Source organism: Canis aureus, chromosome 27, assembly GCF_053574225.1.
Source record: "Canis aureus isolate CA01 chromosome 27, VMU_Caureus_v.1.0, whole genome shotgun sequence".
Taxonomy (NCBI): domain Eukaryota; kingdom Metazoa; phylum Chordata; class Mammalia; order Carnivora; family Canidae; genus Canis; species Canis aureus.
Window position 1 is genome coordinate 28,865,622 of NC_135637.1, and position 576,716 is coordinate 29,442,337.

A 576,716-nucleotide genomic window follows, 5' to 3' on the forward strand; every position below is an offset into this window, starting at 1 on the left:
TTTCTCAGACTCCCTTCTTGGGAGCAAATCTGACGTACCGATCTCTTAGTGCCCAGCCTGAGGACGAGACTGAGTACCCCTGGGGGCTACACTATAGTGGTGCTGGGACCAGTGAGAGACCCAGATGAGGAAGGGACACATATACTTTGTTTCATCCAGTGTGGATACAAATATCATGTGATTACTGACATCTCATGGCCAAACACCTGAACCCAGAGCACTATAAATGCAGACTGGCCATGGGGAGACGAGCATTGGGAAGGTTCTGGACTGATTTCCATCCCTGTGTGAGTCCTAACATTGAATAAATGTATGAGTGACTCACGAGGCATTAGTTCACAAAGAGACAAATTCAGGTATTTTGTATTACAAAATGTGTGTAGGATCAGAACTATAGATTGAGGCTAAATACATCTCCTCTAGGAAAAAAAAGGAACATTAAAAGTCTTCCTTTACAGATAAAAAATTAAAAATGGAAAAATTTTTTATTTTTTTAATGTTCACTTTATTGGGTTGTATTTCAGTGCAATGCAACTGCATTGCATATTTAAAAATAGTAATAATAATCTTAAAAATAAAAAAAGGATGCGTGCTTGGCTCAGCAGTTGAACTCCTGAGTTCGGCCCTGGGCTTGATCCTGGATTCCTGGGATGGAATCCCATGTCAGGCTCTCTGCATGGAGCCTGTTTTTCCCAGAGCCTGTGCCCATGCCTCTCTCTGTGTGTCTCCCTTGAATGAATAAATATAAACTTATAAATCAATCAATCAATCAGTAAATAGTAAATAAATCATAGTGATTATTATCAGTCTTTTTGGAAAGGATTAATCTTTCCTAATATCCTCATGTAAATTGTATCCTACCAAAGAATATATGTTGAAATTGTAGACCTCAGGACTTAAGAATGTGACCTTAAATGAAAAAGGGTGCTGCAGATGTAATTCGTACAGATGTGGTGATGAAGGGTGTGGGGTGACCTCCTAATTCAATGGATTCCTGTGCTTGTAACATGACAGTCAGATGGAGACAAGGAGGGATCCATGGGAGGGTGGAGACAGAGATTGTGGTTCTGCAGCTGCAGACAGGGAACCCCAAAAATTGTCCTCAAATTTCTTACAGTTATGGTGAGGCATGATGGACTCCTCTGAAGGTTCCAAACAGATCATGGCCCCTCCTTACAGACTGTGGAGGTGTGTATCAACAGCAGAAATGCCTTTTTATTGTTTTAAGCCACTGATTTTGTGGTGCTTTATTATGGCAGCCCTAGAAATATAATATAATCTAAAAACCAATTTATAGATCTAGGTAGTATCACTAATAAGTGGATTACAACTAAACAATGAAGTTATCTCAATTATAAAATTGGAAGATATTAAGTTTGACTTTTCCACTGAAATTGTCTGCTGAAATAGGAAATCTCATACTGTGATGATGAGAGTATGAATTGGTAAATCAATTTTGGAACTTAAATTTTAAGTACTATTTTTAATATTAAATATATATATATATGACCTGCATCACCATTACAAATTTTTGAGGTCAACTCTAATGAAAATTATCTAGCTAATACACTCCAAGTTAAAATATACAGGTACATATAGTTAAGACACGTTAAAATAAGAAATAATTGAAACCAACTTGAATATTTCTCTGTGGAAAAGTCGTGAAATTATGGTAAATTAACCTATGAATAAGTGATGAACTATGAATCAAAATGAGAGCATCCTAAGCTTGTCAAGAATCCTAATGCTTGTCAAAAATCAATGTTTAGGGGATCCCTAGGTGACACAGCGGGTTAGCGCCTGCCTTCGGCCCAGGACTTGATCCTGGAGTCCCGGGATCCAGTCCCACATCGGGCCCACTGCTGGAGCCTCTTCTCCTTCTTCCTGTGTCTCTGCCTCTCTCTGTGTTTCTTTTTCATGAATAAATAAATGAAATCTTTAAAAACTATTTTTAAGGGGTCCCTGGGTGGCGCAGCGGTTTGGCGCCTGCCTTTGGCCCAGGGCGCGATCCTGGAGATCCGGGATCGAATCCCGCATCGGGCTCCCGGTGCATGGAGCCTGCTTCTCCCTCTGCCTGTCTCTCTTTCTCTCCCTCTCTCTGTGACTATCATAAATAAATAAAAAAATTAAAAAAAAACTATTTTTAAAAATCTAGTGATTATGTTTTCTGAGGAGCAATGGAACTACATAAAAAATCAAGATTGTGTTATGTAATATATATGTGTTGTGTAGGTGTGTGTACGAATGGGAGTGTGTGTATATAAAATACTAAAGCAAATCTAAGACAGTATTATCAGTTATCCCTTCAGGAAGTAAGTGGCAGCGAAACTGAGGGTGCATTGGTATCATATTAATTCTTGTAAAAGATTTCATTAATTTATTTGAGAAAATGAGTGAGTGAGAGACGAGGAGCAGGATGAGGATCAGAGGGAGAGGGAGAAGCAGACTCCCTACTGAGCAAGGAGCCCAATGCTGGCCTCTATCTCAGATTTCTGGGATCATGATCAGAGCTGAAGGAAGAAACATAACCTAATGAGCCAGCCAAGCTCTGCATATCAATTTTATAGACCATTTAGAGCAATGTTATTTAATATCAACCTTTGTACTGAGCAAAATTACACAAGTAGACCAAAAATATCTTAAACATAACAACAAGTCCTTACAAAAAAATTGTTGTAAGGGTAATATCCAAGAATAAATGAGAAGCCACAGAAGTAACCAAGGACCAAGGACATGTCATCCCTGAATGCATGATACTCTCATTGCATGGACAGAGATAAAAGCCAAGACATGCACATGAGGGCTGGTGAACCTAACAGGAGATCCTGCCAACAACAACAAAAACCAAGTAAGTCAGCTTATAAGGGTACCCCAAGTAGAAATATTACCCAGGTTGAACCAATGGGCTTCTCTAGAGACTTTAAATCTTGAGCTCACTTCAAGTGCATTAAATCCCAATAATGATGCCAGGGACAAGGCCTATACAAACTCCAGAGTCAGGAAATCATGAAACATACTGAGACATAAGTATTTCAGTTAGCTGTCTAAATGAGGGCGTTGATGCCCTGGAAAAATGAATGGCTCAACCCCACAGAGCTGACCTGCTAATTCTACTGTCCTGGGTGGTGACATCAGAGGTCCAACTGCAAAGGTCAGAGGCCCTTTCAGGGGGACTGGGAAGGTTGATACAGGCTGGGGGACATGGTGTCTGAGGCCAGCAGGGGCCGCGAGTGGGCTGCTCCTGGGTGTCAGGGGCTGGGTGAGGAAGACCAGGAACATCTATCACTGGCTCCTGCACACAAGAGCAAGCAGGGTCCTCCCTGTGGGTGACTTTCCTGCACCTAGGACCTTGGAGCCACAAGAGCTCTCAGCTCTGAATCACACAGCCCTCATAATTTGTCCTCTGCTATGTCATGGAGTAACCAGTCCAGACATGATTTTCATGGAATGATGGATGGACAGGACAATCATACAATACAATCATCAGCAGAACACAAAGGGGAATGGAGTTCAAAATGCTCCATGGAAAAACAAAAACAAAAACAAAACAAAATGCTCCATGAGCATCACCTGTTCACACAATGTCATGTTCATTTCTGATAAAGAGACATCCCTGTTCAGCTCCCCGGGGACTACTGCAAGAGGGTCTATGATTAACTGAGAGGAGACCAGTGCCTCTACCTCTGTCACCAGTGCCTCTACCTCTGGGGCCCTGAGATTCCCAGTGTTCTAACTGCTGGAAGAGGCACCGCTAAGACCTTCCAAGGACAGATGAGGGGATGTCACTGGGGAGGGAAGAGAATGTTCCAGGGATGGGTTAGATTTGAGGTGAAGTAGATATGAGGCCAGGGGGTGAAAACACGTCCATCTCCTCATTCAGCTCTCAGACTTTCCTGACAAGAACCTTGGGACAGAGGTCACTAGAGACAGTATGGCAGTCATTTGCTGAAAGATGTCCTCCTGACACCCAGTGTCTCAGGTCACCATGCAATCATTTGTGCATTTGAGGTCCCATTATCTGATCATTTCAAAGTCTCCTAGGGGACATGCTGGTGACTCTAGGGCAGAGAGAGAGAGGAAGCTGATGTGCATGAAGTGCCTTCTTAACCTCATAGGACAGGAGACATGAAAAGGTCCAGGGTCACCCCATTCCATCCCAGGAGCCTGAGGAAGCTGCAATCTGTGAGGGTCTCCACCATGGCTTGGACGGTACTTCTTCTTGGGCTCCTTGCCTATGGCTCAGGTCAGGGAAAAGACTTTGCATGTGTGGGGAGCTCATAAAACAGGGACTCATGTGACCCTTGTCTCCCATATTACACTTTTCTCTCCTTTTGATTTTAGGATCAGAATCTCAGACTGTAGTCACCCAGGAGCCATCACTCTCAGTGTCTCCAGGAGGGACAGTCACACTCACATGTGGCCTCAGCTCTGGGTCAGTCACTATAAGTAACTACCCTAGCTGGTCCCAGCAGACTCCAGGGCAGGCTCCTCACACAATAATCTACAGGACAAACAGCTGACCCTCTGGGGTCCCTGATCGCTTCTCTGGATCCATCTCTGGGAACAAAGCCGCCCTCAGCATCACAGTTGCCCAGCCTAAGGACGAGGCTATTACTGTTCATTGTATATGGGTAGTAACATTTACACAGTGATTTAAATTTGTGAGGAAGTGCAGCCACAACCTCCTCAGTGGCTCAGAAAGGCTCAGCTTTAAAGGCAGGAGAGAAAGTGAGATGTGAAAGAATCAACACCACTATGGGAAGTGAAGCTCCCTGGTCACATTCTCCTGTTCAGTGGTTCATGGTGTGAGGACCCAGGCCCTGGGAAATTCCATTCTCAGAGCTGGATGGGATCCTTTCATCAGCAACTGAGACTTCAGTTGTGCAGTTAAAGAGAAGGGTTCAGTCAAAGAGGGAATTTGGGGCCTTTGGCCATGAATCCTTTTACGGGATATGAGATTTGGGGGGTGTTGCACCGTTACTGGGAAGATGCTCCGCGTGCATCAGTGAATTTGGGTGATGTGGGTGAACAGATGTGAACAGACCCCTTACCACAAATGTACACAGAGAAGTATTGCACCTGTGTAAAGATTTCCCACATGATAAGTCACTGGGAGATTACACACTGAAACAGTGAGGTAGCACCAGACTTCCATCAGCATGGGTAAAATTCAATACCACGTCAACATCAGATGGTGCCCAGGATGTGGGGCAGCAGGAACTCTCCTTTACTGCTGGGGAGATGCCAAATGCCCCAGCCACTTTGGAACATGCCTGGGCAGTTTCTTGTAGAGCTAAACAAAATCTTAATGATACAATACAAACATCATGTTACTAGATAATGCTATAAATGAATTACTTATGTTCACCCAAAATATGTCCCAAAGTGTTTATTCCTGTTTTGTGATGATTGTCAAGATTAAAAATCAACAAATATGTCCTGAAAATGGTGAATGGGTAAAAGGTTCTAGTATGTCCACACATGGAATGTGATTCAACAATTCAAAGACATAAATTTTTAGGGCAGAGGAAGACATGGGGGAGATTTCCATGTATAAACTCAACAGCAAAGAAACAAACAATCCAATCATGAAATGGGCAAAAGACATGAACAGAAATCTCACAGAGGAAGACATAGACATGGCCAACATGCACATGAGAAAATGCTCCGCATCACTTGCCATCAGGGAAATACAAATCAAAACCACAATGAGATACCACCTCACACCAGTGTGAATGGGGAAAATTAACAAGGCAGGAAACCACAAATGTTGGAGAGGACGTGGAGAAAAGGGAACCCTCTTACACTGTTGGTGGGAATGTGAACTGGTGCAGTCACTCTGGAAAACTGTGTGGAGGTTCCTCAAAGAGTTAAAAATAGATCTGCCCTAAGACCCAGCAATAGCACTGTTGGGGATTTACCCCAAAGATACAGATGCGATGAAACGCCAAGACACCTGCACCCTGATGTTTCTATCAACCATGTCCACAATAGCCAAACTGTGGAAGGAGCCTCAGTGTCCATCGAAAGATGAATGGATAAAGAAGATATGGTTTATGTGTACAATGGAATATTCCTCAGCCATTAAAAATGACAAATACCCACCATTTGTTTCAACGTGAATGGAACTGGAGGGTATTATGCTGAGTGAAATGAGTCAATTGGAGTGGGACAGAGACATTGTATGTTCTCATTCATTTGGGGAATATAAATAATAGTGAGAGGGAATAGAAAGGAGGGGAGGGGAAATGGGTAGGAAATATCAGAAAGGGAGGCAGAACATAATGACTCCTAAGTCTGAAAAACCAACTGGGGGTGGTGGAAGAAGAGGAGGGTGGGGGGTGGGGGTGACTGGGTGATGGGGACTGGGCGGGGGGCACTTGATAGGATGAGCACTGGGTGTTATTCTGTATGTTGGCAATTGAACAACAATAAAAAAATAAATTTATTATAAAAAATAAAGGAAAGAAAATAAGTGAAAATATCAATGAGGGTGACAAAACATGAAAGATACCTAACTCTGGGAAATGAACAAGGGGTTGTGGAAGGGGCAGGGGATTGTGGTGACTGGGTGATGGGCACTGAGGGGGGCACGTGGAGGGATGAGCATTGGGTGTTATGCTATATGTTGGCAAATTGAAATCCTATAAAAAAATTTAAAAAATATATTTCTAAGTAGAAAAAGCCAATCTGAAGAGACTAGAGCAGTGAGCATGGAGGAATGAGGGACAGGAGCCCTGGGCTCCAGCTCAGCCCAAGGTCCACATGTCTCTTGTAACCACCAGAGAGCCTGGGTGTGTGTGACTCTGGGCCTTTTGCAGGTGCTCCCGTGTCACTCCTGGGTGAAACCCTACCCCCGACTCCTATATTCTCTTATTCTCTTTTGCTCACCTGGAGCCTGGCTTATGTCAAAGAAAGAGTTTGCAAAACCTTAGACAAGAAGAAAGTTTGCATGAGAAACCACTCCCCAAAACGTTGAGTATCGGGAGCACAGAGAATGGGTTGTAGGCTCAGGCTTGGATGTGGGGCTCAGGATCCAGAGTTGGGCTGTCTCTACCCTGTTCCTCACACTCCTCCCTCACTGCATAGGTAATTTCCACATACCCTGGGCAATAAAATAATACCCCGTGGAGATCCACTGGGTGGAATAACAAAGTCTCCATTACTAGGATTTTGCTCTAAATCCTTATGGCATTCACTGGATCGAGGACAGATGAGATAAACAGATTTATGTCACCCAACAAGACCTGGACTTCGGATTGTTGCAAGATCTCCTCTCATGTGAGTTCTCACTGCCAGAACCAAATCCCCCTCTAGGAAACGATCTTTCAGACACCTTCCTTTTATTTCTAGAATCAGCTCCATGGAGAACCAAACATCAGAAGTCCCAGGTAGAACAGGGGGCAAAGTGGCCTCTTCTCTCTCTTCTCTGTACAATATCCTTGACTCTGCAGTTCTCTGCAGTTTCTAGATTTCTCTGTACTTCCAGATTCAGAGGATGTGAGCCTGTGCTCACCCACCATCCTCAGAGTCACAATCTCTGTGATGTAGAATCCCAGTCACCAGGAAACCGCAACATCATATATGACTCGGGTCCTGTCAGCAGGGCAGCCAGAATGTGCCCTGAACACCTGCTCTCCTGGGACAAGGCTGTATCAGGTGTCCCAATGGCATCTCTGTCCCTATGGGCAGATCATCCCCTGCCCATCCCTGGGCTTAGTCAGCACCCGTGGCTAATCAGTACATTGATTCGGGGACCCCAGCGTCAGTACTATTTTCACGGTTCTCAAAGGCCATGGTGACGTGGAACACACCCTCCCTGTACTCACAGGACTGGACTGTCACTCCCTGGGTCAACCCCCTGACATCTTCAAAGAGGCTGGAACTCTGTGGAGAAGCCTTCTTTCCCAACTCAGGACCACAGTCTCCCTTATCTCTATGTCTCCACCACTCACATGTGGGACTTTTGACAGAAACTTTGGGGTGCAGCTGGCCTTCGTATATGAAATCCCTTCTTGTAGTCATGGTTGGCTGGGTGTGCAATAAATGTGTCCTGAACATGCTGGATACCAGGCAGAGGGACTACAGCTGTGTCCAAGCCAGAGTCAAGTCTGACCTCAGATTTCTCTGCCCTGGAAGCTCTGTGTGTGTTTGGTGATTCTATGCCTGACACGCCTCTGAAATTTGTAGCCATAGGCTCTCCTTGAGTTTCCTTAGCCATCACTTTGGACTTTCCTGCTTGTAGAAAAAACCCACAATAGTAAAGCTATGACCAAAAAACAGAAAGTTGATTTCATTAAAAAGCTGTAGACTCCTTTTAAAGCAAGAACAGAAGGCCTTCCTTTACAGTTGTTGTTGCATCCAATTCCTTAACCAGACTTTTCGTCCATATTCTCTCTGCACTAAGCACAGATCTGGGAAAGGTGCATAGTGATTCCACCTGCAGCCTCACAATTACTTTTTCACAGAGTTTAAATCAATCTCCCTGAGAGGCATTTTGTGTGAAGGAGCCCACAACCCTTTTAAATGCCCAGTTGACTGAGGGGTGACTCACACATCACTCTGTCCCTTGGTCTCTGTCACAGCAACTTCAGCAGTCACTCCTGTCTGACAAGACCTTCCAGCAGGTTTGCCCCCTGTGCTCTGATGTCAGCGGCACACACAACCTCACCTGCCTGGGCTCCTGCAGTCTTGTGACTATGTGCTGGGAAGGGAGTCCCTAGGAGGGAGTCCCTGCCCACAGTGTGTGGGAAACTATTGTGACAACAACATGCAAGTAGGGACAGTTGACAAAGAATCTCAGTGTGTAATCTACTAGGATGAACACAAGGGCTTCTACACACAACCTGGAAAGAATTGTCCCTGTCTCATCATTGATGTACAAACCTCAGTGGAAGGACTCCTCTAGAACTCAGAGAAGAATCACTTAAGGAGAAAACAGGAGAAAGCACAGCCTGTTGCACAGAAGGTTCCAAATGTCCATAGAGACCTGTCACTGTTCTGGACTTGATCCTGATCCAAGGGGAGTTTCTATAGAGATACCACCTCAGTCCTGACTCAAGAATTCCCAAGGGGCTACGGACACATTTACCCATGAGGGGTCTAAGTAAAGCAGAAAGTTTTCCCTCAGGTTATGGGAGGTTACATAACGGGACTCCTGACCTGGCCCTAAAACACTGGATAGAGCACTGGTTAGACACCCTTTGTTTTAGATCGGCTCTGATCAATGAGTCACACAATAGTGTATCTGAGATTGGACACCAGGGGGTGATGGCATCCATTTCTGAAGAGTCAAGGATGATTATAGCTGGGACCTGCCACCAGGCACTGCCTGTGCCCTCTGCTCAGGGCTCACAGCTGGGACCTCCCTACCTCAGGTTTCTACACAGCCTCTCCCCTCCCCTGCTCACATCCTTCACATCTCTAGGCTGAGGGACTTGACCCAGGGCACTGAAGGACAAGATAATTTGGGTTTCATTTGCATGGAAAGCCCCTCCCTCTCTCAGAGGATGAAGAGGGGAAGGGAGAGATGAGGCGAGGCTCTGCTTAGCTGTGGAACCACAGAGGGCAGGATCAGTGAAGACTTCCACCATGGTTTGGTCCCCTCTCCTCCTCACACTCCTCGCTCACTGCACAGGTGACTGGATGTGGGGACAGAGGAAAGGGCCCTGTGAGGATGTGTGGGGGGGTCCTACATCTTTCTCTTGTCTCCAGACCCCGGCATCACTCTCTCTGTGTCTCTCCCCCTTGCAGGGTCTTGGGCCCAGTCTGTGCTGACTCAGCCAGCCTCAGTGTCTGGGTCCCTGGGCCAGAGGGTCACCATCTCCTGTACTGGAAGCAGCTCCAATGTTGGTTATAGCAGTTATGTGAGCTGGTACCAGCAGCTCCCAGGAACAGTCCCCAGAACCATCATCTATTATACCAATACTCGACCCTCTGGGGTTCCTGATCGATTCTCTGGCTCCAAATCAGGCAACTCAGCCGCCCTGACCATTGCTGGACTCCAGGCTGAGGACGAGGCTGTTTATTACTGCTCAACATATGACAGCAGTCTCAGTGGTGCCACAGTGCTCCAGGCCTGTGGGGAAGTGAGACAAAAACCTACTTATCTGTCTGCAAAGTGAGTGAGCGCCCAGAAGCTGCCTGCTTAGGCTTCCCCTGGGTTTCTGCTTATGCTTTGCCTGATGCTCTGATCCAAGGTCCATCCTCAGAACCTACCTGGGGATGGAGAATCCTTTATCATCTCTGACCTCAAAGTCACTCAGAGTAGCCACATTTGTACAGAGTCTCAAAGGATACAGAAAGTTTTGTCCTCATGAACTGGGACAGTTTCTTCTAGACTAGTGAACATTCACTTATCATTTTCTGATTTTTCAGTAAATGAAACACTCATAAGTCATGAAGCCGTCATGGTCCTTCAGCCCCATCCCTGCTCTGCTGATGCACATGTCAGCGCTCTGTGCAGCTGGGATCATTATTCCCTTAGCTTCAACCAGATGTCTAGTTCTCATTATTTGATGTTTGCATGGAACACATAAATCAATGTCACATTCAAAATTATAAACGGTAAAAAAAAATAGCTTTCTAGAGAAAAATCCCAATGTACTTGTTTAAGGAAACTTTTTTCATATTCTTCAGAACTGAAAACAATAAAAAATCTGCAGATTGATTTTCCATACCAGCTTTTTATAAAATGACCAGAAAGAGGTAAGGAAAACCTCCTCCAACATGATGGATATTCATAGAGGGTGATATTAGTCAATATTTAAAGGAGATAAGATGTGAAGTTCAAAAACATGCATGAGTATTAAATTCACATTTCATAGGGAAGAACATACCACAGGCTATATTCCCCATCACTGGAATTTCATTGTATTTTGGAAGAGGTGGGAATCTAGAAGCGGGAAGGAGGCCAGGGATTGACAGCGGGGGTGGGGGGACGGAGGAGAAGGGTGAGTGTGTGAGGTGACTGTATTCATGGTGATGTCACTCTCCTACACGGCCACACCACCCTGATGTCTTGTCACAGCTCAGCAAACTACCCCAGAGCGACAGCACCTTTGTGCAGGCAGGGAATATCCCATCCACTGATCCAAGGAGGTTTGACCCTATGTCCCTGAAGGGGGAGGTTAGGAAGGATGGACCTGACAAATATCAAACAGACAGTTTGAAAAGGGAGCAAATAAACTGCACATGAGCTCATTGTCCAGATGACAGTGTGTGTCCCCTTGACTGAGGTGTCAGTCTTTGTGATGAGTCCGACCCTTTCCTGGATTTGAACCACAACCTCCATGGTCACAGAGGGTGGGAGCCAGTGTTGTCCCTTCAGGAACAGAAGGTCCAAAAAAAAAAAAAAGGAACAGAAGGTCCTGTGTTGTGAGGGTCTCAGCCTCTCCATAACCAATGTCAAGGTCAGGCCCTGCCCTTGAGGTTCTGGTGATGACTGCAGGAGATCCTTCAGCTGCAACTCAGAAAACTTTGAAAAGTAAGGGTCGATTAATTATAAACCTGTAAATTACAGAACACACTTGGGGCCACACACAGAGGTCATCATAGAGACAGAGCGAGCCTGTGGCCTCCCCACCAGGAGTGTGTACAGAGGCTCAGCTGACAGAGGAAGGGGCTGCGGTCAGAGACAGAGACAGAGAGAGACAGAGGGAGACCAGGCTTTGGGGACCTACAGTGGAGTCCATGGGGGAGGCATCATTGATGTCTTGGTCCATCTTTTTTGTTCCCTGGGGACATGCTGACCCCAAACCTCACTGTAATCCTAGAGAAGAAGTAGGACAGTAGTGACAGTTGGAGACACTCCCTAGAGAGGAGGCACAGCAGGGGATTCTGAACCATTTGGGGCCATGAGGTATAGCCTCTCAAAGGCTGGTTGTGACCTGGGTGTGGCCTGTCCTCCATGCACAATGGGTAAGGGACCCACAGCACTGGAGGCAGGGGGCTCTGCTCTGGGCTCCTGTCAACTCATCTCATTCAGGGCAGACCAAGACTTGGACATCAGGGGACTGGGAGTCTGACCCTGGGGACCATTGGATCCTTTCAGCTGGGAAGGCAGCCCCTGTGTATGTCTAGGTCCAGGGCCCACCTGCTATCAGCCCGTGGCTCCCCTGTGGCTCCCAGACCTTAGGGGGGGTCCTTCCCATGACAGGCATCAGGTAGAGGAAGTGGGAGTCTTGAGCAGTTACCAGAATGCAGTGCTCCTCCCCCAGGGGATGAAGGGATGAGAGAGACCCCCAGTTCTGTCTCTCTGTGGCTGGGGTCCTGGGGGTGTGCAGGTGGGTGCTGAGCTTGTGGTTCGTCTCCATCCTCTACTTATTCATGACACCTGATGTCCTGGGCACTGCAGTCTGACCTTGGACATTCAGCTTACGCTCGTCCATGACTCCTCCTCCCCACTGGGTGTGAAGGTTTGCAAACAACCCCCCTAACACATGCTCACTGTCCTCAGCCCTCCTTGGAACATGCTCATGGGGGATATAAAGAGGGGCACGTCTCACCTCATCAGACACATGGCTTATCCCTCGGAACCCACAGCAGATGGCAGGACCCACTACCCAACACACTGCAAGGACACTGCAGGGAAAGCCTTGGGAGACAGCCTGGACTGAGGGATGCTGCCTCCAGACTCCTGTCTCCCGTCCTGCACCTGGAGAGGGGGCCCAAAGTTCAGTCTCAGGCCCAAAGTTCAGTCTCAGGCTCCTGACCTGCTACACATCCACTCCAGGGTCTGCTCACCAGGCTTGCACAGCAGCCTCGAGCCATGGGCACTCATTGGTGGTCAGGGTCCACCAATGCTGAGCTGGGAAATCTGTGTTTGTTCTCCTTTTCCAAATCTTCCATTCCTTCAGCACAGAGAAGCCTCTCCCTACCTGAGGCTCCCCTGCAGTGACAGTAGCACTCTTTGTAAGGCCCATCAAAGCAGAGACCCCTGCTCTCACCATCCTCTTCTCCCTTCTCTCCCCCTTTCTCCTCTTGCACAGGCCTGACGGCATCCTGGGAGCACAGCCCCCTGCATTGCCACCTGCTATATTCCCTCCTCAGTTGCCCTGCCCTGAGCACAGAGTTTCTTCAGTCCTTCCCTGTTCTGTCCACCCTCCCATTTCCCTGACCCATCATCACCAGGTGGTCTTACTCCTGTGAAGTCACTGACTCTCATCTGAATTTGAAGATATTCATAACCTCTTTTGTTTTTTTCTTCTATGACTCCGTGCAGAACACGGTTACTCCTCTCTTGAGATGAATGTGAAAGGCCCTCCTCTGAGCAGCTCCCTAAATGTCCCAGGCTTCGAGGTCTCCAGCTCTACTCTGGATCCAATGACACCTAGGCAGATGCAGGCTCCTCCTCATCTCTGAGCTGCAGCCTGAGGACAAGGTTGACTCTTACTGTACAATCTGGTGCAGTGGTCCTGGTCACAGGGACACACATAGGAGGATGTGGGGCAACACCTCAGCCTGCCTACGGCCTTCGAATATGTCTGTCTCCCAATTTAACAGAATGGGAATACACGCTGATTTTACTGGAAGTAGATTCTGGATCACAGTGTCCTTCCTCCTAATTTATAATTCTACCTTTTTGAATTCTCAGAAGAAATAAAAACTGACAAAGAAGATACAAAAATATTCCTAATGAGCCAAATTGAAAATTAGAGCCTGGTGACCTAGTGGTTCTTTTCTCTTCCTAAAGCATGTCTACTGGAAATAACAGAAAGGGAGACAGATCATGGAAGACTCCTAACTCTGGGAAAAGAACTAGGGGTGGTGGAAGGGGAGGTGGGTGGGGGATGGAGGTGACTGGGTGGCGGGCACTGAGGGGGGCACTTGACGGGGTGAGCGCTGGGTGTTATTCTGTATGTTGGCAAATTGAACACCAATAAAAAATAAATTTATTATTTTAAAAAATAAAACATGTCTACTTAATGGTCAGAGCACTGGGCCCATCCCAGCAGGTTGAAAGATCTCCTCAGCTAGTCTCTGCCTTTCCAACCGTCAGAGCAGAGACCTCCTTGTCCCTCCGAGGCTTCTTTTCTCAGGACTGGCCATGGCTCACTGAGTCCCAAGGATGAGGTACTAGGTTGTGAGATGCTGTGTGAGAACCAGGTCCAGGAGGAATTCCAGGCACAGAGCTGTGTACTTGAGGCTTCATTTGTGACATCAGTGATGTGGTTAGGCATGGGGAATTTGGGGTCCTGAAAAGTTGTAAAACCCTGAACCTGCTCCAGGGACACTGGGTAAAGTAGTCCTGTGGATGTGACTTCCTACAGGTGACACCACTCAGGACCATGGGCATCCTCGTGAGGGCATGTTCCTGATCCCCCAGTGCCTGCTTGTGGCCTTCTCTCCTCCTTTACACAGTGGAGCTTTGCAACAGCATTGGGTGGAGGGGGATGGCTTGGATGTCTGGGGAGGAGGAATCTGAGTATTTGCTGCAAATCCCTGTGCTCATGAATCAGTTGTGAAGACTCAAATGTAGAATTCCCCTTTTGCAGAGGGAAAAGCAGTGAAATGGATGTTACTATAGTAAGAGCTCTCCGGGAGAAGCCCTGAGTTGTGAGCTAGCACAGCCTTGACTGAGCTTCCAGGTTACAGACTGCTCTTCTGCCACTGGCATTGTCAGCATGGCCTCCTTAACACTGGGTTCCATGTTGAGAAGGAATTATTATCAGTGTTGCTCACTTGGCTTGAACCACCTTGTCCCCAAGAGCTACTGCTACTTGGAGAAGTAAGATACATGTTTCCCATCCCCTCCTGACTCACCTGTCCCCAACTAAGTCCCTCACCATCTCAAGTTCTACCTTCCTCCAACACTGTTGCTAAAGGCCATGTAGAGGTTGTACAACAATCTCTTCCTGTCTTACTTGTCTCTTGATACAGGCCTGGTCAGTCTGAGTGCAGGAGCAAATAGCTGCTCACTCAAGGTGGTGTCAGTGAGGAGGGGTTGCCAAGAAGAGCAGAAGTCCAGCCTGTGCCACCAACAATCCAGTTAGTTTCCTGCCGCCCTCCCTGCAGAGGCTGAGAAAATTCATGCCATTCCACCTCAAGTTTAGCATTAGCACAAGTATAGCCATCTCAGGCCCCTGTGAATAAGAGCTGAACTTTACAGGAAAAACCGCAGAACACCGTTGACAGAGAGTCCCATATCAGAATGAAAACAGAGCTTAAGAAATTCCTCCACCCCTTCTGAAAATCCCCTAGACCAGCCCATAAAAACCCAGCTGTAACCCCCCTCGGGGTCCAAATCCCTGCTCCACTGTGTCAGGTACACTTGGACCCAAGCTCCAGCTTGTTAATAAACCCTCATGTACTTGCATCGGTGTTGGCTCCTTGGTGGTTTTCTTGGATTCACAATCTTGGACACAACACTCCCTTGGATATCCACTCCTGTGTCCCTGGATTTCCTGGTAATTCCTTGAGCTCTGGAACCTTAGCTGAGATGGGTTGATACCTTTCTTCACAACTGATATTACTCTAAAGTCTATTATTTGGGATGACATTGGATAAGACTTACTTTTGACCTAAATCTTGGTCTCCAGTTCCACTATTGTAAATCATCTCAATATTTTTTGACAATTTCCAGAAAGTCCCTCTCTCTTTCAAGGTCAGTGTATGAAGCCTTTTCCAATGCAATGAGTCAGGGCCCAGGATGCTGTCAATAATAGGCCATCGGAGCCCTTCTCCACTAGTGGAGGAACAATCTATACCAAAGGGAGGCTGTGTCAATATACACTAACATTCTTTTCATATTTCTCTTCATATGCAATACAAATATTAAGTTGACTAAAAAGTCATAAATATGCCATTGATTCAGAAGAAAATAATGAGTTGCCAAAAATACAACAATAAGAAAATTAAAACCCTGAGTGGGATGCAAAATATACCCTTTCCCCACTGGTGTTATATTCTCAAGGCAAAGACAGACAAGCGAGCCCAGGGCCTGTCCCCTGTGGGTGAGGGAACCTATCGGGAGACCCTCACACAACTAAAGCAGCAAAAAGAACACAGTAACATGTAAGAGAATGTCTGTAATGACTTGGGGCCTTAGAGCCTTCAGGGCAATTATGTACTTAATGTTGGTTTATATAATCCTGGATGGATAATCACCCAGGGCAGTTGGCAGAGGCCAGCTCAGTGCCGGGTTGTGCTGAGATATCTGCAGAGGTGACAAGCAGATGTGGGGAATTGGGACCTAAGTACCTTGGTTCTGTCTTCACTTCCTTGGGTTGTGAATAAATGTCTTCTTTGGAAGCTGGGTCTGCAATTGAGGAGTGGTGGGCATGAGAGCCCCCTGCCCCCATTGGTCTCTGAACTCCCTTCCAAAGAGATTTTCCTTTTAATTAATTTCATAGATATTGGCATAGATCAGGACCCCTTCTGAGAGTGAGACTCAGCAGTATTATGGGCAGGCCTAAAGGATCCTAGTACCTAGAAATGAGACCTAGTGAGGTGGAGACACCAGTTCACTCTCAGAGTTTTGGGTCATGGTGAGGTGTGTGCCCTGGACCAGCAGGGGATGATGTGGGACCGCCTTGTGGTCCCTAAGCAGCTCATTAGTGAGCAGCATTCAAACAGCCTGGGCCTTGAGGCCTGGCACAGTGCTCCATGATGGGACTCAGCAGCTGTGTCCCCTCTGTCCTGGCAGAGATTCCCCAGGGGACTTGTGTGTTGTCTCAGCAGGTGATTTCTCCCAGAGCTCTCCCCAGGGCTGAAGCCTTGCCCATCCTCCTCAGTGTCTAGTGTGAGCTGAGCTCCAGCCTCACAGCTCAAGGAGGGTTGGACAGTCAGTGGGGAGAGCCCATGTGCATGGACAGTCTCTCCTGTGGCAGAGGTGGAGGAGAAAGGGCACCTGGGTTATCCCAGCCCACTCTGAAGATCAGGAGCCAGGTCACCATGTCTGGACTCATGGCCTCTTCGTGTTCCTCTGTCACTGCACAGGTCGGGACAGGCCTCAGGGATCAGCCTGTATCACCCCTCTGGTTCGGAACCTAGAGAAAATTTACTTTGAACCTAGCTATTGCCTCATGTGTGTCTGCATCTGTAGGTTCCCTGTCCCAGCCCGTGCTGACCCAGCTGCCCTCCCTCTCTGCATCCCTGGAGATAACAGGCAGATGTACCTACACCCAGAGCGGTGTCGGCAGCTACTACACATACTCATCAAGGACAATCCAGGGAGACCTCCCTGGTATTTCCTGTACTACTACTCAGACTCAACTACATGGTTGGGATTTGGTGTCCCCAACCACTTCTCTGTATCCAAAGATGCCTCAGCCAATGCAGGGCTCCTGCTCATCTCTGGGCTGCAGCCAGAGGACAAGGATGACTGTCACTGTGCTGCATTCAGATCATGGCAGTGGGAGCAGCTCCCGATACTCACAGAGTCTCAGATAAGGAGAGAATGAGACAAATCTCTGGACCTAAAGATACAGAAGAAACTTACATGGGGAGACAGTGGGGTGGTCTCTTCTGCATGATGACTTATCCCTCCACAGGTAACAGAAACAGCCTTGTAATGTACATAAAGTAAGAGAAAATCATATATCCCAGGAGGATACAGAAGATGAGGGACGAGAGCCCCATGGCACGTCACCACTCAATGTGGAGAAGATGATAAGGAAGAAATATTTTGTCTACAACTGAACTTCTGGACTCCAGACATTCATCTACAATCAGTTCTATCGTCTCATTCCACAAAGTGTGACCTTGTTTCACAACTGATACATCCATAGCAGGTGTATTGACCACAACCCTGGTCAGTCACAGTTTCCTGTCTCTGAATCATCTCCATGTGAACCTTAGACCAGATCCTGCAGACTCACCCTGGAAACACCCCCACCTCCTCCCTCCTCTTCTCCCTTCTGCTCCCCTGTCCCTCAGGCTTCGGTCTCTCCCTCTGGCTCTTCAGCTCCATCTCCATGTCAGGTTTCCAGAGAAAACTGGAAATGATCCTGCTGTATTTTCTTGTCTCTATAGTCCATCTCTATGGAAGAGAATGATCGGAAGTAGAATTGCATGCAACCTCTCACATTATCCTCTCTGCTCTCAGACCCAGGCTCCATTTTTTTGGTACTCAACACCTCTAGTCAGTCTTCAATTTTTGTAGAGGTTTCTCTATTTAGGGAGAGGGAGAATGCAGTGGTGGGAGGTAGATGGAGAGGGAGAGAGATTCTAGGAATCTCTGAGCTCAGTGCAAACTCTATGTGGGGCTCCAGATCACTATCCTGGAAATAGGACCTGAGCTAAATCAGATGTCGATGCTCAGCCACTGCACCCAACAGATGCCCACCCCCACTCTCTGTAATATGAAAATTTGAAAATATACAAAATGAAAATAAAGTCATTATATTTTCCTTGAAAGCATGTTTTAATCTATTATAGGTATTCGCACATGGGATCTACTGATTTTTACGTGCTTCACAATTATCTGATGCGCTCACTCATGGGGAATCTTGGAGAAATCCATGGACAAAAGTTCTGCATATTTTAAGATATGCCATTATTTTTCTTATCCTCAGATTCTCATTTCAATGAATGCTCTGGACAGCAGATCCACCAAAGAAACTTTTTTAAAAAAGATTTAACTCATGAGAGACACAGAGAGAGAGAGAGAGACAAAGACAGAGACAGAGACACAGGCAGAGAGAGAAGCAGGACCCATGCAGGGATCCTGATGCGGGACTCGATCCCAGGACTCCAGGACCACGCTCTAATCCAAAGGCAGGAGCTAAACTGCTGAGCCGCCCAGGGATCCCCCACCACAGAAACTTTTTCTACAGTACACAAAGTACCAGGCTGTAGCATTATTTTTCTTCATACACACAGATACAATACTATCAGCAATATTTTTTCTCACTCCTGTCCTCGGCATGAACACATTGTATAGTTTTCACCTATTGAGTGAAGTTCCTGGGTGCCAGTGGCAGGCTGCCTGGATCACAGTGTCTGTGGATTAGAAACAAAGGCAAGAGAAATGTAGCTTAAAGTAAATGTTTTACACCCTGCAGCCCACTGATAGAGACCTGATACATGCAGAGTGAGTTGCTCAAGGAATTAGTGGCTGCTTTAGTACCTTATTGTTTACATTTTATTAAAGACTGAGAGTAACCTGAACAGCAGGTAGGCCCTGAAGGTCCCGACAGCCTTGGTTCCAAATTCCTTAGAGTCTTATAAGGTCCCTAACCTCCACTCATTAAAAAGCATAGAATCAGTCACTCCTCACAATCCCAGTGCAGTTTTATGCCCGCAGGTTCTGTCCCTCTGCTATAATAAAATCACCTTCTCCAAACTTAAATATCTTAAAGATTCTTTCTTGACCACTGGGATCAACAATCCTGTATCACTCCGTTAAGTCAGGACAGTAGAAGAGACACAGACTCTATCTGCCTCTGACTGAGGAAAGAGCACTGTTCAGACACTGTGCATTCACACCACTTACTGAACATCTTGTATGTGCCCCATGTGAGCCTTGGCATATGGGACACAGATGGAACTGATAGAAAGGATCCCCATGCTCAGGGAGCTGACCATATATGGGGGAAGAGAGAGGATACAGAAGTTAATCATATCATAAAGGAAAACTGTGTCCCAGGAATACAGGGAAGGTTGATAGAGCAGACCTGCAGCTTGGAGGGGTTAATACAGGACCCCAAACCTGATGTCCCATAATGACATTCCAGTCCTGCACAGATAGTGTTGGGGCAGGAGGGTGTGTGTGTAGGTAACACCCAACAGGGGCTGTGGACTCTGTCTCAGTCAGACTAGGAGTTCTGGATATGAGGAATATGGGGACAAAAGTCAAGAGTCCTTATGACCTAGAGGAACCCATGACTGAGGATGGGAGTTGGAAGGAGAGGAAGGAGGAGGGGGTTTGGGGAATAGTGTGGGGTGGGGTCTCCACTAGCTGGGGCAGTGTGAAGACCAATTTCTGATGCTGGGTGACTTGATGGATGAGCACTGAGTGTCATACAATATGTTGGCAAATCAAACTCCAATAAAAAACACAAAAATAAACAAAAAAGGGAGGTTAAAAAACAAATACATTTCTGTGAGAACATGTGGAACTCATGTTTTTAATGCCCAAGGATGGAACCCATTCTGAGAGTCAGACCTGGCCATGCCAATGGGGAGGGAACTGGTGAGATCTGGAAACCAGCTGGGCTATCAGGGCTTTGGGCCTTGCCGAGGTATGTGCCCTGTGACCAGGAGGGGGCGCTGAGGGACTGCCCTGTGGTCCCTACAGGGCTGCTCAGTGAGACCCCTTCACTCAGGGTGCCTGGGCCTGAGAACTGGGTTCTGAGATCCCTGATGGGGTCTCAGCATCTGTGTCCCCTCTGGCCTGGCAGTCTCCCCTGGGGGCCTGTGTGTGGTCTCAGCAGGTGCTTCCCCCCTGGGTTCTCCCCAGGGCTGAAGCCACCTCAATCCTCCTCAGTGTGTGGTGTGAGCAGAGCTCCAGGATCAGGGCCCAGAGAGGGGCTGGGCAGTCAGTGGGTGGAGCCCATGTGCATGGACAGCCCCTCCTGTGGCAGAGGGGGGAGACGAGGAGGCCTGGGGCAGCCCAGCCCATGGAGGGGACCAGGGACTGTGTCACCCTGGCCTGGGATCTTTAATGTTCATTCTACTCTGTCAGGGCACAGGTCAGGACTGACCTCAGGGACACAGAGCCACTGTCAGCCTATGTCAGCTGGTCTAGCTTAAAGGTTTGACGAAATTCAGTCTGGCCCCTGCTCCATCACCTGTGAATGTGTCTGCAGGTTTCCCGTCCTAGCCTGTGCTGACCCAGTGCTGTCCCTCTCTGCATCCCTGGGAACAACAGCCAGACTCACCTGCACCCTTAGCAGCGGCTGCAGCGGTGTCCATACGCAGGTTCCAGCAGCCAGGAGGCCTCCTGAGTACCTGCTGATGGTCTACGGTGACTCACCAGGGCCCCGGGGTCCCCAGCCGCTTCTCTGGCTCCGAGGACACCTCGGCCAATGCAGGGCTCCTGCTCATCTCTGGGCTGCAGCCTGAGGACAAGACTGACTGTCACTGTGCTACAGACCATGGCAGTAGGAGCAGTTCCCAATACTCACAGCATCTCAGATAAGGAGGATGTGAGAAAAAGACCCCTGGCCCCACAGACATGGTCTGGAACTACTTCTCAGAGTATCTTACCTGGAGATACATGCAGGGGGCACATATATGTGGGAAGGTCTGGATTCCTTCTTTTTTAAAAAGTACTTTATTTATTTATTTATTCATGAGAGACACAGAGAGAGGCAGAGACATAGGCAGAGGGAGAAGCAGGCTCTCTCTGGGGAACCTGATGTAGGACTCCATCCCTGGACCTGAGAACACAACCTGAGCTGAAGATAGATGCTCAACAACTGAGCCACCCCGGTGCCCCAGAAGGTCTGAATTCAAAAGACAAAAGAGAAATACTAAGGGGATGTATGCAAAGTGACACCTCATAGGACATCCGAGGACGACAGGAAGAGATGAGGAATCAGAGCCCAACTGCACACCCCTTGGGGGCTGGAGAAGATGGATAGGGATAAATACTGTGTCTGCAACTGAACCTGCCACCCAGCAAATATTCATCTACAGTCAGTTCTATCATCTAATTCCATAAAGTGTGACCTTTGTCACTCCTGATGTACCCACGGCTGATACACTGTCTATAACCCTGGTCACAGACAGTCTCCTCTCTCTGAACCAGACACATGTGAATTTGGACCAGGTCCTGCAGACTCTCCCAGACAACACCCCCACCCCCTCCCTCCCCTTCTCCCCTCTGCTCCCCTGTCCCTCAGGCTTGTCTCTCCCTCTGGTTCTTCAGGTCTGAGCTCTGTCTCCACCTCAGGATTTCAGAGAAAACCAGAAATGAATTTGCTGAAGTTTCCAGTCACCCGGGCCAATCTATGAGGAGAAGAATGACCAGAAATTGGGGCTGCTTGTGAAACCCTGCATTCTCCTTCCCATTTCTGTCACTCAGCAGCACCTACACGTCTGATTCAGGGGTGTTGTTACAGGGCTGCTTTCATATGAGTCCTCACTGCCTGGATCAATCCTCTCTCAGGGAGAAGGGCTTTGAGACACGGGCCTTGAAATCTGGGCTCCAGGACCTGAGATAAAGGGCAATACCCCAGTGTGTAGAGAAGGCTTAGAAGGGAATGAGGGCCACGTGGCCTAATTTTAGGTCACACGTGCACAAACAAACATGTACACACACATTCACACTCACAGTTGTCTCATCTCTGGTTGTATACTGTCCTGCACTCTGCAATTTTTGGGCTTCTCCGTCCTTCCAAAAGTTATGCTACTCTGTGCTCAGCAGCTGTCTTTGATGTCACAATCTCCAGAAGGCACAATCCCTAGTAGCAGGGAACACAAGGGACTGTGGTCGTCTCACCTGGGCAGCCAGGATATTCTCTGAATACCTGTTCCTTGGGAGAAAGCTGATCCTCAGGATTCCTTGGAAGAGTCTCTGTTCCCATGGACAGCTCAGTCCCCCACCATCCTGGGCCCCAATCAGAGCCTGAGGCTAATCAGTACATTGACTCTGAGACCCCAGCCTCAGAGCTGATCCACCGGAGGTCAAAGCCCCTGGGGATGTGGGACTCACCCTCCCTATGCTCTCAGGGTTGAGCTGTCACTCCAACAGTCTCAATAGGGGCACCTCCAGCCAGGCTGGACCTCTGCTAAATCATCTGTTCCAAGTCAGGACCACAGGGTCTGTGACCTCAGGGACGTGGCCCCTCATCTCCACTCTCCACCACTCACAGGGGACCTTGACAACAACTCTGGATCCAGGTGTCTGTTTCCCATAGAACTTCATTCTCCTCATGGGTGGCTGAATGAGCAATTGCTCTGTCCTGAACATGAGAGACACAGGTGCCTGGGCGCCAGCTGTGCCCACCCCACATAGGAGTTGGACCCTGAATTTCTCATCCTGGAAGCTCGTCTGTGTATGGGAATTCCAGCACTCAGATGGCTGTGAAGTTCATACAACAGGGTCCTCATGGGGGCTCATGGCACCACTTCAGGTTTTCCTCCGTGCATGATCAGAACCATGATATAATCATAAGGTTTAAAAAAGAGACAAATCATTTTATAAAATGTTTATAAATGTCTATTTAAATGAAAGCCAAAGTCATTCATTTTTTAAACGTTTTATTTATTTATCCATTAGACACACATAGAGAGAGAGGCAGAGACACAGTCAGACGGTGAAGAGGGTCCACGCTGGGAGCCTGATGCAGGACTCGATCCCAGCACCCTGGAATCATGACCTGAGCCAAAGGCAGATGCTTAATCACTAAGCCACCAGGTGCAACTGCAATGAGGTTTTAATGCTGCTTCCATCGTTATTCTCCACGCTGTCCACACAGATCTGTGAACAATATACACATAATTCCACCTGCGTCTTCACAGTGACATCACCATTGAGTCTTAGTCAATGCACATTGAGAAGATTATCTTAAAAAGAACATTCATCCAATTTATGTGCATAGTTGGTCTAGGGGGTGACCAATACGCAATCTCTTCCTCTGGATTCTTGGCAGAAATTCTCCAGCTGTCACATCTTCCTGCTAAAACACCCTTGCATGTCTGCCCTTGTGCTCTGAGGTCAGTGGCACACCCACAACCAAATGTGACAGGGCTCCTGCGTACCTGTATCCATGTGGGGGAGGACAGACACTAGGAGGGAGTCACTGCCCACAGGGTGGGGAGAACTAAGTCTAAAACAGGTGAAAACAAAACAAAACAAAAAAACAGGTGAAAACAGTGAGAGACGACAACGATGTTCAGTGTGTAAACTTTCCAGGAAAGCACACGAGTTCTTCCACCCACAACCTGGAAAATATCACTCCCTGGGTCTTCAGTATTTCAGGAAACTCAGAGAAGGAGAGGGCGGCAACCAGGGTCATCATATAGGAGGAAGGTCTCAGCATCCTGCGCAGAAGAGGCCAATTGTACACGGGGAATCTTCACTCCTCTGGATGTGTCAGTGATGTCAGACGAATTGGTGTAGAGACACCACCTCAGTCCTGAGTGGCCTATAAAAAGCCAAGGGATCCATGGTAGAGACAGACAGAGAGAGAGACAAACAGACGGAGACACAGGCAGAGGGAGAAGCAGGCTCCCTGCACAGAGCCGGATGGGGGGCTTGAACCCAGGACTCCTAGATCATGCCCTGAGCCAAAGACAGTCGCTTAACCACTGAGCCACCCAGGAGTCCCTCACACTGAGAAATGAGAGTGTAGCCTAAAACCTATGCCACACTCATGGGAGACCACATGCGGGGAGACTTGTCCAGATCATAGGAAGAGAGTGGATAGAGTTCTGGAGACAGGACCTGTGTCTTATGGCCAACTGATCCCCATGTCATGCAGCGTGAGGTGGTGTCAGGAAGCCAGAAGGCGATTGAGGCATATTTATGAGGGGTCAGGTTTGATCAGAGCTGGGAACACCATCTGGCACTGACTGTGGCCCCTGCTCAGGGCTCACAGCTGGGACCTACCGAACCACACCCCAGCCCCAAACAGTCCCTCCCCTGCCTACCCCCCTGACATCCTCAGACAGAGGGACCTGACCCAGGGCCAGGGAGAGTCAGAGAGCTGGGGTCTCATTTGCATGGGAGAGTCCCGCCCTCTCTCAGAGGATGAAGAGGTGAAGGGAGAGATGAAGGGAGGCTCTTCTCAGCTGAGGGGCCACTGAAGACAGGATCAGTGATGACCTCCACCATGGGCTGGTCCCCTCTCCTTCTCACCCTCACTCACTGGACAGGTGACTGGATGTGGGACAAGGGAAGGGGCCCTGGGAGGACATGTGGGGTCCAGATTCCAGCATCACCCTGTCTATTTCTCTCTTTCTTGCAGGTTCCTGGGCCCAGTCTGTGCTGACTCAGCCGGCCTCAGTGTCTGGGTCCCTGGGCCTGAGGGTCACCATCTGCTGCACTGGAAGCAGCTCCAACATCAGTAGTATTATGTGGGCTGGTACCAACCACTCGCGGGAACAGGCCCCAGAACTGTCATCTATGATAATAGTAACCGTCCCTCGGGGGTCCCTGATCAATTCTCTGGCTCCAAGTCAGGCAGCACAGCCACCCTGACCATCTCTCGGCTCCAGGCTGAGGACGAGGCTGATTATTACGGCTCATCATATGACAGCAGTCTCAATGCTGGCACAGTGCTCCAGGCCTGTGGGGAAGTGAGACAAAAACCTACTTATCCAACTGCAAAGTGAGTGAGCGCCCCAGCAACTTCTTGCTTAGGCTCCCCCTGCATTTCTGCTGATTCTTCAGTTGATGCCTTGAGCCCAGGTTCATCTTGGGGACCTCCTGGGAATGGCATTTTCTTCATCATCTCTGACCTCAGATTCTCTCAGAGTAGCCCATTGTACACAGAGTGTGTCAAAGGAAAGAGAAAGTTTTGTCCTTGGGATCAGGGACAGATTGTTTTAGGCAAGTGTACATTCACTTGCCATCTTCTGATTTCTCAGTAAAAGAAATGCTCTTAGGTCGTGAAGCTATCATGGTCCTTCAGCCTCATCCCTGCTCTGCTGATGCACATGTCAGCTCTTTTTGCAGCTGGGAACATTGTTGCTTTAGCTTCAACCAGAAGACGAGTTCTCTCACAGAAGTGCTTATTTTGTGATAACTCTTCCCTCCATGTGGGAAGCTTTCAAATCACAGACCCTGTATCCATGCTCTTTACAGCAGACCATGCAGCGTGCTTCACCCAGTCCATCAGGTCACTGGTGAGTGCTGTGGTCATAGTTCTGGATGTTACCTTCAGGACACTGAGGACCCTGAAAGAGACATGTAATCAGCAGGGGGCACTGTGCATCCCCTGGGCCCTGCAGGGGGACCATCACACCTGGGGGAAACCCACTTGGCCTCAGAGCTGGGCAGAGGCTGAGCTGCCCTCTGTGCCCCTGGTTAGACCCAGCAGCCTGGTTCCCTCAGGGCCTGGCAGAGGCTCCTGGGCAGGGTCCTGAGGGGTTCCCACAGATGCTCCCTCCACCCTTCCTATGTCCACTCTCAGCAGTCCCTGCCTTCAGCATCCTCTGTTCCTTGTTTTTCTGAATCACTTACCAAGTGGAGTCTGAGAGAGACTGGAAGGGGTGACAATTTGCAAAAAGAGCACTGTCATTTGCCTGGAGACTGTAGGGAGAAATAGACAAGCTTAACACAGCGCAGCTACATTCTTGGGATTTGTCAACATGGCCTGGACTCCTCTCCTCCTCCGGTTCTTGTCTTTCTGCCCAGGGAGGGACATCATCTGTCTTCTGGGGGACCTTCCCTGATATTATTTTCCCCTGGAAACTCCCACCAAAAATGCCCCACCTCCTGGGAGTTCGTGTATCTACAGTTTCCCTGTCCCAGCCAGGGCTGGCCCAACTGCCCCCCCACCTCCCTCTGCATCTCCAGGAATAACAGCCAGACTCACATGAACCATGAGCAGTGGCTTCATTGTTGGCCGCTGCTACATATACTGATTCCAACAGAAGCCAAGGAGCCCCCGCTCCACCAGTATCTCCTGATGTTCTACTCAGACTCAGATAAGCACCAGGGCTCAACGTCCCCAGCCCTACTCTGAATCTGAAGACACCTCCGCGAAGCAGGACTTCTGCTCATCTCTGGGCTCAGCGTGAGGACAAGGCTGACTCTTACTGTACAATCTGGCACAGTGGTCCTGGTCACAGGGACACACACAGAGGAAGACGTGGGGCCTCATCTCAGCCTGCCTATGGCCTTGGACTTTGTCTCCCAATTTAAGATAACTTGAATACACACTAATTTTACTGGAAGTAGATTCTGGATCACAATATCCTTCCTCCTAGTTTTCTATTTACCTCTTTCTGAAGACACAGAAGAAATAAAAACTGAGAAGAAATAGATACAGAAATATTGTTAGTGATCCAAATTGAAAAACTAGCCTTGGTGTCCATTGAAAGATGAATGGATAAAGAAGCTGTGGTCTATGTATACAATGGAATATTCCTCAGCCATTAGCAATAACAAACACCCAAACTTTTGCTTTGATGTGGAGGGACTTGGAGGGTATTATGCTGAGTGAAGCAAGTCAACTGGAGAAGGACAAACATCATATGGTCTCATTCATTTGGGGAATATAAAATATTATAAAGGATTATAGGGGACAGGAGGGAAAATGAGTGGGAAATATCAGAGAGGGAGACAGAACATGAGAGACTCCTAAGTCTGGAAAATGAACAAGGGTGGTGGAAAGGTAGGTGGGCGGGGGGTGGACGTGACTGGGTGATGGACACTGAGGGGGACACTTGATGAGATGAGCACTGGGTGTTAAGATATACATTGGCAAATCGAACTCCAATAAAAAATATAGAAATAAAAGAAAAATTAGATCCTGTTGTCATGGTGGTCCTTTTCTCTCCCCATAGAACGTCTACTTTTATAAATTTAATGTTTACAACAAAAGGACCATCCCAGCAGTTTGAAAGTCCTACTCAGGGTGGACTTTACCCTTCCAGCTGTCAGAGCATAAACCTCTTCTCTCCCAGGCCCCTATTCTCAGGACAGGCCAAGGTTCAGTGCGTCCCAGGTATGAGGCACTAGGCTGTGGGGATGCTGGGTGAGAACCAGGCCCAAGAGGAATTCCTGGACCATAGCTGTGGACTTGACCCTCAGTTTTGACATCAGGGTTGTGGTTAGGAATGGGGGATTTGGGGTCCTGAAATGCTGTAAAAACCCTGAACCTGCTCCAGGGACACTGGGTGAAGTAGTCTTGTGGATGTGACTTACTACAGCTGACACTGGTGGAGGAGGGTGGCTTGGATGTCTAGGGAGGAAGAATCTGAGTATTTGCTGCAAATCCCTTTGTCTATAAAGCTGTTGTGAAGCCTCAAATGTAGAATTCACCTTTTGTGGAGGCAAAAGCAGCAAAAGGGGAGTTAATATAGGACAAGCTCTCTGGGAGAAGCCCTGAGTTGTGAGCTAGCACAGCCTTGACTGACCTTCCAGGCTACAGCCTGACTTTCCTCCATGGACTTTGTCAGGTTGTCCTTCTTGGCAAGATACTCACAGGGTCTCAGATAAGGAGGAAGTGAGACAAATCTCTGGACCCTATGATTTTGTCTCTGAATCCCTATTCAGGAAGAAACTTAACTGGATAGACTGAGCAGGGTGGTCTCTGCTGCACGATGATCTATGCTTCCACAGGAAACAGAAACATTCCAGTAATGCGCATAGACTGAGAGGAAATGGAACATTCCAGGGGACACAGACATATAACATAGAAGAGCCCAAGGCATCTCGCCACTCAATGTGGAGATGATGAACAGGAAGAAACACCGTGATCCAGCTGAACGTGCAGACTCCAAACATTCTTCCACACTCAGTTCTATCATCTCATTCCATAGAGTGTGACCTTGTGTCACTACTGTTATATCCATTGGGGATACACTGACCATAACGCTGGTCACAGACACAGTCTCCTCTCTCTGAGCCATCTCCATGGGAACTTGGACCAGATCCTGCAGGCTCTCCTCGACAACACCCCCTCTCTTCTCTTCTCCCCTCTGTTCCTCTGTCCTTTGCGTTGGTCTCTCCCTCTGGCTCCTCAGGTCTGAGCTATGTCTCCACATCAGGATTTCAGAGAAAACCAGAAATGATCTTGCTGTAGTTTCTAGTCTCAGGGGTCCAAGTCTGGGAGGAGAATGATAGGAAAATGGAGTTGCAAAAAACCCCTCACATTCTTCCTGCTCTAAGATCTAGGCTCCATTTTTTTTAACCCCAAACTCCTAGTCAGTCTTAATATTTTTAGAGGTTTCTTTATTTTTATATATAGAGAGAGCGTGCAGTGGGGAGCGGGGGGCATCAGAGGAGGAGGGAAGGAGGCTGAAGCAGACTCTGGGCTCAGTGTAGAGCTCTGTGCAGGGCTCAAGCTCACTATCCTGGGATTAGGACAGCAGCAAGAACGAGTTGATGCTCAATGACCTGCACCTCCTAGATGCAGCCCCTACTTCACTCTATTTAATATGAAAGTAAAATTATTACATTTCCTGAATAGGATGTGTTTATCTACTTTTAGGTATTTGCACATGGGATGTAATGATTTTTACCTACTTCAGAATTATCCGATGCCCTCACTCATGGGGAATCCTGGTGGAATCCATAGACAAAGGTTTGCCTGCATATTTTAAGATAAGTCATTATTTTTCATATGCTCCAAGTTTACATTCTGAAGAATTCTGTGGACAGTAGATCCACCACAGAAACTTTTTCTACCATAGAAATCATTGCAGGCTGTAGCGTTTTTTCACACACACAGACACAAAACTCTCAGCAGTATGTTTTCTCACTCCTGGTGGACACCAGGGGAACTCAGGGGACTTTGGGTGAGGCTGGGTTGTGGGGTAAGAAGGAGGAGGCTGGGTCTCTCCCCAGCCCTGCACTCCATGACACCTGGAAACCCTAGAGATGTAGGTGTAGTGTCTGTGGAGATAAAAATTGGACAGATTTCTTGTCACTCAACAGGTCCTAGACTCCTGATTCAGTGTATTGTTAACACATTTGCTCTCACCGCAGCCCTCTTGGCTAACATAATCTTTTCAGGGCAGTCCCTGTGGCTCAGCAGTTTAGTGGCACCTTCAGCCCAGGGTGGGACCCTGGAGACCTGGGATCCAGTGGGGTTGCCTGAATGGAGCCTGCTTCTCCCTGTGCCTGTCTATCTGTCTGTCTCTCTCTTTCTCTCTGTCTCTCATGAATAAATAAATAAAATCTTTTTAAAAATAATCTTTTCAAAGAAGAAAACTTTTCAGTTTCTTACCTCTAAATGTAAGTTCAAGACCTTGGATATTTAGAAGAGCATTTCCATGGAGAACCATCCCTCAGCATGTTTCAAAGTCATTAGAGGGAGAAGGGTCACATCGCCTCATTCTTCATCTTGCATTCTCTGTCTCTATCTCTTTCTCTCTGTCTCTGTCTCTCTCTCTCTCTCTCTCTCACACACACACACACACACACACACACACACACACACACAGACACAGTTCTTTCATCTGCCTGAGTGAATAGCATCCTGGATGCTGCAGTTTCCAGGCTTCTCAATCCCTCCAGAGCCAACTTGTCCTCAATCAGCCATTCTCAGAGCCTCAATCTCTGGGAGACAGAAGCTTCTTCAACAGGAAACACTGGTGACATTTAGTGAGACTGGGGTCCTGTCACCAGGGCAGCCTGGATGTGCATGGAGCAAGTTCCTCTGGGGTGAGGCTGATGCTCAGCATACCCGGGGGGGGGGTAGTCTCCATCCCCATGAGCAGCTCAGTCTCTGAGCGTCTCTTGGCACCAGTCAGTGTCTGAACCTGATCATTCCATTGATTCTGGGACCTCAGGCACAGGGCTGCTCCCACAGAGCTCCAGGCCCTTGTGGACATCGGACACCCCTCCCTGTGCTGTCTGCCCTGGCTGTCACTCCCTCAGTCACCCAACTACCACCTCCAACCAGGCTACAGTCTGATGGAAAGTTGTGACCCATCCCACGGCCACAGGTCTTGTGAGCTCAGGGGCATCACTCCCCTCAGCACCAACTCTCCTCCAATCACATGTGGGATGTTTGACAGAATCTTCTGAGTCCAAGGGGCCTGGGGCAGGAGAAATCCATGCCTGTAATCATGGGGAGTTAACGACTAATGTTCTATCCTGAACATGCTGGACACAAGTTGCAGAGACTCGAGCTGTGCTCAACACAGAGAGTGGTCTGTCTCCAAATCACTATATCCAAGAAGCTGTGTCTGTTTGGTAATTTTGTCCACATGTCCTCAGTGCTGTGCAGAACTCAGGGGAAGATAACTCTGGAAATCAGAGAAGCCTCATGAGGGGAAAGACCCAGCATCCTGCATAGCAGGGGCCATGTGTCCATGGGGGTGTGTCACTGCACTGGACTGGACCCTGATCTCTAAGAAGAATTGGTATAAGACATACCACCTTCGCCCTGACCAAGAATGGTCAAGGGAGCTGTGGACAAACTCTGTTTGACGATTCTCAGTGGAGTAAATAGTGATCCCTGAAGTAATGTGAGCTGGCAATTGGGCACCTGGCCTGGCCCTAATGCATGGAGCAGTGGGCAAAGAGTTGGGGAAGCAGAAGGTGAAGGACCTGGTCACCTTGTCACACAGTGGTGCCTCTGGGTCTGGACAACAGGGGGCATTCTGGTTCCATTTCTGAGGAGTCAGGGTGATCAGAGTTGAGACCTACCACCTGGCACTGCTTGTGCCCTCTGCTCAGAGATCACAGCTGGGACCTCCCTACCCCTGGCCTTACACAGCCCCTCCCTTACCCATGCACTTGTCATCTCAGGCAGAGGGACCTGACACAAGGCAAGGTAGGTGTCAAAAGCCAGGGTTTCATTCACATGGATGGGCCATCCTTCTCAGAGAAGATGAAGAGGGGAAGAGAGAGATGAGAGGAGGTTCTGCTCAGCTGTGAGACCACAGAAGGCAGGATCGGTGATGACCTCCACAATGGCCTGGTCCCCTCTCCTCCTCACCCTCCTCACCCAGTGCACAGGTGACTGGATGTGGGGATGGGGGAAGGGCCATGGAAGGACATGTGGAGTTCTGCTTCCTCCTCTTGTCTCCAGATCCCAACATAATCCTCTCTGTGTCTCTCCCCCTTGCAGGATCCTGGGCTCAGGCTGTACAGATTCAACCGCCCTCAGAGTCTGCAGCCCTGGGACAGAGAGTCACCATCTCCTGCACGGGAAGCAGATCCAACATTGGTAGTGGTTATGCTGTACAATGGTACCAACGGCTCACAGGAAAGTCTCCTTAAAACTATCATCTATGGTAATAGCAATCAACCCTCAGGGGTCCTGGATCAATTCTCTGGCTCCAAGTGAGGCAGCACAGCCACGCTGACCATCACTGGGATCCAGTCTGAGGACGAGGCTGATTATTACTGCCAGTCCTATGATAGAAGTCTCTGTGCTCACACAGTGCTCTGGGCCCTGGAGGAAGTGAAACAGAAACATGCTCTCCCCCCAGAAATGAGTTTTGCTTTGCAGCACCCACTGTTTGGCCAAGTCAGCTTCCTTCTTTGTTTGGTGTAAACTGCAGTCTGCGGTCAACGTGCTGGAGCTTTGGCTCCAAAATGATCCTGATACTCTTCAATTCAGCCCCTGCACCCTGTCCTTGGCTTGAACACATTCTATGGGTTTCTCGTATTGAGGAGAAATTCCTTGTTGTCAGGAACATGGTGGCCTGTTCACAGTCTGTCGATGAAGAAAGAAAGACAAGAAAATGTGGATTAAATTAAATGTCCTTACAGCCTGCAGCCCACTGTTAGAGACCTGACATATGCAGAGAGTGAGTTGCTCAAGGAACTCATGGCTGCTTAGTGCCTTAATGTTTATCTTTATTAAAGATTGAGAATAACCTCACCTTACCAGCAGCTAGGTCATGAAGGTCCTGATAGCCTTCCATCCAAATTCCTTAGAGTTTTACACTATTCCTGAACTTCACTTATTAAAAAGCATATCATCAGTCCTTCCTCAAATTCCTGTGCAGCTTTATTCCCACAGGACCTGTTACCCCTATAATAAAACCACTTGTTGCCAACATTATATATCTTGAGAATTCGTTCTTGACCATTGGGATCGGTAATCCTGTATCACTGTGACAAGTCAGGACAGAACAGGAGACACAGAGTCCACCTGCATCTCACTGAGAATGGAGCACTGTCCTTACAGTGTGCATTCACACCACCTACTGAACACCTAGTATGTGCCCCATGTGAGCCTAGGGATGTGGGACACAAGTGGACATGGAAGAGTCCCCATTATCAAGAAGCTGACAGTGTCTGGGGAAAGAGAGAGGACACAGAATAAACATATAATAAAAATGGGAAAGTTTGTTCCTGGATACTCAGGAGCGGTGAGCTTAGTGGGGTGAAGCTGGAACATTGGAGGTGTACCCAGGGAACCCCAGAATGTGATGTCACACAAAAAGATCCCAGTCCTGCACTTATAGTGATGGGGCAGGGCATGAGCATGTAGGAGGGACGTGGCAGGGGTGTGGACTCTGTCCAGTCAGACTAGGAGTTCCAGACAAGAGGATGATGATGAAGAAAGTCAGAGTCCTCATGACATAGAGGAAGCCAGGACTGGGATGAGAGTTGGAAGGAAGAGAAGGAGATGGGGTTCTTGGAACAGTGTGGGGAGGGGCCTCCACTAGCTAGGACAGTGTGAGGATCCATTTCTGATGCAGGATACGTGTACCTCACGTTTCCAGGATGTAGGATCAGCCCTTGATCCAGGGGACCCTTGATCAGGAGTCCTAGCGATGCACATCTCTGCTTACTCTTGACTGACCTTGATGAAACTTCACCAGTGCCTGTTGCTGTGGAGGTAAGTATTTCCTGTGCTCTTCAGGTCTCTTGTTTTCATAAGAATCTGATTCTTATTAAAGATTTAATAAAGAATTAATCAATCTAATTTGGCAGATTAACAAGAGAAAATCAAAGTTCATAGCCTATGTAGTGGGTATCCACACAGACGTGGAGAATTCCAAAGACAGGCACCATGACACATATGTGAGTGAAGGAGAGGGGCAGGGGTCCAATGACCAAAGAGGAGAAAGTGCATTAGAGGGAAGGGGAGAGGAGTTGTTTGGAAAAGAGAGGTTGTCCTGCTATGTAGACACATGTCTTAGGTAAAGAGGGAGCCTGGTACAAGCTCTCTTCCTGGTACAAGCTGGCAGTTTGGGGGGATTAAAGAGATTTTCCTAACTTGCTGAGTTTCATTTGTTTAAAGTGAAACTAATGTTCATGCCAATGGGGTCCATCTGGGGCAGCATATCTTTAGCTAGTTCCCTCCCTGCTCTGAAATTTCCCAAAGATACATGTGTTAAAACTTGTGCTATCAGATTGTCCATTTTGTTGGCCCTCTCCTGATGATAGGACAATTTATTTAAACCCATTTCAGGAGGGGTTGATGGAGGTGCATTCTCAAAGTCAGGCTTGTGGTTTAAGAAATCAGGTATTAAACAAGAGGCATTTGTAGGGGGGAAAAAGGATGGTAAATGATCGAATGATATTGTAGGCAGTTGCTGAGTTCTGCGGGCAACCAGTGGAGAAGATTTCTTGATGTCAAGCTCATGTCCGTCTTCAGGTAAAGTGACCGAAGGCTATGACAATCTGACAGAGTTTCCTGGTTTGTGGTTCAAATGTGTCTGGTGATCCCTGTCCCAGAGAGCCACTGGCATGAAAATCACCTGTACATGAGCTGCTGTGGTGACTGCTCTGAAGGTTCTATCTTTGGATTCACAGTTACTTGTCAGGACTTCAGGATATAGGGCAGTTTGAATGCACTTCCAAAGGTGGGAGAAAAATCAACATGCTAGTTTTCAGATTTGTACCCAGAGATTTTAGGAAGCTAGAGAAAATCAGGATCAAGTTCAGGTTATAATGAACAGGAATCGCATCAAGTATCTACTCAGATGAAAAAAAAAAGTATCTACTCAGATGTATCACTGAAATATATGTTTTTTCAACAACCACCATCATTTCTACTAAATATAGCTGAATTAACATTAATTGGTTCACTGAATATGAATACTTTCACAAATAACTTATCAGATTATTCACATATTTGCAGCAAGCATGGCACTTGAACATATAGGCTCTTGTTAAAACGTGATTTGCTGCAACTTTTGTGAGAAACCTCTGGATGAAATGTTTAGCAGCTCCTCCAGTATGGAAGCCAAGCCGAAACTTGTGCTAAACTTTGTCATCAGACTTAGCCTGCAACACGCATTCACTTGGTTGCATTGTCTGTTCTTGAATTACCCAAATATCCCAAGGTTCCCGCCCTGCCAGGACACGACCTCCTGACTAGCCTGGTAAAGCTGTTGGAAACTCTGTAAGAAGTTGGTAGGATAATATGTCCAAGAGATTTTACTGGATCCATAAAGTCAATGCTACTTCCCTAAATCTGACTGGTCATATCTGATTATGTGTGTATAGATGTATACAGATGCATATATCTCATTCAAATATGACATTCTACTCCTTGTTCATTTCCTAGAGTTAGGAGTCTCTCATGTTTTGTCACCGACTCTATTTTTTCCCACTCACTTTCTCTCCTTTTCCCCTAAGGGGTAGTGGAAGGGGAGATGGGGTGACTGGGTGATGGGTACTAAGGCGGACACTTCACGGGATGAGCACTGGGTGGTGTAGTATATGTTGGAAATTCAAACTCCAATAAAATATATATATATATATATATTTATAAATATATTACAATTAAAAGAAAATTTATGTATATAAAACCAATATGGCACTCTAGTCAACATCTTGGCAACATAACCCATCCTTCCAGGTATATCTTCTTATAAAAAAATAGAATCTTAAAACCTCGTGCTAATAAGTACATTGTCATAAAAGTATAAGAGTGCTCAATGAGAGATTCTGACTTTTGCAGGGATCAAGTATGGAGAAAAGTTAAATAGTTTCTTTTCTTTTAAAAAATATTTATTTATTCATGAGAGAGAGATAGAGTCAGAGAGAGAGAGAGGCAGAGACACAGGCAGAGGGAAGCGCCTTCTCCATGTAGGGAGCCCAACCTGGGACTTGATCCCTGGTCTCCAGGATCATATCCTGGGCTGCAGGTGGCGCTAAATCACTGAGCCACCCAGGGCTGCCCAAATAGTTTCTTTTGTTCACTAATTAAGCAGAGGTCTAACTCTCTGAAGAAAGTCCATGGTATTTTGATAGGGATTGCATTAAACGTGTAAATTGCCCTGGGTAACATTGACATTTTCACAATATTAATTCTGCCAATCCATGAGCATGGAATATTTTTCCATCTCTTTGTGTCTTCCTCAATTTCTTTCAGAAGTGTTCTATAGTTTTTAGGGTATAGATCCTTTACTTCTTTGGTTAGTTTTATTCTTAGGTATCTTATGCTTTTGGGTGCAATTGTAAATGGGATTCACTCCTTAATTTCTCTTTCTTCAGTCTCATTGTTAGTGTATAGAAGTGCCATTGATTTCTGGGCATTGATTTTGTATCCTGCCACACTACCAAATTGCTGTATGAGTTCTAGCAATCTTGGGGTGGAGGCTTTTAGGTTTTCTATGTAGAGTATCATGTCATCGGCGAAGAGGGAGAGTTTGACTTCTTCTTTGCCAATCTGAATGCCTTTAATGTCTTTTTGTTGTCTGATTGCTGAGGCTAGGACTTCCAGTACTATGATGAATAGCAGTGGTGAGAGTGGACATCCCTGTCTTCTTCCTGATGTTAGGGAAAAGGCTTCCAGTGCTTCCCCATTGAGAATGATTTGCAAATGACGTATCAGATAAAGGGCTAGTTTCCAAACCTATAAAGAACTTATTAAACTCAACAACAAAGAAACAATCCAATCATGAAATGGGCAAAAGACATGAAGAGAAATCTCACAGAGGAAGACATGGACATGGCCAACATACACATGAGAAAATGCTCTGCATCACTTGCCATCAGGGAAATACAAGTCAAAAGTACAATGAGATACCACCTCACACCAGTGTGAATGGGGAAAATTAACAAGGCAGGAAACCACAAATGTTGGAGAGGATGCGGAGAAAAGGGAACCCTCTTACACTGTTGGTGGGAATATGACCTGGTGCAGCCACTCTGGAAAACTGTGTGGAGGTTCCTCAAAGAGTTAAGAATAGACCTGCCCTACAACCCAGCAATTGCACTGTTGGGGATTTACCCCAAAGATACAGGTGCAATGAAACGCAGCAATTTACACCTGCACCCCGATGTTTCTAGCAGCAATGTCCACAATAGCGAAACTGTTGAAGGAGCCTCAGTGTCCATCAAAAGATGAATGGATAAAGAAGATGTGGTTTGTGTATACAATGGAATATTCCTCAGCCATTAGAAACAACAAATACCCACCATTTACTTCAACGTGGATGGAACTGGAGGGTATTATGCTGAGTGAAGTAAGTCAATCGGAGAAGGACAAACATTATATGTTCTCATTCATTTGGGGAATATAAATAATAGTGAAAGGGAACATAAGGGAAGGGAGAAGAAATGTGTGGGAAATATCAGAAAGGGAGACAGAACATAAAGACTCCTAACTCTGGGAAACGAACTGGGGGTGGTGGAAGGGGAGGAGGGCAGGGGGTGGGGGTAAATGGATGACAGGGCCTGAGGGGGCACTTGATGGGATGAACACTGGGTGTTATTCTGTATGTTGGTAAATTGAACACCAATAAAAAATAAATTTATTATAACAGAAGGAATTAAGCAGAGGTCACAGTCCCACAGGAGAAAGATCCTGAGGTCCTGCTCTCAGAGCCAGTGTAAAACAGAAAGGATTTGGGCTCCTCCTTTGGGGTATGGAGTGCAGGGCCTGGCTTTCTTTGAATCAGCACTGGTGGGTTCAGCACTGATTTGTGTTCTCTGATGTGGTAAGTATCTCTCCTGGCCTGGTAGAGACTGTCAGGTCCCCATTCTCTTTGTCCTGTTAAAATCCTCAGCTACTGATTGGGTTTTGTGTTGTTTGTTTTGTATTTCCTTTTAAATCTTAAGTGGATCTGCAAAATGTGTGCTGGGAAAGGAAAGACACTAGGAGAGAGATCCCAGAATATAGCTGGGGACTAAAATGACTTCTCTTGTGTCAGGAAAGCTATATCTCACTGTCTTTTTGTGTGTGTGTGTGTTTTTTTTTTTGTTTTATATCCTGGGCACCCTGTAGCTTAGCTTTATCTCCTCTCACTTCATCCCACTGATGGGACTCCTGGGTACCATAAACTCTCATGAACAGAATGCATCAGCATGGTCCTTCTGAGATGAGCAGCACAGCCCAAAGACAGCTCTCCCCAGAGACAGCCTGCATCACCATCGAGCCAGTGGGGGACCGAGTTTCTGTCTGCATCTTCCAACATTGGGAGGGGCTCCTGGGCCCTGGGTCATCCACACCCAGTTTCAAATCCTTGTGCTCACCAGTGGCTCCAGACCTTCCCAGTAGGAAAGGATTCCTCTGACCTGGGAAGACTTGAGGATGCCTGAGACAGGTTCTAGGGGTCGCTCAGGGCTCCCTTCAAGGTGAAGGATCCTCGCTGATTGCTGTGACTCTCCAGTTAATTCAAGATGAACTATATTTCATTACTCTCAAACTCATGATTGAGACACTTGCTATTTTTAATAATTATACTATCAGTCATATATTTCCCTATGTTATGATGACTTACAGAAGCTGACATTGTGTTTCTCAGGTATGTCAATTATTCTCTGTATTTCTTCCTTTTTCTCTTAAGTTTTGCGTCCTCCTTATCATCAAATTTGATGCGCATAAAATTGCATATTTTTCTCCAGTGTGTCGAAGTATCTTTTGATAAATAGACACAGAGTCATTGAGTAGGAAGCTTTGTGTGATATCAGGTGGGCTCTCAAACAGACATTGAGAAAGGCAAAGAGCAACCAGGCACAGTGTATAAAACAGGCAAGGTATTACCAATTCTGAAATGAGTAAAAATGGTATTTTGTTTTACACTGTGATGTACACTGATCTGACACATGTGGACATTCCTTAAATATGTGTTTAAAGAATGAATAATGGGATGTATAGATGGATGGATGGATGGACGGATGGATGGATGGATTGACGGATAGACAGATGTTACAGACTAAGACCTCACCAGGTGGTTACGGCAACACCCACATTCTTCCTATGGAAGAGGGAAAACGCCCACCAGCCCCGGTGGTCTTGAGTGTCTCCACAGCTCTCCACATGTAACCCCACAATCTCTATATGACATTGGACGACAGACTCACCATCAGCTATCACCTGCTCTCCCATCTGACCTCACTTGTGTCACTGCAGGCATCCCTGTCTCTGTGATCCTTCACCATTATTCACCTGACACTCTAGACCATCACTACCTCTCTACATCCTGTGATCCAGTCAGTAACCTCCCAATGACCCATCTGGGGACACAATCCACTTCATCCTTCCCTGTTTCTTCTGCTGTCATCTTCCTCCAGCCACCCCCCAATGTCCCCTTCTATGTCTCTCCATCCCAAATTCTGTCCTAGGACGTCCCCTGAAGCTAATTCTCTAATGAAGGACCATGAGGACAGGCACAGCTGGTATGAAAACTCTCACAGGAAATGGAGGGGAGGTCACAGGGTGTCCATGCACTGGTCCCCCCTGGAAGCCCAGGCTCTGCTCTGTTCCCAAACCCCCAGAAGCCTCACAGACTTTGTTGCTTCCTGTCAGACCTGCTCAGGAAGAGCCTAGCATTCCCAACCTCTGGAACCTCCTCCATGAATATGTGTGTCCTTCCCAAAAATTCCTGCTCACACTCAGCATCTGGAGTCAGCCCATCTCCCCTGAGCCCAGCCTGTGAGGACAGAGCCCATCTGCTCTCTGTTCCCTGTGTCCTGTCTTCAGCTCCACAGCAGTTCCCAGCCTCTCCTGGGTCAGAAGTGCACAGATCCCTCCTACTAGACTCCAGTACATGGAGGAAGCCTGATCAGACGACACCTCAGGACATTTGTCCTTCCCTGGAGTGTCACTCTTACATGGTAGCAGCACAGGAGTCAGAGAAGCAGGGGAGGAAAGGCTTGTGAGGGGGGAAAGGAGGAGATATTTGGCCAGAGACCGGCAAGGGGCAAAGTGCAATGCTGTCTGGGGGTTTCTGGAGAACAGGGGCCCCCAGCTGTGCAGCTCTCCTCTGTCAGAAGCTCCTGGGCCTGGGCCCTGCTTATAGCTGAAACTCAGCAGCTGTGTCCTTTCTGGACCTGGAAGAGTCCCTAGACCTGGGTCTGTGTATGGATTCCAAGAGCTGCTTCCACGAGGCCCACCAGGAGGAAGCTAGTCTATCAGGAATCCTCCCTGTCCCAGGGCCACAGAACAGTAAGTGCACAGGAGGGAGAGGCAGGGGTGGTCACATTTGCATGAGCAGCCCCTTCATTGTGAGGCCCTGGGACAGGGGATAAGACAGGCCAGGGGCAGCCCAGCCCCAGCTCCATGGCCTAAGAAGGGGCTACGTCACCATGGCCTGGACCCCTGTCCTCCTTGTGCTCCTCTGTCACTGCACAGGTAGGGACAGGCCCCAATGCAAGGTGGGGCGACCCCAGCCTGAATCGGATCCCTGTGGCTCAGCTCCTCAACCACATGCACCCTGTTTCTTGTCTTCATTGTGACGTGTGTGTGTCTGCAGGCTCCCTGTCCCAGCTTGTGCTGACCCAGCTGCCCTCCCTCTCTGCATCCCTGGGATCAACAACCAGACTCACCTGCACCCTGAGCAGTGGCTTCAGTGTTGGTGGCTATAGCATATACTGGCACCAGCAGAAGCCAGGGAGCCCTCCCTGGTACCTCCTGTACTACTACTCAAGTACAGAGTTGGGACCTGGGGTCCCCAGCTGCTTCTCTGGATCCAAAGACACCTCAGCCAATGTAGGGCTCCTGCTCATCTCTGGGCTGCAGCCTGAGGATGAGACTGACTACTACTGTGCTATAGGTCACGGCAGTGGGAGCAGCTACACTTACCCACAGTGTCTCAGATAATGAGGAGGTGAGACTAAAACCCCTAGGCCATTGTCTTTGGTCCTCCTCATCTAAAAGCTTCTTTGGAGCTTCCAATCCAGTGTATGACACTGATGCTAAGCACAGTGACAGAGGCAGATGAAGGGGTGGGACACAGTCCTGGGGACATAGGTTCCAAGCTGGGACACATGTACTGAGGACACTCATCCCTTTACTGGTGACAACAGTAGAGCATAGTCCCTGGGGATGGTGGCACAAAATGGTGCCCTCCTGTAATTCTTTCCTTTGTTACAGATAATACCTGTGGAGCCTTTAAATGTTAAAATGTTTAATACTAATAAATCTTAATATTACTAATACATATTCTCTTATAAAACGCGTAGAACACAAGATGAAATCCATCCCTATGACAGCACACATCATACTAGATTTTAGGAAATATTACATACACATGTATATTTTCATTTTTGTCTTTAAAGATTTAATTTTAGTAATCTCTACACCCAGGTGGGGCTCAAGCCTGCAAGCCCAAAATCAGAGTCCCACCCTCTACTGACTGAATCAGTCAGGCCCCTCTAGATGCATATTTTCAACACAGTGTGTCACTTGCTGCAGCTCCCAGCCCAGGGCCTGCTTCGTGCCTCCAAAGGAGAAAGGTAATTAAATTGATGAATTTTATGATGAGCCTCTCTCCATAACAGAGATTTCCCCAATAACCAGTGTACGTTCCCCACTGGAAACTGGCAGTGAATCCAGAGTTGAGAAACCACACTGTCTGGAAGTATTGTATGTAACATAAAATCCTGTCTCTGGGTCAAATATGTAAGCTGCCCTGGGAGCTCAGCTCAAGGACCTCACAGTTTGTTTAGTGGTTGTTGTCTCTTTGTGCTTGTATTTTCCTTCTCATTTTAGAGTCCAAATACACCATCCACTTCAGTATACAATTCCCAGGGCTTCTTCAATGAATGGTACATACATCTTGTGAAATAAAAGTAGAGTTTATGTATATATTTTCCCATACTTTGCCCCACTTTGCATCACAGATTGTTTCCTCTCTCTTGTTAGATCTTATTTAACTACTCTCGTAATTTTGAATTAAAATAATGTAGAGGGCAGCCCATGTGGCTCAGTGGTTTAGCGCCTGCCTTCAACCCAGGGCCTGATCCTGGAGACCCGGGATCAAGTCCCGCGTCAGGCTCCCTGCATGGAGCCTGCTTCTCCCTCTGCCTGTGTCTCTGCCTCTCTCTCTCTCTCTGTGTCTCTCATGAATAAATAAATAAATAAATAAATAAATAAATAAAGTCTTTAAAAAATAAAATAAAATAATGTAGAGCCTTTGCAAGGGAGAAAGAGAAATGTTTCATTTAAATTTAGTAGCAATATTAAATATCTCTGGGAGATAGTTCCCAGTTCAATTCACTAATGCAAGCAGGTGCCATTGTGATTAAATCAGGGAGATATATTCGCCGTAATGCCAAAGTTTTCATCTGGGTAAACCTCTTTAAATAACAATAGAGACAATTCAGGATACTTGGTTCCAAAGCCAGGTTTTGGCAGATTGTCCAAAAGAAACTAGCTTCCTGCATGTTCCAATTCAACCTTTGTTATTTCAGCATTTATTTCCTATTTTGTTTAAAACAATTCATCTTCATGGATTTCCTTGGGACAAATGAATTCTGCATTATATTCTATGTCTTTATTCTCGTGGGAGTTTAGCAGGCTGGCTCTATATGTTTGGTCAGTTCTTCTTTCTGTCCTAATACATATGTAGGAATGGTTTTCATCTAATGTAAAATCTTCTCATGCACACTTACTATCAGTATATCTCCCTTGCTGATCTTTACTTGGTTTAATGAAAAGTGGACTTTTATGTTCTCATTGTTGAATTTCTAGAGTTCCTTATATATTCTGTGCACATTTGAGATTAAATTAAGAGACAGAATAATGACAGGATTAGTCCTATCTGCAAGGCGAACTGCTCATGCTCATATGAGAGACAACAACCAAAGCTGACAAACTGCAAGTTGGTGCAAAGTCTCCCTTGTAATGCTTTTTAATGGAAGGGACATTAAGGCTTGGACTCAAGGAAAGAAAGGATCATCAGGAGGTTACCACACACTATGGGTAGAGATCTAGACATGAAAGTAGAGAAGGAAATTCTCTTTAAAAATAGAGGGATAGGGGCAGCCCGGGTGGCTCAGTGGTTTAGCACCGCCTTTGGCCCAGGGTGTGGTTCTGGGTCCCCAGGATTGAGTCCCACGTCAGGCTCCCTCCATGGAGCCTGCTTCTCCCTCTGCTTGTGTCTCTGCCTTTCTCTGTCTGTGTCTCTCAGAATAAATAAATAAGATCTTAAAGAAAATACTTGAGTTATCAAGTCAAAAAACATAGGGAGAAAACTTCCATGCCTATTTCTAAGTAAAAGAAGCCAACCTGAAGAGGCTGAACAGTGAGCAGTGGGGGATGGGGGACAAGAGCCATGGGCACCAAATGGAGCCCAAGGTGGACATGTCTCCCATTCCACCAGAAAGCACTGGTTCTCCCATTCCTCAGCTGGGAGCTCTTCTTGTCTCCCTTCCTCTTGCAGGTGCTCCTGCCTCAATCCTGGTTGAACCACTCTCCACTCCTGCACTCTTCTTTGCTCAGCTGCAGCTCAGTCATGGCTCCAAATAGAGGCTTGCATGGTCACAGGCCAGGGAATGATTTGCATGGAAGAACCCACCCTGAGGATAAGGCAGAACCTTAGAAGGGTTAAATTCCTCAGGGCTGGCGGTGGGCTTGAGAAGCAGAGTTTGGGGCATCTGTACCAGGGTCTGGGCGCCCGTTCTCCTCATCCCACTCTTCACTCAAATGGAAAAGATAGAAATGCAGATTTGAAATAGAAGTTATCAAAATAAACCAAACGGATATTATAGAACTGAAAAAGATAAGAGGAGAAATTGAAAAAAAGGAAACTCTAGAGGGACTCAAGAGTAGAGGACACTTACTGTTTCTTTGCTCCCTTGCTTGTGGAAACCAAAAATAGGCTACCTTCTTTTTGTTCTATTCTCTTCCTCATGAATGATCTCCTGAGGTATCCGCAGGGGGCGCTGTGCACCTGCTCAGAGCTGGCCAGGCCTGAAACCCACTGAAATGGTTCCACCTGCCTGGGCCCTGCACTGGTGCTCACTGCCAGAAGGAGAGATGACAGCAGCTGTCTCCTCCCAGGGGACAAACCCATTGCTCTCACCCACCCCAGAACTCCTCCCTGGATGGAAGCTTCTATCTGGGCTGAGGATCCAGAATCCGATGGCATTGTGGGCTCCTATTTGCACAGTATACCACCAAGCACACCCTTCATCAGAACTGAGGAGGAGATAAAAGAAACATCCCAAATACAAATCAAAAGGAAACTGAGATATGACCTCACACCAGTTGTAACCACTAACAACAAGGAAACAGCAGGTGTGGGCAAAGACACAGATAACGGGGAACCATCTTGAACAATTGATGGACGTGCAAACTTGTGTAGCAATTCTGGGAAACAGTATGGACGATACTCAAAATGTTAAAAATAGAACTATCCTATTATACAGCAATTTCCCTCCTAGGTGTTTAAAAATACAGTAATATTAATTCAAAGAGATACATGATCCCCTAGGTTCATAGTAGCATTTTCAACAATACCCAAATTACAGAAAGAGCCCATGTGTGTGTGTATAAAGATGCATATAGATATAGGTAGAGATATAGATATATTCCATTCTATATATAATGCAATATTAGTCAGTCATGAAAAAAGAATGAAATATCGTCATCTGCAACAATGTGGATGGAGAGAATATAATACTAAGTAAAATAAATCAGTTAGAGAAAGAAATATATTATTTCACTTGTGTGGAATTTAAGCAACAGAACAAAGTATTAAAGGGGAAAAAGAGAGGAAAGCCAAATTCAGGTATTTCGTATTACAAAATTTCTATTGCATCAGAATTATAGATTGAGGATAAGTACATTTCCTCTAGAAAAAGGAACATTACCAATCTTCAAAGACAGCTAAAAATAAATGGAACAAATCCTCATTTTGTACTGTCTTAATGTTAACTTTATTGGGATTCATTTCAGTGCAAAGCAACCGTGTTGCATATTAAAAAATGTTAACAATTATAAGCATCTCAGGAAGGATTCTTCTTCCCCTATATCCTAGATTAAATTGTATCTTCCAAAAGAACATTCCTTGAAGTTTTAGACCTCAAGGATTAAGAAGGTGACCTATAATTTGGAAAGGGGCGCTACAGATGTAATTAGTAAAGATGAGATGATGATTGGGTAGGTGGATCCTAATTCAGTTGACTGGTGTGCTTGTAATAAGACATTCAGATAAAGACAAGGAGGGCTTCGTGGGAAGGTGGAGGCAGAGACGGTGGTTCTGCCTCTGTAAACCACCAAATGGGAACCCCAAATTTTTCCTCAAATTTCTCACAGTCATGGAGAAGCTAGCATTCCTCTGGAGGGTCCAGACAGAAAGTGGCATGGAAGGCCCTACAAACTTTGGAACTCTGTATGAACAGGAGAAATTCATTTCTAAACTTTTAAGCCACCTAATTTGTGGTGCTTTGTATGGCAGCCCTAGAAAAACAATATATCTAAAATTCGATAAATAGATTTGGGAAAAGTCACTAATAAGTGGAATGTGGCTGATGAGTGAAATTATTTCTCAATTATAAAATTGGCAGGTATTAATTTTGATTTTATCCTCTGTACTATGTCTGCTGAAAGAGGAACTCTCATATGTTGCTGGTGAGAATATAAATTGGTAAACCAATTTTGGAACATCAATTTTAAATTATATCAAATATTAAATATATATATGATTTGCATCAGCATTTTATATTTTTGAAGTCAGTTCTATTGAAAATTGTCTAAGTAATACACGCCAATTAAATATACAGGTACATGTAGTTAAGACATGTTACATAACAAATAATTGAAACCAGGCATCCAAGATGGCTCAGGGGTTTAGCTTCGCCTTCAGCCCGGGGCTTGATCCTGGAGACCGGGGATCTAACCTGCATCGGGCTCTCTGCATGGAGCCTGCTTCTCTCTCTGCCTGTGTGTCTCATGAATAAATAAATAAAATCTTAACAAAACACAATTGAAGCCAACATGAATATTTCTCTGTGGAAATGTGGTGAAATTATGGTAAAGTTTCCTATAGAATATTGATAAGCCATGAATCAAAATGACAGACATCCTAATGCTGGTCAAAAAACACTGATTATGTTTTATATGGAGCAATGGAACTACAGAAAAAAACAAGATTACATCATGTAATATATATGTGTTGCGTATGTGTGTGTATTGTGAGAGTGTGTGGATATAAATTACTAGAGCACATCCTCAAGAGTGTTATCAGCTATCCCTTCAGGAAGTAAGTGGCAGTGAAACGAAGGATGGGCTGGTATCATTTTAATTTTCCTAAAATATTTTATTTCCTTATTTGAGATAATGAGTGAGTGAGAGAGCATGAGCAGAGAGGGGATCAGATGGAGAGGAGTCACAGACCACCTACTGAGCAAAAAGCCCAGTGCAGGGCTCTATCCCAGAACTCTGGGATCGTGACCTGCTGAAGGCAGCCACTTCACCTACTGAGCCAACCAGGCTTCCAATATCAATTTTATAGACCATTTACAACAGTGTTATTTATTTATTTATTTATTTTTTTTTTATTTTTTTATTGGTGTTCAATTTACTAACATACAGAATAACACCCAGTGCCCGTCACCCATTCACTCCCACCCCCCGCCCTCCTCCCCTTCCACCACCCCTAGTTCGTTTCCCAGAGTTAGCAGTCTTTACGTTCTGTCTCCCTTTCTGATATTTCCCACACATTTCTTCTCCCTTCCCTTATTTTCCCTTTCACTATTATTTATATTCCCCAAATGAATGAGAACATATAATGTTTGTCCTTCTCCGACTGACTTACTTCACTCAGCATAATACCCTCCAGTTCCATCCACGTTGAAGCAAATGGTGGGTATTTGTCATTTCTAATAGCTGAGTAATATTCCATTGTATACATAAACCACATCTTCTTTATCCATTCATCTTTCGTTGGACACCGAGGCTCCTTCCACAGTTTGGCTATCGTGGCCATTGCTGCTAGAAACATCGGGGTGCAGGTGTCCCGGCGTTTCATTGCATTTGTATCTTTGGGGTAAATCCCCAACAGTGCAATTGCTGGGTCGTAGGGCAGGTATATTTTTAACTGTTTGAGGAACCTCCACACAGTTTTCCAGAGTGGCTGCACCAGTTCACATTCCCACCAACAGTGTAAGAGGGTTCCCTTTTCTCCACATCCTCTCCAACATTTGTTGTTTCCTGCCTTGTTAATTTTTCCCATTCTCACTGGTGTGAGGTGGTATCTCATTGTGGTTTTGATTTGTATTTCCCTGATGGCAAGTGATGCAGAGCATTTTCTCATGTGCATGTTGGCCATGTCTATGTCTTCTTCTGTGAGATTTCTGTTCATGTCTTTTGCCCATTTCATGATTGGATTGTTTGTTTCTTTGGTGTTGAGTTTAATAAGTTCTTTATAGATCTTGGAAACTAGCCCTTTATCTGATATGTCATTTGCAAATATCTTCTCCCATTCTGTAGGTTGTCTTTGAGTTTTGTTGACTGTATCCTTTGCTGTGCAAAAGCTTCTTATCTTGATGAAGTCCCAATAGTTCATTTTTGCTTTTGTTTCTTTTGCCTTCGTGGATGTATCTTGCAAGAAGTTACTGTGGCCGAGTTCAAAAAGGGTGTTGCCTGTGTTCTTCTCTAGGATTTTGATGGAATCTTGTCTCACATTTAGATCTTTCATCCATTTTGAGTTTATCTTTGTGTATGGTGAAAGAGAGTGGTCTAGTTTCATTCTTCTGCATGTGGATGTCCAATTTTCCCAGCACCATTTATTGAAGAGACTGTCTTTCTTCCAATGGATAGTCTTTCCTCCTTTATCGAATATTAGTTGCCCATAAAGTTCAGGGTCCACTTCTGGATTCTCTATTCTGTTCCACTGATCTATGTGTCTGTTTTTGTGCCAGTACCACACTGTCTTGATGACCACAGCTTTGTAGTACAACCTGAAATCTGGCATTGTGATGCCCCCAGATATGGTTTTCTTTTTTAAAATTCCCCTGGCTATTCGGGGTCTTTTCTGATTCCACACAAATCTTAAAATAATTTGTTCTAACTCTCTGAAGAAAGTCCATGGTATTTTGATAGGGATTGCATTAAACGTGTATATTGCCCTGGGTAACATTGACATTTTCACAATATTAATTCTGCCAATCCATGAGCATGGAATATTTTTCCATCTCTTTGTGTCTTCCTCAATTTCTTTCAGAAGTGTTCTATAGTTTTGAGGGTATAGATCCTTTACATCTTTGGTGAGGTTTATTCCTAGGTATCTTATGCTTTTGGGTGCAATTGTAAATGGGATTGACTCCTTAATTTCTCTTTCTTCAGTCTCATTGTTAGTGTATAGAAATGCCACTGACTTCTGGGCATTGATTTTGTATCCTGCCACGCTACCGAATTGCTGTATGAGTTCTAGCAATCTTGGGGTGGAGACTTTTGGGTTTTCTATGTAGAGTATCATGTCATCGGCGAAGAGGGAGAGTTTGACTTCTTCTTTGCCAATTTGAATGCCTTTAATGTCTTTTTGTTGTCTGATTGCTGAGGCTAGGACTTCCAGTACTATGTTGAATAGCAGTGGTGAGAGTGGACATCCCTGTCTTGTTCCTGATCTTAGGGGAAAGGCTCCCAGTGCTTCCCCATTGAGAATGATATTTGCTGTGGGCTTTTCATAGATGGCTTTTAAGATGTCGAGGAATGTTCCCTCTATCCCTACACTCTGAAGAGTTTTGATCAGGAATGGATGCTGTATTTTGTCAAATGCTTTCTCTGCGTCCAATGAGAGGATCATATGGTTCTTGGTTTTTCTCTTGCTGATATGATGAATCACATTGATTGTTTTACGGGTGTTGAACCAGCCTTGTGTCCCAGGGATAAATCCTACTTGGTCATGGTGAATAATTTTCTTAATGTACTGTTGGATCCTATTGGCCAGTATCTTGTTGAGAATTTTTGCATCCATGTTCATCAGGGATATTGGTCTGTAATTCTCCTTTTTGGCGGGGTCTTTGTCTGGCTTTGGAATTGAGGTGATGCTGGCTTCATAGAACGAATTTGGAAGTACTCCATCTCTTTCTATCTTTCCAAACAGCTTTAGGAGAATAGGTATGATTTCTTCTTTAAACGTTTGATAAAATTCTCCTGGGAAGCCATCTGGCCCTGGACTCTTGTGTCTTGGGAGGTTTTTGATGACTGCTTCAATTTCCTCCCTGGTTATTGGCCTGTTCAGGTTTTCTATTTCTTCCTGTTCCAGTTTTGGTAGTTTGTGGCTTTCCAGGAATGCGTCCATTTCTTCTAGATTGCCTAATTTATTGGCGTATAGCTGTTCATAATAGGTTTTTAAAATCGTTTGTATTTCCTTGGTGTTGGTAGTGATCTCTCCTTTCTCATTCATGATTTTATTAATTTGAGTCTTCTCTCTCTTCTTTTTAATAAGGCTGGCTAATGGTTTATCTATCTTATTAATTCTTTCAAAGAACCAACTCCTGGTTCTGTTGATCTGTTCCACAGTTCTTCTGGTCTCGATTTCGTTGAGTTCTGCTCGAATCTTTATTAGCTCCCTTCTTCTCTTGGGTGTAGGATCTATTTGCTGTTTTTTCTCTAGCTCCTTTATGTGTAAGGTTAGCTTTTGTATTTGAGTTCTTTCCAGTTTTTGAATGGATGCTTGTATTGCGATGTATTTCCCCCTTAGGATTGCTTTTGCTGCATCCCAAAGATTTTGAACGGTTGTATCTTCATTCTCATTAGTTTCCATGAATCTTTTTAATTCTTCCTTAATTTCCTGGTTGACCCTTTTATCTTTTAGCAGGATGGTCCTTAACCTCCATGTGTTTGAGGTCCTTCCAAACTTCTTGTTGTGATTTAGTTCTAATTTCAAGGCATTATGGTCCGAGAATATGCAGGGGACAATCCCAATCTTTTGGTATCGGTTCAGACCCGATTTGTGACCCAATATGTGGTCTATTCTGGAGAAAGTTCCATGTGCGCTTGAGAAGAATGTGTATTCAGTTGAGTTTGGATGTAAAGTTCTGTAGATATCTGTGAAATCCATCTGGTCCAGTGTATCATTTAAAGCTCTCGTTTCTTTGGAGATGTTTTGCTTAGAAGACCTATCGAGTATAGAAAGAGCTAGATTGAAGTCACCAAGTATAAGTGTATTATTATCTAAGTATTTCTTCACTTTGGTTAATAATTGATTTATATATTTGGCAGCTCCCACATTTGGAGCATATATATTGAGGATTGTTAAGTCCTCTTGTTGAATAGATCCTTTAAGTATGATATAGTGTCCCTCTTCATCTCTCACTACAGTCTTTGGGGTAAATTTTAGTTTATCTGATATAAGGATGGCTACCCCTGCTTTCTTTTGAGGACCATTCGAATGGTAAATGGTTCTCCAACCTTTTATTTTCAGGCTGTAGGTGTCCTTCTGTCTAAAATGAGTCTCTTGTAGACAGCAAATAGATGGGTCCTGCTTTTTTATCCAGTCTGAAACCCTGCGCCTTTTGATGGGGTCATTAAGCCCGTTCACATTCAGAGTTACTATTGAGAGATATGAGTTTAGTGTCATCATGGTATCTATTCAGTCTTTGTTTTTGTGGACTGTTCCACTGAACTTCTTCTTAAAGGGGAATTTTAAGAGGCCCCCTTAAAATTTCTTGCAGAGCTGGTTTGGAGGTCACATATTCTTTTAGTTGCTGCCTGTCTTGGAAGCTCTTTATCTCTCCTTCCATTTTGAATGAGAGCCTTGCTGGATAAAGTATTCTTGGTTGCATGTTCTTTTCATTTAGGACCCTGAATATATCCTGCCAGCCCTTTCTGGCCTGCCAGGTCTCTGTGGAGAGGTCTGCTGTTACCCTAATACTCCTCCCCATAAAAGTCAGGGATTTCTTGTCTCTTGCTGCTTTAAGGATCTTCTCCTTATCTTTGGAATTTGCAAGCTTCACAATTAAATGTCGAGGTGTTGAACGGTTTTTATTGATTTTAGGGGGGGATCTCTCTATTTCCTGGATCTGAATGCCTGTTTCCCTTCCCAGATTAGGAAAGTTTTCGGCTAGAATTTGTTCAAATACATATTCTGGCCCTCTGTCCCTTTCGGCGCCCTCGGGAACCCCAATTAAACGTAGGTTTTTCTTCCTCAGGCTGTCGTTTATTTCCCTTAATCTATCTTCATGGTCTTTTAATTGTTTGTCTCTTTTTTCCTCAGTTTCCCTCTTTGCTGTCAACTTGTCTTCTAGGTCACTCACTCGTTCTTCCACCTCGTTAACCCTCGTCGTTAGGACTTCTAGTTTGGATTGCATCTCATTCAATTGGTTTTTAATTTCTGCCTGATTAGCTCTAAATTCTGCAGTCATGAAGTCTCTTGAGTCCTTTATACTTTTTTCTAGAGCCACCAGTAGCTGTATAATAGTGCTTCTGAATTGGCTTTCTGACATTGAATTGTAATCCAGATTTTGTAACTCTGTGGGAGAGAGGACTGTTTCTGATTCTTTCTTTTGAGGTGAGGTTTTCCTTCTAGTCATTTTGCTCAGTGCAGAGTGGCCAAAAGCAAGTTGTATTGGGAAAAAGAGAAAAAGAGAGGAGAGAAAGAAGGAAAGAAAAGAGAAAGAGAAAAAAAAAGGGAAGAAAAAGAAAAAAAAAACGAAAAAAAAAAAAAAAAAAAAGAAGAAGAAAAAGAGAAAGAAAAAGAAAGGAGAAAAAAAGGGGGTGGGGGAAGGAAACAAATCAAAAAGCAAAACAAAACAAAACAAAACAAAACAAAAAAAAAAAAAAAAAAACCAAAAAAAAAAAAAAAAAAAGAACCACAGGGGAGTATCTTCTGATTCTGTGTACTTTAAGTCCCTTGGCTTCTCCTGGAAGTTGTCAGTCTAGCTGATCTTCTGGGGGAGGGGCCTGTTGTGTTGATTTTCAGGTGTTAGCAGTTGGGGGAGCTGCTGTGCCCCTGCCTGGTGCAGGGCTCGGTGGGGGTTGTTTACCCCGTGAGGCCGCAGGAGGAGCAGCCCCAGTGGCGCGGCAGCTCTGGAAACCTGGATTCAGCTCCGGCAGGAACTCCGAGCTCTCCGTCTGCAGGGCCTGGAGGCTCCGGGGCGGGGCCGCTGATCTGCTCAGCTGGGGCAGGAGCGTCCTTGCTGTCCTGGGCCCTCCCGGCCTCTGCCTGTCCCGGGGGAGGCGGGATCCTGGGCTGTGTCCCGGCGCCCTGTGCTCCGGAGCCTGCGCTGGTGGATTCGCGCTCCCGGGCCGCGCAACCCCCTCCGCGGAGCTGCCGCCCGAGCCCCTCCGAGCTGCTCCTGGAACCGCGCAGCCCCCTCCGCACGGAGCCTCTTCTTCTGCCCGAGCCCCTCCGAGCTGCTCCTGGAACCGCGCAGCCCCCTCCGCACGGAGCCTCTTCCTCTGCCCGAGCCCCTCCGAGCTGCTCCCGGGGCCGCGCAGCCCCCTCCGCGGAGCCGCCGCCCGAGCCCCTCCGAGCTGCTCCGGGTCCCGCCGGGTCCCGCCGTGCGCGCTGCAGCCCTTAGGGAGCTCGGCGCACTCTCCTGGGCGCGCAGTTGCTCTGTTAGTGTCCCCGGGAGCCCGAGGGCCTCCTCGCCCTCCTGGTCCTGCTCCAACTCCCCACGAGCCCCTTTCCGCCCGGGAAGGTCGGTGCAGCTCCTGCTCCTCCGGGACGGGGCTCTCCTGTCCTGGGGACACTCGCCCCGGCCTCAGCCCGGCTCCTCGCGGGGCCCCTCCCCCTTGGAGGCCTTTGTTCCTTTATTTCTTTTTCCCCGTCTTCCTACCTTGATAGATGCGCGAACTCTTCTCACTGTAGCATTCCAGCTGGTCTCTCTTTAAATCTCAGGCCGAATTCATAGATTTTCAGGATAATTTGAAGGTTTTCTAGGTAGTTTGGTGGAGACAGGTGATTTGGAGACCCTACTCCTCCGCCATCTTGCTCCTCCCCCCACAACAGTGTTATTTAATGTCAACCTTAGGACTGAGCAAAATTACACAAGTAGACCCAAAACATCTGAAATGTATCAGAAATTCCTTACAAAATAATTGCTGTAAGGGTAATATTCAAGAATAAGTGAGAACCCACACTAGTTATCAATGACAAAGGACATGTTGTCCCTGACAGCATGATACTCTCCTTGCAAAAGACAGAGATTAAAATCCAAGAGAGGCTGGTGAACCTAACAGGAGACCCTGACACCAGCAGTAACCAAATAAGTCAGCCTATAAGGGTAAACCGAGGTAGAATTATTATCAAGGTTGAACCAATGGGCTTCTCTAGAGACTGTGAATCTTGAGCTGGTTTCAAGAGCATTATTTCCCAGTAATGAAACCAGGGACAAGGCAGATGCAACTCCACTGTCAGGGAATCCTGAAACACACTGTGACATAACTATTCCAGTTAGCTGTCTAAATGAGGGCATTGATGTCCTGGAAAAATGAATGGCTCAACCTCACAGAGATGACCTGCTACATTCTACTTTCCTGGGTGTGATATCAGAAAGGTCTAACTGCAAAGGTCAGAGGCCCCTTTAGGAGGGCTGGGGAGTGTGACATGGGGTGAGGGGCCTGGTGTCTGAGGCCAGCAGTGGGAGTTACTGGGCTGCTCCTGAGAGCTCAGGGTCTGGGTGAGGAAGACCAGGAGCATTTATCCCTGCACACTAGAGCAAGCAGGGTCCTCACTGTGGGTGACACTATCCTGCAGCTGCAGCCCTGGAGCCACAAGAGCTCTCAGCTCTGAATCAAACAGCTCTCATATTTCATCAAACTCCACTGCATCATGGAGTAACAGGTCCAGACACGATTTTCATGGAAGGATAGATGGACAGGACAATCATTCAATAAAAGTATATTTGCTTCATGAATTCAAACTGCAGTGTTCCCTGGGGAAACAATAGGACTCACCTGGGAAGGGACCATGTCCGTGCCAACAATCAGAGCACAGTACGCAGAGCTCAGGGGCTTCTCTACCATAGCCTGGATCCTCTGTTCACCTCTTCACTGAATGAATAGAGAATTCCTTTTAGGGGAAGGAGAAAGGGTGGGGACAGGAGGGGAACTGGCTCTGCTTCTTGCTCCTGTCATTGGGGTAGAGGTGGTGGTCATGAATTATTTCTGCCAACATCTAACCTACCTTCCAGGGTCCCGAGTCCAATTGGGCTGATTTTGACACTGACAGTCTTTAAGTCTTTGTTGAAACAAAGGATTTAAAATATATATTAAAACAAAAGGCATGTAGTCTAAATGCATTTTCTCATTCTAGCAAATCACTGGAGCAAGTAAAACGTAGCAGAGAGTATCAGATTTAAATTTCAGGAAGATATCGTTTATGAACACAGCTATGATTGCAGAAATGACTCAAAATATAGGCTTCTAGAAATAACGTAACTCCTTGAAAATTGTCCTTGATCACCTGGGAGGATCAGAGCTGAGAATAGTTGTGTGCAGTCTCTCAATGATGAGGCACATGGAATGAGGGGAGCAGATGTGAAGAGGCACTGAGCCATGTATCAGATACCCCAACCCATGTAGAGCCCCTGAGCTCCCAGTGCTGGTTCCCTGACACCCTGTGGGAGAGAACACTGATGTGACAGGACACAGCACAGGGGACACAGTGATCTCTAGAGCGCCCTCGTCAGCCTGCATCAGTATGTCCTCTCAGAGGCACAAGACAGCCCAGAGGAAGCTCCTGCCTGACTCATGTAGGATCACTCAGGACCCACAGGGGCGCTGCTCTATCACCTTCCTGCCTGAGAGGACTCCTGGGGACTTGGGTGATTCTGTCTCCAGTCTATCGATCCCTCCACTCTGCTCTGGCTGCAGATCACCACCCAGATCTGCCCCACAGGAAAGTCAATAGGTCGCTGGTGTCTGGGGAAGGCCTAGGGCAATTTGTCAAGGTGGACACCCTCAGGGACCCTTGCTCGAACTATGACTTCCAATTTCGCTCTTGATGAAATAGGCAGTAAGTTCCTGAGTCCTTTGTGTGCTATCATTTCAGTAGTTATTTCTTACTGGACTTTCTTGTTTATGTCACCACTTTATAGTTATCTATGGAAATAGATAGTGTTTGTGTTTTTAGCTTTCCCCATTCTTTCTTTTTTCTTTTTATGAATATCATTCCTCATCTCAAAATGTGATAGATGTGAAATAACCTATTGTTTTTAAAAGTGTCAGGGATGCCTTAGTTTAATAGGAAATTCATGGGTATGAGTATTTTTCTCTGATATGAGTTCAGGCTCTCAAACATGAAGAGAAAGGAAAAAGGAACATGCATGATTTATTAAAACAACAATTTACAAGTAGTTGCAAAATGAATGGCAGGCATTTTGGTATCTAACACCGGGCAAACACAAGGCCTGAGCTTCATATTCCCTGTTCCTGGAGACTCCTTATGCTCCTGCTAGTCCTCCTTCTCCAGGTTCCTTCTTCAGCCTTCCAGGACCCTCTGATCCTCAGCAGAACACAATGGGAAATGGAGTTCAAAATGGTCCATGAGGATCACTTGTTCACAGAGTGTTGGGTTCATTGGGTTCTGATAAAGAGACATCCTTGGTCAGCTCGCCCTGGACTACTGCAGACATGGTCCCTGATTAACGAAGAGGAGAGCACCATCGTTACATCTGTCACATGGACTCTGAGACTCCCAGTGTCCTCATGGCTGGAGGACTGACTGCTAGGATCCTCCAAAGAGACAAGGAGCAATGTCCCTGTGGAGGGAAGAAAATGTTCCAGAGAGGGGTGAGAGTTGAGGTGATTTAGAGGCAGGGCCAGGAGTTGGAGATTGTATCCATCTCCTCATACAGCTGTCAGGATTCTCAGGGAGGAACTTTGGGGTGGAGGTCACCAGGGTCACAGGTCGTTGATTTGGAGAAGATGTCTTCCTGCCAGTCTGTGTCCCAGGTCACCCTGCAGACATTTGTGTGTGTGAGGTCCCAGCATCTGTCCCTTTCAAGATCTCCCAGGTGACTTGTGGGTGACCGTGGAGCAGGGAGAGAGAGGAAGCTGATTTGCATAAAACACTTGCTTATTCTCATAGGACTGGAGTCATGAAAAGGTCTTGGGACAGCCTTCTCCAGCCGAAGAGCCTGTGGAGCCCACCTCTGGTGAAAAAGTTCAACACACAGAAACATACGGAAAATGGGAATGAAAATGTATCCTCTTCCATCCCCTGCATTTAAGAACACAAAGCTGGACATTTGTACTAAAATAGGTCCCATCTGGCTTGTAAAACTTCTTGTGTTGAAGTTTTGGTTATGTGCTGTCTATAGTTTTTATTATTCTATAAAGAATAATTTAAAAGATACTCAAATTGTCTTTTACTTTAACAACTTGAGAGTCAAGATCAATCACCTCCATAGCATCACCTCAGAGGATCCTCACCATCCTAGCACTGCAGAGAAGCAATCAGAGAGGGCACCCTGAGGATCCCTAGTTCTGGACAATAGGAAGTGCTCCCATTCAATCAGGTCTGATCTTACAACTGAAATGTCCTGACACACTACAACAGACAAGTATAGGAAGACTTTTGAAGGTTGATTGAAGAAGGAAGACTTCAAACCAATTGAGGAAAACACAGCACAGCAGTGAGAACCTGGGGTTCCTTCTCTTGTATTATGTCTCCCACATGTAAGATACGAGGCTGTAAGTTCCTCCAACCAAGAACTATCCAGAGGCTGAGAGCCATAATAACAAGCCAAAAAACACCAAATCTCCAAAAGCACCAACTCTCATGGTCAGAGGATATTGAGATAAGTTGGCCTAAGAGGAGGAAATATTTGGAAAAACGTGCCCACTGCTTGCATACACTAATGAATCCCCAAACTGTGCCCTCATGCAGGTTTCACTTTATTATTGCTCAGCAGAGACAAGGTGTCCATAACCTCCTGGCAGAAGAGGCAATTTCCTTTTGCCCACTTGCCATGGTGTCAGCTACTCAGTAGATGGCTTTGCCTCTATCCCATGGGAACATCAACAATTCTGGGCAAGGCAGGGCTAATTGGCCAATTTGTGCTCCAGTACTTCCCAACCATAATTTTGGCAGGTCCATGATCCCTGGGTGGCTCAGCAGTTTAGCACCTGCCTTTAGCCCATGGCATGATCCTGGAGTCCCGGGTTTGATCCTGCATCGGGCACCCTGCATGAAGCCTGCTTCTCCCTCTGCCTGTATCTGTGCCTCTCTCTCTCTCTCTCTCTCTCTCTCTCTGTGAGTGTGTGTGTGTGTGTCTCATGAATAAATAAGTAAAATCTTTTTTAAAAATTGGCCTTGATCCCCTGGTAGGATTAGAACTGAGAAGAGTTGTGTGCAGTCTCTCAGTGATGAGGAACATGGAATGAGGGGAGCAGATATGAAGAGGCACTGAGCCATGCATCAGATGCCCCAACCCATGTAGAGTCCCTGAGCTCTCAGTGCTGGTTCCCTGACGCCCTGTGGGAGAGAACACTGATGTGACAGGACACAGCACAGGGGACACAGTGACCTCTAGAGCGCCCTCGTCAGCCTGCATCAGTATGTCCTCTCAGAGGTACAAGACAGCCCAGAGGAAGCTCCTGCCTGACTCATGTAGGATCACTCAGGACCCACGGGGGCGCTGCCCTATCACCTTCCTGCCTAAGAGGACTCCTGGGGACTTGGGTGATTCTGTCTCCAGTCTATCAGTCCCTCCACTCTGCTCTGGCTGCAGATCCCCACCCAGGTCTGCCACACAGGAAAGTCAATAGGACCCTGGTGTCTGGGGAAGACCTGGGAATGTGTCCAGGTGGACACCCTCAGGGACCATTGCTCTAACTATGTCTTCCAAATGTGCTCATGATGGAATATGCAGTAAGTGCCTGAGTCTTTTATCTGCCATCATTTCAGTTCTTATTTCTTTTCTTGTTTATGTCACTATATAGTTATCTATGGAAAAAGATATTGTGTTTTCAGCTTTCCCCATTCTTCTATTTTCTTTAGTATAAATACTGCTCCTCATCTCAAAATCTGATAGTAATGAAATTACCTATTCTTTTCTAAAGTGTCAGGGATGTGTTAGTTTAATAGGCTAATAAAGAGTATGACTATTTTTCTTAGATATGAGTTCTTAATCTTAAACATGAAGAGAAAAGGGAAAGAACATGCAGGATTTATCAAACGAGCAATTTACGAGTAATTCCAAAATGAATGCCAGGCATTTTGGTATCTCATCCTGGGGAAAACATGAGGCCTGAGCCTCATCTTCCCCGGTTCATGGAGAATCCTTAAGCTCCTGCCAGTCCTCCTTCTCCAGTTTCCTTCCCAGCCTTCCAGAGCCATCTGATCCTCAACAGAACACAAAGGGAAATGGAGTTCAAAATGGTCCATGATGTTCAATTGTTCAGTCAGTGTTGTGTTCATTTCTGATAAAGAGACATCCTTGGTTGGCAACCCCGGACTCCTTGTAAAAACGGTCCATGATTAAAGACGTGGAGAGCACCATCGTTACATCTGTCACATGGACTCTGAGGTTCCCAGTGTCCTCATGGCTGGAGGAGTGGCTGCTAGGATCCTCCAAAGAGACAATGAGCAATGTCCCTGGGGAGGGAAGAAAATGTCACCCTGAGGGGTTAGAGTTGAGGTGATTTAGAGGAAGGGCCAGGAGTTGGAAAACAGATCCATCTCCTCATACAGCTGTCAGGATTCTCAGAGAGGAACTTTGTGTGGAGGTAACCAGGGTCATAGGAAGGTGATTGGTGAAAGATGTCTTCCTGACACACAGTGTCACAGTCATCATGCTATAATTGGTGTGTGTGAGGTCCCAGCATCTGCTCCTTTCAAGATCTCCCGGATTACATGCGAGTGACCCTGGGGCAGGGGAGAGAGGAAGCTGATTTGCATGAAGCACTTCCTTATTCTCATAGGTGTGGAGTCAAGAAAAGGCCCAGGGACACCCTACTCTGGCCGAAGAGCCTGTGAGACCACATCCTGTGAGGGTTCCCACCATGGCCTGGATGGTGCTTCTTCTTGGGGTCCTTGCTTATGGCTCAGGTCAGGGAAATGGACTCTGCATCCTTGAAGAGCACACAAAATCAAGGTCTCAGGGTGACCCTTATCTCTCTTAACAACACCTTTCTCTCTTGGTTTTAGGAGCAGATTCTCAGACTGTGGTGACTCAGGAGTCATCAGTCTCAGTGTCTCCAGGAGGGACAGTCACACTCACGTGTGGCCTCAGCTCTGGGTCAGTGACTACAAGTAACAACCCCAGCTGGTACCAGCAGACCCAAGGCCGATCTCCTCGCATGCTTATCTATGACACAAGCAGCCGTCCCTCGGAGGTCCCTGATCGCTTCTCTGGATCCATATCTGGGAACAAAGCTGCCCTCACCATCACAGGAGCCCAGCCTGAGGACGAGGCTGACTACTACTGTAGTATGCATGATGTCAGTGGGAGCAGCTACAATTACCCACAGCATCTCAGATAAGGAGGAAGTGAGACAAAAAACCCTGGGCCCTTGTCTCCAGCCCTCATCATCGAGAAGCTTCGGAGGAGCTGAAAGCCAGGTGTATTACAGTTATAAGAGACAGCTAAGCACAGTGACAGCAGCAGATGAGGGGTGGGCCACAGTCCTGGTGCCATAGCTCCCGAGCAGGGACACATGCCCTAAGGCAGTGTATCCCTTTACTGGTAACCACAGTAGAACATATTCCCTTGGGCGGCTGGCATAAAGTGGTGCCTCTCTGTAACACTTTCCTTTCTTACACACGATACCAATGGATACTCAAAAATGCTAGACAGAATGTTTATTAATAGGATTTAATCTTAACATTACTAGAACTTTTTCCCTCATAAAACATGTAGAACACAGATGAAATCATACAGATGAGAGCACACACCATGATACTATGTTTTAGGAAATATTACATTCATATATTCCATTTTTAAAAAAGTTTTATTTATTCACAAGAGACACACACACACAGAGAAGGGCAGAGAGACAGGCAGAGGGAGAAGCAGGCTCCATGCGTGGAGCCCAATGGGGGACTCGATCCCGGGACTCTAGGATCACACCCTGGGTTGAAGGAAGGCACTGAACCGCGGAGCCACCCAGAGATCCCCAATATTTTCCATTTTTTAAGAATTTTTTTTCACTAACCTCTATCTACAAACGAGAACAAGAATGCTATCCTCCACTGACTGAGCCAGCAAGGAGCCCCTATAGATGCATATTTTCTTCTTTTATTAAATATTTATTTTATTTATTCATGAGAGACACAGAGAAAGTAGCAGAGACATAGGCAGAAGGAGAAGAGCCTCACTCCCGGGAGCCCAATGGGGGACTCCATCCCAGGACTCCAGGATCATTCCCTGAGCCAATGGCAGATGCTCAAACTCTGAGCCACCTAGGCAGTCTAATTTTAAAAAATGTTTTATTTAAATTCAATTTTTCAACACATAACCCCCCTGTTCATCCCATCAATGCCATCCTTAGTGCCTGTGACCCTGTCACCCCAACCCCACCCTCCTACTCTTCTGCAACCCTTTGTTTGTTCCCCAGAATTTGGAGTCTCTCGTGTTGTTCTTCGTTTCTAATTTTCCCCCACTCAGTTTTCTTCCTTTCCATTATATTCTCTTTCACTATTTCTTATATTCCACATATGAGTGAAACCCTATGATGATTGTCTTTATCCGATTGACTTATTTCACTCAGCATAATAGCTTCCAGTTCCATTTGTCCTTTCTGATGGCTGAGTAATACTCCTTTGTGTGTGTGTGTGTGTGTGTGTGTATACAGTATATACAGAATATATATACATATCTCACATCTTGTTTATCCATTCATCTGTCAAAGGACATGGTGGCTCCTTCCACAGTTGGCTATTATAGACACTGCTGCTGTGAACATTGGGGTGCAGGTGTCCTTTCAATTCACTACAACGAGAAGATGGCAGAGAAGTAGCTTCCTCAACTCACCTGGTGCCACCAACTTACCTGGATAACTTTCAAAACATCCTGAGCACCTACGAATCCACCTGAGATTTAAAGAGAAGAGCTGGAACATGACAGAGAAGAGGGTTTTCACTTCTAGCAAGGTAGGAAGGCAGAAAAATAAAATAAAAAGGAATCAAGTGGGGGAGGGGCACTGTGAGGAGCTGGGCTAAAGTGGGGCAGTGACAGCCACGGGGCAGGAAAGCCTGGCCCTGGATAGTGGGAAGTTTAAAAATCTGCACCGGATTCTTCCTGGACATTAAAGAGCTTAAGAGGAAATTGGGCAAGTTCACAGGATGGGCAGTGGAGCCTCCAGTCTCCCGGGGTCACTAACAGTGGAAGCGCACCCAGGGAAAGCAAGCCCCAGACTGTGGGCCTGCCTCTGTAAAGGGCTGGGACATGCCATGTGGGGCCCTGGGGAGAAGCTGGTCGGTCAAGCGGGGGCTCTGGATGGAGGGGGCTGCGCCCTGGGGCCTTTGGGGGCCGCACCCCGGAACGCGATTCCAGAAGGGCAGGGCCCGGATCCCAGCGGGCCAGGTGGCACAGCCCAGGATCCTGCATCCACCCCCAGGCACCCAGAGGCGCGGGGGGGGGGCAGGACAGTGAGAAGTGTCCTGCAACAGGGTGCCCCCAAGCTGTGCAGATCAGGGCACCCGCGCCTCCCCAGGAGCATCCAGGCCCCTGTGGACTGGGAGCTGAGGTAGTTACTGCTGGAGCTGACTCCAGGGCTGGGGAGCTGGCCGCCGCCAGGGCTGATGTCCTGCTGGTGTCACCCTGTGCCTGGGACAGAGCGGGGCCACCAGGGATCAGAGGTGTCACAGGGTAAACAGGGCGGGGGCAGCTCCCCCAGGTGCACACACCTGAGCATCGGCACAGCAGGCCCTTTCCCCAGAAAATGAACTGCAAGGACAGGGGAAGAGCAAGTTCTTGACCAAGCAGCGCTGCAAAGCTCCAAGGGGAAGAAAATGGATTTATAGTATATAGAACTAGAGGGCCCCCCCTCCTTTTTCTTTTTAAATTTTTCCCTTTTTCCATTACAACACGTTTTTATATCAGACTAAAAATTTCCAATATGTCTTCTCTATTACCACCTTAATTACAATATTTTATCACTTCTTCATTTTTAAATTTCTTCTTTTTTGACTTTCATATTTCTACAATTACATGTGTTAGATATATTATTCACTTCCCAATTCCTTCCAACACACTCAATTTAATTTTGGGAGATATATCTCCCAAAACATGAATTTTGCTTTGTGTTTTTTGTTTTCTCTGCCTTATTTTGTTCTACAATGGTGGAAGTTAATACCTTCTAAAACATGACCAGCATGCACCCAGAACCAAGTAGAATACTGTGCGGTTCCATTCTGTGAGATTATATTCTCTCTTCATTCCCATTCTGCCACCCTTTTATCTCGTTTATGTTTTGGTGGTCAATATTGTGGCTTTCTAAAAGTATTTCTAGTTTACATAAATTTGGGACCGAGCATCTTCTAACATACAGAACTTAACACTCAGAATCAAGGGGATCATACTCTAGGACCCCTCAGGTAGACTACATTCTCCCTCCACTACGACTCCTTCACCACCATCTCCTAGTCCATCCCCTGATTTATCTTTTTCTTCTCTTTTTTTCTGTTTTTTTTCTCTCTCTCTTTCCTCTTTAGTTTTTTTATCTTCTTTTTTTTCCTTCTTATTTGGGATTTTTGGCCTTTCATTTTTCTACTACTTTGTTTTAAAATATGTTTTTCACTTTAGTGGGCCTTTTTTTATTTTGTTCTGATCTTTGTTTTCCTTTTCTGGTCTCTGACCTTATCAGAATCATCTAGGGTGAAATTTACTTAGGTCATGGTTGATATTCATGACTTAGCCCACTCATGCAGCCATTCTGAACTGTACAAAATGACTATAAGGAAGAGTCACAGCAAAAGAAAGAATCAAAAATAGTACACTTTGCAACAGAGTTCCAGAATTTGGATTACAATTTGATGTCAGAAAGCCAATTCAAAAACACAAATATAAAGCTACTGATGACCCTGGAAAAAGCATAAAGGATTCCACAGACTTCATGACTGCAGAATTTAGATCTAATCAGGCCAAGATTAAAGATAAATGAGATGCAATCCAAACTGGATGTCCAAACGACTCATGCTAATGAGGTGGAAGAAAGAGTGAGTGACGTAGAAGACAAGATTGTTGTCTGATTGCTCAGGTTAGGACTTCCAATACTATGCTGAATAGCAGTGGTGAGAGTGGACATCCCTGTCTTGTTCCTGGTCTTAGGGGAAAGGTTCTCAGTGCTTCCCCAATGAGAATGATTTTTCCTGTGGGCTTTTCATAGATTTTTTTTATGATGTTGAGGAATGTTCCCTCTATTCCTACACTCTGAAGAGTTTTGATCAGGAATGGATGCTGTATTTTGTCAAATGTTTCTCTGCATCTAATGAGAGGATCATATGGTTCTTGGTTTTTCTCTTGCTGATATGATGAATCACATTGATTGTCTTATGAGTGTTGAACCAGCCTTGTGTCTTGGGGATAAATCCTACTTGGTCATGGTGAATAATTTTCTTAATGTGTTGTTGGATCCTGTTGGCTAGTATATTGTTGAGAATTTTTGCATTCATGTTCATCAGGGAATTGGTCTGTAATTCTCCTTTTTGGTGGGGTCTTTGTCTGGTTTTGGAGTTAAGGTGATCCTGGCCTCATAGAAGAATTTGAAAGTACTCCATCTCTTTCCATCTTTCCAAGCAGCTTTAGTAGAATAGCTATGGTTTCTTCTTTAAACGTTTGATAAAATTCCCCTGGGAAGCCATCTGGCCCTGGACTCTTGTGTCTTGGGAGGTTTTTGATGACTGCTTCAATTTCCTCCCTGGTTATTGGCCTATTCAGGTATTCTATTTCTTCCTGTTCCAGTTTTGGTAGTTTGTGGCTTTCCAGGAATGTGTCCACTTCTTCTAGATTGCCTAATTTATTGGCGTCTAGCTGTTCATAATATCTTTTTAAAATCGATTGTATTGCCTTGGTGTTGGTGATCTCTCCTTTCTCATTCATGGTTTTATTAATTTGAGTCTTCTCTCTCTTCTTTTTAATAAGGCTGGCTAATGGTTTATCTATCTTATTAATTCTTTCAAAGAACCAACTCCTGGTTTTGTTGATCTGTTCCACAGTTCTTCTGATCTCGATTTCGTTGAGTTTTGGTCAAATCCTTATTAACTCTCTACTTCTGCTGGGTGTAGGATCTATTTGCTGTTTTTTCTCTAGCTCCTTTATGTGTAAGGTTAGCTTTTGTATTTGAGTTCTTTCCAGTTTTTGAATGGATGCTTGTATTGCGATGTATTTCCCCCTTACGACTGCTTTTGCTGCATCCCAAAGATGTTGAACGGCTGTGTCTTCATTCTCATTATTTTCCATGAATTTTTTTTAATTCATTCTTAATTTCCTGGTTGACCATTTCATTTTTTAGGAGGATGGTCCTTAACCTCCACTTTTTTGAGGTCATTCCAAACTTCTTGTTGTGATTTAGTTCTAATTTCAAGACATTATGGTCTGAGAATATGCAGGGGACGATCCCAATCTTTTGGTATTGGTTCAGACCGGATTTGTGACCCAGTATGTGGTCTATTCTGGAGAAAGTTCTATGTGCACTTGAGAAGAATGTGTATTCAGTAGAGTTCGGATGTAAAGTTCTGTAGATATCTGTGAAATCCATCTGGTCCAGTGTATCATTTAAAGCTCTCCTTTCTTTGGAGATGTTGTGCTTAGAAGACCTATCGAGTATAGAAAGAGCTAGATTGAAGTCACCGAGTATAAGTGTATTATTATCTAAGTATTTCTTCACTTTGGTTATTAATTGATTGATATATTTGGCAGCTCCCACATTCGGGGCATTATATTGAGGATTGTTAAGTCCTCTTGTTGGATAGATCCTTTAAATATGATATAGTGTCCCTCTTCATCTCTAACTACAATCTTCGTGGTAAATTTTAGTTTATCTGATATAAGGATGGCTACCCTGCTTTCTTTTGAGGACCACTTGAATGGTAAATGGTTCTCCAACCTTTTATTTTCAGGCTGTAGGTTTCCTTCTTTCTAAAATGAGTCTCTTGTGGAAAGCAAATAGATGGGTCCTGCTTTTTTTATCCAGTCTGAAACCCTGTGCCTTTTGATGGGGTCATTAAGCCTGTTCACCTTCAGAGTTACTAATGACAGACATGAGTTTAGTGTCATCATGATATCTATTCAGTCCTTGTTTTTGTGGATTGTTGCACTGAACTTCTTCTTAAACGGGAATTTTAAGAGTCCCCCTTAAAAGTTCTTGCAGAGCTGGTTTGGAGGTCACATATTCTTTCAGTTCCTGCCTGTCTTGGAAGCTCTTTATCTCTCCTTCCATTTTGAATGAGAGCCTTGCTGGATAAAGTATTCTTGGTTTCATGTTCTTCTCATTTAGGACCCTGAATATATCCTGCCAACTCTTTCGGGCCTGCCAGGTCTCTGTGGAGAGGCCTGCTGTTACCCTAATACTCCTCCCCATAAAACTGATAGATTTCTTGTCTCTAGGTGCTTTAAGGATCTTCTATTTATCTTTGGAATTTGCAAGCTTAACTGTTAAATGTCGAGGTGTTGAATGGTTTTTATTGATTTTAGCGGGGGGGGGGGCTCTATTTCCTGGATCTGAATGCCTGTTTCCCTTCCCAGATTAGGAAAGTTTTCAGCTAGGATTTGTTCAAATACATATTCTGGCCCTCTGGCCATTTCGGCGACCTCGGGAACACCAATTAAATGTAGGTTTTTCTTCCTCAGGCTGTCGTTTATTTCCCTTAATCTATCTTCATGGTCTTTTAATTGTTTGTCTCATTTTTCCTCAGTTTCCCTCTTTGCCATCAACTTGTCTTCTATGTCACTCGTTCTTCCACCTCGTTAACCCTCGTCATTAGAACTTCTAGTTTTGATTGTAACTCATTCAATTAATTTTTCATTTCTGCCTGATTGGATCTAAATTCTGCAGTCATGAAGTCTCTTGAGTCCTTTTTGCTTTTTTCTAGAGCCACCAGTAGCTGTATAATAGTGCTTCTGAATTGGCTTTCTGACATTGAATTGTAGTCCAGATTTTGTAACTGTGTGGAAGAGAGGACTGTTTCTGATTCTTTCTTTGGAGGTGAGGTTTTTCTTCTATTCATTTTTTTCAGTGTAGAGTGGCCAAAAGCAAGTTGTGTTGGGAAAAGGAGAAAAAGAGAGGAGAGAAGGAATGAAAGGAAAGAAAAGATCAAAAGAAATAAAAAGGAAGAAAAAAAGAAAAAATGAGAAGAAAAAGAGAAAGAAAAAGAAAGAAAGGAAAAAAAGATGGGGGAAGCACACAGAAATCAAAAAGAAAAAAAAAACACGGGGGAGTATCTTCTGATTCTGTATGTTTTAAGTGTCTTGACTTCCCCTGGAACTTGTCCATCTAGCTGGTCTTCTGGGGGAGGGGCCTGTTGTGCTGATTTTCAGGAGTGAGCACATGGGGGAGCTGCTCTGCCCCCTGCCTGGTGCAGGGCTCAGGGGTGGTTTTTTACACCATGAGGCCCCAGGAGGAACAACCGCAGTGGCGGCGGCCAGCTCTGGATCCCTGGAGTCAGCTCCCACAGTAACTCCAGAGCTCTCAGTCTGCAGGGCCTGGAGGCTCTGGGGTGGAGCCGCTGATCTGCTCAGCTGTGGCAGCAGAGTCCTTGCGGTCCTGGGCCCTCCCAGCTTCTGCCTGTTCCAGGGGGAGGCCGGATCCTGGGCTGTGTCCCCGGCGCCCTGTGCTCTGGGGCCTGCACTGTTGGATTCACGCTCCCGGCTGCACAGCCCCCTCCGCGGAGCCGCCATGCACACTGCAGCCCTTTTGGGAGCTCGGCGCACTCTCCTGCACGCGCTACAGGTGTCTGTTAGAGTCCCAGGGAGCCTGAGGGCAACCTCGCCATCCTAGGGTCCTGCTCTAACTCCCTGCGGGCTCTTTCCGCCCGGAAGATTGGTGCAGCTCCTGCTTCTCTGGGACGGAGCTTCTGTCCTGGGGTCGCTTGTTCTGGCAGTAGCCCGGCTCCTCAGGGGGCCCCTCCCCCTTGGATGCCTTTTGTTTGTTAATTTCTTTTTTCCCCGTCTTCCTACCTTGACAGAAGCATGAACTCTTCTCACTGTAGCATTCCAGCTGTTCTCTCTTTAAATCTCAGGCAGAATTCGTAGATTTTCAGGATGATTTGAGGTTATCTAGGTAATTTGGTGGGGACAGGTGATTTGGGGACCCTACTCTTCCGCCATCTTGCCCCTCCTCCTCTTTTTTCAGTCTCATTGTTAGTGTATAGAAATGCCACTGATTTCTGGACATTGATTTTATATCCTGCCACACTGCCAAAATTGCTGTATGCACATGAGAAAATTCTCTGCATCACTTGCCATCAGGGAAATACAAATCAAAACCACAATGAGATACCACCTCACACCAGTGAACATGGGGAAAATTAACAAAGCAGGAAACCACAAATGTTGGAGAGGATGCGGAGAAAAGGGATCCCTCTTATACTATTGGTGGGAATGTGAAATGGTACTGCCACTATGGAAAACTGTGTGGAGGTTCCTCAAAGAGTTAAAAATAGACATGCCCTAGGACCCAGCAATTGCACTGCTGAGGATTTACCCCAAAGATGCAGATGCAATGAAATGCCGGGACACCTATACCCCTAGGTTTCTAGCAGCAATGTCCACAATAGCCAAACTGTGGAAGGATCCTCAGTGTCCATTAAAAGATGAATGGATAAAGAAGATGTGTATTGTATTCTATGTATACAATGGAATATTACTCAGCCATTAGAAACGACAAATACCCACCATTTGCTTCGACTTGGATGGAACTGGAGGGTATTATGCTGAGTGAAATAAGTCAATCAGAGGACAAACATTACATGGTCTCATTCATTTGGGGAACATAAAATATAAGTCATTATTTTTCTTATGCTCCAAGGTTTCATTCTGAAGAATTCTGTGGACAGTAGGTCCAACACAGAAACATTTTCTACCACAGAAACAGTCCCAGGTCCGCTGTTTGTGTGAGCGTTTTTTCACACACACAGACACAAAACTATCACCAGTATGTTTTCTCACTCCTGGTAGACACCAGCAGAACTCAGGGGACTTGGGTGAGGTTGGGTTGTGTGGTAAGAGGGTGGAGGCTGGGTCTTACCCCAGCCCTGCGCTCCACGACACCTGGAAACCCTAGAGATGTAGGTGTAGTGTCTGCAGAGATAAGGAATGGACAGATTTCTTGTCACTCAACAAGTCCAGACTACTGATTCTGTGGATTGTTAACACGTTTGCTCTCACCTCAGTCCCCTTGGCTAACAATCTTTTCAGGGAAGCCCCTGTGACTCAGCGATTTAGAGCCGCCTTCAGCCCAGGGTGGGACCCTGGAGTCCCAGGATCCATCAGGGTCCCTGCATGGAGCTTGCTTCTCCCTGTCTGTCTGTCTCTTTCTCTCTCTCTGTGTCTCTCATGAATAAATAAATAAAATCTTTTTAAAAAATAATATTTTCAAATAAAAAATCTTTAAGATGCTTACCTCTAAATATATGTTCAAGACCTTGGATATTTAGAAGAGCATATCCATGGAGAACCATCCTTCAGCATGTTTTGAAGTCATTAGAGGGAGAAGGGTCACATAGCCTCATTTTTCATCTTGCATTCTCTCTCTCTCTCTCTATCTCTCTCTCTCTCTCTCTCACACACACACACACACACACACACACACACACACACACACACACCCGCAGAGTTCTATCCCCTGCCTGAGTGAATAGCATCCTTGATGCTGCAGTTTCCAGGCTTCTAAATCCCTCCAGATTCAACCTGCGTCAGCCAGCCATTCTCAGAGCCTCAATCTCTGGGAGACAGATGCTTCTTCAACAGGAACCACTGGTGACATCTAGTGTGACTGGGGTCCAGTCACGAGGGCAGCATGGATGTTCCTCTGGGGTGAGGCTGATGCTCAGGATACCCAGGGGGAGTGTCCGTCCCCATGAGCAGCTCAGTCTCTGAGCATCTCTTGGCACCAGTCAGTGTCTGAGCCTGATCATTCTACTGATTCTGGGACCACAGCCTCAGGGCTGCTCCCACAGAGCTTCAGGTCCCTGGGTATGTGGGACACCCTCTCCCTGTGCTGTCTGCCTGGACTGTCATTCTTCATTCACCCAACAGCCACCTCCAACCAGGCTACAGTCTGATGGAAAGTTTTGTGACCCTACCCAAGGCCACAGGACCTGTGAGCTCAGGGGCATCATTCCTCTAGGCACCAACTCTCCTCCAATCACATGTGGGATGTTTGACAGAATCCTCTGAATCCAGGGGGTCTGGGGCAGTAGAAACCCATGCCTGTAGTCATGGGGGGTCCACTGCTAATGTTGTATCCTGAACATGCTGGACACAAGTTGCAGAGACTCGAGCTGTGCTCAACACAGAGAGTGGTCTGTCTCCAAATTCCTTTATCCAAGAAGCTGTGTCTCTTTGGTAATTTTGCCCCCAGGTCCTCAGTGCTGTGCAGAACTCACAGGAAGATAACTCTGGAAATCAGAGAAGCCTCATGAGAGGAAAGTCCCAGCATCCTACATAGCAAGGGCCATGTGTCCATGGGGAGTGCTACTGCTCTGGACTGGATACTGAATGCTAAGAGGATTTTGTGGAAGAGATAGCACCTTACTCCTGACCAGGAACGGTCAAGGGAGCTGTGGACAAACTCTTTCTGAAGGCTCTCAATGGAGCAAATACTGAGCCCTGGAGTAATGTGAGCTGACGTACAGGGTCCTGGTCTGGCCCTAGCGAAGGAACAGTGGGCAAAGAGTTGGGGAAGCAGGAGATGTGGGCCCTGGTCACCTTGTCACACAGTGGTGCCTCTGGGTCTGGACACCAGGGGGCATTCTGGTTCCATTTCTGAGGCGTCAGGGTGATCAGAGTTGGGACCTGCCCCCTGGCTCTGCTTGTGCCCTCTTCTGAGAGATCACAGCTGGGACCTCCCCACCCCTTGGCCTTACACAGCCCCTCCCTTGCCCATGCCCCTGTCATCTCAGACAGAGGGACCTGACCCAAGGCCAGGTGGGTGTCAAAAGCTGGAGTCTCATTTGCATGGATGGGACCTCCCTCTCAAAGAGGATGAAGAGGGGAAGAGAGAGATGAGAGGAGGCTCTGCTCACCTGTGGGACCACTGAAGGCAGAGTCAGTGATGACCTCCACCATGGCCTGGTCCCCTCTCCTCCTCACCCTCCTCGCTCACTGCACAGGTGACCAAATGGGGGTGGGGGAAGGGCCCCTGGGAGGACATGTGAGGTTCTGCTTCCTCTCATTGTTTCCAGACCCCAACATAATCCTCTCTGTGTCTTTCCCTGTTGCAGGTTCCTGGGCCCAGGCTGTGCTGACTCAGCCCGCCCTCAGTGTCTGCGGCCCTGGGACAGAGGGTCACCATCTCCTGCACTGGAAGCAGCATCAACATCAGCAGTGGTTACGTTGTACAATGGTACCAGCAGCTCCCAGGAAAGTCCCCTAAAACAATCATCTATGGTACTAGCAATTGACCCTTGGGGATCCCGGTTCAATTCTCTGGCTCCAAGTCAGGCAGCACAGCCACCCTGACCATCACTGGTATCTAGGCTGAGGACGAGGCTGATTATTACTGCCAATCCTATGATGACAACCTCGATGGTCACACAGTGCTCTGGGCCAGGGAGGAAGTGAGACACTAACCTGCTCTCTCCCCATAAGTGAGTTTTGCTTTGCAGCACCCACTATTTGGCCAAGTCAGCTTACAATTTTGTTTGGTGTAAACTGCACTCTGTGGTCAACCTGACAGAGCTTTGGCTCCAAAATGATCCTGATTCTCTTCACTTCAGCCCTGCAACCTGTCCTTGGCTCAAAAACATTCTATGGTTTTCTCATATTGAGGAGAAATTCCTTGTTGTCAGGAGCATGATGCTCTGTTCACAGTCTGTCAATGAAGAGACAAAGACAAGAAAATATAGATTAAATTAAATGTCCTTACAGCCTGCAGCCCACTGTTAGAGACCTGACATATGCACATATTGTGTTGCTCAAGGAACTCATGGCTGCCTTAGTGCTTTAATGTTTATCTTTATTAAAGATTGAGAATAACCTCACCTTAACAGCAGCTAGATCATGAAGGTCCTTAAAGCCTTGCTTCCAAATTCCTTAGAGTTTTACACTATCCCTGACCTCCACTTATTAAAAAGCATATCATTAGTCCCTCCTCACAATCCCAGTGCAGTTTCTGCCCACAGGTCCCTGTTCCCACTATCATAAAATCACCTGTTTCCAACAATATTCATCTCAAGAATTCATTCTTGATCATTGGGATCGACAATCCTTTATTACTGTTGACAAGTCAGGACAGAGCAGGAGACACAGAGTCCACCTGTGTCTGACTGAGGATGGTGCACTGTCCTTACAGTGTGCATTCACATCACTTACTGAACACCTAGTATGTGCCCCATGTGAGCTTAGGGATGTGGGACACAAGTGGACATGGAAGAGTCCCCATGATCAAGGAGCTGATAGTGTCTGGGGGAAGAGAGATGACACAGAATAAACCAAAAATAAGGAAATCTTGTCCCTGGATACTGAGGAGTGTTGTGCTTGGTGGGGTGGAGCTGGAGCATTGAAGGTTTACCCAGGGAACCCCAGAATGTGATGTCCCACAGTGACATCCCAGTCCTGCACAGATAGTGATGGAGCAGGTCGTGAGCATGTAGGGCGGATGAGGTAGGTGTGTGGACTGTCCCAGTCGACTAGGAGTTCTGCACAAGCAGATGATGATGAGGAAAGTCATCATGACATAGAGGAAGCCAGGACTGGGATGAGAATTGGAAGGAGGGGAAGGAGGTGGGGTTCTTGAGAAGAGTGTGGGGAGGGGCCTCCACCAGCTAGGACAGTGTGAGGACCCATTTCTGATGCAGGATGACTTTTATCTCATGTTTCCAGGATATAGGATCAGACCCTGATCCAGAGGACTGTTGATCAGCAGTCCTAGAGATGCACATCTCTGCTTACTCTTGACTGACCTCTGATGAAACTTCACCAGTGCCTGTTGCTGTGGAGGTAAGTATTTCCTGTGCTCTTCAGGTCCCTATTTTTAAGAATCTAATTGACATTTGGCAGATTAACAGGAGAAAATCAAAGTTTATAGCATACATACTGGGTATCCACACAGACATGGAGTATTGCAAGGACAGGTACCACGATACTTATGTGAGTGAAGGAGAGGGGCAGGCGTCCGATGACCAAAGAGGAGAAAGTGCATTAGAGGGAAGGGAAGAGGAGTTGTTTGGAAAAGAGAAGTTGTCCTGCTATGTAGACACATGTCTAAGGTAAAGAGGGATCCTGGTCATAGCTCTCTTCCTGGTACAAGCTGGCAGTTTTGGGGGATTAAATAGATTTTCCTAAATCTGCTGAGTTTCATTTGTTTAAAGTGAAACTAATGTTCGTGCCAATGGGGTCCAATCTGGGGCAGACTATCTTTAGCCAGTTCCCTCTCTTCTCTGAAATTTCCCAAAGATACATGTGTTAAAACTTGTGCTAGCAGATTGTTCATTTTGATGACCCTATCCTGACAATTGGCCAGTTTATTTAAACCCATTTCAGGAGGAGTTGATGGAGGTGCATTCTCAAAGTCAGGCTTGTGGTTCAAGGAATCAGGTATTAAACAAATGGCATTTGTATGGGGAAAAAGATGGTAAATGATCGAATGAAATTGTAGACAGGTTCTGAGTTCTGAGGGCAACCAGTGGAGAAGATTTCTTGATGTCAAGCTCATGTGTCTTCAGGTAGAGTGATAGAAGGCTGTGACAATCTGTCAGACTTTCCTGGTTTGTAGTTCAAATGTGTCTGGTTATCTCTGACTGTCCCAGAGAGCCACTGGCATGAAGACCACCTCTACAGGAGCTGCTGTGCTGACTTCTCTGAAGTTTCTATCGTTGGATTCACATTTACTTGTCAGGACTTCAGGATATAGGGCAGTTTGAATGCACTTCCAAATGTGGGCGAAAAATCAACATGCTAGTTTTCAGATTTGTACCCAGAGATTCTACGAAGGTAGAGAAAATCAGGATCAAGTTATCAAGTTCCGGTTATAATGAACAGGAATTGACTCAAGTATTTACTCAGATGTGTGATTGAAATACATGTTTTCTCAACAACCACTCTCATTTCTACTAAATGTAGCTGAATTAACATTAATTGGTTCACTGAATATGAATAGTTTCACAAATAACTTATCAGATTATTCACATATTTGCAGCAAGCATGGCACTTGAACATATAAGCTCTTGTTAAAACGTTATTTGCTGCAGCTTTTGTGAAAAATCTCTGGATGAAATGTTTAACAGCTCCTCCAGTATAGAAGCCAAGCCGAAACTTGTGCCAAATCCTTTTCTTCAGATTTACCCTGTAATAAGTATACACTTGGTTGCATTGTCTGTTCTTTAGGTACCCAAATATACCAAGATTCCTACACCTGCCAGGCTGTGACCTCCTGACTAGCCTGGTAAAGCTGTTGGAAACTGTAAGAATGCGGTGATGATATTTCCAAGAGGTTTTACTGGATCCATAAAGCCAATGTTAGTTCTCTAAATTTGACTGGTCATATCTGATTATGTGTGTATAGATGTATACAGATGCATATATCTCATTCAAATATGACATTCTACCCCTTGTTCATTCCCCAGAGTTAGGAGTCTCTCATGTTTTGTCACCCTCTCTAAATTTTCCCACTCATTTTATCTCCTTTTTTCCCTAAGGGATAGTGAAAGGGGAGATGGGGTGACCGGTTGATAGGCACTAAGAGGGGCATTTGACGGGTTGAGCACTGAGTGCTATAGTATATGTTGGCAACTTGAACTCCAATAAAATATATATATTTGTAAATATATTATAAATAAAAGAAAAATTTTATATATAAAACCAGTATGACATTCTAGTCAACATCTTGGTAATATAACCAATGCTTCCAGGTATGTATTCTTATTAAAAAAACCAGAATCTTAAACCTCATGCTAATAAGTACATTGTTATAAAACTATAAGAATACTCAAAGACAGATTCTGAGTTTTGCAGGGCTCAGGTATGGAGAAAAGTTATCCATTCATCTTTCCATGGACACTGAGGCTCCTTCCACTATTTGGCTATTGTGGACGTTGCTGCTAGAAACATTGGGGTGCAGGTGTCCCAGCATTTCACAGCATCTGCATCTTTGTGGTAAATCCCTAGAGTGTAATTGCTGGGTCGTTGGATAGCTCTACTTTTAACTCTTTTTAAAAAAATTTTTTTTTAATTTTTATTTATTTATGATAGTCACAGAGAGAGAGAGAGGCGCAGAGACACAGGCAGAGGGAGAAGCAGGCTCCATGCACCGGGAGCCCGAAGTGGGATTCGATCCCGTGTCTCCAGGATCGCGCCCTGGGCCAAAGGCAGGGGCCAAACCGCTGCGCCACCCAGGGATCCCTAATTTTAACTCTTTGAGGAACCTGCACACGGTTTTCCAGAGTGGCTGCACCAGTTCACACTCCCACCAACAGTGCAAGAGGGTTCCCCTTTCTCCACATCCTCTCCAACATTTGTTATTTCCCCTCTTGTTAATTTCCCCATTCTCACTGGTGTGGGGTGATATCTCATTGTGGTTTTGCTTTGTATTTCCCTGATGGCCAGGGATGCGGAGCATTTTCTCATGTGCTTGTTGGCCATGTCTATGTCTTCCTCTGTGAGATTTCTCTTCATGTATTTTGCCCATTTCATGATTGGATTGTTTATTTGCTGTTAAGTTGAATAAGTTCTTGATAGATCTTGGATACTAGCCCTTTATCTGATACGTCATTTGCAAATACCTTCTCCCATTCTGTAGGTTGTTGTTTAGTTTTCCTGACTGTATCCTTTGCTCTGCAAAAGCTTCTTATCTTGATGAAGTCCCAATAATTTATTTTTGATTTTGTTTCCCTTGTCTTCTTAGATGTATCTTGCAAGAAGTTGCTGTGGCCAGGTCTAAAAAGGGTGTTGCCTGTGTTCTCTTCTAGGATTTGGATGGATTCTTGTCTCACATTTAGATCTTTCATCCATTTTGAGTTTATCTTTGTGTGTGGTGAAAGAGAATTGTCCAGTTTCATTCTTCTGCATGTGGATGTCCAATTTTCCCAGCACCATTTATTAAAGAGCCTTTCTTTTTTCCAGTGAATAGTATTTCCTGCTTTGTCAAATATTAGTTGACCATAGAGTTGAGGAGCCATTTCTGAGTTCTGTATTTTCTTCCATTGACCTATATGTCTGTTTTTTTGCCAGTACCACACTGTCTTGATGACCACAGCTTTGTAGTACAACCTGAAATCTGGCATTGTGATCCCCTCAGGTATGGTTTTCTTTTTAAATATTCCCCTGGCTAGGGATCCCTGGGTGGCGCAGCCGTTTGGTGCCTGCCTTTGGCCTGGGGCGTGATCCTGGAGACCCGGGATCGAATCCCACGTCGGGCTCCCTGCATGGAGCCTGCTTCTCCCTCTGCCTGTGTCTCTGCCTCTCTGTCTCTCTCTGTGTGACTATCATGAATAAATAAATAAAATATTTAAAAAATATTCCCCTGGCTAATCGGGGTCTTTTCTGATTCCACACGAATATTAAGATGATTTTTTCCAAGTCTCTGAAGAGAATGACTCCTTAATTTCTTTTTCTTCAGTCTCATTGTTAGTGTATAGAAATGCCACTGATTTCTGCGCTTTATTTTTGTATCCTGCCACATTGCCAAATTGCTATATGAGTTTAGCAATCTTTGGGTGGAGTCATTTGGGTTTTGGAGTCATCTGCAAAAAGGGATTTTTTTACATGCTCTTTGCCAAATTGAGTGCCTTGTATTTTGTTTTGTTGCCTGATTGCTCTAGGACTTCCAGTACTATCTTGAATAGCAGTGGCGAGAGTGGACATTCCTGTTGTGTTCCTAATCTTAGTTGAAGGTGCTCAGTGTTTCCCCTATGAGAATGATATTTGCTGTGGGTTTTTCATAAATGGCTTTTAAGATGCTGAACCATGTTCCCTCTAAACCTACACCCTGAATAGTTTGGATCAGGATTGGATGCTGTATTTTGTCAAATGCTTTCTCTGCATCTATTGAGAGGATCATATGATACTTGCTTTTTTCTCTTGTTGATGTGATGTATCATGTTTATTGTTTTATGAGTGTTGAACCAACGTTGAATTCCCCAATTATCCCACTTGTTCATGGTGAATAATCTTAATGTACGATTGGATCCTATTGGCTAATATCTTGTTGAGAATTTTTGCATCTGTGTTCAGCAGGGATATTGATCTATACTTCTCCTTTTATGGGGTCTTTGTCTGGTTTTGCAATTAAGGTGATGCTGGCTTCAGAAACGAGTTTGGAAGTATCCCGTCCCTTTCTACTCTTTGGAACAGTTTTAGTAGAAAAGGCATTATTTCTCCTTTAAACCTTTAATAGAATTCCCTTGGGTAGCCATCTGGCTCTGGACTATTGTGTTTTGGGAGGTTTTTGATGCCTGCTTCAATTCCCTCTCTGGATATTGGTCTGTTCAGGTTTTCTATTTCTTCCTGTTACAGTTTTGGTAATTTGCATTTTTCCAGAAATGCGTACATTTCTTCTAAATTGTCTAATTTATTGGCGTATAGCTGCTCATAATATATTTTGAAAAATCACTTGTATTTCCTTGGTATTGGTTATGATCTCTCATTTTCCGTTCATGATTTTTTAATTTGAGTCATTTCTCTCTTCTTTTAATATGGATGGCTAATGATTTATGCTTCTTATTAATTCTTTCAAAGAACCAACACCTCGCTTTGTTGATCTGTTCTACAGTTCTTCTGGTCTACTTCACTGAGTTCTGCTTTCTACTTCTGCTTGGTGTATGTTTTATTTGCTGTTCTTCTCCAGTTCCTTTAGGTGAGAGGTTATCTTGTGTATTTGTTTTTTTTCAAAATTTTTGATGGATTCTCATATTGCTATGTATTTCCCTCTTAGGACTGCAATGCCTGTCTCCAAAAGATTTTGAGTGATTGTATTTTTATTTTCATTCATTTCTTTTGTGAAGCTCCCTGTATCTTATGCCTTTTTGAGGAATATTTTCTAATAACATTGTGTATTTTTTCTAAGGAAATTGGTCTATTTAAGCATTTTTGGACTTTTTATTCTTCTTAATAAAGTGTACCTGTTATTTATTATTAGCCCATATTTATCATTCTTTATTTTTGTCCAAATTTCATTACTTATTTCTATATTTTCATATCATACATTTTCATTTAAAAGTTTTCAAGAGGTTTACTTATTCTGTCATTGAAAAACCTGACTGTGAAGCACTCTTTTGATTTAAATACATGCCACGATTATGTGGACACCTGGGGGCTCTGGGCCATTAGACTGACAAGTTAGAAGGACTGATATCAACCTTCTTCACACGTTTAGAAGGGCCTGAACATGCTTCAGTGGGACTTGGAGCATGACTCACCCATAGGAGGCTCTTCTCTGCTGTGACTCTATAACCCCCTGGTGAAACTGGATGGTGGCATTTCTCAACCCACATGGAAACCTACATCATCTCTTCCTTATTCCTGTGACTAGAGCCCTCAACAATTAAGAATCATGTAGGGAACAGTCATGGAGAATGAGGCCCCATATGTCATGAGTGACTCCATTCCCAAGAGCAAAAGGAAAGAAAGACCAAGAATCTCGCCTCAGATCTCATGGTGATGCCCAGGAGGCTGCGCTGTCATATTTCCTACATGGTTCAATGCACAATTGCGTCCTAAAATGCACATGAGCACACCACCTGCAACCCAAGTGTAGCTGAGAGAGCAGATCCTGCCATCACTTACAAGACGTGGTGCCCACCATGGCACCCCTCCACAGCGTGGGATTCCAGAATACCCACCTGTTTCTATTCTGCACACATGAGCTCCAGGAACTACAAAGTCAGCATGATTAAGGTCCTTGTTCAGGTGACCAAATGTCAGAGAGGGCAACTGAGGATAGGACCCTTGTGATAGGAAGAATCACTGGGGGGTGTCGTGAGAGGAGTGTGGGGAAGTTCCCTCAAACTCGAAGATCAAGGTGAGTGGCAGATGACAAGTTGTCCAGTTCACAGGAGCTTCTCTGACATGACAGTAGCTTGAGCTTTGAAAGGATCAATCTTCTCCCTGGTTTTCTGTATCCATCTAGCTTCCTCACGCCCTCAGCCATTCACTCCAACACATTCCACAGGTTCCTCAGATAGCTCTCCTTTGGAAGGCCAGGGGCTCTATGCTGGAGAACCCACAATGATCCAGTCAGAGGAGGTTCATTCCCTTTGCCTTAGATTAGTTCTCCCTCACCCTGCAGTTTTTCCTTAACCTTCTCTCCTCTCTTGGACATCTTGAAACTTTTGACTTCCTATCCTTCTGTTATTGATCTGGTTCTCCAAAAACTAATCGCCTCCATTTTCAGAGTACAGGTGAAAATCTCCCCTTCAACTGGGATTCCATGAAAATCAACTCTCTCAATCTTCAACAAGCCCAGAGTGGGCATTTCCCTGAACCACGATTTTCTATGACAGAGTTTCATAATTCTGTCTCCAACTTCTCCTTCTTGCACTTCCCTTTGTCCAAGACCAGAAGCGGAGACGGGCAAACATGTGGAGTAGAAGTGTGGGGATAGGCCACTACCCTATATAGAGAAGATGCATCTTTGCAAGGGAACCTTAATTTTGTTGAAGGTCCATGAATCTTCACTAGAATCCTCATTCAGATCCTTCCTCACTTGGAAAGTTCAGAGGTGGGCAGACCCACACATCTCAGGGGAGGACTGCTGGTCTTTGACAACCTCTTCCCCTAAGGACTCACTTGGATTGTCCCCGTCCTCATCAACACGAATTACCCTTATTTTCACAATCTGACCTTTTTGTTATTCATTTGTCATATCCCATCTATATCTATGCATTTTAGATATTTATATACATTTCAGATATTACAGGGTATTTTAAAATTATGTACTTTATGAATATCTGGGTCTTACTTAGAGATTCAGTACTGAATAATTTCTATAACTTCTTTATCTGTAACTGAAGAAGTCTCAGTAGTGGAACATATGATTCAATTAAACAAGGTATCATTATCTGGGAAATAATTTATAGCCAGAAACTGATAGCTACTCACTGCACAATTCCATTGTACATAGAAAATAAGGACACCTAATTGGAATGAAATATCCTTTTTTTAAATCAACCTTCAAATAATCCAGCAGTCCTAGGTGTGCGTCAAATCTTGAGGGTTATTCCCTAGATATCATTGTTCTCAGAGACGGGGAATCATGGTCCAATGAAGAGATGGGTGAGATGTTAGAGCTTGGAGGAGGGAGTGGAAGCTAGGAAACCAGCAGAGAAAGGCTGCTTGTAGGGAGCAGGGTGCCCTCTCCCAGGGGCCACATTCTGAGGACAAAAAGAGCTGGAAGCATATCACTCCTCTCCTTCCTGCCAAAATCACTGTGTCAGAAACAAAGAGGGAAGCTCCTTCCTCACCCTACCTATTACTACTTTGACTGCATCAACCAGAGAATTCCTGGTCCTTGTGAAATATATGTTTCACAAATGATTACATAGGTTCTAGAAAACATAAATCAAGTGAATGTCAAACTGGAAAAGAAGAAAAGCTTTAGGGTTTTCTATTTTCCCCATAAGTCGTCGAGGCAACAGCCATTTTATTTAGTCATCTACTTTCTCCTGTGCATACAGTAAATCATGTGAGATTGCTTATTTTAAGGTCACAGATGCAGAGCTTCCTTCTCATATTCTTTCCTGTTTCATTACTTGTTCCTACTGTTCCAAAATAGGGAACAGACTCTATCATCAATCCTCAATAAGATCTATCTAGTATCTCCCACAGGAGTTCAAGTGGTAATGCCCTATCACAACCAGGTAGTGTTGTCTATATCCAAAATGAAGAAGCCCAAAAAATTATGAATAAACAATTCTATTTAGGATAGCATCAAAAAGAATAAAACATTTAGGAGGGAATATAACGAGTAGGAAAAAATTGAAAACTGAAAACTATAAAAGATTGCCAAAAATGAAACAGATTTAAGTAAGTGTGAAAACATGGTGCCAATGGATTGCATGACTATATATAGTGAAGCTTCAACCACCATCATCCAAATACATCTACATACTTGGTGTCATCCTGCCATTTGGACACTGCCCCGGTTTAATCCTTCACTGTCTACTGCTCATCCCCTCTGGCTCCCTGTTAGGCAAGTTGTTAGACAATAGCTATTTATTGGACTCAGATCTTAGACACACAACTCCAGTGAATTCCATGGAACTCTGAACAATATTTCTAGGTTAGGGTCCAATGTAATTAGAGTGCAGGACCATGAGGGTTTCAGTGCAGGGGAGGTTGAAGAACCCATCCAAAGTGAGGAGAGGTCCATTTATAGTAAGGTTCTCTTAATAGGAATCATCATGCTGAGTAAATAACAGAATGAGCCTAGAAATACAAAGTATATCAGAGGGACAAACAAATTAGAATTTCTGGTTAACATTCAAGGGAAAAATTGATCTCAGACAAATCAGTAGGAGTGGAAGACACAATTCCCCTGATGGCATTATATTATCATAGCAAATATAGGCTGAAAAGCCTTAGCAGTGAGGGATGCGGACTTGACAGGCAATCTATATAGCAACAAGAAAACAACAACAACAAAAACAACAACAACGTTCAAACGAAAGAAGAATTCACATAAAATTATTACAAAGTGTGAACCACCATGGTACACTGAGAACCTTATGACCTTTACTTGTTTCAAGATGATGATAGAGTGGTAAGGACCTGAGGCACCTGGAAGAAGCAAACTCAATGACAGATAATTCTGAAATATCTGGTAATATGAGCACAATGCAATTTATCATGTATTTAACTGTCTGGATACCATTAGTTTTTTGAAAATAAGTGTCAGGGATAAAGGTGACGGGGGCAACTCCTCATTCTCCTTTCCTGGGCAGTGACATTAACATGATTGAGTTGCACAGTAGGCACACCATTCTAGGATTGTTGGGTGGAGTCAGAGGGAAGAGTGGGCTAAGCATGTTAGCGCAGCAGGGGGCGCTGTCGCATGGGTCCTGTGAGAACAAAGTTCTGGGCCAGATGTCTAAGAAAATACACAAATTCTTGCAAACTGGGCAGGCAGTGTCCTCAGTGAAGTGTTGTGCTGTACAGGAGCCCTGGAGTCTCATGAGTTTTCAGTTCTGACTCACTTTCTCCAGGCACATTTCATCCTCAATCCCATGGAGTCATTTTCAGACCTGATGTTCAGGAGGGGGAGACAATCCCATACCTGGTCAAATTTGCATCTTAAAAAAATCACCAGTATTGCTACCTGTGTCTAAGGTGAGAGACCTTTGATGAGGGGCAAATGGGAATGCCACCAGTGAGTCCTCAGAGATCAGACTGCTGGGGTTTCTCTGTCCTGTCCTTATTCTTCCCTTTACCTCCTCCATCATCAACAAGGAGTTCCTTTCAGTGATGAGGGAAAAGATGTAGAGGGCGGTCATTTGTATTCCCTTTCTCTCATTATTTGCACAGGATGGTCATCACCCCAGTCATCCTGTTGCCTTATGGTTCAAGCTCTTCTTCAGGGGGCTAAACTGGAATAGCTATGCTGTCATCTGTGGTAACTGATTTTTTCTTAGAGAAAAAATATTGATATTTGCATCTAATTTCTAATCAATATATATACATATTATATACTTGAAATTATATTGCATAGAATATGTAAGCATTAAATATATGATAAATATATAATATATTATTTTTCAAGACTATTATTGGAGCGCGAGAGAGCGAATGTGTGGGGAAGGGCAGAGGGAGAGGAGAGAGTAATTTTAGCAGATTCCACTGTAGAGGTGACAAGCAGATGTGGGGAATTGAGACCGGACGAACCTCCTGAGTTCTGTCCTCAATCCATTGGGCCAAAACAAAATGGCTTGTTGTTTGGAAGCTCGTTTGTAGCATGTATGGATTCAGACTGAGTGTTCTCTAGGCCTTGAGATGGGATCGTCCTGAGGACTTTTACTACCATCCCTGGTGTCACCCCAGAGCATAGTTATTTCCCCTTCACCAAGTCATTAGAAATACAGGCACATTTGCCCAACCTCATAGGCAAAGATTATAACAGCAGAACACAGACACTTGGGGTTTCAGGAACACGGAAGCTGATGGAAAGCAGCTGGTGCCATGGCTGGTATGGTTCCACTTCTAGTATGATCTGGATGACTGGAAAATGTGATGTGAAATGTCTCTTAGAGAAGATGTGTCCCATTTCCCCTGAATAATGACAAAAATAAAACCTAACAGAGAAAATCAATAAACCAGAGACAGAATATATTTCAGATAAATTGCCAAACTTCTGGAGAGTTCATCAGTCATAAATATACAGGTACAAATATATATAAGAAGGAAAGAAAGAAATGATATAAAGAGAAAGAAAGAAAAAAGGAAGAAAGAAAAAGGAAGGAAGGAAATAAAGACGCTATATAATGTATTTTGCAAACAAAGCACAAGAAAAAAAAGAAGTGGCTAAAAAGTAAGTTAAAGATATTACCAGATATTTCACAGAAGGAGATATGGATATTTCATATAAACATGTGATATTCTGTTCCATATTTATATCATTAGGAAAACCAAAGGCAAATATTAATGAGCTACAATTGCACCCTTATCAGAATGGCCAAAATCCAGTAGACTGGCATCAGATAGATTATGAACAGAAAAATAATCATTAAAAATAGCACCAAATGGGGCAGCCCCAGTGGTTCAGCAGTTAAGCAGCTCTTTCAGCCCAGGGTGTGATCCTGGAGACCAGGGATGGAGTCCCATGTCAGGCACCCTGCATGGAGCCTCCTTCTCCCTCTGTCTGTGTCTCTGCCTCACTCTCTCTCTCTCTCTCTCTCTCTCTCCCTTTCTGTGTGTGTGTGTCTCATGAATAAAAGTAAAATCTTCAAAATATAAATAAAATAAATAAAATGAAATAGCACGGAATCTGCACTCTCCCCACCCATACTCTCAATGATATGTCATGTTAGTATGACACATCTTCCGAATGATGCATTAAGAAAATCAATTCACCTCTGTGCTGTTTTTCCCCAGATCCATAATATTAATGTAATCATGAGACAAAATCAGATAAACTCATGTTCTGGGACATTCTACAATATACCACACCAGCTGTCTCCAAATTCCCAAAATCAAGAACAGAGAAAGCGTGAAAACTCATACATTGGAGGATTTTAGTATGGCCTTATGAATAAATGCGATGTTATTACTTGAATTGATTTTAGGCAAAACAGTGTTAAAATAAGTAAATAAATAAATAGGGATCCCTGGGTGGCGCAGCGGTTTGGCGCCTGCCTTTGGCCCAGGGCGCGATCCTGGAGACCCGGGATCGAATCCCACATCAGGCTCCCGGTGCATGGAGCCTGCTTCTCCCTCTGCCTGTGTCTCTGCCTCTCTCTCTCTCTCTGTGACTATCATAAATAAATAAAAATTAAAATAAATAAATAAATAAACAAACAAACAAATTTTTAAATCCAGATTGAGTCTGAAATTTTTTCAGGATTATCAGACCACTGGTAAATACTTGTTTTTATAAACATATCATAACAACACAAAAAGTTACTATTAGAAAAAGCTGGGTGAAACATAGAGATCCTTATCCCATATTTGTATTTATTTCTGTAAATATAAACTTATTACAGAATAAAATTTCCACACACAAATAAAAGAATAAAGGAATAAAAATTTCTTCTCTCCACTCCTCTGCATTTAAGAACAGAAAGACAGACATTTGTGCTCTACTGGTTTCCAACCAGCCTGTAAAACTTTTCACATTGAGTTCTTGGTTATGGAATGTATTTGTTTTTCTTTACACTGTAAAGAGTAATGTAAAAATAACAATCAGGTTCTTTGTCTTTTATTTACACAGCTTGAGAGTCAAGATAAATCTCCTCCCTTCCAGCAGGTCAGCAGGATCCCCGCCATTCTAGCCCTGGAAGAAAGAATTCAGAACAGGCACCATGAGATTCCCCAGCACTGGACAGTAGGAAGTGCTCCCATTCATGCAGGTCCTCTCTCTTACAACTGAAATGTTCTGACACACTATAACAATCAAGTATAAGAAGACTTTTGAAGGTAGAAAGAGGAAGAAGGAAGACTTCAAACAAATTGAGGAAAATGCCAAAGTGCGTACCCTGGTTCCTTCCTTGTATTAGGTCCTCCACATGTAAGATAAGAGTGTAGGTTCCTCCAACCAAGAAACATTCAAAGGCTGAGATCCAGAAAATCAAACCAGAAAACACTAAAATTCCAAAAGCAGCAACTCCTCAGGTCAGAGGATATTGAGATAAGTTGGCCTGAGTAGAGGAAATATTTGGAGAAACCTGCCCACGACTTGCACATACTAATGAATCCAAAACTGTGCCCTCATGCAGGGTTCACATTATTGCTCAGCAGAGACATGGTGTCTATATCCTCCTGGCAGAAGCAGGCAGTGTCCCAATACCCACGTGTCATGGTGTCAGCTACTCAGGAGATCGCTGAGCCCCCATCGCATGGGAACATGAACAATTCTGGGCAAGACAATCCTAGGTGACTAGTTTGCATTCCAGGTTTTCTCACCCATGAATTTGGCAGATACTGGGGAAATCATATGAACTCCATCGCTCAGCAGGGAGAATGAATGCAGTGGTACATGGCAAAGCTGGTTTGTTGCCAACTACCCATTGCTGGTGGCGGTCTGAACACTGGGCAACTGAGCCTGGGCTCTCACTGGGCCTGAAAACACTGAAGTATGATGCAGGAGGCAAGGGAGCTGGCGCTGCATTTGACCCTCCACTCTCTGGTGTCAGTGAGGACAAGGAATGCAGTGGGGAGCAGAAGATCCACTCTCAGAAGGATAGCAGCTCCATTCAGTCCTGTGCATCCCACCATGGTGTTCACAGGGCCCAGCAATGAGCTTGTCCCACATCCCTACATGATGGGAGCTGGGAAGTGGCAATCACTGCCCCACCTTCTCCAGCAGAGAGTAAGCAGCAGAGTGGTAAACATTTTCACTTGAGCCACCTGGAAGCTGACACAAACACCCTCCCCTTGCTGCTGCACCTCAGCGGGAGGATCACTTGTTTGAAGAAAAGTAACTGAGGACCACGCATGTCATTTTATTAGCCATAATACCCAGGATCCAATAAAAAAAATATGACATGTCAAGAACCAGGAACATAAAATCCTGAATAAGAAAGGAGAATCGACTGACACCAACACTGAGATCACTCACATGCTGTAATTATTGGACAGGTAGTTTTAGGCAACTCTTATAAAATCCATGTGGTGTAAAATTACAAACACACTTGAAACAAATGGATAAAATAGAAATGCAGAAATGAAAGAGAAATCATCAAAACAAACCAAATGGTAATTTTGCAACTGAAAAAGGTCCAGAAGTCATTGACGGAAAGGAAGCTCTCCAGAGGGACTCAAGAGTAGGTGACACTTCTTATTTGTTTGTTTTCTTGCTTATTTGTTGAAACCAAAAATGGGCTCCATTCCTTCTGTGCAGGTCCCACCACCTTGACCTAACTCCTGAGGCTGTCAGCAGGGGGCGCTGTGCACCTGCTCAGAGCTGGCCAGGCCTGAAACCCACTGAAATGGTTCCACCTGCCTGGGCCCTGCACAGGTGCTCACTGACAGAGGAAGAGATGACAGCAGCTGTCTCCTCCGAGGCGACAGACCCATAGCTCTCACCACCCCAGAAATCCTCCCTGGATGGAAGCTACTAGCTGAGCTGAGGATCCAGAATCAGATAGAATTGTGGGCTCCTATTTGCACAATATACCACCAAGTGCACCCTTCATCCCTGGAGCTGAGGAGGAGATAAAGGAAACATCCTAAATACAAATCAAAGTTAAACGGAGATATGACCTCCCACCAGTCAAAACACCTAAGAGACACAACATAGGAAACAGCAGGTGTGGGCAATGATGTGGAGAAAGGGGAAATGCCTTGCACTGTTGATGGGTGTGCAAACTTATGTAGATCCTTTGGAACACAGTTTGAAGGATACTCAATGCGTTAAAAACAGAAATACTCTGTGATTCAGCAATTACCCTCCTGGTATTTACCCAAAGAATACAAAAATACTAACTCAAAGGGATACATGCTCCCCGAAGTTCATAGTGGCATTTTTTTTTTCAAAGATTTTATTTATTTATTCATGATAGTCACAGAGAGAGAGAGAGAGGCAGAGACACAGGCAGAGGGAGAAGCAGGCTCCATGCAGGGAGCCCGACGTGGGATTCGATCCCGAGTCTCCAGGATCGCGCCCTGGGCCAAAGGCAGGCGCCAAACCGCTGCGCCACCCAGGGATCCCCATAGTGGCATTTTGAGCAATACCAGAGTGAGCCCAACTGATAAATGGTTAAAGAAGTTATATACATATATATGATGGAATATTACTGAATCATAAAAAGAATCACATTTTATCATTTGCAAAGGTGTGGATGGAGCTAGGGAGTATAATGCTAAGTGAAATAAGTCAATCAGAGAAAGACAAATACCATATAATTTCACTCATGGAGAATTTAAGAAATGAAACAATGCATCATAGGGGAAAAAGAGAGGAAAACAAGAACAAACCCTTAACTCTAGAGAACTAACTAATGCTTACTAAATGGAAGGTGGGTGGAGGGATGGGTTACAAAGGTGGTGGGGATGAAGGAGTGCACTTGTGATGAGCACGGGCTCATTTATTTAAGTCTTGAATTACTAAATTGTACTCTTATTACACATTGTGTTAATAATTGAAATGTAAAGAAAAGCTTAAATAAAAAAGAGACATCCCAGAGACCAGAGCCAGTTTTAAGTCCAGGGAATCTGTGGAAATTCCACAGCATGATCTTGTCTCCTCTCCTTCTTCTCCCCCTCCTCAGCCACTTCCCCTGTTCATGGGGATCTCAGAGGCATCCTTAGGGGGGATCCATCTCCTTTTTTTCTTCATTCCTAACATGTGTCTATTTTCATTTCAGGGATTAATTCTTAGACCGTGGTGACTCAGGAGACTTCATGGCAGTGTCCCCAGGAGGAACAGTCACATTCAGGGATGCCTCCAGCACAGGACTCTATCCATACTGGATCTAGGAAAAGATTGGCCAAGTCTGGAGCGTTTATTTATAATAAAAACAATAAATACTGATTTCTCAGGCTCCCTTCTTGGGAACAAATCTGACTCGACCATCTCCTAGTGCCCAGCCTGAGGTCGAGGATGAGTACCCCTGGGGGCTACATTACAGTGGTGCTGGGCCCAGTGAGAAACCAAGATGAGGAAGGGAGACAAACATTTTGTTTCATCCAGTGTGGATACAAATATCATGTGATTACTGACATCTCATGGCCAAACACCTGAGCCCAGAGCAGTATAAATGCTGATCTGCCATGGAGAGATGGGCATTGGGAAGGGTCTGGACTGATTTCCATCCCTGGGTGAATCCTAACATCGAAAAGTATATGAGTGACTCAGGAGGCATTAGGTCACAAAAACCCAAAATCAGATATTTCTTATAACAAAATGTCTGTTGGATCAGGACTATAGATTGAGGAAATACATTTCCTGTAGAAAAAAAAAACGGGAACATTAAAAGTATTCCTTTACAGATAAAAAACGAAAAATGGAGGAAGTGTTCATTTAGTATTTTCTTTTTTTTTTTTTATTGGTGTTCAATTTACTAACATACAGAATAATACCCAGTGCCCGTCACCCATTCACTCCCACCCCCCGCCCTCCTCCCCTTCTACCACCCCTAGTTCGTTTCCCAGAGTTAGCAGTCTTTACATTCTGTCTCCCTTTCTGATATTTCCCACACATTTCTTCTCCCTTCCCTTATTTTCCCTTTCACTATTATTTATATTCCCCAAATGAATGAGAACATATAATGTTTGTCCTTCTCCGACTGACTTACTTCACTCAGCATAATACCCTCCAGTTCCATCCACGTTGAAGCAAATGGTGGGTATTTGTCATTTCTAATAGCTGAGTAATATTCCATTGTATACATAAACCACATCTTCTTTATCCATTCATCTTTCGTTGGACACCGAGGCTCCTTCCACAGTTTGGCTATAGTGGCCATTGCTGCTATAAACATCGGGGTGCAGGTGTCCCGGCGTTTCATTGCATTTGTATCTTTGGGGTAAATCCCCAACAGTGCAATTGCTGGGTCGTAGGGCAGGTATATTTTTAACTGTTTGAGGAACCTCCACACAGTTTTCCAGAGTGGCTGCACCAGTTCACATTCCCACCAACAGTGTAAGAGGGTTCCCTTTTCTCCGCATCCTCTCCAACATTTGTTGTTTCCTGCCTTGTTAATTTTCCCCATTCTCACTGGTGTGAGGTGGTATCTCATTGTAGTTTTGATTTGTATTTCCCTGATGGCAAGTGATGCAGAGCATTTTCTCATATGCATGTTGGCCATGTCTATGTCTTCCTCTGTGAGATTTCTGTTCATGTCTTTTGCCCATTTCATGATTGGATTGTTTGTTTCTTTGGTGTTGAGTTTAATAAGTTCTTTATAGATCTTGGAAACTAGCCCTTTATCTGATATGTCATTTGCAAATATCTTCTCCCATTCTGTAGGTTGTCTTTGAGTTTTGTTGACTGTATCCTTTGCTGTGCAAAAGCTTCTTATCTTGATGAAGTCCCAATAGTTCATTTTTGCTTTTGTTTCTTTTGCCTTTGTGGATGTATCTTGCAAGAAGTTACTATGGCCGAGTTCAAAAAGGGTGTTGCCTGTGTTCTCCTCTAGGATTTTGATGGAATCTTGTCTCACATTTAGATCTTTCATCCATTTTGAGTTTATCTTCGTGTATGGTGAAAGAGAGTGGTCTAGTTTCATTCTTCTGCATGTGGATGTCCAATTTTCCCAGCACCATTTATTGAAGAGACTGTCTTTCTTCCAATGGATAGTCTTTCCTCCTTTATCGAATATTAGTTGCCCATAAAGTTCAGGGTCCACTTCTGGATTCTCTATTCTGTTCCACTGATCTATGTGTCTGTTTTTGTGCCAGTACCACACTGTCTTGATGACCACAGCTTTGTAGTACAACCTGAAATCTGGCATTGTGATGCCCCCAGATATGGTTTTCTTTTTTAAAATTCCCCTGGCTATTCGGGGTCTTTTCTGATTCCACACAAATCTTAAAATAATTTGTTCTAACTCTCTGAAGAAAGTCCATGGTATTTTGATAGGGATTGCATTAAACGTGTATATTGCCCTGGGTAACATTGACATTTTCACAATATTAATTCTGCCAATCCATGAGCATGGAATATTTTTCCATCTCTTTGTGTCTTCCTCAATTTCTTTCAGAAGTGTTCTATAGTTTTGAGGGTATAGATCCTTTACATCTTTGGTGAGGTTTATTCCTAGGTATCTTATGCTTTTGGGTGCAATTGTAAATGGGATTGACTCCTTAATTTCTCTTTCTTCAGTCTCATTGTTAGTGTATAGAAATGCCACCGACTTCTGGGCATTGATTTTGTATCCTGCCACGCTACCGAATTGCTGTATGAGTTTTAGCAATCTTGGGGTGGAGACTTTTGGGTTTTCTATGTAGAGTATCATGTCATCGGCGAAGAGAGAGAGTTTGACTTCTTCTTTGCCAATTTGAATGCCTTTAATGTCTTTTTGTTGTCTGATTGCTGAGGCTAGGACTTCCAGTACTATGTTGAATAGCAGTGGTGAGAGTGGACATCCCTGTCTTGTTCCTGATCTTAGGGGAAAGGCTCCCAGTGCTTCCCCATTGAGAATGATATTTGCTGTGGGCTTTTCATAGATGGCTTTTAAGATGTCGAGGAATGTTCCCTCTATCCCTACACTCTGAAGAGTTTTAATCAGGAATGGATGCTGTATTTTGTCAAATGCTTTCTCTGCATCCAATGAGAGGATCATATGGTTCTTGGTTTTTCTCTTGCTGATATGATGAATCACATTGATTGTTTTACGGGTGTTGAACCAGCCTTGTGTCCCAGGGATAAATCCTACTTGGTCATGGTGAATAATTTTCTTAATGTACTGTTGGATCCTATTGGCCAGTATCTTGTTGAGAATTTTTGCATCCATGTTCATCAGGGATATTGGTCTGTAATTCTCCTTTTTGGCGGGGTCTTTGTCTGGCTTTGGAATTAAGGTGATGCTGGCTTCATAGAACGAATTTGGAAGTACTCCATCTCTTTCTATCTTTCCAAACAGCTTTAGGAGAATAGGTATGATTTCTTCTTTAAACGTTTGATAAAATTCTCCTGGGAAGCCATCTGGCCCTGGACTCTTGTGTCTTGGGAGGTTTTTGATGACTGCTTCAATTTCCTCCCTGGTTATTGGCCTGTTCAGGTTTTCTATTTCTTCCTGTTCCAGTTTTGGTAGTTTGTGGCTTTCCAGGAATGCGTCCATTTCTTCTAGATTGCCTAATTTATTGGCGTATAGCTGTTCATAATATGTTTTTAAAATCGTTTGTATTTCCTTGGTGTTGGTAGTGATCTCTCCTTTCTCATTCATGATTTTATTAATTTGAGTCTTCTCTCTCTTCTTTTTAATAAGGCTGGCTAATGGTTTATCTATCTTATTAATTCTTTCAAAGAACCAACTCCTGGTTCTGTTGATCTGTTCCACAGTTCTTCTGGTCTCGATTTCGTTGAGTTCTGCTCGAATCTTTATTAACTCCCTTCTTCTCTTGGGTGTAGGATCTATTTGCTGTTTTTTCTCTAGCTCCTTTATGTGTAAGGTTAGCTTTTGTATTTGAGTTCTTTCCAGTTTTTGAATGGATGCTTGTATTGCGATGTATTTCCCCCTTAGGACTGCTTTTGCTGCATCCCAAAGATTTTGAACGGTTGTATCTTCATTCTCATTAGTTTCCATGAATCTTTTTAATTCTTCCTTAATTTCCTGGTTGACCCTTTTATCTTTTAGCAGGATGGTCCTTAACCTCCATGTGTTTGAGGTCCTTCCAAACTTCTTGTTGTGATTTAGTTCTAATTTCAAGGCATTATGGTCCGAGAATATGCAGGGGACAATCCCAATCTTTTGGTATCGGTTCAGACCCGATTTGTGACCCAATATGTGGTCTATTCTGGAGAAAGTTCCATGTGCGCTTGAGAAGAATGTGTATTCAGTTGAGTTTGGATGTAAAGTTCTGTAGATATCTGTGAAATCCATCTGGTCCAGTGTATCATTTAAAGCTCTCGTTTCTTTGGAGATGTTTTGCTTAGAAGACCTATCGAGTATAGAAAGAGCTAGATTGAAATCACCAAGTATAAGTGTATTATTATCTAAGTATTTCTTCACTTTGGTTAATAATTGATTTATATATTTGGCAGCTCCCACATTCGGAGCATATATATTGAGGATTGTTAAGTCCTCTTGTTGAATAGATCCTTTAAGTATGATATAGTGTCCCTCTTCATCTCTCACTACAGTCTTTGGGGTAAATTTTAGTTTATCTGATATAAGGATGGCTACCCCTGCTTTCTTTTGAGGACCATTCGAATGGTAAATGGTTCTCCAACCTTTTATTTTCAGGCTGTAGGTGTCCTTCTGTCTAAAATGAGTCTCTTGTAGACAACAAATAGATGGGTCCTGCTTTTTTATCCAGTCTGAAACCCTGCGCCTTTTGATGGGGTCATTAAGCCCGTTCACATTCAGAGTTACTATTGAGAGATATGAGTTTAGTGTCATCATGATATCTATTCAGTCTTTGTTTTTGTGGACTGTTCCACTGAACTTCTTCTTAAAGGGGAATTTTAAGAGTCCCCCTTAAAATTTCTTGCAGAGCTGGTTTGGAGGTCACATATTCTTTTAGTTGCTGCCTGTCTTGGAAGCTCTTTATCTCTCCTTCCATTTTGAATGAGAGCCTTGCTGGATAAAGTATTCTTGGTTGCATGTTCTTCTCATTTAGGACCCTGAATATATCCTGCCAGCCCTTTCTGGCCTGCCAGGTCTCTGTGGAGAGGTCTGCTGTTACCCTAATACTCCTCCCCATAAAAGTCAGGGATTTCTTGTCTCTTGCTGCTTTAAGGATCTTCTCCTTATCTTTGGAATTTGCAAGCTTCACAATTAAATGTCGAGGTGTTGAACGGTTTTTATTGATTTTAGGGGGGGATCTCTCTATTTCCTGGATCTGAATGCCTGTTTCCCTTCCCAGATTAGGAAAGTTTTCAGCTAGAATTTGTTCAAATACATATTCTGGCCCTCTGTCCCTTTCGGCGCCCTCGGGAACCCCAATTAAACGTAGGTTTTTCTTCCTCAGGCTGTCGTTTATTTCCCTTAATCTATCTTCATGGTCTTTTAATTGTTTGTCTCTTTTTTCCTCAGTTTCCCTCTTTGCTATCAACTTGTCTTCTAGGTCACTCACTCGTTCTTCCACCTCGTTAACCCTCGTCGTTAGGACTTCTAGTTTGGATTGCATCTCATTCAATTGATTTTTAATTTCTGCCTGATTAGCTCTAAATTCTGCAGTCATGAAGTCTCTTGAGTCCTTTATACTTTTTTCTAGAGCCACCAGTAGCTGTATAATAGTGCTTCTGAATTGGCTTTCTGACATTGAATTGTAATCCAGATTTTGTAACTCCGTGGGAGAGAGGACTGTTTCTGATTCTTTCTTTTGAGGTGAGGTTTTCCTTCTAGTCATTTTGCTCAGTGCAGAGTGGCCAAAAGCAAGTTGTATTGCGAAAAAGAGAAAAAGAGAGGAGAGAAAGAAGGAAAGAAAAGAGAAAGAGGAAAAAAAAGGGAAGAAAAAGAAAAAAAAAACGAAAAAAAAAAAAGAAGAAAAAGAGAAAGAAAAAGAAAGGAGAAAAAAAAGGGGGTGGGGGAAGGAAACAAATCAAAAAGCAAAACAAAACAAAAACAAAAACAAAAACAAACAAACAAAAAAAGAACCACCGGGGAGTATCTTCTGATTCTGTGTACTTTAAGTCCCTTGGCTTCTCCTGGAACTTGTCCGTCTAGCTGGTGTTCTGGGGGAGGGGCCTGTTGTGCTGATTTTCAGGTGTTAGCAGTTGGGGGAGCTGCTGTGCCCCTCCTGGTGCAGGGCTCGGTGGGGGTTGTTTACCCCGTGAGGCCGCAGGAGGAACAGCCCCAGTGGCGGGGCAGCTCTGGAAACCTGGATTCAGCTCCGGCAGGAACTCCGTCTGCAGGGCCTGGAGGCTCCGGGGCGGGGCCGCTGATCTGCTCAGCTCGGGGCAGGAGCGTCCTCGCTGTCCTGGGCCCTCCCGGCCTCTGCCTGTCCCGGGGGAGGCGGGATCCTGGGCTGTGTCCCGGCGCCCTGTGCTCCGGAGCCTGCGCTGGTGGATTCGCGCTCCCGGGCCGCGCAGCCCCCTCCGCGGAGCCGCCGCCCGAGCCCCTCCGAGCTGCTCCTGGAACCGCGCAGCCCCCTCCGCACGGAGCCTCTTCCTCTGCCCGAGCCCCTCCGAGCTGCTCCCGGGGCCGCGCAGCCCCCTCCGCGGAGCCGCCGCCCGAGCCCCTTCAGCTGCTCCGGTCCCGCCGGGTCCCGCCGTGCGCGCTGCAGCCCTTAGGGAGCTCGGCGCACTCTCCTGGGTGCGCAGTTGCTGTTACTGTCCCCGGGAGCCCGAGGGCATCCCCGCCCTCCTGGGTCCTGCTCCAACTCCCTGGAGCCCCTTTCCCCCGGGAAGGTCGGTGCAGCTCCTGCTCCTCCGGGACGGGGCTCTCCTGTCCTGGGGACACTCGCCCCGGCCTCAGCCCGGCTCCTCGCGGGGCCCCTCCCCCTTGGAGGCCTTTGTTTCTTTACTTCTTTTTCCCCGTCTTCCTACCTTGGTAGAAGCGCGAACTCTTCTCACTGTAGCATTCCAGCTGGTCTCTCTTTAAATCTCAGGCCGAATTCATAGATTTTCAGGATAATTTGAAGGTTTTCTAGGTAGTTTGGTGGAGACAGGTGATTTGGAGACCCTACTCTTCCGCCATCTTGCTCCTCCCCCCCATTTAGTATTTTCTTGATGTTTACTTTATTAGGTTGCATTTCAGTGCAAAGAAACTGTGTTGCATACTTATAAATAGTAATAATAATTTTTTTAAAGGGAGGTCTGCTTAGTCCATCAGTTAAACTCCTGTCTTCAGCCATGGCCTAGATCCTGGATTACTGGGATTGAGTCCCATGTCGGGCTACCTGCATGGAGCCTGTTTCTCCCTCTGTCTGTGTCCCTGCCTAAGTGTGTGTGTCTTTCTTGAATGAATAAATAAAAACTTCAAAATAAATAAATAAATAAATAAATAAATAATAAATAAATAATAAATAAATAAATAAATAAATAAATAAAATAGTGACACTTATAAACCTTTTTGGAAAGGATTCTTCTTTCCTAACATCTCAGTTAAATTCTATCCTACCAAAGAACATATGTTGACATTGTAGAGCTCAGTACTTAAAATGTGACCTTATATGGAAAAGGGGTACTGCAGTTGTATTAGTACAGATACAGTGATTAAGGGGGTGGGGTGGCCTCCTAATTCAATTGATTCCTTTGATTGTACCATGACAGTCAGATGGAGACAAAGAGGGATCCGTAGGAGGGTGGAGACAGAGAATGTTGATCTGCAGCTGCAGACAGGGAACCCCAATATTTGTTCTTGAGTTTCTTATAGTTATGGAGAGGCAAGAGGAACTCCTCTGCAGGTTCCAGACAGATCATGGCCCCTCCCTACAAAGCGTGGAGCTGTGTATAAACAGCAGAAATGCATAGACATGGCCAAAAAGCACATGAGGAAATGCTCTGCATCACTTGCCATCAGGGAAATACAAATCAAAACCACAATGAGATACCAACTCACACCAGTGAGAATGGGGAAAATTAACAAGGCAGGAAATAACAGTGTTAGAGAGGATGTGGAAAAAGAGGAACCCTCCTGCACTGTTGGGGGGAATGTGAACTGGTGCAGCCACTCTGGAAAACTATGTGGAGGTTCCTCAAAGAGTTACAAATAGATCTGTCCTACGACCCAGCAATTGCACTGCTGGGAATTTACCCCAAAGATACAGATGCAGTGAAACGCCAGGACCCTTAAACCCCAATGTTTCTAGCAGCAATGTCCACAATAGCCAAACTGTGGTAAGAGCCTCAGTGTCCACTGAAAGATGAATGGAAAAAGAAGATGTGGTCTATGTATACAATGGAATATTCCTCAGCCATTAGACATGGCAAATACCCACCATTTGCTTCAACGTGGAGGGACCTGGAGGGTACTATGCTGAGTGAAATGAGTCAATCGGAGAAGGACAAACATTATATGGTCTCATTCATTTGGGGAATATAAAAATTAGTGAAAGGGAATAAAGGGGAAATGAGTGAAAATGAGTGAAAATATCACTGAGGGTGACAAAACATGAGAGACACCTAACTCTGGGAAATGAACAAGGGGTAGTGGAAGGGGAAATGAATGGGGGGTTGGGGTGACTGGGTGATGGGCACTGAGGGGGGCATATGGCGATATGAGCACAAGGTGTTATGCTATATGTTGGCAAATTGAACTCCAATAAAAATTTTTTTAAAACAATTTAAAAATACAGTAGTAGATGCTTCTTAAACACTAACTTCCATAAATATCTCTTGGAATTCTTGTTAAATATTCATCTATGAATGTGTCCTGTGCACCTACCTGCCCTTCAAACCAGCACCATTGTCCTTTGATCAGTGATGCTTGACATGATACACAATTAATTTCCACCTATTGTGGTAACTTCTCTGGTGACACATTAATTGGCTATTTGTGCACATGGTTGTCCTTTAGATAGGGAAGCATCACTTCAGAGAATGAGACCAGAGTAATCGTGTGCAGTGTATACGAATCATGGTACCTAGGGATCAGACATGGGGGTGTTGACAGGGCCCTGGTGAGCTGGTGAAAGCCCCTGGGCTCCCAGGTCTTTGGTCCCAGATGGGGTGGGTGCCTGTGATGAACAGGGGAGGTGTGGGCCTGTGGGCTCTACATAACTGTTCAGTGAGGACCCTTCACTCAAGGAAGCCTGGGTCTGTGTGCTGGGCCCTCTGCTCACTGATGGGGACTCAACAGCTGTGTCCTCTCAGGCCTGGAGGAGTCCCCTGAGCAGGGACTGCGTGTGATCTCAGCAGATGTTTCCTCCAGGGCTCTCCCAGGGGGGAAGCCAACTCCCAAACTCCACAATGTGGTGTGAGCTGAGCTCTAGCACCAAGGCTCAGGGAGGGGCTGGGAAATCACTAGATGGACTTCATTATCATGGACATCCTCTGGAAGAAAATAATGGGGGTAAAAGGAGGCATCTGCGGAAGCCCACCTGGTGTGGGGCAGTCACCAAGTCCTGGACTCCTGTCTCCTGATATACTTCTCTCAGTGCACAGGTACATAGAGGCCTCACATACGAGGTCCCAGTTCCCAGGCTCCATCAGCCCCTCTGGCTCAGCTACTGGGGAGCTTTCTCCAGTCTCTGCTCCATTACCCATGAATGTCTATGTTTGCAGGTACCTGTCCCAGCCTTTGCTGACCCTGCGTCCTCCCTCTCTGCATCTCCTGGAACAACAGTCAGACTCACCTGCACCCAGAGCAGTGGCCCCAGTGTTGGCAGCTACTACATACACCGGTTCCAGCGGAAACCACGGAGCCCTCCCCAGTATCTCCTGTACTACTACTCAGACTCAGATAAGCACTAGGCCTACAGGGTCCCCAGCTGCTTCTCCTGATCCATGGATGCCTCAGCCAGTGCAGTGCTCCCTCATCTCTGGGCTACAGCCTGAGGACTAGACTGACCTTCACTGTCTAATCGGAAACAATAATGCTTCTCACAGTGACACTGGCAGATCAGGAAATGGGAAAAATCCTTTGTCTCTTCAAATTCTTCTTCTATGAAAATCTAAACTTGTAAAATAAGTTGTATATATATACCATGTACTTACAAGTGCCACCTGGTTCATAATGTTTTTTTTCTCAATTATCTCATCAGTGTCTCTATGTCCTCAGAAAAAAAAAAACCAAAATAAAACAAAAACATTTCAATGTTGCAGCATTCATGTTACCTGGGTTTCCAAATGTCATAAAATCGGAGTTTCTGCTGGTAAGTGTTTTTCTCCTGAAATGAGGTCAAAGAGCCTTTCTTTGACTTTATCCCCCTCAGAGGTCTAAGACCATCTAAGCAGAAGGTGCAGTCCTCCCTCCTTCACTGCTGGGGGGGGGGATGCCAAATGCCCCAGCCACTTTGGAACATGCCTGGGCAGTTTCTTACAGAGCTTAATAAAATCTTAGAGATATAACACAAAATCCATGCTCCTAGGTAATTTTATAAATGAATACTTGTGTTCACCGAAAATATGTCCCTAAATATTTATTCCTGTTTTGTTGATGATTGCCAAGAATAGAAAACAACAAATATGTCCTGCAAATGGTAAATGGATAAAGAAATTCGAGTATACCCATACATGGAATGTGATTCAACAATTCAAATACATAAATTTTCAGGGCAGAGGAAGACATGGGGGAGACTTCCATGTATATTTCTCAATAAAATAAGGCAATCTGAAGAGACTAGATCAGTGAGCCTGGAGGAATGCGGGCATGAGCCCTGGGCTCCAGCTCAGCCCAAGGTCCACATGTCTCTTGCAACCACCAGAGAGCAGTGGTGCTCCCTTGTACATCCCCTGGGAGTGTCTGTCTCTGGGCCTTTGCAGGTGCTCCTGTGTCACTCCTGGGTGAAGCCCTACCCCTGACTCCTATATTTTCTTATGCTCAGCTGGAGCCTGGCTTAAGTCAAAGGAGGAGTTTGTATAACCTTTGGAAAGAGGAAAGCTTGCATGAGAAACCTCCCCCAAAATGTGAGTATCAGGAGAGCACAGAGAATGGGTTGGTAAGCCCAGGCTTGGATGTGGGGCTCAGGATCCAGAGGAGTCTGTGCTGTCTCTGCCCTGTTCCTCTCACTCCTCCCTCACTACATAGGTAATTTCCAGATACCCTGGGTGACAATATAAATCCATCTGGAGATCCACTGGGTGGAATAACAAAGTCTCCGTTTCTAGGATTTTGCTCTAAGTCCTCCTTATGCATTCCCAAGATAGAGGACAGATGAGATAAATGGACAGATTTACGTCACCCAACAAAACCAGGGCTTCGGATTGTTGCAAGATCTCCTCTCATGTGAGTCCTCACCACCAGAAACAAATTCCCCTCCAGGTAACAATCTTTCAGACACCTGCCTTTTATTTGTAGAATCAGCTCCAGGGAGAACCATCCACCAGAAGTCACAACTAGAAAAGAGTGCACAGTGTCCTCTTCTCTCTCTTCCCTGTACTATATCCTTGGCTCTGCAGTTTCTGGATTTCTCTGTGCTTCCAGAATTCAGAGTAAGCCTGTGTTAACCCATCATCCTCAAGGTCACAATCTCCGGAATGCAGATTCCCAGTCACCAGGAAACACCAGCAACATCCTGTATAACTGGGGTCCTGTCTGCAGGGCAGCCAGGACATGCCCTGAACACCTGCTCTCCTGGGACAAGGATGATTCTCAGGAATCCCAAAGGCATCTCTGTCCCTATGGGCAGATAATCCCCTGACCATCCGTGGGCTCCAGTCAGCACCTGAGGCTGATCATTACATTGATTCTGGGAGCCCAGCGTCAGTACTATTCTCAGTTATCAGAGTCCATTGTGACATGAAACACACCCTCCCTGTACTCTCAGGACTGGACTGTCACACCCTGAGTCACACACCCTGACACCTCCAAAGAGGCTGGACCTCTGTGGAGAAAACTTCTTTCCCAGCTATGGACCACATGGTCTCTTCTCCACATCTCCATGACTTACATGTGGGAACTTTGACAGAAACTTCGGGTGCAGCTGGCCTTGGGTATTAGAAATCCCTTGTTGTAGTCACGGGTGGCTGAAAGAGCAAGAAATCTGTCCTGGACATGCTGGGTACCAGGCAGAGGGACTACAGCTGTGTCCACCCCAGAGTCAAGTCTGAACTCAGATTGCTCTGCCATGGAAGCTCTGTGTGTGTTTGGTGATTTGATGGCTGACACGGTTCTGAACTTTGTAGGCATAGGCTCTCCTTGAGTTTCCTTAGCCATCACTTTGGACTTTCCTGCTTATAGAAAAAACTTACAATACTAAACTTATGACCAAAAATAGAAATTCGATTTCATAAAAAGTTTGTAGACTCCATTTCAACCAAGAAGAGTAGGCCTTCTTTTATAGTTGTTTTTGTATCCAATTTCATGTCCAGAGTTTCTATCCGTATTCTCTCTCACTAAACACAGATCTGGGTCAGGTGTATAGTTTGTCCACTTGAAGCCACACAATGACTTTGTCACTGAGTTTAAATCAATCTTACTGAAAGGAATGTTGTGAAAAAGGCCACACCCATTTTAAATTTTTTTAAATTTTTATTTATTTATAATAGTCACAGAGAGAGAGAGAGAGGCAGAAACACAGGCAGAGGGAGAAGCAGGCTCCATGCACCGGGAGCCCGACGTGGGATTCGATCCCAGGTCTCCAGGATCGTGCCCCGGGCCAAAGGCAGGCGCCAAACCGCTGCACCACCCAGGGATCCCCACATCCATTTTAAATGCACAGTTGACTAAGTGGTGACTCATACATCACTCTGTCCCTTGGTCTCTGTCAGAGCAACTTCAGCAGTCACTCCTGTCTGACAAGAACTTCCAGCAGTTTTTCCCCCTGTGCTCTGATGTCAGCAGCACACACAACCTCACCTGCCTGGGCTCCTGCAGTCTTGTGACCATGTGCTGGAAAAGAGTCCTTAGGAGGGAGTCCCTGCCCACAGTGTGTGAGAAACTATGGTGACAACCAAGTGTAAGTAGAGACAGGTGACAAAGATTATCAGTATATTATCTACTAGGAAAGAACTCAAGGGCTTCTACCCAAAACGTGGACAGATTTCTCCCTGTCTCTTCATTGGTGTACAAACCTCCGAGGAAGAAATCTTCTAGAACTCAGGGAGGAGTCACATAACCTGAGAGAACACACCATCTCACACTGAAGGTTCCAAATGTCCATAGAGCCCCGTCACTGCTGTGGACTTGATCCTGATCCAAGAAGAGGTTGTATAGAGACACCACCTCAGTTCTGAGTGAAAAACACCCAAGAAGCTATGGACACATTTACCCACGAGAAGTCTAAGTAAAGCAGAAAGTTTGTCCTCTGGAAATGGGAGGTTACATAAGGGGACTACTGACCTGGCCCAAAAGCAGTGGACAGAGCAGTGGGGAGGCGCCCTTTGTTTTAGATGGGCTCTAATCACCAAGTCACACAATAGTGTATCTGGGATTGGACACCAGGGCGTGATGGGGTCCTTTTCTGAAGAAACAGGGGTGATTATAGCAGGGAGCTGCTACCAGGTACTGCCTGTGGCCTCTGCTCAGGGCTCACAGCTGGGACCTCCCTACCTCATGTGTCTACACAGCCTCTCCCTCCCCTGCCCACACCCTTCACATCCCCAGGCAGAGGGACTTGACCCAGGGCCACTGAGGGACCAGACAACTGAGGTCTCATTTGCATGAGACGGCCACTCCCTCTCCCAGAGGATGAAAAGAAGAAGGGAGAGATGAGGGGAGGCTCCACTCAGCTGTGGGACCACAGAAGGCAGGATAAGTGATGACCTCCACCATGGGCTGGTCCCCTCTCCTCCTCACCCTCCTCACTCACTGCACGGGTGACTGGATGTGGGACGGGGAGGGGTCCTGGGAGGATATGTGGGGTCCTGCATCCTCATATTGTATCCAGCATCACCCTCTCTGTGTCTCTCCCCTTGCAGGGTCCTGGGCCCAGTCTGTGTTGACTCAACCGGCCTCAGTGTCTGGGTCCCTGGGCCAGAGGGTCACCATCTCCTGCACTGGAAGCAGCTCCAGCATTGGCAGAGGTTATGTGGGCTGGTACCAACAGCTCCCAGGAACAGGCCCCAGAACCCTCATCTATGGTATTAGTAACCTACCCCCGGGAGTCCCCAATAGATTCTCTGGTTCGAGGTCAGGCAGCACAGCCACCCTGACCATCGCTGAGCTCCAGGCTGAGGACGAGGCTGATTATTACTGCTCATCGTGGGACAGAAGTCTCAGTGCTCCCACGGTGCTCCAGGCCTGTGGGGAAGTGAGACAAAAACCCACTTGCCCATCTGTAAAGTGAGTGAACACCCCAGAAGCTGCCTGCTTAGGCTCACCCTGGGTTTCTGCTGATTCTTCAGTTGATGCCCTGAGCCCAGGTGCATCTTGGGGACCCTCCTGGTAATGGAGACTCCTTCACATCTCTGACCTCAGAGTCACTCTCCGTATCCCCATTTTACACAGAGGGTCTCAAAAGAAAGAGAAAATTTTGTCCTCGTGAGCTGGGACAGGTTCTTCTAGGCAGTGTACATTCACTCATCTTGTTCTGATTTCTCAGTAAATGAAACACCCTTAGGTCGTAAAGCTATCATGTCCTTCAAACTGGTCCCTGCTCTGTTGATGCACATGACAGCTCTCTTTGCAACTGGGATAATTATTCCCTCACCTTCAACCAAATGACTAGTTTTCCTTATCATTTGATGATTGCATGGATCACATAAATCAATGCCACAATCAAAATTATAAAAGGTAAAAAAAAATGCTTTCCAGAGAAAAACCTCCATGTACTTGCTTATGGAAACTTTATTCATAATCAGCACCCCTGAAAGCAACAAAAAAAATTTATACACTGATTTTTATACCAGCTGTTTATAAAATGATCACACTTGATATAATGAAGACGTCCTCAAACATGATGTATATTCATAGAGGGTGATATTAGTAAATATTTAAAGAAAATAAGTTCTCAAGTCCAAAACTATGCATGAGTATTGCCTTCACATTTCTTCGGGAAGAACATACCACAGGCTACACTCCACATCACTGGAATCTCATTGTATTTTGGAAGAGGCGGGAATCTAGAGGTGGTAAGAGGGCAGGGATTGACAGCTGGGGGAGAAAGGAGGGGGATGAGTGTGTGAGGTGACTGTATTCGTGGTAATGTCACTCTCCTACATGGCCCTGTGACAGTGGCCACACCACTGCTGTTGTCACAGCTCAGTAAACTGTAACCCAGAGCCACAGCTCCTTTGTACAGGAAGAGAATGTCATCTAGGAGTCTGGGATCCGTGACGGAGCTGACAGGGTGACATCATCCCATCCACTGCTTCAGGATGTGTGACCCCGAGTCCTTGAAAGGGGGAGGACAGGAAGGAGGGGCCCTGAGGGAGTTTGAACAGGCAATTAGAAAAGGAAGCAAAGAAACTTCACATGAGCCCCTTCGTCCAGATGACAGAGTGTGTCCCCAGGGCAGAGGGGTCAGTCTTTGTGATGTGTCAGAACTGTGCCTTGAATTGAACCATGACGTCCATGGGTGCAGATGGTGGGATCCAGCGTTGTCCCTTCAGGAACAGAAGGTCCTGTGTTGTGAGGGTCTCAGACTCTCCATAACCAATGTCAAGGTCGGACCAGTCCTTGTGGATCTGTGTTAGAACAAACTCTTTCATTTCCCTGGGTCAGCAGTGAGATAAGACACTCCTGGGACAGGCCAGTACCACTGTGGTGGCAGGGTATTCAGCAACATGGCTTAGATACCTGTCCTCCTGTTCCTGTCCCTTTGGTCAGGTAGGGACAAAATCTGACTTCCAGGGGAGCTTCCAAGATGTTAACAGCCCCAAAGACAGAGAAACTTCTAACACAAATGCCCTACCACTCATGCATGTCTGTGTTTGTAGGTACCCTGCCCCTGCCTCTGCTACCCAGCCACCGCCTTCTCTGCATCTCCAGGTACTACAGCCAGACCCACCTGCACCCTGAACAGTGGCATCAGTATTCGCAGCTGTTCCTTATAATGGCTCCCGCAAAGGCAGGGAGCCCTGCCTGGTATCTGCTAAGGTTGTACTCTAATAAATACCATGGCTCTAGGGTCCCAAGCCACATCTCTGGATCCAAAGAAACCTCGGAATCTTGTCTCACATTTAGATCTTTCATCCATTTTGAGTTTATCTTTGTGTATGGTGAAAGAGAGTGGTCTAGTTTCATTCTTCTGCATGTGGATGTCCAATTTTCCCAGCACCATTTATTGAAGAGACTGTCTTCCATCAAAATCCTAGAGAAGAACACAGGCAACACCCTTTTTGAACTCGGCCATAGTAACTTCTTGCAAGATACATCCACGAAGGCAAAAGAAACAAAAGCAAAAATGAACTATTGGGACTTCATCAAGATAAGAAGCTTTTGCACAGCAAAGGATACAGTCAACAAAACTCAAAGACAACCTACAGAATGGGAGAAGATATTTGCAAATGACATATCAGATAAAGGGCTAGTTTCCAAGATCTATAAAGAACTTATTAAACTCAACACCAAAGAAACAAACAATCCAATCATAAAATGGGCAAAAGACATGAACAGAAATCTCACAGAGGAAGACATAGACATGGCCAACATGCACATGAGAAAATGCTCTGCATCACTTGCCATCAGGGAAATACAAATCAAAACCACAATGAGATACCACCTCACACCAGTGAGAATGGGGAAAATTAACAAGGCAGGAAACCACAAATGTTGGAGAGGATGTGGAGAAAAGGGAACCCTCATACACTGTTGGTGGGAATGTGAACTGGTGCAGCCACTCTGGAAAACTGTGTGGAGGTTCCTCAAAGAGTTAAAAATAGACCTGCCCTACGACCCAGCAATTGCACTGCTGGGGATTTACCCCAAAGATACAGATGCAGTGAAACGCCGGGACACCTGCACCCCGATGTTTATAGCAGCAATGGCCACGATAGCCAAACTGTGGAAGGAGCCTCGGTGTCCAACGAAAGATGAATGGATAAAGAAGATGTGGTTTATGTATACAATGGAATATTACTCAGCTATTAGAAATGACAAATACCCACCATTTGCTTCAACGTGGATGGAACTGGAGGGTATTATGCTGAGTGAAGTAAGCCAGTCGGAGAAGGACAAACATTATAGGTTCTCATTCATTTGGGGAATATAAATAATAGTGAAAGGGAATATAAGGGAAGGGGGAAGAAATGTGTGGGAAATATCAGAAAGGGAGACAGAACGTAAAGACTGCTAACTCTGGGAAACGAACTAGGGGTGTTGGAAGGGGAGGAGGGCGGGGGGTGGGAGTGAATGTGTGACGGGCACTGGGGGTTATTCTGTATGTTAGTAAATTGAACACCAATAAAAAAAAAAATAAAAAAAATAAACAAAGAAACCTCGGCCAATGCAGGGCTCCTGCTCATCACTGTGCTGCCACCTGTCGACTAGTCTATCAGTGGGGGTGGAGGACTAGGACTATTACTGGGATGCTCTGCTTTGGATGCCAAATGGAGAATATTTTTTTGAGGAGGAAACTGTCTTTTTCAAATGCTGTGGATACAGCTCATGGCATCATGACTTTTAGTTTCTCACATAGTGAGGATGTGAGACAATAAACCTTGGGCCCACAGGCCTTGTATCTGAGCCTCTTTTATTGAGAAGCTTCTGTGAGTGTCCTTTCAGGAAGAGTACTGTTTTGGGACACCTGTCCCTGAGGAGGGAGGAATGACGCACAGATTCTGATGTTGACTGAGGCACCACAGGTGTCCCGGGTGCACAATCAGATGAAGGAAGAGAGCCCAGCTACAAATACTCCAGTGTCTGTGTAAAATGAGAAAAAATACTATGGTAAAATATTTTATTTATGTATTCATAAGAAACGCAGAAAGAGAGGCAGGACACAGGCAGAGGGAGAAGCAGCGTCCCAGCAGGGAGCCCGTTGTGGGACTGGGTCCAAGGACCCAATGATCATGCCCTGAGCCAAAGGCAGATGCTCAACTACTGAGCCACCCAGGCATCCCAACAAAGAGTTTTAATACAAAAATCTTGGACTTCCTCCTCTTGTCTCTCCTTTACTACAGACACTAAATGTTTTACATATCATACTATTGTCTTATATCCTATGTTTTTTAGGCTTTTGTTTTGTTTTGTTTCCTCTTCTTTTCTTCTTTTCCCTGAAACAAGCAATTTTGTGGGATGTGGACCCTACTGAGTGTTCTACAACGTATGTCAATGTAACACTTAATTTCTCTGTCCAGAGACTGTGTCAGAAGCACAGGATCAGAGCTCAGTCCCTGGACACAGCTACCTTCTTTGATGCCAACAGGAAGGAATAGCTTACCCATACCTTCTTTCCAGCTTGGGTAGGAATCAGGAGTTCCGAATAGTCCCTCCACAGATATGATTAACATGCTAGAGCAGCTCACAGAACTCTGGGAAATAATTTATTCCATTTTCCAGGCTATTAAATGACCTGATAAATGAGATAGGTGAGCTGCCAGGTGAAGAGACACCTAGGACTAAATCTGGGAGTGACTTATGTGTAGGAGCTTCTCTGCCTGTGAAGTTGGGATGCATCACGCTCCTGGCATGGATGTGTTCACCCTGCTGGAGTTCCTTTCCTCTCTCTCAAGGATGAGGCTAGGCAAGTGAATTTTGCAGCCTCTGACCAGCTCTTGATCTCTCTAGGGACCGCCCCATCTGGAAGCCACCCAAGAAACCATACAGAGTACCCTCATTCAAACAAAGATGCTCCCAGTGCTCTCGTCACTTAGGAATTGATGAGGGTTTCAGGAGCCAGGAACCAGGACCAGAGATGACTGTAGTTTCTAAGATCTCACAATAATGTATCTCAGCTAAAAATAGGGCCAAGACAGTCATGCTCATACCCACATCTCATGTCATAAAATGTGACTCTTGTGTGACTGAGGACACAACCATAGACTGTATGTTAACACTCACCTTGATCACAGACACAATTTCCCCTTCATCTGAACCAACTGACAAATAGGCACAGCTTCTTCAGACTCCCTGACAACACCTCCACCTCCATACTCCTCTTCTCTCCATCCCCTTGTTCCTCATGCTCCAGTGTCTCTGGCTCTTCAGTTCTGAACTCTGTGTCCACGTAAAGATTTCAGAAAAAAATGACAGTGCTCTTGGTGTCATTTCTGCTTTCCAGGGTCCATCTCTAGGCAGAAGTAGCAGAATTTGGACCAACATGGAATCCTGTCATCATCTGATTCCTGATCTCATCCCCAGATGTAGTTTGCACACCCCACCAGCCTGGGGCATCTCTGTAATATGACAATGATATTATTTTATTTCCCACACATGGATGATCTTTCAGGTGTTGAGGGTTGGCACATAGGAACTATTGGTGTATTTAATTTTTCATCTTCAGCATCACTGGGGCCCCAAAGAAGGTCAGTGTTGATATAATTGGCACAGGAGAGTGGATTTTTATTTTCACACACATCAACTATTTTTTAAAAATTTTATCTATTTCTTTGAGAGAGAGAGAGAGAGGGAGAGAGAGAGATATAAGCAGAAGGAGAAGCAGGCTCCATGCAGGCAGCCGGATGTGGGACTGGATCCCAGCCTCCAGGTTCAGGCCATTGGCTGAAGGCAGCAGTAAACCACTGATCCACCTGGGTTTCCCAACACCAACTATTTTTCTTGTTTTTGAGAATGTTTGTTTCTAAACCCATCAGAACATTGACTCAGTCACACACTTTTCCTATATCCATGAAGTCACATTCATTAGCTCTTTTACAAATGGTCCTTCAAGGGCACCCCAGGAAGGCCCCAGGGGACCCTGGGCACAGTGAGGTATGTCTGTTAAGTGGAGGGGCAGGAAAAGTGACTATGGGGTCCCCTCTGTGCTGTGCTTCCTGAAACCTGAAGACCCTTCAGCAGTGAGACTTGTGTCTTCAGAGTGAAAATGGACAGATATCTCCCACTGCACAAGACTCAATCTTCCTTTTCACAGGGTGTATTATCAGAGTTGATCTCCAAATTAATCGTCCTTGTGTCAATTCCATCCTGCTTTTGGAAGTGACATTCCAGACCTGGCCTTCTTTGGCTCCAGACTCCAGGACCCTGCAGTCTTACAGGAAACCTGCTGTGAGGATGGGTTTGGAAGGAAATAACCCAAGAGGGTGGAGAAATTATAAGAGGGACAGTGGACCTGTGTCCTCATTCTTGGCCTCTGAAAGATAGGTATAGTGAGTGTACATGGAGATTTTTCTCATTCTAGGTGTGTGTGTGTGTGTGTGCATACGTGTTTCTGACACCTCTCTCTCCTATTCTCTCATAGAGTGTGTCTCTGCAGTTTCCAGGCTTCCCTCTCACTCCAGAAATCAGGGTCCTCCCTATTACAATCTCCAAGAAGCATAATCCCCATCAAGAAGTAATACCAGTGACACTCAGTATAACAGTGTTCCTGTCACCAGGAAAGCCACGACATTCCCTGAACACCTGCTCTCCTGGGATGACACTGATGTGCAGGAACCCAAAAGCGAGTCTGTCCATGTAGGCAGCTCAATTCCGAGGATCTTTGGGCTCTAATGTGGGCCTGAGGGTGATCAGTACATTGATTCTATGAAAACAGGGTTGGTGATGCTGTCATGCTGCTCAAGGCCCATGGGGACCCTCAGAGCAAAGAGAGATCTTGAAAACAGAGATGTCACAGAAAAAAAATACACCGAATCCTTCACAGGAGGGGTCTAGGGCACCCATAACTGCTCTGGACATTTAAAAAAAAATTTAAATTGAAGTTAAATTTGGCAATGTATAGCATAACACCCAGTGCTCATCCCACCAAGTGCGCCCCTCAGTGTCCATCACCCAGTCACCCCAATCCCCGTCCCACCTCCCCTTCCACCACCCCTAATTCATTTCCCAGATTAGGAGTCTTCCATGTTCTGTCTCCCTTTCTGATATTTCCCACTCAGTTTTTCTCCATTCCCCTTTATTCCCATCCACTATTTTTTATATTCTCCAAATGAATGAGACCATATAATGTTTGTCCTTCTCCGACTGACTTATTTCACTCAGCATAATACCCTCCAGTTCCATCCACATCAAAGCAAATGGTGGGTATTTGTCGTTTCTAATGGCTGAGGAATATTCCATTTTATACATAGACCACATCTTATTTATCCATTCTTCTTTGGATGCACATCAAGTCTCCTTTTACAGTTTGGCTATTGTGGACATTACTGACAGAAATATCAGGGTGCAGGTGTCCCGGCACTTCACCGCATCTGTATCTTTGGGGTAAATCCCCAGCAGTGCAATTGCTGGATCATAGGGCAGATCTATTTGTAACTCTTTGAGGAACCTCCACACAATTTTCCAGAGTGGCTGCATTGGTTCACATTCCCACCAACAGTGCAGGAGGGTTCCCCTTTCTCCGCATCATCTCCAAAATTTGTAGTTTCCTTCCTTGCTAATTTTCCCCATTCTCACTGGTGTGAGGTGGTATCTCGTTGTGGTTTCTATTTGTATTTCCCTGATGGCCAGTGATGCGGGGCATTTTCTCATGTGCTTGTTGGCCATGTCTGTGTCTTCCTCTGTGAGATTTCTGTTCATGTGTTTTGCTCATTTCATAATTGGATTGCTTGTTTCTTTGCTGTTGATTTTAATACGTTCTTTATAGATCTTGGAAACTAGCCCTTTATCTGATATGTCACTTGCAAATATCTTCTCCCATTCTGTAGGTTGTCTTTGAGTTTTGTTGACGGTATCTTTTGCTGTGAAAAAGCTTCTTATCTTGATGAAGTCCCAATAGTTCATTTTTGATTTTGTTTCTCTTGCCTTCATGGATGTATCTTGCAAGAAGTTACTGTGGCCAAGTTCAAAAAAGGTGTTGCCTGTGTTCTCCTCTAGGATTTTGATGGAATCTTGTCTCATATTTAGATCTTTCATCCATTTTGAGCTTTTCTTTGTGTATGGTGTAAGAGAATGGTCTATTTTCGTTCTTCTGCATGTGGATATCCAATTTTTCCAGCCGCATTTATTGTACATACAGTCCTTTTTCCAGTGGATAATCTTTCCTCCTTTGTCGAATATTAGTTGACCATAAAGTTGAGCAGCTATTTCTGGATTGTCTTTTCTCTTCCTTTGAATTATGTGTCTGTTTTTTGTGCCAGTACCACACTGTCTTGAAGACCACAGCTTTGTAGTACAAAGAAGTAGTACAAAGAAATCTGGCATTGAGATGCCCCCAGATCTGGTCTTCTTTTTGAATATTCCCCTGGCTAATCGGAGTCTTTTCTGATTCCACACAAATCTTAAGATGATTTTTTCCAACTCTCTGAAGAAAGTGAATTTTATTTTGATAGGGATTGCGTTAAATGTGTACATTGCCCTGGATAGCGTTGACATTTTCACAATATTATTTCTTTCAATCCATGATCATGGACTATTTTCCCATCGCTTTGTGTCTTCCTCCATTTCTTTTAGAACTGTTCTGTACTTCTTTATGTATACATCCTTGACCTCTTTGGTTAGGTTTATTCCTAGGTACTCATGCTTTTGGGTGCCATGTAGATGGAATGGAGTCCTTCATTTCTCTTTCTTCAGTCTCATTGTTAGTGTATAGAAGTGCCACTGATTTCTGGGCCCTGATTTTGTATCCTGCCACACTGCAGAATTGCTATATGAGTTCCAGCAATCTTGGCGTGGAGTCTTTTGGGCTTTCTATGTACTGTATTATGTAATCAGTGAAGAGGGAGAGTTTCACTTCTTCTTTGCCAATTTAAATGCCTTTTATATTTTTTATCATTGCCTGATTGCTGAGGCTAGGACTTCTAGTACTAGGTTGAATACCAGTAATGAGAGTGGACATCCCTGTCGTGTTCCTGGTCTTAGGAGAAAGCCTCCCAGTGCTTCCCCATTGAGAATGATATTTGCTCTGGGGTTTTCATAGATGGTTTTTAAGAATCTGAGGAATGTTCCCTCTATCCCTGCACTTTGAAGCGTTTTGATCAGGAATGGATGCTCTATTTTGTCAAATGTTTCTCTGCATCTATTGAGAGGATCGTATGGTTCTTGTTTTTTTTTCTTCCTGATATGATCAATCACATTGATTGTTTACGAGTGTTGAACCAGCATTGCATACCAAGGATAAATCCCACTTGGTCGTGGTGAATAATCTTCTTAATGTACTGTTGGACCTATGGCTAGTATCTTTTTGAGAATCTTTGCATCTGTTCATTAGGGTATTGGTCTATAATTCTCCTTTTTGGTGTGGTCTTTGGTTTTGGAATTCAGGTGATGCTGGCCTCATAGAATGAGTTTGGAAGTATTCCATCTCTTTTTATATTTCTGAACAGCTTTAGTAGAATAGGTATATTTTCTTCTTAAAACGTTTCATAGGGATCCCTGGGTGGCGCAGCAGTTTGGCGCCTGCCTTTGGCCCGGGGCACGATCCTGGAGACCCGGAATCGAATCCCACGTCGGGCTCCCGGTGCATGGAGCCTGCTTCTCCCTCTGCCTGTGTCTCTGCCTCTCTCTCTCTCTCTCTGTGACTATCATAAATAAATAAAAATTTTAAAAAAGCATTTCATAGAATCCTTGGGATGCCATCTGGCTCTGGACTTTTGTGTCTTGGGAGGTTTTTGATGACTGCTTCAATTTCCTCCCTGGTTATTGGCCTGTTTAGGTTTTCTATTTCTTCCTGTTCCAGGTTCGGGAGTTTGTGGTTTTCCAGAAATGTGTCAATTTCCTCTAGATTGCCTAATTTATTGGAGTATGTATGCTCATAATAAGTTTTTAAAATCGTTTATATTTCCTTGATGTTGACGGTGATTTCTCTTTTCTCATTCATGAGTTTATTAATTAGAGTCTTTTCTCTCTTCTTTTTAATAAGGCTGGCTAATGGTATATCTATCTTATCAATTCTTTCAAAGAGCCAACTACTGGTTTTGTTGATTTGTTTCATAGTTCTACTGTTCTCTATTTCATTGAGGTCTGCTCGCATCTTTATTAGCTGTCTTCTTCTGCTGGTGGAAGGTTTTATTTGCTTTTCCTTCTTCAGCTCCTTTAGGTGCAAGGTTAGTTTTTGTATTTGAGTTCTTCCCAGTTTTTGAATGGATGCTTGAATTGTGATATATTTCCCCCTCAGGATTGCTTTTGCTGTATCCCAAAGATTTTGAATGGTTGTGTCTTCATTCTCATTAGTTTCCATGAATCTTTTTAATCCTTCTCTAATTTCCTGGTTGACCCTTTCATCTTTTAGGAGGATGGTCCTTAACCTTCACATGTTTAAAATCCTTCCAAACTTCTTGTGATTTAGTTCGAGTTTCACAGCATTATGGTCTGAAATTGTGCAGGGGATGATCCCAACATTTTGGTATTGGTTACGACCTGATTTGTGACCCAGTATGTGGTCTATTCTGGAGAAAGTTCCATGTGCACTTGAGAAGAATGTGTATTCAGTTGGTTGTAAAGTTTTGTTAATATCTGTGAAATCCATTGGTCTAGTGTATCATTTAAAGCTCTTGTTTGTTTGGAGATGTTGTGCTTAGAAGATCTACTGACAGGGCCGTGTTCAAGTCTCCCAAGTATAAGTGTATTATTATCTAAGTATGTCTTAACTTTGGTTAATATGATTGATATATTTAGCAGCTCCCACATTCGGGGAATATATATTGATGATTTTATGTCCTCTTGTTGGATAGATCTGTTAAGTAAGATATAGTGTCCCTCTTCATCTCTTATATAGTCTTGGGGATAAATTTTTATTTATCTGATATGAGGATAGCTACCCTGCTTTCTTTTGAGGATCATTTGAATGGTAAATGGTTCCTCAACCTTTTATTTTTCAGCGTGTAGGTGTAATTAGGCCTAAAATGAGTGTCTTATAGATAGCAACTAGATGGGTCTTGCTTTTTTATCCAGTCAGAAACCCTTCAACTTTTGATGGGATCTTTAAGCCCATTAATGTTCAGAGTTACTATTTTTAAAAAAAATTTAATTATTTATGTATGAGAGAGAGAGAGAGAGAGAGACAGGCAGAGGGAGAAGCAGGCTCCATGCACCAGGAGCTCGACATGGGACTCGATCCCAGGTCTCCAGTATTGCGCCCTGGGCCAAAGGCAGGAGCTAAACCACTGCGCCACTGGGGCTGCCCTGCACTGAGGTTTTAAATGCCACTTCCATCGTTATTCTCCATGCAGTCCACACAGATCTGTGAAAAATATACTCATAATTCCACCTGCGTCTTCACAGTGACATCATCATTGAGTCTTAGTCAATGCACATTGACTAGATTTTCTTAAAAAGAGCATTCATACAATTTATGTGCACAGTTGGTCTAGGGGGTGACTAATACGCAATCTCTTCCTCTGGATTCTTGGCAGAAATTCTCCAGCTGTCACATCTTCCTGCAAAAACACCCTGGCACATCTGCCCCTTGTGCTCCAAGGTCAGTGGCACACACACAACCTCACATGACAGGGCTCCTGCGGACCTGTGTCCATATGGGGGAGGACAGATCCTAGAAGAGAGTCACTGCCCACAGGGTGGTGAGAACTAAAGTTTAAAACAGGTGAAAACAGTGAGAGATGGCAACGATGTTCAGTTTGTAACCTTTCCAAGAAAGCAACCACAGCCAGACTCCACATGCACCCTGAGCTGTGGCTTCAGTATTGATGGGTATGTTATAAGCTGGTTCCAGCAGAAGGCAGAGAGTCTTCCCTGGTACCTACTGTCCTATTACTTGGACTCAAGTACACAGTTGGGCTCCGGCGTCCCCAGGTGCTTCTCTGGATCCAAGACAAGGCCACATTCACAAATGTGTAGACCCATCTCTGGTTGGGTCTAGAGCTCCAACCCCACCTGAGACTGATGCACAATTGCAGCCACATTGTCTTGATATTGGAAAGAGCAAGAGAACCCAGGCCCTCAAGGAGGGATGTCTGGTCCCCCACCAAGATGAGCAGCTGAGATCAGATAAACTGAGGTCTGAGGAGGGGACACTCCCGAATGGCTGGTGCACACAGGAAGTTTAACGTCCCCCTCCCTCAGGACCACCCAGAGCCGCAGTGAATGTAAGGTCCCTGCATCCCATTGCATTGAGCCTGCATGAATGGAGCAGAGTGACATCAGCCAGATGACAGAGTAGGAGTTTCTTGAACTCCAATAAAAAAATACACAAAAATAAACAAAAATGGGAGATTAAAACACAAATACATTTCTGTGAGAACATTTGGAACTCATGCTTTTAATGCCCAAGAGATGGAACCCATTCTGAGAGTCAGACCTGGACATGTCACTGGAGAGGGAACTGGTGAGCTCTGGAAACCAGCTGGGCTCTCAGGGCTTTGGGCCTTGCCGAGGTGTGTGCCCTGTGACCAGGAGGGGGCGCTGAGGGACTGCCCTGTGGTCCCTACAGGGCTGCTCAGTGAGGACCCGTGACTCAGGGTGCCTGGACCTGAGAACTGGGTTCTGAGTCCCTGATGGGGACTCACCAACAGTGTCCCCTCTGGGCTGGCAGTCTCCCCTGGGGGCCTGGGTGTGGTCTTAGCAGGTGCATCCACCCAGGGCTCTCCCCAGGGCTGAAGCCACCTCCATCCTCCTCAGTGTGTGGTGTGAGCAGAGCCCCAGGATCAGGGCCCAGGGAGGGGCTGGGCAATCAGTGGGTGGCACACATGTGCATGGACAGCCCCTCCTGTGGCAGATGGGGGGGGAGAAGAGGAGTCCTGGGGCAGACCAGCCACGGAGGGTTCCAGGGACTGTGTCACCGGGCATGGGATCTTTAATGTTCATTCTACTCTGTCAGTGCACAGGTCAGGAGTGACCTCAGGGACACAGAGCCACTGTCAACCTACGTCAGCTGGTCTAGCTTAGAGGTTTGAGGAAATTCAGTCTGGCCCCTGATCCATCACCCGTGAATGTGTCTGCAGGTTCTCTGTCCCAGCCTGTGCTGACCCAGCCGCCCTCCCTCTCTGCATCCCTGGGAACAACAGCCAGACTCACCTGCACCATGAGCAGCAGCTACAGTGGTGGCCATACGCTGGTTCCAGCAGCCAGGAGGCCTCCTGAGTACCTGCTGATGGTCTACTGAGATTTACCAGGACCCCGGGGTCCCCAGCCGCTTCTCTGGCTCCAAGGACATCTCGGCCAATGCAGGGCTCCTGCTCATCTCTGGGCTGTAGCCTGAGGACGAGGCTGACTGTCACTGTGCTACAGAACATGGCAGCGGGAGCAGCTCCCAATACTCACAGCGTCTCAGATAAGGAGGACATGAGACAAAGACCCCTGGGCCCACAGACATGGTCTGGAGGTACTTTTCAGAGAATCTTACCCGGAGATACATGCAGGGAGCACATATATGTAGGAAGGTCTGGGTTCTTTTTAATATTCTATTTATTTATATATTTATTTATGAGCGACATGGAGAGAGAGGCAGAGACATCGGCAGAGGGAAAAGCAGGCTCCCTGCGGGAAACCTGATGGAGGACTCCATCTCTGGACCTGGGATCACAGTCTGTGCCAAAGACAGATGCTCAACCACTGATGCACACAGGTGCCCAGAAGGTCTTGTTTAAGAAGATGAAAGAGAAAAACTAAAGATATGCCTGCAAAGTGACACCTCATCTGAGGAAGACAGGAAGAGATGAGACATCAGAGCCTGACTGAACACCCCCTTGGGGGCTGGAGAAGATGGACGGGAATAAATACTGTGTCTGCAACTGAATCTGCCTCCCAAATATTCATCCACAGTCAGTTCTATCATCTCATTCCATGAAGTGTGACCTTTGTCACTCCTGATGTACCCACAGCTGATACACTCTCTCTAACCCTGGTCACAGACAGTCTCCTCTCTCTGAACCAGACACACTTGAATTTGGTCCAGATCCTGCAGACTCTCCCTGACAACACTCCTCTTCTCCCCTCTGCTCCCCTGTCCTGCAGGCTTGTCTCTCCCTCTAGTTCTTCAGGTCTGAGCTGTCTCCACCTCAGGATTTCAGAGAAAACCACAAATGAATTTGCTGAAGATTCCAGTCCCCAGGGTCCATCTATGGGAAGAATGACCAGAAATTGGGGATGCATGTGAATCCCTACATTGTCCTTCCTGTTTCTGTCACTCGGCAGCACCTGCACGTCTGATTCTGCGATGTTGTTACAGGGCTGCTCTCATACGAGTCCTCACTGCCTGGATCAATACTCCCCCAGGTAGAAGGGCTTTGAGACACGGGCCTTGAAATCCTGGTACCAGGACCTGAGATAAAGGGTAATCCCTCAGTTTGTTGAGAAGGCTTAGAAGAGAATGAGGACCACTTGGCCTAATTTAAGGTCACGCATGCACAAGCATGCACACACACACACACACTCACCACTGTCTCATCTCTGGTTGTATATTGTCCTGGGCTCTGCAGTGTTTGGGATTCTCCATCCATTCAAATGTTAGACTACTCTGTGCTCACCAGCTGTCCTTGATGTCACAGTCTCCAGAAGGCACAAACCCTAGTAGCAAGGAACATGAGTGACTGAGGTGTTGTCACCTGGGCAACCAGGATGTGCTCTGAATATCTGCTCCTGGGGACAAAGCTGATCCTCAGGATTCCTAGGGAGAGTCTCTGTTCCCATGGGCAGCTCAGCCCCCCACCATTTCTGGGATCCGATCAGCGCCTGAGGGTGATCAGTACATCGATTCTGGGACCCCAGCCTCAGGGCTGCTCTGAAGTCAAAGCCCCGGGGGTTGTGGAACACACCCTCCCTGTGCTCTCAGGGCTGGGCTGTCACTCCCACAGTCTCACCAGGGACATGTCCAGCCAGGCTGGACCTCTGCTAAATCATCTGTTCCAAGTCAGGACCACAGGGTCTGTGACCTCAGGGACGTGGCCCCTCATCTGCACTCTCCACCACTCACAGGGGACCTTTGCCATCAACTCTGGGTCCAGATGCCTTTTGCCAATAGAACTTCATTCTCCTCATGGGTGGCTGAATGAGCAATTGCTCTGTCCTGAACATGCGAGACACAGGTGCTGGGCGCCAGCTGTGCCCACCCCACACAGGAGTTGGACCCTGAATTTCTCATCCTGGAAGCTCGTCTGTGTATGGGAATTCCAGTACTTAGATGGCTGTGAAGTTCATACAACAGGGTCCTCATGGGGGCTCATGGCACCACTTCAGGTTTTCCTGCCTGCATGATCAGACCCATGATATAATCATAAGGTTAAAAAAAGAGACAAATAATTTTATAAAATGTTTATAAATGTCTATTTAAATGAAAGCCAAAGTCATTTCTTTTTTTAAAACTTTTTATTTATTTATCAATTAGACACATAGAAAGAGAGGCAGAGACACATTCAGAGGGTGAAGCAGGATCCCCGCAGGGAGGCTGATGCAGGTCTCGATACCAGGACCCTGGATTCATGACCTGAGCCAACAGCAGATGCTCAATCACTGAGCCACCAGGTGCAACGGCACTGAGGTTTTAAATGACACTTCCATCGTTATTCTCCGTGCAGTCTGCACAGATCTGTGAACAATATACTCATAATTCCACTTGCGTCTTCACAGTGACATCATCATTGAGTCTTTGTCAATGCACATTGACTAGATTTTCTTAAAAAGAACATTCATCCAATTTATGTACACAGCTGGTCTAGGGGGTGACCAATACACAATCTCTTCCTCTGGATTCTTGGCAGAAATTCTCCAGCTGTCACATCTTCCTGCAAAAACACCCTGGCACATCTGCCCCTTGTGCTCTGAGGTCAGTGGCACACACACAACCAAACGTGGCAGGGCTCCTGCAGACCTGTGTCCATGTGGGGGAGGACAGATCCTAGGAGGGAGTCACTGCCCACAGAGTGGGGAGAACTAAGTTTAAAACAGGTGAAAACAGTGAGAGACGACAACAATGTTCAGTGTGTAACCTTTCCAGGAAAGCACACAAGGTCTTCGACCCACAACCTGGAAAATGTCACTCCCTGGGTCTTCAGTATTTCAGGAAACTCAGAGAAGGAGAGGGCTGCAACCAGGGTCATCATATAGGAGGAAGGTCTCAGGATCCTGCGCAGAAGAGGCCAATTGTACACGGGGACCCTTCACTCCTCTGGATGTGACAGTGATGTCAGATGAATTGGTGTACAGACACCACCTCAGTCCTGAGTGGCCCATAAAAAGCCAAGGGATCCGTGGTAGAGACAGACAGAGAGAGAGGCAGAGACACAGGCAGCGGGAGAAGCAGGCTCCCTGCACAGAGCCGGATGGGGGGCTTGAACCCAGGACTCCTGGATCATGCCCTGAGCCAAAGACAGTTGCTTAACCACTGAGCCACCCAGGAGTCCCTCACACTGAGAAATGAGAGTGTAGCCTAAAACCTATGCCACAGTTATGGGAGACCACATGCGGGGAGACTTGTCCAGATCATAGGAGGAGAGTGGATAGAGCTCTGGAGACAGGACCTGTGTCCTGTGGCCAACTGATCCCCATGTCATGCCGGATGAGGTGGTGTCAGGATGCCAGAAGGCGATTGAGACATATTTATAAGGGGTCATGCTTGGTCAGAGCTGGGAACACCACCTGGCACTGACTATAGCCTCTGCTCAGGGCTCACAGCGGGGAGTTCCCTAACCACACCCCAGCCCCAACAGCCCATCCTCTGCCCACCCCCCTGACATCCTCAGGCAGAGGGACCTGACACAGGGCCAGGGAGGGGTCAGAGATTTGGGGTCTCATTTGCATGGGAGGACCCCTCCCTCTCTCAGAGGATGAAGAGGGGAAGGGAGAGATGAGGGGAGGCTCTGCTCAGCTGTGGGACCACAGAAGACAGGATCAGTGATGACCTCCACCATGGGCTGGTCCCCTATCCCCCTCACCCTCCTTGCTCACTGCACAGGTGACTGGATGTGGGACAGAGGGAGGGGACCTGGAAGGACATGTGGGTTCCTCACTCCAGAATCACCCTATTTCTCTCCTTCTTACAGGGTCCTGGGCCCAGTCTGTGCTGACTCAGCCAGCCTCAGTGTCTGGGTCCCTGGGCCAGAGGATCACCATCTCCTGCACTAAAAGCAGCTCCAACATCGGTAGGTATTATGTGAGCTGACAACAGCTCCCAGGAACAGGCCCCAGAACCGTCATCTATGATAATAATAACTGACCCTCGGGGGTCCCTGATCAATTTTCTGGCTCTAAATCAGGCAGCACAGCCACCCTGACCATCTCTAGGCTCCAGGCTGAGGATGAGGCTGATTATTACTGCTCGCCATATGACAGCAGTCTCAGTGCTGGCACAGTGCTCCAGGCCTGTGGGGAAGTGACACAAAAACCCACTTTCCCATCTGCAAAGTGAGTGAGCGCCCCAGCAGATGCCTTCTTAGGCTCCCCTTGGGTTTCTGCTGATTCTTCAGTTGATGCCCTGAGCACAGGTGCATCTTGGGGACCTCCTGGGAATGGCACTTGCTTGATCATCTCTGACCTCAGAGTCACTCAGAGTAGCCCATTGTACACAGAAGGTGTCATAGGAAAGAGAAAATTTTGTCCTCGTGATCAGGGACAGGTTCTTCTAGGCTAGTGTACATTCACTTGTCCTCTTCTGGTTTCTCAGTAAATGAAACACTCTTAGGTCATGAAGCTATCATGGTCCTTTGGCCCCATCCCTGTTCTGCTGATGCACATGTCAGCTCTTTTTGCAGCTGGGATTATTATTGCCTTAGCTTCAACCAGATGACGAATTCTTCTTATTTGATGATTGCATGGAACACATAAATCAATGCACACTCAGAAATATAAAATGTAAAAAATAAAGCTTTCTAGAGAAAAATCCCTATGTGAATGTTTATGGAAACTTGATTCATAATCAATACAATTCAAAGAAATGAAAAATCTGCACACTTTTTTTTATACCAGATTTTTATAAAATGACCAGACTTAAAGTAAGGAAGATTTAATCCAAACTGATGTATAGTCGTAAGGGGTGATATTAGTCAACATTTAAAGAAATAATTTCCTAAGTTCAAAAACATGCATGAATATTAACTGCACATTTCTTCAGGATGAATAACATAAAAGGCTAAATTCCACATCATGGGAATTTCATTGTATTTTGGAAGAGGCGGGAATCTAGAGGTGGTAAGAAGCCAGGGATTGACAAGAGGTGGAGGAAGGAGGATGGGGAGTGTATGAGGTGACGTTGTTCGTGGTGATGTCACTCTCCTACACGGCCCTATGATGGCGGCCGCACCACACTGCTGTGCTGTCACAGATTAGTGAACTGTACCCCAGAGCGACAGCGCCTTCATGCAGGCAGAGAATGTCATCTAGGAGTCTGGGGTCCAGGACGGAGCTCACATGGGAATATCATCCCATCCACTTCCCCAAGGAGTTTTGACACTTTGTCCTCAAAGGGGGAGGACATGAAGGTGAGGACCTGAGAGAGATTGAACCAGAAGTTTGTAAAGGGAGCAAAGAAACTGCACGTGAGCCCCTTAGGATGACAGAGTGTGTCCCCTAGGCTGAGGGCTCAGTCCTTGTGATGTGTCGGGGCCGGGCCTGGAATTGAACCATGACATCCATGGTCACAGATGATGGGAGACATCGTTGTCCCTTCAGGAACAGAAGGTCCCGTGTTGTGAGGGTCTCAACCTCTCCATAGCCAGTGTGGAGATCGGACCCGCCCTTATGGTTCTGGAGATGATTGCCCTAGGTCCTTCAGCTACAACACAGGATAGTTTGAAAACTAAAGTTTGATTATTTATAAACGTGTAAATTATAGCACACACCTGGGGCCACAGACAGAGGTCATCATAGAGACAGAGCGAGCCTGTGGCCTCCCCACCAGGAGTGTGGACAGAGGCTCAGCTGACAGAGAAGGAACTGGGGTGAGAGACAGAGACAGAGAGAGACAGAGAGAGACCAGGCCTCGAGGACCCACCTTGGATTCCATGGGGGCAGCATCCCTGATGTCTTTGTCCATGTGCTCCCTGCCCTGGGGATGGCCCTGACCCTGAGCCTCACTCTGATCCTGGAGAAGCAGTGGAGCAGGGGGGACAGTTGGAGACAGTCCTCAGGGAGGAGCCACAGCAGGGGATTCTGAGCCATTTGGGGTCATGATATGCAGCCTCAGGAAGGCTGGGTGTGACCTGGATGTGGCCTGTCCTCCATGCACAAGGGGTGGGGACCCACAGCACTGGAGGCAGAGGGCTCTGCTCTGGAATCCTCTTCCCTCATCTCAGCCAGTGTGGACCAGGACTGGGGCAGCAGGAGCCTGGAAGCCTGTTCCTCAGGTCCATGGGATTCTGTGCATCCCCTGCCTGAGTCTGTGCCCAGGTCCCACCTGCTTTCAGCCCGGAAACCCTTAGCTCACAGGGGTCCTCCCAGGCCCTTCCATTACAGGCACCAGGAGAGGAACTGGGAGTGGGGAGCAGTGACCAAGATGATATTCTCCTCTTCTGGGGGCTGAAAGGTTGAGAAAGAGCCCCCAGCTCTGCCCCCTTGTGGCTGGGATCCTGGGGATGTGCAGCTCAAGGCAGAGGTTGGAGTTCTCCACCCCAGTTCTTCATGACGCCTATGTCCTGGGCACTGCAGCCTGACCTTGGACATTCAGCTCATGCTCCTCCATGACTCCACGTCCCCCTGGGTTGTAAAGGTCTGCAAACCCCTCAACACATGGTCACTGGCCTCAGCCCTCCTGGAACATTTTTATGTGGGAGACTAGGGGCATGTGTCATGCCATTGACACCTGGCTCACCCCTGGGGACCTGGAGCAGAGGGGACTAACATCCCCACACACTGCAGGGACACTGCAGGGAAGACCCCCAGAGCCAGCCTGGACTGAGGGATGCTGTCTCCTGGACTCCTGTCCCCTGTCCTGCACCCAGGGAATGGGTCCAGGGTACCATCCCAAGCTCCTGTCCCCCTACACGGACACATACACCCCAGGGCCTGCTCACCAGGGCTGCACACCTGGCTCAGGCTGTGGGCACTGATCCTGACGCTCAAGGTCAGGGTCTCCCATTTCTGAGCTAGGAATTCAGTGTTTGTGCTCCTTCCCCAGATCTTCTACTTCTCCATGCACAGAGAAGCCTCTCCCTACCTAGGGCTCCCCTGCAGTGACAGCAGCACCCTCTCAGGGGCTCCTCATAGCAGAGATCCCAGTTCACCCAGTCCTCTTCCCCCTTCTCTCCCTGCCTTCTCCTGGGATCACAGCCACCAGCATCCCCTCCTGCTGTGCTCCTGCTTCAGGTGCTCTGCCCTGACAACTGGGTATCTTCAGTCCTTCCCCGTTCTGTCCCCCTCCTATCCCCCAGGCCACAGGTTCACCAGGTGGTGATGCTTCTGTTAAATCACCACCTCCCGTCTTGGTTTGAAGATCTTTATTCATTGTTTTAATATTTTAATATTTTCTTTGATGACTCTTTGTGCAGAACACCGCCACTCCTCTCGACATGAATAGGAAAGGCCCTCCTCTGTGGAGCTCCGTAAATGTTTCATGAGTTAGGATAGGCTCAGTCTTTTGCATGATTTATGTTTTGTAGACCTTCCCCCTCTCACAGGAGTGCTTATTTCAGTATGACTGTTCCGTCCATGTGGAAAGCTCTCAAATCACAGTCCCTGTAGACCATGCAGGGTGCTCCAGCCAGTCCGTCAGGTCACTGATGAGAGCTGGGGTCACAGCTCTGGATGTTACCTTCAGGACACTGAGGTTCCTGAAAGGGACATATAACCAGCAGGGGGCACTGTGCATCCCCTGGGAACTCAAGGGGCACCCTCCCAACTGGGGGAGCCCCCTGACCTCAGCTGTGCAGAGGCTGAGCTGCCCCCTGTGCCCCTGGTGCGACCCAGCAGCCTAGTGCCCTAAGGACCTGGCAGAGTCTCCTGGGCAGGATCCTGAGGGGTTCCCACAGATGCTCCCTCTACCCTTCCAATGTCCACTCTGAGCAGTCCCTGCTTTCAGCATCCTCTGTCCCCTGTTTTTCTGAATCACTGATCAGATGGAGTCTGAGAGAGACTGGAAAGGGTGACAATTTGCATAAAGAGCACTGTCATTTGCCTGGAGACTCTAGGGAGAATTAGACAAGCTTAACACAGTGCAGCTCCATTCTTGGGACAGGGGATTTGTCAAGATGGCCTGGACTCGTCTCCTCCTCCAGTTCTTGTCCTTCTGCCCAGGTAGGGACATCATCTGTCCCTATGAGGGACAAACTCTCATATGAGTTTATGAGAGTTTCCCCGAGATTATCATCCCCTGGAAGCTCCCACCAAAAATGCCCCACCTCCTGGGAGTTTGTGTATCTACAGTTTCCCTGTCCCAGCCAGGTGCCCAGCTGCCCCCCACCTCCCTCTGCATCTCCAGGAACAACAGCCAGACTCACATGAACCATGAGCAGTGGATTCATTGTTGGCGGCTGCTACATATACTGGTTCCAACAGAAGCCAGGGAACCCCCCTCCCCCAATATCTCTTGAGGTTGTATTCAGAATCAGATAAACACCAGGGCTCAATGTCCCCAGCCCTGCTCTGGATCTGAAGACACCTCCGCCGAAGCAGGGCCTCTGCTCATCTCTGGGCTGCAGCGTGAGGACAAGGCTGACTCTTACTGTACAATCTGGCACAGTGGTCTTGGTCACAGGGACACACACAGAGGATGTGGAGCAACACCTCTGCCTGCCTATGTCCTTGGACTGTGTCTGTCTACCAATTTAAGAGAACTTGAATACACACTAATTTTACTGGAAGTAGATTCTGAATCACAGTATCCGTCCTCCTAGTTTTCTATTTACACCTTTCTGAAGACACAGAAGAAATAAAAACTGAGCAGAAAGAGATACAGAAAGATTGTGAGTGATTGAAATTGAAAAATTAGCCTCGGTGTCCATCAAAAGATGAATGGATAAGGAAGATGTGGTCTATGTATACAATGGAATATTACTCAGCCATTAGAAATGACAAATACCCACCATTTGCCTCGACATGGAGGGACCTGGAGGATATTATGCTGAGTGAAATAAGTCAGTTGGAGAAGGACAAACATCATATGGTCTCATTCATTTGGAGAATATAAAATAGCAGAAGGGATTATAGGGGACAGGAGAGAAAATGAGTGGGAGATATCAGAGAAGGAGACAGAACATGAGAGACTCCTAACACTGGGAAACGAACCAAGGGTGTTGGAAAGGGAAGTGGGCGGGGGGGTTGGGGTGACTGGGTGATGGGCACTGAGGGAGGCACTTGACGGGATGAGCACTGGGTGTTATGGTATATGTTGGCAAATCGAACTCCAATAAAAAAATATACAAATAAAAGAAAAATTAGATCCTGTTGTCATGGTGGTCCTTTTCTCTTCCCATTGAACGTCTACTTTTATAAATTTAATGTTCAGAACAAAGGGACAATCCCAGCAGTTTGAAAGTCCTACTCAGGGTGGACTCTGCCCTTCCAGCTGTCAGAGCAGAAACCTTCTCTTCTCTCCCAGGCCTCTGCTCTCAGGACAGGCCAAGGCTCACTGCATCCCAGGTATGAGGGAGTAGGCTGTGGGAATGCTGGGTGAGAACCAGGCCCAAGAGGAATTTCAGGCCCGTAGCTGTGGACTTGACCCTCAGGTGTGACATCAGGGTTGTGGTTAGGAATGGGGGATTTGGGGTCCTAAAATGTTGTAAAAACCCTGAACCTGCTCCAGGGACACTAGGTGAAGTAGTCCTGTGGATGAGACTTCCTATGGCTAACACCACTCAGGACAATGGGCATCCTTGGAGGGCCTGTTCCTGATCCCCCAGTGCCTCCTTGTGGCCTCCTCTCCTCCTGTACACAGTGGAGCTTTGCAATAGTCCTGGGTAGAGGAGGATGGCTTAGATGTGTAGGGAGGAGAAATCGGAGTATTTGCTGCAAATCCCTTTGCCTATGAAGCTGCTGTGAATCCTCAAATGTAGAATTCACTTTTTGTGGAGGGAAGAGCAGCAAAATGGGAGTTAATATAGGAGGAGCTCTCTGGGAGAAGCCCTGAGTGGTGAGCTAGCACAGCCTTCACTGAGCGTCCAGGCTACAGCCTGACTTTCCTCCACAGACTTTGTCAGCTTGTCCTCCTTGACAAGATACTCACAGGGTCTCAGATAAAGAGGAAGTGAGACATTTCTCTGGACCCAAGGGTCTTGGCTCTGAACCCCCATTCAGGAAGAAACTTATTGGAGAGACTGAGCAGGGGGGTCTCTGCTGCACGATGATCTATCCTTCCACAGGAAACAGAAACATTCCAGTAATGGGCATAGACTGAGAGAAAATGGAACATTCCAGGAGACACAGACATTCACATAAAAGAGCCCAAGGCACCTCGCCACTCAATGTGGAGAAGATGAACAGGAAAAAACACCATGATCCAGCTGAACGTGCAGACTCCAAACATTCTTCCACACTCAGTTCTATCATCTTATTCCATGGAGTGTGACCTTGTGCCACTACTGTTATATCCACAGGGGATACACTGACCATAACGCTGGTCACAGACACAGTCTCCTCTCTCTGAACCATCTCCATGGGAACTTGGACCAGATCCTGCAGGCTCTCCCCGACAACACCCCCTCTCTTCTCTTCTCCCCTCTGTTCCTCTGTCCCTTGGCTTTGGTCTCTCCCACTGGCTCCTCAGGTATAACTATGTCTCCACATCAGGATTTCATTGAAAACCAGAAATGATCTTGCTGTAGGTTCTAGTCTGAAGGGTCCATCTCTTGGAGGAGAATGATAAGAAAACGGAGTTGCAAGAAACCCCTCATATTCTCCTTCCTGCTCTAAGATCTTGGCTCCATTTTTTTTTTACCCAGCACTCCTAGTCAGTCTTAATATTTTTAGAGGTTTCTTTATTTTTATATATAGAGAGAGCATGCAGTGGGGAGCAGCGGGCGGGCAGAGGAGGAGGGAAGGTGGCTCAAGCAGACTCTGGGCTCAGTGTAGAGCTCTGTGCAGGGCTCGAGCTCACTATCCTGGGATTAGGACATCAGCATAAACAAGAGTTGATGCTCAACGACCTGCACCTCCTAGATGCACCCCCTACTCCATTCTATTTAATATGAAAGTAAAATTATTACATTTCCTAAAAAGCATGTGTTTATCTACTTTTAGGTTTTTGCACATCGGATGTAATGACTTTACCTACTTCAGAATTATCCAATGCCCTCAGTCATGGCGAATCCTGGAGGAATCCATAGACAAAGGTTTGCCTGCATATTTTAAGATAAGTCATTATTTTTCTGATGCTCCAAGTTTTCATTCTGAAGAATTCTGTGGACCGTAGATCCACCACAGAAACATTTTCTACCATAGAAACCGTCCCAGGCTGTAGCGTTTTTTTACACACACAGAGACAAAACTCTCAGCAGTATGTTTTCTCACACCTGGTATACACCAGGGGGAACTCAAGGGACTTTGGGTGAGACTGGGTTGTGGGGTAAGAAGGAGGAGGCTGGGTCTCACCCCTGCCCTGTGCTCCATGACATCTGGAAACCCTACAGATGTAGGTGTAGTGTCTTCAGAGACAAGGAATGGACAGATTTCTTGTCAATCAACAGATCCTAGACTCCTGATTCAGTGGATTGTTAACACGTTTGCTCTCACCACAGTCCTCTTGGCTAACATAATCTTTTCAAGTTAGCCCCTGCTCAGCGGTTTAGTGCTGCCTTCAGCCCAGGTTGGGACCCTGGAGACCTGGGATCCAGTGGGGCTGGCTGAATGGAGCCTGCTCATCCCTCTGCCTGTCTGTCTGTCTCTCTTTCTCTGTCTCTCTCTCTCTCATGAATAAATAAATAAAATCTTTTTAAAAAATAACCTTTTCAAATAAAAAAAAAATCTTTGAGATGCTTACCTTTAAATGAGCACTGGGTGTTATTCTGTATGTTGGTAAATTGAAGACCAATAAAAATAAATTTATTATTAAAAAAATAAATTCAAGTTCAAGAACTTGGATATTTAGAAGAGCGTTTCCATGGAGAACCATGTTCTCAGCATGTTTCGAAGTCATTAGAGGGAGAAGGGTCATCTTGCATCATTCTTCATCTTGCGTTCCCTCTCTCTCTCTCTCTCTCTCTCTCTCACACACACACACACACACATACACACACATGCATAGTTCTTTCCTCTGCCTGAGTGAATAGCATCCTGGATGCTGCAGTTTCCAGGATTCTCCATCCCTCCAGAGCCAACCTGTCCTCAGTCAGCCATTCTCAGAGCATCAATCTCTGGGAGCCAGAAGCTTCCTTAAGAGGAAACACTGGTGACATCTAGTGTGACTGAGGTCCTGTCACCAGGGTAGCCTGGATGTGCACAGAGCCTGTTCTTCTGGATGAGGCTGATGCTCAGGATACCCAGGAGGAGTCTCCATCCCCATGAACAGCTCAGTCTCTGAACATCTCTTGGCACCAGTCAGTGTCTGAGCCTGATCATTCCATTGATTCTGAGACGTCAGCCTCAGGACTGCTCCCAAGGAGCTCCAGGCCCCTGAGGACATGAGATACCCCTTCTTGTGCTGTCTGCCTGAGCTGTCACTCCGTCAATCACCCAACTGCCACCTCCAACCAGGCTGCAGTCTGATGGAAAGTCTTGTGACCCATCCCAGCATCACAGGTCCTGTGAGCTCAGGGGCATCATTCCCCTAAGCACCAACTCTCCCCCAATCACAAGTGGGATGTTTGACAGAATCTTCTGAGTCCAGGGGGCCTGGGGTAGGAGAAATCCATGCCTGTAGTCATAGGGGGTCCACAACTAATGTTGTAACCTGAACATGCTGGACACAAGCTGCAGAGACTCGAGCTGTGCCCAACCTAGAAAGTGGTCTGTCTCCAAATCCCTTTATCCAAGAAGCTCTGTCTGTTTGGTAATTTTGTCCCCATGTCCTCAGTGCTGTGCAGAACTCAGGGGAAGATAACTCTGGAAATCAGAGAAGCCTCATGAGAGGAAAGTCCCAGCATCCTGCATAGCAGGGGCCATGTGTCCATGGGGTGTGTTACTGCTCTGGACTGGATCCTGAACTCTAAGAGGAATTTGTATAAGAGATACCACCTTAGCCCTGATCAGGAATGGTCAAGGGAGCTGTGGACAAACTCTCTCTGAAGATTCTCAGTGGAGCAAATAGTGAGCCCTGAAGTAATGTGAGCTGGCATACAGGGACCTGGCCTGGCCCTAATGCAGGGAACATTGGGCAAAGATTTGGGGAAACAGGAGATGTGGGCCCTGGTCACCTTGTCACACAGTGGTGCCTCTGGGTCTGTACACCAGGGGGCCTTCTGGTTCCATTACTGAGGAGTCTGGGTAATCAGAGTTGGACCTGCCACCTGGCACTGCTTCTGCCCTCTGCTGAGAGATCACAGCTGGGACGTCCCCACCCTCTGGCCTTACACAGCCCCTCCCTTGCCCATGCCCTTGTCATCTAAGGCAGAGGAACCCGACCCAAGGGCAGGTGGGTGTCAAAAGCCAGGGTTTCATTTGCATGGATGGGCCCTCCCTCTCAGAGAAGAAGAAGAGGGGAAGAGAGAGATGAGAGGAGGCTCTGTTCAGCTGTGGGACCACTGAAGGCAGGATCAGTGATGACCTCCACCATGGCCTGGTCCCCTCTCCTCCTCACCCTCCTCGCTCATTGCACAGGTGACTGGATGTGAGGATGGGGGAAGGGTCCTGGGAGGACATGTGGAGTTCTGCTTCCTCCTCTTCTCCCCAGACCCCAACATAATCCTCTCTGTGTCTCTCCCCCTTGCAGTGTCCTGGGCCCAGGCTGTGCTGACTCAGCCGCCCTCTGTGTCTGCAGCCCTGGGGCAGAGGGTCACCATCTCCTGCACTGGAAGTAACACCAACATCGGCAGTGGTTATGATGTACAATGGTACCAGCAGCTCCCAGGAAAGTCCCCTAAAACTATCATTTATGGTAATAGCAATCGACCCTCGGGGGTCCCGGTTCGATTCTCTGGCTCCAAGTCAGGCAGCACAGCCACCCTGACCATCACTGGGATCCAGGCTGAGGATGAGGCTGATTATTACTGCCAGTCCTATGATGACAACCTCGATGGTCACACAGTGCTCTGGGCCTGGGAGGAAGTGAGACAAAAACCTGCTTTTCCCCCAGAAATGAGTTTTGCTTTGTAGTACCCACTGTTTGGCCAGATCAGCTTCCTCCTTTGTTCGGTGTAAACTGCAGTCTGTGGTCAACCTGATGGAGCTTTGGCTCCAAAATGATCCTGATTCTCTTTACTTCAGCCCCTGCACCCTATCCTTGGCTCGAACACATTCTATGGTTTTCTCTTATTGAGGAGCATTTCCTTGTTGTCAGGAGCATGATGCTCTGTTCAGAATCTGTCGATGAGGAAAGAAAGACAAGAAAATATAGATTAAATTAAATGTCCTTACATCCTGCAGCCCACTGTTAGAGACCTGACATATATGTAGAGAGTGAGTTGCTCAAGGAACTCATGGCTGCTTAGTGCCTTAATGTTTATCATTATTAAAGATTGAGAATAACCTCAACTTAACAGCAGCTAAATCATGAAGGTCCTGAAAGCCCTGCTTCCAAATTCCTTAGAGTTTTACACTATCCCTAATCTCCACTTATTAAAAAGCATATCATCAGTCCCTCCTCACAATCACAATGCAGCTTTCTGCCCATAGGACCTGTTACTCCAATAATAAAAGCCACTTGTTACCAACATTATATATCTCAAGAATTCATTCTTGACCATTGGGATCGGCAGTCCTGTATCACTGTGACAAATCAGGACAGAACAGGAGACACAGAGTCAACCTGTGTCTGACTGAGGATGGTGCACTGTCCTTACAGTGTGCATGCACACCACCTACTGAACACCTAGTATGTGCCCCATGTGAGCCTAGAGATGTGGGACACAAGTGGACATGGGAGAGGCCCCATCATCAGGGAGCAGACAGTTTCTGGGGGAAGAGAGAGAACACAGAATACGTATAATGAGGAAAGCTTGTCCCAGGATACTGAGGAGGGGTGAGCTTGGTGGGGTGAAGCTGGAACATTGGAGGTGTACCCCAGAATGTGATGTCCCACAATGACATCCCAGTCCTGCACAGATCGTGATGGAGCAGGTCGTGAGCATGTAGGGGGGGCGTGGCAGGGGTGTGGACTCTGTCCCAGTCAGACTAGGAGTACTGGAGAGGGGATGATGATGAGGAAAGTCAGAGTCCTCATGACATAGAGGAAGCCGGGACTGGGATGAGAATTGGAAGGAGGGGAAGGAGGTGGGGTTCTTGGGAAAAGAGTGGCTAGGGGCTCCACCAGCTAAGACAGTGTGAGGATGCATTTCTGAGGCAGGATGACGTCTACCTCAAATTTCCAGGATATAGGATCAGCCCCTGATCCAGGGGACTCTTGATCAAGAGTCCTAGTGATGAACATCTCTGCTTACTCTTGACTGACCTTTGATGAATCTTCACCAGTGCCTGTTGCTGTGGAGTTAAGTATTTCCTGTGTTCTTCAGGTCCCTTGTTTTCATAAGAATCTAATTCTTATTAAAGAATTAATAAAGAATTATTAAATCTAATTTAGCAGATTAACAGGAGAAAATCAATTTCATAGCCAGCATAGTGGGTATTCACACAGACGTGGAGAATTCCAAAGACAGGCACCATGACACATATGTGAGTGAAGGAGAGGGGTAGAGGTCCGATGACCAACGAGGAGAAAGTGCATTAGAGGGAAAGGGAGAGGAGTTGTTTGCAAAAGAGAGGTTGTCCTGCTGTGTAGATACATCTCTTAGGTAAAGAGGGAGCCTGGTAATAGCTCTCTTCCTGGTACAAGCTGGCAGTTTTGGGGGATTAAAAATTTTTCTAATCTGCTGAGTTTCATTTGTTTAAAGTGAAACTAATGTTCATGCCAAAGGGGTCCATCTGGGGCAGGGTATCTTTAGCTAGTTCCCTCCCTTCTCTGAAATTTCCCAAAGATACATGTGTTAAAACTTGTGCTAGCAGATTGTTCAGTTTTGTTGACCCTCTCCTGACAATAGGCCAATTTATTTAAACCCATTTCAGGAGGGGTTGATGGAGGTACATTCTCAAAGAAAGGCTTGTGGTTCAAGAAATCAGGTAGTAAACAAGAGGCATTTGTATGGGGAAAAAAGGATGGTAAATGATCGGATGAAATTGTAGGCAGTTGCTTAGTTCTGAGGGCAACCAGTGGAGATTTCTTGATGTCAAGCTCATGTGTCTTCAGGTAGAGTGATAGAAGGCTGTGACAATCTTACAGACTTTCCTGGTTTGTAGTTCAAATGTGTCTGGTGATCTCTGACTGTCCCAGAGAGCCACTGGCATGAAGACCACCTCTACATGAGCAGCTGTGGTGACTTCTCTGAAGGTCCTATCATTGGATTCACAGTTACCTTTCAGGACTTCAGGATATAGGGCAGTTTGAATGCACTTTCCAAAGGTGGGAGAAAAATCAACATGCTAGTTTTCAGACTTGTAGCCAGAGATTTTAGGAAGCTAGAGAGAATCAGGATCAAGTTCAGGTTATAATGAACATGAATCAACTAAAGTATTTACTCAGATGTGTCATTACATTATATGTTTTCTCAATAACCACCCTGATTTCTTTTTTTTAATTTATTTTTTATTGCTGTTCAATTTACTAACATACAGAATAACACCCAGTGCCCGTCACCCATTCTTCCCACCCCCCGCCCTCCTCCCCTTCTACCACCCCTAGTTCGTTTCCCAGAGTTAGCAGTCTTTACGTTCTGTCTCCCTTTCTGATTATTTCCCACACATTTCTTCTCCCTTCCCTTATATTCCCTTTCACTATTATTTATATTCCCCAAATGAATGAGAACATATAATGTTTGTCCTTCTCCGACTGACTTACTTCACTCAGCATAATACCCTCCAGTTCCATCCACGTTGAAGCAAATGGTGGGTATTTGTCATTTCTAATAGCTGAGTAATATTCCATTGTATACATAAACCACATCTTCTTTATCCATTCATCTTTCGTTGGACACCGAGGCTCCTTCCACAGTTTGGCTATCGTGGCCATTGCTGCTATAAACATCGGGGTGCAGGTGTCCCGGCGTTTCATTGCATTTGTATCTTTGGGGTAAATCCCCAACAGTGCAATTGCTGGGTCGTAGGGCAGGTCTATTTTTAACTGTTTGAGGAACCTCCACACAGTTTTCCAGAGTGGCTGCCCCAGTTCACATTCCCACCAACAGTGTAAGAGGGTTCCCTTTTCTCCGCATCCTCTCCAACATTTGTTGTTTCCTGCCTTGTTAATTTTCCCCATTCTCACTGGTGTGAGGTGGTATCTCATTGTAGTTTTGATTTGTATTTCCCTGATGGCAAGTGATGCAGAACATTTTCTCATGTGCATGTTGGCCATGTCTATGTCTTCCTCTGTGAGATTTCTGTTCATGTCTTTTGCCCATTTCATGATTGGATTGTTTGTTTCTTTGGTGTTGAGTTTAATAAGTTCTTTATAGATCTTGGAAACTAGCCCTTTATCTGATATGTCATTTGCAAATATCTTCTCCCATTCTGTAGGTTGTCTTTGAGTTTTGTTGACTGTATCCTTTGCTGTGCAAAAGCTTCTTATCTTGATGAAGACCCAAGAGTTCATTTTTGCTTTTGTTTCTTTTGCCTCGAGGATGTATCTTGCAAGAAGTTACTATGGCCGAGTTCAAAAAGGGTGTTGCCTGTGTTCTTCTCTAGGATTTTAATGGAATCTTGTCTCACATTTAGATCTTTCATCCATTTTGAGTTTATCTTCGTGTATGGTGAAAGAGAGTGGTCTAGTTTCATTCTTCTGCATGCGGATGTCCAATTTTCCCAGCACCATTTATTGAAGAGACTGTCTTTCTTCCAATGGATAGTCTTTCCTCCTTTATCGAATATTAGTTGCCCATAAAGTTCAGGGTCCACTTCTGGATTCTCTATTCTGTTCCACTGATCTATGTGTCTGTTTTTGTGCCAGTACAACACTGTCTTGACCACAGCTTTGTAGTACAACCTGAAATCTGGCATTGTGATGCCCCCAGATATGGTTTTCTTTTTTAAAATTCCCCTGGCTATTCGGGGTCTTTTCTGATTCCACACAAATCTTAAAATAATTTGTTCTAACTCTCTGAAGAAAGTCCATGGTATTTTGATAGGGATTGCATTAAACGTGTATATTGCCCTGGGTAACATTGACATTTTCACAATATTAATTCTGCCAATCCATGAGCATGGAATATTTTTCCATCTCTTTGTGTCCTCCTCAATTTCTTTCAGAAGTGTTCTATAGTTTTGAGGGTATAGATCCTTTACATCTTTGGTGAGGTTTATTCCTAGGTATCTTATGCTTTTGGGTGCAATTGTAAATGGGATTGACTCCTTAATTTCTCTTTCTTCAGTCTCATTGTTAGTGTATAGAAATGCCACTGACTTCTGGGCATTGATTTTGTATCCTTCCACGCTACCGAATTGCTGTATGAGTTCTAGCAATCTTGGGGTGGAGACTTTTGGGTTTTCTATGTAGAGTATCAAGTCATCGGTGAAGAGGGAGAGTTTGACTTCTTCTTTGCCAATTTGAATGCCTTTAATGTCTTTTTGTTGTCTGATAGCTGAGGCTAGGACTTCCAGTACTATGTTGAACAGCAGTGGTGAGAGTGGACATCCCTGTCTTGTTCCTGATCTTAGGGGAAAGGCTCCTAGTGCTTCCCCATTGAGAATGATATTTGCTGTGGGCTTTTCATAGATGGCTTTTAAGATGTCGAGGAATGTTCCCTCTATCCCTACACTCTGAAGAGTTTTGATCAGGAATGGATGCTGTATTTTGTCAAATGCTTTCTCTGCATCCAATGAGAGGATCATATGGTTCTTGGTTTTTCTCTTGCTGATATGATGAATCACATTGATTGTTTTACGGGTGTTGAACCAGCTTTGTGTCCCAGGGATAAATCCTACTTGGTCATGGTGAATAATTTTTTTAATGTACTGTTGGATCCTATTGGCCAGTATCTTGTTGAGAATTTTTACATCCATGTTCATCAGGGATATTGGTCTGTAATTCTCCTTTTTGGTGGGGTCTTTGTCTGGTTTTGGAATTAAGGTGATGCTGGCCTCATAGAACGAATTTAGAAGTACTCCATCTCTTTCTATCTTTCCAAACAGCTTTAGGAGAATAGGTATGGTTTCTTCTTTAAACGTTTGATAAAATTCCCCTGGGAAGCCATCTGGCCCTGGACTCTTGTGTCTTGGGAGGTTTTTGATGACTGCTTCAATTTCCTCCCTGGTTATTGGCCTGTTCAGGTTTTCTATTTCTTCCTGTTCCAGTTTTGGTAGTTTGTGGCTTTCCAGGAATGCGTCCATTTCTTCTAGATTGCCTAATTTATTGGCGTATAGCTGTTCATAATATGTTTTTAAAATCGTTTGTATTTCCTTGGTGTTGGTAGTGATCTCTCCTTTCTCATTCATGATTTTATTAATTTGAGTCTTCTCTCTCTTCTTTTTAATAAGGCTGGCTAATGGTTTATCTATCTTATTAATTCTTTCAAAGAACCAACTCCTGGTTCTGTTGATCTGTTCCACAGTTCTTCTGGTCTCGATTTCATTGAGTTCTGCTCGAATCTTTATTAAGTCCCTTCTTCTCTTGGGTGTAGGATGTATTTGCTGTTTTTTCTCTAGCTCCTTTATGTGTAAGGTTAGCTTCTGTATTTGAGTTCTTTCCAGTTTTTGAATGGATGCTTGTATTGCGATGTATTTCCCCCTTAGGACTGCTTTTGCAGCATCCCAAAGATTTTGAACGGTTGTATCTTCATTCTCATTAGTTTCCATGAATCTTTTTAATTCTTCCTTAATTTCCTGGTTGACCCTTTTATCTTTTAGCAGGATGGTCCTTAACCTCCATGTGTTTGAGGTCCTTCCAAACTTCTTGTTGTGATTTAGTTCTAATTTCAAGGCATTATGGTCCGAGAATATGCAGGGGACAATCCCAATCTTTTGGTATCGGTTCAGACCCGATTTGTGACCCAATATGTGGTCTATTCTGGAGAAAGTTCCATGTGCGCTTGAGAAGAATGTGTATTCAGTTGAGTTTGGATGTAAAGTTCTGTAGATATCGGTGAAATCCATCTGGTCCAGTGTATCATTTAAAGCTCTCGTTTCTTTGGAGATGTTGTGCTTAGAAGACCTATCGAGTATAGAAAGAGCTAGATTGAAATCACCAAGTATAAGTGTATTATTATCTAAGTATTTCTTCACTTTGGTTAATAATTGATTGATATATTTGGCAGCTCCCACATTCGGGGCATATATATTGAGGATTGTTAAGCCCTCTTGTTGAATAGATCCTTTAAGTATGAGATAGTGTCCCTCTTCATCTCTCACTACAGTCTTTGGGGTAAATTTTAGTTTATCTGATATAAGGATGGCTACCCCTGCTTTCTTTTGAGGACCATTTGAATGGTAAATGGTTCTCCAACCTTTTATTTTCAGGCTGTAGGTGTCCTTCTGTCTAAAATGAGTCTCTTGTAGACAGCAAATAGATGGGTCCTGCTTTTTTATCCAGTCTGAAACCCTGCGCCTTTTGATGGGGTCATTAAGCCCGTTCACATTCAGAGTTACTATTGAGAGATATGAGTTTAGTGTCATCATGATATCTATTCAGTCCTTGTTTTTGTGGACTGTTCCACTGAACTTCTTCTTAAAGGGGAATTTTAAGAGTCCCCCTTAAAATTTCTTGCAGAGCTGTTTTTCAGGTCACATATTCTTTTAGTTGCTGCCTGTCTTGGAAGCTCTTTATCTCTCCTTCCATTTTGAATGAGAGCCTTGCTGGATAAAGTATTCTTGGTTGCATGTTCTTCTCCTTTAGGACCCTGAATATATCCTGCCAGCCCTTTCTGGCCTGCCAGGTCTCTGTGGAGAGGTCTGCTGTTACCCTAATACTCCTCCCCATAAAAGTCAGGGATTTCTTGTCTCTTGCTGCTTTAAGGATCTTCTCTTTATCTTTGGAATTTGCAAGCTTCACTATTAAATGTCGAGGTGTTGAACGGTTTTTATTGATTTTAGGGGGGGATCTCTCTATTTCCTGGATCTGAATGCCTGTTTCCCTTCCCAGATTAGGAAAGTTTTCAGGTAGAATTTGTTCAAATACATATTCTGGCCCTCTGGCCCTTTCGGCGCCCTCGGGAATCCCAATTAAACGTAGGTTTTTCTTTCTCAGGCTGTCGTTTATTTCCCTTAATCTATCTTCATGGTCTTTTAATTGTTTGTCTCTTTTTTCCTCAGTTTCCCTCTTTGCTATCAACTTGTCTTCTATGTCACTCACTCGTTCTTCCACCTCGTTAACCCTCGTCGTTAGGACTTCTAGTTTGGATTGCATCTCATTCAATTGATTTTTAATTTCTGCCTGATTAGCTCTAAATTCTGCAGTCATGAAGTCTCTTGAGTCCTTTATACTTTTTTCTAGAGCCACCAGTAGCTGTATAATAGTGCTTCTGAATTGGCTTTCTGACATTGAATTGTAATCCAGATTTTGTAACTCTGTGGGAGAGAGGACTGTTTCTGATTCTTTCTTTTGAGGTGAGGTTTTCCTTCTAGTCCTTTTGCTCAGTGCAGAGTGGCCAAAAGCAAGTTGTATTGGGAAAAGGAGAAAAAGAGAGAGAGAGAAGGAAAGAAAAGAGAAAAAGAAAAAAGAAAAATGGAAGAGAAAAAAGGAAAAAGGAGAGGAAAAAGAGAAAGAAAAAGAAAGAAAGGTGAAAAAAAAAGTGTGGGGAAGCAATCAGAAATCAAAAAGAAAAAAAAAACCACGGGGGAGTATCTTCTGATTCTGTATACTTTAAGTCCCTTGACTTCCCCTGGAACTTGTCCGTCTAGCTGGTCTTCTGAGGGAGGGGCCTGTTGTGCTGATTCTCAAGTGTTAGCGCTTGGGGGAGCTGCTCTACCCCCTGCCTGGTGCAGGGCTCAGTGGGGCTTGTTTACCCCGTGAGGCCGCAGGAGGGACAACTCCGGTGGCTGCGGCAGCCCTGGAGCCCTGGATTCAGCTCCCGCAGGAACTACTCCCTCTGCAGGGGCCTGGAGGCTCCGGGGTGGGGCTGGTGATCTACTCACCTTGGGGCAGGAGCGTCCTTGCTGTCCTGGACCCTCCCAGCCTCTGCCTGTCCGGGGGAGGCCGGATCCTGGGCTGTGTCCCGGCGCCCTGAGCTCCGGCACGTGCGCTGTTGGGTTCGCGCTCCTGGCCCAGCAGCCCCCTCGGCGGAGCCTCCGCCAGAGCCTCTCCGAGCTGCTCCGGGTCCCGCAGTGTGCGCTGTAGCCCTTATGGAGCTCGGTGCACTCTCCCTGGGGCGCAGGTGTCTGTTAGTGTCCCAGGGAGCCCGAGGGCATCCCCGCCCTCCTGGGGTCCTGCTCCAACTCCCTGCAAGCCCCTTTCCACCGGGAAGGTTGGTGCAGCTCCTGCTTCTCCGGGACGGGGCTCTCCTGTCCTGGGGGCACTCGCTCCAGCCTTAGCCTGGCTCCTCGTGGGGGCCCTCCCCCTTGGAGGCCTTTTGTTTCTTCATTTCTTTTTCCCCGTCTTCCTACCTTGATAGAAGCGTGAAGTCTTCTCACTGTAGCATTTCAGCTGTTCTCTCTTTAAATCTCAGGCCGAATTCATTGATTTTTAGGATGATTTGAAGGTTATCTAGTTAATTTGGTGAGGACAGGTGATTTGGGGACCCTACTCTTCAGCCATCTTGCCCCTCCCCTGGTTTTGTGTTGTAAAATGAATGGCAGGCATTTTGGTATCTAACACTTGAGCAAACTCGAAGCCTGAGCTTCATATTCCCCTGTTCCTGGAGACTCCTTATGCTCCTGTTAGTCCTCCTTCTCCAGGTTCCTTCCCCAGCCTTCCGGGACCCTCTGATCCTCAGCAGAACACAATGGGAAATGGAGTTCAAAATGCTTCATGAACAGAATAAGAAAGACTCGTAACTCTGGGAAACAAAATATGGATGGTGGAAGGGGAGGTGGTCCAGGGGTGCGTGCGAATGTGTGATGGGCACTGAGGGGGACACTTGACAGATGAGCACTGGGTGTTATTCTATATGTTGGGAAATTGAACACCAATAAAAAATAAATTTATGAGAAAAAACAAAAACAAAAAACAAAATGCTCCATGAGGATCACTTGTTCACAGAGTGTTGGGTTCATTTCTGATAGTCATCCTTGGTCGGCTCACCCTGGACTACTGCAGACATGGTCCCTGATTAACGAAGTGGAGACCACAATCTTTACAATTGTCACATGGACTCTGAGATTCCCAGTGTCCTCATGGCTGCAGGAGTGACTGCTAAGATCCTCCAAAGAGACAAGGAAGAATGTCCCTGGGGAGGGAAGAAAATGTTCCAAAGAACGGTTAGAGTTGAGCTGGGCCAACTTAGAGGCTGGGCCAGGAATTGGAGAATGTATCCATATCCTCATACAGCTGTCAGGATTCGCAGTGAGGAACTTTGGGATGGACGTCACCAGAGTCATAGGTCATTGATTTGGAGAAAAATGTCTTCCTGCCAGTCTGTGTCCCATGTCACCCTGCAGACATTTGTGTGTGTGAGGTCCCAGTATCTGTGACTTTCAAGATCTCCCAGGTGACTTGCGGGTGACCTTGGGACAGGGGGATAGAGGAAGCTGATTTGCATAAAGCACTTGCTTATTCTCATAGGTCTGAAGTCATGAAATGGTCCAGGGACACCCTTCTCCAGCCAAAGAAACTGTGGATCCCACCTCCAGTGAGGGTCCCCACCATGGCCTGGACGTTGCTTCTTCTCGGGCTCCTTGCTTTTGGCTCAGGTCAGGCAAATGGACTTTGCATTTGTTGGGGGCACAGATAAGCAGGGATTCATGTGACTCTTGTCTCCCATAACAACACCTTTCTCTCTTTTTGGTTTTAGGAATTGATTCTCAGATTGTAGTGACCCAGGAACCATCACTGTCTCCAGGAGGGACAGTCCTACTCACTTGTGGCCTCAGCTTTGGGTCAGTCACTACAAGTAACTACTCCAGCTGGTACTAGCAGACCCCAGGGCGGGCTCCTCGCACGATTATCTACAACACTAACAGCCACCCCTCTGGAGTCCCTGATCGCTTCTCTGGATCCATCTCTGGGAACAAAGCGGCGTTCACCATCACAGGAGCCCAGCCTGAGGACGAGGCTGACTACTACTGTGTTACAGAACATGGTAGTGGGAGCAGCTTCACTTACCCACAACATCTCAGATAAGGAGGAAGTGACACAAAAACCCCTGGGCCCTTGTCTCTGGTCCTCATCATTGAGAGTCTTCTGTGGAGCTTACAGTCAGGTGTATGACACTGATGCTAAGCACAGTGACAGAGACAGATCAGGGGGTGGGCTACAGTCCTGGGGCCATAGCTACCAACTGGGGCACAAACACTAAGGTAATGAATCCCTTTACTGGTGACCGCAGTAGAGCATATTCCTCAGGGATGCTGGCACGTAATGGTGCCTCCCCGTAACACTTTCCTTTATTTTCTTAAGTTACATTTTATTGGAGTGCAAATTGCCAACATATAACATAACACCCAGTGGTCATAATGTCCAGTGACCCCCTCAGTGCCCATCACTCATTCGCCCCCACCCCTGCTCTCTTCCCCTTCCACCACCCCTAGTTCATTTCCCAGAGTTAGGAGTCTTTATGTTCTGTCTCCCTTTCTGATATCTCCCACAGATTTCTTCTCCCTACCCCTCTATTCCCTTTCACTATTTTTTTTAATTTTTTAATTTTTTATTTTTTTATTGGTGTTCAATTTACCGACATACAGAATAACCCCCAGTGCCCGTCACACAATCACTCCTACCCCCCGCCCTCCTCCCCTTCTACCACCCCTCGTTCATTTCCCAGAGTTAGCAGTCTTTACGTTATGTCTCCCTTTCTGATATTTCCCACACATTTCTTCTCCCTTCCCTTATATTCCCTAAATGAATGAGACCATATAATGTTTGTCCTTCTCCGATTGACTTATTTCACTCAGCATAAGACCTTCCAGTTCCACCCACATCGAAGCAAATGGTGGGTATTTGTCATTTCTAATGGCTGAGTAATATTCCATTGTATACATAGACCACATCTTCTTTATCCATTCATCTTTTGATGGACACCGAGGCTCCTTCCACAGTTTGGCTATTGTGGACATTGTTGCTAAAAACATCGGGGTGCAGGTGTCCCGGTGTTTCACTGGATCTGCATCTTTGGGGTAAATCCCCAGCAGTGCAATTGCTGGGTGTAGGGCAGATCTATTTTCAACTCTTTGAGGAACCTCCACACAGTTTTCCAGAATGGTTGCACCAGTTCACATTCCCACCAACACTGCAAGAGGGTTCCCCTTTCTCCACATCCTCTCCAACATATGTGGTTTCCTGCCTCGTTAATTTTCCCCATTCTCACTGGTGTGAGGTGGTATCTCATGGTGGTTTTGATTTGTATTTCCCTGATGGCAGGTGAGGCGGAGCATTTTCTCATGTGCTTGTTGGCCATGTCTATGTCTTCTTTGGTTATATTTCTCTTCATATCTTTTGCCCATTTCATGATAAGATTTTTTGTTCCTTTGCTGTTGAGTTTACTAAGTTCTTTATAGATCTTGGAAACTAGCCCTTTATCTGATAGGTCATTTGCAAATATCCTCTCCCATTCTGTATGGTGTCTTTTAGTTTTGTTGACTGTCACTTTTGTTGTGCTGAAACTTTTTATCTTGATGAAATCCCAACAATTCATTTTTGCTTTTGTTTCCCTTGCTTTCTTATATGTATCTTGTAAGAAGTTGCTGCAGCCAAGTCCAGAAAGCGTGTTGCCTGTGTTCTCCTCTAGGGTTTTAATGGAATCTTGTCTCACTTTTAGATCTTTCACCCATTTTGAGTTTATCTTTGTGTGTGGTGTAACAGAATGGTCCAGTTTCATTCTTTTGAATGTGGAGGTCCAATTTTCCCAACACCATTTATTGAAGAGACTTTTTTCCAGTGGATAGTCTTTCCTGCTTTGTCAAATATTAGTTGACCATAGAGTTGAGGGGCCATTTCTGGATTCTCTATTCTGTTCCATTGAGCTATGTGTCTGTTTTTGTGCCAGGACCACACTGTCTTGATGACCACAGCTTTGAAGGGCAACCTGAAATCTGGCATTGTGATGCGCCCAGGTGTGGTTTTCTTTTTTTTAAATTCCCCTGGCTATTCAGGGTCTTTTCTGATACTACAAAAATCTTCAGATGATTTTTTCCATCTCTCTGAAGAGAATGAGTCCTTAATTTCTTTTTCTTCAGTCTCATTTTTAGTGTACAGAAATGCCACTAATTTCTGGGCATTGATTTTGTATCCTGCCACATTGCCAAATTGCTGTATGAGTTTCGCAATCTTGGGGTGGAATCATTTGGGTTTTTATGTACAGTATTATGTCATCGGCAAAGAGGGAGTGTTTGACATACTCTTTGACAATTTAAGTGCTTTTTATTCCTTTTTGTTGCCTGATTGCTGAGTCTAGGACTTCTAGTACTATCTTAAAGAGAAGTGGTGAGAGTGGACATTCCTGTCTTGTTCCTGATCTTAGCGGAGGCTCTCAGTGTTTCCCCATTGAGAATGATACTTGCTGTGGGCTTTTCATAGATAGCTTTTAAGATGTTGAGGAACGTTCGCTCTACCCTACACTCTGAAGAGTTTGGATCAGGAATGAATGCTGTATTTTGTCAAATGCTTTCTCTGCATCTATTGAGAGGATCATATGATACTTGTTTTTTCCTTGTTGATGTAATGTATCAGGTTTATTGTTTTATGAGTGTTAAACCAGTCTTGAATTCCCCGATTAAATCCCACTTGGTCAGGGTGAATAATCTTCTTAATGTACTATTGGATCCTATTGGCTAATATCTTGTTGAGAATTTTTGCATCTGTGTTCATCAAGGATTTGATGTATACTTCTTTTTTGTGAGGTTTGTTTGGTTTTGGAATTAAGGTAATGCTGCCATAATAGAACGAGTTTGGAAGTATCCCATCCCTTTGTATTCTTTCGAACATTTTTAGTAGAAACGGCATTATTTCTTCTTTAAACGTTTGATAGAATTACCTTGGTAGCCATCAGGCCTTGGACTTTTGTGTCTTGGGAGGTTTTTGATGACTGCTTCAAATTCCTCCCTGGTTATTGCCCTGTTCAGGTTTTCTATTTCTTCCTGTTATAGTTTTGGTAATTTGCATTTTTCCAGAAATGCGTACATTTCTTCTAGATTTCCTAATTTATTGGCACTAGCTGCTCATAATTTGTTTTGAAAATCATTTGTATTTCCTTGGTATTGGTTGTGATCTCCCCTTTTTCTTTTCTTTTTTTATTTTTATTTTATTTTATTTTATTTATTCATGATAGGCACACAGTGAGAGAGAGAGAGAGAGAGGTAGAGACACAGGCAGAGGGAGAAGCAGGCTCCATGCACCGGGAGCCCGACGTGGGATTCGATCCCGGGTCTCCAGGATCGCGCCCTGGGCCAAAGGCAGGCGCCAAACCGCTGCACCACCCAGGGATCCCTGATCTCCCCTTTTTCATTCATGATTTTATTAATTAGAGTCATTTGCTCTTCTTTTATTTTTTTTATTTATTTTATTTATTTATGATAATCACACAGAAAGAGAGAGAGAGAGAGAGAGGCAGAGACACAGGCAGAGGGAGAAGCAGGCTCCATGCACCGGGAGCCCGACGTGGGATTCGATCCCGGGTCTCCAGGATCGCGCCCTGGGCCAAAGGCAGGCGCTAAACTGCTGTGCCACCCAGGGATCCCTGCTCTTCTTTTAAATGAGGATGGTAATGGTTTATGTTTCGTATTCATTCTTTCAAAGAACCCACACCTCATTTTGTTGATCTGTTCTACATTTCTTCTGGTCTCTCTATTATTGAGTTTTGCTTTCTTCTTCTCTTCGTGTATGTTTTATTTACTGTTCTTGTCCAGTTTCTTTTTTTTTTTTTCTTGTCCAGTTTCTTTAGGTGTGAGGTTATCTTGTGTATTTGGGTTTTTTTCAAAATTTCTGAGGGATGTTTCTATTGAGATGTATTTCCCTCTTAGGACTGCTATGCCATTTACCAAAGATTTTGAATGGTTGTATCTTTATTTTCGTTAGTTTCTCTTTTGAAGCTCCCTGTATCTTATGTCTTTTTGAGGAATAATTCCTAATAACATTGTGTATTTTTTCTAAGGGAACGGTCTATTAAAGCATTTTTGGACTTTTTTCTTCTTCTTAATAAAGTGTACCTGTTATTTATTATTAACCCATATTTATCATTCTTTATTTTTGTCCACATTTCAGTACTTATTTCCATATTTGCATATCATACATTTTCTTTTAAAAGTTGTCAAGAGGTTTATCTTATTCTGTCATTGAAAAACCTGACTGTGAAGTACTATTTTTATTTAAATACAGGTCATGATTGTGTGGACACCAGGAGGCTCTGGGCCATTGTGACTGACAAGTTAGGACTGATGCCAACCTTGTTCACACGTGAGAATGGCCTGAACTTGCTTCAGTGGTACTTGGAGTAGGACTCCACTCATTTGAGGCTCTCCTCTGCTGTGACTCTATAACCCCTGGTGAAACTTGATGGTGGCATTTCTCAACCCACATGGAAACCTACATCATCTCTTCCTTCTTCCTGTGACTAAAGATATCACCAGTCCAGAATCATGTAGGGACCAATCATGGGGAATGTGACCCCATATGTCATGAGTGACTCCATTCCCAAGAGCAAAAGGAAAGAAGGAGTAAGACTCTGTCCGCAGATCATGGTGGTGCCCAGGAGGCTGCGCTATCATATTTCCTTCATCGTTTAATGCCCAATTGTGACCTAAAATGCACATGAGAACACCACCTGCTACCCAAGTGTAGCTCAGAGAGCAGATATTTCCCTCACATACAGGACGTGGTGCCCAGCATGCCACCCCTCCACAGTGTGGGATTCCAGAATACCCACCTGTTTCTATTCTGCACACATAAGCTCCAGGAACAACAAGGTCAGCATGATTATGGTCCTTGTTCAGGTGACCAAATGTCAGAGATGGCAACTGAGGATAGGACCCTTGTGATGGGAAGAATAACTGGGGGGTGCCCTATAAGAGTGCGGGGGAGTTCCCTCAAACTGGAAGATTAAGGTGAGTGGCAGATGACAAGTTGTTCGGTTCACAGGGGCTTCTCTGACGTGACAGTAGCCTGAGCTTTGAAAAGATCAATCTTCTCCCCCTGGTTTTCTGTATCCATCTAGCTTCCTCATGCCCTCATCCATTCACTCCAACACATTCCAGAGGTTCCTCAGATAGCTCTCCTTTGGAAGGGTGGGGACTCTGTGCTGGAGAACTCACAATGATCCAGGCAGAGGATGTCCATTCCCTTTGCCTTAGATGGTCCTCCCTCACCCTGCACTTTTTGTTAACCTTCTCTCCTCTCCTGGACATCTTGTAACTTTTGACTTCCTATCCGTCTGTTATTGATTTGGTTCTCCAAACACTAAACACCTCCATTTTCAGAGTAGAGGACGAAAATCTTCCCTTCATTTGGGATTCCATGAAAAACGCCTCTCTCATTCTTCAACAGGCCCAGAGAGGGCATTTCCCTGAACCACGATTTTCTATGGCAGAGTTTCATAATTCTGTCTCCAACTTCTCCTTCTTGCACTTCCCTTTGTCCAAGACCAGAAGCAGAGTGGGGCAAACATGTGGAGTAGTTATCTGGGGATAGGCTACTATCTTATATAGAGAAGATGCATCTTTGCAAGGGAACCTTAATTTTCTTGAAGGTCCATGAAACTTCCCTAGAATCCTCATTCAGATATTTCCTCTCTTGGAGTTCAGAGGTGGGCAGACCCACACATCTCAGGGGAGGACTGCTGGTCTTTCACAACCTCCTCCCCTAAGGACTCACTTAGATGGTCCCCGTCCTCCTCAATGTGAATTACCCTTATTTTCACAATCTGACCTTTTTGTTATTCATATGTCATATCCCATCTATATCTATGTATTTTAGATATTTATATCCATTTCATATATTAAAATGTATTTGAAAATTATGTACTTTATGAATATCTGGCTCTTACTCTAGAGGTTCAATACTGAATAATTTCCATAACTTCTTTATTTGTAACTGAAGAAGTCTCAGTAGTGGAACATATGAATCAATTAAACAAGGTATCATTATCTGGGAAATAGTTTATAACCAGAAACTTATAGTTACTCACTGCATGATTCCAGTGTAAAAAGACAATAAGGATGCTTGATTGGAATGAAATATACTTTTTTTTAAATCATCCTTCAAATAATCCAGCAGTCCTAGCTGTGTGTCAAATCTTGAGGGTCATTCCCTAGATATCATTGTGCTCAGAGACGGGGCATCATGGTCCAGTAAGGAGATGGAGGAGATGTTAGAGCTTGGAGGAGGGAGTGGAAGCTGGGGAACCAGCAGAGAAAGGCTGCTTATAGGGAGGAGGGTGTCCTCTACCAGGGGCCACACCCTGAGGAAGCAAAGAGCTGGAAGCATATCTCTCCTCCCCTTCCTGCCAAATCACTGGGTCAGGAACAAAGAGGGAAGCTCCTTCCTCACCCTATTACTACTTCGTCTCCAACAACCGAAGAATTATTGGTTCTTGTGAAATACATGTTTCACAAATGACTACATAGGTTCTAGAAGACATAAATCAGGTGTATGTCAAACTGCAAAAGAAGAAAAGCTTTAGGGTTTTCTATTTTCCCCATAAGTCATCGAGGCAGCAGCCATTTTACTTAGTCATCTACTTTCTCCTGTGCATACAATCATGTGAGATTGCTTATTTTAAGGTCACGGATGCAGAGCTTCCTTCTCATATTCTTTCCTGTTTCGTTACTTGTTCCTACTGTTCCAAAATAGGGAACAAACTCTATCATCAATCCTCATTGAGATCTATCTAGTATCTCCCACAGGAGTTCAAGTGGTAATGCCCTATCATAGCCAGGTATTGTTGTCTATATCCAAAATGAAGAAGCCCAAAAAAAGATACTAATAAACAATTCTATTTAGGATAGCATCAAAAAGAATAAAACATTTAGGAGGGAATATAACGAGTAGGAAAAAATTGAAAACTGAAAACTGAAAAAGATTGCCAAAAATTAAGCAGATTTATGTAAGTGAGAAGAAATGGTGGCAATGGATTGCATGACTTAATATAGTGAAGCTTCAACCACCATCATCCAAATGCATCTACACACTTGGTGTCATCCTGCCATTTGGACACTGCCCCGGTTTAATCCTTCACTGTCTACTACTCATCCCCTCTGGTTCCCTGTTAGGCAAGATGTTAGACAATAGCTGTTTATCGGACTCGGATCTTAGACACACAACTTCAGTGACTTCCATGGAACTCTGAACAATATTTCTAGGTTAGGGTCCAATGTAATTAGAGTGCAGGACCATGAGGGTTTCAGTGCAGGAGAGGTTGAAGAACCCATCCAAAGTGAGGAGAGGTCCATTTATAGTAAGGTTCTTTTAATAGGAATCATCATGCTGAATAAATAACAGAATGAGCCTAGAAATACAAAGAATATCAGAGGGACAAACAAATTAGAATTTCTGGCTAACATTCATTGAAAAATTGATCTCAGACAAATCAGTAGGAGTGGAAGACACATTTCCCCTGATGGCATTATATTGTCATAGCAAATATAGGCTGAAAAGCCTTAGCAGTGGGGGATGAAGACCTGACAGGAAATCTATATAGTAACAAGAAAACAACAACAACAACAACATTCAAACGAAAGAAGGATTCACATAGAATTATTACAAGGTGTGAACCACCTTGGTACCCTGAGAACCTTATGACATTTATTTGTTTCAAGATGATGATATAGTGGTAAGGGCCTGAGGCACCTGGAAGAAGCAAACTCAATGACAGATAATTCTGAGATATCTGGTAATATGAGCACAATGCAATTTATCATGTATTTAACTGTCTGAAGACCATTAGTTTTTAAAAAATAAGTGTCAGGGCCAAAGGTGATGGGGGCAACTCCTCATTCTCCTTTCCTGGGCAGTGACACTAAAATGATCAAGTTGCACATTCTGGACACCATTCCAGGATTGTTTGGTGGAGTCAGAGGGGAGGGTGGGCTAAGCATGTTAGCGCAGCAGGGAGCGCTGTCGCATGGGTCCTGTGAGACCAGACTTCTGGGCCAGATGTCTAAGAAAATACACAAATTCTTGCAAACTGGGCAGGCAATGTCCTCAGTGAAGTGTTATGCTGTATAGGAGTCACTGGAGTCTCATGAGTTCTCAGTTCTGACTCACGTTCTCCAGGCACATTTCATCCTCAATCCCCATGGAGTCATTTTCAGTGCTGATGTTCAGACAGGGGGAGACAATCCCATACCTGGTCAAATTTGCATCTTAAAAAATCACTAGTATTGCTACCTTTGTCTAAGGTGAGAGACCTTTGATGAGGGGCAGATGGGAATGCCACCAGTGAGTCCTCAGAGATCAGACTGCTGGGGCTTCTCTGTCCTGTCCTGATTCTTCCCTTTACCTCCTCCGTCATCAACAAGGAGTTCCTTTCAGTGATGAGGGAAAAGATTCAGAGGGCCGTCATTTGTATTCCCTTGCTACCATTATTTGCACAGCCTCGGTGTCCATCGAAAGATGAATGGATAAAGAAGATGTGGTTTATGTATAAAATGGAATATTACTCAGCCATTAGAAATGACAAATACCCACCATTTGCTTCAACGTGTATTGAAATGAAAGGTATTATGCTGAGTGAAGTAAGTCAATTGGAGAAGGACAAACATTGTATGTTCTCATTCATTTGGGGAATATAAATAATAGTGAAAGGGAATATAAGTGAAAGGAGAAGAAATGTGTGGGAAATATCAGAAAGGGAGACAGACCATAAAGACTCCTAACTCTGGGAAATGAACTGGGGATGGAGGAAGGGGTGAAGAGTGGGGGGTGGGGGTGAATGGGTGATGGGCACTGAGAGGGACACTTGACAGGATGAACACTGGGTGTAATTCTATATGTTGGCAAATTGAACACCAATAAAACATAAATTTATTATTAAAAAACGTGATATTCTGTTCCATACTATATATCATTAGGGAAAAGCAAATGCAAATATGAATGAGCTACCATTGCACAGTTATCAGAATGGCCAAAATCCAATATACTGGCATCAGATAGATTATGAACAGAAAAATAATCATTTAAAATGGCACCAAATGGGGCAGCCCCGGTGGCTAAGCAGTTTAGCAGCTTCTTCAGCCCAGGGCATGATCCTGGAGACCAGGGATGGAGTCCTGTGTCAGGCACCTTGCATGGAGCATGCTTCTTCCTCGCCCTTGGCTTGTCTCTGCCTCTCTCTCTCTCTCTCTCTCTCTCTGTTTGTGTGTGTCTCATGAATAAAAATAAAATCTTCAAAAAAATAAATAAAATAAATAAAGAAAATAAAATAGCACCGTGTGTGCCCTGTCCCCACCCATACTCTCAATGATATGTCATGTTAGTATGACACATTTTCCCAATGATGCATGAAAAACATGTATTCACCTCTGTGCTATTTTCCCCCAAATCCATAATATTAATGTAATCATGAGACAAAATCAGATAAACCCATGTTCTGGGACATTCTACAATATACCACACCAGCTGTCTCCAAATTCCCAAAACCAAGAACAAAGAAAGCCTGAAAACTCATACATTGGAGGATTTTAGTATGTCCTTATTAATAAATGCAATGTTATTACTTGGATTGATTTTAGGCAAAACAGTGTTAAAATAAGTAAATAAACAAACAAACAAACAAACAAATTTTGAAATCCAGATTGAGTCTGCAATTTTTTCAGGATTATCACACCACTGGTAAATACTTGTTTTTATAAACATATCATTACAACACAAAATGTTACCATTACAAAAAGCTAGGTGAAACATAGAGATCTCTGTTCCATATTTGTATTTAGTTCTGTAAATATAAACTGATTACAGAATAAAATTTCTACACACAAACAAATAAAAAAAAGGAATAAAAATTTCTTCTCTCCACTCCTCTGCATTTAAGAACAGAAAGACAGACATTTGTGCTCTACTGGTTTCCAGCCAGCCTGTAAAACTTTTCACATTGAGTTCTTGGTTGTGGAATGTATTTGCTTTTCTTTACACTGTAAAGAGTAATGTAAAAATAATCAAGTTCTTTGTCTTTTATTTACACAGCTTGAGAGTCAAGATAAATCTCCCTTCCAGCAGGTCAGCAGGATCCCCGCCATTCTAGCCTTGGAAGAAAGAATTCAGAACAGGCACCATGAGATTCCCCAGCACTGGACAGTATGAAGTGCTCCCATTCATGCAGGTCCTCTCTCTTACAACTGAAATGTCCTGACACACTATAACAATCAAGTGTAGGAAGACTTCTGAAGGTAGAAAAAGGAAGAAGGAAGAATTCAAACAAATTGAGGAAAATGCAACAGTGTGTACCCTGGTTCCTTCCTTGTATTAGGTCCTCCACATGTAAGACAAGAGTGTAGGTTCCTCCAATCAAGAAACTTTCAAAGGCTGAGATCCAGAAAATCGAACCAGAAAACAGTAAATCACAAAAAAAAGAAAGAAAAGAAAAAAGAAAAGAAAAGAAAGAAAACACTAAAACTCCAAAAACAGCAACTCCTCAGGTCAGAGGATATGGAGATAAGTTGGCCTGAGTAGAGGAAATATTTGGACAAACCTGCCCATGACTTGCACACACTAATGAATCCCCAAACTGTGCCCTCATGTAGGGTTCACATTATTGCTCAACAGAGACATGGTGTCCATATCCTCCTGACAGAAGCAGGCAGTGTCCCAACACCCACTTGCCATAGTGTCAGCTACTCAGGAGATAGCTGAGCCTCCATCGCATGGGAACATGAACCATTCTGGGCAAGGCAGGCCTAGGTGACTAGTTTGCATTCCAGGTTTTCTCACCAATGAATTTGGCAGATACTGGGGAGATCATATGTACTCAATAGCACAGCAGGGAGAATGAATGCAGTCGTACATGGCAAAGCTGGTTTGTTGCCATATATTCATTGCGGTGGCGGTCTGAACACTGGGGAACTGAGCCTGGGCTCTCCCTGGGCCTGAAAACACTGAAGTATGATGCAGGAGGCACGGGAGCTGGCGCTGCATTTGACCCTCCACTCCCTGATGTCAGTGAGGGCAAGGAATGCAGTGGGGAGCAGAGGATCCACTCCCTGAAGGAAAGCAGCTCCATTCAGTCCTGTGCATCCCACCATGGTGTTGACAGGGCCCAGCAAAGAGCTTGTCCCACACCCCCACCTGATAAGAGCTGGGAAGTGGCAATCACTGCCCCACCTTCTCCAGCAGAGAGTAAGCAGCAGAGTGGTAAACATTTTCACTTGAGTCACCTGGAAGTTGACACAAACACCCTTCCCCTTGCTGCTGCACCTCAGCAGGAGGATCATTTGTTTGAAGAAAAATAACTGAGGACCAAGCATCTCATTATATAATAGCCATGATACCCAGGATCCAATTAAAAAAATATGACATGTCAAGAACCAGGAAAATAAAATCCTGAATAAGAAAGGAGAATCGACTGACACCAACACTGAGATCACTCACATGCTGAAATTATTGGACATGTAGTTTTAGGCAACTCTCATAAAATCCATGTGATGTAAAATTACACTCTTCAAACAAATGGAAAAAATAGAAATACAGAAATTAAAGAGAAATAATCAAAACAAACCAGATGGAAATTTTAGAACTGAAAAAGATAACAGAAGTCATCGAAAAAAAAAAAAAAAAGAAAATCTCCAGAGGGACTCAAGAGTAGGTAACACTTCTTGTTTGTTTTCTGGCTTATTTGTGGAAACCAAAAATGGGCTCCATTCCTTCTGCACAGTTCCCACCATCTTGACGGATCTCCTGAGGCAGTCTGCAGAGAGCGCTGTGCACCTGCTCAGAGCTGGCCAGGCCTGAAACCCACTGAAATGCTTCCACCTGCCTGGGCCCTGCACTGGTGCTCACTGCGAGAGGGAGAGATGACAGCAGCTGTCTCCTACCAGGGGACAAACCCATAGCTCTCACCCACCCCAGAACTCCTCCCTGGATGGAAGCTACTAGCTGGGCTGAGGATCCAAAATCAGATAGAATTGTGGGCTCCTATTTGCACAATATACCACCAAGTGCACCCTTCATCCCTGGAGCTGAGGAGGAGGTAAATAAACATCCCAAATACAAATCAAAGTTAAACTGAGATATGACCTCACACCAGTCATAACTGCTAACAGACACAACATAGGAAACAGCAGGTGTGGGCAATGATGTGGAGAAAGGGGAAACGTCTTGCACTGTTGATCTGTGTACAAACTTATGTAGATCCTTTGGAACACAGTTTGAAGGATACTTAAAGTGTTAAAAATAGAAATACTCTGTGATTCAGCAATTACCCTCCTGGTATTTACCCAAAGAATACAAATATAATAACTCAAAGGGATACATGCTCCCCGAAGTTCATAGTGGCATTTTGAGCAATAGCAGAGTGAGCCCAACTGATAAATGGTTAAAGAAGTTTTATATATATATATATATATATATATATATATATATATATATATAAAAGAATCACATTTTATCATTTGCAAAGATGTGGATGGAGCTAGAGAGTATAATGCTAAGTGAAGTAATTCAATCAGAGAGAGACAAATACCATATAATTTCACTCATGGTGAATTTAAGAAATGAAACAATGCATCATAGGGGAAAAAGGGAGGAAAACAAGAACAAACCCTTAACTCTAGAGAACTAACTAATGCTTACTAAATGGAAGGTGGGTGGAGGGTTGGGTTACAAAGGTGGTGGGGCTTAAGGAGTACACTTGTGATGAGCACTGGCTCATTTATTTAAGTCTTGAATTACTAAATTGTACTCCTACTACACATTGTGTTAATAACTGAAATGTAAAGAAAAACTTAAATAGAAAAGAGACATCCCAGAGACCAGAGCCAGTTTTAAGGCCAGGGAATCTGTGGAAATTCCACACCATGATCTTGACTCCTCTCCTTCTCCTCCCCCTCCTCAGTCACTTCCCCTGTTCATGTGGATTTCAGACGCCTACTTAGGAGGAATCCCTCTGCCTTTCTTCTTCATTCCTAAAAAGGGTCTATTTTCATTTCAGGGACCAATTCTCAGGTCATGGTGACTCAGGAGCCTTCATGGCCATGTCCCCAAGAGGGACAGTCACATTCAGCAATGCCTCCAGCACAGGACACTATCCATACTGTATCCAGGAAAAGATTGGCGAAGTCTGGAGCATTTATTTATAATAAAAACAATAAATATTGACCTATCAGGCTCCCTTCTTGGGAACAAATCTGTCGTGACCATCTCCTAGTGCCCAGCCTGAGGATGAGGATGAGTACCCCTGGGGGCTACATAGTGGTGCTGGGCCCAGTGAGAGACCCAGATGAGGAAAGGACACATACACTTTGTTTCATCAAGTGTCGATACAAATATCATATGATTACTGACATCTCATGGCCAAACACCTGAAGCCACAGCAGTATTAATGCAGACTGGCCATGGGGAGATGGGCATGGGAAGGGTCTGGATTGATTTTCTTCCCTGTGTGAATCCTAACATTGAGTAAGTATATGAGTGACTCAGGAGGCATTAGTTCACAAAAACCCAAAATCAGATATTTCGTCTTACAAAATATCTGTTCCTTCAGGATTATAGATTGAGGCTAAATACAATTCCTCTAGAAAAAAGGAACATTAAAAGTCTTCCTTTACAGATAAAAAACAAAAAATGGAAGAAGTGTGCATTTAGTATTTTCTTGATGTTTACTTTATTAGGTTGCATTTCAGTGCAATGAAACTGTATTGCATACTGAAAAAGAGAAATAATAAATATTTTAAGGTAGTCCTGGTTATTCCAGGGGTTCAACTCCTGCCTTCAGCCCTGGCCTTGATCCTGGAGTACTGGGATTGAGTCCCATGTTGGGCTCCCTGCATGGAGCCTGTTTCTCCCTCTGCCTGTGTCCCTGCCTCTCTGTGTGTGTTTCTTTCTTTCTTTCTTGAATGAATGAATAAAAACTTTTAAATAAATAAATAAATAAATAAATAAATAAATAAATAAATAGTGATACTTATAAACCTTTTGGGAAACGTTTCTTCTTTCCTAACATCCTCATTTAAATTCTATCTTACCAAGGAACATATGTTGAAATCGTAGAGCTCAGGATGTAAAATGTCACCTTATATGAAAAGGGGTACTGCAGATGTAATTAGTACAGATGCAGTGATTAAGGGAGTGGGGTGGCCTCCTAATTCAATTGATTCCTTTGCTTGTACCATGACAGTCAGATGGAGACAAGGAGGGATCCATGGGAGGGTGGAGACAGAGATTGAAGTTCTGCAGCTGCAGACAGGGAACCCCAAAATTTGTCCTCGAATTTCTTATAGTTATGCAGAGGCAAGAGGGACTTCCCTGCAGGTTCCAGACAGATCATGGCCACTCCCTACAAAGCGTGGAGCTGTGTATGAACAGCAGAAATGCATAGACATGGCCAAAAAGCACATGAGAAAATGCTCCGCATCACTTGCCATGAGGGAAATACAAATAAAAACCACAATGAGATCCCACCCCTCACCAGTGTGAATGGGGGAAAATTATCAAGGCAGGAAACAAGTGTTGGAGAGGATGTGGAGAAAGGGGAACCCTCTTGCACTGTTGGCGGGATTGGGAACTGGTGCAGCCAGTCTGGAAAACTGTGTGGAGGTTCCTCAAAGAATTAAAAATAGATCTGCCCTACGACCCAGCAATCGCATTGCTGGTGATTTACCCCAAAGATACAGAGGCAATGAAATGCCAGGACCCCTGTTCCCCAATGTTTCTAGTAGCAATGTCCACAGTAGGCAAACTCTGGAAGGAGCCTCGGTGTCCATCGAAAGATGAATGGATAAAGAAGATGTGGTTTGTGTATACAATGGAATATTCCTCAGACATTAGAAACGACAAATACCCAACGTTTGCTTCGACATGGAGGGACCTGCAGGGTATTGCACTGAGTGAAATAAGTCAATCAGAAAAGGATAAACATAGGGTCTCGTTCATTTGGGGAATATAAAAATTAGTGAAAGGGAATAAATGGAAATGAGAAAATCACTGAGGGTGACAAAACATGAGAGACACCTAACACTGGGAAATGAACAAGGGATAGTGGAAGGGGAGGAGGGCGGGGGGTGTGGGTGACTGGGTGGCGGGAACTGAGGGGGGCATTTGGCAGGATGAGCACTGGATGTTATGCTATATGTTGGCAAATTGAACTCCAATAAAAATTTTTTAAAAATTTAAAAATACAGTAATAGATGCTTCTTAAACACTAACTTCCATAAATATCTCTTGGAATACTTGTAAAATATTCATCTATGAATGTGTCCTGTGCACCTACCAGCCCTTCAAACAAGCTCCACTTCCTCTGATCAGTGATGCTTGACATGATACATGCTTAACTTTCATCTTTTGTGGTAACTTCTCTGGTGACACATTGATTGGCTATTTGTGCACATGGTTGTCCTTTAGATAGGGAAGCATCACTTCAGAGAATAAGACCAGAGTAATCATGTGCAGTTTATACGAATCATGGTATATAGAGAACAGACATGGGGGTGTGGACAGGGCCCTAGTGAGCTGGTGAAACCCCTGGGCTCCCAGGGCTTTGATCCCAGATGGGGTGGTTGCCTGAGACCAACAGGGGGAGGTGTGGGCCCCTGTGCCCTACATAACTGCTCAGTGAGGACCCTTCACACAAGGAAGCCTGGGTCTGTGTGCTGGGCCCTCTGCTCACTGATGGGGACTCAACAGCTGTGTCCTCTCAGGCCTGGAGGAGTCCCCTGAGCAGGGACTGCGTGTGATCTCAGCAGATGTTTCCTCCAGGGCTCTCCCTGGCGGGGGAAGCCAACTTCCATCCTCCGCAATGTGGTGTGAGCTAAGCTCCAGCACCAGGGCTCAGGGAGGGGCTGGAAAATCTCTAGATTGACTTCATTATCATGGAAACCCTCTGGTAGAAAATAATGGGGGTAAAAGGAGGCATCTGCGGAAGCCCACCTGGTGTGGGGACAGTCACCAAGTCCTGGACTCCTGTCTCCTGATATACTTCTCTCAGTGCACAGGTACATACAGGCCTCACATACCAGGTCCCAGTTCCTAGGCTCCATCAGCCCCTCTGGCTCAGGTACTGGGAAGCTTTTTCCAGTCTCTGCTCCATTACCCATGAATGTCTGTGTTTGCAGGTACCTGTCCCAGCCTTTGCTGACCCAGCACCCTCCCTCTCTGCATCTCCTGGAACAACAGTCAGACTCACATGTACCCTGAGCAGTGGCCCCGGAGCTGGCAGCTACTACACACACTGGTTCCAGCAGAGGCCACAGAGTCCTCCCCAGTATCTCCTGTACTACTACTCAGACTCAGATGATCTCCAGGGCTCTGGGTTCCCCAGCCACTTCTCCTGATCCAAGGATGCCTCAGCCAGGGCAGGGCTCCCATCTCTGGGGTACAGCCTGAGGACTACACTGACCTTCACTGTCTAATTGGAAACAATAATGTTTCTCACAGTGACACTGACAGATCAGGACATGGGGCAAAATCCTTCACCTCTTCAGATTCTTCTTCCATGAAAATTTAAACTTGTAGAATAAGTTGTATATATATACCATGTACTTACAAGTGCCACCTGGTTCGTAATGAGTTTATTCTCAATTATCTCATCAGTGTCTCTATGTCCTCAGGAAAAAAAAAAAAACAAAAATAAAACAAAACACTTCAATGTTGTAGCATTCATGTTACCTGGGTTTCCAAATCTCATAAAAGCGGAGTCTCTGCTGATTTTTCTCCTGAAATGAGGACAATGAGCCTTTCTTTGACTTTATCCCCCTCAGAGGTCTAGGACCATCTAAGCAAAGGGTGCAGTCCTCCCCAGCATGGCTTCAGCACCTCCAGGGCTCAGAGCAGAGCCTTCCCTTTCCTCCCAGGCTCCAGTGCTCAGGAGTGACCAAGATTCACTGTGTCTGAGGCCTGAGCACTAGGATCTGGGATGTTGTGTGAGCCACAGGCCCTGGGAAATTCCATTCTCAGAGCTGGATGGGATACTTTGCTCAGCACCTGAGGCTTCCATTGTGCAGTTGAAAAGAAGGGTTCAGTCAAAGAGGGAATTTGGGACCATGAACCCATTTATGGGATATGAGATTTGGGGGATGTTGCACCATTACTGGGAAAATGCTCATCGTGCATTAGTGAAGTTGGGTGATGTGGGTGTGTGAATGAGCATCTGCTATAGCTGCCAACAGGTTGATCGGGACTCCTGTGAGTGGGTGTCCTAAGCCCAAAAGTACTGGCTCTGTCTCCCTCTTTCCTTAGTCCCATTGTAGCTTTTCCATAACCCAGGGCTGTGGGGGGCTGTGGACTTCAAGTGGAAGAACTCCCCATGTGTACATGTGTCCATCCCTTAGGGAACCTCTTGATGGGCTCATATCCAAAGTCATCTTCTCTTGCACAAGAACTGTAGAAACACAGGGGTTACCCTGGCATTGGTACCACAGCTCCCAGGCAGAGATCCTACATTGTGACCCAGAACAACATTGAGAGACCAGCCAGGGGTTCAAGCCTGATTTTCCAGATCCAGGTGTGTTGACAAAAACACCTTCAACCACCTTGGGCTGTCGCCTGAGGAGAGATTGGTCATCATTGCTGTAGATCAGCATACTCCCATTATCACACAGAGAACTTCCGTTTCCTGGGAACATGTCTTAACATCCACGTCTTATTCCATCACTCCCCTGTCCATACCTGTGACCAACATAGGCTCAGAATTAGGCTACGAATGCTTTGTATCTTGCTTGAAAGAGAATGATTGATTTTCCAGACTTTTTTAAATATAAAAGTTCAATGAAAATACCTCCTTTTGAAGATATTCATCTCCCAATGAAAAAATAGTTACATGGATTTCAGAACCGATATGACCCCCACTGTTGCTGGGCTGGAAAGAGAAGAAGGGCAGTTGTGTGATGCAGGAAACCATGTGGCCCTCTGCCCAGGCCCTGCCTACCCCTGGTGCCATCCTAAGAATTTAGTGGAATTCGCTGAGTCCTGGGATCTTGGTGATATTGATTTTATCTCTTTCTTTTCATATTGGAGCTTTGCAAGCTCCAGAATTCATGGGTCCTGGATAATGTTTCCCCAGTGAGCAGATGTGAACAGACCCCTTACCAAAAATGTACACAGAGAACTATTGCACATGTGTAAAGATTTCCCACAAGATTTTTCACTGGGGGATTACACACTGAAGCAGTAAGGTAGCACCAGACTCCCATCAGTATGACTAAAATTCAATACAACATCAACATCAGATGGTGCCCAGGATGTGGGGCAGCAGGAACTCTCCTTCACTGCTGGGGGAAATGCCAAATGCCCCAGCCACTATAGAACATGCCTGGGCAGTTTCTTGCAGAGCTAAACAAAATATTAGAGATATAATAAACATCCATGCTCTTAGGTAATTCTATAAATGAATTACTTGTTTTCACCCAAAATATGTCCCTACATATTTATTCTTATTGTATTGATGATTGCCAAGCCTAGAAAACAACAAATATGTCCTGCAAATGGTGAATGGGTAAAGAAATTCTAGTATGTCCATACATGGAATGTGATTCAACAATTCAGACATAAATTTTCAAGGAAGAGGAAGACATGGGGGAGACTTCTAAGTATATTTCTAAGTAAAAGAAGCCAATCTGAAGAGACTAGATCAGTGAGCATGGAGGAATGGGCGACAGGAGCCCTGGGCTCCAGCTCAGCCCAAGGTCCACATGTCTCTTGCAACCACCAGAGAGCAGTGGTGCTCCCTTCTACATCCCCTGGGAGTGTGTGAATCTGGGCCTTTTGCAGGTGCTCCTGTGTCACTCCTCGGTGAAGCCCTACCCCCAACTCCTATATTCTCTTATGCTCAGCTGGAGCCCTGGCTAAAGTCAAAGGAGGAGCTTATATAACCTTAGGAGAGGAAAGTTTGCATGAGAAACCTCCCCCAAAATGTGAGTATCAGGAGAGCACAGAGAATGGGTTGGTAGGCCCAGGCTTGGATGTGGGGCTCAGGATCCAGAGTCTGTGCTGTCTCTGCCCTGTTCCTCACACTCCTCCCTCACTGCATAAGTAATTTCCAGATACCCTGGGTGACAATATAAAACCATCTGGAGATCCACTGGGTGGAATAACAAAGTCTCTGTTACTAGGATTTTGCTCTAAGTCCTTCTTATGGCATTCGCTGGCTTGAGGACAGATGAGATAGATGTATGTCACGCAACAAAACCTGGACTTTGGATTGTTGCAAGGTCTCCGCTCATGTGAGTCCTCACCACTAGAAACAAATCCCCCTCCAGGAAACGATCTTTCAGACACATGCCTTTTATTTCTAGAATCAGCTCCAGGGAGAACCATGCATCAGAAGTCAGAAGTAGAAAAGGGGGCAAACTGTCCTCTTCTCTCTCTCTTCTCTGTACCATATCCTTGGCTCTGTAGTTTGTGGGTTTCTCTGTACTTCCATAATTCAGACTAAGCCTGTGCTCACCCACCATCCTCAGGGTCACAATCTCTGGAATGTAGATTCCCAGTCAACAGGAAACACCAGCAACATCCTGTATAACTGGGGTCCTGTCAGCGGGGCAGCCAGGATTTGCCCTGAACACCTGCTCTCCTGGGACAGGGCTGATTCTCTGGAATCCCAAAGGCATCTCTGTCCCTATGGGCAGATCATCCCCTGACCATCCCTGGCCTCAGTCAGCACCTGAGGCTAATCAGTACATTGATTCTGGGAGCCCAGCATCAGTACTATTCTTACAGTTCTCAAAGTCCATGGTGACGTGGATCACACCCTCCCTGTACTCTCAGGACTGGACTGTCACACCCTGAGTCACCCCCCTGACACCTCCAAAGAGGCTGGACCACTGTGGAGAAAACTTCTTTCCCAGCTCTGGACCACATGGTCTCATCACCACGTCTCCACCACTCACATGTGGGACCTTTGACATAAACTGGGTGCAGCTGGCCTTGGGTATTAGAAATCCCTTCTTATAGTCATGGATGGCTGAGTGAGCAAGAAATCTGTCCTGGACATGCTGGGTACCAGGCAGAGGGACTACAGCTGTGTCCACCCCAGAGTCAAGTCTGACCTCAGATTTCTTTGCCCTGGAAGCTCTGTGTGTGTTTGGTGATTCCATTGCTGACATGGCTCTGAACTTTGTAGGCATAGGCTCTCTTTGAGTTTCATTACCAATAATTTTTGACTTTCCTGATTATAGAATAAAACTCATAATACTAAACCTATGACCAAAAATAGAAAGTCGATTTCATAAAGTTTGTAGACTCTGTTTCAACCAAGAACAGAAGGCATCCTTTTACAGTTGTTTTTTGCATCCAATTTCTTGGCCAGATTTTATATCCATATTCCCTCTCACTAAGCACAGATCTGGGACAGGTGGATAGTGTTTCCACCTGCAGACTCACAATGACTTTGTCACTGAGTTTAAAAAATCTTACCGTGAGGAATATTGTATGAAAAGGCCACGTCCATTTTAAATGCACAGTTGACTAAGTGGTGACTCATACATCACTCTGTCCCTTGGTCTCTGTCAGAGCAAGTTCAGCAGTCACTCCTGTCTGACAAGAACTTCCAGCATCTTTACCCCTCTGCTCTGATGTCAGCGACACTCGCAACCTCATGAGGCTGGGCTCCTGCAGTCTTGTGACCATGTGCTGGGAAGAGAGTCTCTAGGAAGAAGTCCCTGCCCACAGTGTGTGGGAAACTATTGTGACAACCAAATGCAAGTAGTGACAGGTGACAAAGGTTCTCAGCATATTATCTCCTCAGAATGAACTCAAGGGGTTCTACCCAAAACGTGGATAGATTTCTCCCTGTCTCTTCATTGATGTACAAACCTCCAAGGAAGGAATCCTATAGAACTCAGGCAGGAGTCACATAACAGGAGAGAACACAGCATCTCACACGGAAGTTTCCAAATGTCCATAGAGACCCGTCACTGCTCTGGACTTGATCCTGATCCAAGAGGAGTTGGCATAGAGACACCACCTCAGTCCTGAGTCAAGAACTCACATGAGGCTTTGGATACATGTACCCCTGAGGAGTCTAGGTAAAGCAGAAAGTTTGTCCTCATGTTATAAGAAGTTACATAAGGGGACCGTGACCTGGCCCTAAAGCAGTGGACAGAGCAGTGGGGAGGCACACTTTGTTTTAGATGGGCTCTGATCACCAAGTCACACAATAGTGTATCTGGGATTGGACACCAGGGGGTGATGGGGTCCATTTCTGAAGAGTCAAGGATAATTATAGCTGGGACCTGCCACCAGGCACTGCCTGTGTCCTCTGTTGAGGGCTCACACCTGGGACCTCCCAAACTCAGGTTTCTACACAGCCCTTCCCCTCCCCTGCCCACAACCTTCACATCCCCAGGCAGAGGGACTTGACCCAGGGCCACTGAGGGACCAGACAACTGGGGACTTATTTGCACGGGAGAGCGCCTCCCTCTCCCAGAGGATGAAGAGGGGAAGGGAGAGATGAGGGGAGGCTCTGCTCAGCTGTGGGACCACAGAAGGCAGGATCAGTGAAGACCTCCACCATGGCCTGGTCCCCTCTCCTCCTCACCCTCCTCGTTCACTTCACAGGTGAATGGATGTGGAGACCGTGAAGGGGGCCTGGGAGGATGTGTGCCATCATGCATCCTGCTCTTGTCTCTAGACCCCAGCATCACCCTCTCTGTGTCTCTCCCCCTTTCAGGGTCCTGGGCCCAGTCTGTGCTGACTCAACCGGCCTCCGTGTCTGGGGCCTTGGGCCAGAGGGTCACCATCTCCTGCACTGGAAGCAGCTCCAATGTTGGTTATAGCAGCTATGTGGGCTTGTACCAGCAGCTCCCAGGAACAGGCCTCAAAACCATCACCTATAATACCAATACTCGACCCTCTGGGGTTCCTGATCGATTCTCTGGCTCCAAATCAGGCAGCATGCCACCTGACCATTGCTGGACTTCAGGCTGAGGACGAGGCTGATTATTACTGCTCATCCTATGACAGCAGTCTCAAAGCTCCCACGGTGCTCCAGGCCTATGGGGAAGTGAGACATAAACCTACTTACCCATCTACAAAGTGAGTGAGCGCCCCAGCAGCTGCCTGCTTAGGCTCCCCCTGGGTTTCTGCTGATTCTTCAGTTGATGCTTCAGGTCCAGTTGCATCCTGGGGTGCCTCCTGGGAATGGAGACTCCTTCATCGTCTCTCACCTCAGAGTCACTCAGATTAGCCCCATTTGTACACAACGAGTCTTTAAAAATACCGAAAATTTTGTGCTCATGAGCTGGGACAGTTTCTTCTAGACTAGTGAACATTCACTTATCATCTTCTGATTTTTTAGTAAATGAAACTCTCATAAGTCATGAAGCTGTCATGGTCCTTCAGCCCCGTCCCTGCTCTGCTGTTGCACATGTCAGCGCTCTGTGCAGCTGGGATCATTATTCCCTTAGCTTCAACCAAATGACTAGTTCTCATTATTTGATGTTGTATTGAACACATAAATCAATGCCATACTCAAAATTATATAAAGTAAAAAAAAATCTTTGTAGAGAAAAATCCCGATGTGCTTGTTTATGGAAACTTTTTTCATATTACCTCAGGTGAAAGGAATAAAAATCTACACACTAATTTTTATACCAGCTTTTTAAAATTATCAGACTTGAGTTAAGAAAAACGTCCTCCAATATTATGAATATTCATAAAGAGTGATATTAATCAACATTTAAAGAAAATAAGTTTTGAAGTTCAAAAATATGCATGAGTATTAACTGCACATTTCTTTATTTTATTTTTTTATTCCTGAGAGAGAGCGAGAGAGAGAGAGAGAGGCAGAGACACAGGCAGAGGGAGAAGCAGGCTCTGTGCAGGGAGCTCAACAAGGGACTCAGGAGTCCAGGATCACGCCCTGGGCCGAAGGCAGGTGCTAAACCGCTGAACCACCTGGGGATCCCCTAATGGCACATTTCATAGGGAAGAAGAACATACCACAGGCTACATTCCACATCACTGGAATTCATTGTATTTTGGAAGAGACAGGAATCTGGAGGTGGTAAGGAGGCCAGGGATTGACAGCAGGTGGAGGAAGGAGGAGGGTGAGTGTGTGAGGTGACTGTATTCATGATAATGTCACTCTCCTCTACAGCACTGTGACAGCAGCCACACCACACTGCTGTGCTGTCACAGCTCAGCAAACTGTACCCCAGAGTGACAGCACCTTCGTGCAGGCAGAGAATGTCATCTAGGTTTCTGGGGGCTGTGATGGGGCACAGGGTGACATCATCCCATCCACTGATCCAAGGAGGTGTGACCCTGTGTGGGAGTGGGGAGCTGTGACCAGAATGCAGTGCTCCTCCCCTGGGGGATGAAGGGATGAGAGAGACCCCCAGCTCTGCCTCCCTGTGGCTGGGGATCTGGGGGTGTGCAGGTGGGTGCAAAGTTTGGGGTTCATCTCCATCCCCACTTCTTCATGACACCTGATGTCCAGGCACTGCAGCCTGACCTTGGACATTCAGCTTGTGCTCCTCTGTGACTCCTCCTCTCCCTGGGGTCTGAAAGTCTGCAAACATCCCTCCCAACACACACTCACTGTCCTCAATCCTCCCTGAAAATTCCCTTGCAGGACATGAAGAGGGGCAGGTCTCACCTCATTGAACACACGACTCACCCCTGAGGACTCGCAGCAGACAGGAGGACTCACTACGCCACATGCTCCTGGGACGCTGCAAGGAAATCCCCGGGAGTCAGCCTGGTTTGAGGGATCAGGTCTGCAGGACTCCTGTCCCCCATCTTGCACTGGGGGAGGGGACCCAGGAACCGGACTCAGGTTCCTGCCCCCCTACACGACCACACCCACCCCGAGGTCTGCTCACCAGGACTGCACAACCTGTCTATGTCTCTCGTCCTTGCAGGGTCATGGGCCCAGTCTGTACTGACTCAGCCGCCATTAGTGCTTGGGGCCCTGGCCAGAGGGTCACCTTCTCCTGCCTTGGAAGAGTCCCAGTATTGGTGATTATGGTGTGAAATGGTACAAGCAGCTCAAAAGGACAGACCCCAGACTTCTCATCTATGGCAATAGCAATTGATCCTCGGGTCCCCAATCAATTTTCTGGCTCTGGTTTTGGCATCACTGGCTCCTTGACCACCTATGGGCTCCAGACTGAAAAATAGGCTGATTACTAGTGCTTTTCCAGTGATCCAGTCCTGAGGGGCTGTTAGAGGAAAACCTGCTATTCCCAGAGCAGTGGGGATCCCTATGCTGCCCAGACTTCCTGGCCAAGTCAGCTGTTTCCTTTCTCTTCGGCTGAAATCCAGATCTGAGGCTCACTGCAGAGAATTTTGCATACAGTTCTGTCCCCATTGGCTTAAAATCTATCTACCAACCCTGTCCTTGGCAGCAACATATGGGGAATTTTATCAAAATGAATTGAAATTCCTGGTGCCAGGGACTGTCTAGACAGTAGACAGAGTCCAGGATGTAAAGGAAGAACCAGGAGCACAGAATTCAACTGCATCTGAGTCAAGACACGTCAGGAATGTCCAATATGTGTCCTGAGACCAAAAGCTCCCATGAATAGGCCCCCAAATTCCCATCTACTATGATAGTTAGACCCTTGGACCACCTGGTCAACAGCAACTCTGGCTCTCTGGCCATCTGTGGGCTGAGGACAGAGGATGAAGGGGCCCCCCAGTAAAGCTCCTGTGACAGCATCTCAGGGTTCATGCAGATCCCCTGACTTGTCAGAACTGAGATCAGAACCCTTTTCTCATCTGGCAGAATGGGTCTCCAGGTGTTGGTGAGGTTCAATCTGTGGCTTCTGCTTCTGAGGCTCTTGCTACTGCCACCATCGGCCCACGTCTTTCCAAGGACACCATGTGGGAATGAGGGCTACTCCTTCCCTCCCTTCCCCCAGAACTCATAGCAGCCCCTTCCTAGACAAGGGGTCTCAGAAGACACAGAAGGGCTATGGCTCCATCTGGTTGGGACACAGAATCTCTTTGACCTCAATTCAGAGACAAGGGAGTGGTAAGCCCACTGTGTTCATCTCTCACCTGACATCTGAGGAATCTGAGGTTCCTATTCTTGGTCATTTACCTATTTGTTCAAGTTTCAACACTATGCTATCCTCCCATTAGTCTTCAGGGGAATGTCTATTTTTTGTATTTCTGTTTCTTATGCTCCTGCTGCTGACGCCATGGACCAAGGTCCATCCAGGGGAACCACATGCAAAAGAGGCTCCTCCTATCCCTTCTGTCCTCAAAGCTACTCATACCAGCCCATTTGTAGACAAAGAGGCTTCATGAAAACAAAAATTTCTTGTCCTTATCAGCTGGGGAACACTTACTTCTATGCTGATTTATATTCATTTTTTTCTTTGTGATTTGAATTAAATGAAAGAAATTATTTTGCACTTGAAAATATCATGGGACCTCAACTGTACCCATGAAGTGCTTGAAGACTAAGTCAGCCCTTATTTTAATCTGATATTATTATCTACATGAGTATAACTGGCACTGAGCAGTTTCTAATCTTGGGTGATTTCTAAATAGATGCCAGTGTAAAATTAAATAAATACATCCAAAACATTTGCCACAGGGAAACCTCCATGTGAATAATTACAGCAGATTCATTCACAATCATTAAAAACTGCAAGTGCCTAGAAATCCACATGTGGATATTAATTCCAAGTTTGTATCTAATCACCCAAAGCTGGGACCGACTAAGATGTTACCCAGGAAGGGGCCCACGTATAAAACATGATATGTTCATTGTAGGATCACAGTTTAACCACATTTTAAAAGATGCAAATCTTCCAAGAGAAGGCAGACATCTGCCATCCCTGGGGTCTACGGAGGAAAAGGGGTTGAACGTGTGGACAGTCATCTTCTTATGGCAGGCCCGTCAGACCACTACATTTCTCCTTCTGCAATTTTTTTATTTTCAAGCATAAGCCCGGACAGTGAGTCTTCTTTAGTAAGAAGGGTGTCACCCACAGTGACAATGATATTTTAGCGGAATTCATATGTTTTCCCTTCCCTCTGAATCTTGGGTCTGTTGACAATGTCCCCTCAGTTACCACAGCTGCCTTTCCTGACTGGCATGTTTCCAAACCAAATCCACGGGACTCCCCGCATTGGAAACTGAGACTAGCAGCTCTGAAGAGGGCAGGAATGTCTACAGAAAGCAGCCCTGGGCTCTGGCTTCAAGGCAGGAGCCCTTCCAGGTAGAGTGGACACATTCCTGCCATCAGGAGGCAGTATGGGTTTGGGAGGCTCAAGGTCCTGAGGGATGCTGGCTATGTCCCCACAGGCCTGTGAGGGTCAGGATCCTGCTCAGATCTGTCAGGTGTGTGATCTGATGACATCTGTGATCAGTTATGTCTGCTGCCCTGGCTGGAGCACAGGGACAGTGAGTAGAAACCACTGCCCTGCCTGCAGGGTGTCCACGGTCACACCTGCCACCTGTGGGGTTCCACATCAGGGCCTGTCTGGAGAGGCACAGAGAAGGGGGTCTCCTCTGTGACCAGAAATGTCTCCTCTCCTTGAGGAGGGCAATTCTCCACATGAAGAGCTAGTTGTATGGAGTGAGTCCTTGGAAGAACTGAGCCTTCATGGGGCAGAACTGGGTCTTCTGTTTCCCTTCTCGCCCCAGAGCTAAGGATGGGGACTGGACCAAGGGAGGTGCATCGTAAGTGTCTGTTGAATCTGAGCTGAAGGACTCTTCCATGCAAGATGAGATCTGGGACAGGGTGTTGGGCAGACTCCAGGGTAGTAGATTCAGGGGCTTCATTCCGTGGTGGAACACAGAGGGGCAGGAGTCCTGGGGGGACACCTGAGAAATCAGAAGTGGGGCCTGAGGACTTTCAAGCACTTGCAAGTGAGCTCCATAAACAGGCTTTGGTGCAGGCACCTGGGGAGGCCATGTCTGCGTGTGAGAGATAAAGTCTGGGTGCAGCAATGAGGGAGAAGCACAGGCCGCAAATCTGAGAGAACTGACTTCTCAGTTTGCACCTCCACTCTTGTTAAATACCAACCTTGGAGGAAGCAGATGGGTAGGAAGGTGCCAGTCCATCTCAACACTGTGCGGAGGGTATAAGACCTGGGATCCAAGGCTCGGGTGGGGCCTGAAGGCCCAAGAGCTGTGTCTCCACCATGGACAGAATCCTGTCTCCCTCCTCCATGTAGTCACAGGCCAAGTGAGGAGAGTGGTCACTGTCTCCCAAGAACCAGCATCTTCCAGGCCTTACCCCTGTACCATCGCTTCCAGCAGTTTATCACCTGCCTCTTAACTGGAGCCCTAATAAGAAATTATTTCCTTTTAAGTTATTGTTTATTTATTTGTGAGAGAGATGAAGAGAAAGGAGGTGGCATAGCAGAATCCTTGCTCAGTGGGGAGCCAAACACAGGACTCCATCCCAGTACATCAGGATCATGACTTGAGCTGAAAGATGATTAACCAACTGAGCCACCCAGGCACCCCCTAATTATACATTCCTAAATACAGATTAAAAATGAGAAAATTGGGGATCCCTGGGTGGCTCAGCAGTTTAGCGCCTGCATGCAGCCCAGGGCAAGATCCTGGAGTCCTGGGATCAAGTCCTGCATCAGGCTCCCTGCATGGAGCATGCTTCTCCCTCTACCTGTGTTTCTGCCTCTGTGTGTGTCTGTGTGTGTGTGTGTGTCTCATGAATAAATAAATAACATCTTTAATAAATTAATTAAAAATAAAATGAGAAATTGGTAGACAGGACACAGGACGAACTCTGCATTGCCAGTTGCTGGGGAATATTATAAAAAGTTGTAATCACAGACTGATTCAGAAGCTGGGACTCAGGCACTCTGAGGTAATTCAACTCTGTCCTTGTCTGTGGATGGTGGGTTCTGCTTGACTTAGCTGCTCCCAGAGTGCACTCCAAGAATGTATCCTTTAAATAGTGATGTGGTGTTTATATGCTGTACACAGGCCTCAACATAGTAAAAGTATCTTCATAAACATAAGACTTAGTGGATGTGTGTGTGTATTTGTCTTGCTGCTGACCAACACAAACCTTGTATGCACTCCTCCTTTGCTTATTAGTCATCTGCTGACCTGGAGTAGCCTTCCTCTTTCTCCTGTCTCTGTTCCCTTGAGGACAGGGGCACATTTCTGCTCATACCTGCGAAGCCCCCTAGAGCGTTGGAAACCCACACCAGGTGAGCGGGGCTGGACATCTTCACTCAGGCACCTGGAATGGAGCAGGGACGTGTGAAGGCAAAGGGCAAGCTGCAGAGAGAGCATGGAGGAGGTCATTGTTGATGTTCTGTAGGAGGTGAGGGGTTCTAAGCAGTCAGTGGGCTCCAGATACCCAGGATGATCACTGGTCGGGTAATACCACCTACGTGGAGATGTTTCTCTGTGACTGTCTTTGCTGTGTGTCCCACATTTGATTTTTTTCCTTTTGTGTATATGTGTTATTACTGTATCCACGAAGCTCAAAACCTAGCCTGACACCAAGGATGAATTCAACAAGTCTCTATTTTTTTATAATAAATTTATTTTTGATTGGTGTTCAATTTGCCAACATACAGAATAACACCCAGTGCTCATCCCGTCAAGTGCCCCCCTCAGTGCCCTTCAACCATTCACCCCCACCCCACCCTCCTCCCCTTCCACCACCCCTAGTACATTTCCCAGAGTTAGGAGTCTTTATGTTCTGTCTCCCTTTCTGATATTTCCCACACATTTCTTCTCCTTTCACTTATATTCCCTTTCACTATTATTTATATTCCCCAAATGAATGAGAACATACAATGTTTGTCCTTCTCCAATTGACTTACTTCACTCAGCATAATACCTTTCATTTCAATCCACGTTGAAGCAAATGGTGGGTATTTGTCATTTCTAATGGCTGAGTAATATTCCATTTTATACATAAACCACATCTTCTTTATCCATTCATCTTTCGATGGACACCGAGGCTCCTTCCACAGTTTGGCTATTGTAGACATTGCTGCTATAAACATCGGGATGCAGGTGTCCCGGCATTTCATTGCATCTGAATCTTTGGGGTAAATCCCCAAGAGTCAACACCAGGTTCTTGAATGAATGTGTGAATTCACCGGAATAGGATTCCCATGAAGAGGAATAGATCACTTGATGGGATGAGCACTGAGTGTTATACCATATGTTGGCAAATCGAACTTCAATTTAAAAAAAAAAGAGGAATAGATCTAAGGCAAAGACAATGACTTCTGCTTGTGGAACATTTCATATTTGGAGGGCTGAATTGATCAAATAAGAGTTGGGAACTAAGCACTTGATATTAGGACAGAACAAGAGAAGAACACAGACTTCATTCTTGGTGAAGGTGACAGTCCCATGGACTGGATTCAATGGGTTCCTGCAGGGAAGAAGAAAGGACATGATTAGCCTCCAGCTGCTGATTGAAGAAACCAGAGGGAGTGGCTGGATCATAGAGCATATTCTGAGCACTGAAGACAATGTCCTTGAGCAAATGAACTACAACATACAGGTCAGGTGTATGACCATCTGCTGACAATTCACCAAACCAGGTACCAGGAAAATTGTCATTTGCCTACATAAGCATGAACTTGGTAAAAACACACCATAGGATCAAGAAATTGTAATATTTACCTCCTCATCCAAAATTCCTTGGAAAACTCCCATGGTGGCAAATCTATTGAATAATGTTGGTGCAGGAGTTCAGTGTTGACAGAAAAGAAGTTTCTTCACATGGGGGAGGCAAAGTTAGAAGCCCAGATATAAATGTCTAAGAATTGGTTCCTCTATTTCTTTCTATTTTTTGACAGTGTGGCGTGCTGTAAACGTAGAATCTGCAAAATGACATACATCATGCTTCTGTCATGGTAGCGATTAGAGCAGTCTTTCTTTAAGATTTTATTTCTTTATTCATGAGAGACACAGTGAGAAAGACAGAGACATAGGGAGAGAGAGAAGCAGGCTCTCTGTGGGGAGGCCCATGTTGAACTCCATCCCAGGACCCCAGGATCACCCCCAAGCCAAAGACAGACGCTCAACTGCTGAGGTACCCAGGCGTCCCAGGCAATCTTTCTCTTATGGCAACTTGAAGTAGTGCAACACAAGGCAATTTATGGCACAGTAAAAACTCTTATCTGGAAGCAAAACTGATGGAAAACTAACAATGAACGTTTATCCAAAATCACAGACCAATGAAGTGGTTCAAAGTGTGTAGGGTCTTCTCTGGGGTGAAAATAGTTGCCATTGATGTACATTCCTGAAACTCCTGGGATTGAAACACCACTCGAGTGTTGTTTCAAAAAGAATCAAAAGAATCAGGTACAATATACTGGAAACGCCGTCTCTAGAAATCAGATGAGAGATGTGAGAATAGACAGGGACCTGGTAAGTTGCAGAAACCAGCTGGACTCAGGTCTTTGGGCCAGGGTGAGTGTGTGCTCTGCAACCAGCAGGGGGCGCGGTGGGACTGCCCTGTGGTCCCTACTCCACTGCTTACTGAGGACCATTGACACTAAGGAGCCTGGTCCTGGGGGCTGGGCCCTGTGCTCCCTGCTGGGGACTCAGGCCTGGCAGAGATTTCTGAGGGATGTCCAGTGTATAATCCTCTACAATGCACACGACAGCTTCTACCCACAGCCTGGAAAGAGTGCTCCCTGGTCCTCAGTGCTGAGGGAAATTCTGGGAGAGGAGGACTCTCTAAACAGAGAGGAACCAGGTAAGAGGAAAGAAATCAGCCTCCTGCACAGAACTGGCCATGTGTCAATGTGGACTCATCCCTGCTCTGGACGTGATCCTCATCTATGTGATTCTACAAGAGACATCACCTCAGTCCTGTCCCATGAACAGCCCAGGGATCTGTGGACAGGCTCACTATGTGGAGCATGAATAGGGAAAAATGTGTCCTGTGGGGATGGGAGGCCACATAATGGGACATCTGTCCTGGCCCTAAGGAACTTGACATTGGGCAGTGTAGTGAGGAGGCAGGAGTTATCCCTAATGGACTCGTGTCACCATGTCGTACAATGCTGTGTCTAGGCCTAGACCCAGGGAGCACCCTTCACATGTTTCTGAGGGATAAGGGTTGATCAGAGCAGAAAACCTGCCACCTGATACTGCCTGTGTCAGGGCTCATAGCTGGGACCTCTGCAGCCCTGTTCCATGCAGCCCCTCCCAGCCCTAGCCCTTTGTGTCTTAAGACACAGGGACTAGGGTCTTATTTGCATGGATGGCCCCTCCCTTTCTCAGAGGTTGAATAGGGGAAGGGAGAGATTAGAGGAGGTCTGCTTAGCTGTGGGTCCCCAGAAGGCAGGATCAATCACTGATGACCTCCAACATGGCCTGGTCCCCTCTCCTCCTCACACTCCTTGCTTACTGCACAGGTGACTGGATATGGGGAAAGGGGAAGGGATCCTGGGAGGGCACATAGGCTCTAATTTTTCCCCTTTTCTGTAGAAAAGAGCATCACCCTCTCTGTGTCTCTCCCCCTTGCAGGGTCCTGGGCCCAGTCTGTGCTGACTCAGCCGACCTCAGTGTCAGGGTCCCTTGGCCAGAGGGTCACCATCTCCTGCTCTGGAAGCACGAACAACATCGGTATTGTTGGTGCGAGCTGGTACCAACAGCTCCCAGGAAAGGGCCCTAAACTCCTCTTGTACAGTGATGGGGATCGACCGTCAGGGGTCCCTGACTGATTTTCTGGCTCCAAGTCTGGCAACTCAGCCACCCTGACCATCACTGGGCTTCAGGCTGAGGACGAGGCTGATTATTACTGCCAGTCCTTTGATCCCACGCTTGGTGCTCACACAGTGCTCCGGGCCTCAGGGGAAGTGAGACACAAACCTGCCATCCCCACTGTGATGGGGCTGCCGGTGCAGTCCTGAAAGTTTGGCCAAGTCAGTGCTTCTTTGTTTGTTTGAATTAAACAGGTGTCTGAGACCCCCCTCAAGGAATTTATCTATAATTTTTCCACATTCTCTTAAACTTCTCCTTGAAGCCTGTACTTGGGATCAAGATATTGTATGATTTTCTAAAACTGAGTACCGATTCCTGGGTGCCAAGGTCAGCTGCCCTGAGGACAGAGTCCATGACAGGTCAGGGCAGAAACAGGGACCCTGAATCCAGCTCTGAGTCAGGACACATCAGGAGTGTCCAATATGTGTCCTGCTACCAACAGCTCCATGAGTGGGCAGTCAAATCCTCATGTATTATGATGGTTGGACCTTCTGTGGACCCTGGTCCATTCTCTGCCTCCATGTCTGGCAGCTCTGGCTCTCTGGCCATTGCTGGGCTGAGCCAGGAGGATGAGGTCATGCTTCACTGCCCCTCCAGTGACAGCATTTCAAGGATCACATAGAATCTCAGGTCCTTGAGAACGGAGACCAGAAACCCCTTTGTCATCTGCTGGGAGGGGGAGGCCCCAGCAGCTGCTCTGGCTCAGTGTGTGGCTCCTGTGTCTGCTATTCCTGTTGCCAACATGGGTCCAAGTCCCTGCAGGGCTACCACCTGGGTCTCAGTGCTACTCCTTCCCTTGTGTCCTCAAAGACATTCACTGTATCATCTTCCTAGAAAAAAGGCCTCAAAGGAAAAGAAAGGCCTCAAAGGACACAGAAAGGTCATCTCCCCTATCAGGTTGTGACACAGGGTCTCTTTCTACTGAAATACATGGAATGGGCATGGCAGGACCAGGCTGCTCACCTCCCACCTGACCTCTGAGGCATCCAGGATCTCCATCCTTGGTCATTTAGCTATTTCTAGAAGTTTCCAGACTCATGGAATCCTCTTACTCATCTTCAATACGATTGCCTGTTCTTTTTGCTCATTGAGTGATTGTTTCTGTCACTGATGCACCAATTCCAGAGTATCTATGTCTGAATCATATATTTGGATCTTCTGACATAACTCCCTTTCCATTCTCATCAATGCTGAATCCTAACCAGGATTTTTTTTTGTTCACTTGCATCCTCTAATACTTGAAGAAAGATGTTGAGTTTATTTATTTAATTTTAAAGATTTTATTGATTTATTCATGAGAGACACAGAGAAAGATAGAGGCAGAGACACAGGCAGATGGAGAAGCAGGCTTCATGCATGGAGCCCAATTTCGGACTTGATCCTGGATTTCAGGATCATGCCCTGGGCTCAAGACAGGCGGTAAACTGCAGAGCCACCCAGGGATCCCCAAGATGTTGAGTTTAATGGTATTTAGGTCACATTTGCATATTCCTGAAATGGTAGAAATGTCTTCCCCCCCACCTCCCCATTAGCTATTTTCCTCAGTGTGAGACTGAGTTTTATGTGTCTGGGAGAGAGTGTGTCATCATTGTAAAATTTCTCTGTTTCTATTTATGTGAGTTTTATGAGGACTTTGCTTTCACATAGACAACAGTTCTTTCTAGGTCTAGTGAGATCATGTAATTTGATTCTGTTAATTCATTAGTATGGCTGTTGCTAGAGCAATTATCTTTATGAAAACCCACTGCATATCTATAATAATTTATAATGGTTATAGGGTCTGAATATATTAGTCTGACAACGCAATCTCACTGTTCATAATTTATTTAGAACACTTGAATCACTATGTCTTTTTTTTAGTTCACGATATTCTGCAATCTTTCTTTTTCTGTACTCTATGTGTCAGGTGTATGTATCCCTATTGTCTTCATTTCCATAAGTGTTTAAAATTTCCATTGTTTTAAATTTCATGTGTATATATGTGACATTTATTTTTAGAGAGACAGAGAAAGGAAAAGAATGATTGGAGGAGAGGCAGGGGGAGAGGGAGTGAGGGAATCTCTAGCAGACTCCCCACTGAGTGATGAATCTGACATGGTGGGACTCGATCTCATGACACTGAGGTCATGACCTGAGATAAAAACAAGAATCAGACACTCAAACGCTTTTCTGGCTGGAACCATGGAGGGTGCAGAAGAGAAGAAAAAGAGGGTTCCTGCTGTGCCAGAAACCCTTAGGAAAAAGTAAAGGAATTTCACAGAGTTGAAGATCAAGCATCTGAGAAAAAAGTTTGCCCAAAAGATGCTTCAAAAGGCAAGGAGGAAGCTTATCTATGAAAAGGCTAAGCATTACTACAAGGACTCCAGGCAGATGTACAGAACTGAGATGCGAATGGCAAGGATGGCAAGAAAAGCTGGCAACTGCTCTGTGCCTGCAGAACCCAAATTGGCATTTGTCATCAGGATCAGAGGTATAAGTCAATCTGAGAAGGACAAACATTATATGTTCTCATTCATTTGGGGGAATATAAATAATAGTGAAAGGGCATATAAGGGAAGGGAGAAGAAATGTGTGAGAAATATCAGAAAGGGAGACAGAACATGAAGACTCCTATTCTGGGAAACTAACTAGGGGTGGTGGAAGGGGTGGAGGGCGGGGGGTGGGGGTGAATGGGTGACAGGCACTGACGTGGGCACTTGACGGGATGAGCACTGGGTGTTAGTCTGTATGTTGGCAAATTGAACACCAATAAAAAATAAATTTATTAGTAAGAAAATAAAAAATAAAACAGAAAAAAAAAAAAGGATCGGAGGTATCAATGTTGCGAGCCCAGAGGTTCCAAAGGTGCTGCAACTTTTTCACCTTTGCCAGGTCTTCAATGGCACTTTTGTTAAGCTCAACAGGCTTCAGTTAACATGCTGAGGATTGTGGAACCATATACAGTAGGGTGTACCCAAACCTGAAGTCAGTGAATGAGTTGATCTACAAGCATGGTTATGGTAAGATCAACAAGAAGCGAAATGCCCTGACAGGTAACATATTGCCCGATCTAGTGGTAAATATGGTATCATCTGCATGGAGGATCTGATTCACAAAATCTATACTGTTGGAAAACATTTCAAAGAAACGAACAACTTTTTATGGCCCTTCAAATTATCTTCTCCATGCGGCGGAATGAAGAAAAAGATTACTCATTTTGAAGAAGTTCGAGATGCTGGGAACAGGGAAGACCAGATTAATTGGCTTATTAGAAGGATGAACTAAGGTATCTAGCATGATTATTTTTCTAATCTGATTAGTTAATAAATAACTGCTTTCAAATGGAAAAAAAAAAGAATCAATCGGCTGAGTCACCCACACATTCGAAAAAGTATATATATAATCAAATCAAATTATGATCTCTGAAGGTTTGTTAGGTTCTTTTGTTTTCTTTTTTTTAGGTTCTTTTGTTTTCATTTGTTTGTTTGTTTGTGTTTTTTAATATTTTTAAAAAGATTTTATTGATTTTTTCCTGAAAATACACAGAGAGGAGAGAGGGGAGGGGGCAGAGACACAGGCAGAGGGAGAAACAGGCTCCTTTCAGGGAGCCAACGTGGCACTGGATCCTGGGTCTCCAGGATCACCCCCCAGGCTGAGGGCGGCGCTAAAACACTGAGCTACCTGAGCTGCCCTTTTTTTTGTATTCTTATTGGAGTCAGTTTTGCCAACATATAGTTTAGCAGCCAGTGCTCATCCCTTCAAATGCCCCACTCAGTGCCCCTCACCCGGACACCCTATCCCCCCGCCCAACACCCCTTCTACTATGCCTTGTTTGTTTTCCAGACTTAGGAGGCATTCTTGTTTTGTCACCCTCACTGATATTTACTACTCATTTTATCTCCATTCCGTTTCAATAGTGCTTATATTTCCCATATGAATTAAACCATATGATGTATGTCCTTCTCCGATTGACTTACTTCACTCAGCATAATACCCTCTAGTTCTATCCACGTTGAAGCAAACGGTGGGTATTCATTGTTTCTAATGGCTGAGAAATATTCCATTGTATACATAGACCACATCTTCTTTATCCATTCATCTTTCGATGGACACCAAGGCTCGTTCCACAGTCTGGCTATTGTGGACATGGCTGCTATAAACATTGGGGTGCAGGTGTCCTGCTGTTTCACTGCATCAATATCTTTGGGGTAAATCTCCAGCAGTACAATTGCTGGGTCATATGGTACATCTATTTTTAACTCTTTGAGGAACTTCCATACAGTTTTCAAGAGTGGCTGTACCAGTTCACATTCCCACCAACAATGATTGAGGGTTCCCTTTTTCCACATCCTCTCCAACATTTGTTATTTCCTGTCTTGTTAATATTCACCATTCTCACTGGTGTGAGGTGGTATCTCATTGTGGTTTTGATTTGTATTTCCCTGATGGCAAGTGATGGGGAGCATTTCCTCATGTGCTTGTTGGCCACGTCTGTCTTCCTCTGTGAAATGCCTCTTCATATCTTTTGCCCATTTCATGATTGGATTGTTTGTTTCTTTGCTGTTGACCTTACTATGTTCTTTATAGATCTTGGAAACTAGCCCTTTATCTGATACATCATTTGTAAATATCTTCTCCCATTCTGTAGTTTGTCTTTTTGGTTTTTTTGAATGTTTCTTTTGATGTGTAGAAGCTTTTTATCCTGATTAAGTCCTAATAGTATATTTTTGCTTTTGTATCCCTTGCCTTCATAGATATATCTAGCAAGAAGTTGCTGTGGCCAAGTCTAAAAAGGGTGTTGCCTGTGTTCACCTCTAGGATTTTGATGCAATCTTGTCTCACATTTAGATCTTTCATCCATTTTGAGTTTATCTTTGTGTATGGTGTAAGAGAATATGCTAGATTCATTTTTCTGCATGTGGATGTCCAATTTTTCCAGCCCAATTTATTGAACAGTACTGTCTTTTTTCCACTGGATAGTCTTTCCTGCTTTGTCAAATATTAATTGACCATAGAGTTGAGGGCCCATTTCTGGGTTCTCCATTCTATTCCTTTGATCTATGTGTCTGTTTTTGTGCCAGTACCATACTGTCTTAATGATCAAAACTTTGTAGTACAACCTGAAATATGGCATTGTCATGCCCTGGCTCTGGTTTTGTTCTTCAATATTCTCCTGATTATTCAGGGTCTTTTCTGATTCCACACAAACTTAAGATGCTTTCTTCCAACTTTCTGAAGAAAGTCCATGGTACTGTGGAAGGAGCCTTGGTGTCCATTGAAAGATGAATGGATAAAGAAGATGTGGTTTGTGTATACAATGGAATATTCCTCAGCCATTAGATATGTCAAATAACCACCATTTGCCTCGACATGGATGGAACTGGAGGGTGTTATGCTGAGTGAAGTAAGTCAATCAGAGAGGGACAAACATTATATGGTCTCATTCATTTGGGGAATATAAGAAAGAGTAAAAGGGAATAAGGAGAGAGGAGAGAAAATGAGTGGGAAATATTAGGGAGACAGAACATGAGAGACTCTTAACTCTGGGAAACAAACAAAGGGTGGTGGAAAAGGAGGTGGGTGGGTGTTGGGGGTGACTGGCTGACAGGCACCGAAGGGGGCACTTGATGGGATGAGCACTGGGAGTTATGGTATATGTTGGCAATTTGAACTGCAATAAAACAAAAGAAAGAAAGTCCATGGTACTATGATAGGGATTGCATTGAACGTGTAAATTGCCCTGGGTAGCATAGATATTTTCACAATATTAATTCCTCCAATCCATTAGCATGGAATTTTTTTCAATCTCTTTGTGTCTTCCTCCATTTCTTTCAGAAGTGTTCTGTTGTTTTTAGGGTGTAGATGCTTTACCTTTTTTGTTCTCGTTATTCCTAGTATCTTATGCTTTCGAGTGCAAATGTAAATGGAATTGACTCCTTAATTTCTTTTTCTTCAGTTTCATTGTTAGTGCATAGAAATGCCACTGATTTCTGTGCATTGATTTTGTATCCTGTCACATTGCTGAATTGCTGTATGAGTTCTAGCAATCTTGGGGTGGAGTCATTTGGGTTTTCTATATACAGCATCACGTAATCTGCAGAGAGGGAGAGTTTGACTTCTTCTTTGCCAATTTGAATATCTTTTATTTCTTTTTGTTGCCTGATTGTTGATGTAGGACTTTTAATACTATTTTGAATAGCAATGTTGTACAGAGTGGACATCCCTGTCATGTTCTTGATCTTAGGGGAAAGGCTCTCGTGTTTCCCCATTGAGAATGATATTTGCTGTGGTCTTTTCATAGATGGCTTTTAAGATCCTGAGGAATGTTCCCTCTATCCCTACTCTTTGAAGAGTTTTGATCAGGAATGGATGCTGTATTTTGTCAAATGCTTTTTCTGCACCAATTGACAGGATCATAGGGTTTTGTTTTTCTCTTTTTGATGTGATATATCCTGTTGATTGTTTTATGAGTATTGAATCAGCCTTGCATCTCGGGGATAAATCCCACTTGCCACCGGGAATAATCTTCTTAATGTATTGCTGGATCCTATTGGCTAGTATCTTGTTGAGAATTTTTGCGTCTGTGTTCATCAGGGATATTGGTCTCTAATTCTCCTTTTTGGTGGGGTCTTTGTCTGGTTTTGGAATTAAGGTGATACTGGCATCATAAAACTAGTTTGAAAGTATTTTGTTCCTTCCTATCCTTCACAACAGCTTTAGTAGAAAAAGCATTATTTCTTCTTTAAACGTTTGGTAGAATTCCCCAGGGAAGCCATCTGGCCCTGGACGTTTGTGTCTTGGGAGGTTTTTGATGACTGCTTCAGTTTTCTCCCTGGCTTTTGGCCTGTCCAAGTTTTCTATTTCTTCCAGTCAGAGTTTTGGTAATTTGTGGTTTTCCAGAAATGCATCCTTTTCTCCTAGATTGCATAATGTATTGGCATATAGCTGCTTGTATTACGTTTTTAAAATTGTTTGTATTTCCTTGGTATTGGTTGTGATCTCTCTTCTTTCATTCATGATTTTATTAATTGAAGTAATTTCTCTCTTCCTTTAAATAAAGTTGGCTAACGGTTTATCTATCTTATTAATTCTTTCAAAGAATCAAATCCTGGTTTTGTTGATTTCTTCTTCAGTTCTTCTGATCTCTATTTCATTGAGTTCTGCTCTCTTCTTCTGCTTGGTGTAGGTTTTATTTACTGTTCTTCTCCAGTTCCTTTAGGTGTGAGGTTATCTGGTGTATTTGGTTTTTTTCAAAATTTTTGAGGGATGCTTGTATTGAGATGTATTTCTCTCTTAGGACTGCTTTTGCTGTATTCTAAAGATTTTGAATTGTTGTATCTTCATTTTCATTTGTTTTTCTTCTGAAGCTGACTGTATTTTATGCCTTTTTGAGGAAGGGTTTCTAATTATATTGTGTATTTTTTTCTAAGGAAATTGGTCTATTTAGGCTTTCTTGGACCATTTTTTCTTCTTAATAAAGTATACCTGTTTTCATGATTTATTTTTCTCCACATTTCATTACTTATCTCCCTAATTGAGTAGCATGATTATCATTTAAAAATTTTAAATAGGTTTATCTTATTCTGTCACTGAAAAACCTGACTGTGAAGCACCATTTTGATAAATACAGAACACAATTGTTGCGACACCAGGGGGCTCTGGGCAACTGACAAGAAAGAGGGACTGATGCCAACCTTCTTCACACGTGAGAAAGGCCTGACCCTGCTCCAGTGGGACTTGGAGCAATGACTCCACCCATTTGAGGCTCTTCTGTGCTGTGACTCTATAACCTTCTGGTTATAGAAATTAGATGGTGGCTTTCTCTCAACCCATATGTAAACCTACATCATCTTTTCTTTCTTCCTGTGAAAAGAGCCATTACCATGAATTTTAAATAAGGTATAATTATATGGGAAATAATTTATAACCATTCCATACATTCTGATGTACGGAACAGTCATGAGGAATAAGACCCCATATGTCATGAGTGACTCCATTCCCAAGAGCAAAAGGAAAGAAGGAGCAAGACTGTCCCCAGATATCATGGTGGTGCCCAAGAGACTGTGCAGTCATATTTCCTTCGTCGTTCAATGCCCAATTGCGACCTGAAATGCACTTGAGAACACCACCTGCTACCCAGTCTATCTCAGAGAGAAGACCCTGCTCTCACGTACAGGACGTGGTAGCCACCATGTGACCCCCTGCCCCTACCATGTGGGATACCAGAACTCCCACCTATTTCTACTCTGCACACATGAGCACCAAGAATTACATAGTCAGCATGATTAAGGTCTTTGTTCAGGTGACCAAATGTCAGAGAGGGCAACTGAGGATAGGACGCTTGTGATGGGAAGAATAACTGGGTGGTGTCCAGAGAGGAATGAGGAGGAGCTCCCTCAAATTGGAAGACTAAGGTGAGTGGCAGATGACAAGTTATTCAGTTCACAGGGGCTTCTCTGACATGACAGGAGCCTGAGCTGTGAAAGGATCAATCTTCTCTCAGGTTCCCTATATCCATCCAGCTTCCTCATGCCCTCAGCCATTCACTCCAGAACATTCTGCAGGTTCCTCAGACAGCTCTCCTGTGGAGGGGCAGGGACTCTGTGCCGGGGAACCTGCAAGAGTCCAGGCAGAGGAAGTCCATTCTTTTTGCCTTAGATGGTCCTCTCTCATCTGCACTTTTTGCTTAACCTTCTTTCCTCTCCTGGGCATCTTCATACTTTTGACCTCTTATCCCTCTGGTATTGACTTGGTTCCCCAAACACTAATCACCTCCATTCTCAGAGGACAGGGTGGAAATCTCACCTTCACCTCGGATTCCATTAAGAACGTGTCTCTCATATATTAACAGGCCCAGAGTGATCCTATTCCTATTCCAGAGTGATCCTATTCCAAACAAATTAGAATTTCTGGCTAACACTCAAGGGAAAATTTGAACTCAGACAAGTCAGTAGGAGTGGAAGACACATTTCCCCTAATGGCATTATATTGTCATAGCAAATATAGGCCGAAAAGTCTTAGCACTGAGAGATGCACCCTGACAGGAAAATATATAGGCAACAACAGCAACAACAACAACAACAAAAAAAAACAATGCTCAAATGAAAGAAGTCACATAGAAATATTACAAGGTGTGAACCACCTTAGCACTCTGAGAACTTTATGACATTTACTTGTTTCAAAATGATGATAGACTGATAAGGACCTCATGCACCTGGAAGAAGCAACTCAATGTCAGATAATTCTGAAATATCCAGTAATATGAGCACCACGCAATACATCATGTATTTAATAACTGAGGTCGGTAGTGATTTGAAAATAAGTGTCAGGGCCAAAGGCGAGAGGGGGCACCTCCTCATTCTCCTGTCCTGGGCAGTGACATTAAAATGATCCAATTGCACAGTCTGGACACCATCCTAGGAGTGTTGGATGGTGTCAGAGGGGATGGTGGGCTAAGGATGTTAGCGCAATAGGGGGAGCTGTCACATTTGTCCTGTGAGCAAAGACCTCTGGGCCAGACATCTAAGAAAATACACAAATTCTTGCAAACTGGGAAGGCAGTGTCCTCAGTGAAGTGTGATTGTGCTGCACAGGAGTCACTGGAGTCTCATGGTTTCTCAGTTCTGACTCACTTTCTCCAGACACATTTCATCCTCAATCCCCATGAAGTCCTTTTCAGAGCTGATGTTCAGGAAGGGGGAGATATCCCATATCTGGGCAAAAAAAAAAAAACATATCTCTGTTGAAAAAAAGAGAGAGAGAGAGAGAATCAACCACAATGAGATACCACCTCAACCAGTGAGAATGGGGAAAATTAACAAAGCAGGAAACCAAAAATGTTGGAGAGGATGTGGAGAAAGGGGAGCCCTCCTGCACCTTTGGTGGGAATGTGAACTGGTGCAGCCACTCTGGAAAACTGTGTGAAGGTTCCTCAAAGAGTTAAAAATAGATCTTCCCTACGACCCAGCAATTGCACTGCTGGGGATTTACCCCAAAGATACAGGTGCAGTGAAACACCGGGACACCTGCACCCCGATGTTTATAGCAGCAATGGCCACAATAGCCAAACTGTGGAAGGAGCCTCAGTGTCCATGTAAAGATGAATGGATAAAGATGTGGTTTATGTATACAATGGAATATTCTTCAGCCATTAGAAACGACAAATACCCACTATTTGCTTTGACGTGGATGGAACAGGAGGGTAATATGCTGAGTGAAATGAGTCAATCGGAGAAGGACAAACAATGTATGTTCTCATTCATTTGGGGAATATAAATAATAGTGAAAGGGAATAGAAGGGAAGGGAGAAGAAATGGTTAGGAGATATCAGAAAGGGAGACAGAACCAAAAGACTCCTAACTCTGGGAAATGAACTAGGAGTGATGGAAGGGGAGGAGGGCAGGGGGTAGTGGTGAATGGGTGGCGGGCACTGAGGGGGGCACTTGACGGGATGAGCACTGGGTGTTATTCTGTATTTTGGCAAATTGAACACCAATAAAAATAAATTTATTATTTAAAAAAAAAGAAACGACAAATACCCACCATTTGCCTCGACGTGGATGGAACAGGAGGGTATTATGCTGAGTGAAATAAGTCAATCGAAGAACAAACATTATATGGCCTCATTCATTTGGGGAATATAAAAAATAATGAAAGGGAATAAAGGGGAAAGGAGAATAAATGATTGGGAAATATCAGAAAGGGAAACAGAACATGAAAGACTCCTAACTCTGGGAAAGGAACTTGGGGTGGTGGAAGCGGAGGTGGGCGGGGGTTGGGGGTGACTGTGTGGCGGGTACTGAGGTGGGCACTTGACGGGATGAGCACTGGGTGTTATTCTGTATGTTGGCAAATGGAACACCAATAAAAAATAAATTTATAATAAAAAATAATAATAAAATAAAAAAAAAAGAGAATCACCAGTTTTGCTACCTAGGTCTAGGGTAAGAGACCCTTGAGGAGGGGAGGATGACAATGCCAACAGTGAGTCCTCAGGGAGCAGAGTTCTGGGGCTTCTCTGCCCTGTCCTGATTCTTCCCTTTACCTCCTCCCTCATCAAAAGGATTTCTTTTCAGTGATGAGGGAAAACATGCAGAGAGAGGTCATTTGTGTTCACTTGCTCCCATTATTTACACAGGATGGTCATCACCCCAGTCTTCCTGTTGCTTTATGGTCAAGCTCTTCTTCAGGGAGCTAACCTGGAATATGCTATACTGTCATCCATATAACTGATTTTCACTTAGAAAAAAATATTCATATTTGCGTCTAATTTGTAATATATATATATTCATATTATATATTTGACATTATATTTCAAAAATATATAAGCATTAAACACATATGTTAAATGATGCCTGGGTGGCTCAGCAGTTAAGGGTCTACCTTTGGCTCCAGGTGAGATCCTGAAGTCCTGGGATCCAGTCCCACATCAGGCTCCTGCATGGAGTCTGCTTCTGTCTCTTCCTATGTCTCTGCATCCCTGTCTCTCTGTCTCTCATGAATAAGTGAATAAAATCTTAAAAAAATAAACACATATGATAAATATATAATAAAATATTTTTAAAGACTTTATTATTAGAGCAAGAGAGAGAGTGTGTGGGGGAGGGCAGAGCGAGAGGAGAGAGAAATTTTAGCAGATAGCTGAACAGGTTATCAGGCTGAACAGGTAGCTGAGAACAGGGCTAGATTTCAGGTTCCTGGGATCATATTGAGAGTCAGTACCATAAGTGGGACACTTAACCAACTGAGCCACCTCGCACTCCAAAGGAAATACATTTTATCTAGCCTCTTTATTATCTAATGCCTATTATGATTCTCAAAAAAAATGTGAATCAATATTTGTAAGCAAAAAATGTCAATCAGATACAGGGCGACTCAAACAACAACACCAGCAATAAATAACACAGTAATACCCAAGATAATAAGGGAAACCTATGCAGAACTGTAAAGACCTGTGGAGTTATGGGATATTCTGGGGACCTCTAACCTTTAACACTGGATTAAGATGGCTCTAGATTGGTAATCACCCCGGGCGCTGGCAGAGGACAACTCAGTGCCAGGTTATGCCGAAACCCCTATAGAGGTGACAAGTAGATGTGTGGAATTGAGGCCAAACCTCCTTAGTTCTGTCCTCAATCCATTGGGACTGAACAAAATGGCTTTTGTTTGGAAGCTGGTTTGTAGCATGTATGGATTCAGGCTGTGTGTTCTCTACGCCTCCAGATGAGATCGTCATAAGGACTTTTACTACCAATGCTGGTATCACTTCAGAGCAGTTATTTCTTCTTCAACAAGTCATTAGAAACACTGGTGTATTTCGCCAAACTCATAGGCAAAGATTATAGCAGCAGAACACAGAGACTTGGGGTTTCAGGAACATGGGAGCTGATGGAGAGCAGCTGGTGCCATGACTGGTATGGAACCACTTCTAGTATGACCTGCCTGACTGGAAAATGCGATGTTAAATGATGTTAAATACCTCTAAGAGAAGATGTGTCCCATTTTCTCTGAATAATGACAAAAATAAAGCCTAACAGAGGGATCCCTGGGTGGCGCAGTGGTTTGGCGCCTGCCTTTGGCCCAGGGCACGATCCTGGAGACCCAGGATTGAATCCCATATCGGGCTCCCGGTGCATGGAGCCTGCTTCTCCCTCTGCCTGTGTCTCTGCCTCTCTCTCTCTCTCTCTCTCTCTCTCTCTGTGACTATCATAAATAAATTAATTAATTAAAAAAAAACCTAACAGAGAAAATCAATAAACCAGAAACAATATATTTCAGATAAATTGCCAATCTTCTGGAGAGTTGAGCAGTCATAAATACACAAATACAGATATATATAAGAAGGAAAGAAAGAAAGGAAAGAGAGACAGAAAAAGAAAGAAAAAGAAAGAAAAAAGGAAGGAAGGTTAGAAGTGATACAATGAACTTCTCAAAGCACAAAAAAAAAACCTCAATAAAGAGTAAGTTAAAGACATTACTAGATATTTCACAAAAGGAGATAGGCAGATGGAATTTAAATGTGTGACATTGTGTTCCATATTATATATCATTAGGGAAAAGCAAATGCAATCATGAATGAGTTACCATTGCACACCAATCAGAATGGCCAAAATCCAGTAGACTGGCATCAGATAGATTATGTACAGAGAAAGAATAATTTAAAATAGCACCAAGAGGCACGGTTCCCCACCCATATGCTCAGTGATATGTCATGTTAATATGACACATCTTCCCAATGATGCACAAAGAACATCAATGCACCTCTGTGCTTTTCTTGGCACAAATCGATAATATTAGCGTAATCATGAGAAAACCTCAGATAGGGCAGCCCGGGGGGCTCAGCGGTTTAGCGCCGCCTTCAGCCCAGGGTGTGATCCTGGAGACCCAGGATCCAGTCCCACGACAGGCTGCCTGCATGGAGCCTGCTTCTCCCTTTGCCTGTGTCTCTGAGCCCCTCTCTCTCTGCCTCTCTCATGAATAAAGAAATAAAACCTTAAAAAAAGAAAACATCATATAAACCCATACTCAGGGATATTTTACAAAATACCACACCAGGTGTCTCCAAATTCCCAAAATCAAGAACAGGGAAAGACTGGAAACTCATATATTGGAGGATTTTAGTATCTCCTGATGAATAGATGCAATGTTGTTAGTTGGATTGATTGCAGGAAAAACAGTGTTAAAATAAATAAATAAATAATAAATAAATAAATAAATAATAAACAAATAAATAAACTTTGAAATGTAGATAAAGTCTGTAATTTTGCAAAATGATCAGAACACCAGTAAGTAATTGATTTTACAAACGATTCATAACAATACAAAATGTTACCATTCAGAAAAGCTTGGTGAAACGTAGTGATCTCTATCCCGTATTTGCATTTATTTCTGGAAATATAAAATTATTATAGAAAAAAATTTCTACATACAATACATAATGGAAAAAAGGAATGAAAATTTCTTCCCTCCACTCCTCACATTTAAGATCAGAAAGCCAGATGTCTGTGCTCTACTGGTTTCCACACAGCCTATAAAACTTTTCACATTGAGTTCTTGGTTATGGAATGTATTTACTTTTTATTATGCTGTAAATAGTAATATAAAAATAATAATCATGTTCCTTGTCTTTTATGAGTCAAGATAAATCACCTCCATCACAGCAGCTCAGGAGGATACCCAGCATCCTAGCACTGGAAGAAAGCAGACATCAGACACCAGAGGATCCCTAGTTCTGGACAGTAGGAAGTGCTCCTATTCATACATGCTCTCTCTTACAGCTGAAATGTTCTGACACACTACAACAAACAAATACAGGAAGTCTCTGAAGGTAGAAAGAAAATGAAGACTTCAAACAAATTGAGGAAAACACAACAGCATGTACCCTGGTTCCTTTTCTTATTATGTTGCCCACATGTAAGACAAGATCCTGTAGGTTCCTCCAACCAAGAAACATTCAAAGGCTGAGATCCAGAAAATCAAACCAGAAAACACTAAAACTTCAAAAGCACCAACTCCTCTGGTCAGAGGATATTGAGATAAGTTGGCCTGAGCGGAGGGAATATTTGGGTAAACCTGTCCACCACTTGCACACACTAATGAATCCCCAAACTGTGCCTCATGCAGGGTTCACATTATTGCTCAGCAGAGACATGGTGTCCATATCCTCCTGGCAGAAGCAGGCAGTGCCCCAATACCCACCCGCCATGGTGTCAGTGACTCAGGAGATAGCTGAGCCTCCATCGCATGGGATCATCAACAACTATGGGCAATGCAGGCTTAGATGACTAGTTTGCACTCCAGTTTTTCCCACCTATGATATTGGCAGGTCCTGGGTAGCTCATCTGAAGCCCATTAATCCGGAGAGAGAATGAATGCAGTGCACAAGGCAAAGCTGGTTTGTTGTCATATACCCAATGCTGGTGACTGTCTGAACTCTGGGGAACTGAGACTGGGCTCTCCCTGAGCATGAAAATACTGAATTTTGATGCAGGAGGCAAGGGAGCTGGACCTGCATTTGATCCTCCACTCCCTGGTGTCAGTGAGGACAAGGAATGCAGTGGGGAGCAGAGGATCCACTCCCTGAAGGAAAGGAACTCCATTCAGTCCTGTGCATCCCACCCTGAGGTTGGCAGGGCCCAGCAAAGAGCTTGTCCCACAACCCCCCACCTGATGGGAGCTGGGAAGTGGCAATCACTGCCCCACCTTCTCCAGCAGAGAGTAAGCAGCAGAATGCTAAGCATTTTCACTTGAGTCACCTGGAAGCTGACACAAACACCCTTCACCTGCTGAGGCACCTCAGCAGGAGGATCATTTGTTTGAAGAAAAATAACTGAGGACCAAGCATCTCATTATATAATAACCATAATATCCAGGGTCCAATAAAAAATATGATATGTCAAGAACCACTAAAATAAAATCCTGAATGAGAAAGGTGAATTGAATGACACCAACACTGAGGTTACTCACATGCTGTAATTATTGGACAGGTAGTCTTAGGCAACTATCATAGAATCCATGTGGTGTAAAATTACACTCTTCAAACAAATGGAAAAAATAGAAATGCAGAAATTAAAGAGAAATCATCAAAACAAACCAAATGGAAATTTTAGATCTGAAAAAGATAACAGAAGTCATCGGAAAAAAAAGGAAAATCTCCAGAGGGACTCAAGAGTAGGTAACACTTCTTATTTGTTTGTTTTCTGGCTTATTTGTTGAAACCAAAAATGGGCTCCATTCCTTCTGTGCAGTTCCCACCACCTTGACTGATCTGCTGCGGCTGTCAGCAGGGGGCGCTGTGCACCTGCTCAGAGCTGGCCAGGCCTGAAACCCACTGAAATGGTTCCACCTGCCTGGGCCCTGCACTGGTGCTCACTGCCAGAGGGAGAGATGACAGCAGCTGTCTCCTCCCAGGGGACAAACCCATAGCTCTCACCCACCCAGGAAATCCTCCCTGGATGGAAGCTATTAGCTGAGCTGAGGATCCAGATTCCGATGGCATTGTGGGCTCCTATTTGCACAATATACCACCAAGCATCCCCTTCATCCCTAGAGCTGAGGAAGAGATAAAAGAAACATCCCAAATACAAATCAAAACGAAACTGAGATATGACCTCCCTCCAGTCATAACAGCTAACAGAAACAACATAGGAAATAGCAGGTGTGGGCAAAGATGCAGAGAAAGGGGAAACGTCTTGCACTGTTGATGGGTGTGAAACCTTGTGTAGCTCCTTTGGAAAACAATTTGGAGGCCACTCAAAGGTTAAAAATAGAAATGCTCTGATTCAGCAATTATCCACCTAGGAATTTATGCAAAGAATACAAAAACACTAATTTAAAGGATACATGCACCCTGAGGTTCATAGTAGCATCCAACAATACCCGAATTATAGTGTGAGCCCAACTAATAAATGGTAAAGGAGTATATGTATGTATGTATGTATCTATGTATGTATGTATATATACTATTACTCAGCCATAAAAAAAGAATGAAATATTATCATTTACAAAGACGTGGTGGAGCTAAAGACTATAATGCTAAGTGAAATAAATCAATGAGAGAAAGACAAATATATAATTTCACTCATGTAGAATTTAAGAAATGAAACAAAATATTATAGGGGAAAAAGTGAGGAAAACAAGAAACAAACCCTTAACTCAAGAGAACTGACTAATGCTTACCAAATGGAAGGTGGGTGAAGGGATGGGTTACAAAGGTGGTGGGGATGAAGGAGTGCACTTGTGATGAGCACTGGCTCATTTATTTAAGTCTTGAATTACTAAGTTGCACTCCTATTACACATTGTGTTAGATATTTGGGATATAAAGAAAAACATAAATAGAAAAGAGACATCCCAGAGACCAGAGCCAGTTTTAAGGCCAGGGAATCTGTGGAAATTCCATACCATGATTTTGACTCCTCTCCTTCTCCTCCCCCTCCTCACCCACTTCCCCAATTCATGGAGATTTGAGAGGGATCCTTAGGAGGGATCCATCTGCCTTTCTTCTCCATTCCTAAAAAGGGTCTATTTTCATTTCAGGGACCAATTCTCAGGTCATGGTGACTCAGGAGCCTTCATAGCCATGTCCCCAGGAGGGACAGTCACTTTCAACAATGCCTCCAGCACAGGACACTATCCATACTGGATCCAGGAAAAGACTGGTCAAGTCTAGGCCATTTATTTATAATAAAAACAACAAATACTGATTTCTCAGACTCCTTTCTTGGGAGCAAGTCTGACGTGACAATCTCCTGGTCCCCAGCCTGAGGCCGAGACTGAGTACCCCTGGGGCTACACTATAGTGGTGCTGGGCCCAGTGAGAAACCAAGATGAGGAAGGGAGACATACACTTTGTTTCATCCAGTGAAACATGGGTGATAGAAATATCATGTGATTACTGACATCTCATGGCCAAACACCTGAGCCCAGAGCACTATAAATGCAGACTGACCATGGGGAGATGGGCATTGGGAAGGGTCTGGACTGATTTCCATCCCTGTGTGAGTCCTAACATTGAATTAATGTATGAGTAACTCAGGAGGCCTTAGTTCACTAAAAGACAAATTCAGGTATTTTGTATTACAAAATGTCTATAGGATCAGAACTATAGATTGAAGCTAAATACATTTCCTCTAGGAAAAAAAAAGGAACATTAAGAGTCTTCCTTTACAGCTAAAGAATGAAAAATGGAAAAATCCTCATTTTGTATTTTCTTAATGTTCACTTTATTGGGTTGTATTTCAGTGCAATGCAACTGTGTTGCGTATTTAAAAATAGTAATAATAATCTTAAGAAAAAAAGGGGACGCGTGCTTGGCTCAGCAGTTGAACTCATGAGTTCGGCCCTGGGCTTGATCCTGGATTCCTGGTATGGAGTCCCATGTCAGGCTCTCTGCATGGAGCCTGTTTTTCCCAGAGTCTGTGCCCCTGCCTCTCTCTGTGTGTCTCCCTTGAATGAATAAATATAAACTTATAAATAAATAAATTAATTAATTTAAAAACCACATAGGGATAATTATAAGCCTTTTTGGAAAGGATTCATCTTTCCTAATATCCTCACTTAAATTGTATCCTACCAAAGAATATATGTTGAAATTGTAGACCTCAGGACTTAAGAATATGACCTTATATGGAAAAGGGATGCTGCAGATGTAATTAGTACAGATGAAGGGGGTGTGGTGATCTCCTAATTCAATTGATTCCTGTGCTTATAACATGACACTCAGATGGAGACAAGGAGGGATCCCTGGGAGGGTGGAGACAGAGATTGTGGTTCTGCAGCTGCAGACAGGGAACCCCAAAAATTTTCCTCAAATTTCTTACAGTTATGGAGAGGCAAGAAGGACTTCTCTGCAGGTTCCAGACAGATCATGGCCACTCCCTACAAAGTGTGGAGTTGCGTATGAACAGCAGAAATGCATTTTTATTGTTTTAAGCCACTTATTTTGTGGTGCTTTTTAATGGCAGCCTTAGAAATATAATATAATCTAAAAATCAATTTATAGATCTCGGAAGTGTCACTAGTAAGTGGATTACAACTGAACAATGAAATTATTTCTCAATTATAAAATTGGAAGTTATTAAGTTTCACTTTATCCACTGCAATTGTTTGCTCATATAGGATACCTTAAACTTTGATGATGACAGTATGAATTGGCAATCAATTTTGGAACATAAATTTTGAATACTTATCAAATATTAAATATATATATGACCTGCATCACCGTTACAATTTTATTATGTTCTTTGCTTTTCTACCATGTTATTGTATTTTATTTTATTATTTTATTATTTTTTTACATATTTTTTATAAATTTATTTTTTATTGGTGTTCAATTTGCCAACATGTAGAATAACACCCAGTGCTCATCTAGTCAAGTGCCCCCCTCAGTACCCATCACCCAGTCACTCCCACCCCCTGCCCACCTCCCTTTCTACCACCCCTTGTTTGTTTCCCAGAGTTGAGTCTCTCATGTTCTGTCTCCCTTTCTAATATTTCTCACTCATTTTTTCTCCTTTCCCCTTTATTCCCTTTCACTATTTTTTATATTCCCCAAATGAATGAGACCATATAATGTTTGTCCTTCTCTGAAAGAAGATGTGGTCTATGTATACAATGGAATATTACTCAGCCATTAGAAATGACAAATACCTGCCATTTGCTTCGAGTGGATGGAACTGGAGGGTATTATCTTGAGTGAAATAAGTCAACCGTTACAAATTTTTGAAGTCAATTCTAATGAAAATTATCTAGGTAATACACTCCAAGATAAATATACAGGTACATCTAGTTAAGACATGTTACAATAACAAATAATTGAAACCAAAATGAATATCCCTCTGTGGAAAAGTCATGAAATTATGGTATATTATCCTATGAATAAATGATGAACTATGAATCAAAATGAGAGCATCCTAATGCTTGTCAAGAATCCTAATGCTTGTCAAAAATCAGTGATTAGGGAATCCCTAGGTGGCACAGTGTATTAGCACCTGCCTTCGGCCCAGGACTTGATCCTGGAGTCCCAGGATCCAGTCCCACATCAGGCCCCCTGCTGGAGCCTGCTTCTCCCTCTGCCAGTTTCTCTGCCTCTCTCTCTGTTTGTCTCTCATGAATAAATAAATTAAATCTTTAAAAAATATTTTAAAAAATTCAGTGATTATGTTTTTTAAGGAGCAATGGAACTACAGAAAAAAAATAAGATTATGTTATGTAATATATATGTGTTGTGTAGGTGTGTGTGTATATAAAATACTAGAACAAATCTAAGACAGTTTTATCAGTTATCCCTTCAGGAAGTAAGTGGCAGCGAAACTGAGGGTGCATTGGTATCATATTAATTCTTGTAAAATATTTTATTAATTTATTTAAGATAATGAGTGAGTGAAAGAGGAGAATGAGGGAGATGATCAGAGGGAGGAGGAGAAGCAGACTCCCTACTAAGCGAGGAGCCCAGTGCAGGGCTCTATCCAGGATTTCTGGGATCATGATCTGAACTGAAGGCAGACACTTAACCTACTGAGCCAACAAGGCTCTGCATATCAATTTTATAGACCATTTAGAGCAATGTTATTTAATATCAACCTTTGTACTGAGCAAAATTACACAAGTAGGCCAAAAATATCTTAAACGTATCAACAAGTCCTTACAAAATAATTGTTGTAAGGGTAATATCCACAGAAGTAACCAAAAACAAAGGACATGTCATCCCTGAATGCATGATACACTCATTGCCAAGACAGGTACATGAGGGCTGGTGAACCTAACAGGGGATCCTGCCAAAAACAACAAAAACCAAGTAAGTCAGCTTATAAGGGTAACCCAAGTAGAAATATTACCCAGGTTGAAACAATGGGTTTCTCTAGAGACTTTAAATCTTGAGCTCACTTTAAGTGCATTAAATCCCAATAATGATGCCAGGGACATGGCCTGTGCAAACTACAATGTCAGGAAATCCTGAAGCATACTGTGACATAAATATTCCAGTTAGCTGTCTAAATGACGGCCTTGATGCCCTGGAAAAATTAACAGCTCAATCCCACAGAGCTGACCTGCTCATTCTACTATTCTGGGTGGTGACATCAGAGGTCCAACTGCAAAGATCAGAGGCCATTCTAGGAGGGCTGGGAAGGTTGATACAGGCTGGGGGACATGATGTCTGAGGCCAGCAGGGGCAGCGAGTGGGCTGCTCCTGGGAGTCAGGGTCTGAGTGAGGAAGACCAGGAACATTTATCACTGGCCCCTGCACCCTAGAGCAAGCAGGGTCCTCCCTGTGGGTGACTTTTCTACACCTAAGGCCTTGGAGCCACAAGAGCTCTCAGCTCTGAATCACACAGGCCTCATGATTTGTCCTCTACTATGTCATGGAGTAACCTGTCCAGACATTATTTCCATGGAATGATAGATGGACAGGACAATCATACAATACAATTATCAGGAGAACACAAAGGGGAATGTCATTCAAAATGCTCCCTAAGCATCACTTGTTCACACAATGTCCTACTCATTTCTGATAAAGAGACATCCCTATTCAGCTCCCCGTGGTACTGCAACAGGGTCCATGATTAACTGAGAGGAGACCACTGCCCCTAACTCTGTCACAGGGGATCTGAGATTCCCAGTGTCCTCACTGCTGGGAGAGGCACCGCTAAGACCCTCCAAGACAGAAGAGGGAATGTCACTGGGGAGGGAAGAAAATGTTCCACGGATGGGTTAGATTTGAGGTGAAGTAGATATGAGGCCAGGGGGTGGGAACACGTCCATCTCCTCATTCAGCTCTCAGGCTTTGCAGAGAAGAAGCTTGGGACAGAGGTCACTAGAGACAGTATGGTGGTCATTTTCTAAAAGATGTCCTCCTGATACCCAGTGTCTAAGGTCACCTTGCAGTCACTTATGCGTGTGAGGTCCCAGAGTCTGCTCATTTCAAAGTCTTCCAGGGGACATGCTGGTGACTCTAGGGCAGAGAGAGAAGAAGCTGATTTGCATGAAGTGCCTTCTTAACCTCATAGGAAAGGAGACATGAAAAGGTCCAGGGACACCCCATTCCATCCCAGGAGACTGAGGAAGCTGCAATCCGTGAGGGTGCCCACCATGGCTTGGACGGTGCTTCTACTTGGGCTCCTTGCGTATGGCTCAGGTCAGGGAAAAGACTTTGCATCTGTGGGGAGCACATAAAACAGGGACTCATGTGACCCTTGTTTCCCATATCAACACCTTTCTCTCCTTTTGATTTTAGGAGCAGATTCTCAGACTGTGGTCACCCAGAAGCCATCACTCTCAGTGTCTCCAGGAGGGACAGTCACACTCATATGTGGCCTCAGCTCTGGGTCAGTCTCTACAAGTAATTACCCTGGCTGGTACCAGCAGACCCAAGGCCGGGCTTCTCGCACAATTATCTACAGCACAAGCAGCCGCCCCTCTGGGGTCCCTAATCGCTTCCCTGGATCCATCTCTGGGAACAAAGCCGCCCTCACCATCACAGGAGCCCAGCCTGAGGACGAGGCTGACTATTACTGTTCCTTGTATATGGGTAGTTACACTGACACGGTGATTTAGATCTATGGGGAAGTGCAGCCAAAATCTCTTTATGGGCTCAGAAAGGCTCAGCTTTAAAGGCAGGAGAGAAAGTGAGATGTGAAAGGGTCAACACCACCATGGGAAGTGAAGATCCCTGGTCCCATTCTCCTGTTCAGTGGTTCATGACAATAACCCAATTTATCTCTCCCAGGGTGTGTCCATCTCTCCAAAGTGACCTTCCAAGACTGTGCTTTCTTCCTCCTTCTCTGTCTAAATGTTGAGGAGTGGGGCTTCCCTTCCATTTTACGTAAACCAGTATTGAGACCCAATCTACAGTTTCAATATGGTCTATTAAACATAGAGCCTTGGGATCCCTGGGTGGCGCAGCGGTTTGGCTCCTGCCTTTGGCCCAGGGCGCGATCCTGGAGACCTGGGATCGAATCCCGCGTCGGGCTCCTGGTGCATGGAGCCTGCTTCTCCCTCTGCCTGTGTCTCTGCCTCTCTCTCTCTGTGTGACTATCATAAATAAATAAATAATTAAAAAAAATAAACATAGAGCCTTGGTAGATCTCATTTTATTCACTAAATTGATGATGAGGACCAAATTAATATTTTCATCATGTGGAGCTTGATAAAGCTGTAATCCTCCATGTTATACCTCTAAATCTGAAACCACTGTCAGTGTTCATAGATGTGTATTTAACAAGCATTCCAAGAGATTTGTATGGAAGTTAGTGTTACGAAGCATCTATTATTGTATTAACATGAAATTATTTCTGAAAATATACCCTTAAATGCAAAGAGAGTAACATCTCTAACATAATCATTCCCACATTCCACTAACGATCCAACCACACTGAGAAACAGATTCAAAATTGCAATCCATTTGTGGTCACAACAGCCTGCTTTGGAGCAGTGCATGCTGTGACATGAAGAAGCGAAGGACCATACGTGACTAGTAGATGTGAATGTGTAATTCGGTCTGGAGACTGTACGATTTGAGCATCATGGTTCCTGATGACCATTGGCTCTCAGGGAAATATCAAGAGACCTAGGATAGTGTAATTATTACCTGTTTGATGGTTTCTTCTAAATAATTTTTGCAACACTTGCCATTATACTAGGATGGTTTCTATTTATTTTGCTTTAAAATACATTATATTTATTAAATATTAGTAAAACAATCTCATTTGTAATAAAATTAATATTTTAGTTCTTTTCACATCAACAATAATATTAGAGGCACATGTGTGGCTCAGTTGGTTAAGCATCTGTCTTCATTTTTTAAAAAGGTTTTATTTATTTGTTCATGAGAGAGACACAGAGAGAGAAATATGCAGAGACACAGGCAGAGGCTGAAGAAGGCTCCATGCAGGGATCCGGAAGCCCAGGATCATGTCCTGGGCCAAAGGCTGGCATTAAACCACTGAGCCACCCAGGAATCCCCAAGCATCTGTCTTTAGCTCAGATCTTGATCTTGGTGTTCTGGGATTGAGCCCCACATCGAGCTCCGTTCTCAGGTTTGAGCCTGCTTCTCCCTTGGCCTCAGCCTGCCTCTCCTCCTGATTCTGTGAACTCTCTGAGGTCAGAGATCACTCTGTCAAATACGTAAACAAAATATTAAAAATAAAAATAAAAAATAAACAATGATATTAAACATAAAGGAAAACTACAGCCAGATAAAGCGGAGCCATGGAAATAATTTATGCACTGTAAATTATGTTTAAGGAATGAGGAGTTGCTTCATTTAACTCATGCTGGCCAGCACTTGCACCAAATTATGTGTTCATATCGGCTGCTGACATCCTCAACACAAAGATAACTCCAGGGACAAAGGCTTCTCTAGATAATTCCTTCAAACATTTAAGGAAGAAATAATGAGAATACTACAGAGAAGCAGGGAGGAATGAACAACTTCAAGTATACATATAAGGCTTATGTTCCTCATTTACTATACCCAGACTCAATTTTCAAAACAAAATAAAATCGTTGTTCAGATTCTTCCCATGACAATTTAAAATGTGTCAAATAAGTTGTATATATAATGTGTACTAACAAGTGACACTGGATTCATCATGTCTATTCTCAATTATCTCTTCAGTGTTTCTATGTCCTAAGAAATAGCAAAACAGGGATCCCTGGGTGGTGCAGCGGTTTGGCGCCTGCCTTTGGCCCAGGGCGCGATCCTGGAGACCCGGGATCGAATCCCACATCGGGCTCCCGGTGCATGGAGCCTGCCTCTCCCTCTGCCTGTGTGTGTGTGTGTGTGTCTCTCTCTCTCCTCTCTCTCTCTGTGACTATCATAAATAAATAAAAATTAAAAAAAAGAAATAGCAAAACAAAAAATGTTGTAAGGACTCATGTTCCCTGGCTTTCCAAATGTCATAAAACCAGAGTCTGTGCTGCTAAGTGTTTTTCCCCTGAAATGAGGACAATGAACCTTTCTTTGACTTTATTCCCCTCAGATCCTGGACCATCTCAGCAGGGGGCCATCTTCCCCAGCATGCTTTCAGCACCTCCAGGGCTCAGAGCAGAGCCCTCCCTTCCCTCCCAGGCTCCAGTGCTCAGGAGTGGCCAAGGCTCACTGCGTCTTAGGCCTGAGCACTAGGATGTGGGATGTTGTGTGAGGACACAGGCCCTGGGCAATTCCATTCTCAGAGCTGGACAGGATCCTTTGCTCAGCACCTGAGGTTTCCATTGTGCAGTTGAGGTGAAGGGGATCAGCCAAAGTGAGCATTTGGGGCCTTTGGCCATGAACCCTTTTATGGGATGAGATTTGGGGGATGTTGCACCATTACTGGGAAAATGCTCAGCCTGCATCAGTGAATTTGGGTGATGTGGGTGAACAGATGTGAAAAGATGTAAAGAGATGTGAACAGACCCCTTACCAAAAATGTACACAGAAAACTATTGCACCTGTGTAAAGATTTCCCACATGATATGGCACTGGAGGAATACACACTGAAACAGGGAGGTAGCACCAGACTCCCATCAGCATGGCTAAAATTCAATACCACGTCAACATCAGATGGTGCCCAGGATGTGGAGAGCAGGAACTCTCCTTCACTGCTGGGGGGAATGCCAAATGCCCTAGCCACTTTGTTTTTTTTGTTTATAAAAAATTTAAGCTTCTCAATAAAAAAGCCTCAGACACCAGGCCTAAGCCCAGGGGTTATTGTCTCACATCCTCACTACCTGAGAAACTAAAAATCATGATGCCATGAGCTGTATACACAGCATTTGAAAAAGACAGTTTCCTCCTCCTTAAAAAATGTTCTCCATTTGGCATCCAAAGCAGAGCATCCCAGTATTAGTCCTAGTCCTCCACCCCCGCTGATAGACTAGTCGTCAGGCAGCAGTACAGTGATGAGCAGGAGCCCTGCATTGGCCGAGGTTTCTTTGGATCCAGAGACCTGGTGTCTATTACAGGGGAACCTCAGCAGATACCAGGCAGGGCTCCGTGCCTGTGCGGGAGCCATTAAAAGGAACAGCTGCCAACACTGATGCCACTGCTCAGGGTGCAGGTGTGTCTGGCTGTAGTACCTGGAGACACAGAGAAGGGGGTGGCTGGGTAGCAGAGGCTGGGACAGGGTACCTACAAACATAGACATGTGTGAACGATAGGGCATTTTTGCCAGACGGTTCTCAGTCGTAGGGCCTGATAACATCTTGGAAGCTCCCCCAGAGGTCAGATTTGTTCCCTACCTGATCAAAGAGACAGGAACAGGAGGAGGACAGGTATCTAGGCCATGTTGCTGAAGACCCTGCCACCACAGTGGGACTGGCCTGTCCCAGGAGTGTCTTATCTCACTGCTGACCCAGAGAAATGAAAGTGCTTTTCATGCAACTTTGCACCTTCAGCCCGACTCTCAGACTCTACTTAATTAGTGATTCAGGAGCAGAGGTAGGACCTGAGGACAAGAAGGCTGAGAACAGGCTCTGCTCAGAGTGGGAAACAGGGATGAGTGGAGGGAGCAGCTGTGGGAACCCCACAGGACCCTGCCCAGAAGACTTTAGCAGGCCCTAAGGGAACCCAGCTGCTAGGGTCTCCGCCTCTGCCCATCCCTGAGGTCCCGGGCCTCCCCCAGCTGGAAGGGTCCCCCTGCAGGGCCCAGGAGATGCACAGTGTTGCCTGCCAGTTACATGTCCCTCTATGGTCCTCAGTATCCTGAGGTGAACATCCAGAGCTGTGTCACCAGCACTCACCTGTGACCTGAAAGACTGTGTGAAGCAGCCTGTGGGGTCTGATGCAAGGAACATGGATACACTGTCTTTGGTTGAGAGCTTCCCACATGGAGGTAACAGTCATCCAGCTATAATCATCCCTGTGACTGTGGGAATGTCTACAAAATAAAAGTCATGCAAAAGACTGAGCCTATCCCACCTGTGGGGCATTTTGGGAACTCCTCAGAGGAGTGCCTTTCAAGTTCATCTCAAGAGAGGAGTAACCATGACCTGCACAAAGAGTCATAGAAGAGAAAATCAAAACAGGGCATAAGGATCCTGAAATCAGGATGGAAGGCAGAGATTTCACAGAAGCACCAGCACCTGGTGACATTTGGGTCACCTCCCTGGTGAGAACCCCTCATTTGGGGATCTGCTCCCTCGATGGGAGGGCAGAGAGGACAGGGCAGGACTGAAAATACCAAGTTGTCAGGGCAGAGCAACTGAGGCAGGAACACTGCAGGTGGGGATGCAAGCAGCTGTGCTCCCAGGAGCCACTCAGGCCTGTGCAGCAGGAGGAAGGCGGGGAGAGAAGGGGGAAGAGGACTGTGTGAACCACGGTCTCTATGATGACAAGCCCTTCAGAGGTGCTGATGTCGCTGCAGGGGAGCCTCAAGTAAGGAGAGGCTTCTCTGTGCATGAAGGAGTAGAAGATCTGGGGAAGGAGCACAAACACTGAATTCCAAGCTCAGAAATGGGGGCCCCAGGCCTTGAGCAGCAGGAGCAGTGCCCCTGGCCCAAGGCTGGTGTGCAGTCCTGGTGAGCAGGCCCCAGGGTGGGTGTAGCCAGGCAGGGGAAACAGGAGCCTGGGACAGATCCAGAGCCCCCACCCCGGGTGCTGCAGGGAGACAGGAGTCCTGGAGGCAGCATCCCTCGGTCCCCACAGGAATGTTCAGGCAAGGCTGAGGGGAGTGGGCATGTGTTAGGGGGATGTTTGCAGACCTTCACACCCCAGGGGGAGGAGGAGCATGAGCTGAATGTCCAAGGTCAGGCTTCTGTGTCTGGGACAGTGGGCACAATGAAGTGGGTGTGGAGATGGACCCCAACCTCTGCACCTACCTGCACATCCCCAGGACCCCAGCCACAGGGAGGCAGAGATGGGGGCTCTATCTCATCCTTTTATCCCCTGGGAGGAGGAGAATATATCCTGGTCAAGGCTTCCACCCCAAATTCCTCTCCTTGATTTGGGTCATGGAGGGGCCCTGAAGGATCCCCCTGAGGTGTGGGGGCCTGGAGCTGACATCAGGTGGGCCCTGGACCTAGACACATGCAGAAGCTGCCTTCTAGGTGCCAGCACCCCATGGACCCCAGGTGAAGACCCCCAGTCCCCTGCTGCCCCAGCCCGGGCCCCCCTGACTGATGAGGGGACAGGAACCCAGAGCAGAGCCCCCTCCCTCCAGTGCTCTGGGTCCCGACCCCTTGTGGATGGAGCACAGGCCACACCCAGGTCACACCCAGTCTTCCTGAGGCTGCACCTCATGAAAACAAATGGCTCAGAGTCCCCTGCTGTGGCTCCTCCCTGGGAACTGTCTCCAATGGTCCCCACTGCTCCACTGCTTCTCCAGGATTAGAGTGAGGTTCCGGTCAGCACGATCACCAGGAGAGGGAGCACATGGACAAAGACATCAGGGATCCTGCCCCATGGACTCCAGTGGGGTACCCAAAACCTGGTCTCTCTCTGTCTCTGTCTCTCACCCCAGCCCCTTACTCAGTCGGCGGAGCCTCTGTACACACTCCTAGTGGGGAGGCTACGGGCTCCCTCTGTCTCTATGAATTCCTCTGTCTGTGGCCCCAGGTATGTGCTGTAATTACAGGTTTATAGATGACCAAGCCTTACTTTTCAAAGTTTCCTGAGTTGCAGCTGAAGGACGTCCTGCAGTCATCACCAGATCTACAAGAGCAGATCCGATCTTGACATTGCTTATGGAGAGGCTGAGACCCACACAACACAGGACCTTCTGTTCCTTTTTTTAAATAATAAATTTATTTTTCATTGGTGTTCAATTTGCCAACATACAGAATAACACCCAGTGCTCATCCCAAGTGCCCTCTCAGACCCTGTCACCCATTCACCCCCACCCCCTGCCCTCCTCCCCTTCCATCACCCCTAGATCATTTCCCAGAGTTAGGAGTCTTTATGTTCTGTCTACCTTTCTGATATTTCCCACACGTTTCTTCTCCCTTCCCTTATATTCCATTTCACTATTATTTATATTCTCCAAATGAATGAGAACTTACAATGTTTGTCCTTCTCCGATTGACTTACTTCACTCAGCATAATACCCTCCCTGCGCCTTTTGATGGGGTCATTAAGCCCATTAACGTTCAGAGTTACTATTTCAAGTTATGAGTTTAGTGTCATCATGATATCTATTCAGTCCCTGCTTTTGTGGATTGTTCCACTGGACTTCTTCTTAAAGGGGAATTTTAAGAGTCCCCCTTAAAATTTCTTGCAGAGCTGGTTTTCAGGTCACATATTCTTTCCATCCCTGCCTGTCTTGGAAGCTCTTTATCTCTCCTTCCATTTTGAATGATAGCTTTGCTGGATAAAGTATTCTTGGTTGCATGTTCTTCTCATTTAGGACCCTGAATATATCCTGCCAGCCCTTTCTTGCCTGCCAGGTCTCTGTGGAGAGGTCTGCTCTTACCCTAATACTCCTCCCCATAAAAATCAGGGATTTCTTGTCTCCTGCTGCTTTAAGGATCTTCTCTTTATCTTTGGAATTTGCAAGCTTCACTATTAAATGTCCAGGTGTTGAACGGTTTTTATTGATTTTAGGGGAGGATCTCTCTATTTCCTGGATCTGAATGCCTGTTTCCCTTCCCAGATTAGGAAAGTTTTCAGCTATGATTTGTTCAAATACATATTCTGGCCCTCTGGCCCTTTTGGCGCCCTCGGAACCCCCATGAAATGTAGGTTTTTCTTCCTCAGGCTGTCGTTTATTTCCCTTAATCTATCTTCATGGTCTTTTAATTGTTTGTCTCTTTTTTCCTCAGTTTCCCTCTTTTCCATCAACTTGTCTTCTATGTCACTCACTCGTTCTTCCAACTCGTTAACCCTCGTCGTTCAGACTTCTAGTTTGGATTGCATCTCATTCAATTTTTAATTTCTGCCTGACTAGATCTAAATTCTGCAGTCATGAAGTCTCTTGAGTCCTTTATGCTTTTTTTCTAGAGCGACCAGTAGGTGTATAATAGTGCTTCTGAATTGGCTTTCTGACATTGAATTGTATTTCAGATTTTGTAACTCTGTGGGAGAGAGAACTGTTTCTAAATCTTTCTTTTGAGGTGAGGTTTTCCTTCTAGTCATTTTGCTCAGTGCAGAGTTGCCAAAAACAAGTTGTATTGTGAAAAGGAGAAAAAGAGAGGAGAGAAGAAGGAAAGAAAAGAGAAAAAGAAAAAAGATAATAGGAAGAAAATAAAAGAGAAGAAAAAGAGAAAGAAAAAGAAAGAAAAGGGAAAAGGGTGTGGGGAAGCAAACAGAAATCAAAAAGCAAAAAAAAAAAATGACACACACCTCGGAGTATCTTCTGATTCTGTAAACTTTAAGTCCCTTGACTTCCTCTGGAACTTGTTCTTCTAGCTGGTCTTCTGGGGGCGGGGCCTGTTTGCTATTTTTCAGGTGTTAGCCCCCTGCCTGGTGCAGGGCTCAATGGGGGTTGTTTACCCAGGAGGAGCAACATCAGTGGCAGCGGTCAGCTCTCCAGCCCTAGAGTCAGCTCCCACAGTAACTATGGAGCTCTCCATCTGCAGGGGCCTGGATGATCTGGGGGCAGGGCCGCTGATCTGCTCAGCTTGGGGCAGGATCATCCTTGCTGACCTGGGCCCTCCTGGCCTCTGCCTGTCCCAGGGGGAGGCCAGATCCTGGGCTGTGTCCCCAGCGCCCTTTGGTCCCGGGCCTGCACTGTTGGATTCGTGCTCTGGGTGGCGCAGCCCCCTCTGCAGAGCCGCCGCCTGAGCCCCTCCAAGCTGCTCTCGGAGCTGCGCAGCCCCCTCCGCACGGAGTCTCTTCCTCTGTTGGAGCCGCCTCCAGGCAGCTCCCCTCCCCAGCCACTTTGGAACATACCTGGGCAGTTTCTCCCAGAGCTAAACAAAATTTTAATGATACAATACAAAATTCATGCTCCTAGGTAATTCTATAAATGAATTACTTATGTCCACCCAATATATGTACCTAAGTTTCTCCCTGTTTTGTTGATGATTGCCAAGACTAGAAAACAACAAATATGTCCTGAAAATGGTGTATAGCGTAAATAAATTCTAGTATGTCCATATATGGAATGTGATTCAACAATTCAAAGATATAAATTTTCAGGGCAGAGGAAGACATTGGGGAGACTACTATGTATATTTCTCAGTAAAAGAAGCTAATCTGAAGAGACTAACTAGATCAGTGCACATGGAGAAATGGGGGGCAGGAGCCCTGGGCTCCAGCTCAGCCCAAGGTGCACATGTCTCTTGCAACCACCAGAGAGCAGTGGTGCTCCCTTGTACATCCCCCAGGAGTGTCTGTCTCTGGGCCTTTTGCAGGTGCTCCTGTGTCACTCCTGGGTGAAGCCCTACCCCCGACTCCTATACTCTCTTTTGCTCAGCTGGAGCCCTGGCTAAAGTCAAAGGAAGAACTTGCAAAACCTTAGGAAAGAGGAAAGTTTGCATGAGAAACCTCCCCCCAAAATGTGAGTATCAGGGAAGCACAGAAAATGGGTTGGTAGGCCAGGCTTGGATGTGTGGCTCAGGATCCAGAGTTGGGCTGTCTCTACCTTGTTCCTCATGCTCCTCCGTCACTGCATAGGTAATTTCCACATACCCTGGGCAACAAAATAATACCCCGAGGAGATCTACTGGGTCAAATAACAAAGTCTCCATCAGTAGGATTTTGCTCTAAGTCCTTCTCATGGCATTCACTGGATCGAGGACAGATGAGATAAACAGATAGACTTACATCACCCAACAAGACCCGGACTTTAGATTGTTGCAAGATCTCCTCTCATGTGAGTCCTCACTGCCAGAACCAAATCCCCCTTCAGGATACGATCTTTCAGACACCTGCATTTTATTTCTAGAATCAGCTCCATGGAGAACCATCCATCAGAAGTCCCAGGTAGAACAAGGTGCAAAGTGGCCTCTTCTCTCTCTTCCCTGTACAATATCTTTGACTCTGCAGTTTCTGGATTTCTCTGTGCTTCCAGAATTCAGAGTATGTGAGCCTGTGCTCACCCACCATCCTCAGGGTCACGATCTCTGGGAAGCAAAATCCCGGTCACCAGGAAACACCAACTTCCTCTATAACTCGGATCCTGTCAGCAGGGCAGCCAGGATGTGCCCTGAACACCTGTTATCCTGGGACAAAGCTGATTCTCAGGAATCCCAATGGCATCTGTGTCCCTATGAGCAGATCATCCCCTGACCATCCATTCGCTCCAGTCAGCACCTGAGGCTGATCAGTACATTGATTCTGGGACCCCAGCGTCAGTACTATTCTCACAGTTCTCAGAGTCCATGGTTACGGGGAACACACCCTCCCTGTACTCTAAGGACTGGACTGTCACACCCTGAGTCACCCCCCTGACACCTCCAAAGAGGTTGGACCTCTGTGGAGAAAATTTCTTTCCCAGCTCTGGACCACATGGTCTCCCCTATCTCTATGTCTCCACCACTCACATGTGGGACCTTTGACATAAACTTCGGGTGCAGCTGGCCTTGGTATTGGAAGTTCCTTCTTGTAGTCATGGGTGGCTGGATGAGCAATAAATCTGTCCTGAACATGCTGGGTGCCAGGCAGAGGGACTACAGCTGTGTCCAAGCCAGAGACAAGTCTGAACTCAGATTGCTCTGCCCTGGAAGCTCTGTGTGTGTTTGATGACTCCATGGCTGACATGGCTCTGAACTTTGTAGGCATAGTCTCTCCTTGAGTTTCCTTAGCCATCACTTTAGACTTTCCTGCTTATAAAAAAAAAACCACACCATATTAAACTTATGACCGAAAATCAGAAAGATGATTTTATAAAAATGTTGTAGACTCCTTTTCAAGCAAGAACAGAAGCCCTTCCTTTACAGTTGTTGTTGCATCCAATTCCTTAACCAGACTTTTCGTCCATATTCTCTCTGCACTAAGCACAGATCTGGGAAAGGTCCATAGTGATTCCACCTGCAGCCTCACAATTACTTTGTCACTGAGTTTAAATCAATCTCCCTGAGAGGCATTTTGTTTGAAGGAGCCCACGTCCCTTTTAAATGCCCAGGTGACTGAGGGGTGACTCACACATAATCTCTGTCCCTTGGTCTCTGTCAGAGCAACTTCAGCAGTCACTCCTGTCTGACAAGAACTTCCAACAGTTTTGCCCCCTGTGCTGTGATGTTAGTGGTACACACAGCCTCACCTGGCAGGGCTCCTGCGTCTTGTGACCATGTGCTGGGAAGAGAGTCCCTAGGAGGGAGTCCCTGACCACAGTGTGTGGGAAACTATTGTGACAACAACATGCACATAGGGAGAGGTGACAAAGATCTCAGTGTGTGATCTTCCGGGATTAACACATGGGCTTCTACCCACAACCTGAAAAGAATTCTCCCTGTCCCTCATTGTTTTACAAACATCAGTGGAAGGAATCCTCTAGAACTCAGAGAGGAATCACATAACAGGAGAAAACACAACATGTTGCACTGAAGGTTCCAAATGTCCATAGAGACCCGTCACTATTCTGGACTTGATCCTGATCCAAGAGGAGTTTCTATAGAGACACCACCTCTGTCCTGAGTCAAGAACTCCCAAGGGGCTGTGGACACATTTACCCATGAGAAGTCTAAGTAAAGCAGAAAGTTTTTCCTCAGGTTATGGGCGGTTACATAAGAGGACTCCTGGCATGGCCCTGAAACACTGGATAGAGCACTGGGTAGACACCCTTTGTTTTAGATGAGCTCTGATCACCAAGTCACACAATAATGTATCTGGGGTTGGACACCAGGGGGTGATGGGGTCCATTTCTGAAGAGTAAAGGATGATTATAGCTGGGACCTGCCACCAGGCACTGCCTGTGCCCTCTGCTCAGGACTCATAGCTGGGACCTCCCTACCTCAGGTTTCTACACAGCCCCTCCCCTAACCTCCCTACACCCTTCACATCTCTAGGCTGAGGGACTTGGCCCAGGGCCACTGAGGGACCAAAGAATTGGGGTTTCATTTGCAAGTAATGCCCTTCCCTCTCTCAGAGGATGAAGAAGGGAAGGGAGGAATGAGGGGAGGCTCTGCTCAGCTGTGGGACCACAGAAGGCAGGATCAAGAATGACCTCCCCCATGTCATGTTGCCATCTCCTCCTCACCCACCTCGTTCACTGCACAGGTGACTGGATGTGGGGACAGAGGAAGGGGCCCTGTGAGGACGTGTGGGGGGTCCTGCGTCTTTCTTTTGTCTCCAGACCCTGGCATCACCCTCTCTATGTCTCTCCCCTTGCAGGGTCCTGGGCCCAGTCTGTGCTGACTCAACCAGTCTCAGTGTCTGGGGCCCTGTGCCAGAGGGTCACCATCTCCTGCACTGGAAGCAGCTCCAACATTGGTTATAGCAGTTGTGTGAGCTGATATCAGCAGCTCCCAGGAACAGGCCCCAGAACCATCATCTATAGTATGAATACTCAACCCTCTGGGGTTCCTGATCGATTCTCTGGCTCCAGGTCAGGCAACTCAGCCACCCTAACCATCTCTGGGCTCCAGGCTGAGGACAAGGCTGACTATTACTGCTCAACATAGGACAGCAGTCTCAATGCTCACACGGTGCTCCAGGCCTGTGGGGAATTGAGACAAAAACCTACTTATCTGTCTGCAGTGAGCGGAGTAGTGAGTGAGCGCCCCAGCAGCTGCTTGCTTAGGCTCCCCTGGGTTTCTGCTTATGCTTTTCCTGATGCTCAGATCCAAGGTCCATCCTCAGAACCCTCCTGGGAATGGAGACTCCTTTATTGTCTCTGACCTCAAAGTCACTCAGAGTAGCTCCATTTGCACAGAGTCTCAAAGGATACAGAAAGTTTTATCCTCATGAGCTGGGACAGTTTCTTCTAGACTAGTGAACATTCACTTATCATCTTCTGATTTTTCAGTAAATGAAACACTCATAAGTCATGAAGCTGTCATGGTCCTTCAGCCCCGTCCCTGCTCTGCTGATGCACATGTCGGCGCTCTGTGAAGCTGGGATCATTATTCCCTTAGCTCCAACCAGATGACTAGTTCCCATTATTTGATGTTTGCGTGGAACACATAAATCAATGCCACAGTCAAGATTATAAATGGTAAAAAAAAATAGCGTTCTAGAGAGAAATCCCAGTGCGCTTGTTTAAGGAAAGTTTTTTCATATTCTCCAGAGCTGGAGGCAATTAAAAATCTGCAGATTGATTTTTTATACCATCTTTTTATAAAATGACCAGAAAGAGGTAAGAAAAACTTCCTCCAACATGATGGATATTCATAGAGGGTGACATTAGTCAATATTTAAAGGAAATAAGTTGTGAAGTTCAAAAATATGAATGAGTATTAACTTCACATTTTATATGGAAGAAGAACATACCACAGGCTATATTCCCCATCACTGGAATTTCATTGTATTTTGGAAGAGGCAGGAATGTAGAGGTGGTAAGGAGGCCAGGGATTGACACCAGGTGGAGGAAGGAGGAGGGTGAGTGTGTGAGGTGTCTGTATTCATGGTGATGTCACTCTCCTACAGGGCCCTGTGATGGCGGCCACACCACACTGCTGTGTTTTCACAGCTCAGTAAACTACCCCAGACCGACAGCACCTTCGTGCAGGCAGAGAATGTCACCTAGGAGTCTGGGATCCATGATGGGGTACAGGTGACATCATTCCATCCACTGATCCAGTGAGGTGTGATCCCATGTCCCTGAAGGGGGAGGTTAGGAAGGATGGACCTGAGGAAGATCGAACAGACAGTTTGAAAAGGGAGCAAAGAAACTGCACATCAGCCCATAGTCCAGATGACAGAGTGTGTCACCTGGACTGAGGTGTTAGTCTTTGTGATGAGTCCGACCCTTTCCTGGAATTGAACCTTGATCTCCATGGTCACAGAGGGTGGGAGCCAGGGTTGTCCCTTCAGGAACAGAAGGTCCTGTGTTGTGAGGGTCTCAGCCTCTCCATAACCAATGTCAAGGTCGGGCCCTGCCCTTGTGGTTCTGGTGACGACTGCAGGACATCCTTCAGCTACAACACAGGAAACTGAAAAGTAAGGCTTGATCATCTATAAACCTGTAATTATAGCACATACCTGGTGCAACAGACAGAGGAGATCGTAGAGACAGAGCGAACCTGTGGCCTCCCCATCAGGAGTGTGGACAGAAGCTCAGCTGACAGAGGAAGGGGCTGGGGTCAGAGAAAGAGACAGAGAGAGATAGAGAGCGACAGATGGAGACCAGGCTTCGGGGACCCACACTGGAGTCCATGGCGGCAGCATCATTGATGTCTTGGTCCATGTGCTTCGTGCCCTGTGGATGTGCTGACCCCAAACCTCACTCTAATCCTAGAGAAGAATCAGGACAGTGGGGAAAATTGAAGACCCTCCCTAGGGAAGAGGCACAGCAGGGAATTCTAAACATTTGGGGCAATGAGGTGCAGCCTCAGGAAGGCTGGGTGTGACCTGAGTGTGGCCTGTCCTCCATGCACAATGCGTGAGGACCCACAGCACTGGAGTCAGGGGGCTCTGCTCTGGGCTCCTGTCAACTCATCTCATTCAGGGCAGACCAGGGCTGGGGCATCAGGGGACTGGGAGTCTGTCCCAGGGGTCCATTGGATCCTTTCAGCTGGGAAGGCAGCCCCTGCATGTGCCTAGATCCAGGGCCTACCTGCTATCAGCCCGTGACTCCCAGACCTTAGATGGGTCCTACAGATGACAGACATCAAGAAGAGGTAGTGGGGGTTTTGAGCAGTCACCAGAATGCAGTGCTCCTCCCCCAGGGGATGAAGGGATGAGAGAGACCCCCCAGCTTTGCCTCCCTGTGGCTGGGGTCCTGGGGGGGTTGCAAGAGGATGCAAAGTTTGGTGTTTTTCACCATCCCTACTTCTTCATGATACCTGATGTCCTGGGCACTGCAGCCTGATCTTGGACATTCAGCTCATGCTTCTCCATGACTCCTCCTCCCCATCGGGTGTGAAGGTCTGCAAACACCCCCCCTAACACATGCTCACTGTCCTCAGCCCTCCTTGGAACAATCTCATGGGGGAGACAAAGAGGGGCATGTCTCACCTCATCAGACACATGGCTCATCCCTGGAGACCCACAGCAGATGGCAGGATCCACTACGCAACACACTGCAAAGACACTGCAGGGAAAGCCTTGGGAGACAGCCTGGACTGAGGGATGCTGCCTCCAGACTCCTGTCCCCCATCCTGCACCTGGAGAGGGGGCCCAAAGTTCAGTCTCATGCTCCTGACCTGCTACACAGCACATCCACTCCAGGTCTGCTCACCAGGCCTGCACACCAGCCTCGAGCTGTGGGCACTGATGCTGCTGCTCAAGGTCAGGGTCCACCAATGCTGAGCTGGGAAATCAGTTTGTGCTCCTTTCCCAGATCTTCCACTCCTTCAGGCACAGAGAAACATCTCCCTCCCTGAGCCCTCCCTGCAGTGACAGCAGCATCCTCTGTAGGGCCCATCAAAGCAGAGACCCCTGTTCTCACCATCCTCTTCTCCCTTCTCTCCCCCTTCTTCCTCCTGCACAGGCCTGAGGGGATCCTGGAAGCACAGCCCCCTGCATCGCCACCTGCTATGTTCCTTCCTCATTTGCTCTGCCTTGAGCGCAGAGTTTCTTCAATCCTGCCCTGTTCTGTCCACCCTCCTGTTACCCTGACCCATCATCACCAGGTGGTCTTGCTCCTGTGAAGTTACTGACTCTCATCTGAATTTGAAGATCTTCATAACTTCTTTTGATTTTTTTTCTTGTATGACTCTTTGTGCAGACCACGGTTACTCCTCTCTTGAGATGAATGTGAAAGGCCCCCCTCTGAGCAGCTCCTTAAATGTGCCAGGCTTCGAGGTCTCCAGCCCTACTCTTGATCCAATGACACCTAGGCAGATGCAGGCTCCTCCTCATCTCTGAGCTGCAGCCTGAGGATAAGGCTGACTCTTACTGTACAATCTGGCGCAGTGGTCCTGGTCACAGGGACACACATAGGAGGATGTGGGGCAACACCTCAGCCTGCCTACAGCCTTCGAATATGTCTGTCCCCCAATTTAACAGAATGGGAATACACACTGATTTTATTGGAAGTAGATTCTGGATCACCGTGTCCTTCCTCCTAATTTATAATTCCACCTTTTTGAACTCTCAGAAGAAATAAAAACTGGCAAGGAAAAGATAAAAAATATTCCTAGTGATCCAACTGGAAAATTAGAGCCTGTTGACTGGGTGGTTCTTTTCTCTTCCCAAAGCATGTCTACTTAATAGTCAGAGCACTGGGCCCATCCCAGCAGATTGAAAGATCTCCTCAGCTAGTCTCTGCCTTTCCAACCATCAGAGCAGAGACCTCCTCGTCCCCCCCAGGCCCCTTTTCTTAGGACTGGCCATGGCTCACTGAGTCCCAAGGATGAGGTACTAGGATGTGAGATGCTGTGGGAGAACCAGGCCCAGGAGGAATTCCAGGCACAGAGCTGTGTACTTGAGGCACATTTGTGACATTAGTGATGTGGTTAGGCATGGGGGATTTGGGGTTCTGAAATGTTGTAAAAACCTGAACTTGCTCCAGGGACACTGGGTGAAGTAGTCCTGTGGATGTGACTTGCTACAGCTGACACCACTCAGGACCATGGGCATCCTCGTGAAGGCCTGTTCCTGATCCCCCAGTGCCTGCTTGTGGCCTCCTCTCCCCTGGTACACTGTGGAGCTTTGCAAAATTGGTGGGTAGCGGGGGGATGGCCTGGATGTGTGGGGAGGAGGAATCTGAGTATTCGCTGCAAATCCCTGTGTACATGAATCTGTTGTGAAGACTCAAATGTAGAAATCCCCTTTTGCGGAGGGAAAAGCAGTGAAACGGATGTTACTATAGTAAGAGCTCTCCGGGAGAAGCCCTGAGTTGTGAGCTAGCACAGTCTTGACTGAGCTTCCAGGCTACAGCCTGCTCTTCTGCCACTGGTTTGTCAGCATGGCCACCTTACCACTGGGTTCCAGGTTGAGGAAGAATTATTATCAGTGTTGCTCACTTGGCTTGAACTACCTTGTCCCCGAGAACTACTGCTACTTGGGGAAGTAAGATACATGTCTCCCCTCCACTCCTGTCTGACTCCCTCCTTGCTTGTCCCCACCTAAGTTCCCCACCATCTCAAGTTCTACCTTCCTCCAACACTGCTGCTAAAGGCCATGTAGAGGTTTTATGACAATCTCTCCCTGTCTTACTTGTCTCTTGATACAGGCCTGGTCAGTCTGAGTGCAGGAGCAAATAGCTTCTCACTCAAGGTGGTGTCAGTGAGAAGGGGTTGCCAAGAAGAGCAGAAGTCCAGCCTCTGCCACCAGCAATCCAGTTAGTTTCCTGCCGCCCTCCCTGTGGAGGCTGAGAAAATTCACGTCATTCCACCTCAAGTTTAGCATTAGCACAAGTATAGCCATCTCAGGCTCCTGTAAATAAGAGCTGAACTTTACAGGAAAAACCGCAGAACACCCTTGACAGAGAGTCCCATATCAGAGTGAGAACAGAGCTCAGAACGCCCTTGACAGAAACAGAAAGTCCCGTATTGGAAAGTAAACAGAGCTTAAGAAATTCCTCCACCCCTTCTGAAAATCCCCTAGACCAGCCCATAAAAACCCAGCTGTAACCCCCCTCAGGGTCCAAGTCCCTGCTCTGCTGTGTCAGGTATACTTGGACCCAAGCTCAAACTTGTTAATAAACCCTCATGTACTTGCATCAGTGTCGGCTCCTTGGTGGTTTTCTCGGATTCGCAATCTTGGGCACAACACTCCCTTGGATACCCACTCCTGTGTCCCTGGATTTCCTGGTCATTCCCTGAGCTCTGGAACCTTAGCTGAGATGGGTTGATACCTTTCTTCACAACTGATATTCCCTGTCATGTCCATTATTTGGCATGATATTGGATAAGACTTACTTTTGACCTAAATCTTGGTCTCCAGGAGGGAGGAGCAAGATGGCGGAAGAGTAGGGTCCCCAAATCACCTGTCTCCACCAAATTACCTAGAAAACCTTCAAATTATCCCGAAAATCTATCAATTCGGCCTGAGATTTAAAGAGAGACCAGCTGGAATGCTACAGTGAGAAGAGTTCGCGCATCTATCAGGGTAGGAAGACGGGGGGAAAAAGAGATAAAGAAACAAAGGCCTCCAACGGGGAGGGGCCCCGCGAGGAGCCGGGCTGAGGCCGGGGCGAGTGTCCCCAGGACAGGAGAGCCCCGTCCCGGAGGAGCAGGAGCTGCACCGACCTTCCCGGGCGGAAAGGGGCCCGCAGGGAGTTGGAGCAGGACCCAGGAGGGCGGGGATGCCCTCGGGCTCCCGGGGACAGTAACAGCAACTGCGCACCCAGGAGAGTGCGCCGAGCTCCCTAAGGGCTGCAGCGCGCACGGCGGGACCCGGCGGGACCCGGAGCAGCTGGAGGGGCTCGGGCGGTGGCTCCGCAGAGGGGGCTGCGCGGCCCGGGAGCAGCTCGGAGGGGCTTGGGCAGAGGAAGAGGCTCCCTGCGGAGGGGGCTGCGCGGTTCCAGGAGCTGCTCGGAGGGGCTCGGGCGGCGGCTCCGCGGAGGGGGTTGTGCGGCCCGGGAGCGCGAATCCAACAGCGCAGGCCCCGGAGCACAGGGCGCCGGGACACAGCCCAGGATCCCGCCTCCCCCGGGACAGGCAGAGGCCGGGAGGGCCCAGGATAGCAAGGACGCTCCTGCCCCGAGCTGAGCAGATCAGCGGCCCCGCCCCGGAGCCTCCAGGCCCTGCAGACGGAGTTCCTGCCGGAGCTGAATCCAGGTTTCCAGAGCTGCCCTGCCACTGGGGCTGTTCCTCCTGCGGCCTCACGGGGCAAACAACCCCCACTGAGCCCTGCACCAGGCAGGGGCAGAGCAGCTCCCCCAACTGCTAACACCTGAAAATCAGCACAGCAGGCCCCTCCCCGAGAACACCAGCTCGACGGACAACTTCCAGGAGAAGCCAAGGGACTTAAAGTTCACAGAATCAGAAGATACTCCCCCGTGGTTCTTTTTTTTTTTTTCTTTTTTTCGTTTTGTTTTGTTTTGGTTTGCTTTTTGATTTGTTTCCTTCCCCAACCCCCGTTTGTTTTCTCCTTTCTTTTTCTTTCTCTTTTTCTTCTTCTTTTTTTTTCTTTTCGTTTTTTTTTCCCTATTTTTTTCTCTTTCTCTTTTCTTTCCTTCTTTCGCTCCTCTCTTTTTCTCTTTTTCCCAATACAACTTGCTTTTGGCCACTCTGCACTGAGCAAAATGACTAGAAGGAAAACCTCACCTCAAAAGAAAGAATCAGAAACAGTCCTCTCTCCCACAGAGTTACAAAATCTGGATTACAATTCAATGTCAGAAAGCCAATTCAGAAGCACTATTATACAGCTACTGGTGGCTCTAGAAAAAAGTATAAAGGACTCAAGAGACTTCATGACTGCAGAATTTAGAGCTAATCAGGCAGAAATTAAAAATCAATTGAATGAGATGCAATCCAAACTAGAAGTCCTAACGACGAGGGTTAACGAGGTGGAAGAACAAGTGAGTGACATAGAAGACAAGTTGATAGCAAAGAGGGAAACCGAGGAAAAAAGAGACAAACAATTAAAAGACCATGAAGATAGATTAAGGGAAATAAATGACAGCCTGAGGAAGAAAAACCTACGTTTAATTGGGGTTCCCGAGGGCGCCAAAAGGGACAGAGGGCCAGAATATGTATTTGAACAAATTCTAGCTGAAAACTTTCCTAATCTGGGAAGGGAAACAGGCATTCAGATCCAGGAAATAGAGAGATCCCCCCCTAAAATCAATAAAAACCGTTCAACACCTCGACATCTAATAGTGAAGCTTGCAAATTCCAAAGATAAAGAGAAGATCCTTAAAGCAGCAAGAGACAAGAAATCCCTGACTTTTATGGGGAGGAGTATTAGGGTAACAGCAGACCTCTCCACAGAGACCTGGCAGGCCAGAAAGGGCTGGCAGGATATATTCAGGGTCCTAAATGAGAAGAACATGCAACCAAGAATACTTTATCCAGCAAGGCTCTCATTCAAAATGGAAGGAGAGATAAAGAGCTTCCAAGACAGGCAGCAACAAAGAGAATATGTGACCTCCAAACCAGCTCTGCCAGAAATTTTAAGGGGGACTCTTAAAATTCCCCTTTAAGAAGAAGTTCAGTGGAACAGTCCACAAAAACAAGGACTGAATAGATATCATGATGACACTAAACTCATATCTGTCAATAGTAACTCTGAACGTGAACGGGCTTAATGACCCCATCAAAAGGCACAGGGTTTCAGACTGGATAAAAAAGCAGGACCCATCTGTTTGCTGTCTACAAGAGACTCATTTTAGACAGAAGGACACCTAGAGCCTGAAAATAAAAGGTTGGAGAACCATTTACCATTCGAATGGTCCTCAAAAGAAAGCAGGGGTAGCCATCCTTATATCAGATAAACTAAAATTTACCCCAAAGACTGTAGTGAGAGATGAAGAGGGACACTATATCATACTTAAAGGATCTATTCAACAAGAGGACTTAACAATCCTCAATATATATGCCCCGAATGTGGGAGCTGCCAAATATATAAATCAATTATTAACCAAAGTGAAGCAATACTTAGATAATAATACACTTATACTTGGTGACTTCAATCCAGCTCTTTCTATACTCGATAGGTCTTCTAAGCACAACATCTCCAAAGAAACGAGAGCTTTAAATGATACACTGGACCAGATGGATTTCACAGATATCTACAGAACTTTACATCCAAACTCAACTGAATACACATTCTTCTCAAGCGCACATGGAACTTTCTCCAGAATAGACCACATACTGGGTCACAAATCGGGTCTGAATCGATACCAAAAGATTGGGATTGTCCCCTGCATATTCTCAGACCATAATGCCTTGAAATTAGAACTAAATCACAACAAGAGGTTGGAAGGACCTCAAACACGTGGAGGTTAAGGACCATCCTGCTAAAAGATGAAAGGGTCAACCAGGAAATTAAGGAAGAATTAAAAAGATTCATGGAAACTAATGAGAATGAAGATACAACCATTCAAACTCTTTGGGATGCAGCAAAAGCAGTCCTAAGGGGGAAATGCATCGCAATACAAGCATCCATTCAAAAACTGGAAAGAACTCAAATACAAAAGCTAACCTTACACATAAAGGAGCTAGAGAAAAAACAGCAAATAGATCCTACACCCAAGAGAAGAAGGGAGTTAATAAAGATTCAAGCAGAACTCAAAGAAATCGAGACCAGAAGAACTGTGGAACAGATCAACAGAACCAGGAGTTGGTTCTTTGAAAGAATTAATAAGATAGATAAACCATTAGCCAGCCTTATTAAAAAGAAGAGAGAGAAGACTCAAATTAATAAAATCATGAATGAGAAAGGAGAGATCACTACCAACACCAAGGAAATACAAACGATTTTTAAAACATATTATGAACAGCTATACGCCAATAAATTAGGCAGTCTAGAAGAAATGGACGCATTCCTGGAAAGCCACAAACTACCAAAACTGGCACAGGAAGAAATAGAAAACCTGAACAGGCCAATAACCAGGGAGGAAATTGAAGCAGTCATCAAAAACCTCCCAAAACACAAGAGTCCAGGGCCAGATGGCTCCCAGGGGAATTTTATCAAACGTTTAAAGAAGAAACCATACCTATTCTCCTAAAGCTGTTTGGAAAGATAGAAAGAGATGGAGTACTTCCAAATTCGTTCTATGAGGCCAGCATCACCTTAATTCCAAAACCAGACAAAGACTCCACCAAAAAGGAGAATTACAGACCAATATCCCTGATGAACATGGATGCAAAAATTCTCAACAAGATACTGGCCAATAGGATCCAACAGTACATTAAAAAAATTATTCACCATGACCAAGTAGGATTTATCCCTGGGACACACGGCTGGTTCAACACCCGTAAAACAATCAATGTTATTCATCATATCAGCAAGAGAAAAACCAAGAACCATATGAATCTCTCATTGGATGCAGAGAAAGCATTTGACAAAATACAGCATCCATTCCTGATCAAAACTCTTCAGAGTGTAGGGATAGAGGGAACATTCCTCGACATCTTAAAAGCCATCTATGAAAAGCCCACAGCAAATATCATTCTCAATGGGGAAGCACTGGGAGCCTTTCCCCTAAGATCAGGAACAAGACAGGGATGTCCACTCTCACCACTGCTGTTCAACATAGTACTGGAATTCCTAGCCTCAACAATCAGACAACAAAAAGACATTAAAGGCATTCAAATTGGCAAAGAAGAAGTCAAACTCTCCCTCTTCGCCGATGACATGATACTCTACAGAGAATATTTTTTTTGAGGAGGAAACTGTCTTTTTCAATTGCTGTGGATACTGCTCATGGCATCATGACTTTTAGTTTCACACATAGTGAGGATGTGAGACAATAAACCTTGGGCCCACAGGCCTTGTTTCTGAGTCTCTTTTCTTGAGAAGCTTCTGTGAGTGTCCTTTCAGGAAGAGTACTGTGTTGGGACACCTGTCCCTGAGGAGGGAGGAATGACGCACAGATTCTGATGTTGACTGAGGCACCACAGGTGTCCCGGGTGCACAATCAGGTGAAGGAAGAGAGCCCAGCTACAAATACTCCAGGGTCTGTGTAAAATTAGAAAAAATACTTTGGTAAAATATTTTATTTATGTATTCATAAGAAACGTGGAAAGAGAGGCAGGACACAGGCAGAGGGAGAAGCAGGGTCCCAGCAGGGAGCCCGATATGGGACTGGGTCCAAGGACCCAAGGATCATGCCCTGACCCAAAGGCAGACGCTCAACTACTGAGCCACCCAGGCATCCCAACAAAGACTTTTAATACAAAAATCTTGGACTTCCTCCTCTTGTCTCTCCTTTACTACACACACTAAATGTTTTACATATCATACTATTGTCTTAAATCCTGTTTTTTAGGCTTTTGTATTGTTTTGTTTCCTCTTCTTTTCTTCTTTCCCTGAAACAAGCAATTCTGTGGGATGTGGTCCCTACTGGGTGTTCTACAACATATGTCAATGTAACACTTAATTTCTCTGTCCGGAGACTGTGTCAGAACCACGCAATCAGAGCTCAGTCCCTGGACACAGCTACCTTCTTTGATGCCAACAGAAAGGAATAGCTTACCCATACCTTCTTTCCAGCTTGGGTAGGAATCAGGAGTTCCGAATATTCCCTCCTCAGATATGATTAACATGCTAGAGCAGCTCACAGAACTCTGGGAAATACTTTATTCTGTTTTCCAGTCTATTAAACGACCTGATAAATGAAATAGGTGAGCTGCCAGGTGAAGAGACACCTAGGGCTAAATCTGGGAGTGACTTATGTGTAGGAGCTTCTCTGCCTGTGAAGTTGGGATGCATCACGCTCCTGGCATGTATGTGTTCACCCTGCTGGAGCTCATTTCCTCTCTCTCAAGGATGGGGCTAGGCAAGTGAATTTTGCCAGCCTCTGACCAGCTCTTGATTTCTCTAGGGACCAGCCCCATCTGGAAGCGACCCAGGAAACCATACAGAGTACCCTCATTCAAACAAAGATGCTCCCAGGGCTCTCCTCACTTAGGAATTGATGAGGGTTTCAGGAGCCAGGAACCAGGACCAGACCTGACTGTAGTTTCTAAGATCTCACAATAATGTATCTCAGCTAAAAATAGGGCCAAGACAGTCATGCTCATACCCACATCTCATGCCATAAAATGTGACTCTTGTGTGACTGAGGACACAACCATAGACTGTATGTTAACACTCATCTTGATCACAGACACAATTTCCCCTTCATCTGAACCAACTGACAAATAGGCACAACTTCTTCAGACTCCCTGACAACACCTCCACCTCCATACTCCTCTTTTCTCCATCCCCTTGTTCCTCATGCTCCAGTGTCTCTGGCTCTTCAGTTCTGAACTCTGTGTCCACGTGAAGATTTCAGAAAAAAATAACAATGCTCTTGGTGCCATTTCTGCTTTCCAGGGTCCATCTCTAGGCAGAAGTAGCAGAACTTGGACCAACATGGAATCCTGTCATCATCTGATTCCTGATCTCATCCCCAGATGTAGTTTGCACACCCCACCAGCCTGGGGCAATCTCTGTAACATGGCAATGATATTATTTTATTTCCCACACATGGATGTTCTTTCATGTGTTGAGGGTTAACACATAGGAAGTATTGGTGTATTTAATTTTTCATCTTCAGCATCACTGGAGCCCCAAAGAAGGTCAGTGTCGACATAATTGGCACAGGAGAGTGTGGATTTTTATTTTCACACACATCAACTATTTTTTTAAAATTTTATCCATTTCTTTGAGAGAGAGAGAGAGGAAGAGAAAGAGAGAGAGAGAGAGAAAGAGAGAGAGATAAGCAGAAGGAGAAGCAGGCTCCATGTAGGCAGCCGGATGTGGGACTGGATCCCAGCCTCCAGGTTCAGGCCATGGGCTGAAGGCAGCAGTAAACTGCTGATCCACTTGGGCTTCCCAACACCAACTATTTTTCTTGTTTTTGAGAATGTTTGTTTCTAAACCCATCAGGACATTGACTCAGCCACACACTTTCCCTATATCCATGAAGTCACATTCATTAACTCTTTTAAGAATGGTCCCTTGACAGAACGTAAAGACTGCTAACTCTGGGAAACGAACTAGGGGTGGTAGAAGGGGAGGAGGGCGGGGGGTGGGAGTGAATGGGTGACGGGCACTGGGGGTTATTCTGTATGTTAGTAAATTGAACACCAATAAAAAACAAATTTAAAAAAATGTAAAAAAAAAAAGAATGGTCCCTCAAGGGCACCCCAGGAAGGCCCCAGGGGACCCTGGGCACAGTGAGATATGTCTGTTAAGTGGAGGGGCAGGAAAAGTGACTATGGGGTCCCCTCTGTGCTGTGCTTCCTGAAACCTGAAGACCCTTCAGCTGTGAGACTTGTGTCTTCAGGGTGAAAATGGACAGACATCTCCCACTGCACAAGACTCAATCTTCCTTTTCACAGGGTGTATTATCAGAGTTGATCTCCAAATTAATCATCCTTGTATCAATTCCATCCTGGTTTTGAAAGTGACATTCCAGACCTGGCCCTGGAGCCTTTGGCTCCAGACTCCAGGACCTTGCAGTCTTACAGGAAGCCTGCTGTGAGGATGGGTTTGGAAGGAAATAACCCAAGAGGGTGGAGAAGGCATAAGAGGGACAGTGTACCTGTGTCCTCATGCTTGGCCTCTGAAAGATAGGTGTAGTGAGTGTACATGTAGATTTTTCTGATTCTAGGTGTCTGTGTGTGTGTGTGTGTGTGTGTGTACGTGTTTCTGACACCCCTCTCTCCTATTCTCTCATAGAGTGTGTCTCTGCAGTTTCCAGGCTTCCCTCTCACTCCAGAAATCAGGGTCTTCCCTATTACAATCTCCAAGAAGCATAATCCCCATCAACAAGTAATACCAGTGACACTCAGTATAACAGTGCTCCTGTCACCAGGAAAGCCATGACATTCCCTGAAGGCTCTAGTGTGGGCCTGAGGGTGATCAGTACATTGATTCTGTGAAAACAGGGGTGGTGATGCTGTCATGCTGCTCAAGGCCCATGGGGACCCTCAGAGCAAGGAGAGATCTGGAAAACAGAGAGATGTCACAGAAAAAAATACACCGAGTCCTTCACAGAAGGGATCTAGGGGCACCCATAACTGCTCTGGACATTAAAAAAAATTTTTAATTGAAGTTCAATTTGGCAACGTATAGCATAACACCCAGTGCTCATCCAGTCAAGTGCCCCCCTCAGTGCCCGTCACCCAGTCACCCCCACCCCCTGCCCACATCCCTTACCATGGCCCCTTGTTCTTTTCCCAGAGCTAGGATTCTATCATGTTCTGCCTCCCTTTCTGATATTTCTCACTCATTTTTTCTCATTTCTCCTTTAATCTCTTTCACTATTTTTTATATTCCCCAAATGAATGAGACCATACACTGTTTGTCCTTCGGCGATTCACTTATTTCACTCAGCATAATACCCTCCAGTTCCATCCACATCGAAGCAAATGGTGGGTATTTGTCGTTTCTAATGGCTGAGGAATATTCCAATGCATACATAGACCACATCTCCTTTATCCATTCATCTTTTGATGGACACCAAAGCTCCATCCACAGTTTGGTTATTGTGGACATTGCTGCTGTAAACATGAGGGCGCAGGTGTCCCAGAATTTCACTGCATCTGCATCTTTGGGGTAAATCCCCAACAGTGCAATTGCTGGGTCATAGGGCAGGTCAATTTTTTACTCTTTTAGGAACCTCCACACAGTTTTCCAGAGTGGCTTCACCAGTTCACATTCCCACCAACAGAGCAGGAGGGTTCCCTTTTCTCCACATCCTCTCCAACATTTGTGGGTTCCTGCCTTGTTAATTTTCCCCATTCTCACTGGTGTGAGGTGGTATCTCATGGTGGTTTTGATTTGTATTTCCCTGATGGTCAGTGATGCGGAGCATTTTCTCATGTGCTTGTTGGCCATGTCTATGTCTTCCTCTGTGAGTTTTCTGTTCATGTCTTTTGCCCATTCCATTATTGGATTGTTCGTTTCTTTGGTGTTGAGGTTAATAAGTTCTTAATAGATCTTAGAAACTAGCCCTTTATCAGACACATCATTTGCAAATATCTTCTCCCATTCTGTAGGATGCCTTTTAGTTTTGTTGATTGTTTCTTTTGCTGTGCAAAAGCTTCTTATCTTGATGAAGTCCCAATAGTTCATTTTGCTTTTGTTTATCTTGCCTTCATGGATGTTTCTTTCAAGAAGCTACTGTGACCATGTTCATGGTGAATAATTTTCTTAATGTATTGTTGGATCCTATTGGCTAATATCTTGTTGAGAATTTTTGCATCCATGTTCATCAGGGATATTGGTTTATAATTCTCCTTGTTGGTGGGGTCTTTGTCTTGTTTTGGAATTCAGGTGATGCTGGCCTCATAGAACGAGTTTGGAAGTATTGCATCTCTTTCTGTATTTCCAAACAGCTCTAGTAGAATAGGTATGTTTTCTTCTTTAAACGTTTGATAGAATTCCCCTGGGAAGCCATCTGGCCCTGGACTTTTGTGTTGGGAGGTTTTTGATGACTGCTTCAATTTCCTCCCTGGTTCTCAGCCTGTTCACATTTTCTATTTCTTCCTGTTCCATTATTGGTAGTCTGTGGTTTTCTAGAAATGCATCCATTTCTTCTAGATTGCCTAATTTATTGGTATATAGCTGCTCACAATAACTTTTTAAAATTGTTTGTATTTCCTTGGTATTGGTGTGATCTCTCCTTTCTCATTCACAATTTTATTAATTTGAGTGTTTTCTCTCTTTTTTTAATAAGGCTGAATAATGGTTTATCAATCTTATTAATTCTTTCAAAGAATCAACTCCTGGTTATGTTAATCCATTCCACAGTTTTGGTCTATTTCATTGAGTTCTGCTATAATCTTTATTAATTCTCCCCTTCTTCTGGGTGTAGGATCTATCTGCTGTTTTTTCTCCAGCTTCCTTAGGTTCAAGGTTAGCTTTTGTATTTGAGTTCTTTCCAGTTTTTGAATGGATGATTGTATTCCGTTGTATTTCCTCCTCAGGACTGCTTTTGCTGTATCCCAAGTATATTTAACAGTTGTATCTTCATTCTCATCAGTTTCCATGAATGTTTTTAATTCTTCCCTAATTTCCTGGCTGACCCTTTCTTCGTGTAGCAGGATGGCCCTTAACCTCCACATGTTTGAAATCCTTTCAAACTTCTTGTGAATTTGTTCTAGTTTCAAAGCATTATGGTCTGAAAATATGCAGGGGATGTTCTCAATGTTTGGTATTGGTTAAGATCTGATTTATGACCTATTATGTGGTCTATTTTGGAGAACGTTCCATGTGCACTTGAGAAGAATGTGTATTCACTTGCATTTGGATGTAAAGTTCTGTAAATATCTGTGAAGTCCATCTGGTCCAATGTATCATTTAAAGCTCTTGTTTCTTTGGAGATGTTGTGCTTAGTAGTAGATCTGTCGATAATAGAAAGCGTTGTGTTCAAGTCACCAAGTATAAGTGATTTATTATCTAAGTATGTCTTAACTTTGGTTATGAATTGATTGATATCCTTGGCTGCTCCCACATTCGGGGCATAAATATTCATGATTGTTAGGTCCTCTTGTTGGATAGATTCTTTAAGTATGATATAGTGTCCCTCTTCATCTGTAACTACAGTCTTTGGGATAAACTTTAATTTATCTGCTATAAAGATGGTACCCCTGTTTTCTTTTGAGGATCATTTGATTGGTAAATGGTTCTCCAACCTTTTATTTTCAGGCTGCAGGTGTCTTTATGTCTACAATGAGTGTCTTGTAGACAGCAATTAGATGGATCTTGCTTTTTTATCCAGTCTGAAACCCTGCGCCTTTTGATGGGGTCATTAAGCCCATTCACGTTCAGAGTTACTATTGAAAGGTATGAATTTAGTGTCATCATGATACCTATTCAGTCCCTGTTCTTGTGGATTGTTTCCTTGAACTTCCTCTTTCTTTTTCAGTGTCCCCTTTAATATTTCTTACAGAGTTGGTTTGCTGGTCACATATTCTTTCAATTTCTTCTTATTTTGGAGGCTCTTTATCTCTCCTTCTAATCTAAATGAGAGTCTTGCTTGATAGAGTATTCTTGGCTGCATGTTCTTCTCATTTAGAACCCTGAATATATCCTGCTAGCCCTTTCTGGCCTGATAGGTCTCTGGAGATATCTCCACTTAACCTAATACTTCTCCCCATAAAGGTTAGGGGTTTCTTGTCTCTTGCTGCTTTAAGGATTTTCCCTTTACCTTTGCAATTTGCAAGTTTCCCTATTGAATTTTGAGGTGTTGAATTTTGATTTTATTTTTATGATATTAGGGTGGAATCTTTCTATCTCCTGGATGTGAATGCCTGTTTCCCTCCCAATGTTAGGGAAGTTCTCAGATACGTTTTGTTCAAAGACACCTTCTGCTCCTCTATCCTTTTCGTCGTCCCCTGGATCCCCAATTAAACGTTGATTTTTCTTTCTGAGGCTGTTGTTTATTTCACTTAACCTTTCCTCATGATCATTTAATTGTTTTGTCTTTTTTTTATCAGCTTCCTTCCTTGCCATCAACTTGTCTTCTATGTCACTCACTCCTTCTTCGACGTCGTTAACCCTTGTCATTAGGACCTCCAGTTTGGATTGCATCTCATTTAATTGATTTTTAATTTCAGCCTGATTAGATCAAAATTATGCAGTCATGTAGTCTCTTGAATCCTTTATGCTTTTTTTTCCAGAGCCACCAATAGTTTTATAATTGTGCTACTGAATTAGCTTTCTGACATTGAATTGTAATCCAAATTACAGAATTTTGATTACGATTTTGTTGTCAATAAGTCAATTGGAAAAGAACAAATATTATATGGTCTTATTCATTTGGGCAATACAAAACTTAGTGAAAGGGAATAAAGGGAAAGGCGAGACAATGAGTGAAAATATTAGTGAGGGTGACAAAACATGAGAGATACCTAACTCTGAGAAATGAACAAGGGGTAGTGGAAGGGGATTTGGGAGGGAGTATGGGTGACTGGCTGATGGGCATTTAGGGGGGCACTTGGCGGGATGAGCACTGGGTGTTATGCTATATGTTGGCAAATTGAACCGCAACAAACAAATTTAAAAGGAACAAATTGTGATTCATCATATAGGCAAGAGAAAAACCAAGAACCATATGATCCTCTCATTAGATGCAGAGAAAGCATTTGACAAAATACAGCATCCATTCCTGATCAAAACTCTTCAGAGTGCAAAGATAAAGGGAACATTCCTCAACATCTTAAAAGCCATCGATGAAAAGCCCACTGCAAATATAATTATCAACAGGAAAGAACTGGGAGCCTTTCCCCTAAGATCAGGAACAAGACAGGGATGTCCACTCTCACCACTGCTATTCAACATAGTACTTGAAGACCTAGCCTCAGCAATCAGACAACAAAAAGACATTAAAGGCATTGAAATTGGCAAAGAAGAAATCAAACTCTCCCTCTTCGCCGATGACATGATACTCTACATAGAAAACCCAAAAGCCTCTACCCCAAGATTGATAGAAGTCATACAGCAATTTGGTAGCATGGCAGGATACAAAATCAATGCCCAGAAATCAATGGCATTTCTAGACACTAACAATGAGACTGAAGAAAGAGAAATTAAGGAGTCAATCCCATTTACAATTGCACCCAAAAGCCTAAGATACCTAGGAATAAACCTCACCAAAGACGTAAAGGATCTATACCCTATAAATTATAGAACACTTCTGAAAGAAATTGAGGAAGACACAAAGAGATGGAAAAATATTCCATGCTCATGGATTGGCAGAATTAATATTGTGAAAGTGTCTCTGTTACCCAGGGAAATTTGCACGTTTAATGCAATCCCTATCAAAATACCATAGACTTTCTTCAGAGAGTTAGAGCAAATTATTTTAAGATTTGTGTGGAATCAGAAAAGACCCCGAATAGCCAGGGGAATTTTACAAAAGAAAACCATATCTGGGGGAATCACAATGACAGATTTCAGGTTGTACTACAAAGCTGTAGTCATCAAGACAGTGTGGTACTGGCACAAAAACAGACACATAGATCAGTGGAACAGAATAGAGAACCCAGAAGTGGACCCTGAACTTTATGGTCAACTAATATTTGAAAAAGGAGGAAAGACTATCCACTGGAAGAAAGACAGTCTCTTCAATAGATGGAGCCTCAGTGTCCATCAAAAGATGAAGGGATAAAGAAGGTGTGGTTTATGTATACAATGGAATATTACTCAGCCATTAGAAATGACAAATATCCACCATTTGCTTCAACGTGGATGGAACTGGAGGGTATTATGCTGAGTGAAGTAAGTCAATCGGAGAAGGACAAACATTATATGTTCTCATTCATTTGGGGAATATAAATAATAGTGAAAGGGAATATAAGGGAAGGGAGAAGAAATGTGTGGGAAATATCAGAGAGTGAGACAGAACATAAAGACTCCGAACTCTGGGAAATGAACTAGGGGTGGTGGAAGGAGAGGATGGTGGGGGGTGGGGGTGAATGGGTGATGGGCACTGAGGGGGGCACTTGACCGGATGAGCACTGGGTGTTATTCTGTATGTTGGAAAACTGAACACCAATAAAAAATAAATTTATTATTAAAAAAAACAAAAAACAAAAAACAAAACAAAATACCATGGGCCTTCTTCAGAGAGTTAGAACAAATTATTTTAAGATTTGTGTGGAATCAGAAAAGACCCTGAATAGCCAGGGGAATTTTAAAAAAGAAAACCATAGCGGGGGCATCACAATGCCAGATTTCAGGTTGTACTACAAAGCTGTGGTCTTTAAGACAGTGTGGTACTGGCACAAAAAAAGACACATAGGTCAATGGAACAGAATAGAGAACCCAGAAGTGGACCGTCAACTGTATGGGCAACTAATATTCTATAAAGGAGGAAAGACTACCCACTGGAAGAAAGACAGTCTCTTCAATAGATGGTGCTGGGAAAATTGGACATCCACATGCAGAAGAATGAAACTAGACCACTCTCTTTCACCATACACAAAGATAAACTCAAAATGGATGAAAGATCTACATGTGAGACAAGAATCCATCAAAATCCTAGAGGAGAATACAGGCAACACCCTTTTTGAACTCAGCCACCGTACCTTCTTGCAAGATACATCCACGAAGGCAAAAGAAACAAAAGCAAAAATGAACTATTGGGACTTCATCAAGATAAGAAGCTTTTGCACAGCAAAGGATACAGTCAACAAAACTAAAAAACAACCGACAGAATGGGAGAAGATATTTGCAAATGACGTATCAGATAAAGTGCTAGTTTCCATGATCTATAAAGAACTTATTAAACTCAACACCAAAGAAACAAACAATCCAATCATGAAATGAGCAAAAGGCATGAAGAGAAATCTCACAGAGGAAGACATAGACATTGCCAACATGCACATTAGAAAATGCTCTGAGGGATCCCTGGGTGGCGCAGCGGTTTGGCCCCTGCCTTTGGCCCAGGGCGCGATCCTGGAGACCCGGGATCGAATCCCACATCGGGCTCCCGGTGCATGGAGCCTGCTTCTCCCTCTGCCTGTGTTTCTGCCTCTCTCTCTCTCTCTCTCTCTGTGACTGTCATAAATAAATAAAAAAAATATTAAAAAAAAAAAAGAAAATGCTCTGAATCACTTGCCATCAGGGAAATACAAATCAAAACCACAATGAGATACCACCTCACACCAGTGAGAATGGGGAAAATTAACAAGGCAGGAAACCACAAAGGTTGGAGAGGATGTGGAGAAAAGGGAACCCTCTTACACTGTTGGTGGGAATGTGAAATGGTGCAGTCGCTCTGGAAAACTGTGTGGAGGTTCCTCAGAGTGTTAAAAATAGACCTTCCCTACGACCCAGCAATTGCACTGTTGGGGATTTACCCCAAAGATATAGATGCAATGAATCGCTCGGACACCTGCACCCTGATGTTTATAGCAGCAATGTTCACAATAGCGAAACAGTGGAAGGAGCCTCGGTGTCCATCAAAAGATGAATGGATAAAGAAGATGTGGTTTATGTATACAATGCAATACTACTCAGCCATTAGAAATAACAAATACCCACGATTTGCTTCAACGTGGATGGAACTGGAGGGTATTATGCTGAGTGAAATTAGACAATTGAAGGACAAACATTATATTCTCATTCATTTGGGGAATAAAAATAATAATTAAAGGCAATATAAGGGAAGGGAGGAAAAATGTGTGGGAAATATCAGAAAGGGAGACAGAACATAAGGACTCCTAACTCTGGGAAAGAACTAGGGGTGGTGGAAGGGGGAGGAGGGCTGGGGGTGGGGGTGAATGGGTGACAGGCACTGAGGGGGGCACTTGACAGGATGAGCACTGGGTATTATTCTCTATGGTGGCGTATTGATCACCAATAAAAAATAAATTTATTATTAAGAAAAACACTATTATCATTGGGCAAAATAAATGGCACATTTGTGTTTACCCTTCAGCATAACAACTGAAAGGCCGGTGACTCCCACATGAGATTCTAGAAAAAGCTGAAGGACACATAGTGCCATGCTGGATGCCACTTGCCAGGGGACAGTTTACAGGCTTTTGTTATTTACCCTGTTTGAATGTCCTGTAAGGGTTCTTCAAGACATCAGAATAAAATGAACATATTCTAGGATTGAAAATGCTCCATGATTCAAAGATCACAGTTTGGTAAAAATTTGCAAGATATGTAATAGATCACATCCTTAGATTCAGATAGACTTTGTGATATAAGAAAATGATTTAATCATATAGACTCAACATTTACTGGTGAATAATATTATCTTTTTTCTCTATAGTCATAGGTTTCTCTGAGTAAAGTGGGTGTTTGTGCATAACTGTGTCATATATTTCTTGTTGGGATTTTGTGCCAGGTTTTATCATTTGCTCCTTTTGTTATTTCCCCACCTTAATTTCTCATTGGGTATTTTCTATATCCTGGCAAGACCAGTATTTATTTTAAATTCCTACTCAGATATTTTGACTACCTGGTTATCCCTGAACAGAAATTTGCATTTCCTCAAAGTCACATGCAAATATAACTGTATGAACTCAGGGAGTATTCCCAGATTTCATGTTTGAACTTTCTTTCTTTTAAGATTTCATTTATTTATAAAAGTCGGAGGGAGAGAGAGAGAGAGAGAGAGAGAGAGAGAGAGGCAGAGACACAGGCAGAGAGAGAAGCAGGCTCCATGCAGGGATCCTGATGTGGGACTGGGTCCTGGGACTGCAAGAGCACACCCTGAGCCGAAGCCAGACACTCATCTGATGAGCCACCCAGGCATCCCTTGTTGGAACTTTCGTAAGGAATCCAGGATCTTCAGTAAGAATCCAATATCTTCAGAATATAATGCAGTAGTAAACATGTTTCTCCTAGGCATGCTTTCCTTATCTCCCTTTGATTTTCTCAGATCCAGTTCAGGATTCTTTGCAACATTTAGTTCTGAAGTCTCCTTAAGCATCTCTCACTGTGACACTTTTTCAGACTCTTCTTGATTTGGTGACTTTGTCCACACTTTATGAGGGGAGATCATTCCTAACATCCCACAGTGCTAACTGCATGCACCTGTTACTTGAAAGCTCTATACTGGGATGTGTCCCTTCTTCCACCATTTATTCATTTCTTCAAACAGTTAACAATAAGGATCATGGACAGCTATTTTAGACTTTGAAATTCTGTCTGTGACCAAGGTGGTTGTTAACATACGGGCTATGGTTGTGTCCTCAGTCACACAAGAGTCAGATTTTATGGCATGAGATGTGGGTATGAGCCTGACTGTCTTGGCGCCATTTTCAATTGAGACATCTTATTGTGAGATCTTAGAAATTACAGTCAAGACTACCCCTGGTTCCTGGCTCCTGAAACCATCATCAATTCTTAAGTGACAAGAGCACTGGGAGCATCTTTGTTTGAATGAAGGCACTCTGTGTGGGCTCCTGGGTGGCTCCCTAGAGAGATGGGGCTGGTCCCTAGAGAGATCAAGCCCTGGTATGAGGCTGGGAAAATACACCTGTGTAGCCTCATCCTTGAGAAAGAGGGAATGAGATCCAAGAGGGTAGGCACATCCATTCCAGGAGCGTGATACATCCCAACTTCACAGGCAGAGAAGCTACTACACATAAGTCACTCCCAGATTTAGCCCTAGGTGTCTCTCCACCTGGCTGTTCACCTATCTCATTTATCAGATCCTTTAATGGACTGGCAAACAGAAGAAAGAGTTTCCCAGAGTTCTGTGAGCTGCTCTACAAAGTTAATCAAATCTGAGGAGGGAATCATGAGAACTCCTGATTCTTACCCAAGTTGGACAGAAGGTAAGCTATTCCTTCCTGTTGGGATCAAAGAAGGTAGCCGTGTCCAGGGACTGAGCTCTGATCCTGTGCATGTGACACAATCTCTGGACAGAGAAATTAAGTGCTGCATTGACATACATTGTAGAACACCCAGTAGGTACCACATCCCACAGAATTTCTGGTTTTGGAGAAAAGAAGAAAAAAGAGAAAACAAAACAAAACCTAAAAAAAACGTAGGATTTAAGACAATCGTATGAAGCAAATGGTGGGTATTTGTCATTTCTAATGGCTGAGTAATATTCCATTGTATACATAAAGAGAGAAGAAATGTGTGGGAAATATCAGAAAGGGAGACAGAACATAAAGACTCTTAACTCTGGGAAAGAACTAGGGGTGGTGGAAGGGGAGGAGGGTGCGGGTGGGGGTGAATGGGTGACAGGCACTGAGGGGGGCACTTGACAGGATGAGCACTGGGTGTTATTCTGTATGTTGGTAAATTGAACACCAATAAAAAATACATTTATTATTTAAAAAAAGACAATAGTATGATATGTGAAACATGTAGTGTGTGTAGTAAAGGAGAGACAAGAGGAGGAAGTCCGAGATTTTTGTTTTTAAAGTCTTTGTTGGGATTCCTGGGTGGATCGGTGGATGAGCATCTGCCTTTGTCTCAGGGCATGATCCTTGGGCCCTTGGATCCAGTCCCACATCGTGCTCCCTGCAGGGACACTGCTTCTCCCTCTTCCTGTACCCTACCTCTCTTTTCGTGTTACTCAGGGTGCAGGTGAATCTGGCTTTAGTGCCTGGAGACACAGAGATGGGGGTGGCTGGGTAGCAGAGGCTGGGACAGGGTACCTACAAACACGGACATGCATGAGTGACAGAGCATTTTGCCAGAAGCTTCTCAGTTGTGGGGGCTGTTAACATCTTGGAAGCTCCCCCAGAAGTCAGATTTTGTCTCTACCTGACCAAAGAGACAGGAACAGGAGGACAGGTACCTACCCCATGTTGCTGAAGACCCTGCCACCACAGTGGGACTGGCCTGTCCCAGGAGTGTCATATCTCACTGCTGACCCAGAGAAATGAAAGTGCTTTTTATGCAACTTTGCACCTTCTGCCCGACTCTCAGACTCTACTTGATTACTGATTCAGGATCAGAGGTAGGACCTGAGGACAAAAAGGCTGAGAACAGGCTCTGTTCAGAGTGGGAAACAGGGATGGGTGGAGGAAGCAGCTGTGGGAACCCCACAGGACACTGCCCAGGAGTCTCTGCCAGGCCCTGAGGGCACCAGGGTGCTGGGGTCTCAGCCTCTGCCCAACCCTGAGGTCCAGGGCCTCCCCCAGCTGGGAGGGTCTCCCTGCTGGACCCAGGAGATGCACAGTGCCACCTGCTGGTTACATGTCCCACTCAGGGTCCTCAGTGTCCTGAGGTTAACATCCAGAGTTGTGTCACCAGCACTCACCTGTGACATGAAAGACTGTATGAAGCAGCATGTGGGGTCTGATGCAAGGAACATGGATACACTGTCTGTGGCTGAGAGATTCCCACATGGAGGGAACAGTCATCCAGCTATAATCACTCCTGTGATTGTGGGAATGTCTACAAAATAAAAGTCATGCAAAAGACTAAGCCTATCCCACCTGTGGGACATTTCGGGAGTTCCTCATTGGAGCGCCTTTCAAGTTCATCTCAAGAGAGGAGTAACCGTGTCCTGCACAAAGGGTCATAGAAGAGAAAATCAAAGCAGGGCATAAGGATCCTCAAACCAGGATGGAAGGCAGTGATTTCACAGAAGCACCAGCACCTGGTGACATTTGGGTCATCTCCCCGGTGAGATCCCCTCATTTGGGGATCTCCTCCCTGGATGGGTGGGCAGAGAGGACAGGGCAAGACTGAAGATATCAAGTTGTCAGGGCAGAGCAACTGAGGTAGGGACACAGCAGGTGGGGATGCAAGCAGATGTGCTCCCAGGGGCCTTTCAGGCCTGTGCAGCAGGAGGAAGGCAGGGAGAGAAGGAGGAAGAGGATTGTGTGAACCAGGGTCTCTACTATGACAGGCCCCTGAGAGGGTGCTGCTGCTGTCAGTGCAGGGGAGCCTCAGGCAGGGAGAGGATTCTCTGTTCATGAAGGAGTAGAAGATCTGGGGAAGGAGCACAAACACTGAATTCCTAGCTCAGAAATGGGGGCCCCAGACCTTGAGCAGCAGGAGCAAGGCCCATGGCCTGAGGCTGGTGTGCAGGCCTGGTGAGCAGGCCCCAGGGTGGGTGTGACCGGGAAGGGGGGACAGTAGCCTGGGACAGACCCAGAGCCTCCTCCCCAGGTGCAGCAGGGGGACAGGAGTCCTGGAGGCAGTGTCCCTGAAACCCCACGGGAATGTGCAGGCAAGGCTGAGGGGAGTGAGCATTTGTTAGGGGGATGTTTGCAGACCTTCTCACCCCAGGGGGAGGAGAATTCAGGGAGGAGCATGAGTTGAATGTCCAAGGTCAGGCTGCAGTACCTGGGACAGTGGGCACAATGAAGTGGGGGTGGAGAGGAACCCTAACTTCTGCACCCACCTGCACATCCCCAGGACCTCAAGCACAGGGAGGCAGAGCTGGGGGCTCTCTTTCATCCCTTCTGCAACTGGGAGGAGGAGAATATATCCTGGTCAACAATTCCGCCCCAAATTCCTCTCCCTGATTTTGGTCATGGAGGGGCCCTGGAGGATCCTCCTGAGCTGTGGGGGCCTGGAGCTGACAGCAGGTGGGCCCTGGACCTAGACACACGCAGGAACTGCCTTCTAGGGCCAGCACCCCATGGACCCCAGGGGAAGAGCCCCAGTCCCCTGCTGCCCCAGCCTGGGTACCCCCTGACTGATGAGGGGACAGGAACCCAGAGCAGAGCCCCCTGCCTCCCGTGCTCTGGGTCCTGACCCCTTCTGCATGGAAGACAGGCCATAACCAAGTCACACCCAGCCTTCCTAAGGCTGCACCTCATGAACCCAAATGGCTCAGAATCACCTGCTGTGGCTCCTCCCTGGGGACTGTCTCCAACTGTCCCCACTGCTCCGCTGCTTCTCCAGGATCAGAGTGAGGCTCAGGGTCAGCACAATCCCCAGGGCAGGGAGCACATGGACAAGGACATCAGGGATGCTGACCCCATGGACTCCACTAGGGTCCCTGAAGCCTGGTCTCTCTCTGTGTCTCACCCCAGCTCCTTCTCTGTCAGCGGAGCCTCTGTCCACACTCCTGGTGGGGAGGCCACAGGCTCGCTCTGTCTCTATGATCTCCTCTGTCTGTGGCCCCAGGTGTGTGCTATAATTACAGGTTTATAGATGACGAAGCTCTATTTTTCAAAGTTTCCTCTGTTGTAGCTGAAGGACCTCTTGCAGTCATCACCAGATCCACAAGGGCAGATCCGACCTTGACATTGGTTATGGAGAGGCTGAGACCCTCACTACACAAGACCTTCTGTTCCTGAAGGGACAACGCTGGATCCCACCCTCTGTGACCACGGTGGTCGTGGTTCAATTCCAGGCACGGCTCTGACACATCACAATTCCTGACCCCCCCGCCCTGGGGACACACTCTGACATCTGGAGTAAGGGGCTCATGTGAAGTTTCTTTACTCCCTTTTCTAACTGCCTGTTCAAACTCCCTCAGAACCCCTCCCTCCTATCTTCCCCCTTTCAAGGACAGGGGGTCACATCTCCTTGAGCAGTGGATGGGATGATGTCACCCTGTCAGCTCCATCATGGATCCCAGACTCCTAGATGACCTTCTCTGTCTGTACAACGTTGCTGTCGCTCTGGGGTAGAGTTTACTGAGCTGTGACAACACAGCAGTGGTGTGGCCGCCCTCAATGGGCCCTGTAGGAGAGTGACATCACCAGGAATGCAGTCACCTCACACACTCACCCTCCTCCTTCCTCCCCCTGCTGTCAATACCTGGCCTCCTTAGGACCTCTAGATTCCCACCTCTTCCAAAATACAATGAGATTCCAATGATGTGGAGTGTAGCCTGTGGTATGTTCTTCCAAAGAAATGTGCAGTTAATACTTATGCATATTTTAGGACTTGAGAACTTATTTTCTTTAAATATTGACTAATATCACCCTCTATTAATATACATCATGTTTGAGGACATCTTCATTACATCAAGTCTGATCATTTTATAAACAGCTGGTATAAAAATCAGTGTGTAAATTTTTTTTTATTGCTTTCATGGTTGCTGATTATGCATAAAGTTTCCATAAACAAGCACATGGTGGTTTTTCTCTGGAAAGCTTTTTTTATACCTTTTATAATTTTGATTGTGGCATTGATTTATGTGATCCATGCAATCAACAAATAATAAGGAAAACTAGTCATTTGGTTGAAGCTAAGGCAATAATGATCCCAGCTGCAAAAAGATGTGACATGTGCATCAGCAGAACAGGGATGGGGCTGAAGGACCATGATAGCTTCATGACCTAAGGGTGTTTCATTTACTGAGAAATCAGAAGATGAAAAGTGAATGTACACTAGCCTAAAAGAACCTGTCCCTGATCCTGAGGACAAAACTGTCTCTTTCATTTGACACCTTCTGTGTACAATGGGCTACTCTGAGTGACTCTGAGGTCAGAGACGTGAAGGAGTCTCCATTCCCAGGAGGGTCCCCCAGATGCACCTGGGTCTAGGGTATCAACTGAAGAATGAGCAGAAACCCAGGGGGAGCCTAAGCAGGCAGCTGCTGGGGTGCTCACTCATATGCAGATGGGTAAGTGGGTCTTTGTCTCACTTCCCCACAGACCTGGAGCACTGTGAGAGCACTGAGACTGCTGTCCCAGGATGAGCAGTAATAATCAGCCTCATCCTCAGCCTGGAACCCAGAGATTGTCAGAGTGTCTGTGCTGCCTGACCTGGAGCCAGAGAATCGATTGGGGACCCCTGAGGGTTGGTTACTACTACCATATATGAGGGTTCTTGGGCGTGTTCCCAGGAGCCGTTGGTACCAGATCACATAACCTCTACCGATGTTGGAGCTGCTTCCAGTGCAGGAGATGGTGACCCTCTGGCCCAGGGACCTGAACACTGAGGGAGGCTGAGTCAGCACAGACTGGGTCCAGAACCCTGCAAGAGGCAGAGACACAGAGAGGGTGATGCTGGATACAAGAGGAAGATGCAGGACCCCACATGCCCTCCAAGAGCCCCTCCTCTGTCCCACATCCAGTCACCTGTGCAGTGAGCCAGGAGGGTGAGGAGGAGAGGGGACCAGCCCATGGTGGAGGTCATCACTGATCCTGTCTTCAGTGGCCCCTCAGCTGAGCAGAGCCTCCCCTCGTCTCTCCCTTCCCCTCTTCATCCTCTGAGAGAGGGAGGATGGGGTCCCTCCCATCCAAATGAGATCTGGGGTCTCTCCCATCCAAATGAGACCCCAGATCTCTGACCCCTCCCTGGCCCTGGGTCAGGTCCCTCTGCTTAGGATGTCAGGGGGGTAAGTAGGGGAGGGGCTATGTGGGGCTGGGGTGTGGTTAGGGAGGTCCCAACTGTGAGACCTGAGAAGAGGCCACAGTCAGTGCTAGGTGGTGTTCCCAGCTCTGATCAAGCCTGACACCTCATAAATATGCCTCAATCACCTTCTGGCATCCTGACACCACCTCACCCTGCATGACCTGGGGATCAGTTGGCCATAGGACTCAGGTCCTGTCCCCAGATCTCTACCCACTCTCCTCCTATGATCAGGACATGTATCCACGCACATGGTCTCCCACCTTGCAGCATAGATTTTAGGCTACACTCTCATTTCTCTGTGTGAGGGACGCCTGGGTTGCTCACTGGTTAAGCGTCCGTCTTTGTCTCAGGTCATGATCCTGGAGTCCTGGGATCAAGTCCCACAACCGGCTTCCTGCAAGAAGCCTGCTGCTCCATCTCCCTATTTCTCTGCACTTGTAGTTGGATGAATGTTCTTTTTTAGAAATCCTTCCCAAATACACTGATTAAGTCTCACTGACGATGTCACTGTGAAGATGTAGGTGGAATCACTAGGACATTGTTTTCAGATCTGTGTGGACTGCATGGAGAATAACGATGGAAGTTGCAGTTAAAACCTCAGTGCAGTTGCACCTGGTGGCTCAGTGATTGAGCATCTGCCAATGGCTCAGGTCATGATTCTAGGGTCTTGGGATCGAGACCTACATCAGGTTCCCTGAGGGGACCATGCTTCACCCTCTGACTGTGTCTCTGCCTCTCTCTCTCTATGTGTCTAATGAATAAGTAAATAAAATGTTTTTTAAAAAAGGAATGACTTTGGCTTTCATTTAAATAGACATTTAAAAACATTTTATAAAATCATTTGTCTCTTTTTTTAACCTTATGATTATATCATGCGTCTGATCGTGCAGGTAGGAAAGCCTGAAGTAGTGCCCATGAGCCCCCATGAGGACCCAGTTGTATGAACTTTACAGCCATCTGAATGGGGAATTCGCAAATATAGACCAGCTTCTATGATGAGCAATTCAGGGTCCAACTACAATCTGGGGTGGGCACAGCTGGGGCCTGGGTCCAGCATGTCAGGACAGAGCAATTACTCATTCAGCCATGCATGAGTAGGAGAATAATGTTCTTTTTGTTTGTTTGTTTATTTATTGGAGTTCGATTTGCCAACATATACACCTAGTGCTCATCCCAACAAGTGCCCCCCTCAGTGCCTATCACCCAATCACCCCTATCCCCCACCCACCTCCCTTTCCACTACCCCTTGTTCATATCCCAGAGTTAGGAGTCTCTCATGTTTTGTCATCCTCACTGATATTTTCACTCATTTTCTCTCCTTTCCCTTTATTGCCTTTCAGTAATTTTTATATTCCCTAAATGAATGAGACCATATAATATTTGTCCTTCTCTGATTGACTTATTTCACTCAACATAATGAAGATCTATTGGCAAAAGCCACCTGGACCCAGAGTTTCTATCATAGGTCACCTGTGAGTGGTGGAGAGTGGAGATGAAGGAACCATGTCCCTGAGGTCACAGACTCTGTGGTCCTGACTTGGAAAGATTATTTAGCAGAGGTCCAGCCTAGCTTACGTGTCCCTGTTGAGACTCAGGGAGTGACAGCCCAGCCCTGAGAGCATAGGGAGTGTGAGTCCCACATCCCCAGGGGCCTTGATCTCTGGTGGAGCAGCCCTGAGGCTGGGGTCCCAGAATCAATGTACTGATCAGCCTCAGGTGCCGATTGGATCCCAGAAATGGTGAGGGGCAGAGCTACCCGTGGGGACGGAGACTCTCCCTAGGAATCCTGAGGATCAGCTTTGTCCCAAGGAACAGGTATTCAGAGCACATGCTGGCTACCCAGGTCACAGCACCTCAATAACTTGAGTTCCCTGTTACTAGGGATTGTGTCTTCTGGAGATTGTGACACCAAGGACACCAGGTGAGCACAGATTAGTCTAACATTTGAATGGATGGAGAAGCCCAAAAACACGGGAGATTGCCCTTTATCTCAGGTCCTGGTACCCAGATTTCAAGGCCTGTGTCTCAAAGCCCTTCTCCCTGACAGAGGATCGATCCAGGCAGTGAGGACTCAAATGAGAACAGCTCTGAATCAGACGTGCAGGTGCTGCCGAGTGACAGAAACAGGAAGGAGAATGTAGGGTGTCACATGCAGCCCCAATTTCTGGTCATTCTTCCCCACAGATGGACCCTAGGGACTGGGAACTTCAGCAAGATCATTTCTGATTTTCTCTGAAATCCTGAGGTGGAGACAGAGTTCAGACCTGAAGAACCGGAGGGAGAGACAAGCCTGAGGGACAGGAGCGCAGAGGGGAGAAGAGGAGGGAGGGTGTGGGGATGTTGTCAGGGAGAGTCTGCAGGAGCTTGTCCAAATTCACGTGTGTCTGGTTCAGAGAGAGGAGACCGTCCAGGACCAGGTTATTGACAGTGCATCAGCCATGGGTACATCAGGAGTGACAAAGGTCACACTTCATGGAATGAGATGATAGAACTGACTGTGGATGAATATTTGCTGGGCAGCAAGTTCAGTTGCAGAAACAGTATTTATCCCTGTCCATCTTCTCCAGACCCCAAGGGGGTGTGCAGCTGGACTCTGACCTCTCATTTCTTCCTATCTTCCTCGGATGTCCTATGACGTGTCACCTTGCAGGCATATCCTTAGTTTTTCTCTTTCATCTTCTGAAACATGACCTTTGGGGCAGCTGGGTGCCTCAGTGATTGAGCATCTGTCTTTGGCTCAGATTGTGATCCCAGGTCCAGGGATGGAGTCCTGCATCAGGTTCCCTGCAGGGAACCTGTTTCTCCCTCTGCCTATGTCTCTGCCTCTCTCTCCATGTCGCTCATAAATAAATAAATAAAAAGAATATTAAAAAGAACCCAGACCTTCCTACATATATGTGCCCCTGCATGTATCTCTGGGTAAGATTCTCTGAAAAGTAGCTCCGGACCATGTCTGTGGGTCCAGAGGTCTTTGTCTCACATCCTCCGTATCTGAGACACTGTGAGTATTGGGAGCTGTTCCCACTGCCATGGTCTGTAGCACAGTGACAGTCAGCCTCATTCTCAGGCTGCAGGCCAGAGATGAGCAGGAGCCCTGCATTGGCCGAGGCTTCCTTTTAGCCAGAGAAGAGGCTGGGGACCCCAGGGCCCTGGTGAGTCTCAGTAGACCATCAGCAGGTACTCAGGAGGCCTCTTGCATGCTGGAACCAGCATATGGCCACCGCTGCAGCTGCTGCTCAGGGTGCAGGTGAGTCTGGCTGTTGTTCCCAGGGATGCAGAGAGGGAGGGCGGCTGGGTCAGCACAGGCTGGGACGGGAAACCTGCAGACACATTCACGGGTGATGGATCAGGGGCCAGACTGAATTTCCTCAAACCTCTAAGCTAGACCAGCTGACGTAGGCTGACAGTGGCTCTGTGTCCCTGAGGTCAGTCCTGACCTGTGCACTGACAGAGTAGAAAGAACATTAAAGATCTGGTCCCCTCTGTGGCCTGGGCTGCCCCAGATCTCCTCATCTCCCCCCTCTGCCACAGGAGAGCCTGTCCTTGCATATGGGCTCCACCCACTGACTGCCCAGCCCCTCCCTGGGCCCTGATCCTGGAGCTCTGCTCACACCACACACTGAGGAGGATGGAGGTGGCTTCAGCCCTGGGGAGAGCCCTGGATGGAAGCACCTGCTGGGACCACACACAGGTCCTCAGAGGAGACTGCCAGGCCAGAGGGGACACAGATGATGAGTCCCCATCAGGAAGCTCATAACCCAGTTCTCAGGCCCAGGCACCCTGAGTGAAGGGTCCTCACTGAGCAGCCCTGTAGGGACCACAGGGCGGTCCCTCAGCGCCCCCTCCTTGTTACAGGACACACACCTCAGCAAGGCCCAAAGCCCTGAGAGCCCAGCTGGTTTCCAGGCTCACCAGTTCCCTCCCCATTGACGTGTCCAGGTCAGATTCTCAGAAGCGGTTCCATCTCTGGGGAATTAGAAGCATGAGTTCCACATGTTCTCACAGAAATGTATTTGTGTTTTAAACTCCCGTTTTTGTTTATTTTTGTGTATTTTTTACTGGAGTTTTGGATTGACTTACTTCACTCAGCAGAATACCCTCCAGTTCCATCCACGTTGAAGCCAATGGTGAGTAATTGTCATATCTAATGGCTGAGGATTATTCCATTGTATACATAAACCACATCTTCTTTATCCATTCAACTTTCAATGGACACCAAGGCTCCTTCCACAGTTTGACTATCGTGGACATTGCTGCTAGAATCATCGGGGTGCAGGTGTCCCAGCGTTTCATTGCATCTGTATCTTTGGGGTAAATCTCCAACAGTGCAATTGCTGGGTCATAGGGCAGATCTATTTTTAACTCTTTGAGGAACCTCCACACGGCTTTCCAGAGTGGCTGCACCATTTCACATTCCCCCAACAGTGCAAGAGTGTTCCCTTTTCTCCACATCCTCTCCAACATTTGTGGTTTCTTGCCTTGTTAATTTTCCCAATTCTCACTGCTGTGAGGTGGTATCTCATTGTGGTTTTGATTTGTATTTCCCTGATGGCAAGTGATGCAGAGCATTTTCTCATGTGCATGTTGGCCATGTCTATGTCTTCCTCTGTGAGAGGAAAGTTTTCAGCTATGATTTGTTCAAATACATATTTTGGACCTCTGTCCCTTTCGGTACTCTCAGGAACCCCAATTAAACGTAGGTTTTTCTTCCTCAGGTTGTCATTTATTTCCCTTAATCTATCCTCATGATCTTAAAATTGTTTGTCTTTTTTTCCTCAGTTTCCCTCTTTGCCATCAACTTGTCTTCTATGTCACTCCCTTGTTCTTCCACCTCGTTAACCCTTGTGGTTAGCACTTCTCGTTTGGATTGTATCTCATTCAATTGATTTTTAATTTCTGCCTGATTAGATCTAAATTCTGCAGTGATGAAGTCTCTTGAGTCCTTTATGCTTTTTTTCTAGAGCCACCAGTAGCTTTATAATAGTGCTTATGAATTGGCTTTCTGACATTGAATAGTAATCCAGATTTTGTAACTCTGTGGGAGAGAAGACTGTTTCTGATTCTTTCTTTTGAGGTGAGGATTTCCTTCTAGTCATTTTGCTCCGTGCAGAGTGGCCAAAACCAAGTTGTATTGGGAAAAGGAGAAATGGAGAGGAGAGAAAGAAGGAAAGAAAGGAGAAAAAAATAAAAGATAAAGGAAGAAAAAAAGAAAAAAAAAGAATAAAAAGAAAAAGGAAAAAAAGGGTGGGGGAAGCAAACAAAGAAATCAAAAAGCAAAAAGAAAACAAAACAAAACAGTGGGGCGTATCTTCTGATTCTTTATACTTTAAGTCCCTTGACTTCCCCTGGAACTTGTCTGTCTAGTTGGTCTTCTGGGGAAGGGGCCTATTGTGCTGATATTCAGGTGTTAGCCCTTGGGGAGCTCCTCTCCCCCTGCCTGGTGAAGCGCTCAGTGGGTGTTGTTTACCCCGTGAGGCCCAAGGAGGAACAACCCCAGTGGCAGCGGCCAGGTCTGAAAACCTGTATACAGCCCCTGCAGTAACTCCGGAGCAGTCAATCTGCAGGGTCTGGAGGCTCCGGGGTGGGCTGCTGAAATGCCCAGCTCTGGGCAGGAGCATCCTTGCTGTCCTGGGCCCTCCTGGCCTCTGCCTGTCCCGGGGGCGGCCAGATCCTGGGCTGTGTCCCGGCGCCCAGTGCTCCCAGGCCTGCACTTTTGGATTCGCGCCCCTGGTGGTGCAGCCCCCTCCGCGGAGCCACTGCCTGAGCCCCTCAGAGCTGCTCCCGCCCCGCAGCACCCTCCACGGAGCCGCCGCCCCAGCCCCTCCGAGCTGCTCTGGTCCTGCCGTGGGCGCTGCAGCCCTTAGGGAGCTTGGCGCACTCTCCCGGGGCGCAGGTGTCTGTTAATGTCCCAGGGAGCCTGAGGGCATCCCCGCCCTCCTGCAGCCCTGCTCTAACTCCTTTAGAGCGCCTTTTTGCCCGCGAAGGTTGTTGTAGCTCCTGCTTCTCTGGGAGGGAGCTTTCCTGTCCTGAGGACACTCGCCCCGGCCTTAGCCCGGCTCCTCGCGGGGCCCCTCTCCCTTGGAGGCCTTTTGTTTCTTTAATTCTTTTTTCCCCGTCTTCCTACCTTGACAGGAGCATGTACTCTTCTCACTGTAGCATTCCAGCTGTTCTGTCTTTAAATCTCAGGCTGAATTCGTAGATTTTCAGGATGATTTGAAGGGTATCTAGGTAATTTAGTGGGGACAGGTGATTTGGGGACCCTACTCTTCCGCCGTCTTGCCCCTCCCTCCGATAATAGGGTTTTTTATTAAGAAAAACAGAATTGACATCCAGGACAGGAAGGTATGGGAAAACCACAGGCAAGTCCAGAGAAGAAAAGATAAGAGAGTTCTTTTATAGAGCAAAGGGTGATTGACTGTGGGAGGGCTGTTATTGATAAAAGGTCCATGGGAGTAAATTGAAATATGGCTTGTCATCGGTTGAGTTGTTACAATTTCTTAATGGCTGGGATGTTGCCAGGGGAGGAAATCTTTCTCTTACTGAGGTAGTAAGGCAGTGACTACAGTAGTGTAGACTTGCAAGGTCTGTCTTCAGGTGGGTCTGCAATTGAGGGTTGTGGGCACAAGTGCCCCCTACTGGTTTCAGAACTCCCATTCAAAGAGATTTTCCTTCTATTAATTTTCACAGACACTGCCATATCAGGACCCCCTCTGAGAGTGAGACTCAACAGAATCATGGGCAGGCCTAAAGGATCCTGGTACCTAGAAATGAGACCTAGTGAGGTCGAGGCACTAACTAGCTCACTCTCAAGGTTTGGGTCGTGGTGAGGTGTGTGCCCTGGCCAGCAGTGGGGGGGCTGTGGGGCTGCTTGTGGTCCCTAAGCAGCTCATTAGTGAAAAGCATTCAAAGGATCCTGGGCCTTGGAGCCTGGCACAGTGCTCCCTGATGGGACTCAGCAGCTGTGTCCCCTCTGGACTGACACAGTCCCCTGAGCAGGTACCTGTGTGTAGTCTCAGTGGGTTCTTCCTCCCAACAGCTCTCCACAGGGCTGAAGCCACCTACATCCTCCTCAGTGAGTGTTGTGAGCTGATCTAGCACCAGGGGCTGAACAGTCACGGAATGGAGCCCATTTTCATGGACAGCCCCTCCTGTGGCAGAGGGTGAAGGAAAAATGGAGCCTGGGGCAGCCTAGACCACTGCAGGGACCTTGGGGACGTATCATCATGGCCTGGACTCCTGTCCTCTTTGTGCTCCACTCTCATTGCACAGGTAGGGACGGGCTTACCTCAGAGACCAGCCTGCATCGCCCCTGTGGTTCAGAGCCTAGATATAATTTACTCTGAATCTAGCTAATATTTATGTGTGTCTGTGTCTACAGGTTCCCTGTCACAGGCTGTGAGGACACACTCCTCCTTCCTCTCTGCACCTTTGGGATCATCAACCAGACTCACCTGCATCCTTCCCAGGGCCTGAATGTTGGCAGGTACTGAACATACTGGACAAGGAGAATCAAGGAGACATCAGGAGTTCCCTCAGATCCAGATAAGTGCCAGGGCACGGGGTTCTCAGCCACTTCTATGGATCTAATGATGCCTCAGGCAATGCAGGTCTCCTGCTCATGTCTGGGCTGCAGCCTGAGGACGAGGCTGACTATGACTATGCTGCACATTGTGGGGTGGGAGCAGCTCCCGATACTCACAGGGTCTCAGATAGGGAGGACATGAGACAAATCCTCAGGACCCAAGGATCTTGTCTCTGAGCCTCCTTTCAGAGCTTTCTCTCCAAGAAAATTACCTGGAGAGACAAAGCAGGGTGGTCTCTTCTGCACTGTGATCCATCATTCCACAGGAAAGAGAAACAGTCCTGTGATGCATATGAAGTAAGAAAACTGGGACATCCCAGGAGACACAGGCAGATGAGGTATCAGCATCTAGTGGCACATCGCCACTCAGTGTGGAGAAGAAGAACAGGGACAACTACTGTTTGCAACTGACCATGTGGATCCAAACAGTGTTGCACAATCAGCTCTATCATCTCATCCCATAAACTGTGACCCTGCGTCACTACTGATGTATCCACAGTTGAGACATTGACCTTAACCCTGGTCACAGACACAGTCTCCTCTCTCTAAACCAGCTCTGTGTTCAGATCCTCCATATTGGACCAGATCCTGCAGATTCTCCCTGCCAAAATCCCCAAGCCCTCCCTCGTCTTCTCCTCTCTGCTCCCCTGTCCCTCAGGCTTTGGTCTCTCCCTCTGGCTCTTCAGGTCTGAGCTATGTCTCTAAGCCATTATTGTAGAGAAAATCAAAATGATCTTTCTGTAGTTTCCAGTCTTCAGGGTCCCTCTCTAGGGAAGACAATGACCAGAAAATGGAGTTGCATGCAACCCCTCAATTCTCCTTCCTGCTCTAAGATCTAGGCTCCATTTTCTGGTACCCAGCACTCCTAATCAGTCTTAATTTTTTAAGAGGTTTCTTTATTTTATATATAGAGAGATCCTGCAGTGGCAGGGAGGGAGGTGGGGGAAAGCAGAGAAAGAAGGAGACTGGAGAAGGACAAATATTATATGGTCTCATTCATTTGGGGAATATAAAAAATAGTGAAAGGGAATAAAGGGGAAAGGAGAAAAAATGAGTGGGAAATATCAGAAAGGGAGACAGAACATGAGAGACTCCTAACTCTGGGAAATGAACAAGGAATGGTGGAAAGGGAGGTGGGTGGGGGGTGGGGGTGACTGAGTGACAGGCACTGAGGGGGGCACTTGATGGGGTGATCAGTGGATGTTATGCTATATGTTGGCAAATTGAACTCCAATTAAAAAAAAAGGTAAAATTAAAAAAAAATGAATGGGTAGCTGAAATCTGCCTCCAAGGCATACATACTTCTAAAAAAATAAAAGGAGCCTGGGCTCAGTGCAGAGCTCTGTGCGGGGCTGGAGCTCATCATCTGGAGATAAGGACCCCAGGCAAAATAAGAGCTGATGCTCAACCACCTGCACCACATAGGTGCATGTTCCCTCTCTTTAAAATGAAAGAAGAGTTATTACATTTCCCTGAAAAGGATATGTTTATCTACTTTTAGGCATTTGCACATGGGATGTAATGATTTTTACCTACTTCAGAATTATCCGATGCCCTCACACATGGGGAACCATGGAGGAATCCATAGACAAAGGTTTGACTGGATATTTTAAAATATGCCATTATTTTTCTTGTTCTCCAAATTCTCATTCTGAAGGATTCTCTGGACACTAGATCCACCATGGAAACATTTTTTACCATAGACAAAGTCCCAGGCTGTAGCGTTTTTTCACACAGAGACACAAAACTATCAGCAATGTATTTTCTCATTCCCTGAAAGACCCCTTGGAGCTCAGGGGATATTGGTCTGGCTGGGATGTGGGGTCCAAAGGAGAAGGCTGTGTGCTCACCCTTGCCTTGTGTTCCAGTCACCTGGAAACCCTAGAACTGTAGGTTTCATGTCTGCAGTCATAAAAAATGGACATTTTTTTTGTCACTGAACAAGTCCTACACTCCTGAATCAGTGGATTCTTAACATGTTTGATCTCATAGGAGTCCTCTTTGCTAAAATAAGTATTTCTAATAAAAATCTTTGAGACATTTATCTCTAAACGTAGGAACAGGATCCTGAAGAATTACAAGAAAATCTCCATGGAGAACCATCCCATGCTTCAAAGTCATTAGAAGGAAGAGTCACATAGCCTGCTTCTCTCTCTCTCTCTCTCTCTCTCACACACACACACACACACACACAACATGCACACACACACACACACTCACGCAAAGTTCTTTCCTCTGCCTGAGTGAATAGTATCCTCGACTCTGCAGTTTGCACGCTTAGCTCTCCCTCCAGAGCCAACCTGTGCTCACGCAGTCATCCTCAGATATATAATCTCCAGGAGACAGAAGTTTCTTCAACAGGGAACACTGGTGACACCTACTATGACTGGAGTCCTGTCACCGGGGCTGCCTGGATGTGCACAGAGTCGCTCCTCTGGGAAGAGGTTGATGCCCAGGATTCCCAGGGGGAATCTCTGTCCTCATGGGTAACTCAGCTGCTGAGCATCTCTGGGCTCCAGTCAGTGCCTGAGACTGATCAGTACATTGATTCTGGGACCCCAGCCTCAGCGGTGCTCCACCAGAACTTCAGGCCCCTGGGGACATGGAACACTCCCTCCCTGTGTTATTTGCCTGGAATTTCACTCCCCCAGTCACTCAACTTCCACCTCCAACCGAGCTGAACTCTGATGGAAAGTCTTGTGCCCCAACGCAGGGCCACAGAACCTGTGAGCTCAGGGCAATTGTTCGCCTCAGCACCAACGCTCTTCCAATCACATGTGGGATGTTTGAAAGAAACTTCTGTGTCTATGTGGCCTTGTGTAGGAGAAATTCATGCCTGTAGTCATAGGGACTTAGTAATAACTGTTCTATCCTGAACATGCTGGACACAAGTTGCAGGGACTCGAGCTGTGCCCACCCCAGAGAGTCTGTCTCCAAATCCCTTTGTCCTAGAAGCTGTCTGTGGTTGGTAAATTTGTCAGTAGGATGGTTCTCAGTTCATACTTATTATAAAGTTACTGGTGACTCTAGGAAAAAGCATAAAGGACTCAAGAGACTTCATCACTGCAGAATTTAGATCTAATAAGACAGAAATTAAAAATCAATTGAATGAGATATGATCCAAACGAGAAGTCCTAACCACGAGGGTTAACGAGGTGGAAGAACGAGGGAGTGACATAGAAGACAAGTTGATGGCAAAGAGGGAAACTGAGGAAAAAAGAGACAATTAAAAGACCATGAGGATAGATTAAGGGAAATAAGTGACAGCCTGAGGAAGAAAAACCTACATTTAATTGGGGTTCCTAAGGGCGCTGAAAGGGACAGAGGTCCAGAATATTTATTTGAACAAATCATAGCTGAAAGCTTTCCTAATCTGGGAAGGAAAACAGACATTCAGATCCAGGAAATAGGGAGATCCCCCCCTAAAATCAATAAAAACCGTTCATCACTTCAACACTTAATAGTTAAGCTTGCAAATTCCAAAGAAAAAGAGAAGATCCTTAAAGCAGCAAGAGACAAGAAATCCCTGACTTTTATGGGAAGGAGTATTAGGGTAACAGCAAACCTCTCCACAGAGACCTGGCAGGCCAGAAAGGGCTGGCAGGATATATTCAGGATCCTAAATGAGAAAAACATGCACCAATAATATTTTATCCAGCAAGGCTCTCATTCAGAATGGAAGGAGAGAAAGAGAGCTTCCAAGACAGGCAGAAACTGAAAGAATACACCTTAAAATTTCTTGCAGAGCTGGTATGGAGGTCACATATTCTTTCATTTCTGCAAGAAATTTTAAGGGGGACTCTTAAAATTCCCCTTAAAGAAGAAGTCCAGTGGAACAATCCACAAAAACAAGGACTGAATAGAGATCATGATGATACTAAACCCATATCTTTCCATAGTAACTCTGAAGGTGAACTGGCTTAATGACCCTGTCAAAAGTCACAGGGTTTCAGACTGGATAAAAAAGCAGGACCCATCTATTTGCCGTCTACAAGAGACTCATTTCAGACAGAAGGACACCTACAGCCTGAAAATAGAAAGTTGTAGAACCGTTTACCATTCAAATGGCCCTCAAAAGAAAGCAGGGGTAGCCATCCTTATATCAGATAAACCAAAATTTACCCCGAAGACTGTAGTGAGAGATGAAGAAGGACACTATATCATACTTAAAAGATCTATCCAACAAAAGGACTTAACAATCATCAATATATATGCTCCGAATGTGGGAGCTGCCAAATATATCAATTAATAACCTAAGTTAAGACATACTTAGATAATAATACACTTATACTTGGTGACTTCAATCTAGCGCTTTCTACACTCAATAGGTCTTCTACACAACATCTGCAAAGAAAGGAGAGCTTTAAATGATATACTGGACCAGATGGATTTCACAGATATCTACAGAACTTTACATCCAAACTCAACTGAATACACATTCTTCTCAAGTGCACATGGAAATTTCTTCAGAATACACCACATAAGTGAAGTAAGCCAGTCGGAGAAGGACAAACATTATATGTTCTCATTCCTTTGGGGAATATAAATAATAGTGTAAGGGAATATAAGGGAAGGGGGAAGAAATGTGTGGGAAATATCAGAAAGGGAGACAGAACGTAAAGACTGGTAACTCTGGGAAACGAACTAGGGGTGTTGGAAGGGGAGGAGCGCGGGGGGTGGGAGTGAATGGGTGACGGGCACTGGGGGTTATTCTGTATGTTAGTAAATTGAACACCAATATAAAAAAAATATTAGGCACTGTAAAATGTAAAAAAAATAAAATAAAATAAATGTTTGATAGAATTCCCCTTGGGGGAAAAAAAAAAAGAATACACCACATACTGGATAACAAATCGGGTCTGAACTGATACCGAAAGATTAGGATCATCCCCTGCATATTCTCAGACCATAATTCCTGGAAATTAGAACTAAATCACAACACGAAGTTTGCAAGGACCTCAAACACGTGGAGGTTAAGGAACATCCTGCTAAAAGATGAAAGGTCAACCAAGAAATGAAGGAAGAATTAAAAAGATCCATGGAAACTAATGAGAATGAAGATACAACCGTTTAAAATCTTTGGGATGCAGGAAAAGGAGTCCTGAGGGGGAAATACATGACAATATAAGCATCCATTCAAAAACTGGAAAGAACTAAAATAGAAAAGATAACCTTACACCTAAAGGAACTAGAGAAAAAACAGCAAATAAATCCTACACCCAGCAGAAAAAGACAGTTAATAAAGATTCGGGCAGAACTCAATAAAATTGAGACCAGAAGAACTGTGGAATAGATCAACAAAACAAGGAGTTGGTTCTTTGAAAGAATTAATAAGATAGATAAACCATTAGCCAGCCTTATTAAAAAGAAGAGAGAGAAGACTCAAATTAATAAAATCATGAATGAGAAAGGAGAGATCACTACCAACACCAAGGAAATACAAACAATTTTAAGAACATATTATGAACAGCTATACGCCAATAAATCAGGCAATCTAGAAGAAATGGACGCATTCCTGGAAAGCCACAAACTACCAAACCTGGAACAGGAAGAAATAGAAAACCTGAACAGGTCAATAACCAGGGAGGAAATGGAAGCAGTCATCAAAAACCTCCCAGGACACAAGAGTCCAGGGCCAGATGGCTTCCCAGAGGAATTCTATCAAACGTTTAAAGAAGAAACAATATCTATTCTACTAAAGCTGTTTGGAAAGATAGAAAGAGATGGAGTACTTCCAAATTCGTTCTACGAGGCCAGCATCACCCTAATTCCAAAACCAGACAAAGACCCCACCAAAAAGGAGAATTACAGACCAATATCCCTGATGAACATGGGTGCAAAAATTCTCAACAAGATACTAGCCAATAGGATCCAACAGCACATTAAGAAAATTATTCACCACGACCAAGTAGGATTTATCCCCGGGACACAAGGCTGGTTCAACACTCGTAAAACAATCAATGTGATTCATCATATCAGTAAGAGAAAAACCAAGAACCATATGATCCTCTCATTAGATGCAGAGAAAGCGTTTGACAAAATACAGCATCCATTCCTGATCAAAGCTCTGATTCAGAGTGTAGGGATAGAGGGAACATTCCTCAATATCTTAAAAGCCATCGACGAAAAGCCCACTGCAAATATAATTATCAACAGGAAAGAACTGGGAGCCTTTCCCCTAAGATCAGGAACAAGACAGGGATGTCCACTCTCACCACTGCTATTCAACATAGTACTAGAAGTCCTAGCCTCAGCAATCAGACACCAAAAAGACATTAAAGGCATTCAAATTGGCAAAGAAGTCAAACTGTCCCTCTTCACCGGTGACATGATACTCTACATTGAAACCAAAAAAAACTCCACCCCAAGATTGCTAGAACTCATACAGCAATTTGGCAGCATGGCAGGATACAAAATCAATGCCCAGAAATCAGTGGCATTTCTATACACTAACAATGGATGAGACTGAAGAAAGAGAAATTAAGGAGTCAATCCCATTTACAATTGCAACCAAAAGCATAAGATACCTAGAAATAAACCTAACCAAAGAGGTAAAGGATCTATACCCTAAAACTATAGAACACTTCTTAAAATAATTGAGGAAAACAGAAAGAGATGGAAAAATATTCCATGCTCAAGGATTGGCAGAATTAAAATTGTGAAAATGTCAATGTTACCCAGGGCAATTTACACATTTAATGCCATCCCTATCAAAATACCATGGACTTTCTTCAGAGAGTTAGAACAAATTATTTTAAGATTTGTGTGGAATCAGAAAAGACCCCGAATAGCCAGGGGATTTTAAAAAAGAAAACCATATCTGGGGGCATCACAATGCCAGATTTCAGGTTGTACTACAAAGCTGTGGTCATCAAGACAGTATGGTACTGGCACAAAAACAGACATATAGATGAATGGAACAGAATAGAAAATCCAGAAGTGGACCCTCAATTTATGGTCAACTAATATTCAATAAAGGAGGAAAGCTTCTCCACAGGAAGAAAGACAGTCCCTTCAATAAATGGTGCTGGGAAAATTGGACATCCACATGCAGAAGAATGAAACTAGACCACTCTCTTTCACCATACACAAAGATAAACTGAAAATGGATAAAAGATCTAAATGTGAGACGAGAACCATCAAAATCCTAGAGAAGAACACAGGCAACACCTTTTTTGAACTCGGTCACATTAACTACTTGCAAGATACATGCACGAACGCAATAGAAACAAAAGCAAAAATGAACTCTTGGGACTTCATCAAGATAAGAAGCTTTTGCACATCAAAGGATACAGTCAACAAAACTAGAAGGCAACCTACAGAATGGGAGATGATGCTTGCACATGACGTTTCAGATAATGGGCTATTTCCCAGGATCTATAAAAAAATTATTAAACTCAACACCAAAGAAACAAACAATCCAATCATGAAATGGGCAAAAGACATGAAGAGAAATCTCACAGAGGAAGACATAGACATGGCCAACATGCACATGAGAAAATGCTCTGCATCACTTGCCCTCAGGGAAATACAAATCAAAACCACAATGAGATACCACCTCACACCAGTGAAAATGGGGAAAATTAACAAGGTAGGAAACCACAAATGTTGGAGAGGATGCGAGAAAAGGGAAGCCTCTTACACTGTTGGTGGGAATGTGAACTGGTGCAGCCACTCTGGAAAACTGTATGGAGGCTCATCAAAGAGTTAAAAATAGGCCTGCCCTATGACCAGCAATTGCACTGTTGGGGATTTGCCCCAAAGATACAGATGCAATGAAACGCCGGGACACCTGCACCCTGATGTTTATAACAGCAATGTCCACGATAGCTAAACTGTGGAAGGAGCCTTGGTGTCCATTGAAAGTTGAATGGATAAAGAATATGTGGTTTATGTATACAATGGAATATTACTCAGCCTTAGAAATGACAAATACCCACCATTTGCTTCAACGTGGATGGAACTGGAGGGTATTATGCTGAGTGAAATAAGTCAATCAGAGAAGAACAGACATTCTCATTCATTTGAGGAATATAAATAATAGTGAAAGGGAATATAAGGGAAGGTAGAAGAAATGTGTGGGAAATATCAGAAAGGGAGACAGAACATAAAGATTCCTATGTCTGGGAAACGAACTAGGGGTTGTGGAAGGGGAGGACGGTGGGGGGTGGGGTGAGTAAGTGACGGGCACTGAGAGGAGCACTTGATGGGATGAGCACTGGGTGTTATTCTGTATGTTGTTAAATCGAACACCAATAATAAATAAATTTATTAAAACCAACCAAACCAAACCAAACCAAAACAAAACAAAACAAAATAACAGCCAGATTCACCTGCTCCCTGAGCAGTGGCTTCAGTGTTGGTGCCTATAACACACTGGTACCAGCAGAAGCCAGGGAGCCCTCCCTGTTACCTCCTGTACTACTACTCAGAATCAGATAAACACCATGGCTCCGGGATCACCAGCTGCTTCCCTGGCCCTATGGACACCTCGGCCAATGCAGGGCTCCTGCTCATCTCAGGGCTGCAGCCTGAGGACGAGGCTGACTACTACTGCGGTATACTCCACAGCAGTGGGAGCAGCTACTCTTACCCACAGTGTCTCAGAAAATGAGGAAGTGAGACAAAAACTTCTCCAACAACAGGTCTTGTCTCTGAGTCTCTTTTATTGAGAAGCATCTGTGGAGGCTCCTGTAGGGAGAATCATATGTGGGGAGACCTGTCGTTGAGGAGGGAGGAGTTACACATGGATTCTGCTGTAGCTTGAGATAGCACAGGTTCCCCAGGAGCACACCCAGATGAAGGAATACAGACCAGGTGCTCGTGCCCCAGAGTCTGAGGTAAATTATAAGAGTACATATTTTGGGACTCCAGTGGTTGAGCATATCCCTTTGGCTCAGGACATTATCCCAGAGTTCTAGGATCGAGTCCCACATCTGGCTCCCTGTGAGGAGCCTGCTTATCATTCTCCCTATGTCTCTGCCTTCTCTCTGTGTCTCTCATGAATCAATGCCTGAAATATTTTAAAAAATGATTACATTTTAAAGCCAAAACCTCAACCTTTCCTTCCTGTTGTGTCTCTGTGACTACAATCAGGAAGAAGGAACATCCGGTCCATTTTAAGATCCTTCTACCTGAACTAAGAATCAAATTGGCATAAGACAGATTAATCAGATAAAATCAATTTTAATAGCCCATATATGGGAATTTGCATGGACATGGAAATTCCAAAGACACCCTGACAAAATGAGGGATCTCTGGTTTTGGGAACTAAGGAAAAGTTAGGGGTCGAGTATTCAATGCAAAGAAATACCATTCAGACAAGAAGAGTCATCTTTTGCTGACAAATGTGTATGTGGCCGCTGGGAAGCAGTGACACATGGAGGACTTTGACCAAACAGGCCTGCTGGGTCCCTCCCTGTCTGCCCCACAAAGTTCATGTCCTGTTGTCCTTGTCTGTGCTGCGAGCTCTCTTCCTGCATCAGATGCTTGGCCTACATTCCTTTACTTGACTCAGGGTGTGGTGAGGAGCTGTTCCGGAGTCTGCTGGGTTTCAACTGCTTTTTCACTCAGGATCATCTTCATGACAAAGTGGCCCATTTAGGAGCATCCTTCCCTTGTCCCCTCCAGCTCTCTCCTCTGGTTTTTCCCTGAAGTCTCACACAGTCACATGTGAGCTGGAAGTGTGTTTCCTCTGGTTGAACCAGAACACTTGTCTGACCATAGGTCAGTTCACTTAATCTCATTTCAGGAGGCAGACATGCAGGTGGGCCTGCCAAGTTAGGCCCACAAAGTAAAACACAGGATAATGGTTGGAGCTAATTATAAACTCAGGTCTGAGGCCTGGATACTGCCAGGGAGAAGACTCCTAGGTGTGGGGCTGGAAGCATCTGCAGATGGAGTGAGGGCAGGCAGTGACCTCTGCTGGGTTTTCCTGGTTTCTAGTTTTGATGTCTCTGGTGATTTTTTTCTAAGTGGCCCACAAAGCAGCAGGCAGAAAGATTATCTACATGTGATCTAATGCGCAGATTTCTTTCAAGTTTATATCAAGCAACTCATATTAAATTGTAGAGCATCTGGAAAAACAGCAACTTTAGCTCTGAAACGATTTCTATTGTGAGAAAGTGGGAGAAAAAAAATTTTTAACCGTTACCTTGGACAGATATAGCCAGACATTGGAGGATACTAGAAATATCAGGATCTAGTCCTATTTATAATGAACAGTATTAAAATCTAATATCTATCATATATGTTCCTGAAAGTTATTTGTCTCTATAATCATCCCTAGTTTTACTGAAGATAGCCAAATTAATATGAATGTACTTTCAAAATAAGTCTAGTTTCAAAAAAAATGTACTAATTATTTCAAAATTGAACCAAGAATAGTGGTTGACCATATAGGTTCTTTAACACTTGCTTTTCTAGAACTTCCATGAGGAATCTCTAGATTGCACTTTTAGCTGCCCTTCAAGACCATGAGGCAAGCCAATTACTTAGCAACAGGCTTTCCACATGAAACCTATAGAACTGGTGAATTCTTCTTAAGCTACTCAAAATATCTTGTGGTTTTTGCACCTGCCAGAAAGTGACCTTCTTTACTCACCTGGTGAGGCTGCTGGGATACTAGTTAGAAGGGACCAGACTCGTATTTCTTAAGGGTTTTAATGGCTCCATCAAATTATGTTACTTCCTAAAGCTGTCTGGTCATATGTCTCTCAAATGTGATATTCCAGCAAACTGCTCTGTCACAAGGAGACCAGGTTCATATTGAATGAATAGAAGTAAATACATTGTCATAAAAATATAGACATATGTACTGAGAGTTTCTGAGTTTTAGAGGGATCAGTTAAGGAAAAAAGATGAATGTTTTCATTTGCTCACAAAGCTATATTTTAATAAAAATTTTCTAACTCCGCTTCAGATGAAAAAAAAGTTCCTAAATCTGGAAAAACAAATTATGTATATTTTGAGAGTCTGGAATATTTTGGGCACCTAGGTGGCTCAGTGGTTGAGCATCTGCTTTTGGCTCAGGGCATGATCCAGGCATCCTGGGATCAAGTGCCGCATCGGGTTCCCTATGGGGGAACCTGTTTCTCTTTCTGCTTATGTCCTGCCTTTCACTCTGTGTCTCTCAGAAATAAATGAATAAAATCTTCAAAAAAGAAAAAGGAACTTGCAATTTTTAACTTTTTGTCTTGTATAATTTTTATTGGAGTTCTGTTTGCCAACATATAGCATAACACCCAGTGCTCATCCTGCCAAGTGCCCCCCTCAGTGCCTGTCACCTAGTCACCCCAACCCCCCTTTCCATGACACCTTGTTCATTTCCCAGAGTTAGGAGTCTCTCATGTGCTGTCACCCTCACTGATATTTCCCACTCATTCTCTCTTCTTTCCCCTTTATTCGTTTACACTATTTTTTATATTCCCCAACTGAATGAGACCATATAATGTTTGTCCTTCTTCAATTGACTTATTTCATTCAGCATAATAACCACAGTCACATCCATGTCAAAGCAAATGATGGGTATTTGTCGTTTCTAATGGCTGAGTAATATTCCTTTGTATACATAAACCACATCTTCTTTATCCATTCATCTTTCGATGGACACCAAGGCTCCTTCCACAGTTTGGCTATTGTGGACATTGCTGCTAGAAACATCAGGGTGCAGGTGTCCCGGCGTTTCACTTCATCTGTATCATTGAAGTAAATCCCCAGCAGTGCAATTGCTGGGTCATAGGGGAGCCCTATTTTTAACTCTTTGGGGAACCTCCACACAGTTTTCCAGAGTGGCTGCACCAGTTCACATTCGCACCAACAGTGCAAGAGTGTTCCCATTTTACCGCATCCTCTTCAACTTTTGTTGTTTCCTGCCTTGTTAATTTTCTCCATTCTCACTGGAGTGAGGTGGTATCTCATTGTGGTTTTGATTTGTATTTCCCTGAGGGCAAGTGATGCAGAGCATTTTCTCATGTGCATGTTGGCCATGTCTATGTCTTCCTCTGTGAGATTTCTCTTCATGTCTTTTGCCCATTTCATGATTGGCTTGTTTGTTTCTTTGGTGTTGAGTTTAAGAAGTTCTTTATAGATCTTGGAAACTAGCCCTTTATCTGATATGTCATTTGCAAATATCATCTCCCATTCTGTAGGTTGTCTTCTAGTTTTGTTCACTGTATCCTTTGCTGTGCAAAAGCTTCTTATCTTGATGAAGTCCCAAGAGTTCATTTTTGCTTTTGTTTCTTTTGCCTTCGTGGATGTGTCTTGCAAGAAGTTACTGTGGCTGAGTTCAAAAAGAGTGTTGCCTGTGTTCTCCTCTAGGATTTTGATGGAATCTTGTCCCACATTTAGATCTTTCATCCATTTTGAATTTATCTTTGTGTCTGGTGAAAGAGAGTGGTCTAGTTTCATTCTTCTGCATGTGGATGTCCAATTTTCCCAGCACCATTTCTTGAAGAGACTGTCTTTCTTCCAATGGATAGTCTTTCCTCCTTTATTGAATATTAGTTGGCCATAAAGTTCAGGGTCCACTTCTGGGTTCTCTATTCTGTTCCATTGATCTATGTGTCTGTTTTTGTGCCAGTACCACACTGTCTTGATGATCACAGCTTTGTAGTACAACCTGAAATCTGGCATTGTGATGCCCCCAGATATGGTTTTCTTTTTTAAAATTCCCCTGGCTATTCGGGGTCTTTTCTGATTCCACACAAATCTTAAAATAATTTGTTCTAACTCTCTGAAGAAAGTCCAAGGTATTTTGATAGGGATTGCATTAAACGTTTAAATTGCCCTGGGTAACATTGACATTTTCACAATATTAATTCTGCCAATCCATGAGCATGGAATTTTTCCATGTATTTATGTCTTCCTCAATTTCTTTCAGAAGTGTTCTATAGTTTTTAGCGTATAGATCCTTTACGTCTTTGGTGAGGTTTATTCCTAGGTATCTTATGCTTTTGGGTGCAATTGTAAATGGGATTGACTCCTTATTTCTCTTTCTTCAGCCTCATTTTTTTAACATTTATTTATTTATTCATGAGACAGAGAGAGAGAGAGAGAGGCAGGCAGAGGGAGAAGCAGGCTCCATGCAGGAAGCCCAACGCGGGACTCGAACCTGGGTCTCCAGGATCACACCCCGGGCTGTAAGCGGCGCTAAAATGCTGTGCCACCGCGGCTGCCCTTTCTTCAGCCTCATTGTTAGTGTATAGAAATGCCATTGATTTCTGGGCATTGATTTTGTATCCTGCCACGCTACCAAATTGCTGTATGAGTTCTATCAATCTTGGGGTGGAGGCTTTTGGGTTTTCTATGTAGAGTATCATGTCATCAGCAAAGAGGGAGAGTTTGACTTCTTCTTTTAATGTCTTTTTGTTGCCTCATGGCTGAGGCTAGGACTTCCAATACTATGTTGAATAGCAGTGGTTAGAGTGGACATCCTTGTCTTGTTCCTGATCTTAGGGGAAAGGCTCCCAGTGCTTCCCCATTGAGAATGATATTTGCAGTGGGCTTTTCGTAGACGGCTTTTAAGATGTCGAGGAAATTTCCCTCTATCCCTACACTCTGAAGAGTTTTGATCAGGAATGGTTGCTGTATTTTGTCAAATGCTTTCTCTGCCTCTAATGAGAGGATCATATGGTTCTTGGTTTTTCTCTTACTGATATGATGAATCACATTGATTGTTTTACGAGTGTTGAACCAACCTTGTGTCCCGGGGATAAATCCTACTTGGTCGTGGTGAATAATTTTCTTAATGTACTGTTGGATCCTGTTGGCTAGTATCTGTTGAGAATTTTTGCATCCATGTTCATCAGGGATATTGGTCTGTAATTCTCCTTTTTGGTGGGGTCTTTGGTTTTGGAATTAGGGTGATGCTGGCTTCATAGAACGAATTTGGAAGTACTCCATCTCTTTCTATCTTTTCAAACAGCTTTAGTAGAATAGGGATGATTTCTTCTTTAAACGTTTGATAGAAGTCCTCTGGGAAGCCATCTGGCCCTGGACTCTTCTGTCTTGGGAGGCTGTTGATGACTGCTTCAATTTCCTCCCTGGTTATTGGCCTGTTCAGGTTTTCTATTTCTTCCTGTTCCAGTTTTGGTAGTTTGTGGCTTTCCAGGAATGCATCCATTTCTTCTAGATTGCCTGATTTATTGGCGTATAGCGGTTCATATTATGTTTTTAAAATCGTGTGTATTTCCTTGGTGTTGGTAGTGATCTCTCCTTTCTCATTCATGATTTTATTAATTTGAGTCTCCTCTCTCTTCTTTTTAATAAGGTTGGCTAATGGTTTATCTATCTTATTAATTCTTTCAAAGAACCAACTCCTGGTTCTGTTGAACTGTTCCACAGTTCTTCTGGTCTCGATTTGGTTGAGTTCTGCTCGAATTTTAATTAATTCACTTCTTCTGCTGGGCGTGGGGTCAATCTACTGTTTTTTCTCTAGCTCCTTTAGGTGTAAGGTTAGCTTTTGTATTTGAGTTCTTTCCAGTTTTTGAATAGATGCTTGTATTGCGATGTATTCCCCCCTTAGGACTGCTTTTGCTGCATCCCAAAGATTTTGAATGGTTGTATCTTCATTCTCATTAGTTTCCATGAATCTTTTTAATTCTTCCTTAACTTCCTGATTGACCCTTTCATCTTTTAGCAGGATTGTCCTTAACCTCCACGTGTTTGACGTCCTTCCAAACTTCGTGTTGTGATTTAGTTCTAATTTCAAGGCATTATGGTCTGAGAATATGCAGGAACAATCCCAATCTTTTGGTATTGGTTCATTCCCAATTTGTGACCCAGTATGTGGTCTATTCTGGAGAAATTTCCATGTGCACTTGAGAAGAATGTGTATTCAGTTGAGTTTGGATGTAACGTTCTGTAGATATCTGTGAAATCCATCTACTCCAGTGTATCATTTAAAGCTCTCGTTTCTTTGGAAATGTTGTGCTTAGAAGACCTATCGAGGGTAGAAAGAGCTGGATTGAAGTCACCAAGTATAAGTGTATTATTATCTAAGTATTTCTTCACTTTGGTTATTAATTGGTTTAAATATTTGGCAGCTCCCACATTCGGGGCATATATATTCAGGATTGTTAAATCCTCTTGTTGGATGGATCCTTTAAGTATGAGATAGTGTCCCTCTTCATCTCTCACTACAGTCTTTGGGGTAAATTTTAGTTTATCTGATATAAGGATGGCTACCCCTGCTTTCTTTTGAGGACCATTCGAATGGTAACTGGTTCTCCAACCTTTTATTTTCCGGTTGTAGGTGTCCTTCTGTCTAAAATGAGTCTCAGGATCCCTGGGTGGCGCAGTGGTTTGGCGCCTGCCTTTGGCCCAGGGCGCGATATTGGAGACCCGGGATCGAATCCCACGTCGGGGCCCGGTGCATGGAGCCTGCTTCTCCCTCTGCCTGTGTCTCTGCCTATCACTCTCTCTCTCTCTCTCTCTCTCTCTGTGTGTGTGACTACCATAAATAAATAAACATAAAAATAAAATAAAATGAGTCTCTTGTAGACAGCAAATAGATAGGTCCTGCTTTTTTATCCAGTCTGAAACCCTGTGTCTTTTGATGGGGTCATTAAGCCCGTTCACGTTCAGAGTTACTATTGACAGATATGAGTTTAGTGTCATCATGATATCTATTCAGTCCTTGTTTTTGTGGATTGTTGCACTGAACTTCTTCTTAAAGGGGAATTTTAAGAGTCCCCCTTAAAAGTTCTTGCAGAGCTGGTTTGGAGGTCACATATTCTTTCAGTTCCTGCCTGTCTTGGAAGCTCTTTATCTCTCCTTCTATTTTGATTGAGAGTCTTGCCAGATAAATTATTCTTGGTTGCATGTTCTTCTCATTTAGGACCCTGAATATATCCTGCCAGCCTTTTCTGGCCTCCAGGTCTCTGTGGAGAGGTCTGCTGTTACCCTAATATTCCTCCCCATAAAAGTCAGGGCTTTCTTGTCTCTTGCTGCTTTAAGGATCTTCTCTTTGTTCTTGGAATTTGTAAGCCTCACTATGAAATGTCGAGGTGTTTAATGGTTTTTATTGATTTTAGGGGGGGATCTCTCTATTTCCTGGATCTGAATGCCTGTTTCCCTTCCCAGATTAGGAAAGTTTTCAGCTAGGATTTGTTCAAATACATATTTTGGCCCTCTGTCCCTTTCGGCGCCCTCAGGAACCCCAATTAAACGTATGTTTTTCTTCCTCAGGCCGTCGTTTATTTCCCTTAATCTGTCTTCATGGTCTTTTAATTTTCTGTCTCTTTTTTCCTCAGTTTCTCTCTTTGCCGTCAACTTGTGTTCTATGTCACTCACCCGTTCTTCCACCTCTTTAACCCTCATCGTTAGGACTTCTAGTTTGGATTGCATCTCATTCAATTGATTTTTAATTTCTGCCTGATTGGATCTAAATTCTGCATGAAGTCTCTTGAGTCCTTTATGCTTTTTTCTAGAGCCACCAGTAGCTGTATAATAGTGCTTCTGAACTGGCTTTCTGACATTGAATTGTAATCCAGACTTTGTAATTCTGTGGGAGAGAGGAGTGTTTCTGATTCTTTCTTTTGAGGTGAGTTTTTCCTTCTAGTCATTTTGCTCAGCGCAGAGTGGCCAAAAACATGTTGTATTGGGAAAAGGAGAAAAAGAGAGAGAGAGACGGAAAGAAAAGAGAAAAAGTAAAAAGAAAAAAGGAAGAAAAAAATGAAAAAAGAGAAGAAAAAGAGAAAGAAAAAGAAAGGCGAGAAAAATGGTGGGGGAAGCAATCAGAAATCAAAAAGAAAGAAAAAAAAAGAAGAAGAAAAAAAAACACGGGGGAGTATCTTCTGACTCTATACTTTAAGTCCCTTGACTTCCCCTGGAACTTGTCAGTCTAGCTGGTCTTCTGGGGGAGGGAGCTGCTGTGCTGATTTTCAGGTGTTAGCACTTGGGGGAGCTGCTCTGCCCCCTGCCTGGTGCAGGGCTCAGTGGGGGTTGTTTACCCCGTGAGGCCGCAGGAGGAACAACCCCAGTGGTTGCTGCAGCTCTGGAAACCTGGATTCAGCTCCCGCAGGAACTATTCTGTCTGCAGGGGCCTGGAGGCTCCGGGGTGGGGCCGCTGATCTGCTCAGCCCGGGGCAGGCGTGTCCTTGCTGTCCTGGGCCCTCCTGGCCTCTGCCTGTCCTGGGGTGAGGCCGGATCCTGGGCTGTGTACTGGCGCCATGTGCTCCGGAGTCTGTGCTGTTGGATTCGCGCTCCCGCCCCGCAGCCCCCCGGCGGAGCCGTCCCCCGAGCCCCTCCGAGCTGCTCCGGATCCCGCCGCGCGCTGCAGCCCTTAGGGATCTCAGCGCACTCTCCCCGGGGCGCAGGTGTCTGTTACTGTCCCAGGGAGCCCGAGGGCATCCCCGCCCTCCTGGGTCCTGCTCCAACTCCCTGCGAGCCCCTTTCCTCCCGGGAAGGTTGGTGCAGCTCCTGCGTCTCCGGGACGGGGCTCTCCTGTCCTGGGGACACTCGCCCTGGCCTCAGCCCGGCTCCTCGCGGGCCCCCTCCCCCTTGGATGCCTTTTGTTTCTTTATTTCTTTTTCCCCCGTCTTCCTACCTTGATAGAAGTCCGAACTCTTCTCACTGTAGCCTTCCAGCTGGTCTCTTTAAATCTCAGGCCGAATTCGTAGATTTTCAGGATAATTTGAAGGTTATCTAGGTAATTTGGTGGGGACAGGTGATTTGGGGACCCTACTCTTCCGCCATCTTGCCCCTCCTTCTCATGCGTTTCTTGACCATGTGTATGTCTTCTTCAGTGAAATGGAAAAAGTATTTTCTCTTCATTAAATGGTACTGGGAAAATTGGACAGCCACATGCAGAAGAATGAAGCTGGATCATTCTCTTACACCACAGAAAAAGATAAACTCAAAATGAATGAAATATCTAAATATGAGATAAGAATCCATCAAAATCTTAAAGGAAAACACAGGCAACACTCTTTTTGAACTTGGCCACAGCAACTTCTTGCAAGATACATCCATGAAGGCAAGGGAAACATAAGCGAAAATTAACTATTGGGACTTAATCAAGATAAAAACTTCTTCACTGTAAATAAACAGTCAACAAAACTCCAAGACAACCTACAGAATGGGAGAAGATATTTGCAAATGACGTACCAGATAAAGGGCTAGTATCCAAGATCTATAAAGAACTTATTAAACTCAACATCAACGAAATAATTAATCCAATCATTAAATTAGCAAAATACATGAACAGAAATTTCAGTTCAGGTACTTTTAACTCTCTCTTCAATGTATTTTTTTTTACCTTTTACAAGTTTCTCTCTCCCTTCTGTACTCTTGAAAAGAAAAAGAAAAGCGAGAATTCACTTCTGTATTTTTATACTCTAAGGACAGATGCACATGAGTAGTTTTATGTATCTTCTGCTCTTCTTTTCATATTAGGATTCCACATCCCAGGTCCAAAAACAAGACCACTGCAGCCTCTTCTAAGACATAAGCAAGTGTTGATTCAGTGGATGTGTGTGAGGATCTATTAATCTTGCTGCTGATCAAGACAAGACTTGTATGCATGTCCCCTTTACTTACTAGTCATCTACTGATCTAGGATGGCCTTCCTCTTTCTCCTGTCTCTCCCAGCTCTCTCAGAACTGGGGCATTTCAGCTCACATGTAGGAGCTCCCAAAAGTGTTGGAAACCAACACCAGGTGGGCAGAGCTGAGCACCTGTACTGAGGCGCCTGGAATGGAGCAGGGAGGTGTGAAGCGCAAGGCCATGCTTGAGAGAGCATGGAGAAGGTTACTGTTGAAGTTCTGTAGGAGGTGAGGGAGTCTGCACAGGCAGTGGCTCCACATAGCCAGGGTGATCTCGTGTTGGATAGCATGAACAGCATCTCTGTGTCTGTCTTCTTTTTTTTTAATTTATTTTTTATTGGTGTTCAATTTACTAACATACAGAATAACCCCCAGTGCCCGTCACCCATTCACTCCCACCCCCCGCCCTCCTCCCCTTCTACCACCCCTAGTTCGTTTCCCAGAGTTAGCAGTCTTTACGTTCTGTCTCCCTTTCTGATATTTCCCACACATTTCTTCCCCCTTCCTTTATATTCCCTTTCACTATTATTTATATTCCCCAAATGAATGAGAACATATAATGTTTGTCCTTCTCCGACTGGCTTACTTCACTCAGCATAATACCCTCCAGTTCCATCCACGTTGAAGCAAATGGTGGGTATTTGTCATTTCTAATAGCTGAGTAATATTCCATTATATACATAAACCACATCTTCTTTATCCATTCATCTTTCGTTGGACACCGAGGTCTGTGTCTGTCTTCACTGTGTGTCCCACACTTGAGATTTTTCCTTTTGTGTATGTGTTACTACTGAATACACAAAGCTGAAACCCCACCCGGACACCAAAGACAAATTCAACACCATCTTGTTGAATACATTCGTAAATTCACCTCAATAGGAAATCCCTGAAGAGGAATAGATCTGTGGCAATAAAAAAATGACCTATGCCTGTGGACCTTTCTATATTTGGAGGTCTGATTTGATTGGAGAGGAGCTGTGAACTAAGGAATTGATATTATGACAGAGGACAAGAGGAATACATAGACTTCCGTCTTGGGGAGGGTGACAGACCCATGGACTGGATTCCATTTGTTCACATGGGGAAGAAGAAAGGACCCGACTAGCCTCCAGCTACTGGTTGAAGAAAATGAACAGCTGAATTGTGGAGAACATTCTGAGCACAGAAGACAAAGTTCTTGAGAAAATGAACTGCAGCATGCAGGTCAGCTGTATGAAAATCTGCTAACATTTCACTTAACTGAGTACCTGTTGAATTGTCATTTGCCTACATAAGGATGCATTTTGTAAAACACATTATAGGATTGCACAATTGTCGTATTTACCTCCCCATCCAAATTCCTTGAAAAGACCTCATAGTGGCAAATCTATTGAAGAATGATGGTACGTGAGTGCAATATTCAGAGAAGAGAAGGCTCTTCAGATAGAGAAGGGGAGGATGGAAGCCAGTGAATAAATGCCTGAGAATTGATACCTCCATTGCATTTTACTTTTCGACAGTGTGGCATGCTGTAAACATAGCATCTGCAAAATGCCATACATGATGCTCCTGTCACAGTACCAATTAGAGGAACCTTTCTTTTATGACAACATGAAGCCGTGCAACACAATGTAATTTTTTGTGACAGTAGGTAAAAACTCTTATTTTGATGCATAGCAGATGGAAAACTACCAATGAAAGTGTAACCAAAATCACAGGCCAATGAAGTGATACAAAGTGTGCAGTGCCTTCTTTGGAGAAAAATATCTTAAGTTGTCACTGATGTACATTCCTGAACCTCCTAAAGATTGGGACACCTCCCAAGGGTGAGATACAACAGAATGAAGTACAATATATTAGTTTTACCATATCTAGAAATCAAATCAAATCAGCAATCTCTGAATAGACAGGGACCTGGCAAGTTGCAGAAACCTGCTGGACTCAGGTCTTTGGGCCAGGGTGAGTGTGTGCTCTGCAACCAGCAGGGGGTGCAGTGGGACTGCCTTGTGGTCCCTACTCCACTGCTTACTGAGGATCATTGACACTAAGGAGCCTGGTCCTGGGGGCTGGGCCCTGTGCTCCCAGCTGGGGACTCAGGCCTGGCAGAGATTTCTGAGGGATGTCCAGTGTATAATATCCTACAATGCACACGACCGCTTCTACCCACAACCTGGGAAGAGCGATCCCTGGTCCTCAGTGCTGAGGGAACTTCTGGGAGAAGAGAACTCCACAAACCAGAGAGAAATCAAGTAAGAGGAAAGAAATAAAAACCGGCCATGTGTCAATATGGACACATCACTGCTCTTGCTGTGATCCTCATCTGTGTGGTTCTACAAGATACATCACCTCACCCTCCCATGAACAGCCCAGGGATCTGTGGACAGACTCACTATGTGGAGCATGAATAGAGTAAAAATGTGCCCTGTGGGGATAGGAGGCCACATAAGGTGACACATGCCCTGGCCCTAAGGAGTTTGACAGTGGACAGTGTAGTGAGCAGGCATGAGTTATCTCTGATAGACTCATTGTGTCACCATGTCATACAATGCTTTGTCTAGGCCTGGACCCAGGGAGCATCCTTCACCTGTTTCTGAAGGATAAGAGTTGATAAGAACAAGAAATTTTCCACCTGCTTGTGCCTGTGTCAGGGCTCATAGCTCAGACCTCCCACCCCTGGCCCATTCAGCCACTCCCAGTCACACCCCATTAATATCCTCATGTAGTGGGACCTGGGGTCTTATTGGCATGGATGGCCCCTCCCTCTCTCAGAGGATGAAGAGCGGAAGGGAGAGATTAGAGGTCTGCTCAGCTCTGTGACCACTGAAGGCAGGATCAATGATGACCTCTACCATGGCCTGGTCCCCTCTCCTCCTCACCCTCCTTGCTCACTGCACAGGTGATTGGATATGGGGATGAGAGAAGGGGCCATGGGAGGATAGATGTGCCTTGATTTCTCCTCTTGTCTAAAGAAAAGAACATCACTCTCTCTGTGTCTCTCCCCCATTCAGGGTCCTGGGCCCAGTCTGTGCTGAATCAGCTGCCTTCAGTGTTAGGATCCCTGGGCCAGAGAATCACCATCTCCTGCTCTGGAAGCACGAATGACATCGGTATGCTTGGTGTGAACTGGTACCAAGAGCCGCCAGGAAAGGCCCCTAAACTCCTCGTAGATGGTACTGGGAATCGACCCTCAGGGTCCCTGACCGATTTTCTGGCTCCAAATCTGGCAACTCAGGCACTCTGACCATCACTGGGCTCCAGGCTGAGGACGAGGCTGATTATTATTGTCAGTCCACTGATCTCACGATTGGTGCTCCCCCAGTGCTCTGGGCCTAGAGGGAAGTGAGACACAAACCTGCTGTCCCTCGAACAGTGGCACTGCCTGTGCAGCCCTGGCCTTATGGCAAAGTCAGCTGCTTCTTTGATATGAACTGAGTTCTGAGATCCATCTCACTGAATTTGTTTACCCCAGTCTTTCCACATTCTTTGAAATTTCTCCTTGAAGCCTATCCTTGGGAGCTAGATATTGTGTGATTTTCTTAAATTGAGCACAGATTCCTGGGTGCCAGGGGCAGCTGTCCTGAAGATAGATTCCATGACAGATCAGGGCAGAATCAGCAACCCTGAATACAGGTCTGTCTGAGTCAGGACACATCAGAAGTGTCCCGTATGTGTCCTAGTACAAACAGCTCCGTGAATGGGCAACCAAATCCTCATCTATTATGGTGGTTAGATGTTCTGTGGACCCTGATCCATTCTCTGGCTCCTTGTCTGGTGATCTAGCTCCCTGACCATCGCTGGGCTGAGGAGGAGGCTGCTCCTCAAAACTTCTCCTATGACAACATCTTAGAGCTCACACAGAGCTCCAGCCCTGTGGGAACTAAGATCAGAACCCCTTCCTCATCTGCTCAGGCTTAGCCTTTGGCTTCTGTTTCTGTTGCTCCTGCTTCCACCAACATGGATCTAGGTGCTTCCAGGGGAACCACTTGGGAGGAAGCAATCCACCTTCCCTCTGTCCCCAAAGTCATTCAGCCACTTCCTAGACAAAGGGGCTAAAAGGACACAGAAAGGTCATCTCCACCATCAGGTTAGTGCACAGAGTTTCTTTGGACTGAAGTACGTTGACTGGGGAGTGAAAGGTTCAGGGTGCTCATTCTCTCACCTGACCTCTGATGAATCCAGGATCTCCATCCTTGGTCATTTACCTATTTCTGGAATTTCGAGACCCATGTAATACACTTAGTAGTCTTCAATAGGAAGGCCTATTATTTTTGCTCATTGGGGTGATTTCTCCTGTCACAACTGCACCAGCCCCAGAGAATCTATGGAAAAATTATATATTTGGGTCTTTTGAAATAACTTCATGACCATTCCCTCAATGCTATGATGTAACCAGTAATTTTTCTTTTTTACTTCTGTTGTCTAATACTTGAAGAAGATGTTGAATTATAATGGAATTTAAGTCACACTTGCTTGTTTCCAAACTTGTAGAAATGTACTCCACCCACCACCTCACTGGCTAATATCCTAGCTGTGGGGCTGAGTTTTTTGTGTGTGGGAGAGAGTGTGTTTAGTCAAAGGATCTTTCAGGGTCTAATGAGACCATGTGATATTCATCAGTTGATTTACTAATTTGATGTCTTATCTCAGAGGATTGAACATTATGCAATCCAATTCTATATCTAAAAAAAATCACTATAACAAAATTTGGAAACAATTCAATGTCGAGAAGCCAATTCAGAAGCACAATTATAAAGGTACTAGTGGCTTTGGGGAAAAAAAAACATAAAGAATTCAAGAGACTTCATGCTTGCAGAATTTAGATCTAATCAGACCGAAATTTAAAATCAGTTAAAAGACATGCAATCCAAACTGGAGGTCCTAATGACAAGGGTAAACGAGGTAGAAGAATAAGTGAGTGACATAGAAGACAAGTTGATGGAAAAGAGGGAAACTGAAAAAAAAAAACAGAGAAAAGCAATTAAAAGATCAAGAGGAAAGGTTAAGGGAAATTTATGACAGCCTCAGAAGGAAAAATTTCCGTTTAATTGGGGTTCCTGTGGACACCAAAAGGGACAGAGATCCAGAATATGTATTTGAACAAATCGTAGCTGAGAAAATCCCTAGCTTGGGAAGGGAAACAGGCATTCCAATACAGGAGATAGAGAGATATCCTCCACCTAGAATCAATAAAAACCGCTCAACACCTCAACATTTAATAGGGAAAATTGCAAATTCCAAAGATAAAGAGAAGATCCTTAAAGCAGCAAGCGAAGAGAAATCCCTGACTTTTATGGGAAGAAGCATCAGGATAACAGCAGACTTCTCCACAGAGACCTGGCAGGCCAGCAAGGGCTGGCAGGATATATTCACAGTCCTACATGAGAAGAACATGCAGGACCATCCTTCTAAAAGTTGAAAGGGTCAACCAGGAAATTAAGGAAGAATTAAAAATATTCGTGGAAACCAATGAGAATGAAGACACAACCATTTAAAATCTTTGGGATAGGGATCCCTGGGTGGCGCAGCGGTTTAGCGCCTGCCGTTGGCCCAGGGCGTGATCCTGGAGACCCGGGATGGAATCCCACGTCGGGCTCCCGGTGCATGGAGCCTGCTTCTCCCTCTGCCTGTGTCTCTGCCTCTCTCGCTCTCTCTGTGTGACTATCATAAATAAATAAAAATTAAAAAAAATAAAAAATAAAATCTTTGGGATACAGCAAAAGCAGACCTGAGGGGGAATACATTGCAATACAAGCATCCATCCAAAAACTGGAAAGAACTCAAATACAAAAGCTAACCTTGAACCTAAAGGAGCTGGAGAAAAAACAGCAAATAGATCCTACACCCAGCAGAAGAAGACAGGTAATAAATATTCGAGCAGAACTCAATGAAATTGAGACCAGAACTGTGGAACAGATCAACAAAACCAGGTGTTGGTTCTTTGAAAGAATTAATAAGATAGATAAACCATTAGCCAGCCTTATGAAAAGAAGAAAGAGAAGACTCAAATTAATAAAATCATGAATGAGAAAGGAGAGATCACTACCAACACCAATGAAATACAAATGATTTTAAAAACATATTATGAACAGCTATACGCCAAAATATTAGGCAATCTAGAAGAAATGGACGCATTTCTAGAAAACCAGAAACTACCAAAACTGGAACATGAAGAAATAGAAAACCTGAACAGACCAATAACCAGGGATGAAATTGAAGCAGTCATCAAAAACCTCCCAAGGGGGATCCCTGGGTGGCTCAGTGGTTTAGCGCCTGCCTTTGGCACAAGGTGTGATCCTGGAGTCCCAGGATCGAGTCCCACGTCAGGCTCCCGGCATGGAGCCTGCTTCTCCCTCCTCCTGTGTCTCTGCCTCTCTCTCTCTCTATGTCTATCATTCATAAATAAATAAATATTTAAAAAAAAAACCTCCCAAGACACAGAAATCTATGGCTTCCCTGGGGAATTCTATCAAACATTTAAAGAACAGAACCATACCAATTCTACTAAAGCTCTTTGGAAAGATAGAAAGAGATGGAATGCTTCCAAACTCGTTCTATGAGGCCAACATCACCGTAATTCCAAAAGCAGACAAAGACACCACGAAAAAGGTGAATTATAGACCAATATCCCTGATTAACATGGATGCAAAAATTCTCAGCAAGATACTTGCCAGTAGGTTAGAACAATACGGGCACTTCAGGGATTGAGCACTGGGTGTTATTCTATATGTTGGCAAATTGAACACCAATAAAAAATAAATTTATAAAAAAGAAAAGGATACAAAAATACATTAAGAAGATTATTCACCAAAAAAAAAAAAAAAAAAAAAGATTATTCACCATGACCAAGTGGGATTTATCCCCGAGATGCAAGGCTGGTTCAACACATAAAACAATCAATGTGATTGATCAAATCAGCAAGAGAAAAAACAAGAACCATATGATCCTCTCAATAGAAACAAAGAAAGCATGTGACAAAATACAGCATCCATTCCTGATCCAAACTCTTCAGGGTAGGGATGGAGGGAACATTCCTCAGCATCTTAAAAGCCATCTACAAAAAGCCCACAGCAAATATCATTCTCAATGGGGAAACACTGGGAGCCTTTCCCCTAAGATCAGGAATGAGACAGGGATGTCCACTCTCACCACTCCTATTCAACATAGTACTAGAAGTCCTAGCCTCAACAATCAGACAACAAAAATACATAAAGGCATTCAAATTGGCAAAGAAGAAGTCAAACTCTCCCTCTTCGTCAATGACATGATACTCTACATAGAAAACCCAAAAGACTCCCCCCCAAGATTCTTAGAACTCATACAGCAATTTGGCGGTGTGGCAGGATACAAAATCAATGCCCAGAAGTCAGTGGCATTTCTATACATTAACAATGGGACTGAAGAAAGAGAAATTAAGGAGTCAATCCCATTTACAATTGCACCCAAATGCATAAGATACCAAGGAATAAACCTAACCAAAGAAGTAAAGGATCTATACCCTAAAAACTACAGAACACTTCTGAAAGAAATGTAGGAAGACACAAAGTCTTGGAAAAGTATTCCATGCTCATGGATTGGAAGAATTAATATTTTGAAAATGTCCATGCTACCCAGGGCAAATTACACATTTAATGTAATCCCTATCCAAATACCATGGGTGGGACTGTCCCTGTGGTGCAGCGGTTTAGTGCCGCCTGCAGCCTGGGGTGTGATCTTGGAGGCCCAGAATAGAGTCCCACGTCGGGCTCCCTGCATGGAGCCTGCTTCTTCCTCTGCCTATGTCTCTGCCTATCTCTCTTTCTGTGTCTCTATGAATAAATTTTAAAAATCTTTAAAAAAATACCATGGGTGGTAGGTTGCAGTGATGGGGTAACAGGCACTGAGGGGGGCACTTGATGGGATGAGCACTCGGTGTTATGTTATATGTTGGCAAATTGAACTACATTTTAAAAAATATGTAAAAAATACAAAATAAAATTAAATAAATATATAAATAAATAAATAGATAAATAAATAAATGAATAATAAATAAATAAATAAATAAATAAATAAATAAATAAATAAATAAATAAATATCTTCTGAGCGAAAAAAACAATACCATGGACTTTCTTCAGAGAGGTGAAACATATTATCTTAAGAATTGTGTGGAATAACACTAATGAGAATGGGAAAATTAACAAGGCAGGAAACAACAAATGTTGGAGAGGATGTGGAGAAAGGGGAAAACTCTTGCACTGTTGCTGGGAATGTGAACTGGTGCAGCCACTCTGGGAAACTGTGTGGAGGTTCCTCAAAGAGTTAAAAATAGATCTGCCCTACGACCCAGCAGTTGAGCTGCTGGGGATTTCCCTCAAAGATACAGATGCAGTGAAACTCCCAGACACCTGCACCCCGATGTTTCTAGCAGCAATGTCAACAATAGCCAAACTGTGGAAGGAGCCTTGGTGTCCATCGAGAGGTGAAAGGATAAAGAAGATGTGGTCTATGTATACAATGGAGTAATACTCAGCTATTAGAAACAACAAATACCCACCATTTGCTTCGACGTGGATGGAACTGGAGGGTATTATGCTGAGTGGAATAAGTCAATCAGAGTACAAACATTATATGATCTCATTCATTTGGGGAATATAAGAAACAGTGAAAGGGAATAAAGGGGAAAGGAGAAAAAATGAGTGGGAAATATCAGAAAGGGAGACAGAGCATGAAAGACTCCTAACTCTGGGAAACGAATTAGGGGTCATGGAAGGGGAGGTGGGCGGTGGGTGGGGGTGACTGGGTGACGGGCACTGAGGTGGGCACTTGACGGGATGAGCACTGGGTGTTATTCTATATGCTGGCAAATTGAACACCAATAAAAAATAAAAAAGTAACATCAATTGAAACCATATCTACCATGCATATTCTTCCAGGAGAGCTGAGGATTCCAGTGAGCTGTTTCGGTCCCTGGGTGCAATGAGACAGAAAGCAAGGTGCCTTGAAGAGTGAAGGGAAGAGTTTCACCTGGTGCTGGTGAGCTCTGCCCAGTTTGGGGGCCCAACTCAGAGGGAATACCTTCCCCTGGAGGCAGGGTGAAGTGTGCACCTGAGCTTACTGGAGACCAGAGCATCTGCCTGCACCCAAGCCAGGCAAGCTGCCATGGCTGCCAGGTCCTATATGTCCTAGGTCCTGGCCCATTATTGTTCTTTGCCAGCTTAGTGAGCCTCACTATACGCTTGTGATCACAGGGTGCCCAACTTTATCCATAGATCCAGGACACATCTGTTCTTTTGTGACCACAACCTTTCTGTTTATCCCATATCAGACAAGATACCAGAAGGGAGGCCCCATGGACTTAGATTCTTGACCATGACTAACGCCAGCCCCCATGCAAATGTAGCTGCATGCAACTAGGTACCAAGAGCTCCCCATCAGATGCAGGATTCCACCACCCCAGGAACAGACCATGCCTTGTGGTCCCAGGTGCCAGGAGGGCTCCTGTACACCCAATCTCCTGACCCACCTTCGTTTCAGGCTGACTTCAAGGACCTAGCCTCCAGACTGGCTCCTCTAGACAGAGGCACCAACCCGTTACAATATGAGGCCAGAACCTACCAACCCAGACACAAGACCATTCCCCCTCTGTGGCACCCAGCACATGGTCACCCCTGTGGTTGCAGAATCTCGGCCCACTCCGACAGCCCCAGGACCATGGCAATCGCTGCAGGAGGTGGAGATGGACAAGATGGGCCCTCTGTACTGAGTTAGGAAAGCACAGGGAGAAGGAGGGAGAGGACAAATCCTGAGCACAAGAGATAAGTTCTGTGAGCAAGTAAAGTGCAGAGTGTGGCTAATCTGGGTAATTGTCCCTAATGTTACCCTAAAAAATATATAAGTTCACCATTTGTCACAAGATGTTACCTATTGAGTTCATAGCCCGGAATATGAGCAATAATTTATAATTTTCATGTTTCAACACAATCCTACTAAGAGGATTACACACCAAAATATGTGAAAAAATTAGGTTTGTCCAAAAAGGAAAGACTCTGTACAGGGAGAAATGAATTATGGAGACAATGAGTGAGGGTCTGAATATGTCCCTAAAGTGTAGACTGTATGCTAACACAATATGGCCACACTAGTGCTCAACTGTGAACACACTGTGCTTCTCGGATTTGTCACTGATACAACAAATATTTTGGTACAAATGAACAAGGGAAATATCAGAAAGGGAGACAGAACATGAAAGAATCCTAACTCGGGGAAATGAACAAGGGGTAGTGGAGGGAAGGTGGGCAGGGGGTGGGGGTGAATGGGTGATGGACACTGAGGTGGGCACTTAACGGGATGAACACTGGGTGTTATTGTATATGTTGGCAAATTGAACACCAATAAAAAATAAATTTACATAAAAAACAAGAAAAAACGAACAAGGGTAATGGAATGGGAGGTGGGTGGGGAATGGGGTGACTGGGTGACAGGCAATGAGGGGTCACTTGACGGATGAACACTGGATTTTATAATATATGTTGGACAAATAACTCCAATAAAAATACACAAAAATAAACAAAAACGGGAGGTCAAAACGCAAATATATTTCTGTGAGAACATGTGGAACTCATGCTTCTAATGCCCAAGAGATGGAACCCATTCTGAGAGTCAGACCTGGACATGTCAATGGGGAGGGAACTGGTGAGCCCTGGAAACCAGCTGGGCTCTCAGGACTTTGGGCCTTGCCAAGGTGTGTGTCCTATGAACAGGAGGGGGCGCTGAGGGACTGCCCTGTGGTCCCTACAGGGCTGCTCAGTGAGGCCTCTTCACTCAGGGTGCCTGGGACTGAGAACTGGGTTCTGAGCTCCCTGACGGGGACTCAGCATGTGTGTCGCCTCTGGCCTGGCAGTCTCCCCTGGGGGCCTGTGTGCAGTCTCAGCAGGTGCTTCAGCCCAGGGCTCTCCCCAGGGCTGGAGCCACCTCCATCCTCCTCAGTGTGTGGTGTGAGCAGAGCTCCAGGATCAGGGACCAAGGAGGGGCTGAGCTGTCAGTGAGTGGAGCCCATGTGCATGGAAAGCCCCTCCTGTGGCAGACTGGGGAGGAGAAGAGGAGGCCTGGGGCAGCCCAGCCCATGGAGGAGATCAGGGACTGTCACCCTGACCTGCGATCTTTAATGTTTATTCTACTCTGTCAGTGCACAGGTCAGGACTGACCTCAGGGACACAGAGCCACTGTCAGCCTACGTCAGCTGGTCTAGCTTAGAGGTTTGAGGAAATTCAGTCTGGCCCCTGGTCCATCACCCGTGAATGTGTCTGCAGGTTCCCCATCAAAGCCTGTGCTGACCCAGCGCCCTTTCTCTCTGCATCCCTGGGAACAACAGCCAGACTCACCTGCACCCTGAGCAGCGGCTGGAGTGGTGGCGATAGGCTGGTTCCAGCAACCAGGAAGCCTCCTGAGTACCTGCTGATGGTCTACTGAGACTCACCAGGCTATGGGGTCCCCAGCATCTTCTCTGGCTCCAAGGACACCTCGGCCAATGCAGGGCTCCTGCTCATCTCTGGGCTGCAGCCTGAGGTCGAGGCTGACTGTCACTGTGCTACAGACCATGGCAGTGGGAGCAGCTCCCGATACTCACTGCATCTCAGATAAGGAGGACATGAGACAAAGACCCCTGGACCCACAGACATGGTCTGGAGCTACTTCTCAGAGAAACTTACCTGGAGATACATGCAGGGGCACATATCTGTAGGAAGGTCTGGGTTCTTTCTTTTTTTATAGTTTATTTATTTATTATTTATTTATTTATTTATTTATTATTTATGAGCGATATGGAGAGAGACAGAGACATATGCAGAGGGAGAAGCAGGCTCCCTGCAGGGAACCTGATGCATGACTCCATCCCTGGACCTGAGAAGACCACCTGAGCTGAAGATAGATGCTCAACCACTGAGCCACCACAGAGCCCTAGAAGGTCTGGATTCAAAAGACAAAAGATAAATGCTAAGGGGATGTCTGCAAAGTGACACATCACAGGACTTCTGAGGAAGACTGGAAGAGATGAGGAATCAGAGCCCAGCTGCACACCCCTTGGGGGCTAGAGAAGATGGACAGGGATAAATACTGTGTCTGCAACTGAACCTGCTGCCCAGCAAATATTCATGCACAGTCAGTTCTGTCATCTCATTCCATAAAGTGTGACCTTTGTCACTCCTCATGTACCCGCAGCTCATACACTGTCTCTAACCCTGGTCACAGACAGTCTTCTCTCTCTGAACCAGACACATGTGAATTTGGACCAGGTCCTGCAGACTCTCCCTGACAACACCCCCACCCCCTCCCTCCCCTTCTCCCCTCTGCTCCCTTGTCCCTCAGGCTTGTCTCTCCCTCTGGTTCTTCAGGTCTGAGCTCCGTCTCCACCTCCAGATTTCAGAGAAAACCACAAATTACCTTGCTGATGTTTTCAGTCCCCAGGGTCCATTTATGAGGAGAAGAATGACCAGAAATTGAGGCTACATGTGACACCCTACATTCTCCTTCCTGTTTGTGTCACTCGGCAGCACCTGCACGTCTGATTCAGGGATGTTGTTACAGGGCTGCTCTCATATGAGTTCTCACTACCTGGATCAATCCTCCCCCAGGCAGAAGGGCTTTGAGACACGGGCCTTGAAATCCGGGTACCAGGACCTGAGATAAAGGGCATTCCCCCGGTGTGTGGAGAAGGCTTAGAAGGGAATGAGGGCCACTTGGCCTAATTTTGGGTCACGTGTGCACAAACATGCAGACACACACACATTCACACTCACAATTGTCTCATCTTTGGTTGTATATTGTCCTGGGCTCTGCAGTTTTGGGGTTTCTCCAGCCGTCCAAAGTTAGGCTACTCTGTGCTCACCAGCTATCCTTGGTGTCACAGTCTCCAGAAGGCACAATCCCTAGTAACAGGGAACACAAGGAACTGTAGTCGTGTCACCTGGGCAGCCAGGATATTCTCTGAATTCCTGTTCCTTGGGAGAATGCTGATCCTCAGGATTCCTAGGGAAACTCTCTGTCTCCATGGTCAGCTCAGCCCCCCACCATTTCTGGGCTCCAATCAGAGCCTGAGGCTGATCAGTACATTGATTCTGGGACCCCAGCCTCAGTGCTGCTCCACCAGTTGTCAAGGCCCCTGAGGATGTGGGACTCACCCTCCCTATGCTCTCAGGGCTGGGGTGTCCCTCCCACAGTCTCAACAGGGACACATCCAGCCAGGCTGGACCTCTGCTAAATCATCTGTTCCAAGTCAGGACCACAGGGTCTGTGACCTCAGGGATGTGGCCCCTCATCTCCACTCTCCACCACTCACAGGTGACCTTGACAACAACCCTGGGTCCAGGTGCTTTTTGCCAATAGAAATTCATTCTCCTACTCATGGGGGGCTGAATTAGCAATTGCTCTGTCCGGCACATGCTGGACACAGGCCCAAGCTGTGACCACCCCAGATATGAGTGCGACCCGGAATTTCTCATCCAGAAAGCTCATCTGTGTATGGGAATTCCAGTACTCAGATGGCTGCGAAGTTCATACAACAGGGTCCTCATGGGGGCTCTTGGGCATCACTTCCGGTTTTCCTGCCTGCATGATCAGACCCATGATGTTAAAAAAAAGACAAAGCATTTTATAAAATGTTTATATATGTCTGTTTAAATGAAAGCCTTTTAAAAAATGTTTTATTTATTTAAACGAAGTTTAAAACAGGTCAAAAAACAGTGAGAGACAACAACGATGTTCAGTGTGTAACCTTTCCTGGAAAGCACATGAGGGCTTCCACCCACAACCTGGAAAATCTACCTCCCTGGGCTTCAGTATTTCAGAAAACTCAGAGAAGGAGAGGGCTGAAACCAGGGTCATCATATAGGAGGAAGGTCTCAGCATCCTGCACAGAAAAGGCCAATTGTACACGGGGACACTTCACTCCTCTGGCTGTGACAGTGATGTCAGACGAATTGGTGTAGAGACACCACCTGAGTCCTGAGTGGCCCATGAAAAGCCAAGGGATCCGTGGCAGACACACACACACACACACACACAGAAACAGAGAGAGACAGAGACAGAGACACAGAGAGACAGAGACAGAGAGAGAGAGAGACATAGGCAGAGGGAGAAGCAGGCTCCCTCCACAGAGTCGGATGTGGGGCTTGATCCCAGACTTCCAGGATCATGCCCTGAGCCAAAGACAGATGCTTAAGCACTGAGCGACCCAGGAGTCCCTCACACCGAGACACTAGATTGTAACCTAAAATCTATGCCACAGTCATGGGAGACTAAATGTGGGGAGACATGTCCAGATAATAGGAGGAGAGTGGATAGAGCTCTGGAGACAGGACCTGAGTCCTATGGCCAACTGATCCCCATGTCATGCAGGGTGAAGTGGTGTCAGGATGCCAGAAGGGAATTGAGGCTTATTTCTTAGGGCTCAGGCTGGATCAGAGCTGGGAACACCTCCTGGCACTGACTGTGGCCTCTTCTCAAGTCACACAGCCGGGACCTCCCTAACCACACCCCAGCCCCACATAGCCCCTCCCCTACCTACCCCCTTGACATCCTCAGCAGAGGGACCTGACCCAGGGCCAGGGAGGGTTCAGAGACCTGGGGTCTCATTTGCATGGAAGGTCACCTCCCTCTCTCAGAGGATGAAGAGGAGAAGGGAGAGATGAGGGGAGGCTCTGCTCAGCTGAGGGGCCACTGAAGACAGGATCCGTGATGACCTCCACCATGGGCTGGTTCCCTCTGCTCCTCACCCTCCTGGCTCACTGCACAGGTGACTGGATGTGGAACAAGGGGAGGGGCTGGGAGGCATGTTGGGTCCAGACTACAGCATCACCCTGTTTATTTCTCTCCTTCTTGCAGGTTCCTGGGCCCAGTCTGTGCTGACTCAGCCGGCCTCAGTGTCTGGGTCCCTGGGCCAGAAGGTCACCATCTCCTGCACTGGAAGCAGCTCCAACATTGGTAGTGGTTATGTGGGCTGGTACCAGCAGCTCCCAGGAACAGGCCCCAGAACCCTCATCTATAGTAGTAGTAACCGACCCTCGGGGGTCCCCGATCGATTCTCTGGCTCCAGGTCAGGCAGCACAGCAACCCTGACCATCTCTGGGCTCCAGGCTGAGGACGAGGCTGATTATTACTGCTCAGCATATGACAGCACTCTCAATGCTGGCACAGTGCTCCAGGCCTGTGGGGAAGTGAGACAAAAACCCACTTACCCATTTGCAAAGTGAGTGAGTGCCCCAGCAGCTGCCTGCTTAGGCTCCCCCTGGGTTTCTGCTGATTCTTCAGTTGATCCCCTGAGCCCAGGCGCATCTTGGGGACCTCCCGGGAATGGCACTTGCTTCATCATCTCTGACCTTAGAGTCACTCAGAGTAGCCCATTATACACAGAGAGTGTCAAAGGAAAGAGACAGTTTTGTCCTCGTGATCAGGGACAAGTTCTTTTAGGCTAGTGAACATTCACTTGTCATCTTCTGATTTCTCAGTAAAAGAAATTCTCCTAGGTCGCGATGCTATCATGGTCCTTCAGCCCCATCCCTGTTCTGCTGATGCACATGTCAGCTCTTTTTGCAGCTGGGATCATTATTGCCTTACTTTCAACCAGAGGATGATTTCTTATTATTTGATTATTGCATGGAACACATAAATCAATGCACACTAAGAAATATAAAAGGTAAAAAAAAAAAGCTTTGTAAAGAAAAATCCCCACGTGAATATTTATGGAAATTTTAATCATAATCAACACAATTCAAAGCAATCATAAATCTGCACACTTCCTTAGTTCTATCCTCAATGCATTGGACCTGAACAAAATGGCTTATTGTTTGGAAGTTCATTTGCAGCATGTATGGATTCAGGCTGTGTGTTCTCTAGGCCTTCAGATGGCATCGTCATAAGGACTTTTACTACCAACCCTGGTGTCACTCCAGAGCAGAGTTATTTCCTCTTCGCCAAGTCATTAAAAACACTGGTGTATTTCGCTAACTTCATAGGCAAAGATTATAGCAGCAGAACACGGGTTTTAGGAACACGGGAGCCAATGGAGAGCAGCTGATGCCATGACTGGTATGGTAACACATCTAGTATCATCTGGCTGACTGGAAAATGTGATGTTAAATGTCTCTAAGAGAAGATGTGTCCCATTTCCCCTTAATAATGACAAAAATAAAATCTAAGAGAAAATCAATAAATCAGAAGCAGAATGTATTTCAGATAAATTGCCAAACTTCGTCAGAGTTGAGCAGTAATAAAAAAATAGAAAAATACAAATATATATAAGAAGGAATAAAAGAAAGGATACAAAGAAAGGTACATAAATAAAGAAAAGGAAGAAAGGAAAAAGGAAAGAAAGAAGGAAAAAAGCTATACAATGAACTTCTCAAACAAAGCACAAGAAAAAAAAAAAACAGAAGAAAAAGTAAGTTAAATTGTTACCACTAAGGTGGGCACTTGATGCAATGAGCACTGGGTGTTATTCTGTATGTTGACAAATTTAACACCAATAAAAAATAAATTTATTAGAAAAAAGACATTACCAGATATTTCACAGAAGGAGATAGGCAGATAGAATTTAAACGTGTGATATTCTGTTACATATTGCATATCATTAGGGAAAAACAAATGCAAACGTGAATGAGCTACCATTGCACACCTATCAGAATGGCCAAAATCCAGTAGACTGGCATCAGATAGATTATGAACAGAAAAGGAATCAGCAAATTTGGACTGTCCCCATCCATACGCTCAATGATATGTCATGTTAGTATGACACATCTTCCCTATGAGGTATTAAGAACATCAATTCATCTCTTGTTATTTTCCCCCAAATCCATAACGTTAGCATAATCATAAGAAAACATGAGATAAACCCATATTTTGGGACATTTAAAAAATAGCATACCAACTGTTTCCAAATTCCCAAAATCAAGAGCAGAGAAAGACTGAAAACTCCTACATTGGAGGATTTTAATATGTCCTGATGAATAGATGCAATGTTGTTACTTGGATTGATTTCAGGCAAAACTGTGTTATAATAAGTAAGTAAGTAAGTAAGTAAATAAATAAATAAATAAATAAATAAATAAATAATAAGTAAATAAATAAACCTTGAAATCTAGATAAATTCTGTAGTTTCACAAGATGATCAGGCAAGTACTTGTTTTTATAAACATATCATAGGAACACAAATGTTACATTAGAAAAAGCTAGGTGAAATATGGAGATATCTATCCAATATTTGCATTTATTTATCTAAATATGAAATTATTGCAGAAAAAAGTTCTACACACAAACAATAAGGGAAAGAAGGAATCAAAATTTCTTCTTTCCACTCTTCTGCATTTAAGAACAGAAAGCCAGACATTTGTGCTATGCTGGTTTCCTGCTGGCCTTTAAAACGTCTCACATTGAGTTCTTGGTTATGGAATGTATTTACTTTTTATTACCCTGTATAGAATAATGTAAAAATAATAATCACGTTCTTTGTATTTTAATTACACAGGTTGAGAGTCAAGATAATTTCCTCCATTGCAGCAGCTCAGCAGGATCCCCGCCATCCTAGCCCTGGAAGAAAGCATTCAGAGAAGGCACCATGAGGATCCCCAGTTCTGGACAGTAGGGAGTGCTCCCATTCATGCAGGTCCTCTCTCTTACAAATGAAATGTCCTGACACACGACAGCAAACAAGTATAGGAAGACATCAAAAGGTAGAAGAAGGAAGAAGGAAGAGTTCAAACAAATTGAGGGAAACACAAGAGTGCATACCCTGGTTCTTTTTCTTGTATGATGTCCCACACAGGTAAGACAGGATGCTGTAGCTTCCTCCAACCAAGAATCATCCAGAGCCTGAGATCCAGAAAATCAAACCAAAAAACACCCAAATTCCAAAAGCAGCAACTCCTCTGCTCAGAAGATATGGAGATAAGTTGGCCTGAGAGGAGGAAATATTTGGACAAACCTGCCCATCACTTGCACACCTAATGAATCCCCAAACTGTGCCCTCATGCAGGGTTTACATTATCGTTCATCAGAGACATGGTGTCCATATCCTCCTGGCAGAAGCAGGCAGTGCCCCAATACCATCAGCCATGGTGTCAGCTACTCAGGAGATAGCTGAGCCTCCATCGCATGGGAACATCAACAATTCTGGACAAGGCAGGCCTAGTTGGCAGTTTGCACTCCAGTATTTCCCACCCATGATTTTGGCAGGTCCTGGTGACCCCATCTGAACCTCATTGCTCAGCAGAGAAAATGAATGCAGTGGTACAAGGCAAAACTGGTTTGTTGCTATATACCCATTGCTAGTGACTGTCTGAACACTGGGGAACTGAGCCTGTGCTCTCCCTGAGCATAAAATCACTGAACTTTGATGCAGGAAGCAAAGGAGCTGGACCTGCATTTGACCCTCTTCTCCCTGGTGTCAGTGAGGACAAGGAATGCAGTGGGGAGCAGAGGATCCACTCCCTGCAAGAAAGCCATTCCATTCAGTCCTGTGCATCCCACCATGGTGTTGGCAGGGCCCAGGAAACAGCTCGTCCCACACCTCCACCTGATGGGAACTGGGAAGTGGCAATCACTGCCCCAACTTCTCCAGCAGAGAGTAAGCAGCAGAGTGGTAAACATTTTCACTTGAGCCACTGGGAAACTGACACAAACACCCTTCCCCTTGCTGCTGCTCATCAGCGGGAGGATCACTTGTTTGAAGAAAAGTAACTGAGGACCAAGCAAAACATTATATAATAGCCATTATATTCAGGAGCCAGTAAAAATATACGACATGTCAAGAACCAGGAAAATAAAATCCTGAATGAGAAAGGAGAATCCATACTGGATCCAGGAAGAGATTGCCCAAGTAAATACTGATTTCTCAGGCTCCCTTCCTGAGAACAAGTCTGACTTGACCATCTGCTAGTGCCCAGCCTGAGGACGAGGATGAGTACCCCTGGGGGCTACACTATAGTGGTGCTGGGCCCAGTGAGAGACCCAGATGAGGAAGGGAGATATACACTTTGTTTCATCCAGTGTGGATACAAATATCATGCGATTACTGACATCTCATGGCCAAACACCTGAGCCTAGAGCATCATGCAGACCAGCCATAGGGAGATGGGGATGAGAAGGGTCTGGATTGATTTCCATTCCTGTGTAAGTCCTAATATCGAATAAGTGTATGAGTGACTCAGGAGGCATTAGTTCACAAAAACCCAAATTTAGGTATTTTGTATTATAAAATGTCTGTTGGATCAGAACTAGATGGAGGCTAAATACATTTCTTCAAAGACAGAAAGAAACATTAAAAAATCTTCCTTTACAGCTAAGAAATGAAAAATGGAAAAATCCTCATTTTGTATTCTCTAAATATATATTTTATTAGATGGCATTTCAGTGCAATCCAACTGCTTTGCATGTTTAAAAATAGTAATGATAATGTTTTGAGAAAAAAAAAAAGGACGCCACCTTGGCTCAGCGGTCGAACTTTTGCCTTCCACCCTGGGCTTGATCCTGGAGTCCTGGGATCAATTCCAATGAGGGGTTCCCTATATGGAGCCTGTTTCTCCCTCTACCTGTGTTCCTGCTTCTCTCTGTGTGTCTCTATTGAATGAATAAATAAAAAATTTAAAATAAATAAATAAATAAATAAATAGTGATAATTATAAGCCTTTTTGGAAAAAATTATTCTTTCCTAATATCCTCATTTAAACTGTATCCTACCAAAGAACATATGTTGAGATTGTAGAACTCAGGACTTTAGGATATGACCTTCTATGGAAAAGGGGTGCTGCATATATAACTGGACCAGATGCGGTGATGAAGGGGGTGGTGTGACCTCTTAATTCAATTGATTCCTGTGCTTGTAACATGACAGTCAGATGGAGTCAAGGAGGCATCCGTGGGAGGGTGGAGACAGAGATTGTGGTTCTGCAGCTGCAGACAGCAAACCCCAAAAATTGTCTTCAAATTTCTTATACTTATGGAGAGACAACAGGGACTCCTCTACAGGTTCCAAACAGATAATGGCCACTCCCTACAGACTGTGGAGTTGTGTATGAACAGCAGAAATGCACTCTTATTGTGTTAAGTTACCGATTCTGTGGTGCTTTATTATGGCAGCCCTAGAAAAAAAGTGTATCTAAAAACCAATATATAGATCTACGAAATGTCACTAATAAGTGGATTAAGTGGAATAAGTGGAGGCTGGTGAACCTAGCAGGGGACCCTGACAACAACAGCAATAACCAAGTAAGTCAGCCTATACGGGTAACCCAAGGAGAATTATTACCAAGGTTGAACCAATGGGCTTCTCTAGAGACTTTAAATCTTGAGCTTGGGATCCCTGGGTGGCGCAGCGGTTAAGCGCCTGCCTTTGGCCCAGGGCGCGATCCTGGAGACCCAGGATCGAATCCCACGTCGGGCTCCCGGTGCATGGAGCCTGCTTCTCCCTCTGCCTGTGTCTCTGCCTCTCTCTTTCTCTCTGTGACTATCATAAATAATAATAAAAAAAATTAAAAAAAAAATCTTGAGCTTACTTCAAGTGCATTAAGTCCCAGTAATGATACCAGGGACAAGGCAAATGCAAACTCAAGTGTCCAGAAAACCTGAAACATACTGAGACATAAATATTCCAGTTAGCTGTCCAATTGAGGGAATCGATGCCCTGCAAAAATGAATGGCTCAACCCCACAGAGCTGACCTGCTCATTGTACTGTCCTGGGTGGTGACATCAGAGGACCACCTGCAAAGGTCAGAGGCCCTTCCAGGAGGTCTGGGAAGGTTAATTCAGGCTGGCGACATAGTGTCTGAGGTCAGCAGGGGGCGCTAGTGGGCTGATCGTGAGACTCAGGGTCTGGGTGAGGAAGACCAGGAAAATCTATGACTGGCTCCTGCACACTAGAGGAAGCAAGTGGCCACGTCACTGTGGGTGGCTTTCCTGAACTTATGGCCTTGGAGCCACAAGAGCTCTCAGCTCTGAATCACACAGGCCTCATAATTCATCCTCTACTAAAGCATGGGATAACCTGTCCAGATATGATTTTCATGGAATGATAGATGAACAGGACAATCATGCAATACAATCAACAGCAGAACACAAAGGGGAATGGAGTTCAACATGCTCCATGAGCATCACCTGTTCACACAATGTCATCCTCATTTCTAATAAAGAGACATCCCTGTTCAGCTCCCCGGGGACTACTGCAGACCGGGTCCATGATTAACTGAGAGGAGACCACTGCCCCTACATCTGTCACAGGGGCTCTGAGATTTCCAGTGTCCTCACTGTTGGAAGGGGCACTACTAAGACCCTCCAAGGACAGAAGAGGGAATGTCACTGGGGAGAGAAGAAAATGTTCCAGGGATGGGTTAGGTTTGAGATGAGGTAGATGTGGGGCGAGGAGGTGAGAACACATCCACCTCCTCATTCAGCTTTCAGGCTTTCCAGAGAAGAGCCTTGGGACAGAGTTCACTAGAGACAGTATGGTGGTCATTTACTGAAAGATGTCCTCCTGACACCCAGTGTCTCAGGTCACCCTGCAGTCACTTGCGTGTGTGAAGTCCCAGTTTCTGCCCCTTTCAAAGTCTCCTAGGGGACATGCTGGTGACTCTCGGGCAGGGAGAGAGAGGAAGCTGATTTGCATGAAGTGTTTTCTTAACCTCATGGGACAGGAGACATGAAAAGGTCCAGGGACACCCCATTCCATCCTAGGAGTCTAAGGAGGCTGTAGTCTGTGAGGGTCCCCACCATGGCCTGGACAGTGTTTCTTCTTGGGCTCCTTGTCTATGGCTCAGGTCAGGAAAAAGACTTTACATCTGTGGGGAGCACTTAAAACAGGGACTCATGCGACCCTTGTCTCCAATATCAACACCTTTCTCTCCTCTTGAATTTAGGAGCAGATTCTCAGACTGTGGTCACCAAGGATCCATCACTCTCAGTGTCTCCAGGAGGGACAGTCACATTCACATGTGGCCTCAGCTCTGGGTCAGTCTTTACAAGTAACTACCCCAGCTGGTACCAGCAGACCCATGGCCAGGCTCCTTGCATGCTTATCTACAGCACAAGCAGCTGCCCCTCTGGGGCCCCTGATCACTTCTCTGGCTCCATCTCTGGGAACAAAGTTGCCCTCACCATCACAGGAGCCCAGCCTGAGGATGAGACTAACTATTATTGTTCACTGTGTATGGGTAGTACATTTACACAGTGATTTAAATCTATGGGGAGGTGCAACCAAAACCTCCTCATGGGCTCAGAAAAGCTCAGCTTTAAAGGCAGGAGAGGGACATCTGATTTCTGCTCAAGGAGTGATCCTGGAGTTCTGGGATCAAGTCCCACATCGGGCTCCCTGCATGGAGCCTGCTTCTCCCTCTGCCTATGTCTCTGCCTCTCTCTGTGTCTCTCATGAATAAATAAATAAAATCTTAAAAAAAAATAAAGGCAGGAGAGAGCGTGAGATGGGGAAAGAGTCAACACCACCATGGGAAGTGAAGCTCCCTGACCCCATTCTCCTGTTCAGTGGTTCATGAAATGAACCCCATTTATCTCTCCCAGGGCATGTCCATCTATCCAATGTGACCTTCCAAGACTGTGCTTCCTCGCTCCCTCTCTGTCTAAAATGTTGAAGAGTGAGGAACTTCATTTCCATTATACATAAACAAATACTGAGCCTCAATCGACGGTTTTCTTTTTTTTTAATCGACAGTTTTCAATATGGTCTATTAAACATAGAGGCTTGGTAGATCTCATTTTATTCACTAATTTGATGATGAGGACCAAATTAATATTTTCATCATGTGGAGCTTGATAAAACTATAATTCTCCATGTTATAATTCTAAATCAGAAACCATTCTCATTGTTCGTAGATGTGTATTTAACAAGCATTCCAAGATACTTGTATGCAAGTTAGTGTTATGAAGCGTCTGTTATTGTATTAATATGAAATTAGTTCTGAAAATATCCCCTTACATGTAAAGAGAGTAATATCTTCTAACTTAATCATTCCCACATCCCACTAACGATTCGAGAACACTGAGAAACAGATTCAAAATTGCAATCCATTTGTGGTCACCACAGCCTGCTTTGGAGCAGTGTATGCTGTGACATGAAGAGGTGAGGGACAACACGTGACCAGTAGATGTCAATGTGTAATTCAGCCTGGAGACTGTACGATTTGAGCATCATGGTTCCTGATGACCGTGGGCTCTCAGGGAAATATCAAGAGACATAGGATAGCATAATTATTATCTGTCTGATGGCTTCTTCTAAATAATGTTGTGCAACACTTGACATTATACTTGGATGGTTTCTGTTTATTTTGCTTTAAAATACATTATATTTATTAAATATTACTAAAATAATCTCATTGTAATAAAATTAGTATTTTAGTTCTTTTTACATCAACAGTGATATAGGGGGCACCTGGGTGGGTCATTTGGTTTAGCATCTGTCTTCATCTCAGATCATGACCTTGGTGTCCTGGGATTGAGCCCCACATCCGGCTCCCTGCTCAGCTGTGAGCCTGCTTCTCCCTTGACCTATGCCTGGCTCTCCTCCTGATTGTGTGCACTCTCTAAAGTCAGAGACCACTCTGTCAAATACATAAATAAAGTATTTAAAATAAAAAACAAAAGAAACAATAATATTAAAGGTAAATGAAAATTAAAATCATATAAAGTGGAGCCACAGACACAATTTATGCACTGTAGATTATGTTTAAGGAATGAGGAATCACTTTGTTTAACTCATGCTCACCAGCACTTATACCAAATTATTTGTTCATATCTTCTGCTGACATCCTTGCCACAAAGATAACTCCAGGTTCAAAGGCTTCTCTAGAGAATCCCTTCAAACATTTAAGGAGGAAATAATGAGAATACTACAGAGAAGCAGGGAGGAATGAACAACTTTGAGTATACATTATAAAGCTTATTTTCCTCATTTATTATACCCAGACTCAAATTTCAAAATAAAAGATATTAAAAATCCATAAGTTTCATGAAGATAGGAACTGAATTATAATGAAATATTTGCAAATGCAAAGTGACAGATTATCAAGAGTGGTCATTTTAGACATTTAATTTTTGTAACATTTAAAATCAATCAACTTGTCAGGTATCCTGCTCAGGAGAGAGCTTGCTTCACCCACCCACTCGCCCCCCACTCATCTGTCTCTCTCTTACTATCCCAATTCTCTCTTTCAAATAAATAAATCTTTTATAAATGTATAAAAGAAAATCAGGGCAACCCGGGTGGCTCAGCGGTTTAGCGCGGCCTTCAGCCCATGGTGTGATCCTGGAGACCCTGGATCGAGTCCCACGTCGGGCTTCCTGCATGGAGCCTGCTTCTTCCTCTGCCTGTGTCTCTGCCTCTCTCTCTTTCAGTGTATCTCTCATGAATAAATAAATAAAATCATAAAAAAGGAAAACAGTCCATGTAATACATTTTATAAGAGAATAAATTAAAAGGTATGGCCATCTAAATAAATGCACCATGACTCATCTGAAACATTCATCCTAAAGTTATCTGAGGGAAGAGGGTGATCATGGTCATATATCTTTTACCTCAGGTCCTTATGAGTCTAGAGATTTCTTGGCTATTTGCACATATACCAAAGTTGTTTGGGGCCCATTGAGAACATGATTTCTCCACGCTAATCCCAGGCATGTGGAAACAACGATAAAACTTCACACTCATCTTCCAATTGAAGGAAAGTAAAGGGTACAAAACTATAAATGAAAATACTTGTGTACACTTGATGAGATGAGCACTAGGTGTTATTGTTATATGTTGGCAAATTGAACTACAGTAAAAAGAAATTAAAAAAAAAGAAAAAAATAATTGGGTACAATATAAACAGTGTGTGAAGCAACAAATATCTGAGAGGAATTGGAAAACACAAATGTACAGAAACCATGAATTTACGAGATATGTCTCACTTCCAAACCTAAAGAGCTATGTCTAATATTCACCAGTAAATGTTCCACCAGGCAAAGCTGTTTGCTTTTCACAAATCACTCGGTCATATCTGATTCCGAACAGATTGTAACAGCATCACTTGAGCTTTAAAATCATTGCTGAACTGCTGTCTTGGCAATAAGCCTAGAACCTTACTTCCTGGACAGTATTCAACTCCATCAATCCCTCATGATCTGCCTCAAACCCCTCAAACCAGCTCCACTGTCCTCTGATCAGTGATGTTTGACCTGATAGACGCTTAACTTTCACCTTGGGGTAACTTCTTTGGTGACACCTGAATAGGTCAGTTGTGTACATGTTTGTCTTTTCCATAGAGAAGCATCACTTCAGAGAATGAGGGAACAGAGTAATCATGTGCAGTGTGTACAAATCATGGTATCTAGAGATAAGACATGGGACTGTGAATAGACATGGACCTGGTGAGCTGGTGAAGGCCCCAGGGATCCCAGGTCTTTGGTCCAAGGTGGGCTGGGTGCCTGTGACCAGTGGGGAGCTATGGGCCCGTGATCCCTACATAGCTGCTCAGTGAGGACCCATCACACGGTGTGTTGGGCCCTGTGCTCCTTGTTGGGGCTCAGCAGCTGTGTCCTCTCAGGCCTGGAGGAGTCCCTTAAGCAGACACTGTATGTGGTCTCAGCAGGTGCTTCATCCAGGGCTCTCCCCAGAGGAGAAGCAACTCCCAACCTCCACAATGTGGTGTGAGCTGAGCTCCAGCACCAGGGCTCAGGGAGGGGCTGGGAAATCACTTGATGGATTTCATTTGCATGGACACCCCTCTTGTAGAAAAGAATGGAGGACAAAAAGAGGTCTGGGGACCCCACCTGGTGCGGGGATGGTCATCATTGCCTATACTCCTGTCTCCTGATGTATTTCTCTCAGTGCACAGGTACAGACAGACAGGCGTCACATACCATGTTCCAGTTCCTTGGCTCCATCAGCCCCTCTGGCTCAGATGCTGGGAAATTTTACATTGGTCTCTGCTCCATTACACATCAGTGTCTGTGTTTGCAGGTCTCTGTCCCAGCCTGTGCTAACCCAGTCGCCCTCCCTCTTGACATTTTGGAACAACAGTCAGACTCACCTGTACCGTGAACAGTGGCTCCAGTGTTGGCAGCTATTACATCAACTGGTTCCAGGAGAAGCCATGGAGCTCTCCCTGGTATCACCTATACTACTACTTAGACTCAGATAAGCACCAGGGCTCTGGGGTCCCCAGCTGCTTCTCCTGATCCAAGGATGCCTCAGTCATTGGAGGGCACCCTCATCTCTGGGCTGCAGCCTGAGGACTAGACTGACCTTCACTGTCTAATCAGAAACAATAATGCTTCTAACAGTGACACTGACAGTTTGGGACATGGGACAAAATCCTTCATCTGTTCAGATGCTTCTTCCATGAAAATTTATAACGTGTAAAATAAGTGATATATCTAATGTGTACTTAAAATTACCGCCTGGTTCATAATGAGCCTATTCTCCATTATCTCTTCAAGTTCTATATGTCCTCAGAAATAAAACAAGAATAAAACAAAACACTTCAATGTGGTAACAGTCATGTTACCTGGGTTTCCAAATGTCATATAACCAGAGTCTGTGCTGCGAAGATTTTTTTCTCCTGAAATGAGGACAATGAGCCTTTCATTGACTTTGTCTCCATCAGAGGTCCAGGACTATCTAAACAGGGGGTGTAGTCTTCCCCAGCATGGATTCAGCACCTCCAGGGCTCAGAGCAGAGCCTTCCCTTCCCTCACAGGCTTCACTGCTCAGAAGTGACCAAGGTTCACTGTGTCTTAGGCCTGAACACTGGGATGTGGGATGTTGTGTGAGGACACGGGTCATAGGCAATTCCATTCTCAGAGCTGGATGGGATCCCTCACTCATCACCTGAGGCTTGGGTTGTGCACTTGAGGAGAAGGGGGTCCATCAAAGTAGGAATTTGGGGCCTATGGCCATGAACCCTTTTATGGGCTATGAGATTTGGAGGATGTTGCACCATTACTGGGAAAATGCTCAGCCTGCCTCAGTGAAGTTGGTTGATGTGGGTGCATGAATGAGCCTTTGCTATAGCTGCCACCAGGTTGATGGAGACTCCTGTAAATGGGTGTCCTGAGCCCACAGGTACTGACTCTGTCTCCCTCTTCCCTTAGTCCCCATTGGAACTTTTCCATAATCCAGGGTGGTAGGATATGTGAATATCAAGAGTAAGAACTCTCCCATGTGTACATGTGTCACTGCCCTAAGGAATCGCTTGATGACCCCAGATCCAAGGTCATCTTCTCTTTCACAAGAGCAGTAGAAACACAGGGGTTACCATGGCAATGTTACCACAGCTCTCAGGCAGAGATGCTATATTGTGACCCATTACAGCACTGAGAGAACAAGCAGGGATTCAAACCTAATTTTCCAGGCCCAGGTGTGTTGACAAAAACGTCTTTGACCACCTTGGGCTGCAGCCTGGGGAGAGATTGATCATCATTGCTGTAGAGCTGCATACGATCAATATCACCCAGATAATTTCTGTTTCCCAGAGACAAGTGATAACGTCTACTCTTCACATCTTTCATTTTCTTCTATGTATTTATTCATGAGAGACACACAATGAGAGAGGAGAGACACAGGCAGAGGGGGAACCAGCCTACATGCAGAGAGACAAAAGTGTGACTGGATCCCAGTCTCCAGGATCTCGCCTGGGGCTAAAGGTGGGCTGCCCTACTATTCACCTCTTATTCCATCACTCCCCTGTCCCTGCCTCTAAGCAACACAGGCTCAGAATCTGGCATTGAATGCTTTGTATCTCACTAGAAACAGAATTGTTTAAATTTAAATTCCAGACTTGTTTAAATTCCAATGAAAATACCTCCTTTTGAAGATATTCATCTCCCAATGAAAAAATAGTTACATGGATTTCAGAAGCGATATGACCCACACTATTGCTGTGTTGGAATGAGAAGAAGGGCAGTTGTGCAAGATGTGTGACCCAAGAGAACCAGTTGGCCCACTGCCTGCCTGTCCACTGGTACCACTCTAGGGATTTAGTGAGAATTCCCTGAGTTCTGGTATTTGGTGATAATGATTTTCTCTTTCCTTTCAGATCAGAGCTTTGGGAGCTCCTGAATTCCAGGGTGCTGGGTCGTGTCATCCCAGTGAGCAGATGTGAACAGACCCCTTACAAAATTGTGCACAGAGAACAATTGCACCTGTGTAAAGATTTCCCACGTGATAAGTCACTAGGGCCTACACACCGAAACAGTGAGGCAGCATCAGACTCCCATCAGCAAGGCTAAAATTCAATACCACAACATCAGATGGTGCCCAGGATGTAGGGCAGCAGGAACTCTCCTTCATTGCTGGGGGGGGGATGCCAAATGTCCAAGTCGCTTGGGAACATAACTGGGTAGTTTGTTGCAGAGCTAAACGAAATATTTATTTATTTATTTATTTATTTATTTATTTATTGTTTATTTATTTATTTAGTTTTATTGGAGTTCAATTTGCCAACATATACCATAACACCCAGTGCTCATCCCATCAAGTGCCCCCTTGGTGCCCGTCACCCAGTCACCCCCACACCCTGCCTTCCTCCCTTTCCACCACCCCTTGTTCTTTTCCCAGAGTTTGGAGTCTCCCATGTTCTGTCTCCCTTTCTGATAATTCCCACTCATTTTTTCTCCTTTCCCCTTTATTCCCTTTCAGTATTTTTTATATTCCCCAAATGAATAAGACCATATAATGTTTGTCCTTCTCCGATTGACTTATTTCACTCAGCAGAATACCCTCCAGTTCCATTCACTTCAAAGAAAATTGTGGTATTTGTCATTTCCAATGGCTGAGGAATATTCCATTGTATACATAGGCCACATCTTCTTTATCCATTCATCTTTCGATGGACACCAAGGCTCCTTCCACAGTTTGGCTACTGTGGACATTGCCGCTATAAATATTGGGGTGCAGGTGTCCTGGAATTTCACTGCATCTCTATCATTGGTGTAAATCCCCTGCAGTGCAATTGCTGGGTCATAGGGCAGATTTATTTTTAACTCTTTGAGGAAACTTCACACAGTTTTCCAGAATTTTTGCATCCATTTTCATCAGGGATATTGGTCTGTAATTCTCCTTTTTGGTGGGGTCTTTGGTTTTGGAATTTAGGTGATGCTGGCCTCATAGAACGAGTTTGGAACTGTTCCATCTCTTTTTATCTTTCCGAACAACATTAGTAGAATAGCTGTGGTTTCTTCTTTATACATTTGATAGAATTCTCCTGGGAAGCCATCTGGCCCTGGAGATTGTGTCTTGGGAGGTTATTGATGACTCCTTTAATTTCCTCCCTTGTTATTGGCCTGTTCAGGTTTTCTGTTTCTTCCTGTTCCATTTTTGGAAGTTTGTGGTTTTCCAGAAATGCATCCATTTCTTCTAGATTGCCTAATTTATTGGCGTATAGCTGCTCATAATAAGTTTTAAAATTGTTTGTATTTCCCTGGTATTAGTAGTGATCCCTCCTTTCTCATTCATGATTTTATTAATTTGAGTGTTTTCTCTCTTCTTTTTAATAAGGCTGACTAATGGTTTATCTATCTCATTAATTCTTTTAAAGAACCATCTCCTGGTTTTCTTAATCTATTCAACAGTTCTTCTGGTCTCTATTTCATTGAGTTCTGCTATAATCTTTATTAATTTCTTCTTCTTCTGGATGTAGGATCTATCTGCTCTTTTTTCTCCAGCTCCTTTCGGTGCAAGGTTAACTTTTGTACTTGAGTTCTTTCCAGTTTTTGGATGGATGCTTGTATTGCGATGCATTTCCCCCTCTGGAGTCCTTTTGCTGTATCCCAAAGATTTTGAAAGGTTGTATCTTCATTCTCATCAGTTTCCATGAATCTTTTTAATTCTTTCCTAATTTCCTGGTTGACCCTTTCTTTTTGTAGCAGGTTGGTCCTTAACCTCCATGTGTTTGTAATCCTTTCAAACTTCTTGTGATTTAGTTCTAGTTTCAAAGCATTATGGTCTGAAAATATGCAGGGGACATTCTCAATTTTAGTATTGATTAAGATCTGATTTATGACCCATTATGTGGTCTATTCTGGAGAACGTTCCATGTGCACTTGAGAAGAATGTGTATTCAGTTGCATTTGGATGTAAAGTTCTATAAATAGCTGTGAAATCCATCTGGTCCAGTGTATCATTTAAAGCTCTTGTGTCTTTGGAGATGTTGTACTTAGAATATGTGTCGATTCTAGAAAGCGTTGTGTTCAAGACACCAAGTATAAGTGATTTATTATCTAAGTATGTCTTAACTTTGGTTGTTAATTGATTGATATACTTGGCAGCTCTCACATTCGGGGCATAAATATTCATGATTTTTAAGTCCTCTTGTTGGATATATCCTTTAAGTATGATATCGTTTCCCTCTTCCTCTCTTACTACAGTCTTTGGAATAAACTTTAGTTTATTTGATATAAGGATGGCAACCCCTGCTTTTTTTGAGGATCATTTGAATGGTAAATGGTTCTCCAACCTTTCTTTTCAGGCTGCAGGTGTCCTTATGTCTACAATGAGTCTCTTGTAGACAGCAAATAGATGTGTCCTGCTTTTTTATCCAGTCTGAATCCCTGCGCCTTTTGATGGGGTCATTAAGCCCATTCACGTTCAGGGTTACTATTGAAAGATATGAATTTAGTGTCATCATGATGCTTATTCAGTCCCTGTTTTTGTGGAATGTTCCCTTGGACTTCCTCTTTCTTTTACAGAGTCCCCCTTAATATTTCTTGCAGAGCTGGTTTGGTGGTCACATATTCTTTCAGGTCCTGCCTATCTTGGAAGCTCTTTATCTCTCCTTCTATTCTGAGTGTGAGTCTTGCTGGATAAAGTATTCTTGGCTGCATGTTCTTCTCATATAGGACCCTGAATATATCCTGCCAGCCCTTTCTGGCTTGCCCGGTCTCTGTGGAAAGGTCTTCTGTTAACCTAATACTTCTCCCCATAAAGTTTAGGGATTTCTTATTTCTTGCTGCTTTAAGGATTTTTCCTTTATCTTTGGAATTTGCAAGTTTCCCTATTGAATGTTGAGGTGTTGATTTTTTATTTTATTTTTTTGATTTTAGGGGGAATCTTTCTATCTCCTGGATCTGAATGCCTGTTTCCCTCCCAATGTTAGGGAAGTTCTCATCTACGTTTTGTTCAAAGACACCTTCTGCTCCTCTATCCTTTTCATCACCCTCTGGAACCCCAATTAAACGTAGATTTTTCCTGTTGAGGCTGTCATTTATTTCCCTTAACCTTTCCTCATGATCTTTTTATTGGTTTTCTCTTTTTTCCTCAACTTCCTTCCTTGGCATCAGCTTGTCTTCTATGTCATTCACTTGTTCTTCTACGTCGTTAACCCTTGTTGTTAGGACCTCCAGTTTGGATTGCATCTCATTTAATTGATTTTTAATTTCGGCCTGATTAAATCTAAATTCTGCAGTCATGTAGTCTCTTGAATACTTTATGCTTTTATTTCCAGAGCCACTACTAGCTTTATAATTGTGGTTCTGAATTGGCTTTCTCACATCGAATTGTAATCCAAATTCTGTAATTTGGCGAGAAAATGAGTGAAAATATCAGTGAGGGTGACAAAACATGAGAGATACCTAACTCTGGGAAATGAACAAGGGGTAGTGGAAGGGATTTGGGCAGGGGTTTGAGTTGACTTGGTGATTGGCACTGAGGGGGGTACTTCAGATGAGCACTGGGTGTTATGCTATATGTTGGCAAATTGAACTCCAATAAAAAAATTAAAAAAAAATACAAATTCTGTAACTCTGTGGGAGAGAGTACTGTTTCTGATTCTTTTGTGGTGAGTTCTTCCTTCTAGTCATTTTGCTCAGTGCAGAGTGGCTAAAATCAAGTTATACTGGAAAATGGAATGGAAAAAAAATAAGGTATAACTAATAAAGAACAAAAAACCATACCAAAACAAACCAAACCAAACAGAAACAAACAAACAAACAAACAAAAAACAAAACAAAACAAGGAGGGGTATCCCCTGTTCTGTATACTGGAAGTCCCCCGATTTCCCCTGTTGTTTTCCAGCACTGCTTGGTCAAGAACTTGCTCTTCTGCTTTTGGCTTTAGGCTCAGAGGAGGCAAAGGTGCAACTCTTTGGTCCTCCTGAATCCAGGGTCATCCCACACTTGCTGCCTCCACCATGCCGCCTAAGTTCGATCCCAATGAGATCAACGTCATGTTCTTGAGGTGCACCGGTGGCGAGGTCGGTGCCATGTCTGCCCTGGCCCTGAAGATCGACTGCCGGGTCTGACTCCAAAAAAGGTTGGTTATGACATCGTCAAGACAGCCGGTTATTGGAAGGGTCTAAGGATTACAGTGAAACTGATCATTCAGAACAGACAGGCCCAGATTGAAGTGATACCTTCTGCCTCTGCCCTGATTATCAAAGCCCTCAAGGAACCACCAAGAGACAGAAAACAGCAGAAAAACATTAAGCACAGTGGAAATATCACTTTTGATGAGCTTGTCAATATTGCCTGACAGACGTGACACCGATCTCTAGCCAGAGAACTCTCTGGAACCATTAAAGAGATCCTGGGGACTGCCCAGTCTGTGGGCTGCAATGTTGGTTGCCGTAACCCTCATGACATCATAGATGACATCAATAGTTATGCAGTGGAATGCCCAGCGAGGTGACTACAAAGAAAAATATTTTAACAAAGGATCATTTGACAAAAAATAAAAAATAAAAAACTTGCTCTTCCCCTGTCCTTCTAGCTGGTTCTAGAGGAGGGGCCTGTTGTGCTGACTCTCAGGTTTGTGCACTTGGGGAGCTGTCCTGCCCCCTGCCAGGTCGTCTCAGTGGGAGCTGTTTATCCTGTGAGGTCCCTCTTCCCCGGCAGCCCTGCTCTGTCCCTGGCACAAGGTGACACAAGGAACAATAGCAGTGGCGGTAGCCAGCTCCCTAGCCCTGGAGTCAGCTCCCGCAGTAACTACTGCAACTCCCAGTCTGCAGGGGACTGGATGCTCTGGGGCGGGGCCCCTGACCTGCTCAGCTTGGGGCCCCCAGCGGCAGGTGTCCTCGCTGTCCTGCCTGGGCCCTCCCGCTTCCGCCTGTCCCGGGTGGAGGCCGGATCCTGGGCTGTGTCCCCGGCGCCCTGGGCTCCCAGGCCTGCACTGCTGGATTCGGGCTCACGGCCGTGCAGCCCCCTCTCTGCCGAGCCTCCGCCCGAGCCCCTCCGAGCTGCTCCCAGGCCACGGGGCATGCTGCAGCCCTTTAGAGAGCTCAGCCACACGGTGTGGGGCTCTCCCGGGGCAGGGGCTTTTTCGTACCCCCGGGAGCCTGAGGGCATCCCTGCCCTCCTGGGGTCATGCTCTGAATCCTTGTGGGCGCCTGTCCATCCGGGAAGTTTGGTGCAGCTCCTGCTCCTCCGACAGGGCTCTCCTGACCTGGGGGTGCTCGCTGCGGCCTCAGCCCAGCTCCTCAGGGCCCCCTCCCCTTGGATGCTTTTAGTTTCTTTATTTCTTTTTTTCCGTTTTCCTACCTTAATAGAAGTGTGAACTCTCCTCACCGTAGCATTCCAGCTCTTGTCTCTTTAAATCTCAGGCCGAATTCATAGATTTTCAGGATGATTTGAACGTTATCTAGGTAAGTTGGTGGGAACAGGTGACTTGGGGACACTACTCTTCCGCCATCTTTGGTAGTATATATAATTTCCATATTTCAACACAATCCTACTGAGTGGATTCCACAGCAAAATATGTGAAAAAATGAGGTTTGTCCATAAAAGAAAAGAATCTGTATAGGGAGACATGAATGATGGAGACAATGAATGAGGGTTTGAATATGTCCCTATAGTGTAGACTGTATTCTAATACAATATGGCCTGATGGGAGCCACACTAGTGCTCATCTGTGAACACACTGTGCTTCTCGGATTTGTCACTGATACAGCAAATATGTTGGTACAAAACGAACAAGGAGTAATGGAAGAGGAGGTGGGTGGGGTAACGGGGTGACTGGGTGATGGCCAATGAGGGGGGCACTTGATAGATGAGCACTGGGTGTCATACTATATGTTGGCAAATAGAAGTCCAAAAAAATACACAAAAATGACAAAAACAGGAGTTTAAAACACAAATACATTTCTGTGAGAACATGTGGAACTCATGTCTCTAATGCCCAAGAGATGGAACCCATTCTGAGAGTCAGACCTGACCATGCCAATGGGGAGGGAACTGGTGAGCCCTGGAAACCAGCTGGGCTCTCAGGGCTTTGGGCCTTGCTGAGGTGAGTGCCCTGTGACCAGGAGGGGGCGCTGAGGGACTGCCCTGTGGTCCGTACAGGGCTGCTCTGTGAGGATCCTTCACTCAGGGTGCCTGGGCCTGTGCTGGTCCCTTGCTCCCTGATGAGAGCTCAGCAGCTGTGTCCTCTCAGGCCTGGACCCTGAGCAGGGACTTGTGTGTGGTGCCAGCAGATGCTTCCCCCCAGGGCTCTCCCAGGGCTGAAGCCAACCCCATCCTCCTCAGCGTGTGGTGTGAGCAAAGCTCCAGGATCAGGGCCCAGGGAGGGGCTGGGCAGTGAGTGGGTGGAGCCTATGTGCATGGACAGCCCTTCTGGCAGAGGGGGGAGTAGAAGAGGAGGCGTGGGGCAGCCCAGCCCATGGAGGGGACCAGAGACTTTGTCACCCTGACTTGTGATCTTTAATGTTCATTCAACTCTGTCAGTGCACAGGTCAGGAGTGACCTCAGGGACACAGAGCCACTGTCAGCCTACGTCTGCTGGTCTAGCTTAGAGATTTGAGGAAATTCAGTCTGGCCTCTGATCCATCACCCGTGAATGTGTCTGCAGGTTCCCCATCCCTGCCTTTGCTGACCCAGCCGCCCTCCCTCTCTGCATCCCTGGGATCAACAGCCAGACTCACCTGCACACTGAGCAGTGGCTGCAGCGGTGGCCATATGCTGGTTCCAGCAGCCAGGAGGCCTCCTGAGTACCTGCTGATGGTCTACTGAGACTCACCAGGGCCCCAGTGTCCCCAGCCACTACTCTGGCTTCAAAGACACCTCGGCCAATGCAAGTCACTCAGATAGCTGCGAAATTCATACAAGGGTCCTCATGGGGACTCATGGGCACCCCTTCAGATTTTCCTGCCTGCATGAACAGACCCATGATATAATTATAAGGTTAAAAAAAGAGACAAATGATTCTATAAAATGTTTCTAAATGTCTATTTAAATGAAAGACGAAGTCATTCTTTTTTTTAAAAAAAGTTTTATTTATTTATTCATTAGACACATAGAGAGAGGCAGAGACAGAGTCAGAGGGTGAAGCAGGGCCCTTGCAGGGGGCCTGATGCAGGTCTTGGTCCCAGTACCCTGGAATAATGACCTGAGCCAAAGGTAGATGCTCAATCACTGAGCCACCAAGTGCAACTGCACTGAGATTTTCAATGCCACTTCCATCATTATTTTCCATGCAGTCCGCACAGATCTGTGAACAATATACTCGTAATTCCGCCTGTGTCTTCACAGTGACGTCATCATTGAGTCTTAGTCAATGCACATTGAGAAGTTTTTCTTGGGATCCCTGGGTGGCGCAGCGGTTTGGCGCCTGCCTTTGGCCCAGGGCGCGATCCTGGAGACCCGGGATCGAATCCCACGTCGGGCTCCTGGTGCATGGAGCCTGCTTCTCCCTCTGCCTGTGTCTCTGCCTCATTCTCTCTCCCTCCCTCCCTCCCTCTCTCTCTCTCTCTCTCTCTCTATCACAAATAAATAAAAATTAAAAAAATAAATAAAAAATACAAATTTAGTAACAATATGAAATATCTCCGGGAGATAGTTCCCAGTTCAATTCACTAATGCAAAGAGGTGCCATTGTGATTAAATCAGGGAGATATATTTGCTCTAATGCCAAAATTCTCATCTGGGTAAACCTCTTTAAATAATAATAGAGACAATTCAGGACACCTGGATCCACAGCCAGGGTTTGGCGGATTGTCCAAAAGAATCTAGCTTCCTGTGTGTTCCAATTCAATCTTTGTTATTTCAGGATTTATTTCCTATTTTGTTTAAAACAATTCATCCTCATGGATTTCCTTGGGACAAATGAAATCTATGCATTATAGTCTATGTCTTTATTCTTATGGGAGTTTAGCAGGCCGGTTCTATATGTTTGGTCAGTTCTTCTTTCTGTCCTAATACATATGTAGAAATGGATTTCATCTAATGTAAAATCTTCTCATGCACACTTGCTATCACTATATCTCCCTTGCTGATCTTTACTTGGTTTAATAAAAAGTGGACTTTTATGTTCTATTTTTTTTTAATTGGTGTTCAATTTACTAACATACAGAATAACACCCAGTGCCCGTCACCCATTCACTCCCACCCCCCGCCCTCCTCCCCTTCTACCACCCCTAGTTCGTTTCCCAGAGTTAGCAGTCTTTATGTTCTGTCTCCCTTTCTGATATTTCCCACACATTTCTTCTCCCTTCCCTTATTTTCCCTTTCACTATTATTTATATTCCCCAAATGAATGAGAACATATAATGTTTGTCCTTCTCCGACTGACTTACTTCACTCAGCATAATACCCTCCAGTTCCATCCACGTTGAAGCAAATGGTGGGTATTTGTCATTTCTAATAGCTGAGTAATATTCCATTGTATACATAAACCACATCTTCTTTATCCATTCATCTTTCGTTGGACACCGAGGCTCCTTCCACAGTTTGGCTATCGTGGCCATTGCTGCTAGAAACATCGGGGTGCAGGTGTCCCGGCGTTTCATTGCATTTGTATCTTTGGGGTAAATCCCCAACAGTGCAATTGGTGGGTCGTAGGGCAGGTATATTTTTAACTGTTTGAGGAACCTCCACACAGTTTTCCAGAGTGGCTGCACCAGTTCACATTCCCACCAACAGTGTAAGAGGGTTCCCTTTTCTCCACATCCTCTCCAACATTTGTTGTTTCCTGCCTTGTTAATTTTTCCCATTCTCACTGGTGTGAGGTGGTATCTCATTGTGGTTTTGATTTGTATTTCCCTGATGGCAAGTGATGCAGAGCATTTTCTCATGTGCATGTTGGCCATGTCTATGTCTTCTTCTGTGAGATTTCTGTTCATGTCTTTTGCCCATTTCATGATTGGATTGTTTGTTTCTTTGGTGTTGAGTTTAAGAAGTTCTTTATAGATCTTGGAAACTAGCCCTTTATCTGATATGTCATTTGCAAATATCTTCTCCCATTCTGTAGGTTGTCTTTGAGTTTTGTTGACTGTATCCTTTGCTGTGCAAAAGCTTCTTATCTTGATGAAGTCCCAATAGTTCATTTTTGCTTTTGTTTCTTTTGCCTTCGTGGATGTATCTTGCAAGAAGTTACTATGGCCGAGTTCAAAAACGGTGTTACCTGTGTTCTTCTCTAGGATTTTGATGGAATCTTGTCTCACATTTAGATCTTTCATCCAATTTGAGTTTACCTTTGTGTATGGTGAAAGAGAGTGGTCTAGTTTCATTCTTCTGCATGTGGATGTCCAATTTTCCCAGCACCATTTATTGGAGAGACTGTGTTTCTTCCAATGGATAGTCTTTCCTCCTTTATCGAATATTAGTTGCCCATAAAGTTCAGGGTCCACTTCTGGATTCTCTATTCTGTTCCACTGATCTATGTGTCTGTTTTTGTGCCAGTACCACACTGTCTTGATGACCACAGCTTTGTAGTACAACCTGAAATCTGGCATTGTGATGCCCCCAGATAGGGTTTTCTTTTTTAAAATTCCCCTGGCTATTCGGGGTCTTTTCTGATTCCACACAAATCTTAAAATAATTTGTTCTAACTCTCTGAAGAAAGTCCATGGTATTTTGATAGGGATTGCATTAAACGTGTATATTGCCCTGGGTAACATTGACATTTTCACAATATTAATTCTGCCAATCCATGAGCATGGAATATTTTTCCATCTCTTTGTGTCTTCCTCAATTTCTTTCAGAAGTGTTCTATAGTTTTGAGGGTATAGATCCTTTACATCTTTGGTGAGGTTTATTCCTAGGTATCTTATGCTTTTGGGTGCAATTGTAAATGGGATTGACTCCTTAATTTCTCTTTCTTCAGTCTCATTGTTAGTGTATAGAAATGCCACTGACTTCTTGGCATTGATTTTGTATCCTGCCACGCTACCGAATTGCTGTATGAGTTCTAGCAATCTTGGGGTGGAGACTTTTGGGTTTTCTATGTAGAGTATCATGTCATCGGCGAAGAGGGAGAGTTTGACTTCTTCTTTGCCAATTTGAATGCCTTTAATGTCTTTTTGTTGTCTGATTGCTGAGGCTAGGACTTCCAGTACTATGTTGAATAGCAGTGGTGAGAGTGGACATCCCTGTCTTGTTCCTGATCTTAGGGGAAAGGCTCCCAGTGCTTCCCCATTGAGAATGATATTTGCTGTGGGCTTTTCATAGATGGCTTTTAAGATGTCGAGGAATGTTCCCTCTATCCCTACACTCTGAAGAGTTTTGATCAGGAATGGATGCTGTATTTTGTCAAATGCTTTCTCTGCATCCAATGAGAGGATCATATGGTTCTTGGTTTTTCTCTTGCTGATATGATGAATCACATTGATTGTTTTACGGGTGTTGAACCAGCCTTGTGTCCCAGGGATAAATCCTACTTGGTCATGGTGAATAATTTTCTTAATGTACTGTTGGATCCTATTGGCCAGTATCTTGTTGAGAATTTTTGCATCCATGTTCATCAGGGATATTGGTCTGTAATTCTCCTTTTTGGCGGGGTCTTTGTCTGGCTTTGGAATTAAGGTGATGCTAGCTTCATAGAACGAATTTGGAAGTACTCCATCTCTTTCTATCTTTCCAAACAGCTTTAGGAGAATAGGTATGATTTCTTCTTTAAACGTTTGATAAAATTCTCCTGGGAAGCCATCTGGCCCTGGACTCTTGTGTCTTGGGCGGTTTTTGATGACTGCTTCAATTTCCTCCCTGGTTATTGGCCTGTTCAGGTTTTCTATTTCTTCCTGTTCCAGTTTTGGTAGTTTGTGGCTTTCCAGGAATGCGTCCATTTCTTCTAGATTGCCTAATTTATTGGCGTATAGCTGTTCATAATATGTTTTTAAAATCGTTTGTATTTCCTTGGTGTTGGTAGTGATCTCTCCTTTCTCATTCATGATTTTATTAATTTGAGTCTTCTCTCTCTTCTTTTTAATAAGGCTGGCTAATGGTTTATCTATCTTATTAATTCTTTCAAAGAACCAACTCCTGGTTCTGTTGATCTGTTCCACAGTTCTTCTGGTCTCGATTTCGTTGAGTTCTGCTCGAATCTTTATTAGCTCCCTTCTTCTCTTGGGTGTAGGATCTATTTGCTGTTTTTTCTCTAGCTCCTTTATGTGTAAGGTTAGCTTTTGTATTTGAGTTCTTTCCAGTTTTTGAATGGATGCTTGTATTGCGATGTATTTCCCCCTTAGGACTGCTTTTGCTGCATCCCAAAGATTTTGAACGGTTGTATCTTCATTCTCATTAGTTTCCATGAATCTTTTTAATTCTTCCTTAATTTCCTGGTTGACCCTTTTATCTTTTAGCAGGATGGTCCTTAACCTCCATGTGTTTGAGGTCCGTCCAAACTTCTTGTTGTGATTTAGTTCTAATTTCAAGGCATTATGGTCCGAGAATATGCAGGGGACAATCCCAATCTTTTGGTATCGGTTCAGACCCGATTTGTGACCCAATATGTGGTCTATTCTGGAGAAAGTTCCATGTGCGCTTGAGAAGAATGTGTATTCAGTTGAGTTTGGATGTAAAGTTCTGTAGATATCTGTGAAATCCATCTGGTCCAGTGTATCATTTAAAGCTCTCGTTTTTGGAGATGTTGTGCTTAGAAGACCTATCGAGTATAGAAAGAGCTAGATTGAAGTCACCAAGTATAAGTGTATTATTATCTAAGTATTTCTTCACTTTGGTTAATAATTGATTTATATATTTGGCAGCTCCCACATTTGGAGCATATATATTGAGGATTGTTAAGTCCTCTTGTTGAATAGATCCTTTAAGTATGATATAGTGTCCCTCTTCATCTCTCACTACAGTCTTTGGGGTAAATTTTAGTTTATCTGATATAAGGATGGCTACCCCTGCTTTCTTTTGAGGACCATTCGAATGGTAAATGGTTCTCCAACCTTTTATTTTCAGGCTGTAGGTGTCCTTCTGTCTAAAATGAGTCTCTTGTAGACAGCAAATAGATGGGTCCTGCTTTTTTATCCAGTCTGAAACCCTGCGCCTTTTGATGGGGTCATTAAGCCCGTTCACATTCAGAGTTACTATTGAGAGATATGAGTTTAGTGTCATCATGGTATCTATTCAGTCTTTGTTTTTGTGGACTGTTCCACTGAACTTCTTCTTAAAGGGGAATTTTAAGAGGCCCCCTTAAAATTTCTTGCAGAGCTGGTTTGGAGGTCACATATTCTTTTAGTTGATGCCTGTCTTGGAAGCTCTTTATCTCTCCTTCCATTTTGAATGAGAGCCTTGCTGGATAAAGTATTCTTGGTTGAATGTTCTTCTCATTTAGGACCCTAAATATATCCTGCCAGCCCTTTCTGGCCTGCCAGGTCTCTGTGGAGAGGTCTGCTGTTACCTTAATACTCCTCCCCATAAAAGTCAGGGATTTCTTGTCTCTTGCTGCTTTAAGGATCTTCTCTTTATCTTTGGAATTTGCAAGCTTCACAATTAAATGTCGAGGTGTTGAACGGTTTTTATTGATTTTAGGGGGGGATCTCTCTATTTCCTGGATCTGAATGCCTGTTTCCCTTCCCAGATTAGGAAAGTTTTCAGCTAGAATTTGTTCAAATACATATTCTGGCCCTCTGTCCCTTTCGGCGCCCTCGGGAACCCCAATTAAACGTAGGTTTTTCTTCCTCAGGCTGTCGTTTATTTCCCTTAATCTATCTTCATGGTCTTTTAATTGTTTGTCTCTTTTTTCCTCAGTTTCCCTCTTTGCTGTCAACTTGTCTTCTAGGTCACTCACTCGTTCTTCCACCTCGTTAACCCTCGTCGTTAGGACTTCTAGTTTGGATTGCATCTCATTCAATTGGTTTTTAATTTCTGCCTGATTAGCTCTAAATTCTGCAGTCATGAAGTCTCTTGAGTCCTTTATGCCTTTTTCTAGAGCCACCAGTAGCTGTATAATAGTGCTTCTGAATTGGCTTTCTGACATTGAATTGTAATCCAGATTTTGTAACTCTGTGGGAGAGAGGACTGTTTCTGATTCTTTCTTTTGAGGTGAGGTTTTCCTTCTAGTCATTTTGCTCAGTGCAGAGTGGCCAAAAGCAAGTTGTATTGGGAAAAAGAGAAAAAGAGAGGAGAGAAAGAAGGAAAGAAAAGAGAAAGAGAAAAAAAAGGGAAGAAAAAGAAAAAAAACGAAAAAAAAAAAGAAGAAAAAGAAAGAAAAAGAAAGGAGAAAAAAAGGGGGTGGGGGAAGGAAACAAATCAAAAAGCAAAACAAAACAAAAACAAAAACAAAAACAAAAACAAACAAAAAAAGAACCACCGGGGAGTATCTTCTGATTCTGTGTTCTTTAAGTCCCTTGGCTTCTCCTGGAAGTTGTCCGTCTAGTTGGTGTTCTGGGGGAGGGGCCTGTTGTGCTGATTTTCAGGTGTTAGCAGTTGGGGGAGCTGCTGTGCCCCTGCCTGGTGCAGGGCTCAGTGGGGGTTGTTCACCCCGTGAGGCCGCAGGAGGAACAGCCCCAGTGGCGGGGCCAGCTCTGGAAACCTGGATTCAGCTCCGGCAGGAACTCCGTCTGCAGGGCCTAGAGGCTCCGGGGCGGGGCCGCTGATCTGCTCAGCTGGGGCAGGAGCGTCCTTGCTGTCCTGGGCCCTCCCGGCCTCTGCCTGTCCCGGGGGAGGCTGGATCCTGGGCTGTGTCCCGGCGCCCTGTGCTCCGGGGCCTGCGCTGTTGGATTCGCGCTCCCGGGCCGCGCAGCTCCCTCCGCGGAGCTGCCGCCCAACCCCCTCCGAGCTGCTCCTGGAACCGCGCAGCCCCCTCCGCACGGAGCCTCTTCCTCTGCCCGAGCCCCTCCGAGCTGCTCCCGGGGCCGCGCAGCCCCCTCCGCGGAGCCGCCGCCCGAGCCCCTTCAGCTGCTCCGGGTCCCGCCGGGTCCCGCCGTGCGCACTGCAGCCCTTAGGGAGCTCGGCGCACTCTCCTGGGGCGCAGTTGCTGTTACTGTCCCAGGGAGCCGGAGGGCATCCCCGCCCTCCTGGGTCCTGCTCCAACTCCCTGCGAGACCCTTTCCGCCCGGGAAGGTCGGTGCAGCTCCTGCTCCTCCGGGACGGGGCTCTCCTGTCCTGGGGACACTCGCCCCGGCCTCAGCCCGGCTCCTCGCGGGGCCCCTCCCCCTTGGAGGCCTTTGTTCCTTTATTTCTTTTTTCCCGTCTTCCTACCTTGATAGATGTGCGAACTCTTCTCACTGTAGCATTCCAGCTGGTCTCTCTTTAAATCTCAGGCCGAATTCATAGATTTTCAGGATAATTTGAAGGTTTTCTAGGTAGTTTGGTGGAGACAGGTGGTTTGGGGACCCTACTCTTCTGCCATCTTGCTCCTCCCCTAAATTCATATCTTTTAATAGTAACTCTGAATGTGAATGGGCTTAAAGACCCCATCAAAAGGCGCAGGGTTTCAGACTGGATAAAAAAGCAGGACACATCTAGTTGCACTCTACAAGAGACTCATTTTAGACAGAAGGACACCTACAGCCTGAAAATAAAAGGTTGGAGGACCATGTACCATTCAAATGGCCCTGAAAAGAAAGCAGGGGTAGCAGTCCTCATAACAAATAAACTAAATTTTATCCGAAAGCCTGTAGTAAGAGATGAAGAGAGACACTATATCATACTTAATGGATCTATCCAACAAGAGGCCCTAACAATAGTGAATATTGATGCTCCGAAAGTGGGAGCTGCCAAGTATATCAATCAATTAACAACCAAAGTTAAGACATACTTAGATAATAATACACTTACAGTTGGTGAGTTGAATGTAGCACCTTCTACAATCAACAGATTTTCTAAGTGCAACATCTCGAAAGAAACAAGAGCTTTAAGTGGTACACTGGACCAGATGGATTTCACAGATATTTACAGAACTTTACATCCAAACGCAACTGAATACACATTCTTCTAAAGTGCACATGGAACTTTCTCCAGAATAGACCACCGACTCGGTCACAAATCGGGTCTTAACCAATACCAAAAATTTGGAACCACCCCCTGCGTATTTTCAGACAATAATGCATTGAAACTGGAACTAAATCACAACAAGAAGTTTGGAAGGATTTCAAACACGTGGAGGTTAAGGACCATCCTGCTAAAAGATGAAAGGGTCAACCAGGAAATTAAGGAAGCATTAAAAACATTCATGGAAACTAATGAGAATGAAGATACTACTGTCAAATCTTTGGGATACATCAAAAGCAGTCTTGAGGGAGAAATACATCACAATACAAGTATCCATTCAAAAACTGGAAAGAACTCAAATACAAAAGTTAACCTTACACATAAAGGAGCTAGAGAAAAAACAGCAAATAGATCCTACACAAGCAGAAGAAGAGAGTTAATAAAGATTCAAGCAGAACTCAACGAAATCGAGACCAGAAGAAATGTGGAACAGATCAACAGAACCAGGAGTTGTTTCTTTGAAAGAATTAATAAGATAGATAAACCTTTAGCCAACCTTATTAAAAATAAGAGAGAGAAGACTCAAATTAATAAAATCATGAATGAGAAAGGAGAGATCACTACCAACACCAAGGAAATACAAATGATTTTAAAAACATATTATGAACAGCTATACGTCAATAAATTAGGCAATCTAGAAGAAATGGAGGAAATGTTATTCTGTATGTTGGTAAATTGAACACCAATAAAAATAAATATATTATTAGAAAAACAATCTTAAGACCTGTGCTAATAAATATATTCTCATAAAAGTATAAGAGTGCAGAATGCCAGATTGTGAGTTTTGCAGGGATCAGGTATGGATAAAAGTTAAATAGTTTCTTTTCTTTTTTTAAAGATTTTGTTTATTTAATCATGAGAGACACACACAAACACACACCGAGAGAGACAGAGAAAGGCAGAGACACAGGGAGAGGGAGAAGCAGGCTCCACGCAGGGACCAGACTTGGGACTCCATCCTGGGTCTCCAGGATCATGCCCCAGGCTGCAGGCAATGTTAAACAGCTGAGCCACCTGGGGCTGCCCAAATAGTTTCTTTGTTCAGGAGTGAAGCAGAGGTCACTGTCCCACAGGGGGAGGGCGCTGAGGACCTGCTCTCAGAGCCAGTGTAAACCACAAAGGGTTTGGGCTCCTCCTTTGAGGTCAGGAGTGCAGGGTCTGGATTACTTTGAATCAGCACTGGAGGGTTCACCACTGATTTGTGTTCTCTGATGTGGTCAGGATCTCTCCTGGCCTGGTAGAGACTGTCAGGGCCCCATTCTCTTTGTCCTGTTAAAATTCTCAGCTACTGATTGTGTTTTGTGTTGTTTGTTTTGTATTTCTTTTTAAATCTTAGCTAGATCTGCAAGATGTGTGCTAGGAAAGGAGAGATACTAGGACAGAGATCCCAGACTAAAATGACTTCTCTTGTGTCAGGAAAGCTATATCTCATTGTTTTTTTTTTAGGATTTTTTATTTATTTATTCATAGATACAGAGAGAGAGAGAGAGAGAGACAGAGACATAGGCAGAGGGAAAAGCAGACATCATACAGAGAGCCTGACGTGGGACTCGATCCAGGGTCTCCAGGATCACGGCCTGGGTTGCAGGCGGCGCTAAACCACTGCGCCACCGGGGCTGCCCATCTCATTCTTTTTTTTGTTGTTGTTGTTTACATCCTGGGCATGCTCTAGCTTTATCTGCTCACACTTCGTCCCACTGATGGGACTCCTGGGTACCATAGACCCTCATGAACGGAATGCATCAGCATGGTCCTTCAGTGATGAGCAGCACAGCCCAAAGACAGCTCTCCTTGGGGACAGCCTGCATCACCCTAGAGCCAGTGGGGGACAGGGTTTCTTTTTTGTTGTTGTTGTTTGTTGGTTTTATATGTTGTTTGTTTTTAACTCTTTGAGGAACCTCCACACAATTTTCCAGAGTGGCTGCACCAGTTCACATTCCCACCAACAGTGTAACAACATTTGTTGTTTCCAACATTTGTGGTTTCCTGCCTTGTTAATGTTCCCCATTCTCACTGGTGTGAGGTGGTATCTCATTGTGGTTTTGATTTGTATTTCCCTGATGGCAAGTGATGCAGAGCATTTTCTCATGTGCATGTTGGCCATGTCTATGTCTTCCTCTGTGAGATTTCTCTTCATGTCTTTTGCCCATTTCATGATTGGATTGTTTGTTTCTTTGGTGTTGAGTTTAAGAAGTTCTTTATAGATCTTGGAAACTAGGCCTTTATCTGATACGTCATTTGCAAAAAACTTCTCCCATTCTGTAGGTTGTCTTTGAGTTTTGTTGACTGTATCCTTTGCTGTGCAAAAGCTTCTTATCTTGATGAAGTCCCAATAGTTCATTTTTGCTTTTGTTTCTTTTGCCTTCGTGGATGTATCTTGCAAGAAGTTACTGTGGCTGAGTTCAAAAAGGGTGTTTCCTGCGTTCTCTTCTAGGACTTTGATGGAATCTTGGGGACAGGGTTTCTGCCTGCATCTTCCAACTTTGGGAGGGGCTCCTGGGCCCTGGGATCTCCACACCCAGTTTCCAAACCTTGTGCTCACCAGCGGCTCCAGACCTTCCCAGTAGGAAAGGATTCCTCTGACCTGGGAAGCCTTAGGGATGCCTGAGACAGGTTCTAGTGGTGGCTCAGGGCTCCCTTCAAGGTGAGGGAGGCTGGCTGATTACTGTGACTCCCCAGTTAATTCAAGATGAACTATATTTCATGCCCTGTGGGAGAGAACAGTGATGTGACAGGATGCACCACAGGGGACACTGTGATCTCTAGAGCACCCCGTTCAGCCTGCATCAGTATGTCCTCTCAGAGGTACCAGACTGCCCAGAGGAAGCTCCTGCCTGACTCATGTAGAATCACACAGGACCAACAGGGGGCCCTGCTCTATCACCTTCCTGCCTAAGAAGACTCCTGGGAACTTGAGTGATTCTGTATCCAGTCTATCAATCCCTCCATTCTGCTGTGGCTACAGATCACCCCCACCCAGATCTGCCACACAGGAAGGTCAAAAGGACCCTGGGGAAAGCCTGGAGCAATGTGTCCAGGTGGCCACCGTCAGGGTCCCTTGCTCGAACTATGACTTTCAGTTGTGCTCTTGATGAAGTAGGCAGTAAGTGCCTGAGTCCTTTTTCTGCTATCATTTCAGTTCTTATTTCTTATTGGACTTTCTCATTTATGTCACTACTTTATAATTATCTATGGAAATAGATACTGTTTGTGTTTGTAGCTTTCCCCATTCCTTCTTTTTTCTTTGTATGAATATCATTCCTCATCTCAAAATTTGATAGATGTGAAATTACCTACTGTTTTTTAAAGTGTCAGGGATGTCTTAGTTTAACTGGAAGATCATGAATATGATTGTTTTTCTCTGATATGAGTTTAGGATCTCAAACATGAAGAGAAAGGAAAAAAGAACATGCATGGTTTATCAAACCAACAATTTACAAGTAGTTGCAAAATGAATGGCAGGCATTTTGGTATCTAACACTTGGGCAAACATGAGCCCTGAGCCTCATCTTCCCCTGTTCCTGGAGACTCCTTTTGCTCCTGCAAGTCCTCCTTCTCCAGGTTCCTTCCCCAGCCTTCCAGGACCTTCTGATTCTCAGCAGAACACAATGGGAAATTGAGTTCAAAATGGTCCATGAGACTCACTAGTTCGCAGAGTGTTGGGTTGATTTATGATAAAGAGACTTCCTTGGTCAGCTCGCCCTGGACTACTGCATACATGGTCCCTGATTAACGAAGAGGAGAGCACCATCGTTACATCTGTCACATGGACTCTGAGATTCCCAGTGTCCTCATGGCTGGAGGAGTGACTGCTAAGATCTCCAAAGAGACAAGGAGCAATGTCCCTGGGGAGGGAAGAAAATGTCCCAGAGAGGGATTAGAGTTGAGGTGATTTAGAGGCTGGGCCAGGAGTTGGAGAATGTATCCATCTCCTCATACAGCTGTCAGGATTCTCAGCGAGGAACTTTGGGATGGACATCAACCAGAGTCATAGGTCATTGATTTGGAGAAAGATGTCTTCCTGCCAGTCTGTGTCCCAGGTCACCCTGCAGACATTTGTGTGTGTGAAGTCCAAGCATGGGTCCCTTTCAAGATCTCCCAGGTGACTTTTAGGTGACTGTGGAGCAGGAAGAGAGAGGAAGCTGATTTGCATAAAACACTTGCTTATTCTCATAGGTCTGGAGTCATGAAAAGGTCCTGGAACACCCTTCGCCAGCCAAAGAGCCTGTGGAGCCCACCTCTAGTGAGGATCCCAACCATGGCCTGGACGGTGTTTCTTCTCGTGCTCCTTACTTATGGCTCAGGTCACGGAAATGGACTCTGCCTCTGTTCGGGGCACAGAGAAGCAGGATTCATGTGATCCTTGTCTCCCAAAATAGCACCCTTCTCTCTTTTTGGTTTTAGGAGCTGATTCTCAGATTGTGGTGACCCAGGAAACATCACTGTCAGTGTCTGCAGGAGGGACACTCACACTCACTTGTGGCCTCAGCTCTGGGTCAGTCACTACAAGTAACTACGCCAGCTGGTACCAGCAGACCCCAGGCCAGGCTCCTAGCACAGTTATCTACAACACAAACAGCCGCCCCTCTGGTGTCCCTGATCGCTTCTCTGGATCCGTCTCTGGGAACAAAGCCGCCCTCATCATCACAGGAGCCCAGCCTGAGGACGAGGCTGACGACTACTCTGTTGCAAAACATGTCAGTAGGAGCAGCTTCACTTACCCACAACATCTCAGATAAGGAGGAAGTGAGACAAAAACCCCTGGGTCCTTTTATCTGGTCCTCTCATTGAGAAGCATCTGTGGAGCTTACAGTCAGGTGTATGACAGTGATGCTAAGCACAGTGACAGAGACAGATGAGGGGGTGGGCCACAGTCCTGGGGCCATAACTCCCAAGCAGGGACACAGGCCCTAAGGTAGTGAATCCCTTTACTGGTGACCTCAGTAGAGCATAATCCTCGGGGATGCTGGCCTGAAATGGTGCCTCCCTGTAACTCTTTCCTTTCTTAAAGGCAATATCCATGGACCCTCTAAACTGTTAGATAAAATGTTTATTAATACTAAAATCTTAACACCACTAATACTTTCTTGCTCATAAAATGTGTAGAATAGATGAAATCCATACAGACGATAGCACACACCAGCATACTATGTTTTAGGAAATATTACACTTATATTTATATTTTCTTTTTTCTAAGATTTTAGTTTTCAGGAACCTCTACATCCAACATCGGGCTCAGTCCTACAACCAAGATCAAGAATCCCACCCTCCAGTGAATGAGCTAGCAAGGAGCCCTTATAGATGCATATTAATTTTTTCAAAAATTTTATTTATTCATTCATGAGTGCTACACAGAGAGAGGCAGAGACATAGGCAGAGGGTGAAGCAAACCCCCTGTAGGGAGCCTGATGTGGGACTCCATCTTGGGACTCTAGGATCATGCCCTGAGCCAAAGGCAGACGGCAAACTATGAACCACCTAGGCATCCCTAAATGTGTAATTTCAACACAGAAAATATTTTATGTATTTATCTGAAAGAGAGAGATGGCATGAGATAAGGGGGAGCTGAGGGAGAGGGACAAAGGATTCCTTGCCCAGCATGTAGCCCTATGCTGGAATGGATATCAGGACCCCAGCATCATGTCTTGAGCTGAAAGCAGGTTATTAACCACCTGAGCCACCCAGGCATAATAATTTTTTTTAAAAAATTATTTCTTTAAACAAAATTTGTCAACATATAACACCAGTGCCCATCCCATCAATGCCCTCCTTAGTGCCTCTCACCCAGTCACCCTGTCCCCTACTCTCCTCCCCTTCTGAAACCCTTTCTTTGTTTCCCAGAGTCAGGACTCTCTTATGGTTTGTCTTCCTCCCAAACTTACCACCACCCAGTTTTGCTCCTTTCCCTTATAGTCCTTTTCACTCTTTCTTATATTCCACATATGAGTGTAACCATTTGATGATAGTCTTTCTCCAATTGACTTATTTCACTCAACAAAATACCTTCCAGTTCCATCAGGTCAACAGAAATTGTAGGTAATTCATCCTTTATGATGGCAGAGTAATATTGCATTGTATATATCCCCTTTGTCCATTCATCTGTCAAAGGATATGGTGGCTCCTTCCACAGTTTGGCTATTGTGGACATTGCTGCTATGAACACTGGGGTGCAGGCGTCCCATCATTCCACTACATCTGGATCTCTGGGGCAAATACCCAGTAGTGTAATTACTGGGACTAGTGTAGCTCTATTTTTACCTTCTTGAGAATCCTCTGGACTGTTTCCCAGAGTGGCTGTAAGAGCTTGAATTCCCACCAACAGTGCAAGAGAGTTCTCCTTTCTCCAATTCTTTCCAACATTTATTGCTTCCTGTCTTATTAATGTTAGCCATTCTCACTGGTGTAAAGTGGTATCTCATTGTGATTTGGATTTGTGTTTCCTTGACGACAAGTGACTTGCAGCATTTTCTCATGTGCTTTTTGTGCCACATGCAGGTCTTTGGAAAAAAGTCTGTTTATGGCTTCTGTCCATTTCATGATGGATTATTTTTTCTTCGGTTTTGACTTTAAGTTCTTTAAAGATCTTGGATATTAGCCCTTTATCTTATATGTCATTGGCAAATATCTTCCCACATTCTGTAGGCTGTCTTTTAGTTTTGTTGACTGTTAATGTTGCTGCACTGAAGCTTTTTATCTTGATGAAGTCCCAATAATTCATTTTTTATTTTGTTTCCCTTGCTTTCTTATATGTATCTTGCAAGAAGTTGCTGTGGCCGCGTTCAGAAAGGGTGTTGCCTGTGCTCGCCTCTAGGATTTTGATGGAATCTTGTCTCACTTTTAGATCTTTCATCCATTTTGAGTTTATCTTTGTGTGTGGTGCAAGAGAGTGGTCTAGTTTCATTCTTCTGCATGTGGATGTCCAATTTTCCCAGCACCATTTATTGAAGAGACTGTTTTTGTTCCAGTGGATAGTCTTTCCTGCTTTGTCAAATATTAGTTGGCCATAGAGTTAGGGGCCATTTCTGGATTCTCTATTCTTTTCCATTGATCTATGTGTCTGTTTTTGTGCCAGTACAAAACTGTCTTGATGACCACAGCCTTGAATTACAACCTGAAATCTGGCATTGTGATGCCCCCAGCTATGGTTTTCTTTTTTAAAATTCCCCTGGTTATTTGGGGTCTTTTCTGATTCCACAAAAATCTTAAGATTTTTTTTCCAACTCTCTGAAGAGAATGACTCCTTAATTTCTCTTTCTACAGTCTCATTGTTAGTGTATAGAAATGCCACTGATTTCTGGGCATTGATTTTGTATCCTGCCAACTTGCCAAATTGCTGTATGAGTTTCACAACCTTGGGGTGGAATCATTTGGGTTTATATGTACAGTAGTATGTCATCTGCAAAGAGGGAGTGTTTGACATACTCTTTGTCAATTTGAGTGCGTTTTATTTCTTTTTGTTGCCTGATTGCTGAGGCTAGGACTACTAGTACTATCTTAAAGAACAGTGGTGAGAGCGGACATCCCTGTCTTGTTCCTGATCTTAGGGGAAAGGCTCTCAGTATTTCCCCATTGAGAATGATATTTGCTGTGGGCTTTTCATAGATGGCTTTCAAGATGTTGGGGAATGTTCCCTCCATCCCTACACTCTGAAGAGTTTGGATCAGGAATGGATGCTGTATTTTGTCAAATGCTTTCTCTGCATCTAATGAGAGGATCATATGATACTTGTTTTTTCTCTTGTTGATGTGATGTATCACGTTTATTGTTGTATGATTGTTGAACCAACCTTGAATTCCCCGATTAAATCCCACTTGGTCATGGTGAATAATCTTAATGTACTATTGGATCCTATTGGCTAATATCTTGTTGAGAATTTTTGCATCTGTGTTCATCAGGGATATTGATGTATACTTCTCCTTTTTAGTGGGGTTTGTTTGGTTTTGGGATTAAGGTGATGCTGGCCTAATAGAATGAGTTTGGCAGTATCCCATCCCTCTCTATTCTTTGGAACATTTTTAGTAGAAACGGCATTATTTCTTCTTAAAACGTTTGATAGATTCCCTTGGGTAGCCATCTGGCTCTGGACTCTTGTGTCTTGGAAGGTTTTTGATGACGGCTTCAATTCCCCCCCTGGATATTGGCCTGTTCAGGTTTTCTGTTTCTTCCTATTATAGTTGTGCATTTTTATAATAAAATATTTGCATTTTTCCAGAAATGTGTCCATTTCTTCTAGATTGCCTAATTTATTGGTGTATAGCTTCTCATAATATGTTTTGAAAATCATTTGTATTTCCTTGGTATTGGTTGTGATCTTTCATTTTTCATTTATGATTTTATTAATTCGAGTCATTTCTCTCTTCTTTTAAATAAGGATGTCTAATGGTTTATGTTTCTTATTACTTCTTTCAAAGAACCAACACCTTGTTTTGTTGATCTCTTCTACAGTTCTTCCGGGTCTACTTCATTGAGTTTTGCTTTCTTCTTCTGCTTGGTGTATGTTTTATTTGCTGTTCTTCTCCAGTTTCTTTAGGTGTGAGGTTATCTTGTGTATTAGGGTTTTTTTCAAAAATTTTGAGGGATGTTTCTATTGCAATGTATTTCCCTCTTAGGACTGCTATGCCATTTCCCAAAGATTTAGAATGGTTGTATCTTTATTTTAGTTAGTTTCTCTTTGGAAGCTCCCTGTATCTTATGTCTTTTGAGGAAAAGTTCCTAATAACATTGTGTAATTTTTCTAAGGAAATTGGTTTATTTAAGCATTTTTGGACTTTTTTCTTCTTCTTAATAAAGTGTACCTGTTATTTATTATTAACCCATATTTATCATTCTTTATTTTTGTCCACATTTCATTACTTATTTCCATATTTGCATATGATACATTTTCATTTAAAAGTTTTCAAGAGGTTTATCTTATTCTGAAATTGATAAACCTGACAATGAAGCACTATTTTGACTTAAATACAGGTCATGATTGTGTGGACACCAGGAAGCTCTGGGCCATTGTGACTGGCAAGTTAGAAGGACTGATGCCCACTTTCTTGACACATGAGAAGGGCCTGAACCTGCTTCAGTGGGACTTGGAGCAGGACTCCACCCATTTGAGGCTCTCCTCTGCTGTGACTCTGCAACCCCCTGGTGAAACTGGATGGTGGCATTTCTCAACCCTCATGGAAACCTACATCATCTCTTCCTTCTTCCTGTGACTAAAGGCATCACCAGTCCAGAATCATGTAGGGAACAGTCATGGGGAATGTGACGCCATATGTCATGAGTGACTCCATTCCCAAGAGCAAAAGGAAAGAAGGAGTAAGACTCTGTCCGCAGATCTCATCGTTGTGCCCAGGAGGCTGCACTGTCATTTCCTTCATGGTTCAATGCCCCATTGTGACCTACAATGCACATGAGAACACCATCTGCTTCCCCAGTGTAGCTCAGAGAGCAAATCCTGCCATCACTTACAGGACGTGGTGCTCACCATGGCACCCCTCCACGGTGTGGGATTCCAGAATACCCACCAGTTTCTAGTCTGCACACATGAGCTCCAGGAACTACAAAGTCAGCATGATTAAGGTCCTAGTTCAGGTGACCAAATGTCAGAGAGGGCAACTGAGGATAGGACCCTTGTGATGGGAAGAATAACTGGGGGGTGTCCTGAGAGGAGTGTGGGGGAGTTCCCTCAAACTGGAAGATTAAGGTGAGTGGCAGATGACAAGTTGTTAACTTCACAGGGGCTTCTCTGACCTGACAGGAGCCTGAGCTTTGAAAGGATCAATCTTCTCCCAGGTTTTTTGTATCTATCTAGCTTCCTCATGCCTTCATCCATTCACTCTAACACATTCCACAGGTTCCTCAGATAGCTCTCCTTTGGAGGGGCAGGGGCCCTATGCTGGAGAACCCGCAATGATCTAGGCAGAGGAGGTCCATTTCCTTTGCCTTAGATAGTCCTCTCTCACCCTGCACTTTTTGCTTAACCTTCTCTCCTCTCCTGGACATCTTGTAACTTTTGACTTCCTATCCCTCTGTTATTGATTTGGTTCTCCAAATATGAATCATCTCCATTTTCAGAGTACATGGTTAAAATCTCCCCTTCATCTGGGATTCCTTGAAAAACGCCTCTCTCATTCTTCAACAGGCCCAGAGAGAGCCTTTCCCTGAACCACCATTTTCTATGACAGAGTTTCATAATTCTGTCTCTGATTTCTTCTTCTTACACTTGCCTTTGTCTAAGACCAGAAGCACAGACAGGCAAATATGTGGAGTAGATGTATGGGGATAGGCCCCTACCTTATATAGAGAAGATGCATCTTTGCAAGGGAACATTAATTTTGTTGAAGGTCTATGAATATTTCCTAGAATCCTCATTCAGATACTTCCTCACTTGGAGAGTTCAGAGGTGGGGCAGACCCACACATCTCAGGGGAGGACTGCTGGTCTTTGACAACCTCCTCCCCTAAGGACTCACTTAGATGGTCCCCGTCCTCCTCAACACAAATTACCCTTATTTTCAAAATCTGACCTTTTTGTTATTCATATGTCATATCCCATCTATATCTATGTATTTTAGATATTTATATACATTTCAGATATTACAGCGTATTTTAAAATTATGTACTTTATGAATATCTGGGTCTTAGAGATTCAATACTGAATAACTTCTATAACTTCTTTATTTGTAACTGAAGAAGTCTCAGTAGTGGAACATATGAATCAATTAAACAAGGTACCATTATATGGGAAATAATTTATTACCAGAAACTTATAGTTACTCACTGCATGATTCCAGCATGAATAGACAATAAGGATGTCTAATTGGAATGAAATATACTTTTTAAAAAATCAACCTTCAAATAATCCAGCAGTTGTAGGTGTGTGTCAAAACTTGAGGGTTATTCCCTAGATATCATTGTTCTCAGAGAAGGGGAATTATGGTCCAGTGAGGAGATGGGGGAGATGTTAGAGCTTGGAGGAGGGAGTGGAAGCTGGGGAACCAGCAGAGAAAGGCTCCTTGTAGGGAGGAGGGTGTCCTCTACCAGGGGCCACATCCTGAGGAAGCAAAGAGCCGGAAGCATAACTCTCCTCTCCCTCCTGCCAAAATCACTGTGTCAGGAACAAAGAGGGAAGCTCCTTCCTCACCCCATCTCTTACTCCTTTGACTGCATCAACCGGAGAATTCTTGGTCCTTGTGAAATATATGTTTCACAAATTATTACATAGGTTCTAGAAAACATAAATCAGATGTATGTCAAACTGGAAAAGAAGAAAAAGCTTTAGAGTTTTCTATTTTCCCCATAAGGGGTCGAGGCAACAGCCATTTTATTTAGTCATCTACTTTTTCCTGTGCATACAATCATGTTAGATTGCTTATTTTAAGGTCACGGTTGCAGAGCTTCCTGTTTCATTACTTGTTCCTACTGTTCCAAAATAGGGAACAAACTCTATCATCAATCTTCAATGAGATCTATCTAGTATCTCCCACAGGAGTTCAAGTGGTAATGCCCTATTCCAACCAGGTAGTGTTGTTTATATCCAAAATGAAGAAGCCCCAAAAAGATACTAATAAACAATTCTATTTAGGATAGCATCAAAAAGAATAAAACATTTAGGAGGTAATATAACGAGTAGGAAAAAAATGTAAACTGAAAACTACAAAAGATTGCCAAAAATTAAGCAGATTTCAGTAAGTGAGAAGACACGGTGGCAATGGATTGGATGACTTAATATAGTGAAGCTTCAACCACCATCATCCAAATACATCTACACACTTGGTGTCATCCTGCCATTTGGACACTCTCCTGGTTCAATCCTTCACTGTCTACTGTTCATCCCCTCTGGTTCCCTATTAGGCAAGATGTTAGACAATAGCTGTTCATTGGACTCAGATCTTAGACACACAACTCCAGTGACTTCCATGGAACTCTGAACAATATTTCTAGGTTAGAGTCCAATGTAATTAGAGTGCAGGACCATGATGGTGTCAGTGCAGGGGAGGTTGAAGAACACCTCAGAAGTGAGGAGAGGTTCATTTATAGTAAGGTTCTCTTAATAGGAATCATCATGCTGAGTAAATAACAGAATGAGCCTAGAAATACAAAGTATATCAGAGGGCCAAGCAAATTAGAATTTCTGGCTAACATTCAGGGGAAAAATTGATCTCAGACAAATCAGTGGAGTGGAAGACACATTTCCCCTGATGGCATTATATTGTCATAGCAAATATAGGCTGAAAAGCCTTAGCAGTGAGGGATGCAGACTTGACAGGAAATCTACATGGTAACAAGAAAACATCAACAACGTTCAAACGAAAGAAGAATTCACATAGAATCATTACAAGGTGTGAGCCACCTTGGTACCCTGAGAACCTTATGACCTTTACTTCTTTCAAGAGGATGATAGAGTGGTATGGACCTGAGGCACCTGGAAGAAGCAAACTCAATGACAGGTAATTCTGAAATATCTGGTAATATGAGCACAATTCAATTTATCATGTATTTAACTGTCTGGAGACCATTCGTTTTTTGAAAATAAGTGTCAGGGCCAAAGTTGACAAGGGCAACTCCTCATTCTCCTTTCCTGGGCAGTGACATTAAAATGATCCAATTACACAGTCTGGACACCATTCCAGGAGTGTTGGGTGGAGTCAGAGGAGATGGTGGGCTAAGCATGTTAGCACAACAGGGGGCTCTGTCGCATGGGTCCTGTGAGACCAGACTTCTCGGCCAGGTGTCTAAGAAAATACACAAACTCCTGCAAACTGAGCAGGCAGTGTCCTCAGTGAAGTTTTGTGCTGTACAGGAGTCCCTGGAGTCTCATGAGTTCTCAGTTCTGACTCAATTTCTCCAGGCACATTTCATCCTCAATCCCCATGGAGTCATTTTCAGAGCTGATGTTCAGGCAGAGGGAGACAATCCCATACCTGGTCAAATTCGCTTTTTAAAAAATCATCAGTATTGCTACCTGTGTCTAAGGTGAGAGACCTTTGATGAGGGGCAAATGGGAATGCCACCAGTGAGTCCTCAGGGATCAGAGTGGTGGGGCTTCTCTGTCCTGTCCTGATTCTTCCCTTTACCTCCTCCCTCATCAACAAGGGGTTCCTTTCAGTGATGAGGGAAAAGATGTAGAGGGCGGTCATTTGTAGTCCCTTGCTCTCATTATTTGCACAGGATGGTCATGTCCCCAGTCATCCAGTTGCCTTATGGTTCAAGCTCTTCTTCAGGGGGCTAAACTGGAATATGCTATGCTGTCGTCTGTGGTAACAGATAATTTTTTCTCTTAGAAAAAAATATTCATATTTGCATCTAATTTCTAATCTCTCTCTATATACATAATATATACTTGAAATATATTGCATAAATATGTAAGCATTAAACATGTGATAAATATATAATGTATTATATTTCAAGACTATTATTCGAATGAGAGAGAGAGAATGTGTGGGGAAGGGCAGAGGGGAGGAGTGAGAAATTTTAGCAATTCCATTGTAGAGGTGACAAGCAGATTGGGCAATTGAGACCAGGCGAACCTCCTGAGTTCTGTCCTCAATCCATTGGGCCTGAACAAAATGGCTTGTTGTTTGGAAGCTCATTTGTAGCATGTATGGATTCAGACTGTGTGTTCTCTAGGCCTTGAGATGGGATCTTCATAAGGACTTTTATTACCATCCCTGGTGTCACCCCATATCATAGTTATTTCCTCTTCACCAAGTCATTAGAAACGCTGGCACATTTGGCCAACCTCATAGGCAAAGATTATAGCAGCAGAACAAAGACACTTGGGGTTTCAGAAATACGGAAGCCAATGGAGAGCAGCTGTTGCCCTGACTGCTATGGTTCCACTTCTAGTATGATCTGGATGACTGGAAAATGTGATGTGAAATGTCTCTTAGAGAAGATGTGTCCCATTTCCCCTGAAAAATGACAAAAATAAAACCTAACAGACAAAATCAATAAACCAGAGACAGAATGTATTTCAGATAAATTGCCAAACTTCTGGAGAGTTGAGCAGTCATAAATATACAGATACAAATATATATAAGAAGGAAAGAAAGAAAGGATATAAAGACAAAGAAAGAAAAAGGAAGAAAGAAAAAGGAAGGAAGGAAGGAAGGAAGGAAGGAAGGAAGGAAGGAAGGAAGAAAGGAAAAACGCTATACAATGTATTTCTCAAACAAAGCACAAGAAAAAACACGTGGCTAAAAAGTAAGTTAAAGACATTACCAGATATTTCACAGAAGGAGATAGGTAGATTTCATATAAACATGTGATATTCTATTCCATACTATATATCATTAGGGAAAAGCAAAAGCAAATATGAATGAGCTACCATTGCACAATTATCAGAATGGCCAAAATCCAGTAGACTGACATAAGATAGATTATGAACAGAAAAAGAATCATTTAAAATAGCACCAAATGGGGCAGCTCTGGTGGTTCAGCCGTTTAGCAGTGCCTTCAGTCCCGGGTGTGATCCTGGCGACCAGGGATGGAGTCCCGTGTCAGGCACCCTGCATGGAGCCTGCTTCTCCCTCATCCTATGTCTCTGCCTCTCTCTCTCTCTCTCTCTCTCTCTCTCTCTGTCTCTCATGAATAAAAATAAAATCTTCAAAAAAATAAATAAAATAAATAAATAAAATAAAATAGCACCGAATATGCATTGTCGCCACCCATACTCTCAATGATATGTCATGTTAGTATGACACATCTTCCCAATGATGCACTAAGAACATCAATTCACTTCTGTGCTATTTCTCTCCAAATCCATAAAATTAATGTAATCATGAGAAAAAAATCAGATAAACCCATGTTCTGGGACATTCTACAATATACCACACCAGCTGTCTCCAAATTCACAAAATCAAGAACAGAGAAAGCCTGAAAACTGATACATTGGAGAATTTTAGTATGTCCTTATGAACATTCTACAATATACCACACCAGCTGTCTCCAAATTCCCAAAATCAAGAACAGAGAAAGCCTGAAACTCATACATTGGAGGATTTTAGTATATCCTTATGAATAAATGCAATGTTATTACTTGGATTGATTTTAGGCAAAGCAGTGTTAAAATAAGTAAATAAATAAATAAATAAACAAACAAACAAATTTTGAAATCCAGATTGAGTCTGCAATTTTTTCAGGATTATCACACCACCGGTAAATACTTATTTTTATAAACATATCATAACAACACAAAATGTTACCATTAGAAAAAGCTGGGTGAAACATAGAGATCTCTATCCCATATTTGTATTTATTTCCATAAATGTAAACTTATTACAGAATAAAATTTCTATACACAAACAAATAAAAGAAAAAAGGAATAAAAATTTCTTCTCTCCACTCCTCTGCATTTAAGAACAGAAAGACAGATATTTGTGCTCTACTGGTTTCCAGCCAGCCTGTAAAACTTTTCACATTGAGTTCTTGGTTATGGAATGTATTTGTTTTTCTTCACACTCTAAAGAGTAATGTAAAAATAACAATCAGGTTCTTTGTCTTTTATTTACACAGCTTGAGAGTCAAGATAAATCTCCTCCCTTCCAGCAGTTCAGCAGGTTCCCCACCATTCTAGCCCTGGAAGAAAGAATTCAGAATGGGCACCATGAGATTCCCCAGCACTGGACAGCAGGAAGTGCTCCCATTCATGCAGGTCTTCTCTCTTACAACTGAAATGTCCTGACACACTACAACAAACAAGTATAGGAAGACTTTTGAAGGTAGAAAGAGGAAGAAGGAAGACTTCAAACAAATTGAGGAAAATGCCAAAGTGCGTACCCTGGTTCCTTTTCTTGTGTTAGGTCCCCTACATGTAAGACAAGATCCTGTAGGTTCCTCCAACCAAGGAACATTCAAAGGCTGAGATCCAGAAAATCAAACCAGAAAACACTAAATCTCAAAAAAAAAAAAAGAAAAGAAAAGAAAGAAAACACTAAATCTCCAAAAGCAGCAACTCCTTTGGTCAGAGGATATGTAGATAAGTTGGCCTGAGTGGAGGAAATATTTGGACAAACCTGCCCATGACTTGCACACACTAATGAATCCCCAAAGGGTATCCTCATGCAGGGTTCAATTATTGCTCAGCAGAGACATGGTGTCCATATCCTCCTGGCAGAAGCAGGCAGTGTCCCAATACCCATCCGCCATGGTGTCAGCTACTGAGGAGATAGCTGAGCCTCCATCGCATGGGAACATCATCAATTCTGGGCAAGGCAGGCCTAGTGGACTAGTTTGCACCCCAGGTTTTCTCACCCATGATTTTGGCAGATACTGGGGAGATCATATGAACTCCCTCGCTCAGCAGGGAGAATGAATGCAGTGGTACATGGCAAAGCTGGTTTGTTGCCATAACCCATTGCTAGTGGTGGTCTGAACACTGGGTAACTAAGCCTGGGCTCTCCCTGGGCCTCAAAACACTGAAGTATGATGCAGGAGACAAGGGAGCAGGACCTGCATTTGATCCTCTACTCCCTGGTGTCAGTGAGGGCAAGGAATGCAGTGGGGAGCAGAGGATCCATTCCCTGAAGGAAAGCAGCTCCATTCAGTCCTGTGCATCCCACCATGGTGTTGACAGGGCCCAGCAAAGAGCTTGTCCCACACCCCCACCTGATAAGAGCTGGGAAGTGGCAATCACTGCCCCACCTTCTCCAGCAGAGAGTAAGCAGCAGAGTGGTAAACATTTTCATTTGAGCCACCTGGAAGCTGACATGAATACCCTCCCCCTTGCTGCTGCACCTCAGCGGGAGGATCGCTTGTTTGAAGAAAAATAACTGAGGATCAAGCATATCATTATATAATAGCCATGATACCCAGGATCCAATAAAAAAGTATGACATGTCAAGTACCAGGAAGATAAAATCCTGAAAAGAAAGGAGAATCAACTGACACCAGCACTGAGATCACTCACATGCTATAATTATTGGACAGGTAGTTTTAGGCAACTCTCATAAAACCCATGTGGTGTAAAATTACAAGCACTCTACAACAAATGGAAAAAATAGAAATGCAGAAATTAAAGAGAAATCATCAAAACGAACCAAATGGAAATTTTAGAACTGAAAAAGATAACAGAAGTCATTGACAGAAAGGAAACTCTCCAGAGGGACTCAAGAGTAGGTAACACTTCTTCTTTTTTTTTTTTTAACACTTCTTATTTGTTTGTTTTCTTGCTTATTTGTTGAAACCAATAATGGGCACCATTCCTCCAGCACAGTTCCCTCCTCCTTGACTGATCTGCTGAGGCTGTCACCAGGGGGCTCTGTGCACCTGCTCAGAGCTGGACAGGCCTGAAACCCACTGAAAAGGTTCCACCTGCCTGGGCCCTGCACTGGTGCTTATTGCCAGAGGGAGAGATGACAGCAGCTGTCTCCTCCCAGGGGACAAACCCATAGCTCTCACCCACTCCAGAAATCCACCTAGGATGGAAGACACTAGCTGGGCTGAGGGTCCAGAATCAGATAGAATTGTGGGCTCCTATTTACACAACATACCCCCAAGCGCACCCTTCATCCCTGGAGCTGAGGAGGAGATAAACAAAACATCCCAAAAGAAATAAAAGTTAAACTGAGATATGACTTCACACCAGTCATAACAGCTAATAGACACAACATAGGAAACAGCAGGTGTGGGCAATGGTGTGGAGAAAGGGGAAACGTCTTGCACTATTGATGGGTGTGCAAATTTATGTAGATCCTTTGGAACACAATTTGAAGGATATTCAAAGCGTTAAAAATAGAAATACTCTGTGATTCAGCAATTACCCTCCTGGTATTTACCCAAAGAATACAAAAATAATAGCTCAAAGGGATACATGCTCCCTGATGTTCATAGTGGCATTTTGAGCAATACCAGAGTGAGCCCCACTGATAAATGGTTAAAGAAGTTATATATATATATATATATATATATATATATATATATATATATATATATAGAATATTACTGAACCATAAAAGAATCACATTTTGTCATTTGCAAAGATGTGGAAGGAGCTAGGGAGTATAATGCTAAGTGAAGTAAGTCAATCAGAGAAAGACAAATACTATATAATTTCACTCATGAAGAATTTAAGAAATGAAACAATGCATCATAGGGGAAAAAGAGAGGAAAACAAGAACGAACCCTTAACTCTAGAGAACTAACTAATGCTTACTAAATGGAAGGTGGGTGGAGGGATGGGTTACAAAGGTGGTGCAGGGGTTTAGGAGTGCACTTGTGATGAGCACAGTCTCATTTATTTAAGTCTTGAACTACTAAATTGTACTCCTATTACACATTGTGTTAATAATTGAAATGTAAAGAAAAACTTAAATAAAAAAGAGACATCCCAGAGACCAGAGCCAGTTTTAAGGCCAGGGAATCTGTGGAAATTCCACAGCATGATCTTGACTCCTCTCCTTCTTCTCCCCTTCCTCAGCCACTTCCCATGTTCATGGGGATCTCAGAGGCATCCTTAGGAGGGATCCATCCACCTTTCTTCTTCATTCCTAACATGTGCCTATTTTCATTTCAGGGACCAATTCTTAGATCGTGGTGACTCAGGAGACTTCATGGCAGTGTCCCCAGGAGGGACAGTCACTTTCAGGAATGCCTCCAGCACAGGACTCTATCCATACTGGATCTAGGCAAAGATTGGCCAAGTCTGGAGCATTTATTTATAATAAAAAAAATAAATACTGATTTCTCAGGCTCCCTTCTTGGGAACAAATCTGACTTGACCAACTACTAGTGCCCAGCCTGAGGACGAGGATGAGTACCCCTGGGGGCTACACTATAGTGGTGCTGGGCCCAGTGAGAAACCAAGATGAGGAAGGGACACATACACTTTGTTTCATCAAGTGTGGATACAAATATCATGTGATTACTGACATCTCATGGCCAAATACATGAGCCCAGAGCACTATAAATGCAGACTGGTCATGGGGAGATGGGCATTGGGAAGGGTCTGGTCTGATTTCCATCCCTGGGTGAATGCTAACATTGAAAAGTATATGAGTGACTCAGGAGGCATTAGTTCACAAAAACCCAAAATCAGATACTTTGTATTACAAAATGTCTGTTGGATCAGGACTATAGATTGAGGCTAAATACATTTCCTTTACAGAAAAAAATGAAAAATCGAGAAGTGTTCATTTAGTATTTTCTTGATGCTTACTTTATCAGGTTGCATTTCAGTGCAATGAAACTGTGTTGCATACTTAAAAATAATAATAGCAATTTTTTTAAAGGGAGGCCTGCTTAGTTCAGGGGTTGAACTCCTGCCTTCAGCCCTGGCCTTGATCCTGGAGTACTGGATTCGAGTCCCATTTTGGGCTCCATGCATGGAGCCTGTTTCTCCCTCTGCTGTGTCCCTGACTCTCTGTGTGTGTGTCTTTCTTGAATGAATAAAAACTTTAAAATAAATAAATAAATAAATAAATAAATAAATAAATAAATAAATAAAATAGTGATACTTATAAACCTTTTGGGAAAGGATTCTTCTTTCCTAACATTTTCATTTAAATTCTATCTTACCAAAGAACATATGTTGAAATTGTAGAGCTCAGGACTTCGAATGTGACATTATATGGAAAACGGGTACTGCAGATGTAATTAGTACAGATGCAGTAATTAAGGGGGTGGGGTGGCCTCCTAATTCAATTGATTCCTGTGCTTGTACCATGACAGTCAGATGGAGACAAGCAGGGATCCGTGGGAAGGTGGAGACAAAGAATGTGGTTCTGCAGCTGCAGAGAGGGAACCCCAAAATTTGTCCTCAAATTTCTTACAGTTATGGAGAGGCAAGAAGGACTCCTCTGCAGGTTTCAGACAGATCATGGCCACTCCCTACAAAGGGGGGAGGTGTGTATGAACAGCAGAAATGCATAGATATGGCCAACAAGCACATGAGGAAATGCTCCGCATCACTTGCCATCAGGGAAATGCAAATCAAAAATAATAGTGAAAGGGAATAGAAGGGAAGGGAGAAGAAATGGGTAGGAAATATCAGAAAGGGAGACAGAACATAAAGACTCCTAACTCTGGGATACGAACTAGGGGTGGTGGAAGGGGAGGAGGGTGGGGGGTGGGGGTGAATGGGTGACGGGCCCTGAGGGGGACACTTGATGGGATGAGCACTGGATGTTACTCTGTATGTTGGCAAATTGAACACCAATAAAAAAATAAATTTATTATAAAAAAACCACAATGAGATACCACCTCACACCAGTGAGAATGGGGAAAATTAACAAGACAGGAAACTACAAATGTTGGAGAGGATGTGGAGAAATGGGAACCCTCTTGCACTGTTGGTGGGAATGTGAACTGGTGCAGCCACTCTGGAAAACTGTGTGGAGATTCCTCAAAGAGTTAAAAATATATCTGCCCTAAGACCCAGCAATTGCACTGCTGGGGATTTACCCCAAAGATACAGATGCAGTGAAACGCGGGGACAACTGCACCCCGATGTTTTTAGCAGCAATGTCCACAGTAGCCAAACTGTGGAAGGAGCCTCGGTGTCCATCGAAAGATGAATGGATAAAGAAGATGTGGTCTATGTATACAATGGAATATTCCTCAGCCATTAGAAACGACAGATACCGACCATTTGCTTCAACGTGGATAGAACTGGAAGGTATTATGCTGAGTGAAATAAGTCAATCAGAGAAGGACAAACATTAAATGGTCTCATTCATTTGGGGAATATAAATAATAGTGAAAGGGAATAAAGGGAAAGGAGAGAAAATGTGTGAAAATATCAGTGAGGGTGACACGACATGAGAGACACCTAACTCTGGGAAATGAAGAAGAGGTAGTGGAAGGGAGGTGGGCAGGGGGTGGGGGTGAATGGGTGATGGGCACTGAGGGGGGCATTTGGCGGGATGAGAACTGGGTGTTATGCTATATGTTGGCAAATTGAACTCCAATTAAAAATTTAAAAATTTTCAAAAATATAGTAATAGATGCTTTTGAACACTAACTTCCATAAATATATCTCGGAATACTTGTTAAATATTGATCTATGAATGTGTCCTTTGCACCTACCAGCCCTTTAAACCAGCTCCACTGTCCTCTGATCAGTGATGCTTGACATGATACACGCTTAACTTTCACCTTTTGTGATAACTTCTCTGGTGACACATTAATTGGCTATTTGTGCACATGGTTGTTCTTTAGATAAGGAAGCATCACTTCACAGAATGAGACCAGAGTAATCGTGTGCTGTGTATACAAATCATGGTATCTAGAGATAAGACATGGGGGTGTGGACACGGCCCTGGTGAGCTGGTGAAAGCCCCTGGGCTCCCAGGGCTTTGATCCCAGATGGGGTGGGTGTGTGACCAATAGGGGAAGCTGTGGACCTGTAGGTGTGGACCCTACATAACTGTTCAGGGAGGAACCTTCACTTAAGGAAGCCTGGGTCTGTGTGCTGAGCCCTCTGCTCACTGATGGGGACTCAACAGCTGTGTCCTCTCAGGCCTGGAAGAGTCCCCTGAGCAGGGACTGGGTGTGGTCTCAGCAGGTTCTTCCTCCAGGGCTCTCCCCAGGGGGGAAGTTAACTCCCAACCTCCACAATGGGGTGTGAGCTGAGCTCCAGCACCAGGGCTCAGGGAGGGGCTGGGAAATCACTAGATGGACTTCATTTGCATGGACACCCTCTGGTAGAAAATAATGGGGGTAAAAGGAGGCATCAGCAGAAGCACACCTGGTGTGGGGACCGTCACCATGTCCTGGACTCCTGTCTCCTGATGTACTTCTCTCAGTGCACAGGTACAGACAGGCCTCACATACCAGGTCCCAGTTCCTAGGCTCCATCAGCCCCTCTGGCTCAGCTACTGGGAAGTTTTCTCTGGTCTTTGCTCCATTACCCATCAGTGTCTGTGTTTGCAGGTCCCTGTCCCAACCTTTGCGGACCCAGCGCCCTCCCTCTCTGCATCTCCTGGAACAACAGACTCATCTGCACCCAGAGCAGTGGCCCCAGTGTTGGCAGCTACTACAAACACTGGTTCCAGCAGAAGCCACAGAGCCCTCCCCAGTACCTCCTGTACTACTTCTCAGACTCAGATGAGCACCAGGGCTCTGGGGACCGCAGCCGCTTCCCCTGATCCAAGGATGCCTCAGGAAAGGCAAGGCTCCCTCATTTCTGGGCTACAGCCTGAGGACTAGACTGACCTTCACTGTCTAATCAGAAACAATAATGCTTCTCACAGTGACAGTGGCAAATCAGGACATGGGACAAAATCCTTCATCTCTTCAGATTCTTCTTTCATGAAAATTTATACTTGTAAAATAAGTTGTATATATATATTGCGTACTTACAAGTGCCACCTGGTTCATAATGGGTTTATTCTCAATTATCTCATCAGTGTCTCTATGTCCTTAGAAAAAAACATAAAACAAAAATAAAACAAAACACTTATATGTTGTAACATTCATGTTACCTGGGTTTCCAAATGTCATAAAACTGGAATCTCTGCTGGTAAATGTTTTTCTCCTGAAATGAGGACAAAGAGCCTTTATTTGACTTTATCCCCCTCAGAGGTCTTAGACTATCTAAGCAGAGGGTGCCGTCCTCCCCAGCATGGATTCAGCACCTCCAGGGCTCAGAGAAGAGCCTTCCCTTCCCTCCCAGGCTCCAGTGCTCAGAAGTGGTCAAGGTTCACTGTGTCTTAGGCCTGAGCACTAGGATCTGGGATGTTGTGTGAGGACACAGGCCCTGGGAAATTCCATTCTCAGAGCTGGATGGGATCATTTGCTCAGCACCTGAGGCTTCCATTGTGCAATTGAAGAGAAGGGTTCAGTCAAAGAGGGAATTTGGGACCATGAACCATTTTATGGAATATGAGATTTGGGGGATGTTGCACCATTACTGGGAAAATGCTCAGCGTGCATCAGTGAATTTGGGTGATGTGGGTGCGTGAATGAGCATCTGCTATAGCTGCCAACAGGTTAATGGAGACTCTTGTGTGTGGGTGTCCTTAGCCCAAAAGTACTGACTCTGTCTCCCTCTTTCCTTAGTCCCATTGTAGCTTTTCCATAATCCAGGGATGTGAGGGCTGTGGACGTCAAGAGTAAGAACGCTCCCATGTGTACATGTGTTCCTCCCCTAGGGAACCTCTTGATGAGCCCATATCCAAGGTCCCCTTCTCTTGCACAAGAACAGTAGAAACACAGGGGTTACCCTGGCATTGGTACCACAGCTCCCAGGCAGAGATCCTACATTGTGACCCAGAACAGCATTGAATGATCAGCCAGGGGTGCAAGTCTGATTTTCCAGGTATGGGTGTGTTGACAAAAACACCTTCGACCACCTTGGGCTGCCGCCTGAGGAGAGATTGGTCATCATTGCTGTAGAGCAGCATACTACCATTATCACACAGAGAACTTCTGTTTCCTGGGGACGTGTGTTAACGTCTATCCTCCACGTCTTATTCCATCACTCCCCTGTCCCTGCCTGTGACCAACAGAGGCTCAGAATCGGGCTACAAATGCTTTGTATCTTGCAAGAAAGAGAATGATTGATAGTTCAGACTTTTTTAAGTGTAAAATGTTAATGAAAATACCTCCTTTTGAACATATTCATCTCCCAATGAAAAAATAGTTATGTGGATTTCAGAACCGATATGACCCCACTGTTGCTGGGCTGCAATGAGAAGAAGGCCAGTTGTGTGACGCAGAAGAATCATGTGGCCTCTGCCTAGGCCCTGCCTATCCCCTGGTGCATTCCTAAGAATTTAGTAGAATTCCCTGAGTCCTGGAATCTTGGTGATATTGATTTTCTCTCTTTCTTTTCATATTGGAGCTTTGCAAGCTCCAGAATTCATGGGTGCTGGGTCATGTTTTCCCAGTGAGCAGATGCGAAAAGACCCCTTACAAAAATGTACACAGAAAAAAAAATGTACACAGAGAACTACTGCACATGTGTAAAGATTTCCCACATGATGTTTCACTGGAGGATTACACACTGAAGCAGTGAGGTAGCACCAGACTCCCATAAGCATGACGAAAATTCAATACAACATCAACATCAGATGGTGCCCAGGAAGTGGGGCAGCAGGAACTCTCCTTCACTGCTGGGGGTGGATACCAAATGCCCCAGCCACTTTGGAACATGCCTGGGCAGTTTCTTGCAGAGCTAAACAAAATCTTAGAGATATAATACAAAATCCATGCTCTTAGGTAATTCTATAAATGAATTACTTGTGTTCACCCAAAATATGTCCCTAAATATTTATTCCTATTTTATTGATGATTGCCAAGCCAACAAATATGTCCTGCAAATGGTGAATGGGTAAAGATATTCTAGTATGTCCATACATGGAATGTGATTCAACAATTCAAAGACATAAATTTTCAGGGCAGAGGAAGACATTGGGGAGATTTCCATGTATATTTCTAAGTAAAAGAAGCCAATCTGAAGAGAATAGATCAGTGAGCATGGAGGAATGGGGGAAAGGACCCCTGGACACCAGATCAGCCCAAGGTCCACATGTCTCTTGCAACCACCAGAGAGCAGTGGTGCTCCCTTGTACATCCCCTGGGAGTGTCTGTCTCTGGGCATTTTGCAGGTGCTCCTGTGTCACTTCTGGGTGAAGCCCTACCCCCGACTCCTATATTCTCTTATGCTAAGCTGGAGCCCTAACTAAAGTCAAAGGAGGAGCTTGTATAACCTTAGGAAAGAGGAAAGTTTGCATGAGAAACCTCCCCCAAAATGTGAGTATCAGGAGAGCACAGAGAATGGGTTGTTAGGCCCAGGCTTGGACGTGAGGCTCAGGATCCAGGTCTGTGTGTCTCTGCCCTGTTCCTCACATCCCTCCCTCACTGCATAGGTAATTTCCAGATACCTTGGGCGACAACATAAAACCATCTGGAGATCCACTGGGTCAAATAACAAAGTCTCCATTTCTAGGATTTTGCTCTATGTCCTTCTTATGGGATACAGTGGATCGAGACAGATGAGATAAATGGACAGATTTATGTCACCCAACAAAACCTGTACTTCGGATTGTTGCAAGGTCTCCTCTCAAATGATTCGTCACCACCAGAAACAAATTCCCCTCCAGGAAATGATCTTTCAGACACATGCCTTTTATTTCTAGGGTCAGCTCCAGGGAGAACCATCCATCAGAAGTCACAAGTAGAAAAGGGGGCAAAGTGTCCTCCTCTCTCTCTTCTCTGTACAATATCCTTGGCTCTGCAGTTTCTCAATTTCTCTGTGCTTCCAGAGTTCAGAGTAACCCTGTGCTCACCCACCATCCTCAAGGTCACAATCTCTGGAATGCAGATCCCCAGTCACCAGGAAACACCAGCAACATCCTGTATAACTGGGTTCCTGTCAGCAGGGCAGCCAGGACATGCCCTGAACACCTGATCTCCTGGGACAAGGCTGATTCTCAGGAATCCCAAAGGCATCTCTGTCCCTATGGGCAGATCATCCCCTGACCATCCCTGGGCTCCAGTCAGCACCTGAGGCAATCAATACATTGATTCTGGGAGCCCAGCATCAGTACTATTCCCACGGTTCTCAGAGTCCATGGTGACGTGGAACACACACTCCCAGTACTCACAGGACTGGACTTTCACACACTGAGTCACTCCCCTGACACCTCCAAAGAGGCTGGACTTCTACGTAGAAAACTTCTTTCCCAGCTTTGGACCACATGGTCTCATCTCCATGTGTCCACCACTCACATGTGGGACCTTTGACAGAAACTTTGGGTGCAGCTGCCCTTGGGTATTAGAAATCCCTTCTTGTAGTCACGGGTGGCTGAATGACCAAGAAATCTGTCCTGAACATGCTGGGTACCAGGCAGAGGGACTACAGCTGTGTCCACCCCAGAGTCAAGTCTGACCTCAGATTGCTCTGCCCTGGAAGCTCTGTATGTCTTTGGTGATTCGGTGGCTGACATGGCTCTGAACTTTGTAGGCATAGGCTCTCCTTGAGCTTCCTTAGCCATCACTTTGGACTTTCCTGATTATAGAATAAAACTCATAATACTAAACCTACGACCAAAAATAGAAAGTCGATTTCATAAAAAGTCTGTTGACTCCCTTTCAACCAAGAACAGAAGGCTGTCTTTTACAGTTGTTTTTGCATCCAATTTCTTGGCCAGAGTTTCTATCCATATTCCTTCTCACTAAGCACAGATCTGGGACAGGTGTATAGTGTTTCCACCTGCAGCCTCACAATGACTTTGTCACTGAGTTTAAATAAATCTTACTGTGAGGAACATTGTGTAAAAAGGCCACATCCATTTTAAATACACAGTTGACTAACTGGTGACTCACACATCACTCTGTCCCTTGGTCTCTGTCAGAGCAACTTCAGCAGTCACTCCTGTCTTACAAGAACTTCCAGCATCTTTATCCCTCTGCTCTGATGTCAGCAACACTGGCAACCTCATGAGGCTGGGCTCCTGCAGTCTTGTGACCATGTGCTGGGAAGAGAGTCCCTAGGAGGGAATCCCTGCCAACAGTGTGTGGGAAACTATTGTGACAACCAAGTGTAAGTAGGGACAGGTGACGAAGATTCTCAGTATATTATCTACTAGGAATGAATTCAAGAGCTTCTACCCAAAACGTGGCCAGATTTCTCCCTGTCTCTTCATTGATGTACAAACCTCCGAGGAAGGAATCCTCTAGAACTCAGGGAGGAGTCACATAACAGGAGAGAACACAACATCTTGCACAGAAGATTCCAAATGTGCATAGGGACCCGTCAATGCTCTGGACTTGATCCTGATCAAGAAGAGTTTGTATAGAGATACCACCTCAGTTCTGAGGGAAAAACACCCAAGAAGCTATGGACACATATCCATGAGAAATCTAAGTGAAGCAGAAAGTTTTTCCTCTGGAAATGGGAGGTTACATAAGGGGACTCCTGTCCTGGCCCTAAAGCAGTGGACAGAGCAGTGGGGAGGCACCCATTGTTTTAGATGGGCTCTGATCATCCAGTCACACAATAGTGTATCTGGGATTGGACACCAGGGGGTGATGGGGTCCGTTTATGAAGACTCAGGGTGATTATAACTTGGACCTGCCACCAGGCACTGCCTGTGCCCTCTGCTGAGGGCTCACACCTGGGACCTCCCTACCTCAGGTTTCTACACAGCCCCTCCCCTCCCCTGCCCACACCCTTCACATCCCCAGGCAGAGGGACTTGACCCAGGGCCACTGAGGGACCGACCAGACAACTGGGGTCTCATTTGCATGGAAGGGCCCCTCCCTCTCCCGGAGGATGAAGAGGGGAAGGGAGAGATGAGGGGAGGCTCTGCTCAGCTGTGGGACCACAGAAGGCAGGATCAGTGAAGACCTCCACCATGGCCTGGTCCCCTCTGCTCCTCACCCTCCTTGCTCACTTCACAGGTGAATGGATGTGGAGACCGTGAAGGGGGCCTGGGAGGATGTGTGCCGTCCTGCATCCTTCTCTTGTCTCCAGGACCCAGCATCACCCTCTCTGTGTCTCTCCCCCTTGCAGCGTCCTGGGCCCAGTCTGTGCTGACTCAACCGGCCTCTGTGTCTGGGTCCCTGGGCCAGAGAGTCACCATCTCTTGCACTGGAAGCAGCTCCAACGTTGGTTATAGCAGTTATGTGGGCTGGTAGAAGCAGCTCCCAGGAACAGGCCCCAGAACCATCATCTATAATACCAATACTCGATCCTCTGGGGTTCCTGATCGATTCTCTGGCTCCAAATCAGGCAGCACAGCCACCCTGACCATCTCTGGACTCCAGGCTGAGGACGAGGCTGATTATTACTGCTCTTCCTATGACAGCAGTCTCAATGCTCACACGGTGCTCCAGGCCTGTGGAGAAGTGAGACAAAAACCTACTTACCCATAGGCAAAGTGTGTGAGCACCCCAGCAGCTGCCTGCTTAGGCTCCCCCTGGGTTTCTGCTTATTCTTCAGTTAATGCTCGGGTCCAGGTGCATCTTGGGGTGCCTCCTGGGAATGGAGTCTCCTTCATCGTCTCTGACTTCAGAGTCACTCAGATTAGCCCCATTTGTACACAACGAGTCTTAAACAATACTGAAAATTTTTTCCTCATGAGCTGGGACAGTTTCTTCTAGACTAGTGAACATTCACCTATCATCTACTGATGTTTCAGTAAATGAAACACTCATAAGTCACGAAGCTATCATGGTCCTTCAGCCCCTTTCCTGCTCTGCAGATGCACATGTAAGCGCTCTGTGCAGCTGGGACCATTATTCCCTTAGCTTCAACCAGATGACTAGTTCTCATTATTTGATGTTGTATTGAACACATAAATCAATGCCATACTGAAAATTATATAAAGTAAAAAAAATCTTTCTAGAGAAAAATCCTGATGTTCTTCTTTATGGAAATTTTTTTCATATTCACCTCAGGTGAAAGCAATAAATATCTGCACACTAATTCTTAGACCAGCTTTTTATTAAATGATCAGACTTGAGGTAAGAAAACCATCCTCCATCATTATGAATATTTATAAAGGGTGATATTAATCAGCATTTAAAGGAAATAAGTTTTGAAGTTCAAAAATATGCATGAGTATTAACTGCACATTTTTTTATTTTTTTATTTTTTATTCATGAGAGAGAGAGAGACGCAGAGACACAGGCAGAGGGAGAAGCAGGCTCTGTGCAGGGAGGTCAGCATGGGACTCAATCCCGGGACTCCAGGATCATGCCTTGGGCCGAAGGCAGGTGCTAAACTGCTGAGCCACCTGGGGATCCTCTAAAGGAACATTTCATAGGGTAGAAGAACATACCACAGGCTACATTCCACATCACTGGAATTCATTGTGTTTTGGAAGAGACAAGAATCTAGAGGTGGTAAGGAGGCCAGGGATTGACAGCAGGTGGAGGAAGGAGGAGGGTGAGTGTGTGAGTGACTATTTTTATGGTGATGTCACTCTCCTCCACGGCACTGTGACCACGGCCATACCACACTGCTGTGCTGTCACAGCTCAGTGAACTGTACCCCAGAGCAACAGCACCTTTGTTCAGGCAGATAATGTTATCTAGGTTTCTGGGGGCTGTGATGGGGCACAGGGTGACATCATCCCATCCACTGATCCAAGGAGGTGTGACACTGTGTGAGAGTGGGGAGCTGTGACCAGAATGCAGTGCTCCTCCCCAGGGGGATGAAGGGATGAGCGAGACCCCCAGCTCTGCCTCCCTGTGGCTGGGGACCTGGGGGTGTGCAGGTGTGTGCGAAAGTTGGGGTTCATCTCCATCCCCACTTCTTCATGACACCTGATGTCCAGGCACTACAGCCTGACCTTGGACATTCAGCTTGTTCTCCTCCGTGACTCCTCCTCCCCCTGGGGTTTGAAGGTCTGCAAACATCCCTCCCAACACACACTCACTGTCCTCAATCCTCCATGAAAATTCCCTTGCGGGGGATCCCTGGGTGGTGCAGCGGTTTGGCGCCTGCCTTTGGCCCAGGGCGCGATCCTGGAGACCCGGGATCGAATCCTACATCGGGCTCCCGGTGCATGGAGCCTGCTTCTCCCTCTGCCTGTGTCTCTGCCTCTCTCTCTCTCTCTGTGACTATCATAAATAAATAAAAATTAAAAAAAAAAAAGAAAATTCCCTTGCGGGACATGAAGAGGGGCAGGTCTCAACTCATTGGACACACGGCTCACCCCTGGGGACTCGCAGCAGATGGGAGGACTCACTACCCCACATGCTCCAGGGACGCTGCAGGGAAAGCCCCTGGAGCCAGCCTGGTTTGAGGGATCAGGCCTGCAGGACTCCTGTCCCCCATCTTGCACTAGGGGAGGGGATCCAGGGTCCCAACTCAGGTTCCTGCCCCCCTACACGACCACACCCACCCCGAGGTCTGCTCACCATGCCCGCACACCCTGTCTATGTCCCTCCTCCTTGCAGGGTCGTGGGCCCAGTCTGTGCTGACTCAGCCACTGTTAGGGCCTGGGGCCCTGGCCAGAGGGTCACCCTCTCCTGCCCTGGCAGAGTCCCAGTATTGGTGATTATGGTGTGAAATGGTACAAGCAGCTTGCAAGGACAGACCCCAGACTCCTCATCTATGGCAATAGCAATTGATCCTCGGATCCCCAATCAATTTTCTGGCTCTGGTTTTGGCATCACTGGCTCCTTGACCACCTACGGGCTCCAGACTGAAAAATGGGCTGATTACTAGTGCTTCTCCAGTGATCCAGCCCTGTGGGGCTGTTAGAGAAAAACCTGCTATTCCCACAGCAGTGGGGCTCCCTATGCTGCCCAGACTTCCTGGCCAAGTCAGCTGTTTCCTTTCTCTTTGGCTGAAATCCAGATCTGAGGCTCACCGCAGAGAATTTTGCATACAGTTATGTCCCCATTGGCTTAAAATCTATCTACCAACCCTGTCCTTGGCACCAACATACAGGGAATTTTATCAAAATGAATTGACATTCCTGGTGCCAGGGACTATCTAGACAGTGGACAAAGTCCAGGATGTAAAGGAAGAACCAGGGGCACAGAATTCAACTGCATCTGAGTCAAGAACATCAGGAATGTCTAATATGTTAGACATCCTGAGACCGAAAGCTCCCATGAATAGGCCCCCAAATTCTCATCTACTATGGTGGTTAGACCCTTGGAGCACCTGGTCAACAGCAACTCTGGCTCTCTGGCCATCTGTGGGCTGAGAACAGAGGATGAAGGGCCCCCCACTATAGCTCCTGTGCCAGCATCTCAGGGCTCATGAAGATCCCCTGGCTTGTCATAACTGAGATCAGAACCCTTTTTTCATCTGCCAGAATGGGTCTCCAGGTGTTGGTGAGACTCATCCTCTGTCTTCTGCTTCTGATGCTCTTGTTACTGCCGCCATCACATCTTTCTAAGGACACCATGTGGGAATGAGGGCTCCTCCTTCCCTCACTTCCCCCAGAACTCATAGCAGCCCCTACCTAGACAAGGGGTCTCAGAAGACACAGAAGGGCTATGTCTCCCATCTGGTTGGGACATAGAATCTCTTTGACTTCAATTCAGAGACAAGGGAGTGGTAAGCCCACTGTGTTCATCTCTCACCTGACATCTGAGGAATCTGGGGTTCCTATGCTTGGTCATTTACCTATTTATTCAAGTTTCAATGCTATGCTATCCTCCCATTAGTCTTCAGGGGAATGCCTATTTTTTGTATTTCTGCTTCTTATGCTCCTGCTACTGATGCCATGTACCAACGTCCATCCAGGGGAACCACATGCAAAAGAGGCTCCTCCTGTCCCTTCTGTCCTCAAAGCTACTCATAGCAGCCCATTTGTAGACAAAGAGGCTTCATGAAAACAAAAATTTCTTGTCTTTATCAGCTGGGGAATACTTACTTCTATGCTGATTTATATTCATTTTTTCTTTTTGATTTGAATTAAATGAAAGAAATTATTTTGCACTTGAAAATATCATGGGACCTCAGTGGTACCCATGAAGTGCTTGAAGACTAAGTCAGCCCTTATTTTATCTGATATTATTATCTACATGAGTATAACTGGCATTGACCAGTTTCTAATCTAGGGGTGTTTTCTAAATAGATGTCAGTGTAAAATTAAATAAATACATCCAAAACATTTGCCATAGGGAAACCTCCATGTGAATAATTACAGCAGATTCATTCACAATCACTAAAAACTGCAAGTGCCTAGAAATCCACATGTGGATATTAATTCCAAGTTTGTATCTTATCACCCAAAGCTGGGACCGACTAAGATGTTACCCAGGAAGAGGCCCACGTATAAAACATGATATGTTGGTCGGGCCGGGGCCGGGCGGCGCGGCCGGCGCAGTCGGCGGGCGCAGTGCGCGTGCGCCGTGCGGCCGGGGGCGGGCGGCGGCGGCCGCGGAGCGGAGCGGGGGCGGGGCGGCGCCGTCTGGCTCGGTCGGGCCGGGGCGGGAGTGCGGCGCGGGACGGCGGGGCCCGCGGGCTGAGGACTGCGGCCTAGGCGGCCGGCAGAGTCCTTATGATTTCACATGTTTTTGCTGAACTTGTAAAAAAAGGCACTTGGATGATGGATTAACAGGAACATTGAGATTCTGTGAAAAGTTTCAAATCGGAGAGTATTCAATTTTCACCCTAGTCCAGCAGCTGTGCTGCTCACTTAAATACAGATGAATGAAGACCCCATTCGGGAAGACACCTGGCCAGCGGTCCAGAGCGGATGCAGGCCATGCTGGTGTGTCTGCAAGCATGATGAAGAAAAGGACATCCCACAAAAAACATCGGAGCAGTGTGGGGCCGAGCAAACCTGTTTCCCAGCCCCGGCGGAACATCGTAGGCTGCAGGATTCAGCATGGGTGGAAGGAGGGGAATGGCCCTGTCACCCAGTGGAAAGGAACCGTTCTGGACCAGGTGCCTGTAAATCCTTCTTTGTATCTTATAAAATACGATGGATTTGACTGTGTTTATGGACTAGAACTTAATAAAGATGAAAGAGTTTCTGCGCTCGAAGTCCTCCCTGATAGAGTTGCGACTTCTCGAATCAGTGATGCACACCTGGCCGACACGATGATCGGCAAGGCAGTAGAGCACATGTTTGAGACGGAGGATGGCTCCAAGGACGAGTGGAGGGGGATGGTCCTAGCGCGTGCCCCTATCATGAACACGTGGTTCTACATCACCTACGAGAAGGATCCCGTCTTGTACATGTACCAGCTCCTAGATGATTATAAAGAAGGCGACCTTCGCATTATGCCCGATTCTAATGATTCTCCTCCAGCAGAAAGGGAACCAGGAGAAGTTGTGGACAGCCTGGTAGGCAAACAAGTGGAATATGCCAAAGAGGACGGCTCTAAAAGGACTGGCATGGTCATTCATCAAGTGGAGGCCAAACCGTCTGTCTATTTCATCAAGTTTGATGACGATTTCCATATTTATGTCTACGATTTGGTGAAAACATCCTAGATGTCATCATGAACTTTGCCAAATTTGTGGAACTATTAAATGTATAATTTGTAGACATAAAGACTTGATTGCTTTCCAGTTTAATGAAAGCTTAAATGTCCCTGCGAACCCACAATCTCTGCCAGCAGAACTGGTTTTGTTCTGAATAGTACAGATTTATGTGAACACAAAGCATTTTGTGTAAGGAACTCCTTCCTCTTAAAAGAAGTCTGTGTGTCTGGAGGGGAGTTAAGGCAAATTTGGTGCAAGTTAAGCTAGCATTGCGGTCGTATAGAACTGTACTGGATCGTCCCCAGCTCCCCGTCACCATAGCTCTCCTTCTCTGCTGCCACACTGCAAGCGTAGTTTGGTACTGTCGGTACTGCCTTCTTTTTTGAGACGTGTATGTATCTCTATCTACCTGTCCAGCTCTGTGTGTGTCCATATGCACTACGCGCGCACGCACACAAACACACACTCTTCCTTGGCAGTCCTTTCTTTGTGGATTGGGGTGGGGGTTCAATAATATTCTCCAGTTTAACAGGAGTGCTTGTCCTAAGTCAGTCCTATTTTGTATATTACTGCTGTCTATTTAAAATTAAATGTGGGCACAGGAGACAACATCAGGATGTTCAGCATGTTCTGGAAGTCGGAAGTTCAGACACTGTTTCAGTCTGGAGGCTTTAAATCATGAGTCCAAATATAAATCCCTTGAGAACAGTTGCTGGACCCACATTAGAATTCAACAAAACATTAGAAATCTGGGTCAAAAGCTGCCTTTAATTCTAAGCTTTGTAAATTTTTGTTTACATATTTTTTAATCATAAATCCTCTTTCTGTTTTAAAGCAAAGCCCAGGTACTTGTGCACACACAGTGGTGCAGGTGTGTTTTGGGTGGCCCAAGCGGTCCGTTCATATGTACAAATCAGTCTGGATTCTAGTACGTGGATCTGAGAGGCAGCAGTGCATCAGTGGTTTGTGTGTGTGTGGTAAGTTCCTGGCAGAACCTAGTGCTTTTATATTAGAAATACAAGTTTCAGAATGGTGTTGCCGCCTGCCAGCAGGTTCTCTGGAACACTTATTTTTATTACTGTTCTTACTGGTACATGGTTGTGGTCAGAAGGCTTTTCCCCACAAGAGGATCTAGATGCACAACAGCCAGGTCCCCGGCCGCCTTCTGTGGTGCTGCACGGTCTTGCTCCTCGAGTGCTGTTGATGTGGGCTCTCCCCATCCAGGGGCCCTGCCACGTCAGGGCCGGTCACTGCGCTAGCCCCCGGGTGTGCCTGGAAGCAGCCCATGGCTGCACGACACTCTCGTGGCTGATTCCCACAAGGTGGGCTTCACCGGAATAGACCCGCAGAGGTAGTTAGTGTGCCAGCGACACGGCCATCTGTCCCTTTGTTTTGGATGAGCCCTGACCGTACGAAAGCCAGGAGAGAGGCAGGACGTCAGACCAGTCTCTTGTGGAGATTGGAAAACTTGCCTGAGTTCTGGGAGTCAGCTCCCAGATCGTGAGGCCTCAGAGACTCTGTAGCTGTGGCCTCGGAATGCATGTCTGCATGGCGAGGCTGTGTGCTGTGGTGCTGTGGGGTGGTGACCTCGCGCGCTCTAGCAGGGCAGCGCCCGGCCTGTGTAGGTTGTCTCCCTGCGGTGAGCACCTGGTCTCAGACGCTCCTCCTGCTTGAACAGGGGTCATGCTGCACACCTGTCACCTCCTTCCCTGGAGGCTCTCGTCACAGTCCCTGCATGCGAATCTCCAGGCTGGGCCCAGCTCCCAAGCGCATGTGGACCCGTGTGCCCAGAGAGTGGGTGTGCCCAGCGTGTGCACCCAGACGTGACGAGGTGGCTTCAGGCTGAAAACCAGTGTTCTTGGGAAGTGTCCTGAGGGTTGGGTCACTTGGTGACTTGCATTGGGGTTTTCCTGCAAGTACCTGTAGCAGCTTCAGTACTACGTGGTCTGCCACTCCCCAGACGAACGTGACGCGTGACGATCACCGTTATGTTAATCAGTGTTCCATGTGTTGCCTTTAGGGTGGAAGGAAGGGGAAGGGGTTTTTTTGTTGTGTTCTTTATTCCCCCCATTCTTTTTACTTTTGGTGGCTCAGCCCACACTTGCGCGGTGACTGACTGCACTCCCTCGCCCGGTATTTCAGGCTTCGTTCTAGGCTCACGTTTCAGATCTGCATGCATTGCTTGCCTTTTCCTGCTATCAGAATGTTGGTTCCTTGTTCTAGGAGGCCAACATGAGTTTCCAAAATTATCGTGGGACTTGTGACCACACAAGACCTGAACCTGTATAAAATGTCCCGGCCTTCCTCACTGACCTGCTCTAGTGTTCTCGTGTCGTGTGCGTGTGACGTCCGGCTGCCACGTGAAGCTTCCGAGGAGAACCTTAGACGCAGACCATCCTTTTTTGCATGCTCTATTCTAAGTAGGATGTTCAATGTAACTAACTGAACTTGCATGTGAAAGATATTTAGGTTTTTTGTTTTCTATCTTTGTTTTTATTTGTTTTCAGTTTTCTGTATATTTGCTTCCTGTGCCGTTTTAGTGGTCGTAGGATGAAAGTGCACTGGCGAAGCCATGCAGTGCCAGCAGCAGGTGACTTCCCAGCTCTGTCGTGCAGCATTTGAAGGGACTGTGCATTCTCGAAGCCTCACAGTTACTTCTAAGCCAGAGTTCATTCCTGTCCTTGTTTTACGTGCCAAACCCCGAAGTGCATTGGGCTTGAATCTCTGAACGCTGTGGACCCATTAGAGGACTGTTCTGATTGTCACAAATTGTAGTGCCTGAAAACATTCTTAAGCTGATTGTCTTAAAAAAAAAAAAAAAGAAAAAAAAAAAGAAAGTTCTCCAAAGACAAAACAGGAACAATTATTATAACAAAATAATTATGGTCGAAATGTCTGTGGTTCCTTGGAAATGCTGCGCTTTTTGTATTTCCACCATTAGTGCGGTGTGAGCGGATGTGTATAGTTCAGGGGTCGTCGTGTTCGCATCTTGCAATTAGGTAAATGACCTCATTTTCAGGCTTGAATTCATTTTTAATTTTAATTTTATTTTATACGATGTGTAGACAGTTCCCTGTTCTCTGCATTTAGAAGTATAAACAATATAAATCTGTTAATTCTGTAAGTAATTTTTATAATTATGATGTAACTCTATCCTATCCTTAAAACATTTAAAATAAACCCTTTATGTGCAAAAAAAAAAAAAAAAAAAAAAAAAAAAAAAAAAAAAAAACATGATATGTTCATTGTAGGATCACAGTTTAATCACATTTTAGAAGAGGCAAATCTTCCAAGAGAAGGCAGACAACTGCCATCCCTGGGGTCTACGGAGGAAAAGGGGTTGAACGTGTGGACAGTCATCTTCTTATGGCAGGCCCGTCAGACCACTACATTTGTCCTTCTGCGATTTTTAAATTTTCAAGCATAAGCCCGGACAGCGAGTCTTCTTTAGTAAGAATGGTGTCACCCACAGTGACAATGATATTTTAGTGGAATTCATATGTTTTCCCTTCCCTCTGAGTCCCGGGCCTGTTCACAACATCCCCTCACCTACCACAGCTGCCTTTCCTGCCTGGCATGTTTCCAAACCAAATCCACGGGACTCCCTGCATTGGAAACCGAGACTAGCAGCTCTGAAGAGGGCAGGAATGTCTGCAGAAAGCAGCCCTGGGCTCTGGCTTCAAGGCAGGAGCCCTTCCAGGTCGAGTGGACACATTTCCTGCCATCAGGGGGCAGTATGGGTTTGGGAGGTTCAAGATCCTGAGGGATGCTGGCAATGTCCCCACAGGCCTGTGAGGGTCAGGATCCTGCTCAGATCTGTCAGGTGTGTGATCTGATGACATCTGTGATCAGTTATATCTGCTGCCCTAGCTGGAGCACAGGGACAGTGAGAAAGAACCACTCTGCCTGTAGAGTGTCCACAGTCACACTTGCCACCTCTGGGGTTCTACATCAGGGCCTGTCTGGAGAGACACAGAGAAGGGGGTCTCCTCTGTGACCAGAAATGTCTCCTCTCCTTGAGGAGAGCAACTCTCCACATGAAGAGCTAGTTGTATGGAGTTAGTCCATGGAAGAACTGAGCCTTCATGGGGCAGAACTGGGTCTTCTGTTTCCCTTCTCACCCCAGAGCCAAGGATGGGGACTGGACCAAGGGAGGCACATCGTAAGTGTCTGTTGAGTCTGAGCTGAAGGACTCTTCCATGGAAGATGAGATCTGGGACAGGGCGTTGGGCAGACTCCAGGATAGTGGATTCAGGGGCTTCATTCCGTGGTGGGACACAGAGGGGCAGGAGTCCTGGGGGGACACCTGAGAAATCAGAAGTGGGACCTGAGGACTTTCAAGCACTTGCAGGTGAGCTCCATAAACAGGCTTTGGTGCAGGCACCTGGGGAGGCCATGTCTGCGTGTGAGAGATAAAGTCCGTGTGCAGCCATGAGGGAGAAGCACAGGCTGCGAATCTGAGAGAACTGAGTTCTCAGTCTGCACCTCCACTCTTGTTAAATACCAACCTTGGAGGAAGCAGATGGGTATGAAGGTGTCAGCCCATCTCAACACTGTGCTGAGGTATAAGACCTGGGGTCCAAGGCTTGGGTGGGGCCTGAAGGACCAAGAGCTGGTGTCTCCACCATGGACTGGATCCTGTCTCCCTTCTCATGTAGTCACAGGTCAAGTGAGGAGAGTGGTAACTGTCTCCCAAGAACCAGCATCTTCCAGGCCTTACCCCTGTACCATCCCTTCTAGCGGTTTATCACCTGCCTCTTAACTGGAACCCTAATAAGAAATTATTTCCTTTTAAGATATTGTTTATTTATTTGTGAGAGAGATGAAGAGAAGGGAGGCTGCATAGCAGAATCCTTGCTCAGTGGGGAGCCAAACACAGGACTCCATCCCAGTACATCAGGATCATAACTTGAGCTGAAAGATAATTAACCAACTGAGCCACCCAGGAACCCCCTAATTATAAATTCCTAAGTACAGATTAAAAATGAGTAAATTGGGGATCTCTGGGTGGCTCAGCAGTTTAGCGCCTGCCTTCGGCCAAGGGAGAGATCCTGGAGTCCTGGGATCAAGTCCTGCATCAGGCTCCCTGCATGGAGCCTGCTTCTCCCTCTGCCTGTGTGTCTGCCTCTGTGTGTGTGTGTGTGTGTGTGTGTGTCTCATGAATAAATAAATAACATCTTTAATAAAGAAATTAAAAATAAATAAAATGAGAAGTTTGTAGACAGGACACAGGACGAACTCTGCATTGCCAGTTGCTGGGGAATATTGTAAAAATTTGTAATCACAGACTGATCCAGAAGCTGGACTCAGGCACTCTGAGGCTATTCAACTCTTTCCTTGTCTGAGAATGGTGGGTTCTGCCTAACTTAGCTGCTCCCAGAGTTCACTCCAAGAATGTATCCTTGACATAGTGATGTGGTGTTGATGTGGTGTACACAGGCCTCAACATAGTAAAGGCATCTTCATAAACATAAGACTTGGTGGATGTGTGTGAGGATCTATTTGTCTTGCTGCTGACCAACACAAGCCTTGTATGCAGTCCTCCTTTGCTTATTAGTCATCCGCTGACCTGGAGTAGCCTTTTTCATTCTCCTGTCTCTGTTCCCTGTGAGGACAGGAGCCCATTTCTGCTCATACCTGGGAAGCTAGAGCATTGGAAACACACACCAGGTGAGCAGGGCTGGACACCTGTACTCAGGCACCTGGAATGGAGCAGGAACATGTGAAGGCCGAGGGCAAGCTGCAGAGAGAGCATGGAGGAGGTCATTGTTGATGTTCTGTAGGAGGTGAGGGGTTCTAAGCAGTCAGTGGGCTCCAGATACCCAGGATGATCACTGGTCGGGTAATACCAACCACGTGGAGATGTTTCTCTGTGACTGTCTTTGCTGTGTGTCCCACATTTGAATTTTTTCCTTCTGTGTATATGTGTTATTATGGTATCCACAAAGCTCAAAACCTAGCCTGACACCAAGGACGAATTCAACACCAGTTTCTTGAATGAATGTGGGAATTCATTGGAATAGGATTCCCATGAAGAGGAATAGATCACTTGATGGGATGAGCACTGGGTGTTATACTATATGTTGGCAAATCGAACTTCAATTTTAAAAAAAGAGGAATAGATCTAAGGCAAAGACAGTGACGTCTGCTTGTGGAACATTTCATATTTGGAGGGCTGAATTGATCAAAGAGGAGTTGGGAACTAAGCACTTGATATTAGGACAGAACAAGAGAAAAACACAGACTTCATTCTTGGTGAAGGTGATAGTCCCATGGACTGGATTCAGTGGGTTCCTGCAGGGAAGAAGAAAGGACATGATTAGCCTCCAGTTACTGGTTGAAGAAACCAGAGGGAGCAGCTGGATCATAGAGCATATTCTGAGCACAGAAGACATATCCTTGGGCAAATGAACTACAACACACAGGTCAGGTGTATGACCATCTGCTAACAGTTCACCAAACCAAGTACCAGGAAAATTGTCGTTTGCCTACATAAGCATGGACTTGGTAAAAACACACCATAGGATCAAGAAATTGTAATATTTACCTCCTCATCCAAAATTCCTTGGCAAGCCCCCATGGTGGCAATTCTATCGAATAATGTTGGTGCAGGAGTTCAGTGTTCACAAAAAGAAGTTTCTTCACATGGGGGAGGCAAAGATAGAGGCCCAGATATAAATGTCTGAGAATTGATTCCTCTACTTCTCTCTATTTTTTGACAGTGTGGAATGCTGTAGACGTAGAATCTGCAAAATGACATACATCATGCTTCTGTCATGGTAGCTATTAGATCAGTCTTTCCTTAAGATTTTATTTATTTATTCATGAGAGACACAGTGAGAGAGACAGAGACATAGGGAGAGAGAGAAGCAGGCTCCCTGTGAGGAGGCCCATGTTGGACTCGATCCCAAGACCCCAGGATCACCCCCTGAGCCAAAGACAGACACTCAACTGCTGAGGCATCCCAGGTAATCTTTCTCTTATGACAACACGAAGTAGTGCAACGCAACGCAATTTATGGCACAGTAGGTAAAAACTCCTATCTGGAAGCAAAACTGATGGAAAACTAACAATGAACGTTTAACCAAAATCACAGACCAATGAAGTGGTTGAAAGTGTGTAGAGTCTTCTCTAGGGTGAAAATAGTTGCCGTTGATGTACATTCCTGAACCTCCTGAGATTGGAACACCTCTCGAGAGTGAGATACAAAAGAATCAGGTACAATATACTGGAATTGCCGTATCTAGAAATCAGTTCAGAAACGTGAGAATAGACAGGGACCTGGCAAGTTGCAGAAATCAGCTGGACTCAGGTCTTTGGGCCAGGGTGAGTGTGTGCTCTGCAACCAGCAGGGGGCGCGGTGGGACTGCCCTGTGGTCCCTACTCCACTGCTTACTGAGGACCATTGACACTAAGGAGCCTGGACCTAGGGGCTGGGCCCTGTGCTCCCTGCTGGGGACTCAGGCCTGGCAGAGATTTCTGAGGGATGTCCAGTGTATAATCCTCTACAATGCACACGACAGCTTCTACCCACAGCCTGGAAAGAATGCTCCCTGGTCCTCAGTGCTGAGGGAACTTCTGGGAGAAGAGGACTCTCCAAACAGAGAGGAACCAGGTAAGAGGAAAGAAATCAGCCTCCTGCACAGAACTGGCCAGGTGTCAATGTGGACTCATCACTGCTCTGGACGTGATCCTCATCTATGTGGTTCTACAAGAGACATCACTTCAGTCCTGTCCCATGAACAGCCCAGGGATCTGTGGACAGACTCAGTATGTAGAGCATGAATAGAGTAAAAATGAGTCCTGTAGGGATGGGAGGCCACATAAGAGGACACCAGCCCTGGCCCTAAGGAAGATGACAGTGGACAGTGTAGTGAGGAGGCAGGAGTTCTCTCTAATGTACTTGTGTCACCATGTCGTACAATACTGTTCCTAGGCCTGGACCCAGGGAGCACCCTTCACATGTTTTGAGGGATAGTTGATCAGAGCAGAAAACTTGCTACTCGCTACTGCCTGTGTCAGGGCTCTTAGCTGGGACCTCTGCAACCCTGTCCCATGCAGCCCCTCCCAGCCCTACCACCTTAGGATCTTCAGACAGAGGGGCTAGTGTCTTATTTGCATGGAAGGCCCCTCCCTCTCTCAGGATGAATAGGACAAGGGAGAGATTAGAGGAGGTCTGCTCAGCTGTGGGTCCCCAGAAGGCAGGATCAATTAGTGATGTCCTCTGACATGGCCTGGTACCCTCTCCTCCTCACCCTCCTCACTCACTGCACAGGTGACTGGATATGGGGAAAGGGGAAGGGATCCTGGGAGGGCACATGGGCTCTGATTTTTCCCCTTTTCTACAGAAAAGAGCATCACCCTCTCTGTCTCTCCCCCTTGCAGCGTCCTGGGCCCAATCTGTGCTGACTCAGCCGGCCTCAGTGTCGGGGTCCCTGGGCCAGAGAGTCACCATCTCCAGCTCTGGAAGGACAAACAACCTCGGTAGGTTTGGTGCGAGCTGGTACCAACAGCTCCCAGGAAAGGCCCCTAAACTCCTCGTGGACAGTGATGGGGATCGACCGTCAGGGGTCCCTGACCGATTTTCCGGCTCCAAGTCTGGCAACTCAGCCACCCTGACCATCAGTGGGCTCCAGGCTGAGGACGAGGCTGATTATTACTGCCAGTCCTTTGATCCCACGCTTGGTGATCACACAGTGCTCCGGGCCTGGGGGGAAGTGAGGCACAAACCTGCCATCCCCACTGTGACGGGGCTGCCGGTGCAGTTCTGAAAGTTTGGCCAAGTCAGTGCTTCTTTGTTTGTTTGATATAAACAGGCGTCTGAGACTCTCCTCAAGGAATTTATCTATAATTCTTTCCACATTCTCTTAAACTTCTCCTTGAAGCCTGTCCTTGAGATCAAGATATTGTGATTTTCTTACATTGAGCACAGATTCCTGGGTGCCAAGGTCAGCTGCCCTGAGGACAGAGTCCATGACAGGTCAGGGCAGAATCAGAGACCCTGAATCCAGCTCTGTCTGAGTCAGGACACATCAGGAGTGTCCAATATGTGTCCTGCTACCAACAGATCCATGAATGGGCAGCCAAATCCTCATGTATTATGATGGCTAGACCCTGTGTGGACCCTGGTCCATTTTCTGGCTCCATTTCTGGCAGCTCTGGCTCTCTGGCTATTGCTGGGCTGAGCCAGGAGAATGAGGTCATGCTTCACTGTCCCTCCTGTGACAGCATTTCAAGGCTCACATAGAATATCAGGTCTTTGAGAACGGAGACCACTACCCCTTTGTCATCTGCTGGGAGGGGGAGGCCCCAGCAGCTGCTCAGGCTCAGTGTGTGGCTCCTGTGTCTGCTATTCCTGTTGCCAACACGGGTCCAGGTCCATGCAGGGCCACCACCTGGGTCTCAGTGCTACTCCTTCCCTTGTGACCCCAAAGACACTCACTGTAGCATCTTCCTAGAAAAAGGGCCTCAAAGAAAAAAAAAGGCCTCAAAGGACACAGAAATGTCATCTCCCCCATCAGGTTGTGATACAGGGTCTCTTTCTACTGAAATACATGGACTGGGGGTGGCAGGACCAGGGTGCTCACCTCCCACCTGACCTCTGAGGAATCCAGGATCTCCATCCTTGGTCATTTAGCTATTTCTGGAAATTTCCAGAACCGTGGAATCCTCTGATTCATCTTCAATATGAATGCCTGTTCTTTTTGCTCATTGGGTGATTGTTTCTGTCACTGATGCACCAATTCCAGAGTATCTATATCTGAATCATACATTTGGATCTTCTGACATAACTCCCTTTCCATTCCCATCAATGCTGAAGCCTAACCAGGAATTTTTCCTTGTTCACTTGCATTGTCTGATAATTGAAGAAAGATATTGAGTTTATTTATTTATTATTTAAAGATTTTACTGATTTATTCATGAGAGACACAGAAAGAGATAGAAGCAGAGACACAGGCAGAGGGAGAAGCAGGTTCCATGCATGGAGCCCAATGTGGGACTCTATCCCGGGATTTCAGGATCATGCCCTGGGCCCAAGGCAGGCACTAAACCTCCGAGACACACAGGGTTCCCCAATATGTTGAGTTTAATGGTATTTAGGTCACATTTGCACATTCCTGAAATGGTAGAAATGTCTTCCCACCACCCCCCCATTAGCTACTTTCCTCGGTGTGAGACTGAGTTCTATGTCTGTGTAAGAAAGCGAGTCGTCATTGTAAAATTTCTCTGTTTCTATTCATGTGGTTTTTATGAGGACTTTGCTTTCACATTAGTCAAAATTTCTTTCAAGGTCTAGTGAGATCATGTAATTTTACTCTGTTAATTTATTATTATGACTGTTCTAAGAGCAATTATCTTTATGAAAACCCACTCCATATCTATAATAATCCACAATGGTTATAGGGTCTGAATATATTAGTCTGATAACACAATCTCACTGCTCATAATTTATTTAGAACATTTGAATCAGTATTTCTTTTTTTCAGTTCACAATATTCCGCAATCTTTCTTTTTCTGTATTTATGTGTCATTTGTATGTATCCCTATTGTCTTTATTTCCATAAGTTTAAAATTTCCATTGTTTTCAATGTTTTAAATATATATATATATGTGTGTGTGTGTATGTATATATATGTGTGTGTATATGTGTGTATATATATATATATACATATATATGACTTATTTATTTTTAAAGAGACAGGGAAAGGGAGAGAATGAATTGGGGAGCGGCAGGGGGAGAGGGAGTGAGGGAATCTCTAGCAGACTCCCCCCCTGAGTGCTGAATCTAACATGGTGGGACTTGATCCCATGACACTGAGGTCATGACCTGAGATAAAATCAAGAATCAGGGATCCCTGGGTGGCGCAGCGGTTTGGCGCCTGCCTTTGGCCCAGGGCACGATCCTGGAGACCCAGGATCGAATCCCACATCAGGCTCCCGGTGCATGGAGCCTGTTTCTCCCTCTGCCTATGTCTCTGCCTCTCTCTCTCTCTCTCTGTGACTATCATAAATAAATAAAAATTAAAAAAAAATTTTAAAAAAAATCAAGAATCAAACACTCAAGCTCTTTCCTGGCTGGAATCACGGAGGGTGCAGAACAGAAGAAAAAGAGGGTTCCTCCTCTGCCAGAAACACTTAAGAAAAAGCGAAGGAATTTTGCAGAGTTGAAGATCAAGTGTCTGAGAAAAAAGTTTGCCCCAAAGATGCTTTGAAAGGCAAGGAGAAAGCTTATCTATGAAAAGGCTAAACATTACCGCAAGGACTCCAGGCAGATGTACAGAACGAGATTCGAATGGCGAGGATGGTGAGAAAACCTGGCACCTGCTATTCTTCTTAATAAAGTGTACCTGTTATTTATTATTAACCCAAATTTTTCATTCTTTATTTTTGTCCACATTTCATTACTTATTTCCATATTTGAGTATCATACATTTTCATTTAAAAGTTTTCAAGAAGTTATCTTATTCTGTCACTGAAAAACCTGACTGTGAAGCACCTTTTTGAGAAATACAGGTCACGATTGTTGGGACACCAGGGGGCTCTGGGCAGCTGACAAGAAAGAAGGACTGATGCTAAACTTCTTCACACGTGAGAGGGGCCTGAGCCTGCTCCAGTGGGACTGGGACCAATGACTCCACCCATTTGAGGCTCTCCTGTGCTGTGACTCTATAACCCTCTGGTTATAGAAACTAGATGGTGGCTTTCCCTCAACCCATATGGAAACTTACATCATCTCTTCCTTCTTCCTGTGACAAAGCCATTACCAGTCCAGAATGATGTAAAGAACAGTCATGGGGAATAAGACCCCATATGTCATGAGTGACTCCACTCCCAAGAGCAAAAGGAAAGAAGGAGCAACACTGTCCCCAGGTGTCATGGTGGTGCCCAAGATGCTGTGCTGTCATATTTCTTTCATTGTTCATTGCCTAATTGCGACCTAAAATGCACATGAGAACACCACCTGCTACCGCATTGTAGCTCAGAGAGCAGATCCTTCCTGCCCTTACAGGAGTGGTGCCCACCATGCCTCCCGCCCCCCCACCATGTGGGATTCCAGAACTCCCACCTGTTTCTACTCTGCACACATGAGCACCAAGAGTACAAAATCAGCATGATTAAGGTCCCTGTACAAGTGACCAAATATCAGAGAGGGCAACTGAGAACAGGACCCTTGTGATGGGAAGAAGAACTGGGGCCTCCTGAGAGAAGTGAGGAGGAGTTCCCTCAAATTGGAAGACTACGGTGATTTGCAGATGACGAGTTGTTAAGTTCACAGTTGCTTCTCTGACTTGACAGTAGCCTGAGTTGTGAAAGGATCAATCTTCTCCCAGGTTCTCTGTATCCATCCAGCTTCCTCATGCCCTTAGCCATTCACTCCATCACATTCTGCAGGTTTCTCAGACAGCTCTCCTGGGGGGGGGGGCGGCGGCTCTGTGCCCGGGAACCTGCAATAATCCAGGCATAAGAGGTCCATTCCCTTTGCCTTCAACGGTCCTCCCTCACCCTGCACTTTTTGCTTAACCTCCTCTCTTGGGCATCTTCAAACTTATGAGCTCCTGTCCCTCTGTTATTGACTTGGTTCCTCAAACACTAATCACCTCCATTTTCAGAGGACAGGGTGGAAATCTCCCCTTCATCTAGGATTCCATGAATAACTCCTCTCTTACTCTTTAACAGGCCCAGAGAGATCCTTCCCCTGCACCACGTTTTTCTATGACAGAATTTCATAATTCTGTCTCCAACCTCTCCTTCTTATGCTTGCCTTTGTCTAAGACCAGAAGCAGAGATGGGCAAACATGTGGAGTCGATGTATGGGAATAGGCCACTACCTCATATGGATAAGATGCATCTTCTCAAGGGAACCTTAGTTTTGTTGAAGGTCCATATACATTCCCCAGAATCCTCATTCAAATCCTTCCTCAGTTGGAGAGTTCAGAGGCGGGGCAGACCCACACATCTCAGGGGAGGACTGCTGGTCTTTGACAACCTCCTTCCCTAAGGACTCACTTAGATGGTCCCCATGCTCCTCAACATGAATTACCCTTATTTTCACAATCTGACCTTTTGTTATTCAAATATCATATCCCACCAATACCTATGTGGTTTAGATATTTACATACAGTACGGATACTACCACATATTTGAAAATTATGTACTTTATGAATATATGGCTCTTGCTCTAGAGACACAATACTGAATAATTTCTGTAACTTCTTGATTTGTAATGGAAAAAGTTTCAGCAGAGGAACATATGAATCAATAAAATAAGGTATAATTATCTGGGATATAATTTATAACCAGAAACTTGTTGGTTACTAACTGCACGATTCCAGCGTAAATAGAAAAAAAGATGCTTCACTGGAGTCAAATATGCTTTCTTCCCCTCCACCTTCAAATAATCCAACAGTCCTAGGTGTGTGTCAAATCCTGAGGGGTATTCCATAGATATCATTGTTCTCAGAGAAGGGGAATCATGGTCCATTGAGGAAATGGGGGAGATGTTAGAGGCTGGAGGAGGAAGTCGGAGCTGGGGAGCCAGCAGAGAAAGGCTGCTTGTAGCGAGGTTGATGTCCTCTCTGAGGGACCAGATCTTGAGGAACCAAAGTACTAGAAGCATATCTCTCCTCTCCGTCCTGCCAAAATCACTAGGTGAGGAACAAAGAGTGAAGCTCCTTCCTCACCCGACCTATTTCTCCTTCATCTGCATCAGAGAACTATTGGTCCTTGTGAAATACATGTTTCACAAATGATTACATAGGTTCTGGAAAACATATATCTGGTGTTTCTCAACCTGGAAAAGAAGTGCTTTAGGGTTTTCTATTTTCCCTGTAAGAGGTGGAGACACCACCCATTCTATTTTGTCATCTACTTTCTCCTGTGCATACAATCAATCATGTGAGATTGCTTATTTTAAGGTCACAGATGCAAAGCTTCCTACGCATATTCTTTCCTGTTTCACTTCTTGTTCCCACTCTTCCAAAATAGGGAAGAAATTCTATCATCAACCCTCAATGGGACCTATCTAGTATCTTCTACAGGAGTTCAAGTGGTAATGCCCAATAACAATCAGGTAGTTCTGTCTATATCAAAAATGAAGAAGCCCAAAAAACATACTAGTAAACTATTCTATTTAGGATAGCATCAAAAAGAATAAAACATTTAGGAAGGAATATAACTAGTAGGAAAAATAAAACGTGTGAACTGAAAACTACAAAGATTGCCAAAAAATAAACAGTTTGAGGACACGGTGGGAATGGATTGGATGACTTAAATATAGTGAAGCTACAACCATCACCATCCAAATACATCTCCAAACTCGGTGCCATTCTGCCTTTTGGGCACTGCCCCCGGTTTAACTCCTCAATGTCTACTGTTCATCCCCTCTTGATAGGAATCATTATGCTGAGTAAGTAATAGAATGAGCCTTAAAAATACTAAGTGTATCAGACAAACAAACAAATTAGAATTTCTGGCTAACATTCAAGGGAAAATTTGAACTCACACAAGTCAGTAGGAGTGGAAGACACATTTCCCCTGATGTCATTATAATGTAATAGCAAATGTAGGCTGAAAAACCTTATCACTGAGAGCTATGCCCTGACAGGAAAATATATAGGCAACAACAACAACAAAACAACAGCAACGTTCAAGTGAAAGAAGAATTCACATAGAATTATTACAAGGTGTGAACCACCTTGGTACCCTGAGTATCTCATGACCCTTACTTGTTTCAGGATGATGATAGACTGATAAGGACCTCAGGCACCTGGAAGAAGCAAACTCAACGTCAGATAATTTTGAAATATCTGGTAATATGAGCACAATGCAATACATCAGGTATTTAATATCTGGAGGCCATTAGTGATTTGAGGAAAAGTCTCAGGGCCAAAGGCGACAAGGGGCACCTCCTGATTCTCCTGTCCTGGGCAGTGACGTTAAAATGTCACTTGCATAAAATGTCAGTTGCATAGTCTGCACACCATCCCAGGAGTGTTGAGTGGTGTCAAAAGGATGGTGGGCTAAGCATGTTAGCGCAGCAGGGGGCGCTGTCACATGGGTCCTGGGAGAACAGACTTCTGGGCCAGACATCTAAGAAAATACATAAATTCTTGCAAAGGAGCAGGCAGTGTCCTCAGTGAAGTGTGATTGTGCTGCACAGATGTCCCTGGAGTCTCATGATTTCTCAGTTCTGACTCACTTTCTCCTGTCACATTTCATCCTCAATCCCCATGGAGTCCTTTTCAGAGATGATGTTCAGGCAGGGGGAGATATCCTATAACTGGGCAAACTTGCACATTAAAAAAAATCACTAGTATTGCTACCTGGGTCTAGGGGGAGAAACCCTTGAGGAGGGGAGGATAGGAATGTCAACAGTGAGTCCTCAGGGAGCAGAGTGCTGGGGCTTCTCTGCCTTGTCCTGATTCTTCCCTTTACCCCCTCCCTCATCAACAGGAGTTCCTTTCAGTGATGAGGGAAAAGATGCAGAGGGGGGTCATTTGTATTTCCTTGCTCCCATTATTTGCACAGGATGGTCATCACACCAGTATTCCTGTTGCATCATTGATTCAAGCTCTTCTTCAGGGGGCTAAATTGGAATATGCTATACTGTCATCCGTGGTAACTGATTTTCACTTAGAGAAAAATATATTCATACTTGCATCTAATTTGTAATCAATATATGTACATATTATATATTTGAAATTATTTTTCAAAAAGCATATAAGCATTAAACACATATATTAAGGGATGGCTGGCTCAGCAGTTAACGGTCTGCCATCGGCTCCAGGTGAGATCCTGGAGTCCTGGGATCGAGTCCCACATTAGGCTGTATGGAGCTGCTTCTGTCTCTTTCTATGTCTCTGCATCCCTCTCTCTGTTTCTCTCATGAATAAATGAATAAAATCTTAAAAAATAAACACATATAATAAATTATTTTAAAGACTATTATTAGTGCAGAAGAGAGAGAATGTGTGGGGAAGGGCAGAGGCAGAGGAGAGTGAAATGTTAGCAGATTTCAAGCTGAACAGGTGGCTGAGAAAAGTTCAGGTGAGCTGAACAGGGCTAGATTTCAGGTCCCTGAGATCACGACCAGAGCCAAAACCAAGAGTGGGATGATTAACCAACTGAGCCACCAGGGCACCCAAAAGGAAATGCATTTTACTTGCCTCTTTATTATCTAATGCCTATGATGATTATCAAAAGAAAAATGTGAGTCAATGCTTGTTAGCAAAAAAAGACAATCAGATACAGGGGGACTCACACAACAGCAACAATGAAGAACCCAGTAACACACAAGGTAATGAGGGAAACCTATGCAGAAGTGTAATGACCTGTGGACTTATGGGATTCTCTGGGGATCTGTAACCTTTAACACTGAATTTAGATGGCCCTATATTGATAATCACCCCACCGCTGGTGGAGAACAACTCAGTGCCAGGTTATGCTGAAATCGCTGTACAGGTGACAAGTAGTTGTGGGAAATTGAGATCGAACCTTCTTAGTTCTGTCCTCAATCCATTGGGCCTGAACAAAACGGCTTGTTGTTTGGAAGCTAGTTTGCAACATGTATGGAATCAGGCTGTGTGGTCTCCAGGCCTCCAGATGGGATCGTCATAAGGACTTTTACTACCAACCCTGGTGTCACTCCAGAGCAGAGTTATTTCTTCTTCACCAAGCCATTAGAAACACTGGCATATTTGGCTAACTTCATAGGCAAAGATTATAGCAGCAGAACACAGACAGTTGGGATTTCAGAAACACCGGAACCAATGGAGAGCAGCTGGTGCCATGACTGGTATGGAACAACATCTAGTATGACCTGCCTGACTGGAAAATGTGATGTTAAATGTCTCTAAGAGATGTGTCCCATTTCCCCTTAATAGTGACAAAAATAAAACCTAACAGGGAAGATCAATAAACCAGAAACAGAATGCATTTCAGATAAATTGCCAAACTTCTGGAGAGTTGAGCAGTCATAAATACACAAATACAAATCTATATAAGAAGGAAAGAAATAAAGGAAAGAGAGAGAGAAAAAAAAGGAAGAAAAGGGAAGGAAGAAAGACGCTATACGATGAACTTCTCAAACAAAGCACTAGAAAAAAAAACTCAATAAAAAGTAAGTTAGAGACATTACCAGATATTTCATAGAAGGAGATAGGCAGATGGGATATAAACCTGTGATATTCTGTTCCAATAAATATATCTTTAGGGATAAGCAAATGCAAACATGAATGAGCTACCATTGCACACATATCAGAATGGCCAAAATCCAATAGCCTGGCATCAGATAGATTATGTACAGAAAAAGAATCATTTAAAATAGCACCAAGGGGCACCATCCCCCACCCGTATGCACAATGATATGTCATGTTAATATGACTCATCTTCCCAATGATGCACTAAGAATATCAATTCACTTCTGTGCTATTCTTCTTCCAAATTCATAACTTTAGTGTAATCATGAGAAAACATTAGATAGTGGCAGCCCCAGTGGCTCAGCGGTTTAGCACCTGCTTTCAGCCCAGAGCCTGATCTGGAGTCCCAGGATCGAGTTCTGGGATCGAGTCCCACATCGGGGTCCCTGCATGGAGCCTGCTTCACCCTCTGCTTGTGTCTCTGTGTCTCTCTCTCTCTTTGTGTCTCTTATGAATAAATAAGTAAAACCTTGAAAAAGAAAAGAAAACATCAGATAAACCCATATTATGGGACATTTTACAAAATACCACACCAGCTGTCTCCAAATAACCAAAATCAAGAACAGTGAAAGACTGAAAACTCATACATTGCAGGATTTTAGTATGTCCTGATGAATAGATGCAATGTTGTTAGTTGGATTGACTGCAGGCAAAACAGTGTTAAAATAAGTATGTAAGTAAATAAATAAATACAAAAACTTTGAAATCTAGATAAAGTCTGCAATTTTGCAAGATGATCAGAACACTGGCAAGTACTTGTTTTTATAAATGATTCATAACAACACAAAAGGTTACCATTTGAAAAAGCTGGGTGAAACGAAGAGATCTCTATCCCATATTTGCAATTTTCCTGTAAATATAAAATTATTACAGAACAAAATTTCTACACAAAATGCATAAGGCAAAGTAATAAAAATGTCTTCCCTCACTCTTCTACACTTAAGAACAGAAAGCCAGACATTTGTGCTATACTGGTTTCCAGCCAGCCTTTAAAACTTCTCACATTGAATTCTTGGTTATGCAATGTATTGACTATTTATTACCCTGTAAAGAGTAATATAAAAATAATAATCATATTCTTTGTCTTTTATTTACACAGCTTGAGAGTCAAAATAAATCATCTGCATAGCAGCTCAGCAGGATCCCAACCATCCTAGCCCTGGAAGAAAGCATTCAGAGCAGGCAACATGAGGATCCTAGTTCTGGACAGTAAGAAGTGCTCCCACTCATGCAGGTCCTCTCTCTTACAACTGAAATGTCCTGACACACGACAACAAACAAGTATGGAAGTCTTTTGAAGGTAGAAAAAGGAAGAATGAAGACTTCAAACAAATTGAGGAAAACACAACAGTACATACCCTGGTTCCTTTTCTTGTATTAGGTCCCCCACATGAGAGATAAGATCCTGAAGATTCCTCCAAGGAAGAAACATTCAAAGGCTGAGATCCAGAAAATCAAACCAGAAAACACTAAAAGTCCAAAAGCACCAACTCCTATGCAGAGGATATGGAGATAAGTTGGCCTGAGTGGAGGAAATATTTGGACAAACCTGCCCACCACTTGCACACACTAATGAATCCCCAAACTGTGCCCTCATGTAGGGTTCACATTATTGCTCAACAGAGACATGGTGTCCATATCCTCCTGGCAGAAGCAGGCAGTGTCCCAATACCCACCCGCCATGGTGTCAGCTAGTCAGGAGATAGCTGAGCCTCCATCACATGGGAACATCAACAATTCTGGGCAAGGCAGGCCTAGTGGACTAGTTTGCACTCCAGTTTTTCCCACCTATGATTTTGGCAGTCCTGGGTAGCTCATCTGAACCCCATTGCTCAGCAGAGAGAATGAACGCAGTGGTACAAGGCAAAGCTGGTTTGTTGTCATATACCCAATGTTGGTGACTGTCTGAACCCTGCGGAACTGAGACTGGGCTCTCCCTTGCATGAAAATACTGAATTTTGATGCAGGAGGCAAGGGAGCTGGCACTGCATTTGACCCTCCGCTCCCTGGTGTCAGTGAGGACAAGGAATGCAGTGGGGAGCAGAAGATCCACTCTCTGAAGGAAAGCAGCTCCATTCAGTCCTGTGCATCCCACCAGGTGTTGACTGGGCTCAGCAAAGAGCTTGTCCCACACCCCCACCTGATGGGAGCTTGGAGGTGGCAATCCCTGCCCCACCTTCTCCAGCAGTTAGTAAGTAGCAGAATGGTAAGCATTTTCACTTGAGCCACCTGGAAGCTGACATGAACACCCTTGCCCTGCTGCTGCACCTCAGCAGGAGGATCATTTGTTTGAAGAAAAATAACTGAGGACCAAGTATCTCATTATATAATGGCCATAATATCCAGGATCCAATAAAAAATTATGACATGTCAAGAACCGGGAAAATAAAATTCTGAATGAGAAAGGAAAATTGATTGCCACCAACACTGAGATCACTCAGATGCTGTAATTATTGGACAGGTAGTTTTAGGCAACTGTCATAAAATCCATGTAGTGTAAAATTACAAACACTCTTCAAACCAATGGAAAAAATACAAATGCAGAAATTAAAGAGAAATCATCAATACAAACCAAATGGAAGTTTTAGAACTGAAAAAGATAACAGAAGTCATCGAAAAAAAGGAAACTCTCAAGAGTAGGTAACACTTCTTATTTGTTTGTTTTCTGGCTTATTTGTTGAAATAAAAAATGGGCTCCATTCCCTCTGCACAGTTCCCACCATCTTGACTGATCTCCTGAGGCTATCAACAGGGGGCGCTGTGCACCTGCTCAGAGCTGGCCAGGCCTGAAACCCACTGAAATGGTTCCACCTGCCTGGGCCCTGCATTGGTGCTCACTGCCAGAGGGTGAGATGACAGCAGCTGTTTCCTCCCAGGGGACAAACCCATAGCTTTCACCCACCCCAGAAATCCTCCCTGGGTGGAAGCTACTAGCTGGGCTGAGGATCCAGAATCAGACAGCACTGTGGGCTCCAATTTGCCCAATATGACAGCAAGCATGCCCTTCATCCCTGGAGCTGAGAAGGAGATAAAGGAATCATCCCAAATACAAATCAAAAGGAAACTGAGATATGACCTCACACCAGTCGTAACAGCTAACAGAAACAACAGGAAACAGGAGGTGTGGGCAAAGATGCAGAGAAAGGGGAACCCTCTTGCACTGTTGATGGGTGTGGAAACTTGTGTAGCTCCTTTGGAAAACAGTTTTGAGGCCGCTCAAAACGTTAAAAATAGAAATACTCTGATTCAGCAATTACCCTTCTAGGTGTTTACCCAAAGAATACAAAAATGCTAATTTAAAGGGATACATGCACCCTGAGGTTCATAGTAGCATTTCCAACAATACCCAAATTATAGCGTGAGCCCAAATGATAAATGAAAAAGAATATATAGAGATGATGGACTATAGAGATGATGGACTATAATATATATATATTATAGTCCATCATCTCTATACATGATGGACTATTACTCAGCCATAAAAAAAGAATGAAATATTATCATTTACAAAGACGCGTTGGAGCTAAAGAGTATAATGTTAAGTGAAATAAGTCAATAGAGAAATACAAATATATAATTTCTCTCATGTAGAATTTAAGAAATGAAACAAAATATCATAGGGGAAAAAGTGAGGAAAACAAGAAACAAACCTTTAAATCTAGAGAACTGTAATGCTTACTAAATGGAAGGTGGGTGGAGGGATGGGTTACAAAGGTGGTGGGGCTTCACGAGTGCACTTGTGATGAGCACGGGCTCATTTATTTAAGTCTTGAATTACGAAGTTGTACTCCTATTACACATTGTGTTCGATATTTGGAACATAAAGAAAAACTTAAACAAAAAAGAGACATCCAAGAGACCAGGGCCAGTTTTAAGGCCAGGGAATCTGTGGAAATTCCATACCATGATCTTGACTCCTTTCCTTCTCCTCCCCCTCCTCAGCCACTTCCCCAATTCATGGAGATTTGAGAGGGATCCTTAGGAGGGATCCATCTGCCTTTCTTCTCCATTCCTAAAGGGGTCTATTTTCATTTCAGGGACCAATTCTCAGGTCATGGTGACTCAGGAGCCTTTATGGCCATGTCCCCAGGAGGAACAGTCACTTTCAACAATGCCTCCAGCACAGGACACTATCCATACTGGATCCAGGAAAAGATTGGCCAAGTCTAGGCCATATATTTATAATAAAAACAACAAATACTGATTTCTCAGACTCCCTTCTTGGGAGCAAACCTGACGTGACCATCTCCTAGTGCCCAGCCTGAGGCCAAGACTGAGTACCCCTGGGGCTGCACTACAGTGGTGTTGGGTCCAGTGAGAGACCCAGATGAGGAAGGGACACATACACTTTGTTTCATCCGGTGTGGATACAAATATCATGTGATTAATGACATCTCATGGCCAAACACCTGAACGCAGAGCACTATAAATGCAGACTGGCCATGGGGAGATGGGCATTGGGAAGCGTCTGGATTGATTTCCATCCCTGTGTGAGTCCTAACATTGAATAAATGTATGAGTGACTCAGGAGGCATTAGTTCACAAAAAGACAAATTCAGGTATTTTGTATTACAAAATGTCTGTAGGATCAGGACTATAGATTGAGGCTAAATACATTTCCTCTAGAAAAAAAAGGAACATTAAAAGCCTTCCTTTACATATAAAAAATTAATAATGGAAAAACCCTCATTTTGTATTTTCTTAATGTTCACTTTATTGGGTTGTATTTCAGTGCAATGCAACTGCATTGCATATTTAAAAATAGTAATAATAATCTTAAAGAAAAAAAAGGGAGGGAAGCATGCTTGGCTTAGCAGTTGAACTCCTGAGTTCGGCCCTGAGCTTGATCCTGGATTCCCTGGATGGAGTCCCATGTCAGGCTCTCTGCATGGAGCCTGTTTTTCACAGAGGCTGTGCCCCTGCCTCTCTCTGTGTGTCTGCTTTGAATGAATACATATAAACTTATAAACTTACAAATAAATAAATAAATAAATAAATAAATAAATAAATAAATAAACCATAGTGATTATTATAAGCCTTTTTAGAAAGGATTCATCTTTCTTAATATCCTCATTTAAATTCTATCCCACCAAAGAATATATGTTGTAATTGTAGACCTCAGGATTTAAGAATGTGACCTTATATGGAAAAGGGTGCTGCAGATGTAATTAGTACAGATGTGGCGATGAAGGGGGTGGGGTGACCTCCTAATTCAATATATTCCTGTGCTTGTAACATGACAGTCAGATGGAGACAAGGAGGGATCCGTGGGAGGGTGGAGACAGAGATTGTGGTTCTGCAGCTGCAGACAGGGAACCCAAAAAATTGTCCTCAAATTTCTTACAGTTATGGAGAGGCAAGAAGGACTCCTCTACAGGTTCCAATCAGATCATGGCCCCTCTCTACAGACTGTGGAGGTGTGTATGAATGGCAGAAATGCCTTTTTATTGTTTTAAGTCACTGATTTTGTGTTGCTTTATTATGGCAGCCTTAGAAATATAATATAATCTAAAAATCAATTTATAGATCTAGGAAATGTCACTAATAAGTGGATTACAACTAAACAATGAACTTATTTCCCAATTATAAAATTGGAAGATATTAAGTTTGACTATCCACTGAAATTGTCTGCTGAAAAGGGAAATCTCATACTGTGATGATGAGAGTATGAATTAGTAAATCAATTTTGGAACATAAATTTTAAATACTTTTTTAATATTAAATATATATATATATATATATATATATATATATATATATATATGACCTGCATCAGTGTTACAAATTTTTGAAATCAATTCTAATGAAAATTAACTAGCTAATACACTCCAAGGTAAATATACAGGTACATCTAATTAAGACATGTTAAAATAACAAATAAATGAAACTAACTTGAATATTTCTCTGTGGAAAAGTCGTGAAATTATGGTAAATTTACCTATGAATAAATGATGAACTATGAATCAAAATGGGAGCATTCTAATGCTTGTCAAGAATCTGACTGCTTGTCAAAAATCAGTGATTAGGGGATCCCTAGGTGGCACAGCAGGTTAGTACCTGCCTTCAGCCCAGGACTTGATCCTGGAGTCCTGGGATCCAGTCCCACATCAGGCCCCCTGCTGGAGCCTGCTTCTCCTGCTGCCTGTGTGTCTACCTCTCTCTCTGTTTCTTTCTCATGAATAAATAAATGAAATCTTTAAAAAATATTTTTAAAAATTCGGTGATTATGTTTTTTGAGGAGCAATGGAACTACAGAAAAAAACAAGATTATGTTATGTAATATATATGTGTTGTGTATGTGAATGTATGGGTGGGATTGTGTGTATATAAAATACTAGAGCAAATCTAAGACAGTATTATCAGTTATCCCTTCAGGAAGTAAGTGGCAGCAAAACTGAGGGTGCATTGGTATCATATTAATTCATGAAAAAGATTTTATTAATTTATTTGGGATAATGAGCGAGTGAGAGAGGAGGAGCAGGGATAGGATCAGAGGGAGAGGGAGAAGCAGACTCCCTACTGAGCAAGGAGCCCAAAGCAGGGCTCTCTCCTGGATTTCTGGGATCATGATCTGAGCTGAAGGCAGAAACTTAACCTACTGAGCCAACCAGGCTCTTCATATAAATTTTATAGACCATTTAGAGCAATGTTATTTAGTATCAACCTTTGTACTGAGCAAAATTACACAAGTAGACCAAAAACATCTTAAACGTATCAACAAGTCCTTACAAAATAATTGTTGTAAGGGTAATATCCAAGAATAAATGAGAAGCCACAGAAGTAACCAAGGACCAAGGACATGTCATCTCTGAATGCATGATACTCTCATTGCAAGGACTGAGGTAAAAGCCAAGACATGCACATGAGGGCTGGTGAACCTAACAGGAGATCCTGCCAATACCAACAAAAACCAAGTAAGTCAGCTTATAAGGGTAACCCAAGTAGAAATATTACCCAGGTTGAACCAATGGGCTTCTCTAGAGACTTTAAATCTTGAGCTCACCTCAAGTGCATTAAATCCTAATAATGACGCCACGGACAAGGCCTGTGCAAACTCCAGTGTCAGGAAATCATGAAACATACTGAGACATAAATATTCCAGTTAGCTGTCTAAATGACAGCATTGATCCCCAGAAAAATGAATGGCTCAATCCCACAGAGCTGACCTGCTCATTCTACTGTCCTGGGTGGTGACATCAGAGGTCCAACTGCAAAGGTCAGAGGCCCTTTCAGGGGGGCTGGGAAGGTTGATACAAGCTGGGGGACATGGTGTCTGAGGCCAGCAGGGGGCACGAGTGGGCTGCTCCTGGGAGTCAGGGTCTGGGTCAGGAAGACCAAGAACATCTATCATTAGCCCCTGCACCCTAGAACAAGCAGGGTCCTCCCTGTGGGTGACTTTCCTGCACCTATGGCCTTGGAGCCACAAGCGCTCTCAGCTCTGAGTCACACAGGCCTCGTAATTCGTCCTCTACTACATCATGGAGTAACCTGTCCACATATGAATTTAATGGAATGATAGGTGGACAGGACAATCATACAATACAATCATCAGCAGAACACAAAGGGAATGGAGTTCAAGATGCTCCATGAGCATCACCTGTTCACACAATGTCATGTTCATTTCTGATAAAGAGACATCCCTGTTCAGCTCCCTGGGGACTAATGCAACAAGGTTCATGGTTAACTGAGAGGATACCACTGCCCCTACCTCTGTCACAGGGGCTCTGAGATTCCCAGTGTCCTCACAGCTGGAAGAGGCACTGCTAAGACCCTCCAAGACAGAAGAGGGAATGTCACTGGGGAGGGAAGAAAATGTTCCAGGGAAGGGTTAGATTTGAGGTGAAGTAGATATGAGGCCAGGGGGTGAGAACACGTCCATCTCCTCATTCAGCTCTCTGGCTTTCCAGAGAAGAAGCTTGGGACAGAGGTCACTAGAGGCAGTATGGCGGTCATTTGCTGAAAGATGTCCTCCTGACACTGGGGTGTCTCAGGCCACCCTGCAGTCACTTATGCGTTTGAGGTACCAGAGTCTGCTCATTTCAAAGTCTTCCAGAGGACATGCTGGTGACTCTAGGGCAGAGAGAGAGAGGAAGCTGATTTGCATGAAGTGCTTTCTTAACCTCATAGGACAGGAGACATGAAAAGGTCCAGGGACACCCCATTCCATCCCAGGAGCCTGAGGAAGCTGCAATCTGTGAGGGTCCTCACCATGGCTTGGACGGTGCTTCTTCTTGTGCTCCTTGCCTATGGGTCAGGTCAGGGAAAAGACTTTGCATCTGTGGGGAGCACATAAAACAGGGACTCATGTGACCCTTGTCTCCCATATCATCACCTTTCTCTCCTTTTGATTTTAGGAGCAGATTCTCAGACTGTGGTAACCCAGGAGCCATCACTCTCAGTGTCTCCAGGAGGGACAGTCACACTCACATGTGGCCTCAGCTCTGGGTCAGTCTCTACAAGTAATTACCCTGACTGGTACCAGCAGACCCAAGGCCGGGCTCCTCGCATGATTATCTACAGCACAAGCAGCCGCCCCTCTGGGGTCCCTAATCGCTTCTCTGGATCCATCTCTGGGAACAAAGCCGCCCTCACCATCACAGGAGCCCAGCCTGAGGACGAGGCTGACTATTACTGTTCCTTGTATATGGGTAGTTACACTGACACAGTGATTTAAATCTATGGGGAAGTGCAGCCAAAACCTCCTCATTGGCTCAGAAAGGCTCAGCTTTAAAGGCAGGAGAGAAAGTGAGATGTGAAAGAGTCAACACCACCATGGGAAGTGAAGCTCCCTGGTCCCATTCTCCTGTTCAGTGGTTCATGGCAATAACCCTATTTATCTCTCCCAGGGTGTGTCCATCTCTCCAATGTGACCTTCCAAGACTGTGCTTTCTTCCTCCCTCTCTGCCTAAAATGTTGAGGAGTGGGGCTTCCCTTCCATTTTACGTAAACCAGTACTGAGACCCAATCTACAGTTTCAATATGGTCTATTAAACATAGAGCCTTGGTAGATCGCATTTTATTCACTAATTAGATGATGAGGACCAAATTAATGTTTTCATCATGTGGAGCTTGATAAAGCTGTAATCCTCCATGTTATACCTCTAAATTTGAAACCACTGTCAGTGTTCATAGATGTATATTTAACAAGCATTCCAAGAGATTTTTATGGAAGTTAGTGTTACGAAGCATCCATTATTGTATTAATATGAAATTAGTTCTGAAAATATCCCCTTAAATGCAGAGAGTAACATCTTCTAACATAATCATTCCCACATCCCACTAACGATAAAACCACACTGAAAAACAGATGCAAAATTGCAATTCGTTTGTGGTCACAACAGTCTGCATTGGAGCGGTGCATGCTGTGACATGAAGAAGTGAAGGACCATACGTGACCAGTAGATGTGAATGTGTAATTAGGCCTGGAGACTGTACGATTTGAGCATCATGGTTCCTGATGGCCGTGGGCTCTCAGGGAAATATCAAGAGACCTATGATAGTGTAATTATTACCTGTTTCATGGCTCCTTCTAAATAATTTTTGCAACACTTTCCATTATACTTGAATGGTTTCTATTTATTTTGCTTCAAAATACATTATATATATTAAATATTAGTAAAATCTCATTTGTAATAAAATTAATATTTTAGTTCTTTTTACATCAACAATGATATTAGAGGCACATGGGTGGCTCAGTTGGTTAAGCATCTGTCTTCATTTTTTTAAAAAGGTTTTATTTATTTATTCATGAGAGAGACAGAGAGAGAGAGAGAGATGCAGAGACGCAGGCAGAGGCAGAAGAAGGCTCCATGAAGGGAGCCTGATGTGGGACTCGATCCCGGGACCCCTGGATCATGTCGTGGGCCAAAGGCAGGTGCTAAACTACTGAGCCACCCAGGGATCCCCAAGCATCTGTCTTTACCTTAGATCATGATCTTGGTGTTCTGCGATTGAGCCCCCCATCGGGCTCCCTGCTCAGCTTTGAGCCTGCTTCTCCCTTGGCCTCAGCCTGCCTCTCCTCCTAATTGTGTGCACTCTCTGAGGTCAGAGATCACTCTGTCAAATACGTAATTAAAATATTTAAAATCAAAATAAAAAATAAACAATGATATTAAACGTCAAGGTAAACTACAGCCAGATAAAGCGGAGCCATGGAAATAATTTATGCACTGTAAATTATGTTTAAGGAATGAGGAGTTGCTTCGTTTAACTCATCTGGCCAGCACTTGCACCAAGTTATGTGTTCATATCTGCTGTTGACATCCTCGCCACAAAGATAACTCCAGGTACAAAGGCTTCTCTAGATAATTCCTTCAAACATTTAAGGAAGAAATAATGAGAATACTACAGACAAGCAGGGAGGAATGAACAACATTGAGTATACATATAAAGCTTATGTTCCTCATTTATTATACGCAGACTCAATTTTCAAAATAAAATAAAGTCGTTGTTCAGATTCTTCTTCCATGACAATTTAAAATGTGTCAAATAAGTTGTATATATAACGTGTACTAACAAGTGACACTGGATTCATCATGTCTATTCTCAATTATCTCTTCAGTGTTTCTATGTCCTAAGAAATAGCAAAACAGGGATCCCTGGGTGGTGCAGCGGTTTGGCGCCTGCCTTTGGCCCAGGGCGCGATCCTGGAGACCCGGGATCGAATCCCACATCGGGCTCCCGGTGCATGGAGCCTGCTTCTCCCTCTGCCTGTGTCTCTGCCTCTCTCTCTCTCTCTCTCTCTGTGACTATAATAAATAATAAATAAAAATTAAAAAAAAATATATATAATATATATATATAATATATATAATATATATAATATATATATAATATATATATAATATATATATATATATATATAATATATAATCTCAAGTAAGTACTATTGTTGCCATTACAGAGATAATGTAGGACAGGGGTCCCAGTTATGCAATCCCTCCTCTGACACAGTCCTGGGGCTGGGTACCTTGCTTTTAGTGGCAACTAAATAGTCATGTCCTCTCTGAACTGGGATGGGTACTTGGACTTGGGCCGGTGTGAGTCCCAGCAGCTACTTCCTCCAGGCCCACCAGGGGGAAGCTAGTGCATCATCAATCCTCCCTGTCACAGGACCACAGAACAGTAAGTGCACAGGAGGGAGAGGCAGGGGTGATCATATTTGCATGAGCAGCCCCTCCTCTGTGAGGCCCTGGGACAGGGGATAAGACAAGGCAGGGGCAGCCCAGCCCCAGCTCTGTGGCCTAAGAAGGGGCTGTGCCCCCATGGCCTGGATCCCTGTCCTTGTGCTCCTCTGTCACTGCACAGGAAGGGACAGGCACCAGTGGTAGAGGGGGGACCCCAGCCTGAGTTAGATCCCTGTGGCTCATCTCCTGGATTCCTTACGAAAGTTCCAACAAGGGATGCCTGGTTGGCTCAGCAGATGAGTGTCTGGCTTCGCCTCAGGGTGTGATCTTGCAGTCCCAGGACCCAGTCCCACATCAGGATCCCTGCATGGAGCCTGCTTCTCCCTCTGTCTGTGTCTCTGCCTCTCTCTCTCTCTCTCTCCCTCTGACTTTTATAAATAAATGAAATCTTAAAAGAAAGAAAGTTCCAACATGAAATCTGGGGATACTCTCTGAATTCATACAGATATATTTGCATGTGACTTTGAGGAAATGCATATTTCTGTTCAGGCATAACCAAATAGTCAAAATATCTGAGTAGGAATTTAAAATAAATACTGGTCTTGCCAGGATATAGAAAATACCCAATGAGAAATTAAGGTGGGGCTATAACAAAAGGAGCAAATGATAAAACCTAGCACAAAATCCCAACAAGAAATATATGACACAGTTATGCACAAACACCCACTTTACTCAGAGAAACCTATGACTCTAGAGAAAAAAAGATGATATTATTCACTAGTAAATGTTGTATCTATATGATTAAATCACTTTCTTATATCACAAAGTCTATCTGAATCTAAGGATGTGCTCTATTACATATCTTGCAAATTTTTACCAAACTGTGATCTTTGAATCATGGAGCATTTTCAATCCTAGAATATATGTTCATTTTATTCCGATGTCCTGAAGAACCCTTACAGGACATTCAAACAGGGTAACTAACAAAAGCCAGTAAACTGTCCCCTGGAAAGTGGCATCCAGCATGGCCCTATGTGTCCTTCAGCTTTTTCTAGAATCTCATGTGGGAGTCACTAGCCTTTCAGTTGTTATGCGGAAGGTTAAACACAAATGTGTCATTTATTTTACCCAATGATAATAGGGTTTTTCTTAATAATAAATTTATTTTTTATTGGTGATCAATATGCCACCATACAGAATAATACCCAGTGCTCATCCTGTCAAGTGCCCCCCTCAGTGCCCGTCACCCATTCACCCCACCTCCCGCCCTCCTCCCCTTCCACCACCCCTAGTTCGTTTCCCAGAGTTCGGAGTCTTTATGTTCGGTCTCCCTTTCTGATATTTCCCACACATTTCTTCTCCCTTCCCTTGTATTCCCTTTCACTATTATTTATATTCCCCAAATGAATGAGAACATGTAATGTTTGTCCTTCTCCGATTGTCTTACTTCACTCAGCATAATCCTCCAGTTCCATCCATGTTGAAGCAAATGGTGAGTATTTGTCGTTTCTAATGGCTGAGTAATATTCCATTGTATACATAAACCACAGCTTCTTTATCCCTTCATCTTTCATTGGACACTGAGGCTCCATCAATTGAAGAGACTGTCTTTCTTCCAGTGGATAGTCCTTCCTCCTTTATCGCATATTAGTTGACCATAAAGTTCAGGGTCCACTTCTGGGTTCTCTATTCTGTTCCATTGATCTATGTGTCTGCTTTTCTGCCAGTACCACACTGTCTTGATGACCACAGCTTTGTAGTACAACCTGAAATCTGGCATTGTTATGCCCCCAGCTATGGTTTTCTTTTGTAAAATTCCCCTGGAGATTCGGGGTCTTTTCTGATTCCACACAAATCTTAAAATAATTTGTTCTAACTCTCTGAAGAAAGTCCATGTTATTTTGATAGGGATTGCATTAAACGTGTATATTGCCCTGGGTAACATAGACACTTTCACAATATTAATTCTGCCAATCCATGAGCATGGAATATTTTTCCATCTCTTTGTGTCTTCCTCAATTTCTTTCAGAAGTGTTCTATAGTTTTTAGGGTATAGATCCTTTACTTCTTTGGTTAGGTTTATTCCTAGATATCTTATGCTTTTGCATGCAAATGTAAATGGGATTGACTCCTTAATTTCTCTTTCTTCAGTCTCATTTAGTGTCTAGAAATGCCATTGATTTCTGGGCATTGATTTTGTATCTTGCCACGCTACCAAATTGCTGTATGAGTTCTAGCAATCTTGGGGTGGAGGCTTTTGGGTTTTCTATGTAGAGTATCATGTCATTGGCGAAGAGGGAGAGTTTGACTTCTTCTTTGCCAATTTGAATGCCTTTAATGTCCCTTTGTTGTCTGATTGCTGAGGCTAGGACTTCAAGTACTATGTTGAATAGCAGTGGTGAGAGTGGACATCCCTGTCTTGTTCCTGATCTTAGGGGAAAGGCTCTCAGTGCTTCCCCATTGAGAATTATATTTGCTGTGGGCTTTTCATCAATGGCTTTTAAGATGTTGAGGAATGTTCCCTTTATCCCTACACTCTGAAGAGTTTTGATCAGGAATGAATGCTGTATTTTGTCAAATGCTTTCTCTGCATCTAATGAGAGGATCATATGGTTCTTGGTTTTTCTCTTGCCTATATGATGAATCACAATTTGTTCCTTTTAAATTTGTTTGTTGCCGTTCAATTTGCCAACATATAGCATAACACCCAGTGCTCATCCCGCCAAGTGCCCCCCTCAATGCCCATCACCCAGTCACCCATACTCCCTCCCAAATCCCCTTCCACTACCCATTGTTCATTTCCCAGAGTTAGGCATCTCTCATGTTTTGTCACCCTCGCTAATAATTTCACTCATTGTCTCGCCTTTCCCTTTATTCCCTTTCACTAAGTTTTATACTGCCCAAATGAATAAGACCATATAATATTTGTTCTTTTCCAATTGACTTATTGACATCAAATTGTAATAAAAATTCTGTAATTTGGATTACAATTTGATGTCAGAAAGCCAATTCAGAAGCACAATTATAAAACTATTGGTGGCTCTGGAAGAAAAAGCATAAAGGATTCAAGAGACTACATGACTGCATAATTTTGATCTAATCAGGCCGAAATTAAAAATCAATTAAATGAGATGCAATCCAAACTAGAGGTCCTAATGACAAGGGTTAACGACGTAGAAGAATGAGTGAGTGACATAGAAGACAAGTTGATGGCAAGGAAGGAAGCTGAGAAATAAAAAGACAAAACAATTAAAAGATCGTGAGGAAAGGTTAAGTGAAATAAATGACAGCCTTAGAAAGAAAACTCTACGTTTAATTGGGGATCCAGGGGGCGATGAAAAGGATAGAGGAGCAGAAGGTGTCTTTGAACAAAACGTATCTGAGAACTTCCCTAACATTGTGAGGGAAACAGGCATTCAGATCCAGGAGATAGAAAGATTCCACCCTAATATCATAAAAATAAAATCAAAATTCAACACCTCAAAATTCAATAGGGAAACCTGCAAATTGCAAAGGTAACGGGAAAATCCTTAAAGCAGCAAGAGACAAGAAATCCCTAACCTTTATGGGGAGAAGTACTAGGTTAAGAGGAGATATCTCCAAAGACCTATCAGGCCAGAAAGGGCTGGTAGGATATATTCAGGGTCCTAAATGAGAAGAACATGCAGCCAAGAATACTCTATCAAGCAAGGCTCTCATTCAGATTAGAAGGAGAGATAAAGACCCTCCAAAATAGGCAGAAATTTAAAGAATATGTGGCCACCAAACCAGCTCTGTAAGAAATATTAAAGGGGACACTGAAAAAGAAAAAGGAAGTTCAAGGAAACGATCCACAAAAACAGGGACTGAAGAGGTATCATGATGACACTAAATTCATACCTTTCAATAGTAACTCTGAACGTGAATGGGCTTAATGACCCCATCAAAAGGCGCAGAGTTTCAGACTGGATAAAAAAGCAAGACCCATCTATTTGCTGTCTACAAGACACTCATTGTAGACATAAAGACACCTGCAGCCTAAAAATAAAAGGTTGGAGAACCATTTACCAATCAAATGATCCTCAAAAGAAAGCCATCTTTATAGCAGATAAATTAAAGTTTATCCCAAAGACTGTAGTTACAGATGAAGAGGGACACGATATCATACTTAAAGAATCTATCCAACAAGAGGACCTAACAATCATGAATATTTATGCCCGAATGTGGGAGCAGCCAAGGATATCAATCAATTCATAACCAAAGTTAAGACATACTTAGATAATAAATCACTTATACTTGGTGACTTGAGCACCACGCTTTCTATTATCGACAGATCTACTAAACACAACATCTCCAAAGAAACAAGAGCTTTAAATGATACACTGGACCAGATGGACTTCACAGATATTTACAGAACTTTACATCCAAACGCAACTGAATACACATTCTTCTCAAGTGCACATGGAACGTTCTCCAGAATAGACCACATAATAGGTCATAAATCAGATCTTAACCAATACCAAACATTGAGAACGTCCCCTGCATATTTTCAGACCATAATGCTTTGAAACTAGAACAAAATCACAAGAAGTTTGAAAGGATTTCAAACATGTGGAGGTTAAGGGCCATCCTGCTACAAGAAGAAAGGGTCAACCAGGAAATTAGGGAAGAATTAAAAACATTCATGGAAACTGATGAGAATGAAGATACAACCATTCAATATCTTTGGGATACAGCAAAAGCAGTCCTGAGGGGGAAATACAACGGAATACAATCATCCATTCAAAAACTGGAAAGAACTCAAATACAAAAGCTAACCCTGAACCTAAAGAAGCTGGAGAAAAAACAGCAGATAGATCCTACATCCAGAAGAAGGGGAGAATTAATAAAGATTATAGCAGAACTCAATGAAATACAGACCAGAACTGTGGAATGGATTAACATAACCAGGAGTTGGTTCTTTGAAAGAATTAATAAGATAGATAAACCATTAGTCAGGCTTATTACAAAGAAGAGAGAAAACACTCAAATTAATAAAATCATGAATGAGAAAGGAGAGATCACACCAATACCAAGGAAATACAAACAATTTTAAAAAGTTATTGTGAGCAGCTATATACCAATAAATTAGGCAATCTAGAAGAAATGGATGCATTTCTAGAAAACCACAGACTACCAATAATGGAACAGGAAGAAATAGAAAATGTGAACAGGCCGAGAACCGGGGAGGAAATTGAAGCAGTCATTAAAAACCTTCCAAGACACAAAAGTCCAGGGCCAGATGGCTTCCCAGGGGAATTCTATCAAACGTTTAAAGAAGAAAATATACCTATTCTACTAAAGCTGTTTGGAAATACAGAAAGAAATGCAATACTTCCAAAGTCGTTCTATGAGGCCAGCATCACCTAATTCCAAAACCAGACAAAGACCCACCAACAAGAAGAATTATAGACCAATATCCCTGATGAACATGGATGCAAAAATTCTCAACAAGATATTAGCCAATAGGATACAACAATACATTAAGAAAATATTTCACCATGAAGTTGGTCACGGTAGCTTCTTGAAAGAAACATCCATGAAGGCAAGATAAACAGAAGCAAAATGAACTATTGGGGCTTCATCATCCCAATAGTAACTATTTTTCATTGGGAGATGAATATCTTCAAAAGGAGGTATTTTCATTGACCTTTTAAATTTAAAAAAGTCTGGAATTTAAATTTAAACAATTCTGTTTCTCGTGAGTAACAAAGCATTCAAAGGTAGATTCTGAGCCTGTGTTGCTTAAAGGCAGGAACAGGGGAGTGATGGAATAAGAGGTGAATAGTAGGGCAGCCCAGGTGGCTCAGTGGTTTAGCGCCACCTTTTGTCCAGGGCGAGACCCTGGAGACCCGGAATCCAGGCACATGTTTGTCTCTCTGCATGCAGCCTGCTTCCCCCCTCTGCCTGTGTCTCTCCTCTCTCACTGCGTGTCTCTCATGAGTAAATATATAGAAGAAAATAAAGATGTGAAGAGTAGATGTTATCACATGTCCCTGGGAAACAGGAAACAGAAATTATCTGGGTGATATTGATTGTATGCAGCTCTATAGCAATGATGATCAATCTCTCCCCAGGCTGCAGCCCAAGGTGGTCAAAGACGTTTTTGTCAACACACCTGGGCCTGGAAAATTAGGTTTGAATCCCTGGCTGGTCTCTCAATGCTGTTCTGGGTCACAATGTAGGATCTCTGCCTGAGAGCTGTGGTAACATTGCCATGGTAACCCCTGTGTTTCTACTGCTCTTGTGAAAGAGAAGATGACCTTGGATCTGGGGTCATCAAGAGATTCCTTAGGGCAGTGACACATGTACACATGGGAGAGTTCTTACTCTTGATATTCACATCCCCTACAGCCCTGGATTATGGAAAAGCTCCAATGGGGACTAAGGGAAGAGGGAGACAGAGTCAGTACCTGTGGGCTCAGGACACCCACTCACAGGAGTCTCCATCAACCTGGTGGCAGCTATAGCAAAGGCTCATTCATACACCCACATCAACCAACTTCACTGAGCCAGGCTGAGCATTTTCCCAGTAATGGGGCAACATCCCCCAAATCTCATAGCCCATAAAAGGGTTCATGGCCATAAGCCCCCAATTCCTGCTTTGACGGACCCCCTTCTCCTCAAGTGCACAACCCAAGCCTCAGGTGTTGAGCGAGGGATCCCATCCAGCTCTGAGAATGGAATTGCCTACGACCTGTGTCCTCACACAACATCCCACATCCCAGTGTTCAGGCCTAAGACACAGTGAGCCTTGGTCACTTCTGAGCACTGGAGCCTGTGAGGGAAGGGTAGGCTCTGTTCTGAACCCTGGAGGTGCTGAATCCATGCTGGGAAGGACTGAACCCCCTATATAGATGGTCCTGGACCTCTGAGGGGGATAAAGTCAAGAAAAGGCTCATTGTCCTCACTTCAGGAGAAAAAAGCTTCGCAGCGCAGACTCTGGTTTTATGACATTTGGAAACCCAGGTAGCATGACTGTTGCCACATTGAAGTGTTTTGTTTTATTATTGTTTTCTTATTTCTGAGGACATATAGAACTTGAAGAGATAATTGAGAATAGGTTCATTATGAACCAGGTGGTACTTTTAAGTACATGTTAGATATACCACTTATTTTACATGTTATAAATTTTCATGGAAGAAGCATCTGGGTATAATAAATGAGGAAAATAAGCTTTATAATGTATATTCAAAGTTCAGAAGCATCTGAACAGATGAAGAATTTTGTCCCATGTCCCAAATTGCCAGTGTCACTGTGAGAAGCATTATTGTTTCTGATTAGATAGTGAAGGTCAGTCTAGTCCTCAGGCTGCAGCCCAGAGATGAGGGAGCTCTGCCTTGGCTGAGGCATCCTTGGATCAGGAGAAGCAGCTAGGGATCCCAGAGCCCTGGTGCTCATCTGAGCCTGAGTAGTACAGGAGATACCGGGGATTGCTCCATGGCTTCTCCTGGAACCAGTATATGTAGTAGCTGCCAACACTGGAGCCACTGCTCAGGGTACAGGTGAGTCTGACTGTTGTTCCAAAGATGCAGAAAGGGAGGGTGACTGGGTCTATACAGGCTGGGACAAGGACCTGCAAACACAGACACTGATGGGTAATGGATCAGAGACCAAGGTAAAGCTTCCCAGCATCTGAGCCAGAGGGGCTGATGGAGCCTAGGAACTGTGACCTGGCATGTGAGGCCTGTTTGTCTGTACCTGTGCACTGAGAGAAGTATATCAGGAGACAGGAGTACAGGTGATGATGACCATCCCCACACCAGGTGGGCTGCCCCAGACCTTTTTTTGTCCTCCACTCTTTTCTACAAGAGGGGTATCCATGCAAATTAAGTCCATTTAGTGATTTCCCAGCCCTTCTCTGAGTCCTGGTGCTGGAGCTCAGCTCACACCACACGGTGGAGGTTGGGATTTGCATCACCTCTGGGGAGAGCCCTGGAGGACGCACATGCTGAGACCACATACAAGTGTCTGCTTAGGGGACTCCTCCAGGCCTGAGAGGACACAGCTCCTGAGCACCAACAAGGAGCACAGGGCCCAATACACAGAGTGAAGGGGCCTCTCTGAGCAGCTATGTAGGGATCACAGGCCCATACCTCCCCTTACTGGTCACAGGCACCCAGCCCACCTTGGACCAAAGACCTGGAAACCCAGGGGCTTTCACCAGCTTACCAGGTCCATGTCTATTGACAGTCCCATGTCTGATCTCTAGATACCATGATTCGTACACACTGCACACAATTACTCTGCTTCCTCATTCTCTGAAGTGATGCTTCTGTATGGAAAAGACAAACATGTACACAAATGACCCATTCAGGTGTCACCAGAGAAGTTACCACAAGGTGAAAGTAAGGTATGTATCCTGTCAAGCATCACCAATCAGAGGACAGTGGAGCTGGTTTGAGGGGCTTGTAGCGGATCATGAGGGATTTCTGGAGTTGCATACTGTCCAGGAAGTAAGCTCCGTGGCTTATTGCCAAGACAGCAGGTCAGCAATGATTTTAAAGTTCAAATGATGCTGTTACAATCTGTTCGGGATCAGATATGACCGAATGATTTGTGAAAAGCAAACAGCTTTGTCTGGTGGAACATTTACTGGTGAATATTAGACATAGCTCTTCAGGTTTGGAAGTGAGACATATCTCGTAAATTCATGGTTTCTGTGCATTTGTGTTTTCCAATTCCTTTCAGGTTATTTGTTGCTTCACACTCTGTTCATATTGTACCCAATTGTTTTCTTTCTTTTTTTAAATTTCTTTTTATTGGAGTTCAATTTGCCAACATATAGCAATAACACCCATTGCTCATCCCATCAAGTGTACCCAATTATTTTCACTTGTAGTTTCATGCCCTTTGCTTTCCTTCAATTGGAATATGAATGTGAAGTTTTATCGTTGTTTCCACATGCCTGGGATAGGCGTGCAGAAATCATGTTCTCAATGGGCCCCAAACAACTTTGGTATATGTGCAAATAGTCACAAAATCTCTAGACTCATAAGGACCTGTGGCAAAAGATATATGACCATGATCACCCTCTTCCCTCAGACAACTTTAGGATGAATGTTTCAGATGAGTCATGATGCATTTATTTAGATGGCCATATCTTTTAATTTATTCTCTTATAAAATGTATTACATTTACTGTTTTCCTGTTTTTAAGATTTCATTTATTTATTCATGAGAGATACACAGAAAGAGAGAGAGGCAGAGACACAGGCAGAGGGAGAAGCAGGCTCCATGCAGGGAGCCCGACGTGGGACTCGATCCTGGGTCTCCAGGATCACACCCTGGGCTGAAGGCGGTGGTAAACTGCTGAGCCACCCGGGTTGCCCTTATTTTCTTTTATATCTTTATAAAAGATTTATTTATTTATTTATTTGAGAGAGAGAATTGGGATAGTAAGAGAGAGACAGATCGGGAGGGGTGAAGCAGGCTCTCTCCTGAGCAGGATATCTGACAAGTTGATTGATTTTATTTTTAAATTTTTATTTATTTATGATAATCACACACAGAGAGAGCGAGGCAGAGACACAGGCAGAGGGAGAAGCAGGCTCCATGCACCGGGAGCCAGACGTGGGATTCGATCCCGGGTCTCCAGATCACGCCCTGGGCCAAGGGCAGGCGCCAAACTGCTGCGCCACCCAGGGATCCCAGTTGATTGGTTTTAAATGTTACACAAATTAAATGTCTAAAATGACCACTCTTAATAATCTGTCACTTTGCATTTGCAAATATTTCATTATATTTCAGTTCCTATCTTCATGAAACTTATGGATTTTTAATATCTTTTATTTTGAAATTTGAGTCTGGGTATAATAAATGAGGAAAATAAGCTTTATAATGTATACTCAAAGTTGTTCATTCCTCCCTGCTTCTCTGTAGTATTCTCATTATTTCCTCCTTAAATGTTTGAAGGGATTCTCTAGAGAAGCCTTTGAACCTGCAGTTATCTTTGTGGCAAGGATGTCAGCAGCAGACATGAACAAATAACTTGGTATAAGTACTGGTGAGTATGAGTTAAACAAAATGATTCCTCATTCCTTAAACATAATCTACAGTGCATAAATTATGTCCGTGGCTCCACTTTATTTGATTGTAATTTTCATTTACCTTTAATATCATTGTTCCTTTTGTTTTTTATTTTAAATATTTTATTTATGTATTTGACAGAGTGATCTCTGACTTTAGAGAGTGCACACAATCAGGAGGAGAGCCAGGCATAGGCCAAGGGAGAAGCAGGCTCACAGCTGAGCAGGGAGCCGGATGTGGGGCTCAATCCCAGGACTCCAAGATCATGATCTGAGCTGAAAACAGATGCTTAACCAAATGACCCACCCAGGTGCTCCCTATATCATTGTTGATGTAAAAAGAACTAAAATACTAATTTTATTACAATGAGATTATTTTAGTAATATTTAATAAATATAATGTATTTTAAAGCAAAATAAACAGAAGCCATCCAAGTATAATGTCAAGTGTTGCACAACATTATTTAGAAGAAGCCATCTGACATATAATAATTACGCTATCCTATGTCTCTTGATATTTCCCTGAGAGCTCATGGTCATCAGGAACCATGATGCTCAAATCGTACAGTCTCCAGGCTGAGTAACACATTGACATCTACTGGTCACGTGTTGTCCTCACCTCTTCATGTCACAGCATGCACTGCTCCAAAGCAGGTGTTGTGACCACAAATGGATTGCAATTTTGAATCTGTTTCTCAGTGTTCTTGGATCGTTAGTGGGATGTGGGAATGATTAAGTTAGAAGGGGATATTTTCAGAACTAATTTAAGGGGATATTTTCAGAACTAATTTAAGGGGATATTTTCAGAACTAATTTCATATTAATACAATAACAGATGCTTCTTAACACTAACTTGCATACGAGTATCTTGGAATGCTTGTTAAATATACATCTATGAACAATGAGAATGGTTTCTGATTTAGAATTATAACATGGAGAATTATAGTTTTATCAAGCTCCACATGATGAAAATATTAATTTGATCCTCATCAAATTAGTGAATAAAATGAGATCTACCAAGCCTCTATGTTTAATAGACCATATTAAAAACTGTCGATTAAAAAAAAAGAAAACCGTCGATTGAGGCTCAGTATTTGTTTATGTATAATGAAAAGGAAGCCCCACTCCTCAACATTTTAGACAGAGAGGGAGCGAGGAAGCACAGTCTTGGAAGGTCACATTGGAGAGATGGACACACCCTGGGAGAGAGAAATGGGGTTCATTTAATGAACCACTGAACAGGAGAATGGGGTCAGGGAGCTTCACTTCCCATGGTGGTGTTGACTCTTTCCCCATCTCACTTTCTCTCCTGCCTTTAAAGCTGAGCTTTTCTGAGCCCATGAGGAGGTTTTGGCTGCACCTCCCCATAGATTTAAATCACTGTGTAAATGTACTACCCATACGCAGTGAACAATAATAGTCTCATCCTCAGGCTGGGCTCCTGTGATGGTGAGGGCGACTTTGTTCCCAGAGATGGATCCAGAGAAGCGATCAGGGACCCCAGAGGGGCGTCTGCTTGTGCTGTAGATAAGCATGCAAGGAGCCTGGCCTTGGGTCTGCTGGTACCAGCTGGGGTAGTTACTTGTAGAGACTGACCCAGAGCTGAGGCCACATGTGAATGTGACTGTCCCTCCTGGAGACACTGAGAGTGACGGATCCTGGGTGACCACAGTCTGAGAATCTGCTCCTAAAATCAAGAGGAGAGAAAGGTGTTGATATAGGAGACAAGGGTCACATGAGTCCCTGTTTTAAGTGCTCCCCACAGATGTAAAGTCTTTTCCCTGACCTGAGCCATAGGCAAGGAGCCCAAGAAGAAACACTGTCCAGGCCATGGTGGGACAGACTACAGCCTCCTTAGACTCCTGGGATGGAATGGGGTGTCCCTGGACCTTTTCATGTCTCCTGTCCTATGAGGTTAAGAAAGCACTTCATGCAAATCAGCTTTCTCTCTCTCCCTGCCTGAGAGTCACCAGCATGTCCCCTAGGAGACTTTGAAATGAGCAGAAACTGGGACTTCACACACACAAGTGACTGCAGGGTGTCCTGAGACACTGGGTGTCAGGAGGACATCTTTCAGCAAATGATCACCATACTGTGGTGATCTCATACAGAGACCTCTGTCCCAAGGTTCTTCTCTGAAAAGCCTGAGAGCTGAATGAGGAGATGGATGTGTTCTCACCTCCTGGCCCCACATCTACCTCACCTCAAACCTAACCCTTCCCTGGAACATTTTCTTCCCTCCCCAGTGACATTCCTTCTTCTGTCCTTGGAGGGTCATAGTAGTGCCCCTTCCAACAGTAAGGACACTGGAAATCTCAGAGCCCCTGTGACAGAGGTAGGGGCAGTGGTCTCCTCTCAGTTAATCATAAACCCGGTCTGCAGTAGTCCCCGGGGAGCTGAACAGGGTTGTCTCTTTATCAGAAATGAGGATGACATTGTGTGAATAGGTGATGCTCATGGATCATTTTGAACGCCATTCCCCTTTGTGTTCTGCTGATGATTGATTGTATTGTATGATTGTCCTGTCCATCTATCATTCCGTGAAATCATGTCTGGACAGGTTACTCTATGCTGTAGTAGAGGACAAATTATGAGGCCTGTGTGATTCAGAGCTGAGAGCTCTTGTGGCTCCAAGGCCATAAGTTCAGGAAAGTCACCCACAGTGAGGTGGCCACTTGCTTCCTCTAATGTGCAGGAGCCAGTCAGATTTTCCTGGTCTTCCTCACCCAGACCGTGACTCCCAGGAGCAGCCCAGTTGCGCCCCCTGCTTGCCTCAGACACCATGTCCCCCAGCCTGAATTAACCTTCCCAGACCTCCTAGAAGGGCCTCTGACCTTTGCAGGTGGACCTCTGATGTCACCACCCAGGACAGTAGAATGAGCAGGTCAGCTCTGTGGGGTTGAGCCATTCATTTTTGCAGGGCATCGATTCCCTCAATTGGACAGCTTACTGGAATATTTATGTCTCAGTATGTTTCAGGTTTTCTGGACACTGGAGTTTGCATCTGCCTTGTCCCTGGTATCATTACTGGGAGTTAATGCACTTGAAGTAAGCTCAAGATTTAAAGTCTCTAGAGAAGCCCATTGGTTCAACCTTGGTAATAATTCTCTTTGGGTTACCCGTATAGGCTGACTTACTTGGTTATTGCTGTTGTTGTCAGGGTCTCCTGCTAGGTTCACCAGCCTCCATGATGCATGTCTTGGCTTTGATCTCTGTCTTTGCAACAAGAATATCATGCTTTGAGGGATGACATGTACTTTTTCCTTTGGTTACTTCTGTGGGTTCTCATTTATTCCTGGATATTACCTTTACATGATTTATTTTATAATGACTTGTTGAGACGTTTAAGATATTTTTGGTCTACTTCTGTAATTTGCTCAGTACAAAGGTTGATATAAAATTACATTGTTCTTGCGCAGCCTGCGTGGCTCAGTGATTTAGTGCCGCCTTCAGCCCAGGGCATGATCCTGGAGTCCCGGGATCCAGTCCCATGTCGGTCTCCCTGCATGGAGCCTGCTTCTCCCTCTTTCTGTCTGCCTCTCTCTCTCTCTCTCTCTCTCTGTGTGTGTGTGTCTCTCTTTTTTAAAGAGATAAAATCTTTAATAAATAAATAAGCAAAAATAAATAAATAAATAAATAAATAAATAAATAAATAAATAACATTGCTGTAAATGGACTATAAAATTGAAATTAGGAGCTGGGTGGCTCAGTTGGTTAAGTGTCTGCTTTCTGTTCAGATTATGATCTCAGAAATCCAGGACAGAGCCTTGCACTGGGCTCTTTGCTCAGTAGGGAGTCTGCTTCTCCCTCTCCCTCTTATCATCTCACTGCTCATACTCTCTTACTGATTCATTATCATAAATAAATAAATAAATAAATAAATAAATAAATAAATAAAAAATAAATATCCTTTACAAAAATTAATGTGATACCAGTGCACCCTTAGTTCCACTGCCACTTACTTCCTGAAGGGATGACTGATAAGAGTCTCGAAGATGTGCTCTCGTAATATATATAGACACACTCCCACACATACACACACAGTATATATTACATAACATAATTTTGTTTTTGCTGTAGTTCCATTGCTCCTTATACAACATAATCACTGAATTTTTTAAAATATATTTTATTTTATTTTTTATTTTTTTTACTTTAATGTTTATTGATGTTCAATTTGCCAACATATAGAATAACACCCAGTGCTCATCCCATCAAGTGCCCCCCTCATAAAATAAAAAATAAAAATAAAATAAACTATATTTTTAAAGATTTCATTTATTTATTCATGAGAGAGAAACAGAGAGAGAGGCAGGGACACAGGCAGAGGGAGAAGCAGGCTTGAGCAGGGATCCTGAAGTGGGAATCGATCCTGGGACCCCAGGATCATGTCCTGAGCCGAAGGCAGGCGCTAAACTGCTGAGCCACACAGGGGTCCCCTAATCACTGATTTTTGACAAGCATTGGGATGCTTAAAAAGAATTAGGATGCTCTCCTTTTGATTCATAGTTCCTCATTAATTCATAGGATAATTTACCATAATTTCACGACTTTTCCACAGAAGAATATTCATTTTGGTTTCAATTATTTGTTATTGTAACATGTCTTAACTAGATGTACCTGTACATTTATCTTGGAGTATATTAGCTAGATAATTTTCTTAAGAATTAATTTCAAAAATTTGTAACACTGATGCAGGTCATATATATATTTAATATTTGATAAGCATTTAAGATTTATGTTCCAAAATTGATTGACCAATTTATACTCTCATCATCAAAGTATGAGATTTCCTATTTCAGCAGACAATTTCAGTGGATAAACTCAGAAATAATTTCATTGTTCAGTTGTAATCCACTTATTAGTGACATTTCCTAGATCTATGTATTGGTTCTTAGATACACTTTTTTTTCCCTAGGGCTGCCATAATAAAGCACCACAGAATCGGTGACTTAAAAAAAATAAGAGTGCATTTCTGCTGTTCATACACAACTCCACAGTCTGTAGGGAGTGGCCATGATCTGTTTGGAACCTGCAGAGGAGTCCTTCTTGCCTCTCCATAACTGTAAGAAATTTGAAGACAATTTTTGGGGTTCCCTGTCTGCAGCTGCAGAACCACAATCTCTGTCTCCACCCTCCCACGAATGCCTCCTTGACTCCATCTGACTGTCATGTTACAAGCACAAGAATCAATTGAATTAGGAGGTCACCCCATCCCCTTCATCACCGCATCTGGACCAGTTATAACTGCAGCTCCCCTTTTCCATAGAAGGTCATATCCTAAAGTCCCGAGATCTACAATTTCAACATATGTTCTTTGGTAGGATACAGTTTAAATGAGGATATTAGGAAAGAATATTTTTTTTTCCAAAAAGGCTTATAATTATCACTATTTATTTATTTATTTATTTTAAAGTTTTTATTTATTCATTCAAGAGAGTCACACAGAGAGAGGCAGGGACACAGGCAGAGGGAGAAACAGGCTCCATGTAGGGAGCCCGACATGGGAATTGATCCCATGAGTTGCTGCTTTTGGAGTTTTCGTGTTTTTTGGTTTGATTTTCTGGATCTCAGACTCTGGATTATTCTTGGTTGGAGGAACCTACAGCATCTTGTCTTACCTGTGGGGGACATCATACAAGAAAAAGAACCAGGGTATGCACTGTTGTGTTTCCCTCAATTTGTTTGAACTCTTCCTTCTTCCTTCTTCTACCTCCTGATGTCTTTCTATGCTTGTTTGTTGTCATGCATTAGGACATTTCAGATGTAAGAGAGAGGACCTGGATGAATGGGAGCACTTCCTACTGTCCAGAACTGGGGATCCTCATGGTGTCTGCTCTGAATGCTTTCTTCCAGTGCTAGGTTGGTGGGATCCTGGTAAGCTGCTGCAATGGAGATGATTTATCTTGATTCTCAAGCTGTGTAATTAAAAGACAAAGAACGTGATTATTATTTTTACATTATTCTATACAGGGTAATAAAAAGTAAATACATTCCATAACCAAGAATCAATGTGAGACGTTTTACAGGCCGGCAGGAAACGAGCATAACACAAATGTCTGGCTTTCTGTTCTTCAATGCAGAAGAGTGGAAAGAAGAAATTTTGATTCCTTCTTTTCCTTATTGTTTGTGTGTAGAATTTTTTTCTGCAATAATTTCACACTTAGAGAAATAAATGCAAGTATAAGATAAATATCTCTATATTTCACCTAGCTTTTTCTAATGTAACATTTGTGTTCCTATGATATGTTTATAAAAACAAGTACTTGCCAGTGGTCTGACCATCTTGTGAAATTGCAGAATTTATCTAGATTTCAAAGTTTATTTATTTATTTATTTATTTATTTACTTACTTACTTACTTATTTTAACACAGTTTTGCCTGAAATCAATCCAAGTAACAACATTGCATCTATTCATCAGGACATATTAAAATTCTCCAATGTAGAAGTTTTCAGTCTTTCTCTGCTCTTGATTTTGGGAATTTGGAAACAGTTGGTATGCTATTTTTTTAAATGTCCCAGGATATGGGTTTATCTCATGTTTTCTTATAATTATGCTAACATTATGGATTTGGGGGAAAATAACAAAAGATGAATTGATGTTCTTAATACCTCATAGGGAAGATGTGTCATACTAACATGACGTATCATTGAGCATATGGATGGGGATAGTCCAAATTTGCTGATTCCTTTTCTGTTCATAATCTATCTGATGCCAGTCTACTGGATTTTGGCCATTCTGATAGGTGTGCAATGGTAGCTCATTCACGTTTGCATTTGTTTTTCCCTAATGATATGTAATATGTAACAGAATATCACACGTTTAAATTCCATCTGCCTATCTCCTTCTGTGAAATATCTGGTAACATCTTTATTCTAATAAATTTATTTTTTATTGGTGTTCAATTTGTCAACATACAGAATAACACCCAGTGCTCATCGAGTCAAGTACCCACCTCAGTGGTAATGTCTTTAACTTACTTTTTATTCAGGTTTTTTTTTCCTTGTACTTTGTTTGAGAAGTTAATTGTATAGCTTTTTACCTTCTTTCTTTCCTTTTTTCTTTCTTCCTTTTCTTTATTTATGTACCTCTATTTGTATCCTTCCTTTTATTCCTTCTTATATATATATTTGTATTTTTCTATTTTTTTTAAATTACTGCTCAACTCTGACGAAGTTTGGCAATTTATCTGAAATACATTCTGTTTCTGGTCTATTGATTTTCTCTTAGGTTTTATTTTTGTCATTACTAAGGGGAAATGGGACACATCTTCTCTTAGAGACATTTAACATCACATTTGCCAGTCAGCCAGATGATACTAAATGTGTTATCATACCAGTCATGGCACCAGCTGCTCTCCATTGGCTCCTGTGTTCCTAAAACCCCAAGTGTCTGTGTTCTGCTGCTATAATCTTTGCCTATGAAGTTAGCCAAATATACCAGTGTTTCTAATGACTTGGCGAAGAGGAAATAACTCTGCTCTGGAGTGACACCAGGGTTGGTAGTAAAAGTCCTTATGACGATCCCATCTGGAGGCCTAGAGAACACACAGCCTGAATCCATACATGTTGCAAACTAGCTTCCAAACAACAAGCCGTTTTATTCAGGTCCAGTGGATTGAGGATAGAACTAAGGAAGTTTGGTCTCAATTCCCCACATCTACTTGTCACCTCCACAGGGATTTCAGCATAACCTGGCACTGAGTTGTTCTCTGCCAGTGCTCAGGGTGATTACTAAACTAGGGCCATCTAAATCCATTGTTAAAGGTGGCATGTCCCCAGAGTATCCCATAATTCCACAACTCATTACAGTTCTGCATAGGTTTCCCTTATTACCTTGTGTGTTACTGTGTTCTTCGCTCTGCTGTTTTTATATGAGTCCCCCTGTATCTGTCATTTATTGCTCACAAGTATTGATTTAAATTTTATTGTGGGAATCATCATAGGCATTAGGATAATGAAGAGGCTAGTTAAAATGTATTTCCTATGGGGTGCCCGGGCAGTTCAGTTGTTTAGTTTTCCCACTCTTGGTTTTGGCTCTGGTCATGATCTCGGGGACCTGAAACCTAGCCCTGTTCTCAGCTATCTGTTCAGCTTGGAATCTGCTAAAATTTCTCGCTTCTTTCCCTCTGCCCTTCCCGACACATTCTCTCTCTCTTCTTTGAATTATTATCTTTAAAAATAATATATTATATATTTAACATATATATTTAATGTTTACATATTATATGAAATATAATTACAAATATATTATATTTATATATATATAGATTACAAATTAGATGCAAATATGAATACCTTATTTCTTGAAGTGAAAATCAGTTACCAAGGATGAAAGAATAGCATATTCTAGTTTAGCCCCCTGAAGAAAAGCTTGAATCTGTAAGGCAACAGGAAGACTGGGGTGATGACCATCCTGTGCAAATGATGGGAGCAAGGGAATACAAATGACCTCCCTCTGCATCTGCATCATTTCCCTCATCACTGAAAGGAGCTCCTTTTGATGAGGGAGGAGGTAAAGGGAAGAATCAAGACAGGACAGTGAAGCCCCAGTACTCTGCTCCCTGAGGACTCACTGATAGCATTCCTATCCTCCACTCCTCAAGGGTCTCTCACCTTAGACCCAGGTAGCAGGTAGCAATACTGGTGATTTTTTTTAAAGTGCAAATTTGCCCAGATATGGGATTGTCTCCTCCTGCCTGAATATCAGTTCTGAAAATGACTCCATGGGGATTGAGGGTGAAATGTGACTGGAGAAAGTGAGTCAGAACTGAGAACTCATGAGACTCCAGGGACTCCTGTGAAGCACAACACATTTCACTGAGAACACTGCCTGCTCAGTTTTCAAGAATTTGTGTATTTTCTTAAATGTCTGTCCTCACAGGACCCATGCGACAGCGCTCCCTGTTGCTCTAACATGCTTAGCCCACCATCCCCTCTGACACCCCCCAACACACCTGGCATGGTGTCCAGACTGTGCAACTGGATCATTTTAAGGTCACTGCCCAGGACAGGAGAATGAAGAGGTGCCCCCTGTCCCCTTTGGCCCTGACACTTATTCTCAAATCACTAATGGCCTCCAGACATTAAATACATGATGTATTGCATGTGCTCATATTACCAGATATTTCAGAATTATCTGACATTGAGTTGCTTCTTCCAGGTGCCTGAGGTCATTACCAGTCTATCAACATCTTGAAACAAGTAAGGGCAAAAAAAAAAAGGTAAGGGCACTGAGTGGGGCACTTGATGGGATGAGCATGGGGTGTTATGCTATATGTTGGCAAATTGAACTCCAATTAAAAGAAATATATAAAAAATAAATAAAAATAAAAAAATTGAAGTAAAAAAAAGAGAAAGAAACAAGTAAGGGTCATAAGGTTCTCAGGGTACCAAGGTGGTTCACTCAGGAGACAGGACCTGAGTCCTATGGCCAACTGATTCCCATGTCATGCAGGTTGAGGTGGTGTCAGGATGCCAGAAGGCAGTTGAGGCTTTTTTCTTAGGGCTCATGCTGGATCAGAGCTGGAAACACCACCTGGCCCTGACTGTGGCCTCTTCTCAGGTCTCACAGCTGGGACCTCCCTAACCACACCCCAGCCCCACATAGCCCCTCCCTTGTCCATCCCCCTGAAATCCTCAGGCAGAGGGACCTGAGACAGGGCCAGGGAAGTGTCAGAGAGCTGAGGTCTCATTTGCATAGGAGGGCCCCTTCCTATCTCAGAGGAACAAGAGGAGAAGGGAGAGATGAGGGGAGGCTCTGCACAGCTGAGGGGCCACTGAAGATAGGATCAGTGATGACCTCCATCATGGGCTGGTCCCCTCTCCTCCTCATCCTCCTCGCTCACTGCACAGGTGACTGAATGTGGGACAAGGGGAGGGGCCCAGGGAGGACATGTGGGGTCCAGACTCCAGCATCACCCTATTTCTCTCCTTCTTGCAGGGTCCTGGGACCAGTCTGTGCTGACTCAGCCGGCCTCAGTGTCTGGGTCCCTGGGTCAGAGGGTCACCATCTCCTGCACTGGAAGCAGCTCCAACATCGGTGAATATTATGTGAGTTGGCTCCAGCAGCTCCCGGGAACACGCCCCAGAACCGTCATCTATAGTAGTAGTAACCGACCCTCAGGGGTTCCCGATCGATTCTCTGGCTCCAAGTCAGGTAGCACAGCCACCCTGACTATCTCTGGGCTCCAGGCTGAAGACGAGGCTGATTATTACTGTACTACGTGGGACAGCAGTCTCAATGCTGGCACAGTGCTCCAGGCCTTTGGAGAGTGAGACAAAAACCTACTTACCACCTGCAAAGTGAGTGAGCGCCCCAGCAGCTGCCTGCTTAGGCTCCCCCTGGGTTTCTGCTGATTCTTCAGTTGATGCCCTGAGCCCAGGTGCATCTTGGGGACCTCCTGGCAATGGCACTTGCGTCATCACCTCTGACCTCAGAGTCACTTAGAGTAGCCCATTGTGCACAGAGGGTGTCAAAGGAAAGAGAAAGTTTTGTCCTCGGGATCAGGGACAGGTTCTTTTTGGCTAGTGAACATTCACTTATCATCTTCTGGTTTTTCAGTAAAAGAAATAATCTTACGTCGTGAAGCTATCATGGTCCTTCAGCCCCATCCTTGTTCTGCTGATGCACATGTCAGCTCTTTTTGCAGCTGGGATCATAATTGCCTTAGCTTCAACCAGAGGACAAGTTATTATTATTTGATGATTGCATGGAACACATAAATCAATGCCACACTCAGAAATATAAAAGGTAAAAAAAAAAACTTTCGAGAAAAATCCCCACGTGAATGTTTATGGAAACTTTATTCATAATCAATACAATTCAAAGGAATAAAAAATTTGCACACTTTTTTATACCAGATTTTTATAAAATGACCAGACTTGGGATCCCTGGGTGGCACAGTGGTTTGGCACCTGCCTTTGGCCCAGGGCACGATCCTGGAGACCCGGGATCGGATCCCATGTCAGGCTCCCGGTGCATGGAGCCTGCTTCTCCCTCTGCCTGTGTCTCTGCGCCTCTCTCTCTCTGTGACTATCATAAATAAATAAAAAAATTTAAAAAAATTTAAAAAAATAAAATAAAATGACCAGACTTGAATTAAGGAAGATTTACTCCAACCTGATGAATAGTCGTAGAGGGTGATATTAGTCAACATTTAATGAAATAAGTTCTTAAGTTCAAAAACATGCATGAATATTAACTGAACATCTATTCAGGATGAATAACATATAAAAGGCTAAATTCCACATCATGGGAATTTCATTGTGTTTTGGAAGAGGCAGGAATCTAGAGGTGGTAATGAGGCCAGGGATTGACAGAAGGTGGAGGAAGGAGGAAGGTGAATGTGTCAGGTGACTGTATTCGTGGTGATGTCACTCTCCTACACGGCACTGTGATGGTGGCCACACCACACTGCTGTGTTGTCGCAGCTCAGTAAACTGTACCCCAGAGCGACAGCACCCTTGTACAGGCAGAGAATGTCTTCTGGGAGTCTGGGGTCCATGAAGGAGCTCACAGGGGAATATCATCCCATCCACTTCCCCAATGAGGTGTGACCCTAGGTCCTACAGCTACAACACCAGATAGTTTGAAAACTAAAGGTTGATTATTTATAAACCTGTAAATTATAGCACACACCTGGGGCCACAGACAGAGGTCATCGGAGAGACAGAGCGAGCCTGTGGCCCCCCACCAGGAGTGTGGACAGAGGCTCAACTGATAGAGAAGGAGCTCCGATGACAGACAGAGACAGAGACAGAGACAGAGAGAGAACCAGGCCTCGAGGACCCACCTTGGAGTCCATGGGGGCAGCACCCCTGATGTCTTTGTCCACGTGCTCCCTGCCCTGGGGATGTTCCTGACCCTGAGCCTCACTCTGATCCTGGAGAAGCAGTGGAGCAGGGAGGACAGTTGGAGACAGTCCTAAGGGAGGAGCCAAAGCAGGGGATTCTGAGCCATTTGGGGTCATGAGGTGCAGCCTCCGGAAGGCTGGGTGTGACCTGGGTGTGGCCTGTCCTCCATGCACAAGGGGTGGGGACCCACAGCACTGGAGGCAGAGGGCTCTGCTCTGGAATCCTCTTCCCTCATCTCAGCCAGTGTGGACCAGGAATGGAGCTGCAGGGGACTGGGAGCCTGTCCCTGGGGTCCATGGGGTTCTGGCAGCTGGGAAGGCAGCCCCTGCCTGAGTCTGGGCCCACGTCCCACCTGCTGTCATCCCCAGATCTCCTGAGCTCAGAGGGGTCCTCCCAGGCCCTTCCCATTACAGGCACCAGGAGAGGAACTGGGAGTGGGGAGCAGTGACCAAGATAATATTCTCCTCCCTCTGGGGACTGAAAGGTTGAGAAATAGCCCCCAGCGCTGCCTCCCTGTGGCTGGGATCCTGGGGATGTTCAGCTCAAGGCAGAGGTTGGGGTTTTTCTCCATCCCCACTTCTCCATGATGCCCATGTCCTGGGCACTGCAGCCTGACCTTGGACATTCAGCTCATGCTCCTCCATGACTCCTCGTCCCCCTAGGTTGTGAAGGTCTGCAAACTCCCCAACACATGGTCACTGGCCTCAGCCCTCCTGGAACATTTTTATGGGGGAGACGAAGAGGGTCATGTGTCACATCATTGACAACTGGCTCACCCCTAGGGCCCTGGAGCAGAGGGGAGGACTAACATCGCCACACACTGCAGGGACGCTGCAAGGAAGGCCCCCGGAGCCAGCCTGGACTGAGGGTCGCTGCCTCCTGGATTCCTTTCCCCTGTCCTGCACCCAGGGAAGGGGTCCAAGGTACCATCCTAGGCTCCTATCCCCCTACACGGACACATACACCCCAGGGCCTGCTCACCAGGCTTGCACACCTGGCTCAGGCTGTGGGCACTGATCCTGACGCTCAAGGTCAGGGTCTCCCGTTTCTGAGCTAGGAATTCAGTGTTTGTGCTCCTTCGCCAGATCTTCTACTCCTTCATGCACAGAGAAGCCTCTCCCTACTTGAGGATCCCCTGCAGCAACAGCAGCACCATCTCAGGGGCTCCTCATAGCAGAGACCCCAGTTCACACAGTCCTCTTCCCGCTTCTCTCCCCGCCTTCTCCTGGGACCACAGCCACCAGCATGCCCTCCTGCTGTGCTCCTGCTTCAGGTGCTCTGCCCTGACAACTGGGTATCTTCAGTCCTGCCCTGTTCTGTCCCCCCTCCTATCCCCAGGCCACAGGTTCACCAGGTGGTGATGCTTCTGTAAAATCACCGCTTCCCATCTTGATTTGAAAAATCTTTATGCATTGTTTTAATATTTTAATATTTTCTTTGATGACTCTTTGGGCAGAACACCGCCACTCCTCTCCTGACATGAATATGAAAGGCCCTCCTCTGAGGAGCTCCCTAAAAGTCCTTGGAATTAGGATAGGCTCAGTCTTTTGCATGAGTTAGCTTTAGCTGCGGGCAGGCAGAGGAGGAGGGAAGGAGGCTCAAGCAGACTCTGGGCTCAGTGCAGAGCTCTGTGCAGGGCTTTAGCTCACTATCCTGGGATTATGACATCAGCAAAAACAAGAGTTGATGCTCTACAACCTGCACCTCATAGATGCACCTCTTACTCCATTCTATTTAATATGAAAGTAGAATTACATTTAGATCTTTCATCCATTTTGAATTTATCTTTGTGTATGGTGAAAGAGAGTGGTCTAGTTTCATTCTTCTGCATGTGGATGTCCAATTTTCCCAGCACCATTTATTGAAGAGACTGTCTTTCTTCCAATGGATAGTCTTTCCTCCTTTATCGAATATTAGTTGGCCATAAAGTTCAGGATCCACTTCTGGGTTCTCTATTCTGTTCCATTGATCTATGTGTCTGTTTTGTGCCAGTACCACACTGTCTTGATGACCACAGCTTTGTAGTACAACCTGAAATCTGGCATTGTGATGCCCCCAGATACGGTTTTCTTTTTAAAATTCCCCTGGCTATTCGGGGTCTTTTCTGATTCCACACAAATCTTAAAATAATTTGTTCTAACTCTCTGAAGAAAGTCCATGGTATTTTGGTAGGGATGGCATTAAACGTGTAAATTGCCCTGGGAAGCATTGACATTTTCACAATCTTAATTCTGCCAATCCATGTACATGGAATATTTTTCCATCTCTTTGTGTCTTCCTCAATTTCTTTCAGAAGTGTTTTATACTTTTTAGCGTATAGATCCTTTACCTCTTTGGTGAGGTTTATTCCTAGGTATCTTATGCTTTTGGGTGCAATTGTAAATGGGATTGACTCCTTAATTTCTTTTTCTTCAGTCTCATTGTTAGTGCATAGAAATGCCATTTATTTATGGGTATTGATTTTGTATCCTGCCACGCTACCAAATTGCTGTATGAGTTCTAGCAATCTTGAGGTGGAGGCTTTTGGGTTTTCTATGTAGAGTATCATGTCATCGGCAAAGAGGGAGAGTTTGACTTCTTCTTTGCCAATTTGAATGCCTTTAATGCCTTTAACACCTTTTTTGAACTTGGCCACAGTAACTTCTTGCAAGATACATCCACGAAGGCAAAAGAAACAAAAGCAAAAATAAACTATTGGGACTTCATCAAGATAAGAAACTTTAGCACAGCAAAGGATACAATCAACAAAACTAAAAGACAACCTACAGAATGGGAGAAGATATTTGCAAATGATGTATCAGATATAGGGCTAGTTTCCAAGATCTATTAAGAACTTCTTATCTCAACAGCAAAAAAACAAACAATCCAATCATGAAATGGGCAAAAGACATGAAGAGAAATCTCACAGAGGAAGACATAGACATGGCCAACATGCACATGAGAAAATGCTCTGCATCACTTGCCATCAGGGAACTACAAATCAAAACCACAATGAGATACCACCTCACACCAGTGAGAATGGAGAAAATTAACAAGGCAGGAAACCACAAATGGAGAGGATGCGGAGAAAAGGGAACCCTCTTACACTGTTGGTGGGAATGAACTGGTGCAGCCACTCTGGAAAACTGTGCAAAGGTTCCTCAAAGAGTTAAAAATAGACCTGCCCTATGACCCAGCAATTGCACTGTTGGGGATTTACCCCAAAGATTCAGATGCAATGAAATGCCGGGACACCTGCACCCCGATGTTTATAGCAGCAATGTCCACAATAGCCAAACTGTGGAAGGAGCCTCGGTGTCCATCGAAAGATGAATGGATAAAGAAGATGTGGTTTATGTATACAATGGAATATTCCTCAGCCATTAGAAACGACAAATACCCACCATTTGCTTCAATGTGGATGGAACTCAGGGTATTATGCTGAGTGAAGTAAGTCAATTGGAGAAGGACAAACAGTGTATGTTCTCATTCATTTGGGGAATATAAATAATAGTGAAAGGGAATATAGGGGAAGGGAGAAGAAATGTGTTGGAAATATCAGAAAGGGAGACAGAACATAAAGACTCCTAACTCTGGGAAACAAACTGGGGGTGGTGGAAGGGGAGGAGGGCGGGGGATGGGGGTGAGTGGGTGACGGGCACTGAGGGGGGACACTTGACGGGATGAGCACTGGGTGTTATTCTGTATGTTGGTAAATTGAACACCAATAAAAATTATTTTATTAAAAAAAGAAAGTAAAATTATTACATTTCCTGAAAAAGATGTGTTTATCTACTTTTAGGTATTTGCACATGAGATGTAATGATTTTTACCTACTTTAGAATTATCCGATGCCCTCACTCATGGGGAATCCTGGAGGAATCCATAGACAAAGGTTTGCCTGCATATTTTAAGATAAGTCATTATTTTTCTTTTGCTCCAGATTTTCATTCTGAAAAATTCTGTGGACAGTACATCCACCACAGAAACATTTTCTCCCATAGATACCACCCCAGGCTGTAGTGTTTTTTCACACACACAGACACAAAACTCTCAGCAGTATGTTTTCTTACTCCTGGTAGACACCAGGGGAACTCAGGGGACTTTGGGTGAGGCTGGGTTGTGGGGTAAGTAGGAGGAGGTTGGGTCTCACCCCTGCTCTGCGCTCCACAACACCTGGATACCCTGGAGATGTAGGTGTCTTGTCTGCAGAGATAAGGAATGGACAGATTTCTTGTCACTTGACAAGTCCTAGACTCCTGATTCAGTGGATTGTTAACATGTTTGCTCTCACAGCAATTCTCTTGGCTAACACAATCATTTCAGATAAAAAATCTTTGAGATGCTTACCTGTAAATGTAAGTTCAAGACCTTGGATATTTAGAAGACCATCTCCATGGAGAACCATCCCTCAGCATGTTTCAAAGTTTTTAGAGGGAGAAGGGTCACATACCCTCATTCTTCATCTCTCTCTCTCTCTCTCTCTCTCTCTCTCTTTCTCTCTCTCTCTCCCTCATGGAAAGTCTTGTGTCCCAACAAAGGGCCACAGAACCTGTGAGCTCAGGTGCATCATTCCCCTCAGCACCAACTCTCCTCTAATCACATGTGGGATGTTTGACAGAATCTTCTGGGTCCAGGGGGATTTGGGCAGGAGAAATCCATGGGTGTAGTCATGGGGTTTAACGACTAATGTTCTATCCTGAACATGCTGGACACAAGTTTCAGAGACTCGAGCTGTGCCCATCCCAGAGAGTGGTCTGTCCCCAAATGTCCCTTTGTCCAGGAAGCTCTGTCTGTTTGGTAATTTCTTCCCCATGTCCTCAGTGCTGGGTGGAACTCATGGGTAGATAACTCTGGAAATCAGAGAAGCCTCATGAGAGGAAAGTCCCAGCATTCTGAATAGCAGGGACCATGTGTCCATGGGTATGTGTCATGCTCTGGACTGGACCCTGAACTCTAAGAAGAATTTGTATAAGAGATACCACCTTAGCCCTGACCAGGAGTGGTCAAGAGAGTTATGGACAAATTCTCTCTGAAGATTCTCAGTGGAGCAAATAGTGAGCCCTGAAGTAATGTGAGCTGGCATACGGGGACTGGACTAGCCCTAATGTGGCCCTAATGCATGGAACACTGGGCAAAGAGTTGGGGAAACAGGAGATGTAGGCCCTGGTTACCTTGTCACACACTAGTGCCTCTGGGTCTGGACACCAGGGCGCATTCTGGTTCCATTTCTGAAGAGTCAGGGTGATCAGAGTTAGGACCTGCCAACTGGCACTGCTTGTGCCCTCTGCTCAGAGATCACAGCTGGGACCTCCCCACCCCCTGGCCTTACACAGCCCCTCCCTTGCCCATGCCCCTGTCATCTCAGGCAGAGGGACCTGACCCAAGGCCAGGTGGGTGTCAGAAAGCTGGAGTCTCATTTGCACGGATGGGCCTTCCCTCCCAGAGAAGATGAAGAAGGGAAGAGAGAGATGAGAGGAGGCTCTGCTCACCTGTGGGACCACTGAAGGCAGAGTCAGTGATGACCTCCACCATGGCCTGGTCCCCTCTCCTCTTCAGCCTCCTAGCTCACTGCACAGGTGACTGAATGTGGGGATGGGGGAAGGGACCCTGGGAGGACATGTGAGTTTCTGCTGCCTCTTCTTGATTCCAAACCCCAGCATCATCCTCTCTGTGTCTCTCCCTCTTGTAGGGTCCTGGGCCCAGGCTGTGCTGACTCAGCTGCCCTCAGTGTCTGCAGCCCTGGGACAGAGGGTCACCATCTGCACTGGAAGCAGCACCAACATCGGCAGTGGTTATTATACACTATGGTACCAGTAGCTGCAGGAAAGTCCCCTAAAACTATCATCTATGGTAATAGCAATCGACCCTTGAGGGTCCCGGATCGATTCTCTGGCTCCAAGTATGGCAATTCAGCCACGCTGACCATCACTGGGCTCCAGGCTGAGGACGAGGATGATTATTACTGCCAGTCCTCTGATGACAACCTCGATGGTCACACAGTGCTCTGGGCCTGGGAGGAAGTGAGACACAAACATGCTCTCTCCCCGGAAATGAGTTTTGCTTTGCAGCACCCACTATTTGGCTAAGTCAGCTTCCCCCTTTGTTTGGTGTAAACTGCAGTCTGTGGTCAACCTGACGGAGCTTTGGCTCCAAAATGATCCTGATTCTCTTCAATTCAGCCTCTCCTCCCTGTCCATGGCTCGAACACGTTCTATGGTTTTCTTGTATTGAAGAAAAATTCCTTGGTGCCGAGAGTATGATGGCCTGTGTACAGAATCTATCAATGAAGAAAGAAAGGCAAGAAAAATAAAGATTAAATTAAATGTCCTTACAGCCTGCAACCCACTGTTAGAGACCTGACATATGAACAGATTGAGTTGCTCAAGGAACTCATGGCTGCCTTAGTGCCTTAATGTTTATCTTTGTTAAAGATTGAGAATAGGGGATCCCTGGGTGGCGCAGCGGTTTAGCGCCTGCCTTTGGCCCAGGGCGCAATCCTGGAGACCCGGGATCGAATCCCACGTCAGGCTCCCGGTGCATGGAGCCTGTTTCTCCCTCTGCCTATGTCTCTGCCTCTCTCTCTCTCTCTCTCTCTCTGTGTGTGTGTGACTATCATAAATAAATAAAAAAAATTAAAAAAAAAAAGATTGAGAATAACCTCACCTTAACGGCAGCTAGATCATGAAGTTCCTGAAAGCCTTGCTTCCAAATTCCTTAGAGTTTTACACTATCCCTGACCTCCACTTATTAAAAAGCATATCATCAGTCCCTCTGCACAATCCCAGTGCAGCTTTCTGCCCACAGTTCCTGTTCCTGCTATAATAAAATCACCTCTCCAACATTATATATCTTGAGAATTTGTTCTTGACCATTGGGATCGGCAATCCTGTATCACTGTGACAAGTCAGGACAGAACAGGAGACACAGAGTCCACCTGCGGCTGACTGAGGATGGAGCACTGTCCTTACAGTGTGCATTCACACCACCTACTGAACACCTAGTATGTGCCCCATGTGAGCCTAGGGATGTGGGACACTAGTGGACATGGAAAAGTCCATACGATCAAGGAGTTGACAGTTTCTGGGGAAAGAGAGAGGACACAGAATAAACATATAATAAAAATGGGAAAGCTTGTCCCTGGATACTGAGGAGGGGTGAGCGTGGTGGGGTGGAGCTGGGACATTGGAGGTGTACCCAGGGAACCCCAGAATTTGATGTCCCACAATGACATCCCAGTCCTGCCCAGATAGTGATGGAGCAGGGTATGAGCAGTAGGGGGGATGTGGCAGGGGTGTGGACTCTGTCCCAGTGAGACTAGGAGTTCTGAACAAGGGGATGATGATGAAGAAAGTCAGAGTCCTCATGACATAGAGGAATCCAGGACAGGGATGAGAGTTGGAAGGAGGGGAAGGAGGTGGGGTTCTTGGAACAGTGTGGGGAGGGGCCTCCACCAGCTAGGACAGTGTGAGAATCCATTTCTGATGCAGCATGATGTCTACCTCATGTTTCCAGGATATAGGATCAGCCCCTGATCCAGGGGACTATTGATCCGGAGTCCTTGGGATGCACATCCCTGCTTACTCTTGACTGACCTCTGATGAAACGTCACCAGTGCCTGTTGCTGTGGAGTTAAGTATTTCCTGTGCTCTTCAGGTGCCTTCTTTTCATAAGAATCTAATTCTTATTAAAGAATTAATAAAGAATTAATAAGATGTAATTTGGCAGATTAGCAGGAGAAAATCAAGTTTCATATCCTACATAGTGGGTATCCACACAGACGTGGAGAATTCCAAAGACAGTCAGGCACCATGACACTTATGTGAGTGAAGGAGAAGGGCAAGGGTCTGATGACCAAAGAAGAGAAAGTGCATTAGGGAGAAGGTGAGAGGAGTTGTTTGGAAAAGAGAGGTTGTCCTGCTCTGTAGATACATATCTTAGGTAAAGAGGGAGCCTGGTAATAGCTCTCTTCCTGGTACAAGCTGGAAGTTTTGGGGGATTATAGAGCTTTTCCTAAATCTGCTGAGTTTCATTTGTTTAAAGTAAAAATAATATTCATGCCAATGGGATCCAAGCTCAGGCAGCTTATCTTTAGCCAGTTGCCTCCCTTCTCTGACATTTCCCAAAGATACATGTGTTAAAACTTGTGCTAGCAGATTGTTCAGTTTTTTGACTCTCTCCTGACCATAGGCCAGTTTATTTAAACCCATTTCAGGAGGGGTTGATGGAGGTACATTCTAAAAGTAAGGCTTGTGGTTTAAGAAATCAGGTATTATACAGGAGACAGTTGTATGGGAAAAAAAGGATGGTAAATGATTGAATGAAATTGTAAGTATTTGCTGAGTTCTGAGGTCAACCAGTGGAGAAGATTTCTTGATGTCAAGCTCATGTCATCTTCAGGTAGAGTGACAGAAGGCCGTGACAATCTGACAGACTTTCCTGGTTTGTAGTTCAAATATGTCTGGTGATCTCTGTCCCAGAGAGCCACTGGCATGAAGACCACCTCTACCTGAGCCGCTGTGGTGACTTCTCTGAAGGTCTATCATTGGATTCACAGTTACCTTTCAGGACTTCAGGATATAAGCCAGTTTGAATGCACTTCCAAAGGTGGGAGAAAAAACAACATGCTAGTTTTCAGACTTGTAGCCAGAGATTTTAGGAAGCTAGAGAAAATCAGGATCAAGTTCAGGTTATAATGAACAGGAATCGACTCAAGTATTTACTCAGATGTGTCATTGAAATATATGTTTTCTCAACAACAAGCCTCATTTCTACTAAATATAGTTGCAGCAAGCATGGCTCTTGTTAAAATGTGATTTTCTGCAACTTTTGTGAAAAACCTCTGGACGAAATACTTAACAGCTCCCCCAGTATAGAAGCTAAGTCAAAACTTGTGCCAAGCCTTGTCATCAGACTTAGCCTGCAACACGCATACTCTTGGGTGCACTGTCTGTTCTTGAGGTACCCAAATATCCCAAGGTTCCTGCCCTGCTAGGACATGACCTCCTGACTAGCCTGGTAAAGCTGTTGCAAACTCTGTAAGAAGGTGGTAGGATGATCTTTCCAAGAGGTTTTACTGGATCTGTAAAGCCAACCTTAGTTCCCTAAATCTGACTGGTCATATCTGATTATGTGTGTATAGATGTATACAGATGCATATATCTCATTCAAATATGATATTCTACTCCTTGTTCGTTTCCCAGAGTTAGGAGTCTCTCCTGTTTTGTCACTGTCTCTAATTTTTCCCACTCATTTTATCTCCTTTTCCGCTAAGGGATAGTGGAAGGAGAGATGGGGTGACTGGGTGATGGGCACTGAGGGGAGCACTTGACGGGATGAGCACTGGGTTGTTTAGTATATGTTGGCAATTTGAACTCCAATAAAATATATATATTTATAAATATATTATAAATAAAAGAAAATTTATATATATAAAACCAGTATGGCATTCCAGTCAACATCTTGGTAATATAACCGATGTTTCCAGTTATATCTTATAAAAAAACAGAATCTTAAAACCTTGTGCTATTGTCATAAAAGTATAAGAGTGCTCAATGACAGATTGTGAGTTTTGCAAGGATCAGGTATGGAGAAAAGTTAAATAGTTTCTTTTCTTTTTTTTAAGATTTTGTTTATTCGAGAGAGAGAGAGAGGAGAGAGGCAGAGACACAGGGAGAGGGAGAAGCAGGCTCCATGCAGGGACCCGACTTGGGACTCCATCCTGAGTCTCCAGGATCATGCCCCAGGCTGCAGGAAGTGTTAAACAGCTGAGCCACCTGGGGCTGCCCAATTAGTTTCTTTTGTTCAGGAGTGAAGCAGAGGTCACTGTCCCACAGGGGGAAGGTGCTGAGGACCTGCTCTCAGAGCCAGTGTAAACCAGAAAGGGTTTGGGTTCCTCATCTGGGGTAAGGAGTGCAGGGCCTGGCTTCCTTTGAGTCAGCACCGGGGGGTTCACCACTGATTTGTGTTCTCTGATGTGGTTAGGATCTCTCCTGGCCTGGTAGAGACTGTCAGGTCCCCATTCTCTTTGTCCTGTTAAAATCCTCAACTACTGATTGGTTTTTTGTTGCTTGTTTGTTTGTTTTGTATTTCTTTTTAAATCTTAGGTAGATCTCCAAGATGTGTGCTGGTAAAGGAGAGACACTAGGACAGAGATCCCAGAATATAGCTGGGGACTAAAATGACTTCTCTTGTGTCAGGAAAGCTATATCTCTCACTGTGTTTTTTTTCTTTCTTTCTTTCTTTCTTTCTTTCTTTCTTTCTTTCTTTCTTTCTTTCTTTCTTTCTTTCTTTCTTTCTTTTTTTTTGACATATTGGACACCCTGTAGCTTTATCTGCTCACACTTCGTCCCACTGATGGGTCACCTGGATACCATAGACCCTCATGAACAGAGTGCATCAGCATGGTCCCTCCAAGATGAGCAGCACAGCCAAGACAGCTCTCCCCAAGGACGGCCTGCATCACCCTAGAGCCAGCGGGGGACAGGGTTTCTGTCTGCATCTTCCAACTTTGGGAGGGGCTCCTGGGCCCTGGGATCTCCACACCCAGTTTCCAATCCTTGTGCTCACCAGCGGCTCCAGACCTTCCCAGTAGGAAAGGATTCCTCTGACCTGGGAAGCCTTAGGGATGCCTGAGACAGGTTCTAGGGGTGGCTCAGGGCTCCCTTCAAGGTGAGGGAGGCTGGCTGATTACTGTGACTCCCCAGTTAATTCAAGATGAACTATATTTCATACCCTGTGGGAGAGAACAGTGATGTGACAGGATGCACCACAGGGGACACAGTGACCTCTAGAGCACTCTGGTTAGTCTGCATCAGTATGTCCTCTCAGAGGTACAAGACAGCCCAGAGGAAGCTCCTGCCTGACTCATGTAGGATCACTCAGGACCCCAGGGGGCCCTGCTCTATCACCTTCATGCCTGTGAGGACTCTTGGGGACTTGGGTGATTCTGTCTCCAGTCAATTGATCCCTCCATTCTGCTCTGCCTGCAGATCCCGCCCCCCGGATCTGCCCCACAGGAAAGTCAATAAGACGCTGGTGTCTGGAAAAGGCCTGGGGCAATGTGTCCAGGTGGCTACCCTCAGGGACCCTTGCTCTAAGTATGACTTCCCATTGTGCTCTTGATGAAAAAGGCAGTAAGTGCCTGAGTCCTTTCTCTGCCATCATTTCAGTAGTTATTTCTTACTGGACTTTCGCGTTTATGTCACTACTTTATAATTATCTATGGAAATAGATACTGTTTGTGTTTTTAGCTTTCCCCATTCCTTCTTTTTTCTTTGTATGAATATCATTCCTCATCTCAAAATTTGATAGATGTGAAATTACCTATTGTTTTCTAAAGTGTCAGGGATGCCTTAGTTTAATTGGAAGATCATGAGTATGATTGTTTTTCTGATAGGAGTTTAGGCTCTCAAACATGAAGAGAAAGGAAAGAAGAACATGCATGGTTTATCAAACCAACAATTTACAAGTAGTTGCAAAATGAATGGCAGGCATTTTGGTATCTAACACTTGGGCAAACAGAGCTCTGAGTCTCACATTCCCCTGTTCCTGGAGACTCCTTATGCTCCTGCTAGTCCTCCTTCTCCAGGTTCCTTCCCCAGCCTTCCAGGACCCTCTGATCCTCAGCAGAGCACAATGGGAAATTGAGTTCAAAATGGTCGATGAGGCTCACTTGTTCACAGAGTGTTGGGTTCATTTCTGATAAAGAGACATCCTTGGTCAGCTCGCCCTGGACTACTGCAGACATGGCCCCTTATTAACGAAGAGGGGAGCACCATCGTTACATCTGTCACATGGACTCTGAGATTCCCAGTGTCCTCATGGCTGGAGGAGTGACTGCTAGGATCCTCCAAAGACACAAGGAGCAATGTCCCTGGGGAGGGAAGAAAATGCCCCAGAGAGGGATTAGAGTTGAGGTGATTTAGAGGCTGGGCCAGGAGTTGGAGGATGTTTCCATCTCCTCATACAGCTGTCAGGATTCTCAGCGAGGAACTTTGGGATGGACGTCACCAGGGTCATAAGTACATGATTTGGTGAAAGATGTCTTCCTGTCAGTCTGTGTCCCAGGTCACCCTGCAGACATTTGTGTGTGTGAATTCTCAGCATTGTTCCTTTCAAGATCTCCCAGGTGACTTGCAGATTACTGTGGGGCAGGGAGAGAGAGGAAGCTGATTTACATAAAGCACTTGCTTATTCTCATAGGTGTGGAGTCATGAAAAGGTCCTGGGACACCCTTCTCCAGCCGAAGAGCCTGTGGAGCCCACCTCCAGTGAGGGTCCCCACAATGGCCTGGACGGTGCTTCTTCTCGGGCTCCTTGCTTACGGCTCAGATCAGGGAAATGGGCTCTGCATCTGTTCGGGGCACAGAGAAACAGGGATTCATGTGACCCTTGTCTCCCATAATAGCAGCTTTCTCTCTTTTTGGTTTTAGGTGTTGATTCTCATATTTTGGTGACTCAGGAGCCATCACTGTCAGTGTCTCCATGAGGGACAGTCACACTCACTTGTGGCCTCAGCTCTGGGTCAGTCACTACAAGTAACTACCCCAGGTATACCAGCAGAACCCAGGCAAGGCTCCTAGCACAGTTACCTACAACAAAAACAGCTGCCCCTCTGGGGTCCATGGTCGATTCTCTGGATCCATCTCTGGAAGCAAAGCCGCCTTCACAATCACAGAAGCCCAGCCTGAGGTTGAGGCTGACTACTACTGTGTTACAGAACATGGCTCCTCACATGGGAACAGCCTCACTCACCCACAACATTTCAGATAAGGAGGAAGTGAGACAAAAACCCCTGGGTCCTTTTATCTGGTCCTCTTCATTGAGAAGCTTCTGTGGAGCTTACAGTCAGGATCAGATCTGGTGTTGACCAGCAGGCTCTTACCATGGAGAAGGTCCACAGGGAGTTACCAGTGGTGGCAGGGTCACTTGTTGCCTATCCTGGGACCTGCAGCTGTCAAGTTCCGGAATAATTCTTTTTCCTTCCTGGTTCCTGCCCTGAGACCCTCATGAGAGGCTCTGAGTTGTGTGTTTCACACAGAATAAGAGGTGGCTTTGACGTCCAGTCCCCTAGATCTGTCAGCCATGAGGTTTGCACATGCACATTTACACGTGTCTGAGGACATTTGAAAGTGCTATGTACTGGAGGTTCCTTATGAGGCTCCAGGCCAGCTGTCACCTCACAGCCAAAAGAGGGCTGGACTGACATGTGGCTACAGCCTTGGCTCTCACCTTACAGGGGACTTATCCATGTGCATGAAGGGGGTTGAAACATTGCACTTACTTTCTGTCTCCTCCCTAGAATAAAACAGCAGCACCCATCCTGGTGTGCAATGGGTTTTCTCTTCACTGAATTACTCCATTCAGTTCATTTCATAGTTGAAAGTCGACTGCAATTATCGTTGTAGAAATAATTATGATTAGAAGTTTTCAAGTTTTGAGGATCCCTGGATGGCTCAGTGATTTAGCATTGCCTTCAGCCTGGGGCGTGATTCTGAGGTCCAAGATTGAGTCCTGCATTAGATTCCCTGAATGGAGCCTGCTTCTCTCTCTCGGTCTATCTCTCTCTCTCTCTCTCTCTCATGAATAAATATTAAAATATTTTTTAAAAAAAGTTTTCAAGTATTATTCCATTCATGGCATAGTTCACATTTCTTATTTCGTAAAATGCCCATAGATAAAAATTCTAAATTCTACTACAATTGATTGATTGAGAACTGACAATACATATGGTCATAAATAGGAGCCACACAATGTGTACATCCATCTCTACTTGTCTTTTCAGATAGTCATTAATGGACACATTTCTAGTTTGCACTGGGAAGTGAGACTGGATGTCTGGGTCCTTTGTGATGAAACGGGGAGCTCACTGGTCACTGCTGTGACCCCTCCTGCCATGTTCTTGCTGAGAGGAGGCTTCCCATGAGCTGGGTCGCCCTGGGTGTGAGCTCTACTTCAGGGACAACCAAAGGCCTTTGCAGCATCTGAGCAGGGCTCTAATGGTTAGGTTTTAGTTCCAGATGTTCATGTGCTTCCTTCCCTGCATCCTCCTGCCTAGGCCACCCTGTGGAGAACAGGAGGAGAGAGACCCTTAGATGGTCCATTTGAGAGACCCCTCCTCATGGACTGAAGCTGTTGGACTTCCCCAGGGGTGGAGTGTGGATGTGCCTGAGGTGCCCCTGCTCAGGGATGTTGGTGGCAGTGAGGGAGACTGGGCAGGGGGGTTCCAGCAGATCTGTAGATTTCAGGGTTTGCTGCATGATGTCCTGCACATGTCCCACCTCCATATCACTACTTTCTGTACTAGTCACAGGCAAAGGGCAGCTGGGGACCCTCCATCTCTCTCCTCATATGTTGAGTGTCTTGTCAAGGAAGGGTCTAATCCTAATACATACAGCAGGCCCTGATCCACCAGCACTCACACCTCCCTAGGCTGGTCCTTTCCACACCTCCTGATATGAATCTGGAGATTGCGAATGTAAGTACTTCTCTGGGTCAGTGGTGGCTGGGGCTCCATGGCCAGTTCCTATCATGACACAGCCCCTCTCTGTCCTCAGCGGTTCCCTGGACATATGTAGTAAATCCTCCATCTCTCAGGAAAAGGCCAGGGCCCCCTATGCATGACTGCAAAGGAGATGCAAGGAGAACAGTTAGGGTCTTTACCCTCACATCCTTTAGGGACACAGAAGGTCAAAGCTGAGGCAACGAAGAGATAAAATACCTTTATGAGATTCAGCAGGTTCTCTGCACCTCATTTCCAGTGTTCTGGGTCCCTCACTCTGAAAGCCATTAGAAAAAATGGGTGAAATGTATGTTAGGGGCATCCCAGGTGGCTCAGCGGTTTAGTGTTCCCTTCAGCCAAGGGACTGATCCTGGAGACCTGGGATCGAGTCTCACATCAGGTTTCGTGCATGGGGCCTGCTTCTTCCTCTGCCTGTGTCTCTGCCTCTCTCTCATAAATAAATAAATAAATAAATAAATAAATAAATAAATAAATAAAAATCTTAAAAAAAAGAAATGTATGTTAGACATCTCTAACATATTTTTGCCTTTTTTCTGTATATAAATAAAAAGTTCAACACACAAAAACATACGGAAAGTAGGAATAAAAATATATCCTCTTCCATCCCCTGCATTTAAGAACACAAAGCTGGACATTTGTACTATAATGGGTCCATCTGGCTTGTGAAACTTTTTGCATTGAAGTTTTGGTTATGTGCTGTCTATAGTTTTTATTATTCTATAAAGAATAATGGAAAAGATACTCAAATTACTTGTCTTTTACTTTAACAGCTTGAGAGTCAAGATAAATCACCTCCATCGCATCACCTCAGCAGGATCCTCCCCATACTAGCACTACAGTGAAGCAATCAGAGAAGGCACCATGAGGATCCGTACTTCTGGACAATAGGACGTGCTCCCATTCAATCAGGTCTGATCTTACAACTGAAATGTCCTGACACACTACAACAGACAAGTATAGGAAGACTTTTGAAGGTTGATTGAAGAAGGAAGACTTCAAACCAATTGAGGAAAACACAGCACAGCAGGGAGAACCTGGGGTTCCTTCTCTTGTATTATGTCTCCTACATGTAAGATACGAGGCTGTAAGTTCCTCCAACCAAGAACTATCCAGAGGCTGAGAGCCATAAAATCAAGCCAAAAACCACCCAATCTCCAAAAGCACCAACTCTCATGGTCAGAGGATATTGAGATAAGTTGGCCTAAGGGGAGGAAATATTTGGAAAAACCTGCCCACTGCTTGCACACACTAATGAATCCCCCAACTGTGCCCTCATGCAGGGTTCACTTTATTGCTCAGCAGAGTCATGGTGTCCATAACCTCCTGGCAGAAGCAGGGAATTTCCTTTTGCCCACTTGCCATGGTGTAAACTACTCAGTAGATGGCTTCGCCTCTATCCCATGAGAACATCAACAATTCTGGGCAAGGCAGGGCTAATTGGCTACTTTGTGCTCCAGTTCTTCCCAACCATAATTTTGGCATGTCCATGATCCCTGGGTGGCTCTGGGGTTTAGCACTTGCCTTCAGCCCAGGGCATGATCCTGAATTCCTGGGTTCGAGTCCCACATTGGGCTCCCTGCATGCAGCCTGCTTCTCCATCTGTATTTGTCTCTCTCTCTCTCTCTCTCTGTCTCATGAATAAATAAGAAAAATCTTTTTTAAATTGGCCTTGATCCCCTGGTAGGATTAGAGCTGAGACTAGTTGTGTGCAGTCTCTGAGTGATGAGGCACATGGAATGAGGGAAGCAGATGTGAAGAGGCACTGAGCCATGCATCAGATGCCCCAACCTGGGTAGAGCCCCCGAGGTCCCAGTGCTGTTTCCCTGACACCCTGTGGGAGAAAACAGTGATGTGACAGGACACACCACAGGGGACACAGTGATCTCTAGAGCTCCCTGGTCAGCCTGCATCAGTATGTTCTCTCAGAGGTATAAGACAGCCCAGAGGAAGCTTCTGCCTGACTCATTTAGGATCCCTCAGGACCCACGGGGGCACTGCTCTATCACCTTCCTGCCTGAAAAGACTCCTGGGGACTTGTGTGATTCTGTCTCCAGTCTATCAATCCCTCCATTCTACTCTGGCTGCAGATCCCCACCCAGGTCTGCCCCACAGGGAACTCAATAGGAAACTGGTGTCTGGAGAAGGCCTGGGGCAATGTGTCCAGGTGGACACCCTCAGGGTCCCTTGCTCGAACTATGAATTCCAATTGTGCTCTTGATGAAATAGGCAGTAAGTGCCTGAGTCCTTTGTCTGCCATCATTTCATTTCTTATTTCTTTCCTTGTTTATGTCACTATATAGTTATCTATGGAAAAAGATATTGTGTTTTCAGCTTTCCTCATTCTTCTATTCTCTTGAGTATAGATACTGCTCCTCATCTCAAAACCCAATCGTAATGAAATTACCTATTCTTTCTAAAATGTCAGGGATGTGTTCGTTTAATAGGCTAATCAGGATTATGACTATTTTTCTTAGATATGAGTTCTGAATCTTAAAATGAAGAGAAATGGGAAAGAACATGCAGGATTTATCAAACGAACCATTTACAAGTAAATCCAAAATGAATGCCAGTCAATATGGTATCTCACCCTGGGAAAAACATGAGGTCTATGCCTCATCTTCCCCTGTTCCTGGAGAATCCTTATGCTCCTGGCAGTCCTCCTTCTCCAGGTTCCTTCCCAGCCTTCCAGAGCCATCTGATCCTCAACAGAACACAAAGGAAAATGGTGTTCAAAATCCTCCATGAGGTTCACTTGTTCCCACAGTGTTGTGTTCATTTCTGATAAAGAGACATCCTTGGTCGGCACCCCCTGGACTCCTTGTAAACACGGTCCATGATTAATGAAGAGGAGAGCACCATCGCTACAGCTGTCACATGGACTCTGAGATTCCCAGTGTCATCATGGATGGAGGAGTGACTCCTAGGATCCTCCAAGGAGACAAGAAATAATGTACCTGGGGAGAGAAGAATATGTCACCCTGAGGGTTTAGAGTTGAGGTGATTTAGAAACAGGGCCAGGAGTTGGAATACATATCCATCTCCTCATACAGATCTCAGGATTCTCTGAAAGGAACTTTGGGATGGAGGTCACCAGGGTCATAGGAATGTGATTTGGTGAAAGAGGTCTTCCTGACGCTCAGTGTCCCAGTCATCATGCTATCATTGGTGTGTGTGAGGTCCCAGCATCTGCTCCTTTCAAGATCTCCCGGATTATATGCGAGTTACCCTGGGCCAGGGGAAAGAGGAAGCTGATTTGTGTGAAGCACTTGCTTATTCTCTTAGGTGTGGAGTCAAGAAAAGGCCCAGGGACACCCTACTCCAGCCAAAGAGCCTGTGAGACCACATCCTGTGAGGGTCCCCACCATGGTCTGGATGGTGCTTCTTCTTGGGCTCCTTGCTTATGGCTCAGGGAAATGGACTCTGCATCCTTGAAGAGCACACAAAATCAAGGTCTCAGGGTGACCCTTATCTCTCATAACAACACCTTTCTCTCCTTTGTTTTAGGAGCAGATTCTCAGACTGTGGTGACCCAGGAGTCATCAGTCTCAGTGTCTCCAGTCGGAACAGTCACACTCACTTGTGGCCTCAGCTCTGGGTCACTGACTACAAGTAACTACACCAGCTGGTACCAGCAGACCCAAGGCCAGTCTCCTCACATGCTTGTCTATGACACAAGCAGCTGTCCCTCTGAAGTTCCTGATCACTTCTCTGGATCCATTTCTGGGAACAAAGCCGCCCTCACCATCACAGGAGCCCAGCCTGAGGACGAGGCTGACTACTACTGTGGCATGCATGATGTCAGTGGGAGCAGCTAAAATTACCCACAGCATCTCAGATAAGGAGGTAGCCAGTCAAAAGCCCCTGGGCCCTTGTCTCCAGCCCTCATCATCGAGAAGCTTCTGTTGAGCTTAAAGTCAGGTGTATGACAGTGATAAGAGACAGCTAAGCACAGTGACAGAGGCAGATGAGGTGGGGGGCATAGTCCTGGGGCCATCATTCCCGAGCAGGGACACATGCCCTAAGGTAGTGTACCCTTTACTGGTGACCGCAGTAGAGCATATTCCCTGGGGATGCTGGCATGAAATGGTGCCTCCCTGTAACGCTTTCCTTTCTTAGTCTTGATACCAATGGATTCTCGAAAATGCTAGATAAAATGTTTATTAATACGAATTATTCTTAACATCACTAAAACTTTTTCCCTCATAAAACATTTAGAGCACAGATGAAATCCATACAGGTGAGAGCACACACCATGATACTATGTTTTAGGAAATATTACATTTATATATTCCATTTTTAAAAAGATTTTATTTATTTATTCACAAGAGACACACACACACAGAGAAGGGCAGAGACACAGGCAGAGGGAGAAGCAGGCTCCACACAGGGAGCCCACTGAGGGACTCGATCCCGGGACTCCAGGATCACACCCTGGGTTGAAGGAAGGCACTAAACCCTGCCACCCAGAGATCCCCAATATTTTCCATTTTTAAGAATTTGTTTTTCACTAACCTCTACATACAACTGAGATCAATAATCCTACGCTCCACTGACTGAGCCAGCAAGGAGCCCCTATAGATGCATATTTTCTTCTTTTATTAAAGATTTTTTTATTTATTCATGAGAGACATAGAGCAAGTGGCAGAGACATAGGCAGAAGGAGAAGAGCCTCACTGCAGGGACCCCAATGTGAGACTCCATCCCAGGACTCCAGGATCATGCCCTCAGCCAATGGCAGATGTTCAAACTCTGAGCCACCTAGGCACTCTAATTTAAAAAATATATTTTTTTAAATTCAATTTTTCAACATATAACCCCCGTGCTCATCCCATCAATGCCTTCCTTACTACCTGTCATCCTTTCCCTCATCCCCCCACCCTCCTCCTCTTCCGTAACCCTTTGTTTGTTTCCCAGAAGTAGGAGTCTCTCATGGTTGTTCTTTGTTTCTAATTTTCCCCTACTCAGTTTTCTTCCTTTCTGTTATATTCTCTTTCACTATTTCTTATATTCCACATATGAGTGAAACCCTATGACTATTGTCTTTATCCGATTGACTTATTTCACTCAGCATAATACCTTCCAGTTCAATTTCCTTTCTGATGGCTGAGTAATACTCCTTTGTGTGTGTGTGTGTGTATACAGTGTGTGTATATATATATATATATATATATATATATATATATATATATACACACACACACACATATATATCTCACATCTTGTTTATCCATTCATCTGTCAAAGGACATGGTGGCTCCTTCTGCAGTTGGCTATTGTAGACAGTGCTGCTGTGAACATTGAGGTGCAGGTGTCCCGTCAATTCACTACAACTGGAGAAGATGGCGAAGGAGTACCTTCCTCAACTCACATGGTGCCACCAACTTACCTGGATAACTTTCAAAACATCCTGAACACCTACGAATCCACCTGAGATTTAAAGAAAGAAGAGCTGGAACACAACAGAGAAGAGGGTTTCCACTTCTAACAAGGTAGGAAGGCAGAAAAATAAAATAAAAAAGAATCAAGTGGGGAGGGGCACCACGAGGAGCTGGGCTAAAGTGGGGCAGCAAAAGACATGGGCAGGAAAGCCCAGCCCTGGATAGTGGGAACTTTAAAATCTGCACCAGATTCTTCCTGGACATTAAAGTGCTTAAGAGGAAATTGGGCAAGATCGCAGGAAGGGCAGTGGAACCTCCAGTCTCCCGGGGTCACTAACAGTGGAAGCGCACCCAGGGAAAGCGAACCCCAGACTGTGTGTCTGTCTTCGTAAAGGGCTGGGACATGCCCTGCAGGACCCTGGGGAGAATCTGGTCGGTCAGGTGGGGGGCTCTGGATGGAGGGGGCTGTGCCCTGGGGCCTTCGGGGGCCACACCCCAGGATCACGATTCCAGCAGTGCAGGACCCGGATCCCAGTGCACCAGGGGGGCACAGCCCAGGATCCCACGTCTCCCACTGGGCAGGCGGAGGCAGGGGGGTGGCCAGGACAGTGAGAATTTTCCTGTGGCTGGGCGCCCCCAAGCTGTGCAGATCAGGGCACCCACGCCTCCCTGGGAGCATCCAGGCCCCTACAGACTGGGAGATGGTGGTAGTTACTGCAGGAGCTGACTCCAGGGATGGGGAGCTGGCCGCCACCAGTGCTGATGTCCTCCTGGTGTCACGCTGTGCCTGGGACAGAGCAGGGCCACCAGGGACCAGAGGTGTCACAGGGTAAACAGGGCGGGGGCAGCTCCCCCAGGTGCACACACCTGAGAATCAGCACAGCAGGCGCTTCCCCCAAAAAATACACTGGAAGTACAGAGGAAGAGCAAGTTCTTGACCAAGCAGCACTGCAAAGCTCCAGGGGAAGACAAGAGATTTATAGTATATAGAACTAGAGGCCCTGTTTCCTTTTCCTTTTTAAATTTTTTCCCTTTTTCTATTACAACTCGTTTTAATATCAGACTAAAAATTTCCAATAAGTCTTCTCTATTCCCATCTTAATTACAATATTTTACCACCTCTTCATTTTTAAATTTCTTCTTTTTTGAGTTTCATATTTCTACGATTACATGTGTTAGATATATTATTCACTTCCCAATTCCTTCCAACACACTCAATTTAATTTTGGGAGATATATCTCTCAAAACATGAGTTTTGCTTTGTGTTTTTTGTTTTGTCTGCCTTATTTTGTTCTACAATGGTGGAAGTTAATACCTTCTAAAACATCACCAGCATGCACCCAGAACCAAGTGGAATACTGTGCAGGTTCATTCTGTGAGATTATATTCTCTCTTCATTCCCATTCTGCCACCCTTTTATCTCATTTATGTTTTGGTGGTCAATATTTGGCTTTCTAAAAGTAATTCTGGTTTATATAAATTTGGGACCGAGCATCTTCTAACATCAGAACTTAACACTCAGAACCAAGGGGATCATACTCTAGGACCCCTCAGGTAGACTACATTCTCCCTCCACTACGACTCCTTCACCACCATCTCCCAGTCCCTCCCCTGTTTTATCTTTTTCTTCTCTTTTTTTCTGTTTTTTTTTCTCTCTCCTCTTTAGTTTTTTTTAATCTTTTTTTCCTTCTTATTTGGGATTTTTGGCCTTTAATTTTTCTACTACTTTGTTTTAAAATTTGTTTTGCACTTTAGTGGTCCTTTTGTTTTATTTTGTCCTGATCTTTGTTTTCCTTTTCTGGTCTCTGACCTTGTCAGAATCATCTAGGGTGAAATTTACTTAGGTCATGGTTGATAGTCTTGACTTAGCCCACTCATGCAGCCATTCTGCACTGTACAAAATGACTATAAGGAAGAGTCACAAGAAAAGAAAGAATCAAAAATAGTGCTCTCTGCCACAGTGTTCCAGAATTTTGATTACAATTTGATGTCAGAAAGCCAATTCAAAAGCACAAATATAAAGCTACTGGTGACTCTGGAAAAAAGCATAAAGGATTCCAGAGATTTCATGACTACCACATTTAGATCTAATCAGGCCGAAATTAAAAATAAATTAAATGAGATACAATCCAAACTGGATGTACTAACAACTAGTGCTAATGAGGTGGAAGAAAGAGTGAGCAACATAGAAGACAAGTTTATGGTAAGGAAGGAAGCTGAGGAAAAAAGAGAAAAGCAATTAAAAGACCATGAAGAAAACTTAAGGGAAACAAATGATAGCCTTGGAAGGAAATATCCATGAATAATTGGAATTCAGAAAATGCCAAAAGGGAGGAAGGGCCAGAAAGTATATTTGAACAAATCATGACTGAGACCTTCCCTAATCCGGAGAGGGAAACAGGCATTCAGATCCAGTAGATCTAGGGATTCCTCCCCAAATCAATAAAAAGTGTTCAACACCTTGACATTTAATAGTGAAACTTGAAAATTCCAAAGATAAAGAGAAAATATTTAAAGCAATGAGAGACAAGAGATTCTTAAATTATATGGGGAGAAATATCATATTAACAGCAGACCTCTCCACAGAGACCTAGCAGGCTAGAAAGAGCTGGTGTGATATATTCAGAGTACTAAATGAGAAAAACATGTAGTTTAGAATAATTTATCCAGCAAGGTTGTCATTCAGAATAGAAAGAGAGATAAAGAGCTTCCAAGATAGGCAGAAACTGGAAGAATATGTGACCATCAAACTGGCTCTACAGGAAATGCTAAGGGAGACCCTTGTTAAAGAAAGAGGGAGCCCAAAGAAATAATCCACAAAAACAGGACCTGAAAAGGTATTATAAAGACACTAAATTCACATCTTTTAATAGTAAATTCTGATCATGAATAGGCTAAACGATTCCATGAAAAGATGCAGGGTATCAGACTGGATAAAAAAGCAAGATCCTTCTATTTGCTGTCTATAAGAGACGCATTTTACACCTAAGGACACCTCCAGCCTGAAAATAAAAGGTTGGAAAACCATTCACCATTCAAACGGTCTTCAAAAGAAAGCTGGGGGAGCAATCCTAATATCAGATAAATTAAAGTTTATCCCAAAGACTGTAGTAAGAAATGACTACCTCGAGGAGGAGCAAGATGGCGGAAGAGTAGGGTCTCCAAATCACCTGTCTCCACCAAACTACCTAGAAAACCTTCAAATTATCCTGAAAATCTATGAATTCGGCCTGAGATTTAAAGAGAGACCAGCTGGAATGCAACAGTGAGAAGAGTTCGCGCATCTATCAAGGTAGGAAGACGGGGAAAAAGAAATAAAGAAACAAAGACCTTCAAGGGGGAGGGGCCCCGCGAGGAGCCAGGCTGAGGCCGGGGCGAGTGTCCCCAGGACAGGAGAGCCCCGTCCCAGAGGAGCAGGAGCTGCACCGACCTTCCGGGGGGAAAGGGGCTCGCGGGGAGTTGGAGCAGGACCCAGGAGGGCGAGGATGCCCTCGGGCTCCCCGGGACAGTAACAGAGCAACTGCGCGCCCAGGAGAGTGCGCCGAGCTCCCTAAGGGCTGCAGCGCGCACGGCGGGACCCGGCGGGACCCGGAGCAACTGAAGGGGCTCGGGCGGCGGCTCCCCGGAGGGGGCTGCGCGGCCCCGGGAGCAGCTCGGAGGGGCTCGGGCAGAGGAAGAGGCTCCGTGCGGAGGGGGCTGCGCGGTTCCAGGAGCAGCTCGGAGGGGCTCGGGCGGCAGCTCCGCGGAGGGGGTTGCGCGGCCCGGGAGCGCGAATCCAACAGCGCAGGCTCCGGAGCACAGGGCGCCGGGACACAGCCCAGGATCCGGCCTCCCCCGGGACAGGCAGAGGCCGGGAGGGCCCAGGACAGCAAGGACGCTCCTGCCCCAGCTGAGCAGATCAGCGGCCCCGCCCCGGAGCCTCCAGGCCCTGCAGACGGAGTTCCTGCCGGAGCTGACTCCAGGTTTCCAGAGCTGCCCCGCCACTGGGGCTGTTCCTCCTGCGGCCTCACGGGGTAAACAACCCCCACTGAGCCCTGCACCAGGAGGGGCACAGCAGCTCCCCCAACTGCTAACACCTGAAAATCAGCACAACAGGCCCCTCCCCAGAACACCAGCTAGACTGACAACTTCCAGGAGAAGCCAAGGGACTTAAAGTACACAGAATCAGAAGATACTCCCCGGTGGTTCTTTTTTTGTTTGTTTGTTTTTGTTTTTGTTTTTGTTTTGTTTTGCTTTTTGATTTGTTTCCTTCCCCCACCCCCTTTTTTTCTCCTTTCTTTTTCTTTCTCTTTTTCTTCTTTTTTTTTTCGTTTTTTTTTTCTTTTTCTTCCCTTTTTTTTTCTCTTTCTCTTTTCTTTCCTTCTTTCTCTCCTCTCTTTTTCTCTTTTTCCCAATACAACTTGCTTTTGGCCACTCTGCACTGAGCAAAATGACTAGAAGGAAAACCTCACCTCAAAAGAAAGAATCAGAAACAGTCCTCTCTCCCACAGAGTTACAAAATCTGGATTACAATTCAATGTCAGAAAGCCAATTCAGAAGCACTATTATACACCTACTGGTGGCTCTAGAAAAAAGTATAAAGGACTCAAGAGACTTCATGACTGCAGAATTTAGAGCTAATCAGGCAGAAATTAAAAATCAATTGAATGAGATGCAATCCAAACTAGAAGTCCTAACGACGAGGGTTAACGAGGTGGAAGAACGAGTGAGTGACCTAGAAGACAAGTTGATAGCAAAGAGGGAAACTGAGGAAAAAAGAGACAAACAATTAAAAGACCATGAAGATAGATTAAGGGAAATAAACGACAGCCTGAGGAAGAAAAACCTACGTTTAATTGGGGTTCCCGAGGGCGCCGAAAGGGACAGAGGGCCAGAATATGTATTTGAACAAATTCTAGCTGAAAACTTTCCTAATCTGGGAAGGGAAACAGGCATTCAGATCCAGGAAATAGAGAGATCCCCCCCCTAAAATCAATAAAAACCGTTCAACACCTCGACATTTAATTGTGAAGCTTGCAAATTCCAAAGATAAAGAGAAGATCCTTAAAGCAGCAAGAGACAAGAAATCCCTGACTTTTATGGGGAGGAGTATTAGGGTAACAGCAGACCTCTCCACAGAGACCTGGCAGGCCAGAAAGGGCTGGCAGGATATATTTAGGGTCCTAAATGAGAAGAACATTCAACCAAGAATACTTTATCCAGCAAGGCTCTCATTCAAAATGGAAGGAGAGATAAAGAGCTTCCAAGACAGGCAGCAACTAAAAGAATATGTGACCTGAAAACCAGCTCTGCAAGAAATTTTAAGGGGGCCTCTTAAAATTCCCCTTTAAGAAGAAGTTCAGTGGAACAGTCCACAAAAACAAAGACTGAATAGATATCATGATGACACTAAACTCATATCTCTCAATAGTAACTCTGAATGTGAACGGGCTTAATGACCCCATCAAAAGGCGCAGGGTTTCAGACTGGATAAAAAAGCAGGACCCATCTATTTGCTGTCTACAAGAGACTCATTTTAGACAGAAGGACACCTACAGCCTGAAAATAAAAGGTTGGAGAACCATTTACCATTCGAATGGTCCTCAAAAGAAAGCAGGGGTAGCCATCCTTATATCAGATAAACTAAAATTTACCCCAAAGACTGTAGTGAGAGATGAAGAGGGACACTATATCATACTTAAAGGATCTATTCAACAAGAGGACTTAACAATCCTCAATATATATGCTCCAAATGTGGGAGCTGCCAAATATATAAATCAATTATTAACCAAAGTGAAGAAATACTTAGATAATAATACACTTATACTTGGTGACTTCAATCTAGCTCTTTCTATACTCGATAGGTCTTCTAAGCACAACATCTCCAAAGAAACGAGAGCTTTAAATGATACACTGGACCAGATGGATTTCACAGATATCTACAGAACTTTACATCCAAACTCAACTGAATACACATTCTTCTCAAGCACATGGAACTTTCTCCAGAATAGACCACATATTGGGTCACAAATCGGGTCTGAACCGATACCAAAAGATTGGGATTGTCCCCTGCATATTCTCGGACCATAATGCCTTGAAATTAGAACTAAATCACAACAAGAAGTTTGGAAGGACCTCAAACACATGGAGGTTAAGGACCATCCTGCTAAAAGATAAAAGGGTCAACCAGGAAATTAAGGAAGAATTAAAAAGATTCATGGAAACTAATGAGAATGAAGATACAACCGTTCAAAATCTTTGGGATGCAGCAAAAGCAGTCCTAAGGGGGAAATACATCGCAATACAAGCATCCATTCAAAAACTGGAAAGAACTCAAATACAAAAGCTAACCTTACACATAAAGGAGCTAGAGAAAAAACAGCAAATAGATCCTACACCCAAGAGAAGAAGGGAGCTAATAAAGATTCGAGCAGAACTCAACGAAATCGAGACCAGAAGAACTGTGGAACAGATCAACAGAACCAGGAGTTGGTTCTTTGAAAGAATTAATAAGATAGATAAACCATTAGCCAGCCTTATTAAAAAGAAGAGAGAGAAGACTCAAATTAATAAAATCATGAATGAGAAAGGAGAGATCACTACCAACACCAAGGAAATACAAACGATTTTAAAAACATATTATGAACAGCTATACGCCAATAAATTAGGCAATCTAGAAGAAATGGACGCATTCCTGGAAAGCCACAAACTACCAAAACTGGAACAGGAAGAAATAGAAAACCTGAACAGGCCAATAACCAGGGAGGAAATTGAAGCAGTCATCAAAAACCTCCCAAGACACAAGAGTCCAGGGCCAGATGGCTTCCCAGGTGAATTTTATCAAACGTTTAAAGAAGAAATCATACCTATTCTCCTAAAGCTGTTTGGAAAGATAGAAAGAGATGGAGTACTTCCAAATTCGTTCTATGAAGCCAGCATCACCTTAATTCCAAAGCCAGACAAAGACCCCGCCAAAAAGGAGAATTACAGACCAATATCCCTGATGAACATGGATGCAAAAATTCTCAACAAGATACTGGCCTATAGGATCCAACAGTACATTAAGAAAATTATTCACCATGACCAAGTAGGATTTATCCCTGGGACACAAGGCTGGTTCAACACCCGTAAAACAATCAATGTGATTCATCATATCAGCAAGAGAAAAACCAAGAACCATATGATCCTCTCGTTGGATGCAGAGAAAGCATTTGACAAAATACAGCATCCATTCCTGATCAAAACTCTTCAGAGTGTAGGGATAGAGGGAACATTCCTCGACATCTTAAAAGCCATCTATGAAAAGCCCACAGCAAATATCATTCTCAATGGGGAAGCACTGGGAGCCTTTCCCCTAAGATCAGGAACAAGACAGGGATGTCCACTCTCACCACTGCTATTCAACATAGTACTGGAAGTCCTAGCCTCAGCAATCAGACAACAAAAAGACATTAAAGGCATTCAAAATGGCAAAGAAGAAGTCAAACTCTCTCTCTTCGCCGATGACATGATACTCTACATAGAAAACCCAAAAGTCTCCACCCCAAGATTGCTAGAACTCATACAGCAATTCGGTAGCGTGGCAGGATACAAAATCAATGCCCAGAAGTCAGTGGCATTTCTATACACTAACAATGAGACTGAAGAAAGAGAAATTAAGGAGTCAATCCCATTTACAATTGCACCCAAAAGCATAAGATACCTAGGAATAAACCTCACCAAAGATGTAAAGGATCTATACCTTAAAAACTATAGAACACTTCTGAAAGAAATTGAGGAAGACACAAAGAGATGGAAAAATATTCCATGCTCATGGATTGGCAGAATTAATATTGTGAAAATGTCAATGTTACCCAGGGCAATATACACGTTTAATGCAATCCCTATCAAAATACCATGGACTTTCTTCAGAGAGTTAGAACAAATTATTTTAAGATTTGTGTGGAATCAGAAAAGACCCCGAATAGCCAGGGGAATTTTAAAAAAGAAAACCCTATCTGGGGGCATCACAATGCCAGATTTCAGGTTGTACTACAAAGCTGTGGTCATCAAGACAGTGTGGTACTGGCACAAAAACAGACACATAGATCAGTGGAACAGAATAGAGAATCCAGAAGTGGACCCTGAACTTTATGGGCAACTAATATTCGATAAAGGAGGAAAGACTATCCATTGGAAGAAAGACAGTCTCTTCAATAAATGGTGTTGGGAAAATTGGACATCCACATGCAGAAGAATGAAACTAGACCACTCTCTTTCACCATACACAAAGATAAACTCAAAATGGATGAAAGATCTAAATGTGAGACAAGATTCCATCAAAATCCTAGAGAAGAACACAGGCAACACCCTTTTTGAACTCGGCCATAGTAACTTCTTGCAAGATACATCCACGAAGACAAAAGAAACAAAAGCAAAAATGAACTATTGGGACTTCATCAAGATAAGAAGCTTTTGCACAGCAAAGGATACAGTCAACAAAACTCAAAGACAACCTACAGAATGGGAGAAGATATTTGCAAATGACATATCAGATAAAGGGCTAGTTTCCAAGATCTATAAAGAACTTATTAAACTCAACACCAAAGAAACAAACAATCCAATCATGAAATGGGCAAAAGACATGAACAGAAATCTCACAGAGGAAGACATAGACATGGCCAACATGCATATGAGAAAATGCTCTGCTCACTTGCCATCAGGGAAATACAAATCAAAACTACAATGAGATACCACCTCACACCAGTGCGAATGGTGAAAATTAACAAGACAGGAAACAACAAATGTTGGAGAGGAAGTGGAGAAAAGGGAACCCTCTTACACTGTTGTTGGGAATGTGAACTGGTGCAGCCACTGTGGAAAACTGTGTGGAGGTTCCTCAAACAGTTAAAAATAGACCTGCCCTACGACCCAGCAATTGCACTGTTGGGGATCTACCCCAAAGATTCAGATGCAATGAAATGTGGGGACACCTGCACCCTGATGTTTCTAGCAGCAATGTCCACAATAGCCAAACTGTGGAAGGAGCCTCAGTGTCCATCAAAAGATGAATGGATAAAGAAGATGTGGTTTATGTATACAATGGAATATTCCTCAGCCATTAGAAACGACAAATACCCACCATTTGCTTCAATGTGGATGGAACTGGAGGGTATTTTTTTTTAGATTTTATTTATTTATTCATAGAGACACACACAGAGAGAGAGAGAGAGAGAGAGAGAGAGAGAGAGTTGAGGCAGAGACACAGCAGAGGGAGAAGCAGGTTCCATGCAGGGAGCCCGACGTGGGACTCGATCCTAGTCTCCAGGATCACACCCCGGGCTGCAACCAGCGCTAAACCACTGAGCCACCAGGGCTGCCTGGAACTGGAGGGCATTATGCTGACTGAAGTAAGTCAATCTGAGAAGGATAAACAGTGTATGTTCTCATTAGTTTGGGGAATATAAATAATAGTGAAAGGGAATATAATGAAGGGAGAAGAAATGTGTGGGAAATATCAGAAAAGGAGACAGAACATAAAGACTCCTAACTCTGGGAAACGAACTAGGGGTGATGGTACGGGAGGAGGGTGGAGGGTGGGGGTAAATGGGTGATGGGCACTGAGGGGGGCACTTGACTGGATGAGCACTGGGTGTTTTTCTGTATGTTGGTAAATTGAACACCAATAAAAAATAAATTGATTATTAAAAAATAATAATCACGTTCTTTGTCTTTTAATTACACAGCTTGAGAGTCAAGATAAATCACCTCCATCATAGCACCTCAGCAGGATCCCCGCCATCCTAGCCCTGGAAGAAAGCATTCAGTGCAGGCTCCATGGGGTTCCCCAGTTCTGGACAGTAAGAAGTGCTCCCACTCACGCAGGTCCTCTCTTACAACTGAAATGTCCTGACACACGACAATAAACAAGCATAAGAAGACATCATAAAGTAGGAGAAGGAAGAAGGAAGAGTTCAAACAAATTGAGGGAAACACAGCAGTGCATACCCTGGTTCTTTTTCCTGTATGATGTCCCCCACAGGTAAGACAAGATGCTGTAGGTTCCTCCAACCAAGAATCATCCAGAGCCTGAGATCCAGAAAATAAAATAAAAAAACACCAAAACGCCAAAAGCAGCAACTCCTCTTGTCAGAAGATATAGAGAGAAGTTGGCTTGAGATGAGGCAATATTTGAACAAACCTGCCCACCACTTGCACACACTAATGAATCCCCAAACTGTGCCCTCATGAAGTGTTCACATTATTGCTCAGTAGAGACCTGGTGTCCATATCCTCCTGGCAGAAGCAGGCAGTGCCCCAATACCCAGCAGCCATGTTGTCAGCTACTCAGTAGGTAACTGAGCCTCCATCTCATGGGAACATCAACAATTCTGGGCAAGGCAGGCCTAGTTGACTAGTTTGCATTCCAATTTTTCCCACTCATGATTTTAGCGTCTTCTGGGGAGCTCATCTGAACCCCATTCCTCAGCAGGGAAAATGAATGCCGTGGTACATGGCAGAGCTGATATGCAGTCATGCACCCATTGCTGATGACCATCTGAACATTTCAGAAGTGAGCCTGGACTCTCCCTGGGCCTGAAAACACTGAATTATGATGCAGGATGCAAGGAAGCTGGACGTGCCTTTCACCTCTCCACTCCCTGGTGTCAGTGAGGAGTGGAAAGCAATGGGGAGCAGTGCATCCATTTCCTGAAGAAAAGCAGCTCAATTCAGTCCTGTGCATCCCACCTTGAGGTTGGCAGGGCCCAGCAAGGAGCATGTCCCACACCCCCACCTGATGGCAGCTGGGAAGTGGCAATCACTGCCCCACCTTCTCCAGCAGAGAGTAAGCAGCAGAGTGGTAAACATTTTCACTTGAGCCACCTGGAAGCGACACGAACACCCATAACTTGCTACTGCACCTCAGCGGGAGGATCACTTGTTTGAAGAAAAATAACTACGGACCAAGCATCTCATTATATAATAGCCATAATATCCAGCATCCAATAAAAAAATATGACATGTCAAAAACCAGGAAAATAAAATCCTGAATGAGAAAGGATAATCAACTGACACCAACACTGAGATCAGTCATATGCTGTAATTATTGGAAAGGTAGTTTCAGGCAACTATCATAAAATCCATGTGATGTAAAATTACAAACATTCTTCAAACAAATGGAAAAAATAGAAATGCAGAAATTAAAGAGAAATCATCAAAACAAACCAAATGGAAGTTTTAGAACTGAAAAAGATAACAGAAGTCATCGAAAAAAAAGAAACTCTCCAGAGGGACTCAAGAGTAGGTAACACTCCTTATTTGTTTGTTTTCTGGCTTATTTGTTGAAACCAAAAATGGGCTCCATTCCTTCTGCACAGTTCCCACCACCTTGACTGATATGCTGAGGCTGCCAGCAGGGGGCGCTGTGCACCTGCTCAGAGCTGGCCAGGCCTGAAACCAACTGAAATGTTTCCACCTGATTTGGGGCCTGTAGCTGTCTCTTCCCAGGGGACAAACTCATAGCTCTCACCCATCCTTGAACTCCTTCTTGGATGGAAGGTTCTAACTGGGCTGAGGATCCAGTATCAGATGGCATTGTGCACTCCTATTTGCATAATATACCACCACGCATGCCCTTCATCCCTGGAGCCGAGGAGGAGATAAAAGAAACGTCCCAAATACAAATCAAAACGAAACTGAGATATGACTTCACATCAGTCATAACAGGTAATGGACACAACATAGGAAATAGCAGGTGTGGGCAAAGCTGCTGAGAAAGGGGAACCCTCTTGCACTGTTGATGGGTGGGCAAAGTTGTGTAGCTCCTTTGGAAAACAAAGGATACTCAAAAAGTTAAAAATAGAAATACTCTAGGATTCAGCAATTACCCTCCTAGGTAATTACCCAAAGAATACAATATTACTAATTCAATGGGATACATGCTCCTCGAGGCTCATACTAGCATTATCAACAATACTCAAATTATAGAATCAGCCCAACTGATAAATTGTTTTTTTGATAAATTGTTAAAGATGTTTTATATATTAATATATAATATAATATATATTAGATATATGATGGAATATTACTTAGTCATAAGAAAGAATGAAATATTATCATTTGCAATGATGTGGATGGAGCTAGAGTGTATAATGCTAAGTGAAATAAGTCAATAAGGCAATGACAAATATATGATTTCAGTCATGTAGAATTTAAGAAATGAAACAAAGTATCATAGGGAAAAAAGAGAGGAAAACCAAGAAACAGACCTTTAACTCTTAAGATAACTAATGCTTACCAAAAGGGAGATGGGTGGAGGGATGGGTTTAATGGGTGATGGAAATTAAAAAGTGCACTTGTGATGAGCATTGGCTCATTTATATAAGTCTTGAATTACTAAGTTGTACTCTTATTATACTGTGTGTTAGCTAATTGGAATATAAAGAAAAACTTAAATAAAAGAGACATCCTAGAGATCAGACCCAGATGTAAGGCCAGAGATCCAGTAAAATTCCACACCATGACCTGGATTTCTCTTCTCCCTCTCCTCACCCACTCTCCCTGATCATGGAGATTTCTGAGGCATCCTTAGAAGAGATCCCTCTGCCTTTCTTCTTCATCCCTAACATGTGTCTATTTTCATTTCAGGGACCAGTTCTCAGACTGTGGTGGCATAGGAGCCTTCATGGCCATATCCCCAGGAGGGACAGTCACTCTCACCTATCCCTCCAGCACAGGACACTATCTATACTGGATCTAGTAGCATACTGGCCAAGTCTAGGTCATTTATTTATAATAAAAACAAGAAATACTCATAGACCTCCACCCATTTCTCAGGCTCCCATCTTGGGGGCAAATCTGACTGGATTGTCCCCTAGTGCCCAGCCTGAGGATGAGGCTGAGTACCGCTGGGGCTACACTATGGTGGTGTGGGCACAGTGAGAGACCCAGAGGAGGAAGGGACATATAAACTTTGTTTCATCAAGTGTGGATACAAATATCATGTGATTACTGACATCTCATGGCCAAACACCTGAGCCCAAAGCACTGTAAATGCAGACCAGCCATGGAAAGATGGGCATGGGAAGGGTCTTGGTTGATTTCCATCCCTCTGTGAGTCCTAACACGGAGTAAGTGTATGAATAACTTAGGAGGCATTAGTTCACAAAAAGCCAAATTCAGGTATTTTGTATTACAAAATTTCTGTTGTATCAGAATTATAGATTGAGGCTAAATACATTTCCTACAGTAAAAAAGGAGCATTACCAATACTACTTTACAGCTTAAAAAGAAAAATGGAATTTTCATTTTGTATTTTCTTGATGTTTATTAGGTTTCATTTTAGTGCAATGCAACCGTGTTGCATATTAAAAAATAGTAACAATCATAAGCCTTTTTGGAAAGGATTCTTCTTTCCTAATATCTAATTTAAATTGTATCTACCAGAGAACATATGTTGAAATTGTAGAGCTCAGGACTTATGAGAGTGACCTTATTTGGGAATGGGGTGCTGCAGATGTAATTAGTACAGATGAGGCGATGATGCTGTGGGGTGGCCTCCTAATTCAATTGACTGGTGTGCTTGTAGCAAGACAGTCAGATGGAGACAAGGAGGGCTCCATGGGAGGGTGGAGGCAGAGACTGAGGTTCTGCAGCTGCAAACAGTGAATCCTAAAAATTGTCCTCAAGTTTCTCACAGTTACAGAGAGGCAAGAAGGATTCCTCTGCAGGTTCCAGACAGAACACGTCCAGGCCCTACAAACTGTGGGGCTGTGTATGAACAGCAGAAATGCCTTTCTATTGCATTTAGCCACCTGGTTTGTGGCGCTTTGTTATGGAAGCCCTAGAAAAATAATAAATCTAAAATCAATATATAGGTCTGGAAAATGTCACTAATAAATGGAGTGTGACTGAACAATGAAATTATTTCTCAATGATAAAATTGGAAGATATTTTGGTTTTATCCACTGTAATATGTCTGCTGAAATAGGAACTCTCATACTTTTATGGTGAGAATATAAATTGGTAAACCAATTTTGGAGCATAAATTTTAAATTCTTATCAAATATTAAATATATATATGGTTTGCATCAGCATTACATTTTTAGAAAACAAGTCTAATGAAATTTTTTTAAGTCTAATCAAAATTATCTAGCTAATACACTCCAAGATAAATATACAGGTACATCTAGTTAAGACGTGTTACATAACAAATAATTGAAACCAACATGAATATTTCTTTGTGGAAAAATGATGAAATTATGGTAAATTATCCTATGGAATAATGATGAATTATGAATCAAAATGAAAGACATAAGCTTGTCAAATATCACTGAATATGTTTTATATGGAAAAATGGAACTACACAAAAAAAACCCCAAGACTATGTTATGTAAAATATATGTGTTGTGTATGTGCGTTTATGTGTGGGAGTGTGTATATATAAATTACTAGAGCACATCCTTGAGAGTGTTATCAGTTATCCCTTCAGGAAGTAGGTGACAGTGGTACTGAGGAGTGGGTTGGTATAATATTAATTTCTGTACAGGATTTTATTTATTTGAGAGAATGAGTGAGTGAGAGAGCAGGAGCAGGGAGAGGATCAGAAGGAGAGGAGTCACAGACCACCTGCTGAGCAGGGAACTGGATGCAGGGTTCCTTCCATCCCTGGACTCTGGCATCTTGACCTGAACTGAAGGCAGACACTTAACCAACTGAGTCACCCAGGCTCCCCAAACCAATTTTATAGACCATTTATAGCAGTGTTATTTAATATCAACATTTGTACTGAGCAAAATTATAAAAGTAGACCAAAAATATCTTAAATGCATCAGACAGTTGTTACAAAATAATTGCTGTAAGGGTAATATCCAAGAATAATTGAGAACCCATACTAGTAATCAATGACAAAAGACTTGTTGTCCCCAAAGGTATGATATTCTCATAGCGAAGACAGAGATAAAAAGCCAAGACCTGCACCATGGAGGTTGGTGAACCTATCAGGAGACTCTGACAACAGCAAAAATAACCAAATAAGTCAGCTTATAAGGGTAACCCAAGTAGAAATATTATCAAGGTTGAATCAATGGGCTTCTCTAGAGAACTTTAAATCTTTTCACTTTCACGTTTCTGAAAGAAATGGAGGAAGACACAAAGAGATGGAAAAATATTCCATGTTCATGGATTGGAAGAATTAATATCGTGAAAATGTCAATGTTACCCAGGGCAATTTACACATTGCCACCTGGGCTGCCCATCGTTCACTATTTCTTATATTTCACTTGTTCACAGAGTGTTGGGTTCCTTTCTGATAAAGAGACATCCTCAGTAGGCACTCCCTGGACTACTTGTAGACACTATCCATGATTAACTAAGAGGAGACCACCATCCTTACATCTGTCACATGGACTCTGAGATTCCCAGTGTCCTCATGGATGGAGGAGTGGCTGCTAAGATCCTCCAAGGAAACAAGGGGCAATGTCCCTGGGGAGGGAAGGAAATGTTCCAGAGAGTGATTAGAGTTGAGGTGTTTTAGAGGCTGGGCCAGGAGTTGGAGAATGTATCCATCTCCGCATACATCTCTCAGGATTCTCAGCAAGGAACTTTGGGATGGAGGTCACCAGGGTCATAGGTAGGTGATCTAATGAAAGATGTCTTCCTGATAATCAGTGCCCCAGGCCACCCTGCAGACGTTTGTGTGTGATGTCCCAGCATCTGCCCCTTTCAAGATCTCCCATGACTTGCTCGTGACCATGGGGGAGGGATAGAGAGGAAGCTGATTTGCATAAAGCCCTTGCTTATTATCATAAGTCTGGAGTCAAGAAAAGGCCCAGGGACACCCTACTCAAGCCAAAGAGCTTGTGGAGTCCACCTCCAGTGAGGGTCCCCACCATGGCCTGGATGGTGCTTTTTCTTGGGCTACTTGCTCATGGCTCAGGTCAGGGAAATGGACTCTGCATCTGTTGGGGGAACATAAAAGCAGGGACTCATGTAACCCTTGTCTCCCATAACTATACCTTTCCTCTTCTTGGTTTTAGGAGCAGATTCTCAGATTGTGGTGACCCAGGAGGCATCGTTGTCAGTGTCTCCTGGAGGGATAGTCACACTCACTTGTGGCCTCAGCTCTGGATCAGTCACTACAAGTAACTACCCCAACTGGTTCCAGCAGACCCCAGGGCGGGCTCCTTGCAGATTATCTATGACATAAAAGCCACCTCTCTGGGGTCCCTGATCTCTTCTCTTGATCCATCTCTGGGAACAAACCCGCCCTCACCATCACAGGAGCCCAGTCTGAGGACGAGGCTGACTATTACTGTTTTACACGACATGGCAGTGGGAGCAGCTACACTTACCCACAGCATCTCAGATAAGGAAGAAGTGACACAAAAACCCCTGGGACCTTGTATCTTGTCCTTGTCATTGAGAAGCTTCTGTGGAGCTTACAGTCAGGTGCATGACAGTGATGCTAAGCACAGTGATAGAGACAGATGAGTGGGTGGGCCACAGTGCTGGGGCCATAGCTCCCAAGCAGGGACAATGCACTAAGGTTGTTAATCCCATTACTGGTGACAGCAGTAGAGCATATGCCCCCGGGATACTGGCTTGAAATTGTGCCTCCCTGTAACCCTTTCCTTTATTAAAGACAATATCCATGGACCCTCTAAACTGTTAGACAAAATGTTTATTAATACTAATAAATCTTCACATCACTAATACTTTTTTGCTCATAAAACGTGTAGAATAGTAGATGAAGTCCATACAGATGACAGCACACACCATCATGCTATGTTTTAGGAAACATTACACTTATATTTATATTTTCCTTTTTTTAAGATTTTATTTTTCCGGAATGACTACATCCAGCATGGGGCTCAAACCTACAACCAAGATCAAGAATCCCACCCTCCAGTGAGTGAGCCAACAAGGAGCCCCTATAGATGCATATTTATTATTCTAAAGGATTTTATTTATTTATTCATGAGTGATACACAGAGAAAGGCAGAGACATAGGCAGAGGGAGAAGCAGGCTCACTGTGGGGAGCCTGATGTGGGACTCGATCCCGGGACTGCAGGATCATGCCTTGAGCCAAAGGCAGACACTTAAACTATGGACCACCTATGCGTGTTTCAACACAAAAATTATTTTATGTATTTATCTGAAAGAGAGGAATGGGATGAGATAGGGGGAACTGAGGGACAGGGACAAGCGGACTCCTTGCTGAATAGGCAGCCCAATGCAAGGCTGGATATCAGGACCCCAGCATCACATCTTAAGCCGAAGGCAGATCATTAACCACCTGAGCCACCCAGGCATCACAATTATTAAAAATAACTTTTTAAACTCAATTTGTCAACATACACCACCAACATATATCACCAACACTTCCTTCAATGCCGTCCTTAGTGCCCATCACCCCGTCAGCCCATCCCCCACCCTCCTTCCCTTCTGCAACCCTGTTCCCTTCTGCAACCCTGTTTGTTTCCCAGAGTCAGGAGTCTCTTATGTTTTGTCTTCCTCTCAAACTTTCCCCCACTCAGTTTTCCTCTTTTCCTTTATAGTCCTGTTTGCTATTTCCTTTTTTAATGAAGATTTTATTTATTTATTCATGAGATACACAGAGAGAGAAGCAGAGACACAGGCAGAGGGAGAAGCAGGCTCCATGCAGGGAGCCCAACATGGGACTCGATCCTGGGACTCCAGGATCATGCCCTGGGCCGAAGGCGATGCTAAACCACTAAGCCACCCAGGGATCCCTGGGAACTTTAAATCTTGAGCTTGACTCAAGCTCATTATGTCCTAGTAATGAAACCTGGGAGAAGGCAGATGCAACTCCACTGTCAGGGAATCCTGAAACACACTGTGACATATATATTTCAGTTGGCTGTCTAACTGAGAACATTGATGCCCTGGAAAAATGAATGGCTCAACCCCACAGAGCTGACCTGCTCATTCTACTGCTCTGGGTGTGACGAGAAGGGTCCAAATGCAAATGACAGAGACCCTTCCAGGAGGGCTGGGGTGTGTGATATGGGCTGGGGGTGCACGGAGTCTGAGGCCAGCAGTGGGCGCTGCTGGGCTGCTCCTGAGAGCTCAGGGTCTGGGCGAGGAAGACCAGGAACATCTATCACTGGCCCCTACACACTAGAGCAAGCAGGGTCCTCACTGTGGGTGACTTTCCTGCACCTGCAACCCTGGAGCCACAAGAGCTGTCAGCTCTGAATCACACAGGCCCCATATTTGCTCTTCCACCGCACCATGGAGTACCCTGTCCAGACATGATTTTCGTGGAAGGTAGATGGACAGGACAATCATACAATAAATATATATTTGTTTCATGAACTCGAACTGCAATGTTCCCTGGGGAAAGTATAGGACTTTTCAGGGAAGCGACTGTCCCAATGCCAACAATCAGATCACAGCAGGCAGAGCTCAGTGGCTTCTCTACCATGACCTGGATCCTCTCTTCACCTCCCCACTGATTGAACAGGGAGTTTCCCCTAGGGGAAAGAGAAAGGGTCGGGACAGGAGAGGAACTGGCTCTGCTTCTTGCTCCTGTCATCTGGGTACAGGTGGTGGTCATCAATTCTTTGTGTCAACATCTGACCTATCTTCCAGGGTCCTGGGTCCTTCCTGGGTCCAGAACCAATTAGACTGGTTCTGTCACCCACAGTGTTTAAGTCTTTGTTGAAAAAAATGGTTTAAAATATATATTAAAACAAAATTCATGTATTCTAAACTTATTTTATCATTCTAGCAAATCACGGGAGGAAGCACAACCCAACAGAAGTGTATCAGATTTAAATTGCAGGGAGATATCATCACAGAATTGACTCAAAATCTGAGATACTAGAATTCATTTGATACAGGATAAAATTGGCCTTGATCACCAGGGAGGATTGGGGCTAAGACTAGTTGTGTGCAGTCTCTCAGTGATGAGGCACGTGGAATGAGGGGAGCAGATATGAAGAGGCACTGGGCCATGCATCAGATGCCCCAACCTGGGTAGAGCCCCCGAGCTCCCAGTGCTGGCTTCCTGACACCCTGTGGGAGAGAACAGTGATGTGACAGTATGCACCACAGTTGACATAGTGATCTCTAGAGCGTCCTGGTCAGCCTGCATCAGTATGTCCTCTCAGAGGTACAAGCACTGCCCAGAGGTAGCTCCCCCAACTCATGAAGGATCACTCAAGACCAACAAAGGGATGCTGCTCTATCACCTTCGAACCTGAGAGGACTCCTGGGGACTTGGGTGATTCTGTCTCCAGTCTATCAATCCCTCCATTCTGTTCTGGCTGCAGAACCCACACAGGTAAGCCCCACGGAAAAGTGAATAGGACCCTGGTGTCTGGGGAAGCCCTGGGGCAATGTGTCCAGGTGGACACCCTCAGGGACCCTTGCTGATAACTATGTCTTCCAAATGTGCTCATGATGAAATATGCAGTAAGTGCCTGAGTCCTTTATCTTCCTTCATTTAGTTCTCTCTTAACTGTCTTTCTCATTTCTGCCAATACCTTAGAGTTACTTACTTACAGAAATAGATATTATTTGTGTTTTCAGCCTTCCAATTCTTTTTTTACTCTTGAGTATGAATATTGCTCCTCATCCCAAAATTTGATAGATATGAAATTACCTATCATTCTCTAAAGGTCAAGGATGCGTTCATTTAATAGGAAAATCATTTAGTATGAGTAATTTTTCTCTGATATGAGTTCGGGCTTTCAAACATGAAGAGAAAGAAAAATAATCCTGTAGTGTTTATCACAACAGCAATTGACAAGTAATTCCAAAATGAATGCCAGTCATTTTTGTATCTCACACTGGGACAAACATGAGTCCTTTCTTTGCCTCATCTTCCCCTATTCCTGGAGACTCTTTACCCTCCTGCCAGTCCTCCTTCCTTCCAATCCCTTCCCCAGCCTTCCAGGACCCTTTGATCCTCAGCAGAACACAAAAGGAAATGGAGTTCAAAATGCTCCCTGAGGTTCACTTGTTCACGGTGTTCTGTTCATTTCTGATAAAGAGACATCACCGGTCAGCTCCCCCTGCGCTACTGCGGACAGGGTCCATGATTAACTAAGAGGAGGCCACCATCCCTACACCCTCTGAGATACCCAGTGTCCTCACTGCTGGAGGAGTGGCTGCTAAGATCCTCCAAGGAGACAAGAAGGAATGTCACTGGGGAGGGAAGAAAATTTTCCAGGGATATGTTAGATTTGAGGTGAACTAGATGTAGGGCCAGGAGGTGAAGAACACATGCCATCTCCTCATAGAGCTTTCAGGTTTCTCCGAGAGCAACCCTGGGACAGACGTCCCTAGGATCATAGGGAGGTGATTTGGTGAAAGAAGTTTTCCTTATACTCAGTGTCCCAGGTCACCCTGCAGTCATTGTTGTCTGTGAGTCCTTAGCGTCTGCCTCTTTCAAGATTGCCCAGGGGAATATGTGGATGACTCTGGGGCAGGGAGAGAGAGGAAGTTGATTTGCATGAAGCGTCTTTTCCTTCTAATGGGTCTGAAGGCATGAAAAGGACCCAGGACACCCCTCTCCAGCCCAGGAGCCTGAGCAGGCTGCATTTTATGAAGGTCCCCACCATGGTCTGGAGGTTACTTCTTCTTGAGCTCCTTGCTTATGGATCAGGTCAGAGAAAAGGATTCTGCATCTGTGAGGGCACATAAGAACAGGGACTCATGTGACCCTTGTCTCCATAACAACACCTTTCTCTCTTCTTGATTTTAGGAGTTGATTCTCAGACTGTGGTAACGCAGGAGCCATCACTCTCAGTGTCTCCAGGAGGGACAGTCACACTCACTTGTGGCCTCAGCTCTGGGTCAGTCTCTACAGGTAACAAACCTGGCTGGTACAAGCACACCCCAGGCCAGGCTCCTAGCAGGATTATCTATGACACAAGCAGCCGCCCTTCTGGGGTCCCTGATCGCTTCTCTGGATCCATCTCTGAGAACAAAGCTGCCCTCACCATCACAGAAGCCCAGCCTGAGGATGAGGCTGCCTACCACTGTTCGCTGTATATGAGTGGTGGTGCTTACACAGTGATTTAAATCTATGGGGAAGTGCAACCAAAACCTCCTCATGGCCTCACCCTTAGAGGCAGGAGAGAAAGTGAGGTGGGGAAAGAGTCAACATCACCATAGGAAGTGAAGCTCCTGGGTGCCACTCTCCTGTTCATTGCTTAGTGGCAATCAACTCCATTCCATCTCTGCCAAGGTGTGTTCATTTCTCCAATGTACCTTCCAAGACTGTGCCTCCTTGCACCCTTTCTGCCTAAAATGTTCAGGAGTGCAGTTTCCCTTCCGTTATCCATAAACCAATACTGACACTCAATCTACTGTTATCTATGAGGACTATTAATAAACTATAAATAAAGCATTGGTAGATCTCACTTTATTCGCTAATTTGTGAAGACTGAATTAAGATTTTCATAATGTGAAGCCTAATAAACCTGCAACCTCCCATCCTATACTTCTACATCTGAAACCAGTATTGGTGTTCATAGATGTATGTTTTAATAAGCATCCCAAGAGATATGCATGAAAGTGAGTGTTTAAGAAGCATCTATTATTTTATTAACATAAAATTATTCCTGAAAATATCCCTTTAAATGCAAAGAGAGTAACATCTTCGGACTCAATCATTCCCCAAATGGCACTAAAGATCCAAGAACACTGAGAAACTGACTCAAAATCGCAATCTACTGGTGTCACAACAGCCTGCAGTGGAGCAGTGCATGCCCAGGAGATATAGAATTGAGGGACAATACATGACCAATGGATTTGTAATTCAGCCTGCAGACTGTACAATCTCAGCATTATGGTTCCTGACTACCATTGGTTTCCAAGGAAATATGTAGAGACAAAGGATAGCATGATATTTTATATATGATTTGTTTGTACCTCTAAGGTTGTGCAAGACCTGACATTATACATGGGTAGTTTCTATTATTTTTTGCCTCAAAACGCATTATCTTTATTAAATATTGATATACTAACTTAACTTGGAAAATTGAATTAGCAGTTAATTTTACATCAACAGTCATATAAAATGTAAAGGAAAATTACAGGCAAATAAGACATATCTGCAGCCATAATTGATACATTGTAGATTTTGTACAAGGAATGAGGAAACACTTCATGTATTTCATGTTTGCTAGAACTTACACTGAAATTCTTCATCACTCTCCTTGACATCATTCCCACAAACAACTTCAGGCCAGTCGGCTTCACTAGAGAATTCTATCAAGCATTTAATAGGGAATCATGAGAATACTAAGAGAAGAAGGATGAATTAGAATGTATTATAAACCTAGTTTTCCTCTTTTATTCTAAATTTAAGATTTTTTTAAATAAGAAAATTAAAAATCCATGTGCTTCATAAGCATAGGAAACAAAATATAACAACATATTTACATTCAATCTAACAACGTACCAAAAGTGGTCATTTAAAACACTTAATATTTGTATAACATTTTTTTTATTGGAGTTCAATTTGCCAACATACAACGTAACACCCAGTGCACATCCCGTCAAATGCCCCCTCAGTGCCCATCACCCAGTCACCCCAAACCCCACCCACCTCCCTTTACACTACCCCTTGTTCATTTCCCAGAGTTAGGAGTCTCTCATGTTCTGTCTCCCTCTCTGATATTTCCCACTCATTTTCTCTCCTTTCCCTTTATTCCCTTTCGCTATTTTTTATATTCCCAAAAAGAATGAGACCATATAATGTTTGCCTTCTCCGATGGACTTATTTCACTCAGCACAATACCCTCCAGGTCCCTCCACGTCGAAGCAAATAGTGGGTATTTGTCGTTTCTAATGGCTGAGTAATATTCCATTGTATACACACCACAGCTTCTTTATCCATTCATCTTTCGATAGACACCGAGGTTCCTTCCACAGATTGGTTATTGTGGACATTGCTGCTAGAACATCGGGGTGCAGGTGTCCTGGCGTTTCATTGCATCTGCATCTTTGGGGTAAATCCCCAGCAGTAAAATTGCTGGGTCGTAGGGCAGATCTATTTTTAACTCTTTGAGGAACCTCCGCAAAGTTTTCCAGAGTGGCTGCACCAGTTCACATTCCCACCAACAGTGCAGGAGGGTTCCCCTTTCTCCACATCCTCTCCAACATTTGTGGTTTCCTGCCTTGTTAATTTTACCCATTCTCACTGTTGTGAGGTGATATCTCATTGTGGTTTAGATTTGTAGTTCCCTGATTGCAAGTGATGCGGAGCATTTTCTCATGTGCTTGTTGGCCATGTCTATGTCTTCCTCTGTGAGATTTCTGTTCATGTCTTTTGCCCATTTCATGATTGGATTGTTTGTTTCTTTGGTGTTGAGTTTATTTATTTTTTTTAATTTATTTTTTATTGGTGTTCAATTTACTAACATACAGAATAACCCCCAGTGCCGTCACCCATTCACTCCCACCCCCCGCCCTCCTCCCCTTCTACCACCCCTAGTTCGTTTCCCAGAGTTAGCAGTCTTTACGTTCTGTCTCTCTTTCTGATATTTCCCACACATTTCTTCTCCCTTCCCTTATATTCCCATTCACTATTATTTATATTCCCCAAATGAATGAGAACATATAATGTTTGTCCTTCTCCGACTGACTTACTTCACTCAGCATAATACCCTCCAGTTCCATCCACGTTGAAGCAAATGGTGGGTATTTGTCATTTCTAATAGCTGAGTAATATTCCATTGTATACACAAACCACATCTTCTTTATCCATTCATCTTTCGTTTGACACCGAGGCTCCTTCCACAGTTTGGCTATCGTGGCCATTGCTGCTATAAACATCGGGGTGCAGGTGTCCCGGCGTTTCATTGCATTTGTATCTTTGGGGTAAATCCCCAACAGTGCAATTGCTGGGTCGTAGGGCAGGTCTATTTTTAACTGTTTGAGGAACCTCCACACAGTTGGTGTTGAGTTTAATAAGTTATTATAGATCTTGGAAACTAGCCCTTTATCTGATAGGTCATTTGCAAATATCTTCTCCCACTCTGTAGGTTGTCTTTTAGTTTTGTTGACTGTATCCTTTGCTGTGCAGAAGCTTCTTATCTTGATGAAGTCCCAATAGTTCATTTTTGCTTTTGTTTCTTTTCCCTTAATGGATGTATCTTGCAAGAAGTTATTGTGGCCGAGTTCAAAAAGGGTGTTGCCTGTGTTCTCCTCTAGGATTTTGATGGAATCTTGTCTCACATTTAGATCTTTCATCCATTTTGAGTTTATCTTTGTATGGTGAAAGAGAGTGGTCTAGTTTCATTCTTCTGCATGTGGATGTCCAAATTTCCCAGGACTATTTATTGAAGAGACTGTCTTTTATCCAATGAATAGTCTTTCCCTGTTTGTCGAATATTAGTTGACCATAAAGTTGAGGGTCCACTTCTGGATTCTCTATTCTGTTCCACTGATCTATGTGCCTGTTTTTGTGCCAGTACCACACTGTCTTGATGACCACAGCTTTGTAGTACAACCTGAAATCTGGCATTGTGATGCCCCCAGCTCTGGTTTTCATTTTTAAAATTCCCCTGGCTATTCGGGGTCTTTTCTGATTCCACACAAATCTTAAGATGATTTGTTCCAACTCTCTGAAGAAAGTCCATGATATTTTGATAGGGATTGCATTAAATGTGTCAATTGCCCTGGGTAACATTGACATTTTCACAATATTAATTCTGCCAATCCATGAGCATGGAATATTCTTCCATCTCTTTGTGTCTTCCTCAATTTCTTTCAGAAGTCTTCTATAGTTTTTAGGGTATAGATCCTTTACCTCTTTGGTTGGGTTTATTCCTAGGTATCTTATGCTTTTGTGTGCAATTGTAAATGGGATTGACTCCTTAATTTCTCTTTCTTCAGTCTCACTGCTAGTGTATAGAAATGCCACTGACTTCTGGGCATTGATTTTGTATCCTGCCACACTGCCAAATTGCTGTATGCAGCTGGCTAATGGTTTATGTATCTTTTTAATTCTTTCAAAGGACCAACTCCTGGTTTTGTTAATCTGTTCCACAGTTCTTCTGGTCTCCATTTCATGGAGCTCTGCTCAAATCTTTTTTAACTCTTTTCTTCTTCTGGGTGTAGGATCTATTTGCTGTTTTTCTCCAGCTCCTTTAGGTGCAAGGTAAGCTTTTGTGTTTGAGTTCTTTCCAGTGAATGGATGGATGCTTGTATTGCGATGTATTCCCCCCTCAGAACTGTTTTTCCTGTATCCCAAAGATTTTGAATGATTGTATCTTCATTCTCATTAGTTTCTATGAATCTTTTTAATTCTTCCCTTATTTGCTGGTTGACCCTTTCATCTTTTAGCAGGATGGTCCTTAACCTCCACGTGTTTGAAATCCTTCCAAACTTCTTCTTGTGATTTAGTTCTAATTTGAAAGCATTATGGTCTGAAAATATACAAGGGATAATGCTAATCTTTTGGTGTTAAGACCTGATTTCTGACCCAGTCTGTGGTCTATTTTGGAGAAAGTTCCACATTTGGGATATAAATATTGATGTTTGCTAGGTCCTCTTGTTGGATAGATCCTTTAAGTATGATATAGTGTCCCTCTTCATCTCTCACTACAGTCTTCAGGATCAACTTTAGTTCATCTGATATGAAGATGGATACTCCTTCTTTCTTTTGAGGACCATTTGAATGGTAAATGGTTCTCCAACCTTTCATTGTCAGGGTGTAGGTATCCTTAGGTCTAAAATGAGTCTCTTGTAGACAGCAAATAGATGGGTCTTGCTTTTTTTATCCAGTCTGAAACCCTACGCCTTTTGATGGGGTCATTGAGCCCATTCACATTCAGAGTTACTATTGAAAAATATGAATTTAGTGTCATCATGATACCTATTCAGTCCTTGTTTTTGTGGATTGTTCCCTTGAACTTCTTCCATTACAGAATCCCCCTTAATATTTATTGCAGAGCTGGCTTGGTGGTCACATATTCTTTCAGTTCCTGCCTTTCTTGGAAGCTCTTTATCTCTCCTTCTATTCTGAATGAGAGTCTTTTTTTTTAATTTATTTTTTATTGGTGTTCAATTTACTAACATACAGAATAACCCCCAGTGCCCGTCACCCATTCACTCCCACCCTCCGCCCTCCTCCCCTTCTACCACCCCTAGTTCGTTTCCCAGAGTTAGCAGTCTTTACGTTCTGTCTCCCTTTCTGATATTTCCCACACATTTCTTCTCCCTTCCCTTATATTCCCTTTCACTATTATTTATATTCCCCAAATGAATGAGAACATATAATGTTTGTCCTTCTCCGACTGACTTACTTCACTCAGCATAATACCCTCCAGTTCCATCCACGTTGAAGCAAATGGTGGGTATTTGTCATTTCTAATAGCTGAGTAATATTCCATTGTATACACAAACCACATCTTCTTTATCCATTCATCTTTCGTTGGACACCGAGGCTCCTTCCACAGTTTGGCTATCGTGGCCATTGCTGCTATAAACATCGGGGTGCAGGTGTTCTGGCGTTTCATTGCATTTGTATCTTTGGGGTAAATCCCCAACAGTGCAATTGCTGGGTCGTAGGGCAGGTCTATTGTTAACTCTTTGAGGAACCTCCACACAGTTTTCCAGAGTGGCTGCACCAGTTCACATTCCCACCAACAGTGTAAGAGGGTTCCCTTTTCTCCGCATCCTCTCCAACATTTGTTGTTTCCTGCCTTGTTAATTTGCCCCATTCTCGCTGGTGTGAGATGGTATCTCATTGTGGTTTTGATTTGTATTTCCCTGATGGCAAGTGATGCAGAGCATTTTCTCATATGCATGTTGGCCATGTCTATGTCTTCCTCTGTGAGATTTCTGTTCATGTCTTTTGCCCTTTTCATGATTGGATTGTTTGTTTCTTTGGTGTTGAGTTTAATAAGTTCTTTTTTTTATTTTTTTATTTTTTTAATTTATTTTTTATTGGTGTTCAATTTACTAACATACAGAATAACCCCCAGTGCCCGTCACCCATTCACTCCCACCCCCCGCCCTCCTCCCCTTCTACCACCCCTAGTTCGTTTCCCAGAGTTAGCAGTCTTTACGTTCTGTCTCCCTTTCTGATATTTCCCACACATTTCTTCTCCCTTCCCTTATATTCCCTTTCACTATTATTTATATTCCCCAAATGAATGAGAACATATAATGTTTGTCCTTCTCTGACTGACTTACTTCACTCAGCATAATACCTTCCAGTTCCATCCACGTTGAAGCAAATGGTGGGTATTTGTCATTTCTAATAGCTGAGTAATATTCCATTGTATACATAAACCACATCTTTTCAACGAAAGATGAATGGATAAAGAAGATGTGGTTTATCTGAATGAGAGTCTTGCTGGATAAAGTATTCTTGGATGCATGTTCTTCTCATTTAGGACCCTGAATATATCCTGCCAGTCCTTTCTGGCCTGCCAGTCTCTGTGGAGAGGTCTGCTGTTAATCTAATATTTCTCCCCATAAAAGTTAGAGATTTCTTGCCTCTTGCTGCTTTAAGGATCTTTTCTTTATCTTTGGAATTTGCTAGCTTCACTATTAAATGTCGAGGTGTTGAGCGGTTTTTATTGATTTTAGGGGGGTGGAACCTCTCTATTTCCTGGATCTAAATGCCTGTTTCCCTTCTCAGATTAGGAAAATTTTCAGCTATGATTTGTTCAAATACATATTCTGGACCTCTGTCTCTTTCGGCGCCCTCGGGAACCCCAATTAAACGTAGATTCTTCTTTCTGAGGCTGTCATTTAATTCCCTTAATCTATCCTCATGATTTTTAATTGTTTTTGTCTTTTCTCCTTATTTTCCCTATTTGCCATCAACTTGACTTCTATGTCACTCACTCGTTCTTCTACCTTGTTAACCCTCATCGTTAGGACCTCTAGTTTGGATTGCATCTCATTTAGTTGATTTTTAATTTCTGCCTGATTAGATCTAAATTCTGCAGTCATGAAGTCTCTTGAGTCCCTTATACTTTTTTTCTAGAGCCACCCGTAGCTTTATAATAGTGCTTTTGCATTGACTTTCTGACATTAAATTGTAATCCAAATTTTGTAACTCCGTGGTAGAGAGGACTGTTTCTTTTTTTTTTTTTTTTGAGAGGACTGTTTCTGATTCTTTTGTGGTGAGTTTTTCCTTCTAGTAATTTTGCTCAGTGCACAGTGGCGAAAAACAAGTTGTACTGGAAAAAAGGAGAAAAAGATAGAAGAGAGAAAAGAAAATAAAAGATAAAGAAAAAAGAAGTAAAAGAAAAAAAAGATAAAAAAGGGGGGGAGGCAAACAGAAAACAAAAAGAAGGGGGAGTATCCTCTGATTCTGTATACTGTAAACCCCTCGACTTCCCCTGGAACTTTCCAGTGCTGCTTGGTCAATAATTTGTTTTTCCCCTGTCCGTCTAGCTGGTCTTCTGGTGGAGGGGTCTGATGTGCTGATTCTCAGGTATGAGCACTTGGGGAAGCTGCTCAGCCTCCTGCCTGGTGCAGGGCTCAGTGAAAGATGTTTAAGCTGTTTATCCAGTGAGGCCACTGTGAGGCTCAGTGGGGGCTGTTTACCCTGTGAGGCCCCAAGAGGAACAGCAGCAGTGGCGGCGGCCAGCCCCCCAGCCCTGGAGTCTGCTCCCACAGTAACTACTGCAGCTCCCAGTCTGCAGGGGCTTGGATGCTCCCGGGCGGGGCCGCTGACCTACTCAGCTCGGGGCCCCCGGTGGCAGGTGTCCTCGGTGTCCTCGGCACTCCTGCCCCCACCTGTCCTGGGGGGAGTCCAGATCTTGGGCTGTGTCCCCGGTGCCCTGGACTCTCCAGCCTGTACTGCTGGAATCGCGCTCCCGGCCACACAGCCCCCTCCACGGAACCTCTGCCTGAGCCCCCCCGAGCTGCTCCCAGGCTGCGGGGCACACTGCAGCCCTTTAAGGAGCTCGGCCATGGGGTGTGGGGCTCTCCCCAGGGGCAGGGGCTCTGTTAGTGCCCCCAGGAGCCTGAGGGCATCCCTACCTTCCTGGTGTCCTGATCTGACTCCCTGCAAGCGCCTGTCCATCCCTGGAAGGTTGGAGCAGCACCTGCTCCTCCAGGCGGGGCTCTCCTGACCTGGGGGCACTCGCCCCGGCCTCAGCCCAGCTCCTCAGGGCCCCTCCCCCTCAGATGCCTTTTGTTTCTTTATTTCTTTTTTCCCTGTCTTCCTACCTTGATAGAAGCAGGAACTCTTCTCACTGTTGCATTCCAGCTGTTCTCTCTTTAAATCTCAGGCCGAATTCATAGGTTCTCAGGATGATTTGAAAGTTATCTAGCTAAGTTGGTGGTGACTTGGGGACCCCACTCTTCCACCATCTTGCCCCCTCTCGAGTATCAGATTTAAATTTCAGGAAGATATCATTTATTAACATAGCTATGAATTGCAGAAATGACTCAAAATATGAACTACTAGAAGCCATGTGATCCCTTGGGTAAAAATTGACCTTCATAACCATGGACGATTGGGGCTGAGATTAGTTGTGATCAGTCTCTCAGTGATGAGGCACATGGAATGAGGGGAGCAGATGTGAAGAGGCACTGAGCCATGCATCAGATGCCCCAACTCGGGTAGAGCCTTTGAGCTCCCAGTGCTGGTTCCCTGACACCCTGTGGGAGAGAACAGTGATGTGACAAGACACACCACAGAGGACACAGTGATCTCCAGAGTGCTCTGGTCAGCCTGCATCACTATGTCCTCTCAGACGTACAAGCACTGCCCAGAGGAAGCTCCTGCCTGACTCATGTAGGATCACTCAGGACCCACGGGGGCGCTGCTCTATCACTTTCCTGCCTGAGAGGACTCCTGGGGACTTGGTTGATTCTGTCTCCAGTCTATCAATCCATCCATTCTGCTCTGGCTGTAGATTCCCACCCAGATCTGCCCCACTGGAAAGTCAATAGGACGCTTGTGTCTGGGGAAGGCTTGGGGCAATGTGTCCAGGTGGACACCCTTAGGGACCCTTGCTCTAAGTATGACTTCCAATTGTGCTCTTGATGAAATAGGCAGTAAGTGCCTGAGTCCTTTATCTGCATCATTTTAGTTGTTATTTCTTACTGGATTTTCTCATTTATATCAGTACTTTATAGTTATCTATGGAGAAAGATATTGTTTGTGTTTTTGCTTTCCCAATTCTTTTTTTTTTTCTTTTGTATGGATACCATTTCTCATCTCAAAATTTGATAGATGTGAAATTCCTTTTGTCTTCTAAAGTGTCAGAGATGCCTTTGTTTAATAGGAAATTCATGAATATTGTTCTCTGATATGAGTTCAGGCTCTCAAACATGAAGAGAAAGGGAAAAAACATGCATGATTTATCAAACCAACAATTTACAAGTAATTCCAAAATCAATGTCAGTCTTTTGGTATCTAACATTGGGGCAAACACGAGGCCTGAGCCTCATCTTCCCCTGTTCCTATAGAATCCTTTTTGCTCCTGCCAGTCCTTCTTCTCCAGGTTCCTTCCCCAGCCTTCCAGGACCATCCGATCCTCAGCAGAGCACAAAGGGAAATGGAGTTCAAAATGTTCAGAATATTGGGTTCATTTCTCATAAAGAGACATTTTCAGTTGGCACCCCTGGACTATTTGTAGACACTGTCCATGATTAACTAAGTTGAGACCACCATCCCTACATCTGTCACATGGACTCTGAGATTCCTGGTATCCTCATGGATGGAAGAGTGGCTGCTAGGATCCTCCAAGGAAATAAGCAATGTCTTTGGGGAGGGAAGGAAATGTTCAGAGAGTGATTAGAGTTGAGGTGATTTAGAGGCAGGGCCAGGAGTTGGAGAATGTATCCATCTCCTCATACAGCTGTCAGGATTCTCAGTGAGGAACTTTGGGGTAGAGGTCACCAGGGTCATAGGAAGGTGATTTATCAAAGATGTCTTCCTGACAATCAGTGTCCCAGGCCACCCTGCAGACGTTTGTGTGTGTGAGGTCCCAGCATCTGTCCCTTTCAAGATCTCCCAGGTGATTTGCAGGTGATCTTGGGGGAGGGATAGACAGGAAGCTGATTTGCATAAAGCACTTGTTTATTATAATAGGTCTGGGGTCAAGAAAAGGCCAGGGACACCCTACTCCAGCCAAAGAGCTTGTGGAGTCCACCTCCAGTGAGGGTCCCCACTATGGCCTGGATGGTGCTTTTTCTCGGGCTACTTGCTCTTGGCTCAAGTCAGGGAAATGGACTCTGCATCTGTTGGGGGAACATAAAAGCAAGGACTCATGTGACCCTTGTCTACCATAACTATACCTTTCTCTCCTCTTGGTTTTAGGACCAAATTCTCAGATTGTGGTGGCCAGGAGGCATTGTTGTCAGTGTCTCCAGGAGGGAGAGTCACACTCACTTGTGGCCTCAGCTCTGGGTCAGTCACTACAAGTAACTACCCCAACTGGTTCCAGCAGACCCCAGGGCGGGCTCCTGCCACGATTATCTACAGCACAAAAGACTGCCCCTCTGGGGTCCCTGACTGCTTCTCTAGATCCATCTCTGGGAACAAAGCCGCCCTCACCATCACAGGAGCCCAGTCTGAGGACGAGGCTATTACTGTTTTACACGACATGGTAGTGGGAGCTGCTACACTTACCCACAGCATCTCAGATAAGGAGGAAGTGACACAAAAACCCCTGGGTCTTTTATCTGGTCCTCATCATTGAGCACCTTCTGTGGAGCTTACAGTGCATGACAGTGATGCTAAGCACAGTGATAGAGACAGATGAGGGGGTGGGCCACAGTCCTGGGGCCATAGCTCCCAAGCAGGAACACATGCACAGGTAGTTAATCCTGTTACTGGTGACAGCAGTAGAGCAAATGCCCCCCGGGATGCTGGCATGAAATGGTGCCTCCCTGTAACCCTTTCCTTTATTAAAGACAATATCCATGGACTCTCTAAACTGTTAGACAAAATGTTTATTAATACTAATAAATTTTAACATAACTAATACTTGTTTACTCATAAAACGTGTAGAATAGTAGATGAAGTCCATACAGACGACTGCAGACACCATCATACTATGTTTTAGGAAACATTACATGTATATTTACATTTTACTTTTTTAAGATCTTATTTTTCCGGAATGACTACATCCAGCATGGGGCTCAAACCTACCACCAAGATCAAGAATCCCACCCTCCAGTGAGTGAGCCAACAAGGAGCCCCTATAGATGCATATTTATTATTCTAAAGGATTTTATTTATTTATTCATGAGCGATACACAGAGAAAGGCAGAGACATGGGCAGAAGGAGAAGAAGGCTCCCTGTAGGGAGCCTGATGTGGGGCTCGATCTCGGGACTGCAGGATCATGCCCTGAGCCAAAGGCAGACACTTAATCTATGGACCACCTATGCATCCCTAAATGTGTGTTTCAACACAAAAATGATTTTATGTATTTATCTGAAAGAGAGATATGGGATGAGATATGAGGAGCTGGGGGACAGGGACAAGCAGACTGCTTGGTGAATAGGCAGCCCAATGCAAGGCTGGATATCAGGACCCCAGCATCACAACTTAAGCCGAAGACAGATTATTAACCACTTGAGCCACCCAGGCATCACAATTATTCAAAATAATTTATTTAAACTCAATTTGTCAACATATATCACCAGTACACATCCCTTCAATGCCCTCCTTAGTGCCCATCACCCAGTCAGCCCTTCCCCCACCTACCTCCCCTTCCCTACCTTGTTTGTTTCCCAGAGTCAGGAGTTTCTTATGGTTTGTCTTCTCTCAAACTTTCCCCCACTCAGTTTTCCTCCTTTCCTTTATAGTCCTGTTCGCTATTTCTTTTTTTAATAAATATTTTATTTATTTATTCATGAGAGACACACATAGAGAGAGAAGCAGAGACCCATGCAGAGGGAGAAACAAGCTCCAGGCAGGGAGCACAACATGGGACTTGATCCTGACCCCAGGATCAGGCCCTGAGCCGAAGGCGCTGCTAAACCGCTGAGCCACCTGGTCTGCCCATCGTTCACTATTTCTTATATTCCACATATGAGTGAAACCATCTGATGATTGTCCTTCTACGATTGACTCTTTTAACTCAGCCAATACCTTCCATTTCTATTCATGTCGACATAAATTGTAGGTAATTCATCCTTTCTGATGGCTGAGTAATATTGCATTGTATATATCCTCTTTATCCATTTATCTGTCAAAGGATATGGTGGTTCCTTCCACAGTCTTTTTTAAAAAAATATTTATTTATTTATTCATGAGAGACACAGAGAGAAAAAGAGGCAGAGACACAGGCAGAGGGAGAAGCAGGCTCTATGCAGGGAGACCAATGTGGGACTGGATCCCGGGTCTCCAGGATCATGCTCTGGGATGAAGGTGGCGCCAAACCGCTGAGCCACCCAGGCTGTCCAGAGAGAGGGATATTAATCAAAATAAGGAAAGAAGCTCTCAAGTCGAAAAATATACATAAGTTTTAAATGCACATTTTTTATGGAAGAAGAAAATATCAAGGCTACATCCACATCATTGAAATTTCATTGTATTTTGGAAGAGGTGAGAATGTAGAGGTGGTAAGGAGGCCAGGGATTGACAGCGGGTGGTGGAATGAGGAGGGGGAGTGTATGAAGTGATTGTATTTGTGGTGATGCTACTCTCTTACACGGCACTGTGACGAAGGTCACACCACACCCATGTGTTGTCACAACTCAGTAAACTAACTCCAGAGTGACAGCACCTTTGTGCAGGCAGAAAATGTCTTCTAGGAGTCTGGGGTCCATGACAGAGTTCACAGGGGGACATCATCCCATCTAGTGCTCCAAGGAGGTGTGACCCCCATGTTCCCGAAGGGAGGAGACAGGAAGGTGGGGACCTGAGGGAAATTGGACAGTTTGAAAAGGGAGCAAAGCAACTGCACCTGAGCCCCCTAGTCCAGATGATAGAGTGTGTCTCCTGGGCGGAGGGGTCAGTCATTGTGATGTTTCAGAGCCGTGCCTGGAATTGAACCACAACCTCTAATGTCACAGATGGTGGGAGCCAGTGTTGTCCCTTCAGAAACAGAAGGTCCTCTGTTGTGAGGGTCTCGGCCTCTCCGTAACCAATGTCATGGTCGGATCTGTCCTTGTGGTTCTGATGGCGACAGCAGGACATCCGTCAGCTGCAACACAGGGACTTGAAAACTAAAGAGTGATTACTTATAAACCTGGAAATTGGGGCCAGAAACAGAAATCATTGTAGAGACAGGTCTAGCCTGTGACCTCCCCACCAGGAGTGTGGACAGAGGCTCAGCTGACATAGGAAGGAAGTGGAGTCAGAGACAGACACAGAGACAGAGAGAGACTAGGTTTCAGGGACCCACACTGGAGTCCATGGGGGCAGCATCCCTGATGTCTTTGTCCATGTGCTCCCTGCCCTGGGTATTATGCTGGCCTCGAGCTTCACTCTAATCCTGGAGAAGCAGTGGAGCAGTGGGGACAGTTGGAGACATTTTCCACGGAGGAGCCACAGCTGGGGATTCTGAGCCATTTGGGGTCATTAGGTGAAGCTTCAAGAAGGTTGGGTGTGACCTGGGTGTTGTCTACTCCAAGCATAATGGGCAGGGGACTCAGCACTGGAGGCAGGGGGCTATGTTCTGGGCTCCTGTCCCCTCATTTTAGTTAAGGGTGACCGGGTCTGGGGCAGCCGGGGACTGGAAGCCTGTCCCTAGGGTCTATGGGGTGCTGCAGCTGGGAAGGAAGTCGCTGCCTGAGCCTGGGCCCAGGCCCCACCTGCTATAAAGCCCAGACCCCACAGTTCAGGAGGGTCCTCCTGCCAAAGAGGACATCAGGGAGAAGATGGGGTGCAGAGCAGTGACTGACCAGATTGACACCCTCTCCCCAGGGGTTGAAAGGATGATAGAGAGCCCCTAGCTCTCCCTTCCTGTGGCTGGGGTCCTGGGGATGTACAGGTGGAGGGAGAAGTTGGGGTTCTTCTCCATCCTTACTTCTTCATGATGCCCACTGTCCCGGACACTGCAGCCTGACCTTGGACATTCAGCTCATGCTCCTCCATGAATCCTCTTCCCCGCTGGAGTGTGAAGGTCTGCGAACATACCCACCAACACATGCTCACTGTTCTAAGCCCTCCATGAACATTCCCATGGGGAAACCAAGAGGGGCAGGTGTCACCTCATCTGACAGCGAGCTCACCCTGGGAGACCTAGAACAGTGAGGAGGACTCACACACCCACAAGCTGCAGGCATCCTGCAGGGGAGGCCCCCGGAGCCAGCCTGGACTGAGGGATGCTGCCTGCAGGACCCCTGTCCCCCATCCTGTACCCAGGGATGGAGCCCAGGGTTCTTTCCTAGACTCCTGTCCCCCCCTACATGACCACACTCACCCCGGGGTCTGCTCACCTGGCCTGCACACCAGCCCCATGCCAAGGGCACTGCTCCTGCTGCTCAAGGTCTGGGCCTCCCAGTTTTGAAATAGGAAATCAGTGTTTGTGCTCCTTCTTCAGATCTTCCACTCCTTCATGCACAAAGAAGTCCCTCGTTACCTGAGGCTCCCCTGTAGTGACACCAGCAACCTCTAAGGGGCCCATGATAGCAGTGACCTCTGTACTCACGATCCTCTTCCCCTTCTCACCCCACCTTCCTCCTGGGGAGCACAGCTGCCAATAACACAGCCTGCTGTGTTCCTGCCTCAGTTGCTCTCGCAAATCACCTGGTTTCTTCAGTCCTTCCCTGTTCTGTGTGCCCACCCATCTCAGGGTGACATCATCACCAGATGATATTCTCAATCTGTGAAATCACCATGTCCCTTCATGGTTTGAGCATCTTCATGCCCTGGTCTCGTTTTCTCTTCTGCGTGCAGAACACGGTCACTCCTCTGTCAAGACAGACATGAGTACCTTCCCTTGAGGAGTTCCTAAATGTCTCAGAGGGTGGGATGATTTCACCCTTTCATATGGTTTATGGATTATACAAATTCTTTTTTTAAAAAGATTTATTTATTTATTTATTTATTTATTTATTTATTTATTTATTCAGGAAAGACACACACACACACACACACACACACAGAGGCAGAGATACAGGCAGAGGGAGAAGTAGGCTCCATGCCGGGCGCCCAACGTGGGACTCAATCCCGGGTCTCCAGGATCACATCCTGGGTGGAAGGTGGCACTAAAACGCTGAGCCACCTGGGCTGTCCAGAATTATATAAATTCTTATACCCACAGGAGTGCTTCTTTCTGTATGACTCTTCCTTCTATTTGGAAGCTTTTAAATCACAGACACTGTATCCATGTTCTTTACATTAGTCCCCACAGGGGGCTTCACACACTCCTACAGGTCACTGCTGAGTGCTGGTGACCGAGCCCAGGGTATAAACCTCAGGACACTGAAGACCCTGAGAGGGACTTGTAACCAGGAGGGGTCACTCTGCATCCCCTGGGTCCTGCAGGGGGACCCTCCCAGGTGGGGGAACCCCCCTGGCCTCAGGGCTGGGCAGAGGCTTAGCTGCCCCCTGTGCCCCTGGTGAAACCCAGCAGCCTGGTGCCCTCAGGGCCTGGCAGAGGCTCCTGGGCAGGGTCCTGTGGGGTTCCCTGCTGCACATGCTGCACACACCACCCTCTCTTGAGTCCAAGTCAGAGCAGGTCCTGCCCTCAGCCTCCTCTGTCCTCTCTTCTCCTGAACACTATCAGATGGAGTCTGAGAGAGTCTGGAAGGGGATGCAATTTTGCATAAGCAGCCCCTTCATTTCCAGAAGACAGTAGGGAGGATAATATAAGCCTGGGTCACCTCACATCAACTGTGGAGTCCAGGTGTTGTGTCACTATGCTCTACTCTTTCTGCTTGGGAACAGTGCCAGTCTTATGGATGAGCTCCCAGGGTGATCTTACCCCCAAACTGAGATACTCCTAGATTCAATGACCCATCCTCCATGAGGGTCTTTGTTTGCAGGTTCTCTGTCCCTGCCTGTGCTGACCCAGCCGCCCTCAAGGTCTGGGGGTCTGGTTCAGAGGTTCACCATCTTCTGTTCTGGAAGCACAAACAACATGGGTGATAATTATTTTAACTGGTACAAACAGCTTCCAGGAACGGCCCCTAAAACCATCATCTAAGTGGATCATATCAGACCCTCAGGGGTCCTGGAGAGATTCTCTGTCTCCAATTCTGGCAGCTCAACCAACCTGACCATCTCTGGGCTCCAGGCTGAGGACTAGGCTGATTATTATTGCTCATCCTGGGATGATAGTCTCAATGCTCCCACGGTGCTCCAAGCCTGGGGGGAAGTGAGACAAAAACACACTCATGTGTGAAGAGGGGACACACCAGCAGTTCCTCCTCAAAGTAGCCTGTGATTGTGCTTATTCTTTCCTGATGCCCTGGGCCCAGGTCCATCCCAGGGCCTGCCTGAGGTGAGGCTCCTCCTGCCCCTTCTGTCCTCAGTGTCACTCAGAGCAGCCCCTCCTGAATGAAGAGTCTTCCTGTAAACAGACATGTCTTGTCTTCTTCACCTGTGAGCAGTTACCTCTAGGCTGGTTGATATTCATTTTTACCTTCTGAGTCTAAAATAAATGAAGCATTTTCTTTTGCCTCTGAATATACCATGGTTCTCAACAATACCCACTTTGTGCTTAAGTAAGTCAGCCTTATTTCCTTTTGATTTTATACACTATCCGGTTATAACTAGTGCTGGCTGTTTTGTCTTATTTTCTGATTTTTTGTTAAATAGGTGCAAACATAAAACTATAAAATTATAAACATAAATCCAAAAACTTTTGCTCAGGGAAAACTTGCACAAGAATGTTTATACCAGCTTCATTCACAGCCTCTAAAAACTGAAGGCAACCAGATATCTGCCCCTGGAGGTTTATTGCAGGTTTATATATAATGAACACACAGCTGTTCCTGACTAACATGTCATCCAATTGGTGGCATATTTGTAAAACTGGATATTTTTCACAGTATTATGATTACTGTATTACATTTTTGAAGAGCCATTGTCTTGAGAGTGTAATGATACCTGCTGCTTCTCAGAGGCTAAAAGAAGAAAAAGTACACGTGCACAGAGAAAATTGTTTCTGAGCAATGAAGTTCTTCAATATGCTACTGTGATGGTACTGAAATGACACTACGGCACTGTCAGAATTCACTGAACGATGTAGAGCCACTTGACAGAGCCCTTAAATCTGCATATAAAAGTCAATTATGAGGTTTAGGGCTCATGAAGGAATGTAGTCTGTGACCAAACCCATGGACCTGCAGGACAAACCTGTGAGCCCACCTCAGTGCAGCCCTCGGGGGAAAGCTGCTCCACTGAGTGACCTTGAACCTGAGTGGAGCCTGTAAGTGTAAAGTCACGAGAGACTGCACGGAGCTCTGTATCTAGGAGACAGGGGTGTGTCCCGGGGAGAACAGGTGCATGGTTTGTTGGGGCTGTGCTGTGTTCTGGAACTGCACAATTCAGTAAATGGATGGACGCTGCTGCAAGCTGCTTACTCACTTCAGGAATGGAGATTCACCAAAGTAGGAGGCCTGAGTGAAGACTGTGGTCATGGATTAGAGCTGGAGATGGCAGTTTTCAATCATGTGTAATTTGGTGGAGACTGATAATTGCCCTCGGAAATCGTCACCACTATCTTCATGTTTGGATTGCTTAGTCCCACATAGGATTCCTTTGAGTTTCCGCTGTGAGGCATTAGACATAGTGAAGCCCCGTAATGTCACTATGGTGCATTTCCCCAGATATTGCTCTCTAATCCCATTCTTTCAGGAGGACAGGCAGGCTTCTTGGGAGAAATGTTTGATCCCCAAGTCAGGGATTACACAGGATGAACAGGGAGTGCCTTGTAGTGTCAGAAAGTGAAGAATCTGTCAGAACAAAGACAAGGACATCAATGCACTCCCACCATGCATACACAGGTACACACACACACGCGCACAATGACAGGATGTGTCGAGGAGTTCATGAGCCAACTGAAAATGTTGCCACTGCGAAAAACTGGAAATATTTGAGGACCAAATGAATGTAATAGCATTGACTTTTAACTCCAAGTCTATAAGAGCTGTCCACGGACCATATTGTTAACTGCATGTATCAACAAATAAGCAGAAGAGATACTTTCCTGTGCAGAGGATTTCAGGTTACAGGTGTAAACTCTTGGCCCTGAATGATGTCAGGCATAATCCTCACTCAGTAAGTGTGGACATAGACACCAGCAAACAAGGAAAACCTGAGAGAATGTCACAATAAGGGAAGCTTAAGGAGATACCAGGAACGGAGCAGCCCTGGTGGTTCAACAGTTTAGTGCTGCCTTTAGCTCAGAGTTTCATCCGGGAGACCTGGAATCGAGTCCTGCATCAGGCTTCCTGCATGGAGCCTGTTTCTCCTTCTGCCTGTGTCTCTTTCTCTCTCTCTCTCTTCATGAATAAATAAATAAAATATTTTTTAAAAGAGGAGATACCAGGAATGTAACGAAGAATCCTGACCTGGATCTTAGAACAGAAAAAGGACATCGGGTAAAAACTAGAAAATGTGAACAAACTGGGGATATATATCGTTATGGATTGATTCCAGTCTCCACTCATTCACGTGATAAAAAGTTCTCAAACATTTCATGTTTCGGGATGTGTCAAAATCAGGAAATGTAGATGTTTCAGATGTAATCAGATCAGGTGAACCGGTAAGGATTAATCTAATGTGGAGTCTTTCTCTCCCTTTGTTTTTCCTCTGACTCTTTGTTTGAAATGATGGTAAAAGTCTTCTCAGTGTGTTAGAGAACAGAGCTATGGACTGAGGTTTCATTGTCATAGAGAGCCTTGATATAACATAAAAAAAAATCAGAATGTTCTGTGGCCTTTTTACTGTCAATCCCTGCTGCATTTACCAAATAATTACGAGGCTGAATTGTTGAGGTTGGAAACCAAGTCCTGGGGGTCCCCTGATTTAGGAGTAGAGAAAGAAATCCTAAGGTTTTTGTATCATATAAAATTTTAAATAAATCCTTATACTCTTAACAATTAGAATCTGGACTAAATAAAAGGAAAATGAATAGTAAGTATATCACAGAGACACAAGAAATAATGAATTCCCAGGCTCACTGCAAAGGGAAAATGAAAACCCAGACTGGGAAGCATGAATAGTGGACACTTTCATGCTGAGATCATTTTAGTGTGTACCAATGCAGACATCTTTGCCAGGGCCTGTGCACTGGGGGTCACTTGATGTAACAGGAGACTCTCATAATACAGCACCAGCAACATTGGTCCCTCAGGTAGGATAAACAAAGTAGATCTTATCAGGTATGAATGAACAGTGAACCTTGGAAAAGAGTTGGCCTTGAATTTGGTTTTGACTGGAGACTGATCGGGACTCCAGGGCCATGCAGAGAGCAAGCTCAAAGGTTAGGTAACACTAATATATTACCTCACATAAACACTGTTAAATAAATCCTATATGTAGCAGCCTGCATCTTATTAGTAACCTGGAGAAAATTAATGCTTTTGTCCCAAACTCCCTCAGTTCAACCCCGCGATGCCTACTGCTCACTCCATCTGCTTCCTTGGTTGGGAAGGTCTTGGACAAATGTCTGTTCATTGGGCCTAGATCTCAGACATCCATCCCCCATGAATTCTGAACAATAATTCTGGGGTGCGCCCAATACATGTATCATGAAGGTTCTCAGTGCAGGAGGTGGAAGACCACTCAGTATAAGAGGCCTCCATTTATAGTAATGTTCTGTTTACAGAACCAGTACATAACTGGTTTCAAAATATATTAAGTATATGAGAGAGTCCCATATATAAGCAGTTGTCAGGTTAAATTTCAAGGAAACTTTGAACCCAGAAAAGTCAGCAGGAGCAGAAGACACTTTTCCCTGACAGCATTCTATTCTTATGGCAAAGAGAAGCATCAAAGGTCCTAGCAGAGCAGTCTGAGGGGACTTCACAGGAGAATCTAAACCCACAACAACAAGGGTCAAAGTGGAAGTTGGTTCCATGTAGAATTATTTTAAGGTATGAATCACTTAGGTACGGTGGGCCTTTATGGCGTTTAGTTGGTTCAGGATGATGGTAGAATGGATATTACCTCAGTCACCTGGAAGAGGTAAACTCTACTCTCAGCGATGCTGAAACACTTGGGAACAGAATCCCTGTGCAGTTCACCATGTATTTAACCATCCTGGGGTTGTTAGTGACTTAAAAAAAAAAAAGCCCTGTTAGCCCGAAACTCCATGGTGGGCACCTCTCCATTCACTGACCTGGGCTATGACATTATTTCCAGTCAATGGCAAAATCTAGACATCATTGCAGGAGTGCTGGGAGGGTGAGAGAGCCTGGAGGACTCAGTGTCTCAGCCCAGAGGGTGGCTCTGTGTGACAGGTCCCTTGAGGCCAGGCTTCTGGTCCAGCCCAACCAGGGAAATAATCTAGTAATTCTTGCACACTTGGCAGGTAGTGTCCTCACTGCAGTGTGACTCTGCAGCATCTATGCCCCTGGAGGTGCATGGGTGCTCAGCTCTGACTCCCTTCCTTGTTCATGTTGCATCCTCCTCCCCATGTAGTCATTGCCCAGGCTGGTGTTCAGGCAGGACAGACAATCCCTCATCTGGAGAGGTTCCCATGATGAAATGAATCACCTGCAATGCTACCTGGTCTAGGAAAAGGGATCACTGTGGAGGGGAGGATGGGAATGCCAACCGTGTGGCCTCAGCCAGCAGAGCCCTGGGCTTCTCGGTCCTGTCCTCTCCTCCCCTCCTCCCTCATAGACCAGGGGTTCCCTTCAGGGATGCATAGTAAAGATGCAGGGGTGGGGGAAGCATTTGAACTACTTGGTTCCCATCATCGTTGTGTGTTTATCACCCTGTTCCTGCTGTCACTTTATGGCCTCCAGCTTTCCTTTCAGGACCCCTCAGACTAAGCCCTCAGGCTTGTGGTTAATGTAGCACTCACATCCTTCCATTGGGGGAGGGAAGGCTTCCCTCAGCCCTGGTTGTCTGGGAATGTCTCCACACTTTGTACAAATCATATATGGTCTTTATGTGACATGCGATCAACAGATCCAGCATCAGCCCTCTACCTGCTACCCCAATTGACCTCAACTGTGTCTCTTCAGGCATTCATGACTTTGTTGGCATCGCCCTCCATCCACCTGACACTGTGGACCATCCCTCCCTCTCCCACAGCCTGGAGTCCAGTCAGTCAGCTCCCACTGTCCCATCTGGGGACACAGGCCCCTGCACCCTTCCCCATTGCCCTCGCTGTCATGATCCTCCAGCCCCTCCTTCCTCCTAATGACCCTCCCAGGTCTCCCTGTCCTACCTTCTGTACTAGGAGGTCCACTGAAGCTAATTCTCTGATGAACACCACTGAGGACAGGATAGGCACAGCTGGGATGAAAAATCTCACAGCAAATGGAGAGGAAGGAGGTCACAGGATGGCTCTGCACTGGTCCCTGTTTGATGCCCAGGCCATTCTCTGTCCCCAAAACCCTGGCAGCTTCATCAGACTTTTCTGTGTCCTCTCAACCCTGCTCAGGAAGTGCCCAGCATTCCCACCTCTGTGTCCTCCTCTGTGAAGATGTGTGTCCCCCACACAAGCTCCTGCTGACGTCCAGCACCCAGAGCCAATCCATCTCCCCTGAGCCCCTCTGGCAGGAACAGAGACCCTCTGCTCTCTGTTCCCTATGTCTGGTCCTCAACTCCACAGCAGTTCCTGGTTCTCCTGGAAGAGGATTGCACAGATCCCTCCTTCTAGAACCCAGTCCATGTAGGAATCCTGATCAGAGACAGCAGCCCTGGACTTCTACCCATCCCTGGAGAGTTACTCTCACATGGTGGGAGTGCAGGAGTCAGAGAAGCAGGGGAAGAGGAGGCCTTCCTGAGGTGGGAAAGAAAGACAGTTGCCCAGAGACCAGCAGGGGGAAGTAGGATGGAGTCTGCGGATCTGCAGGATAGGGCCTCACAGTTATGAAATCCCTTCTCTGACAGAGTCTTGGGGCTGGGTACTTTGCTTTCAGTGGGAACTAAATAGTCATGTCCTCTCTGAGCTGAGATGGGTCCTTGGACATGGGCCTGTGGGGGTCGCAGCAGCTGCTTCCTCCAGGTCAACCAGAGAGAAGCTAATGCATCAGGAATCCTCGCTGTCAAAGGGCCACAGACCAAAAAATGCAGAGGATGGAGAGACAGGCGTGATCACATTCATATGAGCAGCCTTTCCCCTGTGAGGCCCTGGAACAGGGGATAACACGACAGGGTCACCCCAGCCTCAGCTCTGTGGCCTAAGAAGGGACTGCGCCACCATGGCCTGGACTCCTGTCCTCCTTGGGCTCCTCCATCACTGCACAGGTAGGTACAGGCCCCAGTGAAAGGGCGGGGGGGGGACCCCAGCCTGAGTCATATCTGCGTGGCTCAGCTGCTCAATCAGAAGCAACCTGTCTCTTGTCTTCATTGTGATGTGTGAGTGTCTTCAGGTTCTCTATCCCAGGCTGTGGTGACCCAGCTTCCTTCTCTGCATCCCTGGGAACAACAGCCAGATTCACATGCACCCTGAGCTATGGCTTCAGTATTGATAGATATGTTATAAGCTGGTTCCAGCAGAAGGCAGAGAGCCTTCCCTGGTACCTACTGTACTATTACTGATACTCAAGTACACAGTTGGGCTTCGGCATTCCCAGCTGTGTCTCTGGATCCAAGACAAGGTCACATTCACAAATGAGTAGACCCATCTCTGGTTGGGTCTAGAGCTCCAGCCCCACCTGAGACTGATGCACAATTGCAGCCACATTGTCTTGATATCGGAAAGAGCAAGAGAACCCAGGCCCTCAAGGAGGGATGTCTAGTCCCCCACCAAGATGAGCAGCTGGGATCAGATAAACTGAGGTCTGAGGAGGGGACAATCCCGAATGGGTGGTGCACACAGGAAGTTTGACGTCCCCCTCCCTCAGGACCACCCAGAGCTGCAGTGAATGTAAGGTCCCTGCATCCCATTGCATTGAGCCTGCATGAAGGGAGCAGATTGACATCAGCCTGATGACAGAGCAGGAGTTTCTTGAACTCCAATAAAAAAATACAAACAAAACAAAACAAAACCAAAAACGGGAGGTTAAAACACAAATACATTTCTGTAAGAACATGTAGAACTCATGGTTTTAATGCCCAAGAGATGGAACCCATTCTGAGAGTCAGACCTGGACATGTCAATGGGGAGGGAACTGGTGAGCCCTGGAAACCAGCTGGGCTCTCAGGGCTTTGGGCCTTGCAGAGGTGTGTGCCCTGTGACCAGGAGGGGGCGCTGAGGGATTGCCCTGTGGTCCCTACAGGGCTGCTCAGGGAGGACCCTTCTTCACTCAGGGTGCCTGGGCCTGAGAATTGGGTTCTGAGCTCCCTGATGGGGACTCAGCATCTGTGACCCCTCTGGCCTGGCAGTCTCCCCTGAGGGCCTGTGTGTGGTCTCAGCAGGTGCTTCCACCCAGGGCTCTCCCCAGGACTGAACCACCTCCATCCTTTTTTTTTTTTTTTGCCAACATACAGAATAACACCTAGTGCTCATCCCGTCAAGTGCCCCCCTCAGTGACCATCATCCATTCACCCCCACCCCCCCGCCCTCCTCCCCTTCCAACACCCCTAGTTTGTTTCCCAGAGTTAGGAGTCTTTATGTTCTGTCTCCCTTTCTGATATTTCCCACACACTTCTTCTCCCTTCCCTTATATTCTCTTTCACTATTATTTATATTCCCAAATGAATGAGAACATATAATGTTTCTCCTTCTCCGATTTACTTCACTCAGCATAATACCCTCCAGTTCCATCCACATTGAAGTAAATGGTGGGTATTTTATTTTTTAAAAGATTCTATTTATTTATTTACAGAGAGAGACACACAGAGAGAGATAGAGAGGCAGAGACACAGGCAGAGAGAGAAGCAGGCTCCAAGCAGGGAGCCCAACACGGGTCTCAATGCTTGGTCTCCAGGATCACGCCCTGGCCTGAAGGCAGCGCTAAACCGCTACATCACCGGGGCTGCCCTGCACTGAGGTTTTAAATGCCGCTCCTATCATTATTCTCCATGCAGTCTGCACAGATCTGTGAACAATATACTCATAATTCCATCTGCGTCCTCACAGTGACATCATCATTGAGTCTTAGTCAATGCACATTGACTAGATCCTCTTTAAAAGAACATTCATCCAATTTATGTGCACAGTTGATCTAGGGGGTGACCAATACGCAATCTCTTCCTCTGGATTCTTGGCAGAAATTCTCCAGCTGTCACATCTTCCTGCTAAAACACCCTAGCACGTCTGTCCCTTGTGCTCTCAGGTCAGTGGCACACACACAACCAAACTTGGCAAGGCTCCTGGAGACCTGTGTCGATGTGGGGGAGGACAGATCCTAGGAGAGAGTCACTGCCCACAGGGTGGGGAGAACTAAAGTTTAAAACAGGTGAAAACAGTGAGAGATGGCAACGATGTTCAGTGTGTAACCTTTCCATGAAAGAACACGAGGGCTTCCACCCACAGCCTAGAGAATCCACTCCCTGGGTCTTCTGTATTTCAGGAATCTCAGAGCTGAGCACCCATGCTGCAACCAGGGTCATCATATAGGAGGAAGGCCTCAGCATCCTGCTCATCAGAGGCCACTTGTACATGGGACCCTTCACTCCTCTGGATGTGACAGTGATGTCAAACAAATTGGTGTAGCGACACCACCTCTGTCCTCAGTGGCCCATCAAAAGCTAAGGGATCCGTGGCAGAGACACACACACACACACACAGAGAGAGAGAGACAGACAGACAGACAGACAGAAAGAGACATAGGCAGAGGGAGAAGCAGGCTCCCTGCACAGAGCCAGAAGGGGGGCTTGAACCCAGGACTCCAGGATTATGCCCTGAGCCAAAGACAGATGCTTAACCACTGAGCCACCCAGAAGTCCCTTACACCAAGAAATGAGAGTGTAGCCTAAAATCTATGCCACAGTCATGGGAGACCACCTGCGGGGAGACTTGTCCAGATCATAGGAGGACAGTGGACAGAGCTCTGGAGACATGACCTGTGTCCTATGGCCAACTGATTCCCATGTCATGCAGGGTGAGGTGGTGTCAGGATGCCAGAAGACAGTTGAGGCTTATTTATGAGGGCTCAGGCCGTAACAGAGCTGGGAACACCACCTGGCACTGACTGTTGCCTCTGCTCAGGGCTCACAGCGGGGACCTCCCAAACCACACCCCAGCCCCAAACAGCCCCTCCCCTACACACCCCCCTGACATCCTCAGGCAGAGGGACCTGACCCAGGGCCAGGGAGGGTTCAGAGACCCGGGGTCTCATTTGCATGGGAGGGCCCCTCCCTCTCTCAGAGGATGAAGAGGGAAAGGGAGAGATGAGGGGAGGCTCTGCTCAGCTGAGGGGCCACTGAAGACAGGATCCGTGATGACCTCCACCATGGGCTGGTCCCCTCTCCTCCTCACCCTCCTCGCTCGCTGCACAGGTGACTGGATGTGGGACAGGGGGAGGGGTCTTGGGAGGACATGTGGGGTCCAGACTCCAGCATCACCCTATTTCTCTCTTTCTTGCATGTTCCTGGGCTCAGTCTGTGCTGACTCAGCCGGCCTCAGTGTCTGGGTCCCTGGGCCAGAGGGTCACCATCTCCTGCACTGAAAACAGCTCCAACATCGGTGGATATTATGTGGGCTGGTACCAACAGCTCCCGGGAACAGGCCCCAGAACCATCATCTATAGTAGTAGTAACCGACCCTCAGGGGTCCCTGATCGATTCTCTGGCTCCAAGTCAGGCAGCCCAGCCACCCTGACCATCTCTGGGCTCCAGGCTGAGGACGAGGCTGATTATTACTGCTCTACATGGGACAGCAGTCTCAAAGCTCCCACAGTGCTCCAGGCCTGTGGGGAAGTGAGACAAAAACCCATTTACCCATCTGCAATGTGAGTGAGCACCCCAGGATCTGCCTGCTAAGGCTCCCCCTGGGTTTCTGCTGATTCTTCAGTTGATGCCCCGAGCCCAGGTGCATCTTGGGGACCTCCTGGGAATGGCACTTGCTTCATCATCTCTGACCTCAGAGTCACTCAGAGTAGCCCATTGTACACAGATGGTGTCACAGGGAAGAGAAAATTTTGTCCTCGTGTTCAGGGACAGGTTCTTTTAGGCTACTGAACATTCACTTGTCATCTTCTGTTTTCTCAGTAAATGAAATACTCTTAGGTCGCGAAGCTATCATGGTCCTTCAGCCCCATCCCTGTTCTGCTAATGCACATGTCAGCTCTTTTTGCAGCTGGGATCATTATTGCCTTAGCTTCAACCAGATGACCAGTTCTTCTTATTTGATGATTGTATGAAACACATAAATCAATGCCACACTCAGAAATATAAAAGGTAAGAAATAAAGCTTTCTAGAGAAAAATCCCCACGTGAATATTTATGGAAACTTTATTCATAATCAATACAATTCAAAAAATAAAAAATCTGCACACTTTGTTTATACCAGATTTTTATAAAATGACCAGACTTTTTATAAAAAGTAAGGAAGTTTTACTCCAACCTGATGTATAGTCGTAGCAGGTGATATTAGTCAACATTTAAAGAAATAAGTTCTTAAGTTCAAAAACATGCATGAATATTAACTGCACATTTCTTCAGGATGAATAACATAAAAGGCTAAATTCCACATCATGGGAAATTCATGGTATTTTGAAAGAGGCGGGAATCTAGAGGTGTAAGGAGGCCAGGGATTGACAGCAGGTGGAGGAAGGAGGAGGGTGAGTGTGTGAGGCAACTGTATTCATGGTGATTTCACTCTCCTACAGGGCACCATGACAGTGGCCACACTACACTGCTTTGTGGTCACATCTCAGTAAACTGTACCCCAGACCATAGAACCTTCGTGCAGGCAGAGAATGTCATCTAGGGGTCTGGGGTCCATGACGGAGCTCACAGGGGAATATCATCCCATCCACTTCCCCAAGGAGGTGTGACCCCTTGTCCCCAAAGGGAGAGGACAGGAAGGTGTGGACCTGAGGGAGATTGAACAGGAAGTTTGAAAAGGGAGCAAAGAAACTGCATGTGAGCCCCTTAGGATGACATATCGTGTCCCCTGTGCTGAGGGCTCAGTTCCTGTGATGTGTCGGGGTTGGGCCTGGAATTGAACCATGAGGTCCACGGTCACAGATGATGGGAGACATTGTTTCCCCTTCAAGAACAGAAGGTCCTGTGTTGTGAGGGTCTCGACCTCTCCATAGCCAGTGTGGAGATCAGACCCACCCTTATGGTTCTGGAGACAATTGCCCTAGGTCCTTCAGCTACAAAACCAGATAGTTTGAGAACTAAAGGTGGATTATTTATAAACCTGTAAATTATACCACACACCTGGTGCCACACACAGAGGTCATCGTAGAGACAGAGCGAGTCTGTGGACTCCCCACCAGGAGTGAGGACAGAGGCTTTGCTGACAGAGAAGGAGTTGGGTTGAGAGACATCACAGAAAAAATAACACAAATATTTGATTTTTCTAACTTTTAGACATTTCAACTGGATCTGGTGTTGACCAGCAGGCTCTTACCATGGAGACAGTCCACAGGGAGTTTCCAGTGACGGCGGGGTCACTTTTTTTAATAGTAAATTTATTTTTTATTGGTGTTCAATTTGCCAACATACAGAATAACACCCAGTGCTCATCCCGTCAAGTGCCCCCCTCAGTGCCCGTCACCCATTCATCCCCACCCCCCACCCTCCTCCCCTTCCACCACCCCCTAGTTGCACCCTTATGCTTTGGGGTGCAATAGTAAATGGGATTGACTCCTTAATTTCCTTTCTTCAGTCTCATTGTTACTCTAGAGAATTGCCACTGATTTTAGGGCATTGATTTTGTATCTTGCCACAATGCCAAATTCCTGTATGAGTTCTAGCAATCTTGGGGTGGAGTTTTTTGGGTTTTCTATAGACAGTCATGTCATCTGGGAAGAGGGAGAGTTTGACTTCTTTGCCAATCTGAAGTCCTTCTATTTCTTTTTTTTCCTGATTGCCAAGGCTATGATTGCTAGTACTATGTTCAATAGCAGTGGTGAGAGTGGACATCCCTGTAGTGTTCCTAATATTAGGGGAAAGGCTCTCATTTTTTTCCCCATTGAGAATGATATTTGTTATTTCCATTCATAGATGGCTTTTAAGATGCTGAGGAATGTACCCTCTATCCCTACACTCTGAAGAGTTTGGATCAGGAATGGATGCTGTATTTTGTCAAATGCTTTCTCTGCATCTATTGAGAGGATCATATGGATTTGTTATTTCTCTTGTTGATATGGTCTATCACTTTGATTGTATTATCAGTGTTGAACCAACCTTGAAACCCGGATATAAGTCCTACTTGATCATTTTGAATAATCTTCTTAATGTATGTTGGATCCTATTGGCTAGTATCTTGTTGAGAATTTTTGCATCCATGTTCATCAGGGATATTGGTCTATAATTCTCCTTTTTGGTAGGGTGACCCTTTTGGTCGGGTCTGGTTTTGAAAATATGGTGATACTGGCCTAATAAAATGAGTTTGGAAGTATTCCTTCCCTTTCTATCCTTCAGAACAACTTTAGTAGAATAGGTATTATTTCTTCTTTAAATGTTTGATAGAATTCCCCAGGGAAATCATCTGGCCCTTGACTTTTGTGTCTTTGGAGGTTTTTGATGACTACTTCAATTTCCTCCCTGGTTATTAGCCTGCTCATGTTTTCTGTTTCTTCTAGTTTCTTTTTTTTTTTGGTTTTCCAGAAATTCATCCATTTCTTCTAGATTGCATAATTTTGGGTGTATAGCTGTACATAATATATTTTTAAAATCATTTATATTTCCTTGTTATTGGTTGTGATCTCTCCTCTTTCATTTATAATTTTAATTAACTTGATTCTTTTCTCTTGCCCTTTTAATAAGGCTGCCTATTACTTTATCTATCTTATTAATTCTTTCAAAGAACCAACTCCTGATTTGTTGACCTGCTCTATAGTTCTTCTGGTCTCTATTTCACCAAGTTCTGCTCGAATCTTTATTATCTCTCTTTTTCTGAATGGTATAGGTCTTATTTGCTGTTCTATCTCCAGTGCCTTTTGTGTGATGTTCGCATATGTATTTGAGTTTGTTTTTTTTTCCCAATTTTTTGACGGATACTTGTATTGTGATGTATTTCTCCCTCAAGACTGCTTTTGCTCTATCCCAAAGATTTTGAACACTTGTATCTTCATTTTCATTTGTTTCAATGAATCTTTTTCATTCTTCTCTAATTTTCTGGTTGACCCATTCATCTTTTAGTAGGATGCTCTTTAACTTCCAGGAGTTTGAGTTTCTTCCAAATTTCTTCTTGTGATTGAGTTCTGGTTTCAAAGCATTGTGGTCTGAAAATATGCAGAAGGCAATCCCTATTATTTGGTCTCTATTGAGACCTGATGTGACCCAGTATGTGGTCTATTCTGGAGACAGTTCCATGTGCATTTGAGGAGAATGTATATTCAGTTGCATTTGGATACAAAGTTCAGTGTATATCTGTGAAATCCATCTGGTCCAGTGTATAATTTAAGGCCCTTGTTTCTTTAGTGATGTGCCTAGAAGATCTGTTTTTTACAGAAAGTGCCCTATCAAGGCCTCCTTCTATTAGCCTCCTTCTATATTATTATCTAAGTATCTCTTTACTTGGATTATTAATTGATATACTTGGTAGCTTCCACAATAGGAGCATAAATATTCATGATTCTAAGGTCTCTTTGTTTCATAGACCCTTTAAGTATGAGATAGTCATCTCTTACTACAGTCTTTGGGATAAACTTTAATTTATCTGATATGAGGATTGCTTCCCCAGCTTTCTTTTGAAGACCGTTTGAATGGTGAATGGTTTTCCAACCTTTTATTTTTCAGGCTGGAGGTGTCCTCAGGTGTAAATTGAGTCTCTTATAGACAGCAAAGAGAAGGGTCATGCTTTTTTTATCCAGTGTGATACCCTGCATCTTTTCATGGGATCTTTTAGCCTATTCATGTTCAGAATTAACTATTGAAAGATATGAATTTAGTGTCATTTTAATACCTATTCAGGTCCTGTTTTTGTGGATTATTTCTTTGGGCTCCCTTTCTTTTATGGGTCTCCCTTAGTATTTCTTGCAGAGTTGGCTTGATGGTCACATATTCTTTCAGTTTCTGCCTATCTTGGAAGCTCTTTATCTCTCCTTCTATTCTGAATGACAATCTTGCTTGATAAATTATTTTTGGCTGCATGTTCTTCTCATTTAGTACCCTGAATATATCACACTACCTCTTTCTGGCCTGCTTGGTCTCTGTGGAGAGTTCTGCTGTTAATATGATATTTCTCCCCATAAAGGTTAAGAATCGCTTGTCTCTAATTGCTTTAAATATTTTCTATTTATCTTTGGAATTTTCAAGTTTCACTATTAAATGTAAAGGTATTGAACAGGTTTTATTGATTTGGGGAGGAATCCCTCTACCTACTGGATCTGAATGCCTGTTTCCCTCTCCAAATTAGGGAATTTCTCAGCCATGATTTATTCAATTATACTTAGTGGCCCTCCATCCCTTTTGGCATTTTCTGGAATCCCAATTTGTCATGGATACTTCCTTCTAAGGCTATAATTTGTTTCCCTTAACTTTTCTTCATGGTCTTTTAATTGTGTTTCTCTTTTTTTCCTCAGCTTCCTTCCTTACCATAAAATTGTCTTCTATGTCACTCACTCATTCTTCTACTTTGTTAACCTTCATTGTTAGGACATCCAGTTTCGATTTTATCCCATTTAATTGATTTTTAATGTTGGCCTGATTAGATCTAAATTCTGCAGTCATGAAGTCTCTGGAATCCTTTATGATTTTTTTCCAGAGTCACCAGTAGCTTTATATTTCTGCTTCTGAATTGACTTTCTGACATCAAATTGTAATCCAAATTCTAGAACTCTGTGGCAGAGAGTACTATTTTTTATTCTTTCTTTTGTGGTGATTCTTCCTTCTAGTCATTTTGTACAGTGCAGAATGGCTGCATGAGTTGGCTAAGTCAAGAATATCAACCAAAACGTAAGTAAATTTCATCCTAGATGATTCTGATAAGGTCAGAGACCAGAAAAGGAAAACAAAGATCAGAACAAAATAAAACAAAAGGACCACTAAAGTGAAAAACAAAATTTAAAACAAAGTAGTAAAAAAATAAAAGGCCAAAAATCCCAAATAAGAAGGAAAAAATGAAGATAAAAAAACTAAAGAGAAAAGAGAGAAAAAAAAACAGAAAAATAAAACAGAAGAAAAAGATAAAACAGGGGAGGGACTGGGAGATAGTTGTTGAAGAAGTCATAGTGGAGAGAGAATGTAGTCTACCTGAAGGGTCCTACAGTGTGATCCCCTTGGTTCTGAGTGCTAAGTTCCGTATGTTAGAAGACGCTCAGTCCCAAATTTACATAAATCAGAAATACTTTTAGAAAGCCACAATATTGACCACCAAAACATAAACAAGATAAAAGGGTGGCAGAATGGTAATGAGGGGCGAATATAATCTCACAGAATGAACCTGCATACCACTTGGTTCTGGGTGCATTATGATCATGTGTTAGAAGGTATTAACTTCCACAATTGTAGAACAAAATGAGGCAGACAAAACAAAAAACACAAAGCAAAACTCATGTTTTGGGAGATATATCACCCAAAATTAAATTGAGTGTGTTGAAAGGAATTGGGAAGCGAATAGTATATCAAAGACATGTAATCATAGAAATATGAAAGTCAAAATAGAAATTAAAAATGAAGAGGTGATAAAATATTGATATTAAGGTGGGAATAGAGAAGACTTATTGGAAAATTTTAGTCTGATATTCAAACGAGTTGTAATGGAAAAAGGGAAAAAATTTAAAAAGGAAAAGGAAGGGGGGAGCCCTCTAGTTCTACATACTGTAAATCCCTTGTCTTTCCCTAGAGCTTTGCAGTGCTGCTTGGTCAAGAACTTGCTCTTACTCTGTCCTTCTAGTTCATTTTTTGGGGGAAGGGCCTGCTGTGCTGATTCTCAGGTGTGTGCACCTGGGGGAGCTGCCCCCGCCCTGTTTACCCTGTGACACCTTTGGTCCCTGGCAGCCCTGCTCCGTCCCAGGCACAGGTTGACATCAGGAGGACATCAGCACTGGCAGCTGCCAGCTCCCCAGCCCTGGAGTCAGCTCCCGCAGTAACAACCGCAGCTCCCAGTCCACAGGGGCCTGGATGCTCCCGGGGAGGTGCGGGTGCCCTGATCTGCACAGTTTGGGGGCACCGAGTGGCAGGACACTTCTCACTATCCTGGGCCCCCCACCTCCATCTGCCCAAGGGGGATGCGGAATCCTGGGCTGTGCCCACCGGTGCCCTGGGATCCGGGGCCTGTGCTGCTGGAATAGCGCTCCCGGGGTGCAGCCCCCAAGGGCCCCAGGGCACAGCCCCCTCTATCCAGAGCCCCCACCTGACCGACCAGCTTCTCCCCAGGGCCCCGCAGGGCATGTCCCAGCCCTTTACGGAGACAGGCCCACAGTCTGGGGCTTGCTTTCCCCGGGTACGCTTCCACTGTTAGTGACCCCGGGAGACTGGAGGCTCCACTGCCCCTCCTGCGATCTTGCCCAATTTCCTCTTAAGCGCTTTAATGTCCAGGAAGAATCCAGTGCAGGTTTTTAACGTTCCCACTATCCAGGGCTGGGCTTTCCTGCCTGTGGCTTTCACTGCCCCACTTTAGCCCAGCTCATCGTGGTGCCCCTCCCCCACTAGATTCTTTTTTATTTTATTTTTCTGCCTTCCTACCTTGCTAGAAGTGAAAACCCTCTTCCCTGTCGTGTTCCAGCTCTTCTCTCTTTAAATCTCAGGTGGATTCGTAGGTGTTCAGGATGTTTTGAAAGTTATCCAGGTAAGTTGGTGGCACCAGGTGAGTTGAGGAAGCTACTCCTTTGCCATCTTCTCCAGTTGTAGTGAATTGAGGCGACACCTGCACCCCAATGTTCACAGCAGCAGTGTCTACAATAGCCAATTCCGGAAGGAGCCACCATGTCCTTTGACAGATGAATGGATAAACAAGATGTGAGATATGTATATATATCCTGTATATACTGTATACACACACACACAAAAAGGAGTATTACTCAGCCATCAAAAAGGACGAATGGAACTGGAAGGTATTATGCCGAGTGAAATAAGTCAATCGGATAAAGACAACCATCATAGGATTTCACTCATATGTGGAATATAAGAAATAGTGAAAGAGAATATAACGGAAAGGAAGAAAACTGAGTGGGGGAAAATTAGAAATGAAGAAAAACCATGAGAGACTCCTAATTCTGGGAAACAACAAAGGGTTGCAGAAGAGTAGGAGGGTGGGGTGATGGGGTTACAGGGTGACGGGCACTAAGGAGGGCATTGATGGGATGAGCACGGGGGTTATATGTTGAAAAATTGAATTTAAATAGAATATTGTTTAAAATTAGAGTGCCTAGGTGGCTCAGAGTTTAAGCATCTGCCATTGGCTCAGGGAATGATGCTGGAGTCCTGGGTTGGAGTCCCCCATTGGGTTCCCTGCAATGCGGCTCTTCTCCCTCTGCCTATGTCTCTGCTACTCTCTCTGTGTCTCTCATGAATAAATAAAAAAAATCTTTAATAAAAGAAGAAAATATGCATCTATTAGGGGCACCTTGCAGGCTCAGTCAGTGGAGAATAGCATTCTTGATCTCGGTTGTAGGTAGAGGTTAGTGAAAAACAAATTCTTACAAAATGGAAAATATTGGGGATCTCTGGGTGGCTCAGCGGTTCAGTGCCTTCCTTCAACCCAGGGTATGATCCTAGAGTCCCAGGATCAAGTCCCCAAATGGGCTCCCTGCATGGAGCCTGCTTCTCCCTTTGTCTGTCTCTCTGCCCTTGTCTCTCTGTGTGTGTGTCTCTTGTGAATAAATAAATAAAATCCTTTTAAAAATGGAGGGTATTATGCTGAGTGAAGTAAGTCAGTCGGAGAAGGACAAACATTATATGTTCTCATTCATTTGGGGAATATAAATAATAGTGAAAGGGAAAATAAGGGAAGGGAGAAGAAATGTGTGGGAAATATCAGAAAGGGAGACAGAACGTAAAGACTGCTAACTCTGGGAAACGAACTAGGGGTGGTAGAAGGGGAGGAGGGCGGGGGGTGGGAGTGAATGGGTGACGGGCACTGGGTGTTATTCTGTATGTTAGTAAATTGAACACCAATAAAAAAAATAATAATAAAAAAAAAAAAATAAAAATAAAAATGGAATATATAAATGTAATATTTCCTAAAACATAGTATCATGGTGTGTGCTCTCATCTGTATGATTTCATCTGTGCTCTACATGTTTTATGAGGGAAAAAGTTTTAGTGATGTTAAGATTATTTCCTATTAATAAACATTCTGTCTAGCATTTCTGAGGATCCATTGGTACCGTGTGTAAGAAAGGAAAGCGTTACAGGGAGGCACCATTTCATGCCAGCATCCCCAGGGAATATGTTCTACTGCGGTCACCAGTAAAGGGATACACTACCTTAGGGCATGTGTCCCTGCTCGGGAGCTATGGCCCACCCCTTCATCTGCCTCTGTCACTGTGCTTAGCTGTCTCTTATCACTGTAATACACCTGACTTTAAGCTCAACAGAAGCTTCTCGATGATGAGGGCTGGAGACAAGGGCCCAGGGTTTTTTGTTTCGCTTCCTCCTTACCTGAGATGCTGTGGGTAATTGTAACTCCTCCCACTGACATCATGCATACCACAGTAGTAGTCAGCCTCGTCCTCAGGCTGGGCTCCTGTGATGGTGAGGGCAGCTTTGTTCCCGGAGATGGATCCAGAGAAGCGATCAGGGACCTCAGAGGGACGGCTGCTTGTGTCATAGATAAGCATGCGAGGAGACCGGCCTTGGGTCTACTGGTCCAGCTGGAGTACCTACTTGTAGTCACTGACCCAGAGCTGAGGCTACACGTGAGTGTTACTGTCCCTCCTGGAGACACTGAGACTGATGACTCCTGAGACACAACAGTCTGAGAATCTGCTCCTAAAACCAAGAGAGAAAGGTGTTGTTATGAGAGATAAGGGTCACCCTGAGACCTTGATTTTGTGTGCTCTTCAAGGATGCAGAGTCCATTTCCCTGACCTGAGCCATAAGCAAGGAACCCAAGAAGAAGCACCATCCAGGCCATGGTGGGGACCCTCACTGGATGTGGTCTCACAGGATCTCCAGCCAGAGTAGGGTGTCCCTGAGCCTTTTCATGACTCCACACTTATGAGAATAAGGAAGTGCTTCATGAAAATCAGCTTCCCCTCTACCCTGGCCCAGGGTCACTTACATGTAATCCGGGAGATCTTGAAAGGAGCAGATGATGGGACCTCACATACACCAATGATAGCCTGATGACTGGGACACTGCGTGTCAGGAAGACATCGTTCACCAAATCACCTTCCTATGACCCTGGTGACCTCCAACCCAAAGTTCCTCGCTGATAATCTTGACAGCTGTATGAGGAGATGGATCTGTTTTCCAACTCCTGGCCTTTCCTCTAAATCACCACAAATCTAACCCCTCAGGGTGACTTTTTCTTCCTTCCCCAGGGACATTGCTCCTTGCCTCTTTGGAGGATCCTAGCAGCCACTCCTCCAGCCATGAGGACACTGGGAATCTCAGAGTCCATGTGACAGATGTAGCGATGGTGCTTTCCTCTTTGTTAATTATGGACAGTGTTTACAAGGAGTCTGGGGGTGGCGATCAAGGATGTCTCTATCAGAAATGAACACAAAACTGTGTGAACAAGTGAACATCGTAGACCATTTTTAAAAATTTTTAAAATTTTTTTAACAAATTAATTTTTCATTGGTGTTCAAGTTACCAACATACAGAATAACACTTAGTGCTCATCCCGTCAAGTGTTCCCCTCAGTGCATGTCACCCACTCACCACTACACCCTGCCCTCCTCCCCTTCCACCAACCCTAGTTCGTTTCCCAGAGTTAGGAATCTTTATGTTCTGTCTCCCTTTCTGATATTTTGCACACATTTCTTCTCCCTTCCCTTATATTCCCTTTCACTATTATTTATATTCCCCAAATGAATGAGAACATACAATGTTTGTCCTTCTACGATTGACTTCCTTCATTCAGCATAATACCCTCCAGTTCCATCCACGTTGAATCAAATGGTGGGTATTTGTCATTTCTAATGGCTGAGTAATATTCCATTGTATACATAAACCACATCTTCTTTATCCATTCATCTTTCTTTTTTTTTAAAGATTTTATTTATTTATTCATGATAGTCACAAAGAGAGAGAGAGGCAGAGACACAGGCAGAGGGAGAAGCAGGCTCCATGCAGGGAGCCCGATGTGGGATTTATTTTTTATTTATTTTTTTTAATTTTTATTTATTTATGATAGTCACAGAGAGAGAGAGAGGCGCAGAGACACAGGCAGAGGGAGAAGCAGGCTCCATGCACCGGGAGCCCGACGTGGGATTTGATCCCGGGTCTCCAGGATCGCGCCCTGGGCCAAAGGAAGACGCCAAACCGCTGCGCCACCCAGGGATCCCCTCCATTCATCTTTCGATGGACACTGAGGCTCCTTCTACACTTTGGCTATTGTGGACATTGCTGCTAGAAACATCGAGGTGCAGGTGTCCCAGTGTTTCATTGCATCTGAATCTTTGGGGTAAATCCCCAACACTGTAATTGCTGGGTCGTAGGGCAGGTCTATTGTTTACCCTTTGAGAAACCTCCAAGCAGTTTTCCAGAGTGGCTGCACCAGGTCAAATTCCCACCAACAGTGTAAGAGGGTTCGCTTTTCTCCGCATCCTCGCCAACATTTGTGGTTTCCTGCCTTGTTAATTTTCCCCATTCTCACTGGTGTGAGGTGGTATCTCATTGTGGTTTTGATTTGTATTTCCCTGATGGCAAGTGATGCAGAGCATTTTCTCGTGTGCATGTTGGCCATGTCTGTGTCTTCCTCTGTGGGATTTCTCTTCATGTGTTTTGCCCATTTCATGATTGGATTGTTTCTTTGGTGTTGAGTTTAAGAAGTTCTTTATAGATCTTGGAAACTAGCCCTTTATCTGATAGGTCATTTGCAAATATCTTCTCCCATTCTGTAGGTTGTTTTTTAGTTTTGTTGACTGTATACTTTGCTGTGCAAAAGCTTCTTATCTTGATGAAGTCCCAATAGTTCATTTTTGCTTTTGTTTCTTTTGCTTTCATGGATGTATCTTGCAAGAAGTTCCTGTGGCTGAGTTCAAAAAGGCTGTTGCCTGTGTTCTTCTCTAGGATTTTGATGGAATCTTGTCTCACATTTAGATCTTTCATCCATTTTGAGTTTATCTTTGTATGATGAAAGAGAGTGGTCTAGTTTCATTCTTCTTCATGTGGATGTCCAATTGTCCCAGCACCATTTACTGAAGAGACTGTCTTTCTTCCAATGGAGAGTCTTTCCTCCTTTATTGAATATTAGTTGCCCATAAAGTTCAGGGTCCACTTCTGGGTTCTCTATTTTGTTCCATTGATCTATGTGTCTGTTTTTGTGCCAGTACCACACTGTCTTGATGACCACAGCTTTGTAGTACAACCTGAAATCTGGCATTGTGATGCCCCCAGATATGGTTTTCATTTTTAAAATTCCCCTGGCTATTCGGGGTCTTTTTTGATTCCACACAAATCTTAAAATAATTTGTTCTAACTCTCTGAAGAAAGTCCATGGTATTTTGATAGGGATGGCATTAAACGTGTAAATTGCCCTGGGTAACATTGACATTTTCACAATATTAATTCTGCCAATCTATGAGCATGGAATATTTTTCCATCTCTTTGTGTCTTCCTCAGTTTCTTTCAGAAGTGTTCTGTAGTTTTTAGGGTATAGATTCTTTACCTCTTTGGTGAGGTTTATTCCTGTGTATCTTATGCTTTTGGGTGCAATTGTAAATGGGATTGACTCCTTAATTTCTCTTTCTTCAGTCTCATTGTTAGTGTATAGAAATGTCATTTATTTCTGGGCATTGATTTTGTATCCTGCCACACTACCAAATTGCTGTATGAGTTCTAGCAATCTTGGGGTGGAGGCTTTTGGGTTTTCCATGTAGAGTATCATGTCATCAGCGAAGAGGGAGAGTTTGATTTCTTCTTTGTCAAGTTGAATGCCTTTAATGTCTTTTTGTTGTCTGATGGCTGAGGCTAGGACTTCCAGTACTATGTTGAATAGCAGTGGTGAGAGTGGACATCCCTGTCTTGTTCCTGATCTTAGGGGAAAGGCTCCCAGTGCTTCCCCTTTGAGAATGATATTTGCTGTGGGCTTTTCATAGATGGCTTTTAAGATGTCTAGGAATGTTCCCTCTATCCCTGCACTCTGAAGAGTTTTGATCAGGAATGGATGCTGTATTTTGTCAAATGCTTTCTTTGGATCTAATGAGAGGATCATATGGTTCTTGGTTTTTCTCTTGCTGATATGATGAATCACATTGATTGTTTTACAAGTGTTGAATCAGCCTTGTGTCCCAGGGATAAATTCTACTTGGTCGCGGTGAATAATTTTCTTAATGTGCTGTTGGATCCTATTGGCTAGTATCTTGTTGAGAATTTTTGCATCCATGTTCATCAGGGATATTGGTCTGTAATTCTCCTTTGTGGTGAGGTCTTTGTCTGGTTTTGGAATTAAGGTGATCCTGGCCTCATAGAATGAATTTGGAAGTACTCCATCTTTTCTATCTTTCCAAACAGCTTTAGTAGAATAGGTATGATTTCTTCTTTAAACATTTGATAGAATTCCCCTGGGAAGCCATCTGGCCCTGGACTCTTGTGTCTTGAGAGGTTTTGGATGACTGTTTCAATTTCCTCCCTGGTTATTGGCCTGTTCAGTTTTTCTTTTTCTTCCTGTTCCAGTTTTGGTAGTTTGTGGCTTTCCAGGAATGCGTCCATTTCTTCTGGATTGCCTAATTTATTGGCGTATAGCTGTTCATGATATGTATTTAAAATCGTTTGTATTTCCTTGGTGTTGGTAGTGATCTCTGCTTTCTCATTCAAGATTTTATTAATTTGAGTCTTCTCTCTCTTCTTTTTAATAAGGTTGGCTAATGGTTTTTCTATATTATTTATTCTTTCAAAGAACCAACTCCTGGTTCTGCTGATCTCTTCCACAGTTCTTCTGGTCTCGATTTCGTTGAGTTCTGCTTGAATTTTAACTAACTCTCTACTTCTCCTGGGCTTAGGGTCAATCTGCTTTTTCTCTAGCTCCTTTATGTGTAAGGTTAGCTTTTTTATTTGATTTCTTTCCAGTTTTTGAATGGATGCTTTTTTTGCAATGTATTTCCCCCTTACGTCTGCTTTTGCTGCATCCCAAAGATTTTGAACGGTTTTATCTTCATTCTCATTAGTTTCCTCATGAATAATTTTGAACTCCATTTTCTTTTGTGTTCTGTTGAGGATCAGATGACTCTGGAAGGCTGGGAAGGAACCTGGAGAAGGAAGACAGGCAGGAGCTTAAGGATTCTCCACGAACAGGGAAGATGAGGCTCAGGCCTCATGTTTTCCCCAGGGAGAGATACCAAAATGACTGGCATTCATTTTGGAATTACTTGTAAATTGTTCGTTTGATAAATCCTGCATGTTCTTTCCCCTTTCTCTACATGGTTTAGATTCAGAACTCATATCTAAGAAAAAATAATCATACTTCTGATTAGCCTATTAAACACATCCCTGACACTATCAGATTTTGAGATGAGGAGCAGTATTTATACTCAAGAAAATAAATGAATGTGAAAGCTGAAAACACAATCTTTTTCCATAGATAAGTATATAGTGACATAAACAAGAAAAGAAATAAGAACTGAAATGATGGCAGATAAAAGACTCGGGCACTTACTGCATATTCCATCATGAGCACATTTGGAAGACATAGTTAGAGCAACGGTCCCTGAGGTTGTCCATCTGGACATATTGCCCCAGGCCTTCTGCAGACACCAGCGTCCTATTGGCTTCCCTGTAGGGCAGATATTGGTGAGGATCTGCAGACAGAGCAGAATGGAGCAATTGATAGACTGGAGACAGAATCACCCAAGTCACCAGGAGTCCTTTCAGGCAGGAAGGTGATAGAGCAGTGCCCCCGTGGGTCCTGAGTGATCCTACAAGAGTCAGGCAGGAGCTTCCTCTGGGTTGTCTTGTACCTCTGAGAGGACATACTGATGCAGGCTGACCAGGGAGCTCTAGATATCACTGTGTCCCCTGTGCTGTGTCCTGTCACATCACTGTTCTCTCCCACAGGGTGTCAGGGAACCAGCACTGGGAGCTCGAGGGCTCTACCTGGGTGGGGCATCTGATGCATGGCTCACTGCCTCTTCACATCTGCTCCCCTCATTCCATGATCCTCATCACTGAGAGACTGCACACAACTAGTCTCAGCTCTAATACTCCCAGGGGATCAAAGCCAATTTTTATAAGATTTTACTTATTTATTCATGAGACACACACACACACACACAAAGAGAGAGAGAGAGAGAGAGAGAGAGGCACAAATACAGGCAGAGGGAGAAGCAGGCTCCATGCAGGGAACCTGATATGGGACTAGAACCTGGCACTTCAAGATCACGCCCTGAGCTGAAGGCGGGCACTAAAACGCTGAGCCACCTAGGGATAATAGACCTCCTGAAATTATGGTTGTGAAGAACTGGAGGACAAAGTCGCCAATTAGCCATGCCTTGCCCAGAATTTTTGATGTTCCCATGGGATAGAGGCGAAGCCATCTACTGAGTAGTTTACACCATGGCAAGTGGGCAAAAGGATATTCCCTGCTTCTGCCAGGAGGCTATGGACACCATGTCTCTGCTGAGCAATAAAGTGAACCCTGCATGAGGACACAGTTGGGGAATTCATTAGTGTATGCAAGCAGTGGGCAGGTTTTTCCAAATATTTCCTCCCCTTAGGCTAACTTATCTCAATATCCTCTGACCATGAGAGTTGGTGCTTTTGGAGATTGGGTGGTTTTTGGCTTGATTTTATGGCTCTTAGCCTCTGGATAGTTCTTGGTTGGAGGAACTTACAGCCTCGTACCTTACATGTGGGAGACATAATACAAGAGAAGGAACCCCAGGTTCTCACTGCTGTGCTCAATTTGTTTGAAGATTTCCTTCTTCATTCTACCTTCAGAAGTCTACCTATACTTGTCTGTTGTAGTGTGTCAGGACATTTCAGGTGTAAGATCAGACCCGATTTAATGGGAGCACTTCCTGTTGTCCAGAACTAGGGATCCTCAGGGTGCCTTCTCTGATTGCTTCACTGCAGTGCTAGTATGGGGAGGATCCTGCTGAGGTGATGTGTTGGAGGTGATTTATCTTGACTCTCAAGCTGTTAAAGTAAAAGACAAGTAATTTGAGTATCTTTCACATTATTCTTTATAGAATAATAAAAACTATAGACAGCACATAACCAAAACTTCAATACAAAAAGGTTTACAAGCCAGATGGGACCCATTATAGTAAAAATGTCCAGCTTTGTGTTCTTAAATGAGGGGATTGAAGACCATATACTTTATTCCCATTTTCCGTATGTTTATGTGTGTTGACCTTTTTATTTATATACAGAAAAAAGGCTAAAATGTGTTAGAGATGTCTAACATACATTTCTTTTTTTAAAGATTTTGTTTATTTATTTATTTATTTATTTATTTATTCATTCATTCGTTCATTCATTAGAGAAACAGAGAATGAGAGGGAGAGGCAGAGACACAGGCAGAGGAAGAAGCAGGTCTCATGCATGAAACCCAACGTGGGACGCGATCCCAGGTCTCCAGAATCAGGCCCTGGGCTGAAGGCAACTCTAAACCGCTGAGCCACCTGGGATGCCCCTAACATACATTTCACCCAGTTTTTCTAATGGCTTTCAGACTGAGGGACCCAGAGCACTGGAAATGAGGTGCAGAGAACCTGCTGAATCTCATAAAGGTATTTTATCTCTTCGTTGCCTCAGCTTTGATCTTCTGTGTCCCTAAAGGACGTGAGAGTAAAGACCCCAACTGTTCTCCTTGCATCTCCTTTGTAGTCATGCTTAGGGGGCCCTGGACTCTTCCTGAAAGATGGAGGATTTACTACAAATCCAGGGAACAGCTGAGGTCAGAGAGGGGCTGTGTCATGATAGGAACTGGCCATGGAGTCCCAGCCACCACTGAACCAGCGAAGTTCTTACCTTTGCAATCTCCAGATTCATATCAGGAGGTGTGGAAAGGACCAGCCTATGAGGTGTGAGTGCTGGTGGATCAGGGCCTGCTGTGTGTATTAGGATTAGACCCATCCCTGATAAGACACTCAACATATGAGGAGAGAGAAGGAGAGTCCTCAGGTGCCCTTTGCCTGTGACTAGTACAGAAAGTAGTGATATGGAGGTGGGACATGTGCAGGACATCATGCAGCAAACCCTGAGATCTACAGATCTGCTGGCACCCCCCCCACACACACAGTCTCCCTCACTGCCACCCACATCCCTGAGCAGGGGCTCCTCAGGAAAATCCGCACTCCACCCCTGGAGAAGTCCAACAGCTTCAGGCCATGAGGAGGTGTCTCTCAAATGGACTTGTTTAAGGGTCTCTCTCCTCCTGTTTTCTACAGGGTGGCCTAGGCAGGAGGATGCAGGGAGGGAAGCACATGAACATCCTGACCTACAACCTAATTATTAGAGCCTCGCTCTGAGGCTTCAAAGGCCCTTGGCTGTCCCTGAAGTAGGGCTCACACCCAGAGGGACTCAGCTAATGGGAAGCCTCCTGGCAGCAAGAACATGGCAGGAGGGGTTACAGCAGTGACCAGGCAGCCTTGAGCTCCCCGTCTCATCACAGAAGGACCCAGACATCCTGTCTGACTTCCCAGTGCAAACTAGAAATGTGTCCATTAATGACTCTCTGGAAAGATAAGAATAGATGGATGTACACATTGTGTGGCTCCTATGTATGACCATATGTATTCTCAGTCCTCAATCAATCAATTGTAGTAGAATTTAGAATTTTTATCTATGGACATTTTACAAAATAAGAAATGTGAATTATGTCATGAATGGAATAATACTTGAAAACTTTTTTTAAAAAAGATTTTATTTATTTATTCCAGAGAGAGAGAGAGAGAGAAGCAGGCTCCATTCAGGGAGTCTAATTCAGGACTCGATCCAGGACCTGAGAATCACACCCCAGGCTGAAGGCAGTGCTAAACCACTGAGCCATCCAGGGATCCTCAAAACTTGAAAACTTCTAATCATAATTATTTCTTCAACAATAAATGCAGTCGACTTTCAACTGTGAAATGACCTGAATGGAGTAACTCAGTGAAGAGAAAACCCATTGTACACCAGGAGGGGTGCTGCTGTTTGATTCTAGGGAGGAGACGGAAAGTAAGTGCAATGTTTCAACCCCCTTCATGCACATGGACTTAAATCCCCTGTAAGGTGAGAGCCAAGGCTGTGGCCATATGTCAGTCCAGCCCTCTATTGGCTGTGAGATGACAGCTGGCCTGGAGCCTCAGAAGGAACTTCCAGTACATAGCACTTTCAAGTGTCCTCAGACCTGTGAAGACGTGCATGTGCAGACCTCATGGCTGACAGATCTAGGGGACTAGATGTCAAATCCATCTCTTGTTCTGTGCGAAGCACACAACTCAGAGCCTCTCACGAGGGCCTCAGGGCAGGAACCAGGAAGGAAAAAGAATTATTCTGGAACTAGGCAGCTGCAGGTCCCAGGATAGGCAAAAAGTGACCCTGCCGATAGAGGGAACATGCCTCAACATCTTAAAAGCGATCTACGAAAAGCCCACAACAAATATAATTCTCAATGGGGAAGCACTGGGAGCCTTTCCCCAAAGATCAGGAACAAGACAGGGATGTCCACTCTCACCACTGCTATTCAACATAGTACTGGAAGTCCTAGCCTCAGCCATCAGACAACAAAAAACATCAAAGGCATTCAAATTGGCAAAGAAGAATTCAAACTCTCCATCTTTGCTGACGACATGATACTCTACATAGAAAACCCAAAAGCCTCCACCCCAAGATTGCTAGGACTCATACAGCAGTTTGGTAGCGTGGCAGGATACAAAATCAATGCCCAGAAATCAGTGACATTTCTATACACTAACAATGAGACTGAAGAAAGAGAAATTAAGGAGTCAATCCCATTTACAATTGCACCCAAAAGCATAAGATACCTAGGAATAAACCTAACCAAAGAGGTAAAGGATCTATACCTTAAAATCTACATAACACCTCTGAAACAAATGGAGGAAGACACAGATAGATGGAAAAAGATTCCATGCTCATGGATTGGAAGAATTAATACTGTGAAAATCTCAATGTTACCCAAGGCAATTTACACATTCAATGCAGTCCCTATCAAAATTCCATGGTCTTTCTTCAGAGAGTTGGATCAAACCATCTTAAGATTTGTGTGGAATCAGAAAAGACCCTGAATAGCCAGGGGAATATTAAAAAAGAAAACCAGAGCTGGGGATATGCCAGATTTCAGGTTGTACTACAAAGCTGTGGTCATCAAGACAGTGTGGTACTGACACAAACACAGACACATAGATCAGTGGAACAAAATAGGGAATCCAGCAGTGGGCTCTTGATTCTATGGTCAACTAATATTCTCCGAAGCAGGAAAGACTATCCACTGGGAAAAAGACAGTCTCTTAAATAAATGATGCTGGGAAAATTGGACATCCACATGCAGAAAAATGAAACTAGACCACTCTCTTTCACTATACACAAAGATAAACTCAAAATGGATGAAAGATCTAAATGTTAGACAAGATTCCATCAAAATCCTAGAGGAGAACACAGGGAACACCCTTTTTGAACTCAGCCACAGTAACTTCTTGCAAGATACATCCACGAAGGCAAAAGAAACAAAAGCAAAAATGAACTACTGGGACTTCATCAAGATAAAAGCTTCTGCACAGCCAAAGAAACAGTCAATAAAACTAAAAGACAACTGACAGAATGGGAGAAGATATTTGCAAATGACCTATCAGATAAAGGACTAATATCCAAGATCAATAAAGAACATATTAAACTGGACAGCAAAGAAACAAACATTCCTTTTTTTAATTTTTATTTATTTATGATAGGCACACAGTGAGAGAGAGAGAGAGGCAGAGACACAGGCAGAGGGAGAAGCAGGCTCCATGCACCGGGAGCCCGACGTGGGATCCGATCCCGGGTCTCCAGGATCGTGCCCTTGGCCAAAGGCAGGCGCTAAACCGCTGCGCCACCCAGGGATCCCCAGAAACAAACATTCCAATCATGAAATGGGCAAAAGACATGAACAGAAATCTCACAGAGGAAGACATAGACATGGCCAACAAGCACATGAGGAAATGCCCCGCATCACTTGCCATCAGGGAAATACAAATCAAAACCGCAATGAGATACCACCTCACACCAGTGAGAATGGGGGAAATTAACAGGACAAGAAACCACAATTGTTGGAGAGGATGTGGAGAAAGGGGAACCCTCTTACACTGTTGGTGGGAGTGGGAAATGGTACAGCCACTCTGGAAAACTGTGTGGAGGTTCCTCAAAGAGTGAAAAATATATTTGCCCTACAACCCAGCAATTGCTCTGCTGGGGATTTACCCCAAAGATACAGATGCAGTGAAACGCCGGGACACCTGCACCCCAATGTTTCTAGCAGCAATGTCCACAATAGCCAAACTGTAGAAGGAGCCTCGGTGTCCATCGAAAGATGATGGATATAGAAGCCTTGGTCTCTTTATACAATGGAATATTCCTCAGCCATTAGAAAGGAAAATACCCACCGTTTGCTTCAACGTGGATGGAACTGGAGGGTATTATGCTGAGTGAAATAAGTCAATCGGAGAAGGATAAACATTATATGTTCTCATTCATTTGGGGAATATAAAAAATAGTGAAAGGGAATAAAAGAGAAAGGAGAAAAAATAAGTGGGAAATATCAGTGAGGGTGACAGATCATGAAAGACTCCTAACTGTGGAGCACTAAACTCTTTAAAAAAAATCATCACATAGTGTAGATTTTAAGCTTCACTCTAGCTATTCGGTGTGAAACTATCCACGGTTCCTTTGGCTGTTCATGGGCCATTGGGTACAGAGATGGTGACTGTATACCAATTCCTCTGACATCACTGTCACATCCAGAGGACTGACGGGTCCCTGTATACACATGGCCTCTTCTGGGCAGGATCCTGACACCTTCCTCCTATATGATCCCCCTGTTTGGTGCCCCCCCCTACTCTGAGTTTCCTGAAATCCTGTGCCTTCTGCTCAGGGCTCACATCTGGGACCTTCCCACCCCTAACCCTACACATCCCCTCCCTTGTCCATCCCCCTGACATTCTCAGGCAGAGGGACCTGACCCAGGACCAGGGAGGGGTCAGAGATCTGGGGTCTCATTTGGATGGAAGGGCCCATCCCTCTCTCAGAGGATGAAGAGGGGAAGGGAGAGAGGAGGGGAGCCTCTGCTCAGCTGTGGGACCACAGAAGACAAGATCAGTGATGACCTCCACCATGGCCTGGTCCCCTCTCCTCCTCACCCTCTTCGCTCAATTCAAGGAGACTGGATGTGGGAAGAGGGAAAGGGACCCTGGGAGGACAAGTGGTTCCCTGCTTCCTCCTCTTTTCTCCAGACCCCAGCATCATCCTCTGTGTCTCTCCCTCATTTTAGGGTCCTGGGTCCAGCCTGTGCTCACTCAGCCGCCCTCAGTGTCTGGGTTCCTGGGACAGAGGGTCACTATCTCCTGCACTGGAAACAGCTCCAACATCATTGGTAATTCTGTGAACTGGTACCAGCAGCTCACAGGAAGAGGCCCCAGAACCGTCATCTATTATGATAACAACCGACCCTCTGGGGTCCCTGATCAATTCTCTGGCTCCAAGTCAGGCAACTCAGCCACCCTGACCATCTCTGGGCTCCAGGCTGAGGACGAGACTGATTATTACTGCTCAACGTGGGACAGCAGGCTCAGAGCTCCCACAGTGCTCCAGGCCTGTGGGGAAGTGAGACAAAATCCCACTTACCCATCTGCAAAGTGCGTGAGCACCCCAGCAGCTGCCTCCTTAACCTCCCCCTGGGTTTTTGCTTATTTTAGGCCTGATGCCCTGGGCCCTAATACATCCTGAGACCCACCTGGGAATGTCGGCTCCTTTGTCCTCTGTGTCCTCAGAATCACTCAGAGTAGCCCCAAATTGTACAAAACGAGTCTTAAATGAAAGAACAAGTTTTGTCCTCGTGAACTGGGACAGTTTCTTCTAGGTTAGTGAACATTCACTTATCATCTTCTGATTTTTCAGTAAATGAAACACTCATAAGTCATGAAGCTATCATGGTCCTTCAGCCCCATCCCGGCTCTACTGATGCAAGTGTCAGCTCTCTATTTTGCCAGGATCATTATTGGCTCAACTTCAAGGAGATAACTAGTTCTGTTTATTATTTGATGTTAGTATGGAACTATAAATCAATACGCACTCAAAATTTGAAAGGAAAAAATACCTTTCTAGAGAAAAACCCTCATGTGGATGTTTATGGAAACCACTCATAATCACCACACCTGAAAGTAATAAAAAACCTGCACTCCGATTTTAATACCAGCTTTTTATTAAACGAGAGACAGTTTAGGCAAGGAAGATATCCTCCAATATGATGTATATTTGGAGAGAGGGATATTAGTCAAAATTTAAGGAAATAAGCTTCCAAGTACAAAAATATGCATGTTTTATTTTTTATTTTTCTAAAAGATTTTATTTATTTATTCATTAGAGACACACACACAGAGAGAGAGAGAGAGAGAGAGAGAGAGGAAGAGACACAGGTAGGGGGAGGAGCAGGCTCCATGCAGGGTGCCCGATGTGGGACTCGATCCCCTGTCTCCAGGACCACGCCTTGGGCTGAAGGTGGCAATAAACCCCTGTGCCACCTGGGCTGCCCCTACATGAGTTTTAAAAGCACATTTCATAGGGAATAAGAACATATAACAGGCTACGTTCCACATAACTGGAATTTTATTGTATTTTGGAAGAGGTGGGAATCTAGAGGTGGTAAGGAGGCCAGGGATTGACAGCAGGTGGAGGAAGGGGAGGGTGAGTGTGTGAGGTGACTGTATTCTGAGTGATGTCACTCTCCTACACGGCCCTGTGATGGTGGCCGCACCACACTGCTGTGTTGTCACAGCTCAGTAGACTGTACCCCAGAGCCACAGCACCTTCGTGCAGGCAGAGAATGTCATCCAGGTTTCTGGGGGCTCTGATGGGGCACTGGGTGACATCATCCCATCCACTGGTCCTAGTAGGTGTGCCCTGTGTCCCTGAATGGGGAGGTCAGGAAGGAGGGGACCTGAGGGAGTGTGAACAGGCAGTTTGAAAAGGGAGAAAAGAAACTGCACATGAGCCCCTTAGTCCAGATGACAGTGTGTCCCCGAACAGAGGGGTCAGTCTTTGTGATGTGTCGGAGCCTTGCCTGTATTTGGACCACGACCTCCATGGTCACAGATGGTGGGAGCCACTGTTGTCCCTTCAGGAACAGAAGGTCATGTGTTGTGAAGGTCTCAGCCTCCCTATAATCAATGTCAAAGTCAGACCTGTCCTTGTGGATCTGATGACACTGCAGGACGTCCTTCAGGTACAACACAGGAAACTTTGAAAACTAAAAGTTGATTACTTGTAAACCTGGAATTTGGGGCCAGAAACAGAAATCATTGTAGAGACAGGTCTAGCCTGTGGCTTCCCACCAGGAATGTGGACAGAGACTCAGCTGACAGAGGAAGGAACTGGGGCCAGAGACAAACATAGAGACAGGGAGAGACCAGGCTTTGGGAACCCACACTGGAGCCCAAGGAGGCAGCATCACTGTCTTTGTCCATGTGCTCTCTGCCCTGGGGATCGTGCTGACCTCGAGCTTCACTCTAATCTTGGAGAAACAGTGGAGCCATGGGGACTGTTGGAGTCAGTCCCCAGGGAGGAGCTACAGTAGGAGATTCTGAGCCTTTTGGGGCCACGAGGTGAACCTTCAAGAAGGTTGGGTGTGACCTGAGTATTGTCAAATATTTAAACCAATTAATAACCAAAGTTAAGACATACCCAGATAATTATACACTTATACTTGGTGACTTCAATCTAGCTCTTTCTATACTTGATAGGTCTTCTAAGCGCAACATGTCCAAAGAAATAAGAGCTTTAAATGATACACTGGACCAGATGAAATTCCCAGATATTTACAGAACTTTATATCCAATTGCAACTGAATGAACATTCTTCTCAAGTGCACATGGAACTTTCTCCAGAAAAAAACACATACTGGCTCACAAATCAGGTCTTAACTGATACCAAAAGATTGGGATCACCCCCTGCGTATTCTCAGACCATAATACCTTGAAATTAGAACTAAATCAGAACAAGAAGTTTGGAAGGGTTTCAAACACGTGGAGGTTAAGAAAAAGGGTCAACCTTTTAAAAGATGAAAGGGTCAACCAGGAAATTAAGGAAGAATAAAAAAGATTCGTGGAAACCAATGAGAATGAAGATGCAAACATTTAAAATCTTTGAGATACAGCAAAAGCAGACCTGAGGGGGAATACATCACAATACAAGCATCCATCCAAAAACTGAAAGAAATCAAATACAAAAGTTAATCTTGAACCTAAAGGAGCTAGCGAAAAACCAGCAAATAGATCCTACACACAGCAGAAGAAGAGAGTTAATAAAGATTCGAGCACAACTCAATGAAATCGACACTAGAATAACTGTGGAACAGATCAACAAAACCAGGAGTTGGTTCTTTGAAAGAATTAATAAGATAGATAAACCATTAGTCAGCCTTATTAAAAAGAAGAAAGAGTAGACTCAAATTAATAAAATCATGAATGAGGAAGGAGAGATCACTACCAACTCCAAGGAAATACAAATGATTTTAAAAACATATTATGAACAGATATACAAAAAATAGGCAATCTAGAAGAAATGGAAGCATTTCTGGAAAAACACAAACTACCAAAACTGGAACAGGAATAAATAGAAAACCTGAACAGGCCAATAACCAGGGAAGAAATTGAAGCAGTCATCAAAAACCTCCAAAAAACACCTAAGTCCAGGGCCAGATGGCTTCCCTGGTGAATTCTATCAAACGTTTAAAGAAGAAAATATACCTATTGTACTAAAGCTGTTTGGAAAGATAGAAAGAGATGGAATGCTTAAAAAGTCATTCGATGAGGCCAGCATCACCTTAATTCCAAAACCAGACAAAGACCCCACCAATAAGGTGAATTATAGACCAATATCCCTGATTAACATGGATGCAAAAATTCTCAACTAGATACTTGCCAATAGGATACAACAATACAGATACTGAGAGGGTCACTTGAAGGGTTGAGCACTGGGTGTTTTTCTATATGTTGGCAAATTTAACACCAATAAAATATAAATTTATAAAAAAGAAAAGGATACAACAATACATTAAGAAGATTATTCACCATGTCCAAGTTGGATTTAAACCCGAGATGCAAGGCCGATTCAACACTCATAAAACAATCAGTGTGATTAATTATATCAGCAAGAGAAAAAACAAGAACCATATGATCCTCTCAGTAGAAACAGAGAAAGCATGTGACAAAATACAGCACCCATTCCTGATCAAAACTCTTCAGAGTGTAGGGATAGACGGAACATTCCTCAACATCTTAAAAGCCATCTACGACAAAAAAAAAAAAAAAGCCATCTACGAAAAGCCCACAGCAAATATCATTCTCAATGGGGAAGCACTGGGAGCCTTTCCCCTAAGATCAGGAACGAGACAGGGATGTCCACTATCACCACTGCTATTCAGCATAATACTAGAAGTCCTAGCCTCAGCAGTCAGACAACAAAAAGATATAAAATGCATGCAAATTGGCAAAGAAGTCAAATTCTCCCTCTTCGCTGATGACATGATACTCTATATGGAAAACCCAAAAGACTCCACCCCAAGATTCCTAGAACTCTTACAGCAATTTGGCAGTGTGGCAGGATACAAAATCAATGCCCAGAAGTCAATGGCATTTCTATACACTAACAAGGAGACTGAAGAAATAGAAATGAAGGAGTCAATCCCATTTACAATTGCACCCAAAAGCATAAGATACCTAGTAATAAACCTAACCAAAGAGGTAAAGGATCTATACACTAAAAACTACAGAACACTTCTGAAAGAAATGGAGAAGACACAAAGTCTTGGAAAAGTATTCCATGCTCATGGATTGGAAGAATTGATATTGTGAAAATGTCCATGCTACCCACAGCAATTTACACATTTAATGTAATTTGTATGAAAATACCATGGGTGGTAGGATGCAGTGACTGGGTAACAGGAACTGAGGGGAGCACTTGATAGGATGAGCACTGGATGTTATGCACTAACCTAACATACCAAATTGTTGGCAAAATGAAGTCCAATTAAGAAAAAAAGAATTTTGTGAAATCATGCAAGAACTTACTGCGGCCATGTTCAAACAGGGTGTTGCCTGTGTTCTCCTCTAGGATTTTGATGGAATCTTGTCTCACATTTATATCTCTCATCCATTTTGAGTTTATCTTTGTGTATGGCATAATACAATGGTCCAGTTTCATACTCCTGCGTGTGGATGTCCATTCTCCCAGCACCATTTATCAAAGAGAGTGTCTATTTTTCCAGAGGATAGTCATTCCTACTTTGTCGAAGATTAGTTGACCATAAATTTGAGGATCCACTTCTGGATTCTCTATTCCATTCCATGAATCTATGTGTCTGTTTTCGTGCCAACCACACTGTTTTGATGACCACAGCTTTGTAGTACAACATGGAATTCTTGCAGGATACATCCATGGCAAGAGAAACAAAAGCAAAATGAACTATTGGGACTTCATCAAGATAAGAAGCTTTTGCACAGCAAAGGATACAGTCAACAAAACTGAAAGACAACCTACAGAATGGGAAAAGATATTTGCAAATGACAAATCACATAAAGTGCTAGTATCCAAGATCTATAAAGAACTTATTAAACTCAACATCAAAGAAACAACAATCCAATCATGAAATGGGCAAAAGACATGAACAGAAATCTCATGGAGGAAGACATAGACATGGCCAACAAGCACGTGAGGAAATTCTCCGCATCCCTTGCCATCAGGGAATACAAATCAAAACCACAATGAGATACCACCTCACACCAGTGAGAATGGGGAAAATTAACAAGGCAGGAAACCACAAATGTTGGAGAGGATGTGGAGAAAGGGGAACACTTCTGCAATGTTGGTGGGAATGTGAACTGGTGCAGCCACTCTGGAAAACTGTGTGGAGGTTCCTCAAAGAATTAAAAATTGACCTGCCGTACGACCCAGCAACTGCACTGCTGGGGTTTTACCACAGCAAAATATGTGAAAAAAAATTAGGTTTGTCCAAAAAGAAAAGACTCTGTACAGGGAGAAATGAATGATGGAGACAATGATTGAGGGTCTGAATATATCCCTAAAGTGTAGACTCTATCTAACACAATATGGCCTGATGTGAGCCATACTAGTGCTCATCTGTGAACACACTGTGCTTCTCGGATTTGTCACTGATACAGCAAATATTTTGGTACAAAACGAACAAGGGAAATATCAAGAAAAGAGACAGAACATGAAAGACTCCTAAATCTGGGAAATGAACTAGGGGTGGTGGAGGGGAGGTGGGCCGGGGGTGGGGGTGACTGGGTGACAGGCACTGAAGTGGGCACTTGACGGGACGAACACTGGGTATTATTGTATATGTTGTCAAATTGAACAACAATAAAAAATTAATTTATAAAAAAAAGAACAAGGGTAATGGATTGGGAGGTGGGTGGGGAATGGGGTGACTGGGTGACAGGCAATGAGGGGGGCACTTGACGGATGAACACTGGATGTTATAATATATGTTGGCAAACTAACTCCAATAAAAAATACATGAAAATAAACAAAAACGGGAGGTTAAAATGCAAATACATTTCTGTGAGAACATGTAGAACTCATGGTTTTAATGCCCAAGAGATGGAACCCATTCTGAGAGTCAGACCTGGACATGTCAATGGAGAGGGAACTGGTGAGCCCTGGAAACCAGCTGGGCTCTCAGAGATTTGGGCGTTACTGAGGTATGTGCCCTGTGACCAGGAGGGGGCGCTGAGGGACTGCCCTGTGGTCCTACAGGGCTGCTCAGTGAGGACCCTTCACTCAGGGTGCCTGGGCCTGAGAACTGGGTTCTGAGCTCCCTGATGGGGACTCAACATCTGTGTCCCCTCTGGCCTGGCAGTCTCCTCTGGGGACCTGTGTGTGGTCTCAGCAGGTGCCTCCCCCCAGGGCTCGCCCCGGGGCTGAAGCCACCTCCATCCTCCTCAGTGTGTGGTGTGAGCAGAGCTCCAGGATCAGGGCCCAGGGAGGGGCTGGGCAGTCAGTGGGTAGAGCCCATGTGCATGGACAGCACCTCCTGTGGCAGAGGGGGAGGAGAAGAGGAGGCCTGGGGCAGCCCAGCCCATGGAGGGGACCAGGGACTGTGTCACCCTGGCCTAGAATCTTTAATGTTCATTCTACTCTGTCAGTGCACAGGTCAGAACTGACCTCAGGGGCACAGAGCCACTGTCAGCCTACGTCAGCTGGTCTAGTTTAGAGGTTTGAGGAAATTCAGTTTGGCCCCTGATCCATCACCCGTGAATGTGTCTGCAGGTTCCCCGTCCCAGCCTCTGCTGACCCAGCCACCCTCCCTCTCTGCATCCCTGGGAACAACACCCAGAGTCACCTGCACCCTGAGCAACAACTGCAGTGGTGGCCATACGCTGGTTCCAGCAGCCAGGAAGCCTCCTGAATACCTACTGATGGTCTACTGAGACTTACCAGGGCCCCCGGGGCCCCAGCTGCTTCTCTGGCTCCAAGGACACCTTGGCCAATGCAGGACTCCTGCTCATCTCTGGGCTGTAGCCTGAGGATGAGGCTGACTGTCACTGTGCTACAGACCATGGCAGTGGGAGCAGCTCCCGATACTCACAGCGTCTCAGATAAGGAGGACGTGAGACAAAGACCCCTGGACACACAGACATGATCTGGAGCTACTTCTCAGAGAATATTACCTGGAGATACATGCAGGGGCACATATCTGTAGGAATGTCTGGATTCTTCGTTTTTTTTTAAATAGTTATTTATTTATTTATTTAGTTATTTACTTTATTTAATCATTTATTTATTTATGAGCAGCAGGAGAGAGACAGAGACATAGGCAGAGGGAGAAGCAGGCTCCCTGCCCAGAACCGGATGGGGGGCATGATCCCAGAACTCCAGGGTCATGCCCTGAGTCAAAGACAGACGCTTAACCACTGAGCAACCCAAGAGTTCTTTACACTGAGAAATGAGAGTGTAGCTTAAAGTCTATGCCACAGTCATGGGAGACCACATGCGGGGAGACTTGTCCAGATCATAGGAGGAGAGTGGACAGAGCTCTGGAGACAGGACCTGAGTCCTATAGCCAACTGATCCCCATGTCATGCAGGATGAGGTGGCCTCAGGATGCCAGAAGGCAGTTGAGGCTTATTTCTTAGGGCTCAGGCTGGATCAGAGCAGGGAAGACCACCTGGCACTGACTGTGGCTTCTGCTCAGGGCTCACAGCTGGGACCTCCCTAACCACATCCCAGCCCCATATGGCCCCTCCCCTGCCCACCACCTGGCATCCTCAGGCAGTGGGACCTGACCCAGGGCCAGGGAGGGGTCAGAGAGCTGGGGTCTCATTTGCATGGGAGGGCCCCTCCCTCTCTCAGAGGATGAAGATGGGGAGAGATGACGGGAGGCTCTGCTCAGCAGAGGGGCCACTGAAGAGAGAATCAGTGATGACCTCCACCATGGGCTGGTCCCCTCTCCTTCTCACCCTCCTCGCTCACTGCACAGGTGACTGGATGTGGGACAAGGGGAGGGGCCCTGGGAGGACATGTGGGGTCCAGACTCCAGCATCACCCTGTCTATTTCTCTCCTTCTTGCAGGCTCCTGGGCCCAGTCTGTGCTGACTCAGCCAGCCTCAGTGTCTGGGTCCCTGGGCCAGAGGGTCACCATCTCCTGCACTGGAAGCAGCTCCAACATCGGTGGATATAGTGTAGGCTGGTACCAGCAGCTCCCGGGAACAGGCCCCAGAACTGTCATCTATGGTAGTAGTAGCCGACCCTCGGGGGTCCCTGATCGATTCTCTGGCTCCAAGTCAGGCAGCACAGCCACCCTGACCATCTCAGGGCTCCAGGCTGAGGACGAGGCTGATTATTACTGCTCAACATACGACAGCAGTCTCAAAGCTCCCACGGTGCTCCAGGCCTGTGGGTAAGTGAGACAAAAACCTACTTACCCAACTGCAAAGTGAGTGAGCGCCCCAGCCGCTTCCTGTTTACACTACCCCTGGGTTTCTGCTGATTCTTCAGTTGATGCCCTGAGCCCAGATGCATTTTGGGGACCTCCCGGGAATGGCACTTGCTTCATCATCTCTGACCTCAGAGTCACTCAGAGTAGCCCATTGTGCACAGAGGGTGTCAAAAGAAAGAGACAGTTTTGTCCTCATGATCAGGAACAGGTTCTTTTAGGCTAGTGTACATTCACTTGGCATCTTCTTATTTCTCAGTAAAAGAAATACTCTTAGGTCATGAAGCTATCATGGCCCTTCAGCCCCATCCCTGTTCTGCTGATGCACATGTCAGCTCTTTTTGCAGCTGGGATCATTATTGCCTTAGCTTCAAGCAGAGGATGATTTCTAATTATTTGATGATTGCATGGAATACATAAATCAATGCCACACTCAGAAATATAAAAGGTAAAAAAAAACTTTGTAGAGAAAAATCCCCACGTGAATGTTTATGGAAACTTTATTCATAATCAACAAAATTCAAAGCAATTATAAACCTGCACACTTTTTTATACCAGATTTTTATAAAATGACCAGACTTGAAGTAACGAAGATTTACTCCAACCTGATGTATAGTCATAGAGGGTGATAATAGTCAACATTTAAAGAAGTAATTTTATAAGTTCAAAACATGCATGAATATTAACTGCCCATTTCTTCAGGATGAATAACATATAAAAGGCTAAATTCCACATCATGGGAATATCATTGTATTTTGGAAGAGATGGGAATCTAGAGATGGTAAGGAGGCCAGGGACTGACAGCAGGTGGAGGAAGGAGGAGGGTGAGTGTGTGACGTGACTGTATTCGTGGTGATTTCACTCTCCTACACGGCACTGTGAAGGTGGCCGAACCACACTGCTGTGCTGTCACAGCTCAGTGAACTGTACCCCAGAGCCACAGCACCGACATGCAGGCAGAGAATGTCTTCTAGGAGTCTGGGTTCCATGACGGAGCTCACAGGGGAATATCATCCCATCCGTTTCCCCAAGGAGGTGTGACCCCTTGTCCCTAAAGGGGGAGGGCAGGAAGGTGGGCACCTGAGGGAGATTTACAGGAAGTTTGAAAAGGGAGCAAAGAAACTGCACGTGAGCCCCTTAGGATGACAGAGTGTGACCCCTGGGCTGAGGACTCAGTCCTTGTCATGTGTCCGGGCCGGGCCTGGAATTGAACCGTGACATCCACAGTCACAGATGATGAGAGACATCATTGTCCCTTCAGGAACAGAAGGTCCTGTGTTGTGAGGGTCTCGACCTCTCCATAGCCAGTGTGGAGATCGGACCTGCCCTTATGGTTCTGGAGACAATTGCCCTAGGTCCTTCAGGTACAACACAGGATAGTTTGAAAACTAAAGGTTGATTACTTATAAACCTCTAAATTATAGCACACACCTGGGGCCACAGACAGAGGTCATCATAGAGACAGAGCGAGCCTGTGGCCTCCCCACCAGGAGTGTGGACAGAGGCTCAGCTGACAGAGAAGGAGCTGGGGTGAGAGACAGAGATAGAGACAGAGAAGGACCAGGCCTTGAGGACCCACCTTGGAGTCCATGGGGCAGCATCCCTTATGTCTTTGTCCATGTGCTCCCTGCCCTGGGGATGGTCCTGACTGTGAGCCTCACTCTGATCCTGGAGAAGCAGTGGAGCAGTGGGGACAGTTGGAGACAGTCGCCAGGGAGGAGCCACAGCAGTGGGTTCTGAGCCATTTGGGGTCATGAGGTGCAGCCTCAGGAAGGCTGGGTGTGACCTGGGTGTGGCCTGTCCTCCATAAACAAGGGGTAGGGACCCACAGCACTGGAGGCAGAGGGCTCTGCTCTGGAATCCTCTTCCTTCATCTCAGCCAGTGTGGAGCAGGACTGGCACAGCAGGAGACTGGGATGCTGGCAGTTGGGAAGGCAGCCCCTGCCTTAGTCTGGGCCCAGGTGCCACATGCTGTCAGCCCCAGATCCCCTGAGCTCTGAGGGGTCCTCCCAGGCCCTTCCCATTACAGGAACCAGCTCCCTGATGGGCTGTCAGCTCCCTCTGGGGGCTGAAAGGTTGAGAAAGAGCCCCCAGCTCTGCCTCCCTGTGGCTGGGATCTTGGGGATGTGCAGCTCAAGGCAGAGGTTAGGGTTCTTCTCCACCCCACTTCTCCATGACGCCCATGTCCCAGGCACTGCAGCCTGACCTTGGACATTCAGCTATGTTCCTACATGACTCCTCATCCCCCTGGGTTGTAAAGGTCTGCAAAGCCCCCAACACATGGTCACTGACCTCAGCCCTCCTGGAACATATTTATGGGGGAGACTAAGAGGGTCATGGGTCACGTCATTGATACCCGGCTCACCCCTGGGGACCTGGAGTAGAGGGGAGGACTAACATTGCTACACACTGCAGGGACACTGCAGGGAAACCCCTGGAGCCAGCCTGGACTGAGGGACGCTGTCTCCTGGATTCCTGTCCCCTGTCCTGCACCCAGGGAAGGGGTTCAAGGTACCATCCCAGGCTCCTGTCCCCTTACACAGACACCCAAGATCCTGCTCACTAGGGCTGCACACCTGCCTCAGGCTGTGGGCACTGATCCTGACGCTCAAGGTCAGGGTCTCCCACTTCTGAGCTAGGAATTCAGTGTTTGTGCTCCTTCCCCAGATTCTACTCCTTCATACACAGAGAAGCCTCTCCATACCTGAGTCTCCCCTGTACTGACAGCAGCACCCTCTCAGGGGCTCCTCATAGCAGAGACCCCAGTCTACACAGTCCTCTTCCCCCTTCTCTCCCCACCTTCTCCTGGGACCACAGCCACCAGTATCCCCTCCTGCTGTGTTTCTGCTTCAGGTGCTCTGCCCTGACAACTTGGTATCTTCAGTCCTGCCCTGTTCTGCCCCCCTCCTATCCCCCGGTGCCACAGGTTCACCAGGTGGTGATGCTTCTGTTAAATCACAGCCTCCAATCTTGGATTGAAGATCTTTATGCATTGTTTTATTTTTTTTCTTCCTTGACTCTGTGCAGAACATTGCCATTCCTCTCTTGAGATGAATATGAAAGGCCCTCTTCTGAGGAGCTCCCTAAATGTTCCATGAATTAGGATAGGTTCAGTCTTTTGCATGACTTATGTTTTGTAGACATTCCCCCTCTCACAGGAGTGCTTCTTTTGTGATGACTCTTCCCTCCATGTGGGAAGCTCTCAAATCACAGCCTCTGTATCCATGTTCTCTATAGCAGACCATGCAGGGTCCTCCATCCAGTCCTTCAGGTCACTGGTGAGTGCTGGGGTCACAGCTCTGGATGTCACCTTCAGGACCCTGAGGACCCTGAAAGGGACATGTAATCAGCAAGGGGCACTGTGCATACCCTGGGCCTTACAGGGGAACCCTCCCAACTAGGGGAGCCCCCTTAGCCTCAGAGCTGGGTAGAGGCTGAGCTGCACCCTGCCCCCCTGGTGAGACCCAGCAGCCTGGTGCCCTCAGGGCCTGGCAGAGGATCCTGGGCATGGTCCTGAGGGGTAGCCACAGATGCTCCCTCTACCCTTCCTATGTCCACTCTGAGCAGTCCCTGCCTTCAGCATCCTCTGTCCCCTGTTTTTCTGAATCACTGACCAGATAGAGTCTGAGAGAGACTGGAAGGGGTGACAATTTGCCTAAAGAGCACTGTCATTTGCCTGGAGACTGTAGGGAGAATTAGACAAGCCTAACAGAGCACAGCTCCATTCTTGGGACAGGGGATTTGTCAACATGGCATGGACTCCTCTCCTCCTCCAGTTCTTGTCTTTCTGCCCAGGTAGGGACATCATCTGTCTTCTGAGTTTCCCCAATATTATCATCCCCTGGAAACTCCCACCAAAAATGCCCCACCTCCTGGGATTTTGTGTATATACAGTTTCCCTGTCCCAGCCAGGGCTGGCCCAGCTGCCCTCCCTCTCTGCATCTCCAGGAACAACAGCCAGACTCACATGAACCATGAACAGTGGCTTCATTCTTGGCGGCTGCTACATATACTTGTTCCAACAGAAACCAGGGAACCCCCGCTCCCCGTATTGCCTGAGGTTCTACTCAGACTCAGATAAGCACCAGGGCTCAACATCCCCAGCCCTGCTCTGGATCTGAAGACACCTCAGCTGAAGCAGGGCCTCTGCTCATCTCTGGATGTCCAGCGTGAGGACAAGGTTGATTCTTACTGTACAATCTGGCACAGTGGTCCTGGTCACAGGGACACACACAGAGGAGGACATGGAACAAAACCTCAGCCTGCCTATGGCCTTGGACTCTGTCTCCCAATTTAAGATAACTTGAATACACACTAATTTTACTGGAAGTAGATTCTGGATCACAATATACTACCTCCTACATTTCTATTTACACATTTCTGAAGACACAAAAGAAATAAAAACTGAGAAGAAATAGATACAGAAATATTATTAGTGATCCAAATTGAAAACTTAGGCTCGGTGTCCATTGAAAGATGAATGGATAAAGAAGATGTGGTTTATGTATTCAATGGAATATTACTCAGCCATTAGAAATGACAAATGCCCACCATTTGCTTCGATGTGGATGGACTGAAGGGTATTATGCTGAGTGAAATAAGTCAAATGGAGGAGAAACATCATGTCTCATTCATTTGGGGATTATAAAATAGTAAAAGGGATTATAGGGGACAGGAGAGAAAATAAGTGGGAAATATCAGAGAGGGAGACAGAACATGAGAGACTCCTAACTCTGGGATATGAACAAGGGGTGGTGGAAAGGGAGGTGGCCAGGGGTGGGGGTGACTGGGTGATGGGCACTGATGGGGGAACTTGATGTGATGAGCACTGAAAGTTATGGTATATGTTGGCAAATCGAACTCCAATATAAAAATATAAAATAAAAGAAAAATTAGATCCTGTTGTTACAGTGGTCCTTTTCTCTTCCCATAGAACGTCTACTTTTATAAATTTAATATTCAAAAAAATTTAATGTTCAGAACAAAGGTACCATCCAAGCATTTTGAAAGTCCTTCTCAGGGTGGACTCTGCCCTTCCAGCTGTCAGAGCAGAAACCTCCTCTTCTCTCCCAGGCCTCTGCTCTCAGGACAGGCCAAGGCTCACTGCATCCCAGGTATGAAGCACTAGGCTGTGGGGATGCTGGGTGAGAACCAGGCCCAAGAGGAATTCCTGGCCCATAGCTGTGGACTTGACCCTCAGTTGTGACACACGGTTGTGGTTAGGAATGGGGGATTTGGGGTCCTGAATTGTTGTAAAAACCCTGAGCCTGCTCCAGGGACACTGGGTGAAGCAGTCCTGTGGATGTGTCTTCCTATAGCTGACACCACTCAGGACCATGGGCATCTCGGATGGCCTGCTTGTGGCATCCTGTCCGTGGGTACCCAGTGGAGATTTGCAATAGTCCTGGGTGGAGGGGGATGGCTTGGATGTCTAAGGGGGAGAAATCTGAGTATTTGCTGCAAATCCCTTTGCCTGTGAAGCTGTTGTGAAGCCTCAAATGTAGAATTCACCTTTTGTGGAGGGAAGAGCAGCAAAATGGAAGTTAATATAGTAGGAGCTCTTTGGGAGATGCCCTGAGTTGTGAGCTAGCACAGCCTTGCAGCTACTGCCTGACTTTCCTCCATGGACTTTGTCAGCTTGTCCTCCTTGACAAGATACTCACAGGGTCTCAGATAAGGAGGGAGTGAGACAAATCTCTGGACCCAAGGATCTTGTCTCTGAACCCCCATTCAAGGAGAAACTTATCTGGAGAGACTGAGCAAGGTGATCTCTCCTGCACGATGATAATGCTTCCACAGGAAACAGAAATATTCCAGTAATGTGCATAGACTGAGAGAAAATGGGGCATTCCAGGACACACAGACATACAAATAAAAGAGCCCAAGGCACCTCGCCACTCAATGTGGAGAAGATGAACAGGAAGAAGCACCATGATCCAGCTGAACGTGCAGATTCCAAACATTCTTCCACACTCAGTTCTATCATCTCATTCTGTAGAGTGTGACCTTGTGTCACTACTGTTATATCCACTGGGGATACACTGACCATAACGCTGGTCCCAGACACAGTCTCCTTTCTCTGAAACATCTCCATGGGAACTTGGACCAGATCCTGCAGGCTCTCCTCGACAGCACCTCCTCTCTTCTCTTCTCCCCTCTGTTCCTCTGTCTTTGACTTTGGTCTCTCCCTCTGGCACTTCAGGTCTGAGCTATGTCTCCACATCAGGATTTCAGAGAAAACCAGAAATGATCTTGCTGTAGTTTCTACTCTCAAGGGTCCAACTCTTGGAGGAGAATGGTAAGAAAACAGAGTTGCAAGAAATCCCTCACATTCTCCTTCCTGCTCTAAGACCTAGGCTCCATTTTTTTTACCCAGCACAAATAGTCAGTCTTAATATTTTTAGAGGTCTCTTTATTTTTATATATAGAGAGAGCATGCTGTGGGGAGCTGCGGGTGGGCAGAGGAGGAGGGAAGGAGGCTCAAGCAGACTCTAGACTCAGTGCAGAGCTCTGTGCAGGGCTCGGGCTCACTATCCTGGGATTAGGACATCAGCAAAAATAAGAGTTAATGTTCAATGAACTGCACCTCCTAGATGCACCCCCTACTCCATTCTATGTAATATGAAAGTAAAATTATTACATTTCCTGAAAAGTATGTGTTTATCTACTTTTAGGTATTTGCAAGTGGGATGTAATGATTTTTACCTACTTCAGAATTATCTGATGCCCTCACTCATGGGGAATCCTGGAGGAATCCATAGACAAAGGTTTGCCTGCATATTTTAAGATAAGTCATTATTTTTCTTGTGCTCCAGATTTCCATTCAGAAGAATTCTGTGGACAGTAGATCCACCACAGAAACATTTTCTACCATAGAAACTGTCCCAGCCTGTAGCATTTTTTCACACACACAGACACAAAACTCTCAGCAGTATGTTTTCTCACTCCATGGTAGACACCAGGGGAACTCAGGGGACTTTGGGTGAGGCTGAGTTGTGGGGTAAGGAGGAGGCTGTGTCTCACCCCTGCCCTGTGCTCCATGACACCTGGAAGTTCTACAGATGTAGGTGTAGTGTCTGCAGAGATAAGGAATAGACAGATTTCTTGTCTCTCAACAAGTCCTAGACTGATGATTCAGTGGATTGTTAACATGCTTGCTCTCACAGCAGTCCTCTTGGTTAACATAATCATTTCAGATAAAAAATCTTTGAGATGCTTACCTCTAAATGTAAGTTCAAGACTTTGCATATTTAGAAGACCATCTCCATGGAGAACCATCTCTCAGCATGTTTCAAAGTCTTTAGAGGGAGAAGGGTCACATAGCCTCATTCTTCATCTTGCATTCTCTCTCTCTCTCAATCTCTCTCTCTCTCTCTCTCTCTCTAATGGAAAGTTTTGTGTCCCAACAAAGGGCCACAGGACCTGTGAGCTCAGGGGCATAATTCCCCTCAGCACCAACTCTCCTTCAATCACATGTGGGATGTTTGACAGAATCTTCTGGGTCCAGGGGGCTTTGGGCAGGAGAAACCCATCGCTGTAGTCATGGGGGGTTAACCACTAATGTTCTATCCTGAACATGCTGGACACAAGTTGTAGAGACTCGAGCTGTGCCCAACCCAGAGAGTGGTCTGTCTCCAAATCCCTTTATCCAAGAAGCTCTGTCTGTTTGGTAATTTTGTCCCCATATCCTCAGTGCTGTGCGCAACTCAGGGGAAGATAACTCTGGAAATCAGAGAAGCCTCATGTGAGGAAAGTCCCAGCATCCTGCATAGCAGGGGCCATGTGTCCATGGGGATGTGTTATGCTCTGGACTGGATCCTGAACAAGAGGAATTTGTATAAGAGATACCACCTTAGCCCTGAACAGGAACAGTCAAGGGAGCTGTGGACACCTCTTTCTGAAGATTCTCACTGGAGCAAATAGTGAGCCCTGAAGTAATGTGAGCTGGCATACAGGGACTGGCCTGGCCCGAATGCGGCCTTAATGCATGGAACAGTGAGCAAAGAGTTGGGGAAGCAGGAGATGTGGGCCCTGGTCACCTTGTCACACAGTAGTGCCTCTGGGTCTGGACACCAGGGGGCATTCTGGTTCCATTTCTGAAGAGTCAGTGTGATCAGAGTTGGGACCTGCCCCTTGGCACTGCTTGTGCCCCCTGCTCAGAGATCGCAGCTGGGACCTCCCCACCCCCTGGCCTTACACAGCCCCTCCCTTGTCCATGCCCCTGTCATCTCCGGCAGAGGGACCTGACCCAAGGCCAGGTGGGTTTAAGAAACCTCGAATCTCATTTGCATGGATGGGCCTTCCCTCTCAGAGAGGATGAAGAAGGGAAGAGAGAGACTAGGGGAGGCTCTGCTCAGCTGTGGGACCACTGAAGGCAGGATCAGTGATGACCTCCACCATGGCCTGGTCCCCCCTCCTCCTCACCCTCCTCGCTCACTGCACAGGTGACTGGATGTGGGGACAGGGGAAGGGACCCTAGGAGGACATGTGAGGTTCTGCTTCCTCTTCTTGTTTCCAAACCCCAGCATCATCCTCTCTGTGTCTCTCCCTCTTGTAGGGTCCTGGGCCCAGGCTTTGCTGACTCAGCCACCCTCAGTGTCTGAGGCCCTGGGACAGAGGGTCACCATCTCCTGCACTGGAAGCAGCACCAACATCGGAAGTGGTTATGATGTACAATGGTACCAGCAGCTCCCAGGAAAGTCCCCTCAAACTATCGTATATGGTAATAGCAATTGACCCTCGGGGGTCCCAGATCAATTCTCTGGCTCCAAGTCTCACAATTCAGCCACCCTGACCATCACTGGGCTCCAGGCTGAGGACGAGGCTGATTATTACTGCCAGTCCTCTGAAGACAACCTCGAAACGGTGTGGGGAGGAACTAGGACAGTGTGACAGCTCCACCAGCTAGGACAGTGTGAGGATCCCTTTCTGATGCAGGATGGCATCTACCTCATGTTTCCGGGATATAGGATCAGCCCCTGTTCCAGGGGACTGTTGATCAGGAGTCCTAGCAATGCACATCTCTGCTTACTCTTGACTGACCTTGATGAAACTTCACCAGTGTCTGTTGCTGTGGAGTTAAGTATTTTCTGTGCTCTTCAGGTCCCTTGTTTTCATAAGAATCTAATTCTTATTAAAGAATTAATAAAGAATTTATAAATCTAATTTGTCAGATTAACAGGAGAAAATCAAGTTTCATAGCCTACATAATGGGTATCCACACAGACGTGGAGAATTCCAAAGACAGTCAGGCACCATGACACTTATATGAGTGAAGGAGAAGGGCAGTAATCAGCTGACCAAAGAGGAGAAAGTGCATTAGAGGGAAGGTGAGAGTTGTTTGGAAAAAAAAGAGGTTGTCCTGCTGTGTATATAGATATCTTAGATAAAGAGGGAGCCTGATAATAGCTCTCTTCCTGGTCCAAGCTGGCAATTTGGGGGGATTATAGAGCTTTTCCTAAATCTGCTGAGTTTCATTTGTTTAAAGTAAAAATAATATTCATGCCAATGGGATCCAACTCGGGCAGCCTATCTTTAGCCAGTTCCCTCCCTTCTCTGAAATTTCCCAAAGATACATGTGTTAAAACTTGTGCTAGCAGATTGTTCATTTTGTTGACCCTCTCCTGACAATAGGTCAGTTTATTTAAACCCATTTCAGGAGAGGTTGATGGAGGTGCATTCTCAAAGTCAGGCTTGTGGTTCAAGAAATCAGGTATTAAACAAGAGGCAGTTGTATGGGGAAAAAAGGATGGTAAATGATCGAATGAAATTGTAAGTAGTTGCTGAGTTCTGAGGGTAACCAGCGGAGAAGGTTTCTTGATGTCAAGCTCATGTCGTCTTCAGGTAGAGTGACAGAAGGCTGTGACAATCTGACAGACTTTCCTGGTTTGTACTTCAAATGTGTCTGGTGATCTCTGTCCCAGAGAGCCACTGGCATGAAGACCACCTGTACATGAGCCACTGTGGTGACTTTCCTGAAGGTTTTATCACTGGATGCACAGTTACCTTTCAGGACTTTAGGATATAGGACAGTTTGAATGCACTTCCAAAGGTGGGAGAAAAATCAACATGCTAGCAGCAATGGCCACGATAGCCAAACTGTGGAAGGAGCCTCGGTGTCCAACGAAAGATGAATGGATAAAGAAGATGCGGTTTATGTATACAATGGAATATTACTCAGCTATTAGAAATGACAAATACCCACCATTTGCTTCCACGTGGATGGAACTGGAGGGTATTATGCTGAGTGAAGTAAGTCAGTCGGAGAAGGACAAACATTATATGTTCTCATTCATTTGGGGAATATAAATAATAGTGAAAGGGAAAATAAGGGAAGGGAGAAGAAATGTGTGGGAAATATCAGAAAGGGAGACAGAACATAAAGACTGCTAACTCTGGGAAACGAACTAGGGGTGGTAGAAGGGGAGGAGGGCGGGGGGTGGGAGTGAATGGGTGACAGGCACTGGGTGTTATTCTGTATGTTAGTAAATTGAACACCAATAAAAAAAAAAACATGCTAGTTTTCAGACTTGTAGCCAGAGATTTTAGGAAGCTAGAGAAAATCAGGATCAAGTTCAGGTTATAATGAACAGGAATCGCATCAAGTATTTTCTCAGATGTGTCATTGAAATACATGTTTTCTCAACAACCAGCCTCATTTCTACTAAATATAGTTGCAGCAAGCATGGCACTTGAACATATAGGCTCTTGTTAAAATGTGATTTTCTGCAACTTTTGTGAAAAACCTCTGGATGAAATGTTTAGCAGCTCCCCCATATAGAAGCCAAGCCAAAACTTGTGCCAAACCTTGTCATCAGACATACCCTGCAACACGTATACACTTGGTTGCATTGTCTGTTCTTGAGGTACCCAAATATCCCAAGATTCCCACCCTGCCAGGATATGACCTCCTGACTAGCTTGGTAAAGCTGTTGGAAACTCTGTAAAAAGGTAGTAGGATGATATTTCCAAGAGGTTTTACTGGATCCATAAAGTCAATGCTACTTTCCTAAATCTGACTGGTCATATCTGATTATTTATGTATAGATGTATACAGATGCATATATCTCATTCAAATATGACATTGTACCCCTTGTTCATTTCCTAGACTTAGGAGTCTCTCAAAGTTTGTCACCGTCTCTAATTTATCCCACTCATTTTCTCTCCTTTTCCCCTAAGGAGTGGTGGAAGGGGAAATGAGGTGACTGGGTGATGGGCACTGAGGGGGGCACTTGAAGGGATGAGCACTGGGTGTTACAGTATATGTTGGCAATTCAAACGCCAAAAATATATATATTTATAAATATATTACAAATAAAAGAAAATTTACATATATATAAAACCAGTATGACATTCTAGTGAAGACATGGCCAACACGCACATGAGAAAATGCTCTGCATCACTTGCCATCAGGGAAATACAAATCAAAACCACCATGAGATACCACCTCATGCCAGTGAGAATGGGGAAAATTTTTTTTTAATTTATTTTTTATTGGTGTTCAATTTACTAACATACAGAATAACCCCCAGTGCCCGTCACCCATTCACTCCCACCCCCCACATCCATTTTCCCCATTCTCTGGGAAAAATTAACAAGGCAGGAAACAACAAATGTTGGGAGAGGATGCGGAGAAAAGGGAACCCTCTTATACTGTTGGTGGGAATGTAAAATCGTGCAGTCACTCTGGAAAACTGTGTGGAGGCTCCTCAAGGAGTTAAAAATAGACCTGCCCTATGACCCAGCAATCGCACTGCTGGGAATTTACCCCAAAGATACAGATGCAATGAAACGCCGTCACCTGCACCCCGATGTATCTAGCAGCAATGTCCACAATAGTCAAACTGTGGAAGGAGTCTCGGTGTCCATCGAAAGATGAATGGATAAAGAAGCTGTGGTCTATGTATACAATAGAATATTCCTCAGCCATTAGAAATGACAAATACCCACCATTTGCTTCAATGTGGATGGAACTGGAGGGTATTATGCTGAGTGAAATAAGTCAATCGGAGAAGGACAAACATTATATGGTCTCATTCATTTGGGAAATATGAAAAATAGTGAAAGGGAATAGAAGGGAAAGGAGAATAAATGGGTAGGAAATATCAGAAAGGGAGACAGAACATGAGAGACTCCTAACTCTGGGAATTGAACTAGGGGTGGTGGAAGGGGAGGAGAGTGGGGGTTGGGGGTGAGTGGGTGATGGGCACTCAGGTGGGCACTTGACATGATGAGCACTGGGTGTTATTCTGTATGTTGGCAAATTTAACACCAATAAAAAATAAATTTATTATTAAAAAATTATTGTCAAAACTTGAAAGTAACCAAGATGTCCTTTAGTAGATGAATGGATAAATGAACTGTGGTACATCCAGATAATGGAGTATTTTTCGGTACTAAAAATAAATGAGCTATGAAGCCATGAAAAGTTATGAAGAAAGCTTAAATGCTTATTACTAAGTGAAAGAAGCCAATCTGAGAAGGCTACATACTATGTGATTCCAACTATATGACATTTTAGTAAAGGCAAAACTATGGAGATAATAAAAAAATCAGTGGTGGCCAAGGTTAGAGGGGGGAGGGTATAGAGTATTTCTAGTGCAATGAAAATGCTTTGTAGGATAAAATAATGATGGGTACCTGTCATTCTACATTTGTCCAAATTCATGGAATGTTCACTCATGAAGAGTCAGCCCTAATGAAAACTATGGTCCATGGGTGATAATAATGTGTTAGTGTAGGTTCATCAATTGTAACAAATATACCATTCTTATGGGGGATGTCAATGGCAAGGAGGGGTTATGCATGTGTGAGACAGGGAGAATATGGGAAATCTTGGTGCCTTTTACTCAGTATTTTTGTGAAAATAAAACAGTTCTAAAAATAGTCTATTAAAAATTAAATTAAAAAAAATCTTGGTAATATAACCGATGTTTCCAGTTATATCTTCTTATAAAAAAACAATCTTAAAACCTTGTGCTAATAAATATGCTGTCATAAAATATGAGTGCTCAATGACAGATTGTGAGTTTTGCAGGGATCAGGTATGGAGAAAAGTTAAATAGATTATTTTTTTTAAAGATTTTGTTTATTTAATCATGAGAGACACACAGAGAGAGACAAAGAGAGAGACAGAGAGAGGCAGAGACACAGGGAGAGGGAGAAGCAGGCTCCATACAGGGACCCAACTTGGGACTCCATCCTGGGGTCCAGGATCATGCCCCAGGCTGCAGGCAGTGTTAAACAGCTGAGCCATCCAGGGCTGCCCAAATAGTTTCTTTTGTTCAGGAGTGAAGCAGAGGTCACTGTCCCACAGGGGAAAGGCACTGAGGACCTGCTCTCAGAGCCAGTGTAAACCAGAAAGGGTTTGGGCTCTTTATTTGGGGTAAGGAATGCAGGGCCTGGCTTCCTTTGAATCAGCACTGGCGGGTTCACTACTGATTTGTGTTCTCTGATGTAGTCAGGATCTCTCCTGGCCTGGTAGAGAATGTCAGGTCCCCATTCTCTTTGTGCTGTTAAAATCCTCAAGTACTGATTGGGTTTTGTTTGTTTGTTTGTTTGTTTGTTTTGTATTTCTTTTTAAATCTTAGGTAGATCTGCAAGATGTGAGCTGGGAACGGAGAGACACTAGGACAGAGATCCCAGAATACAGCTGGGGACTAAAATGACTTCTCTTCTGTCAGGAAAGCTATATCTCACTGTTTTTGTTGTTGTTTACATCCTGGGCACCCTGTAGCTTTGTCTGCTCACATTTTGTCCCACTGATGGGACTCCTGGGTACCATAGACCCTCATTAATGGAGTGCATCAGCATGGTCCTTCCGAGATGAGCAGCAGAGCCCAAAGACAGTTCTCCCTGGGGACAGCCTGCATCACCCTAGAGCCAGCGGGGAACAGGGTTTCTGTCTGCATCTTCCAACTTGGGGAGGGGCTCCTGGGCCCTGGGTTCTCCACACCCAGTTTTCAATCCTGGTGCTCACCAATGGCTTCAGACCTTCCCAGTAGGAAAGGACTCCTCTGACCTGGGAAGCCTTGAGGATGCCTGACACAGGTTCTAGGGGTGGCTCAGATCTCCCTTCAAGGTGAGGGAGGCTGGCTGATTACTGTGACTCCCCAGTTAATCTAAGATGAACTATATTTCATGCCCTGTGGGAGAGAACAGTGATGTGACAGGATGTACCACAGGGGACACAGTGATCTCTAAAGCGCCCTGGTCAGCTTGCATCAGTATGACCTCTCAGAGGTACCAGACAGCCCAGAGGATGCTCCTGCATGACTCTTGTAGGATCAGTCAGGACCCACAGGGGGCACTGCTCTATCACCTTCCTGCCTGTGAGGACTCCTGGGGACTTGGGTGATTCTGTCTCCAGTCTATCAATCCCTCCATTCGTTACTTATATTTATATTCCCCAAATGAATGAGAACATATAATGTTTGTCCTTTTCCGATTGACTCATTTCACTCAGCATAATATAATAGTGAAAGTGAATAGGAGGGAAGGGGGAGGAAAGGGGCGGGAAATGTCAGAAAGGGAGACAGAACATAAAGACTCCTAACTCTGGGAAGTGAACTAGGAGTGGTGGAAGGGAAGGAGGATGGGGGGTGGGGGTGACTGGGTGACGGACACTGAGGGGGCACTTGACGGGATGAGCACTGGGTGTTGTTCTGTATGTTGGCAAATTGAACACCAATAAAAAATAAATTTATTATTAAAAAAGAACCCTCCATTCTGCTCTGGCTGCAGATCCCCACCCCCATCTGCCCCACCGGAAAGTCAATAGGACGCTGGTGTCTGGGGAAGGCTGGGGGTAATATGTCCAGGTGGACACCCCCAGGGACCCGTGCTTGAACTATGACTTCCAATTGTGCTCTTGATGAAATAGGGACTAAGTGCCTGAGTCCTTTGTCTGCCATCATTTCAGTTGTTATTTCTTACTGGACTTTCTCTTTTATGTCACTAATTTATAGTTATCTATGGAAATAGATAGTGTTTGTGTTTTTAGCTTTCCCCATTCTTTCTTTTTTCTTTGTATGAATATCATTCCTCATCTCAAAATTTGATAGATGTGAAATTACCTATTGTTTTTTTAAATGTCAGGGATGCCTTAGTTTAATTGGAAGATCATGAGTATGATAGTTTTTCTCTGATATGAGTTCAGGCTCTCAAACATGAAGAGAAAGAAAAAAGGAACATGCATGATTTATCAAACCAACAATTTGCAAGTAGTTGCAAAATGAATGGCAGGCATTTTGGTATCTAACACTTGGGCAAACACAAGGCCTGAGCTTCATCTTCCCCTGTTCCTGAAGACTCCTTATGCTCCTGCCAGTCCTCCTTCTCCAGGTTCCTTCCACAGCCTTCAGGACCATCTGATCCTCAGCATAACACAATGGGAAATGGAGTTCAAAATGGTCCATGAGGATCACTTGTTCACAGAGTGTTGGGTTCATTTCTGATAAAGAGACATCCTTGGTCAGCTCACCCTGGACTACTGCAGACATGGTCCCTGATTAATGAAGAGGAGGGCACCATCGTTATATCTGTCACATGGACTCTGAGATTCCCAGTAGACTCATGGCTGGAGGAGTGACTGCTAGGATCCTCCAAAGAGACAGGAAGCAATGTCCCTGGGGAGGGAAGAAAATGTTCCAGAGAGGGGTTAGAGTTGAGGTGATTTAAAGGCTGGTCCAGGAGTTGGAAAATGTATCCATCTCCTCATACAGCTGTCAGGATTCTCAGAGAGGAACTTTGGGATGGAGGTCACCAGGGTCATAGGTCGTGGATTTAGAGAAAGATGTCTTCTTGCCAGTCTGTGTCCCAGTTCATTCTGCAGACATTTGTGTGTGTGAGGTACCAGCACCTGTCCCTTTCAAGATCTCCCAGGTGACTTGCGGGTGACCCTGGAGTAGGGAGAGAGAGGAAGCTGATTTGCATAAAGCACTGGCTTATTCTCATAGGTCTGGAGTCATGGAAAGGTCCTAGGACACCCTTCTCCAGCCAAGGAAACTGTGGATCCCACCTCCAGTGAGGGTCCCCACCATGGCCTGGATGGTGCTTCTTCCCGGGCTCCTTGCTTATGGCTCAGGTCAGGGAAATGGACTGTGCATCTGCTGGGGGCACAGAGAAGCAGGGATTCATGTGACCCTTGTCTCCCATAATAGCACCTTTCTCTCTTTTTGGTTTTAAGAGCTGATTCTCAGATTGTGGTGACCCAGGAGCCATCACTCTCAGTGTCTAGAGGAGGGACAGTCACACTCACTTGTGGCCTCAGCTCTGAGTCAATCACTACAATAACTACCCCAGCTGGTCCCAGCAGACCACAGGGCAGGCTCCTCACACAATTATCTATGACAAAAACAGCCGCCCCTCTGGGGTCCCTGATCACTTCTCAGGATCCATCTGTGGGAACAAAGCCACCCTCACCATCACAGGAACCCAGCCTGAGGACAAGGCTGACTACTACTGTGGTATCCAACATGGCAGTAGGAGGAGCCTCATTAACCCACAACATCTCAGATAAGGAGGAAGTGAAACAAAAACCCCTGGGTCATTTTATCTGGTCCTCTTCATTGAGAAGCTTCTGTGGAGCTTACAGTCAGGTGTATGACAGTGATGCTAAGCATAGTGACAGAGATAGATGAGGGGGTGGGCAACAGTCCTGGGGCCATAGCTCCCAAGCAAGGACACAGGCCCTAAGGTAGTAAATCCCTTTACTGGTGACCACAGTAGAGCATATTCCTCAGGTATGCTGGCATGAAAAGGTGCCTCCCTGTAACTCTTTGCTTTCTTAAAGACAATATCCATAGACCCTGTAAACTGTTAGATAAAATGTTTATTAATACTAAAATCTTAACATCACTAATACTTTCTTGCTCATAAAATGTGTAGAATAGATGAAATCCATACAGACAACAGCACACACCAGCATACTATGTTTTCAGTAATATTACACTTATATTTATTTTTTTCTAAGATTTTATTTTTCAGGAACCTCTACATCCAGCATTGGGCTCAAACTTACAACCGAGATCAAGGTCCCACCCTCCAGTGAGTGAGCTAGCAAGGAGCCCCTATAGATGCATATTTATTTTTTTCAAAAATTGTATTTATTTATTCATGAGTGCTACACAGAGAGAGACAGAGACATAGGCAGAGGGAGAAGCAAACCCACTGTAGGGAGCCTAATGTGGGACTCCATCTCGGGACTCTAGGATCATGCCCTGAGCCAAAGGCAGACGCTCAAACTATGAACCACCTAGGCATCCCTAAATGTGTACTTTCAACAGAGAAAATATTTATGTATTTATCTGAAAGAGAAAGATGGCATGAGATAAAGGGGAGCTGAGGGAGAGGGACAAAGGATTCCTTGCTCAGCTGGTAGCCCTATGCTGGGCTGGATATCAGGATCCCAGCATCATGTCTTGAGCTGAAAGCATATCATTTACCACCTGAGCCACCCAGCCATAATAATTTTTTAATTATTTATTTAAACTCAACTTGTCAACATTTAACACCGGTTCCCATCCCATCAATGCCCTCCTTAGTGCCTCTCACCCAGTCACCCTGTCCCCTACTCTCCTCCCCTTCTGAAACCCTTTGTTTCCCAGAGTCAGGAATGTCTTATGGTTTGTCTTCCTCCCAAACTTTCCACCACCCAGTTTTGCTCCTTTCCCTTATAGTCCTTTTTGCTATTTCTTATATTCCACATATGAGTGAAACCATTTGATGATTGTCTTTCTCCAATCGACTTATTTCACTCAGCAAAATACCTTCCAATTCCATCAGGTCAACATAAATTGTAGGTAATTCATCCTTTCTGATGGCTGAGTAATATTGCATTGTATATATCCACTTTATCCATTCATCTGTCAAAGGGTATGGTGGCTCTTTCCACAGTTTGGCTATTGTGGACATTGCTGCTATGAACACTGGGGTGCAGGCATCCCATCATTCCACTACATCTGGATCTCTGGGTTGCCCCCAGTGGTTGCCCCCAATACCCAGTAGTGTATTTACTGGGAAGTAGGGTACCTCTATTTTTACCTTCTTGAGAATCCTCTGGACTGTTTCCCACAGTGGCTGTAACAGCTTGAATTCCCACCAACAGTGCAAGAGAGTTCTCCTTTCTCCACATTATTTCCAACATTTGTTGCTTCCAGTCTTGTTAATGTTAGCCATTCTCACTGGTGTAACGTGGTATCTCATTGTGATTTGGATTTGTGTTTCCTTGACAACAAGTGACGTGGAGCATTTTCTCATGTGCTTGTTGGGTTGCATGCAGGTCTTTGAAGAAAAGTCTGTTCATGGCTTCTGTCCATTTCATGATGGATTATTTCTTCTTGGGTGTTGACTTTAAATTCTTTATAGATCTTGGATATTAGCCCTTTATCTTATATGTCATTGGCAAATATCTTCCCACATTCTGTAGGCTGTCTTTTAGCTTTGTTGACTGTTAATGTTGCTGCGCTGATGTTTTTATCTTGATGAAGTCCCAATAATTCATTTTTACTTTTGTTTCCCTTGCTTTCTTTTTTTTTTAGAAATTAATTTTTTTTTATTTATGATAGTCACATAGAGAGAGAGAGAGGCAGAGACACAGGCAGAGGGAGAAGCAGGCTCCATGCACTGGGAGCCCGACGTGGGATTCGATCCCGGGTCTCGAGGATCGTGCCCTGGGCCAAAGGCAGGCGCTAAACCGCTGAGCCACCCAGGGATCCCCCCTCGCTTTCTTACGTTGCGAGAGGTTGCTGTGGCCAAGTCCCAAAAGCGTGTTGCCTGTGTTCTCCTCTAGGGTTTTGATGGAATCTTGTCTCACATTTAGATCTTTTATCCATTTTGAGTTTGTCTTTGTGTGCGGTGTAAGAGAGTGGTCCAGTTTCATTCTTCTGCATGTGGAGGTCCAATTTTCCCAGCACCATTTATTGAGGAGACTGTCTTTCTTCCAGTGGATAGTCTTTCCTGCTTTGTCAAATATTAGTTGACCATAGAGTTGAGGGTCCTTTCCTGGATTCTCTATTCTTCTCCATTGATCTATGTGTCCGTTTCTGTGCCAGTACAACACTGTCTTGATGACCACAGCCTTGAGTTACCACCTGAAATCTGGCATTGTGATGGCCCCCGCTATGGTTTTCTTTTTAAAAATTCCCCTGGCTATTTGGGGTCTTTTCTGATTCCACAAAAATCTTAAGATTTTTTTCCAACTCTCTGAAGAGAATGACTCCTTAATTTCTCTTTCTTCAGTCTCATTGTTAGTGTATAGAAATGCCACTGATTTCTGGGCATTAATTTTGTATCCTGCCACACTGTCAAATTGCTGTATGAGTTTTGCAATCTTGGGGTAGAATCATTTGGGTTTTTATGTACAGTATTATGTCATCTGCAAAGAGGGAGTGTTTGACGTATTCTTTGCCAATTTGAGTGCGTTTTATTTCTTTTTGTTGCTTGATTGCTGAGTCTAGGACTTCTAGTACTATCTGAAAGAGCAGTGGTGAGAGCGGACATCCCTGTCTTGTTTCTGATCTTAGAGGAAAGGCTCTCCGTGTTTCCCCATTGACAATGATATTTGCTGTGGGCTTTTCATAGATGGCATTTAAGATGTTGAGGAATGTTCCCTCCATCCCTACACTCTGAAGACTTTGGATCAGGAATGGATGCTGTATTTTGTCAAATGCTTTCTCTGCATCTATTGAGATGATCATATGATACTTGATTTATCTATTGTTGATGTGATGTATCACGTTGATTGTTATATGAGTGTTGAACCAACCTTGAATTCCCCGACTAAATCCCAATTGGTCATGGTGAATAATCTTAATGTACTATTGGATCCTATTGGCTAATATCTTGTTGAGAATTTTTGCATCTGTGTTCATCAGGGATATTGACTTATACTTCTTCTTTTTTGTGGGGTTTGTTTGGTTTTGGAATTAAGGTGATGGTGGCCTAATAGAATGAGTTTTGCAGTTTCCCATCCCTTTCTATTCTTTGGAACATTTTTAGTAGAAACGGCATTATTTCTTCTTTAAACATTTGATAGAATTCCTTTGGGTAGCTGTCTACCTCTGGACTCTTGTGTCTTGGGAGGTTTCTGATGACTGCTTCAATTGCCCCCCTGGATATTGGCCTGTTCAGGTTTTCTATTTCTTCCTGTTACAGTTTTGCATTTTTATAATAAAATTTTGGATTTTTCCAGAAATGCTTTCATTTCTTCTAGATTGCCTAATTTATTGGCGTATAGCTGCTCATAATATGTTGTGTTTTTTTAAATTTTTATTTATTTATGATAGTCACACACAGAGAGAGAGGCAGAGACACAGGCAGAGGGAGAAGCAGGCTCCATGCACTGGAAGCCCGACGTGGGATTCGATCCCGGATCTCCAGGATCGTGCCCTGGGCCAAAGGAAGGCGCTAAACTGTTGCGCCACCCAGGGATCCCTCATAATATGCTTTTAAAATCATTTGTATTTCCTTGGTATTGGTTGTGATCTCTCATTTTTCATTCATGATTTTATAATTCGAGTCATTTCTCTCTTCTTTTAAATAAGGATGGCTAATGGTTTATTCTTCTTATTAATTCTTTTTTTTTCTTATTATTAATTCTTTCAAAGAACCAACATCTTGTTTTGTTGATCTGCTCTACAGTTCTTCTGGTCTCTACGTCATTGAGTTTTGATTTCTTCTTCTGCTTGGTGTATGTTTTATTTGCTGTTCTTCAGTTTCTTTAGGTGTGCGAGGTTATCTTGTGTATTTGTTTTTTTTTTTTTTTCAAAATTTTTGAGGGATATTTCTATTGCGATGTATTTCCCTCTCAGGACTGCTATGCCATTTCCCAAAGATTTTGAATGGTTGTATCTTTATTTTCGTTAGTTTCTCTTTTGAAGCTCCCTGTATCTTAAGTCTTTTTAGGAATAGTTCCTAATAACATTGTGTATTTTTTCTAAGGAAATTGATCTATTTAAGCATTTTTGGACTTTTTTCTTCTTCTTAATAAAGTGTACCTGTTATTTATTATTAACCCATATTTATCATTCTTTATTTTTGTCCACATTTCAGTACTTATTTCCATATTTGCATATCATACATTTTCATTTAAAAGTTTTCAAGAGGTTTATCTCATTCTGTCATTGAAAAACCTGACTGTGAAGCACTATTTTGATTTAAATACAGGTCATGATTGTGTGGACACCAGGAGGCTCTGGGTCATTGCGACTGACAAGTTAGAAGGACTGATGCCCACCTTCTTCACATGTGAGAAGGGCCTGCACCTGCTTCAGTGGTCCTTGGAGCAGGACTCCAACCCTTTGAGGCTCTCCTCTACTGTGACTCTATAACCCCCTGATGAAACTGGAAGGTGGCATTTCTAAACCCACATGGAAACCTATGTCATCTCTTCCTTCTTCCTGTGACCAAAGGCATCAGCAGTCCAGAATCATGTAGGGAACAGTCATGGGGAATGTGACCCCATATGTCATGAGTGACTCCATTCGCAAGAGCAAAAGGAAAGAAGGAGTAAGACTCTTTCTGCAGATCTCATGGTGGTGCCAAGGAGGCTGCACTGTCATATTTTCTTCATGGTTCAATGCCCAATTGCGACCTAAAATGCACATGAGAACACCACCTGCTACCCAATGTAGCTCAGAGAGCAGATCCTGCCCTCACTTACAGGACGTGGTGCCCACCGTGCCACCCCACCACAGTGTGGGATTCCAGAATACCCACCTGTTTCTATTCTGCACACATGAGCTCCAGGAACTACAAAGTTAGCATGACTAAGGTCCTTGTTCAGGTGACCAAATGTCAGAGAGGGCAACTGAGGGTAGGACTCTTGTGATGGGAAGAATAACTGGGGGGTGTCCTGAGAGGAGTGCGGGGGAATTCCCTCAAACTGGAAGATTAAGGTGAGTGGCAGATAACAAGTTTTTCAGTTCACAGGGGCTTCTCTGACCTGACAGTAGTCTGAGCTTTGAAAAGATCAATCTTCTCCTTGGTTTTCTGTATCCATCTAGGTTCCTCATGCCCTCAGCCATTCACTCCAACACATTCCACAGGTTTCTCAGATAGCTCTCCTTTGGAGGGGCAGGGACTCTATGCTGGAGAACTCTCAATGATCCAGGCAGAGGAGGTCATTTCCCTTTGCCTTAGATGGTCCTCCCTCGCCCTGCACTTTTTGCTTAACCTTCTCTCCTCTCCTGGACATCTTGTAACTTTTGACTTCCTATCCCTCTGTTATTGATTTGGTTCTCCAAATGCGAATCACCTCCATTTTCAGAGTACAGGGTGAAAATCTCCCCTTCATCTGGGATTCCATGAAAAACGACTCTCTCATACTTCAACAGGCCCAGAGAGGGCCTTTCCCTAAACCACGATTTTCTATGACAGAGTTTCATAATTCTGTCTCCAACTTCTCCGTCTTATACCTCCCTTTGTCTAAGACCAGAAGCAGAGATGGACAAACATGTGGAGTAGATGTATGGGGATAGGCCACTGCCTTATATAGAGAAGATGCATCTTTGCAAGGGAACCTTAATTTTGTTGAAGGTCCATGAATCTTACCTATAATCCTCATTCAGATCCTTCCTCACTTGGAGTTCAGAGGTGAGGCAGACCCACACATCTCAGGGGAGAACTGCTGGTCTTTGACAGCCTCCTCCCCTAAGGACTCACTTAGATGGTCCCCATACTCCTCAACACGAATTACCCTTATTTTCACAATCTGACCTTTTTGTTATACATATGTCATATCCCATCTATATCTATGTATTCTAGATATTTATATACATTTCAGATATTACAGCATATTTTAAAATTATGTACTTTATGAATATCTGTGTCTTAGAGATTCAAAACTGAATAATTTCTATAATTTCTTTATTTGTAACTGAAGAAGTCTCAGAAGTGGAACATATGAATCAATTAAACAAGGTATCATTACCTGGGAAATAATTTATAACCAGAAACTTATAGTTATTCACTGCACAATTCCAGCATAAATAGAAAATAAGGACGCCTCATTGGAATAAAATATACCTTTTTTTAAATCATCCTTCAAATAATCCAGCAGTTGTAGGTGTGCGTCAAATCTTGAGGGTTATTACTTAGACATCATCGTTCTCAGAGAAGGGGAATCATGGTCCAGTGAGGAGATGAAGGAGATGTTAGAGCTTGGAAGAGGGAGTGGAAGCTGGGGAACCAGCTTGTAGGGAGCTGCTTGTAGGGAGGAGGGTGTCCTCTCCCAGGGGCCACATCCTGAGGAAGCAAAGAGCTGGAAGCATATCTCTCCTCTCCTTCCTGCCAAAATCACTGGGTCAGGAACAAAGAGGGAAGCTCCTTCCTCACCCTATCTATTACAACTTCGACTGCATCAACCGGAGAATTCTTGGTCCTTGTGAAATACATGTTTCACAAATGATTACATAGGTTCTAGAAAACATAAATTAGATGTATGTCAAACTGGAAAAGAAGAAAAAGTTTTAGGGTTTTCTATTTTCCCAATAAGGAATCAAGGCAACAGCCATTTTATTTAGTCATCTACTTTCTCCTGTGCATACCATCAATCATGTGAGATTGTTTATTTTAAGCTCACGGAAGCAGAGCTTCAGAGCTTCCTTCTCATATTCTTTCCTGTTTCATTACTTCTTCCTACTCTTCCAAAATAGGGAACAAACTCTATTATAAATCCTCAATGAGATCTATCTAGCATCTCCCACAGGAGTTCAAGTGGTAAAGGCCTATCACAACCAGGTAGTGTTGTCTATATCCAAAATGAAGAAGCCCAAAAAAGATACTAATAAACAATTCTATTTAGGATAGCTTAAAAAAATAAAACATTTAGGAGGGAATATAACGAGTAGGAAAAAATTGTAAACTGAAAACTACAAAAGATTGCCAAAAATTAAACAGATTTAAGTAAGTGAGAAGACATGGTGGCAATGGATTGGATGACTTAACATAGTGAAGCTTCAACCACCATCATCCAAATACATCTACACACTTGGTGTCATCCTACCATTTGGACACTGCCCCGGTTTAATCCTACACTGTCTACTGCTCATCCCCTCTGGTTCCCTGTTAGGCAAGATGTTAGATAATAGCTGTTTATTGGACTCAGATCTTAGACACACAGCTCCAGTGAATTCCATGAAACTCTGAACAGTATTTCTAGGTTAGGGTCCAATGTAATTAGAGTGCAGGACCATGAGGGTTTCAGTGCAGGGGAGGTTGAAGAACCCATCCGAAGTAAGGAGAGGTCCATTTATAATAAGGTTCTCTTAATAGGAATCATCATGCTGAGTAAATAACAGAATGAGCCTAGAAATACAAAGTATATTAGAGGGACTAACAAATTAGAATTTCTGGCTAACATTCAAGGGAAAAATTGATCTCAGACAAATCAGTGGAGTGGAAGACACATTTCCCTTGATGGCATTATATTGTCATAGCAAATATAGGCTGAAAAGCCTTAGCAGTGAGGGATGCGGACTTGATAGGGAATCTATATAGTAACAAGAAAACAACAACAACGTTCAAACGAAGGAAGAATTCACATAGAATTATTACAAGGTGTGAACCACCTTGGTACCCTGAGAACCTTATGACCTTTACTTGTTTCAAGAAGATGATAGAGTGGTATGGACCTGAGGCACCTGGAAGAAGCAAACTGAATGACAGATAATTCTGAAATATCTGGTAATATGAGCACAATGCAATTTATCATCTATTTAACTGTCTGGAGACGATTAGTTTTTTGAAAATAAGTGTCACGTCCAAAGTTGACAAAGGCAACTCCTCATTCTCCTTTCCTGGGCAGTGACATTAAAATGATCCAGTTGCACAGTCTGGACACCATTCCAGGAGTGTTGGGTGGAGTCAGAGGAGATGGTGGGCTAAGCATGTTAGCGCAGCAGGGGGCTCTGTCTCATGAGTCCTGTGAGACCAGGCTTCTGGGCCAGGTGTCTAAGAAAATACACAAATTCTTGCAAACTGGGCAGGCAGTGTCCTCAGTGAAGTGTGCTGCACAAGAGTCCTTGGAGTCTCATGAGTTCTCAGTTCTGACTCACTTTCTCCAGTCACATTTCATCCTCAATCCCCATTGAGTCATTTTCAGAGCTGATGTTCAGGCAGGCAGAGACAATCCCATACCTGATAAAATTTGCATCTTGAAAAAACCAGTATTGCTACCTGTGTCTAAGGTGAGAGACCTTTGATGAGGGGCAGATGGGAATGCCACCAGTGAGTCCTCAGGGATCAGAGTGCTGGGGCTTCTCTGTCCTGTCCTTATTCTTCCCTTTACCTCCTCCCTCATCAACAAGGAGTTCTTTCAGTGATGAGGGAAAAGATGCAGAGGGCGGTCATTTGTATTCCCTTTATTTACACAGGATGGTCATCACCCCAGTCGTCCTGTTGCCTTATGCTTCAAGCTCTTCTTCAGGGGGCTAAACTGGAACATGCTATCCTATCATCTGTGGTAACAGATATTTTTTTCTCTTAGAAAAAAAATTCATATTTGCATCTAATTTCTAATCTATATGTTTATACATATTATATACTTGAAATTATATTGTATAAAATATGTAAGCATTAAACATATGATAAATATATAATGTATTATTTATCAGGATTATTAGTCGAATGAGAGAGAGATAATGTGTGGGGAAGGGCAGAGGGGAGGAGTGAGAAATTTTAGCAGATTCCACTGTAGAGGTGACAGGCGGATGTGGGGAATTGAGACCGGACGAACCTCCTGAGTTCTGTTCTCCATCCATTGGGCCTGAACAAAATTGCTTGTTGTTTGGAAGTTCGTTTGTAGCATGTATGGATTCAGACTGTGTGTTCTCTAGGCCTTGAGATGGGATCGTCATAAGGACTTTTACTACCATCCCTGGTGTCACCCCAGAGCATAGTTATTTCCTCTTCACCAAGTCATTAGAAACACTGGCATATTTGGCCAACTTCATAGGTGAAGATTATAGCAGCAGAACACAGATACTTGGGGTTTCAGGAACACGGGAGCCAATGAAGAGCAACTGGTGCCATGACTGGTATGGTTCCACTTCTAGTATGATCTGGATGACTGGAAAATGTGATGTGAAATGTCTCTTAGAGAAGATGTGTCCCATTTCCCCTGAATAATAACAAAAATAAAACCTAACAGAGAAAATCAATAAACCAGAGACAGAATATATTTCTGATAAATTGCCAAACTTCTGGAGAATTGAGCAGTCATAAATATACAGATACAAACATATATCAGAAGGAAAGAAAGATGGTATCCCTGGGTGGCGCAGTGGTTTAGCGCCTGCCTTTGGCCCAGGGCGTGATCCTGGAGACCCGGGATCGAATTCCACGTCGGGCTCCCGGTGCATGGAGCCTGCTTCTCCCTCTGCCTGTGTCTCTGCCTCTCTCTCTCTCTCTGTGTGACTATCATAAATAAAAAAAAGAAGGAAATAAAGAAAGGATATAAAGAGAGAGAAAGAAAGAAAAGGGAAGAAAGAAAAAGGAAGGAAGGAAAGAAAGATGGTTTACAATGTATTTCTCAAAAAAAGCACAAGAAAAAAAAAGTGGCTAAAAATTAAGTTAAAGACATTACCAGATATTTCACAGAAGGAGATAGGGATATTTGATATAAGCATGTGATATTCTGTTCCATACTATATATCATTGGAAAAGCAAATGCAAATATGAATGAGCTACCATTGCACACTTATCAGAATGGCCAAAATCCAGTAGACTGACATCAGATGGATTATGAACAGAAAAAGAATCACTTAAAATAGCACCAAATGGGGCAGCCCCGGTGGTTCAGCAGTTTAGCAGCACCTTCAGCCCAGGGTGTGATCCTGGAGACCAGGGATGGAGTCCTGTGTCAGGCAACCAGCATGGAGACTGCTTCTCCCTCTGCCTGTGTCTCTGCCTCTCTCTCTCTCTATCTATCTCTCTCTCTCTGTGTGTGTCTCTCATGAATAAAAATAAAATCTTCAAAAAATAAAATTAATTAATTAAATAATTAATTAATTAAATAGCACTGAATGTGCATTGTCCCCACCCATACTCTCAATGATATATCATGTTTGTATGAAACATTGTCCCAATGATGCTTTAAGAACATCAATTCACCTCTGTGCTATTTTTCCCCAAATCCATAAAATTAATGTAATCATGAGAAAAATCAGATAAACTGTGTTCTGTGACATTCTACAATATAGCACACCAGCTGTCTCCAAATTCCCAAAATGAAGAACAGAGAAAACCTGAAAACTCATACATTGGAGGATTTTATTATGTCCTTATGAATAAATGCAATGTTATTACTTGGATTGATTTTAGGCAAAACAGTGTTAAAATAAGTAAATAAATAAATAAACAAACAAACAAATTTTGAAATCCAGATTGAGTCAGCAATTTTTTCAGGATTATCAGACCACTGGTAAATACTTGTTTTTATAAACATATCATAACAACACAAAATGTTATCATTAGAAAAGGCTGGGTGAAACCTAGAGATCTCTATCCCATATTTGTATTTATTTCTGTAAATATAAACTTATTACAAAATAAAATTTCTACACACAAATAAATAAAAGAAAAAAGGAATAAAAATTTCTTCTCTCCACTCCTCTGCATTTAAGAACAGAAAGACAGACATTTGTGCTCTACTGGTTTCCAGCCAGCCTGTAAAACTTTTCACATTGAGTTCTTGGTTATGGAATGTATTTGCTTTTCTTTACACTGTAAAGAGTAATGTAAAAATAACTATCAGGTTCTTTGTCTTTTATTTACACAGCTTGAGAGTCAAGGTAAATCTCCTCCCTTCCAACAGGTCAGCAGGATACCCGCCATCCTAGCCCTGGAAAAAAGAACTCAGAACGGGCACCATGAGGATCCCCAGAATTGGACTGTAGGAAGTGCTCTTATTCATGCAGGTCCTCTCTCTTACAACTGAAATGTCCTGACACACTACAACAAACAAGTATTGGAAGACTTTTGAAGGTAGAAAGAGGAATAAGTAGACTTCAAACAAATTGAGGAAAATGCAACTGTGCGTACCCTGGTTCTTTTTCTTGTATTAGGTCCCCCACATGTAAGACAAGATCCTGTAGGTTCCTCCAACCAAGAAACATTCAAAGGCTGAGATCCAGAAAATCAAACCAGAAAACACTGTAACTCCAAAAGCAGCAACTCCTCTGGTCAGAGAATATGGAGATAAGTTGCCTGAGTGGAGGAAATATTTGGACAAACCTGCCCATGACTTGCACACACTCATGAATCCCCAAACTGTGTCCTCATGCAGGGTTCACATTATTGCTCAGCAGAGACATGGTGTCCATATCCTCCTGGCAGAAGCAGGCAGTGTCCCAATACCCACCAGCCATGGTGTCAGCGATTCAGGAGATAGCTGAGCCTCCATTGCATGGGAACATCAACAATTCTGAGCAAGGCAGACCTAGTTGACTAGTTTGCACTCCATGATTTGTCACCCATGATTTTGGCAGATACTGGGGAGATCATATGAACTCCATCACTCAGGAGGGGGAATGAATGCAGTGGTACATGGCAAAGCTGGTTTGTTGCCATAACCCATTGCTGGTGGGGGTCTGAACACTGGGGAACTGAGACTGGGCTCTCTCTGGGCCTGAAAACACTGAAGTATGATGCAGGAGGCAAGGGGGCTGGCACTGCATTTGACCATCCCCTCTCTGGTGTCAGTTAGGACAAGGAATGCAGTGGGGAGCAGAGGATCCAATCCCTGAAGGAAAGCAGCTCCGTTAAGTCCTGTGCATCCCACCACGGTACTGACAGGGCCCAGCAAAGAGCTTGTCCCACACCCCCACCTGATAAGAGCTGGGAAGTGGCAATCACTGCCCCACCTTCTCCAGCACAGAGTAATCAACAGAGTGGTAAACATTTTCACTTGAGCCACCTGGAAGCTGAAACGAACACCCTTCCCCTTGCAGCTGCACCTCAGTGGGAGGATCACTTGTTTGAAGAAATATAACTGAGGACCAACAATCTCATTATATACTAGCCATAATACCCAGGATCCAATAAAAAAAATATGACATGTCAAGAACCAGGAAGATAAAATCCTGAATAAGAAAGGAGAATCAACTGCCACCAGTAATGAGATCACTCACATGCTGTAACTATTGGACAGGTAGTTTTAGGCAACTATCATAAAATCCATGTGCTGTAAAATTACAAACACTCTTAAACAAATGGAAAAAATAGAAATGCAGAAATTAAAGAGAAATCATCAAAACAAACCAAATGGAAATCTTACACCTGAAAAAGATAACAGAAGTCATTGAAAAAAAGGAAACTCTCCAGAGGGACTCAAGAGTAGATAACACTCCTTATTTGTTTGTTTTCTTGCTTATTTGTTGAAACCAAAACTGAGCTCCATTCCTTCGGCACAGTTCCCACCACCTTGACTAATCTGCTGAGGCTGTCTGCAGAGGGCGCTGTGCACCTGTTCAGAGCTGGCAAGGCCTGAAACCCACTGAAATGGTTCCATCTGCCTGGGCCCTGCACTGGTGCTCACTGCCAGAGGGAGAGATGACAGCAGCTGTCTCCTCCCAGGGGACAAAGCCATAGTTCTCACCCACCCCAGAACTCTTCCCTGGATGGAAGCTACTAGCTTGGCTGAGGATCCAGAATCAGATAGAATTGTGGGCTCCTATTTGCACAATATACCACCAAGGATGCCCTTCATCCCTGGAGCTGAGGAGGAGGTAAAGAAACATCCCAAATACAAATCAAAGTTAAACTGAGATATGACCTCACACCAGTCATAACTGCTAACAGACACAACATAGGAAACAGCAGGTGTGGGCAATGATGTGGAGAAAGGGGAAATGCCTTGCTCTGTTGATGGGTGTGCAAACTTATGTAGATCCTTTGGAACACAGTTTGAAGGATACTCAAAGCGTTAAAAATAGAAATACTCTGTGATTCAGCAATTACCCTCCTGTTATTTACCCAAAGAATCCAAATATATTAACTCAAAGGGATACATTCTCCCCGAAGTTCATAGTGGCATTTTGAGCAATACCAGAGTGAGGCCAACTGATAAATGGTTAAAGAGGTTCTATATATATATATATATATATATAATGGAATATTACTGAATCATAAAAAGAATCACATTTTATCATTTGCAAAGATGTGGATGGAGCTAGGGAGTATAATGCTAAGTGAAATATGTCAATCATAGGAAGACAAATACCATATAGTTTCCCTCATGGAGAATTTAAGAAATGAAACAATGCATCATAGGGGAAAAAGAGAGGAAAACAAGAACAAACCCTTAACTCTAGAGAACTAACTAATGGTGACTAAATGGAAGGTAGGTGGAGGGATGGGTTACAAAGGTCTTGGGGCTTAAGGAGTGCACTTGTGATGAGCACAAGCTCATTTATTTAAGTCTTTTTTTTTATTTAAGTCTTGATTTACTAAATTGTACTCCTATTACACATTGTGTTAATAATTGTAATGTAAAGAAACACTTAAATAAAAAAGAGACATCCCAGAAACCAGAGCCAGTTTTAAGGCCAGGGAATCTGGAAATTCCACACCATGATCTTGACTCCTCTCCTTTTTCGCCCCCTCCTCAGCCACTTCCCCTGTTCATGGGGATCTCAGAGGCATCCTTAGGAGGGATCCATCTGCCTTTCTTCTTCATTCCTAACATGTGTCTATTTTCATTTCAGGGACCAATTCTTAGATCCTGGTGACTCAGGAGACTTCATGGCAGTGTCCCCAGGAGGGACAATCACTTTCAGGAATGCCTCCAGCACAGGACGCTATCCATAATGGATCTAGGAAAAGATTGGTCAAGTCTGGAGCATTTATTTATAACAAAAACAATAAATATTGATTTCTCAGGCTCCCTTCTTGGGAACAAAAACAAATCTGACTTGACCATCTCTTAGTGTCCAGCCTGAGGACGAGGATGAGTACCCCTGGGGGCTACACTATAGTGGTGCTGGGGCCAGTGAGAAACCAAGATGAGGAAGGGACACATACACTTTGTTTCATCCAGTGTGGATACAAATATCTTGTGATTACTGACATCTCATGGCCAAACACCTGAGCCCATAGCACTATAAAGGCAGACCGGCCATGGGGAGATGGGCATTGGGAAGGGTCTGGACTGATTTCCATCCCTGGGTGAATCCTAACATTGAAAAGTATATGAGTGACTCAGGAAGAATTAGTTCACAAAACACAAAATCAGATATTTCGTATTACAAAATGTCTGTTGGATCAGGACTATAGATTGAGGCTAAATACATATCCTCTATAAAAAAGGAACATTAAAAGTCTTCCGTTAGAGATAAAAAATGAAAAATTGAAGAAGTGTTCATTTAGTATTTTCTTGATGTTTACTTTATTAGGTTGCATTTCAGTGCAATGAAACTGTGTTGCATGCTTAAAAATAGTAATAAAATTTTTTTAAACGGAGGCCTGCTTAGTTCAGGGATTGAACTCATGCCTTCAGCCCTGGCCTTGATTCTGGAGTACTGGGATCGAGTCCCATGTTGGGCTTCCTGAATGGAGCCTGTTTCTCCCTCTTGTGTCCCTGCCTCTCTCTCTCTGTTTGTCTTTCTTGAATGAATAAATAAAAACTTTAAAATAAATGTAAATAAATAAATAAATAAATAAATAAATAAATAAATAAACAAACAAACAGAATAGTGATACTTATAAATCTTTTGGGAAAGAATTCTTCTTTCCTAACATCCTCATTTAAATTCTATCCTACCAAAGAACATATGTTGAAATTGTAGAGCTCAGGACTTAAAATGTGACCTTATATGGAAAAGGTGTACTGCAGATGTAATTAGTACAGATGCAGTGATTAAGGGGGTGGGGTGGCCTCCTAATTCAATTGATTCCTGTGCTTGTACCATGACAGAGAGATGGAGACAAGGAGGGATCCGTAGGAAGGTGGAGACAAAGAATGTGGTTCTGCAGCTGCAGTGAGGGAACCCGAAAATTTGTCCTCGAATTTCTTACACTTATGGAGAGGCAAGATGGACTCCTCTGCAGGTTCCAGACAGATCATGGCCACTCCCTACAAAGTGGGGAGCAGTGTATGAACAGCAGAAATGCATAGACATGGCCAAAAAGCACATGAGGAAATGCTCCACATCACTTGCCATCAGGAAAATACAAATCAAAAATAATAGTGAAAGGGAATAGAAGGGAAGGGAGAAGAAATGGGTAGGAAATATGAGAAAGGGAGACAGAACATAAAGACTCCTAACTCTGGGAAATGAACTAGGGGTGGTGGAAGGGGAGGAGGGCGGGAGGTGGGGGTGAATGGGTGATGGGCACTGAGGGGGGCACTTGACGGGATGAGGGCTGGGTGTTATTCTGTATGTTGGCAAATTGAATACCAATAAAAAATAAATTTATTATTAAAAAAAACCCACAATGAGATACCACCTCACACCATTGAGAATGGGGAAAATTAACAAGACAGGAAAAAACAAATGTTGGAAAGGATGTGGAGAAAGGGGAACCCTTTTGCACGGTTTCTGGGAATGGGAACTGGTGCAGCCATTATGGAAAACTGTGTGGAAGTTCCTCAAAGAGTTAAAGTAGATCTGCCGTACATTCCAGTAATTGCACTGCTGGGGATTTACCCCAAAGGTACAGATGCAGTGAAACGCGGTGATACCTGTACCCCGATGTTTATATCAGCAATATCCACAGTAGCCAAACTGGAAGGAGCCTCGGTGTCCATTGAAAGATGAATGGATAAAGAAGATGTGTCTATGTATACAATGGAATATTCCTCAGCCATTAGAAACGACACATACCCACCATTTGCTTCGACGTGGATGGAACTGGAAGGTATTATGCTGAGTGAAATAAGTCAATTGGAGAAGGACAAACATTGTATGGTCTCATTCATTTGGGGAATATACATAATAGTGAAAGGGAATAAAGGGAAAGGAGAGAAAATGAGTGAAAATATCAGTGAGGGTGACAAAACATGAGGGACATCTAACTATGGGAAATGAACAAGGGGTAGTGGAAGGGAGGTGGGTGGGGGGTGTGGGTGACTGGGTGGCAGGCACTGAGGGGGGTATTTGGCGGGATGAGCACAGGGTGTTATGCTATATGTTGGCAAATTGAACTCCAATAAAAAATTTAAAAATAAAATATTGTAATAGATGCTTATTAAACACTAACTTCCATAAATTTCTCTCAGAATACTTGTTAAATATTGATCTATGAATGTGTACTGTGCACCTACCAGCCCTTCAAACCAGCTCCACTGTCCTCTGATCAGTGATGCTTGACATGATACACACTTAACTTTCACCTTTTGTGGTAACTTCTCTGGTGACACATTTTTTTTTCTTTTCTCATAAGAGATCTTTTTTTTAAAATAAAATAATTCTTATTGATGTTCAATTTACCAACATACAGAATAAAACACCCAGTGCTCATCCCGTCAAGTGTCCCCCTCAGTGCCCATCACACACTCACCCCCACTCCCCGCCCTCCTCCCCTTCCACCACCCCCAGTTCGTTTCCCAGAGTTAGGAGTCTTTATGTTCTGTCTCCCTTTCTGATATTTCCCACACATTTTTCTCCCTTGCCCTATATTCCCTTTCACTATTATTTATATTCCCCAAATGATAATTCGCTATTTGTGCACATGGTTGTCCTTTAGATAGGGAAGCATCACTTCAGAGAATGAGACCAGAGTAATCGTGTGCAGTGTAAATGAATCATGGTATCTAGAGATCAGACATGGGGGTGTGGACAGGGCCGTGGTGAGCTGGTGAAACCCGCTGGGCTCCCAGGGCTTTGATCCCAGATGGGATGGGTGCCTGTGACCAACAGAGGGAGGTGTGGGCCTCTGGGCCCTACATCATTGTTCAGTGAGGACCCTTCACTCAAGGAAGCCTGGGTCTGTCTGCTGGGCCGTCTGCTCACGGATGGGGTCTCAACAGCTGTGTCCTCTCAGGCCTGGAGGAGTCCCCTGAGCAGGGACTTCGTGTGGTCTCAGCAGATGTTTCCTCCAGGGCTCTCCCCAGGGGGAAAGCCAACACTCAACCTCCACAATGTGGTGTGAGCTGACTCCAGCACCAGGGCTCAGGGAGGGGCTGGGAAATCACTAGATGGACTTCATTTGCATGGACACCCTCTCTCAGAAAATAATGGGGGTAAAAGGAGGCATCTGCGGACACCCACTTGGTGTGGGGACGGTCACCATGTCCTGGATTCCTGTCTCCTGATGTACTTCTCTCAGTGCACAGGTACAGAAAGGCCTCACATACCAGGTCCTAGTTCCTAGGCTCCAACAGCCCCTCTGGCTCAGCTACTGGGAAGTTTTCTTCGGTCTTTGCTCCATTACCCATCAGTGTCTGTGTTTGCAGGTCCCTGACCCAGCCTTTGCTGATCCAGTGCCCTCCCTCTCTGCATCTCCTGGAACAAGAGTCAGACTCACCTGCACCCAGAGCAGTGGCCCCAGGGTTGGCAGCTACTATATACACTGGTTCCAGTGGAAGCCACAGAGCCCTCCTCAGTATCTCCTGTACTACTACTCAGAATCAGATGAGCACCAGGGCTCTGGGGTCCCCAGCCACTTCTCCTGATCCAAGGATGCCTCAGGCAAGGCAGGGCTCCCTCATCTCTGGGCTACAGCCTGAGGGCTAGACTGACCTTCACTGTCTAATCCGAAACAATAATGTTTCTCACAGTGACACTGGCAGATCAGGACATGGGACAAAATCCTTCATCTCTTCAGATTCTTCTTCCATGAAAATTTAAACTTGTAGAATAAGTTGTATATATATACCATGTACTTACAAGTGCCACCTGGTTCATAATGGGTTTATTCTCAATTATCTCATCCGTGTCTCTAAGTCCTCAGAAAAACAACATAAAACAAAAATAAAACAAAACACTTCAATGTTGTAACATTCATGTTACCTGGTTTTCAAATATCATAAAACCGGATTCTCTGCTGGTGTTTTTTTCCTGAAATGAGGACAAAGAGCCTTTCTTTGACTTTATCCCCCTCAGAGGTCTTAGACTATCTAAGCAGAGGGTGCCGTCCTCCCCAGCATGGATTCAGCACCTCCAGGGTTCAGAGCAGAGCCTTCTCTTCCCTCCCAGGCTCCAGTGCTCAGAAGTGACCAAGGTTCACTATGTCTTAGGCCTGAGCACTAGGATCTGGGATGTTGTGTGAGGACACAGGCCCTGGGAAATTGCATTCTCAGAGCTGGACAGGATCGTTTGCTCAGCACCTGAGGCTTCCATTATGCAGTTGAAGAGAAGGGTTCAGTCAAAGAGGGAATTTGGGACCATGAACATTTTATGGGATATGATGTTTGGGGGATGTTGCACCATTACTTGGAAAATGCTCAGCGTACATTAGTGAAGTTGGGTGATGTGGGTGTGTGAATGAGCATCTGCTATAGCTGCCAACAGGTTAATGGAGACTCCTGTGAGTGGGTGTCCTAAGCCCAAAAGTACTGGCGCTGTCTCCCTCTTTCCTTAGTCCCATTGTAACTTTTCCATAATCCAAGGATGTGGGGGCTGTGGACGTCAAGAGTAAGAACTCTCCCATGTGTACATGTGTCCCTCCCCTAGGGAACCTCTTGATGAGCCCAGATCCAAGGCCACCTTCTCTTGCACAAGAACAGTAGAAACACAGGGGTTACCCTGGCATTGGTACCACAGCTCCCAGGCAGAGATCCTACATTGTGACCCAGAACAGCATTGAGAGACCAGCCAGGGGTTCAAGCCTGATTTTCCAGGTCCGGGTGTGTTGACAAAAACACCTTCGACCAACTTTGGCTACCGCCTGAGGAGAGATTGGTCATCATTGCTGTAGAGCAACATACTACCATTATCACACAGAGAACTTCTTTTCCTGGGGATGTGTGTTAATGTCTATCCTCCACGTCTTATTCCATCATCTTGCCTGAGAGCAACACAGGCTCAGAATCGGGTTATGAATACTTTATATCTTGCTAGAAAGAGAATGATTGATTGTCCAGAATTTTTTAATTTTTTAAGTGTAAAAGGTTAATGAAAACACCTCCTTTGAAGATATTCATCTCCCAAAGAAAAAATAGTTACATGGATTTCAGAACCGATATGACCCCCACTGTTGTTGGGCTGGAATGAGAAGAAGGGCAGCTGTGTGACCCAGGAGAACTATGTGGCCCTCTGCCCAGGCCCTGCCTATCCCCTGGTGCCCTCCTAAGAATTTAGTGGAATTCCCTGAGTCCTGGAATCTTGGTGATATTGATTTTCTCTCTTTCTTTTCATATTGGAGCTTTGCAAGCTCCAGAATTCATGGGTGCTGGGTCATGTTTTCCCACTGAGCAGATGTGAACAGACCCCTTACAAAATTGTACACAGAGAACTATTGCACATGTGTAAAGATTTCCCACATGATGTTTCATGGGAGGATTAAACACTGAAGCAGTGAGGTAGCACCAGACTCCCATCAGCATGACTAAAATTCAATACAACATCAACATCAGATGGTGCCCAGGATGTGGGGCAGCAGGAACTCTCCTTCACTCCTGGGGGGAGATGCCAAATGCCCCAGCCACTTTGGAACATGCCTGGGCAGTTTATTGCAGAGTTAAACAAAATCTTAGAGATATAATAAAAATCCATGCCCCTAGGTAATTCTATAAATCAATTACTTGTGTTCACCCAAAATATGTCCCTAAATATTTATCCCTATTTTATTGATGATTGCTAAGCCTAGAAAACAACAAATATGCCCTGCAAATGGTGAATGGGTAAAAAAAGTCTAGTATGTCCATACATGGAATGTGATTCAACAATTCAAATACATACATTTTCAGGGCAGAAGAAGACATGGGGGAGACTTCCATGTATATTTCTCAGTAAAAGAAGCCAATCTGAAGAGACTAGATTAGTGAGCATGGAGGAATGGGGGACAGGAACCCTGGACACCAGATCAGCCCAAGGTCCGCACGTCTCTTGCAACCACCAGAGAGCAGTGGTGCTCCCTTGTACATCCCCTGGGAGTGTCTGTCTCTGGGACTTTTGCAGGTGCTCCTGTGTCACTCCTGGGTGAAACCCTACCCCCGACTCCTATACTCTCTTATACTAAGCTGGAGCTCTGGCTAAAGTCAAAGGAGGAGCTTGTGTAACCTTAAAAAAAGGGGAAAGTTTGCATGAGAAACCTCCCCCAAAATGTGAGTATCAGGAGAGCACAGAGAATGGGTTGGTAGGCCCAGGCTTGGACGTGGGGCTCAGGATCCAGAGTCTGTGCTGTCTCTGCCCTATTCCTCACACTCCTCCCTCACTGCATACGTAACTTCCAGATACCCCGGGTGACAATATAAAACCACCTGGAGATCCACTGGGTGGAATAACAAAGTCTCCATTTCTAAGATTTGGCTCTAAGTCCTGCTTATGGGATTCACTGGATCGAGGATAGATGAGATAAACGACAGATTTATGTCACCCAACAAAACCTGGACTTGTTTGTTGCAAGGTCTCTTCTCATGTGAGTCCTCACCACCAGAAACAAATCCCCCTCCATGAAATGATTCAGTCTGTGCTGAATCAGACGCCCTCAGTGTCGGGGTCCCTGGGCCAGAGAGTCACCATCTCCTGCTCTGGAAGCACAAACATCAGTAGGTTTGGTACGAGCTGGTACCAACAGCTCCTGGGAAAGGCTTCAAAACTCCTCCTAGACAGTGATGGGGATCAACCATCAGTGGTCCCTGACTGATTTTCCGGCTCCAAGTCTGGCAACTCAGGTGCCCTGACCATCACTGGGCTCCAGGCTGAGGACAAGGCTGATTATTACTGCCAGTCCTTTGATCCCACACTTGGTGCTCACACAGTGCTCTAGGCCTGAGGGGAAGTGAGACACAAACCTGCCATTCCCAGTGTGACAGGGCTGCTGGTGCAGTCCTGAAAGTTTGACCAAGTCAGTTCTTCTTTGTTTGTTTGATATAAACAGGCGTCTGAGACTCCCCTCAAGGAATTTGTCTATCATTCTTTCCACATTCTCTTAAACTTCTCCTTGAAGCCTGTCCTTGAGAGCAAGATATTGTATGATTTTCTTACATTGAGCACTGATTCCTGGGTGCCAAATTCAGCTGCCCTGAGGACAGAGTCCATAACAGGTCAGGGCAGAATCAGGGACCCTGAATCTAGCTCTGTCTGAATCAGGACACATCAGGAGTGTCCAATATGTGTCCTGCTACCCACAGCTCCATGAATGGGCAGCTATATCCTCATGTATTATGATTGCTGGACCTTCTGTGGACCCTGTCCATTCTCTGGCTCCATGTCTGGCAGCTCTGGCTCTCTAACTATTGCTGGTCTGAGCCTGGAGGATGAGGTCACGTTTCACTGCCCCTCTGGTGACAGCATTTCAAGGCTCACATAGAATCTCAGGTCCTTGAGAATGGAGACCAGAAACCCATTGTCATCTGCTGGGAGGGGGAGGTCCCAAAAGCTGCACAGGCTCAGTGTGTGCCTCCTGTGCCTGCAGTTCCTGTTGCCAACATGGGTTCAGGTCTATACAGGGCTGCCACCTGGGTCTCAGTGCTACTCCTTCCCTTGTGTCCCCAAAGATACTCGTGTAGCATCTTCTGAGAAAAGATGCCTCAAAGAAAAAAAAAGGCCTCATAGGACACAGAAAGGTCATCTCCCCCATCAGGTGACACAGGGTCTCTTTCTACTTAATACGTGGAATGGGGATGGCAGGGCCAGGGTGCTCATCTCCCACCTGACCTCTGAGGAATCCAGGATCTCATCCTTGGTCATTTAGCTATTTCTGGAAGTTTCCAGATGCATGGAATCCTCTGACTCATCTTCAATATGAATGCCTGTTCTTTTTGCTCATTGGGTGATTGCTTCTGTCACTGATGCACCAATTCCAGAGTATCTATATCTGAATAATAGATTTGGATCTTTTGACATAACTCCCTTTCCATTCCCATCAATGCTGAAGCCTAACCAGGAATTTTTTCTTGTTCACTTGCATTGTCTGATACTTGAAGAAAGATGTTGAGTTTATTTATTTATTTATTTTTTAAGACTTTACTGATTTATTCATGAGAGACACATAAAGAGATAGAGGCAGAGACTCAGGCAGAGGGAGAAGCAGGTTCCATGCATGGAGCCCAATGTGGGACTCTATCCCGAGATTTCAGGATCATGCCCTGGGCCCAAGGCAGGCACTAAACCTCCGAGACACTCACGGTTCCCCAAAATGTTCAATTTAATGGTATTTAGGTCACATTTGCACATTCCTGAAATGGTAGAAATGTCTTCCCACCACCACCCCATTAACTATTTTCCTCGGTGTGAGACTGAGTTCTATGTCTGTTCAAGAAAGCGACTCATCATTGTAAAATTTCTCTGTTTCTCTTCATGTGGTTTTTATGAGGACTTTGCTTTCACATTAGTCAAAATTTCTTTCAAGGTCTAGTGAGATCATGTAATTTTACTCTGTTCATTTATTAGTATGACTGTTCTAAGAGCAATTATCTTTATGAAAACCCACTCCATATCTATAATAATCCACAATGGTTATAGGGTCTGATATATTAGTCTGATAACACAATCTCACTGTTCATAATTTATTTAGAACATTTGAAACAGTATTTCTTCTTTTTAGTTCACTATATTCCGCAATTTTTCTTTTTCTGTATTTTATGTGTCATGTGTATGTATCCCTATTGTCTTTATTTCTGTAAGAGTTTAAAATTTCTATTGTTTTCAATGTTTAAAATATATATAAGTCATATATATGACATTTATTTTTAGAGAGATACAGAAAGGGAGAGAACGAGTTGTGGAGAGGCAAGGGGAGAGGGAGTGAGGGAATCTCTAGCAGACTACCCCCTGAGTGCTGAATCTGACATGGTGAGACTCGACCCCATGACACTGAGGTCATGACCTGAGATAAAATCAAGAATCAGACACTGACGCTCTTTCCTGGCTGGAACCATCGAGGGTGCAGAACCGAAGAAAAAGAGGGTTCCTGCTGTGCCAGAAACACTTAAGAAAAAGGAAGGAATTTTGAAGAGTTAAAGATCAAGTGTCTGAGAAAAAAGTCACCCAAAAGATGCTTTGAAAGATAAGGAGGAAGCTAATCTATGAAAAGGCTAAGCATTAACACGAGGACTCCGGGCAGATGTACAGAACTGAGATGCGAATGGCGAGGATGGTGAGAAAAGCTGGCAACTTCTACGTGCCTGCAGAACCCAAATTAACATTTGTCATCAGGATTGGATGTATCGATGATGTGAACCCAAAGTTTCCAAAGGTGTTACAGCTTCTTTGCCTCGCCAGGTCTTCAATGGCACATTTGTTAAGCTCAACAGGGCTTCAGTCTACATCCTGAGGATTGTGGAAACATATACAGTAGGGTGTACCCAAACCTGAAGTCAGTGAATTAGTTGATCTACAAGTATGGTTATGGCAAGATCAACAAGAAGCGAAATGCTCTGATAGGAAACACATTGATTGCTCGATCTCGTGGTAAATATGGCATCATCTGCATGGAGGATCTGATTCACACGATCTATACTGTTGGGAAACATTTCAAAGAAACAAACAACTTTTTATGGCCCTTCAAATAATCTTCTCCATGTGACAGAATGAAGAAAAAGACCACTCATTTTGAAGAATTTGGAGATGCTGGGAACTGGGAAGAACAGATCAATTGGCTTATTAGAAGGATGAACTAAGGTATCTACCATGATTATTTTTGTAATGTGGCCAGTTAATAAATGACTGCTTTCAAATGGAGAAAAAAGAATCAGACAATCGCTGAGGCACCCACACACCTGAAAATGTATATATATAATCAAATCAAACTATGATCTCTGAAGGTTTCTTAGATTCTTTTGTTTTCTTTCTTTTCTTTCTTTGTTTGTTTTGTATTTTTTATTGGAGTTCGTTTATCCATGTTATAGTATAACAGCCAGTGTCATCCCATCAAGTGCCCCTTCAGTACCCATCACCCAGACACCCCATCCCCCCGCCAAACTCCCCTTCCACTACAGCTTGTTCATTTCCCAGAGTTAGGAGACTCTCATGATTTGTCACACTCTCTGATATTTCCTACTCATTTTCTCTCCATTCCCTTATAAACCCTTTCACTAGTGTTTGTATTACCTGTATGAATGAAACCATAATGTTTGTCCTTCTCCGATTGACTTATTTCACTGAGCACAATACCCTCCAGTTACATCCATGTCGAAGCAAATGGTGGGTATTTGTCATTTCTAATGGTTGAGTAGTATTCCATTGTATACGTAGACCACATCTTCTTTATCCATTCATCTTTCAATGGACACCGAAGCTCCTTCCACAGTTTGGCTATTACTGCTGCTAGAAACATTGGGGCACAGGTGTCCCAGAATTTCACTGCATTCGTATCTTTGGGGTAAATCCCCAGCAGTGCAATTGCTGGGTCATAGGGCAGATTTATTTTTAACTCTTTGAGGAACCTCCACACAGTTTGCCAGAGTGGCTGCACCAGGTCACATTCCCACCAACAGTGCAAGAGGGTTCCCCTTTTTCCACCTCCTCTCTAACCTTTGTTGTTTCCTGTCTTGTTAATTTTCCCCATTCTCACTGGTGTGAGATCGTATCTCATTGCTGGGAAAATTGGACATCCACATGCAGAAGAATGAAACTAGACCATTCTCTTACACCATACACAAAGATAAACTCAAAATGGATGAAAGATCTAAATGTGAGACAAGATTCCATCAAAATCCTAGAGAAGAACACAGGCAACACCCTTTTTGAACTTGGCCACAGTAACTTCTTGCAAGATACATTCATGAAGGCAAGAGAAACAAAAGCAAAAATGAACTATTGGGACTTCATCAAGATAAGAAGCTTTTGCACAGCAAAGGATACAGTCAACAAAACTAAAAGACAACCTGCAGAATGGGAGAAGATATTTGCCAATGACCTTCTTTGCCCATTTGAATGCCTTTTATTTCTTTTTGTTGTCTGATTGCTGAGGCTTGGACTTCTAGTACTATGTTGAGTAACAGTGGTGAGAGTGGATATCCCTGTCATGATCCTGATCTTAGGGGAAATGCTCTCAGAGCTTCCCCATTGAGAATGATATTTGCTGTAGGCTTTTCATAGATGGTTTTTTAGACACCGAGGAATATTTCCTCTACCCCTACACTCTGAAGAGTTTTGATCAAGAATGGAGGCTGTATCTTTTCAAATGCTTTCTCTGCATGTATTGACAAGATCATTTGGTTTTCTTTTTCTCTTGTTGATGTGATGTATCACATTGATTGTTTTACAAATGTTTAACTAACACTGCATCTGGAGGATAAATCCCACTTAATCATGGTGAATAATCTTAATGTACTGCTGGATCCATTTTTTCTTTTTTTAATTTAATTTTTAAAATTTTTTTATTGGAGTTCAATTGGCCAAAATATAATATAATACCCAGTGCTCATCCTGCCATGTGCCCCATTCAGTGCCCATCACCCAGTCACCTCCCCACCTCCCTTTCCACTATGTAGTGCTGGATCCAATTGGCTAGTATCTTGTTGAGAATCCTTGCATTTGTGTTCATCAGAGATACTGGTCTATAGTTCTCTTTTTTGGTTGGGACTTTTCCTGGTTTTGGAATTAAGGTGATGGTGTCTCATAAAACAAGATTGAAAGTATCTTGTCCCTTTCTATCCTTCAAAACAGCTTTAGCAGAAAAGGCATTATTTCTTCTTTTAACATTTGATAGAATTCCCTAGGGATGCCATCTGCCCCTGGACTTTTGTGTCTTGGGAGGTTTTTGATGACTGCTTCAATTTCCTCCATGATTATCAGCCTATTCAGGTTTTCTATTTCTTCCTGTTCCAGTTTTGGTATTTTGTGGTTTTCCAGAAATGTGTCCATTTCTTCTAGATGGCCTAATTTATTGGCCTATAGCTGCTCATAATAAGATTTGTAAATCATTTGTATTTCCTTTGTGTTGGGGTGATCTCTCCTTCCTCATTCATGATTTTATTAATTTGAGTCTTTTCTCTCTTCTTTTTTTAAGGTTGGCTAATGGTTTATCTATCTTATTTATTCTTTAAAAGAATCAACTTCTGGTTTTGTCGATTTGTTCTAAAGTTCTTCTGGTTTCTATTTCATGGAGCTCTGCTCTCTTCTTCTGCTTGGTGTAGGTTTCATTTACTCTTCTTCTCCAGGTCCTTTAGTTGTGAGGTTGTCTGGTGTATCTGTTTTTTTTTTTTTTTCCAAAATTTTCGAGGGATGCTTGTATTGTGATGTATTTCTTTCTTAGGACTACTTTTGTTGTATTCCAAAGATTTTGAATGTTTGTATCTTCATTTTCTTTAGTTTTTATATTAAAGCTGACTGTATCTTATTACTTTTTGAGGAATAGGTTCTAATTATATTGAGTATTTTTTTCTAAGGAAATTGGTGTATTTAAACATTTTTGGATGATTTTCTTCTTCATAATAAAGTGTACCTGTTATGTATTATTAACCCAAATTTTTCATTCTTTATTTCTGTCCACATTTCATTACTTATTTCCATATTTGAGTATGATACATTTTCATTTAAAAGTTTTCAAGTGGTTTATCTTATTCTGTCACTGAAAAAACCAACTGTGAAGTACCATTTTGATAAATACAGGTCACGATTGTTGGGACACCAGGGTGCTCTGGGCAGCTGTAAAGAAAGAAGGACTGATGCTAAATTTCTTCACATGTGAGAAGGGCCTGAGCCTACTCCAATGAGACTCGGAACAATAGCTCCACCCATTTGAGACTCTCCTGTGCTGTGAGTATAACCTTCTGGTTATAGAAACTGGATGGTGGTTTTCCCTCAACCCACATGGAAACCTATGTCATCTCTTCCTTCTTCCTGTGACAAAGCCATTACCAGTCCAGAATGATGTACAGAACAGTCATGGGGAAATAAGACCCCATATGTCATGAGAACCTCCATTCCCAAGAGCAAAAGGAAAGAAGGAGCAAGACTGTACCCAGGTGTCATGGTGGTGCCCAAGATGCTGTGCTGTCATATTTCCTTCATTGTTTAATGCCTAATTGTGACCTAAAATGCGCATGAGAACACCACCTGCTACCCCAGTGTAGCTCAGAGAGCAGATCTTGCCTTCACTTACAGGACATGGTGCCCACCAAACTCCATGCCCCCCACCATGTGGGATTCCAGAACTCCCACCTGTTTCTACTCTGCACACATGAGCACCAAGAGTACAAAATCAGCATGATTAAGGTCCCTGTACAAGTGACCAAACATCAGAGAGGGCAACTGAGGACAGGTCCCTTGTGATGGGAAGAAGAACTGGGAGCCTCCTGAGAGGAGTGAGGAGGAGCTCCCTCAAATTGGAAGTCTACGATGATTTGCAGATGACAAGTTGTTCAGTTCACAGGGGCTTCTCTGACCTGACTGTAGCCTGAGCTGTGAAAGGATCAATCTTCTCCCAGGTTCTCTGTATCCATCCAACTTCCTCATGCCCTTAGCCATTCACTCCAGCACATTCTGCAGGTTCCTCAGACAGCTCTCCTGTGAAGGGGTGGGGGCTCTGTGCCCAGGAACCTGCAATACTCCAAACATAGGAGGTCCATTCCCTTTGCCTTCAACGGTCCTCCCTCACCCTGCACTATTTGCTTAACCTCCTCTCCTCTCCTGGGCATCTTCAAACTTTTGAGCTCCTATCCCTCTGTTATTGACTTGGTTCCTCAAACACCTATCTCCTCCATTTTCAGAAGACAGGGTGGAAATCTCCCCTTCATCTGGAATTCCATGAAGAGCGCCTCTCTCACTCCTTAACAGGCCCAGAGAAATCCTTCCCCTGCACCACGTTTTTCTATGACAGAATTTCATAATTCTGTCTCCAACATCTCCTTCTTATGCTTGCCTTTGTCTAAGACCAGAAGCAGAGATGGGCAAACATGTGGAGTCGATGTATGGGAGTAGGCCACTACCTCATATAGGAAAGATGCATCTTTGTAAGGGAACCTTAGTTTTGTTGAAGGTCCATATACATTCCCCAGAATTCTCATTCAAATCCTTCCTCACTTGGAGAGTTCAGAGGTGGGGCAGACCCACACATCTCAGGGGAGGACTGCTGGTCTTTGACAACCTCCTTCCATAAGGACTCACTTAGATGGTCCCCATCCTCCTCAACATGAATTACCCTTATTTTCACAATCTGGCCTTTTTTTATTCAAATATCATATCCCACTGATACCTATGTGTTTGTTTTGATACCTATGTTTTTTAGATATTTATATACAGTTCAGATACCACCACATTTTTGAAAATTATGTACTTTATGAATATATGGCTCTTGCTCTAGAAACACAATAGTGAATACGTTCTGTAACTTCTTGATTTGTAATGGAAAAAGTTTCAGCACAGGAACATATGAATCAATAAAATAAGGTATAATTATCTGGAAAATAATTTATAACCAGAAACTTCTCAGTTACTAACTGCAGGATTCCAGCATAAATAGAAAAAAAGATGCTTCACTGGAGTGAAATATGCTTTCTTCCCCTCCACCTTCAAATAATCCAACAGTCCTAGGTGTGTGTCAAATCTTGAGGGGTATTCCCTAGATATCATTGTTCTCAGAGAAGGGGAATCAAGGTCCTCCAGATGTTAGAGCCTGGAGGAGGAAGTAGGAGCTGGGCACCAGCAGAGAAAGGCTGCTTGTAGCGAGGTTGGTGTCCTCTCCGAGGGGCTACATCCTGAGGAACCAAAGTGCTAGAAACATTTCTCTCCTCTCCGTCCTGCCAAAATCACTAGGTGAGGAACAAAGAGTGAAGCTCCTTCCTCACCCGACCTATTTCTCCTTCATCTGCATTAGAGAACTCTTGGTCCTTGTGAAATACATGTTTCACAAATGATTACATAGGTTCTAGAAAACATAAATCAGGTGTATGTCAAACTGGAAAAGAAGAACTGCTTTAGGGTTTTCTATTTTCCCCGTAAGAGGTGAAGGCAGCACCCATTCTATTTTGTCATCTACTTTCTCCTGTGCATACCGTCAATCATGTGAGATTGCTTATTTTAAGGTCATGGGTGCAAAGCTTCCTACGCATATTCTTTCCTGTTTCATTTCTTGTTCCTACTGTTCCAAAATAGGGAGCAAATTCTATCATCAACCCTCAATGGAATCTATCTAGTATCTTCTACTGGAGTTCAAGTGGTAATGCCCAATAACAATCAGGTAGTTTTGTCTATATCAAAAATTAAGAAGCCCAAAAAAACACATTAATAAACTAGTCTATTTAGGATAGCCTCAAAAAGAATAAAACATTTAGGAGGGAATATAACTAGTAGGAAAAATAAGACGTGTGAACTGAAAACTATAAAGATTGCCAGAAAATCAACAGTTTTAAATAAGTTTGAGGACACAGTGGGAATGGATTGGATGACTTAAATATAGTGAAGCTACAACCATCACCATCCAAATACAGCTCCACACTCGGTGCCATCCTGCCATTTGGGCACTGCCCCCAGTTTAACTCCTTAATGTCTACTGTTCATCCCCTCTTGTTCACTGTGAGACAAGATGTTGATAATAGCTATTCATTGGACTCAGATCTTAGAAACACAACCCCAGTGAATTCCATGGAATTCTGAACAAAACATCTAGTTTAGGGTCCAATGTGTGTGGAGTGCAGGACCACGAGGATTTGAGTACAGGGGAGGTTGAAGAACTCCTCAGAATTGAGGAAAAGTCCATCTTTAGTAGTGTTCTCTTGATAGGAATCATCATTCTGAGTAAGTAATAGAATGAGCCTTAAAAATACTAAGTATATCAGACAAACAAACAAATTAGAATTTCTGACTAACATTCAAGGGAAAATTTGAACTCACACAAGTCAGTAGGAGTGGAAGACACATTTCCTTGATGGCATTATATTGTCATAGCAAATGTAGGCTGAAAAGCCTTATCACTGAGAACTATCCCAGACAGGAAAATATATAGGCAACAACAAAACAACAGCAACGTTCAAAGGAAAGAAGAATTCACATAGAATTATTTCAAGGTGTGAACCACCTTGGTACCTTGAGGACCTCATGACCCTTACTTGTTTCAGGATGATGATAGAATTGTAAGGACCTCAGGCACCTGGAAGAAGCACTCAATGTCAGATAATTTTGAAATATCTGGTAATATGAGCACCATGCAATACATCAGGTATTTAATATCTGGAGGCCATTAGTGATTTGAGAAAAAAGTCTCAGGGCCAAAGGCGACAAGGGGCACCTCCTGATTCTCCCATTCTGGGCAGTGACTTAAAATGTCAATTGCATAAAATGTCAGTTGCATAGTCTGGACACCATCCCAGGAGTTTTGGGTGGTGTAAAAAGGATGGTGGGCTAAGCATGTTAGCGCAGCAGGGGGCGCTGTTGCATGAGTCTGGGAGAACAGACTTCTGGGCCAGACATCTAAGAAAATAAATAAATTCTTGCAAGGGGGGCAGGCAGTGTCCTCAGTGATGTGTGATTGTGCTTCACAGATGTCCCTGGAGTCTCATGAGTTCTCAGTTCTGACTCACATTCTCCTGTCATATTTCATCCTCAATCCCCATGGAGTCCTGTTCAGAGATGATGTTCAGGCAGGAGGAGATATCCTATAACTGGGCAAATTTACACGTTAAAAAAAATCACCAGTATTGCTACCTGGGTCTAAGGTGAAAAACTCTTGAGGAGGGGAGGATAGGAATGTCAACAGTGAGTCTTCAGGGAGCAGAGTGCTGGGGCTTCTCTGCCCTGTCCTGATTCTTTCCTTTACCTCCTCCCTCATCAACAGGAGTTCCTTTCAGTGATGAGGGAAAAGATGCAGAGGGGGGTCATTTGTATTACTTGGCTCCCATTCTTTGCACAGGATTGTCATCACCTCAGTCTTCCTGTTGCCTCATAGATTCAAGATCTTCTTCAGGGGGCTAACTTGTAACATGCTATACTGTCATCCGTGGTAACTGATTTTCACTTAGAGAAAAAATATATTCATACTTGCATCTAATTTGTAATCAATATATATATACATATTATATATTTGAAATTATATTTCAAAAAGTATATAAGCATTAAACACATATATTAAGGGATGGCTGGGTGGCTTAGCAGGTAAGGGTCTGCCACCGCCTCCAGGTGAGATCCTGGAGTCTCAGCATCAAGTCCCACATTAGGCTGTATGGAGCCTTCTTCTGTCTCTTTCTATGTCTCTGCATCCCTCTCTTTGTTTCTCTCATGAATAAATGAATAAACACATAAAAAATAAACACATATGTTAAATATATAAGAAATTATTTTTAAAGAATTTATTATTAGTGCAGAAGAGAGAGAATGTGTGGGGAAGGGCAGAGGGAGAGGAGAGCGAAGTTTTAGCAGATTCCAAGCTGAACAGGTAGCTGAGAACAATTCAGCTGAGCTGAACAGGGCTAGATTTCAGGTCCCTGAGATCACGACCAGAGCCAAAACCAAGAGTGGGATGATTAACCAACTGAGCCACCCGGGCACCCCAAAGGAAATACATTTTAACTAGCCTCTTTATTATCTAATGCTTATGATGATTCTCAAAAGAAAAATGTGAGTCAATGCTTGTTAGCAAAAAATGACAATCAGATACAGGGGGACTCACACAACAACAGCAACAAAGAAGAACCCAGTAACACACAAGGTAATGAGGGAAACCTATGCAGAAGTGTAATGACCTGTGGACTTATGGGATACTCTGGGGACGTTTAACCTTTAACACTGAATTTAGATGGCCCTAGATTGGTAATCACCCCAGGCGCTGGCAGAGGACAACTCAGTGCCAGGTTATGCTGAAATCGCTGTACAGGTGACAAGTAGTTGTGGGAAATTGAGATCAAACCTTCTTAGTTCTGTCCTCAATCCATTGGGCCTGAACAAAATGGCTTGTTGTTTGGAAGCTAGTTTGCAACATGTATGGATTCAGGCTGTGTGTTCTCCAAGCCTCCAGATGGGATCGTCATAAGGACTTTTACTACCAACCCTGGTGTCACTCCAGAGAAGAGTTATTTCTTCTTCACCAAGCCATTAGAAACACTGGTGTATTTGGCCAACTTCATAGGCAAAGATTATAGCAGCAGAACACAGACACTTGGGGTTTCAGAAACACTGGAACTGATGGAGAGCAGCTGGTACCATGACTGGCATGGAACCACATTTAGTATGACCTGCCTGACTGGAAAATGTGATGTTAAATGTCTGTAAGAGAAGATGTGTCCCATTTCCCCTGAATAGTAACAAAAATATCACCTAACAGAGAAGATCAATAAACCAGAAGCAGAATGCATTTCAGATAAATTGCCAAACTTCTGGAGAGTTGAGCAGTCATAAATACACAAATACAAATCCATATAAGAAGGAAAGAAAGAAAGGGTATCGAGAGAGAAAAAAAGAAAGAACAAGGAAGAAAGAAAAAAGGAAGGAAGGGAAGAAAGACGCTATGCAATGAACTTCTCAAACAAAGCACTAGAAAAAAAACTCACTAAAAAGTAACTTAGAGACATTACCAGATATTTCACAGAAGGAGATAGGCAGATGGGATATAAAACTGTGATATTCTGTTCCAATTAATATATCTTTAGGGATAAGCAAATGCAAACATGAATGAGCTACCATTGCACACCTATCAGAATGGCCAAAATCCAATAGACTGTCATCACATAGATTATGTACAGAAAAAGAATCATTTAAAATAGCACCAAGGGGCACCGTCTCCCACCCATATGCTCAATGATATGTCATGTTAATATGACATATTAACACTTAGTGCATTCCCAGTAATGCACTAAGAACATAAATTCACCTGTGCTATTCTTCCCCCAAATTCATAACTTTAGCGTAATCATGAGAAAACATCAAATAGGGGCAGCCCCGGTGGCTCAGCGGTTTAGCACCTGCCTTCAGCCCAGAGCCTGATCCGGGAGGTCCAGGATCGAGTCCCGGGATCTAGTCCCACATCAGGATCCCTGCATGGAGCCTGCTTCACCCTCTGCTTGTGTCTCTGTCTCTCCCTCTCTCTGTGTGTCTCTCATGAATAAATAAATAAGACCTTTAAAAAAAAAGAAAACATCAGACAAACCCATATTGTAGGACATTTTACAAAATACCACACCAGCTGTCTCCAAATCACCAAAATCATGAACAAAGATAGACGGAAAATTCATATATTGGAGGATTTTAGTATGTTCTGATGAATAGATGCAATGTTGTTAGTTGGATTGATTACAGGCAAAACAGTGTTAAAATAAGTAAGCAAATAAATAAATAAATAAATAATAAATAAATAAATAAATAAACAAACTTTGAAATCTAGATAAAGTCTGCAATTTTGCAAGATGATCAGAACACTGGTAAGTACTTGTTTTTATAAATGATTCATAACAACACAAATGTTATCATTTGGAAAAGCTGGGTGAAACGAAGAGATCTCTATTCTGTATTTGCAATTTTGCTGTAAATATAAAATTATTACAGAACAAAATTTCTACGTAAAATGCACAAGGGAAAAGTAATAAAATTTTCTTCTCTCAACTCTTCTGCATTTAAGAAGAGAAAGCCAGACATTTGTGATCTACTGGTTTTCAGCCAGTCTGTAAAACTTCTCACATTGAATTCTTCGTTATGCAATGTATTGACTATTTATTACCCTGTAAATAGTAAGATAAAAATAATAATCGTGTTCTTTGTCTTTTATTTACACAGCTTGAGAGTCAAGATAAATCACCTCCATCACAGCAGCACAGCAGGATCCCCACCATCCTAGCCCTGGAAGAAGGCATTCAGAGCAGGCACCATGAGGATCCCCAGTTCTGCACCGTAGGAAGTGCTCCCACTCATGCAGTCCTCTCTCTTACAACTGAGATGTTCTGACACACTACAACAAACAAGTATAGGAAGATATCAGATGGTAGAAGAAGGAGGAAGGAAGAGTTCAAACAAATTGAGGAAAACACAACAGTGTGTACCCTGGTTCCTTTCCTTGTATTAGGTCCCCCACAGGAGAGACAAGATCCTGTAGGTTCCTCCAACCAAGAAACATTCAAAGGCTGAGATCCAAAAAATCAAACCAGAAAACACTAAAAGTCCAAAAGCACCAACTCTTATGCAGAGGATATGGAGATAAGTTGGCCTGAGTGGAGGAAATATTTGGAGAAACCTGCCCACCAATTACACACACTAAAGAATCCCCAAACTGTGCCTCATGCAGGGTTCACATTATTGCTCAGCAGAGACATGGTGTCCATATCCTCCTGGCAGAAGCAGGCAGTGCCCCAATACCCAGCCACCACGGTGTCAGACTCAGGAGATAACTGAGCCTCCATCACATGGGAACATCAACAAATCTGGGCAAGGCAGGCCTAGGTGAGTAGTTTGCACTCCAGGTTTTCCCACCTATGATTTTGGTGGTCCTGGGTAGCTCATCTGAATCCCATTGCTCAGCAGAGAGAATGAATGCAGTGGTATAAGGCAAAACTGATTTGTTGTCATATACCCAATGCTGCTGACTGTCTGAACTCTGGGGAACTGAGACTGGGCTCTCCCTGAGCATTAAAATACTGAATTTTGATGCAGGAGGCAAGGGAGCTGGACCTGCATTTGATCCTCCACTCCCTGGTGTCAGTGAGGACAAGGAATGCAGTGGGGAGCAGAGGATCCACTCCCTGAAGGAAAGCAGCTCCTTTCTGTCCTGTGCATCCCACCATGGTGTTGGCAGGGCCCAGCAAAGAGCTTGTCCCACACCCCCACCTGATGGGAGCTGGGATGTGGCAATCACTGCCCACCTTCTCCAGCAGAGAGTAAGCAGCAGAGTGGTAAACATTTTCACTTGAGCCACCGGGAAGCTGACACAAACACCCTTCACCTCCTGCTGCACCTCAGCAAGAGAATCATTTGTTTGAAGAAAAATAACTGAGGACCAAGCATCTCATTATATGATAACCATAATACCCAGGATCCAATAAAAAAATATGATATGCCAAGATCCAGGAAAATAAAATTATGAATGAGAAAGGAGAATCTATTGCCACCAACACTGAGATCACTCACATGCTGTAATTATTGGAGAGGTAGTTTTAGGCAACAATCATAAAACCCATGTGATGTAAAATTACAAACACTCTTCAAACAAATGGAAAAAATAGAAATGCAGAAATGAAAGGGAAATCATCAAAACAAACCAAATGGAAATTTTAGAACTGAAAAAGATAACAGAAGTCATCGAAAAAAAGAAACTCTCCAGAGGGACTCAAGAGTAGATAACACTCCTTATTTGTTTGTTTTCTGGCTTATTTGTTGAAAACAAAAATGGGCTCCATTCCTTCTGCACAGTTCCCACCATCTTGACCGATCTCCTGAGGCTGTCAGCAGGGGGCTCTGTGCACCTGCTCAGAGCTGGCCAGGCCTGAAACCCACTGAAATGGTTCCACCTGCCTGGGCCCTGCACTGTGGGCTCCTATTTGCACAATATACCACCAAGCATGCTCTTCATCCCTGGAGCCGAGGAGGAGATAAAAGAAACGTCCCAAATACAAATCAAAACTAAACTGAGATATCACCTCACACCAGTCATAACAGCTAACAAACACAACAGGAGATAGCAGGTGTGGCAAAGATGCAGAGAAAGGGGAACCCTCTTGTCCTCTTGATGGGTGTGCAAACTTGTGTAGCTCCTTTGGAAAATGGTTTGGAGGCCACTCAAAACATTAAAAATAGAAATACTCTGATTCAGCAATTACCCTCCTAGTTATTTACCCAAATAATACAAAAATACTAATTTAAAGGGATAAAGGGAGGGGATCCCTGGGTGGCGCAGCGGTTTGGCGCCCGCCTTTGGCCCAAGGCACGATCCTGGAGACCCGGGATCGAGTCCTACATCAGGCTCCCAGTGCATGGAGCCTGCTTCGCCCTCTGCCTATGTCTCTGCCTCTCTCTCTTTCTCTTTCTGTGACTATCATAAATAAATAAAAATTTAAAAAAATTAAAAAAAATAAAGGGATAAAGGGATACATGCATCCTGAGGTTCATAGCAGCATTTCCAACAATACACAAATTATAGTGTGAGCCCAACTGATAAATGAAAAGGAATACAGAGAGATGATGGAATATTATATATATATAATATATTTATATTATATTATATTATATTATATTATATTATATTATATTATATTATATTATATATAATGATGATGGAATATTATATATATATATATATATGATGGACTATTACTCAGCCATAAAAATTATGAAATATTATCATATACAAAGACGTGGTGGAGCTAAAGGGTATAATGCTAAGTGAAATTAGTCAAACATAGAAAGACAAATATATAATTTCACTCATGTAGAACTTAAGAAATGAAACAAGATATCATAGGGGAAAAAGTGAGGAAAACAAGAAACAAACCTTTAAATCTTGAGAACCGACTAATGCTTACCAAATGGAAGGTAGATTTGCTTTGAACTGGATGGAACTGGAGGGTATCATGCTGAGTGAAATAGTCAATCGGATAAGGACAAAAATTATATAGTCTCGTGCATTTGGGGAATATAAAAAATAGTGGAAGGGAATAAAGGGGAAAGGAGAAAAAATAAGTGGGAAATATCAGAAAGGGAGACAGAACATGAAAGACTCCTAACTCTGGGAAACGAACTAGGGGTGGTAGAAGGGGAGGTGGGCGGGGGGTGGGAGTGACTGCATGGCGGACACCGAGGTGGGCACTTGACGGGATGAGCACTGGGTGTTTTTCTGTATGTTGACAAATTGAACACCAATAAAAAATAAATTTATTTTAAAAAAATAAATAAATAAATAAATTTATTTAAAAAAACAAATGGAAGGTGGGTTGAGGGATGGGTTACAAAGGTGGTGGGGATGAAGGAAGTGCACTTGTGATGAGCACAGGCTCATTTATTTAAGTCTTGAATTACTAAGTTGCACTCCTATTACACATTGTGTTAGATATTTGGAATATAAAGAAAAACTTAAAGAGAAAAGAGACATCCCAGCAGAGACCAGGGCCAGTTTTAAGGCCAGGGAATCTGTGGAAATTCCATACCATGATCTTGACTCCTCTCCTTCTCCTCCCCCTCATCACCCACTTCACCAATTCATGGAGATTTGAGAGGCACCCTTAGGAGGGATCCATCTGCCTTTCTTCTTAATTCCTAAAAAGGGTCTATTTTCATTTCAGGGACCAATTCTCAGGTCATGGTGACTCAGGAGCTTTCATGGCCATGTCCCCAAGAGGGACAGTCACTTTCAACAATGCCACCAGCACAGGACACTATCCATACTGGATCCAGGAAAAAATTGGCCAAGTCTAGGCCATTTATTTATAATAAAAACAACAAATACTGATTTCTCAGACTCCCTTCTTGGGAGCAAATCTGATGTACCGATCTCTTAGTGCCCAGCCTGAGGACGAGACTGAGTACCCCTGGGGGCTACACTATAGTGGTGCTGGGACCAGTGAGAGACCCAGATGAGGAAGGGACACATATACTTTGTTTCATCCAGTGTGGATACAAATATCATATGATTACTGACATCTCATGGCCAAACACCTGAACCCAGAGCACTATAAATGCAGACTGGCCATGGGGAGACGAGCATTGGGAAGGTTCTGGACTGATTTCCATCCCTGTGTGAGTCCTAACATTGAATAAATGTATGAGTGACTCAGGAGGCATTAGTTCACAAAGAGACAAATTCAGGTATTTTGTATTACAAAATGTGTGTAGGATCAGAACTATAGATTGAGGCTAAATACATCTCCTCTAGGAAAAAAAAGGAACATTAAAAGTCTTCCTTTACAGATAAAAAATTAAAAATGGAAAAATTTTTTATTTTTTTAATGTTCACTTTATTGGGTTGTATTTCAGTGCAATGCAACTGCATTGCATATTTAAAAATAGTAATAATAATCTTAAAAATAAAAAAAGGACGCGTGCTTGGCTCAGCAGTTGAACTCCTGAGTTCGGCCCTGGGCTTGATCCTGGATTCCTGGGATGGAATCCCATGTCAGGCTCTCTGCATGGAGCCTGTTTTTCCCAGAGCCTGTGCCCATGCCTCTCTCTGTGTGTCTCCCTTGAATGAATAAATATAAACTTATAAATCAATCAATCAATCAGTAAATAGTAAATAAATCATAGTGATTATTATCAGTCTTTTTGGAAAGGATTAATCTTTCCTAATATCCTCATGTAAATTGTATCCTACCAAAGAATATATGTTGAAATTGTAGACCTCAGGACTTAAGAATGTGACCTTAAATGAAAAAGGGTGCTGCAGATGTAATTCGTACAGATGTGGTGATGAAGGGGGTGGGGTGACCTCCTAATTCAATGGATTCCTGTGCTTGTAACATGACAGTCAGATGGAGACAAGGAGGGATCCATGGGAGGGTGGAGACAGAGATTGTGGTTCTGCAGCTGCAGACAGGGAACCCCAAAAATTGTCCTCAAATTTCTTACAGTTATGGTGAGGCATGATGGACTCCTCTGAAGGTTCCAAACAGATCATGGCCCCTCCTTACAGACTGTGGAGGTGTGTATCAACAGCAGAAATGCCTTTTTATTGTTTTAAGCCACTGATTTTGTGGTGCTTTATTATGGCAGCCCTAGAAATATAATATAATCTAAAAACCAATTTATAGATCTAGGTAGTATCACTAATAAGTGGATTACAACTAAACAATGAAGTTATCTCAATTATAAAATTGGAAGATATTAAGTTTGACTTTTCCACTGAAATTGTCTGCTGAAATAGGAAATCTCATACTGTGATGATGAGAGTATGAATTGGTAAATCAATTTTGGAACATAAATTTTAAGTACTATTTTTAATATTAAATATATATATATATATATGACCTGCATCACCATTACAAATTTTTGAGGTCAACTCTAATGAAAATTATCTAGCTAATACACTCCAAGTTAAAATATACAGGTACATATAGTTAAGACACGTTAAAATAAGAAATAATTGAAACCAACTTGAATATTTCTCTGTGGAAAAGTCGTGAAATTATGGTAAATTAACCTATGAATAAGTGATGAACTATGAATCAAAATGAGAGCATCCTAAGCTTGTCAAGAATCCTAATGCTTGTCAAAAATCAATGTTTAGGGGATCCCTAGGTGACACAGCAGATTAGCGCCTGCCTTCGGCCCAGGACTTGATCCTGGAGTTCCGGGATCCAGTCCCACATCGGGCCCACTGCTGGAGCCTCTTCTCCTTCTTCCTGTGTCTCTGCCTCTCTCTGTGTTTCTTTTTCATGAATAAATAAATGAAATCTTTAAAAACTATTTTTAAGGGGTCCCTGGGTGGCGCAGCGGTTTGGCGCCTGCCTTTGGCCCAGGGCGCGATCCTGGAGATCCGGGATCGAATCCCGCATCGGGCTCCCGGTGCATGGAGCCTGCTTCTCCCTCTGCCTGTCTCTCTTTCTCTCCCTCTCTCTGTGACTATCATAAATAAATAAAAAAATTAAAAAAAACTATTTTTAAAAATCTAGTGATTATGTTTTCTGAGGAGCAATGGAACTACATAAAAAATCAAGATTGTGTTATGTAATATATATGTGTTGTGTAGGTGTGTGTACGAATGGGAGTGTGTGTATATAAAATACTAGAGCAAATATAAGACAGTATTATCAGTTATCCCTTCAGGAAGTAAGTGGCAGCGAAACTGAGGGTGCATTGGTATCATATTAATTCTTGTAAAAGATTTCATTAATTTATTTGAGAAAATGAGTGAGTGAGAGACGAGGAGCAGGATGAGGATCAGAGGGAGAGGGAGAAGCAGACTCCCTACTGAGCAAGGAGCCCAATGCTGGCCTCTATCTCAGATTTCTGGGATCATGATCAGAGCTGAAGGAAGAAACATAACCTAATGAGCCAGCCAAGCTCTGCATATCAATTTTATAGACCATTTAGAGCAATGTTATTTAATATCAACCTTTGTACTGAGCAAAATTACACAAGTAGACCAAAAATATCTTAAACATAACAACAAGTCCTTACAAAAAAATTGTTGTAAGGGTAATATCCAAGAATAAATGAGAAGCCACAGAAGTAACCAAGGACCAAGGACATGTCATCCCTGAATGCATGATACTCTCATTGCATGGACAGAGATAAAAGCCAAGACATGCACATGAGGGCTGGTGAACCTAACAGGAGATCCTGCCAACAACAACAAAAACCAAGTAAGTCAGCTTATAAGGGTACCCCAAGTAGAAATATTACCCAGGTTGAACCAATGGGCTTCTCTAGAGACTTTAAATCTTGAGCTCACTTCAAGTGCATTAAATCCCAATAATGATGCCAGGGACAAGGCCTATACAAACTCCAGAGTCAGGAAATCATGAAACATACTGAGACATAAGTATTTCAGTTAAATGTCTAAATGAGGGCGTTGATGCCCTGGAAAAATGAATGGCTCAACCCCACAGAGCTGACCTGCTAATTCTACTGTCCTGGGTGGTGACATCAGAGGTCCAACTGCAAAGGTCAGAGGCCCTTTCAGAGGGACTGGGAAGGTTGATACAGGCTGGGGGACATGGTGTCTGAGGCCAGCAGGGGCCGCGAGTGGGCTGCTCCTGGGTGTCAGGGGCTGGGTGAGGAAGACCAGGAACATCTATCACTGGCCCCTGCACACTAGAGCAAGCAGGGTCCTCCCTGTGGGTGACTTTCCTGCACCTAGGACCTTGGAGCCACAAGAGCTCTCAGCTCTGGATCACACAGGCCTCATAATTTGTCCTCTGCTATGTCATGGAGTAACCAGTCCAGACATGATTTTCATGGAATGATGGATGGACAGGACAATCATACAATACAATCATCAGCAGAACACAAAGGGGAATGGAGTTCAAAATGCTCCATGGAAAAACAAAAACAAAAACAAAACAAAACAAAATGCTCCATGAGCATCACCTGTTCACACAATGTCATGTTCATTTCTGATAAAGAGACATCCCTGTTCAGCTCCCCGGGGACTACTGCAAGAGGGTCTATGATTAACTGAGAGGAGACCAGTGCCTCTACCTCTGTCACCAGTGCCTCTACCTCTGGGGCCCTGAGATTCCCAGTGTTCTCACTGCTGGAAGAGGCACCGCTAAGACGTTCCAAGGACAGATGAGGGGATGTCACTGGGGAGGGAAGAGAATGTTCCAGGGATGGGTTAGATTTGAGGTGAAGTAGATATGAGGCCAGGGGGTGAAAACACGTCCATCTCCTCATTCAGCTCTCAGACTTTCCTGACAAGAACCTTGGGACAGAGGTCACTAGAGACAGTATGGCAGTCATTTGCTGAAAGATGTCCTCCTGACACCCAGTTTCTCAGGTCACCATGCAATCATTTGTGCATTTGAGGTCCCATTATCTGATCATTTCAAAGTCTCCTAGGGGACATGCTGGTGACTCTAGGGCAGAGAGAGAGAGGAAGCTGATGTGCATGAAGTGCCTTCTTAACCTCATAGGACAGGAGACATGAAAAGGTCCAGGGACACCCCATTCCATCCCAGGAGCCTGAGGAAGCTGCAATCTGTGAGGGTCTCCACCATGGCTTGGACGGTACTTCTTCTTGGGCTCCTTGCCTATGGCTCAGGTCAGGGAAAAGACTTTGCATGTGTGGGGAGCTCATAAAACAGGGACTCATGTGACCCTTGTCTCCCATATTACACCTTTCTCTCCTTTTGATTTTAGGATCAGAATCTCAGACTGTGGTCACCCAGGAGCCATCACTCTCAGTGTCTCCAGGAGGGACAGTCACACTCACATGTGGCCTCAGCTCTGGGTCAGTCACTATAAGTAACTACCCTAGCTGGTCCCAGCAGACTCCAGGGCAGGCTCCTCACACAATAATCTACAGGACAAACAGCTGACCCTCTGGGGTCCCTGATCGCTTCTCTGGATCCATCTCTGGGAACAAAGCCGCCCTCAGCATCACAGTTGCCCAGCCTAAGGACGAGGCTATTACTGTTCATTGTATATGGGTAGTAACATTTACACAGTGATTTAAATTTGTGAGGAAGTGCAGCCACAACCTCCTCAGTGGCTCAGAAAGGCTCAGCTTTAAAGGCAGGAGAGAAAGTGAGATGTGAAAGAATCAACACCACTATGGGAAGTGAAGCTCCCTGGTCACATTCTCCTGTTCAGTGGTTCATGGTGTGAGGACCCAGGCCCTGGGAAATTCCATTCTCAGAGCTGGATGGGATCCTTTCATCAGCAACTGAGACTTCAGTTGTGCAGTTAAAGAGAAGGGTTCAGTCAAAGAGGGAATTTGGGGCCTTTGGCCATGAATCCTTTTACGGGATATGAGATTTGGGGGGTGTTGCACCGTTACTGGGAAGATGCTCCGCGTGCATCAGTGAATTTGGGTGATGTGGGTGAACAGATGTGAACAGACCCCTTACCACAAATGTACACAGAGAAGTATTGCACCTGTGTAAAGATTTCCCACATGATAAGTCACTGGGAGATTACACACTGAAACAGTGAGGTAGCACCAGACTTCCATCAGCATGGGTAAAATTCAATACCACGTCAACATCAGATGGTGCCCAGGATGTGGGGCAGCAGGAACTCTCCTTTACTGCTGGGGAGATGCCAAATGCCCCAGCCATTTTGGAACATGCCTGGGCAGTTTCTTGTAGAGCTAAACAAAATCTTAATGATACAATACAAACTTCATGTTACTAGATAATGCTATAAATGAATTACTTATGTTCACCCAAAATATGTCCCAAAGTGTTTATTCCTGTTTTGTGATGATTGTCAAGATTAAAAATCAACAAATATGTCCTGCAAATGGTGAATGGGTAAAAGGTTCTAGTATGTCCACACATGGAATGTGATTCAACAATTCGAAGACATAAATTTTTAGGGCAGAGGAAGACATGGGGGAGATTTCCATGTATAAACTCAACAGCAAAGAAACAAACAATCCAATCATGAAATGGGCAAAAGACATGAACAGAAATCTCACAGAGGAAGACATAGACATGGCCAACATGCACATGAGAAAATGCTCCGCATCACTTGCCATCAGGGAAATACAAATCAAAACCACAATGAGATACCACCTCACACCAGTGTGAATGGGGAAAATTAACAAGGCAGGAAACCACAAATGTTGGAGAGGACGTGGAGAAAAGGGAACCCTCTTACACTGTTGGTGGGAATGTGAACTGGTGCAGTCACTCTGGAAAACTGTGCGGAGGTTCCTCAAAGAGTTAAAAATAGATCTGCCCTAAGACCCAGCAATAGCACTGTTGGGGATTTACCCCAAAGATACAGATGCAATGAAACGCCAAGACACCTGCACCCTGATGTTTCTATCAACCATGTCCACAATAGCCAAACTGTGGAAGGAGCCTCAGTGTCCATCGAAAGATGAATGGATAAAGAAGATATGGTTTATGTGTACAATGGAATATTCCTCAGCCATTAAAAATGACAAATACCCACCATTTGTTTCAACGTGAATGGAACTGGAAGGTATTATGCTGAGTGAAATGAGTCAATTGGAGTGGGACAGACATTGTATGTTCTCATTCATTTGGGGAATATAAATAATAGTGAGAGGGAATAGAAAGGAGGGGAGGGGAAATGGGTAGGAAATATCAGAAAGGGAGGCAGAACATAATGACTCCTAAGTCTGAAAAACGAACTGGGGGTGGTGGAAGAAGAGGAGGGTGGGGGGTGGGGGTGACTGGGTGATGGAGAGTGGGCGGGGGGCACTTGATAGGATGAGCACTGGGTGTTATTCTGTATGTTGGCAAATTGAACAACAATAAAAAAATAAATTTATTATAAAAAAATAAAGGAAAGAAAATAAGTGAAAATATCAATGAGGGTGACAAAACATGAAAGATACCTAACTCTGGGAAATGAACAAGGGGTTGTGGAAGGGGCAGGGGATTGTGGTGACTGGGTGATGGGCACTGAGGGGGGCACATGGAGGGATGAGCACTGGGTGTTATGCTATATGTTGGCAAATTGAACTCCTATAAAAAAATTTAAAAAATATATTTCTAAGTAGAAAAAGCCAATCTGAAGAGACTAGAGCAGTGAGCATGGAGGAATGAGGGACAGGAGCCCTGGGCTCCAGCTCAGCCCAAGGTCCACATGTCTCTTGTAACCACCAGAGAGCCTGGGTGTGTGTGACTCTGGGCCTTTTGCAGGTGCTCCCGTGTCACTCCTGGATGAAACCCTACCCCCGACTCCTATATTCTCTTATTCTCTTTTGCTCACCTGGAGCCTGGCTTATGTCAAAGAAAGAGTTTGCAAAACCTTAGACAAGAAGAAAGTTTGCATGAGAAACCACTCCCCAAAACGTTGAGTATCGGGAGCACAGAGAATGGGTTGTAGGCTCAGGCTTGGATGTGGGGCTCAGGATCCAGAGTTGGGCTGTCTCTACCCTGTTCCTCACACTCCTCCCTCACTGCATAGGTAATTTCCACATACCCTGGGCAATAAAATAATACCCCGTGGAGATCCACTGGGTGGAATAACAAAGTCTCCATTACTAGGATTTTGCTCTAAATCCTTATGGCATTCACTGGATCGAGGACAGATGAGATAAACAGATTTATGTCACCCAAAAAGACCTGGACTTCGGATTGTTGCAAGATCTCCTCTCATGTGAGTCCTCACTGCCAGAACCAAATCCCCCTCTAGGAAACGATCTTTCAGACACCTTCCTTTTATTTCTAGAATCAGCTCCATGGAGAACCAAACATCAGAAGTCCCAGGTAGAACAGGGGGCAAAGTGGCCTCTTCTCTCTCTTCTCTGTACAATATCCTTGACTCTGCAGTTCTCTGCAGTTTCTAGATTTCTCTGTACTTCCAGATTCAGAGGATGTGAGCCTGTGCTCACCCACCATCCTCAGAGTCACAATCTCTGTGATGTAGAATCCCAGTCACCAGGAAACTGCAACATCATATATGACTCGGGTCCTGTCAGCAGGGCAGCCAGAATGTGCCCTGAACACCTGCTCTCCTGGGACAAGGCTGTATCAGGTATCCCAATGGCATCTCTGTCCCTATGGGCAGATCATCCCCTGCCCATCCCTGGGCTTAGTCAGCACCCGTGGCTAATCAGTACATTGATTCGGGGACCCCAGCGTCAGTACTATTTTCACGGTTCTCAAAGGCCATGGTGACGTGGAACACACCCTCCCTGTACTCACAGGACTGGACTGTCACTCCCTGGGTCAACCCCCTGACATCTTCAAAGAGGCTGGAACTCTGTGGAGAAGCCTTCTTTCCCAACTCAGGACCACAGTCTCCCTTATCTCTATGTCTCCACCACTCACATGTGGGACTTTTGACAGAAACTTTGGGGTGCAGCTGGCCTTCGTATATGAAATCCCTTCTTGTAGTCATGGTTGGCTGGGTGTGCAATAAATGTGTCCTGAACATGCTGGATACCAGGCAGAGGGACTACAGCTGTGTCCAAGCCAGAGTCAAGTCTGACCTCAGATTTCTCTGCCCTGGAAGCTCTGTGTGTGTTTGGTGATTCTATGCCTGACATGCCTCTGAAATTTGTAGCCATAGGCTCTCCTTGAGTTTCCTTAGCCATCACTTTGGACTTTCCTGCTTGTAGAAAAAACCCACAATAGTAAAGCTATGACCAAAAAACAGAAAGTTGATTTCATTAAAAAGCTGTAGACTCCTTTTCAAGCAAGAACAGAAGGCCTTCCTTTACAGTTGTTGTTGCATCCAATTCCTTAACCAGACTTTTCGTCCATATTCTCTCTGCACTAAGCACAGATCTGGGAAAGGTGCATAGTGATTCCACCTGCAGCCTCACAATTACTTTTTCACAGAGTTTAAATCAATCTCCCTGAGAGGCATTTTGTGTGAAGGAGCCCACAACCCTTTTAAATGCCCAGTTGACTGAGGGGTGACTCACACATCACTCTGTCCCTTGGTCCCTGTCACAGCAACTTCAGCAGTCACTCCTGTCTGACAAGACCTTCCAGCAGGTTTGCCCCCTGTGCTCTGATGTCAGCGGCACACACAACCTCACCTGCCTGGGCTCCTGCAGTCTTGTGACTATGTGCTGGGAAGGGAGTCCCTAGGAGGGAGTCCCTGCCCACAGTGTGTGGGAAACTATTGTGACAACAACATGCAAGTAGGGACAGTTGACAAAGAATCTCAGTGTGTAATCTACTAGGATGAACACAAGGGCTTCTACACACAACCTGGAAAGAATTCTCCCTGTCTCATCATTGATGTACAAACCTCAGTGGAAGGAATCCTCTAGAACTCAGAGAAGAATCACATAAGGAGAAAACAGGAGAAAGCACAGCCTGTTGCACAGAAGGTTCCAAATGTCCATAGAGACCTGTCACTGTTCTGGACTTGATCCTGATCCAAGGGGAGTTTCTATAGAGATACCACCTCAGTCCTGACTCAAGAATTCCCAAGGGGCTACGGACACATTTACCCATGAGGGGTCTAAGTAAAGCAGAAAGTTTTCCCTCAGGTTATGGGAGGTTACATAACGGGACTCCTGACCTGGCCCTAAAACACTGGATAGAGCACTGGTTAGACACCCTTTGTTTTAGATCGGCTCTGATCAATGAGTCACACAATAGTGTATCTGAGATTGGACACCAGGGGGTGATGGCATCCATTTCTGAAGAGTCAAGGATGATTATAGCTGGGACCTGCCACCAGGCACTGCCTGTGCCCTCTGCTCAGGGCTCACAGCTGGGACCTCCCTACCTCAGGTTTCTACACAGCCTCTCCCCTCCCCTGCCCACATCCTTCACATCCCTAGGCTGAGGGACTTGACCCAGGGCACTGAAGGACAAGATAATTTGGGTTTCATTTGCATGGAAAGCCCCTCCCTCTCTCAGAGGATGAAGAGGGGAAGGGAGAGATGAGGGGAGGCTCTGCTTAGCTGTGGAACCACAGAGGGCAGGATCAGTGAAGACTTCCACCATGGTCTGGTCCCCTCTCCTCCTCACACTCCTCGCTCACTGCACAGGTGACTGGATGTGGAGACAGAGGAAAGGGCCCTGTGAGGATGTGTGGGGGGGTCCTACATCTTTCTCTTGTCTCCAGACCCCGGCCTCACTCTCTCTGTGTCTCTCCCCCTTGCAGGGTCTTGGGCCCAGTCTGTGCTGACTCAGCCAGCCTCAGTGTCTGGGTCCCTGGGCCAGAGGGTCACCATCTCCTGTACTGGAAGCAGCTCCAATGTTGGTTATAGCAGTTATGTGAGCTGGTACCAGCAGCTCCCAGGAACAGTCCCCAGAACCATCATCTATTATACCAATACTCGACCCTCTGGGGTTCCTGATCGATTCTCTGGCTCCAAATCAGGCAACTCAGCCGCCCTGACCATTGCTGGACTCCAGGCTGAGGACGAGGCTGTTTATTACTGCTCAACATATGACAGCAGTCTCAGTGGTGCCACAGTGCTCCAGGCCTGTGGGGAAGTGAGACAAAAACCTACTTATCTGTCTGCAAAGTGAGTGAGCGCCCAGAAGCTGCCTGCTTAGGCTTCCCCTGGGTTTCTGCTTATGCTTTGCCTGATGCTCTGATCCAAGTTCCATCCTCAGAACCTACCTGGGGATGGAGAATCCTTTATCATCTCTGACCTCAAAGTCACTCAGAGTAGCCACATTTGTACAGAGTCTCAAAGGATACAGAAAGTTTTGTCCTCATGAACTGGGACAGTTTCTTCTAGACTAGTGAACATTCACTTATCATTTTCTGATTTTTCAGTAAATGAAACACTCATAAGTCATGAAGCCGTCATGGTCCTTCAGCCCCATCCCTGCTCTGCTGATGCACATGTCAGCGCTCTGTGCAGCTGGGATCATTATTCCCTTAGCTTCAACCAGATGTCTAGTTCTCATTATTTGATGTTTGCATGGAACACATAAATCAATGTCACATTCAAAATTATAAACGGTAAAAAAAAAATAGCTTTCTAGAGAAAAATCCCAATGTACTTGTTTAAGGAAACTTTTTTCATATTCTTCAGAGCTGAAAGCAATAAAAAATCTGCAGATTGATTTTCCATACCAGCTTTTTATAAAATGACCAGAAAGAGGTAAGGAAAACCTCCTCCAACATGATGGATATTCATAGAGGGTGATATTAGTCAATATTTAAAGGAGATAAGATGTGAAGTTCAAAAACATGCATGAGTATTAAATTCACATTTCATAGGGAAGAACATACCACAGGCTATATTCCCCATCACTGGAATTTCATTGTATTTTGGAAGAGGTGGGAATCTAGAAGTGGGAAGGAGGCCAGGGATTGACAGCGGGGGTGGGGGGACGGAGGAGAAGGGTGAGTGTGTGAGGTGACTGTATTCATGGTGATGTCACTCTCCTACACGGCCACACCACCCTGATGTCTTGTCACAGCTCAGCAAACTACCCCAGAGCGACAGCACCTTTGTGCAGGCAGGGAATATCCCATCCACTGATCCAAGGAGGTTCGACCCTATGTCCCTGAAGGGGGAGGTTAGGAAGGATGGACCTGACAAATATCAAACAGACAGTTTGAAAAGGGAGCAAATAAACTGCACATGAGCTCATTGTCCAGATGACAGTGTGTGTCCCCTTGACTGAGGTGTCAGTCTTTGTGATGAGTCCGACCCTTTCCTGGAATTGAACCACAACCTCCATGGTCACAGAGGGTGGGAGCCAGTGTTGTCCCTTCAGGAACAGAAGGTCCAAAAAAAAAAAAAAAGGAACAGAAGGTCCTGTGTTGTGAGGGTCTCAGCCTCTCCATAACCAATGTCAAGGTCAGGCCCTGCCCTTGAGGTTCTGGTGATGACTGCAGGAGATCCTTCAGCTGCAACTCAGAAAACTTTGAAAAGTAAGGGTCGATTAATTATAAACCTGTAAATTACAGAACACACTTGGGGCCACACACAGAGGTCATCATAGAGACAGAGCGAGCCTGTGGCCTCCCCACCAGGAGTGTGTACAGAGGCTCAGCTGACAGAGGAAGGGGCTGCGGTCAGAGACAGAGACAGAGAGAGACAGAGGGAGACTAGGCTTTGGGGACCTACAGTGGAGTCCATGGGGGAGGCATCATTGATGTCTTGGTCCATCTTTTTTGTTCCCTGGGGACATGCTGACCCCAAACCTCACTGTAATCCTAGAGAAGAAGTAGGACAGTAGTGACAGTTGGAGACACTCCCTAGAGAGGAGGCACAGCAGGGGATTCTGAACCATTTGGGGCCATGTGGTACAGCCTCTCAAAGGCTGGTTGTGACCTGGGTGTGGCCTGTCCTCCATGCACAATGGGTAAGGGACCCACAGCACTGGAGGCAGGGGGCTCTGCTCTGGGCTCCTGTCAACTCATCTCATTCAGGGCAGACCAAGGCTTGGACATCAGGGGACTGGGAGTCTGACCCTGGGGACCATTGGATCCTTTCAGCTGGGAAGGCAGCCCCTGTGTATGTCTAGGTCCAGGGCCCACCTGCTATCAGCCCGTGGCTCCCCTTTGGCTCCCAGACCTTAGGGGGGGTCCTTCCCATGACAGGCATCAGGTAGAGGAAGTGGGAGTTTTGAGCAGTTACCAGAATGCAGTGCTTCTCCCCCAGGGGATGAAGGGATGAGAGAGACCCCCAGTTCTGTCTCTCTGTGGCTGGGGTCCTGGGGGTGTGCAGGTGGGTGCTGAGCTTGTGGTTCGTCTCCATCCTCTACTTATTCATGACACCTGATGTCCTGGGCACTGCAGTCTGACCTTGGACATTCAGCTTACGCTCGTCCATGACTCCTCCTCCCCACTGGGTGTGAAGGTTTGCAAACAACCCCCCTAACACATGCTCACTGTCCTCAGCCCTCCTTGGAACATGCTCATGGGGGATATAAAGAGGGGCACGTCTCACCTCATCAGACACATGGCTTATCCCTCGGAACCCACAGCAGATGGCAGGACCCACTACCCAACACACTGCAAGGACACTGCAGGGAAAGCCTTGGGAGACAGCCTGGACTGAGGGATGCTGCCTCCAGACTCCTGTCCCCCGTCCTGCACCTGGAGAGGGGGCCCAAAGTTCAGTCTCAGGCCCAAAGTTCAGTCTCAGGCTCCTGACCTGCTACACATCCACTCCAGGGTCTGCTCACCAGGCTTGCACAGCAGCCTCGAGCCATGGGCACTCATTGGTGGTCAGGGTCCACCAATGCTGAGCTGGGAAATCTGTGTTTGTTCTCCTTTTCCAAATCTTCCATTCCTTCAGCACAGAGAAGCCTCTCCCTACCTGAGGCTCCCCTGCAGTGACAGTAGCACTCTTTGTAAGGCCCATCAAAGCAGAGACCCCTGCTCTCACCATCCTCTTCTCCCTTCTCTCCCCCTTTCTCCTCTTGCACAGGCCTGACGGCATCCTGGGAGCACAGCCCCCTGCATTGTCACCTGATATATTCCTTCCTCAGTTGCCCTGCCCTGAGCACAGAGTTTCTTCAGTCCTTCCCTGTTCTGCCCACCCTCCCATTTCCCTGACCCATCATCACCAGGTGGTCTTACTCCTGTGAAGTCACTGACTCTCATCTGAATTTGAAGATATTCATAACCTCTTTTGTTTTTTTCTTCTATGACTCCGTGCAGAACACGGTTACTCCTCTCTTGAGATGAATGTGAAAGGCCCTCCTCTGAGCAGCTCCCTAAATGTCCCAGGCTTCGAGGTCTCCAGCTCTACTCTGGATCCAATGACACCTAGGCAGATGCAGGCTCCTCCTCATCTCTGAGCTGCAGCCTGAGGACAAGGCTGACTCTTACTGTACAATCTGGTGCAGTGGTCCTGGTCACAGGGACACACATAGGAGGATGTGGGGCAACACCTCAGCCTGCCTACGGCCTTCGAATATGTCTGTCTCCCAATTTAACAGAATGGGAATACACGCTGATTTTACTGGAAGTAGATTCTGGATCACAGTGTCCTTCCTCCTAATTTATAATTCTACCTTTTTGAACTCTCAGAAGAAATAAAAACTGACAAAGAAGATACAAATATTCCTAATGAGCCAAATTGAAAATTAGAGCCTGGTGACATAGTGGTTCTTTTCTCTTCCTAAAGCATGTCTACTGGAAATAACAGAAAGGGAGACAGATCATGGAAGACTCCTAACTCTGGGAAACGAACTAGGGGTGGTGGAAGGGGAGGTGGGTGGGGGATGGAGGTGACTGGGTGGCGGGCACTGAGGGGGGCACTTGACGGGGTGAGCGCTGGGTGTTATTCTGTATGTTGGCAAATTGAACACCAATAAAAAATAAATTTATTATTTTAAAAAATAAAACATGTCTACTTAATGGTCAGAGCACTGGGCCCATCCCAGCAGGTTGAAAGATCTCCTCAGCTAGTCTCTGCCTTTCCAACCGTCAGAGCAGAGACCTCCTTGTCCCTCCGAGGCTTCTTTTCTCAGGACTGGCCATGGCTCACTGAGTCCCAAGGATGAGGTACTAGGTTGTGAGATGCTGTGTGAGAACCAGGTCCAGGAGGAATTCCAGGCACAGAGCTGTGTACTTGAGGCTTCATTTGTGACATCAGTGATGTGGTTAGGCATGGGGAATTTGGGGTCCTGAAAAGTTGTAAAACCCTGAACCTGCTCCAGGGACACTGGGTAAAGTAGTCCTGTGGATGTGACTTCCTACAGGTGACACCACTCAGGACCATGGGCATCCTCGTGAGGGCATGTTCCTGATCCCCCAGTGCCTGCTTGTGGCCTTCTCTCCTCCTTTACACAGTGGAGCTTTGCAACAGCATTGGGTGGAGGGGGATGGCTTGGATGTCTGGGGAGGAGGAATCTGAGTATTTGCTGCAAATCCCTGTGCTCATGAATCAGTTGTGAAGACTCAAATGTAGAATTCCCCTTTTGCAGAGGGAAAAGCAGTGAAATGGATGTTACTATAGTAAGAGCTCTCCGGGAGAAGCCCTGAGTTGTGAGCTAGCACAGCCTTGACTGAGCTTCCTGGTTACAGACTGCTCTTCTGCCACTGGCATTGTCAGCATGGCCTCCTTAACACTGGGTTCCATGTTGAGAAGGAATTATTATCAGTGTTGCTCACTTGGCTTGAACCACCTTGTCCCCAAGAGCTACTGCTACTTGGAGAAGTAAGATACATGTTTCCCATCCCCTCCTGACTCACCTGTCCCCAACTAAGTCCCTCACCATCTCAAGTTCTACCTTCCTCCAACACTGTTGCTAAAGGCCATGTAGAGGTTGTACAACAATCTCTCCCTGTCTTACTTGTCTCTTGATACAGGCCTGGTCAGTCTGAGTGCAGGAGCAAATAGCTGCTCACTCAAGGTGGTGTCAGTGAGGAGGGGTTGCCAAGAAGAGCAGAAGTCCAGCCTGTGCCACCAACAATCCAGTTAGTTTCCTGCCGCCCTCCCTGCAGAGGCTGAGAAAATTCACGCCATTCCACCTCAAGTTTAGCATTAGCACAAGTATAGACATCTCAGGCCCCTGTGAATAAGAGCTGAACTTTACAGGAAAAACCGCAGAACACCGTTGACAGAGAGTCCCATATCAGAATGAAAACAGAGCTTAAGAAATTCCTCCACCCCTTCTGAAAATCCCCTAGACCAGCCCATAAAAACCCAGCTGTAATCCCCCTCGGGGTCCAAATCCCTGCTCCACTGTGTCAGGTACACTTGGACCCAAGCTCCAGCTTGTTAATAAACCCTCATGTACTTGCATCGGTGTTGGCTCCTTGGTGGTTTTCTTGGATTCACAATCTTGGACACAACACTCCCTTGGATATCCACTCCTGTGTCCCTGGATTTCCTGGTAATTCCTTGAGCTCTGGAACCTTAGCTGAGATGGGTTGATACCTTTCTTCACAACTGATATTACTCTAAAGTCCATTATTTGGGATGACATTGGATAAGACTTACTTTTGACCTAAATCTTGGTCTCCAGTTCCACTATTGTAAATCATCTCAATATTTTTTGACAATTTCCAGAAAGTCCCTCTCTCTTTCAAGGTCAGTGTATGAAGCCTTTTCCAATGCAATGAGTCAGGGCCCAGGATGCTGTCAATAATAGGCCATCGGAGCCCTTCTCCACTAGTGGAGGAACAATCTATACCAAAGGGAGGCTGTGTCAATATACACTAACATTCTTTTCATATTTCTCTTCATATGCAATACAAATATTAAGTTGACTAAAAAGTCATAAATATGCCATTGATTCAGAAGAAAATAATGAGTTGCCAAAAATACAACAATAAGAAAATTAAAACCCTGAGTGGGATGCAAAATATACCCTTTCCCCACTGGTGTTATATTCTCAAGGCAAAGACAGACAAGCGAGCCCAGGGCCTGTCCCCTGTGGGTGAGGGAACCTATCGGGAGACCCTCACACAACTAAAGCAGCAAAAAGAACACAGTAACATGTAAGAGAATGTCTGTAATGACTTGGGGCCTTAGAGCCTTCAGGGCAATTATGTACTTAATGTTGGTTTATATAATCCTGGATGGATAATCACCCAGGGCAGTTGGCAGAGGCCAGCTCAGTGCCGGGTTGTGCTGAGATATCTGCAGAGGTGACAAGCAGATGTGGGGAATTGGGACCTAAGTACCTTGGTTCTGTCTTCACTTCCTTGGGTTGTGAATAAATGTCTTCTTTGGAAGCTGGGTCTGCAATTGAGGAGTGGTGGGCATGAGAGCCCCCTGCCCCCATTGGTCTCTGAACTCCTTTCCAAAGAGATTTTCCTTTTAATTAATTTCATAGATATTGGCATAGATCAGGACCCCTTCTGAGAGTGAGACTCAGCAGTATTATGGGCAGGCCTAAAGGATCCTAGTACCTAGAAATGAGACCTAGTGAGGTGGAGACACCAGTTCACTCTCAGAGTTTTGGGTCATGGTGAGGTGTGTGCCCTGGACCAGCAGGGGATGATGTGGGACCGCCTTGTGGTCCCTAAGCAGCTCATTAGTGAGCAGCATTCAAACAGCCTGGGCCTTGAGGTCTGGCACAGTGCTCCATGATGGGACTCAGCAGCTGTGTCCCCTCTGTCCTGGCAGAGATTCCCCAGGGGACTTGTGTGTTGTCTCAGCAGGTGATTTCTCCCAGAGCTCTCCCCAGGGCTGAAGCCTTGCCCATCCTCCTCAGTGTCTAGTGTGAGCTGAGCTCCAGCCTCACAGCTCAAGGAGGGTTGGACAGTCAGTGGGGAGAGCCCATGTGCATGGACAGTCTCTCCTGTGGCAGAGGTGGAGGAGAAAGGGCACCTGGGTTATCCCAGCCCACTCTGAAGATCAGGAGCCAGGTCACCATGTCTGGACTCATGACCTCTTCGTGTTCCTCTGTCACTGCACAGGTCGGGACAGGCCTCAGGGATCAGCCTGTATCACCCCTCTGGTTCGGAACCTAGAGAAAATTTACTTTGAACCTAGCTATTGCCTCATGTGTGTCTGCATCTGTAGGTTCCCTGTCCCAGCCCGTGCTGACCCAGCTGCCCTCCCTCTCTGCATCCCTGGAGATAACAGGCAGATGTACCTACACCCAGAGCGGTGTCGGCAGCTACTACACATACTCATCAAGGACAATCCAGGGTGACCTCCCTGGTATTTCCTGTACTACTACTCAGACTCAACTACATGGTTGGGATTTGGTGTCCCCAACCACTTCTCTGGATCCAAAGATGCCTCAGCCAATGCAGGGCTCCTGCTCATCTCTGGGCTGCAGCCAGAGGACAAGGATGACTGTCACTGTGCTGCATTCAGATCATGGCAGTGGGAGCAGCTCCCGATACTCACAGAGTCTCAGATAAGGAGAGAATGAGACAAATCTCTGGACCTAAAGATACAGAAGAAACTTACATGGGGAGACAGTGGGGTGGTCTCTTCTGCATGATGACTTATCCCTCCACAGGTAACAGAAACAGCCTTGTAATGTACATAAAGTAAGAGAAAATCATATATCCCAGGAGGATACAGAAGATGAGGGACGAGAGCCCCATGGCACGTCACCACTCAATGTGGAGAAGATGATAAGGAAGAAATATTTTGTCTACAACTGAACTTCTGGACTCCAGACATTCATCTACAATCAGTTCTATCGTCTCATTCCACAAAGTGTGACCTTGTTTCACAACTGATACATCCATAGCAGGTGTATTGACCACAACCCTGGTCAGTCACAGTCTCCTGTCTCTGAATCATCTCCATGTGAACCTTAGACCAGATCCTGCAGACTCACCCTGGAAACACCCCCACCTCCTCCCTCCTCTTCTCCCTTCTGCTCCCCTGTCCCTCAGGCTTTGGTCTCTCCCTCTGGCTCTTCAGCTCCATCTCCATGTCAGGTTTCCAGAGAAAACTGGAAATGATCCTGCTGTATTTTCTTGTCTCTATAGTCCATCTCTATGGAAGAGAATGATCAGAAGTAGAATTGCATGCAACCTCTCACATTATCCTCTCTGCTCTCAGACCCAGGCTCCATTTTTTTGGTACTCAACACCTCTAGTCAGTCTTCAATTTTTGTAGAGGTTTCTCTATTTAGGGAGAGGGAGAATGCAGTGGTGGGAGGTAGATGGAGAGGGAGAGAGATTCTAGGAATCTCTGAGCTCAGTGCAAACTCTATGTGGGGCTCCAGATCACTATCCTGGAAATAGGACCTGAGCTAAATCAGATGTCGATGCTCAGCCACTGCACCCAACAGATGCCCACCCCCACTCTCTGTAATATGAAAATTTGAAAATATACAAAATGAAAATAAAGTCATTATATTTTCCTTGAAAGCATGTTTTAATCTATTGTAGGTATTCGCACATGGGATCTACTGATTTTTACGTGCTTCACAATTATCTGATGCGCTCACTCATGGGGAATCTTGGAGAAATCCATGGACAAAAGTTCTGCATATTTTAAGATATGCCATTATTTTTCTTATCCTCAGATTCTCATTTCAATGAATGCTCTGGACAGCAGATCCACCAAAGAAACTTTTTTAAAAAAGATTTAACTCATGAGAGACACAGAGAGAGAGAGAGAGACAAAGACAGAGACAGAGACACAGGCAGAGAGAGAAGCAGGACCCATGCAGGGATCCTGATGCGGGACTCGATCCCAGGACTCCAGGACCACGCTCTAATCCAAAGGCAGGAGCTAAACTGCTGAGCCGCCCAGGGATCCCCCACCACAGAAACTTTTTCTACAGTACACAAAGTACCAGGCTGTAGCATTATTTTTCTTCATACACACAGATACAATACTATCAGCAATATTTTTTCTCACTCCTGTCCTCGGCATGAACACATTGTATAGTTTTCACCTATTGAGTGAAGTTCCTGGGTGCCAGTGGCAGGCTGCCTGGATCACAGTGTCTGTGGATTAGAAACAAAGGCAAGAGAAATGTAGCTTAAAGTAAATGTCTTTACACCCTGCAGCCCACTGATAGAGACCTGATACATGCAGAGTGAGTTGCTCAAGGAATTAGTGGCTGCTTTAGTGCCTTATTGTTTACATTTTATTAAAGACTGAGAGTAACCTGAACAGCAGGTAGGCCCTGAAGGTCCCGACAGCCTTGGTTCCAAATTCCTTAGAGTCTTATAAGGTCCCTAACCTCCACTCATTAAAAAGCATAGAATCAGTCACTCCTCACAATCCCAGTGCAGTTTTATGCCCGCAGGTTCTGTCCCTCTGCTATAATGAAATCACCTTCTCCAAACTTAAATATCTTAAAGATTCTTTCTTGACCACTGGGATCAACAATCCTGTATCACTCCGTTAAGTCAGGACAGTAGAAGAGACACAGACTCTATCTGCCTCTGACTGAGGAAAGAGCACTGTTCAGACACTGTGCATTCACACCACTTACTGAACATCTTGTATGTGCCCCATGTGAGCCTTGGCATATGGGACACAGATGGAACTGATAGAAAGGATCCCCATGCTCAGGGAGCTGACCATATATGGGGGAAGAGAGAAGATACAGAAGTTAATCATATCATAAAGGAAAACTGTGTCCCAGGAATACAGGGAAGGTTGATAGAGCAGACCTGCAGATTGGAGGGGTTAATACAGGACCCCAAACCTGATGTCCCATAATGACATTCCAGTCCTGCACAGATAGTGTTGGGGCAGGAGGGTGTGTGTGTAGGTAACACCCAACAGGGGCTGTGGACTCTGTCTCAGTCAGACTAGGAGTTCTGGATATGAGGAATATGGGGACAAAAGTCAAGAGTCCTTATGACCTAGAGGAACCCATGACTGAGGATGGGAGTTGGAAGGAGAGGAAGGAGGAGGGGGTTTGGGGAATAGTGTGGGGTGGGGTCTCCACTAGCTGGGGCAGTGTGAAGACCAATTTCTGATGCTGGGTGACTTGATGGATGAGCACTGAGTGTCATACAATATGTTGGCAAATCAAACTCCAATAAAAAATACACAAAAATAAACAAAAACGGGAGGTTAAAAAACAAATACATTTCAGTGAGAACATGTGGAACTCATGTTTTTAATGCCCAAGGATGGAACCCATTCTGAGAGTCAGACCTGGCCATGCCAATGGGGAGGGAACTGGTGAGAACTGGAAACCAGCTGGGCTATCAGGGCTTTGGGCCTTGCCGAGGTGTGTGCCCTGTGACCAGGAGGGGACACTGAGGGACTGCCCTGTGGTCCCTACAGGGCTGCTCAGTGAGACCCCTTCACTCAAGGTGCCTGGGCCTGAGAACTGGGTTCTGAGCTCCCTGATGGGGTCTCAGAATCTGTGTCCCCTCTGGCCTGGCAGTCTCCCCTGGGGGCCTGTGTGTGGTCTCAGCAGGTGCTTCCCCCCAGGGTTCTCCCCAGGGCTGAAGCCACCTCCATCCTCCTCAGTGTGTGGTGTGAGCAGAGCTCCAGGATCAGGGCCCAGGGAGGGGCTGGGCAGTCAGTGGGTGGAGCCCATGTGCATGGAAAGCCCCTCCTGTGGCAGAGGGGGGAGACGAGGAGTCCTGGGGCAGCCCAGCCCATGGAGGGGACCAGGGACTGTGTCACCCTGGCCTGGGATCTTTAATGTTCATTCTACTCTGTCAGGGCACAGGTCAGGACTGACCTCAGGGACACAGAGCCACTGTCAGCCTATGTCAGCTGGTCTAGCTTAGAGGTTTGAGGAAATTCAGTCTGGCCCCTGCTCCATCACCTGTGAATGTGTCTGCAGGTTTCCCGTCCTAGCCTGTGCTGACCCAGGGCTCTCCCTCTCTGCATCCCTGGGAACAACAGCCAGACTCACTTGCACCCTGAGCAGCGGCTGCAGCGGTGTCCATACGCAGGTTCCAGCATGCAAGAGGCCTCCTGAGTACCTGTTGATGGTCTACGGTGACTCACCAGGGCCCCGGGGTCCCCAGCCGCTTCTCTGGCTCCGAGGACACCTCGGCCAATGCAGGGCTCCTGCTCATCTCTGGGCTGCAGCCAGAGGACAAGACTGACTGTCACTGTGCTACAGACCATGGCAGTAGGAGCAGTTCCCAATACTCACAGCATCTCAGATAAGGAGGATGTGAGAAAAAGACCCCTGGCCCCACAGACATGGTCTGGAACTACTTCTCAGAGTATCTTACCTGGAGATACATGCAGGGAGCATATATATGTGGGAAGGTCTGGATTCCTTCTTTTTTAAAAAGTACTTTATTTATTTATTTATTCATGAGAGACACAGAGAGAGGCAGAGACATAGGCAGAGGGAGAAGCAGGCTCTCTCTGGGGAACCTGATGTAGGACTCCATCCCTGGACCTGAGAACACAACCTGAGCTGAAGATAGATGCTCAACAACTGAGCCACCCCGGTGCCCCAGAAGGTCTGAATTCAAAAGACAAAAGAGAAATACTAAGGGGATGTATGCAAAGTGACACCTCATAGGACATCCGAGGATGACAGGAATTGATGAGGAATCAGAGCCCAACTGCACACCCCCTTGGGGCTGGAGAAGATGGACAGGGATAAATACTGTGTCTGCAACTGAACCTGCCACCCAGCAAATATTCATCTACAGTCAGTTCTATCATCTAATTCCATAAAGTGTGACCTTTGTCACTCCTGATGTACCCACGGCTGATACACTGTCTATAACCCTGGTCACAGACAGTCTCCTCTCTCTGAACCAGACACAAGTGAATTTGGACCAGGTCCTGCAGACTCTCCCAGACAACACCCCCACCCCCTCCCTCCCCTTCTCCCCTCTGCTCCCCTGTCCCTCAGGCTTGTCTCTCCCTCTGGTTCTTCAGGTCTGAGCTCTGTCTCCACCTCAGGATTTCAGAGAAAACCAGAAATGAATTTGCTGAAGTTTCCAGTCACCCGGGCCAATCTATGAGGAGAAGAATGACCAGAAATTGGGGCTGCTTGTGAAACCCTGCATTCTCCTTCCCATTTCTGTCACTCAGCAGCACCTACACGTCTGATTCAGGGGTGTTGTTACAGGGCTGCTCTCATATGAGTCCTCACTGCCTGGATCAATCCTCTCTCAGGGAGAAGGGCTTTGAGACACGGGCCTTGAAATCTGGGCTCCAGGACCTGAGATAAAGGGCAATACCCCAGTGTGTAGAGAAGGCTTAGAAGGGAATGAGGGCCACGTGGCCTAATTTTAGGTCACACGTGCACAAACAAACATGTACACACACATTCACACTCACAGTTGTCTCATCTCTGGTTGTATACTGTCCTGCACTCTGCAATTTTTGGGCTTCTCCGTCCTTCCAAAAGTTATGCTACTCTGTGCTCAGCAGCTGTCTTTGATGTCACAATCTCCAGAAGGCACAATCCCTAGTAGCAGGGAACACAAGGGACTGTGGTCGTCTCACCTGGGCAGCCAGGATATTCTCTGAATACCTGTTCCTTGGGAGAAAGCTGATCCTCAGGATTCCTTGGAAGAGTCTCCGTTCCCATGGGCAGCTCAGTCCCCCACCATCCTGGGCCCCAATCAGAGCCTGAGGCTAATCAGTACATTGACTCTGAGACCCCAGCCTCAGAGCTGATCCACTGGAGGTCAAAGCCCCTGGGGATGTGGGACTCACCCTCCCTATGCTCTCAGGGTTGAGCTGTCACTCCAACAGTCTCAATAGGGGCACCTCCAGCCAGGCTGGACCTCTGCTAAATCATCTGTTCCAAGTCAGGACCACAGGGTCTGTGACCTCAGGGACGTGGCCCCTCATCTCCACTCTCCACCACTCACAGGGGACCTTAACAACAACTCTGGATCCAGGTGCCTGTTTCCCATAGAACTTCATTCTCCTCATGGGTGGCTGAATGAGCAATTGCTCTGTCCTGAACATGAGAAACACAGGTGCCTGGGCGCCAGCTGTGCCCACCCCACATAGGAGTTGGACCCTGAATTTCTCATCCTGGAAGCTCGTCTGTGTATGGGAATTCCAGCACTCAGATGGCTGTGAAGTTCATACAACAGGGTCCTCATGGGGGCTCATGGCACCACTTCAGGTTTTCCTCCGTGCATGATCAGAACCATGATATAATCATAAGGTTAAAAAAAGAGACAAATCATTTTATAAAATGTTTATAAATGTCTATTTAAATGAAAGCCAAAGTCATTCATTTTTTAAACGTTTTATTTATTTATCCATTAGACACACATAGAGAGAGAGGCAGAGACACAGTCAGACAGTGAAGAGGGTCCCCGCTGGGAGCCTGATGCAGGACTCGATCCCAGGACCCTGGAATCATGACCTGAGCCAAAGGCAGATGCTCAATCACTGAGCCACCAGGTGCAACTGCAATGAGGTTTTAGTGCTGCTTCCATCGTTATTCTCCACGCTGTCCACACAGATCTGTGAACAATATATACATAATTCCACCTGCGTCTTCACAGTGACATCACCATTGAGTCTTAGTCAATGCACATTGAGAAGATTATCTTAAAAAGAACATTCATCCAATTTATGTGCATAGTTGGTCTAGGGGGTGACCAATACGCAATCTCTTCCTCTGGATTCTTGGCAGAAATTCTCCAGCTGTCACATCTTCCTGCTAAAACACCCTTGCATGTCTGCCCTTGTGCTCTGAGGTCAGTGGCACACCCACAACCAAATGTGACAGGGCTCCTGCGTACCTGTATCCATGTGGGGGAGGACAGACACTAGGAGGGAGTCACTGCCCACAGGGTGGGGAGAACTAAGTTTAAAACAGGTGAAAACAAAACAAAACAAAAAAACAGGTGAAAACAGTGAGAGACGACAACGATGTTCAGTGTGTAAACTTTCCAGGAAAGCACACGAGGTCTTCCACCCACAACCTGGAAAATATCACTCCCTGGGTCTTCAGTATTTCAGGAAACTCAGAGAAGGAGAGGGCGGCAACCAGGGTCATCATATAGGAGGAAGGTCTCAGCATCCTGCGCAGGAGAGGCCAATTGTACACGGGGAACCTTCACTCCTCTGGATGTGACAGTGATGTCAGACGAATTGGTGTAGAGACACCACCTCAGTCCTGAGTGGCCCATAAAAGGCCAAGGGATCCATGGTAGAGACAGACAGAGAGAGAGACAAACAGACGGAGACACAGGCAGAGGGAGAAGCAGGCTCCCTGCACAGAGCCGGATGGGGGGCTTGAACCCAGGACTCCTAGATCATGCCCTGAGCCAAAGACAGTCGCTTAACCACTGAGCCACCCAGGAGTCCCTCACACTGAGAAATGAGAGTGTAGCCTAAAATCTATGCCACAGTCATGGGAGACCACATGTGGGGAGACTTGTCCAGATCATAGGAGGAGAGTGGATAGAGCTCTGGAGACAGGACCTGTGTCCTATGGCCAACTGATCCCCATGTCATGCAGCGTGAGGTGGTGTCAGGAAGCCAGAAGGCGATTGAGGCATATTTATGAGGTGTCAGGCTTGATCAGAGCTGGGAACACCATCTGGCACTGACTGTGGCCCCTGCTCAGGGCTCACAGCTGGGACCTACCGAACCACACCCCAGCCCCAAACAGTCCCTCCCCTGCCTACCCCCCTGACATCCTCAGACAGAGGGACCTGACCCAGGGCCAGGGAGAGTCAGAGAGCTGGGGTCTCATTTGCATGGGAGAGTCCCGCCCTCTCTCAGAGGATGAACAGGGGAAGGGAGAGATGAAGGGAGGCTCTTCTCAGCTGAGGGGCCACTGAAGACAGGATCAGTGATGACCTCCACCATGGGCTGGTCCCCTCTCCTCCTCACCCTCACTCACTGGACAGGTGACTGGATGTGGGACAAGGGAAGGGGCCCTGGGAGGACATGTGGGGTCCAGATTCCAGCATCACCCTGTCTATTTCTCTCTTTCTTGCAGGTTCCTGGGCCCAGTCTGTGCTGACTCAGCCGGCCTCAGTGTCTGGGTCCCTGGGCCTGAGGGTCACCATCTGCTGCACTGGAAGCAGCTCCAACATCAGTAGTTATTATGTGGGCTGGTACCAACCACTCGCGGGAACCGGCCCCAGAACTGTCATCTATGATAATAGTAACCGTCCCTCGGGGGTCCCTGATCAATTCTCTGGCTCCAAGTAGGCAGCACAGCCACCCTGACCATCTCTCGGCTCCAGGCTGAGGACGAGGCTGATTATTACGGCTCATCATATGACAGCAGTCTCAATGCTGGCACAGTGCTCCAGGCCTGTGGGGAAGTGAGACAAAAACCTACTTATCCAACTGCAAAGTGAGTGAGCGCCCCAGCAACTTCTTGCTTAGGCTCCCCCTGCATTTCTGCTGATTCTTCAGTTGATGCCTTGAGCCCAGGTTCATCTTGGGGACCTCCTGGGAATGGCATTTTCTTCATCATCTCTGACCTCAGATTCTCTCAGAGTAGCCCATTGTACACAGAGTGTGTCAAAGGAAAGAGAAAGTTTTGTCCTTGGGATCAGGGACAGGTTGTTTTAGGCAAGTGTACATTCACTTGCCATCTTCTGATTTCTCAGTAAAAGAAATGCTCTTAGGTCGTGAAGCTATCATGGTCCTTCAGCCTCATCCCTGCTCTGCTGATGCACATGTCAGCTCTTTTTGCAGCTGGGAACATTGTTGCTTTAGCTTCAACCAGAAGACGAGTTCTCTCACAGAAGTGCTTATTTTGTGATAACTCTTCCCTCCATGTGGGAAGCTTTCAAATCACAGACCCTGTATCCATGCTCTTTACAGCAGACCATGCAGCGTGCTTCACCCAGTCCATCAGGTCACTGGTGAGTGCTGGGGTCATAGTTCTGGATGTTACCTTCAGGACACTGAGGACCCTGAAAGAGACATGTAATCAGCAGGGGGCACTGTGCATCCCCTGGGCCCTGCAGGGGGACCATCACACCTGGGGGAAACCCACTTGGCCTCAGAGCTGGGCAGAGGCTGAGCTGCCCTCTGTGCCCCTGGTTAGACCCAGCAGCCTGGTTCCCTCAGGGCCTGGCAGAGGTTCCTGGGCAGGGTCCTGAGGGGTTCCCACAGATGCTCCCTCCACCCTTCCTATGTCCACTCTCAGCAGTCCCTGCCTTCAGCATCCTCTGTTCCTTGTTTTTCTGAATCACTTACCAGGTGGAGTCTGAGAGAGACTGGAAGGGGTGACAATTTGCAAAAAGAGCACTGTCATTTGCCTGGAGACTGTAGGGAGAAATAGACAAGCTTAACACAGTGCAGCTACATTCTTGGGATTTGTCAACATGGCCTGGACTCCTCTCCTCCTCCGGTTCTTGTCTTTCTGCCCAGGGAGGGACATCATCTGTCTTCTGGGGGACCTTCCCTGATATTATTTTCCCCTGGAAACTCCCACCAAAAATGCCCCACCTCCTGGGAGTTTGTGTATCTACAGTTTCCCTGTCCCAGCCAGGGCTGACCCAGCTGCCCCCCACCTCCCTCTGCATCTCCAGGAATAACAGCCAGACTCACATGAACCATGAGCAGTGGCTTCATTGTTGGCCGCTGCTACATATACTGATTCCAACAGAAGCCAAGGAGCCCCGCTCCACCAGTATCTCCTGATGTTCTACTCAGACTCAGATAAGCACCAGGGCTCAACTTCCCCAGCCCTACTCTGAATCTGAAGACACCTCCGCGAAGCAGGGCTTCTGCTCATCTCTGGGCTCAGCGTGAGGACAAGGCTGACTCTTACTGTACAATCAGGCACAGTGGTCCTGGTCACAGGGACACACACAGAGGAGGACGTGGGGCACCATCTCAGCCTGCCTATGGCCTTGGACTTTGTCTCCCAATTTAAGAGAACTTTAATACACACTAATTTTACTGGAAGTAGATTCTGGATCACAATATCCTTCCTCCTAGTTTTCTATTTACACCTTTCTGAAGACACAGAAGAAATAAAAACTGAGAAGAAATAGATACAGAAATAATGTTAGTGATCCAAATTGAAAAACTACCCTCGGTGTCCACTGAAAGACGAATGGATAAAGAAGCTGTGGTCTATGTATACAATGGAATATTCCTCAGCAATTAGCAATAACAAACACCCACCTTTTGCTTTGATGTGGAGGGACTTGGAGGGTATTATGCTGAGTGAAACAAGTCAACTGGAGAAGGACAAACATCATATGGTCTCATTCATTTGGGGAATATAAAATATTAAAAGGGATTATAGGGGACAGGAGGGAAAATGAGTGGGAAATATCAGAGAGGGAGACAGAACATGAGAGACTCCTAACTCTGGAAAATGAACAACGGTGGTGGAAAGGTAGGTGGGCGGAGGGTGGACGTGACTGGGTGACGAACACTGAGGGGGACACTTGATGAGATGAGCACTCGGTGTTAAGGTATACATTGAAAAATTGAACTCCAATAAAAAATATAGAAATAAAAGAAAAATTAGAGCCTGTTGTCATGGTGGTCCTTTCTCTTCCCATAGAACGTCTACTTTTATAAATTTAATGTTTACAACAAAAGGACCATCCCAGCAGTTTGAAAGTCCTACTCAGGGTGGACTCTGCCCTTCCAGCTGTCAGAGCATAAACCTCTTCTCTCCCAGGCCCCTATTCTCAGGACAGGCCAAGGCTCAGTGCGTCCCAGGTATGAGGCACTAGGCTGTGGGGATGCTGGGTGAGAACCAGGCCCAAGAGGAATTCCTGGACCATAGCTGTGGACTTGACCCTCAGTTGTGACATCAGGGTTGTGGTTAGGAATGGGGGATTTGGGGTCCTGAAATGTTGTAAAAACCCTGAACCTGCTCCAGGGACACTGGGTGAAATAGTCTTGTGGATGTGACTTACTACAGCTGACACTGGGTGGAGGAGGGTGGCTTGGATGTCTAGGGAGGAGGAATCTGAGTATTTGCTGCAAATCCCTTTGTCTATGAAGCTGTTGTGAAGCCTCAAATGTAGAATTCACCTTTTGTGGGGGGAAGAGCAGCAAAATGGGAGTTAATATAGGAGGAGCTCTTTGGGAGATGCCCTGAGTGTTAGCTAGCACAGCCTTGACTGACCTTCCAGGCTACAGCCTGACTTTCCTCCACGGACTTCTACCATAAAAATCATCCCAGGCTGTAGCGTTTTTTCACACACACAGACACAAAACTCTCAGCAGTATGTTTTCTCATTCCTGGTAGATACCAGGGGAACTCAGGGGACTTTGGGTGAGGCTGGGTTGTGGGGTAAGAAGGAGAAGGCTGGGTCTCTCCCCAGCCCTGCACTCCATGACACCTGGAAACCCTAGAGATGTAGGTGTAGTGTCTGTGGAGATAAAAATTGGACAGATTTCTTGTCACTCAACGGGTCCTAGACTCCTGATTCAGTGGATTGTTAACACATTTGCTCTCACCGCAGCCCTCTTGGCTAACATAATCTTTTCAGGGCAGTCCCTGTGGCTCAGCGGTTTAGTGCCGCCTTCAGCCCAGGGTGGGACCCTGGAGACCCGAGATCCAGTGGGGATGCCTGAATGGAGCCTGCTTCTCCGTCTGCCTGTCCGTATGTCTCTCTCTTTCTCTCTGTCTCTCTGTCTCTCATGAATAAATAAATAAAATCTTTTTTTTTTTTTTTTAATTTTATTTATTTATGATAGTCACACAGAGAGAGAGAGAGAGGCAGAGACACAGGCAGAGGGAGAAGCAGGCTCCATGCACCGGGAGCCTGACGTGGGATTCGATCTGGGGTCTCCAGGATCGCGCCCTGGGCCAAAGGCAGGCGCCAAACCGCTGCGCCACCCAGGGATCCCAATAAAATCTTTTTAAAAATAATCTTTTCAAATAAAAAACTTTTCAGTTTCTTACCTCTAAATGTAAGTTCAAGACCTTGGATATTCAGAAGAGCAATTCCATGGAGAACCATCCCTCAGCATGTTTCAAAGTCATTAGAGGGAGAAGGGTCACATTGCCTCATTCTTCATCTTGCATTCTCTGTCTCTATCTCTGTCTCTCTGTCTCTGTCTCTGTCTCTCTCTGTCTCTCTCTGTCTCACACACACACACACACACACACACACACACACACACACACAGAGTTCTTTCATCTGTCTGAGTGAATAGCATCCTTGATGCTGCAGTTTCCAGGCTTCTCAATCCCTCCAGAGCCAACCTGTCCTCAATCAGCCATTCTCAGAGCCTCAATCTCTGGGAGACAGAAGCTTCTTCAACAGGAAACACTGGTGACATCTAGTGAGAATGTGGTCCTGTCACCAGGGCAGCCTGGATGTGCACGGAGCAAGTTCCTCTGGGGTGAGGCTGATGCTCAGGATACCCAGGGGGAGTCTCCATCCCCATGAGCAGCTCAGTCTCTGAGCATCTCTTGGCACCAGTCAGTGTCTGAGCCTGATCATTCCATTGATTCTGGGACCACAGCCTCAGGGCTGCTCCCACGGAGCTCCAGGCCCTTGTGGACATCGGACCCCCCTCCCTGTGCTGTCTGCCTTGGCTGTCACTCCCTCAGTCATCCAACTACCACCTCCAACCAGGCTACAGTCTGATGGAAAGTCTTGTGACCCATCCCACGACCACAGGTCCTGTGAGCTCAGGGGCATCACTCCCCTCAGCACCAACTCACCTCCAATCACATGTGGGATGTTTGACAGAACTTCTGAGTCCAGGGGGCCTGGGGCAGGAGAAATCCATGCCTGTAGTCATGAGAGGTTAACGAATAATGTTCTATCCTGAACATGCTGGACACAAGTTGCAGAGACTCAAGCTGTGCTCAACACAGAGAGTGGTCTGTCTCCAAATCACTATATCCAAGAAGCTGTTTCTGTTTGGTAATTTTGACCACATGTCCTCAGTGCTGTGCAGAACTCAGGGGAAGATAACTCTGGAAATCAGAGAAGCCTCATGAGGGGAAAGACCCAGCATCCTGCATAGCAGGGGCCATGTGTCCATGGGGGTGTGTCACTGCGCTGGACTGAACCCTGATCTCTAAGAGGAATTGATGTAAGTCATACCACCTTCGCCCTGACCAAGAATGGTCAAGGGAGCTGTGGACAAACTCTGTCTGACGATTCTCAGTGGAGTAAATAGTGATCCCTGAAGTAATGTGAGCTGGCATACAGGGACCTGGCCTGGCCCTAATGCACGGAACAGTGGGCAAAGAGTTGGGGAAGCAGAGGGTGAGGGACCTGGTCACCTTGTCACCCAATGGTGCCTCTGGGTCTGGACACCAGGGGGCATTCTGGTTCCATTTCTGAGAAGTCAGGGTGATCAGAGTTGGGACCTGCCACCTGGCACTGATTGTGCCCTCTGCTCAGAGATCACAGCTGGGACCTCCCCACCCCTGGCCTTACACTGCCCCTCCCTTGCCTATGCACTTGTCATCTCGGGCAGAGGGACCTGACACAAGGCAAGGTGGGTGTCAAAAGCCAAGGTTTCATTCGCATGGATGGGCCATGCCTCTCAGAGAAGATGATGAGGGGAAGAGAGAGATGAGAGGAGGCTCTGCTCAGCTGTGGGACCACAGAAGGCAGGATTGGTGATGACCTCCACAATGGGCCTGGACCCCTCTCTTCCTCACCCTCCTCACCCACTGTACAGGTGACTGGATGTGGGGATGGGGGAAGGGCCATGGAAGGATGTGGAGTTCTGCTTCCTCCTCTTGTCTCCAGACCCCAACATAATCCTCTCTGTGTCTCTCCCCCTCACAGCATCCTGGGCTCAGGCTGTGCGGATTCAGCCACCCTCAGAGTCTGCGGCCCTGAGACAGAGAGTCACCATCTCCTGCATGGGAAGCAGATCCAATATCAGCAGTGGTTATGCTATACAATGGTACCAGTGGCTCCCAGGAAAGTCCCCTTAAAACTATCATCTATGGTAATGGCAATCGACCCTCAGGGGTCCTGGATCGATTCTCTGGCTCCACGTGAGGCAGCACAGCCACGCTGACCATCACTGGGATCCAGTCTGAGGATGAGGCTGATTATTACTGCCAGTCCTATGATAGAAGTCTCAGTGCTCACACAGTGCTCTGGGCCCTGGCGGAAGTGAGACACAAACATGCTCTCCCCCCAGAAATGAGTTTTGCTTTGCAGCACCCACTGTCTGGCCAAGTCAGCTTTCTTCTTTGTTTGGTGTAAACTGTAGTCTGCAGTCAATTTGCCAGAGCTTTGGCTCCAAAATGATCTTGATTCTCTTCAATTCAGCCCCTGCACCCTGTCCTTGGTTTGAACACATTCTATGGTTTTCTCGTATTGATTAGAAATTCTTTGTTGTCAGGAACATGGTGGCCTGTTCACAGTCTGTCGATGAAGAAAGAAAGACAAGAAAATACAGATTAAATTAAATGTCCTTACAGCCTGCAGCCCACTGTTAGAAATCTGACATATGCAGAGAGTGAGTTGCTCAAGGAACTCATGGCTGCTTAGTGCCTTAATGTTTATCTTTATTAAAGATTGAGAATAACCTCACCTTAACAGCAGCTAGATCATGAAGGTCCTGATAGCCTTCCTTCCAAATTCCTTACAGTTTTACACTATTCCTGAACTCCACTTATTAAAAAGCATATCGGGGGGATCCCTGGGTGGCGCAGCGGTTTGGCGCCTGCCTTTGGCCCAGGGCGCGATCCTGGAGACCCGGGATCGAATCCCACATCGGGCTCCCGGTGCATGGAGCCTGCTTCTCCCTCTGCCTGTGTCTCTGCCTCTCTCTCTCTCACTGTGTGTCTATCAAAAATAAATAAAAAAAAATTTTTTTTTTAAAATAAAAAGCATATCATCAGTCCTTCCTCAAATTCCTGTGCAGCTTTATTCCCACAGGACCTTTACCCCTATAATAAAACCACTTGTTACCAACATTATATATCTCGATAATTCGTTCTTGACCATTGGGATTGGCAATCCTGTATCACTGTGACAAGTCAGGACAGAACAGGAGACACAGAGTCCACCTGCGTCTGACTGAGGATGGAGCACTGTCCTTACAGTGTGCATTCACACCACCTACTGAACACCTAGTATGTGCCCCATGTGAGCCTAGGGATGTGGGACACAAGTGGACATGGAAGAGTGCCCATTATCAAGGAGCTGACAGTGCCTGGGGAAAGAGAGAGGACACAGAATAAACATATAATAAAAATGGGAAATCTTGTTCCTGGAAACTCAGGAGGGGTGGCTTGGTGGGGTGAAGCTGGAACATTGGAGGTGTACCTAGGGAACCCCAGAATGTGATGTCACACAATGAGATCCCAGTCCTGCACAGATAGTGATGGGGCAGGGCGTGAGCATAGAGGAGGGATGTGGCAGGGGTGTGGACTCTGTCCCAGTCAGACTAGGAGTTCCGGACAAGAGGATGATGATGAAGAATGCCAGAGTCCTCATGACATAGAGGAAGCCAGGACTGGGATGAGAGTTGGAAGGAGGGGAAGGAGATGGGGTTCTTGGAACAGTGTGGGGAGGGGAGGGACCTCCACCAGCTAGGACAGTGTGAGGACCCATTTCTGATGCAGAATACGTCTATCTCATTTTCCAAGATATAGGATCAGCCCCTGATCCAGGGGACCCTTGATCAGGAGTCCTAGCGATGCACATCTCTGCTTCCTCTTGACTGACCTCTCATGAAACTTCACCAGTGCCTGTTGCTGTGGAGTTAAGTATTTCCTTTGCTCTTCAGGTCCCTCTGTTTAAGAATAGAATTGACATTTGGCAGATTAACAGGAGAAAATCAAATTTCATAGCATACAACTGGGTATCCACACAGACATGGAGAATTCCAAGGTCAGGCACCATGACACTTATGTGAGTGAAGGAGAAGGGCAGGGGTCCAATGACCAAAGAGGAGAAAGTGCATTAGAGGGAAGGGGAGAGGAATTGTTTGGAAAAGAGAGGTTGTCCTGCTATGTAGACACATGTCTTAGGTAAAGAGGGATCCTGGTCATAGCTCTCTTCCTGGTACAAGCTGGCAGTTTGGGGGAATTAAAGAGATTTTCCTAACTTGCTGAGTTTCATTTGTTTAAAGTGAAACTAATATTCATGCCAATGGGGTCGATCTTGGGCAGCGTATCTTTAGCTAGTTCCCTCCCTTCTCTGAAATTTCCCAAAGATACATGTATTAAAACTTGTGCTAGCAGATTGTCCATTTTGTTGGCCCTCTCCTGACGATAGGACAGTTTACTTAAACCCATTTCAGAAGGGGTTGATGGAGGTGCATTCTCAAAGCAGGCTTGTGGTTCAAGAAATCAGGTATTAAACAAGAGACATGTGTAGGGGGAAAAAAGGATGGTAAATGATCAAATGATATTGTAGGCAGTTGCTGAGTTCTGAGGGCAACCAGTGGAGAAGATTTCTTGATGTCAAGCTCATGTCGTCTTCAGGTAAAGTGACAGAAGGCTGTGACAATCTGACAGACTTTCCTGGTTTGTGGTTCAAATGTGTCTGGTGATCACTGTCCCAGAGAGCCACTGGCATGAAGACCACCTGTACATGAGCTGCTGTGGTGACTTCTCTGAAGGTTCTATCATTGGATTCACATTTACTTGTCAGGACTTCAGGATATAGGGCAGTTTGAATGCATTTCCAAAGTTGGGAGAAAAATCAGCCTGCTAGTTTTCAGATTTGTAGCCAGAGATTTTAGGAAGCTAGATAAAATCAGGATCAAGTTCCGGTTATAATGAACAGGAATCGCATCAAGTATCTACTCAGATGAAAAAAAAAAGTATCTACTCAGATGTATCACTGAAATATATGTTTTTTCAACAACCACCATCATTTCTACTAAATATAGCTGAGTTAACATTAATTGGTTCACTGAATATGAATACTTTCACAAATAACTTATCAGATTATTCACATATATGCAGCAAGCATGGCACTTGAACATATAGGCTCTTGTTAAAACATGATTTGCTGCAACTTTTGTGAAAACACTCTGGATGAAATGTTTAGCAGCTCCTCCAGTATAGAAGCCAAGCCAAAACTTGTGCTAAACTTTGTCATCAGACTTAGCCTGCAACACGTATACACTTGGGTGCATTGTCTGTTCTTGAGGTACTCAAATATCCCAAGGTTCCCGCCCTGCCAGGACATGACCTCCTGACTAGCCTGGTAAAGCTGTTGGAAACTCTGTAAGAAGTTGGTAGGATGATATGTCCAAGAGATTTTACTGGATCCATAAAGTCAATGTTACTTCCCTAAATCTGACTGGCCATATCTGATTGTGTGTGTATAGATGTATACAGATGCATATATCTCATTCAAATGTGACATTCTACTCCTTGTTCATTTCCTAGAGTTAGGAGTCTCTCATGTTTTGTCACTGACTCTATTTTTCCCACTCACTTTCTCTCCTTTTCCCTTACGGGGTAGTGGAAGGGGAAATGGGGTGACTGGGTTATGGGTACTAAGGCGGACACTTGACCGGATGAGCACTGGGTGGTGTAGTATATGTTGGCAATTCAAACTCCAATAAAATATATATATTTATAAATATATTACAATTAAATGAATATATATATATATATATATATATATATATATATATAAAACTAATATGGCACTCTAGTCAACATCTTGGTAATATAACCCATCCTTCCAGGTATATCTTCTTATAAAAAGACAGAATCTTAAAACCTCGTGCTAATAAGAACATTGTCATAAAATTATAAGAGTGCTCAATGAGAGATTCTGACTTTTGCAGGGATCAAGTATGGAGAAAAGTTAAATAGTTTCTTTTCTTTTAAAAAAATATTTATTTATTCATGAGAGAGAGATAGAGTCAGAGAGAGAGAGGCAGAGACCGACAGAGGGAAGAGCCGGCTCCATCTAGGGAGCCCAACCTGGGACTTGATCCCTGCTCTCCAGGATCATACCCTGGGCTGCAGGTGGCGCTAAATCACTGAGCCACCCAGGGCTGCCCAAATAGTTTCTTTTGTTCAGGAATTAAGCAGAGGTCTAACTCTCTGAAGAAAGTCCATGATATTTTGTTTTGTTTTGTTTTGTTTGTTTTTTTGTTTGTTTGTTTGTTTGTTTTTTTTACTCAGGAACTTTATTTATTATGTTTATTTATTTATTTATTTTTTTATTGGTGTTCAATTTTGATATGGATTGCATTAAACTTGTAAATTGCCCTGGGTAACATTGACATTTTCACAATATTAATTCTGCCAATCCATGAGCATGGAATATTTTTCCATCTCTTTGTGTCTTCCTCCATTTCTTTCAGAAGTGTTCTATAGTTTTTAGGGTATAGATCCTTTACATCTTTGGTTAGGTTTATTCCTAGGTATCTTATGCTTTTGGGTGCAATTGTAAATGGGATTGACTCCTTAATTTCTCTTTCTTCAGTCTCATTGTTAGTATATAGAAATGCCATTGATTTCTGGGCATTGATTTTGTATCCTGCCACACTACCAAATTGCTGTATGAGTTCTAGCAATCTTGGGGTGGAGGCTTTTAGGTTTTCTATGTAGAGTATCATGTCATCAGCGAAGAGGGAGAGTTTGACTTATTCTTTGCCAATTTGAATGCCTTTAATATCTTTTTGTTGTCTGATTGCTGAGGCTAGGACTTCCAGTACTATGTTGAATAGCAGTGGTGAGAGTGGACATCCCCATCTTCTTCCTGATCTTAGGAAAAAGGCTTCCAGTGCTTCCCCATTGAGAATGATTTGCAAATGATGTATCAGATAAAGGGCTAGTTTCCAAACCTATAAAGAACTTATTAAACTCAACAACAAAGAAACAAACAATCCAATCATGAAATGGGCAAAAGACATGAAGAGAAATCTCACAGAGGAAGACATAGACATGGCCAACATATACATGAGAAAATGCTCTGCATCACTTGCCATCAGGGAAATACAAATCAAAACCACAATGAGATACCACCTCACACCAGTGAGAATGGGGAAAATTAACAAGGCAGGAAACCACAAATGTTGGAGAGGATGCGGAGAAAAGGGAACCCTCTTACACTTTTGGTGGGAATGTGACCTGGAGCAGCCACTCTGGAAAACTGTGTGGAGGTTCCTCAAAGAGTTAAGAATAGACCTGCCCTATGACCCAGCAATTGCACTATTGGGGATTTACCCCAAAGATACAGATGCAATGAAACGCAGCAATTTATACCTGCACTCCGATGTTTCTAGCAGCAATGGCCACAATAGCCAAACTGTTGAAGGAGCCTCGGTGTCCATCAAAAGATGAATGGATAAAGAAGATGTGGTTTGTGTATACAATGGAATATTCCTCAGCTATTAGAAACAACAAATGCCCACCATTTACTTCAATGTGGATGGAACTAGAGGGTATTATGCTGAGTGAAGTAAGTCAATCAGAGAAGGACAAACATTATATGTTCTCATTCATTTGGGGAATATAAATAATAGTGAAAGGGAGCATAAGGGAAGGTAGAAGAAATGTGTGGGAAATATCAGAAAGGGAGACAGAACTTAAAGACTCCTAACTCTGGGAAACGAACTAGGGGCGGTGGAAGGGGAGGAGGGTAGGGGGTGGGGGTGAATGGGTGTCAGGGCCTGAGGGGGCACTTGACGGGATGAGCACTGGGTGTTATTCTGTATGTTGGTAAATTGAACACCAATAAAAAATAAATTTATTTTAAAAAAAGGAATTAATCAGAGGTCACAGTCCCACAGGTGTAAGATCCTGAGGTCCTGCTCTCAGAGCCAGTGTAAACCAGAAAGATTTGGTCTCCTCCTTTGGGATAAGGTGTGCAGTGCCTGGCTTTCTTTGAATCAGCACCGGTGGGTTCAGCACTGATTTGTGTTCTCTGATGTGGTAAGTATTTCTTGGCCTGGTAGAGACTGTCAGGTCCCCATTCTCTTTGTCCTGTTAAAATCCTCAGCTACTGATTGGGTTTTGTGTTGTTTGTTTTGTATTTCTTTTTAAATCTTAGGTGGAAAAAAGATAAAAAAAATAAAAATAAAAAAAATAAATAAATCTTAGGTGGATCTGCAAGATGTGTGCTGGGAAAGGAGAGACACTAGGACAGAGATCCCAGAATATAGCTGGGGACTAAAATGAGTTCTCTTGTGTCAGGAAAGCTATATCTCACTGTCTTTTTGCATGTGTTTGTTTTTGTTTTATATCCTGGGCACCCTGTAGCTTAGCTTTATCTCCTCTCACTTCGTCCCACTGATGGGACTCCTGGGTACCATAGACCCTCATGAACAGAGTGCGTCAGCATGGTCCTTCCAAGATGAGCAGCACAGCCCAAAGACAGCTCTCCCCAGGGACAGCCTGCATCACCGTAGAGCCAGTGGGGGACAGAGTTTCTGTCTGCATCTTCCAACATTGGGAGGGGCTCCTGGGCCCTGGGTCATCCACACCCAGTTTCCAATCCTTGTGCTCACCAGTGGCTCCAGACCTTCCCAGTAGGAAAGGATTCCTCTGACCTGGGAAGCCTTGAGGATGCCTGAGTCAGGTTCTAGGGGTTGCTCAGGGCTCCCTTCAAGGTGAAGGATTTCGCTGATTGCTGTGACTCCCCAGTTAATTCAAGATGAACTATATTTCATTACTCTCAAACTCATGATTGAGACACTTGCTATTTTTAATAATTATACTATCAGTCATATATTTCCCTATGTTATGATGACTTACAGAAGCTGACATTGTGTTTCTCAGGTATGTCAATTATTCTCTGTAGTTCTTCCTTTTTCTCTTAAGTTTTGCATCCTCCTTATCATCAAATTTGATGCGCATAAAATTGCATATTTTTCTCCAGTGTGTCGAAGTATCTTTTGATAAATAGACACAGAGTCTTTGAGTAGGAAGCTTTGTGTGATATCAGGTGGGCTCTCAAACAGACATTGAGAAAGGCAAAGAGCAACCAGGCACAGTGTATAAAACAGGCAAGGTATTACCAATTCTAAAATGAGTAAAAATGGTATTTTGTTTTACACTGTGATGTATACTGATCTGACACATGTGGACATTCCTTAAATATGTGTTTAAAGAATGAATAATGGAATGTATAGATGGATGGATGGATGGACGGATGGATGGATTGACGGATAGACAGATGTTGCAGACTAAGACCTCACCAGGTGGTTACGGCAACACCCACATTCTTCCTATGGAAGAGGGAAAACGCCCACCAGCCCTGGTGGTGTTGAGTGTCTCCACAGCTCTCCACATGTAACCCCACAATCTCTATATGACATTGGACGACAGACTCACCATCAGCCATCACCTGCTCTCCCATCTGACCTCACTTGTGTCACTGCAGGCATCCCTGTCTCTGTGATCCTCCACCATTATTCACCTGACACTCTAGACCATCACTACCTCTCCGCATCCTGTGATCCAGTCAGTAACCTCCCAATGACCCATTTGGGGACACAATCCACTTCATCCTTCCCTGTTTCCTCCGCTGTCATCTTCCTCCAGCCACCCCCCAAGATCCCCCTCTCTGTCTCTCCATCCCAAATTCTGTCCTAGGACGTCCCCTGAAGCAAATTCTCAAATGAAGGGCCATGAGGACAGGCACAGCTGGTATGAAAACTCTCACAGGAAATGGAGGGGAGGTCACAGGATGTCCATGCACTGGTTCCCCCTGGAAGCCCAGGCTCTGCTCTGTTCCCAAACCCCCAGAAGCCTCACCAGACTTTGCTGCTTCCTGTCAGACCTGCTCAGGAAGGGCCTAGCATTCCCAACCTCTGGAACCTCCTCCATGAATATGTGTGTACTTCCCAAAAACTCCTGCTCACACTCAGCACCTGGAGTCAGCCCATCTCCCCTGAGCCCAGCCTGTGAGGACAGAGCCCATCTGCTCTCTGTTCCCTGTGTCCTGTCTTCAGCTCCACAGCAGTTCCCAGCCTCTCCTGGGTCAGAAGTGCATAGATCCCTCCTACTAGACTCCACTACATGGAGGAAGCCTGATCAGATGACACCTCAGGACATTTGTCCTTCCCTGGAGTGTCACTCTTACATGGTAGCAGCACAGGAGTCAGAAAAGCAGGGGGAGGAAAGGCTTGTGAGGGGGGAAAGGAGGAGAGATTTGGCCAGAGACCAGCAATGGGCAAAGTGCGATGCTGTCTGGGGGTTTCTGGAGAACAGGGGCTCCCAGCTGTGCAGCTCTCCTCTGTCAGAAGCTCCTGGGCCTGGGCCCTGGCTTACAGCTGAAACTCAGCAGCTGTGTCCTCTCTGGACCTGGAGGAGTCCCTGGACCTGGGTCTGTGTGTGGATTCCAAGAGCTGCTTCCACGAGGCCCACCAGGAGGAAGCTAGTCCATCAGGAATCCTCCCTGTCCCAGGGCCACAGAACAGTAAGTGCACAGGAGGGAGAGGCAGGGGTGGTCACATTTGCATGAGCAGCCCCTCCATTGTGAGGTCCGGGGACAGGGGATAAGACAGGCCAGGGGCAGCCCAGCTCCAGCTCCGTAGCCTAAGAAGGGGCTACATCACTATGGCCTGGACCCCTGTCCTCCTTGTGCTCCTCTGTCACTGCACAGGTAGGGACAAGCCCCAGTGCAAGGTGGGGCAACCCCAGCCTGAATCGGATCCCTGTGGCTCAGCTCCTCAACCACATGCACCCTGTCTCTTGTCTTCATTGTGACGTGTGTGTGTTTGCAGGCTCCCTGTCCCAGCTTGTGCTGACCCAGCCGCCCTCCCTCTCTGCATCCCTGGAAACAACAGCCAGACTCACCTGCACCCTGAGCAGTGGCTTCAGTGTTGGTGGCTATAGCATATACTGGCACCAGCAGAAGCCAGGGAGCCCTCCCTGGTACCTCCTGTACTACTACTCAAGTACAGAGTTGGGCCCTGTGGTCCCCAGCTGCTTCTCTGGATCCAAAGACACCTCAGCCAATGTAGGGTTCCTGCTCATCTCTGGGCTGCAGCCTGAGGACGAGGCTGACTACTACTGTGCTATAGGTCATGGCAGTGGGAGCAGCTACACTTACCCACAGTGTCTCAGATAATGAGGAAGCGAGACTAAAACCCCTAGGCCATTGTCTTTGGTCCTCCTCATCTAGAAGCTTCTTTGGAGCTTCCAATCCAGTGTATGACACTGATGCTAAGCACAGTGACAGAGGCAGATGAGGGGGTGGGACACAGTCCTGGGGACATAGGTTCCAAGCTGGAACACATGTACTGAGGACACTCATCCCTTTACTGGTGACAACAGTAGAGCATAGTCCCTGGGGATGGTGGCACGAAATGGTGCCCTCCTGTAACTCTTTCCTTTGTTACAGACAATACCTGTGGAGCCTTTAAATGTTAAAATGTTTAATACTAATAAATCTTAATATTACTAATACATTTTCTCTTATAAAACGTGTAGAACACAAGATGAAATCCATCCCTATGACAGCACACATCATACTAGATTTTAGGAAATATTACATACACATGTATATTTTCATTTTTGTCTTTAAAGATTTAATTTTAGTAATCTCTACACCCAGGTGGGGCTCAAGCCTGCAAGCTCAAAATCAGAGTCCCACCCTCTACTGACTGAATCAGTCAGGCCCCTCTAGATGCATATTTTCAACACAGTGTGTCACTTGCTGCAGATCCCAGCCCAGGGCCTGCTTCTTTCCTCCAAAGGAGAAAGGTAATTAAATAGATGAATTTTATGATGAGCCTCCCTCCATAACAGAGATTTCCCCAATAACCAGTGTACGTTCCCCACTGGAAACTGGCAGTGAGTCCAGAGTTGAGAAACCACACTGCCTGGAAGTATTGTATGTAACATAAAATCCTGTCTCTGAATCAAATATGTAAGCTGCCCTGGGAGCTCAGCTCAAGGACCTCACACTTTGTTTAGTGGTTGTTGTTTCTTTGTGCTTGTTTTTTCCTTCTCATTTTAGAGTCCAATACACCATCCATTTGAGTACACAATTCCCAGGGCTTCTTCAATGAATGGTACATACATCCTGTGAAATAAAAGTAGAGTTTATGTATATATTTTCCCATACTTTGCCCCACTTTGCATCACAAATTAAGTTTCCTCTCTCTTGTTAGATCTTATTTAACTACTCTCTTAATTTTGAATTAAAATAATGTAGAGGAAAAAATAAATAAATAAATAAAATAATGTAGAGGGCAGCCCACGTGGCTCAGTGGTTTAGCGCCTGCCTTCAGCCCAGGGCCTGATCATGAAGACCTGGGATCGAGTCCTGCTTCAGGCTCCCTGCATGGAGCCTGCTTCTCCCTCTGCCTGTGTCTCTGCCTCTCTTTCTGTCCCTCTCTCTGTATCTCTCATGAATAAATAAATAAATAAATAAATAAATAAATAAAGTATTTAAAAAATAAAATAAAATAATGTAGAGCCTTTGCAAGGGAGAAAGAGAAATGTTTCATTTAAATTTAGTAGCAATATTAAATATCTCTGGGAGATAGTTCCCAGTTCAATTCGCTAATGCAAGCAGGTGCTATTGTGATTAAATCAGGGAGGTATATTCGCTGTAATGCCAAAGTTCTCATCTGGGTAAACCTCTTTAAATAACAATAGAAGCAATTCAGGATACCTGGTTCCAAAGCCAGGCTTTGGCAGATTGTCCAAAAGAAACTAGCTTCCTGCGTGTTCCAATTCAACCTTTGTTATTTCAGCATTTACTTCCTCTTTTGTTTAAAACAATTCATCTTCATGGATTTCCTTGGGACAAATGAATTCTACATTATATTCTATGTCTTTATTCTCGTGGGAGTTTAGTAGGCCGGCTCTATATGTTTGGTCAGTCTTCTTTCTGTCCTAATACATATGTAGGAATGGTTTTCATCTAATGTAAAATCTTCTCATGCAAACTTACTATCAGTATATCTCCCTTGTTGATCTTTACTTGGTTTAATGAAAAGTGGACTTTTATGTTCTCATTGTTGAATTTCTAGAGTTCCTTATATATTCTGTGCACATTTGAGATTAAATGAAGAGACAGAATAATGACAGGATTAGTCCTTCTATCTGCAAGGCAAACTGCTCACGTTCATATGAGAGACAACAACCAAAGCTGACAAACTGCAAGTTGGTGCAAAGGCTCCCTTGTTGTAATGCTTTTTAATGGAAGGGACATTAAGGCTTGGACTCAAGGAAAGAAAGGATCATCAGGAAGTTACCACACACTATGGGTAGAGATCTAGACATGAAAGTAGAGAAGGAAATTCTCTTTAAAAATAGAGGGATAGGTGCAGCCCGGGTGGCTCAGTGGTTTAGCACCGCCTTTGGCCCAGGGTGTGGTCCTGGGTCCCCGGGATTGAGTCCCACATCAGGCTCCCTCCATGGAGCCTGCTTCTCCCTCTGCCTTGTGTCTCTGCCTTTCTCTGTCTGTGTCTCTCAGAATAAATAAATAAGATCTTAAAGAAAATACTTGAGTTATCAAGGTAAAAAAAAACATAGGGAGGAAACTTCCATGCCTATTTCTAAGTGAAAGAAGCCAACCTGAAGAGGCTGAACAGTGAGCAGTGGGGAATGGGGGACAAGAGCCCTGGGCACCATATGGAGCCCAAGGTGGACATGTCTCCATTCCACCAGAAAGCACTGGTTCTCCCATTCCTCAGCTGGGAGCTCTTCTTGTCTCCCTGCCTCTTGCAGGTGCTCCTGCCTCAATCCTGGATGAACCACTCTCCACTCCTGCACTCTTCTTGCTCAGCTGCAGCTGAGTCATGCCTCCAAATAGAGGCCTGCATGGTCTCAGGACAGGGAATGATTTGCATGGAAGACCCCACACTGAGGATAAGGTGGAACCTTAGAAGGGTTAAATTCCTCAGGCCTGGCGGTGGGCTTGAGAAGCAGAGTTTGGGGCGTCTGTACCAGGGTCTGGGCGCCCGTTCTCCTCATCCCACTCTTCACTCAAATGGAAAAGATAGAAATGCAGATTTGAAATAGAAGGGGGGGAGGAGCAAGATGGCGGA

General features: G+C 44.8%; 1 protein-coding gene, 2 long non-coding RNA genes, 5 pseudogenes and 2 gene segments (V, D, J or C); 9 read left to right on the forward strand and 1 right to left on the reverse strand.

Annotated features, from left to right (window-relative positions):
• The first annotated feature begins 40,012 nt into the window (after positions 1–40,012).
• Positions 40,013–40,526, forward strand: LOC144299426 (putative non-functional immunoglobulin lambda variable 5-48 pseudogene; annotated as a pseudogene).
• Positions 40,527–58,449: 17,923 nt separating this feature from the next.
• Positions 58,450–401,810, forward strand: LOC144299095 (immunoglobulin lambda variable 8-61-like). The segment is given in 2 exon segments: positions 58,450–58,653; positions 401,402–401,810. Coding segments are annotated over 2 exon segments (357 nt in total).
• LOC144299094 (immunoglobulin lambda variable 1-40-like) lies at positions 69,788–127,632 on the forward strand. The segment is given in 2 exon segments: positions 69,788–69,876; positions 127,235–127,632. Coding segments are annotated over 2 exon segments (441 nt in total).
• On the reverse strand, positions 226,113–229,084 carry LOC144299530 (uncharacterized). Its single transcript, XR_013366235.1, has 3 exons — positions 228,604–229,084; positions 227,068–227,204; positions 226,113–226,459 (listed from the first exon to the last, which is right to left on the reverse strand). It is a non-coding gene; the product is annotated as an uncharacterized LOC144299530 (long non-coding RNA).
• On the forward strand, positions 271,791–273,226 carry LOC144299596 (immunoglobulin lambda variable 1-40 pseudogene; annotated as a pseudogene). The gene is made up of 3 exons (XR_013366279.1): positions 271,791–271,945; positions 272,035–272,398; positions 273,046–273,226. The product of XR_013366279.1 is annotated as an immunoglobulin lambda variable 1-40 pseudogene (transcript).
• LOC144299531 (large ribosomal subunit protein uL11 pseudogene) lies at positions 289,315–289,860 on the forward strand (annotated as a pseudogene).
• Positions 304,528–305,073, forward strand: LOC144299597 (immunoglobulin lambda variable 8-61 pseudogene; annotated as a pseudogene). The gene is made up of 2 exons (XR_013366280.1): positions 304,528–304,638; positions 304,739–305,073. The product of XR_013366280.1 is annotated as an immunoglobulin lambda variable 8-61 pseudogene (transcript).
• Positions 309,784–319,005, forward strand: LOC144299532 (uncharacterized). The gene is made up of 2 exons (XR_013366236.1): positions 309,784–310,028; positions 318,839–319,005. It is a non-coding gene; the product is annotated as an uncharacterized LOC144299532 (long non-coding RNA).
• LOC144299087 (spindlin-1) lies at positions 332,153–336,006 on the forward strand. Its single transcript, XM_077874443.1, has one exon. The coding sequence runs from the start codon at positions 332,390–332,392 to the stop codon at positions 333,176–333,178; it is 789 nt and encodes a 262-aa protein (XP_077730569.1). The 5' UTR covers positions 332,153–332,389; the 3' UTR covers positions 333,179–336,006.
• A 22,013-nt stretch (positions 401,811–423,823) lies between the features above and the next one.
• Positions 423,824–424,288, forward strand: LOC144299427 (immunoglobulin lambda variable 8-61 pseudogene; annotated as a pseudogene).
• Positions 424,289–576,716: the final 152,428 nt, after the last annotated feature.

Coding starts and splice junctions, on each gene's coding strand:
- LOC144299087 (XM_077874443.1), top strand. CDS start 332,390: ATGAAGACCCCATTCGGGAAGACACCTGGCCAGCGGTCCAGAGCGGAT.